General features: G+C 41.4%; 2 protein-coding genes across 5 annotated transcripts; one reads left to right on the forward strand and one right to left on the reverse strand.

The window, feature by feature from the left end:
- Positions 1-8,349: 8,349 nt before the first annotated feature.
- On the forward strand, positions 8,350-129,168 carry MOB2 (MOB kinase activator 2). Of its 4 annotated transcripts, none has more exons than XM_068397671.1 (5): positions 8,350-8,555; positions 117,926-118,086; positions 119,309-119,402; positions 126,106-126,242; positions 127,860-129,168. In XM_068397671.1, exons 1-5 carry the CDS (start codon positions 8,539-8,541, stop codon positions 128,168-128,170), a joined length of 720 nt encoding a protein of 239 aa, XP_068253772.1. In that variant the 5' UTR covers positions 8,350-8,538; the 3' UTR covers positions 128,171-129,168. The 4 variants fall into 4 exon arrangements, with proteins under 4 accessions (XP_068253772.1, XP_068253771.1, XP_068253769.1 ...); XM_068397670.1 differs by lacking the exon at positions 8,350-8,555 and adding an exon at positions 66,438-66,514; XM_068397668.1 differs by lacking the exon at positions 8,350-8,555 and adding an exon at positions 94,425-94,639.
- Positions 129,169-154,841: 25,673 nt separating this feature from the next.
- Positions 154,842-479,558, reverse strand: BRSK2 (BR serine/threonine kinase 2). The gene is made up of 19 exons (XM_068398802.1): positions 479,465-479,558; positions 315,819-315,913; positions 262,651-262,736; positions 248,891-249,031; positions 238,545-238,661; positions 227,608-227,641; positions 226,655-226,723; positions 223,574-223,720; positions 216,101-216,132; positions 210,403-210,567; positions 209,578-209,675; positions 204,325-204,475; positions 190,452-190,512; positions 185,923-186,130; positions 184,739-184,787; positions 178,243-178,366; positions 176,095-176,275; positions 175,311-175,400; positions 154,842-155,017 (listed from the first exon to the last, which is right to left on the reverse strand). The coding sequence occupies exons 1-19, from the start codon at positions 479,556-479,558 to the stop codon at positions 154,842-154,844; spliced, it is 2,118 nt and encodes a 705-aa protein (XP_068254903.1).
- Positions 479,559-520,669: the final 41,111 nt, after the last annotated feature.

Genomic DNA, 520,669 nt, shown 5'->3' on the forward strand with positions numbered 1-520,669 from the left:
CCCCACGAATCTGAGGAAATTGCCCTGGGCAAAGCTTTCTGACCCTCAACCTACCCTCGTGGGTTTCGTGTAGTAGCACATTACTGTGCGCAGGGGCCAGAATTTAGCTGACTCCTTGCACCTACTGCCCTTGCAGTCATCAGAACCAGAGGAGATAGAGGACAGGTCACCTCCCATCGCTAACACTGCAAAGTAGACAGGAATAAACCTGACCTTCGTTTACATTGTTTGCTAGAGAAATCAACACTTCCTATACAAAGAAAAAAATCAATGAAATGCCACTTACCAAAAGAATCCCCATTGGTCTGAACCGCCTGCATCAATGGAGCCTCATGTAGCCACCCATGCACCCCAAATCTTCTTCAGCAGCCCCAGCAGGAGCTCAGTCTTTTCTTCTCCAGGCTGTTTTGACATTTTTTTTGTTCCTGCCAGCACACCAGTTCTGGCACTGTGCACTCTGCCCTGAGCTGGTTTTGGGGAGCCCCAGCAGCACAGTAAATTTTTCCCAGCTGCACCCTGCAAGTCAGCTGTTGCTCACCTGCCTTTCCCATGTACCTGCTCCAGAGGTGCTCCAGGAGCCAAGTGAGGAAGGGGAGAGGGTTCCCACCACACAGGTCAAACCAGCCCACCTCTCAACAATCCTGACCCCCTCCCAAAGCCTCTTTTTCTCTCCAGCAAGACCACTACTCCATCTGCGCCTCGCTACAAACCGTGTTACTGGTTGGGAATAGCTTTCACGTGAATCTTCCCCCCTCAACTCCATCTCCACAGCAAACAGCTTTTACTGTTTGCTTTTCTTATGGCCATCAGATGGTGCCATTGAGTCTTCTGAGGACGGGAAGCCCCGAGGACAGCAGGCTGGCACCAGGGATGACACTGACGTCTTGCTCCACCTCACAGGCAATGAACAGAACTTTATTGCTCAGTTCCAAATGCGGCAAAATAAAGAGATTTTTTTCTAGCATAGGTGTTGGCAAAGTAAAGCAAATGTGGGGTTTCAGCTGTTCCAAAAAACAGTAACAAGCACCTGTGTCACCATTTTTTCTGTTTTTCACACAAGACTTGCAAGACTGGCTATCTTCTTGCAGCTGGACTCCAATGATATCAGTGTCGGAGCAAGTGATAGCAGCACAGGAGCACTTCAGCCTCAATTCCCACCCCCCACCCCCCATTAAAAAAAAAAAAAGGTATTTTCACTGCTGGAAAGATTTAGAGAAGAGGAACCGAGTTCATGCAGCGGGGCCATAAATGAAAGAGAGCAGCAGCGTTAGTGAAAGCTCCCTTTCCCTCTACAACAGCGATGTGGGACAAGGGATTTCCCCTCTTCGGACAGTCCTAGAGAGCACACAGCAGGCTGCCTGATGCTCAGGGGTGACTGTGTCCCCCCCACATCACCCTGACTCTTCCCCCTTTTTTTTTAGCACAGAGAGCACTGTGCAGAGAAGAGGCTAGTGCATCAAGGCACGCTGCTTGCGATATGCTCATCACATCGGACATCTCCCCTCCAGATGTGGGGCCAGGACTTCCAGGGCTTTGGAATTAATAATTCTCTGCATTTTTTTGCAATGGCCAGAGCCTGGCACAGGCAGTCCTTCAGTCCAGCTGAGGCTTCTACCTGGCATTGCAAGTATGCATGAGAAATAACTGATTAGTGCTTTTCCTGGGTTGGTTTTAGGTTTTAATTGTGCAAAAGATGAAAGAGGAGAAAAATGTTAGCAAGGAGAGGAAAGGAGGGAGAAGAGAAATAATTACAATTGCATTTAGTCAGTGATAAGAATGGCTGCTGAGCTGGGCTGGGTGGTTTCCAAGCATGGTGGGACCCAGCTTCAATTTCATAGCATCATCTTTCCTGCGTCCTTAAAATAACTGCTCCCTGCCTCCAGGGTGTCACAGGAGCTGCAGAGCAATGCGTGCCCCTTCCCTGCGCAGCCCCACACTGCTCAGTGCTCAGTTATCATCTGGGGGCTGTTTTGAGAGCGGCAGCATCACACGTGTCACGCCAAGGCACTGAGTCCCAGCCGAGAGGGCTGGAGCAGAAAGGAGAGGATGCTTTGCAGATCCAGACCTGTGGTCTCACTGGGAAGGCAGCAGGCTGGGGAGAGCTAGCTGAGCTCCTCCTTGGTGTTCAGTGAAAGAGCAGCTTCCCCAAACCTCTCAGCAGAGATGGGACCTTTATTGTTGGGGCTAATTGGTCATGGGAGATGTATTTACAGAAGCAACTGTTTGTGCAGAGCAGGGCAGACAAACCGACTGCTGTTCTGCCAGGCAGCCTTTGTAATCGGTGGGGGCTGGGAACACTTTAATGCAGCCATCGGAGGCCACATTTTTACCGCAGGCACCAATGCTGCCTGGGCTGGACGGCGCCTGTGGGATGCTGAGCCCCTGTCCCGCTCCCTGACCTCAGCAGGAGTGGAGGTGCAGAGCAGTTGGCCGGATCCAGCCCACTGCTTGCTCTCGCCCACGTTACGTGAGCAGGCTGAGGGCACATGGCTTGCTCCGAGCTGGGCGCACAGGACCCGCAAAGCAAACTCTTGGGTGTCATCCTGGCACATGAGTCTCACTGTCATCCCGTGGCTTCCAAATCCAGGACTGCTTCCTTTCGGTCATACAGCTGTGGGGGGCAAACTCTGCCCTGCATGAGAAGCGTCCTGTGCATGTGCAGACGGGCTGCCCATCTCCTTGCTCTGCAGGAGATGTGAAACAGGCTCTGAGGTCACTTTGGAGGTTACATGGTGAACTGCATTACGTGTAGTTGTACCAGAGGGAAAGACATGACAGAAAGTTGTTCTCTGCCTTTGCAAATAATGTCAAGGACTGGTTAAAAGCATCCAGGTCTCTGAAAAACAAACTTACATGCTCTTTGCTGCCTGCTGTTTTTTTTCGAGGTGGAGGCCTAGGGGGAGTTTTGCCATCTGGGAGAGAGATGCGGCATTACGAAAATAATGCAAACAATTTCCGGCCCTGTATTCATCTTCCTGCAAAACCAGTGGGGATGGGCAAGCCCTGGCTTCCAGTTACATGCAACACCTTTTGTTTGCAGGTAGCCTACAAGCCAGCCATACTGAGCGAACATCCCTCTCTGAACTTAAAAATATATCTCCTGTTTCTCACCCTATGCCCTTTCCTCCACCCTGACACAAGCAGTACGATAAGATACACTTGGGGAAGAGCTTATCAGTAAGGAAAAGCAGCACCAACTATGGCAAGATACAGGAGAGCTGGTGTGTGTCTCCTGCTCCTTTCAGAGGGGCCATTCAAATTAGCTAGTGCTGGTCAGGCGAAATGAGAGCGTGGGTTTGGTTACAGCCTGTCCCCAATGACACGGTATCGCCTGCACTGGGACAAAAGGAAACCCACACTCATCTGGCTTACAGAGCTCTCCGACACACGTCGGTCAGCCCAGGCATACTGACCCCACGGGTGGCCATCAGCATTTCCTAAGCTTCCCAGCTTAAACTAAAACTCTCTTGGCTGTTATTCAATTCACTGTAGCATAATTTTTGTATTCCCCGCTTGGAAGCACAGAGAAATCCAGCTAATTTTGAGCACTGCTAAGCAATGAGTGTTTCCAAACATTTACACATCAGCTCTCACAAGACTTTTGATGCAGAGGGAAGTGTTTCTTTCATTTTCCAGATGTGGAAGCTGAGGCGTGAGACAGGCATTGCTCAGTAATACCTAATTAGTGGGGGAAAAAATAAAACCCAGTCACCACCAGTCTCGTGCTTTAACATCGACTCATAAGTCGTTGCATAAAAGAGGAAATGCCTAATACTTCTATTCTTCTGTGACCGGGAGAGAGAGACTGAACTTTGGTCAGCATCCCTGGAAATGCAGACTGCCAAGGACAGGTTTTTCAGCTGTCCTCCCTGAAGCTTCAGCCCTCTCTCAGACGTCTGAATACAAGCCATATTTCCCAGCTGGTTCAGGACCCAGAATGCCATTTTTTTTTCCAATCTGGTCCTTGGCAGGATTGATTGTCTTGTTGCAAGAAGACTATATCTAAAACACCTTACTATTACTGGCAGCAATCAATATTTATAACCACTCACAGTGTTTATTTATAAAAAATCAAATGTTCCAACCAAGAAGAGATGCTGTTATTAATATCCAGCATGATTAATAATCACATTCAGAGCTGCAGGCAGGCCCACGCTGTCAGACTCATGCACTTTGCTTTTTCTAATGGCTCTGCAGGAATTTGTACCGTAGTATGTTTCATGCACAGGGACAAAGATGTTTTGTCTCAGGGAAGGAGTATGTGGATGTTTTTGACTTAAAGAGCTAGTGCCGCATTCAAAGCTTCACAAACACACCATTTTGATCCCAAGCCCATCAGTCTGCCACGTCTTCCCAGTGAGGGTGTATCTCCTCCTGTTGCTGAAGACCCAGATTGGAGCAGCAGATTTTCAACTTGCTGAAAAATGTTACACCCTCTCTGTGTCAGGGCAACCATCACCTGCTCTGCTTCTCTGCCACCCACTGGAAATACCACAGCCAGGCAAATGGGTTCACATCTCTCTGCCTGCTGAGGCTTCTCTGCTGCCCAGGGTAAAGTGAGCTCCATGGGAATGATGTTGCCTCAAATCAAGAGAAGGAAAACCCATACAGCCCTGAGTAATGCTTTCTTTCCTCCTTTACCTGTTCCTTCAGTGCTACCACAGCCACTTAGGGAGAGAAGAGGGAACATGCAAAGCTGTTGTCAAGGTATCAGATACAAGGCTGCTCGGCCCCACACCAAATATTAGGTGGTGAAGGAGGGACAGGTGTTTCTGATGCAATAAGCCAGTAAGGGAGCAAAGTTCACTCCCACTCCTTAGCGCTCGGGTGTGCAAGGTGATGTTTGCCCACCTGTGCGTTGTACTTTTCCTGCTGCAGGACGTAATGACAATAAAATCAGAGGCAGTAAAGGGACAGAGTTGCAGAGAGACCGGTGCCTTGATTACTTCCTCATAGCCACTTGTCCTCTGTGGTGCTGCTTTATTACCAGACCAGCAAAGCAAGCCAACGGAAAAGACAATATGAAAGTCAGCTATATATGACAGATGTTGTCTGCACTGCTATCAAACATCCTGTTTTGCACAAATCTGGTCATGAGAACTGTGTGAGGAAAAACAAGGAAAGAAACCTTCAGGCTTGCTACTCCAAGGCATCTCTCAGCCAGCGCTGAGCCAGTCTCGGTACTGCAGTGTCTCTCTTCAGGGGTTATGGGACCCAGAAGAGCCCTCTGGTAGACCAGGACAGCCCTCAGGTCTACACTATCTTATACCGTGACTTTTATACTGAGCTCTGCAGAGCTTTACACGACTGCCAAATCCTCATGCAAGAGGTTTGTCTGCCTCAACTCCTGTAGTCTGGTCTGCATGGGATCCCCCCCCAGCCTCCCATCAGTTCCTGAAAAGCTCTGGTGCTGCTGAGGAACACCTAGGAACAAAGCCACCCTCCGCCTGGAGGCTGGGAGGAGCAGAGCATGCATTTTTCGGGGTCCTCTTGTGCCAGCCAGGCCAGGGGATCTGGGGGGCAGAAGAAGGAGGAGAGGAGCGAGTGAATGCAGTATTCCTTGCAATGCGCTACAGGCCAAGTGCCTTACAGTCTAAGATGCTGCAAGTCCACAGGGCGCACTGCAGCCTTTCTGCCCAGGCTGTCTGGCAATAATCTTGCATTTTAAATCCTGTTAGACACACATAAGCTGCGGGACAGTAATCCAGGGAAGAGTCAGTGCAAAACCCTCCAACGTCAAGCATTATAAACCTCCCCAATGCTTTGCGCTTCCTACCACATCTGTATGCCAAGAAGTGTCTCTGGTTAAGCACCTTATATTCATGTCCTACAGGGTCTTGCAAGCCTGTTGCCCTGAACAAGAAGCATCCTTTCTTTATGCATGTGCGTAGGGCTTAGCACAAAAGAGGCCCACGACTATTGTCAAACAAATAATCGCTGCAACGCATTTTCTAGAGGTTTTAGAAACAAAAGGGAAATTGCAGGACAACCACCGGAGACTGCCCTTGGATTGGCACATCCTTTGCTCTTCAGAGCTGCTCACTGAGGGACCTGACTGAATGGGGATGAATGTGAAATGCTCCGTCTGCCAGAGGGACTTCTGGGGCTTCCAGTGGCTGAGGGGAGAAGGAAAAAAGCAGTAGGTGTAATGTCAATTTGACAATGGAAAAAAATTATAAAATAACCACCTTAGGTGAGATATAGACAAATGCCTTGTGCCATTGGAAGGTACGATACAAAAGATTAAAGAAATAGATGTTTGTTGTCTGAGTTCCATTTGCACCAGTAATTCTCCTAGTGCCAGTTGCCATATATTTTCCTTGATACAATCAGGAGGAAAACAGCTAATCTGACATGACAAACTCATTGTATCAGAAGTCATCTCTGCTTTAAAATGTGTGTCATATGACTAAACACCCTACTCCCGGTACAATGCACCCCACAGTAGAATTGGATGGAGCTCATCCTCAAATGCCCTGCCAAAAACACTCCTAACAAAGGACAACAAGAAAACATAATTCAAATGAGGGACATCTGTTCTCAAATGTTTGCAGATAATGACTGGATCAAGTGTCTGCATAAAAGATAATTATTTTCTGCAGATGGTTTGATCTGGTGTTTTAAACATTGTAAAAAATCCTCGTCCCAGCCACTCAGTAAAGTATGCGAGGTTTTGCTGCAAGAGACTTCTTTCCTATCCTCTGCTACATTTTCTAAATGCAAAGATAACTAAAACTATAAACAATTAAAAGATAAAATGGAGGTGTTAAAAGAAAAATATTCAGTCTGAACACAGACAACATACATTTTCAAGTTCTAGTCTTCCATTTCTTATATTACACTGCTGGATACTCAAATAATTCTCAGGGTGAAGTTTTGTTACAGGAGAATGGCAAAATAAAGCAGTTATGTGTCGTGCAAAAGGATCCCCAGCAGATTTCAGAGGGAATGTCAGTTCCAATAATGACGGCGCAATATGTTTTTTAATACAAAATAATTTTACCGCCTTTCCTCAAGACAGAAGGATGCAAAACAATGACAACCAAGACACGTTCTTATTAAATCACCACTGTGACACCCCCTTGCAATGTATTACTAGCCCCAAGATAACGCTGCTCTCTTTAAACTCTCGTCAGAGTTAGCGTGATGGCTGGAAACCGACTCATCCTCCCTGAACAAGTGGGGCAAGAGGTGGGTGCCTGTGGGATGAGGGGCCCTGGGGACCCACACACCCACAGTATCATAGGGCTGGGAGGGCCCTGCATAACCCTGGCACCGCAGGGTGGAGGAAGCAGGGCAGGGGAGGAGGATGATGGCAGCCTCTGAAAGACGGTCCTTCCCTCAGAAAGCTGGTGACCCGAGGAGTCCAATGAAGCAACCATCACTCTCCCATAACGCAAATAGTTTTTACTTAAGACATATGCCCAAAGCACACGATCATCCCCAGCAGATCTGCTTCTGTAGACATCTCCACCTAAGCAGGTGCTGCTGATCCAGGGGAAATCAGTCCACCCCATCTTGCACAGAATTGGAAATGCTGCGCCTCAATGATTTGCATGGAAAGGACTTCTCCTCTTTAAAACAGGATCGTTTACATCTCAAAGAGGTGTGGTGTCAGGCTGTCTGTGGGTTCCCGCAGGTATTGTCCTGTCCATTTTTTGTGGAGCTAGTAGTTGGTTGGTTATTTTGGCAATTAGAGGAACTGAGAAAGGAAAGATTTTGAGTAAAAGGAGATTCTGGAGCACAAGGTGCAACCAGTAGCAGAAAGGATGAGGCAGGTGAGGGAGGCAGCCAGCCCGTCTCCCATGTCCAAGGCTCCAGGACTCTCTCAGGGTGCTGGAAGGGGTGAGGGGAACAGCGGTCTCAATGCGGGGGCAGCTTGGGTCAACGCCTGGTGGCCCTGTGGGAGCTCCAGGCTTTCATCACCCTCGTGAATTAACGCATTTTGTGTTGCACGCAGGGCGGTGTAACCACCCCAGCGCTACCTCCGGGGCCCTGACACGGAGCTCCCCTCAGGGAGCCTGGGGCACAGCAAGAACTGAAGCGCTGAGGCCCAGCCCCTGGACAGTGAAACACCCGCAGAGGGGGATGAGGAACGCTGCAGGGCCACGGCCCGGGGACCATCAGCCCTCAGCCAGGAGGAAGCCCCTTGAGGCGCCCCGCTCCCTCAGCCCCTGCGGGACCCGCCGCCCGGTGCCCCTCAGGCCCTCACGGCCGCCACCGAACTACATTTCCCAGCGTGCCCCGGGCGGCGGCGGGAGGGCGGCGGGGGACCGGGAGGCCGCTTCCGGGTTGGCGGCGGCGGCCGCCAGCGCCGTGTGTTTACTTCCGGCCGCCCCAGTGCGCGAGTGTCAGGCTGAGGAGGAGACCCGGCGCAGCCTGGCGGCCGCCCCGCCCAGCCGGAGCCGGGCAGCGGGGGAGCGAGCGAGCGAGCGAGGAGCCCGGCCGCCGCGCCCGGAGCGGCGGCGGCCCCCATGAGCGGGCGGTGAGCGGGGAGTCGGCGGCCGCGGGAGCTTCCCGGCGCGGCGGGACCCAGCCATGGACTGGCTCATGGGGTGAGTGGGGCCCCCTCTTCCCCCCGCGGGCCGGCGCGGCTCCCGCCTCGGCAGCCTTCCCCGCTCCCGAGCGGCCCGGAGCCGCCGGGGGAGCCGCTGGGCGGGCGGGGAGGCGCCGGCCGTCGTGCCGGGAGCGGGGCGCCCCGCGGGCGGCGCAGAGGACCGGTGGGTGAGCGGCGGCGGAGGTGACAGGCGGTGCGTGCGCGTCCTGCGGTGACAGCGAGAGGAAGCGCCGGAGAAGGCGGCTGGACCGCACAGAGACGAGGTTCTCTGGGTGTAGCCGGCTGCGCTTGAGGGGAGGAAGAGGTGCAGGGGACCCCTTGCCTTGTCCGAAGCGGTCGCACGCTGAAAAAGTAACTTTTCGTTCCTTTTTTTGGGAGAGTACAGGAAGGCCAGGCGTTGCAGGTCTCCGCACTTCCCACCAGTACACTGTGGGGCCAATACCTCTGCAACGGAACATCGCTTTGAACGGAAAGGCTTGCCATTTAAATGGCTTTCTGTGGAGAGGAGGAAGAGACCTCGGCAGAGATTAAAGCCGAATCAGAGCCACACCAGGGGGCCTGGGTAGCCTGGGATTAATAGTGCTAATTACACAGAGACAGAAGGTAGAAAGCGCTTTGCTGCTGGTTTTAGATCTGAAAACCTCAGTGCAGGAGAGGGAGATGCAGCTGATGGGAGTGACCTGGTATGCTACCAGCATCCCAAGCAAGATAAGCTCGGTTACTTCTTGCATGAATTGTGCTGGCGACCTGCTCTCAGGTGAACTGTGAGTAATTATGCTTCAAAATCGCATGAGCAGTAGGTTTATGCTTCAGCAAAACCAGCATTGTAGTGATAACTTGCTGCCCTCAGTTCCTTCTTTACAGTAGTTTGGTCCGGTTCCTGAATGTGATCTTTACCATCTAGGTTGCGTCCTTTTCTAATGTGATGTGCCTAGAATACAAAATAAACTATTTTGTCGTAGTTGCTAGATGTGATCTTATTAGAAAGATTACATGTGTGTGTGTTGCCTTTTGTCTGCAGCTGAACTGTTTGCTGGTGAAAGTATGGCACTTGTTACTTATCTTCAAACTAGATGTGGCTGACTCTTGAGCCAGTTGTTGATACCAGTTACGTTTTGCTGTAAGTTTGACCCCTCAATCTGATGGAGTGAATGCTGAATATCTGTCGGGTAGATATTGATGGCTGGGTTTTCCTCCAGCAGGCTGAGCAGCAGAAATGCAGTATTTGTGGTAAGTGAAGGGATCTATATGCCATATACTGCAGCGCTTGCGTCCTCTAAGTCAGAGGACTGCAGCTATTATTACGTGGTCTTAATGAAAATATAAATGACAAGCTTGTTTTAATTTGTTTCATAACAACCACAAAGTGCGGGTGGTCTGTTACATTTACTTTGTAAAAGTAAAAGCTGAAGTGTCAAAAAGTGCCACTGTAATTACAAAAAAAGTCAAACCCAGGACTTACGCAAGACATTTGGATGACTCAAAATGCCTCATTTATGCTGTTGTACTGATTTTGTGTGAATTATGTTGTAAAGCAGAAAAGAATCAAGGTTTAGTTTAGCAAGATTCTCAGGATGTTAAAATGCTGGTTTTCTTAAGAAAAATATTTTGGGCTTTTTGAAGTTGCAGTGAAAAAGTTGGCATTTGTTCTGTACTTTTTCACGCGGGGTGGGTGGATCCATCCATGTGTGGAAAACGACTTGCCTGTTTCCCCCATTGTCAGGGAATGGATCCTGAGTCATTTGTGCCTCACTTGTTCTCAGCTATTTCCTGATACACTTCTCGCCTGACCAAACCCAGTATTGTCCCACTGATGTCCTTAATGTTTTCTCCTTTAAAACTTTGTTTTTCTATGGGTGTGAATTTGCGGCGGGGTGGGGGGTTATGGCAGGAAGGGAGAGCATTGATATTTTGAAGGGGGAAGGGGTAGAAGGCCTGAGGGACCCTTTCTTATTCTGTCCAAGTACGGCTGCTGTTAGGAACTATGTGTCTAAATGGAAACATCCTTCTTGCTGTTTGAAAAAGAAACTGAGGACGATCGTCTGCCAGGGCAGAAGTTTGGGTAATGTCACTCACTCAGCCTTTCTTGCAGTGAAAACTTCAGCTGTTTGGTCTCTTGTGTGAGAAAGGAAGGGCTGCAGAAAAACCTGCAGAAATAGTAGGAAAACAGGTCACTCCCAGTAACCCATCAGTTTGTGTCAATGTCTCTGGAGAGCAAATTGTATCGGTCTGCTTCTTGGGCTGTAACTCTTTCCCAAATAAGTGTCACCACTAATAAAAGTACTTCGAACTTTCTTATTCCTGACTGCTTTGGTAACATGCTGGTTTGCAGTTACAGCGCTCCATGTGCTTTCCATACCCTTCTTGTATGTCTCATGTTATTGGGTGTGTTTTCTTAACATTTTGGCATGAGAAACACCCTCTGTGTTTTAACTTTGTCTTACTGAGAAATTAACCTTCAAGTGCAAGTGTGTTAAATTAGGCAGCAGTAACAGTTACTTCTTCTGGATTTCTACCCTTCAAGCTCATGTCACATTTATCTGATAGATGATTTAGAGTGAGATCTGCTTTATTCCTTGCTGGTCCTCCCCTTCACTTGTGGTCTTCTGGAAAGTGGGGGAAGGGTAAGTTCGAATCATACCACAAAGGGCAGCAGCCCAAATGTCTCTGATCCGCTCAGAGTGCTTAATATACAAAAACCAGAAGCTGAAGCGTATAAACAATAGTGAATTTATTACGGATTAACAAACAGCTATAAACTTACGTGGTCATACAGCAAAACTTCTCTGGGTGCTGCTTTCTGTTCAGTCAAGTACTTCAAAATCCAGTCAAGGCGTAGGGAATAAAGCTGAAAAAAATGAGCTGCTGGCATGTTACAGTGCTCGGTTTAGCACCAAAATAAACCCCAACTCTTTTCTGTGGTTGGTTGGTTAGTATCTTTTACCCTTCTACTGAGCGTAGCCTTAATACTGATATTGGTGAAAGACTATGGTTTCTTCAATGCATTCTCTCCATTAAAAAAAAAGACCATTTTGAGCTTTTTTTGTTGTACACAGGATATATTTTCAGTGCAATTTTGACTAGAGATCAGTGTTGCTTAATTGCTTTGCTCACCAACATCTAACAGAGATCTAGATTACCCTCTTTGGAAGAGATTCCAAACTTTTGTGTTACAAATAGCATTGATCTGCTCTCCAAGTTCAAAGAAGCAACAAAGACAGGCATTGTTCCTTCAGTTATGAAACTTGTTTTTTAATTTGTTTTAAAATTCATAATTGAAAAGGAGTAAAACATATTAATGGTACTAGTAAACCTGACATGGTGTCAGTTATTTTTAATCTTCAGCTCTGATGTCTGATGCTGTAACATTTTTTCCTAATAGAGGAGGATTGTGTACTGTGGGCTTTTTTTGTGAACTCTTATGTAGAAAGGAGAAAGAAACAAGCTGTTTCAGCAACAATTAATTACCTGTTAAATACAAAACATATTTTGGGGCTACATCTGTACTGTAAACTTTGCAGTTTAGCAGGTTAATAGTCTGTGATCATTGAAACCAAGAAAACTGCAACAGTTTAACATGGTTGTGATGGCAAAACATCTCTGTAGATGCATCTTAAACTGGGACAAAAACTACCTCAGCAGAAATGAGCTGGAGAGCTTTGTGTAGGCTAATTGAAAAGCCTTCTGCATATAGACCAGCCCTATAAAAAGGGACTCTTAGTGAAGGAAATGGACAGGGGGGAGATCTTTTGTTTTTTCCTTTTTTCCCTTGCAATTCCATAATCTAGTGGCATTCCCTCTTGACTCTTATTTGAATGCCTCGTGAGCACAAGAAAAACTCTGCATCCTCAATAAGTGAAATGCTACCTCTAAAGTCTTCAATGAAGATCATTTTCTGTTAAATTTATACCAATAGTTTTTCTGCGTCAGAGGACTCTGTTATTCCAGGATCAGTGTAAGCACCTCTCGTACTTTTGAGCTGCAGTGTCCACTCCTTTCACAGGCACTTCTGGTACCAGTAAAATGTCAGTGCCCTCATCCAGGTGGCTTGGTTTCACTGTGGTACTGAGGACTCATTTTCTGAGGGAAGACTGCAGCACCTAGTGGCTTCTTAAAAAATAAAACTTTAGACGCAAAACTTCTGTTGTGTAATAAAACTTTTTTCTTCTGGACAGCAGGTGTCTAGCTGTTGCAGGGGGGATTTATGACAGTAAGAAGTTGTGGGAGCATGCTAACTTTACGCAAGTGTATTGCCTCTCTGCCTTTCTGTGCCTTACGGTGACTTGACAAAGATTCAAAGCTCCTTCTCCCAGACTTAGAGTGTAAGCGGAGTAAAAGAGAAGGGACTGTGTGCAATAGGGATTCCTCCTGTCTTTAGTTTTTAAGTTGTAGGTCTTGCTATCCATACTGTCATACCATCCACTGCTCAATTATCTGTTCTTTCATATGTTGCCCTGGTGACTTGGAAAGGAGGGCCTAAAAATGATTGAAGGCTGTCCTTTTCTCATATTCCACATCTTCAGCTTTGAGGATAGTTAGAAAAGCAATAGCCTAGAAAGATCAGGAAAATACAGATGGCAGAAGAAAGAAGCAAACTCCTGATGAGAATATCTATGCCTAAAGACAGCACAGACAGATTTGGTCTACTCAGGTGCTCTGTGATCTGCAAGATAGAGCAAGTAGCTACAGCTGTAAACTGAAGAATGTGTAATCTAATGTAATAGCCTTCACACTTGAAAATTTTATTTTGTAATGTCAATGAATCCATTATAAACACCATATATATATATATGCTGCCTTGTATAGTCTTCATCTGACCAGGGTAGATAGTTGGAAGTATGTTGTATTAAGAGAGCACAGTAACTATGCAAATTCAATCTTTTCAAGTATATGCTGTCCTGATGATTTTTAACAAACAGTGCAAGAGAACTTCTCAAGGTCTGCATGCCACTAGCTTGTCTAGTACAGAAGGCCTGTGTGTCATGCATTTATTTTATTTAGCTATAACTGTCAGGGGCTTAAAATAAAGCTAGCAGTTTTTCCACTTGTTTTGGATATAGGATTTTGCCACATTATGCCAGCAGTGATTTTGAAGGCTAGGAGAAGAGTAACATACTACTGTTTTGTTGTCTTTCATTCTGCGTTTATGGAAGTGTCTTTAAGACATTTCCTCATAAGGCCTTAAGGCATTGTCCAGTTCAAGATACACTATGGTGAAATATGAGTAATATTGTTATGCAGAGAAGTCCTAGCCTTGAGCTAGAACAGCTAAGGACTAGATGTAAAAAAAGCGTACTAGCGTTCTAGTTCTGAGTCAGTAAAAATCCAATATGCTAATGGATTATTCAGCTGTTAGACTGAATCTTTGTTGCTTTTGAACGGGATGCATTATCATAGAATATCTCAAGTTGGAAGGGACCCATAAGGATCATCAAGTCCATTAATTGTAAGCAGTGCATCTTGTAGTGGGAACAGTGAGAAATCATGCAGCATACTTAGCTGTCAGCTTGGCTGGTACATAGTACAATTGAATCGAGAAGAGTACTGCTGTCTTTGCCTAGCAGACCTTTATATAAAAAAGGTAGCTAATGATTTTTATTCTAGGTAGTGTTTGAAACTTCCTAATTATAGTGAATATTTCTATAAAAAGGAAGAAAGGAAGAACACTTCAGCTGGTGTAACCATAAGGAATGCTTTCCTCTTCCTTCCCTTTAGTCATCTTCAGTGAAGAAAGTCTCCTGCCTTTATAAGGCAGTCTTCTCCCTAGAAACTCTGCTGGAACCTCTCGCCTTTCACAGCTTGCACGGTGTGTATATTTGTTCTGGTTTTTAACTGACCTCACAACAGGTGTTTCCCTTGCATTACATTCCCTGCAAATTCTTGGCCTCAGAGGCCATTTTCCCTACTTTGAGGGAGCTGAAAATAACTCCGAACCGGTAAACCTGACGTGTCCAGTCACATTGGGCAGGAAATATTCACGTGTTCCTTAATTACTTCTATATATAGGTGTAACATTACCTGTGGGGTCCCAGGTTGTTCTCCCCAGATAAATCTAGGTAGGTCTGTCTGTCAGCCAGTTGCATTCAGTTCATGGCTTACTTCTGAGACTTCAATATTATTTCATACACTTATCAGGCATGAGCAGTACCTCTGCTAAACCAGAAGTTAGCTGTGAAAACGACGAGTATAACATAGTCTGCAGGTAAAAGAATATCTCCATTAAATATTAACTTGTAATATTCATTAGTATAGTAGAGGAAAGGTGCTGTTAGTTTGAAGTGTGAGTTTCCAGGGCCATCATAGTTGTAAAAAAAGGAGTCAGGACTGGATGAGAGCAATTTAAACTTTTCAGGCATGTTGTTCCCTTATGTGTCTCCAGTTCTGAAAGTGCTTGGTTATATTACTGAGATTGTCACTGTTAAGGCTTTTCTGCTGTAATGCAAAACAAATAAATAATAACTGCAGAGCCCTTCTTCCTGAAGTGTCCTGGTGTAGTTAATTATTGATTTCTTGGAGAAAATACCAAATAAATCCTGCATTTTGAAGCCTGTTACTTTAACAAGCCACAGAATTTGTATCAGTTAGGCGGTTACTTTCCTTTGGTCAGTACAATGCGTGTGAATACTGGTTTGTTCTTGTGAGTGCATTCTTTTTCCAACAAGGATTTTATTGAGAGACAAGAAGAGTAGTTCAATCTCAAGGTCCCTAAAGTAAAATGAACTATTACTTTCCTTAGAAAGAGAGTTGAGCGTTTTGAAAGAGTAGCAATACTCCTTCCTGGTGTCTCTCTGCATGTTACCCTCCTCTCCATTGTGCTACCAGGAAGGGTGACAGGTTAAGATGCTCATCTAGCTGAAAACTAATCTTTTTTTTTTTTTTAACCTTTTTTCCTCTCCTAGGGTTAGTTTTCAGCTAAATGAGTTCCTGCAGTCTGTGTAGCTACATGAATAATGTTAGTAGCACTATGGAGCTGGTAAGAACATAAAGCTTAGGCGACACTCTTTTTGGTGGCAGCAAGGACTTAAATCAATTGAATGCAATCATACAGTAATGTGATTATTAGTGGTAATTACTCTGTAAATAATTAGCGGTTTTCTGATGATGTATCCTTCTGCCTGAACTGTTTGGAAGAACTGCGGAATGTCTGAAAATAGGAGATGCTGTGATTAGGCTGGTATCTTGGAGCAGGTAATGGCCTCGGAGCACTGTCGCAGTTGCTGCCCTACTGTGTTACATTCAGTTTGTGGTTAAACTATAAATATACTTGTGGTGCACTGGATATTTATGAATAACTCAGAATTTATAATTTGCTCTGAATCATGTTTCATCTACCTGAGAAAAGTGCTGGCTCTGTTGTGGTGTGAACGTGAAGGTAGGTGGTATTTTGGGTGCCTGGCTGAATCCAGCAGTCTGATTCGAGAGAGCTCTCGGGAAGCTTGGTTCACGCGTGGTGGCCTGCATAGCTTTGCCATATTTCACTGGCAGTTTCCATCTGTTACATCTACTGGATGTGGGCCCAGAGCAAACATACTTGAAAAAGTAAAATTAATAAGAGACTGCAGTTTTTTAGATAGCTGTGTATACAAGTTTGAACTCGGTGTTGTCAGATCTGCATATTCTGTAATCATTGCTGACCTATTAAACAACTTTGATGTGGGTTTCTGCTAGTGGAATACTACTGAAGTAATCTTGTGCATCATTTTTAACCCATGTTTAGCCTTCTACAGTCAGTGATAAGGTTGTGAAACTTACTTGCTGGGTTCAGTTTTTTTAATGCCCTCTGTAGCAATTTTTCCACTCGTCTTATTCTGCAATTAAAAAAAAATACTGTATTCTTCACTGTACTAAGCTTTATAATGAATAAATGTGATTTTTTAAAATTTATTTTTGCAATCACGTTGTTTATAATGTTGTTGGAGACTGTTATATCAGTGAGACTACTTAAGGAAGAACTGTTGCTTCATGACTTTGTTCCAGCACTTCAAGCAGTTGCACTCTAGGAGCTTCCCTGCTCCTGAGACAGTGTGCAATAATTTTAAATAACTTAATTTTGGAGTTAGAATGACGAGTATAACTGTAAATGGCTGAACAGGAGTACTATAATTTTAGCATTTGGATGGGAAAAAATGGCAGTTTTGTCTGAAGTTTGTTTCCTTTTATTCTGCCAGCCAAGAGAAACTGTTCAGGGTGCAAATTCTTCACAGAATCCACAAAGCTCTGTTTCTGGCTGTGGAAAAAGAGCATTGAACACACAGGTTAAAAAAAAAACCAACCCAAACCAGTATTTAGATACGATTTTCAAGGCCCTAAAGAATGTCAGAAATTAAGCTGGAATCAAGATAAGAATGACTGTCATAGATCAAATTCCTTTTTACTCTGAACATTCAAAGAGTAAGTCCCTTAAGCTAGAATGTAAACTGCAGAAAACTGTACTTCTAAATGATCCAGGTCTGCTAACTCGAGCTCTATACAGAATATCTCTGTATGCTTTTTTCTTTTTTTTTTCTTTTATTTTCTTCACTGTTCAGGTTAGAAAGGTGTTCACTGAATATTTTTATCGTCAGAGTTCAGTGACTGAATCACTGCTGCCCCTTCTCTGCACTGAGATGTGTAAATATTTGGGACTTTTACCTGGGAAGTCCCCTAGTATTTATACGTAAAGCACAGAATTTGTGTGAAACAGATTGCATAGAGGTAACCTTGAGACTGGTTTGGTTTTGGTTTTTTTTTTTAACAGCTTCATTTTACAACCTTAATGTTCCTCAGTCTAGAATTTCCTAATTTAGGGAACTTTTTTCTTTTGTATGGTTCTTCATAAAACAGCAGGGAGTTGTTCAGGAAAGGCTTTGTTCCATACAGTGTATTCTTAACAGGTTACACAGAACTGGATAGAGATGTTTTTTACAAGGAGGTGTTTTGTGTCTACTTTGCGGATGGGCTCAGGTTACAGAGTTAACTCTGTGGTTTCAAGTTCGTGTCAGGTGTGATAAATGATAAATAGCTTTCTTTTCAGTCTTCTCTCTGATGACATCCAGGTGTTGCTGGTACTCCAGTCTGTAATGTTCATGAGTGTCATGTCTCATAATTAAAGTGTTTAGTGTGTGACTGCTTTCCATCAGATATAAAAGGGACCATGTTTGTAGAGAGGGCTAATAACTTTTATTAGACCAACAGATGTACTTGGGGAAGAAAGAAGCAGCTTCTGGGCATACTTGTATCTCCTGTTTCTGTTAATAGGCTGTCTTGAACAAGAGACCATGTTAGTACTACAGCTCCATGTCAGCTGGATAAATCTCACCTGCTGATGTAGCAGGGGGCTGGTGCCTTTCTAAGGAGCTGACCAGCCTACATTCAAAAAGCCACAGGTGGGCACTGATCTTGCTATTTAAGGTTATCTGAATTTCTTCTAGAAGGGAAAGAGATTAGAAATGGGATATTTGCTGGTTCTGGTCTAGGGTATGCAGATCCTCAGATATACCTAATCCCCTCCAGTGCTGTCTATTCTTTTATTCAGTGAGCCAGCCTTTCTTGGTTCATTTGTGATTTCTGGTTGGGGTGCATGTGCTAACCTGCAGTTCTGACATATTTACGGGTCTTGTCTGTGTCTCCTTTTTGTTGTAGCCAGATAGTGCCATTTTTTGAATTAGCTGATTTTTGAGGTTTGGAAGAAGTCTGACTGGTAAGAGATGAACAGAAGAAATAGCGAAGGGGATACTTTAGCCTAATGACGATAGCTGTGTTTTTGTTCAGTTCTAGTCTTAATCTCGTTAAGGTAGAGGGTCTGTTGCATGTCCCTCTGCTGCTTGATTTTTCGGGCATTAAGCAGTAATGTTTCTTCTGCACAGTATTCCTGGATGGGCATCTAACAGTAGTTGGTCTTATTGTGTCCCTTCCTCACTTGATTGTTGTGGTGCTGTTGGCTGTGAGCAATTTTTGAAGACTAACCTGAAATTTCAGTTTTTTTCAGATGTATTTATTAATGTTTCTTATTAGGCATATGATAGGCTTTTACCATGTGGTCTGGCGTAGCACAGATTTTAGCTTTGAGTTATGGGTGCTATTCAAAAGGCTGAATTTGGTGATTTGCATTCTTATAACCCCAGAGTGTCTGTAATGAGGTTGGCTTCTCTTGCCCCACCCTGCTGAACATGAAGCTACTGGCCTGTGTCAGTTGAGCTTGTTAAGGCTTGAGCTGGTGGAGTAAAGTGCTATGAAAACTCATCTGTGAGAGGAGAGATTCTGTGTTAGTGGTTGTAATGCATAGCTAGGTATTTAGCTTCAAGTTTATAGGCGACGTGGTTGGTTTACTTTTTAAAGGGTGGCCTTCCTGTTTTCACACAGTACTATAAGGTGGTGAGTTTTGGTTTTTTTAAGTGTTTATAAGTGTTTTCCAGGCTTGTTTCAGGCAGGATGTGCCCAGTCATCCGCTGAGATGTAGGCAGCTGTGGCTACATGTGGTATACCTTTCCAGGTGGGCAAAATATTATTTACATGTTCACAGACTTCGTTTTCTCATTATTGTTAATAGTATCAATGCTTTTGTTTAAATCAAGTTCATCTTGGTTTTAGGTAGAGTGAAAACTTACTAGATTGACTGGTTAGGAATACTTGAAACTAGTCATCTTGTTAATGGAGAAATATTTTCTCCATGTTCATGAAACACATGCAGTATAATTATCCACTACCTTGCAGGACAAAATAACTTGCTGGTTGTTTTTTTCAGTAGAAAATTGCGTAGTGCTTTTTCTAAGTAAATAAAATAAGAAATTTTCTTGCTCAGTAGATCTTTTAAATTCCCATGTTTAAACATTTTATTCTGAAACATGGGCTCTTTTTTATTTTCTAGTTGGCAAAGATTTCTTGAGAAGGAAGTAACTTTATAATAAAGACAGACACATTTCAACACATTGGTTCTGCTTGTTTAGGGTGTGCCGGCTATCCGCAATATTTCCGAGCCAAGCCGAAAATGTAAAATAAAAAGGTGTTAAATATTTCTGTGGGGATCATGAATTAAGCTAACATGAAGGTTGCTTATGTTCTGAATGACAACTTCCATGAAGGTTTTAATATGTTTTAACATATACAATTCAATTCACTCTTTTAACTTGATTTGACTTCCTCTTCAGGAAAGCATTCTAGCAATGACAAGCAGTAAAAAAAAATAACATTTTTTTTTTGAAACAAACCTGAGAGTGCATGAGAGAGATCACCAGGGTGATGGTCCCCAGCATTAAGAACAGCCGTTGCTGTTGGAGTAAGCAGATAGAATTTGAGCAAAGAGGAAGCAAATACAGGAATAAGGATGGTGCTTATACATGTAATAAAACTTTGCTAGCACATGCATCATCATTTCCTGTCTGGGTATAATAAAAGCGTAATAATTATTTTCCATTACTACCAAGACCTTAATATTTTTGTCAAATACTGCACACAATAGTATCTTATGTAGAATCACTGTTTGTAATTGAACTGTAGCTGTCAAAACAAATGCATGAAGAACTTGGATCCAGGGAATTCCAGTGCATGCCTGACCTAAAGAAGTAATCTGTCGTTCATCCAGATAAAGTCTGTGGCCTGATTAATCACACGTGCACATTTTGCAAATAGATGCCTGCAATGTCTATTACCCATGTATCACAGTACGCTGTCTGTGTTGCTGTCTGGTGTGACTTTTCAGTTGCCTGTGGCTGCGAACATTACCTGCCCTTTAATCCCTAGGTCAATAGCTCTTGTCCCATGGTTTGTATATAATATTTTCTTCTATTTGTGGACCTAGCACACTTTTATTATAGGGTGTGGATGTGGTTTGTTTGGGTCTGTGACTTTACAGACAAAGGTTCTAGTCCTAGTTACGCCAAAAATCATATGCAATTTGATGGTATCACAAGTCAGGCCAAAAGATACTACTGATCAGTCTCAAGAGCTAAGTCAGAGCAACACTGATGTCTTTTGAACTATAAGAGGTTTGAACTTGAGGGCACCTAACTACCAGATCAGTGTGCCCTTTGTGGACCACACAGTACCCGAGTGGGAAAAGAACCTTTGCTTTCTGGAGGGCTTGATTTGATAGTGCCATGGAAAAGGAAATGTTACTGGGCTGAAACGTGCAACTTTGTGCAAAATTGTGTCCTCTGCCATTTCCTTTGAATAGAGTTTAGTAATGCTCCATGTTTGCTGCTCTTATGATGTTGATCAAGTATTCTAGAAGTCAAATTAGACATCTGTTAAATGAGCTATGAGAAAGTACACGAGGCTTGGAGGAGGTCAAAGGCTGTTGTAATGGGGGAGCCAGACTGCGCATGCGAACCAAATCCACCCAGAGCTTTTTGTTCCTAGCAAAGTGAAATGTGAAGATATGCTTCTTTTTCCCTATTCCTCTTAATTCTGCTATCCACTATCCTAAATCTTAGTTTTTAAAAATGGCATACAAAGTTTTACTAGCTAGATGAAGGGAGAGTTAATTTCACCTGTTTGGTATTGCTGACCAAACAATGAAGTTGATCTGGTCTGTATGAGCTAAAATAAGAGGGATAATGCATCCTAGCTTTGGTATGTTTTGGATGAAAAATAGCATGTCGTTACAAAAGGATGTTGCCAAGATGAAGTTTCTCAAAGAATCTAACTGAAATTAACTGTCCCCTTATCCTTTTGCTAGTATATGACCAAGTATATGGACTTTTTAAATGCAAAAAAAAAAATGAGGCAGGACCAAACAGCTGTGGGAACAACTAATCCAAATTGGATCCATGTTCCCACTGAAAGTAATAATGCGGCTGCTTACAGGAACTGTCCCCATGGCTTGTTTCCCTAAGATCCCTGGAGACTAGCGATGTGGGTGGAGTGCGCAGGACATGAAGTAAAAATATCGTGAGATAAACCTGTCCAAAAGGGAGTCTAATCTCCAAGCAAGACAATGGTTATCATATAGCCATGCTCTACTCATTAACTTGGGGTTCCTGAAACAAATGTTATTCTAGAGTGACAGCCAGCTACTAACATGAAACTGTTACTTCCTTTTTAATCTCATTTTAGGTTTGTGCCAGTTTTTTTGAGTTTACTAGTAAAATGACTATGTGAGTATCACAGCAGGCACTGTCTCAAACCTCCAAAGAAAGAATGAATTCTCCAATATGATGTTCTTACAAAATCAAATCCAGAAGAACTTCAGATTAACTAGGCTTCAATAAATACTTGTTCTGCTTCATCATGTGGAAAAGCAACAGCAAGTTCAAAAATGGGGAAAGAATAAGGCAAAAGTGGGTTTAAAGACAATTGACTTGCTAGCATACTTTTACAATAAAGAACAATTTTGGTGTCTTTCATAACAATGGAAGGTTGGAATACTAATAAATAGGAAGAATTTTTGTATACAGCCTATAGTTGAACTATGGGGTTTAAGTTGTGTGAGTCACTAAGGTAAATAATACAGTTCTGTAAAGATTAACCACATTAGCAAGAGTCCTAGCTAGGATAATATTGGTTTTCAGTTGCATAAAAGCTGAGCAGTCACAGCCAGGAAGAGATTTCTCTTGGAATATGGTGTTGAGCAATTAGCTGCATTTCCAGAGATTTATGGGGTCGTCTGAATCGCTTCAGTGTTGGCCATTGTCAGAAATGGAATATTGGGCTTGGTAGGCTGGGGTTTTTTTGCGTTATGCATGGTCCTGTGATGCGGAGGTAGATATCCAGAACATATTTACATAGCAGCATGGTAAAGCTTGATCTTTTCTTCTGTTTGCCAAGACCTCCCCTTTCAATGTACAGGAAGCTGAAATGCTTCATAAAAGTCTGATTGTTATAGAGGGACAAAAATATAACTCCCTTCTAAAATAACTTCTGTGACACTTATTTCCAATATCTGTTTCCTCTTACAGAAGTACTAAATGTATTAGTTAGTGATTCGATTTTAAGTTTGCAAAGCTTTAGGAAGTACTAATGGCATGCTTTTCCTCCTGATTTTTAAGTCAGGTCTATTTGTGCATTTGCATATGCATGATGTTCTTACAGAAAGATTAAGAAATTGATAGCTCTTCTTTCTTGTTTTAAATTAATACTTTTTGGACTAAGGTCAGCTTTTTCAGATTTATTATTCATGAAGTCTGCTGTCTTGTTAGCACATTTCATTTTTGCATTTCTTTAGAGGCCCTGAATTACAGCATCTGGTTCCTAAGGATGATGAAGTCCCTCTTTTTCTGGTATTTACTGTTCCCTATTGTTGAAATGTCACCTTTGGGACTGTGACTGTCATTAGACGTATGTTAATACTTATAGTAACTTTTAATGATATTGATAATGCAATGATAATGAGGGAAAAGGACAAAATTGGTTCTTAAGGGAGAAGATTTGAAATTCCATGGAATTAAAAGTATCCCAGGATGTTAATATTGAATCTGACAGTGGTGCTCTTCTTTATTACTAGTTTTCTAGAGGTAAAAATACACCAGCTTATTTATTCCTTCCTCAGAACAAAGTAAGAATTAAGATGGAGTCTATTTTAACATCAGCAGGACTAGAATGTAAATTTGGAAACACTTGGTTATATATATGATTTGTATTATTGATCTACTGTTGTTTTTCTAATCTGTACTTGCTTGTTTTTTTGTTATAGCTTGGATCAGGGACGTGTTTTCAGAGATGCCAGATGGTACACGGCCTTGGTCTTCCTGAATCTGCAGTGCTTCCTGCACAATTTAAATACTTAAAACTTGCATGCTCCTCTTGACTATTCTGAGCTGAAGCTTCTGAATTTTTAATAAACTTTTGTTACAATCTGAAGAGTTGGTTTCAGTCTATGGTAATTTTTTGTGATTTAAAAAAAAAACCCCACACAATTCCAATATAATGTTTAAGCACAGTTTGGTAATTATAATCCTTTGGTAGGAATTACTCTAGCATCTGGAAATATGAAACAAAAAGATCATGGACTGAAGGTGCTTTCCCTAAATATAATTGCTGCTTGAAATTATGTAAATGCTAAAGTGAATTTTCTCTCTCCCAAAATGCTAATAGTGAAGATCCTTGATAGAAAAGAATAATGATTACTTTTTTTGTCTTATTAGATGAGTGCTTTACTTGTTGTTGTTTTTTTGTGTTGTGTTTTTTTTTACATAGGCATAAGAGAGATCTCAGCATGTGATCTAAATACACTTTGTATTTTTGAAGTTTTATGGTTAGTAACACACTAGCTTAATAATTCTAGCTTTATTTTATTGATGTAGTGTAAATACAGGAGAAAAGTCTTGATCAGGAGACATATAAATAGTATCTAAGTATGCAGATGAAGAAAATATGATTCTGTTGGGTACTGCAAGGAGTAATATGTAACCAAGCCAGTTCAAACAGCTGATCTGTTGAATGCTACCTCTGATTCGTTGGTATCATGCTGAGAATAAATCAGGTTTGTGTAGTGACTGGAAATGACCTTTTTATATTCCTTGGAACTGTTTTTACTTTAGGCTTTTGAAAACCCACTGCTTTTCCCTGGCTTCATTCTTTAATAGGTTTTAAATCAAAGTGTTACAGAGACATTGTGTACACATTATTGTCCACATAGATTTTAGGAAAATTTACATTGGTTTAGCTAACTCAGTTCAAAAGATAACTGAAGTATGACAGCGTACAATGTTTGAGTCTTGTACCTCAGCTCTTCCTGGTGAGATTCCCTTTCCTTAAAAATACAGTAGATCTTGACTCATTCAGGTATTACATTCTCCAGAATCTCTTGGAGAAGATTAAGTGCTTTATCATCTAAAGGATGGCTCATCATATGCCAAGGGAGCAAATGAGGCTGTAGCAGCTCTTAGGGGCCTTTATTATGAAAAGTTGTGGTGCAGATTTTATAAGTGCTATGTCTCCTTGTCCTTTTTCCTCTAGAAGGTATACCTTTTACTGAAACAAGTCAATGAAGAAGCTGCTGATACATTCTTTGGATAATTTTGAAAATAGTTCACATATGGGAGTGGAAGGGAAACAGAGGAAGAAATACAGAGCCTGCTTCCTCAGAGGCACTGTGGCAGCAACATGTTTGTAACCTCCATGATAGACTTCAGTGTGATACATCTTGTTGAAAGAAAAGCTCTCTGGATTTTTAGCACAGCTGTGTCAAAGCAGGAGATTCCCTTTTTACAGGGGAGAACTATTGCTTTCTGTTGCTCCCATTTCCCCCTCCAGTAAGTTTATTGAGGACAGCATTTTTCTTGCTACACCTTGCAATATTGAAAAACAGAACTGATGTATGCTTGAACTCTGAATGTTTCTGAAGACTGATTATCTTAAAAAAACAAGTAATGATGTTGGTATTTTATGTTGATCAGTGTTAGACTACAGCTGTGAGCGTTCTCAGTGTTTTGGGTGCTGCAGTAAATAAATTTGTGTTCAAAAATTGGAATGATTATCCGTATGCCACAGTAACCTCTGCTTGCTTTAATTCTCATTACTGTACATATGAGGGAGATATTTTTACCCAGTATCTGACAAGTGAATACAGATTTCTGTGGTGTGTGTCATTGTCATAGCTTCTTTGTCATAGCTTGATATTATGAGAACAAAAGAAAGCGAGGGACCCTAGTGAGAATGTTAGAGAGGGATTAACAGAGCCTTGTAGCTATGGAGTTAAGCTGGGCTTCTGTTTTCACTGCCAATGACATCTTGATTTATGCATACTGGGGATGTTTTTAAACACAGAAGCAATAAGAAATAAGACAGTTTGCTTCTAGCCTGTGTTTCCTGCAAATATTCTTGGCTTTGCCTTCTGGTTAGACAACAGCATTCAGAGCATAATATTGTTGTTCCGTCCTCTTACTGCCGTTTATTTGTTTTGCCAGTTATGTAAAGCTCCGGGCTTGAATCTGTTCTCCCCTTGCCCAAATCTTCCTTGAAGATGTAAGTTGGGAATGTGCATGCAAAAAAAATCTCTTGTGCATATCCTGTTTTCAAATTGTGTTATTTCCTTCAGTCTTGCGCTCCTACTGAGAATGTGGCTTGAACGATGTCTTGTGCTTGCCTCTGACAGAGTTGGTGAACGCTATGGATAGAAGTGTGTATGTTCATAAATGGTGTAAGAGTTGAACAAGTAGCAAGGTTGTTTTAACTAATGGATGGATTTGTAGCTTTTTTAGAATTATTTTGTGATGATACAGATATCTAAGCCTAAATTGTCGTTCAGGCTTTTTTTCTTCACAGGGTGCGTATTAAGAAAAAAGTAGTCTGGTAGCAGTTTGAATATTCACGCTGTCATTGCAGAGCAGTGTAACCACAGATGAACTTGAACAAATACTGAAAGCAGCAGCCTGGAACAGAAATATAAACTTCTCCCTTCCTACTGCTTTATTTATTTCAAGTGTGCAGATTGCTGAGGTAAGCAAGCCTGCAGAGCTGAGATGGGTTAGCCATAACATAAGCATTAACTACTGTGAAAACAAGACTTCCCTTACCAAGCACTTTGGAGCAGCCTGTAGCTGGTCACTTGCTAGAAGGTGACATAATTTGCAATTCTGACAGTGTAACAGCCTATTCCTGCCATGCTGAAATACTTTTGAGGATTTCAACATATGCTCACTGGAAATATATTTGTATGTTTTTGCTTATGGGTTTAATACAAAAGAAGAATGGTTGATGAAAATTAAGTATTACAAAAGGAGGAGCTTTTAGAATGTATCAAAGGAGTTTTACTAGGAAGATGACTGGTATTAATCTCTAGCCATGTCTCAGTGGTCTTTGGTAATAAATTGCTAATACAAGGTACTGATTAGGATCTTTCCATTCAGTGAAATCGTATTGCTTTATCTTCTGTTGTAGACTACTGTAAAACAACCTCTTAACCTAACGTAGTTTCATTGTTGATAAAAAGTAAAATATGCCTTCATCTATGTAAAAAAGCGTATGAGTGTAGAAGCTTTCCTGGTCCTTTTAAGTGCTCTAAACCAATAAGACTATTTTTTGCTACGGATACAGAGAATTTAACCATAATACTGCAGTATGGATTTCATCATTCAGCCCTCCCATGGTGTTTGTGTCACTCATTTCTAATACTGTACCTAAAATTTGTACTGTGCCACTTAGAAACTATAGTATCTCTTGTTTTTGAGCTAAGCTAAAATTCAGATAATTTTTTATTTAAACAGTGTTTGAGGCTGGGCATACTGAATGAAATGGCAAATTTATAATGCTTAGTTTTTGTTTTATTTTTCTTTTTTTTTTTTCCGTTAGAATTCCCCCTCCTATTTCTCCTATTGAGAATATTTTGCATTATTATACAGGAGAAATGGTGCTAATGTTTGTTTTGTCATATAATGAATAAATCTGGTTTGGAAAGTTCCTCTCCCTAATTCCTATCTTTAATGTCTTTGTTATGGTTCTAATTAGTAGGTATTAGCATATGTATCAAAATGCAGAATGTGCAAGTACTATTTGGAGAATTAAATGCTAGGTTTAGCTCATCATTTTGTATCATTTGGATTTATTTTGAACAAAACATTAGCACACTGAAGTATGAAAACTATAAAATTATGGCATAAAATCAACATCAATAAAAATCTGTCTTACACGCGGCTTTTTCTCTCCTAGTATCCATGCAGCTGGGTGAAAAAAGAGCAATCTAACAAAATGTGTTGCTACTCTTCTTGACTGAGACGGGAGAAGGTAAATGTGGAATTATCAATGTGGAGTTGAAAATGTTAAAATGTTAAAGTGCTTTTATAGTATTAAAAAGGAGGAAATGGGGTGGATCACTTTGAGGAGGAAGAGAATTTTCCTCTTGAGGCAAAACAAACACATATTTGTTTTGCCAGTTGCAATAATGTGCCACCAAACATGACTCTTGGTACCACTACGTCTGTAATAACCATAGCCATAGGGCTAGATGAGCTGACCTCAGCCCCAGTGAGCTCTGGCTGCATTAGGGATTGTGCCCAATCACTTCTACGGTGATCCTTCCTCTGTTTTTAAAAACTCCTGTGCTGGAGAAGGTAAGAAGAGATGTATTGACTGCTGTAGAACTTCTTATTTTTGTTAGACTTGGCATAAATATCTCATGTTTGGTACCTTGTTCTGCTCACTATGCACTACATCTCCTGATTTTTTTTATTTCCTAATACATTACTTTATCTCCAGAAGAGGATTTTAGCAACAATTGAAGGATATGTAAAGGCAACCTTAAAGACTTTTCTGTGGTACTGACCTTTAAATATACAGATTTACAAGGAGTAACAGGTCTTTATAAAAAGCACCACAGTATCCTATAACGAAAATCTTGGTATCACACAAAGACTATGTATTTTATGCCATAGTTCCATGAGCACTTTGGGCCAACTGGACTGCCATGAGAAGTGCTCTCTTCTCACTACTACAGCTGTTTATTCCCCTCTCTTTGCTAGCTCAAGTGCTTGAGGGATCTCATTAAAATTGGATCCTGCTCGTGATGCAGATTAAAACTAATGGAAAGAAAACAACATTTCCATTTAACTGGGATCAGTTCCTGATGCAATTCACTGTATTGCTGTACAAATACCTCTGCATGGGAGAGGCACAGAGGGAAGATTGAGAGACCAGGAGTGATGGAGAGGAAGTGGGATCAAGTCCAGTGGTGGCAGTGACAGTTTGCTGGCTTAATGTATTTACGGAACTGTGACATTAGGTGCTATGGTTTCTCTCAGAAACTCATTATGTACTAGACAAGATGAAACACTTTTTTTTCCCCTGTAAAACAGGCTAAAATAATCTATTTTCAGTTAAGTAATATGTCATCTGAGAAATAAATAATTGTTCAAATGTCTATAAAGTTGTTCTGTCTCGTTTGCTACAACTGTGGATCCCAAAATGTCACTATGACAGACTATGCTTCTGTTTGGAAGAAGAAAAGTAACTTCAAATCTGATGACAAAAGTGTGGTCAGTCAGGATGGCAAAATCAGGCAGCCCTGGTAAACAGAAGAGTAGAGGGGCCAGGGCTATTGCAGAAACAAGCTTCAGGTCAGCTTGCCAGGTATCCTGTTTAATTGCTGCAGATCTCGTGAGGGTTTGTGTGATGATTTGTACATACATGTATGAATTTTTGGGGGAAAATGCTAATTAGGTTGATATGTTTTAACAGATAATTTAGCACACTTTCCATAAATGTAATTTTTACCTGAGATTTAGCCTAACTTGATTGTTGGAAGAATAGTTTGTACATTAGCTTATTTTCTGCTAAAATTAGACTAGCTCTCTTTTATATTCAAGTTGCTTTGCTACAGCGAAGTGAATGCAAATCAGCCTCATTCTGTATCGTTTCTTTTGTGTTCTGTCACCCTCTATGGTAAGAGCCAGGAAAAAGCTTATCTACAAGTTACATCTCTCTTTTGCTATTTTTTTCTGCTGACATAACACTCCCTAACTGGGATGCTGTGTATCCTGGGGACAGGAATGGATTCCCTTTGTGGGTAATCAGATATAATATTTTCCTAAAGGGCAAGCTGGAGCACAGGAGGTTCCACTTAAATTTGAGGAAAAACTTCTTTACGGTGAGGGTGACTGAACACTGGAACAGGCTGCCCAGAGAGGTTGTGGAGTCTCCTTCTCTGGAGACATTCAAAACCCGCCTGGACGCGTTCCTGTGTGATATGGTCTAGGCAATCCTGCCCCGGCAGGGGGATTGGACTAGATGATCTTTCGAGGTCCCTTCCAATCCCTAACATTCTGTGATTCTGTGATTCTGTGATTCTGTGATTCTGTGATTCTGTGATTCTGTGACTGACTTTGGTAAAACACATTGTCCATTGCTGGATGCAGCTGTTAGGCATGAAGTCCTGTTTATTGAATATTTGATTATAGAAGAATAATGCTAAATGTCCTCCCTCTCTCTTAGTGCCACAGATGGGAAACTCGTGCTGGTCAGGGGACTGAAGAGAAGTTAGGAAGTGGAATGTGCATCACATACTGTCTATTGTCACATGCTCCTGACCGGATGTTTTGTGATGTGAAAATCCAGTGTGTAACTTACAAAACAAAAATACACTTTAATATGAAATGATGTGAAGTTCTTGACTAAAATAAATTATAACAGAACGTTCTTAATTAACTTTCTTTGCAAGTTGTACTTTGTTTTGTGTGTGACTCACTGAAGATGACCGTGATTTTGTTCAGCCTGAAGTTACCTAGCTGCTGTTCAGAGTACCTTCATTCTTGGGACTCAGCGACTCAGTTCACTCTTAAAATTTCCGATTTTGTGCACTTTTTCCCAGTAATATTTTTGCTTCCAGGATGCAAGGGGCAGTGTGCCAATACACTTGTTACAGGACCAAGCATGCTGAGCTCAGGCGCAGTGCGTTAGAGGTCTCCAGTGTATTGTGAAATGCAGCCATGTAGGTTTATCAGGAGCAGCTGTTTTTGTTCTGTGGACGGATCCATCTGGGGTGGAGAGGAGGGGAGAGGAGAGTGCTGGTGGCTTTTAGAGATTAGCTGGTGACAGTTTTGCTTGGGAAGTGTACCAAGTTTTAGCAGAGCTACTGTAACAGAGATAGGAGGTGAAAAGGGATGGTGAGAAACGCACAAGCGCTACTAATCTTTTTGTGTCAGAAGAAGCCTTCAGGATTTGGTTATCTGCACGTGGGTCTAATTGCAGCCTTGATTAGAGGAGTGCCTAACACTTCCTACTTCAGTAAAGATCTGGCTGAGCTGTTACAGACCACATTTGGGCATACAAGGCCTAGATGAGGAGTCAGAGCAGCTGTGTCCTTGTGCAGGCGCGAGGGAGGCTGCCGACTTTATTGGATTACCTCTCGTCAGGTCACGGCAATGCATGCTGCTTAAATCCCTCAGGGTAGGGAGGGACTGTCGAAGAAGGGATGGCTTATTTTAGGTAAACTGATTTAGACAGCAGTCCATTTTCTTGTTCCTTTTCTGCTGAGAAATGTGGGAACATTTCACAAAAGGGTAAGGTTCGATCTTTGAAATATTCGCATCTGGTGTTGTGGGTATTTTGTGGGCAGAAGGTGTGTGGCAGGTACGTGGAAGAGGCCTTCACTGGTTTCTGCGCCTTTTGTTTAACTTCAGGAAGTGGTGGGTGAGTGCCTGCTTTTAATGCTGTCCGTACTCTCTTGTTTCTTCTCTCATCCTTTTTCCTAAGCTTATGCAGGTTCAGGGTTGACAGTAAGTGTTCGTTCAGCTTACTGCTTCCTTTTGTATTAAAGGGTAACTGTGAAATCTTCCCATAGTGAAAGAGCAATGAAAGATTTATGGATTTAATTCTTGGCTGTTGGAACCTCGTGTTATTTGGAGAAAGTGACATGGATTTTGTGGGATCTTTAGCACTCTTGTAGTCTATTACAGAATTATTACTATACTCAGGTCTTCTATCAGTTTCTTAATGTGTGAAGCAAACGCTTTGTTCTCCAGCTTAGCAGAAGGGACTTAAGAATAATGCCTTTCAAACAAGTACTATATTTTGGTTGATTATCTTTATCTTTGGAAGGGACAGCCTCGCTCCTGCATGTCAGAGTGTAGTTCTGTACTGTCTCTTGCTGTGCTTGGAAAACTTCTAGTTACTACATAGGAATGGATTCCTTTTCTGGGGGAGGAAGGTCTCCAGTCTTGCAGCTTAGACCCTGCTGGTATAGCACTGGCTGATCTGAGGAGTGGGAGAATGATACATGTATTTTGGGAACGTAAGTTGGACATAACAGACAACTCAGCAAATACAATCTATTCAGAGGAAAACATTCAATGTTTGAATTGCACAGTAGACATAGAACAACTGTGTTGTAAATAAGTAAGAACTTGTCCTATGCATACACTCTATGTGGCTGTGACAGTCAACTTGGTGTCCGGAGTTGAGTTCTTAATCTTGTCTTTTAAGCATAATGGGTGCTTGCTTGAAAATGCTTTAAAGTAGCATTTTTCCCTCCCTCAGAGCACAGTCATACAAAAAGACTGATATAGGCTGTGGTGCCACTGAGGAAAAGGAGGATGGGATTTTCCTGAACAGTTCTGCCAGTAGCAGAAAGTTGCTGCTTGGTTGGTTAATCATCTTTAGGAGACTGTGAGATGCTGTACCAACAATTTGTGTCTGCAGTCAGTGAGTGGGGGGCAAGAACTTTGTGGGATGAGGGAGAGAGTTAATGGGAGAAAAGAGATACAGGCATGCCTTTTAATGTTAATAATAGCAAACTAATCATCATTTGTAGAAAATGGTAATTAATAAATCAGCTATGACTGCATAGTCCCAGATCTAAACATAAAACTGTAAAGTTTTGGAAGCTGTTTGAAAGGGGTTTGTAGAAGATCACTAAATGAAGAGGCTGATAGCACTTGGGTGATTCTTAGTATAACAAAAAACTTCATTGAAAAATTTGGAAGAAATATTTTGAACAAGTAATCTGTGTGGATTTGAGCACTTAGGAGAGATGTGCTATATCCAGCTTTCACCTGTCTCCTAAAATCAAGGATTATAAAGTCCTGTAGTTTAATTGTAAAGTTTACAAGTTTTTTTTTCCTCCTCACTGTAGCACACTCTGCTCAGTGTAATTGGGAACATTTTACAATGGTAATGAACTTGGCAAGAGAAGAGCCCTTTGCCTGCTGCCAGAGTAAAGCAAATAAATAAGGAAAACAAAAGAAGATCCCTCCCTGTCCCCTTGGCGGTTTGCAGGAGCGGCTGGCACCGCTGGCCATGCTGGCGGAAGGGTGGAATGTCCTGCCGTGCATTCCACGCAGATGGCCTGGGCCCTGGCCACCCCAGCAGAGCAGAAAATACCACGCTCTCAGCCATGCCACTTGTGATTTAATTGGAACTGAAGCTAACTTTAAAAAGTACTGCATCATTAATTAAAACTGTTTTTCTGTGTTTCCAAAAATTACACAACAGTTTTGGTCTCCTCTTGTTTGCTCAGGAGAAGCTGAAGTCTTCCATCTGACAAACATTAGTGGGATCTTCATCTTCAGGATAACATCTTTCCTTATTGGGGCACCTTGCCACTAAGAAAGTCCCAGTATGCCCATCTGAAGAGAGAACAGGCATCACCTGAAGAGAGTAATTCTTCTAGAGTCACCTCTTCTGGTTCTCAGCAAAATATTGGCCTTCTGCTTTCATGAGTGGTGAAATAATGCTTCCTGTGTAACAAATACCGGTGCTGTTGCCCAGGAGCATTTGAGACAGCTGGTTGTGCTTCCAGACTGATAGATAGATATATATGGAGAGAGAGAGAGAGGGAGGGAGGGAGGGAGTTGTGATGATGAATACTAACTCCTGATAAGACAAAAGTGAATAATACACCTTGTAGTACTCTTGCAGAAACTTGCACTCACAAACTCTGAACTGGGGTCTGAGTATTTTATGTATTAAGACTGACTGCAGAAGAAATGTGCTGCTTCTTACAAGACCAGGTACTAATCTGATTTATTTTGCATTTTGCTGTCTGTAGCACTGACTACAATAACAGCTTCTTACCATTAATTAAATCTGCAGGTAGCATGAGAGAGGAATGGCACTCTTTTCCTGTAGCTTACATATTGTTTGGTCAGTCACCATTAAGGAAGCAAAACACCGTAACCTTAATTGAAGGATACAATAATGATGCTTTGTAGTTATTTAGCAGGCAAAATCTGACACCGCTAAGGAAGTAGAACACCCTGTCCTTAATTGAAGGATATAATGATGCTTTGTAGCCGTTTAGTAGGCAAAATCTGTGATTAGTGTCACGTATTGTTTTAGAATCTGGAGAAGGAGTAGCTGATGTTTGTGGGATGAAATAATTTTAGGAAGAATATGGAAAATTACTTCACCTAATTCTACAGTGCAGTCTTCACACTGTGAAACGCAGGCTGATGGTTCAGTGCTTCCTGGTGTTTGGTAAGAAATTATTCCTTGCAACTGATGGAAGTATAAAAGCTGGGGTATGGCTTCCACTAAGTGTTTAATGACTGGGATGGCAGTGCTGTTTAGGAAACTAAGTTCAAGTAGTCTGTTTCCAGCAAAATATTTCAAGAATGATATGCAAATCCATATATTAGAATAACAAAATGCAAACCAGAATGTCTTGTTAGAGGCCAATGGCAGTTTAAGGCCAATGCTACCTCGACAACCATTGAAAGCCTTGTGAAACAGGGACGCACCCAGAGCGTGGGTACCTGCCATCTGCATGTCCCCAGTGCAAGAGTGCAGAGGGAGAGGTGAAGCTCTGCAATATTCTTTGGCTGGCAAGATTGCACTGTAGCCTGATGTCTTGGTTCATGGGGACTGTGCAGCTGTGAAAGAACATAACTGTCAGCTGGAGGTATTTCCTTGTGATGAAAACAGCCAGCAACTATTGGACGAGTGTCTTTTGTTGCCCTACCAGAGTTTGATCCAAGTATCACAACGTGGACCTGTTTGAAAACTGTGCTTCACTGTGGCATTTTTATGTGCAGGTGAGTGCGTGGTAGTTACCGCTGCATTACCTTCACACTGAAAATGCAAAAAAACCAGCTCCAAACCCAGCAGTACGTTATAATATTTGGTGTGTTGCTTTTCCAGTGTTTGTACTTTGACCTGCAGCTCTTAAATTCTTACTGATAACATTTTACAAACCTTCACAAGACTTCACTGTTGAACAGATCAGTTTGCTTTGCTTTTACATAAATATGGTTTAATTGTACAAGCTTCATGCTAATGTTGGCTATGACTACGCTAGGCCTCTAGTTTACTATGAAATGTTTTTTCCTCAGTTTAACATTGCTTTCAGATACAAACAACAGGACAAATTACTTGCAGTGCCAGATAAATGTGTACTAGGCTGTCTGATGAAAAACTATCTTTTTCATTTTATTTCTTCTGTGTATATTTCATAATGTCTGTTGTTCTAAAATGTCCAAAGGCAATTACCAAAAACAAATCAATGATGGATAATTATAAGAGAGATGTACTGCTTAGAGCCGCTTATTGTAATATCACTTTTCTGCTAACTACAATTAGAGGAAAAAAATACATTAGTCACTTGAAAAGGGCAGCAATCCCTGTTTTAACAAGCCATATAGCTTTTTCCATTGTTTTCAGCATCCCTTTGCGTGCTCCGTCAAGCTCAAGAGGGAAACCTGAAAGTACACTGTGCATTGTGTTGTGAATTGCTGTTTCTTCATTAGCTAGTGTTCTTCACCAGGATTTATAATTATGGTGCTGTGAATTCTGTTAACTAATGAATTTTAGGTTCTGTTTAGCTTAGCTATTCTTCTTGATGCTGAATCACTTTATTTCTTGCCCGAGTTGCTTGGGGAACGAACACCCATGCACCTACACTACCAAGGTCCTCCAGGAGAAACTAGTCTCTGAGCTCTCTTCAAGCAGAACGTGATGGCTGTGGGCACGATAGCTGACAGCTTCAAACTGGGGTGACACCACTGAGCAGATGAAGCTGCCGCTGCCAGATGATGGCTGCTTCATCCAGCAGGCCCTGGAAGACCAGTGGTAGTGGGGCTGTCTGTGGGGATACCCTTCAAGGGTATCCTCAAGGAGAAGGGATTTTGCAGCTTTGTGTGTGACAATTTAGCAAGTGTTAGCTGATATTTTTCAGCACAGGCGAATCTCTGAACTTTGCTTTTAAGGGTAAAAGAAATAGAGAAACATACTATCCAAAACCACAAATGTAACATGCACTGCAGTAGTTACTAGACAAGAAGAGTATGTGTACCAGAACGTATGATATTCCATTCAGTTAAGGGCTGGGAGGTGTTTGTGCCCAGGTGTGTGTATATATTTGAGAGAACATAGGCTGCTCCAAAATATGCTGTAGTTTTCAATAATGTCTTGAATAATAAAGTTTACCAGTTCACTTTCTTGACAAACTAATGGTCTAAGTTCTTGAAATAACTTGTCCATGTGAATAAAAGAAAGAGAAAGTATTTCACAACAGTATTTTCATCAGGGTTTTGTTATAAAAATGTGTAAAATAAGAAGTAACAAAGTAACCTCAAATATGAAAGGTTTGAGTTTGGCTTTTTTTTTAGTTCTTAAGTGCAGGTTCCTTCTTTCAACCCTGTTCTTAAATAACTGAAAATAGAAAAAAACAGAGGAATAGTTCATATTCAAAACATAAACAGTCTCCAAAGACATTTCCAAAGCTACTAGATCCTCAGATAAATACATGAGAAGGTGAGACATGGAGTAATATTGCTAAAAGAGAAGGATGGCTTTTTTTTTACCCGCAGCCTCTAATGCCTATTCTTCCAGCCCCCCATCCCTAGTAGGTATTCAGTTGCCTTTAGGTATTGTGATGCATCAGGGCCAGAGAGCACCATGAAACAGAAACGGGGAGTGCTGTTGGTGCCTGGGTGCTCTCTGTCTGCAGGTAACTGGTGATTTGCAGAGTAGGGAATGTATGCAGACAGGACTCCAGCAATCTGTGGCACATCTGTTGTTGGGGAAATACTGAGTAAGAAAAAGTAGTGAAGTATTTTGTAGAATATTGGACAGTATTTAACTACTTTGTTCAGCATAACTAAAAAAACCCAACAAACATTGGTGCTCCTGGAAGTTGTTGAATTCATGGTCGTAGAGCCTGAATCGGGTGCAAAGCGGATATCACATAGGTGGCAGAAAACGCAGTCTGCATTTGATTTTGCTGATCATGTACCATAGACCTATCACGGGGAAATGAATGTGAAAAGCTTTGTAGGTCTCCACCCTCACTGGATCCTTGAAGAACCATTTCTGATGAGGATAATAAGATACTTCTAAACTTGCTTCTTGCAAGGAAATTTCCTTAACATTGCCAGAGGGAGAGAGGAAGAGAATTCTGCTGTGTCCATATTGTTACAAATATTTGCTAGGAGGATTTATTAAGAAATGTTGGTGAATGTGGAATAAAATACTCTTTTTAGGAGTGGAGCTGCTCTTGTTGTTACTAACTGGATTTCAGATTATCTTGCTGTGGCTACAGAGTGCTAGTTTAGGACTCTAAGAGATGTGGATTTTTATTTTTAATTTGGCCATTAGCATGCTGGGTGACTTCAGACACATCTCTCCAGTTTGTTATTGTCTTTCATTTCCCATCTCTAAATGGTTAACTCCCAGGTAAGTTGTTGAGATCTGCTGACAAAATTAATTTTAAAAGGCTTGGATATGGTAATACCCTTGAGATATTTAGTCTGCATCTTATTAAGCTGGTAAGAGGGCTGGAACATTGATAGGTATGATAAATATCTAGATAGGCAGAGCGATGAATGAGCTTTTTTTTTTTTTCCTCAGGATGACTTTTGTATTAACACAGACTGTGGTACCAGAAAATGCAGCACACCTTTAATGTCAGGAAAGTGATGCCACCAGTAACTCCAGACTGTGGTTGAATTTCATACTGTGTGTCTTCCCTCCCCGGTGTAAGACTGAGCTACATAGGTTTCAGTTTTATTTTCAATGAGTCAATATGGATATAGTTATCTATATGATAGATAACTTCTCTCACCTGTTGATTTTGGAGAAACTTTGTGGGTGTTGGTTCTACAGTGACTGCTAGCACAGCACCTAAGTCATGGCTGATAACCTACATTTACCGTTGTAGCAACGCTGTTGTAGACCTGAAGAAGGAGCAGTAGTCGGAAGAATAACTTAGTTTTCAGCTGCTAGAATCTTGCAAATCACATCAAAAGTACGTTTTGAAGTGGCTATTCTGTGTACATTTTGTACTCTTCAGTCTAACAGGGAAATTTTTTCTTGGGTAATAGCCTACTTTGCGGAAGCAATAATGTACACAGTAGTGAAGAATCCAAGCACTCTTGGATGCCAGCTAAATAGAAAAATTAACAGCAAACCATTTGGAGAAACAAGCTGAAATTTCTGTACACAATACAGATGTATTTATATGGGTTTCTGGAAAATTATACTTTATAAATGGAATATTTTCCCTGAAATAGCAAAAATCTGAGTTTTTTCCTAAGCCGCGCTGTCAAAAATGCTTATATTTTGATTAACTGGATAATAAGAAATAACTGTACTGTTGTAGCCCATGAAATAAGTGATAGTGAGGATGATGTTTTGAAACATAATGATTTCAATTCAACTTGGCTTGTTTATAAATTTAAAGTAAGCAAGAGTTGGCAATAGAAGTACTGTTGTCTTTTGTTTCTACGTTATCTGTGAAACACTACCAGGAATTTAAGATACATCTGGCATTACAATAAGCTGAATGAGTTTCTAGCAGCATTTACAGTTGAAAGCTCTAAACAGTGTTTTGAGTACTTAACTTTTCTGGGTAGATAAGTCTCCTGCTTGCACCACATTTTCAAGGGAGCCTCTGGAAAAGGCAGTGATACAGCAGGTTTGTCAGAGAGGCATACTTTACCATCCTGGATGTGTTTTTTGCCTAGAATATCTACAGGCCTGAGTCAGAGGGAAGGAAATGTGACACTCAGGTCCTGTGGCTTCAGCTTAGATTTCCATCTACGTTGTTGCTCACGCTTTGAGTTTCTTATTGTTGCTTTGCTGGTAACCTGATAACTATGAACAGATTTTTCACTAATAATTTTTCCACAGTGGTCTGGGACATGCTTGTCTGACAAGAGGAGTATAACAGCAAACACCATATTTAAAATTAGTTTAAGTCACTTGTGTTTAGTTACCTTTGGAAAACGTAGTACCCTGGCTTTCATTAAAAACCCCTCCCATCTTCACTATCAACTTTTAAATCTGTAGTGCGTTCGCTTGTTATATAATATATGATTTAAATGTATTGTACATGACTGAGGGCTTTCAAGAGCGATTTCCCTCTTCTGTGGACTACTGCATCTTCACAAACATTTTTTGCAGTTCCTGAGAAGGTAATTCTTTGAAAGATTCTGGTATCTAAAGAAGTGGTTTCCTTCAGAAAGGAAAGTGATTTCGGGCTGACAGCTTTCTGTAAGAGAAAGACCACCACTAATATTAAGGATCTGAAATACTCATTCATCTCTTCCTGACCTATAGATGAATTGTGCTTCAGTTTAAGTTAAAGCCATCTTTCTGCTTGTCAAGTAAGAATACTACCTGATGTATGAGGTGCACCTCATTAGCCCGTGAGATTTCTGTGAGAGAATTGAGACCTTTATGAAGGGGAAACTTCTCTCACCTTTTGCTTTGCTGCTGCCCTGACTTTAAGCTGCTGCCCTAAATTGACAGCTGTGCAGAGCTGTATAGCTTCTTAAGCTTAGCAGGTTATAAATGGTATTCCTCATAGCGACCTTGGGAGGTGAATATTGCGTTTCCCAAGCATGCAGAGAGAAGATGGAGAGTATTGTGCTTTGGGTCTCTTAGTGACATGTTTCCAAAGGAACGTTGTGCAGCCTCAAGCAAATCGAGAAGATACATGTTTACGTGAAGGATGCTGCCGTTTCTATCGCAAGTATAATTCTGGAAGCGTGATGAGAATGAGAGGAAGTGGAGGACTTCCTGCATTAGTTTTTGTGGCTGTGTGAAGGGGCTCTCTAAATTGCAGCTGTGTTGCACAACTGATAAAGGTTATGTTAGGCTCAGTTAAGTCTCTTGAGATGTGAACTAATATACCTTTTGTGCTGCATGCATCATGGTTAAATTTTTATTAACCTGGAAGTCAGAACAACAGTAATAATGGCTGAGTATGCTACTTGTCTCTGTGTTTTACCTTAAGTCTATTGCTTTCCATTGAAATGTATTAGTGCTAGACTATGTCCTTAAAATACGATTCACCCCTTTGGGAAAAGCTTCTACAGTAAATAAGTACTTAGCATGTGAGTAAAGGGTCTGCGTAAGGTGGGAGAAAGCAAAGGGTGATGGGGGACCTTTAACATAGTGGTGATATATCCCCCTTACAGGTGTCTAGGCAAGAAAGGGAGAAATACTAAATGGGAAAGGATTGATTTTATTTGGGAAAAGCTCAGGATACATGTGGTGTGCTAGAGGGAAGATAGTTACTTAAATTCCTTTCTGAAACATACAAACTACTTTTAACTGATTTCTAGATTTTTGGGTTGCACTTAATGCTGTGCTGGATGAGACTACCTAATTAATGATTGTATTTGACTCCTGCACTATGGGTTTATAAACTGAATTGATGAAATGTTACTAAACATATTTTATTGTCTTTGTGGTGATGACTATTAAAGTGTTTACCTGTTCAATATTTTGTTTTACCGTATCTTTACAGTGGCTTTAGAGAGTGTTTTTCTATTTACTCAACTTACTGTGTTAGTTTCTTTGTCAGCTTGTAAGTGTGCCTGTATGACTTTTTTTTTATTAAGGTCTTGGACCTTGATGAACTTCACTATAGGGTTGAAGGGTGATTTTGAGGCCAGTGTGTGAGACATTTATTTAAGGTGTAAGGAGAAATGAAGACTATTTCTCTTCTTCCTTTGACCTCTGTGCTTTTGTACCCTGTACATAGCCGGGGAAGTGCTTTGGAAAGTGCAGGTTTTGGAAAGTGCTTTTTTTGTATCTGCAGATGAGAAGTATTACTGTGCTGGTCAGTGAGAGAGCTTTTCCGAAACAGTAAAGCATGCTGGATTTAATTAGTTCAGCCCTGCTGTCTGACACCGATATTTTTTTTTTTTTTTTGAGTGATGTGAACACTCAAATTAAATAATTTACTGAATCAAATATACTGTAGACATGCTAGGGGGAAAAAAAAAAGTAGGTGAAAATGGCTTGTTGCTTCTGGGTATTTTTTTCAGAGAAAAGAATACCTTCTGAAAATCAACTTGATTTTCCTGTCATTGTGCTCTGCTGCAGGTGTGGATATCCTGTATTAAACCACGCAAAGTAGAGCAGTACTGGTTCCCAGCAACTCAAAGGGTGTGTGTTTGCCTCTGATAACTGCAGTGTGTTTAACATCACATCTTCGAAGATAATTGAGGAGTCCTCTACTTTCAATGCACAATAAGATGGATTAGGTCATTCTCTGTTAAGGATATAATGCTGACATTGCCAATTAGCGAGACACAAAAGATTTTATGATGAGATACTGATCTTGTGTTTCAGGTTGCTGTAAAAAACAAACAAACAAACAAAAAACAAACCAGAAAACTCTTTACAAGCAGAGACCAAAGACAAGGATGGCAGTCACACTATAAAAGCTGGTCGGTTACGTAATATTAGGATGAAAAACAGCACGGAGAAGCTGAATTTCCAGAGTCCAGCTGCTTCCCTGTGTGCAATGCTGTAGATAATGCAGGAGATAATTAATAAAAATCTGCTTTCAAAAGAATGCTTAAGTTTTCCAAGTGCATAAAAAGGCTGAATATGTTAAGTTTTTCATATTCATTGCAGGCCATATATGTTTACCTTTTTGTGTGTGTGTTTACACAGAGAACCAAAGCATACATTTCATTTTCTTTAAGAGGCTCTTTCAGGAGTTGACCCTTCCCCATGGGCTCTATCAGGTGGGAAAACTGAGTTTGCTATCAGTTCTTCTTTGTCTGGCTTTAAGGTTTTAGTTATTTTATTTATGTGGGTGTGCGGGTAGTGTGAGTGTGCTAATTAAGGAGAAAAATGTTTTCTTTCTGTCCATTCATACATAAAATTCAGAAATACTTTCCATTACTTTTATTATAATCTCTATTTATTGCGTCAATATTACTTTCTCAGGAAGTGACTGAAAATACCATTTAGTATTTTCTCCAGGTAGTTTTCTTTAGGAAATTCGTTCTGATTGGCTATTTTAAACTGTAGTGGTCGAATTTTGTCACAATATTACAAACAGGGGTTTGATTTTTTTTTTTTTTTTTTAATCTGCTTAACCTCCTTTACTGGAATGGTGTTTGGTTCACATCTTCCTCCTATTGTGTAGCTGAGAGCTGCACACACCATAAGCATAACTGCACTTTTCATGAAATCTCGGGCAAGGAGTATCAGTCAGGATACTAGCAACAGCAGTATTCGATGTCTTCGGTTACTAAATATACGAAACTGATGTAACACATGGAAAGACTTGTCAGTGAGGCTCATGCAATCTGTCATTGCAGTCCGCACTTCTAACCTGACTTCCTTTTAAACACACGGAAGAGGCGTGCCTGGATTAAAGGTCACAGTATGTGTATTGCTGTCAGAGCACATCATTATGGCAAATTGATGCATTTTCTTCTGTGCCCTCAGTCTCTGTGGGCTGTAATTTCTATGAAAGGTGGAGATGAATAAACATGTTTTGTGTTATTATTGTAAGATAAATGGGCATGAGGTTTGTGGTTCCGAGCTTTCTGCCCAGTTCTCATACTCTGGGTGAATTATCTGCCCGGAACACTCTTCTTGTAATCATACCATTTGCGTGTAGTTCTCTGTATAGCCTGTCGGCCTGAGTCCGGCCCTATTTGTATGAAGTTTTGCTGTTTTAACTATTAGTGATGGAGAGGATGTGCCGAAAAGTGAATTTAGAATATATTTCTGTTGACAGACAGGCCTCTCCTGTGATACCTTGGAGGGATCTTTGGAATTTATCAATTTTTATTCTGTAGGATGACAAATCTAATTGAAGTTGTGGATTTAAAAAATGATGTCAGTTCCTGCTAGCCCTTTCATGCGATGGGTGCTTTTCTTACGCTTGCAGACTAAGTGGTTCAGCAGGCATTAATATCTCCCAGCCAAAGAAACTAAGCATATGGCAGCTGAAGTAAAAGAGTGATAAAGCATGGTGAGGCTGCCAAGCAGAAAGATAGTGCTATAGTGACAAAGCATGTGGCAGCACTTGGGGCTTTCAGAGAGATAATCTAGCTGCGACGCTTTTGATTTCTGAGGAAGAAATTGCTAGAAACATGATGCAGTTTTATCTCAACAGGACTGACTTGGACTAGGCTGGGTATGGTGTTGCTCCTACAGTTCCAGGAACAATTGGGATGCATCTGTTTTTTAAAGTGCTATATATAGCCTTTCCAAAAAAAACCCAGAAAACAAACAAACAAACAAAAACTTAGAGCAGGTGCTTCTTTTCTGAGCTTTGGTGTGTTCCTTCAGTTCTGTGGTAATGAGGTGTACCTTTCCATAAGTGAAATGTGGTCTGTTCTTGAATGTGGTGATAAGTGCTGAAAGTAAACTGATCCAAACCGCCACATCTGATATTTGCACATGAGCATAGCTGAAGCAAGGTAGGGGGCAAAAGGAGATTATTCAATAAAAAAATGATAGTTCAAGATGAGTAGCCTTTTTGATAGGTTCATATGGGGGTCAGAGCGAGACCAGTGGCTTTTAAACTTTTATGTATTAGTTGTCATTTTTAGACAGAAGCTTTGATTTCATGAAGAGGAATTACCAAAGCTTAATTTAAACAAGGGATTTTCACATGCCAGTGACGACAGAATCTTTTGCTTTGTCATGCCATTTTTTTTAAGGTCTTCACTTTATCGTTGTTAACACACAAAAGGGCTTTTGGCCTCCCGTCCATGCATAGTGTTTTTGCTATCAGTGATTTTGGTCTTGCTCCATGAACTATAAAAATTAACATACACTTCTACTTTTTGGAATACAGACTGTTTGAGGTTTGTTTTTTTTTTTTTTTTTTTTAATAAAGACTTGACAGTTTAATCATAAAGACCAAAGTGTGGAAAAGTGAGGTATGTTTTAGTCTCTTCTGTTGGTTTTAAAATATATTAATAAATTTAGTGTTGTTTTGTTCTACTATATCTGGGGTCTTTTTTGGGTAACTCATAGAGGGTGCAAACATTTTTCTAGCGGTAAAAGGCTGCCTTTTTTTTTTTTGTATTAAAAGGGGCATCTAGGGATCTGCCTTGAGCAATCTAGGATGTGTTCAGTTATTTTCTTTGAGAGAAAGTCTGTCCTCCCCACAGAAGCATTGTGTGAAGTGAAAGGTCATTCAGAGTTGGAGCTAGTATAGCTTAGAGAACAGGAAGAATAAAATATTCAGTGTTATTTAAAACAAGCACTTCTTTTAACATACAGGGTTTCACATGCACTCTAAGAAATAGATTCGAAGGGTACCGTGCAGCAATGGATCAGGCCCCCTTCTCCTTGCCAGCTGAGTAATCACTCTTTATTTTTTCCCGATATGATCATTGCTGAAAAGTGAAACTGAGACTGGACTCAGGGTTACAGTGTGTGACATGACGGTCACTGCCTTTCGGGGAAGGGGACCTGACAGCCAGCCCTTCTGGGCGAGTGGACAGCAGGCTCCCTCTGCACCTGGTTGATGCCAGTGCTGCTCTGCAGGTCAGTGCACTGTGGTGAGGTTTGGGGTGTTTTGGATGGTTTCAAGGGAATGGAGTCAGCCTCCAGCTATGGACACTTGCTGAAATGCACCCGGTGTCCTCACAGCGACTTTGAGAATATTCTGGTGGCTGTTGCCAGTCGGGGATTCTGGGCTGAGATGCAGCTCTCCCAGCTCCTGGGCATCAGAAAGCTGATGTGCTTCTGAAGTGAGGTACTTTCCTCTATTTTGAGTGGCATGCCGAGGTCGTTTCTACAGATTCAAAGACCCTGCGTTCAACCAGTTCAAACTTTGTGCTCCTTCATGTTCCAAGCCAATGTATTATTCAGTCAAATTATATTTCTGTTGCTAAAAGTACTGCACTTTCAGATTTTGTACAGTATTTCAGTCCTTAAGTTATTCAGAGTTTCAGATTCTTATGAATGTCTAAATCTCAAAGTGGAGCAACTGATGGAAAGTAGAAACATTGAAAGGTTTATATCTGAGAAAGTAATGTGATTACTCTTAGTAATCAATTACTAATTATGGAATATTTATTAATTCAAAGTATTGACTCAATATGGATATATGTTCTTTAAGTATCTCGGGTTTACTAAAGAGTATCTCATGACTGTTGTATGACTGGTGTACTGCAAATGACAGGAAAATTTTAAATCCATTTTTCTGGGGTTATTTTTGAACACCTCACTTCATGTTTGTTTTTATTTTTTATTTGTTTATCTGCTCTTACGTTGCTAAAAACGTGAGCTGTGTCTGCTGTGCTTTAGTGCAGCAGCTCTTTGATTTCTGGAGTCTGTAAGTGCTGGCATGATATTATAGTCTGTAAACTTAGAAACCTGTCTGATGCCTTTGTAGCCCTCGTGGGGAAGAAGCAGCAGGAAGAAACACAATGAAACAGAACCCTGAATATTGTAAAGGCTTACAGAGAAGAAGGAAAAACAAGGAAAAACGAGGTGCATGTATGAAGAAAAATAGAATGGTATAAAAGTTGCTACGGTTTTCATGTGCAAGTTCTTCTTTCAGCAGAGGGCAGTGCTGGCTCAGTTCCCTTTAAAGCCCACTGGATGCATAGTCATGGGCAGCATAAGGTTGTGGGAGGCTTGTTCTCAGTACAAGCTTTTAGGAATGCCCGAATGCGGACATTCAGTTGAATTTGTTTGCCATAGATGGCTGGAGGAGCATTGTGATTGGCTTTCTGAATACCTGTGTAAAATTACAGTCGATCTAGCATCACAAGAAGAAGTTCTGTTAGTCGTTTATCTATTCTTAATGGCAGAGTTGTTTTATTCTTTGGTTGTCTGCCCCTCGGCCAGATAAATCTGTCTGTGATTCCCTGCTTTCCTGCTTACGAATAGAATAAATCCAGCTCACAGGAGCCAGCAAACGCAGTGAAAGCAAGACCTGCTCTGGACTGCTGTGTGTGCTATCTGCTGGTTCAATGCAAGGATGACTATTCTATTGCCACGAAATAAAACCAGCTTTCCATTTCATTGGTAATTCCCTACTGCTTATTTTGCTGCTGGGGTAGAATGCATTTAAGAGGCTATCTTACTGTGTGACTGATGACAGTGTAAATGTCAAACGTTATTTATTGTAAGCTTCATTTGAAGTCCTTTTCTCTCTGGAGCCTATTTGTGTATTATAGGCACCTTCCACATGGTGGAGCTTTAAGGCTCTGCAGCTGGGAATTTTTCCCTCTTGACTAATAAGGAGAAAGATGAGTTTATGAAATCTCTCAAAACAGGTACAAAACGACCATTTCAATGCTTTTCAAGAAAGTGGGTAGGTTTTAGAAAAAAACAACAGACTCAACAGATATTTTGGACTCATTTTAATATGTCTGAGTCACTGCAATTAATGTTGTAAAAGAGGAAAGGAAGGATTGGAAAAAATAGTTCTCATTACTTATTTATTCTTTTGGAATTACTGTTTCTTTGCTTCCAAACTGACTTGAAAGGTAGGCAGAGCTAGATAGAGAAAAGCATTATCAAAATGCTTGCTAAATCTTCATTTATTGGGAGGAGGTATGTTTTTTTTAAACAGTCCTACCCTAAAAGAAGAGGAGGAAACTTTACATAACAGCTATTCTGATAGATAAAAGAAAGGCAGAAAGCATATTCCTTCCTTTTGCACAGCTTTCTTTTCAAGAATGAGCTATGTATACCCTTTCTCTAGAAGAAAATCCTTTTCTGTTTTTCATTCCGCCTGCCAGAAGTTGCATCTTGCTGAATTCTGGAAAAGTGCTACCAGTATTTCAGGCTGTGTTTCCGTAATCAGTTATCTTGGGCTTCCCATGTTTCTCTGAGTATCCAAACTGTGTTTTACTCTCTTGCCATCTTGTCGGAAATCCCCTGCTGTTAATTTTGTTGGAATGGAATTCATCATCTGCTCGCTGTGCTGCTGCTGGTAAGACAATTTTATACATTAACTAGCACAGACGTGTATGGACATGAGCTGGTACTGTGCAGACAAAAACTGGGACAGAGCTTAGCTGGAGATGGGGAAGAAGGACTGGATGGGAGGTAGCAGCAGGGAGGGAGAAACCAAAATCTTGAGTGTCTTTGCTGTCCAGCTTTTCTGCCTCAATCTAGCCTTTTCTGATGATAACAAATGTTAGTAATGTATGTTTGACACACTCTTTGGATGAAACAAAATGTGAGGATAGAAACAGTTTACTGAGCACTTGTTACAAGTACTCTTTCCTTCTCACCTTTCATAAGTAACCTCCTATGTTACTCTCAATATGTTTAGACTAAGACTTTATTAGTACTTTCTGCAGGGTCTATGTTGTCACTTTGTGCTTGACTTGAGTTGCAGTTGAAGGTTGAGAAACATTTTCTCAAAGTAAATTTTTCATGTTGGTTTTTTTCATGCTTTGCAGGTGGTGTGCTAGAATGCAAGAGATAAGAAATTAGTTATGATTTTTCATTTTGTGGCTCAGGAGTCTCCCTGGGTTAACAAGGAGGACCCTTAAGAATTTGGAACAGAAATTCCATATCAGAAATCCACTTTCTTCCTTTCTGATGTTGCTACCCCCCATCTGATGGTCCACTCCAGTTTTTGGCACAGAAAAGAGCATATGGCAAATGCAATAAAAAGCAGGTGTTCTTTGTGTCTATTTACAATTACTACCGATTTCTAGGCTTCATGTAGGCCAGTGGCTGAACCAATCTACAATGCTTCTGCATCTTACTGGATCTGCTGCAGATCCAAGTTAAGAACTCTTCCTTAAACTTCAGTTTCCCTCAGATGCTATCACAATCTTGACATGTTAAGAACTGTCTAATATTTTTCTTTTGGTTCCACCTCTTATTTTTTTCAGGTATTCTTGTCATGCATTATGTTTAAGTAGCAGTTCGTTACTAGCTGAGTAGATATATCTGTTGGTGTGGAGGATGTGGTAGGCCGTTTGGACAGTTTTATGAAGAGCCCTTCCCTGTAATACAACGTTAGGTTAGATTTGTGAACCACAACCTCAGAATAGATATTTGACTTGCAAAAATATGAAGTAATATGAGTAGGGTGTTGGAGTGAGCTTGAAATCATGGGGCTTTTTTTCCCAGATCTTATGGGACATGTGGTTGTGTATGGGCAAGTGTTCTTGCCCTTCCCTCCCGCTGCTTCTGCCAATGTGGATGTCCAGTTTCCAAAGCCTCTTAAGTACTCCACCCCTTCCATTTCCTAGCACTAGCAGAAAATACCTGTCTTTTCTGAAAGCAATAGCAGTATCAATTACTTAAAAATATTGTAGATACAAGCTTTTGCATAATCCTTAAGTTTTGTAACAGTGAGTGGTTCTATAGCAGACAGTTCCAAACGCCAGTGCCTGTCTATAGAGTTGGACAAAGAATTACTCATTTGCCACAGAGCTTACAGAAACTGTGATTTTGTCATGGAGTTTCAGGGTGAGTGGAGGTAATAAAACTAAGGATACTGAGGGTATATTTACTAGGGGTAAATATTTATTTTTTATGTTACACAGGCCAATGCCCTATTGACAAAAACACCCCGAGCAGACAGTTCAGAGGCATTTCTCTGTTAGTAACAAAATACGGTTGTCTCCGAGCAAAGATTTTCTTAGCACTTATTAGCCAAAAGATCATAGTTGCTTTATTTAAATAAACTTTGGTATGAAGATATCAAAATAGCAACCTAAACCAGATGCTTCCAGGGAATACACATGGAAAGGGGCTAAGTGTAGCCCAACCACCCTTGAAGAATGGAAAGGGCAGTTGGTGACTATTTAGCTGGATTCCCTTATGGTCCCTTTTCACTGCAAATCCTATTTTCAGAATAGAATGTGAAAGAAATGTAGTGCAGCCATTTATTTAACTTCAGATCAGTGCAAAAAATCCCTGTGCAGCTTATAAAGAGAGAAGGGCAATACAACGAGTCTTTAGGATGATAGTGGAAAATTTAATGGCTGGGAAGATAGATACTGTCTAATAAAGCTGCCTGTGGCTTCAGCATCTGCTTTTTTCAAGTTTACTAGTCTATAGGATTACTGTCCCATCTTCTGTATTATTATCTTGCATTATTTTTCATGTTGCTGGTAGACCTAGATGCTCATAAGACTGATAGACTAGCAATATAAACTTTACCCTTTTGTTCCTGCTCTTAGTGCCCTCTTGTCCTGGGCTGTGATACAGTTACTATATTAGAGTAGTTTGTGCTGAATTCCAAGGTAACTCTTTGCTGTGATGCAAGGAGGATGGTCATTCCACATTAAGTGCTAGACTGATCTTAGCTTTAAAACCAGAGTTGAAAACAGGTATGTGGAAGTAATGGTTAAGTTCCAATGCAGCAATCTCTTTTATTTCCCACTACCGTGCCAAAAATAGTCAGTGCAAAATTATTTGTCTCTTCACTCACACCAAAGTCTGTTACAGCTTAGCTGTAACTGCTGGACCAAGCACGTGCACTTCCCATCCTGCTTTAAAAGCAACAACATGTAGAATTTAACAGCTAAAGCAGTCATCATCTCCATTAATCATAATACGTGTTCATTTGTATTTGTTCTTTTGCTCTGTTAGCATATCCAGATAGATGATTCTCTTCAGGTATTCCCGCAGTCATTGTCTTTTCCCCTCCACTTTCCCTCAGTCACTTTGCTCCCTCGGCCTTCTTTGTGTACTTAAAATCTATATTTTTTCTAGGTTTCTTCAATGCATGACTAACTGCTTGAGTTTTAAAAGGATTATCGTATCTCACTCTCTTCCCCCCCTCCCCCCCCTCCTTCCACACTCTCATACTCTTAGAAAGTTTTTCAGGCACCTGCAGGCTAGGGAGCCAACCAGGGAAAGGGCGGTATGAAAGCTCAGCGCCAAGGGTATTACCAGATGACATGGCTTCAGATGAGAGGCCAAACGTCTCACACCATACTTGCTGGATTTCCATCTACTCTCTGTGAACCATGCTCACAACTCTCTAGCTTTTGTCTAAGTGTCTGGTTAGTAAACCATTGACTTAAGTAAAGAGAGTCCATCTCTCCAGTGGTAAAGGGATGGGTGTCTTGGATCATAATGGTGTGGTTTACTGCATCTTATGTTGTATTGACTCTATAGCTGATGGACTTAATTTTCTGTGATTTTAGTACCTGGCTCACTCCACCTATGTTTCATTAGCTAGTTCATGTTAGCTAAGGTTTGTACGTGGTCTATAACTGATTTCAGTTTTAAGTAACATAATTTCTGGGTCAGATTTTCAGTTCATGGAATTAGTTCTAGTAGTAGCCAGCCATTGGTTGAGGATGTATAAATTGAATTTAAATAATTTCTGAAGCTACACCTGTTTTTAATCTGTTGAGAAACTGAAGAAGGGAGGAGATAAAACAGGAACGCAAAACCAGTTCATCAGCTACAGCTATTACACAGTAAGTGACTGTAAATCACCCAGTGGACATTTCACAAGAGCAGATAAATCTCAATTAGACAATCCTAAATGTTTGTGGGAGGAGCTATGGATATCATCATGCAGTTAGTATATTACGCTAACGAGAGAATAGATCACACCCCTTAAATGAATGGAGTTATCTGAAAAGGGTTTGAACTATTTTAAATTAGTTATGAATCTTTTATACATCTCTATGAAAAAGATTGGTTTCTAACAATGAACAAATGTTAAGGAAAATAAAAATACAGTATACATGATAAAAATCTGGCCAGGGTATCTGATATAGTCTGTTTATAGCATTTGATTTTCAAACTATCCCATAAAGGAGTGGTGAATTTTCTTCAAGATATTTCTTGTATGAGTTTTTGGTTAAAATGAGAGTGAAGATATCCTCTCACAGGCAGTATTATGACAAATGTAAATGATAAAAAGGATAGAAGGAGATAGTCGACTGACTTTTAAAATCAATGGTAAACCTAAAGAACAAGAATTTGACTGAAAAAACACCGTCACAAGTGTGGTAATGGCATTGCAGTGCATAATATTGACTCTAGATTGTGTTGCTTTTCCCACCAAGGAAGATGCATTTTTGTAATTAACCTTCAGAGGACAAGGCCATGTTTTGCCTGTTTTTTCCCATCACTTCACGGGTCTGATCATTTCCTTTGAGGTGCTGGATTTTTAAGGTCTGACCTGAAATTGGGAAGTTTTCTGTGCTGCTGCAGCTTCTCTGTAACTTCTCTTTTCCTACCCCAGTTGGGCTTTACTGAAGTGCTGCAATTTGTTCTTTCTCTTGCACTTCATTTCCTAAATTAACCTTTCTAGCCAAGAGCTACATTAGAGTCTTCCTGATAGCTCTAGTCTTCAAATAGGGAACTGGCTTTGCTTACTGCATTTGATTTTAGAATAGTTTAGCCTAAATATATTCTAATCTGAAGCATCAGCTTTATTTCAGATTTAAACCCTCTTGGGTCTTGGAAGTATTGTTTAATTTATATATGTATATAAAATAAATCAAGTAATGTCATAGCCTTTGACATGAACAGAGTTAAAGAAATTCTGAAGACATCTCACTAAAACTTTTGAAATTTGTTCAGTGAAGCTTCAGTTGGAAACAAATTTTTTTTTTTGTATTTTTCTACTTGTTTTGGCAAAACTTTTTTACTTTCTCAAACAAGAGACATCAGTCATTCTCTGAAGCTTATACGTGAATGTATAGTGTTGGTGATAACACTGTGTCGGTCTTTGTGACTATGCAATGGTCTGGTTCTGTTGTCCAGGCGCAGAGGTACGAAGGACGAGTTATCCAGGAGAGTCGTAGTTTAAAAATAGTTCATTGTAGGGTGATGGTCCTTATTGAATTTGAGTTCGTAAACTACTGTGTTTCTGTCATGTTTGAGAAAATCTCTTGCAGATGACAGGGATCAACAGGACTGAAACCTATCACCTACCTTTTCTTCTGCATCTGCTTGTCAAAATAGCATCTGCTTTGTACGTGGGAAAAACTGAGGCTCTGGTTGTCCATTATAGCGTTAAGACCCCCTTTCCTTTGCCCTTTTATTGGCTTTCTGCAGCTTTGTAGGGAGTAGATTGTATAAAGCATGCCCCTGGAAAGCAGAGGCTGTTAAAAGGTTTAAGACAAATTTGTTTGAAGACAAAGAGGGCATTGAGGAAAACTGTGGAGAGGGGATTGAAGGGCTTTTGCCAGTGCAACAGAGCCTTGTCTGTGCAAGACCCAGCCTGCCTCTGAGTTCCAGCAGGCTGTGGAGAAGCAGGCCAAGAAAAGACTCTCCAAGACCCTATTCCCTTCATCTGAAGTCTGCCATCTGGACAGAGGATGGCTAGAGGGTTCCTGGAACGTATAGAAAGGAATCTTGAGGGCCGAAAATAAATGCCAGTGGAGACAGGATGTGTCTGAGACGTGGGAGGGTTGGAGGAGGGGAGCTGCTCAGCACCCCTGCTCTGTAGGTCACAGTGCTGGTGGGGATGAGAGGCAGATAAGGAGAGCCTCTGTGCTGCTTTCCGAGGTGCACAGCCTTTCCTCTGAGGCTTAAGCCCCCCTCCATTTACTGCTTAATATATGTCAGGGCATTTTAGTTGTTCGTTACATGGTTCGTCTGAGTGATTTGGATCTTTTTGCCTTGTAGGAAAGGATGTTTAAATTTGTAGGTCTTGGCATACTAGGGATTTTGAAATAGAAAAGGTTCATGGGAAGACAGAACGGTGCCGGTTGGTCCTAAATTTTATCCTGATGCTGCTGCGTTTGAGTTGTCACGACACTGTGTGTTAGCTACTTCAGCATGGTGGTTGGTGGGGTCTGTTGTAGTCAGGTCAGGTGATGTTATGAGCGGACTATGCTGCCCTGAAAGATTTTTCTCATGTAGTAAGGCCAATGAGCTGGGATATTTTATTCCTTTAGTGTGCTTTAATAAGTGTTATAATACTGGAGAACAATATTCTTCCTTTTTGGGTTATGAGGGTGGCACGGTCTCAGAATGGAAATGTCAGCTAATCACACCATTCATCTTTTCTTCCTGTAAGAGCCTCTTATACCTCCAGAGAAACCTTACAGTGAAAATACTCTGCATCACCTGTTGTGCGTTTTTAAGGATAACCAGCCAGATAGTGGTGAATATTTTTGCTTTGTGTGCTGTCCTGTAAGTATTAAGTTGAAACAAGGTAAGTTTTCATTTCTCAAGATATTTCAAAGAATGAGGTCTTGAAGCAGCTCCTTCCTATTAGTGAGCCTTTCAATGCACACAATAAATGACTCTTCACAAGATTTCAGGGCCATTATTATGTAAAGAATGCTCTTAGAAGGCCAAGACATTGATTCTAGAGAAAGTTAGACTCTATGCATTTTTTCTTTCACTTAATGCTTCTGAGAAATGAAAATGAAAAATTAGAGTATCCTCAAATGTTTACTGTATATCCCATGTGAAGGTGGTGCTACATTTATTACTGACCTTGGAAGTGGAAAGTGCATTAAGTGGCAGCACTCACTGGCCTACTATAACTGAGCGGTAGCAGAAAGTCTTTTCTGGGTGAGAGAAGAGATTTCCAGAGCAATTGTTTTATCAGGTACATGCACTGGCAGCCACCTTGGTGTGATCACCGCAGATAGTTTATGGTTTAATTGAAACTTAATGGGGTAATGAAGCCATGATACCTAAGAGTTGAAGGCGCAAGTTTGGAATGAGGATCATGTCAATAAAGTAACAGTAATTTTCAGGTTCCTCACAGTACTTGTTCAGTAAATTAGCCTGTTAGCCTAATGTTTTAATACAGTTCCTGGTAGGATTATGAAGCTGAAAGACCATATATCTAACCGACAGAAATCTTAGTCTAGAAATTCTAATTTACGTGTTGATCTATAACTCCAAATTTGAAAACTATATGAATATTATAAACTTCTTGTAATAGAAAAAGTAGATCCTTCCACAGCAACATCTTTACTGCTGGAAGGTTTGTCTTGTTTTTGTTTCCCTCTAAATGACTTGCTATATCATCACTTACAGTGTATCAGTAAGGACTGTAATTATTTCAGAGGCTTTGCACACAGCTACCATTTGAATCTGTAATTAAGGAAGTGCAGGTTATCTGTGCTCATGTTAAATTGTTCTCCAGCTGCAGTATGGATTTCAAACGCCATAGCACAGAGTATAGCTGCATGGTGCTGCAAAGTGAAATACCAGTTTACAGGTTTAAATGCATCTTGCTCTTGAGGAAGAAATAAATAGTGAATAACATGATCTCTTGTGCCAGCTCATTACCTTACACATGGTTGTTTTTGTTAAAAAAAAAAAAATAAAAATCCTTAAGTGTTTTAGGATTGAATAGTGGTAAGCTGGATTCTTTAATAAGTTGAGGAGTGTGACATGTTCTTTTCTTTTGCAAGCTTTTCCCAAACATCATTAGTCCTTTCATAGAGCAGTAGCTTGCCAGAAGAGGAATTTTAGTAGTTTTGTCGGTGTTTAAATGAGTCGTTACTGATTCTTTGCTGAAAGAAAGTCTTTGTTTTTCCTATTGTGCGTATCTTTTGTTATTGTTGTAAATGCCAGGGTTTTAGGTTGCTGTCACTTCTGCAGCAGTAACTTGAGAAATTTTGTAACCTTTCTTGGCTTGTAATATATGTAATTGGAGCGCAGTGCAGTGTGACAACATAGAGAGCGCAAATCTTTCTTTAGATACGAGGAAGGAGCGCAGAAGTGATTTAGTATAATTTTGAGCCAGGCTTGAAAAAGAATCCTGTCTTCTCAGGAAGCTTGTTGAGTTCATGGCAGTGTTTTTCACCTCTCTGTCATGAGAAAAAATACGGCAAAGACCTGTAAATTGAATTTTTTTGCACTGTTTATAGAGAAGATAAAACATAACTTAAAGATTATGACAAATTATTTCTAATACACTTAGTCAAAACTTGCTACAGTCACTTTTCCTCTTCGAGCACTTGCTTGTGGAGTGTGTGAAATTTGTCATTGAGTTTTTGAGGAGCAAAATTATGGGATTTTGTTAAAATACATACAGATGAAAGGTGGAATTTTATGTAAAAAGATTCATGTAAACACACATGCATATGCTTTCCTCATAGCACATTGTTGCTTTATGCTTGACCCATAGTATGAACTATGTCTTTGCTGTCATGGAGTCTCTTCAATAGCAGGGTTGCTGCTCACATAAGGGAAGCAATTGTTTTTTGACTGATTGCACCAAAATACATGCACTGGGAGTGGAAGACAAGGAAGAAGATGGCCTTGAAAGTAAGCTTGATTCTAATGTGTGTGGGGAAAACCTTACAGTATGTGGACTTGAAATTATCTTGGTCAATAAGTTAATAAACAATGGTGACCTGTATTAACAAATGTCCAAGTGTTGCAGTGACGTTCCCTAAATCTGGTCATGAGTATAAAATACGAATCACTCTTTAGAAGATGGAGGAAACTGGAAGGGGCAGAGACATTAAAAGGATGAGGCAAGGACTCCTGCTCTGGATCTATAGCGTTTTGTAGGTGCTTGCATAATTGTTTATTTGGCACTTGTAACTTCAGAGGTAGAGATAAGGCATCCCACTTGATTATCCAGATTCTTTGGTATACATTGTTACATAAGTGCAATGTATGAGGAAAATGAAATAATGTGGAAAAAATGCTGACAACCTGCAACAGAGCTTTATGAGAACTCTTATGTCTGGTATAGGACGAAAACTGTCTCGTGCTCTGGTAATGATTCATAGAAAACTGAAGAGCCTCATTTTTTCACCACTTATGAAGAATAAAGCTTTTTATCACTTAAACTTCAAATGGGTATGTTTTTAAAGGTTAATAGCAAAAGTACAATAATATCCCTTTCTAGCTTTCACTGCTCTGAGCTGAGCTTTATCTTATTTTATGACAGTGTAGTGAGGTATTTTGTTTCTAAAACAAGCAGATAATCCATTGTTGTACTAGGATGTGGAGAGTCTGGTGGTATGTATCAACAGAGTATAATTTTTCATTGAATTAGTTGACAGATGTTAAAAACAAAACAGGAATGATTTTTCTGAATGGTGACCTAGACCAAATTTTAAAATAAGAAATGGGGTTTTAGCTGTTGGTGTGCAAGTTGATTTGTAAATAATGCATGGGCTTGAAGGAGTATGATGTGCATTTGATGCTCTCAATATGACTGTAAACTGGGAATGCAGCAATTAGTTCACTGTCTGTTCTGGTGACTCCCTGGGATTGAGTTTCATCGGAAATGGAGAGCTTTGCTAACCTTTTTACATAATTTTCTTAGGAAATTTGGAGTAGCTTGGAAAAAAGAGATGAGGGTTGCAGGCTGCAGGTTGGCATGAAAGGCAGGTCAAAGCTGATGAAGCCGTGCACAGTTAGGTTTGCTTTGTACTACTTCTTCATAGGCCCTTTCAGTTGTCAGATGGGCACCTGAAAAAACTGAAGGATCCTGTGCTGGCGCAGCAGCTTGAAAGGCAGATGTGAAGGAGTACAACATAAAGGTTAAATACAATCACAGAGCAAGGATGGGTGCGAATTACGGATAAGGAGAAAGCTGGATAGGTAGGGGAAGAAATGCAAGCTCTGCTGGAGGTGGAAAAGTTTCCAGTTATTAGAAGTTTCCTTGCTTCATCACCTGGAGCTGAACCCAGCAGTCCTCTTTGCCTAGCTTGCTTGTCTAGGCTAGCAGAGCAAATGCCATTGTAAAGATGCTCACGTATCGTACTGAAACTGAGTGTGGTAGCAGTGCCTGGTCAGGTGGCAGAGGTCTGCTGTGGATCCACAATTGCATACTTTTATACTCTATTCCAGGATTTGAAGATGACAGAGTTTTTTGCAATATAGAAATCACTTTTCAATGTGTTTAATAGGAAACAGCGTACAAAGTATTCTTTTTTGGAGAGAACAGAATAGTATGATAATTAGCACGGGAAAAAATGGTTTACAATCCATATGTGCAACAAGACTGCTTTAAAGCCTACAGTCTTTAACTGTTGCATTTTGAAACTTGAATTGCTTGACATTGTATGCCCAAAGTCACTTTAACATACATCTTTTTGGATGTGTACCATGCGGCTAAAATACAGGGGGGAAAAAACCTCATTTATTACACTGGGGATATCCCTTAAAAGTTGCTCTGACTATACACTTTTTAAAGTTTTGATTATTGAACTAGAAGCAGTTTTAGGACAACCTGTACTGCATCTTAGTATTTTTTTGGGTTTGCTTCAAGACATGACAAGTATAGGTGCTGATTATTCTTTATGCTTTTACTTCTACATTATGTGACTGTGAAGATACAGCCAGACATTTTTTCCTAATTGGTCCTTTAATTTTATTTTTTTTTTTTAAGGTAAAGAAATGAGATTTATTCACAGTATAAATGAATATTAACATTTCTTGGTAGATAAGCTTTCTCTGTCTCTTTAAACATCTGGCAAAAGATGGTGTCAGCTGGACAAGGGCATAGTGTGAAGATGGCCCATTATCAGCTACTCAAGCTACTGGAGAGCTTAAACTCTTACTCAGCGACACACTGTACTATTTGACCCTAGGCAATTTAATCCATTTTTGTCCCATTTCACTGTTTAAAATTGCAGAATATTCCACATTGCAGAGATGTAAATGGCTTGGCTAATGATGTGATAATTGACCTTTCAAAATTGTATGCTAATTAGTATAGTTTTTGCTTGTGTCTTGTCCACAGCAGTGTAGGCAAGACTGCTCTTATTACTGTAGCTTAGTAACTTTAAGCAAAATTACATGATTAAAAATCCAAGCAAAATAAATACATAAATAACAACAACAAAACATTAGATAAATGGTAGATATTCCAGAATAGCATGTGAGGAGAATCCTCCTTCTCAATTTGCTGCGCAGGCTTTCTTTTGCCCATCTATTAGGAATCTAAAATTATGTTTAGAGTGGGTTTAATGATTGGCTTTTGAATTAATTCTTCTGAATCATGAATGCAAGCTAACGACTCTGTGATTGTAACCCTAAACAATGTGCTTTATACATCCAAGATTTAGGTTAAATCCCCAGCGTGTAAGGTGAAATTCTGCAAAAGAGCATGTGTATAGAAGGAATGGCTCAAATAGGTACTCGACCTCCTCTTGAAAATAAGTTCCCACTATCTGTGATTGTCATGCCCATGTTTCACCCACCACAGTTAATGACACTGTGCTCTAGTGGAAGTAGATGGGTAAATACAACTAGACAGGTGAAAGCATGTCACTGTAGTCTTAGTATTCCTTTTAAATCCTGGAAGAAGTAGAGATGGAATCCATAAAGAAGGGAAGCATAACACAAGTAAGCGAGATACATTGGTAGGAGATACTTGTTTTGGGGAAGGAGTGGGCTGTATGAGATATGTGCCCTTAGATATGCTCGAAGGAAAAAAAAGTATTTGACCGTCATATGCGCATGTGAGGATGTACATGGGACTAAACTGATGATGGTTAAAATCGTCCAGGAACACCCAAGAGCCTTTCAAATGAAAGGGTGATACCACCTGAAAAATGTGATGGTTTTGAGGCAACTCTAACCTGTCATATGAAGTTTTGTGACTTCAATAATTTTGCAGCCTGTTTTTCAAATATAAACTGAGTCGCTTCTTGGTTATTCAGAGTTTTCAGCCAAAAACTGGTTCTCTCATCTAACCTGGGTCTTCGCAGGAAGATTATTCACTCCCCTTAAGTTGTCGTTCTTCTAGGTAATGGCACAGTAAAAGGATAAAAATTGTGGTGGTAGCTTAGAAACTCTGCTTTTAACATTGAATTACTCCATCTTTTGCCAGGAAGAAAATGTTTCATTAACAAAACAGGATTATTTTGCATTGTTCTCCCAGATCACCTATTGTCTACTGAATACGTATATTGCCTTATGTCTGAAGACATTTAAGATCAGCTTTCTATGCTAAACACTTTTAGGACATAAGACTCCATATAGAAAATGGGGATACATTATGTAAGCGAGGAGTTAGGGATTGCCTTGGATTGTAGGTTTTCCCGTTGCATAAGCCAGATGGACTGCTTCTCAGTGGAAGTCTATAAAACCAGAAATGTGGCCAGGCAGCAGTTGTGCAAACTTTGGATGAAATTTAGTGGTGGGTGTAAAATTTTTTAATCTTATTTTCTGACTTGAGAATGGTAGCGTATAAAGTAAGAATCTAGTAATTAGGCTTTTCCTACAATATTGCCTTGAGAGCTGAGATCCATGTTCAACAAAAATCTTTAGAGAAAGCACTTGTGTGTGCACAGATGAGAGAACGAAGGGCAGTTATTCAGAACTGAGATGCAGCTTCTCTCATGTAAGAGGCATTTTGAAAGGCACGAGGCGTAAGCAGCGAGGTTTGAATTGAGAGCTGAGGACTTCTGAATTCTTTCATTTGATGCTTGGCTCTACATGAGTCACTTCAACTCATAAAACCCTACACTTTGTATCTGCTTCGTTTCTGGCTGTCCAAATGCTTCACAAAGTGTCGTTATTGCCATTTTACTCTTTGGGAAAAGGAGATTCTAAAGTGGAAGACGTGAGCTAGCAGGTAGATGTAGTAGATGCTTCATTCCTGGCCTTAAACCGTTCAAAGTATTGGGGAGTCTAGCAGTTATAGCTACCACAGCTATCTGATACTGGAAGGCCAGTATTCTGGCCTTACTGGAGTTTTACTTCACATTCACTGCCATACCTTAGCTAATACAATGAAAATGTAGACTACAGATGGTACCCTATGTGTCGTACCCTATGTGTCTTATCCTCCGTAATGTAGAAAGACAGAAACAGCACAGAGATTTTGATTCTGTTTCCAAACTGTTTCCTTTTATCTGCTCCACTTTATAGCCATTTCCTCATGGGTTTTTCCACTCTAATGACTGTAACAATCACTGAGGTGACACAGGTTGCAGGGATTGAGGGCTTTTTTCCAAAGCGCTGTAAGAATTTCCAACAGTGCTACATAAATGTTAATGTTCTGATGTTCTCAAATATGAGGTCCAGACTCTGACTGGGGTGAAGTATTCTTGCCTTTCTTTGAAGGAGGGATGACTAGGGTTATGCCTGGGTTTTGTCTACAAAGACTTTTTTTTGTTGAGCCTTTAGGGTCTTGCAAAAATGTGAATAACAGCAGCTGAAGTCCAATTTGGCAAGGGCTTTGTTAGGATCACCTAAAAAGCCTGTTCAAATGATTTATGTTGCTGCCTTTGCCATTGACACACATGATATTTTTCACTCTGCACTTAATTCCAGAGCAGCTGTTTCATTATGTGCATTAATTTAGAAGTACAGAATAATCTGCAAAAATAATATTGTATTTATTTGTTTTGAGATAGTCAATTAATTCTCTTCTCTCTGAGGGTATATCACACAAAGCATGTCTGATAAGTGACTACAAATGCAGGATGATAATTTTTATGATGAGAATTTATTCTGAAATGTTTAATTCTCCACTTTTCTCCTCTTTTCATACCAGTCAGCAACTGATTAGCTTAAAGATTCTGATTATAATTGTCTTCCTGTAATACATGTGCTTGGCTTTACAGTTTTTTTTGCTAATCTTTAGTCTCCCACCATCCAACCCCCACTACTCACAAGCCCCATTTCCCACACATAATTCCTTTGGTCAAAGCTAACTATATTCCATGGGTGCAGAAGTGTTCATTTGTTTAGATTTATACTGGATACTGAATTGCAGAGAGTTGATCAGTGTTTCCCTCCCCAAGTAAGCATTTCAAACCTATCTGAATTAGGAACTTCAAAAGAACAACTTAGTGGCTGCCAGATTTGTCCTCTTTTGCAAGTGTAAATGTTAAGTAATTTTCTTAAATTTATAATATTTGGCAATAACTGTCTGCATCTGCAGTTAGAACTGGGGACTTAAGTGAATTTCCTTTATCCTAGTGCAAGAAGAGCATTCTAGAGTCCCATCAGTCTGCCCATGTGGTTGCAAGGATAGTAACGGAAGAGATGAATGAGTCTTTGAGGACACTGGGGAGGACGTGCAAGAGCAAGCTCATAATCAAGTTTAAAAGGAGACTCAGAGAGTGAGGGCCTGACACTTCATTTGTTTCAAATTAAAAATATTTTAATGACTGAGCATATAGTTCTCGCTAGCCTATATGTGGCATGCAGTCTGTCTTACAAAATTTATATCCTTATTATCCAGTTGTATTTCTTGATATCCCTTGTTTTTAATGATTTGTTCTGTATTTGACCAAAACTACAGTCCTTTTTTAATATTAAAAGATTTTTTCCTTCCTTTCCTTTGTTAAAGGTTCTATATAACAAAAGCTTTACTTTTGGCATACCAGCTTTCTGTATTGGAATCTGAGTAGTGTTTCATTGTTAACAAAACCAACCTAGTTTTAAACTTTTTTTTAGTAGAAAAATTGCTTGTAGCTTTTAGCACCTTAGTGTGAGACCACTTAGCTAAATTTAAAAAGAAAAAAAGAAAGAAGCAAGTTGTGCAGTAGAAAACTTAACTACTTTTTCTACTTTTTCTTTCTGCTTTTTTTATAGGCATCAGGGATTTGTACGTGTCTGATTGCGTGCAGTTAATTTTAGCTAAATCTTTCTCAGAAATTTCTCTCCCTGTTCTCCCTCTGTGATACTTCCAGACCTCTCCTGGATTGTATCATTAGCTAAATTTTGCAGCAGAAGCTTTTATACCAGCTGGGATTTCTTGGGTGGGGCATTTTGGTAAGTCATACAGTTGTTTCCTGTTCTCAGACTGAAGGGGCAGTGCCTGCTCTAAATTACCTGCTTGCTGCTCTTGCCAAGAACATCAGTCTTCTCTTACTATTTATTCTGTTGCTTTATGAGCCGTCCTTTGAGATGGGCAAAGTTTTGGGGGCTGATCTGAATGGGGGTCTTCATGCTCTGCAGCCATTTGCCACAGTTATATAAATAACTGTTGTCCATGTGGCTTGTCTTAATGCCCATCTGCGTGAAGCAGGGCAACTTTCACCTCCCACTGAAAAATTTATTTTGCCACAGTACTTTAACCCTATGTAAGGGTTTCTCTTTAACACTGAAACTAAGTATTAAATTCTGTCTAACAGCTTCTGTTTTTAAATCCTAGAAATCATTTAAGATAAGTTAAAAATAATGCAATCAAGCACCGTGAAGTCTGATACCAAACTTGCATTGTATTAACTCTTTTGGACAACCCTTCCAAAAAGCAATCTGTCTGCATTCATGTGCTCCAAACCTACCTCCAGGAAACTGCCCAAAGTGGGGGATCAAAGCGGGCAGTGTGTCAAAAGTTTGTGTTTCAGACAGTTTGGCACATTCTGAAAGGTTGGTCTTTCCTGTACTAAGCCATGGGCAGATGTCCATTAAGAATGATTAGGCAAAATTTATATAAAGGCCTTGTAAAATGTTGTGTGTGTTTTGTTTTTTTTTTTTCCCCTATCCTCTTACTTGAGAAGTTTTGTGTGGGTGTGTATTTTTTTCTAAATTTATAAACCCTGGCTTTTGCCCTCGTCCGGTAGAGACTGCTCACCCACCCTTTTCCGTTTCCAGGCGGATTGCTTTTCTGTTATTTCAGTTCTGTAACTTTCTCCAACGCTGTCCCGTTTTGCTTATTATGAAATGCTTGCAATAACCCTTTCAGTGCTGCTGTCATCTTTGCGTTAAATTAGGGCTGGCTGTTGTATTAATTTAAAAAAAAATCTCTTAAAAAGCAAATTAAAGACTTCTCATGTGTTAAGGCTTTCTCTTTGTACATAGGGAATGTGATACGGCTTTCATTTGTAATTTGACCATTGTAGTGTCCCGACACAGGGTTTTTTCTTCTTTTCAATAGTAAGCCAAAACCCCCACTGAAATGGGATTTCTTCACAGCTTTGGCAAAGAAATCCCTTCAGCTCTGAAGCTGAGGCAGCACTATCTTCATGTGCAGAAAACATTTATTTCCAGCTGTGTCTCAGAGTCAGTTTTCCTGTTCTCCTCCTTTACTTTTTCATTCCCTATCCAGCAGCGATTTATATTGATGTGTAAGTTCCTCGTTTCTCTAATATCAGTGTTTAATTTAAACCTGAATTAGCTAAGTAGTTAAGTGAGCCTGACTGATGCACTGTTTGGTGCCCTGTGTGATATATGAACTAATACAAAGTGCTGTAGGTGTATAATCAGACCAGAAAAGTAGACTCAAGTTTGTTTCTTGTAACAATTCAGTGTTTCATTGATTATCTTGGGAATTCACTTGGCCAGCCCTTAAGTGCAAGTCATGATGCAAGACAGTAGAAAACAAGGTTAAGTTAGTGGGCATTTTCCAGAAGAAAGAGAGTAAATTGTTCTCTTCAATAGTGGGCCAAATTCAAGTACATTTTTCAGAAACATTGGGGGGAACGGGTCAAGGATACTTGTATAAAAGAACACTAAATGCTGTAGAAGTAACTTTAACACTTGTGAAAAAGCCATGGCCCTGGAAAATAGGGTACATATGGGCACACTGTCTCTTCTCTTTCCTTACCAGATGTGGAGAAATGAGGTTGCTAGTGAGCGTTCCTTTTTACATGCGGAAAGATGTTTCATTCATATGCAAAACTCCCCCTAGATGAATAATTAAGCTCTGAGTATACTGTAAGTCTTTCCAAGTATTGAGGACTAGCTATTCTCTTCTGTATCCAGCTTTTTACTTAACATGTACGTTTCCTTACTAAATGGAGAATTTTTTTTTAATAGTAATTGAAACGGAGATCTTTTAACGCTCTTTTCAAAGCACAAAGTGGCTGGGAGATGGTTGAAAATGGTAAATCATCCATACTAATTTCTGTTATCTGAAGAACTGTACTTTGTGCTAACGTCTAGAATAACTGGGCCAAATGGTCCTGTTGAAATTCCCTCAGAAGTGGAGCAGTAATTGGATGAATGTTTAGTCTGGGAACAAATAATCCATGCTAGAGTTTATGGATTCTGCTTGGGGAAGGGAATAAAAGAGAAGTGGGCTGTAGGAATGCTTTATTTGTCAGAAGGGATCTTAAGGAGACGTAAAGATGTTTTCCCTCCTCCCATGTGTTTTCACCACAGTAATGATGATTCAGCTTGTGTATGCTCTCTGGAATGCGTACATGTAGGGAGAGAGAGGACAAAAGGATTTCTTTAGGTGCAGCTAATTGAAAATACTGTAGGAGATAATGTGTATAGCATATTGCCTCACCATAGTTGCCTACTTCAGCGCATTTATTGTCTTTATTTTCATGTTGACTAAAAATAAGGGTTTTTTAATCTTTGTTAACCAAATACATTTCTCCAGAAGACTTCTCTGAAGCAGGAATTCATTGTTTCTGAAGCAGTTGTGTTGGCAAGTAGGCTTTAGCTGTGTTTCTGTGGTAAGTTCTTTTGTCCATGATAGCATTTTGGGATCTCAGCATCAATGTGGCTGGCTCTGGCTCCAGTTGGACAGTTTATATTTAGTTGCTGGTTTCCTATAATAGTTTTCAGATGGAGATGTTAAAGAACACATACCCTTGTGCTGCTGTAATCTCTGAAAGAGCATGGGGAGTGAAAAAGAAAAAAAGCATTGATGTCTTTCGGCAGAAGTAGAGTTTGGAAAAAACAGCAGCTGCTTGCAGCAACAGAATGCTGATATTTATTTTTAAGAAATTAGGTAGCCAGTAAATACAAAATGCTCGGAAAATCTGTGGGTACATACCTTACATTTTTGCATCCAGAAAGGAGCTTTAAAAAAGCCGTGGGAAGGTCTGCTTTTTTTAATTTACAAATTGTGATTCTCCAGTTGCCAATAGTAGGCAACTGCTGTTAAGTAATAGGCATCAGACACCACCTCGTGATAGCTCCTGTGTTCCATATTGTTGGTGCACTTCCAATGCAAATTAGTAGATACCCCAAAAAAACCTCGATGCCATATATGCTTTAATTATACTGTCAGATGCATCTTTTCAGGGGGGCATGATTTATTTCAGTTAAAACTGAAACATCCCAGATTTACTCTGAGCCTGAGTTTAAGACCTCTCCAGAAATCTTGGCTGCCAATAAGAAAACTGACTTCAAGTTTTCGTTTGATTCTGGGTTTGCAGAGCATTTATCTTTATGTAACATTTTTGATTTATTAGCTTTAACTATTTTGTCTTCTCTAAATTATTAATGAAATAAATCATCCTAGTTTTCTTTGATAAGCTTCCAAGAATGTGTCCCTGCTTTATCCAGCACTGGTAGGTAGCTGCCTGCAGGGATCTTACTTCTAGCTCTTCTGTGGCCATAGTGAATCTTCACTCACTCCTGAGGGACAGCAGGGCCTGACCATAGGAACTGGAAGAATCAGGCCCTGGTGCCAGCCAGCATGTAGGTAGGATCTTTGCAAAGTTGATGGTTGAGAAGAACATGAAGTATAATTCTTTCACGTGATGTATATGATAAAAGCAGAGTGCTGCTACCACTGTGGTGGTAATGTATTGGACCTATTTGCAATCCTGGCCAGTATAACTTATTTTTAGGAAAAAAATCTAAAGCATGCTGTAGTCTGGTTTGACTTGAGCTAGTTTGCCTCATGTCGTTACACAGCAAAATTTTCATTCTTTCTTCCAGCTAGTAATGGGAGCAAATCATAGAAGGCTGGGAATGAGAGAAGACCTATAGAGGTCACCTAGTCAGTCCCCAGCACTGGAACAAGAGTATCTCAAAGGTCTGCAATAATGGAGAGACTGTAATTTATTCCTGTACTTAAACAAACGAACAAACGAAAACTCAAACAAAAAAATCTAATATTAAACTGTTTTGTTTCTTGCTTAATTCATGACCCTTTGTGATGGATAGAGCAAGAAGAAAGTTTTGTTTCCTTTCTCTTTACAGCAGTGTTCTATATTCTTGGAAGGTGTTATCTTGTTTTCCTCCCTCAGTTTTCTCATCTGTGAGATCATATTCTGCTGGGTGCTCTCTGGGCTCCACCTAATTCTACATCTGCTTTCAACTAGCATGCCAAGGGTTGGGCACGGTGTTCCAGATGAGGCCTGATAGATCCTGAGAATTACTTTCTGTCTTGAAGATGCAGCATATTTGTGCAGCTCAGTCTCATTGCCTTTTATCAACAGTATGACATTGTTGATTTCTTCAGCCTGTAATTCATTGTAACCCTTTTTTCTCTCAGCATTTGTGAACTAATCAGTCCCTATATGTGTATACTTAATTACACTTACCTGTATAATCTCAGGCATCTAGAAAGAAATTAAGCAATTCTCCTACTTTCAGGCTGTTTTTCTATAACTGTTAAATTTTCAGATAACAAATCTGAAAGAACAGTGCAAAGATGGGATCAAGATGAAAATTCAGCTTGACAAACATGTTGTCTTTAGACATTTGGGCCATTAAAATACAGAATAATGTTGTACTCGGGCCAGAGTTCTGCAGGACCCTACCTCTTGTTTCTCTCTGTTTAGGTAGTGAATATTTAATCTTTATATTTGGCTAGCATGCAGTTTTCCCATTATCCTAGAGTAGTTTCACCTAGGCCACAAGTGACAGTCATTTCAACATTCATTGTTTAAAAATGTTTTTTTCATGTGATTTATTACTTGAGTCAGTGTCGATATGCTCACCGACAGTAAATGATCAACAATTATCTGGAGTAATTTTTGCTTTGTGTCGTAGATTCACCCCTCTGCTCCAGATGTGAAGCTGTGCAGCTGTTTAGTGCACAGCTATCAGGGAATGGTACGGTGGGCAGAAAGGGAAGGAAAATCGGCCTCATTGGAGACAGTGCAGTCATGTGATTTATGCAGGGCAGCCTGCCCAGGACTGGGCTGCTAGAGGATGTTTTTCTCTGCAGCATTCAAGTGTGACTTTAGATCTGCCTGTTTTTAACTTTCTACAAGGAAAATAAACATTTTTAACCACTAATTGTGTGTCCCTTTCCACATGTGTAGCTTCCAATTCGATATTAGGGGGAGAAAAAAACATGAAAACGTCTGAGTATTTGCCATTGAAGGCTTCTTGTTTAGTTGCCCCGTGCTCCGAGGGTAGTGCTGAAATACTTGAGTGATAGTCGCAGCAGGGCTCGTGAGAAGGAGGGGATCTGAAGCTGCTTTCAGACTAATTGGAACAAGAGCAGCTCACCAGTAAAATACAGCTTTCTATAAGTTTTATTCTTGCACATGCAGGGAGCGGTTAAGATATTTTATGAAAACCTCTTCTCCGTGAATTTTTGCTGCTTTTCCTTGGTGGCCTCCAAGATTTTGTTGGAGGTGTGTTGGGAAGATTTTACACCTCCAGCCTCTTGTTTCGCTGCAGGCAGTTTCCTCTGGGCTTCCTGCAAAGTGGCTCTGGTGGCGGCTTTGCATTGTTCCTCTCTGATGACTCAGAGAACCAGGAAAGAGATCCCCTGGTGAACAAAAAGCGCAGCCACCAAACAGGTGCCTGTATTCTGGGCTAGCAGACGACAAACCACCTCATTCTGGATTTTTTCCTAAGATTCTTATCTGCAAGTATGAGACTCAAGAGGAATGGTTCGTACACGCTGAACGGGTAAGGAAGAGCCTGCATCCTCTTTTGAATCTTCATCGTTAAAACTGCGTGAAAACGGAAGCCTTTATTTTTCTTTCTAGTGATGGGGTACGTGAAATAACGACCAAGTCTTCTGTGTCAAAAAGTGTGGAGGATCACAGCGTATGAAATATGCAGCTTATTTAGTTTGCTTTCTTCTGCATTTTGTTAGATTCACTTTTAAAGCGTGTGCATTTGGTGGGGGCAGGTTAGAGTTAGCGTGTGCATTTGGTGGGGGCAGGTTAGAGTTGTCTGTGTGTTAAAATGAGATGGATCTACTCAGTAAAACCACCAAAGCATCAGGAACTCTTGCGATTCCTGAAGAGATGCCTGTGGTAATTATTTTAAGCATTTGCCAGCAAACACCCCATGCTTTTGATACAAGCAGAGCTAAACTCATTAAATGTGATGCTCCCCAATAGGGAATACAAATCACTTTAAATTTAGTCAGTCTGAAAAATGAGTTTAAGTAGTTTCAAGTACTTAAAACTACTCTGAGATACTTTACTAGTTTTGTGGTTTCAAAAAATACTGTTTTTTTTTTCTCTGCTGTTAAATCCTCTCAGTAACAGAGAATATACCAGTACTGTAAAGAGCATAACTAGCTATTCCTTATTTAAGGAATCTTTTTGTAATAATTGAAAATAGAGAATTTTCAGGTGAAATTGTTTTTTATAATTGCATTTGAGTTTACTAAAGCATATCCTTGTATGTCTTCATATGATATGTTTTATTTCTCAGCACAGCATACCTGAAGAGAACTTGTACTTCCACGGTGCTGTGTTAACTGTTTATTGGTACCTGGCAGGTGACTTGATAAATGAAGAAAGTTGTTAGTCTTGGAGTGTCGTTTTACTTTGCTGCTTTTAACCTTCTGTAATGAGTAAACGTTGTGATAAGTGCTTCATGGTGCAGTTGGCTTAGTGCTGCATTCCTGAAAAGCCCACATATATATCAGAGTACAAGTGTGCAGCCTAGTCCAAAACTGCCGAGTGGCTTTAAACTCATGGTCCATTGTGCACTTGATTCTCAATCTCTGCATAAGAGAGGCATATAGCAGTGCAAGCCAATCAGGTGGGAAATACTTTGGCAGTGTTGTTCAGCCGGTCTGCACTGTTTTTGCCTGCACTGGCTTGCATGATGCCACTTAGAAGGGTCCTTTGCTTTTCCAACATATGTTTAAATTCGGTTTAAAAATTTTTTTTAGATTTGATTTGGATTAGGTTTTTTAATGGCAAAGTAGATGGATGCTAACATCTTCCTGGCTTATCCTTTTTTTTTTTTTAATAACTGTAATAAAAGTTTCATTATCTGACTGCATACAAAATCAAACATAATTGAAAGTTACTATCTTACATGATTTGGTTTTAAGCTGTAAGATGAGTTTGTCACTCAATGGGACTGAGTTTGTAGTAGATGGAGGTTAAGCATATATTAGCATTAACTTGTTTTTTTTTTTTGCAGAGGTTTTTGACCCTTTGAGAGATTATCTTAATTTAGAGAGTCAATTAAGAAATGATACTGAAATGCAAAATGTAGTGGATATTGCTTCTCTTAAAGGAATTTTTTAGATTTTAGTTACGGGAAGCACAATCTTTAATTGTTTTGAGATTTATTAAAAATGAATGCATGGTATAGAACTTCAGGGAAAAAAGTTGTGCAAGATCACCCTGTGCATCTGTTCTACCTTGTTCTAGCTTGCAAGATGCTGCATAATCATTTTAAGGAATTTCACTTGTTGTGGCCCAGTGCATACCTGGCATTACATTTTACGGCAAGCATTTAACTGCGAGTGTTGTATTACAGTGAGTAAAACCAGTGGCATCCAAATGCTTGCATGAAAAAGAAGCTTCAACTGTGAGTTTGTGGGAGACTCCAACATTATCTGATTCTAACATGCTGATATGCTTTGCTCTATTAAACAACAGATGCTGAGGAGTGAATTTATCTAATTAAAGAAATTCCTTTTATGTTTATCTCTTGCCTAGATGGTTTAATAATGCAAGGTAATGGAAAAAGAGCTTCAAGTATGTTTTCCTGTTTAGCCTAAACTTTTGGCATGTCAGCAGAAAGGCTTGTTTTGATCTTTAGGGGTTTTTGTTTGCGACAGCATGTTCCACTTGTCAGGTGGAGCGGGGCACCCTGTTGCGCAGGTCACTTGAGGAGAGGGGAGCTCATTGGGGTGGAATATTGTAGGGCAAACACAAACGGTGGTGCAGCAGGTACCTGCACATGGTGGGGACTTAGTTACCATGGGATTACTGTTTACAGTGTAGTGCAGGAAAACTGTGAGCTTCTCTTATTTAAAAAGGAGAAAAAAGTGTGTGGTTTGTACAGCCAGACATGAGTACCTCAAAATAATCAGCGTGTTCAGAGATGTAAGTGCAGAGTATGGCAATAAACTTTCTGAGTGTACTCTGAATTAGACGAGGTGGTATTATGCTAAATGTGTAATAATGTTAAAATGTAGAAGTTGTGCACCAAGAGGAATAGGAGGGAATTCTTCGCATCAAAAGTCACTGTTTGCACCTTCCTACTGTATTGAATCCTATTTTGTAAACTGGAGCTGTTGATCTGGCAGTAAGTTCACATTAAAGGATGTTACTTAGCATTTGTGAGGGAGAACAGGAATTCTATTTAAACGCTCAACTTTTGAAATGAAAGTGCAACTACTTCTCCTTACATACTGTAGCCAGATGTTCTTAAAAAATAAATAAACGATGCCTAACTCATTAAGTTCTCACAGATTGGTTTATCAGGCTCTAGAAGGTGTTGTTGATTTAGGTGATGCTGGTATGTGGATGAGGCAGCCAAAAAAGGTGATTGGAGAAGTCCAGTCTCTAGGATACAGGGGTTATGTGAAGACCCTTACACCTTTTGCATAAAGTTGCTCACTTTTCCTTTTAGTAGTTCTGTCTTTGACATCATAAGGTATTCCACAAAACTGCAGATGTTTGATCCAGTTTTCGGGAAAATCTTGAACCTTGCTGTTAATTTTGCTTGCAAACAAGGAACTGTAGCAAGAGTCATCACAATAATTAGTTTTTTCTTTGGGTATGATTTGGTCAGGCTCTGATTGCACTTGTAAACTCATAAAGGGGGAGGAAGACTGCAAGGGGAGCTAAGATACTTGAAAATGTTTTCAAACCTAATATCAGCAGAAAGCTCCCCCTGCCTAGCCTTTCTCCAGTTCCACTGTACCTCAGTTGATACTAGTGTAAGAACTGTACACATATAAACTGGAAACACATGTAAAATCCAGAGTTTCACTTAGAAACAGTGATTTATAGGTATTTTTTGAGCAGCGTTCACTGGACATAGGCATGTTTGCTCTTGCTTTTTGGAGCAGGCAATAGTTACATGTGTGTATGGAGACAAAGGGGTCTGGTGCTGAGATTCATGAGAGGACACTGAGTTAGGAGACCTGCCTTATCTTGCTGAGACTGAGGTAGTAATCTTACCTGCCAGCATCTCTTTGACAATGTGGTTAAGTCAGCTGTGCTGTTATGTGCTAACCTGCAGTGTGCTGATTATATTTCTTTGCATTGCGAAGTTTATTTTTATAAATGATCTCTTTTGAAGGTCATCTTAACTTGGGTGATATCTCTTTATTTGCTTGGTGCTGTGTTTATTGACAGTGAAAAATGCACAGGCACTGTAATCGTTTCAGCATCATTTTTTCTCTTTGCAAATGCTATTTTTTTTTTTGCCTTCTCTTGTCCCTTCAGCATTTGGAATTACTGATGGTATAAGGCTTTGCACAGTGGTAAGGAGTCAAATAACAAATACTGTTTATTACACATCTATTTCCTCTTTTTCTCCTAATGACTTAAGTTTAAGGAAGGGTGTAAATCCAAGCATGCATTTCACAATATATGACCTCGACCCACCCGAAACAAGTACGCAGCTTGAACTTTGGTGGTGTGATCTAAGCTTCCTGTGCCTTTTAAAATCATTATGTATGGGCCTACGCATTCCTGTAACCTTTGTAGTGGTGCAGACAGAACCGTGCCCATGCTGGTTTACCTTCACAATGGCTGTGCCCACTGTAGGAAAGCTTTGCTGAGGTGTTAAGTAGATCATGCAATGAAGAGCTCCTTTGGGCAGCTGGCAACTTGCTGACCTTGCTTCAAATATCATAGGATATACTCATAAACAGTCTGCTAGGTAAAATTGCACCTGAATTGGGCTTTCTGATGACCCCGATCAGTGAGCCACATGATGCCTCATCACTCTCCTCTGTTTGGCACAGCAGTTTTGACAGGGCCATGCAGTGTACACTTGGTCTGCAGTATTTTCTGAAACAGCGCAGGTTTAGAAACTTGACAACTGTCTGAAGACGACTGTCAAAACTAAGCAGTGATCTCTGCAACTCCTGCATAGTGGCCATCCCAAACTCATGGTGATGGAAACTGAACAGCATGTACCAGAGGTTCTTTGTTGAAACAAGTATGTAGCACAAAGTAAAATGTTTAAATGTTAATTAAATAATTATTGTCTTCTCATCATTACCATACCTGACCCTGCAGTGCTGAATAACTGCTGTGTGGCATGTTTTCCTGGGACATTTTTAAGTGCCAAAGGAACATAGTTAGATTGGGCATTCAGACATCTGGCAGGGGTAAAAGCTTTTGAAAAAGCAGTGCTTGCAGCGAGCCTCTCAGTCAGTGCCTGTGCTGTAGAGGAGCAGTCGCTCAGCCTTTTGAAAAGTTTGTGTTTAACTTGTGATCTCGGTATTTCAACTGAGAATTCAAATAGTTCAACATCTCCCTTCTCCTGCCCAGTGCTGCCCTGGGACCTTCTGAAAATGCTCTTTGAGTTCTGCTCTGCATGGAGATGGGGTTTTTTGCTGCATTCATCTCAGGACTATGTGTACATGAAGGTGATTACATATAATCAAAGGCAGAAGTAACTGTTGCCTTAAAACAAATTCAAGTTGGACAGGGACAAAATACTTGAGAATATCTTAGTGATTGATGGATGCTCAACTGACTGATAAAATATTGTTGGCCCCGAGACCTGTTTCCTCTGCTCCAAGCCACTGCCTTTAAACTAATGACTCTTGATTATGAGCCAAGCACTGAAATTGAAAAAGAATTTATTTTTCTTGTGTGCTTCCGTCTTGTACTGACGCAAAGCAAGCCAAGGAGAAAAAGTAGTATCTTATGTTTGTTTTGCCCAAAAAAGTAGAAATCGGAAAGAGCAATAAGTCTGCTTCAGAAGGCTTTTTTATTAAGTATCGTTGCAACTGCAGGAAAAATAGCATTAAAGGATGTGACAAACAGCTCATGAAAGCCTGTTGAAATAGCTCATCTGGCAGACAGAAGTAGTATGACACCAAATCTCTTATCTGAGGAGAAGCAGCTGTTTGAACTGCTTTACAGTCCTCCCAAATTACCACAGTTTCTATCATGAAAAAAGGGAACATCTAAGGGTAGCGATACAGACTGTTATCCTTGGAAAGCACAGCACAGATTTATCAGATTAAGGCCAAAAATGTGGATTATCCACTTCAGTTTTTGTTGGATTGGGAATCCATTTTTGGAGAGTCTTCCTTAGAAGACGCTTTATGGTGTCAAAAAATGTAAGCCAAGCTGCGATGCCAGCACTGCTGACTGAGCTCTGCCTGACTCAAAGGGACCTTAGTACCTTCTTGGTCAGCTGTAGACCTTTGTGGTCATTTGTAATTTAGTTACAGGTCTGCTCTTCTGTTTTCTGAAGCTGGCAGTGATTTTCATTCAGTGTGCTTCAGTTACAAAGTGAGGTGGCTTCTCATGTGTCATTAAAATGCTCCTTATTTTGTTCTTTTTTTGGAGGAAGAGGGTTACTGCAATGTATGCAGGGGTGACATTTCAGTAGTGTATTTGCATGTAGACTGAGATCTGAGGACGTTCTGACTGCTGGGGGTGTACAGAGGGAGAAGAGCCTCTGAGGACAAGCAAAATGTGGCAAACATTCTCATTCACAAACAGCAGAAGTTTCCTTTATAAAATACTTTCTCCCAAGTCTCCCACTCCTCCCCTGCATCCCGTGTTTGCCATCACATTACTGCTTGGTGACACAGCCAAATGATCAGGCAGGATTGCAGTCTAGCACCTTTTCCCCACATGCAGCAAGCGGTGGAGCCAGAAAGGGCTGCTGACTGTTCCTGACCGCTGCTGCCTGCTCTGCGCCGTGGAGGTTCGTTAGTGCAAGTTCAGGTTGCTGTGCTCTTCCCAGTGCTCTGCCTGAGAAAGACCCCTCTTACCTTACTGTTGGCTCTGCTGTAGGAACTGTGGAGAAGGGGTATGGAGCCGTCAAAAGCTGGAGAAAGGAGAGTGACGATGAATGCAAGGGTCTTGAAAGCAAGCAGGAGGGCTGACAGTAGTCTCACTGTCACCATCTGGTGACAAGGACTTACCATTTGCAGCAATTCCACCACATTTTGGTATTATTTATGTATCCTGGGCGATCTTCCTACTGTCTATCTTACATGAGAAGGTGACAGTATGTTTGTCAGGTAGAGGGAGATGGAAATATGGTGCAAAATACTAAACCACTTCTTATAGAATTGTAATTCTGAATCTTTGGAGTTAATCTTCACCTTCAGGAATGACGTTTCTTTTATAGAGATTGTGGGTATTATTTTTGTAACTGTTGTCCTCTATATTCAGCCTGGCTGTTCTGGTAGCATTTGTCCTACAGCACAAGATTTATGATCTCACAGGTGTTTGCTTTTGGATTTTTTTGCATGTATGAGGAGGCAAAAGTAGTTTAAGCATTTTTATATTAATTAACAATGTATGTGTAAAGATTTAAACTGTAAGCCTTATATGGGGAAAGTCTTACAAACATAATGCTTCTAAATAGATCTCATTAGAACTAGCACTGTGAGTCATTGTTGTTATATTAATAGAGCTGTTCCCAAATATGGATTTGGAACTGTGCCTTCTTCATGGTAAATTCTGCAGATGACTTACAGAAAATACATATTTAAATTAATATAAATTTTTTTTTTTTCAGGGTAACCTCTTGATTAGCCAGTTATTCAGATCAGTTGAGCACATAGTGTAGACTAATCTTGTAACATAATTCTGAAACTGTAGTACTTTATGCCAGATGATATTTTAGTCGGAAAAATCTTTGGTATTGTGTGAAAAAGTGGTTAAGAAATAAAAATCTCAGGCTGTGACACAGAAAGATGCTCATTTTAATACATACTCTTAAAACTGGCCTGATCAGTTAGTCTCCTACCCTTTGGAAATAGTTAAATCAAAGAATAACCTATAGGAATATATGTTCATTCTTATAGCTTATCTATGTGCAGCTAACAGTAACTCTTTACAAATATTTTATTAGTCTCCACCAGAAGCAAAGATTTAATTCAGAACTCCAGAATGTGCTGGTTTAGGTCTTTTTTTTTTTTTTTTTGTGTGTGTATATATATATATTCTTCTTTCCCTCTTTTTTTTTTCTTTTCCCCCTCCTCCCATGGTTCTTTTTTTTTTTTTCTTTTCCCCCTCCTCCCATCGTGTGTACACTTACTGGAAACGTCTCACCTCTTAATATAAAACAATGTTGTGGCACAGATTCAAGGAAACAGTCATCCTTGCTCTTATACAGAATCTCCGGTGGTGATAAATGCTCATATTAGGATTTGAGTATTACGAAGATGTTGTTCCATTAACAACCTGGGGCCAGAACAGGGAACAACAAAACACTCCAGGCACTTTTTTTTTTTTTTGGCACCTTCTATGCCACCTTCCTCCCTGCAAGTAAACTGCTTTGTGGAGTGTGTAGGGTGGTCGGGGCTTATAATGAAAGTAGTGTATACGCAGGGGAAGAAGTGCCCACTAAGAGTAGCCATATAGTTTGTGTTGTACACCAGAACTATTAACATCCCAATTTATAACTCATTAATAATAATCAGAGGCAGCAAATTAACTCTAAACTTCTACACCAGTTACTGTGAATTGCAGATTCAGTAGCTTGGACAGTTTATTTCTGCTTCTTCCCCATAAGATGCTCTGAGGACTAGAGCTTTTTCATGGGATATTACTGTGAAAACATAATGAACAAATGTATTAAATAGAGCCATTTTAAAAGCTTTTTTTCAGTGAATTCAAGCTTTCCATTAAAACGGGAGCTTGTTTTCTTGCTTTACCCGCTGTCAAACCATACCTACAATAATGATGTAAAGTGAATTTTCATTCCTCATAGCTGTATTAAGGAGACTCTTGATTATGGTGCACTCTAAAGTTAAGAAGGAAAAATAAAACAAAATGTGTTAATTTTTTTTTTTTTTTTTACCATCTTCCATTCCTAAAGCTCTGTCCTGCCAGCGATGCAGGACGAACCATCACTTTGCTTAGCATCGTTTTGCTGCTAGCTCAGCTAGAAGAATATGTGAGTTCTTTAACTTATTCTGTGTGGCAGAGAAGATCAATGCCGATGGATGCTAAAGATAACAAAGCATCGTGTGTTGGCAGGAAAGATCCTAATGCTGCGTGTTGGGTAGCTGACAGCACCGTGCTGACTTTGTGTGCATGTCAGGTTTTATTGGCTTGGGAGCTGTACTTCATGGCAGTCGTGCAGCTGCATTACTCACGGTGTTGAACCTATTCTTTTCGAAGACAAGTCCTTGCTTTCCCAGTCAGTTTTAATTACGAGTATATTCCTGATACAGTAACAAGGCACTCTTCTGAGGGGAATTTAATCATTTTTTCATTATAATTTGATTTCATGGAGCTTGTTAAGGGATTTTTGTAATGTGTGATGGCTTATAGAACACTGAAGAGGAACTACATTGACTACATATTTAAATATTTTTATGGGGTTAAATGCTGTGTTTTGTAATATGCTCAGGACTCTCACTACACTTAAGATTATTTTTAAAAATCCTTTTTTCAGCTCTAAAGACTGTTCAGTCTGACCTCAACAAGCACAAATTAAGGTAGCTATTCAGGAATTGAAAGAAATCGGATTTTTTGCAGGTTCATTCTATCTTTTCACTAAAATAATTTGATTTCTCAGTGGTTGGAATATGGCTTTTTGAGTCAGATTGATTCCCATCCAGTTTAGTGCTCTAATACTAAGTAGTTTGGATGTTAGATGCTTTCTGTGAAGGTCGGTAACATACCAAACTTACTGTGTGACGTATTCAAGTGGGGAAAGATCACTTCAGAGAAGCCAGTTGGAGCTCTGTGCTGCATCTGAGCCTGTGCAGTGCGAGGTGATGCTGAGGGTCTCTGGAGTTACTCAGGCATTTACTGTGCAACTTGGTTATTACATAAAACCAACCATGTTGCGAAAGGAGCATGTCCCTTTTATTTGTGCTGGTTGTACTGACCATTCATGTCATGCGGGACCTTTCTTTTTTGTGTTCCAGAGTAGGGTTTAGAAAAAAATGCTGTTTTCAAAACTTTATTTTTTAAGGTCTGCAACATGTCTTTCATGGAAGAGTACTGGGCATTTGCTTTGTTTGTTTGCCTCCTGTCATCCAACGTAGAAAAGTCTGGGCAGATTTGCATATGGGCTGATTGCTGTTTTAGAGAAAATTTTGCGATCAGAAAATTATCCTTTAATAGCTTTCTGTAGCCATTTTGAAGCCACAGGGTATGAAATGCCTTCTGGGGAATGCCTTGAACTCTGAAACCAATGCTGATGCCCCTCCAAGGCGACCTGGAAGTCAGGAGCATTGCGGCAGTGCAGTAAGAGCTGTTAGGTGCCAGGACCCTGTGCCGTAATGCCGGAGGAGGTTGCCTGTGCTGGGAGTGGTTTGTTTCTTGTAGAGCTTGCCTGCCCCAAATCCTGACCGGTCCCCTTTCTAGCGTCGGAGCCAACCACATGATGTGCTCCTTGCCACTGTCCTTGCAAGTGGATCCAAGGCTCAGGGGATAAAGAAGAAAAGGTAGGCAGCTATGGCAAAGAGCAAGTTGGGAGAGCCTGTTGTCTCTAGCCAACAGGCTGGAAAACAAGCTGGGTCTTCTTTTCACGCTTGGAGACTCCTGGAATGGATGGAGAGCTGGGGATTTTGGCATGTGAGGAGGAAGGGGGACTGACAAAGGGGATGTGTCAGAGTACATGCATGGCCTGCACTGGCATGAGCTGGAAGTCGTGGTATGTATGCTATGATGGAGGAATATGTGATGCAGGCATATTATGGAAATTTATGTTGGAGGCACATGCTACAGAAAAGAAAAATGTGATTTAAACCATTCTGAGAGCTGCTGATTAATAGCACTCCATGAACATTAAAACTTTTCTTACTGTAGGCAGCATAAACTCTGAAAGAGCTGGGTACTGAGCATGTTCCAGGTTTTTTTTTTCCTGCCAGGTAACCAATTTGGGATCTAAATTAGATAAAAGTTAATGTTTTTACCAAATTGTTCTATCCTTGTTTGATGAAAAGCTTTTAAAAAGCTCCAAGCCTAGAATTAATTCAGAGCATGTTACAAAGAGTAATCTCATGCAAAGTTTTGCATTTTAAAAGTAGGCTAGGACATCCCATATGAAAACAAAAGTCAAACTATATATATGTTCTTGGTACCCACTGAAGATAGGCAATCACGATTGTATTCCTTCAGTGTCTTCCATATCATCCACAGCTACTCCCACAGTTCAGCTTCTCGAATTTTTTCCTAAGGTGTGTGGGGTTTTTTTCCCTATGAACAATGGCTAGAAAGACCATCTACAGTACTTACGTAAAAAAGGTTCTGGATTTCTGATGTAGGTGGTCACAGAAACATTCAGACTCTGGCTAGTGAAAAAAAAACCAGTCACATAGTTACTTAGCTTTTGGATTTAGTGAGTTATTTTAGGATTTTTTTGGAGTAGCTCATACACAGGTAGTTTCAAACCGACATCTCAGGATTTTTTCAGTGGAGAGCCTTCCTTCTGTCATGCTAATTCTTTCCCTGTTACTAGTTTTTAGTATATGTTCCTGGAATACATATGTTCAACAAGATGATCTGTCCTTCCAAACATACAAGTTACAGTTATCAGGTGTCTGACATTCCTAGAAGACCCACGTACTTTTCTGTCCTAATGGAATTTTTTGTTTCCCCTGAGCTAAAGACAATATTGCTACTAGCTTATGGTTTCTAAAGTGAAGGTGTAGAACTTTTCATGTGCTCTGGGGAGCTGTATTCTGCACTTGAAACAGTATAGTCTTATTTATAAAATAGGGATAAAAATGTCTAGCCACTTTATAAGGAGCTTAAGAACTAACTAACATGTACAGTTATTTAAAAAGGTGTATTCTTTGCATTTGTGGGCTTTTCGTAAAAGTAAATAAAGTCTGTGCAAGGGTCTAACCACCTGAAAACTCGGGTAAAAATAACTGATTTTTTCATTTATGGGTAAGTCTGCATGAAACATAAATACATTTGAAAACAGCAGCACCAGGGTGAGTAAACATTAGTAAGCCCAGCCATCCTGTCGCTTACCTTAGAATAATTACTGGTCTGCATTTGAAGAACAAATCTTACTGTTGCCAAACTCCACCTTTTTCCTGCCCAGTCTGTATGTGGGAGAGTCTTTATAAGACTCTTATTTCCTGTTTCCCAGACAAGGGAGGGGAAAAAATGTGTTTCTCCTTGTTCTGAAAACAAAAGACAGGCAGTGACTAAATACCTGCCTCAGCTGCCAGCCTGAACGTGAGCGTGCAAACAGCTGAAGGCTACAGCGGGTTCCTTAGGTCGACCCTTGGCAAAATGGCACGTTGCTACTGCAGTCTGTCTCACCGGGACTTACCCTCAAAGTTTATGAGAGAAAGAAACTGGCCGAAAGGTGATAAAAAGAGCTGGACCTGTGGTTTTCATTATGTCACTTTGACCCAATCTTTGAAGCATAGAAAAATTGTCAGTATCTTCCCTCTTTCCTTGCAGGATTTCTCCCCAAACCCCTTGCTTTCAGTTTTATGGATTAGTTTTTGTCACAGATGATTAAGCTTTGAAGAGTGAGTTTTGCAAGGAACAGAGGGTACAGTGGCAGTCTTTTGACTTAGAGGGATATCAGTGTAGGTGTGGCAGCTCTGTTTCTCCAAGACCAAGTCTGTTCATTTGGATTTTGATGGCTGTTCAAATTCTGTCCCATATTAAGTGAACAAGAGTAGCTCCAGCCTTTTCCCACCTTAAATTTTGAACATTAATAATATTTGTGCCTCCTGATTTAAAACAGTACAAATTGGAACTGCTGTGTTTTAAAGTCAACTCCCCTGGGCAATTACAAAAATAAATTTGCTTTCATAGAAGTGGCTTCAAATGTTAGGAGTTCATATCTCCTCTTCATGCTCTCCTTTTAAGGAAAAAAAAACCCATACTTTTGCTCTCTGTGGGAAAAGTTGGCAGCCAATAATGAAGTATGTGATCAATAGTGGAATTGCAATGCTCAGATACAGGACAAGTAGTAGTGCGTCTCTGTGTATTAGAGAGGTCTATGAATAAGTAACAGCTCTCCTAAAAATGGTTCAAGAACTAAACCCAAGGTTTTGGGTTTTTCAGAAAACAGTTGTGGAGTTATCAGTTCCCTTTTCTATTTTATGCTCTGGAAAGGAGTTATGTGGCGTGTAAGTTTGCTGCTTTTGCTCTGCTGACTATAGTGGTTCTGAAGGGCATTTAGTGGGAGAGAGAGTTTCTTACTGTTTTGGAGAAATTTAGTGGACTGAATAAATAAATAGTGCTTTTTATTTTTTTACATGTATTGAAAATCTAGATAGATTAATAAATTTTCAACTTCACTGCCATGACACTGTCAATAGGAAATAAGAAGTGTGAATAGTAAGTACATATTGGAATACTGCAATGCAATTTCAAAATAGGTCCATCTCTGAGGATTAAAAAAATTTTATAAATGAAGTATTCCTCTAAGAGCATGCTTCATCTTATCCTTAGGCGAGTAATTCCCTATTTGCCCAAAAATACATACTTCAAGCTTCATACACGCTTCAGATTCAGATATAATGCTCAGGCTTTATTTTCATTATTCTTATCACTTTAAGTGATCTTTCAAAGGGTGGTCAGAAAACTGCAAGACTGGGGGGAGATTATTGTCTTCTGGTAATCTACGACCGTGGTCCTTGCGCTGTTTTCTGACGTGTGAGTGTGCGCATGAACAGCTCCGCTGGGATTGCCCCTCTCCAGTCTCAAGTCCAAGTCCCCTGTTTCTCCAAGTGTTTTCCTGTGTTTTGGAGCACTTCTGACTTCCTCCTACAGCGGTATTTAACACCACGTCCTGGCAGCGTGAAACAATGGAACAAGTGTAATTTTTCTTTGTGTACAGTCTTATCACTCTCATTTATGGGAACTGATGTAGTTACACACATTGGGCATTGTTCTTTGCAAGCGCATGTGTGAAGCTATTAGCGTAAGCGTGCGGTTCCACAGTACAGCTGAGCCACTACAGTGGCAAACCTCCCCTGAAAAAGGGACTTCCTATCCCTAGATGGGTGTCTGCTGTTTCTCTTATATATCCAGTGACTCTGAAATTGCTCCACGGTGAGCTGCGTCACAGGATTAAAGTAGCAGAAAACAAATGCTATGAAAATGCACCATTTCCAGTTGGTTTGGGCAGGGATCGAATGAATGGGAATAATCCCTCTCTGAAGAAGCTAGGTGGTAGAGTGCCTTAGCTGTGTCCCCAAAAGATGCCCTCAGAGAGTTTCAGAAGATCCTAGTGGCATTTTGCGTTGGTAGGCTGCTGAAGAACACTGTTAAGAGAGGGATTGATGACCTGTATTTGTTGACTGCATAAGCACTATTTAAATATTAGTTTACTGTAAATGGGTTTTTAGAAATTAAAAAATTTCACTTATAAGTTTTAGAGTATCTGAATGTCAATCTAGTTTGGTTTCTCTGTATCCATTCAGCCAATTTTTAAACAGCATTTCAGGTTTTGGATTATCTAGTATTTGTATTTGCACAGAGCAGACGGTTGTTGCCCTCATGGAAATGCAAGGCTGTTTGTGAAAGGTTACACAAGTAGAAGAAATGCCAAGCTGCTGATCTGTTTCTCATTGCCAGTCTGTTTTTTCTTAAGCAACAATCTGCTAATAGAAGTTGTGGTACAAAAGCAGGTGTGTACCTTACAGGAGGACAATCTGGCTTCCTTTGCATGGTGAGAGAGCATGGGATTTCAAGTTTTGTTGGAAGTTGGTTATCTGGAATTAGAAATAAGGCAGTAAATGAAGCCCCAAAGAGGGTAAACTGCAGCTTTCACTTTTAGTAGAGATGTAACATGTTGAAGCTGGGAAATGTCTGCGAGTTCTGACTTGCACGATGGCAATCTGTTAAGCCTTGGGTTTCTCATCCATCAGGCAACCCAACAATCCTTGAAGTATATGGAGTGTGTTTATGGAGAGGGTGAGGGTGGGTTTTTCAGCGAGTTCAGGTATGGATGGATATATTTTGCATGAGTTCTATATGTTAAAAGTAGCATTGTTAAAGCGAGACAAAGGACAGTATTGAGGGAGTCTGGAGCCACAACTTGTTTTGGGTTCTTTCATTGCTGCTCTCTGAATGTTCCTTGTAAAGGATGGGAGGAGGCATTTGCTCTTGCTGAGTATAAGGTGGGAGAATGAGGATGGCGTTGGAGACAGCGGGCAGTAAAGTGGAACTGAGCAGCTTTCCACACTAATGGTCATATTAGCAGACGATAAGACATACTCATTCAGGTTTTAAGCTGTATCATCTTCCCTGCTCCTTTCTATGCAGTCCCTTGGGTCAGATAATTTGACTCGAATCAATACTGCTCTTTGCTCAAAGGTACTCAAGGATTACATTGGAAGCAACACAGTGATAAGGAGCTATATTTTTGTGGAAGAGGACAGAACGTTTTTGCCATTTGCCATGTGCTCTCCATTTGTTTCTTACAACCTAGTTTTGAATGATCATGCTATGGCTTTTTTTCCCCCCCAGGGTGGTGAGTGAGAAAGCAAAGAAAATGGATTACAAGAAGAACAAGCTTTTTTTTTCCCCTCCTCCTTGAGGTTTTTAATCAAAGGTAGAGCAACCTGTGTGGGATGAAATGATCCTAATTGTTACTAAGCTAATTAAATATTTATAAAACAAGGGCTATATTATATTTATAGTTCTTCTGTCTGGCAAATGTAAATAAATTGCTGATTTTATACATTTTTCTTTCCTTGCTCAAATAATGAGTACTGGCATTCTTTCTGTTGTCTTAGGATGCAAATATTCTCTGAATTTCTAGATGTTAGAAACTTAAACATTTTAAACTTGCAATATTATTAAATGGAAAATGGCCCTTTAATTTGTTGGGGAGTGAAGAACCAAGTAAAATTCTGTGTGCTTGTTCATTTCTATTAAGATTTTAAGAACGACTCCAGATCTTTTGATCAGTTGTGCTTACATTGTCTTGAGTAGGCACTTGGATCCCTCCTAAATTAGAAAGGCAGAAAAGGCCTGTGGTATTTATAGTCTGGAAAAAAAATTTCTAATAATGAGACATAAGGAGTTTTTTTAGTTTCTCAGAAGATCAAGAGGTGAATATAATACCTAGCTAGTGAAGTTAAAAAAAAAAAAAAAAAGGAAAGAAAGCTATAATCTAACAGAAAGGATAACAATCATAATTGGAAACATAAATGGACGTTAAAGCTAGGAGGTTTCAAATATTCAAAGGACGTGCATTTTAACAGTGGACGTGATCAGCCATTGAAACAAATTACTGAGCAAAATAACTGATTTTTCTTTCTTGTCAGATATACAAGTTAAAACCAGATGCCTTTCTGGGAGGTGTGCTTTGGGCTAATTAAGCTTTGGGTTCACTACAGGGGTAATGAGATGGAAGGCAGACAAGAACTGAAGGCTGGTTCTGACCCCAGAGCCTACCGCTCTGGTTACTGTGGTGTGCTGGCATATAGCGTCCCCGAGCATCTCGGGTCTGGTAGCTCGTTCTGTGGCCTGCACCTAATTGCCCCTGCTTTCCCGAGACCCCTGGGAAGGAGCTCTGGAGAGGGGCAGCCGCCCTGCCTTGGCCACTGTCTTCTGCAGGCTCCCGAGCAGGAGGTAGGTGGCTGCATCGTCCCCTGCACGTGCAGTGCCTTTAATTTGTGCAATCCCAGTAAATCAGGCTCCTCAGGGAAGCGCTGGGTGGGTGCTGTGGTGTAGGAGCCTAGCGTGCCACTGGAGGAAACGTGTGAATCACCCCGTGGAAAAGCTGGGCGTTACCTGCGTACGTTTTGTCTCTGCTCCAAATGGCTTCTGGCGTTGTTGGTTGGGGTATGAAGAAGGTTTTTGAGAGTACACCTGCACTGGAAGAAAGTCAAGTGTAGTTACAGGCAAAATGTGTTTTTTACCAGTATAGCTTGTTTTACTTGGACAGCTCAGAGGCGTGGGTGAGGGGTGACTTCTAAAATGCGAGCGCAAAGCACAGGCTTCATACGAAGTGCCATGTCTACAGCAGCAGCTGGTTTTGCTAGTGTGCAGTATTTGTGTAGGCAAAATATCTTCTCGGATCAAAAAAGCACACGTTTTCATTGTGAAATAATTAGAATATGTAAGCTATGAAAACCATAGTGGGGACACAACTATTTAGTTTATCTACAAGGTTAAGACAGATGAAGTCAACCCCAGGAAGGGGTGTGCAATGCTGATTGTACCTACCTGGCAGATCTTGTCTGTGTGTAAATTTTAAGCTGTGATAAGTATTGCATATTTTGTCTTGTCTTTAAAACTACTGCCCCCCAACAAACTATTATTGGTGAAGACAAAGCGGTAGTCACATGAGGAGAAAGGTAAGAGGAGCTGTACATTACCTGCGTGTTGCTAACCACTGAATCCATGCTGATTTATTCCTTCTCCAACTGGCTGTTTAAAAGGTAAAGTTTTACCTGAGGAGGCTTGTTTCCTGAAGGACTTACTGAGTCCTTGGATGGTGAAGCATAGTTTCTTGTCACTTTTGTTTTGGCGTAGGAAGTAAGCAGTATTTGTTTAGTGCTCCCCCCTGCCCTAGACCTTCCCTCCTCCATTAGGCAGACCAGAAGGACTTGATGGGCTGCAGTGCCGAGGGCTGTTGGGAGTCCTGGGATTACAGAGCGATGCGTGTCTGTCACTGCTCAGCTGATCGACAGCAAGGACTCATTTCTCAGTGGTATTATTTCTGTGTAAATCCTATGTTTTGGTATGCACTCACATTGTGATGGATATGGGTACTGACTTCAATGAGGTGGACTTTTACCAGTTTCTTTATAAATTGGGTCATAGGGAAAGGCAAGCAGGAAGATGTTTCATACAAGAATTGCTAGTCAACAGGCGTACAAGCAGTAGTGCTAGCAGTATAGCTGTGGTCAGGTTCCAGTTATGCATGAACACTCACATATGCAAACAAAGCAAAGCCTAATTTGTGGAAGGAAATCTTTTATTGCTTTCAGAAATGGGAATAGCAATGTGGTTTTGAATGTTGTCTTGTTAAAAGCAACAACTGTACTTTTTTATGATAAAAAGATTCTTTTCAAAATTTGTATTTAGTTGACTATATGTTCATTGTATAAATGTAGAGCACGTATTGGGAAGAAAATGAAGATTTTCTTCCACCCTATAGAGCTAAAATACCATGCACTCATCCCCTCTCCTTCCTGGCCCTCTGAAGAAGCTGCATCATATGAACACGATTCTCAAAGAGGTTAAGATCCGACCTTTTGATTTCCAGTTTAATATAGCACTTGAACACACATATAAATTCTTTTAAATCTAATCAGTTTTATATGCATATTTAACAGCCTAGTTGGATTGGGAAGACTGGAACTGGGTCGTTAACAGGATTCATACGTGCTTTTAGATTTAGCACTAAGCATGTAGGAGAGCAACCAGGAGCAGAATCTATATTCTGCATTTTACCATCCTCCAGCCAAAGAAATGAAAAAATGAATTCTGAAGTATAATCAGAAGCTTGAATGCGGAGTGCAAATCAATATACCAAGATCAGCTTTCGAGTGTTTAATTTCTTCTTAGCTCTTCTGTGTCTTCTTTTAATGTGACTATTGCTCAGGTGTGGTTACCCTGAGCTGGCTACTCTTTGACAGAGATATGTGTACAAGTAAAATGACATAAGGCTGCATCTGTTCAGAAGAATTTTGCATGGTTCATGCTGCTGGCCAATGTATGGAAAAGCTTGTAAAGCTTAGATGATATTTTCAATAATCTGCTATGTTTTGTTCCCAGTACTTCGGTTAACGTGTGCGAACTAGAAATACATCGTATTTCTTCTTTCGTCAGATGTGCGCCTATCCATTTTATGAAAACATCAGGAAAAACTCCTTGGCAATCCCCTTTTCTGTTGCATACACATTTAGAAGTGAATTCTTTTACTGAAGTTTTAAGGATATTTTTGAATCAGTATGCCAACTTTTTTTTCCTGTTTTATGGTCTTGTCTTACAGAAAGTTAAGGCAACTGCAGTAAAGACAAGAGAAGAATAATAGTGAAGAAAGCTGAAGGAGAAAAGTTAATACATGTTTCATAACACTAACAAAAAGCTACTGAAATGAAAAATAACTGTTCCTTTACTAAAGTAAAAACAATGAAAAGATTGATGGTGCTGCCCATGCGTGGGTGTGTACGTGTTTATGTAATGTGGGAAAAATTTTCTAACAAACTAAGAATAGTGGTTAAATGTTTGTCCTCTTGGTACTATCCTAGTCATGATGCAATTCTCAGCAAAATGTACTAAAATTACACAGGGAAGTTGCTATTTGCATAGTGGAACACAATGTGTTCTCCCTAGTTTCAAATCATTTTTAGAGCAGAATGTCAAAAGAGAAAGGTTCACGTATTGTGTATTGGAGCACATTTGCTTGATGCATATAGTGCACCTTCGAGGTGCAGAAGTAGCTCAAGATGCAGGATGAATACATATTCTAGTATTTGCTTTCACCTCCTCAATAAGAAGCCTAGCAAAATGCTAAAATACTTCAGGTAGCGTTTATCACTGAATTTAGATAAAATTTGGTATATAAAGTTTGGTATATATTTATCTTGCTTTAGAGAGGGGCTCAATTTCACTCGCACCTCAGAGGACATAGTGGCAGAGTTGGACTTTTGAGACGTCTGGAGTTGTCCTTCCCCTCTTCTGTTATCACATAGTATTTGTCTCTCATGTGGCACTTGCCTGCCTGTGCATCCTCATAGTAACACTGCAACTTCAGGGCCTTTTCCTAGCGATGATGCAATTTTCAGCAAGCATTTGAAGAAGTTGTCTTTGCCGTGTTCACGGTAGTTGTATTTCTCAGTTGCTAAGTAGGAATTATGATAGGATGACATTATCACTCATTGATCCTAGTCTCAGTACATATTGGTATGGACAAAGTCCTGAAAGCACGTAGTTTAGAAAAAGCATGCAAAACAAGGCATGCAAAACGTAGATTAAAGTAATTTTTTTTTTTGACTGTGGAATTGGCGTAGAGGCTTACTTAGCAAGGTTCATGCAGAATAGTCTTGGTAGACACAGTAGTGTCCTCTCCTCTGTTCCTGTCCAGTACTTTAATTGAGATTTTTTTTTTTGTGCTTGAGAGCAAGCAAGGCTAATTTTCTTATTGCATTACTAAAACATGACAAATGGCAATCTTGTCCAACCAGAATGGCAAAGCTCTTCTGTCAGCCAGTGCTTTTCTTTGTTTCCTAGTAAATAAACATCCATTCGAGAGTTGTAATGGGCTATGGGGAAAAGGTGTAAATCTAACCATAGAACAAATTCTAGGCAAAATGAGATTTTTAAGCAAGACAGCATCACAAAAGCTTTATATACAGCAGTGCTGCTCAAAGATAGATCTATGCTTAATGGTGTTATTTTTAAACCCATGAGTGGCTTAAACTCGGCTCTTCCATTGTGCATTCTACCATTTCTTATCTTTTTCCTTGATCAGATGAGATTTGGGTTCATATAAGTTTATTTTATGGTGTTTCTCTCTCAAGATGTAATCCACGACTGCCTCTTAATCAGGGTTTACAGCAGTGCAAGCATGTCACAGTAATAAAAATACTCGTGTCCTGTAGAGTGATAATCTAGCCATAATTTGGAAGGCAGTTCTGTCATAAGTAGACCTTCTCATGACCTCTGTATGCTTCCAGGAGGGCTTTTTAAAAAATTGCTTTCAAATATTCTGAGCCTAAAAAGGAAACTTCTCATGGTTCGAGATAATTCAAGTAGTAGTGTTTTATATTATTTTTATTTAGACAAGTGATATTTTCCATACATTTTACTCTTCTGGGTGTTCTTTGAGGTTTTTTTTAGTATAGCATGATTTCACTCAGTGGCTAGCTTAACTTGCTTTTGAAGAAATGTTATTTAAAAACAATGAATATGATACAAAGCCAACAATCCTATGTATACAAGCATTTTTAATCCACCAGTTCCTTGTTGAACTAGACCAGTGTGCTTCCAGCATATGTTACTGCAGTGCCTCAGAAAAGTGTATGGTAGTCTTCACCTTAAATTGTATTATCCTGCCACTTTTTGTCCAAATCTGTCCTGAATTTGTGGGAGAGGGTTGATCTCAAGATCATATGATCACGTTGGTTTTGCAAGATGCTTGAAGTTTTATACCATCGAAGTGTGAGATTAAAATCAAATGGGTAATTTAATGCACTTAAGCCATTTTCTTTATCAGAAAATCAAAGCATGAAAACTGGCTATATTTGTTTTTGTAACGAGTTTTAGGAAAATTACGAGGAGATTATTTATGCTGTTCAGTGTATGTGTGGCTGGGCCTACGTAAGTGTACGCAGAGCTCTCACAGAGGCAAGACTGGCAAGCGCAGGAAAGACCCACGGCAGCCCTGTTGTGAGAATATTATGGGTTCTTGTGTGTAACATCCTTACTAAAACCAACTGTCAAGAATTGTTCTATAAAATATCAAGGTGTTTTTTCAGTAAGTTTACAAATCTCTCATTTGTACTAACATACTGAAAAAGAACTGTTATTTTTTTCAAATGCCTCGAAATGCTTAATCAGTGGTACGTTAGGTCTGAGGATTCCTCAAAGGCAAGTTCTTCATGCTTTTACTTCCACGACTGAAATGCAGCTGTGTAACTTCAGCAGAGGTGGGTCCTTGTGACAAACTACTTGTTAGTCTCTTTCTGTAGCCCTGTGTCCATCTCCAGTGCACGCCTTTACACGCACACTGACCCAACAGGTTTTATTTCAGAGCTGTGAAGTGGCCCCTCCTCTGGGCTGAGCTGCCGCCACACAAACAGTACTTACACAGCTTTGCAAGGCTGAAGGACTGCTGGAAAGTTTTACATCTGTTTCATAAATTGGAACTATTTCAGGTTTTAAGTTAGATACTGTATGGCATCGTTTGCGTGGCAGAAGCTGTTACTGGCCTCCTGTCACCCTGGTCTGTGCTGGGCCTGCGAGGTATTAAGAAATCAAATTAGCTGGGATGCAGCATGTGTGTTTTGAATTGTATGTGGAATGCAAACGTGCACTTGTCTGGGTGTGAACCAAGTTAATTTTGTGACTCCTGGATTTTGTGGTCCTGCTCTTTAGAAGTAGTAGCTAAGGAATTATTCTGTAAATGCCAGGAATTACAATGAATAGTTTCCCTGGTTTAATCTTACATAATGTAAGCTCTGTGTGTTACATTTTGTAATGTATGCCTGGAGAAAAATCTCCTAGAATAAATTTCAGGCTTATTTCATGAATTGTTTTTCCCTTATGCTGTCATCTAAACGTGATATTACCAGGTAAAATCATTTGCTGTACTGAAATGAAGCCATTTTTAGCACCAAGAAGGAGGGAAACTTGTATTTCTTTAGTGGCTATCCATCTGTCTGGGAAAACTCTGCAAGTTCACTCCCAGCATCTCCCTTTTTTCCTTCTATGCCTTTCCCACCCAAGTGTAGATAGTCCTGACCAGTAACAGTGCCGACACAGATACCCTCCTTTCCTGTGCTGATTACACCTTTGACTCCTTAGTCTAGAGTTTCGTGCCAATTTGCAATTAGGGGTTTTTTTTCCATGCCATATTTACCTGTCTGTGAAAACAGTAGTTGTGTTGTAAAACTTACAGTGAGAGTTCTGTATATATGTAGCAAATAGCTCCAAATATGTTCAACAATCCCTGGGGAGAACTTCTTAGCCAATTTAGAAGTTTTGCCTCTTTATATGAAGCTTGAGGTCCAGCGTATTTGGGGGAGAGAAGGAAAAGAACAGGAGTCTTTCATTTTAGCTTTTCTGTATCAAATGCATATTGCACTAATGCTTCCCTGGAGTACAGCCTAGTTAAACTTAAAAATTAGAGCAAGAAAAACAAAAAAAGGAATGGTAAAATGCAAGATGAAATTCTCACCTGTGTTACCTCTAGGAAGGAACTAACAGTGGCTGCAATGGTATAAACTAAGCATCTCACAGTGCGCTGTGAGCACCCCATGCAGCCTATCAGCAGGTACTCTGCTTAATAAGACTCCTTCCTCTGACTTAATCTGTGAGATGCAGGTGTCAAAAGACATCCTTTTGGGTACTCGGAAGGATAAATGCATTAGCTTCACTGGCACATCTTTACTTGTTTGTGTTTTCTTCTTTCCCTCTCCCCCACTAAAAGAAAAAAACCTGATTTCATCCTCTGAGACAGATGTTGCCTGTCCCTTGAGCTTCAATGTCACTTGGAACTATTGCTAGGCTTCTGCCCAGTAAACTTTGCCTATGTGGAAGACAGTTTTATGAGGGTGATAGATTTGAGCTATTTATTTGCAAATATTTTCCAGTTTATTGTTCCTTTATATAGTAGTGTCAAGCATATTGTTTTGCAAACTAGAAAGAGAGAAAACTCTCTGCCTCCTGAGGATGTGTCACTGTGATGTTTTATTATTTTGGCATGAACTATGTAAGAAAGGTACTGTATAGGGACTGCTTCATCTGTCACGGAAATGGGGTGCTATATAGTGATATACAAAAGCTTAGTAACGAAAGAAAAGAACCTTTTCAGTTGAAAGCAGGGGAAACTTTAAGCAGAATGCAGTGATCTTCAAACTTGCCTGGGATTCAACATAATAACTTTTAAAAACAGAAATTATTTTTATTACAGTGGTAAGTTTTCAGGGATACTACAAACTAAGGCCTGAATCTGATGTTTCTCTCCAACTCCATGGCAATTCATTGACTTAGAATCTACTTGCCACAAACTCGCCTGGAACAGCCGCTCAGGAAACAAGTGTCCTGCCAGTGTGTGTTTTGAAGAGGGCTTCTGTCGCTTCAGGTGGGCTGACTCAGGAGGACCAACTGGAATGCAGGCGATAAATCAACTCTGTCCTCTATTTCACATCACTTGTCCATGTAGCGTCTGAGTGTGACCATCCCATCCTTTCCTAATAGTTCTCGGGTACTTGTCCAGTACTGGTAGAGTTGAATATCTCCTGCTGAACTGCTGCTGTTGCTGCTTCCTTCAACACATTCATGTTCTTCAGCTCTCATCCATACACACTTCCTGATGAACCTGGCTTAAATTGACATTTTGGGGGATTTCAGAGCAATAGATGTGCCTATGCTTATGCTAGAAATACAGTACTGTTGAGATGATGATTTCTGTGTTTGGTACATACAGCAACATTCACTTTCCTTTTTCTTTTTTTCTTTATTTTTTTTTAGTAAAGCGATACTCGATGAGCCTTTGGTTCTCCTCATTTTGTCCATCCTTTCCAAAATGCCATAATGAAAGCTCTTTGGAGTTCCTGGTGAAGCTTTACTGATATTTTGAGGTATTTTGCTATTATGCTGCAATTGATTGTTTGTTTCTCATGTTATGGATTAGGTGAGAATATCATGTACCATTTTTTTCTCTCTGGCTATTGCAGAAAAAAAATACCCACGGTATAGATGAAGCCAAAGGTGGTGGGTGCAGAATAGACATTGACTTGCTGTTACCAGGGCTTTCAATAAAGCAGCAAATGTAGGCACCTTGTCACTTAGAGATGTGCTGCTTTTAAGCTCAATCTTCTATGCACAAACTTTCTGCAATGTATGTGGCCACTGTTGATAAGGCTTGTATCGCAGCACTCTGTGTGGTCAGGAAGAGAGATTTCTTTTGCTGTCATCTCAAGAGTGGGGCTGAAAGTATACCCTTGAAATCTCTTATTTCCCTCTTCACTATGACCACCTCTGAGCTACTTTTTGAGACTGAGACAACTTTGACTTCAGTCTGTCTTCTGTCCAAAATCCATGCCTTTACTGTCTCTATGGAGCAAAGCTGCTCGTGCCATCTTTGTTGCTGTGTGAGGATGACAAAATGGAGAACAAATGTAATCTCAGTATAAATACTGCTTAGAGGCAAGCTAAAGGATAAAATGTTTTTATTGCTGATTTTAAGTGGTTCCCGAGAGCTGGGGATGCACTGTGAGGTAACTGGAAAGGGTACTTGGCTAGGTGGTAGCAGGGCACACTAAAGTTAAACAAAAGGGCTAATTAGCCAGCAAAACTGAAATGTATGTCAGGCAGGGACACACAATAAACTTCAGTTTAATTTAAAACAGAACTTTACAATCTGATGTCACAAGGCCTCATTTCTATACATATGAATGCTGAATTGTACCTTAATCAAAATAATAGTTATGATTTTTTTTTTCCCCGACATTGTTTGCTTGTCTGGGTTGATAAGACTTGCTTTCTTTGCCAGACCTCTGCGTACTAGTATACGTCCCCGTGGTGGCTGCTTTACACTTAATTTTTATGGAACCCTAAAAGGGGCAAATAAATATGTAATTGTGTAACTGTTGCTTATAACATCATTATAAATACAAAGCATTATTCATAAAATTTATAAATACCATTCCTTGGCTTGGTAGTTGGGATTGATGTAGAAAACTTTCCATCAGTGTAGTGTAAAAACATAGTCATGTGTAAGTGGTGGGAAATGGGGCTCTGCTCTTCCCAGTGTACTGTTTTGTGTCCTCACTCTGTGCCACTGGTGATGTTACTGTTTTGCTGACATGTCTGTAGGACCAATACAAGTCATAAAGCTGTTGGTAGGTCAACTCACGGGTATTTCCGTTAGCATTTTCGCGATGATTTTAATACACAACTCTGTGATCTTTCAAACCTGGCTGGTGGGTAAGGGATATGCTAGAAGCACTTCGCCTCTGCTGAGGCACACTTGTGCTAAGGTCGGATCCAACATGCAGAGAATGCTGAGGAAGCAAGTGCAAAGAAGCCACTGATGGATGTAAATAGGCAGGATATTGGATGGCTGTAAGACAGATCCTTGAGGAAGTGCAGATATGCATCATTCAGAATATGCATACGTAGAGATCAGACCAGTAGCTGTGTTCAAATAAATACATTACTTTTAGATTGAGTACTGCTCTTTCTGGATGCAGCAGCTTTCAAGTAAACCCATTTGTATCTGCACATGTGCTCTAAATCTTGTTAAAGTGTGAGAATCTGTACTGCACATGTCTTTTAAATTACTTATGTTGATGACAAATAAAGTGTATGTGCTTAAGTTGTGCTTCCTGTAATAACCTTGTTTAATTTTTATTATTTTGGAGCATTTAAAATTGACTTTGAGATGCTGGATTTTCCCACAACTTGCATAAAATCATGTACTACAGGTAAACTGTAGCATGCAGTTGATCCAAAAAGGGGATACTGCTTGAATGGAGGAAACCTGATGGGTTGAGGAAAGGCTGGAAAGGCTGCTGCAGACATGTATGGTTAAGGAAAGGGATAGGAAAGTACCGGTTTGATGCGGGAGCTAACAGAATAGAGAAGTGGGTCATTTATCTGGGTCAAAGTAAAAAGATCTCAGGTTTAAAAACTTTATTTCAGTTGACCTATCAGTTTTAACAGCAGAGCATCAGTTCCTAACCTGTGTGAGATCACTGCAGCTCTATCTCTGAAGAGGGAATGTTTAGCTGTCAGAGTCACGGAGAGGCCACCTTTCCTAATACAACTGTAACACAGAGCTGTATTTATTTTGGTTTGACCTCTGGATTTTTCTGTAATTTACTTTGGATAGACAGACTTTTATTAAAACTTAAGCTGCTTTATATCACAGGCTTGTTGTTTTTAGGGTGGTTTTTTAAAAACAAAATTCCCTCTGTGCAGATTTCACCGGTGAACGAAATGAGGGCAACCGCCCTCTTGACAGGTGTCCTTCCCCTGTTTGCCAGAACTGTGGCTTTTTAATGTTGCTGTGACAAGTTGCTGTTACTTGGGGAAAGACTGAGTGAGCATCAGGTTTTTCAAGGGTTGGATAATCTTTGTGTGAAGCGCCGGGCCGCAGAGTGGAAAGCTGAGCCGTGTTCAGCTGCAGGCTTCCTGTGTGCTATCAGTGAAGTCATTAAAACTCTGTCTTAAGTGGATTGCTTGGAGAGTGGATTGCTTGGAGAGTGGGAATAAAAATACCTCCTGCTTCACAAGGATGTGAAGGCCTAACTTGGATGTGTGACTAAAAGCGTGTAACTGACAAACACCGCTGCCTGGGTAGGTGCTTTGGCACTAAGAGCAGCACATTATTCCTCCAAGCTGTGTCATGTGGCTGCAGTTTCTTGGGTTTGTGCAAACAGCAAACACGTTCCCAGTCGCTTTGACCAAGTGATGCCGGGTTGGTGACAGCAGCGATGGCATGATTTATGCTAGGTTTAATTCAACAAGTCTGTTGGCCTTCTGTTTACTGGGGAAGATGCCCGTTTAGGAAGCGAACTGGAGTGCTTGGCGATACCTGTCTGGGGAACTGCCCCTTCTGACTGCAGCTGGTGCTGCAGATGTGCCTAAAATGGCAAAACCACTGTTTTCTCTGTCACGGGTCAGGTTTTAGTGTGTCAGAATAAGTGATGTCCTCAGGGCTTTGTGTTCTAGGTCATGTTATGCCACACCGTCACATTTTTTATGATTTTGCTTTAAATGCTACATCAGCAAGCCATGGGCACAGCTGCCTGTCCAAAAGGTGTGTGTCAAGTGCGGTTACGTGGCATGGATAAGGAGCTGGACGTACAGCGCCTTTCTAAGGTCTTAGGACCTTTCTTTCTAAGGTGTTAGGAAAACTCATGGCAAAGTGGTTTCTCCATGTAAAATTGCTGGTGTGTCACAACGGACCTTGTGTTTGGGGACGCTGATTAATCAGTCGTCCTCTGCAGACGATTACCCAAGTGCCTGCTCTTAACTCTGGTCATAATGCCAAGGTGGCTCTCGCTGTTTGTGGTTTTACTCATTCTTCACCATTCCTCTGTTTAAACCCCTCTGATAAAGGTCTTGATGTCATTGCTGGGCTGACATTCACTATGTAAAACTGTTTCTGGCAGAACTTATCTAGCTTTGCTCTTGGGCTAGCCCGTGCACTTACTCGTCACAGAGCCCTGTGACAGCAATGCAAAGCCTTGCTTGTGAAAGGCATCGTTATTCCCATTTCTCACTGGGAGTCCAGTGTGGCCCCGTTACGGATGGGACCTGTACTGCAGACAGCTACAGCAGCGTGTGTGCCTCGTGTCCTGCGGCATCACCGTCCTAGCGAGTCTGCTTCGTCGTGCTTGCTTTTTGGCCGCCAGATGCGGCAGAGGATTTTATCCCTGATGTTGGTGCTGGTGTTGGACAGCGCTGCTTGGTGCGCTCTGTAGGGCCGCGCCGGGGGTGCTTCCTCCCTCCTGCCCACCCGCTTGCAGACCTGCTCCAGCCCCGCGGCTCCGTGCAGCATTTTCTGAAACGTACCGTGGAGCCCTGCCCGGGGCCGAGGGAGCAGAGGGCTGTATAACCCGGCCCGGCCCCGCCGCCTCTCCGGGTCCCCGCCCTGGCCCCACGCCGCGGCCTGCTCCGGCCGGAACGGGCTGATCCGGCGCAGCCCCAGGCGGGGCGGGCGGAGGAACCGCGGCGGCCGCCCGCCCCCAGCGCCGCTGCCCATTGGCGGCGTCGGGCGGGGGCCGGGCCGGGGCCCTCGGCGGGGGCGGGCGGGCGGCTGCTGGCCGGGGAGAGCGGCGGAGAGCCCGTGCCGTGCCGCGCCGCGCCGTGCCCGCCGGCGCCCCGGCGTTTGCCCCGCTCCGCTCGGCTCTGCTGCGCCGCGCTCCTCCCGCCGTACCATGGTTGGGGATCACTGCAGCCTCCCCGGTGAACGGCCCGTCCTCGCCCAGAGTCCCAAACCCGGATTAAGCTGCAAAATGGTTCTGCAGGCGGTGGGCAAAGTGCTGCGGTAAGGACGGGTCCGCCGGTGGCGGCTGCCCCGCGGGGCTCCCGGGGGCGTGTGCGGGAAGGGAGGGTTCCCCCACGAACGTCTGCGTGGCCCCGAGAGGAGCGAGGAGGGAGCTGGAGCTTGAGTGAGAAACGTGGCCCGGGTGCCTTGTGCTCAGCCCTCTCGGGTCTGGAGGAGGGAGGCTGCTTTGGGCTCCCTCTGGGTCTCGTGTAGCAGTCTGGGAGGGTGGAAGCTGGAATAGCTACAGCTGCTTGGAGAGGAACATTTGTCCACCCATAATACAGCAGTCAAACTTTGTTTGCGGTCCCCGAGAAGTAAATTTCCAGGACGTAAGCAGACAGTGAAGGTCTGAATAAGGACTGAATAAGGAGTCTGACCAAGACGCTACATATGCTTTGGCATGTTTTCTCCAGAAATGTCGTAAGATGAGGGGAAAAAATTGCTCATGTAGCTCAGGACTTGTGTGAACACTGAGACGTGTATGACTCCTGAGACCAAAACCAGACTCTTTGGCACAGGACGCGCAGTAATTTGATTTGGAGGAGTTCTGACCCGTTCTGGTTTGCAGGGAAAAACGTCACCACAAATGTTAGGATTAGCAGCCTTGCTCTTCAACAACTGCAGCTTTTTATTTTTGGTTAAGCGTGTTCAGATATTTTTCTGGGATCTGTGAAGAATGGCAGCGCTGCTCCAAAAAGGAGCCTTGTTCCTCCAACATAACTTTATTTGGCAAGCTTTCGTTTGTCCCTGTTTCCTACTATCGGCTGCCAGTTGTTAAATGTTTGTCAACAGAAACATTATCCCTCTCTTCCTCTGTTGACTCACGTCTCTCCCCAAGCGAGTTTAGGGGAGCCATTTATTAAAGCAGAGCATTCCCATCACAAAGCAGCTGAGCTCTGGCTGTGACTTAAAACTGGAGAAGTTCACTGGGCTTAAAATAGGCTTGGGAGAACTGCTTGGAGTTGCTCTTAAAGAAGTGCTGTGTTGCAGTACTCCCCCCCCCGTTAAAAATACTTTCCTGTAGAAAGTATTAGTTTAAGGAATTCAGGTTTCTTTTTCAACTTTTTAACAAGTTTAACATCCCTTCTTTGCATTTTTTTTTTGGAGGTGGTGGTGTCTATAATTCAATATGGTGTTACGCAGCTGGTCATATAATAAAATCCTTTGGCCAGCGGCTTGCTATTCATGCTGTGAACTCTTTGAAGTTTTTGGTAGCTGTTCTATTGGCAGCACTCCCAGATGGAAATAGATGGGTGCCTCTGTAGGGAAGAATTGCCAAACCTTTTGTTCAGCATCTATGGCAGTTTATTTTAAAGTATAGGTAACTTCCTGTGACTTAGCAGTGAAACATACATTTTTATGATTTGTTCAGTGCATGATTTTGAAAAAGTAAAACATAACCTTGTCCTTTTTCCTTCAACTGGAGTACGTGCAGAAATTGTGCATAATTTTGCCTTTTTTCCCCTGAAGTTTATTTTCTACATATACTCTAAAACTTGTGAAAGCAGGAAAAAGTTGTCATACATTAAATATTTTGGGCTCAGGATTTAATATTATAACTTTATTTTGCTAAGCTGTTACTGGATGGGAGTGATTACTGTTTTGTAGTAGAGGTTTTTTTAATGTGTCTTTTCATTGGGGGTTGTCTGCTTTTGAACCCAGTTAGAGAGAAATGTGAAGTCACAAAAACTTTCTTTAGATGCCAGACTGGTTCTCTTAGGTCTCTTCTTGACTATACTTCAGATCCCTTATCTAAACTTATGTGCTGCTTCATCTTGCTTTTCTTCAGTTTGTGTTCTGTAAAACATAAACTCATCCTATTCAGCAAAGAGCCCAGACAGCGTTAAGAGCACAGGTACTAGATGGAGCCTAGGTAAATACTAAGTCCGGTCGAAGCTTCCTTATTGCAAAAATTGGGTATTAGTGCTAAAGAAAGTGTGAGCACAGTGATGGTGAAAGAAGGAGCCACATGGGACCTCATTTAGGCCAAAAATGGTGGCTGCTTGGTGACAGCTCTGGTGGGATTCTTGAACATAGGCAACCACAGCTGAGCTTTGTCCACTTTATTGTTGGTGGAGAAGAACTGGGAGCTTAAAGGTGTGGTTGCATGCTGAGGTGCAGTGCCAGCCCGATACAAGGTGACCAGCTCACTTGTTAGCACTTACATTGTAGTCATATGAAGTTAAATGAGATGAATCCCACAGTACTGTAATGGTTTGCCATCTATTTCAGAGTAAGTGCAGGACAAAGGGTATCAAATGCCACTTTTAAGCCTGCCCACCTGAAACACTGCTGACTGAGTTCTCTGTAGTCTATACAGAAGATGAATCAATACTAAACTTTAGATGAAGTAATTTTTCTTCTGTTGATCAGGCCTACAAATAGCTTGGTAATGAGATCAAAGGATATCTTGCTTGTGCTTAACCTGGCGTTATGAACAGCCTACTGCATTTTAGGCTTTTTTCTGAGGCATAACTGCGAACCGTCATCGTCACTGTTCCCTCCCAGCCCTCCAGAGGCTGTCAAGGACTTGTAGAAATTAACAATGGACAAGAGTGCCTGTTTTCTCTCTAAATTGCCCTCCCTTCCTGTCTCTCTCCTGGTTGTGAATTACAAATCTCAGTTGTACCAGTACGATACTTAATCAGTATGATTTTCCTCCATAGCAAATTTGTTGTATGTTATTTACATGAGTTGTATATACTTATAAGTAACTCACTCTCTTGAAGTTTTTAACATGCAAGTTGCTTTCATTACTTAGTAGGTTCAAGGCCTCCTAGCTGCTGGGTGCCAGACAGTGCGTGTGTTGCACACTAGTAATAACAGCTGCCAAAGGAAAAATCAGTACGGAGAGGAAACAAGGAGGGAAGTGTGAGAAAGCAAAAAGGCTTCAAGAGAAGAAACAGCAGGCCCGAGAACCTGAGAAGAGTTTAAAAGAGCGTGGGGAAAGACAACTGAAGCAGAAAGGGGGAAAAATGTGACAAAGGCAACAGATGTGCTCTCAGCCTTTCTAATTAATATTTTATGAAAGCTACTGTTAGGTTTATTACTCTTTAAAATTATTAGTGATTCAGCTATTAAGAACTCTGGAGATGCTTGTATCTTTCATCATGTGGGTTAGTAAACTGTGTTTAACGCTTCAGGGATGGGACCAAGACTACATACTTGTAATGATTAAAAAAATTAAAATACCATTAGAAAAGTGTCATCTCCCCTTTAAATTAATCATAGCGTAGCTGAGATGAAGTTATGTGTATTCCTTAGCACAGTGTTTAATTAGGACTTTCGTTTCACTTCAGAAGTTTTTGAAATATGTTAATCTCATTTTTCCCATCTCCTGTAATGAATTGTGCAATTATTTAGCCCATGGTTACGGAGGGAAAAAAACAAAATGGATGCAGTTTTTCTGTTGTTGTTTTGTTTTCTACAAGTTGGTGGTTCTGAAGAGAGGGAGAAGGGGAAAGTGAAAGAAGTACCATGTGAAAACTTGGAATGTTATTCTACTTTTTAGCATTATTTAATTAATTGTTCAAGTTCTTTTGTGAAGCAGCTGCACTGTTAGCTTCCTTGCAGAGGTGTGCTTTTTACTGGCCTCAAGCAGCACCAGTGGAAGGAAGACTCAGGTGCACGAGAGATCTCCCCTCTTTGGTCCCAGCGGATAACTGAGCTGGCCATAAGCCACTTCTTCAGAGCCGCATGCTGATGGCTTCAGGACACGGTGTTTGCTGCCTGCCCCGGTGTGTGAATCCTCATTCAGATGCTTGAGTGTGGCTCAACTGCGGCATTGTTTGCTGTGCCGTGGCACTTTGGGTCCCGCGTGGGCGATTTTCAGAGACTGCTCCTCGTGCAGCTTCGTAGTCAAGTGTGTTTCTTTTTACATCTCCAGTGAAACCCAGTCCCTCTGGGATAGTTGACTAATGGTTGGTGATATGTTATCAGGAAAGAGAAACGATGTGGGCGACAGAGTTGTGATGTCATTGTGTAATGACTTCTGATAAAGTACAGGATGGTTTATGTGTGCACATAATCCACGATGAGTGTGGGAATAGATAACTTAAAACTCCTCTTTCTCGTAAAAGCCTCCCTTCTTACAGCGATGTGCAGGGATTGATTTAGATACTAACCAAAAAATAAAACAACCAACCCCACTCTTTTTGGGGTAGGTGTGCTATTGTCATTACTAACAAAGTGGAAGTTTTACAGGTGCTTTTCAAGAGTGCAGTAATTTGTCTTTGGTGATAGTGTGATAATGATTGCTTCAGTCAGATAAATTAGCAAGTTTCTGTTGGCATCCTGAATGGTGCTTTGTATTTTTACATGCAGCATTTACAGATTTTTAAAAAATTAAATTCCTTGTTTATTCCTCAAATAACTCATAGCAAGATCAGAAAGAAACTAGGTTAATTTTGATATTGGATTCTGTTTTTTAAGTAATCATGCAAAGTTGTCTTAAACATGTTCATGAAACGGGGCGTTGGTGAGTAGAAGCAGAGTGTGTTCGTGGCTGCCTCTTCTCCACCGCTCATTGACTCTCATTGCTGAAGATAGCGGTTGTCTGTGATGCTCGTGTGTATCAACAGGACTAAAGCAAGTATTTAAAAAAAATCAATCCTGTTTTACCCTAGTTCAGGTAGAAACATTTTTCAATAATTTAGTCTGGTCTACAGGATTAGAAAGCAATTAGGAAGAGCCTTGTTTAACACTAGCTAATCTGATTAATGCAGAAGTCTGGGGCCAGGCAGAATAGAAGGGAGGGAGGGCAGCGTGAGGGAAGGGGCTTACAGGCGAAGTGCTCTTCAGAACCATGTCAGCTATTTTTATCCTGTTCTTTTTCTTTCTCCCTCCCACAACTTTCCATTGTACCAAAATAGTTCAAAATGTTTATGGTTCAGGGCAACTGACGTCACTAATTGTCATGCTGTGTCTTGATGAACGTTGCTGTAACAGGAGCCGACTCCTTGTTCAGTGACAGCCTGTCAGGGCTCTCACCCAGCTGCTGGGGAAGGACCAGTGACACTGTGGGGCAGTAACACCTTGTGCTTTGGCAAGGTGTGACCGGGCAGGAGGGGCTTTGTGGTTGTTCTTCTGTGCGTGTGAAAGCGCAGATGAGCTTGTGGAGATTGTTCTTTGACACGAGTGTCCTGTTCTCAGGACAGAGCTGGCTGCAGTGGAGGGAGGCCCGAGTGGCATCACCAGCCCTCATCCGACTGGGACATGCCCTCTGGAGGGGCAGCTCTCCCTGCTTGCACAGGCGGGTGTTCCCCAGCCACACGTAGGGTAGCAAAGTCTCTTCTGGTCATGCTGCAAAACTTGTAGTGCTCAACTTGACGTTCAGCCCTGCTGCAAGCTGTGGGATATTTCTGACAAAGCCATATAACAACCTGGTGTCCTTCTGGAGCTTAGGACTTGAAGCTGTGCTCTGGGAAGATGCTGTGTCTCACTAGTGGTCCAGTAAGCCATGCACCCCTCCATTTCTTTGGGAGAGTAGTCTGTTTGTTCACTTGTATTGGCTGCAGGAGTGTCCTGACCCTGGTGTGTTTGTGAAGTTGGTGAAACAGTGTACAATGTATTAACTTAATGAAGAAGTCTGTGTCTTTCTTTAGAGGTATTTACAACATCGAGCTGTATTTTGGTTACATGTTCTACATCCTATGAAGTGATAGCCAGAGTGAGAGGACTGCTAAACTACTTCTGTGTGTTGAAATAACCCTGTAAGGTGTCTCCAGAGCTAGTATAGGAAGGGCACCGAGGTATAACAGCATTTCGCTCTGTTTTAGGGGCAAAAGTATGCTGCCTTTTTTCTGAAGATTCCTCCTGAACGCTTTAAGAAAAATAGATTTGATTGCTATCTCAGACTTCTGAAATTCTTCACCCTTCTTTTATCTTGTTTCCTTGGTACGCGTCTGTTTCATTATAGGATTTGCTCCAGACTTTAACTGCTTGTTTCTGCCTGGAAGAGGATTTCAGTTTATATATGCGCAAAGTGTGAATGTGCAACATTCATCCTTCTGGGAGTTGACTGCAGTTCCTGGTTTGTGTCTTTGCTTCCTGTCTTGTAATAGCCCATGTTTCAGGTGCTGCTCTTCATGGAGAAAGTATCTGTTTCACTCTTAATTTCTATCTGCTGTTCTCTGGTATCTCAAACCATCTGTGCACCCCAAGGTCTTTACCAGGTAGGTTTGTAGGAGAAGAAAAATCCTCTGTAGAAGAGCTTTTCTCTTTCCATTCTTGATGATCTTTGCAGAAGAGGTGTGATGTTATGAATGCGGTCTCCCACTGGTTGTTGCCCTGTCTCTAAGATGGCTAAGACAAAATTTACCTGTTCCCCTATCATACATCTTTCTCTGTGACTACATCAAAACTAAGTTTGATAAAGTGTTCTTTTGTTGAGGAGGATTTTCTAATCCTTTTTCTTAATCTTTAGTGCTGTGGGGCTCAACAGGTTCTTAACTAAGACTTCAGCAAATTGCTGTTAGAGAAGATGAGATGTTGCTTTTAAGAGCTGCCAGCACCTAGTCTCTGGTAACAGAAGATTATAGCATGTATGGATTAACCCCTTTTTCCCAGCTTTCTGAAGAAAAAGCACTCCTTGGAGTTAGTGGTGTCCATTAACACTGGAGATAGATTGTTTGAGCTTGTCAGAAAATGCTGCTCTGTTAATTTTCCAAGTTTATTTCTGTCTGGTACTGAAATAAGTTCAGAAGTGCTTTTGCTCAGACAGCAGGGAGCGGTGGTAGTAGCAGATGCTCCCCAGCAGAAAGGAACATTGTGGATGTCTCTGTAATTCCTTTTATTTTTAAAAAAGAAGAATCAGCATTGAGTGCAGCTGTCCTCAGAAAGGCAGGTAGTGACAGAACAGTAAAACCCTTAGGGCAGCCTAATATCTGAAAAAAATAATCCTGGCACACCATACAAAGTACATGGTGTTAATGAAGAAAGAAGGCTTGGACTTCTTTGTGGTAATCTATAAAAATTCACACACGGGAGAGATGACATTAGGTCCACCTTGGTAGCTCCACTCACACTCCAGCCACCTACCCAGATCTGATCTTCAGTCCAATGTGACCACAAATCCCAGATTCAGAACACCTAAGCCTTACAGGGATAAGTGCTGACAAATCAGCAGGATGCATTTGGCAGGACAAGGAAAGGAAATTCTGATAAACTAGGTTTTGTTGATTCTTCATTATGCAAAGACCTCAGTTTTGATGTGACTGCCTTATTTCTTCAGAACAAACCTGTGCAGGGAAAAGATAAAGCTGAGGTCTTGAGACCACCATCTGTTTGGGACAGAGGGGAAACTGTATTCTGTCTCAATTGAAATATTTGTTTTTCAGCACGCAAAGCTTTTTCTCATGTCTAGGTATATCATTCAAATACATCAAAAAGTTTGGTTGTGTTTTGCTCTGTGTGTGGGTTTTTTAATCCACACGTCTTACTTAGTAGTCGAGCTAACTAATCTGCTAAGTGGTTTCAGTTACAAGCTTTTTGAGAAGGATTCCTATTGACTTTTGAAGTAGAAACTTAAATACTGAGAAGTAACTGGATCACCCAACAACGAAAGTAAACCACTGTCTTGAGAGAGAGTTCTTCACTGGTTACGGACCATCTTTCATTTCTTCGCAGTGAAACTACTAGCGCAGCTACGCGTGAGTAGTATAGTTATGTCTCTGCAGAACCACTATGAACAGTTGGTTGCTGCCAGGAATTGAAACAGAGCTTCTCAGGCGACCGAGTGCGGGCTGTGTTTGAGAGAGTTAGCTGGTCATAACCATCCCTTGCTTGGAGGCGTGATGTTGGGGTTGCAAAAGCTAGTGTAAAAGCGCATGACTTCACTCTGTGTTTTGAGGAAGAATCTTAGATGTTGGTCTCCGCTTGTGTGAACTGATTAATTTCAAATCCACAGTAACGGTTAAAGATACTGTTTGTCATTTGCACGTGCAGCCAAGGGAATGAAACAAATTCAGCACGCAACTGTGCATCTGATTTTAATATTTATTTTTGAAAATTACTAGTCTTCCTTAACCAATTTCTTGGATGTGCTTTCAGCATTTAATTAAAAGAATGAGTTTGTATTTCAGCAAGCCCTTGGAGGTAACACCACAAGTTTGAATATCTGGTTTTGTTTTTTCTGATTGCTAATGGATCAGTACACGTCTGTAAAGGTGCTTCTACTTAAGCTTTTCAGTCTCCCTTGGAGCATCCTGAAAAATAATAAATTACGGTTGGGAATCACTGCCGTCTCATGAGCTAATTAACAGTGGCTGATCTAACTGTACCAGTAATTAGAACTGTTATCCACCCTACTATTTTTTTTGAATCAGTCATTCAAATATTCTTTACTTTGGCCCATGGTTTTGTAGAGTTTGTATTTTAAATAGATTTTTCTTCCTCTGTTGTACAGAAAGCAAAATTTTAATGTGCTGTTTTCTAGGAATACCGAAACTGCTGTGTTTCAGTATTGATGACAAAGCCAAAACAGAGCGCACTGCGTCATTCTGTCACAAAGTTTAAAAATTAACTACATGGTTAGGTTAGTGAATGTTTTGTACATATAATTTGTTAAGGAAAGTTACCTAATTAAGATAATGCTTTGATTCCTTTTACCTTCAACTCTCTCTTACCCTGTCAGGAGACACAGTTTATGCCTTCTAACTATGGATTTCAGGATTTTGTTTAACAAGACAGTTCATACCATGAGTGAAAGGCACTGTTTCTCATCACAGGATCTGATCTAAGGCATGCCAGGAGAGGTGGGACTTCCCTGAACTAACTTGGGTTTAAATTAAAGCCAAAATATTAGAAAAGAAAAAAATCCATTTTGATCTTCAGAGCTGCCATTGAGAGAGAACTGACCTTGACACATGGTAATTTCTAGTAAATAAATATCCTTCTAATTAAAATGCTGTAGTTTAATTTAAAGTGCAAGAGATGAGTTTATGGAGCTTGATACAGTGGGATGAGATTTCAGGTGGGGCTGCTGCTTCACGCTGGTATTTCTTTGCCCAACCTGTTTCAATAACTAATGACTGGGTAGGTAATTGAATTCCTCACAGCTGTGTGTCTCAATGCAACAAGATGCACATGTGTGTGCTAGTACAAATGCTTTAAAAGTGAGTTTACAGGTGCAGGCATGCAAAATTGCTTATGAATAGTGAAAAACAACGTACAGTTTTTTCCCATGCTATATATCTAATTGAGTTTAGTTTACTGAAGCTCCTACAAAACAGCTAAGATGTTTGAAGTAGCTGTGTTGCTACCTGCGTTTCTGTGTACACTCTCAGTTGTGGTGTGCCCTAGCACTTTTCTGTCCTATTAAACTACACTTTTTAGATGTAAAGCAGACTGTGTTTATGTGAAGGATTCAGCTGTTGAAGTCCTCCCTACTGTGTGATTCCATATAGATGATGTTTTCAAAGGTGGAACCGTAGTAGTAAGGCAGTTATGAATTTGGTTTCACTCTCTTCCCGACAAAAATAACTTATCCTTCCAATGCAAGACACGTTTTGTGCCCGAGTAGTTGTAATTTGCCCAGTCCTGCAAGAAGTAAAAAAAGACAGTCCTTTACTGTTCCTTGCCTCTGGGGAGCTGAGGAGAGAGACAACAACTATGACTGAGCTCAGCTGCAAGCTGACATGTTGCACCATGTTAAAAAATATTTATCTATTGAGAGTACAGACTCTGGGAGTGAGTATTCTCATTAACCGTTTGGGGACTGTCATGCAGTCCATATTGCCTTCTTTCATACTGCACAGTATAATTATAAAATATATTTTTTAACATTTTTGTAGTCTTTTAAAAGTTGAGAATTGTAAAATTCAGATTACAAGGACGTTAGGCATTGTATGTACCTGTCCTCCAAAACATAGTATGTAGGTAAGGTGGTGAGCTTGACCTGCATATCTAACATTTTCTTTGTTGCAGGTTTTCTTCAGGCTACAGTAGTACTTACAGCTAGTTAGCATTGTTAGAGAAATGTTTTTTGTTGTACAAAGAGAGCTTGCAAGGCAAAAAGGCAGTGAGGAAACTAAACCACTTCTTACGAAGACAAACCTGTCTGCACCCTGGTAGTCTCTGAGCAGAGTAGACTGTGTTTGTATGTCTTGGGCTATATAGCAAGAAGTCTTGACTGCTGAAGCCAGGTTACCATGGTGAAATAATTCCCAGCAATTAAAGCACAGTTCTGTCCTGAAAAGCGACTCTGTTCAAGCTACATTGTGAAATCCCACATTTACAAGGCCATGAGGTTTCCAAATCAAATTTGCTTGGTTTAGAAATAAAATGATAGCTTTGCAATATGCCAGCTCTACAAACTTCATCAGGGTTGGAAGATAACAGTCTTCAGTGGTTTATGTGCTCTGATGGTGAACTCCCTCCCTGCAAAGGTGGACCAAAGTGTACTGCATGTGCTCTTCTAGAAAGATAACAGGGCTGCATCAGAATAACTGGGAGGAGCAGTTGCTGCCAGAACTTGAATTTAATCAAGATGCAGAAGTCAGAATAACTCTCTTTCAGTGTGTTCCAATAGAAAATTACAGGATAATAAATAAATAAACCACAGCTTAAATTAATAGACATGTCTGGAAACACACAGGGAATAATTAAGAAGTTTTTGTGTTTTTACTACAGTACATTTACATTTTCCTTCAATTTGCAGAGTCTAAAAACCTTGAAAGAGAGAGATAGACTTTTTTGCCAATTATGGGTTTTAGTTTTTACCTGTTCTTTGCAAACGGTTTTTCTGGCCTCCGAAATTTCAAATCTCATGTTGAAAAAACATGGTTCTGAGTATTATTATAATAAACCTGACAAGCCTATATTTGCCTTCCCCAATGTGAAAAAGGTGTTAAAAGCCACCCCAAAACTTACTTGCTTTCAAATCTTGGTGCAGATCCCTTGTTCTCTTGGCTCTGTAGTGTGGGAGATCTCCCCACTGCAGCACGCATCTGTAACAGCACCAGGCTCGGTATCTCTGCCATTCATAGAATGGTTTGGGTTGGAAGGGACCTTAAAGATCATCTAGTTCCAGCCCCCATGCCACGGGCAGGGACACCTTTCCACTAGACCAGGTTGCCCAAAGCTCCATCCAGCCTGGCCTTCAACACTTCCAGAGAGGGAGCAGCCACAACGTCTCTGGGCAACCTGTTCCAGTGTCTCACCACCGTCACAGTAAAGAATTTCTTCCTAATATCTAATTTAAATCTACCCTCTTTCAGCTTCAAACCATTACCTCTCATCCTATCACCACATGCCCTTGTAAAATGTCCCTCTCCTACTTTCCTGTAGGCCCCCTTCAGGTACTGGAAGGCTGCTAGAAGGTCTCCCTGGATCCTTCTCTTCTCCAAGCTGAACAGCCCCAACTCTCTCAGCCTGTCTTCACAGGAGAGCTGCTTCAGCCCTCTGATCATCTTCGTGGCCCTCCTCTGGACTTGCTCCAGCAGCTCCATGACCTTCTTTTGTTGGGGGTCAGAGAGCTGGATGCAGTACTGCAGGTGGGGTCTCACCAGAGTCTGCTCTCAGTTGAGAGCCACTTTTCTTCTTTGCCTGTGTGTTTTAATTAAAGAAATTTAAGGTATATGATAGATCTCTGCCTTAGGCAGAAATGTTTTCCAGTATAGAGAAAAAACTATTTATCTCGGCTGACTTTAAAAGGTCCTTAGAGAGCCAATTCAGATATAAACATTTACATATGTAGATGTCTGTGGCTAGGGGAAATAAATCCTGTTCATACTGTCCAGCTGCAGTATGGGAGTATATTTAGCAGTGGAGGATGATGAGGAAGCATTTGTGTTGCTAGAATACAAATGACATTTTTCCTCTAAGGGAGGCAAGGATACAGGAGCATCTTTATCTTGGTATTGTGTATGGGCCTGACGGGTTTGGAGTGAGTGTGCCTGGGGGCTAAAATGAGCTGCATGTTAACAAGACAAACCCCAGAACACAGAACTCCAGCCTGTATTTTCAGCTGATGAACTGATGAAGGGCTGGGCAGAGATGCCCTGGAGAGTTAGCATGGCATGGCCTGTCCTGTCCCTTTGTGTCCCGCACCAGGCTCTGCTCTGAGAGTGCTGTTCCAGGGGAGAAGCAGTTGCAAGCAGGGGAGAATATACTACTAGACACCTTCTTAAGCAGGGATTTGCCCTCTTTCTGCTCAGTTTTTGGCTTCCTTTGTCAGACAGCCAGAGTTTGCCTACAGTTGGAGACTTGAACCCAAGAACCACCACCCCATGTCTGTCACAGGCTCAGGGCTTGGGCACCTGTGATGCAGTGTTCTGCTATATGGTTTGTTCTCAGCATTGGATAAATTAATTGTTGCAACACTGTTAATCTGTGGCCTACTGAATCTCTCTTACCACACGCCTAATTTGGCTGCATGTAGAGCTCTTGCAAATAAACATTAGGAAAGATTTGTGTCCTTTTTTCTTTCATAATCCCCAAATTACCAAAATCTGGACTGTAGTAAAGCACTTAGGAAAATAACTTTGCTGAGGCTTCATGTTGACACCTCCTGGTTTGGATATGAGGGCTTTTTGGCTTTTTTACAAAGGTAAAAGAGAACATTCCAAAATGAAGAACAACGAGGTATTTGCTTGAGTAAGGTAATTTTCTGTGTTTCTACTAGCGAATGGTTCCTTTTGAATTGCATCACTGGCTCCTAGTAATCTGTGTCTCCCATCTGACATCGCTTCCCTCGTGTTCCTAGGGCTCTATCCCATTCAGCCCCTCCCAAGTGTGTTGACTGGAGGGGAACCTGGACCAGTGCAAGGATTATCCAGTCAAAATACCCTCCCCAAAGGCAACCAGAGAGGCTGGATATCTCCTCTTGGTCTGGGGGAGGGTTCTGGCAGGTACGCCCAGAGAAGAAAGGAAACTCTAGTCCAGCGTGTTTTACCACAAGAATGCACTCTGCGCATTTTTGTAGCATTAACTGAGCTGTTTGCATGCCTGGCCTTGCCTCTAGCCATTGTTCCTCGAGCTGCAGTGAAGAGAAGATGGGGGATCCTGAGCAGAAGAGAAGGAGCAGCAGTGGTACCTGGCCACCAGCAAATACCTGGGAGTTTCAGCACTGTGCTTTGAAAGGCAGTTAATACGCAGCTGATGCGCCACTATGGGCAAACAGTGTGGCAAACACTGAGTTAGCACTGGGAGGTGAAATGCAAGGGAAGAGAGAAGGAGGGAGAAAAGTAAAGTCATAGAATAATTTAGGTTGGAAAAGACCTTTAAGATCATCACGTCCAACCATAAACCTAACACTGCCAAGTCCACCACTAAACCATGTTCCTAAGCACCATGTTTATACATCTTTTACATACATGACTCCACCACTTCCCTGGGCAGCCTGTTTCAGTGCTTGATAACCCTTTCAGTGAAGAAATTTTTCTGAATACCCAAACTAAACCTCCCCTGGCACAACTTGAGGCTGTTTCCTCTTGTCCTATCATTTGCTACTTGGGAGAAGACACTGACACCCACCTCGCTACAACCTCCTTTCGGGTAGTTGTAGAGAGCGATAAGGTCTCCCCTGAGCCTCCTTTTCTCCAGACTAAACACCCCCCAGTTCCTTCAGCCACTCCTCATAAGACTTGTTCTCTGGACCCTTCACTAGTTGATGAGTGGGGAGTCCTACAAACGGGAACATAAAGGCCTGATGTACCAGAGACAGAGACACAGTGTGTGTGGGTGCCCCATGTTCTCCTTCCTTTGCCAGCAGCACCAGCTGGAACTCAGTATAGAATGTTTTGGGCTTTCTGTTGAGAAGCAGCATTATGAAATAATGTTATGGCACTTGTCATCCTTAACATGCCTGCCATGCCTTGGCACCGACTGTTTACAGCCGAGCATCCGGAGGCCAAGCAAAGATTCCCTTTTAAGGCAAAGAGCCACTCTGAGAATCCAGAAGAAAATGTTTCCCTGGCATGTAGGGTACATTCTTTTTTCCTCCTCCTCTTAAATAAACTATTAGTAACTTTTAAAAACAGCACAAAAATGAAGAAGCAGGGCCAGAAACGCTGCCAAAGACATTTTATTCTGCGCAGCCCCCTTAGACCTGTGCAGCAGCCGAGCCCCGGACCTAACCCAGGGCAGGAGAGGGGAGGGATGAAACTGAGGTTAGAGGGGTCTGTCAGAGACCTGGGGCAAGAGGAAATTGGCATGGAGACTGTCTTAAAAAGCTTAGTACCCTTCCCAAGGCCCTGGAGAAACAGTCTGACCGCAGCAATCCGTGAACAATTGTACTGTGTGCAGCACTGGAATTGGGGCTTGCTTTCCAATACCTTGCACAGCTTCCCTTCCCGTGCTGATGTTCTTTTCTCTTCTTTCCCAATCCTGAACATGTATTTGTACATCCAGGAGTTGTGTTCTCCGTGTGCTGTCATGCAGCATTTTCAGATGAAGACTTAGCAGTGATCTGGGTTAAAACAGGACATGGGACTGCAGAAAAATCTCCACAGAGGTACTAATCTTGTATGGTTTTAAAGAAAGAGGGAAATACAAATATCGGTTTTTCGCTTTGTCTCAAAGGAAGTGCAGCTCTACTGATGCTCGAATGAAACTTGTTATCCCCTTTTCTTGCCTGCTATACAAATAAATAAAGACGTTGAATTACCAAGAAGTGATTTCTAAGCTGCCTAGTGCCTCTAAGCTTCCAGTCCTTGTACTTAACTGAGGAGAGAAGACTGTGAGCTGCTGGGGTAGGAAGCCGGACAGTCTTCAAGAGTTTGTTCCTGTCCAGTAAAAACTGGTGTAACCTGCTGCTTCTTTGTTCTTGGTGGGAGTTTGTCACAAGGACTCATAAATTTTAGCTCATAAAACTGTTTCCTTCCTGCTATGAATGGGTTCAGGACTCAGAACATTTCTAACCAGAAATTAACTGGTAATTTCTTCACAGTAAAGTGCCACAGAAAAACCAGAAAGGTAACAAGTACATCTGTGAGCAGCTAACCTGGTTTTCCTTACAAAGCTGTAGCCTTCTGTGGATGGCTGAAATCTTTGGGTTTTTCCCCTCTGCAAAGGGAGTACATTAGAGGGAGAGAGCTTGCATATTAAATTTTGTACCTTAATGTGTTTTAATCCCTCTTCTGTTCCACTCACATCCCATTTGACTCCTTACCCAAAGATGGGAAGAGGAGAGAAGCTAAAGTGAAAATAACCAGTATACCTTTAATTTTGAATTATAAACCCTTGTTCACTGGAAAATATAAAAACATGAAAGTGTGCATAAAGATTGGCCTAAAAGACACTTAAAAATGTTGGCTTACTGCCTGTCCATTCTGTGTTGCCTTATGTTTTAAGAAGCTAAGCCCTATTGTCAGATTACCAAGAAAGTAGGTTTTGGCAGGAGTACTTCACTCTATAGTACTTCATCAGTGGAGGATATTGTAAAACATGTCACTTGAAAAAGAAAGGCAAAAATTACAGGATGAAAATTAAAGGCCAAGATAGTTTGATATGTCTGGTAGTTTGGTAGTGTAGAGGTACACCTGGGTGAGGTGGAATATGGTGTTTTAGTTGGGAATGTACCATTTAAACCCCAAAATTTTCCAGATTGTGAACTATACAGATTATAGAGTGCAAGCTAAGTGACTTGAAAATAACCCCCAAAACATCAAGTGACTTTTAAAATATCATTTGATAACATTTCTGTGGGCATCTTATTTTTTGATCTTCCTTAAAATAGTTTTTTCTTTTTGTGCCACTTTGGCGTGCATTGTTATGACCTGTGGGGCTTTTACTCTCTGCTCACCAACACTGACTGAACGCATCACAGCTGGACTGTCACAGTCGAGATGTGCTCTCTTCTAAATTTGCTGGGGATTGCTAGGATTATACCAGTTAACCTTGGGTAAGAAATAGGGTCAGTTACTAAAAAAATAAATATCACAAATAAGCATCTTTGTCCTGTAAGGTAGGTCCATAATCCCTGGTGATTTTTGCGATTTTCATCCCCGCGGACTTGAGATGGCTTGTGAGTTTTGAGGTTTGCAAACAGGGAGACAAATTTGCTATGTAAGGCCTGTTGGACCTGTTCTGGCAATTTTCAAATGGAAATCGGTGTGTTTGCGACTTGGCTGGAACCTGAACCTGGTGCATGATCCAGAGGGCACAAAGTGATTGGAGTTTTGCCTGCAGCTCTGTGCCTCACTGCTATAGGTTTTTTAATAAACTTTTAAATTTTTTAAAGTTACTTGTGTCTGGTACTAAAACCACTTTAATATGCCACATTAAAAAGAGAAAAGCCACTGATTACTTGTATTTAAAAAAGAAAAAATAAACAGCCACTCGCCTCAAGGGTAGTTAGTTGGATGTGAAGGGTAGGAGATGGTGATTGAAGCATCATTGTTTGTCCTTGAAGAGATTTCAGTTTCAGATGCAGTGTAAGAAACTGCACAGCTTGCTGGAGACAGCAAGAAATTATTATAGCTGTGCTGGTTTTGAAAAAAGGAATCCTGAAGTGGTAGAGATAATCTTAAATTGCATGATCGGTTTAGGGAAGTTTGGCGTTTAAGAAATCACTAGTATTCTCTCTGTATGATCAACCTGGTAATAAATCAGATTCTCATGACCAAAACCATGGATGCCTGGTACAATTCCAAAGTGATGTGAACTGCATCAGGTTATGAAGCATGCTCACATAGTGGACCTTGTGTCTTTGATACTTCAGCTAAATCAGATTGCTTCACATGTGCTTTTTTCCAAACAAACCATATCAGTTTAAACTGAAGCACATCTTTAGTATTTGTACAATGAATAAACTTTGAACCTTGCAGCCAGGTTCTGCTATGACATGGGAATAATACTTGCCTTGTATGGTTTTAAAATGAAATTAATACCTGGATGGTGCTTTGAAGATGCTCCAAAGTGTGGTTTTTTTTAAACCAAGAAACTACTGGGCATCTGATCAAGAAGGAAATGAGAGAGAGATTAGAGGAGTATCTTTATTAACTGAGATGGGATAAGAAAACAAGCTTGGAAATTGGCAGTTTTACTCGATCTTAACAAAGCAGTCAGAGCAGGGAAAAAATCATCACAGCCCAGTGGGCCTGTCACTTAGTGGAGTGTCTTGTACATCTCTTTCTCCCGTGAAATCCAGTCAAACTTCCAGCTGCTGTGTTTTCTCAGCTGAACACAAGGCTGAGTAGGGAAGCCCTGCTAGAAGCATTAGTGAATGTACTGTCCTTGGCTGGAGCCAGTTTGCTAAACCTTCTTCTAAGACTAGGCAAGTGACCTCTCTTCTGCTGTCTCCCATTACTTTTCCCTCTCTGAAGCTTATTCGTGGGTGTGATTTGGCCTGTGGCATCATATTCAATTGAGTGCCTAAATACAAACAAACACAAACCTATCCTGGAAGTTATCTGAAGAATTAGTTTGTACTCTGGTTTGCCTGTCAATAAAAACTGCTGAGTGCTGTCTCCTTGGATTCCCTAAAGATGTTTCTTTCCTTAATTAGTAGTTAAACATTGATAGACAGGTTTTGGTCTAACCTCTTGACAGACTTTCACCAAACTGCTGCATAACAGCTATTCCTCCAGCTGCTTTGGAGATACAATTGATCGGACGTGGACGTGTTAAGATACATTTAGCAGAATTCTCTTATTTTTTAAGAAAGACACAGGTAAACATGAATCAGGACTTTGGTTTGCTTTAGGGTGCCTATAGCAGTGTTTTGAAAGGGGCTGCCCATTTTGTGGTCTTATATTACGTTTAGTTACGTTTTCCAGTAAGTAATCTACAGCTCATGGATTTTGGCGTTTCTTGAATAGAACAGCAAAACTCTACTGTTCTTGTCACTTTTCCTTTCGTTGAAAGCAGGCTGAACGACCTGTTGCTGAATGTGCTGCGTTACGCTCACTGCTGTAGTCTTCACTTAGAAGGGTGTTCTCGGACATCTCAGGAATGGCTACACACAGTTTTTCATATTTGTGTACTTTAAACATAAAATGAAAAATTGGGGAAGGCATCTTGAACGCGAACAGCTCACAACAAAGGAAATAACGGATGCTTTGCTTTGCACATTTGGAGTTGGTTCCAGGTAGATGGTGTTTTCTTACAAGTCTTTGAAACAACAGTGAATGTGGAGGTAGGGGAGAGCAAAAGGAAGGACGCTAACTTCTAAACTTTACACTGTTTGGTAATTCTGGTAATTGTGAATGCATGAGCTTTGGTTTATCTAGAATATGGAACTACTATTTGTTGATTCTTAGTCATATGTAATCATGTTTCTAAAACTGTTTTCTCCATACTACTGTCTGTTCCAGCTTTGTTAGTCTGCAAAGAAAATACCTTAGTATTGACTAGTATTGACAGTTTCCAAACTAAACCCACAGTTTCACAGCCTAGATTGAGCATGACTCAATTAATACGAGTAAATCTGACTTCATAGCCTTAAGTTCTGCCTAATTGAGGGAAGATGTGTGGTCCAATTCAAAACTTGCTGGTTTTAAGACTGGAATTTTTTTTAGTTTGTACTTACAATACATGGGCCATGTAGTATGCCAACTGCACTGCATGCGGGTCCTGAAAATCTGCTGGTAGAAACCATTTCTGTGGTCTTTCTTTAGCTCTCAGCAACTGCAAAAGGTTAAAAAGAAGTTTGTACTGCACATGGTGATTTGACATTCAGGTTTCAGTGGTGTGAATAAACCCTTTGATATCAGTGATTATGGGCATTTTGTAGGTTCAGTGACGATACCCATGAGTCAGGTTCTTTTTTAGACCGAGCCAAAGCTTTGCAAAGGGGCAGAGCATGGGATCCTTCAGGAAGCTTCTGTTTGAAGTGCTCCAGTTCCAGCACAAGGCAGTTGTGGAAGGACTTACGTGATCTGTTGAAAAGACATAAAGTGGCTGCGTGTACTAATCCAACAGACAACTGATATTTGTGTGGAAATGAGGGGTTTGGGTTTTTGTAAAAGGACGATGTATAGCTGTTTGGATTAGCAAACTTGTGAAATATATTTAGTGTTGAATTTTTGTTTCTTTTCTTGAAATGGGGAGAAGATGCTGATGTGAGAATGAGGTATATACACTATCTATTTCTGTTCAATGGAACGTTTGCCTCAGCCTCATATGTCTGGCTTCCTTCTGTGGTTTCCCTCCACAGCCTGGCTCTATGATAGACTGTCTTTGACCTCCTTGTGTCTCTCTCCCCTCCTCCTCCTCTCAGAAGACTGCTCTTAGCTGACGTGGCACAGCCCTAACCTGGGGCCCTTGGTTTAAGTATCCTTAAGTAAAGCAAAGACACAAACTCTGTTCTATCCAAACTACTTCTCACTGATAACTTTTCTCCCCAAGTGTGGTTAATGTCGTTTGTCTAACCAGTCTCTGAAGTCGAAGGTATTTTCTGCATGATTGTTACTGGAACTATAATTTTCTTAAAAAATCAACTCGTCCTTGAATGCCTGAATCCTGCCACCCTCCCCCCAACCCCAAAAACCACTAAACCCAACTAGCTGAAAAAAACCCTAAAGAGTATATTCTGAATAGACCTTAATATTGTCTGTCAGCAGCCCAGCAGGTATGAAGGTGCTGTATGGAGCATGCCAGGCTGGCTTTCAGCAGTGTAGGAGTAAGGCAGCCTGTGCTGGGAATTAAGCGAATCGGTGGCCTGGAGTATTTTTTACTAGCTCAGGGCCAAGTACATAGTTTCAACTGGATTTATGCTGTTGACTGTCAGGGTAAGGTAATTTCAAGTCTTAACATGGTATTCCTGCAAAAGGAAGAGGTCAAACACATTGTTTCATCTGCTATAAAGTCAGGTTACACACTACCAAACGAGACTATTGTTTTATGCTATTACATTTTCCTTGAATATCATCTCAAGTTCTGTGAAAATCTGAAGTCTCAGGCCCAAGCATAAACTAAGTATGTCTTTCATAGCCTCCTTAAATCCCTTCAAGGCCCTCCTGCAGTTCTTGCTTTCACGGACTTTTGTTTCTTATCTGTAGCTTATTTTTACATGGTGAGGTTCAATCGAGATCTACCAAATGTAAGGGTTTGAAGACAAGAATAGTTACCTGACAACCAGGAGCTGTTGGTCTAACAGCAACTCCTCCTTATTAAGAGCCTTGTGCTTAGGAACATCTGATTTTGCATGTCCTGAAACATCCCTTTGTGGAGCAGCTATAAGAATTAGTCCAGGTTACTTCATTAAATAAACGTAAGGGACAAATCTTGCAGGCTTCATTTGAACTGGAATGCACTGCTGTGGGAAAAAGAGATGGCAGGAAATCACAGAATCACAGAATCAACCAGGTTGGAAGAGACCTCTGGGATCATCGAGTCCAACCGTTGCCCTGACACCACCCTGTCAACTAGACCATGGCACTAAGTGCCATGTCCAGTCTTTTCTTAAACACATCCAGAGACTGTGACTCCACCACCTCCCTGGGCAGCCCATTCCAATGTCTAATAACCCTTTCTGAAAAGAAATTCTTCCTAATGTCCAACCTGAACCTCCCCTGGCGAAGCTTGAGGCTATGTCCTCTTGTCCTATCACTAGTTGCCTGGGAGAAGAGGCCAACTCCCACTCCACTACAACCTCCCTTCAGGTAGTTGTAGACAGCAATAAGGTCACCTCTGAGCCTCCTCTTCTCCAGGCTAAACAACCCCAGCTCCCTCAGCCGTTCCTCGTAGGTCAGACCCTCCAGACCCTTCACCAGCTTGGTCGCCCTCCTCTGGACTCGCTCCAACACCTCAACATCTCGCTTGAAGTGCGGGGCCCAGAACTGGACACAGTATTCAAGGTGCGGCCTCACCAGTGCCGAGTACAGAGGGACGATCACTTCCCTAGACCGGCTGGCTACACTATTCCTAATAGAGGCCAGGATGCCATTGGCCTTCTTGGCCACCTGGGCACACTGCTGGCTCATGTTTAGCTGGCTGTCGATCAGCACCCCCAGGTCTCTTTCCACCGGGCCGCTTTCAACCACTCTTCCCCCAGCCTGTAGCGCTGCATGGGGTTGTTGTGGCCGAAGTGTACGACCCGGCACTTGTTCTTGTTGAACCTCATGCTGTTGGTCTCGGCCCATCTATCTAACCTGTCCAGATCCCTCTGCAGGGCCTTCCTACCCTCCAGCAGATCGACACTCCCACCCAGCTTGGTGTCATCTGCAAATTTGCTGAGGGTGCACTTAATCCCTACATCTAGATCATCTATGAAGATATTTAACAGCACCGGCCCCAGAACTGAGCCCTGGGGAACACCGCTAGTGACCGTCCGCCAGTTGGACTTTGCCCCATTCACCACCACTCTCTGGGCTCGGCCATCCAGCCAGTTTTTAACCCATCGAAGAGTCCACCCATCCAAGCCCCGGGCAGCCAGTTTGTCTAGGAGGATGCTGTGGGAGACAGTGTCGAATGTGCAAGAGTAGCTATATGCTAAATTGATCTTTACATATACTGGTTATAGTTTATTCTCATACTGTATATTCTTTAAAAAGATGTTCTGTATCACAGATGTCCTCTCTGTAACCACGAAACCCACCTTTCTCATTAACATATGGAAATAGTATCACCATTTTTCCCTACCAGACACCTCCTACAGTGCTTTCTGCACATCTGTGGTTTGTAAATATATTGTGAGGGTGTAAGTGTACATCGTGCTGCTGCCACTAAGTTTTCCTTGATGTTTCCTTGAGGATGGCCTTTCTGAAGTCTTAAAGTCCCTCTAGTCTTAATTTACTGAGAGAAGTATGACAAGACTCAATGCAAGTTCAAGACAGTAAACCGTGGCAGCGCTGATGATCAAGTTGTAGTAAGTTAGGGCATTCCTTTCTTGCGGAAGGTGAATCTCAGTCTCTCCCTACTGCAGATGTGGACAATGAGGCATTCTGAAGATGAGTTTAATGAACAGATCAGTAAAGGGCCCATAAAGAGAGAAATCTAAATAATCATACTTTCCTGGGGGAAAGCACTGACACTTCTAACACCATTCCAGGAAAGATGTGTGTCCCATTCTCACAGCAAAAATCAAGCCTCCATGTATCTCAGACAGGGGCACAGTTGGAACATTATTTAAAGTGTGTTAAGAGCCAGAACACGAGGTCAGTTTCCTTTGGGTGGGATCTAGATGAGTTTCAACAGCAAACTAAATGCAGTCATCTGTAAAGGTGCGCTTGTCTTGGTTTTACAGATCCTTAAAAACCTCTTTAACCAAGAAAACCTGACATTAAAAAAATCCTGGCATCTCCTCCTTGTATTTATGTGATAGTGCACAGCAAGTATTGCCTTACTGCACTTGTCCCTCACCATTAAATACATCTTCTGTCTCTGGTTAGGTGGATTTTTTAACTGTAGAAACACATGGATATGCAGCTGTTTGTCCACGTAGCCTAAAAGACCGAAGTGCTGACCCGCCGTCCTTCATCAGAAGTCCTTACTGCACCCCAGCCCAGGAATACGGGTTGGGTTGAGAGTCTAGTTTGAGGATGTTAAAAACAGAGTGGGAGGAAAACTCTAGTGATTACAACAAACACTTTAGAAATGGGAGATGAAAAGTCACAATATGCTATGGGGATAAATGCATTTTATGCAACGTGGTTTGTCGGCTGTTATAAATCCAAATGGAAGGTTATTTCATAATGCATCAGATTTTAAAGGATTTTCAGAAAAAAAATGAACTCTGATCTTTCTGTCTCACAAATCCTGGGAGTTGAAAAAGCAGGTGTGCTTGTAGTTACCAGTGCTTCTAGCTGGAGTCACAGATGCTCCCTCAGAAGGCTTCTGGTATCTGAGAATGCAGGGCTGGAGGAGCGAGGAATGCTGTAGCTCTGAATGAGCAGCACCAGCACATTGTGTGGAAAGAGCATTTTTCCATCTGAGATCTATCTTACAGCAGCCTGCTTTTACGGTCCCTCAAACGCCCGTTTTGCAGGTGACAACTGTATGATGCAGAAGGTAGTGAGTGTACTCGTGTTAGAGTCGCTCCTTCGGGCACAGTGCCACTCTGCTGTCACGACTGTTCACAGGCGTGAAGAGAGACTGTCACTCTCTCAATAATTTGCAATCTAAAGTGACAAACGGGCAACGGAGATGGAGCAGCTCAGTCGCAAGTTTCTTAATGCCATTCAAAACTTCCAGTGTTACTTGAAAGAAGTGACTGAGTTCAAATACACTTTTTAAGAAACTGTCTTTTGCTTTAATGAAAAAGAAATTAAGCTAAGGGGAGGGAAGGCAGGAGGAGCAGTGTAAACAAAAATTTAGGAGTTTGGATAAACCACCTTCTTTCAGGTTTCTGTAGCTGTTCATCAACAGTAAAAGTAACTTTTCTTCTCTCTTTTTAATCTCTTCCAGGAAGTCCAAGGGAAAGCCGAACGGTAAAAAGCCAGCACCGGAAGAGAAGAAACTTTACCTAGAGCCAGAATACACAAAATCCAGAATTACTGACTTCGAATTTAAGGAGCTAGTGATGTTACCACGAGAAATAGACCTCAATGAGTGGCTAGCCAGCAACAGTGAGTATTGTGATCATACAGCTCTGAGCTTGCTGTCCACACCCAAGAAGGCATTCATTCACTCGTGTTTCCTTTTACTGTTTTCAGTGCTTAGAAAAACACTCAATGACTATGCTTGCTGCATAATGCATGTCATTATATCTTGAATAGTAATTAAGGTTTCTTACATACAAACCAACTGTGCTCAGCAGCACGGAAGCCTTGATGCATTTCCTCCGTCCAACTCCCTCACTGCGGCACTGAGGGCATTTAACTTTTTAATGCTCTTTTGAGGACCATCAGATTCCCTTTGACTATTTGCTAAACTGGCTGGTTCACCACATTTCTGACTCAAGCTGTTGGTCTTCCAGAAGCATTGTAAAAATGGTAGTTTATTAAGACTTGTACGTAAAACAAGTTATACTTAAAGTCAGAAGTTTTGAAGTCTTTTGGTTGGATTTCTTGTCCCCACTCCTTCCAAGCTTTGGAATTACTGTGAATTTAAACTGTAGTCAAGCCAGAACCCAGAGACGTGACTGACAGCTGTGACTAAATGCTGTATCTGTGCGTCTCAGTTCTGACTTACAGTACTTTCCTGTGCTTCTGCTTCAGCTGCCAGTCCTAACTTGCTGCTTATGACCCAGGCTTGTTTATATTTTCAACACTATATGGTAGTAGCAAGAAACTACTTTAAACTGCACACTAGGAAAGTTTATAGAGATTCATTAAGAAAAAGTGAGGTGCCCCTTGAGGAGTATTAAGATGTTAAATTGTCTCAGGAGATTTTTAAAAAGTAGAAGTGTACTAGTTTTCATGCTGCTTTTTTTTTTGAAGAAGAAGATATGTCATGAGAACTATTAATGCTGTTTTCTAGCCACTGTAAGGTTTAAATCTGACTTCAAAAGAACGCAGCAAATTGTTTGCCTTCAGCTTGTAGTAGAGTATTCTACTGTAAAGTGAGGCTGATGACGGAGACACTTTCCAGTCTTGCTGCTTAGTGAGTAATAAGAGCTGATGCATCATGGTTCTTTCATCTTAAATCAAAACAAGATCTTTCATTCTATGTACCTCTTTGTTTTGCGGTTCATCATTAGACTAATTTAGCTAAATCATGTTTAAATTTGTATGCATCTCAAGATTCTGAGGTCACTTCACTTGCTCTATTTAAATAATTGTCTGGAGGATAACCAGTGTTGGAAAGTATTTTACTTCTCAATATCTTTCCTTTGTGTTTATTTTTCAGCAACAACTTTCTTTCATCACATCAACTTACAGTATAGTACAATCTCAGAATTCTGTACAGGAGAGTCATGTCAGACCATGGCAGTGTGCAATACGTAAGTCGATATTTACAATCACAGGGTTTCCATGAAGTCTTCAGAGTTGCTTGGGGGAGGATGTTGGTATTAGATGGCATTGGGCAAGTGTTTTCCAGCAGATCTCTATTTAGTGAGAATGTGGCAGCTGTACATCCTCTTCTCTACCCTGAGCAGTGAAGGGTGGTGGAAAACTGTTTTTATGGAGGACTAGAAGGACAGGAATCTTTGACTGTTCTGAGCTGGTTCTATAAGGTTAGATCAGAGAGGCAAATTACCATGTGTGTAGCTTGGGGGGAAGAGGGGAAGAAGAGCAAGGCAAAACTGTCCTTACTGGTAACAGTGCTGGGATTCCATAGAATGCTGGGGAGGATAAATGAATTGCGAAAACCTCAGAGGGTGCTTTTGGTAGCTGGAATGCTGACAGAGCACCAGGCTGCTGACGGATAACCTCTAGCCTGACGTGAGCCACTGGCTTTCTGCCTGAGCCCCTGGCCACAGAGGGCACAAGTGGCAGCTTTGCAAAGAGTAAGGAAAACATTTTGGTTTGGCACTTTACCCCTGTAGGACTTAGTAGACTTTTTTAACATTCCCTAGCTGTCACTTATGAAAGAAAGCTTTGTAGTTTTACTGTATGTGGTGAATACAAGAAAAAGTTACCATAAACTCCTGCTTTTGATTAGCACAGTCCAACATGATGGAATATGAGATCCAGTCGAGTATGAATAAGCCTGTTGTGTTGTGGCTTTTTTTCTGCAGCACATGTGTTGATAGTCCTTTTCTTCCCTCCTCTTGCATTTCCTGGGATTCATTTAGTTGAGATGGATTTTCAAACAGAAGACTGAGCAGTTAATGTTATCATACATCAAACAAACATCCCAGGGAATGTATGCAACAGAACGAGCACAATATATTGTATCTCTGACAATAATTAAGTAGTGCTTAGAAAGGAATCCTTGCTCGATGCACTGGGCTATCTTGTACACTTGAAATTAATATCAGGGGCTTTCTTTGAGAGCATTCTGAAGAATGCAAGGTGTATGGAGGATATTTTTGCATGTAGAAGTTGGAAAGATAACTGTCAGTAGAGAATTAAAGACCATGCTAGTGACTTTGAAAGCAGGCTGGAACAGAAAGTAATAAATCTCTGCTGGACCCAGATGTTATCAAAAGGAGACAGCATGTCTCTAAATGAGAAATGGTGATCAGTAAGATGAGTATTTTGTTGACTCTTGCTCCCAAGCTTTCTCGTGTTTTAATTCCTGATGTAGCACTGGCTGTCCAAAGGAGTGAGTTTAACTCTTTATCCACTTGGCTGATGGGAAATAGTGGCTAAAAGGAGGTGGTGGTAGGGAACCTACGTAAGTGTTTCTCCATTCTGCTCTAGTGAATCTTAAACAAGAGTTCTCTGTAAGCAGCTGGTGCTGCAGAATAAAGAAAGGAAGTGCCTGTAGGCGGCTCCAGCTGTAGTCTGTATTTTTAGTGGTGAGGACCGATAGCAGAATGTTCCTATCCTTTGTTTTGGAAAACTGAAAAATTGTGCTATTTGGGAATAACAGGAAGCTTGTCTATGCTTGGGTGAAGCACTTGAAACGGTTTGTGTGTAGCTAAATCATAACAACTTAAGTATCTTCCTGTACTTGGGGGCAGATGGCTGATTCATGTTTGCAAACTGTAGGCTGCATATTTCATTCTTCTGTCAAGTGTGCGGGTCTGTGAAAAAAACCACAGAGGTGAGATCATAGCTACACACCTCAATACAGTTCAGCTTTGAAAGCCCTGTTCATAATTGTGTTCTCCAAATATCTCTAATGACAATTTTGGGTAATCCTTCTGCCTTTCCTAGCTCTTCCCTTTTGGAAGAGAGATGCCTAAATGGAACATGGAGAACTGCTTCAAAGATGCTCATTTGTTCATAACCAATTATGACTATGACAAAGCCGCCTACCACTTCCCCACCCCCCTTCTTTTTCTTTTTTTTAAATCTTACCCTAATGAAGGAAGGTAAGGATGTGCTTATTGTGTTGGAGAAACACTGGTTGATATGATTTATTGTGCCTCTGACTTGTCTCCAGTATACAAAGAGTATCACCTCAATATTAGAGTCAGTTGGAATAAAATAGCATCTACCTGTATTAGATTGCCACAGAATTACAGTACCTTGGAATAAGGGTGCAGTTTGCCATTTTTTTCAGTGCTGATTTCTTAAGTAGTTCAGTAGGAAGGTCTGCATTCTGTTCCTCTCTTACATTTTCCCTGTCCAGTTCTCTCAGGCGTGTTTTGGATCACACCATTCTGGTCATACGTAAGGAAGGCTTTTTGTATTTATGGTTGAGATGTTGAAGTAAGTATTGAGAACAGGTTGCTTGTCAAGTTACTTTGCATCCAGATGCACTGCAAATACTCAATCCTAAGTTTAGAGGATTTGCTGGCAAAATAAACACCAGTTGCAGTTAAATATTTGAGGTAAGGTTTTAATATCTCAGAGAAGCTCCAGCCAACTGACAAACTGCAGACAGATGCAGCTTTCAGCCCTCTGTCAGATACATGAGACAGCCCAGCCATCTGCACACAATGAGGAAGAGAATTTCTGCTGAGGGTTACTGAGAGACATCTGACCAAAACTTAGTCTCCTTGTAGAACAGATGGAAGCATTTGCTGGCAAGGTGGGCTAATGCCAAGAGAATATCTGAATGGCCAGTGATATTCAAAATTAATGAGGGTGGCATGAATGTAACTTTGGGAATTACTTAATTTTACTCATTAATATGTTTATCACTTGCTGTAAAGCAGGTACTATATTTTTAACACAGTATTTACTATTTAGATTTAGTATGCTTTATAGCTTACTATAATAATAATATCACACAAACTAGCTTTAAAGCACCATGAGCTGTAAACTGTTTTTTTAGCTGACATTTGGGCAAAACTTCTCAACAGGGCTGAGTGGAGTAACTGAGAGTTTATGTAAGTGCTGTTCACGAGGCTGAGATTAGAAAACTCCTGAGGCAGAAATCAAGGATTGATGCAAACTTCTAGGCAGCCCACAGATAAGAGTGAAAGGTCTTATTTTGGTACAGTGAAATCCCTTAATTAATAATTCCTTATCACTCATTTTTTCTAATCTTACAATCTCCTTTCTGATGTCTACCTTGCCCTTAGTGTCTCTGCATACGGAGGGTATTTCCTTTTAGAAATCTTAACTCAAACTTGCGTGCTTAGCATTTTTTTATATTTAAGTTCCCCGAGCTGTATGCTTCTACATGGTGGCTCCTTTCTCTTTTTTTTTTTTTTTTTTTTTTTTTTTTTTTTGGCCCATCTAAACATTGTTTTGCCCCTATCAAACCATCAAAGCTATTCTGAGTTGCTGACAAGCATTATATTACTGCCCTTGCATTTGATACAGTTTGCTATCCTGCTTTCTTCATAACCCATCTTTTGGTATTTCTAGCAGGACTTGTCTCTTCTTCCTTTCCAGACCACATAATCTCCACAGCATTTGCCTTTCCCTCCTTCCAGAAGCTTTTCTTATATACTGATGTATCTTCTGTTCTGCCTTGGCTTCTGTGTCATCAACACAAACCCAGAATGTTTTAGAGGAAAAGGGATTAAAATATGTACATATATTAAGATGCAGCACTGTGACTTCATATGTGTTATACTTTATTATTTACATCATAGGCTTTTCTCTGTTAAACCCACAGTCATTTCTCCCTGGGATTTAGAATAGAGCTACAAATTCCTCACACTCTCCCCACTGGGGAAGTTTAAATCTGCCACAATTTTACATAGGAAATAAAATAATCAAAATCTGTATCATGTGAGCACTTCCTGAAAAGCGCTTTTAAGTGTCATCTTCTTGTCCTGTCTGCTTTCCGTCCATTGCCTAGTACGGGAGATTACTGTCACAGCGCCAGTGGTGGAATGCGGTTAGACTTCTGGGCCCAGCCGAGCCCTGCGATGGCCCCAGCCTGCTTCCTATCTCATTAATGGAGGTAACTCCAGCATGGGTGGGAGCTGCGTACCAGGTGTGAGATGTTCATGGCATGTCAGGGGCTCCTCTCTTCCTCCAAGACCTGTGAAGACTCTCTTCACAGCACTTGAAACATGAGGAAGATACATGATTCTAATCAACAGGACGTATCCCCTTACTCTTCATGATTCTTCTTTTAAATTCCTATTTTGCATAATTAGCCTAATTTTCAAGGAAAGGCAAAAAGGGTACACAGTGGGATGTTTCAGCAGATTTATTCACTTATATTTTCATGTAAGTGAACTTGTACAGTTGCCAGACTCTTTCTTTTAACTGAAATCCAGTTATTCAAATTCATTTTTGCGCCTAAGGGCAACTCTAAACTATGTTTTCTGTCTTGCAGTTGAGGATTTCTGCAGCATGAGAAAACTGCTGAGGTAGACAGTCCAGTCTGCTTCTGCTCTTGGCAACAAGCATTGTCTTAAGACCCAAAATAAGTCAGAGTTGTCTAGAACTGTCTTGCTCCAGCTTACTGCAGGACTGGACAAACGAGGTGGCTTGTGTTGGTCCACTACATTGTCTAATTCCGTATATGTGGATTGTATAAAGGAAGTAAGCAGTGATGAAGAACACAGTCTACACCTAAGGGCCCAAATGCTACTTCTGATGCCTGACATAGCTCTACAAAGAGCTTTTAACTCATGCTATTTTCATGCACTTGCTCACCTTTTTATGTCCTTTTGCAGTCAGTCCTGCTCTCTCTGGTAAACAGCAGAGTGACCAAGTGCCATATGCTGAAAGTGAGCTGAAAGAAAAATTCTAAACCTTAAGTGTCTGCAGAACTAGTTTTCAGTTGCCCTTCCTCTCTTAAAGTTTCAACTACTCTACTCACTTCTGCAGCTTCCTCTTGTTTTCATATGGCTTGGGGCACGAACAGTGTTGTTAGTGTCTTCACCTCACTACCCTCAGGTCCCTGACGAATCTTTCAGGGCAATGAAAACACATTGTAAATTAAAACTTTTCATTTGCTACTTAACATTTTTCTTTAATTGCTTCAGGACTATTCTGCTGCTTAGTATACATAGAACTTCACTTTCCAAGTGGCATGCATAGATCCTTTCAGTTCAATGCAGTCTAGTCCTGTTAGGCACAGAAAAAAACATTTTATCTTCCATGCCAAGAAAAAAAAGTGTCCAAAGGTGGCTAAACACCACACTGAAGTGATATTTTGTCTAGGGCTACAATGAAGCTTATTTAAGTGATCTGTGTGAGGAATGTCAGATAGCAGATCATTAGCCAACAGCAGCAGAGTTGGAGCTGAACAGACAGGCAAAAAAAAGGGTACCCTGGCTTTATGGGCTCATGTGTTGGGTGAGGTGCCTTTCTAGCCGAGTTCTGATGCTCAAACCACTTCCCACGCTGCTTCCAAAGGCAGTCAGCAAACCCCACCTACGCTGTGTTCTGGGAAGACCAACACAATGGATTTCTTACCAGTCCCGTAATGATATAGGACTGCACCTGGAGCTGAGACTGTTTGAAGGAAGAGTTCGGGAACTGGCACTCAAGACACCTCTAATATGCCATAGGGGAAAAAAAAATTAAGAAGCGTTTTGCCAAATTCCTTCTCTGTAAAACGTTTCTTACTGTGTGTGCCTAATGCAATGGATAGCTGCTCCTGGTAATAGTTAGAGGTGCTTTAATTAACCTTGACTTAAAGGAAAAAAAAGAGGAGCAAACTTTCAGTGCTTTTGTAGCCTTCAGAGTCTCCATCAGCTGAGGGATGGCTGCAGCTAATCAAGATAATTACAGCTGATTGAATTATGGTTGCTTTTGAAGAGCCAGGCAATATGCTAATATCTCCTTTTCCTTGAGATCCAACAGGTTTATTCACTGGTGGCAGAGTCAAATGTAAATTCAGATGTTTTGGGGAGTCTGTAACCAAAGGAGCAGAGTTCTAAGGCACGCTGGTAGGGATGTGTAGAAAGGTCCTGAAAACTTTCCCCAGGTTGGATTTTGGAACAGGATTTGTAGTGCTTAAAAAGGCTGCCAGTACTTCAGAGCACCAGCCTGAAAAAGCTGGTGTTTTGGAGCCACCTTCTGTCTTTTTAATAATATTACACTACAAGGCTAATTTATGTTTTGTGATGTTAAGCATCAGAAGATCACCAGTTTATCATTGTGCAATGTTGTTGCCCTTTAAAAATAGTAATGTAATGCTTTCCTGTACAGTTCTATAGACTGTAAGTAAACCCTCAGTCTGTCATGGACAGGGAGTTATCACTGCCTCAGTAGAGCTCTTCCCCATGGAGACTTGTCAGGAGGCTTCCTATGCTTGGTACTACTACTAAATTGATAGGGAGAAACAGAATCACAGAATGGTTAGGGTTGGAAGGGACCTCTGGAGATCATCTAGTCCAACCCCCTGCCAAAGCAGGTTCACCTAGAGCACATTGCACAGGGTTGTGTTCAGGCAGGTTTTGAATATCTGCAGAGAAGGAGACTCCCCAACCTCCCCGGGCAGCCTGTTCCAATGCTCTGTTACCGTCAACATAAAGAAGTTTTTCTTGAAAATTGGCTAACAGAAATTCAAGGTTTTTGATGTAGAAAGATACCCTGAAGTAAATCTCTTCTGCAGCAGCCATGGTGTATTTTGGTAATGTTGCAGCTGTTCTTTCATATTATATAGACACTAACCTCTTAGAGGAGTTGAACTGAGGAGCCAAGGTACATACAATGTGGTGACACTGTCAGTTCTCTCCACAGACAGTACTACTGGTATGATGAGCGGGGAAAGAAGATCAAGTGCACTGCTCCTCAGTATGTTGACTTCGTCATGAGTTCAGTGCAGAAACTAGTGACAGATGAGGATGTCTTTCCAACAAAATACGGTATGTCAGCTTTTGGACGGGTGCTTCCTGTGGCTCTTTGCAGATGCCATAAGTAAGGTGAAAGTTGACATTCAGCCGATGTATTAATACCAGACGGCTTTCTCCCTTGTTCGTTTGATGATGTTGGTTTTGTTTTGTGTTTGTTTTTTTTTAAAAAAAAAAGAGATTTTAAAGTTTGGTTCATTCTTGCAGTAAGACAGACTTGCACTGCTGGCATATGAACTGGGGTGAAAGGCTCACAATCCTGTCCCCTCGGCTTATATTTCATCATCAGTACATCTTTTTCTCCAAGCATTTTGAGATCTTGTAGCCTGTGTTCAGAGAGGATAAAAATTTGAAAACTGTCAGCGTGCATGTGTTCCGTACAGCCTGCTGCTAGTAAAATTTAACCTTGTTGTTGTTTTACTATTTCCTTTAGAGCCCTGATGCATTAAGGGGGAAATAAATTGGATTGCCGGGGATGTGGCTTGTCTTTCTTGCCCAGCTAGGCGTTGTCTCACAGATTGTTTGCAGTCTCCCTCCCCTTCCAAAGATTAAATAAGAATGTGATTTTTAAGAATTGAAAAGCAACAGGAAAGTAACTTTAAGTCAGATTTGTATCCTAACAAGATTGCTACATGCAATGCCTTTGGTTAAGGGGGGGAAAAAAGAGAGACCTGAAGTTACTGCAGGTGGGCTTAATCACAACTAAAAGCAGCTGGCTTCTTGAGCCCCTGCAACAGATAACTGGGGAACTAGGACATTACAATATGGCAGATGTTAAGCTGGTAGCCTTTGCTTACAAGCATCTTGATCTGGAAAGAGGCACTGTCTCGTAAGCCAGCTGCAGCTGACTTTTTTTTTTTTAATATGCTTGTTCAAGGGCAACAAGGGCCTTTCATAGAAGTGATTTGTCCATGTGGCCAAGGTGCACTTCAGAGCAGCAACATCCTTCGTATTGTGCATCACGCACAGGATGGCAGGTGTTGCTTTTTTGCTTGCCTCAGTTTCACTTTCAGTGTTACCAAAGTAGTTGTCCAATAATCACCTTTTACGAGTTAGGCACAGTACTACTCCAGCAAGCACAATTTCAGCTGCAGCTGATAGAAGGCACCCAGTATTTCCTTCCATTTCTTTTCCCATTTGATAGAATTTCAACAATGAAATGAGGGAAGTCGTTATATACAGTTAGTCAAACTGCTGCACACTACCAAGGCATGTACCTTCACTTCTATTTTATGAGCTGTGAATTGGTCTCCCAAGCATTATGTACTGCCAGGGCAAAAATCTGCTACTCCTGGACAAACTAGATAAGGACCTAAAAGAAACTCTCATCATTTTTACAGCCAGTAACAAAAAATGTTGTTGTTTTAAAGAATGATTACATTTGCTTCCTGATTTTTTAACCCTTAGTGTTTAAAACTTAACTTCAAATGAAAATGCTTAAAAACTCCTTAGAGTCTTCCCCTGAATTCCTGTAAAAAGAACAAGATGAGAGGATGATGCAGGGCCCACAAGTTATCTGCTGTATAAAGTGGGCTAGTTGCCCTTACCCACAGCTCAGCCCAAATGAATGCTGCTGTGGGGCTGAAGGTGAGCAGTTGGAGCTATCATGGTGTTTCTCTGTCTTCCTTTCAGGCAAGGAATTCCCAAACTCGTTTGAGTCCCTAGTGAAGAAGATCTGCAAGTACCTGTTCCATGTGCTGGCCCATATCTACTCCTCACACTTTAAGGAGACTTTGGCACTGGAGCTGCACGGACATTTAAACACGCTCTACACACACTTTATCCTATTCATCAGGGAGTTCAACCTCGTGGACCCTAAAGAGACCACCATCATGGATGACCTCACAGAGGTCCTCTGCAGCAGCAGTGGGAGCAGCAGTAACGGGAGCGGCAATGGGAGCAGCAACAGCGCAGGAGCACAGAACCATGTGAAAGAGAGATGAGCCTTTCTACAGGATCAAGACTAACATTAAAAACAATATTATATATTCTCTGTGTATGTATATGTTCAGATATACATACCGACATACACAGCAAGGAAAGCTGAAAGAAATGATGCTGCCACCACAGGACGTGTAGTCGTATGGGACTGTACGGAGCTTTGGTTTAATGCGCCGCCTGGCGAGAAGTTGCACCAATTTTATTTTATTTTCTGTCCACTCCTCCTTTTACCTATTCAGATGAATGATGAGTGCTGGTTTTAGAGAAGAGCCAAGCCTGAGAGTGAGGCCACTCCTGGTTTTTTTTGGTTGGTTTGTTTGGTTGGATTTTTGTTTTTCTTTCTTTGGTCTTGAGTGCAAGCCCTTTGTCTTTCTAGGATGGTGGTCCTGCCATTTAAAAAATATCTATTATATGTTAAGAAGTGACTTTTACTTTGAAGTGGCTTAAAATGCAGGTTTATTTGGGTTTGGGTGTTTTTTTTGGGGAGGGTGGGGGGTGGTTTTTTGGTTTGATTTTACACAGACTGCCCTTACCCTGCCAAAAACTTCCCAGTTGAGTGTGTTTTGCCCTTTATTAGCTTGGAATGGGAGGAAACTCCTGGCTTGACTAGAGTAGCAGCTAAGGGCTTGCTACATGTTGAAAGTGGGCATGAGATTCTCCAGTTGTCCCATCTACCTGGTCACATGTCAACATGCAAGAGGATCCACAAGCCTTTCTGCTTATTGCTCCTACAACATATATACTCTCTGCTCCCCTGCCTCCTCTTTTCCCAGGCACACCTCTACACATAAAAAGAGTAAGGTCACTGGAGTCCAAAACCCATGTGCAAGAGCCACCACCATTTGCTTCCCATTGAACAGAGGCCCGGAGAGGGGGGAGAAGGGTACATTGAGTCAGTCACTGCCTGTGCTAGAAAGATGGCTGTTGGCATAAAATTATATTGTTGGCTTATTTTAGTTCATCTGTTCTATAATAATAAAAACAAATCTATCAGCCATAAGCTTTGTTTTTGTGTTTGCAGCGTCAAAAGTCAGTGGAATCCACCCATACAGCTTCCCTTTCACCACTGAATGCTGTTGGCCTGCTGTCAGACAGCTTTATAAATAATTGTTTGTCTTCCACTCTGTAATCTTACGTTTATAATAAATTCCTTGCTCTTTCTGGTAGTGCTAGGAACCTTCTCCCCAGGTCATCTGAAGATAAGCACGCTGAAGATAAGCAACAGTTGGAAAGCAGCAAGTTTCCTGTTTGTTTCCTAAATTCTGCAGAGGCAGTTGGGCTCCTGGATATTTTGTGGTGAATATTATATCACAGTATCTATTATATCACAGTGGATACAGTACTGTACCAATATTGTATCTGGACAGTGATATTACTCTTTCCTTCACATCTCCCCTGAATTCTTGCAGTCAGCATTTCCCGTTAGGAAAGTGCCACATTTAGCCTGCAGTTGTGCTTCTATCAAATCTGTGGCAGCCTCTGAGAATTGTTTGTTACTGGTTTTGGTCCTTATCCTGAGGTATATACATCACTAATAACTGACCTGGCATGAATCCTGGCTTTTCTTGAATGAAATCTGTAACCGTAGTAAAAGTCAGTAGAGAAAAGAAAAGGATAGCAAGTGCAAAGAAAAAAAAAGATAAGGAAAAGCACAAGCAAGCGAGGGGAAAAAAAAAGGCATGAGGACAAAAGGAGGAAAAAAAACGGAAGAAGAAAAAGCACAAGCAAGAGAAAAAAAAGCTTGTGAAGGAGTGTGCAAGAGCAACAACAGATAAAGGAAGAAAAAATGTGCAAGTGAGAAAAAGAGCAAGAAGTCATAAAAGTGAGGGAAAAAATGACTAAAAAGGCATGAGCACAGGAGAAGGGAAGTGGAGGAGTGAGAGAAAATGACCTCAAGCTTTCTGAGCCCAGACTTGCCCTGTGTTGTTTATTTCCAGATGGTGTGTACCTTGTGAACCTGCTGGAGGCTTGCTGACCTGCTCATCGGGGTGCTGTTAAAGAGCACTCCTTCCCCACCATGTCCTCCTGCTGCGGCCTCCATATCCAGATGAATATTCCCATCACTATCCATTCATGCTGACGTGAGCCTTTCAAGTACAATTCATAGAATCATAGACTGGACCTTAAAGATCAGCTAATTCCAACCCCCCTGCCATGGGCAGGGACACCTTTCCCCTAGATCAGGTTACCCAAAGCCCTATCCAACCTGGCCTTGAACACTGCCAGGGAGGGAGCATCCACAGCTTCTCTGGGCAACCTCTTCCAGTGTCTCACCACCCTCACAGTAAAGAATTTCTTCCTCCTATCTAATCTAAATCTACCCTCTTTCAGTTTAAAACCATTACCCCTTGTCCTGTCACCACATGCCCTTGTAAAAAGTCCCTCTCCAGCTTTCCTGTAGGCCTCCTTCAGGTACTGGAAGGCTGCTAGAAGGTCTCCCCGGATCGTTCTCTTCTCCAGGCTGAACAACCCCAACTCCCTCAGTCTGTCTTCACAGCAGAGGTGCTCCAGCCCTCTGATCATCTTCGTGGCCCTCCTCGGGACTTGCTCCAACAGCTCCATGTCCTTCTTTTGTTGGGGACCCCAGAGCTGGAAGCAGTACTCCAGGTTGGGGTCTCATGAGAGCAGAGTAAAGGGGCAGAATCACCTCGCTCGACCTGCTGGCCATGCTGCTTTTGATGCAGCCCAGGACAGGGTTGGCTTTCTCGGCTGCAAGTGCACATTGCCAGCTCATGTTGAGCTTCTCCTCAACCATCACCCCCAAGTCTTTCTCCTCAGGGCTGCTCTCAATCCATTCTCCTCCCAGCCTATATTTGTGCTTGGGATTTCCCTGACTCACATGCAGGACCTTGCACTTGGCCTTGTTGAACTTCATGCAGTTCGCACAGGCCCAGCTCTCAAGCCTTGTCAAGGTCCCCCTACACCATTGTCTGATGGGAAAACCAGAGGTCAGCAGAAGCTATCAGAGCAATGCCATTGGTAAGGCCCTGTGCTACTTGCAGTGAGAACATACAGTAGAGTTCAAGGTAAGAAAGTAACAGCAAGGACAACACCCCAAACCCAAGTTTTTCTGGTAATTTATGATATAGTTGTAAAAATGCGTTTGCAGCCTTAATTCTAAAAAAGACCATTTAGAAATGACACACATTTGGGAAAGGTTTGACTTGAACAACAGGCAGTTCAACTCTCTCTGGAAAGACTGACTTAGCTACAACTCAACATTTCAAATTCCAACACAGTGATATCAAATGCGAGGGTGACTATACCTTAGCTTCCCATAGGAGAACTGACAACCTCGTAGGACATCTGGGAACCCATGCGCTGACGCAAAGCAGAAAAAGCTACCAAGACAACAGTGAAGTACCACATTACCTCTAGAAGAGCCTGCTGTCATTTATGGCAGCTGTCCCAGTTTTACCCTGCAGACATTTGATACTCCTGAAAGCACAGACACTTCATCTAGCAGGGTAATCTTTTTATATTTTACAAGCAGTTAACAAGAACACAAATAATGAATCCTGTTTTAGTGTAGCCTATCTTGTTGGTTTTAGCAGTGGGAATAAGGAAAACACCGAAATAGTGCCAACACTAATGTTCTCCTTGTCAGGAGTAAATGTTACGGTAAAGCTCAGCCTCCAGGCGTCCAAGCATATTTCAGAGGTTACTGAATTATGCTGTAGTAACAGCAGTGCCACTAAGTCTTCAAACTCTGCTTGGCTGATGCCACTGAAGCCTGTCGGTGACCTTCTATGCTTGCAGCATGTCACTGACTATCCACACTGTAAGCACTGAGCCTGAATCCCCCTCTACCTAAAAGACAGGCTTAGGTCTTCTAACACTGAGGAAATTGTCATAGTGCTGCTTTAAATGTGTTTTGTAAATTGTTTAAAGCTCTGTCAGCACAACAGAGGCACCTTAATTATGCTACATTCAACCCACCCCTCTTGCCCTAAAGATCATGATATACCATACCATTGTTTAAGGGTTGCTAAATAAAAAACAAACCACAAAACACCCCAGAGAAACAACCAAACACTGGAAGAAGACACCTTTTCAACCACTACACACACCCCCCCCCCGGCATACATGCCTTTTGCAGGCCTCGCCTTGTCAAACTCAGCTTTACACCTGCCGTTGCAGCATCCCTAACCAACTTTCATGCCTGAAACAATGGCAACGAGCACAAGCTGTCACAGGGCTAAAGTCTTTCCCTTAAAACCAACAACAGTCACATGCATGTTTTGTAGGATTGTGTTCCTGATATTTGGTGCTCTGGACATGAGTGATGTGCTGAAGAGCTGAGGCTGCATAAATTTATAGCAATGGGGTGGTGAAATGTTATAGCAAGCTGAAACTTTTTCCCCCCCGTTTTGTCATTATCAGTAAGTCTTTGAGGCTTCAGTGTCCTTAAGGAAGCCAAGCATAAGCACCAGTAAATAAAAACAGGAGGAAAAGAATTTCTTCATACATGCCATCTGGAGTAGATACCAGCAGCAGGTAAGCAAGTACCAAGGTCAGCAGCTTGTGTCCATTACATGGGCTACCTCTGGCCATTCACGGGAATGGGACAAAGGAACAGTGGCACCAATACACAAACAGCCACCTTTAGCTTTGCCCTCAAGGCAATGAAGCTGTGTAGAGATCACAGGACAGCTTAACCCCAACCCTAAGAAATGTCCTTAAGTGGGCAAGCTGTAAATTGAGTCAGGCGTCTTCTACTTCAGCCCAGCAAAATCAGAGCTACGCCCTTCTTTCTTGCATCAGCATCGCAGAAAGCTATCAATCAAATCTGAGATCCCACAGAGCACACTCATTTTATGTATGAATAACAACCTTTTAACCAAGAATTTTAAGAAAATCAACTTCGCTTCTTACAGAACACTTTTCTGACAAGAAGATGTGAGGAGGGATAAAGATGTGTTCTGGCTCTGAGGCAGCACCAGGTCTGGCCAAACATGCACATACCAAGGTGCTCCTGGAAGGGATCAGGGGCTGAAGGTGGATGCTGTCAGGTAACAATTAGCTCCTGCACATTAGCAGAAGACTAAAAAAGCCTGTCACAAAAACAAGTGACCCCATAAAAGAACAAGACACTTTATGAGCGCTTACTAAGTATGCTGATTTCATACAAAGCCACGCTGCTTCAAACAAGCCCGTACTCCCATCTGTCATGTAACTTGTCCCAGCCAATCCTTAGCTCACCATTTCAGCTGTTAACAGAAGGACTCGAATCCAGAAATACTTTTCCATTATCTCAACTGAGGACAGAGGAAGAGGTCGTCATTTTATTCTGGTCAAACCTACTAAACAAATGAAACCAATGTTTGTGTCTGTAGCACAAATGGCAACTACAGACAGTTTAAATCTAGTTCTAATGCCCGGGTGCTGGCAGTAGTCACAGCACAGAGTTCAGGATGGCTGTTATCCATGCTGCTGTGGCAATATTAGTGCCTGAATACACGGATTTAAAGACAGGTCTGGTATCTTTACAGAATACAGCTGTATGCAGTACAGACAAATCCCAATGATATAAAGTGAGAAAAACCAAATAGCTGGCAAAACCCCTCAGTGTGCTAATGGGGTCTCCATTCTTTTCATGGACAGAAGAACTGTTCTGGGTGTAACAGCTGACATGAACAATAAGACTTTTCAAAGCTAGGTTAGCATGTGACTCAGAGAAAAACAGGAATTGTTGTGGCCAAGCACTCAAATGAGAGAACATTCAGAGAGCTTTGTCTAGCCAAAAAAAAAAAAAAAAAAAAAAAAAGGACTAGCCTCACTTTTCCATGTGTTGTCATCTGCTAATTATTTTCATTATATCTAAAAGAGGCATTAAAATACTCTGGTGCTTTCCCATACACCAGCGCAGACAGTTGTTAACATTCTCTCACAAAGTGATGCCAGGTCCCTTACACAAAACTAACTCCTCCTCCTTTTAATGGTCTCTGGGATAATTCAAACGAAAGGGTACAAAGAGCCTGGGCTAGACAGCCTTTGCGCTCAGTGGAGAGCAACCCTCTGCAACATCAGCTCAGATACAGAAAGGTCAAATCTCATCTCACAAAGGACTTCGGCTTCTGTGAGACCCCTGCTTCACCTGACATCAGTAAGGCTTAGAACACACTTGCCCCGAAGCAAGTACTGCCCTCAAGGACCACAAGGAAACCTAAAAAAGGAAGACAAACTGGTCCTTGGCACCAGTCATTTAACCATAATTTAACTACCACAATGAACCAATGAAATGGTCCAGGGTTCCCCCAGAAGGGCTTTAATGCAGCTGTACAAGGAGCTGAAGGTGAATCCTCACATTGATAAAGAAAAGGAAGGCTGCACTGCTCTCCAGCACCTCATTAGACCCCATAAGGCCACACAGCGGTTAAAGAGTCCCATTCTGCTTCTTTTTGCATGGACTGAATTCCTTAAGGAAAGATTTATATTTGAAAGCTCTATTTCCAAGCAGATAACATTTCCTAAATGACCTTTTTCCCCCCTTCTTAATTGCACTCGACCAAGTATCAAACACAAAAACCTGACTTCCACAGGATGCATTCCCAAAATCATCTCAAGGAATATTCTTTCTGTTCCTAAGCATCAAAGCTTATGGAGTAGTTTGGGTAGAAGAGCTGACTCTCTCATATAGTCTGGCAGACAATGAAATACAGAAATTCATCCCAATTCTCTGTCTTGGCCAACTTGGGGTTTTTTGTTTTATTTTCTTGCAAGTTAATGCTAGAGTCTTTAGTGTCTCTGTTATGACAGAGTGCAGAGAGGCAGACAGTACGTCTGGTTTTGGGTGACTAAATGTAAAAGGGATGGATAATTTTACTTTGCAAGGTGGAAATACATTGATTTTTAAAGTTTTCTGTAACAAATTAGGGGACGTTGGTATTGCAGACAGCCAGAATACTTACAGCTGCCTATTAAAAGAATTTACTTTTATGAATAAAGAGAACCCTGTTCTTGTCTCCACTTAAAAAGGATAATCCAGAACAGAACTGGAAACTGACACTAAAACCAAGGTTTTTACAGTCACATGAAATCTAAATAAAACCCATAACAGAAAGAACTCTGTGTCCTTTTCAGCCAGGTTTACTGACACTCAACAATTTAGGAAGGTTAATTTCAATCCTTATGACTATAAAACCTGTCTCAGCAGGAGTGAATACAAGAAGCAGAAGGCAAATTGTGCCTGAAGACCAGCTGTATCCACCGCAGCAGAACTGTGAAAACTTTAGGTACTCTAAGAACATTTTCAAGAGATCACAAATAATAATAAATGTCTTTGAATAATCTTACCAGTTTTAAACTGGCTTAAATGAAATCTACAGAACAGATGCTGTGCTGTAATCAGAGCATCCCAGGCCCGGCATGTGAAAAGGACTGCAGCTTGGACAGGTACTTCCTAGCAAATCTTAAAACGAGATGTGCATCAAGACCTCAGTATTATCATCACTGTGAATCCATTCATTGCTATACAGTCTGCAGAACGGCAAAGAACCAAGACTTCCTTGAATTTGCACCTCTTGACCCAATGAGGCTTGTGCAGTAAGTCCCTCATTTCACGCCCAGAAGGATGACATTAGGAAGCAGGTAGCAGGCAGGTAGTCAGGCACCGCAAACAAACATCTGTTGGCATCCTTCTGCCAAACAGAGATCACAGTTTGAAGCCCAGACACTTGGGAAGTATCAGATGAAATCTACAGAGGAAAAGAAAGCAGACACAATTCCCAGCTGGACAGGTAAGGCTCCTTCCACATGAGATTTTCAACTACAAAGCCACTACTTGAGTTCAGGGCTTAAGCTAGATCAGTTCAAGCTCACACAAAGCTCAGCACCGAGGCACCAGAAGTCTGCACACTGCCATGTGAATGGCAAAGCCTAGCCCATTGCAACTGCAAGCATTCTGCAATGGATGTTCAGCACAGAGATACAGGGCACATTTGTATCCTGCACTCCCAGCCCCCAACTCCCCGTTGCATGCTGTGATGGACGGAAGGTCAAAAGCCACACTTATGACATGCTGCGGGAAAGAACAGGAGACGTTCAGGGAACGGTCAGTACCTGCCCTGCTCCAAATCAAACAGAGTGGAGTCTGAACCTCCTTGTTGAGCAGCTACTGGGCTACCCGGCAAATGGAACTGTGCTGTGTTGTGCGTGCAGATAAGGCAGCTCAAGCGGAGCCACTGAAAAGGGAACGTGCATTTTGCAGACCTTCACGGGAACACAGCCTGAGATAGGCTGTAACTGCTCTTTGCCATTCAGTCTCATTGATCTGTTTGTGCTTAGGGGCCAAATCAGAACTGCCAGGAACCTGTGGGTGTTGTTCAGACTGGACAGGACCTAAGTGCTGGTTTTGCGGACTCCCGTCAGCGCCTGGCTGAAGCTGGTTTGACATCTTCACAAACATGTCCCTGCCACACGGATGTTCATGGACCATCATGGAGATCAGGTACCCTGGAATCACCTTTCTTCTGCCTACATCACTAGGCTGAATTTAGTAACAAGATGGCAACCCTGTGAATGAAGTTAATCTTGTGCCGTAACCACTGCTTAAATGTGAAAGCACAACAAATACTCCAATCCATCAAGGAATTTTGATTGGATTAGAAGCCCTCTGTGCTTCATTATAATCTCCCTGATGAAGGCAAGAAGCGAAACTACAGCTGAAGAAGAGAGATTAAAAAACCTATTATAACAGTTTAATTATCTGTTATTACTGGATTAACATTCATTTCTGATCCAGGTGCTCCTCAGATAAATAGCTCAGGTGGTTTATAAGAACGTTGTTTTATTTTGCAGTGAAAGACTTCTGGCCCATGAAATGAAAACATGGGCTTTTTAAAAAGCCACATATCCAAAATGAAGAAAGCTTAAGCAAGACTCTATCTGCCTAGTCCCTTTCTCTTGCCTACCCCAAACTTTTGAACTGCTGGCTGATTTCAACCAACCTGGAAGACAGGTAAGAGTGTCAATGCGATTAGAAAGTTTTTACAAGTTTCACAGAAACAAGCAACCATTGGAAGGGGAGAGAGAGCCTGTAAATGAACCCTTTCGTTTCCCGAGCAAGGAAAAAATTGCAACCTATGCTCCCATGTTACTAGATGCCAAAGAACCTGCACAAGAACACACACTCATACAAGACCCCAAACACAAAGGGACAGAAGAGCTCAGAATCGACCACAAATCACAAATGGTACAAATCTAGCTTCCAAAATGCAGGCGCTTGTTTCACTGCTTGCACAACTGGGACAGCCTGCATGATCCAGACTTCCTCTGCAGCCTCTCAGTTTGTAGATACCATGCTGGATCTCAGTGCTATACCATAAGAGAGAGAAGAAATGCCGAAACAACTTTTCTTTCATCATCAAAGAAAGAAACACAGCATTTGCATCTGAAAAGGGCTACTCTAAAGTGATGTGCTGAGAAATGAAAGGACCTGTCTTTAGGGACAGGCCACCGAGGAGGTTTGCAGACCTGCTCACTGGAATGTGCTGTTGCCAGGTTAAGATCTGGATTCAAGTTCCAGCCCCAGCCACAGAGTTTGTACAAACAACTGAGAGAATCACTGAATTGCTCTTCATCTCAGTTCCTGCATCTGCATAATGTGGACAACAAGATACTTTTCCTTCTCCTTGTCTATCACACCTACATGGACAAAGCTGTCCTTTGCTGCACTATCAAAGAATGTAATGGAACAGACTCGTAGCTTTCACGTGCTACTGAAATAAGCCTCAATAATATGCCACAGTATTCATCTGTGGCATAAACTTTGGCCTTTTCAAGCAATTGCTAGGGGAAATCCCATGGGACAGGGTACTAGAAGGTAAGGGGGCTCAAGATAGTTGGTTAGCATTCAAGGACTGCTTCTTCTGAGCTCAAGATCAGAGCATCCCAGCAGGTAGGAAGTCAAGGAAGGGTACCAGGAGACCTGCATGGTTAAACCGGGAACTGCTGGGCAAACTCAAGTGGAAGAAAAGGGTGTACAGATCATGGAAGGAGGGGCTGGCCACTTGGGAGGAATATAAGTCTGTTGTCAGAGGATGTAGGCAGGCAACTAGGAAAGCTAAGGCCTCCTTGGAATTAAACCTTGCAAGAGAGGTCAAGGACAACAGAAAGGGCTTCTTCAAATACATTGCAGCTAAAACCAACACTAGAGGCAATGTAGGCCCACTGATGAATGAGGTGGGGGTCCTGGAGACAGAGGATAAAAAGAAGGCAGAGTTACTGAATGCCTTCTTTGCCTCTGTCTATACTGCTGGAGGCTGTCCTGAGGAGCCCCGGACCCCTGAGGCCTCAGAAGAAGTCAGGATAGAGGAGGAATCTGTCTTGGTTGATGAGGGCTGGGTCAGGGACCAATTAAGCAACCTGGACGTCCATAAATCCATGGGCCCTGATGGGATGCATCCGCGGGTGCTGAGGGAGCTGGCGGAAGTCATTGCTAGGCCACTCTCCATCATCTTTGCTAAATCGTGGGCAACGGGAGAGGTGCCTGAGGACTGGAGGAAAGCGAATGTCACTCCAGTCTTCAAAACGGGCAAGAAGGAGGACCCGGGTAACTATAGACCGGTCAGCCTCACCTCCATCCCCGGAAAGGTGATGGAACAACTTGTCCTTGGTGCTGTCTCTAGGCACATTAAGGATAGGGGGATCATTAGGGGCACTCAGCATGGCTTCACCAAGGGGAAGTCATGCTTAACCAACTTGATAGCCTTTTATGAGGACATAACCCGGTGGATAGATGATGGTAAAGCTGTGGATGTGGTCTATCTTGATTTCAGTAAAGCGTTTGACACGGTCTCCCACAGCATCCTCGCAGCTAAACTGAGGAAGTGTGGTCTGGATGATCGGGTAGTGAGGTGGATTGTGAACTGGCTGAAGGAAAGAAGCCAGAGAGTGGTGGTCAATGGGACAGAGTCCAGTTGGAAGGCCTGTGTCTAGCGGAGTCCCTCAAGGGTCAGTACTGGGACCAGTACTATTCAATATGTTCATTAATGACTTGGATGAGGGAATAGAGTGCACTGTCAGCAAGTTTGCTGATGACACAAAACTGGGAGGAGTGGCTGACATGCCGGAAGGCTGCTCAGCCATTCAGAGGGACCTGGACAGGCTGGAGAGTTGGGCGGGGAGAAACTTAATGAAATATAACAAGGGCAAGTGTAGAGTCCTGCATCTGGGCAAGAACAACCCCAGGTATGAGTACAAGTTGGGGACAGACCTGTTGGAGAGCAGCATAGGGGAAAGGGACCTGGGGGTCCTAGTGGACAGCAGGATGACCATGAGCCAGCAGTGTGCCCTTGTGGCCAAGAAGGCAAATGGCATCCTGGGGTGTATTAGAAGGGGTGTGGTTAGCAGGTCAAGAGAGGTTCTCCTCCCCCTCTACTCTGCCCTGGTGAGGCCACATCTGGAATATTGTGTCCAGTTCTGGGCCCCTCAGTTCAAGAAGGACAGGGAACTGCTAGAGAGAGTCCAGCGCAGAGCCACGAAGATGATTAAGGGGGTGGAACATCTCCCTTATGAGGAGAGGCTGAGGGAGCTGGGTCTCTTTAGCTTAGAGAAGAAGAGACTGAGGGGTGACCTCATTAATGTTTATAATTATGTCAAGGGCAAGTGTCATGAGGATGGAGCCAGGCTCTTCTCAGGGACATCCCTTGACAGGACAAGGGGCAATGGGTGCAAGCTGGAACAGAGGAGGTTCCGCATAAATATGAGGAAAAACTTCTTTACGGTGAGGGTGACCGAACACTGGAACAGGCTGCCCAGAGAGGTTGTAGAGTCTCCTTCTCTGGAGACGTTCAAAACCCGCCTGGACGCGTTCCTGTGTGATATGGTCTAGGTAATCCTGCTCCGGCAGGGGGATTGGACTAGATGATCTTTCGAGGTCCCTTCCAATCCCTAACATTCTGTGATTCTGTGATTCTGTGATATCTGTCCAGGCTCCTGTGGCAGCAGGCTCTACTTCACCTTTCCCTTTGAGAAGCACTAGGTTATGCATGGTCCTTCCCCTCATGCAAACAGACTCTGATGTTTAGCTATGTTCTTGTCACACCAAGACTGAACAGGTCATGTCTCTGCAAAGCTATGTAGAAGCTACACAGGCTAGAGGAAGGCATATCCACACCTCTCTCATCCTCTCCTGCCTCTGCACAGCACAGCTGACAGCAGGCACACGGTACAGCTTGTAAGAGTCTTTAGGAAGCAAAGAGAAAAGACAGTGTCTCTGCTACCCAGTTCTCTCTGAGGAAGGTCCTGCGTTCTAGACATTGTTCTTCTCCGTAGTAGCTAGTGAGGGCATTGTACAAGGCCCAGCACAAAGCACCATAGCACAACTGATCCCCAGCTGCTTCACATAACATCCAATGGGTGACACCATATTCTGCCTCTCTGGAGGATTTTTGCATGCTACAAAGGTCATCTTGTTCCTCCACCCCTCTCTTGTGAGGAGTGGAGCAGCAGCAACTGTGGAAGCAATAGGCAGACTGGGAAGTTTATCTTTATGCAAACCACATTAGTAACATGCAAAACACACTGTCTGTACTTGCAAGGGACATTATGACACTTGGTTCTACCCATTACCACTCACACCTCAGAGGTTGCAATAACCTTTCACACGGGACATGGCCAGTGCTGATCTACAGGTTCTGGCTGACTCCATCCCACTGCAGCCCATCTCCCCAGGAGATGGAGCCAGCAAATGCAAGCAGAAACTGCACAGGAACACAGCCTGGGGCAAACTAAACAGAGATCAAGCACAAACTACACACATGGCTCAACAAGCAGTTAGCACTTTCCATTACAGGACAGTATAACTTCAGAAGACAAAAGCTCTCTGTCCCCCTTTCCCAAATGAGATTGTTTGGCAGGCAGCAGTCCTCTTCATTCTGGCTTGCAGATGCTGTCAGGCTCTCTTCTCTCTTCCCTTTTTCTAAAATAAATCTGCAGTGCAACTCCACTGAAGTTGATCAGGGTTGTATCTGCTTTCACACCTCTGTATGATTCTGCAGCCCACATACTTCCAAACGTATCTGGCAGAACTACTTTTAGAACTATTATTTTTTAATGAATGGCTGTAGCTGGCCCTTGGTTGGGTCACTGATGAAAACCAAGCCCCCACATGACAGCAACATGAGTAAAAAAACTAGCGCTAGCACATCAATCTTAATTAAAACTGCACTTAAACTAAGAACTTTTCTAAACGTTTTCATTCTTCTCCAGTGTAAAATGCTCAGGGTAGACCATCATATAAACTGAGCTGAAGTTTACTCATTTAAAGCAAGCCCACCTTCATTTATGAGACCTCCATTTCAGGGCCAGAAGGGAACACCACAAGCCACTGCTCTGAATTCCCAGGTATCACAAGCCACAACAACAGTCCCAAAGAATCCCATATTTTGCAACATTGCTAAGGAATTCCCCCTGAGCAGCACCATTTCGTTCTCTGCTTGGAGCTGACAGCTAAGCCAAAACCTAAACATTTCCCCCAGAACTATTTGATAATCCAGCAGCTGTGGCAGCGGCAGCACTCTGATCTGAGCTGAGCACACACACAGCAAAAGGGAAGAACAGTGAGGCAGAAGTGGAACCTGGACCCAGAATTATGGCTAATCCAGGGTCAGATCTACAGCTAGTTTAACCCAACGAGACCAATGGCCTTGTACAGATTTCTATCAGCTGAAGCAACAGCTATCAGTCTGTCTTGAAATATTTCTTACTAAGTTCCCTTTCTATGTCTTTCTGCCATTGCCATGTTGATTTGACCAACTGAATCTACTCAGTCTTTTCTAATGCATAAATCACAGACATTATTGGTCCTCTTTTAAATATCAAGCAGTACAAACATGATTCCTCCTTCCCTCAATGTTGATTTGTGTCTCAATGGCCTGAACTGACACACACAGCTCCCCGTTGGGGCAGTGGCTATGGGAAAGTCTGTACTGCTGCTTCCCATGATTACCCCTTCCTAGGACAGGGCCAGAAACGTGCACACAGTCTCCCCGTACTCCTTAAAAGGATGGCCTAACCCTGGCCTAAGACTGTTTCTCACTGCCTCCTTTAAACCATCACCCCGGCTGATGCACTTCCCCAGAGCAAGAGAGGTGCAGCCGGCTGTGTGGGCACGCACCCCGCAGAGTAGGACGAGCCAGGGGAACGTGTCTGCACGCTCGTAAGAAGAGGCTGCAGAGACAGGTACTGCCTTCCTGCTGCACAGCAGGGCTGAGGCCAAGCCAGAGCACAGCGTGGCTCGGCGGGGGATTGCACAGGCACGGCAAGGTCTATGCTCAAGTCAAAGTCTCTCCTCATAACCATCATTTTCTCCCTCACTGACTTGCAGATCAGGCACACCTGAGTTCAGGGCTTAGCTCAGCTACTACAAGCACTACAGTAACATGGGATGTTCAGAGGGTTTGAGCGTTGCTTAACTATGCTCCCATGGAACAGCAGGAAAAAATTAAGTCAGTGCTTAAAAATCTCAGCCACAGTACCTGAACTAACCACCAGAACCACCTCCTTTACACAAGGCAAGGTGCTGCAGGTTCAAAGCTGTTGGAAATCCAAATAGTTCTCTCACATCACTGATACCTAAACAAGAACTGAGGTACCATCACCACCCTCAGTGACTCAACTCTTAAGCAGGAATACCATGTGGTAAGTACACACAGCACTGGGCAACAGGACATCTTGTAGCCATGCCACCTTGAATCCTAATGCTATCAGAGGAACCTTCATCAGATAGAGAACTTGGTAGTTCTCTCTTTACCTGTGTGCCTCCCTGTTTGCTGCCAGGAGACAAACCTGATGTATGCCAGGGTTTTATAGGGAACAAAAAGTAGAAGACCACTGGCTGCTTAGACTTGCATATACCCCTACTGACCCATGCTCCCATTTGGTCTAGGCTTCTTATTTTAAATTGTCTTAGGGTAAAGTGAAAGACTGATTAAAATTTTCCCAACCAAGGAGGAAGACACCTCCAAGCCAGGGAGTATGTCCATGCTGCCTCCAATAATACACAGAAACTTCAGCTCCTGGGAACTCTGAAGCAGTAGTGAGGGAATCAGTTCTGCATCACACAGTGATACTTGAAGCACCTGCAGGTAAGCTGGCTTAGGTACTGGATCCAGTTGAGCTGCATTAGCCTGGAGCCATGCCAGCTACCACAGCTCAGCCACTTCCCGCACCCAAACCAGCTCATTTACAGCCAGCTCAGGCATCTCTAAGCAGAGGGTTGTTTCCAGCCTCTCACGAACACGTCTGCACTCTGCTGTCAGCACCTATGGGAAAAGCAGCAAGCTGCCTGTTCCTACAGCAAGAAAAGGAGTTACCAGACTCACTGCAAGGTTTACTATCAGAAGCTCAGCCTTGCTTCTTCATTGCTTAGTGCAGTGATAAGAAGTAGTATTTTGCAATATTTATTAGTTGGATAACAACAGCATTTAAAGGCTGCATCAAGGCCAATGCCAAACATCATTCCCAGACTAAGTCGTAATCCTTCTGCTGAAGGCCTTATAGACCAGCTGACAAGCCAGCTGAAGGAGACAACATATAGAGAAAGATGACAGAAACAAGAAGGATGAAGCAGCCTGGCCAAAGTCACCAAGCTTATCAGTTTTAGGCAAAAAATGGATCTCAGCTCTCACACAGGCCTCCACCTTCACCTGCACCCTCTGCATTGTCAAGTTGGAGAACAAGTCTTATGAGGAGCAGCTGAAGGAATTGGGGTTGTTTAGTCTGGAGAAAAGGAGGCTCAGGGGAGACCTTATCGCTCTCTACAGCTACCTGAAAGGAGGTTGTAGTGAGGAGGGTGCTAGTCTCTTCTCCCAGGTAACAAGCGATAGGACAAGAGGAAATGGCCTCAAGTTGCACAAGGGGAGGTTTAGATTGGGTAGCAGGAAAAATTTCTTCACCAAAGGGGTTATCAAGCACTGGAACAGGCTGCCCAGGGAAGCGGTGGAGTCACCATCCCTGGAGGTATTTAAAAGATCAGTAGATGTGGTGCTTAGGCACATGGTTTAGTGGTGGACTTGGTAGTGTTAGGTTAATGGTTGGATTTGATGATCTTAAAGGCCCTTTCCAACCAAAATGATTCTATGATTCTATCTCATATTAAACCTCAAGTAACACAGAACACATGCACTGCAAACACTGTCCTTAAGAAAAGAAGTACAAACCATCAGCATCCTTTTATCAGAAACATAATGAGCACAATCCCCTTCTCTATGAGAGGCGGAAACTCACGGGACTGGCCCTCCAGCTCCATCCCCACAGCAGTCCACAAGCCCCCAGTGCTGTCCACAAGGACCCACGCTCCTGCAGGCTGTTCCTGGGGCTGGCAGAGGGGCTGCTGTATTACCCCCAGAGCTGCTAGCACCTGACTACTGCTACATAACAGGATGAAGCCTCAAGGGCTGCTCCTACTTCCTTCTCTTGCTGTCAAACCAGATGACACCTCACTAACACATGCCTGGTCCAGATGCAGAGGACAGCATTTACCTAGTCAGCAACTGCTGAGTCATTATTTGCAAATGAATGTTAAATCAGAGGAAAAGCAGAGAATCGGGGAAAGCAGAGAAAACGCAGTACAACAGCTGAGGAAAAACTGGGGGGGTGAATAACATAATCTTGTGCTGGAAAGTCACCTACGTGATACGCCATGTCAATATCAACGTACGGAGCAGGGTTACCCTGGTGAGCAAAACACACGCTAAGCAGGGCACAGGCATAACCAGAACCAACGAACCCGGCTTCCCAAAGGGGTCCATGTCAGCACGCCGCGCACGAACGCAGCAAGCCTGTCCCACGTGTGCTCCCCGTGCCTGCCCCGCGTGTGCTCCCCGAGCCTGTCCCACGTGCGCTCCCCGAGCCTGCCCCGCGTGCGCTCCCCGAGCCTGCCCCGCGTGCGCTCCCCGTGTGCTCCCCACGCCTGCCCCGCGCAGCTCGGCTGCTGGCTGCCAGCCCAGCACTGCAATGGCAGCCTCCACAGGTCACCCCTGCCAGTGCAGGGGATGGGAAAGGATCTGCTGCTTCACGGGTGAAAACACACAGTTGCAGAAGAAAAATATGCCCGGGGAACCTAATGGAGCAGCAACCAGATGCCATTTTGGCCAGGTCTTGCCACCATTGCAGTGTGGCAGAGGCAATACTTGAGTCTCAAACTGAGCACCGACTCCTCCACCAGTGACTCTGAGCAGTCACTTGCCGCACCAAGCCCTAGCAAGCTAAACTAAATCTAAATACAGAAACAAGGAAATAGCAGCATGGGCCTCTACCTCCTTCTTTAGATGCAACTCTTAATTCAGCCAATACAGGCCTCTGCCAGATGTGGCTGCTGAGGCCGTCCCGTGGCTCTGTCACACCAGGAGTAGTGCTGCTGGCACCAGGAAAATGGCCAGCCCTGATGTCAGGCAGACTGCACAGGGTCTATTTTACAGCTGTAAGTTATGAACCACTCAGCCTCCCCACACACACACTTACCAGGCTATACATTCAGCACAAGGCAAGGGGCAGGGAAGGGATGAGAGCTGTGTTCTCTCGCTCCCAGATACCTGCTCTCACCACCTCAGCAGAACAAGAGGCATCCTTCTCTACTGCTCTTAGCTGGCCCAGTTAAGATTTCAGTCATCCCCTCTGTGAAGTGCTGACAAAGCCATCACCGCTGTGCCATCCAAGTATCTGGCAAATAAACACCTCACACTGAATGGTTAAGGTTAATTGTTATTTGAATCTACATTTGGATCCCCTATAGGAGAATAAAGACCAGAAATTTAAGACCAGGATAGTACCAAACCACACCATGTGCCACAGACCCCTGTGCTGGGTCCAGGTCTCTTCTCCATGGGGTCACTCCAGAGACATTTTTGAGCTATCTTGGTGCAAGCAAAAGAACATGCCCAACTCTCACATGAAGTATAACAGCATCTGAAGAGCCCACACTGAGGTGTCTCCATCAGGAGGCAGCAGCTTTGGGGACCCACAGCAACCCTGCTGTGTTTCAGACAAAACGTCAGCTTCCCATTCAATGCCCAGTTTCTGCTCAACTGCAGCAACACACAAATAGTCGGACAAAATTACCACTTCCTATGCCACACTTTTAACAGTGATCCTCAAAGCTCGTTGCAAAGGAGGTGCTGCTGCCTCCCTCAGCTCTTTACCTCTGCAATGGTAAGAAAGGGGAGTTGCCCACTGCCACATCACAGGCAAAAGCCAAAGCCAGGACACTTTGTAGTCCCAGCCTCTTTTCACCATCCTACGCAGAGGCCCTGCTGCGGAAAGGTATCATAGCCCATCAAAACACTGGCCTAAAGCTCAGTAGACAGGGACCAGATTTTGGGACTATAGTCCCAAGGCTTTTTTAAAATTTTGTTTTTAAGCTTTTCTGTAAATACAAGCTCTACCTAGTCCACAGCCATTTCTGCTCTCACTGTGTAACTCGGTGCTAAAACTGAAGGCTCTTGAGCAGAGAGAAACAACTTCCTACACCGCATTTATGCACAAGCGTATGATCAGGAACCCTATAGGACTTGGAGCTCGTGAGTGCTCCCATAAAGCGATGTGAGGTCTCAGTCAGGACTCCATCTGTAACACAGACCTAAAAATGGCTTTTCACACATCCTCAAAGCATCCCTAACATATGTAGCTCCAATACATTCCCTGATGCATTCTTGCACCTAATTGTGAGCAGTGCACTCTTGCACCTAATTGTGAGCAGCGTGATCCAATAAACTGTATCGTCAGAACCATGGAAGTAATTTGCTTCAGACAGGACAGAAATCACTATTCCACTGTACTATTTACGTAAATAACAAGTCTTGACCGAGCCAATTGTCACAAACAGCATAATACTGGAATCTAATTCCAGGTAACTCCAGCGTGCGCACCCTGCTCTTGAGTCAGGAGTGCCTTTTTTCAGCTTAGTTTCATCCATTCTGAAACCTGATTTTACTTTGAGAATGCAGATGTCCCACATAGGAACTATCCAGAACAGACACGGCAATTTGAAGCCACTGTCTCCATCTGAATAATTTTCAAGAGTATATGAGACTTTACAGTAAACATAGCTGCTTTTTCTGACAGTTCTTCTATCTGGAAGTGTTTCCTATACCAAGGCTTGCTGCTTCCCTAGACCAACCTGTTTTCCCTCTATTCTGGGCAGCATGGAGAGTAATGTGCCACACTACCAGGGCTGGATCAGTACTGCCTTCTAGTCCCAGGTATGTCCACACAAGAGAGAACGCTCAGCAGAAGCACAAAAGCCACAACAAAGAGCAGGTCAGTGAGAACTGAGGAGCAGAGAAATAAATTTCTTTCCTCTCCCTAGCAGCTGTTTCTGGACCAGGCTGTCTAGAGAGGTTGTGTAGTGTCCACCTCAGAGACGCTGAGAACCCAACTGGGCAGAGCAGTGAGCAACCTGTTTTGAGCAGGTCTCCAGAGGCCCCTTCCAACCTCAACTGTTGTGTGGTTCAGTGATCGACACATAGTCCCCTCTGCCCAGGCAGAGGCCCCTGGCTACACCAGCTACAGAAACATTCACCCTGACTGCAAGCACTCTTCCTTCTGCTAATGCTGTTGATGAAAGCTTGTGTCTTCCCTGACCTTGAAGCTGTGTTATCTGCTTTGGCTGGGAGAAGGCGATAATAGCTCCTGACAATGGCAAGAGTCAGCTCTGAGCCAGTGGAACAGGAAATCCCATTTCTCAAGCCCTTCAAAGCCTGCCAGCCTGCCTGGCACAGTTTCTCTCAGCAGCACTCGGTGAGATTACAGCGCTCAAAATAACTCACACAATAAGTTATGCATTTAGAAGAAGAAAGGACTTGCCCTCAATGTGGGTTTCCCTTCCACTTGTGGCCTCAAGTATCCCCAGACAGTTGAACTGCTAGGGTTTTGTTCTCTAAATTAAACAGGAGCTGCAGTTGTTGAAGTGGTTTTAAATAAAATAAGAAGATTAAAGGCTACAACAAAGAGCTAAGATACTTTCCAGTTTTTAAACAAGTGTCTCTTCTCCCCTCCCTGTTGTTTTCTATAATAAGAAACTCAGAGCTAAATCTGCTTCCTTCCCAAAACTCTGCCCTTCTACCATGAGCTCACATACAATTGGTTGTATACGGCTGAAATGAAGCAAAGGTGGGGGGACCAGCCCTGCAGACTATACAGAAGACAACCCCTGAGGGCATTCTGCTGCAGTATTTAAGAAAATGTCCAAGCCTGTGGGGTTAAATGCACTGTCTGAATCAGCAGGAGAAAAGGCATACCTCGTAACAGCGGGCACCAGACTTAGCACTACCTAGAGGCCTTACGCAAGTTTCACTGTCTTTACAAATGCTGGTTTGTGGGCTAGGCCTATGCCTAGCGTGAACCATTAAAGCTCAGCCATTTGTATCAGATCACTTTCATTAAGGCCAGCCTGCCTACTGAGGAAATTTTCATGCATCACTTGCAAGGCTTGGAGAATTTGCATTAGTGCTCTCAAATACAACTGATTTCTTTCTCAGCCCCCAAACAGACTGTACACTGACATGTGGCAATGAGAATTACCTTCATGACTACAGGCTCAGCTGCTCATTTGATGCATATACACAATTTATTGCTTATATAGCACGTCAGGTACTGGCTCAATTAATAACCGTTCACCTTGAGCACAAATACATTTTTCATGTAGCATGTATCTAAACAAAGTTAATATCCACACACACACAGACAAACTAGAGTCTTACACACTTACCTTACCTTCAATTTACACTCAAAAGGTCATATGCTGCGTTGTTTTACCCAGAGGAAATCAGACAGATGAACGTTAAACATAGTAAGTTTTTAGATACTGAGTCCAAGGGGCTGTGGTCTCCAAGAGACCCAGAGAGCTGCATAGCTCAGAACCACAGCAAATGAAGGACAGGTGTCACAGCTCACGGCATGTCAGCAGCCATCACCTGGTAGGGGGTTTGGATGAGGAAAATAGCCACCACCTGACAGTAGAGGAGGCATAGCAAAATCCTCTGCTGCATTTACTACTTGCCTTCAGATTTAAGCTACAAAACAGGAAGAGTGTTTTGCAGAGAACAGTTTAAATATAAACTCAATTCACTCAGAAGCACAGTCCCTCCTATGCCCTACAGATGATAATACACCACCACGTAGCTAGAGACCGTGTTACAACATGGCTAGACAAGAAGGCAGAATAAATGTGGGTATGCCCTAAACATAAGGTCCTTCACTTTGCAAGCTCAGTGTTTTCTTCTATAGCTTTTGGAGACCATAATTAGCAATACTGGGGACCCTAACTGTGAATACTACTGCAGACATAAAAAGAGCATATAAGTTTATGAACATTTCTGAAAACATAGGAAGAGAGAAACAGATACAGCAGCAGCATACACCTGCTGCCACATTGCCGCTAAATCCCATTCCCCTGTATTACACTCCATCCCAGCACATCCTTTAGCTTTCAGAGCTGGAAATGACACACAGCTAGTTCCCAGTTCTGGGTTTCCAGTGTTACAGAGACCAAAACCTGCAGCACTTGTGATTCTCCTCATCTTTTAATCTTTGTCATCAAATCTTTGCTTCTGCTCCTCCCTCTCCTTTGGTTTTAGCAGACCAATAGATCTCCCAAAGACCTTAAAACCACTCTGGCTTTTTCCTAGATAAGAGTGTATTTTGCATTAATACATGCATGACATTGAAGCGATTGCACCCCTGTGCCCTTTGCCCCTCCAGCACAAACACCTTTGGGACCTCCAGCACAACTGTGTCCCTCCTGCATCCACATGGGATGCCGCCTGCAGTGCACGCCTTTGCACCCTACCATGGCAGCTGGTGCTAACACGAATGCCAACTCCCACAGACACTGCCTGCCAGAACCACAACTGCCCAGGAAAAGGTCTGCTACAGCTGTGAGCCTCGCACCCTGCTGAGACCTTGCTGCAGAAGGGATGTCCTTGTGAAGCACCTCCTCTATCACCCCTGCCTGGAAAGCTTCAGAGCTTTATCCACATCTGCGCTACTCCAACACAAGAGCTCCAGAGGTTGATACACACCTGTGGAAGATGCCACAGCCGCAACCATCCTCATGACACCCCTGAAAGATGCTAGCTACAGCACTGCTCCCAGCATCTCTGATGCACCCTTTCCCTGCCAGTGCACACACCCGCCCTGCACGCCACGGTTCACAAGACTGCCCAGTGGGAGAGGCTGACATCGCAGGCCTAGGAAACAAGCCCTTGGGCAGCAACTCCAGCTGCACCCCGTGGAGATGGGCTACAGCCCCAAACAGTGGCCACAACAAGAAGGAGGTGCTGGGGTGGCAACTATTCCTCTTGCTTACTCTAACAGGGCCTGCAAAAGGACACCACAGCTTGCCCTCGCGGGGTGGCAGCCGCCGGGGCCTGCCCGTCACAGTGGGAGGCTCCACAGGCCGTGCCCCCCAGCCCCAGGCACAGCCCCAACGCCCTCACCTCGCTGTAGCTCCCCCGCGGCCGGGGCGGCACCACGGAACCTTCCAGACGGCGCCTCGCCGCGACGCCCTCCCCACGCTGCCCCGGCCTGGCCCGCAGATGCCCCACGCTCCCCATGGTCCCTACCTGCTCCGCTCGCTGCCCTCCAGCAGGCTGGGCCAGGCCGAGCAGGCCCCCGGGAGCCGCCGCCACAGTCGCTGCCCGCCTCCCGGTGCCACGCGCAAGGAGTCTCCCTCCCTGGGCAGCAATCGTCCCCCGCAGCCCAGCTTTGGGGCAGCTGTGTCGGGGCCTCGCACGGCGCAGGCCGAGAGGAGACCCTGCTGGGGCGCGGTGAGCGCAGGGCTGGGGGCCCGAACGCCCTCAGGGATGGCGCCGCAGACCTGCCCTGGGCCTGGGCCTGCCATGTGCACCCCAGCCGCGCAGGGGAGCACCCACGCAGGTCTTGGGGCATGCACCAGCCGCACCGCTGAGCCCAAGCAGCGGGTTGCCAGGCTCCCGTAACCTGGAAGAAGTTACAGCTCCAGCATAATGGTGAACCCCTGAAAGCAGAGAGAGGGGTGACAGGCCAGCAGCCGTGCGAACCGACTGACCAGCCAGCAAAAAACCGTCCCCAAACCCAACTCAAGCCAGAGACATACCTGATAAGCTTTTTCAAATGTATGTGACTGAGTGTTTCAGGCGGGGAGGGTGGAGAAATCCTTCCTATGCTAAATCTGGAAGCAACGTGAGAAGCTCAGGTTAGAGACGAACATGATCACAAGCTGCAACAGTTTTGGGCACAGTGATTTCCCCCCAGATCAGATCTAGGGGGTGTACGATTGCTCTGTAATTTGGATTAATCTTTTTCAACACCTTACTGTGGAAAACCAGGCCTACGGGGTTGAGCTGTCCTTGCTCTTCGCCCGTACGTGGCATGTCTGTGCTGTGAGGGTGCAGCACGCTGGGTGCAGCACTACGGACCCCAGCGCTGCAGGCAGACAACGTTAATTCCACAGCTGGGAGGATGCTGCCTCATGTGCCGGCCATCTTCAGCTCCTTTGGTGTAGAAAGCCGTACTATGGTACTTACAGTGTCTGGCACTGGCGAGAAGTTCGTTTTTGTGGACATAAACAGGACACCCAACAGCTAGTATCTTTACTGAATGAATTTATTGGTTTTTGAACTAAAGTTGCTCACAGTTATTTAACAAGGGATACATCAGATTTTTTTGTCCATTTTAAACCATTAAATAATGTCAGTTTGTGTCTGTATATGTGTGTGTGCGTGCGTGTGTGTCTTCAAAGTACAAAATAGGAAGGATAACAAGAGGTATTGCTTTCATTTATTCTTATATCTTGTGTAAGTAATCCCCTTCCTGCTTGTACCACATGGGTTTTGCTGATATAGGTATTTTTAAATTATTATTATTATTTTGTATTGAAATCCCAGCCTTTTGTAGAGGTACAATGTAACAGAAGCATCAAAATCTATACACAAGGGAAGAGAAAAGAGGGAAAAGAAGGACGGGGGTGATGGGAGGGGAGCTCGGAGGAGAAGTAGAGAGAGGGCGGAGGCAGGAAAGACAACGAAAGCAAAAGAGACTAATTTACAGCAATGTCATGCAATTAAAACTGCCCCCCTCTCCTGCACCCTTGCCTCCCCCCCCTCCCAGCCATCACCCCCCGGTGTCTGACATGCACACAGCAATACGAGAGAGAAAAATTCAAGAACAGGGAAAATAAATAAATAAATAAAACAAAAACATAAAATAAATCCCTCCCATTTGGGGGAATGGGGAAACGGGGCAAAAGTCAAAGGTCTTTGCCCCAGTTGTGTCTTTAAAAATTCTTTTTAATCTTCAAACCTATGTACAAGTAAAACTGGTCCAAGAAGGGGAAAAATGATTAAAAAAACCAACACCACCACCAACAACAAAAAAGAACTCATCCAACATTATCATTAAAAAAAAATAATCTTGCGATACAACATACACCCATAGGAACCCAACGAGCAGCAATCGAAGGTCATAAAAGAGCCGAACACTAATGCTAAGCCTACATTCTTAAAATCTCAGTCAAGAAGTACTTCTCACTGCGTTTTGTCTTCCACGCATAAAACCACGTGTTTTTTGTGTGTTTGTTTAACCTTTGAGCTTGGGCCAGAATAAGTTACACTTGGTCACATAACTCTTGAGGAGGAGGAAAAAAGGTGCGATTCTTCTTTCTCAAAGTCACAAGATGAACACTTACGGGTTTTCTGTGTCTTTTTTCCCCCTCCTCCTCAAAATAAATAGGAATCAATGTTGCCTCTACACAGTTATTAAACAGAAGATATATCTAACAGCTTATTTTTTTAAATATATATATATGTATATATAAATAACCAAGACCTAATAACTGAAACACAAAAAAAAAGGTCCCCATCCACCCAATCCCACCCTCCTCCCCTTCAAAACAGAACAAAATGAAACAAAAACTTTATAAAAATATCTTGCAGTAATTTTTAAAGTTTACAGTAGCTTCGTGATTAAGTCTCCCATTGCCCTGACTCCACCTTGTCTTGCTCTGATGAACTAAGTGCCAGTGATTTGCACACACACACACAGAGGAAATAAAACCCAAGTCAAGTCTCTTTTCTTCCTCCTCTTAATCATCTTTTTTTTTTCTTGGTTTTTTTTTTTTTTTTAAGAAAAAAATCACCCAAGCCAACAAATGAAACTGGTAACTTAAAGAAATAATAATACTGATATCAATGCAGCACTAGCAACACAACAATTGCCTCTAAATGCAGGGTGTGGTGGAGGATCCAGCTGGTTGGAGAAGGTCCCAGCGCGGTGGCACAGTGGCAGGGAGTTGACAGGTGGGGAGGAAGGTGTCGAAGGAGGAGCAGCAGCAGCAGCAGCGGCAACTGTGCCTGGTGGTGGGAGAGACAGTCCTTGGCAGAGTCTTGTCCCTCTTCTTTGCTACCAGAAGTTGCCTTTTCCCTAAGTTTTAATGTTTTGTTTGTATGTGTTTTTTCACTGAACCCCCTCTCCCTCCTAAGTTTACTCCTTTCCCCTTCCAGCAGGTCAAAAAGCAAAATGATACAGTATAAAAAAAACAATTATTTTGTATATATATGTATGTATGTATGTATATTTATATATAAATATACACACATATATACATGTATATATAAAAAAAGGGGGGCAAAAGAAAAAGGAAAAGGTGGTGGGGAGAAAAAGAAGGTTAAGAAAAATCCCGTGATGAAGCTCCCCAATATTGTCTTGGTTCAACGCTTAGTTTTGAGTTGCTCCTGGTTTCTGATGAGAACGCACTCTGGATTCATGAAACACTGCGCTCCCGCTACACCCGTCTCCTTCCCCACACCCTTCCCCTCCGGGCTGAGTTCACCTGTGCGGACAGAAGTTGCCAAGGGTAAAGGTTTCACTTCCAATAATTTGCAACCTCCTGTCAGCCCAGACTCTGCAATCCCGTAACTGAGCAGATCTCTCTTGTGGAGCACCAAAAAAAGAAAAAGAGAGAGAAAAAAAGATAAAAAATGGCGTGCACTGGGGAGGTGTTTGGGGAGAAGTGGGGGAGAAGCCCACTTCCTGAAGGGAGAGGGGAGGCTGGGAACCTCAAACAGGACTGGTCCTTGGACAGTCTACATCGGTTGCCTTCCGTCAACAAGTGTCCGCAGAGCACAGAAGGTGAAGCCGTGGCTGACATGTTAACTTTTCGGGATAATTCCTGGTAGCAGAGCGGAAACAAGTGGTGTCGTCAGAAACACAGAGAGAGCATGAACAGAACAAGAAACAAAAGAAAAGAAAACAAAAAGTAATAATAATAATAATAATAATAATAATAATAATAATAAAAAACCGAAAAAATCAGGAAGGAGAAAAAAAGCAAAACATTCAAAAAAAGGGAGAAAAAAAAACAATCGAAAAAACCACAACCCAAGATCTGGTGAACTGGGTTTGTCATCTGTGCTACCTTTTCTTTTCTTTCTTTTCTTTTCATTCTTTCATTCGTTTGTTTTTGTGTTTGTTTCTGAGATATATATTATATATCATATATAAATATATATATGTATATATATACAGTCATTCCTTCATACAAAATTTGTCTATAGACAGTTTTGTACTGTTGTGGCAAGGTATATACATCCTTCTAGTTTAGAGGCTAGCTTGCTAAGGAATATTCTTTCATTCTTTCTTGCTTTTTTGTTTTTGTTTTTTTTTTCTAAGTTATTTAATTTTTTATGTGTTTATTTAAGGTTGGTCTTGTAGGCCGACTGATGAGACCATCTTTGCCTTGTCTTTGCCAGCAGGGTACTTATTGTCTCCTCTAGACCCATAGTCATTAGAACCGGAATCGCTCCGCTTGCTGTTTGCGCTATGCTTGGTTGGCGTGCCGGGGGGATGGCTCACCTGCCCGTTCTTCTCGTCTGAAAAAAGTTGTTTAATTACGTCAAAGAAGTTACTCAATGGGCTGCCTGGGTACACAAAACAGAGGAGACAAAAAAAGAAAGAAAGAAAGAAAGAAAGAAAAAAAAACAAGAGGGAAAGAGAGAAAAAGAGGAGAGAGAGAACAAACAAACAAATGAACAATGGGGTTTTTAACGAGAAGAACATGATGAGGAGATCCAGAGCCACGTGCGTGGGGGTGTGTGGGGGATGAAGACAATGAGCAGGAAGAGAAAGAGTGTTTAGGATGGAACACCTACAGAAATAAAGAGGCTGGGAGCATAAAGCACCTAGGGGGAAGGTCCTAGTTTTCTCCTGAGTGGGGGAGCATTGCTGTCTCACCTAGCAGGAGGACACAAGTACCATGTGGCTGAAATAGTTCAGTCTATCACTTGGAGTCACTTGGCCACTCCACACTGAAACATCAGTGAAGGTAATGCTGGATACAGGCAAATCCCAGCTTACTGCTGCTGTTACAAACACGGGGTATTTGTATGTGGTTGCCAATTGATGCTTTGTTTTGTAGCCTTGCTAAGCTCTCTGGCTGCACCGGGCATTAGGCTCTCTTTGCTTGCATTTTATTTCTTTCTGAGTATCTCCTTGCTCACCTTTCAGTCACTAAGCCTGAAGCACCTGAGTGCTCCAAGGCAAACGGCATTTGAAAAATAAGCTACGGCTGACATGAGTATTGCCATCTGCATGTGTGGTTTGTGGCTTGTACTTGCAAGCTTCTAAGTACCTTCAGATCCTTCTTACAACAGGTACCTGGACTTGAAGATGCTGAATGCATTGTGGAAGCAGGCTGTTATACATCTAACAATTTCTGGGACCTACCAGGGTCAAGAACTACTTCCTCATTGTCCTGAATTTATGTTCTCTCTACCATACAGCCTCCATGATACTGACATTCACTCCAGTGGAGTTAGGAGCCAGACAGGGGTACAGAGTTGCATGCTAGAACAGGTATCTCATTGAGCCAGCTGCTAGAACAGGTTGCAGTATTAACATGGGTTGGGCACTGTGCACATGAACACAATCTTTCATGCCATTTGGACTTCCAGGCAGCAGGGTTGTATGCTGTTGATCTAGTCCTGTGTCAGAGGATGTGTGGAAGGCTATACCTGAGGAAAGGCTCTGGGGTGCTGCCGAGGGAAAGGGACGAGCTACTACTGGAAAGGTAGGCTTTTTGGAGCATTTTTAGTCCCTTTTAATTTTCTTGGGTTGGGGGATTAATTCTGATCAGACATAGGAGATGTCACGCTAAATTCTCTGAACATGGATATTGAAGGTGTTTTTTATCTACCATACACCATGGAGGTGATGCCTGTTTGTGATCATTAAAACCCCATGATTGGGTTAATATTGGGACTGTTGGCTCCATTGTTCTAACAAATTCAAATCATTTATATCCCACCTAAGTAATTTCATTCTCCAGCTCCCAGAAGGAAATGGGCTCCTTGTATCTGCCTTCCAATGCTGTGGCATGCTGTGAAGAGTGCAACCTTTCGTCCCTGAGATGGGAACATTCAGTCGGGAGCAAGCAGAGAGTGCCATTTATCCACAGGTGGTGGACACCAGTGGCTTGGTAGTATTATATTTCCCTTCACTTTCATTACTAACATAAGCAAACCAGTTACTACAGCAGGCAAGTACTTTCTGTGCACAGTAACTTGTCTGAAGAGCTTGTTGAGTGCTTTCTCATTCTCTAATGGAAAATGCTAGACAGACATCAACTGCTCTTACACAAAGAAAGAGGAAATACATAGTATTTGTGCCCTGCAAAACTGAATATGCTACTCTTTTTTTCCTGCCCAGTGCTAACCAGGTAGTTGCTGGTTTCCTCTGCATGTTAACAGGCATTGAGAAAAATCAAATGGCTGGCATATATAGTGAAGGATCATTCCTTGTCTTCCTCTACTTGCTGCTTTGTGGTTAACTTTCTGCTGGCCTTGGTTCTGTCTGTGCATTCAGTTACACCAATGCCACAAGCAAATGGCTGTTAGTTTGTGGAAGGGCATCATTCATGTAACTGACTGAAGCCTTAGACATGGGCCCAAACAAACAGCCAGACAAAGCACGTATCTCAATTTCTGGCTAAGAAGAGAAGGGCTATCAAACTCTCCGTTGTTTTGGGGTCAGACCTCTGTGAGCTCCACCTGCTTCCTTCCACATGCATCCAAATGCCTTGGAAGGGGGATACCTCTTCCACATCTATGACTGCTATTTCAGAGATTTCCCTAAGTCACCCTAAAACTGTTTTAGGTGTGTGGGCGCATGCTCTGCTCAGACTCATTTCTACTTCTAGGTGGATACTCGTTTTCAACGCAAAGAAAGAAAAAAAGAAAGCAAACACTCAGCCTTGAATGCAGGAATGTGGCCAGATCTCGTTCTTATGTGGCTTTGGACCCCTCATCTTCATAAGCAAATGGAGTCAGCAGAGAGAATGAAAAAGAGCACTGAAAAAAAATGCTGGAGAGGGAAAGACTGCTAGGTTGGGAGAAAAGGGGAAGGGAATATCTCTAGTTATTCAACTGAGCAGTTTATTCAACAAGCTTAGAGGGAAAGAAGAGGGCAGAGTAAGCAGGGCTCTGCAGGAATTGGGGAAGTTTTTTGCTTTCACGTAGACAGGAACAGTAGACAAAAGTACAACTTGCAAGAATGGAGTAACAAAACATTTCAAAAATTATATGTATATATCTTGTATTTGCTGAGTCCTGATACAGGATTTTTAATCATCCTATTAAAATATGCAGCCCTTGTTTCATCCACCCTTTCTCTTCCCCTTGCCCTACCGGCTTTCAAGTGCCTGGAGATTTACTGCAGCAAAAGTATTTAACAGTCTGCTTTTCTTTGCCTGTATCACTACTGGATTCCTTACAATCAGCATTTTCAGGTAAAATTTTAATGGGAGGTAAGAAATCCTTAGGGATGTTTAAAGAGAGCTACTGAAAAATAAAATAGGCCATTTCACTAACCCTTTCCTTCCTTTGCCTTTTGTAGCATCTGGACTTGTAATGAAATACTAGGTAATAATGCTCTCCTGTCCTGCAGTCAAGAAAGAACTGATCCTACAGCAAGCAATACAGACAATCACTGCACTGATGTTGTCTACGTGACAGCTTGTTAGCCCAGTCTTGGGCTGGTCTAGGTATTGGTCTTCGTCTAGACAAAGAGTCCTTACATTTTTCTCTGGAGATATGTAAACATGGGTCAGCTACGCTGGAAGCATGAAAATGGTGCGTGGTGTTGCTCCTCTTTAGTTCTCAGTTCCCTTTGGGCTTACACATCCAGTAAAACAAGACTTGAAAATGCAGGTGATGATGGATTAGAACAGCTTTTTCAGCAATCTTCTACTCCTAGCATTCAGTGCAAAATGTGTGATAGGCTCTTACACCTGTAAGTCCATCTGGGGGCCTCAAAAAGGCTGCCTCTCTTATTTCAGAAAGTGAGATGACATCCCATTTCCTCTGGACAGGGATGAAGGTTTGGCTCACTGATTCTTCAAAACTTCCCTGGTGTTTCATGCATCTGTAACTAAGGTCTTCTTTTCCCTTGAGAGCAAATGTTCATCAACACAGAGCAAAGAAGGCGTGAAGGGTAGCAAGGGTGAGAAACCGTGAGAAGGATCAGAGGCAGGAGGGGAGGTTCAGAGCATTAGGTTTACATCTATTAGGAGGACATGGATATGTGCATTTTTGAGTTAGACCAAGGAGCTGTATGCTGCAAGATGGGGAAGGGGAATGGGTTTGAAAACAAGCACTGAAGCTTATGAAAGGGTCATGTATTGAAGGGATGCTAGAGAAATACATTTACGGAGAAGGCACTGGTTTGTGGCACCTGTGTGCAGCACTCTCATGGCCAAATATCACGAAAGAAGTTAAAACTGTGAATGCATCTGAATACAACAGGCACTAAAAGGAAGAAACAGGGCTGGAGGCAGACACAAAAATATAAAAGGAAACTGGGCAGGTGGCTTGTATCAACCCTCACAGTCCTCAGTATTTCATCTGCTGTTCTTGGGAAGTCTATCTGACATTGACCTAGCCCCAGTGGTGTCACAGGTTTGAGAAGCAAAGTGAAAGTGGAGCACCCAGGTAAGAGAGGAAAGAGAAAATGATTCACTCCAGGCACCAGAAGTGACACCAGGAAAGGATGCACCTTGCAAAGACCCTGCTCTGACCTTGCAAAAACTCTGCCCTGACCTTGCAAAGACCCTAAGAGTGCTCATGGAAAATAACAGGAGGTGGTGAGTAAGCAGCCTCAGGACAAGCCTGGAGGCTTCAGGCACTGATTAGAGCCTGCTGTTTTGTAACATTTTAATACAGTCAGATAAGGACTTGGTCCTCTTTTCATTGAAGCAAATAGCAACATTCCCATTGACTTAATGGAAGCAAACCCTGAGGCACTTTCTTCTTCTGTGAAACCATCTCTCTCAAGTCTATGTATTTTTAATGCACTAATCTTTGTGGTGTTGAACACGAAGTTGCACAAAACAAATATCCCATCTATGGGATTATCCTCTGCCTTTCCTTTCTGTATAGCCTGAGAAATTTTGGATTTCTGCATTTTTAACTTAGGCTTTGGGAGAAAGTGAATGGGAAAAGATAGGTCTCCACTGGAAACAGAAACCCTTTGTCAACCTGACTTCCCATATTCCTTCCCTTGTTGCTTTCACATCCCCTCTGTCTTCTGCCTGCCTCTGCTACTGAGGTTTTCTTCCTATACTCATTCCTTGCTCTTTACCCCTTGTCTTTTCATCCCTAGCTTGCTCTGTATTTTGATAGCAGCTGTCGTTTCAGTGAATCAGGTTACAAAACTCCAACTCCTTTCACATAAAGCATTGAAACACTCTCTTCATGGGTGATAATCCATTCCCTTTCAAATCCATTTTGCTGCTTTGACAGAGTTGTAGTCCTCTTTGTTAGGACTAGGCATTTTTTGCCTGTTTGCTTGGTTTCTGTTGTCAGAGTCCCTTCTGCTTTCTAAAACAGAAGACTTAACATATAGAACCGACTCCAAGAGTATATGCAGTGAAAGGGATGACAGAAAGATAAAAGTGGCCTATTCCTCTTTGTTTAGTTGTAATATCATGCAGAGGTCTTCCTCCAGACTAAAGAGCCCCTAGCCTAGGCATTGTACAAATACAAATCAGAGAGATGCCTCAACGAGCTCACTGACTACTGAAGAAGGCTACAGAAAGAATTTTTTGCTCCTTTAATGGTTGGATGTATGAAGCTTCCCTCTAGACTGGAGAAGGGTGACAGAAAGGCCATTGCAATGTCTTGCTGGAGGCCATCACACAGAACTTCCTCCTAGTCTATGAACCCATGCTATGCCACTTGAAGTGAGCTGAGGAAACTGCAGAAATGCTCAGATGGGTACTTGTCTAAAAATACAGGAAGTCAGGAAAGCATTTCAAGAGACAGGGATGTGTTTTTTACTGGATTTATAAGTTGTCACAACAGGTTGACCAGAAAAAGTTTTCCCATTTATTTTTTTCCCCCGTTAGTTACCTAATGGGACAGTTGTTTTGATTTCATTTCAGTTTAGGACTAGAAAAAGGAGACAGTCCACAGAACAACTCCAGTTTCTTAGCAGAACACCTGAACTGCAACTGGGAAAGGTGACTTCCAAAGGTAACAACAGATCTTTTTTTCCAGAGTCCTTAGACTCTGCCTCTGCCAGTAAAAATGCCAGGTGAAAACTGTTTGCAGAAACAGACTGCTGGTAGGAACTACTCAGATTATCACACACTGTTAGCACGGGTGTCAGTGCTACCAGCAGAAGGTGGGAACTTTAAATTGCTACACACCTGGGCAGATCTGAACAACCAACCTGGCATTTAAATGCTCTATAACCCATCCTTGTTCTTACTCCCCTAAAACATTCCGTCTCCTCCGCATGAGGGTGGCCCAATATTTGTGACTAGCCAGATGCATCCAGATGGCCATTCTGCTTCTGTCTTGCACATTTTCTCTCTCTCTCTCATACACATGCAGAGAAGCTGAGATCCAGTTCAGCCTCTCCTGTCACAGACAATATAACTGAGACAGGTAGTTCTTGGGTAATGACTTAGATAGTGGTGAACACAGGCAGCAAAGACCCAAATAGATGAAGCATATTTCCTTGCTGCTACCTTCTGCAGAGCTAAGGCATGAGTAATTAATCAGAAAACAAACATGTCCATTACTGAGGAATACCTGTAGCCAATCCAGCACCACCACATAACATTCAAAAAAGGAGACATGATGACAGAGAGGAGGGAATCATACATTCGTTTGGACAGCTGGTGGCACTGAACGAGCAGGCAAGGATAGTGGTAGGATGATGAGATGCCAGATTCTGTTGTGGAATCATGCTGTTCTGGCAAATTGGCTGCTAAAGGACTCAGCCCAAGAATTCTCTGCATCTGCCTGCACAAGCGTGTGCTGGGAGGGGAAGCTGATGACCTACACTCATAAAGCCACAGCAGATGATAGTATTGCTGCTACCCATTCTCTTAGAGACTTCTGCTGCTTCATTCCAATTTTTTTTCTGTAAAAATGTCAGAAATGTATTGGCACTTAATAATATGATTTTGTCCTTTCCTGCCAGATGGATGTTCAAGTATGATCTTATGGGTTTTAAGTTCTCTCACCTGTTACTAAGGAGAGAAACGACCTATGTATTCTGGTGAAATGTTGCCTCCTCATTTCCTCTCAATCAATCCCTTCAAAATATGATTTAATATTCCAGGGAGGCTATCTCAAATTTAGCTTAGTACAGCAAGCAAATATTCACATGGAGTGTCCTGAAGCACTGCCTGCCATAAATAAAATGCTGTGATCTTAATTCAGAGAGAGATATCTGTGTTTTCTGCATTAGATATTATTACAGAGAAAGAGGAAAAGATTGGACAGTAAAAATCTAGCCATAGCTGTCAAAACAGGATCTAACATGTACCAAATAGTTCAATACATCTGGATTAATCTTCAGCACCAAGTTTCCATTTTTGTTGCTATCTTCTTCTACAGTGCAAAAACGTGAGTCATGAATTGGAAAAGAAATGTCTCCCCAACACAACACTAGAATGAAGAGATATGACTACAGTGTGGGGGGAGTCAGCCATCCATTTGGACAGCAAAGGATACTAGTAGAATGGGCAAGGATAACGGTGAAACCTGGCTTGAACTTTTTGGAAAATCTGACTTATCTTACACCAATTATGAATGAATATATGATCTTTCAGGTGGGTCGTCTTCCTTTTATCTCTCATTTGGGTCACAATTTAGACAGAAGAATCAGCCATGCTCAGAAAGACCAGTAGCCAGCACATTTTTCAGAAATGCTAATAGAAAAAACATTGTTCTGACTACCTCACAGTGTAACAGTGGTGAGAACAGCCTTTCAGCTGGGAGGGCAGCATACGTTTTTTTCTGCAGGTTTCAGCATCAGTATTTCTGCCATCAGTTACGACTTTATGAATGCAAATAACCAACCTCCTCTTCCACCAAATAGCTACTTTGTGAGAAACAGGATTACCCTAATTAATGCCAATATGGATCAGGATCACTTCCAAAAGCACCAAATCCAGATATTTGCTGCTGCTAGTAACACCAACAGTCTCTAAATTAGCACTCACAAAAAAGCTACATGCTGCAATTGCAACCCAAATGTGATGTAACCAGTTTTACATTACAAAACGTCTCCTAATTTCTCAGGTATCTTGGGATGCTACTGACATGGGCTTGCGTCTGTATGAATCAATCTGTGACTGCAAGGAGCTATGAAGAGAAGCCTTTACTGCAGTGCAATTGCTCTGTGTGCACAGAGGATGACTGGCCTTGGGGGACAAGGTCAGATGGCTCTGAATAGGAAGCTATGTCAAGTCCTAAACACTGGAAGCAAGAGATTTGAGTGAGATACATTGGAAAGATATGAAAGGCAAGTGGATTTGCTGTGCTTCTGCTTTGATCAGATAATTTTGGTGATAGCCACTGGTACACACAAGGATCCGTAAAGCTTTTTGTTTAACTCTGGTTCCAGGAATCAAGGTTTCAAATTGTAAGTGGCAACACAGGACGTTTAAGAATAAAAACGAGGTCTGACCAGCCTGTTGTCACAGGGTTATGGTCCAAGACTTTGCAGGAAAGTATGTTTGTGCAGTGCCTAACACGATAGCATGATTTGACTGAGGCTGCACTAGTTATACATACTAACCTTTTCCTCCTCTTATCATCACTCAGTTCCATGGAAGTGCCACTGATGTACCTGAAGACTTTCCTGAGAGTCATGAGGATGGAAAGCAACAAGCAAAGATTGCCTTACTTGGAAAGAAGATTCAGCCCCTGACAGCTACGGTGTGGAGACTGGAAAGTTTACAAGCTCCCTGCTAAGTGTTTCTCAGAAGGTAAAGTCAAGAATAAGGCAGGCTTTTCAGAGCTTTCTGCCAGCAGCCAGCACTTTAGCAAAACATACTTAATAAGGACTCAAAAAAACTGGGGATGGCTGGGAAGGGGAGCTATCAAAGGCTATACACCAGCTTTACTACTAAGACAACCACCAAAAGAAATTCTCAGCTCACTATTTACAGGACTTAAAGTCATTAAAGTTTGTAAAGACAGACTCTTTTCTGAACAAGGACTATGGAAATGGTACTGTGGGCTTCTGTGTGGTGTGTATCAATGGCTCCAGATCCAATGTGCTCAATCTACAATGATACTTGCTTTCTACTTGCCAGCTTTGTGGTTGAAGCTGGAGGGTTTTCCAGTTTGTGTATTATCTTGATTTTTTTTTAATGTAAAGGCTCTGCAGAACCTACTAGAACGTCACTGACAATTATACAACCTATTCTTCAGTGAGCTAGACATAAATACCAGATTAGATGGTAGTAAACAGTTCTCTCAATCCTGCCTCAAAAGAAACAGAATCCAGCTTGTTCTTTTACAGCTGTGTTGATTTTATAAGGCTTAACAGCAGCACATAAGTGGTAAAGCTTATTTGTGACTAAACTGATTGGGCTCTATATACACAGAAGAAATAGATCAGCTAAGTCAGAATGTATCACTCCTACAGGCAGTTCTCAGGTTACAGCTGCATTTTAAATGTAAAGGTTTTAATTTTTACAAGGTAAATTTAATTTTATGAACAGATATGAAAGACTTCATGGAAAACAGTTTAGTCCTTCTGACAATAGAAATGCCCATTTTCCTGCTGAAATGGGTGGAAACATAAAATAAAATATTCCATCCCAATGTGCATTTCAACTATATTATGAGCCAAATTATTTTTTTCTATTGTGAAATATTAAGAGTTGGCAGCAGTTTTCTAGTGTGCACAGGTAGGGTTGATACAGAAGCTGTTACGTCATTTGGGTATTGGCAGCTCCTATGACATACCTCTGCTGTTCAACATTAACTTGTTTTTCAATGCCAATGGCTATATGCAAAATCACTTCTCAGATTGATGACCACTGCTAGCAGAAGATGAGATAACATTTAAAGGACTAAATAAATTTGCCTTGCTGTTAATTACAACATTCAATGGTTTCTAGTGGGTGAAAAGATATTCCTCATTCCCACCAGAGCTTTCACATGGCTGAGCCAGGCATAAAGCATCTGATTAGCTCTTCCTGCTCCAGTGTTAACTCTTTGGCAAAAATTACCCCCTGTGCTTATCTGAGGTCAAAAAAATACATAGTATATATTTTTTCTTACACTATTTGTTGTTACTAGATAAACATTGTGTCAACTTCACAGAGGGTTCCCTGTCCTCAAAGTCATAAAAGACAGTTTGCCAATAATAGGCTCCCTTTTGCTTCCCTGTCTAAATTGTGGGTGAGCTCTCTTGCACATGAAATACCTCTTCACTCATACAGGAGGGTGGAATTCAGCATGGTGCAGTCACCACTGCTTATGGTGTTTGTGAGCACATCAACAGGAATATGAAGCAACAGGAAGCAGCTCCACTAAGCCCCTATAACCCATCCTTTCTCTTCTCTGGATATATATATATGTGCTCTATCTGTGCTGTAGCTGCCACAAAATAGTCTCCCTGCTGGCCTTCACCTTGTCCTCTTTGTTGCTTGTTGGATTGATGCTGACATTGTGACAGCTGGAAGGCCTACCTGAACTGGGCGTGAGCAGTAATGCTCTCTATCTAGAGAACTCAAGAGTACTGGCTGGTTATCTGTATAGCTCAATTAACTTTCAAGCAATCAGTAGAATCAGCTTTTCAGTATTTTTGTATGATGTGAATGCCAGATCCAGGCAAAAAACAAAAACTTGAGGGAGAAGAGAGATTTGCCATCTGATACCTTCAAGAAGAAGCTGGAGGTCTGCCTACAACTTAAATGAGTGTTCATGAGGAGACCAGAATGGTATAATGCAGAAAATTCAAATAAGAAATCAAACAAGCCCCTTTCAGAGCAAAGGAAAAACTCCCACCAGCAAAGCTGCAACTTAAGGAAAAGAGATCATCTGAAATACAGGAAACGGGCCAAATTCTGTCTCAGTCACACACACATAAATCTAATATTATCTCCACCACGACAATTCTCCTTTGCTGTTACACACTCAACAACAACTCCAGAACAACTTCCCTCAGTTTACAAAGAGATGACACCGGAGTCACAGGTCCAGCTGGAGAGCGGTACAAGCTCAGTGATCACCCTCAACCGCTTGTATTCCCTTTCACAGAGATACCTGAATTCAACCTAGATACCAGAATGGAAATCTAAAGAGAAGAGTTCTCTTGTACAGAACCTCTCTGTACAAGACGTAAGTAACAAGACAAAAACCTCTCTTATAGTATTTGGGTATTTCCACTATTGTATTTGGAGGAGTCAGCAGGGGCACAGGTAATGAAAGAAAGAATACAGTCCATGTGTGCATAGGGAGGAGGGAAGACAAAGGACAAAATTCATAGAATCTCAAGCAAGTTGAGCTGCAAGTTTTGCAGGAAACTTTTTTTTTCTCATTTCTAGCAAAATTCTGAATCTCCAGTAGGTTCACTACTCCTCCAGCTAGAGACACAACATCCTTCCCCAAGACCAGACTGGAACTAGGACAATTTACACTAGCTAAATGTCTGACAGATAATATACAGTGTGTCTTATGAAAGGTTTAAAAGGGTCTTACCCCAAGGATATCTGGGGAAGAAGGGAGTGGATGCAAAAGGGAATTAAATAACATAGCAATCCTGTCTCAATAAATAGCAGGAAACCAAGGGAGCCAGCAGCTAGCAGGGGAGCATTCAGCTTCACTGCAGAAAAGGGACTGAAGAATCATGAATCAAAAGCAGCAAGTAAACAAACGAGGAAAAAAAACCAGGAAATAAAAAGAAAATCACTGGCTTGGGTTACAGTGAGGGAGGGAATCTCAAGTGCAACATCACATACTTGTGCTATGAAGGGGAAAGCTGTGGTGGAGCCTGTGCATCTGTGCATTGATGGGGAGGAACAGAATAAGGGGTATATGCTTGTGTCCACCAGGTAAGTGAAAGACATAGTGTGCTGTTACGGGGTGGGTAGCCTTGAAAAGAGCGTGGGAGAGCAGGGATAGGGAAGGGGAACACGTGGAAGGGAAAGGACGGCGCGTTATTATGTTGCTCAGCAGGGGCTGGGGAAGGAGAAAAGGCAGAAGGGAAGGAAGTTCTTACCACATTTGGAAAGTCTGCCAGTCATCAACTCCATACAGTTAGTGGTGTCTGGATCACAGAACGGAAAGAGGAGGGAGGGAGGGAAAAACATAAAAAAAGGTTTCCACACCTCTGTGCATAAAGTAGTAACTTAGCACATTATTACCTGAAGCAGGAAACATATACACATCTTGGTCTTTACACAACCCAGGCCAAATTCTGCCACCCACCGTATGCCAGAGCAAACCTGGTCCTGTGACTGAGCATGGACGCTGCTTCAGTCCTGCTGCTTCCACTCACCTCTTTGTCATAGCTATAGATGTTTATGAGATGTGGGAAATACACTGTGCCACCACAGTAGCAAACTAAAAGCCTTGAATACATTGTTTCACCTGGCCAGCTTTGCAAGTTAGCCTGCAACAGCCAGGAAATGCCGAGACAGCTGATCTATGTACATCAAAAACCTGGAGAGAGGGAGGAAATGCAGCGCTGTGCTATTGGACATGGAATAAGAAGGCTACTTACACAGCTCAGAAACATCTTTTAGACCCCAAAGGATAATGTCTAAGTCTTCAACATAACTCTGCCTCTCTCATTCACGTCGTCTCTTACTCCTCTTGCTTTCAGTGTCACTATTCGCAGCCAATAGAATTACTTCTGGAAAGGGTGGCAGAATCTGGCCCTAAGAAATTACTGTCCACTTTGTGCATCGCTCCCATTGCCACAGTCTCTGAGTGCTTCTTACTCAGGTGTGATAAGCAGAAGGAGCTCTACATGTCAGCTTTAAAGCAGAAAGGACCAGCCCTCCTGGATGCTTCCATGTGGAACCTGCTGGCAAGCCAGATCTGCTGCTGTCAGACAGGATTCCCTTGCATTTGGGATCTAAATCATTGTGTCCACGAGTGCTGGGCAACGTGGAGCACCCACTCGCTGCTGAGCAAGTGGCTAACAGTTAAAGCACTCAGTTCAGCCTCAGATCTCCTCTTGGCTGTCCTCTCAGTGAACGCCCGGGTATTCAAGAAATAGGCTTCTTCGAAACATGGACACGTATGCTGAAAATCCCTAACTGCTAGGAAGCTCTAACTACTCCCTATCTACTGAAAAGTCTGCAGGAGAGGGGGAAGGATCATTTCTCGGCATTCCTCCCATTAAATACCAAGAAAAGTAATTTCAAAAGGGGGAAGGGGTGCTGGATATGCTTGGGTAAGCTGAACCCATGCTAGAAGAGCATGGATATGTATGTTTTCTGATGCAGCCAGGACTGTGCTGCATAGATCATCTGGGAAAGCAGAGAGTAGAGAGGGCAGATGCTTGGTCCAGTGACACTGGTCAAAGCATCTAAGCAGCAGTTATATGCTTTCCATCCCCTAGGTTAGAGGCGGGCTGGCAGAGGTCAATAGCAGATGATACCCATGGAAGGTATCTCAGAAAGGCACAAGACTGAGAAAAAGGGGGAAAAGGAAGGATGTAAAGGAGAAGGGAGGATTCAAGAACTGGAACAAGGTATCAGAGATGTCAGAAAGGCCAGGAGTTTACCTGCCTTTGAAATTTTTGGGCTCATCTGACTGAGTGAAGGCAGATTAAGCTCCCAAAATAAATTTCTCCCTGACGATGCCTAACAGGTTTAAGAAGTGCCTACAGCTGCTGATTGAGTCAATGACCAGAAGTCACAGTCACAAGTTTGTATTTTTTTTTTCTTTAATAACTTGGAGAAGTTTGTTGTCTCACCCCTTTTAGTGGTTCCTGTCCAGCCCCCTCTGAGTCAACTACACCTTGTTGTAATGCAGTGTAATACAGATCTACAGTGGCAGAGCTCAGAGCATTCACCCAATCGTTAGCAGAACTTACTTATGCTTTGAAAAAACACATAAGAGCAATGAAAGTCTCAAATATGACCAAAAGATTGTTTCTGACTCCCACCTCCCAACACCTGGAACTTCTCCCTCGAGTGTATCCAGACTGACTGGCCACACAGTAACTAGCAGTCTGGAAACAAAAAAGGTAGTATTCAGATAATGTCAGAGTAGGTGAACATTGTGGCTGGTTTACTAAGATTCTCCTGAAATTGGTATTTCTGTTTCCTTGTTAATTTTAACAAATTAAAAATAATCACGTCTCCTTAAGTTAATACTTCAGAATACTGTCTTGTTTCTAAGTCACTTGCAATCAGCATAGCTCTTTTTAGTATTTCTTTTAAAGCTAATTGTGTAACAGGTCTACAAGCATTAATTGTGTGATAAGAACTAACAGTTCTACAACAGGAAAAAGGATTGTAACATAGGCTTTTTGACAGTGTAACATCTTGGGCTCTGTATCCCATTTTGTTCCTAAAAAACTAAATTTGCAGGTTATAGGATTGGTTTTGATGGATAAGGAAAAACACAAACCCTTTTTTGAAATATAAGACCATGGAAAAATATAAAAGGAACACTAATAAAACCTCTAAGTTGTCTTTCTTAAAACTTATATGCACAACTATAATTTGCATTCTCTATACTGCCATGGTCAGTCCCAGGAACTGTGCAGGAATTTATTTTTATTTTCAATGTCTTTCCAAGACACGATCAGGTTGTTTTTCCCCCATTCCTAAGACATAGCAAATATGAGCACACCAGAAACAGTAGCTCATACTGCACCTCTTGAAAGATTAACAGAGTTAATATGCCTTCAGCTTCTCTGTTATAATAATTACTTTAATACTTCTTTCATTTCCATCATATTGTAACATCTGCTTTAGTAAATACTCTATATGAAAAAATATTTCATCATTTTAAAGTAGAATTTTCATTCTAATTAGAAAGCCTTAGATTCTTGGCAGTCAGCTTCTGCTCATGGGTAATAATCCATAACCCAGTGACTGGGATCCAGGTGTTATGTGAGGTGAATAAAGCCAGGGTCCAAAGGCCTTTAGCTGTCTGAGAAGTGTTGATGGGTCATGTAACTGCATTTTTAATGTGTGCTGCTTGATTTTTTAATTAAAACATTGTGGCAGTGTCAGATCTCAATCCTTCTGATGATAAGGCAATTCCTTATTTCATAGAGATTGCTGGCAGTCACTCACACTTTGGATTTGACAGACACTCTCATAAATGACACCCAGTTCAGTTCACTAACAGATGGCAAATCCTTTGGTTAAAGTAAGACCTTCCTTCAAAAGGCCAAACAAGCTCTGAATCCATTAAAAAATGCCAGAGTTCTGCTGAATTTTCTTTCCTGATTTTCTTTTTTTCTTTAATTTTTGTGTTTCTGACCTACAAAAATTTCACAATCAAGCTGCCTGGTTTGTGATGCTTCTGATACCTCTGAGACTGAGACTTGTACCAGCCCAGGAAGTCTCACCCGAACAGCTGCTCCTCTGAGATCTCCAAAGCCAGGGCTGGATCCCAGAAAGCACTGAGCATCTCCTGCCAGATGCTCATAGTCCCCAATAAACATTTCCATTAAGGGAGATGATGTCAAGGGAGGCAGCAGTTCCTCTGGTCCAAGGCAGTTATAATTTAGATTGGAATTCACTGGTGTTTGGGTGCTTATTTGAAATGCACTGTTCTCCTATAAAAACTCTGGAGAGCTTGGACTTCTTTCTACATGCTTTATTTTGGGACTACTCAGTTAATTTTAATGAGGTTTGTTCAGTAATAATACTAAAGCTGTTTAGCAAAAAACCAGTGCTCTGCCAATCCAGCCAGGCACTACATGGCACCTTTTGTAGTTGTGAACCATGACAGCAAGATCAAGTAATTGCCCCAGACACTACAAGAGTGGTAAGACATAAAGGACTGCACAAGAATTCAGGAAACAAGATAAACCCAGGACCTGTATGAGCCCCGGATAAAACTGACTTGCAGTCAAATTCCAAACTGACATTTGTATTGCCCAGTTTTGAGTCTGCAGCTGGAAGTTTACCTTGCAAAGCACTTCATTTGCTCCTTACTCCCTTTTCTGTCTTGATAAAATCCTTTGCACATTTGGAAACCGTAAGTTTCTTACTAATTTTTTGTAGCAAATTAGCCAACCTGCAGCTCTTGTGAGCCATAAAGATGAATACCCAGAATTCACAGATCAATATTCTAGCAAAGTTTTTTGAGTCACACAAACATGTTTTGCTTTTTGAGACGTACACCAACACAGTAAGACAGATTGGGTGCATATACAGAAGATACACATAATGAAGAAGAATTTGCACTGCCCTGTTTTGAAGCTGGATATGGTCTCTGAACATTTGTTTATGCTGATGAAAGGCATTTCCAGCAGTAACACTAAGGTGCTCTGAACTTTGAGATGGTTAAATGGTTAAAATCTGACACAAAGCCAATAAATATAATAAAGAAACAGAAAACCTATTACAAGGAAGTTATAAAGGCTATTTCAGTATTGCTGATTGCCCAGAACATGGGAAAATGGGAAAAAATAAGAATATGCAGCACCTCACACTTAAAAAGAAAGCCCAAAGAGGCAAGAAAATATTAGAAATAAAAGAAATAAAAATTGATACCCTATGAATGATCACAGATGGCTTTTGCATGTCCCTATCCACCAGCTGTTTCTATTACTCTTTTGTGCAAAGGCATTGGAGGAAAACAGATTATGATTTAATGGAAAGAGTATTGGGCTGAAACAAAGGCACAAATCTGAGATATTTTCTTCCATGGAGAGAGATCCTTTTAACCCACCCCGATGGGCAATCCTGCCCAGAGATTACCTAAATAGAGATTCTGAGTATAGGGCTCCTGGACGGAGCCATACATGGACGAGAGACAAGACCAGCTGCTCTCGTAGACATCAATACTCACTCTTGATCCTTTCATGGCCTCACTGTGCTTAATGGATTTTGTGATACCAGTAACAAGAACATATGGATAGCTATTCTGGTTCAGATCAAAGGCCACAACCATCCAGTGCTCTGTCTCCATCAGCAGCAACACATAGATATGCAGGAGTGTAAGAGCAGACCAAACCCATGGAACACTTTCTCCTAACACCACCTCACTCTCTCACTACTTTCAGATCAGAGATTTGCTGAGCCTGCTGTGGTTTCTCTGTTTAGCAATCCTCACGAAGATTTCTCTTTCAGGGAGTTGTCCAGCTTCCCTCTGCATAAGAAGTACTCTGAAAGATGAGCATCTGCAAGCTCCTTACATTCAGAACCTGCTTCAGAGAGGAGTTCCACAGGTCTTACATTACATGAAGACACACCTTCTGATATTTTTTTGGTACACAGCTTCCACTAGTTTCATATGACGACCTCTAGTTCTTTCATTGGGAAGCAAAAAGGAACAATCAATCCCTAGCTACTTGTCCTATGCCAGTCATGAGTCTGCAGACTTGGTATTGTCTCAGCAGTTATACCACAGAGGATTTAATGTCCTGAAACTTTAAGGTAGAAAGCTGATATGTTGCACTAAATTTGGGCAACTGGACAGTGGATTTTAGAAGTATTATGTTAGCTTTTGGGACAGACTTCATTTATTTACACACTTATTCAGGTAAGGGAGGGAAGCTATTTTCCTGCTTCAGAGTATGTCAGAAGAAATAAGCACAGCCAGTCTTAGGAAGGAAAAATGGAAGTGAACGGAGGGATATCCAGGGGGAAAGGAGATTATAAGGTGCTCAAGTGTGACAAAGAAACACGTCTGCCTAAATCAGGTACGTATCAGGCTCACATAAACACACACACAGAAGCATGGGCAACACGACATCTACAAACACTGTTGTGAGCTGGAGGAAATGAGAAAGAGGAAAAGTGTGTTCTGAAACCCAGGCAAGCCAGCTTAGTGGGCTGGCGTGCTGCATAACAGGTCAAAGAGGGGCAGGAGAGAGAATGACTATCAGTGCCATATGCTTATTAGGTCCTGCTGTTCTGCTTTATACTGTGTTCATCGAATCTTCCCATTCTGCAGGTCTCACTTTACATGCACGCACCTTTCACAGATGGTTTTCATCACCCCACCTGTAACGGCATTTGAACTAAAAGGCAGGGGAGACAATCGCACAGAGGATCTGTCTGCCCACAATGAGCTAGGAAAACCTCCTGTGCTGGGCCAGTATTGCTGGTCAGAGCCAGCAGTATCCTCAGAGCCATGGAGGAGGTGAGTCAAAGCGAACTGTGAGCTCGTTTTGCTGCAGCAGTGGACTGCCTACAGAGTATCCTCAAACCATGAACCAGAATAGGAGTCCAATCACCACAATTCCTGTGAGGTGTTCAGGGCTGGGAATATGGGAGAAGAAGAGAAACAGAGAAGAATTTGCCTTGTTTCTAGTAAGAAATACTGAGTAATTCCAAGGCAATTTCTAGGAAGCTCTTGCACACATCTTCCCAACAACAGCCACCCAGCTAAGCAAGGTGCTGAATGTGAACTCCTGCTGTCCCTTTGTCCCTTTATTTCCCCTTACTCTCTTACTGGCTGGGGATATGAACCACAGAGCCTCCCTACTTTGATGCACAGGTCGTCTCTTCTTGGTAACAATAATTTTATTCCGCCTTCTTTTTCTCTTTTCCTTGTACTCTGCTCCAACCTAAACTTTTCAGGTTGAATTACTTCTCTCGTTTTCAAGAGACTTGCGTATTCCTGATCTGGTCAGGTGATATGGTACAGGATAGTTTGGCACTCTGTCTCTCGTAAGCTGTCTTGCCTGGATAACTCTCTGGCTGAGGGAATTCTCATTTTTAAGTTTCAAGAGACCATTAATTTTGGTTTTGCTCCATGTGGAGTTATCCGTTCCACTCTGGTGTCAAAGATTAGGCTGGGTTTTCTGTGCTAGAATGACATGCTCTCATGTAGCTTTAGGCAGTAGAAAGAGATTCTGTGTCTCTAATATGATTTCTCCATTCCAGAACCAGAGCAAAGCTGTAAGTCAGACACATTTCTCACTGCACAGTTTGCCCTAAACATCTCCCTGAGCCTTAGTCAGATGAATGGTTTTTATTCCTGCTACAATATGACTTTCTTAGGGAGATATCCTGTTTCACATGCAAGTGTGCAACAGGGTCCAATTCTTTCTAGAGAGCCTCAGTAGCTAGCACATACTAGGGTGAAGAAGTTAAGAAAGATCACCATGTTATTTACTTTCTTAACAGTTTTTTCCTCACCAGAAAGTGAGGGTACACTTCTTTCCCTAAGAAACAAGGAATGCTTGAACATTTTTCACGCAGCAGGGGTAATATGAACTAGACTCAAAGGATGCTTTTCTATCATCTAATTCCTCTCACTCCCACTTGGCCCCAGCATTTCCCAAGAGGAAAGGCTGGCAGAAAATTCTGGCTGCTTTCTTGAGTTTGATTTAATTTCAAAAGTCCAGACAGCAAAAACCTGAATCAACCCCAGTTCTAGTATCCTCACCTTTCCTGTTTTCTAGCCCATGTGCTGGGCACCCTTGCAATCCAGCGTGCACAAGGTCAGGCAGTGCTGGAGGGCAAAAGCAAAGTGGAAAATAATATTTCCTGAACTGAGCATACTTCTCTGTCATGTAGTAAGCACACACTCTTCTAGATGGAGTTATTTTATCTTCATCTGTTAAAGCCACACTGTTAGACCAGAGGGATGTAACCCATATGTGCAATGAGCCAAGGACACCTGGGATTTAACTGCAGGATGCAATGCCAACTTTATTCCTCCACTTTTGTCTTGGCTGGTTCACACAACGGTCAAGCATAGAATTTGGCTCTCATGTATAATATTTAGTTACTACCTTTTCATCATCATACAATGGGAAAATTCTTCCCACTCCTCCTGCCTCTTTGTCTTCTTCCTGCAGCCTCTGCTGTCTGCCTTGCTCCTATTTCTTTCCTGTATCTGTATATTCTTTCTGCTTCTCCCCATTTTTCCTTCCTTGAAGCACTCCAAATAGCTAAGCTTCCTTAAGTTTGCAATTTTCAATTTCTTCCTTTGTTCTCTCCTTTTAAATGATAGAAGAGTTAAGACTGATTTTTTTGTGTGTGTGTGTCACCACTAGTGTTCAGAGTGAACATATGCTACGTAACGGTGGGATGAGGCCAGTTTCTGTATTATCAATTCAGGCTGCCTGCAGATTCAGATTGTTGTCATTGCACAGGGTCACACATGTAAAGCTTTCTCTACCACCATGAGGAACTGAAATTTACTATAGATACATAAAATATAGCTTCTGGAGAACCTTAGTATATGATTTGTGCTACCACAGTATTGGGCCAAGAATTTGACCACACTACTGGAAACTATTAGCCACCTTCTGACCATCTGAAAATGCTGCTCTTAATGGCTAAGTTAAAAGTAGCTCTCAACTTTGTTCTGGGACCCTCTGAAGTTAGATGTTTCTAAAGCATGCCTAAAGGGTTTGAAAATCAGGTATCTTCTAGAGCATGTCGCTATTCTGGGAGATTTTGGAGACGGAGAAAATCTGGAAGATCTATTGATGATGCAGCTTTTGATGGAGAAGTGGGCAAATGGCTCTTTTGGTGGGAGGAGGGCAGAAGCTGTTCAACTGGGGAATGCGCTGGGAGCACTGGAGTGGGAATGAGAGAGGGAGGAGTAGGGTGGGTGTGGGGAGTTACTGCTCTGTCTGAATGGAGCTTGTTTCTTGCTGTAATCAGAGGGATGGCCTCCCTCAGCCTCCTGGTACTGAGAGGCACTTTACCTTCCTGTCCCTGCTGAAGCAAGGTGCTCAAAAGTAGAAACTACTTACCTGATAACTGCTGCACTGAAGGCTGGTCATGTGTGCTTAACAACTGTGCCTGAATGGTTTCTACTACCCTCTTAAAACGACGGCTTGGACCTGTGAGGAGAGAAGAGGCACAAATGGCTGTGAGAGGAGTGGGAGCCGAATCCTTATACAACCCAGGCTGAAGGGGAAGGATCACAAGCACCTTCCCTTCAGTCTTGTCCCCAAGAGTGTACTGATAGTATATTTGTCCTTCAGCCAAACGCACAGCTTTGGGGAACTATTATGCAGTCCCTACATTACTAGGGACTGTGGTGTGCTGGACTTAACAGGAAGAAGAATGGCTTCTAGGCTCTTTTTGTAAACACAGAAAAGGTGGAGGGATTTTTGTTTGTTTGTTTTAACCCCTGTGAGGGGCATGTGGCCACCCAGAAGAAAAGGGTGATTGCATGTTTCTGTCAGAAGGAAGAAACCAGTGGCCTCACAGTGCCCATCTGAGACACTGACACCTTTGAGTGAAACAAGGAGACAGTACGGGGAGATAGTTTAAATCTGATGCACAGAGCAGCCATTTTAGCACTAATCATGGTGGTGGCAACTTCACCTCTTTGAGAATCTCTTTCCCTCCCAGCATTTCCATCACTACCAACACCATTTTTGTTCCCAATGTCCTCCTTGCCCCCATCTGAATTTTCCCCTGAGGTCAAGACAGTTATATTCTTTCCCCTGGCAGAGCTCTCTTTGCAGGCCTTTGTATCAGCAAGGACAAAGCCAGGATGCAACCATTTTACAGCTCTGCCATGGTTACCTGATAAGAGTGTGAAAGTGACAGAATAGATCCCGTTCTCCTTCTGCGCCTCTCCCCCTTCTGTGTATGTTATGTCCACCTGGAACTTCACTGGCTTCTGGAAGACAGCAGGACCTCCTGTGGACTTATATTCTGCACGGAAACTTGTCTGTGAGATGACACTGTGACTGAGGCTTGGAATCTGAAACAGGTTGGTAGAAGGAGATAGTAGAACCAAAGCACAAAGGCAACAAAATTGCAAAATTTTATTTAGAACAATACACATCTCCGGAGTGGATAAGATTTGCTGGATTTGCTTCTGGACTTTATTTTGTAATGTACAGAGTGTTCCTGTGAAATCAGTATGAATGTAGGTTGCTTGGCACCGCAGGAGAATGCACTGCTCCTTACAGGACTGACCTAAATTTAAAGGTTGAATATTGGTGGAACACCCGGCATGCTTATAAATTTACACATGTTGCAAAACTTCATACACTCGGTCTTTCTTTTCCTACTCATCTACCAGTTTTGAGAAATGCCTTTTGCTGAGTGAAAACTGATGTTAAGGGAGGGGGCAGAAAAGTCAGTGGCATAGAAGACTGAATATAAAAAAACACCTGAGTAGCCTGGTCTGATCTCACAACTGATCCTGTTTTGAGCAGAAGACCTCCTGAAATCCTTTCCAACCTCAATTGTTTGGTGATTCTATGATATCAAACAGACATCAGGACATGGAGCTGATACTTAGACAAGTGCCTGGGATATCCACAGGGAAAGCATGCCTGCAAATAACTTACCCAAACTAGAACACCTATTAATACGTAAAAGAACTTTGAGGAGCTTTCTGGTATCATCCAATATCTGTATCTTCAGACCCATGGCAGAATTTCATAACTGCCTAATTTTCAAGCAGTTACCATTCACAGTTCCTGCCAAAATTTAATATACATTCTATTTATTGCTTCATAGAGGACCAGATTTAAAAAAAAAACCCAAACAAATCACTTGGAAATCTGTCCTCTAATTCAGGAGGAAAAATGAAGATGAGTTCTTTGAGAAGCTCACCTTAAGGACTTACTTAGCAGGCTGTGGCAATGCATTTAAGTTTGAAGTTGGCTGCAAGATATGATTCATAGGGTTTGCACACAAATCATTACATCACACGTCAACCCACACATGTGGGCTATGCACAGAAACACCAATATAGACAGCAGTGCACACTACGCCACAATACAAACCCACAAGCACAGCTAAATGCGTGAAACTGATATAGTAACATGGCTGCTTCAGACCAATCTGAGATGGATACCAGTGTCTGATGTGTGCTACTACACTGCACTTGCTCCTTGTATGCCTGTACATTTAAAATGATTATGGCTGTTTTTTTGGAAAAAATTCATTGCAGCATCATAGACACTAAAAAGGAGTGCAGTATTTTGTGGAATACAGTATCAATCCAACAAACGATATAAAAAATTAAGTCATCTTCTCTTAATTCTATTGGAAAAAAGTCTCATTATGTTGTCAACTACCTTGAATTGAAAAATCTCTCAAATTAACTTCACTGTGCTGACTTTTTCTTCATTGGTACTTCTAGATAGTGAGAATAAGGACTTTCTACAGGAAAAAAATGACAATTTGCCTCTGCTTTCCTAGATTGTAAATAAACTGCATCGGCAACAACTAATAATCTGGTCACCAGAGGAAATTACCCTTCTTTCTGCCATGTGGCATTGAAGAGGAGATTTAAAGTAACAAATGCAGATGTGAGACAGGATTTTTGTCTGACTAAAGTGGTGGAGGGCGTACCTAGGAGAGGGAGACCCAATCTGATGCGCAGACAGTGACTGTAAGGTTAGTTTGACAAAGCAGCAAATCACTGTCTTGATACCGCACCAGCAGTGTGCTCTAACTGCAGTGATACTCCAAGCACTGGCAACCTGGAGACCCTGCCAAGAAGGCTGAAATCTTTTCTCGCTTTAGAGAGTATTATCTACAGTTAGAAATTGAGACAGAGTTCAGTGGGGGCCTGAATCAACAGGCCATATAAATTAAACCCACAGAGGATGCATTTGAAGGAACAGAGACCCTGCCCAGTAACATATGGCACACGGATTCCTGGAACTGACCAGTGAGCAATGCCTCCAAGAGGCAGCTGGGGTGACTTACCGAGAGGAAAGCGTGGACAATATCAGCCTTAATGGAGCTTAGTGGTTTGTCCTTAATGACCACAAAAATCTGTTCTTCTTTCTCCAGGTTGATGAAGTTACCGAACCAGGATTTTTTGGCAAGCCTGAGGTGATGAAAAGAAAGAGATGGTTTAGAATATTGAGCACTATTTCTTACATATCCCCAGCTAGAAAAAATACTAAAAAACACACAAGGAAGTTTTGATAACACTCCAGATGTGATACTATTAGTAACAGTTAAGTGGAAAATAGTGTCAGAGAACATCCAGCACAACATTTCACTTAGTGAAAACTGTTAAAATGATGGACCACACAGTGTTAGTCTGGCAGCATGTGTGACTAACAATGAAAAATGAGGAGCAATGGTACTCTTTTGACTGAGCCAAGATACCAATTAAGACTGCATATATAAAGTGCATATAAGCCAGGGGACACATTCCTGGTTTGTCTCCAGGGATCTCTCCATTTCTTGTGACAATATGCAGATGTTGGTAACACAGGGATTTAAGTACCTTCCCACCCAATTTCAACCCTTTTGGTGTTCCAGGACTTGGAAAGCTCCTTTTCTGTAGGTGTGCTCTTGGGCTGACAGTACAATCACAGGATCTTGCTTTTTAAAGCAAGCTGTAGGTTTCACTGGACCTCCAATCTGTCAGTGAGTGAAATCCACTCCTACGCAGAGGGCCAGCACAAAAGCTGTCCCATTCATCAGTCCCATTGAGGGTATCTATATAATGAGTGAACAGTGGCCATCCCACAACGGAATGAATTTTCAGTACTAAGAGAGACAATATCAAGACCACGCAAAACACAGTTCAGGCTTTGCACTGACAGCAGTCAAACTTCGCAGTTCCTTTCAGCATCAGATGGTGGTTTCATCATAAAATGAAACTGCTCTGTCTTTTCACGCTGATCGTATCAGCAAATGTTTGATTTTGCTTATTGTTTCACCATCTCAATACACTTTGTTGACAGGCCCTTTTAAGTTAAACGGGCTAAAGGAAAAATGCAGGGACATGAATGTTATTGGGGGACACTGCCCAGAGCGTGAAGGTAGCACCTCTGACAGGTGTAGTTTTGAGGGGAAAGAAGATGCTCTCAGCCATGAGATACAGCCAAAGAATTGCTGGACCAACCTAAACCCAGGAAAAATTCCACTGAAATCAGCCATATTCTAGTAGGGAAGACTTTAGCATGAAAATGTCAGGAATGAAAAGACCTGCCACCAAAAGACTGCAGTTTTTTTCCTCCAAAGGATACTTTATAATGCTGTGACAAGTCCATTTTGCAGTATGGCAAGCAATAGGCTTTCACTTGTTTTGGCAGACATTTACCACTCAATAGAAGAAGATAACCTCTCCAGACAAGGGAGAGCCATTTGCAAAAAGCATTACTATACATCAGATTTCCAGCAAAGCAATAAACAGCTGGAGAGAGTTATTAGTAGGTTTGCTTTCTGTGGCAAAGACTCAGACTGAGGCAGAATGAGGAAGGGCAGAGACCAGGAGAGAGAGGAGCAAACTAGAAACTAATTTGAAGTCTAGACCTTCAGGATGAAGAACAAAGCTTGACCTCAGCAGCATCCAGCAATTTGCACTCATTCCCCATTCCAGACTGCTCCATGAATCACACAACTGTCATCTCACTGCCCATTTAATGCACAGAGTAGAAAGACCACAACTGGAAGACAGCTCAGCTGTGCAAATAATCATTTGCTTCTACTTACTGCAGGCAACCAAAAATAAGAGTATGGAAAGATTCACTTGCAATTTGGTAAACCAGTGCCCTCCACTCAATTAAAGTGGGCTGGAAAAAACTCCCTAAAATATTCATAGGCAGCTGTAACTAAGCCAGTGAGCCAGAGATTAGCATAGGGAACAGGAAAGAGAAAGGGCCTCTCATTTAAATGGGTCGTTAAGGAGCCAGGGTTAGAGTGTGAAAGGAAATTACATACTAATTAGCTCATGTGTCTCCCACACACCATAACAACTCCGCAAGCCCCTGGAGAGCTGGGGCAATAGCTCCCTGCATGTAAAGGGTCTATGCTCATTAGTAAATTAGCACCTGGTTATCCATCTAAAACGGCTGGTCATCTTACGCTTGTACGTATCAGAATCTGAACCAGCACTGGCTATATGGACTCCGGGGACCCAGTGTATGTCACACATGGAAGCTGGGCCTGGAAAAAGTGTGCATATTTAATTGCAGGTCTGCCACGTTAAAAATATGGCTTTTCATTTTTGTATTTTCATTAATGGTTTTGTTGGCCCTTCATTTATAGGTCTCTTAACAAGCACAGGTTAAAACAGCTCCAGAGTATAGGGAGGTTTTCTCCTGTTCAGCTTGGAAACTTGGTCTGGAGTCTCCAGCGTCCAGCTGGGCTCTTTTCTTCGGCAAGGTTATCACCAGTAATACTGACTCTAGAAGATTCACTGATAGCCTGGGCTACACTTCAGCTTATAAATCACTGGAATTCACTAAATAATTTTGCTGGCATTGCATAAGATGGAATAGATGTCAGTGGCCTCTCTTGTTTCTGGAATGAACAGAATCAAGACATAGCACACATGCACTGGCTTTTCTCCCCAAAATCAGCAGAACTAGCTGCGCTCATACACCCAGGGAATAGGCCCACTGAAGAAGATGGGGGGAGCTTCGGAGTAAAACAACACAATAAAGGTTTCCCTCCTCTTAGAGGGTGTTAAGTGCTACTAACTTGGGTTAAAATGGGTATGAATCAAGGATCCTGAGCACCATGAATATGAGATGCTCTAGCATCTCACAAGATCAGGCTGTAAGCAGTAAAAAATGTACTTAAAATTAACAATCTTCTCTTGTTATGGCAAACCTCCTAAGGGGGATGAAGACAGGAGATATGTGTGGGAGGCTGGGTATGTAGATTACTCTAGGGAATCTAATCAGGTGTCCAGTTGATGAAAAAGCAAATAGATTAGCATGAAAATGGAGGCTGGTGCTTTATTACTTCACACTGAATTTCTCACTGCTATAATGTTGTTCTTTTTCCTACTTTTGGAGTGTCTGACTGCATCGCCTTCTGGAGAGCCTCACTGTCTTCCCTATCTGTCCCTGAGCGCGTGGATCTGTAACCTCCAGAGGCATAAATAACAGCATTTCTACTCAAGCAAATGGAGCTTTGCAGGTTTAAATAAGTTGGAGCTATGTCTCTTTAAATGTCATCTCTAACACATTTTCTAGGACTTTTTCATATGAGAAAGAATAGCATTACCCAGACATGTCAAAGTGTATTACCTAATCATCAGGTTTGTTAAATGAATGGCAGTCATTAAAGAATGCTGTACCAGAGCAAGGACATGTATTTTTATCGCTCAACCCATGAGGTCAATACAGCTCTTGATAAGGATATCTTATTTCTTATAGAAAGGAAGAAAATACTAGAAAAAGTAAGACGTGGAAGTGGGCACTGAGCAACAAGACATCTATTGTTACAATATAATCCAGTTCATTATTTTTTATGACTTTTATTATGTTTACTGCAGGGTGCAGCCCAACTGAACTCATTAATTTGGCAATTATACAGAAAAAGAGAAAAGGGCCTTAGGCTTTGACTTGCATCCAAACTGCCTCAAATAACAGCTTTTAAAGAGTGAGTGGGAAGCAGAGAAGGCAAATTAACAGAAAAACTTCCACCAACATACATGCATGAAGAGAAGAGAAGAGAAGAGAAGAGAAGAGAAGAGAAGAGAAATTGAATTCTGAAGGTTTTCTGCTTTAGCAGCCTTAAAAACATTTGACATGAAAGTATCATATATTTCTTTGATAAGGATGTGCTCATTTTATGAAATTCCCTCATGCCTCTCTATTAGCAAATGCTCCAAAGTGTTGAAAACACAATTTATTCCATTTTTCTTCCTGGATTTCTTTTACTAACCTTTACTGTTCCCTACTTCTCCCGCTCCTGAAGTCTTTATTCCTCTCCATTCTGCAACATTAGATATAGAGTGCCCATCTTATACCAGATAAATATCAGGTCTGGGGAAGGTTGTTAAGGCAATACCATTGTCACCAGTTACAAAACTTTGGGCCCAAAATTTCCACCTATGACTCATGAATATTTCACACAAGTATCTTGACAAAAGACCAAATTGCCTTGGTTGGCAGGGTAAGTCTATGGGCATTGGGTGCACAAACACAAGCTGTGAAAATAAAAAGGAATAATTTGGCATCTGTTGCATATATTAGGAAGTGTTTGGAGCAGCACTCTCTGGCAGGGACTTCCAAACCTGCCATGCAGTGACGCACGTTTGTGCAGTGAAATGGTTGAAATGTACACCGACTTTTAGGAATGCGTCTGGTGAATATGAAACAGCTTCTGCATGTCCCAGTGCTGCTGCCCAGAATTAACACAGCGTTTTCTATCGCAGCCAAAGACTCCTTTGAATTATCTTAACAGAGGCTTCTACATGTTATCCTGAGGATGTAAAATCTCCTGTACTAAGAGGAAGACTTTTTAGTGCATAGTTAGTGTCAGTATAAGCTATTGATTATCCTTTCCACTCTCCAAGAGTGATCTGCTTCACAACCAAATGAAAGAAGAGAGAAGGAACATGTTACAAACCCAGTAAATTCAGCAAGCCATGAGAAAATTGAGAAGTGGGTTGTCCTGGTTTGGCCTAAACCAGGCCGATTTTCCTTTCAGTGATTTTTACTTTCAGCTAAGTCTCCTCTAAATAACTGCACTTTCTGAAACTAACTGCATGTTTTTGCAGACAGTGTCTGCTTCCAGGACTGATAACGCTCGAAGTTTGTAGTTATCGCTGAGGCACCGGTAGGGATGTTGTGCAGTAAGGCTCTTGCTGTACTTTTTTCTTAGAGAAACCAAGGTCACCGCTGAATTCCTCACTGCTTACAAGTGAAAAGCCGAAGGGGGGTCGCAGCTGCAGCGGGGAGCAGACAGGGCAGGTGACCCAAAATTGACCAACGAGGGTATTCCATCCCATACACGTCATTCTCGGTATAAAGCGGGGGGATCACGAGGGTCTCGCTCCTTTTGCTCCTCTTGCTCGCTCTTGCTCTTTTCTGCTATGGCCGGTGTCCAAGGAGGACTCCGACTGTTTTCCTGCTGCCCCCGATCCCGATCTGTGCATCCCTGAATCCAGCTCTCGACCGTCGCTAGGCCCAGCCTGGGCCTTCCCGGAGCCTGCCCTGCAGTGCCGGTGGTGACGTTGCCGACATCGGGGGAGCTCGATCTTGGTTTTGTATATATATTTGTATATATTTGATTATTCCAATATTATTATTATACTCTTTTTCATTATTATAGGTTTATTAAAACTGTTTTAACTTTCCAACCCGTAAGTCTCTCTCCCTTTTCCCTTTCCCTTTCCCGGCGGGGGGGGGGGGGGGGGGGGAGGGTTAACAGAGAGCGTCTGCTGCAGGTTTAATCGCCAGCCCAGCTTTAAACCGTGACATGGGTCCATATGAACCTCATGAGGTTCAACAAGGTCAAGTACAAGGTCCTGCATCTGGGTCACGGCAACCCCCAGTATCAATACAGGCTGGGGGATGAAGGGATTCAGAGCAGCCCTGCTGAGAAGGACTTGGGGATACTGGTGGATGAAAAACTGGACATGAGTGGACAATGTGTGCTCGCAGCCCAGAAGGCCAACCGTATCCTGGGCTGCATCAAAAGAAGCATGGCCAGCAGGTCGAGGGAGGTGATTCTGCCCCTCTACTCCCCTCTGGTGAGACCCCATCTGCAGTACTGCATCCAGCTCTGGAGTCCTCAGCACAGGAAACACATGGACCTGTTGAGGCGGGTCCAGAGGAGGGCCACAAAAATGATCAGAGGGATGGAACATCTCTCCTATGAGGAAAGGCTGAGAGAGTTGGGGTTGTTCAGCCTGGAGAAGGCTCTTTATTGCAGCCTTTCAGTACTTAAAGGGGGCTTATAAGAAAGATGGGGATACGCTTTTTAGTAGGGCCTGTAGCGATAGGACAAGGGGTAACGGTTTTAAACTAAAAGAAAGTAGATTCAGACTAGATACAAGGAAGAAATGTTTTATGATGAGGGTGATGAACCACTGGAACAGGTTGCCCAGAGAGGTGGTAGATGCCCCATCTCTGGAAACATTCAAGGTCAGGCTGGACAGGGCTCTGAGCAACCTGATCTAGTTGAAGATGTCCCTGCTCATTACAGGGAGGCTGGACTAGATGACCTTTAAAGGTCCCTTCCAACCCAAACTATTCTATGATTCTATGATTCTAAAATGAGGTGGTTACTGGGAGACTGTTTCGTCACCTGCTGACCCCACTGCCATTACTGAGGTATAGATTTTATCCAGGGTCCTTAGCAGAAGAACCATTTCACATCTCCGTCCCACAAGTTACAGTCAGATACTGATCCAAAACAGGAATATGTCACCCTATGACATTCAGGCAAGGAAATGTCATTGGTATATGGTGGAAAAAAAGTAGTGTACTGGCAAATTACTTACTCTGGGGATGATTCCGGCGTTAAATTAGACATCTCCTCTGGTGTAGGTACTGCCCATGCACGCACAGCCAAAGAGAGGAAGGGAGAAAAGAAATTGATGATTCAGTATATCTTCCATTTTCTGCTTGTATAACAACGAGCAGTTCTGGCATTACATCCTCTTGCATTTGCCCACTGCCTCTGCAGACTAGTTCTGACATTTGAACATTGATCATATGTCTCTAGATCACTGTATCTAATCAAGTGCTGCATTTCAAGGCTCACCCTACCCGTCCTTAAATGATTATGTAATCTTGCACTGGCTTCAATGGTTTCTGGTTCAGACTCAAACACCGTGCCAATTTTATTGCTTTACAATTGCTTCGAAGTCCAGTTGGATGCAGCTCAGTCACTGCTGCAATTATCTGCATTTCTCCGACCATCTCAGAGACAATGTCCCTGACCATCACAGTTCAAAATCTAACTCTTCCATGGCTGTAATCCTTTTTTTCCATGGGATCACATCCCAGTAGCCTGTAAAATCACAGGGTGTTGGGATAGCTGCTGCTGACAACTGAGGATAATGCATGTGACTTTGGGTGCCCTTTGCCAGAATGCAAAAAGCCACCTGGAGCTTGAAGAAAAAAATTTTACATGTCTCAACACTCTAGAGACTCTGAAAACTGAAACAGGCCAGCAGATATGAAACCACTGATTGTATTAAGTAGATTTCTATACCAATTACCAAAGGAGGTAAAAAAAAGCATTAACCAAGATCAAACAAGCTGTGCTTCAGAAGGACAATTTTACCTATTGCCATGGGCTATCATTTTTCAGCAGAAGGCTTAGCCTGTGGCTACAGAGAGGCAGTGGAGTACAGCCATAGGGGAAATGGCAGAGCACTAGGTTCACTGACAAAACAAGTGGAGAAACTGAAGATAAAATTTTCTTGTGTTCTAAAAGCCACAACAGGGATAGTAAGAGTTGTACGGCTGGAGTGTGAAGAGGGCTCAGGAGATGCTGTTGGAGCAGGTGAAATGGCATGACAGAGCTTGCTCACACGTGGCTTGGGTTAGGGCTGGCTGACACTATCACTCTCATTTTCAGTACCAGTACTCAGTCCTCAGTACACGAAATGTGCAGAGCCACACAGAGGTATCAACTTGCTGCTGAATGTCTACCCTGTACATTTGGGTGAGAACTCACCTTGCAATTTCCGGCGATGGAAGCGTGGAGACCCCAGGAAACTATTCTTGATTGAGTTGAGCCGTGTCCTCCATGGCATTCCTCCAATGCTGGGGCTGGATGGTGGTGTTGGGTTGGGTGTGCCTGCTGGGCTCTCCTTTGGCGTATGGACAGGTGTTCCCTTGGGGGTAGGGAGGGGACTTCCCCTTGGAGAGGGGTGAGGGGTGACCTGTATGATGGGGATAGATTTGGTGCTTGGGTCAGTACTAGAAGGGAGCAATCTAACAGGAGACATAGGGTTGGTCTGCACTTTAGGAACAGCCAGCTGTGGGTTAAAGGCGGCAGCAGGCGAGCGGCCCTGAGCATTCTGCACAGGGGTGTTCTGGGAAGAGGGGGCGCTGGTATTGCTGGCAGGGAGTGGGTTGGATTTAGTAGACTGGAGTGGTTTTTCGGCCAATTTGCTCTTGGATGGCAAAGTCTGCGTCTTTGGGTTGGGCTGAAGTGCTGGCTTTGGTTGGAGTACATGTCCAGGCCTGGAGGCGTTCCTACAAGCATCAGGGTCCAAGGAGACTTGGGGTCGGGGAGAGAAAGGGAGGTCGGAGGTCTGAGGGGGGATGAAGAACTTTCTGATAGGCTACGAGACAGACACAGAGTGTCCATGCACATCAAAAACAGTGAAATACGCATAGAGCGGGCGAGCAGAGAAAGGAAAGTCAGAATAAAATCCATCCGAGTCACAAAGATGCACCATGTCACAAGGAGACACAAGAGTGGAGGTGAAGGGGTAGTGGGGGGGAGGGATTTTGCAAAGAAACAAAAACGAACAAACAAACAAAAAACAAAAAAAAGACATGCAGTTAGCTGGGAACACAGCATAATCAACAACAGCAGCAGCGGCAGCAGCAAGAACAACAGTCTCATAACAGGCTTCATCCTATTAACCAACCACGTGTCAGCAAAGGAAAACAACAGAAAGAAAAGTAAAACAAAGGAAAAGTAAAAAAAAAAAAAAAATAAAGAAAGTAACCAAGAAACAAGAAGAGAGAAATGCCATCTCTCTGGGATTGTTCTGATTGCCCTGCAGTGAGAGAAGCACGATGCTGTAGGGAGGTGAGGAAGGGGAAGAAGAACCACTCAAGCCACAGACAAATTGAGATGTGCCAAGAATGGGACCACCTCTTTCAGCTCCAAGTGCCCATATGCAAACCCAGCAGAGAGATGAAGCTCAAAACAGGTGTGTGATACATACAGAGTGGTAGGTGATACACACACATTACTGCACACACCAGTCAGAACCTCTTTCCTTCCTCTTTACCCCTGATCTGGCTAATGCACACCCCGGTTACAGCCACCCGTTGCAGAAAGAGGGGGAAAAGGGAGAGTGATGCCATGTGCGCATTCACTTTCCTCCCCTGGCCTGGAAGGTTAAACTGCTCAGCATTCACTTGGGGGCTTCAGAGCACACACCACCATGAGAAAAACAGGAACTCAGGTTGGTGTTTGATTTGTAAACAGCTACAGCAAAAACTTCAGAGAGGCCTGGCAAATTTGTTAGTCTGGGAAGAGATGATACTTCCCATGAGACTTCATGCTTCTCCTGCAACATCCCTCATCACATTGAAGGACATCTCGATAATCGGAATTTCTGTCATAAAGTCACAGCAATATTTGCCATTAAGTCCCAATTCTATGGAGGGGGTGGGGTGAGCCATTGTTTTGTAAGACACAGTTTAAAAAGAAAAAGAAAACCAAAGTTCATAATCCATCACTGAGTTATCAAAATGCGATTATGAATTTTTTTTCCCCACACAAGAACATTTACACATGTTAAGAGGCATTTTGGGAAACCATTCATATGTTAAGAGCAAACAGGAATACACAGACTGGGGAGGACAGAAGCCTTTTAAAGGGGTATTAGCAAGCTAAAAATCACATTTAAAACAAAAGGAATGTCCTTACAAAACATTGCTGTTAACACTTTAGATTACAAGTAATGCAGAATTGTAAAAATAGAAATCACTACTCAAGATCTTTAGCTTTGGTCTGCACTCAGATTCTGATTTCTATAAATTATTACCTATTATAAATTATTTATCACCATTATTATTATTATTATTATTATTATCCATTCTTAACACCTAAAAGCTGTAATGAAGCACTGTCCAGACATACCATGTACACGTAACCATGCCTCAAATCTCAGTCGCAGGTAAGCACACCCACTAGTGAGTTTACTTTCTGGGTTTTATGGATTAGCACAATTTTTCCATATTTAAAAAATGCAGAAATGTATTTAAGACTTAATTCCTAAAATTGTTCGCATCAAAGTTTTGTAATTACTTTAAAGAACTTAGGGTTAGGCCACCAAAATTAAAAGAAAATCACTACATCAAAACATTTGTATTATTATTAGCATTGTAAAGTTAAACTAAAGTCTGCCATGTTGGTAAATTCTGATCACCAATGAGAAAGGAAGCAGAAAAGATGAGGAAAGCAGTCAATTCATGGAAGTCACTATCAGCATCTGCCTATTAACTATTTGCAAATGACACCAATGGATAAAAGTCAAAGAATTCTGATTGCAAATGTTACTTTACAATTTTTGTATCTTATGTGTATGATGGTTTGAGAAACAAATTTTAAAGAAATACAGTCAAATTCAACTCCCACTTAAACCATTAAGAATCTGAAGGGGCACCCTTAATTATTGTGTTTTTAATAATGAGATAAAGAACAAGATTAGGTCTATATTCCAGCTGGTGCAATGGGGAACACCATTAGCAAGATCTTGTGAGATTTAAGAATTCTTCGTTGCTGTTGAATTCAATTCCTCATAGAACTGAACCTAAGCAATGCATGTAGTGAAATGTGTATTTGCTTTTTAAAGTATGTCCTCTTTCAATAATCTAAGGTGCTACTAGAAGCATAGGTAAGGACATTAAAAAAAAAAGATTTTTATTCCAACTTTTCCTTTTAAGCCTCAAATTTGACCTGCCTTAATATTGTTATGATCTGCTGAAAATGCCATCTGGTTGCTAAATCCCTTTGAAGACTAATCAACTGCCTATTAAGTAATAATGGTAAGATACAGCAACTATGGAACAGATCTTGTCATCCTTATTCTTTGATGTAGTCCTACTGAGATGTCAGAAATTGATCCCAAGAGATGAATTAATGAGATCAAGATTTAAGTTTGCTGCACTGGATGCTTATTTTGTGCACAAAACTGTTTCCATGCTCTTTTTCAGCACATTTTGCAGTGGCCTAAGAGTTCTCGGACCTCTGCTTCATTCCACTGACATCCAGGAATCCCAGTGCAGAAACAAGGAAATGGATCTTCACTGGTTCCTGTCACGTTAAAGACGCAGAGGAGACCATAAACATATTTATGCCAGTTGCAAAACAGGGTAACAATTGATAGGAACCCAGAATATGTTTCAAAAAATAGTTCAATCAAGCAAGGAGTAGGAAGCTTTACTAGCCTATAAACTTACACCCAACAGTGTGTCTTTATGCATAAGAATTACACACAATGTTACTGGTGTATTACAACTTTAAATACTTGGAATACTGATGTTATCTTCATATACCTAAGAGTAGATCCACAGGTGTATCCATATTCTAACACATGGAATATAACCATTTCCAATGGAGGATGGCAGCTTCTCATGAAGTCATGAAAAGTATGTAGAAATCCTCCAAAGACTCTGGGCCAGACAATTATGTAACATGGATTGCCATAGCCCTACAGACTTCTTGATGAGATCTAGAATTTTGTAAGCACTGCAGTCTTGAAGTGACTAAGCTGACCTTGTCAGACACTAGGAATACTCACTCTTACCCCTAAAGAAGTTACCAAGGAGAGGGAGGCCTCTGTCATTGCACTTAGAAACTGTAATAACTTTGCAACAGATGTCCTGTCTAGCATGTTTTGTACTAGCTGAGTATCAGTGCAAGTTAGCTATCAGTATTTAGTTGACTGTGGGTTGAATAAGGGCATGGGAATGTACCTTATTTATAGGGGTTTGAGTCTTCTTTTCTCATCTTAATTAGTCAACTTCTTACTTTCCTTTTAAATTTGCTAGCCCTCAAATTTGTATAATTTATTTTATCTGACTTTCTAATACAATTTATTCTAAGGCAAACAGAATCAAGCTGGTTGTAACCAGCACGGTTTGGTGCACTACTGTGACCTGATTGAAGGTAGCTGTGAAATGGTTCCTGATATTTGTCTGAAACCACCCTGTATACAGACCTCAGTTGGATACGGCAGTGTTTAGTCATAGCAACATTATTCTATGTGCTTGTGAGACTGAAAAAGGGCGGGGGCACAGTGAGATCCCTGCTAACAGTGCAGGGAACATGTATGAGAAATTCTTTGCTTGCATTTGTAAATAACATTTCCCTTACCACCCATGAAAATTTACAAGCTGCCAAGGAAAAACAAAACATCCCAGCTAAGAGCCACAGCTCTGCAGCAACAGATGTCGAAAAGCATCAAGCATGTGTGAGTGAATTGGATCAACAGATCTTGAAGCAGCACCACTTACCCTTGGACTGCTGAGAGGACTGGTGGAGAGCCCAGACGACGCTCCGCTGATTGACCGAGACCTGAATGGACACAATAAGGAAAACAGCCCTCAGAAAACTTGGACAAGTAATAACCCTGAACACCAGCCACCACAGGCACAGGCATGAAGTGAGGAGGAGGAGGGAGGCTGTCACTGGGAAAGCACATGACTTTCCTTTCACTACTGTCACATTTTTCAGTTGTCCCACCCTCAAAACAAAGAAATGCTGTTGCTCAGGGAGGATACTATAATCCCTTTTCATTAAGGAAGTTGCTACCTTCTTTTTGGTCATCAAGCACATGGAAGCTACTATGTCTGACCTGTGCAAGCTGAACTGCTAAATTCAAAAAAAGGACTGTCAAAACATTCATGTTGGTGCTGAGAATTCTCTTCTGCACAGTGCTGGTGGACACAGAATGAGACATTCTTTGTCACGAGCAACATGGAAAAGCACCATGTGTACAAGGCACAAAAGTAGGGGATTCTTCCAGATATTAAGAAAAAAAACAAGTCTCCATGACCCAGGCACACAATCGTTTCCGATATGATGACTTCCCACTGAAATCAAAGCTCACATTGGCTTAACTCGTTCTAGCTTCTCACTGATGGATTTTACATGTCTGCTCTCCAGTAAGATTTCCTGCTGTTGCATTAAACAAGACAGGTCTTCACTATGGATAACGAGTTCTGCTGTTGATGACTTTACTAATATCAAGATAACAGCCCAGGTGCCCTCAAAAATAGGCCAGTCAAAGGAGAATAAACTGTCCTTCTATTTGCTGACAAAGTCACCTATACTGTAACGCTCTTATGCTCTCCAGCAAAGGCCACCCATGAAAAAAGTCAGCTGTAAACAATAAAATGTACAAATGTGCTATGCTAAACATGCTGAAAGGGCAGACAGGCCAAATGCACGAACATTTCAGCAGCAGAAGTTTCCAGGAGGAGGGCTGCCCAGCAGGAAAAAAACCCCCTCTGTGTGACTGTAAATGAGTAAGCCCCAGAGGCAGCCACTTTCTATCCTTTTTAAATAGAAAGAAAGTTGTCTTAAACACTGAAACATCTTATAGGAGAGGACTTGGCTAAGAACCTAGTTGTTCAACAACCACCATGCGACATGTCAATATAGCAAACCTACCAATGTTTCATCTGTAAAAAGAGCCATGAAAGCAATTACTTGCCTTCAGGTAACAAACATGAAAAGGGGAAATCCTGTAGGTGCTTGGAAAACAGAGTGCATGTGTGTATGTGTATGCATATGTGTCTATGCGTGTGTGTACACATATATATTTAAAATTGATATAGCTCAGATAGTTAATGTCAGCTTATACGTAAGAGAATATAAAACAAAGTTAGACCATGAACTGTCTCAGTGTATTCTCTTCTACTGTTACAGAAGACTAAAACAAAAAAGAAGTTTCTAAAATGGCCGCACAGACATATATTACTAAATAAATGCGAGTAGTAGAATTACTAAAAAATATGTGAATTGCAAAAGAGGAAATACTTCCAAGGAAAGAGTAAATGACAACTGAACACAATGGCAGGTCCTGTTGTCTCTGTTTGTATCCTCTGCAGAAACTACTCACTGATGGTATTCTTTGTATGTCTTTGCAGTTTGTCCACCACAGTAGGTAGGTGAAACCCAGAAGCCCAGTCTCAGCATGCTTTTTTTGCCAGAGTAAATCTAAATTTGCACCATGAAAATCTGGGGCATTCATTCTATGCAGAAACTCCTCACTTGACGTTCTTCCTTGTACCCTGCTGCAGACTGCCCATCACAGTACAGCAGTCAAAAACTAGAAGCTGTCTTGGCATTCTTTTGCACTAGATTAAACCTTTGTACCACCAAGATCTGGGGCACTCATAAAGTGCAAAGTAATTTTAAGGGGAGAACCGTCTGATCCACTTTTGAAAGGCTATTTTATGTGCCTCTCCTATAACTGAGAGTTTAACTTAACTGTGAGTGTAACTGAGAGTTTAACTGAGAATTTTTACTAAATGGACTTCCTGTATGCATGACACATCTGTGTTGCTGAATGCAACATGATGTGTCATGCATATAGGAAGTCCATTTAGTTAAAATCTTCCTCATATGAGTCATCAGGCAAAGCTTCTTCCAAACCATGTATTACAAGAGGAGCCTATAGATTATCTTGGACAAATGTGGAAGGCATTTAGCTGCCCAGAGATGCAGTTAGACACCTACTTAGGAGTTAAACTCCCACTAAGAGCTGTTCCCACCAACTCTTAATTGTGGTGGGAAAGTCCTCTCTGACACTCACCTGAATTCCAGGATACTCGATTAAAAGTTCCAATCTGCTATTTCCTCTTTGCAATCAGTTGTTTCCAACAGTCCTGAATTCTCCCCTCCCAACCCTATTGCCTCCTATTTTTTTTTATAAAAACGACCACATGCATGGAGGGCAAAACACGTCAGGCCCCACCTCCCAACTCCCAGCTTCTTATTGGAAGCAATATTTGAAAAAGAGTTGTTGTGTACTGTGTTTTCATCCAGCCTAGGAGCCTGAGGTAGGGGACAGAAGAGAGAGTTAGTGTGAAATCCTCCTGGAAATGCATTCAGTACCCGCATGATTGCTATCGAACAAGCTTTATTTCTGCTGCTGATTTACATGCAAAATACATAAGAAGTAAAGTAGGTCTATAGCAAGTTTAAGTTTGTCCACACTGGAAATTGTATATAGGAGCAGTGGAAAGAGTTTAAAGAATCACAGAATCACAGAATAATCCTGGGTTAATTTTAAGTGTTGGGGTGAAAAAAGAGCTGTACATTTTCAAAACTTTTACCCTTTACAAGAGAGTCTGGTATGGCATATGACACCCATACTGAGGAGATCTTCCTTGCATCTTCTTCAATTTAATAAATCTCCCATAATTCACCTTTACAAATGGGACATAGTTGTCAAGCTGGCTATAGAAACTCAGTACAGTGACAGGTTCTATACTCCAGTACAAAAATGCTAACAAGCAAAAATGACAGATTTGTTCCTCCCATCAGGATCATCTTAGCTGGGAAATGCTAGAATTCAGGTTTTTAAAAAAAATCCAACAAATCACATGCACTGCTCCTGTATCTCAGAGTCAGGTGGACAGAACTGGGACAGGGCCAAAAGAAAGTAATGAAAATGTTGCATTATGCTGAAATGCTGTAATGAAAGAACATGAGAATTTAATTTTTTATCCCTCTCACCAGAAAATGAAAGTATGAGGCCTTACAGGCTAGACATTAGTATGGCAGACCCTGGATGATCTTATGTGTGGAAAGAGGAGAAAAATATGATGTCATCTTATCTCTGTGGCTATGAACTAAGTTTATTTAGTGGGAAATATCTATTAGTGAGTAACCTCCTAAGAGTCTCTACAGGCATTAAATGTCATTGGAATTATTAAGTCTATAATTATTCCAATAACTTAATACTAAATGCAACAATCTGGGAAACTACAAACGTGTGTGACTCATTTTGCTCTGTATTTTGCATTGCTGTATACTTGGGCACTAACTCAATGGAAGCTATCAAAAAGTTGTTGAAAATACAAGCAGAAAAATTAATGCAGTTGCTCAGATAAAGAGCATTCCCTCAAACACAATTGCCAGATTTAGAGACACAAGAAGAGATTCTTTAGTCCCTTCCAAAGTGACATAGTTGTTTTGCCAAGCCTGGAGGGAGGAACTAAAAAAAAACCCACAAGGGAGCTAGATCCAAGGTTTAGGAGGGGGAGGATGTAGAGGGCACTCTAAACAGAAGGTGGGCATTGAGACCATTGCAGGCTATTCCTCCCATCTCATAGATTGACAATAATCTGGAGACGTCTGAGCTATGAAAGAGAGAGGCCAAGGACTGAAATGAAATGTGCATGTGTGGGCTGTAGCTTGTAGATGTGATGATTTTATACTTTATTCAATCTATTTGATAATTCAAAGTATCAAAGTTAAAAGGTCCTTTGTTTTAGAGTAATTTTTTACTCATTTTAGCCAGCTGCTGTCAAAGGGGAAGCCATGTGAGGCCCAATTCATGGTAGACCAGTGATCTCTTACTGGTGAAATTGAGGAGCTGGAATCCAGTTTCCAGCTGGTTTCAAAGAACTGCAGAATTTCTTGAGAGCTGTAAGAGGTGAAGGGCTGAAGCCTCACACTGCTGAGGCACAGGCAGAGAAAAATACAAGAAGGAAAAGTGCAGCTGACCTGGTAACTGTACTGCACATATAGCACATGTACAGAGCATCTCTATATAGCTCTTTAGTCAGATTAATTTTCAAGTGCTTTAAACAGTGCATCTGCTAGTACACACCAGTAGAATATAAAGGCTTCATAGCCAGCATTAAAGATTTAGGTCAGATTTGGCATTTGTTTCTTCTTCAAATCTCACAGAGATTTTCTTACAATCAAAGGGGAGTTCAGTACCTTGTTGCAGTCCCGGCAGAACTTGCTTTCATAGCACAGTTTTACCAGGATGCTGAATACAGCCTCTTAGCTGGTCAAGCTGGAGCCATGCTTCCAAGAAGGGGAGTCTGCAGCATGCATGCAGCGTGCAGTGATGAATCAGACTTGTGTCCCTGGGTGAAATGCCTTAGAAATTTTGAATTGGTTTGATTCCATGTGTAGTTTTAAAAGTCAATCCTAAAATATCCAGTCAACCTCTTATTTGCTTCAAGCATAAATTGGGTGGAATTTGATACTCCTCTTTGCTTGCTCACTCAAATAAAACAAAAAAATTCTAAACTCTATTTCAGGGTGTGAGACCCTAAAAATGACCTGAATTAATATGCAATAGGTGAGCAGTCAGGCATTGTGTATTATAACATTTCATCAGTATTACTCTTGGGTGTCCAAAAGATAAAAACTGTGCTTCCTTGCTCCCTGATCTAGGGACTATGAATAGAATACCTGTGGTGCTCCACTGTCTTACAGTCACAATCATGCGAACAATACTAACACCTCTTACTGGGAATACTTATGTTTTAAGTCAGAAGGTCTACTCATGGTAATAACCGCTTGTAAGATGAAGCCTTACAAAGAGTACAGAGAAAGGACTGCAGGTGTTGGTAACACACCTCTTCTTCCTTCCAGCGCACACAAAGGGTGATGTTAAACAGCACCACCTTCCTTATTTGGCCAATTATACTAAAGTTCCATTTATAAATGGTTTAGAAATAATTAATAACTAGTAAGGCATGGTGCAAACATGAGAAGTAAATGTTACTGGTGCTAATTAGCTTTCTCAATATGTACGGTCTCAATAAGCTTTTGCTGTAGTCTAGTGATCTATTACAATGTTTTTATTAAATCATTTATTAATAAAATATTCTCCTTCTGTTAAGTATGTATAAATGGAACTTTAATTTGAAGCGTGACTGCATTCCTAGTTGTACCTATATCCTCTTTATTGAAAATAAAGAGCTTCGAAGATATATCTGTTTTGGGCCATCTGTTTACCTCTTAAGAAAACATATGCTAAAAAGAGGGAATACCCAGCAATTTTTTAAATAACATGGATGGGATTCAGCTTCATCTTAAAAAAAAAGAAGAAAAAAGGATAAATTAGGATCAAAATTAACTGGAGGGTACCAAATAGATACAAAAAGTGCTAAACAGAGAAAGGGGTTTCATTCTCAGAAGGTGTTCTGGTACCTGCAGTGTCTGAGGATAGTTCTCTGTGCCCACAGACATTGAAACATAGAGACAAATAAGAGAACAAAAAAGAACCCAAAAGTAAATTATATGGAGTGTGACTCCAACATAAAAGCACACAAACACACACAAAAGCACCAAAAATGCTTCTTCCCACATCTCTCTCTCTCTCTCTCCCTGCTGTAAAGCCTCACTCGCTGAAGTCTATCAGCCTGTAGTGTTTGCAAAGTGCAAATGAAACGTTTCTCTACAAGATACAACAGGTCCCGCAACAGGAATAATCCAAAACTAGAGCTTACCCCAACGGATCAGCACTCGCCATCCTCGGAAAGGGAAAATGAAGAGAGAGGGAGAGAGAGAAAGAAAGAGAAAGGGATGTGGAGGCAGGTGGAGAGAAGAGTAGGAAAAGCAGAGTGAAATACTGTTCGGAGAACTGAACGGTCATAAGTACTGCCACCGGTGCCTACATCTTCCAAGACTAGGAACACTAGGGGGACAGTTTCATTTACCAGAAAATAACTTTTGTCCTGCTCACAATATTGCAGACACATCCAACTTTGGCGCTGGGGAATACGGAGAGGGACATACTAAGGCTGCAAAAAAAAATTCCCAGCCAAATCCCAATTACAGCAGTCAGCAGAGCAATGGGGTTCATACTTCATGCTGCATTTCTTTTCTGCCTCTTACATAAGGCACAGTTATATCAGACTGTTATCAAGGAAATTGTTCTTTTTGTCCCCAGTTTGCTCAGTGTAATGTCCCTCTGTCCCTCAAGCTGGCCTGGTAAGAAGTACTTTTTTTGCCACGAATGAACTGTGAAACTTATTGGTTATTAAAGCATGCATTTCTGAGCCAGCTTGGGAGCCCAGGGTACAGGATTGTAGCTCAAGCTGTGAATCTGTTTGATACTGGCTTATTAGTCATGATGGTCTTATAGTCAGGAATTCAGATCAGCTAGAATGTACCAGCTCAGCAACCCAGCACTTATCTCTGCGGATGCCGTCTTGTGCTCCAGGATCTCGTTTTTCATTTTAAATAAATTCAGTCTCTGGGTCTTAAAGGTTGCAAAGAAAATCTCTCAAATGTGAATGGAGAATAAATCAATGCTGTGCTGAAAAGAGTTTGAAATAGCAGCTCTAAAAGCAGAACGAATCTCTGGCATGTTGACTTTGAAGTCTAGTGACAATCAAAAACTTAAGTATTCTTAATTTTTCACTACTAACCAAAGCATTCAAAATCGAAAAGAATAGTCAGTTTATTAAGTTTTCAGAGGTGCAGGTAAGCAAACTCAGGAAAGTGTCACCAGCTTTTCACATTAACAAAGATTAAATTAGAAACAAAAAAAACCCTGGTGTGTTATTAAACCAAATTATTTTCAAGTCAGATGCAGCACTTTTTTCCCTCTCTGTCTCTTTCTCTCTCTCATTCTCTCAATTTTCAATAACAGGCTCCCAAGCTGCCAGAGCTACCTCTGTCTGGGTGAGGAAAATCCATTCTCCACAAGACAGTCACCAACAGAAATGCCAAATTTAATATATGCCCAGTAGATTTCACAGTTTACTGCTCAGTGCAACTAGCCATGCTTCCGGTTACATCAACATTGCAAATGCTGGGCTGGGCAATGCAAGGCAGTTTTGAGAAAAGTTAAAATTAAAACATAGTTAGAATAGAAGGAAAAAGCTGTTGTGCTACGCGTTGATAGAGAAGTGGAAAGAAGCATTACAGTAAGTTCTTTTTCATGTGTTTGAGTGACACTCCATTTGTATTTCAGCCTGGAGTGCAAATCTGGGTAAGATCTAATTCATATATATACAAATACATATATATGTACATATTTAGGGACAAACACTGTCCTCAATTGTACTCGTACAAATCTATCTACAGTGATGTAACTAAGAAGAGAAAATTGACACCCATTGTATATTGGAACGTGTCTGTGTATTTATACAGAAAATACACCCATATTAACACATGCAGAATATTAAAATGTAAATAGAATGGGTGCAAGAAGGTTGATTAATTTTTCTTTCAAGTCATTTTCCCAACAGGGAAGGCACTGAAGAGGTTAACAAAGAGAATGGAAAGCAAATTGACAACAGGGAAAAGGAAGAGGGAAATGAGGTTTAAAAAAAAAGAACAATCCCAGGACACAATAGACCCAGAAGCGCAGACATGTGCATTCCCTACAATACTGAAGCAAGTGAACTACGGAGCTGCAGCAACCCAGATACAGAAGAAGAGAAGCACTGAAAGAGGGGGTGAAAAAGAAAAGTCAGAAAGAAAGAAAAAGAAAAAGAAAGGGACAGTGGCCTCAGCTACTAAGACAACCATGTGCATCTAGAGGGAAGGGACCCTTAAAGATGCAGTATTCCTTTAAAAAAGACATCATAAAGTTGGATAATTAAACACTGGCCAAAAATTTAATGGCCACCATGATTAGCTGGCCGCATTTTGCTGGGGTTCTCTCTGCTACCTATCCCTTCCTTTCACATGGCTGTGCGCAGATCCAGAATCCAGGTCCTCTCACTTTCCCACCACTGAGGTCCTTCATCCTAACTCTTAGAAGTGGGAGGGAGGTAAGACCACAGCGAATGTGATCCTCCAAAAGTCAGCCTGGTCTTTCAGTGAGAAGGACCCTGGGCGATCCTTGTGCAGTGCTCTACCTTTCTCCTCCTGTACTCTGAAAACTATCACCTTTGAGAAGGAACATGAAATGCCCATGTGCATTTAAGAAATTCCCCCAGCAGTTACTGAAGGGTCACTTACTCTGCTCCTAATACAGCTGTAGCAGCTGCTAGAGAAGGACAGAGGGACAATGAATGGTGCTGGGAATATCTGCTGAAAGACCCCTCTCCTGTCACAGATAAAATCTCTGCACTTCTCTTACTGGACCTGACTTTTAATTCCTGTGGAAAAGCTCACCTTCAGAGTAGTTTCAGACTAACTTTAATGCAAGAAGTGCCACATGTTCATGAACAGAATTTACTTATAGGGGGAATCAGAGAAAGGAACAGGAATTTCCATGTCTATGGTAACAGTCCAGGAAGGTGCAGCCACTAAAGACAGTATAACCACTACTTCTTCATGGCTGTGAAACTTAGAGGTTTTTAACAGTTCAGGTCCAATGCTTGTTCCTATCTTGGCATCTTAAAAAGGGTGCTTTATTACCACGTGAGGCACAATGTCTCCTGCAGATGCACTATGTTCTTCATTGTGGCAGGTTCAAGACCTGAAACACTGCCCACAAAGGACTGCCTCAGCCTGCAAAAGGCTGAAATGGGCTGTCCCTCACACATCCTACAAGTCTCCTGAGGCTTAAAGGACACATTTATCTTTAAATAGAAAGGTTTCTATTAAAAGGGGAAATGGAAAGAAGAATGGTTTGCCAAGTCCATAAGTTTCTTTAAGGAACCCACTGCTTCCCCCTTTTTGAGTCATATGGAACACTCCTAACCTTTGGGTAAGCTAAGTGTTTGTCCAAAATATATAAGGATTACATTTTCATGAAGAATTATCAATTGGAATGCCAGCCTTTAACATTAGAGAAAAATTCTCTTCCTCTGAGACTGAAATTTTAGGAACAACATGTCCACTAAAAACCTTCCCAAGAGTCTAAATTGTTTCTTTTTGTTCATGGACCCACATGAGTCCACTTAAATTCCCTAAATCTGGTGGACCGCATGTCTTCCATTGTGCCTCTATTCACAGTTGGGAGTTAGCCTTTTTGTTATTCTTTACCATCTGTCACTTGAATTGCTAGATTGGAATCATCCTCCAAAAACTCTATCTTCAATCATCTTTTCCTCTTGTGTTCTCTGGTGCAGCCAGGGTAGACTTAAGGAGTTTGTCTCTTACCTACAGAAAGTTCATATTTTGCTCCATCAGTCAGGATTTTCAAAGTTTCCTACCATTGTTGTCACTGACTCAGTTGTGCTGCTGTTTCTAGTGCTGGGAGTGGAGCACTCTGGGCTTTCCTAGTGTTTTATATTCCAATCCTTCCCAAAGCAGCCTTAGCAAATACATCTTCTACCTTGGGCATCCTCACTCATGGCAGAACTGAACGAGAAGTAGCAGTAGGATGAAATTTTAGTGGGGAAAATGTTGGTACAGTCACAGGCTGCATTGGTGATAGCCTCAAATGAATGGTACTGTACAAAAATATATGTAGTGTGGGGCTGTAAATATCCCACCCTCTTTGTTTCTCTCTAAAGAGAGAACGGCTGTGTCCCCACACGGAGAAGGTAAGTACTGCATCTTTAAGGTCTCAGCAGTGAGGTAGAGGAGAGGAACATATTGTCAGTGTTTATACCTTTCTTCTTTGTTGAATTTGGGATTGGCTTCAGAGATATCCAGGCTTTTACTGAACATTGTTTTACTATGGCAGGAACAAAGCGAGAAAACAGAGTTACTAGTGTGGACATTTATAAAAGAGAGTCACCTGAAGCAATGCTGGACACCCAGCCCCCCAACCCATCCTCCCCTTTTTAAGCAATGCTCTGAAAAACCTTTCTTTTACTTTCCAACTATGGCTCAAACCTACACAGTGCTGAAGTTCATTATCTCCCCCTGACGTCTGAGATAAGAGACTTCCCCATACATACTTGTAAACCCTGCTCTCCTTTATCCAATTGAAAACCCAGGTACAATCTACTTTGTCACATTGTCTAGGGAAAATAGAACATGCCTAAGGCACAAATTGCAAAGCAGTCATTACTCAGACTTTTCTAGAAGACCTAAACACTAAGCACAATCTGGGAAAAGGTTTAAACCAGACCATAGGGCCTCTTAGAGGAACAGTAATCCATTTTGTATTCTAATTTGTAGGGTCCATTACTACTTACTCTCAACTCTCTTCCCTATACTCAGTGTACAGAGAAATGCCCTTCTTTATCATCTTGGGTCTGAACCCCTGAAGCTTAGAAGCAAAATTCCCTGTGCTTTGCTACAGGGGCAGCTGTCTGTAATATGTTTCACTGGTAATATGCTCCACTGTTTCACAGAACACTGCTTCTTAATGTTAGCTGATCTTTCATGCAAGCTATTGACTTCAATAACCGAAGAAAAGGAATAGTTAATGAAGCCCATTTTAGAACAGTTTTTGGACTCTCACAGCAGAGCTGCTGAAAATTTTTGGCATATCCCCACGGGATTCTAGCTCCCATGAAATTCTTCTTAGTCTCTGTGATTTTGGCACAACGGATAAATTAGCTGGTGTTAAACTAAGATCAGAACCCACCTCTTTTCTTTCAACATTTCAATGAAATACCAGATAGTCTGAGAGGTGTGGATACCACAACAGCAGAAGCAATTAAGATGTAATTATGAACCTGTTTAGTTGACAATTAGCAAGGAAAACCAAGAAATAACAAAACTTAGTCACCAGTTTTAGGGTGGCTGGTGTTTGTGCATACTAACTTTGCCATATACAAAGACCCAATGGAGGACACTTGGAGAGGTCAGCACAAGCATTTCAAGGAGTCAGTAAGCTCAACAAGCAGCCTTTGTGCTGAGTTCCCCTCCTCTACTATTCAAAACTAAGTCACTGAAGGACTATGTTTTTCACTTAATACTTTCTCAGCCTGTAGGTTTGAAGGCTGCCAAGTTTCAAATCTCAATGGAAAGATGTGCCCTTAAACAAGCCAAGACCTGACACTTGTAGGGTGCCCACATGGTTACCAAAAGCACAGACACATAAACCATAAATACCCTTTATGCAAGCAAACATCTGTTTACTATTGGGAAAGAGGACAACAGGACTAAATCACAAGACACATGGGTGTGTTCTGCCCACTGGTTAGAAGAATATATCTGCCAGCTCAAGAAAGAAGAAATGGCTCTGTGTCTCCGGATGTTTACACAAGTCATCTGTGTTTAAACAGGAGACCTGTTTCCATGGTCCACCTCCCTGTCTTCCTAGTATTGTAGGATAAAAGCACTGAATAGTCGTCTGTTGAGACCAAAAAATGTCATTAAAAAAGCATCCACCTCTAGGATCTAAGCCCTACTGCTGTAAAATCCACTGCCAGTGGGTCATTTCATGGAATATAATATGCGACTAGCTATTAAAAATCCCCCACTCTTGGTGGAAGGCACTTGTCATTTTGTTACTGACTGTTCTGACAGATGGTGCCCCATCAGCAATGCATCGTCCCCAGACAATCCCCATGCAGTGGTGTTCGTTAATGAAGCCAGTTCATGTTATAAACGACTGTGCTGCCAGCAACACGAAACGTGCCATTGTCATCTGTGGATGTGGATGGTATGAATTATGGAAGCTCACACATGGAGTAAAATAACATCTTCCCTTTAACCTCTTCCAAAACAAGCACTACGAAGCCCATCATCATTAATCATGGTGTTATTACATCCCCTTCTCCACCCTTAATCACACCTTTATGTCCAGCCCTGAGTTGTGGTGTGCATCGCCCTGTATCTCTTTTGTGCCTGGCAGGTTTCTCTTCCTCCTTAAGCCAAAGCCCTTCTTTACTGATATGTAGCCTGGATATGTCTCTGCTCTGAACTCATCTTAGACCTTTTGACTTCAATTGTTTCCTCATGTGCAGAATTGAGTAAGACATTTACAAGCAAAAGAAATACTTTGGATAGCAAGACACAGCTTTGCCTCTTCAGACTTTTGAATCCAAAGTCAAAGGTGAGAGCTGGAAGAGAAGGTTTCAGCTCTCAGAAAACTTTGGGATCAGTCTAACACCTCCTATTTGTTCTGCCCAGTTGGACACTTACTGTAAACAGCTGCAGAGTACTGCGACTCACAGGCAGCACTGGGGTAGGGGAAAGTGATTCACCTTTGTCTGGCTCTGGGAGCTTCATGGCCCACGCATCTACCAGGTACCAGATTAAACACTGCAAGCTGAATAAGGAGTCAGCAACTGTTTGTCAGTGTTATGTTCATCCTTATCATTTTGAGGCCTACGAGGAACACTGAGCACACCCTGTCCTGAACACTTCCTTCACCCAGACCTCACATCAAAGCAAACCACATATTCAAGACAGGTTTCCAACCTACACTACAATGAAAAATCTTTACAGCAGTGTATCTCAAGGCCACGTATCCAGTCTGAAATAGGTCTTAGCTGATAGCAGATTCTGGAAACCACCACTTTTTCCTCAGTAGATAGAACTGTAACTTTCCAGCAATTCGAGGGGCCTCTGGACATGAAATTATTTCATGTTTTTCACCCAGTTCTCAGTCAGTAAAGGGAGTTTCTGGGCACAGCAGGCTCTTTTTGAGCTGATCTTAACAGCTGAACAAAAAAATCACGTCATAAAGCTGAAACAGAAGTTACAGAATCATCAGCATACATATATGTGAAGTGTTCTTTTATATTGATCGATTTATGTAAATGTGAATCCAAATGCACGTGCTTCCCTTAGGCTAGTCATAAGGACTGAGGAAGGAACTTCCATGGTTCACATAAGTGAACTTCCACAGTTCACTTACTCTCCCAGAACCTGCCTTGAGGAGACACCATTTTTCTCTGCTGTTTCTCCACAAGACTAACACTTTCTTTGATAGAAAAGAAGCAAAATTATACATACTCCATCACTTTACAGGCATGTGGTAATTTATGTGGGTCAGATGCATGCTGGCTCTGACAGCACATTTTAGAGGCACCTACAGATGCCTGGACAGGGCTTTCCAGATTCAAGCTGTTCTGATGACATGGAGGATGGGGTTCATCTCATTTAATCTCAGGTGCCCTAAAGCTAGGCACTTAATCCAAGATAGTCATCTAGCTTCCTGTTGTAGGCTATGGAGACAGAGAGGAACAACCAGAGGGTAATTTATGCTGTCCAAGATTGCTGGAACAGAGGACATATGTATCTGAGACCCTCCAAAGCCCTCATCTGTCCCCATTGCCTAGAGTGACAGCCTGTATCAGAAGCTTAGACTGAATGCCTATGTTCTTGACAATTAAAAAGAGGTGAGATGAACCTTGCCCAGAGGACGTGGTGGTTTCCTGAGCAATAGCTGCAAGCGAACAGAACCCTTAAGCCCCTGGCAGGACTTCGGGTCCTGTGTGCATAAGTGCTGCTGGCTGCCAGATCATGTTGCAAATGTGCTTGGAAATTGTAATGAGTGCTGGTGCGAATAGAAAAGCTCCACAGCTCCTTTGTATGTATAACATAAAAGGGGGTAGCAAACCCAGAGAGGCAGGACTCCTGGGTAAAGGAGAGACCCACCTCTGTCCATGTTGTGCCATTTCAATAGCTCTGCGAGCAGGGACTGGGGAGCCGCCATCTGTCACACTGAGAACCTCCATCGACTTCCTTTCTGGACGCCGCTTCCCATGCCTATTCAGCATTGGGGAGTCCACACGCTTCCTGGGGGGATCTTTATGAAAGGAAAACACTGTCAGCTGAATTTGGCTGTGACTTACCTCATACAGGTTGCTTAAATCCTCTCTCAACAATCTCACTCTCACACCTCCCCTATGGAGACAGATATCTTCATGATGGAGATGAACATTTGCAGTCTCTCCCTTCTTCCAAATTTGTAAACATCAAGACATAAGTTGCAATCCATCTACAGAGAGAAGGAGCACCGCTACTGCCCTGAATGTACAAGCACTGTAAAATGAAGGTACAACTACAGCATAGCTTGCAGAAATTACCTTACAAAGCTGATAACAGTAATAACAAGATGACAGCATGGGCTATAGCACAAGCTGTTAGCCAGAGTATAGGCCATCTAGGAATCCTGTATATGTACTCAGGTTGCTAGAGCTTGCCTTCGATGTCCCTGCTAGCTATATTAAATGTGACACAGGGACATGAGTACACTCTGAACTCAGAATTGCATTCTCCTCTGAAAATGTACTTTTTTTTTGCATCTTTAAGATTAGATTTCAGCCTTTCCCTGCTGCTTTGTATTTTTCCTCCTTCAGCATTACAAATTACACATACTTGCCTACTTGAGATGAATCTCCAATGAGAACTACTAAAATTTATCTCAGAGCTTATCATACGGCTTTTACTGCTATAGTAACTGAAGTGCTTTACACTTTTTATTGTGTAACATTTCTATGAGGCATTGAAGTGCTACTTTCACTTTTCAGAGTGAAAACTGAGGTATAAGAATGAGATATTTAAAGGCAACTCATCTTAAAGGTGCTGAAAAACATTTACCGAAGTTTTTAGGAGCACCTAAATTGCTCTGAAAAGAGCCTTCAGATACCAAACTGCATTGCAGAAGATGACTTGCCAAACCTCCATGCTGAAGCAGGGAACCAAACGCGGACCTGCTGAGATGTTTTATTACTAACATCTCTCATGTCATCAAAACAGTAAAAAGGAGGAAGGTGTAAAAAAAAAAACTACAGAAGGATTTTTGTTTCTTTGGTTGGGCTATTTCAGTTCCCTGCCTCTATTTATAGACACATTTTTAATTTTAGTGGAGAGTGACCCCCTGTAAAAAAAGGCATCGTTCACCCCTGCACTTAGAAAGATGCTCACAGTGCTCAGCCCCTAAGGCTTCTTCCTCTGCCAGGATTCCTTTGTAAAACCAGAAATATAGCATTTGACAATTCTACCTCTACTGCCTAGTCTGATGGTATTATTTTTATTATCCAGCCCTCCTCACACCCCCCATCTACTTGCTTGTTTCTTCTCTCTCTCACATAATGTTTTTTAGAACAAATCTTTTTAAGGCAGGGCTTATTCTTCAAACGATGCGCCTGAGCAAAGACAGCTCAAATGCAAATGGGCTAGTGATAACAACTGACCCCATTACTGTATAACCCAAGTATTCTTTGTATTAATAGTAATAATGTTCCTGTTTAAAATTAATTAGAAAAAAAGCAGTTGTATCTCACTCCATTTCAATCTACGTTCGGTAATAAAAAGGTAGTAGAAAATACTAGTAGGGTCAATGACCTCCAGATTAGGAAAAATATATAGTGCATAAAGTTGAGGGAAAAACAAAGGGAGATAAACCTAATAAAGCAGTTATATTGGGTGACTTCAGCTGCACATATTAAGTAGTCAAAACTAAGCTGAGACAAGGTTTAGAAATTTCAAACTCCTGCTTCTGCAAACAAGTTCAAAGAATGAGAAAGGATTAATCCCACAAGGCAACTGCTGGTATCCTAAATGTGACTAGAGCCGAGTAACACACATAACGACAATGTAATTATGTTTGGTATCAACAATGGAGAGTTGATACAAGTTTTGCAGAGGGATATCAGACATTAGAACGAAAGGTAGAAGAGTGCGGTTTAAATGAATGGAAAAGAAGGAAGAAGAAGGAAGATGAAGAAAGCAGCTAATGTCAAAAGATGGACATAAGCAAGCTCAGACTGCATCAATGTTAGTTAATAATAGAGTCTCAATAAGAAAGATGGAAAAAGGCAAGAAAAACATTTTATGAACAGATATTTTAAAAGGCAGTTTGATCCAAACATGTTCAAAACAGAAGACTTCAGCAAATGGAGATTTATCTGAGTGACACTTACAAAAGTGACAGGCCAAATATAAGGTGGACATTAAAAGACAGAGAAGAAGAAATCTGAAGAGGAATTAGCTAAAGACTTGAATAACAGTGTTTTGTACAGCCATCAGAAAGAGAAAGCTTGAGAGAAGGACAGTAGCCAGAGGGACCATGAGGAAATCAACAGAACAATTAAGGAGAAGGATATCGCTAACAAGCTAAATGGTTCTTTTATATCAGTCCTTGCTGCTCAAGATGTTGGAAGATATTGATCTCCCATCTATATTTTAAACTATCAAAGACAAAGACTAAGCAAAAAGAGCAGGTGATGAAACACACCTATAAATTCAACAACAGCATTTCACGTAAGTTTGATGGAAAATACATCCAGAAGCTTGCGTGAATGTAGTTGAACTTCTAATAAAGGTATCTGATTCCTCTTTAAAATTACCTACAATCTTACACTATACATGGCTGAGGGTAGCAAGTATTGTACATATTTTTAAAAGCGTCTGAGTAAGAAACGACAGGGCACTGAGTCCATCATCACTGTCAAGTCTAAAGATACTAAAGAAATAGTTAAATACACAGCCATCCTGCCATAAAGACTAAAGTGGTGTCATATAAAAGCAGCAGAAGATTTTGCAGGACCACAGGAATTAAAAATAAGAAAACCTCCAGTGTTTGCCCTTCTCTTCTTGACTCTCTGGAAATATTTCACATAGGGAAAAAAATCAAGTCCTAGTCTGATCTGTGGTAGTTTTTAAGATGCATTTTCCTTTTATTTCCCATTAGAAAAGCGAAGGATTTTTACAGAAGAAGAGAGAATCATATAGGTAATGATCCAATTATAAAGGCATTAATCTGGAAGGTGAGAAATAAAGTTTTAACTTCTGAGTTTGGATGAGGCATCTATATCCTATATGGTTATTCTGGCCCAATCTCTTGTTCTCTGGTTTATTAAGAAACTCCACCCCACAAAAGCCTTTTCCTCAAGGAGACATTAGTTGATATTCATTCATTTTACGGAGAAGTTTCTCATTTCTTGTTTTCAGGTAAAGAAAATGGAGCTGGACTCAAAAGATCGGGAAGGTGACCCTTCCATGGCCCTTTGAGAAAGCTTCATATAGCTGAAACAAACAAAAGGGACACCAGAAAAGAGTGCTGGTCTCAGCTGGCCATATTTTTACCTGCATCCATCCTTTCTGAGACCTAACATGCAAAGAAAGAGGAAAAAGCAAAATGCTCTGAGATGCACTTTTTTTTTTTTTGCAAGAGCTCAGGCAATGCACAACTCTCATGAAAGTGGTTTCTTCAAGCTGCTATTATTAAATCTGTTACTTTTTCTCTGCTCTTCTTTGTTTGTGCAAGGCCATTGCTAATGGCTAATGATGAGATACTCATCAGAAGCATGACTGCTCTTAATTAAACCTTGCCCCATGTTCTCAGAGATACTGCTGGGAACAGAGGAGGTGGAAACCCCCTGTGGAAGAGGAAATACAACCTACAAACACTCAAAGAATAATGCTCAGAGAGTCTAAAATGTGCCGATGAGGTGCAATGATACATTCAGAGTATTGTTTCCCTGTTGGGGAACATTTTCACCCCTTCTACAAAAAAACAGAAGAGTGGAACATAATATTTCAGTTCAAACCATGAAAATACTTTGGCATGTGGAAGAGAGATATATGATGTATTTAGGGCAGGGCTACGTATTCACTTACATGCTGGATATGAAGATTCTAGAGTCACCTTGCTTCTTTTCTTATGATAAAACCATTTCTAAAACAAGATGATGGTGTCCTTACATGGCAGGATAATCTGTTTGAGTCAAAAGCTGATTAGTAAAGTGCAAGATGACAAACTGCACTGAGCAAGGGGCTTTTGACCACAGGACCTGTAGCTGGCACATCTACCCATCTTCATCAGGATCCCTGCTAACATGCTCTCTGTAGCTCCATCCAGGTAAGAGTTTAAAAATTACTGTGTTGACTAAGAATTTCCATGTCTTCTCCCATAGAAGAGATCTCCCTGCAAAACTATAGGGCCTGAAGCCTGGAACTTGGATAAGGTAACAGTTCAATGGAGTATTAACAAACTTACAGTTCAATATACCACTGCTCTGTAGGCTTGAGAGATTCCAGGCTTTCCAGTGAAACTAAAGAGCACTTTCCTTTTAGCCTTTGAAGTGCTGAAACACAGTACCTGAAAATCACAACACTACTATGCAAAAATGCTATTTCAGGTCATTGATAGAAGTGACTAATCCTTTATTAGTTACATTTTTGTCACTCTGCACAGCAAGGGTCACTTGCATAGTTAGCTCCCCAGGGAAGCATTTTTCCTGTTGTTTAGATTAGTGAAGACCTTGGCGATAAGCAGTACCCTAAAATACTAATGAACAATTCTTCAGGAACAAAGTGCTATGACAAGAGCTTTATGAGATATATAATCTTACTGTATATTAAGCTTTTAAAATCTTTCTAAGACAGTCTAAAAACATGGGAGTTTGATGTACGTACTATAAACAGGTAAGTGATATTATTCATACTTTCAACAGTGTATATATTTACCTACAGAAAAGAGAATGTACATATATAACTTCATAGGGATGCAGTGCTACACAGTCTTACTAGCTCAAGACCAGAAGCAGCATTTCTGCAATATGGCATGTAGATTAGTAATTAGAAAATTCTGCCACTAGACTCATCTGCTTGCATAGAGCCAGCTTGTGGGTCCACGTAATATTTTTTAAGATCTGGTTCAAGACCAACTTGGATGTTTTGGCACTGTGAGACAGACATGTCCTGAAAAATGAAGCCTTCAAGTTTAACCACAGAACAGACCTGCCTGCCTCAGGCTGAGGATTCTCACCAATGCTGCACACGGTTTCAGTGGGAAGGTAACAGAGATGCTAGGGTTTGGGTATATATTTGAAAAAAAAAGAAAAAGGTGAAGAGGAACTAGTTGAGATGAGTTCATGGTAACAGAGGTCATATCTGTAGTACCTATTTCATTTCGAGGGGGAAGATCCTCATCTTCATGACTAGGATACCTCTCCTTCCGGTCAAGCAGAAGAAAATAAATCATTTTCTCTTGGTTTTCTCTGAAAAAAGGAAAAAAAAATCTTTACATTTGAAGAGAAAAAACACCAACATGTAGATAAACCCTTCTCATCAAACCAATAGTTATAGTTATTCTAAATAAGCTGGAAATGGTCATATACCTGCCAGCTAGATACACAACCCACAAAGCTTTTGAGAACCTTGCTGTCTCCAACAAGCAGCTAGTGAGAAAAGGAAATACGATTCCCATATTACACATACAGAACAGAGGCACAGAACAGATGAGGTAATGTGTCCGCAGAAGTCCAAACCAAGAGCGGCAGCAAGACAGGTCTCCTGAGCCTCTAAGTGCTCTTTCCACTATGTGCTCCTCTTAACATTTCAGGAAATACACCAGCTCTCAGGCATAAGCTTGAAAAAAATAAAAATTTGCCAACAAAGGCATATCCAACACAAATAACAGCAATGATACCTCCCCATATGGACTGCATGGCCCATCTTTTCCTGAAGTGACCTTGCCTGGCAGCAAGGGAAGAGACAGCACCATGCTTCTGTTGCTGGTCAGGCTATGAGCTTCTGACACACAGTGCAAGAAAGGCTGTGCTTGCTCCCAACACCTCACTAGCAAACAAACAGCCAGAAGGTGAGAAGTTGCTACTGGTCCCTCATAGTGAGAGGCATGTTAAAGTGATCTCTACCTCTCCCCAGGTTTATAAACATCCCAGCCCATGGATACCCAACTGATATGAAGACTGAGCAAGTGCTTACTCTTCTGACAACAAGTCCTGTAAGAGTTTATTTCGGTCACGGAAGCAGCCTAATGAGTGCATGCTATCTAACACGTCTGGATCAATATCCTCCAAGGAAGGGAGAGAACGAATCTGCACCTTTCGAGGGATTGGTTGCTCTGGTTCTGGCTCGTTCTTACCCCCTCTGCAGAGGAAAGAAGATGAGAGAGAAAAAGGGGGCAGGGAAAGAAGGAGAGAAAAGAAACACGAGTCACAAATGAACCCATACTCTGAAACACAGCCTGCAGCAACAGATGGAAATAGCTTGTTAAATTCCCACTGAGAGACCAGAGCTCACAACCAGACAGATATTCTTTTCAGAAGAATCCGCCGTGAAGGCTAAGAGTGACCAGCACCTTGTGGATTTGGGTCTTTAATGAGAAATGTCTGCATTCAGTGCAAAAGGCAGTAGGAACTTCACTTACCAATGCCCTCATAATTTAAGCAGCTGTTCAGCACCCTAATGCCAAACATTTATAAAACACTATGCTGTGTTAGAGATGCTGTCTCATCAGCAGGCCAGACCTCAGGCTATCAGGCTGAAAAGTGCAAGCTGAATGATTCTCTTTCAAAGAAGGAGCTGTGAACAAACCGTCACTGTTTTTCACCAATTCTGATTACAACCGGCATTGCAATAGTTTCTTTCTTTAAAGCTTCCCATGTGATTAAGAGACCTCAGTGTTCAGGTCCCCACTTGACACACTTTAAAGGTTTTTTGGGAAACCAGGCTGTTTATTTACATGCCCAAATATGACAATCTCTGCTCCTCTTCAGATATGCAGATTTGAAAACTGGCCCAAGTGTGATGCCTGAGGTCAGTGGCAGATCTAGGAATACACCATTAGCGGTAGAGAATATTACTCTTTTTAAAAGTAGTTAACATACACTTTCTGCATAATTATCTCATCCCATTCACTAGCCTCAGGAAATATTGATTATTTGTTGCGATTAAAGGCCCTGACTGTAAGAAATAGGTCAAGGTGTCAGGGTATCTATAATCAACTGAATGATATCTATTGCAGGCATGCTGAATACCCTTTGATTTTGTTTAGGTAGGCAGGGAGCAATTTATGTAAACTCCATCCACCGAAAGAGGTGGGTTTGACGGTTGTGGTATTTTGCTTGGAGAAACTACCCTGAATCTTTGCTATTTCTCAACAGATGCTTTGTGTGATGTCGAGGTTTCAAACTCTTTCTGTGAGGTACTCCCTTCTGATGTTGAGGTTTTCCTACTCTGTGGGTGAGGTCTGCTCTTTTCTTTACGTGATGTAAATGTGTGACAGTTGGGTCCAGGCTCACAGGGTGGGTACAAGGAATCTGGAATATTTAAACTTCATCAGATGTCAGTGTTTGCTGCTTATGGGGCTGTGTTTGGGCAAGAGAGTCTTTCTTTTGATGCTGGCAGAAATAAGGTGAGCACAACTTGTAAACTTACTCGCACAGCTTAAAATGCTTTGGGCTCAGATGTGAGCTATCCAAGTATCTACACAGAAAAAGGATCTCCAATTCAAATGCCCCTAATTTTTCTTGAGTAGGTCAGAAAGCAACTCTGGTAGGATCACACACATGAGCTCAAGGTCTCAGCCAGTGTACCAAAAAGAGAGTAAACGCAGATTATCTCCTCCAAGGTAAGAAGGCAATACTAAGTCATTGCAACCAGGGCTCCGATGCTAGGACAGGGCAGTTACATGCTACATCTTAATCACAGGAGATTGCTGGGTGCTACTTGCAATTTATTTTTAAGTAAGCTGAATTGCAATTGTGAGGCATCTGCTCTGTTAACCATGTTTGTGGGACATCACTTGCAGAAAGACTCCTTGGAAACTTTCATTTCATCTTCTCTTGAAGCAGTGGAAATGTGCTCAGCCCTTCCTGGATACATGTCATGGAGTCAGGCTCTGGTGTGCATTACATGGGTCATGACAACATGGGTCAGATCCCACTTCTCTTACACTGAGCACTCATGCACACCCTGCTCAGTTTTATTCAGTTTAGGGGCTGGAAGTAGAATGTACAGGACAAAGGAAGAATCTGCTCCTTGGGAGTCATTCTTTTGTGTCAAACCACTGAAACACAGCTTCTGATGTCTCCTTGGAGTCTCACAGAAGTGTCCATGTCTTCTGTAATGACACCATGGTCCTGAATCTAAGGGCTAGATTCGAAAATCCTCATTCAACTAAAGAAACATCTTATTCCTTGAGTGCCCTGTCTTTCAGAGGTAGCTACTCCTACATCTTAGGATCAGGATCTAGCTCTCAGCAGGTAATAAGCAATGATTAGATCATAACTTTGCACTATTAAAGCCAGTAATGACCTTGTCATTAAGATAAATTCTTGCAAGATGGACCTTTGAACAGTAGCTGAGCATTTTTGGTTTTTAATGATCTGCAGTTCACTTATAAAAGGTATTGACTTAATGAATCATTCATTATGTTAAAAGCAGATGTCCTTAAGGTAATTTAAAGAGATTAAAAAGAATTATTGTTTTTGAAAACTTCCAGAAAATCTGAGTTTCCTACTAGTCGCCCTAGTCTATAGCAGAATATCACCTGCAAGCTTCTTTTGTATGAATCAGCGTGGGAGCCACTTCTAGAGATCACAGCTTGCCATCTTCTGTGCACTGAAAGTGGCTTTTCCTTATGCCCTGTACCTGGTCAGCCTCAGACATAGTCAGGAATTTTCACACCTCCTCATCAGGTACAAGCAAAATCTGCAAAGACGTGCTTCATCATTTGGCAACGCAACTCAATGCTTCAGGAAATGAAAATCACTGAGTCTGGGCTGTGACTGGCATGACTGTATTGCCTGTTCCATTCTCAGTCTAGCAGAAAGTGACAAATTTGTTGCATTTCAGACTACATTGACATCAAACAATGTCACACGATGAATACTGCAAATCACGTATATTTTTTTAAAGGCCCACGTGAATGTAATTGCTGCTTTAAAACCCATCCTCTTTTGTGAGGATTGGTGCATACAATGGCTGTGATTCTAGACCAGGGCAGACTTTTTCAGTCTCTCCATGAAATTCCCTCATGAATCTCACTGAGACGCACATTTGCATCAGCGCAAAGCAAAGCAGAGCCGGTAAAGTTATTCTTTTTCTGATTTTAGTAAATTTGGTATCTTCACAATTAGGGCAATAACTCAGTGTTACAGGAGTATGTATTTACCATAATAGCTAATTTTATTTACCCTCTTGCTTTACTAAAAAAATGTGAAACTAACTGCTGTTTATTTGCTGATTTATGATAACCTGCACTTGAGGTAAAAATAAATGATTTCAATTAAAAAGGCTTAAAAAACCTCACTGAATTAATTTGGGTGGGAGAGCAAGAAGAACTGGAGGTTGGTGATGAAAGGTTTGTCTTGGGTTTCTTTTTTCCTTTTTTTAGGTTCGTGAATCATGATTTCAACTTTCAAGACCTCTTTCTCTGTCTGCCTAGTCTGCAATTAAATCTTTTCCTCAGTTTTACAGTAGCCTTAGTATTTATTTGAAGAATTAAGTGAAATCATTTATATGTTCTGAGTACAACTTTCAGGTCAGTAACCAAAGAATGACGATTTTACATAGAATAGTAGTGTTACATGAAATAAAGAAAAAAATGAAAGATGTGAGCAAAACAGCCATAGAGTAGAACACTTATAATCCCTCCTTCTCTGTCAGCATCAATATTTCCAGTCAAAATGAATGCAAAGAGGCTGTGAAACATTACTAGATGAAAGTAGTTGAGTTTTGGAGGTGGCAGGGTTATTCACAGACTAAATTTAGCCAAAGGAGGTTAACCTCCTCAGGTCAATCCATGGCCAGTATAAAGAAAATGAGAAAAAGACTCATTTAAAAAGCTATTTTGAGCAGAAACTTCATTTTAGGCAATCTGAACAGACTTCTGGAAGAGCCTTTCTCTCTCTGCATTGACTACACTGGGAGTCTAGGAGAGACTTGCTTTTGCACACCTCAGTTTCTACTTCTGAAAACAGCCTCAATTGCTATTTCCATTGGGGTAAAAAACTGTTTACTGTGTCAATCATCAGAGAGTCTGACCTTCATCGAGAAGTACATGAAAATGTTCAAATGCTTATGTCTGCAAAGAAAAAAATCTTCAAATTCCAAATCCAGAATAAAGTAATGAAATAACACCTGCCTAATTGTGCATGTGAGCCTGGGACAACAGTCCTCTGACAGGTGAAAACTGCCAAGCAAAAATCTTGAGGAGGGTTAGAGTAATAATATAAGTGATCAATGATATTTTGGTTTTTTTCCTATTCCAGTTCTGATGAAAGCACAGAGAAAGTCAGCTGATTTCACTCCATGAAGAAACAGAGGGGATCAGCTGTCCAGCCTGATGTAAACAGCATTTACTTCTGGAATTGCCAGTAAGACGTTATAGGAGGGGTATTTCAGAGATTACAATTAGGGATTTCCCCCCTCCATTTCTCCTACATTTATCCATGAGAGATTAAAAAAAAATACCTACAGCAAACAACACTCCAGTCCTTCTTTGGTTTAAAAAGGTGCCATGTCAATTGGTAACTGTATAGAGCATGAAAGTGCCATGGGCAGAGCGCTGCCACCGTTTCAGGCGAACTAAGAAAAAACCATGTTATTCAACAAACTGTTGAATGCCCTCAGGTCCTATTGAAGTCAGATAAATCCAGAAGTGAACACTGCCCAGAAGGTAGAATTAGAGAAAACAAAACAAATCAAAACAAAGCTGTTGTTTTTTTTTTCCTAGTGACAGGCTTAAATACCAATTCATATCATCCTCAAGTATTTCCCAAGAGCAATGATAGGATTATGAAGGCAGGACTTTCCTTATCACCCACCTCGGGAACCTGTAGGTATGCTGACCCCTAGAAGCATGTATCAAAGCATCATTTCCTTGTTTAATATGTGAAGTGTTCTCCTGAGTTTGATTAGGTTATCATCAGAATAAAAAAAATGTTATTTACTTAGGTTTCTTGAAATACTATTAAGGCTACACAAAGTGCAAGGTCACTTTTAAAAGCCATCAATCTTCCTTATACCCAAACCACTAGACAGACACGTACTTTTCTCACAGACCTGTTTCACTGTCAAGACTCTTGCTTTTAATCAAGTCACAGAACTACTCTCACATCAACAGGTTACAAGGTCAGAAGCAGCCTCTTAGCTTGCTGCGAGGAAGGAGTAGGGATTAGGAGACAGAAAAGCTCTTGTTCACAGGTTCTTTCTTATCAACGTCATAATTTTTGTTTCTACTTCAGAGAAAAGCCAAGATGCCAAGAAGGAACAAACGAAAGCTTTCTTGTAATACTTTCTTGTTCAAGAAGGTATTACAAGGGATTGTTTGTAGCACTTGGATAGCAAACTAAATATGGCTTTTTGTCCGGGTTTTTTTTTTTTTGCTGATCACTTGCAGGTATCTTTTTAACACAGCAAGTTGCTGGACTGAACATCTTGTTAGCCACTGTATAACAAGTTCCTGGCTTGATATATATATAGATGAAATTATATGAGTAGCAAAGAGTAAAAAAAACCATATTAGATGCCCTTCTGTCCTCTGCCCCTTTCTCCACCTGTGTGAAAGCTGCTTTCAAACTCCAGTCTCTCTCTTCAGAGATCACTAGAATATCAGCTCTCTTAACAGAATCAATAATGAATGCATGCAAAAGTGAATTTAAAAAGTGTTACTTACATATACCATATGTGTTTCTGAATATGTTCTAGCTGTAAAGGAAAAGAAAACAAGGAATTAGTGCTGCAAAACAGAAAAGGTAACTCCACAAGACATGCTTATTCATGGCTTATTCAAGTAAGTCCAACATTCCAGAAATGGATCTGTGCAAACAACAGGAACTTTATGCTGCATAAAGAGGATGTTCATCCTCACCCACCCCGCTGGAAATGAGACTGCAATTCTGGACATAAGGAATTACTCAGGAGCAAATCCCAGGAAAATGCATAAGTACAAGGCTTCACAGGCAAGTGCTTTGGCAATTTAAGTTTTTCTCTTCCTAAGCCCTTCCCCTCTATAACCTAACTGAAGCTAAGAAACTGCTCCTTTCTCTATGTGCATAATAGCTGATTCTTTATATCTAAAGTTAGTTTCTAGTTTTGTTTTGGTAAAAAAGAGAGAGAGAGAAAAGGAAATAGAAACAGGTTCAAACAGATAATGTGAATATACAAAATAAATTGTGCATGTGTGACATGACCTTCTCCCAGGACCCATTCTTGATTGGCTTCACATTTATCATTAAAATCTAAAGACTAAGTAGAATTAGGTTCTATGTCAAAATAATACTATTTATTGTTCCAGTACCTGAACACCAGACTGCAAAGTTCTTTTACTTCCTCTTTCCTGTTTCACACATGAGCATTTTACTATGTAATGAAGGACTGATCAAAGCTGAACAGTGGCCTTATCCACCTAGGGAAGGCAGATCCCAGCAAATGTTACGTGATGACCATGTTTACCACAAGCTTGGGGGGAAAAAAATAACATCCTTCTTCCAGGAGAAACTCTTAATAGTAGAGAGAACAAACTATATTTCATATGACATACTTACAGCAGAACTTTCCTAATCTGGTGGTTTTGTTTGGTTTTTTTTTTGAGCAACATCACAGTAGAAAAGAACTTTTCACAGATGCCCATGGATTATTCATTATGCGGACAACATTTCTCATATTCCTCATTATGAAGCACCTTTGTACATGCAGAACAATATGCACAATTACTGCACACAGGCTTGCGTTTGTGCAATGGGGAGAGCTGGAAGGAAACTCAAGTGCTAACAGCTACAAGATGAAATCACAGACCCATTAAACTGGTCAGGAAGAACGGAGACAGCTGTCCTGCTCTTACTACTTTCCACTTCTACTCCAGAATAATGAGAATCAGAGAGGAAAAAAAAAAGAAAAAAGAGAGGAATGGACAAACAACAAAATCTCAGAGATAGAAAGCGGGTGTTTGCCACAGAGAGAGAGGAATCAGAGACCTCTGTGCTATGGAACAACAGCTCCGTGCCTGGGAAACAAGGAAGATCTGAGGTTGGGTCTATATGAGATAATTTTTTAACTAAGACAGGGCTTTTCCCGAAAATGAAACAAGAGAATGCAGCTTAGGAAAGCATGACAGGAGGCTGTAGGGATCAGTACAAGAGACAAAGAGCCTCCTTTAAAACCAAGACTGTATCAACACTGCAATCAGAGATGCAGTTGGTACTTGCATATCTAGCTGTCTTCTAACAAGCCCAGATGCTGGGAGCACCACTGCCCCCCAGCACACACATCCACGGGCCTGGGCAGACTTGCACAGCTTCCAGCTGTGGCCTCAGCTCTGCCACAATAATTCCCCTTCACCACAATTCTCCTTGCATTAGGTAGTCCTTTCATCCCTGCACTATTAAGAGAAAGGTGGAGTATTCCGGATGCACTGCTATCTCCCCTGACCAGCTTAACTCAAGGAGATCAGATACACATTATGGGTGTTCCCCTAACAGCCTGGAGACACAGCCCTCTTCCTCCTGGTTCTTTGCAAGCTGAGGTACAAACACAAAACATAAGAAGAGCCTATTTCATACAGTTTCCATGGGGCAGGATTTTAGCATGGTTACTTGTCAGGTCCATAGTGCTGTGAGGATATGCTAAGGAATGTACTGTACCTCCTTTGCTTGAGATGCATATCTACTTGTTATTTCATATACAGCACATGGAGGGTTAGAGACTAATGATTTCAGACAAGATGCAGATGATATAGCTAAGCAATGTCCAAGTGTCTTTCATGCTTGCTTCTCCTGATGCATTTTCTGTCTCCATGGGTCACATTGTTCTTTTGTGCCTGTGATATGCAGAAATGCCATGGCAAAAAAGACAACAGCACTTCATTTTCTGAGTCAGAGAGGTGGAAGAAAGGAGGGTCACCAGTTCATGTCTTAGTCACAGAACTCTAGGCTCCTTCAGAGAAGATGGCAAAGAGAAATCCCTTCTGCCCATCTCTGTTGATCAACCTCCTTCAAGCTAATGAACCCATAGCATTTTTCTGAAAGAGAAGCCCTGTAGCACCTTGATATACATTTGAAGGTGTATGAGCGCTCTCTTGGCTGCTGTTTACCTACACATTTGCCATTCAATCCACATCAAAACCACTGCTGTGAAGTACGCTGGGATACCCCAGATATGAAAAGTATTCCACGAAACCAATTTCTATTCTCATTCAAACATAATTGCATTGAAACGTTATTACAAGTGTGCTTGCTGCTGCCAACATCTTCACTGCTTTTTTAAAGGTAATTAATTAATGCTTTGTTGCTTTTCATCTGCATTAAAGTGACAGGAGGGTTATGGGAGGGCGATTGGTTTTGACAAGGAGAAGTCTCTATGCTTTTTACTATGCAATGCAGGGAGATACACTGTGGGAGCTAATCTCACTCCTTCTGCCTTCATTTAAACACAATGCTTAAATGCATTTAAGTGACAAAGGCATTTAACAACCCTTCCCAGGGGGTTCTTCTTGCTGTTTGCACATGAGTTTGCCAAATTTAATGCTATTTTATGGAAGTTGTAAAAATGGTGCTTCCTAATATCTTCTAGCGACTGCAGGCAATTGTCTGACGGTGCCATCTCTGAAACAACAAAATATACTCAGATCCATTGCACGTGCACAGTCAGAGGAGACTTCTGCAAGCTAAAACGCTGTAATGGAAGGAGAGGGGAAATTTCTTTATCATGGCTTTACGTAAAAATACTTTCAATATATATTAAACTTGTATACTGAAGTAGCACCTAGGAGCCCCACTCACAGATGAGAGACCCATTGTGATAGAGAGCTGTACAAGCTTGTCAGAAAAAGAGGTCTCCTACCCCAAGGAGCTTACGTCTGAATTCTAAGGCAGGGAACAACAGATGGAGACAGACAGACAGATGGAAAACAAGACAGCACTGTCTACATCCTCGGCACTGATCTCAGCAGAGCGGTTGCCAAGCTAAAAAGTTCTGACCTGAAGAAAAACTTTCTCAAAGTCTGTGGATATGGATGAGGGCTTCTGGGCTTGAACTCATGTCAAATTTCAAAATTCCCTGTCCAGAAAGGGAACAGTCTTAAACCCATCTGTGTACTAAATCGACCCACACCTCAGATGGCTCTTCTTCATTCCGAAGATCCTCTAGTCTCAACTTTAAACCTACTGTATAATGTCAAGATAGAGGCTTTTCTTGACCAAAGGATTCAAGCTGGCAGTGCAAACAACACTGGTAGAACAATTAGCTGTGTCAGTAGTAGCAGCTGTACTATAGCAGCCTCTAGGGACCCTGACAAGGGCAAGGTATCACTGTGCTATGTGCACAGTACATGAATAGGCCCTTGGCAGCCAAAAGCTTACAGCCTAAATACATCAATTGGACAATTACCTCCATTCTACAGGTGGTGAAGTGAGATAATTTAAATGATGTGATAGGCACCTTACCATAAGACCTTCTAGAAAAATGAAGAAGGAATCAGGTGAGTTTTCCCTTGGTTTTTTTTTTTAACATTCTTTAGATGCTGTGGTCCATCATTAGCATACATTAGACCCAAGAAAAAACAAAATCAACAGGGAGCAGAGAGGAGATTCTGAAAATGTGTGTAATTTCAGTTGGATAATATTCAGGGACAGGTATTTCAGACTATGTGGACACCCAACATGGAAGACAAGTCATGCTACTCTCGAATAAAATGTCAACACTGGAACAATAACAGCTTTATCAGAATAGCTTATTCTGCAACATCTGCTCTGATCCATCTTGCTCTACAGACAAAGTTTTGATAATGCTCATCCACCTTCCCCTCTTTGCCTTTGTGTTTCTGTAGAAGAAAATATCAGCTGAGAATGCAAATAGATTCCACTACAGGAACGGTAATTCTCTGCTGTAGAGATGCTGAATCATTTGAAACCTCCAAGGAAAAGACACTCACTTTCTGAAGAGCACATAACTAAAAGAAATCTCACCCTGCAGTACTGCAGGCACCGAGAGCACTCCTCTTCCACAAACCTTCTCAAACTTAAAACTAGTTCACTTTTCCCTCCTGACACTACTCCTGCTAGAAAGCTGCTCCAGAACCCCACTAATATGGCTAAAATGCTTCTAATTTCTAGCCTACTTTCATGTAAGGCCATTTGACATACATTTGTTTTTGTGCCAGTATCTTCCCTTAGTTTAAATAATCCTTCTCTCCCTAGTAATTACCTCTAATGAATATGCAGTACAACCCTTCTTACACATCATCCGTGTAGACTAAGTGGAGCTCTTTCAGGCTGTGCTATTCAGACAGGCTCTCTCAAATGCTGCCCATCTTAGTACTCATTCTTTGTTTGATTTCATCTTTCATGAATATGGGTGGTCAGAAATATCATGACCAGCAGCTACGATCAGCTTTTGCAGTCTACTGAAAGAATAACACAGATTCTGTTATTTTAAAGCATATTTAGTAAAAGAGGCCCAGTAAAGGAGAGTGGTCAAGGACATCCCACTAACCATACTTGAGGCTATGTAATAAATGGTGAGCGTGAACGATAGTCCACTCAGACATAATAAAGTCTTTCCATAAATGAATCATATACAAAGAAATGTAATGCCTATTTCTTAAGGCAGGAAAGGGCCAGCAACAATAATTCTGAGTATCCTGCTCTCCATTAATCCTCTCAAGCTCTAACACTGAAGCCGAATAATGACAGTTAAATGTGAATGCTAGTTCTGGTTTTGTTGATCATTTTAACAGATGGACTGGGGAAGGTGTGGGTGTGCTGTGAAATGGCAATTACTGCAGGGAGGGAAATGCAGTTGGATGAAAAGGAAAAGAGATACAAATCAAAAAAAGGAACAAAGCAGAGAAGGGAAGGGAAAAATGAAAGAAAAAAATTCTAGTGACCTTATATTTCACTACATTTTTCTGCTGAATTCACCAGTGAGATACTGAGCAAATGATCAGTAATGGCAATAGCTACATCTGTACTTATTGTACCCAAGCCACAATTCCGCTCAGATCTTTGTATAAATATCAAATCGATTCAAGTGAGATATTTTCTAGGAATAGAGGCTTCCAAATAAACCCATATTTATACTTTTTTTCACAGGACACAGCTAAAATAGAATTCAGATCTCTCCTCAAAATGAACTATATATTCCCAGCTCCTGTGCAGTAAACAAAGAGCTCCCTTCTGCCTGTCAATCTAAGCAACCAGCACGCTAACAGCATAGAAGTGTGACAGCAGCAGGGACAGAAAACCGAGAGACCTTAAAATAATGAAAATAAGATTGCAGCTAATAACAAAGAGTTACCCTTTTTTCCTCCCGGTTCTCAGCTCTTGATTATGTTTTATTTCAAACTCTGATTCACAATTCACTGGTTAGTGCTTGTCAATAACTATCTGATCTGTTTTTTTTCCTCCCTAAGGAAATAAGAGCTTAATTTTGATCAAGGAAAGGAGCAGGGGAAGGATGTCACTCTGGGACCTTGATTTACCTTAACTGTTTTCTCTCTTATGCATGTACATTCTCTGCTGTATTGCAGAATTCAAAGCATTTAGGGACTATGCTCTATGGAAAAATTCTAGTCAGAACAATTTGAAGAAGAAGATCTAACATCTGATTATCTGCTCTCTGGCATACTCAAACCACTGGCACTAAAATCTTTGAGGGGAAAAAAAAAACAACAGAAAAACTGTTATGTTTACATTATGGAAAGGCAACTAAGCTAGAGAAGGACTTGGTGACTTCCTTGGTCATGAAGAAGAGCTGTCTCATGTCTCAGGGTATAGCCCTAACCTCTGAAGTGTTCCTTTGATGAAAATACTTGGGAAAATATTCTTTCTTTTTTTAAAAATCTGTTTATAAAAGGCCTTTTAAAGTGCCTAATACTTTTGTGTTTTTTTTTTTTCCAGTCAGTGCTACTTCTATACTGCAAATGTGATGGCTACTAGTAGGGATACTAGCAATAGCATGAAGAACTTTTCATTTACGTCACCAAATAGAGCATGACCTGGTTTCGTAACAAATGAAAGAAAAACAGAGCTGCGGCTGGCAGGTAATACTGTAAAGACAGCTGTGAAGGGAGTTTCAGTTCACTTCTTAGCAGACAGGTTAGCAGACAGGTGTCTGCAACCCAAAAGCACCATCACAGCTGGCACAGACTGATGCTGTTGTTAGCAATCTCAGCAGAGAGGCCAAGTAGTGATCTGAGAGTTTATTTATAAATATTTTAGCAGACTGAAGAACCAGGAGGAGTTTTAAATTTACATTTCTTTATACATACTCCCACTCAGAATCTGTGAGCTTAGTAAATCTGTATAAAACCATCACCACAGCCTGACAATAGGATTTACAAGGGCAATGTACTCATAAAGGCAGAAGCCTCCACTGACAAGCAGGCAATCTTGCTTTCCAAAATGATTTTAATTGCTAATTTTTTTTAATTCCCCAAAACATTAACACAGTGTTAATGAAGGATACAATCACTACACAGTGCTCACCCTTGCAGAGTCTCTGTTGTAGTGATGGGATGTATCCTAGATGCAAAGAGTCAGTGCCGAATGCCAGGAGCTCAACACTGTGGGCCTAATCGCGCTTAGGACCACAGGGCACAAGATGAAAGAGCCGACTGGAAGACACTTGCTCTGAAGGCTGCTAGAGGATAATGCAGAGCAAATGCAGGATAAAATACAATGCAGGTTGCATGACATGAAGTGAGAAGCCATCACTTTTGTCAGAAATGTAAGAAAAGCATGCTTTGTTTAATAGCAAAGCTTCAAATAACGGTCCTAACAGTTTTGACCTTCAAACACTTATATCATGTCCCTGACAAACTGCTGTACCAGCCACCTGAGCCAGACAACTCAGGTGAACTCCAAAATGTGCTAATGGGTGAGTAGCACTGTGATGACATTATGAGGGATTTCTTCTAAATGCCCACTGTTACATATGAAGGAGAATTATGAGGCTAGAGAAGAGACACAAAGGTAATCTGCCCTAACTAACTTCTTCCCAAAGACTCCACCAACTCCACTCATTCTTTGCTCAGGAGGAAACACACAGGAGTGGCAATAAATCAACAAGTTACCTTAGTTATTCAACCGTAACTTCAACAAGGTGACAAATGAAGCCTTGCTCACATGACTTGCAGCAAATGCCTTCTTACCGTGAGACGTTTCGAGGCATCCACTTCAATCATCCCCCGCAAAAGGTTCTGACAGTCCGGGGGGATAAAATGTGGCATGTGGAACACTCCACGTTTCACTTTCTCCAACAGTTGCCGCAAGTTGTCGTCATCAAAAGGCAGGGCACCCTGCAGAGATGTGACAGAGTGGTGGATGGGAGAGATGAGAGAAAGGGAATTGGAGAGGGCAAAAGGAGAAAAGCCAGGATAAACATGGTGAGAGAATGGAAAAGAGGAAGTCAGTTCATAATGAATTATTATAATAAGTGAAAAAAACTTTTTATCCATTGAAAATAAAGAATTTCAGTATTTTTTCCAACATGGGAAACAAAACTGAGGACCTAGTTTTTTTATTAGACCTTTAATTAGAAAATGACTACCAGTAAAAAACATAATACAAAATATGAAATTGCCTTTCCAGGCAAATTCACTGAAGATGCATGGATTCACTTAAATTCGGCTCAAGCTTTTGATCTGCTGGTACTCCTCCTGGGCATACATTCACAGCAGCAATGTTTATCGTCTCCATATTTTTAATCTTCCTCAGACACATTTATTGCAGACATTGAAAAGGAGCTGAACAGCATTTGAGGGACTTTCACTAAAGAATATCCTCTTTCTGATGGAGCAGTGAAATGATACAGCTGAAAGAAATCCTAACCAACATTAGCCTTTGGAAGCAGCAGACGTTCTACCTGTTTAATATACTCCATCCAGTTCCCATGCTGTGGGCAGGTCATCAGTTCCTATTGCTTCCCTACTGTAGCTCACATGAATGGCTTGAGGTTATTTTAGCTGAAATTACATTTTGAATAGATCATCAGCTTGCCACAAAAAGCAGCAAAAGACCTATCCTTGCTGCAAGGACAAAAAGGAAAAAAAGAAGTTGAAATCTTTAGGATAAGTCCACCGACTGAAGCTGACACCCTTTTATAGCAAGTCTGCACCTTCCTAGATATTCTCACTTCCTTCCTTCCCTGCCTAATTCTAGTAGGTGCTGAACTTCCTTGATTTCCAGGATGGTTTGTGGGAAGCTGCAACCTGTCAGCTGCTGTGATAATGAAGCTTTAAGTTCTCAATTCTGGCACTGCTCTTACTACAGTGAGTAGTGCATCTGTATAAGCAATCCTGTGTCTATGGTTTACAGAGACCAACAGCTCCATTTACAGCCGCAGAAAGCCCACCTGATGGCAACCGTTACTGGGCACTATTTACTGTTGTTTGTTCATTGAAGTGGCCTTGAAGAGAGAGCCTACCCATCTTCTGTAACCAATCTCCTGAGTTACCTACTTTTTTCCTAACCAGTCCAGACTTAAAGGAAAATCAATTCTGATAGTTCAGTACTTTGGCTAACGCAATTTAAGCCACGATGAAGTCAGCAAGGCTGCTTTGTGGCATTTCCTGAAGGTAACAACTACAGCGCTTTTATTACTACCACCTGCTATTATAGCTTGAGACTTTTTGTAGGGTTTGTCCTGACATAATTAACTGGAGAGCTCTGCACTTTCCGTCAATAATAGACTTATTTCAATCATTTTGCAGGCTCATGTTTACATGTAGGAACAGATGAGGACGCAGCAGGTATAGACGTATCTCTATACCAAATCTTGACAGAGAATCCCCCTGAAAATGAAAAGCCCACTCCTACAAATCCTAACCATCTTGACACATTCCCTCTTCTATTCTTATAAATTCAAGAAGTTATATTAAGAGCTCATTATACAGTTCTATTTTATCGGCCATGAAAATAGCTGCTCAGGAGCAATAGATGACCAGGTGCTATCTAGTGAGGCAGCTAAAATTCTTCCCTTGCAACATCAAGATAAAAAAATCTAAAACTTCAAAAATGTCAGTGAATTGTAATGACTAAAAAGAAAAAAAGAGTAAGATTTGTTAAGGTGAATTAAACTATCATACTGAGATTACTTCAAGGTATTTTGACTGAGGCCATTAAAAAACTTATCAGCATATTTTTTGAAACAAAAATCCTTTAAAATTTTCAAGTATTTTAAACAAAAATAATGTGCAGAATGTAACTCTGTACATTGTACAAGTGCTTTTGTCAAAATAAAACATTTAAGTGAAGGAATTAGGTTTACTAATAAATGTACAAGGACATCAAAATTTGACTTCAGGCTAATTATTTTTATAATTGTAGATGATCAACTGAACTATTATAGATATAAAAAACTTAACACACACATAAAATCTATTTTCATATACAGTATTCAATCTGCTCATGGTGTATGCTTATATGAACATTAACTGTATTTTCCTGCATTATACTAAGGAAATTGATAACAAATGCCAAGCTTATCTGCCTTCAGCTGGACATCCAATTGTTGTATGTTTAGGAGTATTACATTACCACTGCAAATCAGAATAAATTCCACAGAGAACTGAAACTTTGATCGAAAGAAGGATAAGTTAAAAGACACCACATTTTGAATACTAAAGAAAGTATTACTGAGCCAGATGGAAACTAATTTAAACTTTGTACTACTGGCTCAGTTTTATATTCCCAAGTGAACCAAATCAAAATGTAGTTCAATACTTGCATGAAACAAAATTGTTGCACTCAAATCTTCTCTTGATAAAACACTGCAGTTAATGTATGCATATACCTACAAAAACACATACGTATATACAGTAGAAAAAACAAACACTTCCCAAACCCAGCCTTATTTTGATCCTGTGAAGGACAACTTATTTGACACTCTCTGCATCCTGGAGTTGTAACCCCGCACATCCCTTCCAGTCAAAAAATGTGTTACAATATCAAAACACAAAAAAAGAGCATTTATGGAGACAAGTTTTTGGCTGTTGTCTATATGCTCTCCTGTGCAGGGCAGCAGCATTTCAAAGAAAAAGTGAAATATTCTGCGTGCTTTTCCTTTGAGACTGATGTCAAAATAAGAGGAAAGGATGCAACTGAGAGATACAAAAATAGGGGAACTAAAAAAAACCCATCTGTACATGATGTCAATAGAATTGCCATTAAATACAGCAGCATTTTCAGATTTTTCTTTTCTTTTTAAAGGATAGCGCAAGAAGATGACTCACCACTAGCAACGCAAATAAAATGACTCCGCAGCTCCAGACGTCTGCTTTCCTTCCATCGTATTTTTCTCCCTGTGCAGCAATGACACAGAGGTTCAAAAGACTGCTCACTAGTAAATGAATTAATTATCCTTGAAGAACAAGAGAAGGGAGAATGGGAAACCCCACATTTCAATTCAGCCCCCTGCTTCCCAAGGTGGCCTTCTCAACTAGGAGGCCATGACACAACCCATTAATTGAATTTTTGTGAACATCAGTTTACAATCTTATCTGGGATCTGTGAGAACAGGCTCAGAAGTGGAGAGCAGGGCAGGAATGGTCGACAACTCATGAATTATTACACCTGGCATTTAAACAGTGTCAGAGGTGCATTAAGGACATCAAGAAGGTGTTTTTCTCTTCCCTGGTTCTTCAGGAAGCTTGTCACCAGTCACATTATTTGTGAACTTATAGTATTGTCTGTATGCTTCCTGTTTGGCTTTACATTAAAGACATGGTTTAAAAGACGAGAATCTTGGCCACTGAAATCTTGGATACTTATTTTCAGAGGAGAAAGGGAGAGTAGAGGAAAATGATAGTTTGTATCGTTTAACGGAAATCAGCATCACTGACAGCCAACCCCGGTTCTTCTACTGAAATGACAGCTACATCAGAGACAGGAAAGTGTAGGGGACTGCATCCCCTGGGTGGAAAGATTAAGTTAAATGAGGCTACTGTATTTCTGTCTGATCACATGGCACAAAGGGTACTGCGAGAATAACACACGATCATTTCCCTCATACGGTCGATGTGACTTGATTCAGGGCCAAACAAACAAAACCATAGTTACATTCCTTGTGTCCTTTCCAGTGCTGTCTGCCTTGGACAGATTTCCTGTACAGAGGGTCTATCTGCATACTTGCAACGAGTGACACTTTAAAAAATGTATTCACATACACTAACGTTAACCAACTTACCCGGATGACTTCAGGGCAAGCATAATGTGGTGATCTGAAACAAAAAAAACAGTCAAATGAGCATCAAACAGCCTGGTATTTATGGATAAAGTGCATTTCCATTTTGTTTAGCAGAATCATGATTGGCTCGCTTATACAGAATGCAAGTATGCAAAACCAGCACTTTTTCCTTACCTCAATGAGAACACATTTTTAAGAAACTCAGAAAATGGTCAAGAACTAGCATAATTCAAAATTCTATGGCTGTACTATGAATTCCTTAGAAGCGAGGAAGGAAGAGAAGACCAGGCATATTCTGTGACTATACAGAATTCCAGCCCTCTAATCCCACCCTTTAACTTGGCCTTGTATCTAATCAGAACAAACGCCCACACTGGATAGCCTTTCACAAGAAAAAAGACAGAACAATATTTTCAGACCAAACACATGCATCCCTAAACCATGTCTTGCATCTCTTCTGGTAAGATTGCTCTCAATTACTCCAGCGGTCATAAAAGCTGCCAATACATGACTTCAACATGCAATTTTTTTTTCCTTTTAAAAAACTAAAAAGAATGAAGAGTAGTACTATTACCTAGTGAGTTAATATATTCTTTTCGCATCCTCCTACCCATATATCTCTGGTTTGATTCCTGGCTGAGAACAGTTAATTACTTCAACTTGCCCGGTAATCATTTTAATTCCTAAAGATTATAGCCATGGCTATTTATTTTATAGCCTTCATTAAAGTAACTTGACAAGTAAAAGGGATGCAAACTGTCTGAGACCTGTGTGCAAATCATGCTATTGTTTATACTGACACCTCCCAGCAGTCCCTGAGCCTGTCCTCATTTGTGCATTTGTTTCTTGTGACAAACGCAATCATGGCTGGGCAATACCTGTCTCACAAAGTAATGAGCAAAACAGAAGCACAGTGAGGTTAGCTTTGTGCTAGGATGCTACATAAATGCCCAGTGAGATAGCCCATTAATTGAATTTCCATACACACTACACTTATCTTATGGCAAAATATCATCCCGTGGGCATGGAATGCCCTGATTTGGTATCACACCTTTTGGCAGACCATGATAATAAACTCAGGGTACACTTGGGACTGCAGCTACTTTGACAGGAAAGCTTAAGCGAGGAGAGAGAAATGCAGCTGATCCCTCACAAATTTTAGGAAAGGTGGAATTCAGAAGTTTAGTACAATATTTAATACCCCCCACCCCCTCATTTAAGAGGTTATCACAGGTATTCTAACCAGGTCTATCTGCTCAGTAGTGATCCCAAGTGTCTTAATTTAGGCTGGATTTTGTAAACCTCAATTTGAGAGTCAAAACAGATGATGAAAACCAGAGCCTTCCCTCAGAGAGCTGGTGAGAGTTGGTCCTTGGGAGACCAAAAAGAATGGACTTGTGCCTAATGGGTAGGACAGACTACCTGGGCTCTCTTGGTAGCTCTGTTACTGGCAGCCATATGGACAAGGACAAGGTTACTTAACATTTTTAAAAGCCGCAGCTGGCCACAGTTTGAAAAAGGTGACCAGAACCTCACCAGGAGTCTACTCTTCTTACTAAAACAAAGAGTAATGCCACCACAGTGTTCATACCTCACAGAAGTTTGTATAACTGAATTCAGTGGGATTTGTACGAGGCTTTAACCTTTTAGGGCAAAAGCTTCTATAGTGATAAAGGGTATGATGGCAACAATAATGAAAAAAAGCTAAAGCAGTAAGTAATGTTAATAAAATTGTTGCTTCTTGACTAAGTGGGGGCTGATTTGGAGGACTTACAGCACATTGCTGTCCACTGTTGGAGAGAAAGCGAGGCCAGAGTGAGACACTGAATTGTTTAATGTTATGTATGTGCTCCCAACCCTCCAACGTATATTGTTCCCTCTGAATTTGCTTCTTTATAGCAATCCAACAGCTACTCTACACCTGTTCTTTTTAATACCCCAAAGCCTTAACCACTAAATAGTCATGTCACTGGACTAATGCATGATTTTACAAGCTTTTAGGAGACAAGTTAAATTATTCTTGTGAGAATGCTTGACTAGCGGTGTTGTCGTTTTTTCATATCATAAAAACAGTGTATAGTGTACAGGCCATCCTTACGGTACATACAAATCAGAATTAAGGAGTAGCATCAGAACTGGGACTGCAAACCAGGACTGGACAAGCACAGCCAACTGTCACCAGTGCTAGATTGCTTAGACAGTGCAGTGAAAGAGGGCAGCATGGGAGCTGTAGGGATGGTAGTAATGTAACTACAATTTGGAAAAAAAACATGGTAGCAAACAGAGTATAGGAATTACATCAGATCATGGACATTCACTCAGCTTAGTCACCTCAGAATAGAAAGACCAGTTCTAACATATCCTATATAAGTGGGTCACGTTAGGTTTATTGGAAACATATCAGGGGGTACCAAAGGAGTGAAGACACAACCTAGGTAACTGTTGAGCTTCTGTCACTTAGTGTGTCTGAGTTTCTCAGTCTTGCATGCATTTTAGCTTCTGTCAGGTATGATGCTACCATTGCCTTTCCTTCAGAAGGTGAGACAAGAATACACACAGTACATTAAATAGCTACTACACGTGGTGTCTGCAGCTGAGCTAGAAACTTAAACCAGACCTCTCAAATCCTGCATGCTATCCTGTACAGTTCAGCATCATCTTTCAGCACAATACTTTTTGGGTGGCCATGCCATCTGGGGTACACTGGAAGAGTCTGTACCTCAATTTGCAGAGTGCTTCTGAGTTTTCGTTTGTATATGACGACTCCAATAAAGACTTCAGTACTCTTAATTGCGGATGCTGAGCAATGCAACCACCTTGACAGCTTTCTGGGCTAACATCCTTAAAAAGAAGAATGTAAGTGTTGTGAAGAACCCAAGACAGGTATGTACCTATTTATGTGTCCCACTAGCAAATGCACTTAAAGCATTTACCTCCCTGAGGTCAGCTGGAGTGCAGTGGAATCTACTAGGTGTCTTACAAGGCACCACTGAGATTCTGCTAAAATCTAGGAGAATGTGTGGAGAAAATGCTGTAATAAATCCTTTGAAAAAGTTGGGTTGATTTGATCATTCAACAGCTGCACTGCAATTGGCCAGAGAGCACAGGTTTCTGGCATAGCCATTCTGAGTTTTTGCCAGCACATGCGAGCTAGGTATCTTGGCTAACAGCTCTAAAAGGGATCCTCCAGCGAGCCAGAATCCGTAGAAAACTAATTTTCATGTTGCCAATCACTAAACAACTTCAACTGCTTTAAAGAGAAAACTCAAATTTAATCAAAAATCTGTTTATCTTTCTACAGAGTCATGAATATTTCTTTGGCTCTTATCACTAATTATTTTATATACGTGTGTCAAGAGCAACATTCTCTGCCTCTTTCCCTAGGCCATCTACTCATCGTTCAGCAACATCTCTGCGCAGCAAAAGCCACAATCTGCCCTTGACAACAAATAAGTATATCGCTCAGCAAGATCAAGAAGCAGTTGCTGCCTGCGGGTACTGCTGTAAAAAAAGCACCGATGTTGGCAGTGTTTATTTCAAGGGTGATATGGATTTTCCCAGGCTAGTCTGCCTGGGGCAGGAAGGGCTCTCTGAATGGTCATTCACAGCTATGACTCTAGGACACAGTAATCTTAAGGATCTTGGGGGATCTTAGCAAAGCATTTATGTGGGGTTTCAACCAGAGGAAATAAGGCAGAGTGCAATGGTGAAATCCAGGACAGCCCTGGACAGGTAAGTCAGGCATTCAGAAAGAAATGTATATATCCTTGATGTATCTATCCTGAATTTCATCAGAGAAACCAGAAAAGTAGTTCTTGGTCTGTGCACACCAAGATACTTCAGAGTTACAGTAGATCTGAGACAACCAGGGCCATATCATCAGTGAAGATGTGATGTGCCTGTGACCTACAGGTCTCGTTATGTAGGTAAGAGAGACCTGCACTGTGCACACACAAATAGACGGCCCATATATGGTTTATTTGGGAACATACAGTAACTGCTTTTCCACAGAAGCAGTTGGTTGATCAAGAAGCACAGGAAAAGCTGTGTGAACTTACTCCACAGTGTGACAAATCATGTGTTACACTGCCTGATGGGTTCCCAGGTTCCATCAAAGATGAGTGTCCATGCCTGGGTCCTTTGGTCCCATGCCTTAAGATGGTACTATTTGGGGAAGAAGAAAAGCTGCTTTGAGTGCCATTCTTTAGGGCTCACAGCTGGGGGCAGAGTTTCTGCTGAGACGGAGGAACAAGAAATCTCCTTCCCTCCGTTTTTCTTATGCATGAAGTTACCTCCATACAGGAGTTTGCACAGGTGTATTGAAGTCCTCCCACATCTAGCTGGTTTTGCTGTTGCTCAGATGCTAGAGTCCCCTCTTCCCCCACTGTTAATCACCATCTCCAATCCGGCTTTCAGAGACAGGAGCTACCCACTAGTGCAAAAGGCTGCCTGTGCTTTCCCCCCATGCTGGGTAGCAAAGTGCTGAGATGAAGGGGAACTCCAGAGGAGTAGCAAAATAGATAAAGGGAGTTCTTCAGAAGAAGGATGTACATTAGAGCATCCTGAGTGGAGAAAGCGACAGCCACAGATCACACAGGAAAGTAAGACAGGGAGAGACTGAAGAAATGGTTCCGGTAGCAGTGGGTAGTTAAGGCTGCAGTGAAGGCAGTGGCTGCAGGTAAGGCTGTAATTAAGATACCGGTTGTAGTTAAGGCTGAATGCTATTTTGCCATTAAAGCTTCAACTCAGTCATTTATCTTTATATGAGAAAACTCAGTATCTAGCCCTCAGCCATCTTACAGCTGTTTACTCCTCAAGCACAATTATATTTTTGAGGAATCTGCAAATCAGTTCATTAATTAATATATCAGTTCAAATTATTGAAACTTGGAACCTTAAAGAGATCTTATTTTAAAAAATGAAACAGACCCCGGTATTAAAACGGCATTAAGATTGCAAAGTTAAGTATTCAAAAGTTAAGAATCGCTAAAATAAAGCTTGAAGAGGTTATACTGCACTCTGCGGGCAAGTCAGGATGAGGCGGTGGATGTGTTGCTGTCCCCAGCACCTCTGTTTTACTTGTGGCCAAAGTCAGAAAGTCTGTAGCAATGTGATGAAAGTTTAGTGTCACGAAGGACAAGCTTGTGATAGAGGCAGCTGATTGACATACTGCAGAATCCAACTCTCTTTCTGCCCCTGCCACAGAATCCTTCTGTGAAAGAAAATGAACAGGTGCCTTAAACTGAGACATTCACAGGTAATTATGAGTTGCAGGTTCCCCAGTTTTCAAAATCACAGTGCGACACATCCAAAGTTTGATTTACAGTATTTATAAGCACGTGGAGCAGCAGTTGCAGTCGGTAGGCACTCTGCTCTCCAAGTAAAGGACTGTTATCAAGCACTGAGTATTCTGAGATATTAGGCCCCAGAGTATCCAACCACACGCTCAAAATTTGAGTTTCATTTTGCAGAATCATGTATCCTCATATAAATGGAGATAATCAGACAAATGTGGCAAACATAACATGAAAACAGTGTAATTAATGTTTGTAAACCTAAAATACTATGATGAAAATCCTACCTAGCATTCATAGCAAGGCTTGAATGCAGTGAGCAGAAATTATGAATGGATCCATAAAATGGATGATGTGGAAAAATCAAACATTAAATAGCTGTTTATTCAAAAAACAACACTGTTCAAATACCAAATGAGGGAAAGATTTGTTGGAAAAAAACTGTACAAGTTCGTTATTAATGGCCATATCCTAATGTGCATCAGCTAAGTTAACGTTACACTGGCAACCTGAAGAACAGCACATCTTAAACTCTCAGTGCTTGATTTTGCAGACTTAAAGCTCTTTTAACATACCTTGGGATGTATTATAGGTGAGGCTGGTATTAATGGTTATTAATAAGGTTGTCTAGTAGTTCCCTTTTTAATCCTCATTTTAAGTTGCTTATGACTTACCACCAATTTAACAACTTAATAACAATTTTCCTTTCTTTTCATCTGCCTCAGACTGGTTTCATGTTTGTGTGTACATACATGTTGTGTATGGGCCAAAACATTTCCACTATCTAAGTCTAATTTAAATTAAATGTTTTTTTTTGCCATAAAAAAGGAAAATTTCTAGTATCCTCAACTGCAATGGGAAAACTTCAATATTTGTTTGCATTCTCTAGAAAAATTTATTCAAACTGCCACTAGAAAACTGCAGTTTGCATTTACTAGCAGAAACTCTCCAGAGCATCAGGATCAAAATTCTACCTGCACTGGTAACACTTCACAGGACAATTTTTCTACCTAAAACTGACACTATGAGCTGCTGTGGCTAGGGTTATCACAAGATAACAAACTTTAAAACAAAGTGAGTGCAAAACCAACAGGAAATAGATCTAGGACTGACAGCAACTGACTGGGACAACCAGGTAGTGGAAATTAGAGCTGGAACGCAGTGGAGAAGAGAAAAGGATCTGGGATTTGGGGCCAAATATGGAGCAGAAATGACTGGGAGAAGTTGGCAAGACTAGAGTGCAAATCAGGGAAGGAGATGGGAACAGACGCTCTTCATGAGATGGGGTAAAATGTGCATTTCTGATTTTAAGAGCCTAAATTTTCAACCCTAACAATAACTGGATGTAGGAGAGATTTGCGTGTTTTAGACAACATGCACACATTTATTATAAAGGGGAAAGACTATGTGCAGCATCATGTCTTGTAATTAAAATTAGAAATGGTGCTTGGACACTGATGTGTGCGGCAACTGAATATCGCTCTTCTGAATTATCTGCTCATCATAGGTGCTGATACACCAAATACAGATGTAAGGGAATCAGGAGCTAGATGATCTCTGCTAGCATTTCTAACAAACACACAGTGCATTAGTTGTTATAAATACCCTGAGCTCAAAAATAGCCAGTAATCAGTTCTAATGAGAATATGTTTTTTTTTCTTTGATAGATCCAGGCAATCTGTGGGTCTGCAAAGTGTTGCTAGGAATTGCTAGGGAGAGCTGAGAGCAGAGGAATTGACTGTGCTGGGGTTAGAGTTGCTGTTTTCCTCCATTATGTCACAAACAGGCGCAAGGCTTTCTTTTCGCTCTCAATAAAATCATAATCAGCATCGCTCTTCCCACATGCACGCAGCTTTCTGGATCAGGCCAAGGGTTCCCTATGGAGACATCAATATGAGGGAACTGTTGCATACAGTCAGTTAATAATTGTGGGGCTGTCAGCAGTGGTGTCAGTCTCCATATCGACTGCCTCTGCAGAGATCAGGTCTGGTGCTGGAGTGAGATACATTTACATGTCAGCTCTGTCCTAGCTCTTGGTTGGGATAGAGAGATTTGGAGGCAGGCAGCACAGAGACTAGCACTGCTGTGGGTTCTCAGTCACCTGGCAGCTTGCGGACATCTCCATCCAGCAGGGCTCAGTGTTTCAAAGCTGTGATGAGTGAAACAGAGAGAAGTGTAGAGATGGCAAAAATTTACTTTGCCGCATTTCTGTAAGGAGCAATGGGGAATTAGGAAGGGTCTGTATAAGCTCCCAAGAATTGTAACTCAACAGCAATTGTAACTCTTTCAATCCTTAATTTTAGCCTTAAGCCCTCTTAGTTCGAGAAAAGGGAACAATGTCCAGGAAATGTCCCAACCCTTCCTACTTTTCCAAGACTCCTATAGAAACGACTGCAATTTATGTTCAGAGCAACCTGGGCACTGCAATGACTTGTTAAGATGGAGAACTGAAGCAGAGAAAGGTAATGCATCTTGTTCAAGACCACCCTGAATGCCTTCAGCAGAGACAGAAATCAAGCTCAGATCACCTGGGTCTCAGTCCTGAGGTTTAACCATAAGGCACTCACTCTTCTTGCCTCATGACAATTCAGGATGTATTGGACAATATCTACCATTCTGATACACTGTGAGGTAGCATTCTGGGAAGAATTGCTGTGAAGAGAGAGGCGAGAGTCTCTGCATGCCATTGCCTGGATGGGTAAAGAGGACGAAGAGCCGAAGAGATCTAAAATAATAGAAGCAGCATCCTACCACATCTTCTACTTCCTCATCTGCTGTTTGCTCAGAGACCTCCCCTGCTCCTGGAGGAATGAACTCACTGTTGTTACTTTGGCACTTCAAGGACCATCTCTCCATGAGACTGGCTTGCTGTGCAATTTCTGCAGTAAGCAGAATTATTCCTGCAGATCCTACATGCAGTTCCTCTTCCCCTCAAGGGTCTGAAGACACGTTTAAAACTACAGCTTATTCCTCTATGCTGTGTATATGCAGGATTTGCACAATATACATTGCCAGTAATGGGGATTAATTACAGTCAAGGCCCAATGTGCAGTTTGTCAGTGACAAATTATGTCAATGAAACAGCAAGTCCGTCCTTACCTCCCTCTCCTGCACAAACACAACTGGATTGAACTTTTATTGTTTTCTCCAGGTAGCCATCAGTGCTCCAGAAAACCGTGCAGATCTAAGGAGTAGCTCCCAGAAAACACTGACTCTGAGGTATGCAATTCAGCATACTTCAGGCTATGTGATTATCTTCATGAGGCCAGTCAAGGCTCTGTGGTGAACTAAAGCCTACCCAAACTTTGGACTAAACTTAGCAGTTCACTTGTGACAGTAAAGGATTTTTAACTGCACTCTACCCGCTCTGCTGTACTGACGAAGTTAGCTGCATCACATGGCTCAACCCCATCTGATCCTCCCACTCTGACTGACAGAAATACCTGGAGACTCCTTGAGTGACTGTCAATGGAAATGTTACAGTTTCATCTCATTATCAGTGTTCACAGCACAGATAAAACCATTCTGGAAATCAACTTCTGGGTGCACAGAGGAGCATCTCATTAAAGTTCCATATCTCAGCCATGACTCACTCTGTTTTGCTCCTTTTCATGCTGTCTGAAAGTACCAACTACAAGGGCAGGTAAAACTGTTGCCTTGAAAAGTTCTGAGGTTGGTTACTGTGTGTGCTCCAAGGGAAAGGGTGTCATAACTGGATTGCCTTTCTTTGTGAACAGTGTGGCATATTGTTATATATTCCTTCCTTCCTTCCTCCATTCACCCCCCAAACCAGAGAGATCACAAGACACCAGTATCAGCCATGCTGGGCTCCATGCCAGGAGAATTAATGAAGTGGTGTAATAGCTCACACGGAGGCCTAGTGATTGGCACCACACTTAAAATGCATCTGCAAGGCAGGAGATCATAGCGTTGCTGCTGTGTTCTGTTTATTACAGGCACGTCTCTTCCATTCCATTGACTTCTTTATTAGCGCTTTTTAAGGCCGCAATGTGGGGGCTAGCTCTGCTTGAAGCATGGAGGTTTGAATTCCAGCACAGCTTATGGAAAGAAAGTCTCCCTTTGAGACTTTAGACCTGGATAACAGATCCTGGTGCTAAAAAGAACAGGAACCTTATCGAGAGGTTCCCGAGGAGTTTGAAAAATCCTACAGGGCAATGTGAGACTGGGTTGGTTTTTATACTTCCTCTTGTTTTTTTCATGGAAGGAAGGGGGAAAATTTTATCTGAAGAGTATAGAGGCTTTGTGGTAACTGCAGGGAGGACTTCATTTCCTAGAGGGGAGGTTTGAAAGCAGCTGCAAGCAACAGATGTGCAGACTCATACCTCCTTGCTTTTCATCTGTGCTGTTAAGAGGTCAAATCTTGAGTTGACATGGACAGGAAGGAACGAGTGGGTCTCAGTGTACTCATCAACCAGCATTCGATCACGTGATGAACTTCAAATAATTTTGCTATCCATTATTCATAACTTGTAAAGCAGAGCTGTACAGCTCTGGACTGAGAGGCAGTGGCTGGGCTGTACAGGGAACCAGGATGGCTCCATGTCTACCCTGAATTGCCTTGGCTTAAAGCACAGACTGAAAAAACATAGACTGTAACTGGCTGAGGATGGGGCTGGGCTGGAGTCATCAGATTCATCCTACCAAAGGCCAGGAAGACTAGGTCTGTATGGGAGGAGGTGGAAATCTGTTGGTACTGTCTGCAACTCCAGTTGCTGAGCTCGCTGTTATAACAAATTCAGACACAGCTAAAAGCTGGTGTAGTGGTGCCAGCGTGCAGCAGCTTGATGCAGCTGCTGCCCTTGCCACAGCTCACTGTGGCAGCTCCCTGCACAGTCAACACGGCACCAAGCCATAGCTATGGGGAGTCGGGGGGTGCATGGTCCAGTGGTGCCCCTAGAGGCAATGGTGATGAGAGGGCATTGTCCCTGGAGAGCACATCCTGTCCCTGGCCAAGCACCTGGGCTTTGCTCAGCTGTTGGGCTTATTGCTGACTCCTTTGGAAATTTCTAGAAAGCTCTTGCTGGCAACTGAATTGCCATGGAAATGTTTTTAGATTGCCCCTGCAATACTCCCCCAAGCAGTCTCCTTTGTATCTGCATTCATGCCCTGCTTGTAACTGCAAAGGACCCTGCTGCCTCCCTGTCAATCCTGCATGGGAGCCGAAACAAAGCAGTGTGGAGCATGAACAGGAAGAACTGCAAGCAGGCAGCCTAATCAGGACATGCAAATTCCATCTCAGGTCCCCTAGATTCACTTTTTTTCACCCCCTAATATTTTTAAAGCCTCTTCTTAAAACAGCCAACACTACTGCTTTCAGTTCCCAAAAATTATACGGCCAATGAAAGCAAACAGACACTAGCGTATGCAAATGAATCCAAACCTGAAAGCCTTAATTTTTATATCCATGTGACACCTACAGAGGCTTGCTTTTCACTGTAAAGAACTTAAAAAACCTTCTTTTAGCTATCTTATATACTATATGCATCATATAGATTTATTATCTTGCTGGGAAATAACAACGAATGGTGAAAGTCTGCAGGTCTTTATTGAAACCCTTAATATAGACAACTTTTATGTCTGGAATCTATCACTGATTTTTGCAATATGTTCTGAGACACTCACCCACAACTAGTTTCTAACAAGCTGTCCCCAACCTGCAGTGATGCCATCCCGAAGTCTGCTATCCGGATGTTGTTCTTTTCATCCAGCAGTAGGTTTTCTGGTTTTAAGTCCCTGTGGCTGTAAAGAGAGGATCAAAATGTGAGTTAAATTGTCCACAACAGTTTTCTGAGTCCACAACTTGTTATTTATACAGCATAGCATCCAACTTATTATATTTTAATTTATTTTATTTTTTTTCCTGTCCTAGGCAGGAGAACACACATATCCAAGATCCAATCTTTGGAATACTCCAGACCATATCCCAAATGCCCACTCCTGATGAATGCAAGGCTTGAGCCTGCAGTGCCCTGATTGATAGGAAATGAACATCTTTAACTTCCAGTAATATCAACACAATCTGAGGGAGAGACTGAGGGAAATAGGTAGGAGGAGAATTTCAGCTTGGATTTAGGGTTGATATACTCCATCATATGCCAGCTCCTTAAGGTAGAAGGCAGCACCATCAATATATTCTGTCAACAACAGGAAACAAAATGAGTGATACCTAGAGAAAAAAACAACCTTGGGATAAATGCTACTGCAAAAAGCCCCTATTAGGAGTTGTTTACATAGGCATATGGCTTTGAAGTAATTTTGGGTAATTAGCTCTGATGGAGAAATCCCTTTAACCCAGCACTGCTTATAACTGAGGGTGCCAGCAGTGGGAAGGAAGAGAGAGGATTCCCTTCTTTCCATGAAAGGTCAATTCTCTCACTATTTGGCAACACGGGAAGAGCCGGGCAGCCATGATCTTCAGGATGGCAACTCCTGCTTTAAATCAAAGGTATCATATATTGACTGATTTATTAATCTACATTACCCACAGCCGACACCACTGTGCACCCATGTCTGCTTGTTAGTACTCAAGTGCTTTTGTACAACTATTACATCTACTTGATTTTATATCCAAAGACAAAAATCTCTGCACAAAATTTGTGATGATTTTGCTTTTTCTTCTTTTTATTTGCAACTCTTGAAGAGTCAGATGAGAGAAGCACTTTAGGTAGACTAAAGCAGCAGCTCTTTTCTTGTTTTTGCTTATGAGTAGGCAAAACGACTCTTTGATGTCTTGCTAATAAAAGGTCCAAATACAAGCACTCAAACCTTGCAGGCAGAACGGCCAGCTTTGGTGCCCAGTCCGAACACAAACCTGTGGGGAACGGCCAGCCAACAACACATGCGAATGTCAGGCAAACAACAGTAATTTGCAACAACGGTCCACTAAAACCAGTTACCCTGACCAGAAACTGAACTCAGCAAAAGAACCAGCATTAGGATAGTCTAGTCCAATGACACCCATAATGGCAGGCATCCTTATCTTCATGGCATTTCCTCTTCACTTTTTAAGACATTCCTCTAGCGCTCCTCATGCATGCAAATGTAATTCTACCTGTATACCACTGCAAACAAGGACAGTCTCTACCCTCTCAGAGAAACATGAGAGGTATAACAATGTCTTGGAAATTATCTCCTGTGGTCTGAAGAGAAGTCTGGAATGATCAGTTAGAGGTAACATGTAAATAATGCAGGTCAATTCTATGCAAAACCAGAGCACACTGTAACAGGACACCTGGGAAGTGTAACAGATATTTCCAAAGGAGACTTCCAGCAAAACAGTGCACATTCAAAGCAGGTACTGGTCATTTAACTTGTCACTGAATCCTATGATTCCTTCCCCCTCACCTTTTAAAGAGCATAAAATTTGGTCTCCAGTCTTGTATAAACATGATGAACCCTGCGTATTAAAGTGGCCTTGTTAACCATGGGCAAACAATCCGGTAGATAATGGAGCAGTACGATACAGATTTGTGCGTATTTTCATCTGACAAAGCAAAAGGTGCTTTATCAAATCTATCTTTCTCACAGAAATCAAAGTTTAAAGGTAACTGGAGACAGAAGACTTATCAGCCATATAATAACTATCAAGACAGTCATACCTACTTGACAAAAAAGCAGGAGATGAGTGACAAGGAAACGTTCCAGAGGCAGTGAATGACCAGGTAACGGCCACGAAAAGAACCCCGAATGCCATCATCAAGGACAGCGGCCCTGGACAAAGGCAAGATCGTCAACATCTGCCAAATCTGAACATGCTCCAAGCCCAGCAATGAAATGAAGAGCCCACAGTCCTAAGGCAAGCTAGGAAAGCTGGACACTAATGAGACAATAGTGTGGGATTTAATCTTTCCTCCAGCAGACATCCTGGACAGTTCTCATCTTACCACTAGTTTCCTTAATGGGCTGCTGGGAAGAAGACCTCATCCAACTGGGGAGATGCACGGAAGTTCTCATGTCTGAGGACTAGGGCTCAGTGGCAAGTAACAGCTCCCTGTAAAGCGAGCAGTGCTTGTTCGATGCTATGAAACCAGAAACGCCCGCACAGCTCAAGTTGAGTGTGTGTCCTTCTACTGTGCATGGTTTTTCAGCAGCTATGGTTGTTTTTCAGTCTTAGCAACTGCTCTTGGCTGACTGCTGAACAGATACATGGTGTAGCAGCTGAGGGTGCTGCTGCCCGTGCCTGTTCCGCTGTTTGCGCACTGGCTGATACCATTTGTACATGTTCAGTCTATAGCAGGCATACTGCTGACATGTGCCTTTTGTACCTAAAAATTGAAATTCTTTGCTTATCCTAAAATCATGTAGTTTTTTAAGAGAGAATTGAAAGGATTGATCAAGGCACAGCATGACCTAAGCATGGGACATCCACAAGTGTTTCTCCAGCCTAGATGCATGCTCACTGCAAAACATCTCATGTTATTTCACAAAAATGGTGCAGCTAAAGGAAATGCAAAAATGCTCCCCTTCCATGCCTCAAAGCTACCAGCCTGGAGCAGAATGTGTGTGAACCTTGAACCAGCCCCACTCACAGACCACTGAGAGGTGGTGAAAGGGAAGGGACACCACCTGTGAAAATGAGTACAGTATTCACTGGTGGAAAGGAATCTCCTTCTCCCCATTTCATCCTGTCTTCCCATCAGCTGGGATCCACAACACGGACAGTTTTAGGCCTGGATTTTTAGGGAGGATCAAGTGGGAAAATGAGGTTCCTATAAAGTGGCAAATACATTCAGGGGTTTTTTTGGAGAGCCACTGCAAGAGAGAGAGGAAAAAGGGGGTGCCACCATCCACATTCCAAATGTGGAGTAAGCTTCACCTCACTGTGCTGTGCAGTGCTTTTCCATGAACGATCAGCCTACATGGGCTATGGTTGTCTTTAGGCAGAGGTCCTGACCCACCTCCCAGAGAGCATTTTGAAAGCCTTAAGTTGAAATCTGGGGATTTGCACAACTGGGATAGTATGTGCCAAAGGAAATCTGGAGTGGCAACAGACCTTAAAGGTTGCTCCAGACACTCACCAAAACAAAATCAAGAAAAACTATCAGCTCTGCACTACAGCCCACTGAGCAGAGAGGAGAGTGTGGAGTCTGTCGAGAATTGCTACATTTACTACGTTATTACTAAATATACTGCTCTAAAATACAAGAACTCTCATATGGCAGTTTTGCATCTCTAACCCTTCTCCATCTCCCTTTCAACACAGTCTCTAGGGTCCAGTATGGGTGGTTAGCAGAGGAATTTCATGGCAGCCTGAGTATTTTTTTTTGTATTGTGGCAGCACTCCTCTCAGAGATCAGGGTGCCAGTGGGATCAGGCAGTCCTTGCACATTCAACCACAAGATAATTTTATGCCCCAATGAAAATTTTCTTCTAGCTGGAACATTTCTTTGCTGTCCATCTTTGGACCACTTTGAATTTGCTGAGGCAGCATCCTGGGGATAGAAGTCAGACCAGGAGTCTGCACCAGACTGGCAGAACCAGCATCACTGCCACTGGGAATGAGACTTCCTCTCTGTATTTGCATTTCCCATCTTTGTATTGCCAGCTTTTCAAATGCCAGAAGGAAGGGAGAGGAATATATGGGAATAGGGAAGGCTTGTTATAATTTACCTAAGAGCCCAGCAGCCCGGATAGCCTCATGCATTCATATTTGGAAAGAATTCTCTTGTGCCAAAATGAAACAAAACAAAACAAAACAAAAATCCCACTGTATGTGGTAATTACTTGGCATTAATGGAACATTGCAGAGTAAATGCATTTAATTTGGTCCCATTCCAGCTGATCTCTCTGGCTCTCCATGTCTTATATGACCGCATCAACTCCTCTCTCTGCAGGTGAACAGAGGACTCGTTACCCTTTTGTTGTTCCAAAGGCTCTAAAGCTGTAGGGGCTTTATCACATGGCTGGAAAATTGGAAGAGAAGAAAGCAGCTTCTTTAGTGACAAACATGGCAAACTCTCCTATTAAGCCCTGCATATGCTGAGAAACAATATCAAAGAGAAATGCAGCACTGCAGAAGTCGTCAGTGTAACCCTGATCCAGGGTGGCCACAGACTGCCCAGAGCTCCTCAACCAAGACAACGGAGCAAGAAGGTAGCTCCAGAAGCCTGTATATGGCAGGCTTTTGAAGGGAAAGTGTGTGAGTGAAAGGGTGCCATTAAACAAGCCATGACAGGGAAGCACAAACTGTCAGACTCTCCGGAATGTCTCTCTTCTACAGATTACAACAAAGGCTTTACAATTCCCTTGCAGCACAAGATGGATACAGAGACAGGTCTGAAAAAATTGTCCCATGGAAATGGGCACAGTTCTTGGAGGTGGTGCATAGAAAATGAAAGGCACACACATGTGTTAGCATGTTCCAGCTTCCCACTTACACACCGGCCACGCTTGCTTTGTGGTCGCTCCCAGAGATGCTGTTCAGACAGCTCCTCTAGCTCTTTTTGTTGCCTTTCCAGCCTGTCCTCCTACTCCGGGAATATCCCTGTATCTGTACTGCAGACAATTGCAGCACACATAAAAAAGAGAAACAGTCTCTCCCTGTCACCCAGGTTTGGCAGAAGATTTTGGTGTAGTGACAGACTCCAGATCTTGGATTCAAAGGAGCTATGTCACCTGGCATAAGATGATGAACTAACCCATTATTTTAAAGTGATTTCTGAGCTGAAACGTTCATATCAGTTTCTATGACAACTCATTGTAGGTCACAGATTTCCAACCCAAGAAACCTCCTAATTGGAGTAGTTGCAGGACATTTGTACTAATCAGATTGTTGGCTACTTTGCAAACGCTTTTCTTACTGACCCCATACTCCCAGAAGGGCCAGACCACAGAATAATTGTTCTGCAGTATGCCTCTTAAGTGTGTCTGATGTGATGCAAATAATTTATCAGTAATAATTAACAGTATGAGAAGCAATATTTTTAATTTTCTTGAGCAGAAAAGGCCTTTCATCTTATTTTCTCTTGCTTCTGCAAATCAGATCCGAATGTGTAACTTGTATCTACCTACAGAAGAATTTTGTTTACAGCCATGGTTGCTATGCTCAAATTTAGTAAGTTTTCACAGAATTCTGCAGAGCAACTAAATATAGTTACAGCTAGGAAAAAGGACAACATCTATAAACACATCAGGAGACCTGGAGTAGGGCTTGTGTGCATAAACCTTGCTTGCTTTTTAACAATTATTTCCATTGATCTATTAAAATATATTGCTCTTCCTTACCAATCTTGCCTCAAAACATATATTCATGTATTTCAAAGCCAGAACAGACTGTCAAATCTGATCACCACTGCTGTGCTTGCCAGAGAATGTTACCTGGTTATGCTTACAATAAGATTATGCCATTTTTGAGTTTCTTATATAAAGAAGTAAACTTACAAAAATACATGTCCTCTGACTTTAGCTGAGCTGGTAACTTTGCCTTTGGCATTGCAGCTGCTGTACTTCATGGGTTTTCTCTGGTTCCCTGTACAAGGGAAATTTGAAAATTCCTCATTGTTTTCGAGTGAGTTTCAATCACAGATCCGAAACTCCTGGATTCAGGCAATGATTGGTGAATCTCAGATCTCAACAAGGGAAAAAGTTACCTTCCTCACTTCTGATGGTCTGAAAGAAAACTTGAAAACCTAAAGACTCAAGGACTAGAAAAAAAAAAAACCCAGAAACCAACCTTATTAAATTCCACAATTGCTAGACCAGTTTCACATTTGGAGGCCTTGAGTCATGATTTCAAACTGTCCAGCTGCTGCATTCTTAAGTGTTCAACAGACCATCCATGCAGAACACTACAGCATGCTAGTTGTAAATGAAGCAAGGCAGAGCAGAAGTCGCTAAGAGGGTGGCACTATCTGACAGAACATGGCACCTGGCATTCTTCAGCTTTCTCTGTTTCTTGAAGACACCCCAGATTTCTCCCTAAAAGCGTGCTTCGTTTACTGACAGTGCTCTGCAGCTCCTGCCCGCAGGAATATACCAGAGACTTTGGCATTACTGCTGTGAAATCTTGAAGCATTATTTTATAAGTAGCCTTTCCCCCCCTGCACTGACGGGAAGAAGAACACAAGGCAAAGTCAAACAAAGCTCTTATTCATTGCCTCAGCCCTCTAAGTCACACCCCCCCGTGCCTACGCATGCACACACAGACACACTTCAGCAAGAGCCTTGTGCGTACTCCAGCAGGCACAGCCCCAGGCAATGAAAGGAGAAAGGGTCCTCATAATTGTCATTTATCAATATTCATAAAGAACCTGCCTTAACCCCCTCTCGTGCATGCTCAGGAAAAAAACACAAAATGAAACCCAACCAAAATAAAAGTAAAATGAAATAATCATCTTGCTGCTCATTACCGCAGGGGATTTCCTCTCAATGTCACCACTGCCCTGTGCAGTAATTGGCATTATCTGTTATCTCTGAAGCCATAATAAGGTTTGCCACGGGGCGTTTTCTGTAATCATATTTTTATTTGTCAGCTTCTGAGATACAGACACCAAATATGAGCTTGACCAAAGCAAAAACCCAACACACACAAAATACGCACGCCACCAATCCCAGCTCTCGCCGGTGATGTCACACGCAGCCAATGAGGTGCCCGCCAGCTCTCCTCGCCCGGCTCCCACCCTCCGTTGGCGCTGCAGCGTTCCCTTGCTCAAGATGAAAGAGACTCTTCCTGAGGAAAGCAAGGATTTGCGATGTACCCCAATATGTGCTCCTACATTGTTTCTGATAGAAAACATAGCCGGCACTGAATTAGCTGAGAGCTCGCCCACAGTATGGAGGCAGGATATTCAAAAGGGACTATTGATTTGGGGCACCCAGCTGAGACACCTTAAAGGCCCTGAATTTAGGAAAGCAGACACCCAGCATTAGGTGAATGGCAGCTTAGGGAAAAAAACATCAGTTGCGTCCAAAGAAAACTTCCTAGGCTAAGATGGTCTTACACTGATGTCCAAGGAACCCCAGGTTCCTCTGCCATTTCTTGCACCCCTGCTGAGCGCGTCTGCTCCGGGCACTGCAGCATGGTGCAGAGCCCTCGGAGCTAGCACAGAGGAAGAGCTGGAAGCAGAAGCAATAATGCTGCATCACTGAGCTAACCACTCTGCTTGCCAGCTCAGGCAAAGCAGCAAGGTAACACAGATATACTGTTTGCAGCATCCCACATAATACTTCTGCACGGTGCTGTCTGTTCACACCCATGGTTGTCTGTGGGTCCCTAGCACGGCACAGTGCCACGTACACAGAAAAGTCCTTAGGGAACCCTACAGTGAGTTACCTATAAGCTTTCCCCCATGGCCACAAAACCCCATAAGTGACTGCACCTCGGAGTGAGGTACATTAAATCTTCCCCACTGTTTCCATTAAATAAAATAAGAACAGAAAGCTCATGCTTTTTTTTAAAACAACACACAGACAGACTAAAGCTCCAAGCCTATTCTGCTTCCCTGTCTGAGCTGCTTGTTTGAAAACACCTCTCAGACACAGGCGATCTCTCCACACAGTAGCAGCAGAAGCCTTTTACAGACAGGAGGATTGGGGAATCCTTTCTGATTCTTTGGTCTGGGAATCCTAGTGCATCAATACATTTTGAGCAGTGAAAGCTGGATGTGGTTACACACTGCTGCAAAAGTAAGCCACAGACATTTCACAGTGTTTTGGGAGGTACAGGAAGAAGATGGGACAATGATACGGGGTTGGGGACACCAGGCTATCAATGTATTCTGCCAGTAGGTTAGAGGCATCCACATTTAGTCATTAACCAAAGCAGAAGCCTTCATTTTTCAACGTGGTCATAACTGGATAACCCGGCTGATGAGATGATTTGTCATTTCACTGCCCCATGACAGGACAAGGTCAGGCTTCATTGCTTAGGAAAGCACATTAAGTTTTATACTCACACATATGCACACACATATATTTATGCATGCTCTGATTTTCAAAAAGGGTATAATGATAACAGTCCAGAATATAAGAGAGTCTAATATAACACAGACCACAAAGGTCTCAGAGTGACCTGGAGGGTGGGAGAGCTTATGATCTACTGCTAACTTATTCAGCACTAGATGCTAGTCAAGTGGGAGTTGGGAAGGAGACAGGGGATTTACTTCTAAACAAGACTGCTGCCCAAAATCCAATATGTTCAACAGAGGAAAATGGATTCCTCAAGAGAGACATGCACTCTGCCTTGGAAATTCCACATATCGTTAAACCTGCAGAGGTGCTTGTCTGTCTGACAGCCTCACCACAATCCTCACTCAGTTTATTAAAGTCTACCATATCAAGAGGTATCCATCACAAGCCCGAAGGACTAGTATGTATGTTTATATATGCATGCTTTCATAGGAACTTCTGTCCCAACAGAGATCGGTATTTCTCTGGAATATTCATTTGGAAGAGTACCTAATTTCTCTTCAGTTGTACTTAAACATTTTTGAGTCTTCTTGGATTGGGTCTCTAAGCGTTAAGCCAAATAGGGAACAGAAACATGTATGTATGCAATCCCCCAGTGGTTACACTGCCTAGTGTACATAAAAAATAACAGCTGTACAATCTACCAAGGATTATGCTGATTATAAGAAAGTCATGATCACTCAACTCAGTTGATCAGCAGGGAGGAAATCTGTGGAATTCACAGAATAAACCTTGTTAGAGGTCTCTGCCAACAGAGAAAACAGATCCTCTAGTTAGGGCACACAAACTGCTCTTGGCTCCTCAGGGAATTTCTCTGATTACTGTAACCCTGCCTGTGCCAGGTAGGCTTTGCCCTCAGGACCTTCTCACCCAGCTCCACCACCTTTGAACTGCCTCTTCCGCTAACAGTACACTCTTCTTAATATATACTCAAGAAAGGCTCTTATTTCCCTTTCCATTTATTTGAAATATGCTCTCTTTCAGTTGAATGTTTCCTGTTTAAATGAGTCAGAGATGTAGAAGGAGGGGGCTAGAAGAGCAAGTTAAATATGTAGGCATCTGTTTTTGCCGTGGTCATTTATGCTGTGGATGTCTGGTTTGCAAGTTCTCAGTACAAAACTGGGAGTACAGAAAATCACTGTACGGTTACTAAGAAGTAACCACACAGTGATTATGCAAATCCAACTACAGCAGTATCTATCAGCGGCCCTCGGCCTCCTGGAGGGGGAGGATCTACGGCTGTCTGTGGCTATGGAGAAGCAGCCACGCAGACATAATGTAAATGGTCTTCCCTAGCCAATCTAACTGCAAGAAGCTGCATTTCTGAAAAATAAGCAGGCAGTTATGGGTCGGCAGCTATACAGAAACTCTGTGCTCAGACTGGTTATAACAACTCGATTTCAGTATAATTTAAATTACCTAAACTTGCTGAAGATGAAGGAGAAACCGGTCCAATTTAAAACACCACCTGAAAGCACAGGTTAAACCACACTTGATGGTTAACTCATATGATGGAGTTAGTGAGTATCAATAGCAGTCAGATCAAGGAAATTCTTCCCTACTGGAAAGGAAATTAAAGGCAACAGTGACTCAAATGCCCAGAAGGGACTCAGTGAAGGTTGCCAAAAGCCAGCAGGTTTCTGAAAAACTGAAGGAAGCCATAAAATGAATTTGCCATATTTGTAATTATCCCAAGTTTCTTCAGGGATTCATTCTTATATAGTGTATGCAATCCTCAGTTATTAGCAAATGCCCCAAGAATAATGGAAATTAAACTGTTTTTCCTTGGTGGTTTTGGTTTTCCTGGTCAAAGCATTCCCTGTGAACGAATGCTCCTCCAGTGAGAAGTGACAGACAATCTTCTCCATGAAAAGTCTATCTGTGACTGGCACGGTGTCTCACAGACGGCCAAGAATTAAAAAATACATCAGCACTTTACACAATGCTTTTAGAGCTTTACAACATCAGTTACTTACTATTAAGTAAAAGTATCAAGAAATAAGATCCCTTTATCCTGTGCTTTTATGTAACAGGTAACTCCCGTTGGAAATGGCCGTACTCACCATATTGAATGACTATGGCAGAAGTCTAAAGCAGAGATGATTTGTCGGAAGAACTTTCTGGCTTCTTTTGGTGTCAATCTTCCCTTTTTTACAAGATAGTCGAAGAGCTCCCCACCTGACACATGTTCTAGCACCAAATACCTAGAAAATAACAAAGCCAGGATTTTGTAAGCACATTATCATACCAACCCCTCACACACACAGAGTTATATATAAACATCTCTATTTACACGTGGTCAAGCAGAACACTTCTGGAAAGAACAGTGGAAGAGAATCAGAATTTTAAAATCAGGAGCGATTAATATTTTTAACAGGAGTTCTGCTAACTTCAGATATGCCGCTGTTGGATTCAGTGTTCAATATAATAGTGAGACATAATCCAGAAGCCAAAAATGAATCAAAAGACCAGGAGAGGAAGAAGAGAATAATCAGGTATAAGCTTTCACAGCAGCTTTTAAAGCTACTGTGGAGTGAGACTGAATACTAGGAAGCCTCAGGTCCCTTAACCAAGCTGACAGTTCCTTTATAAAACAGCTGCAGCAAAGTTGCACTCACATACTGTTCTGCCTTGGACACCTGAGAACCAGACAGATGTCAACAAACTAGAGGGAGTTAAAAAAAAAGGGTGAATAGTTTAAATTATGAAAAAAGATAACCACGTGTGTGCAGTCTTCATAAGGGCTTCAGCTTTTGCTGCTGAATAGCAGTGATTTGCTGGAGTACCTGCCCTCCCTTGCAACTCATCTGTGAAAAATGTGACACTGAGTGAATAAATGTGGCACAACAGGGACCTAGGAGCAAGAAAGGAAACCCCAAACCTCACATAGCACTCCTGGCAGTCACAGAGAGAAGAGTGAAATCTTCTGGAAGGAAAGGACTTGCCATGGATGGATCGTCTTGTTGTAAGCAGGGGCAATGAAAGGCATCCAAGCAGAGGAAAACTTAGTATAAATCTCTGGAAATGTTGCCTAATAGTGGGAATGAAATAGTTTCCCCAGGGAAGTGGCAGAACACCGTCAACTGAACCATTTAAAAATAAACCAGATATAATATGGACTAAGCAATCGACTTCTATCGGCAAGAGGATTGCTTGAAACTTCCGTGGACTTTTTCCATCTCTATTGTGATTTTGTGCTCTACTGTCTCCTTGCTTATTTTCCCAGAATATACTATTTTAAAACAGGATAAAGAAATTATGCAGTGAGATTATTTATTCAGAATCTGAAATGACAAGCATAAACAACAAATTACTATTATTTTTACTGAAAAATCACTTTTCTTCTTTGCTTCTCTCAGCTGGTTTACACCCTGTAAGGGAGGCAGAAACTTGTCCTCCTCCCTTACTGCCTAAGTCCTTTGAAGTGAGTTTCAGGGTTGCATGGCAAGGCATGTGATCTGAAAGGTGGCTTCTCTAAAGCAACAATGCAAGGGTGGACAGGGCATGCAAACCTTTGGCAGTTTGTTTGAGAGACATCACCAGAAAATTTGCAAACAAGAATTAGATATTTTTCCGAATTTTGAGTGTACTTCTCTGTCCCCTCCTCCTAACAGCACAGCAGACCAGGCCGAACTGTATGTGCAGTATGATCCCCACCTCTCAATGCTTTGCTTTACAGCAAGCTAGTTTTATTACCAGTATTAACCCAACTCTTCAAATTTGAGTGGACAATGAAAATAATTAAACCAGGATACTGTCTTTTCTATACCTCAAGCAGCATAATCTCGGAGGAAATTTCTAAATTTGAAATGGAAAGAGAAGATTGTTATAAATTTGGGGGCTTACTTATTCCTGTTTTCAATGTTTAGAAAAAGATGGAACAATAGAAGGAGTAAAAGCTGTTCTGAGGAAAGTAAAATTGGCTTAATGATGATGGCATTAGCCTTGAAGTTGCAAAAGTGGGTCCTGAGCTCCTGGTCTGTCATCAGCTCCTGTGCGACTTCCATGTGTCAGGTCTGAGCCAGCACAAGGAGAAAGCATCTCCCTGCCTTACAGAGATGCAGCAGAAAATGCAGTAAGAGACAGACATTATTATTGTCTTGCCAGCTAAGTAAGTAGTACAAAGGCACAAAAAAGTGGACAACAAAATGAAATTCTAAACTTTAGGGAATTAAAATGGTATTTTCTGCATTTTCTATCGAAATAGAAACAGTTACAAGAAATATGGTAATATTGACCTTTTTTTTTCATTAAAATGAGCAAAAAAGAGAAAACTCTTGACTTGAAAATCACATTTGGAATATGTGGGTAATCTTAACTACTCATCTGTTCTTGGAGAGATCAGACTGCCTACTGAGTACACCTTGGTAATATGGAGATCACTGTTTATCTGCATTATATTTTTTGAGCAAGACACTGAACCGCTCAGAAGAAAGCCAATGTGCAGTAGCAATGGGGACTGGGGTGTCCACATTTTCAAGTCCCAATCCCCACTTTCCAAGCCTTGGCTAACAGACATTCTGATAAGAGGGTTTGCTATATAATTCATTCTCCCTTTCATACCACAGACAGATCTGGCTAACTACCCCATATGGCAAACCCAAGGCTGGCAGAGAATCAATCCTAAAATTCTCCTTGACAGCTCCCTCTCTCACTGTGCCCAGCAGAAGCTGGATACAGCAGTGCATCTTGCCCCCAAAATTCAAATTGATAGCTGCTTTCTTTTCCTGGAAGGTATTTTATGAAGCTGATTGCTGTTACAGGCATACAGAACACCCTCCACAATGGTTTCAAATGCACAGTTTTGGAAAATTACAGACCCAGCATTTCTGTCACCCACAGCAGGAACTGCAAAGCAATTTATTTTCATCAACTTCATCTTATTAAAAACACTCAACAAAAATGCACTGACACGTTGTATGAAAAATAAAACAAATTGAAAGACAAGGAGCATTTACAAGGTCATTCATTTTTGCTTGCCACCTAGAAGCACCGGATACAATAATGGAAATGAACAGGAGAGAGCATTTGAAAAAGATTTGTGCCTATGACAAGTCAAGGGACACAGAGAAGCACAGCGATGATGTATTCTGATCTGACAAAGCCCCCAACGTGACAGGAGTGAGAAGGACGACAAACACATTCCCCAATGGTCAAGTGCAACAAATAAATGCCGCAGGGATCATTCCACGAGTACTACATGGTTACGTTGCAGCTAGGATTTCTAAGCTCGGATTTGCAGCTGGTCACCCGCCAACCCTGTTCCCTCCAGTACGATGCGTTTTTAGGATAGCCCTCAACTAGGAGATTTTTGACTAAACAAGGGCATAATTCAGCACCTGCCTCCATCTCTGTGCAAGCCAATGTTTTGCTGGTGCATTACATGGCATAGTAGTAGTACACATGTTATTTCCAAACAGGCTGACAAGAGGGGTTTAAACATTTCCAAGTGTTGCACCAGTTCTAACTACCACTGTACGGCTTACACAATCCCCACTAAATGCTGTATATCTGTATCTATCCATCTATCCACGCTTGTGTGAGTGTGTCTGAGTGACTCCATAAAAGAAGAGAATACACACTCTGAAAAGCCAAACAGAAAAAGCAAAAGAAAGAGCATTATTCCAGAGGCTGGAAAATAAGGCATTCAGACACTACATCTTTTCTCAGTCATCTGTGGTACAGAAGAGAATCCAGACCTCCTGAGTCCACATCAGCATCTAAAATCCTTTACTTTAGCAAAGTGCTATAGGATTGGAAGTATGCCAATGCCAACTCTTCGAGGATCCAGGAGAAGGTAAATAACACATAGCCTGTAGGGGAGAAAAACACAAAGAAGTATTTTCCTGAGTTTCCCCTTCCCTTTTATCTTTCACAGACAGGAGAGGTCCTCATCTCACTATAGTACTACTTTTCCCATTTATTCTAAGCAAGGGAGTGAATTCTAAAAATCCCAGAACAGTAGCCAGAACTAGTCTCCAATTACAGTTGGAAATGAAAAGTAACTTACTGGTGAATGAAGCTTTTTTTTAAAAATCCTGTCTACGTAAGATTGACAGCATCAGTCTTCCCACTGTAAAGATGTAGGAAACCCTGCTCTGTAATAGTCATTGCAAGGAGGTTCAAGGAAAGGAAAGACCCAGCCTCTGGCTGGCAGCATGCATACCACCTGCTGTGACAATACAGAGAAGAGCTACATTAGGACAAAAGACTCTGTAAGAGCATTTAGCTCTCATATCTTGGATGCTCTGGACACACACCAGCTCTTCTAATCCTTGCATTTCACATGAGAGACGCATTACAAGTATTAACCTCCTGTTCTTTATCAATAGGGAACTGCAAAGCAAAGTGACTTGTCCAGGGTTACAGTCACCCAGTACAAGAGCTGGGATTAGCACCTGTGGTCCCTTGTGCCTTCTACTCTATGCTGTCCCCACCACCAATTTCCTCTCTGCTTGCTAGGACACCAGAAAAGCAAGAAAACATCAGCTTCTGCAAGTCAATATGAAGCCAAGTGCATGTGGTGTTAAAAATAAATTCTCGATTACATGTTTTCCTCACTAGATATATTCTTTAAGAGGCTGCAAAAGTTTTCACAGGCCACAGTTTGCTTTCATAAAGACACCAAGGTCCACGTCTTGCATGTTATCTCATGTCCCTGCTACAAACCAAGACATGAAACAAAAAATCTCTGGTTAAGTTTCAGAGCTTGAAGGAGACAAGACTTTGGTCTTTAAAGGCAAAGAAGCCGAATGCTTAATACAAGAATATTTTCATCTGCTGGAGTGCAGCAGCATTCTATCTATTCCCTTTGCTATTTTTCCATCTGCATCCCATCATCACCAGCTCCCCAATAAAAGCTATGAGTTCCTAACCTCAAATGACCCACTACGTATCATATCAGAGACGTGTATGCATCTTATAAAAGCAAGCTTAGAATAATCCCAGGTTCTTTTCTTTCTTTTTAGTTCATTTTATTTACTCTTCCAGGAACCAAAACAGCAAAGAAATAATAATGAAAACTAAACAATATAGCAAAGGAGGGATGACTTCTGCATGTGAAAGAGATGGAGTAGTCAAGATGAAAGCAGAGAAATGTGGTCTTAAAACACCTTTGTGCCCCCCAGATTCTGGCTATACCAGGAACCAGCACAGACTCCAGAGTTCTCTAATTCACAGTAGCCTCCCCATGGTTGACTGTGGCTTGTTCTGTAGCTCAGACTGGAAATTTAACAAAAAAGCACTGTGCCTCTCCTCCTCATTACTCCAACTTGTCTGTATTCTGAGGATCACAAGATGTGACAGCCCACCAGTTTCACATCATTCCTGTACCTGACACACTATCCTTTAAGTTATTTTAGTCTTTTCCAAATCCTTCATGTCAGTAGGACTCCTATAAACACAGAGGATGGTCCATTTTCCCCTGGAAACAATCAATTTTGTCTATAATCACCATATTTTTTGATTGTATCCAACTACCCTAACTACCTGACAGGGCTGTGAGGATTTATGATGCCACTACCAGAAGTTAAAAAAAAAAAAAAAAGCTGCAACTTTTGCCCCAAAACATACAAAAAAAAATTGCAAATGCAGATAAAAAAATCAGTAAAGTTTTCTTTCTCTTCTCATGAATAAACTAAGATGTTGGTTTTAATTTCTAACATCTTCGGTTGTCCTATCATCTGCTGAAACACAACAAGGATTAAACAGAACTCTTAGCCTAACCATCCCATTCCACTTCTTTTCTCTACCCCTAGCGACAACACTGCTTGTTTGATTATGATTCTGGCTTGTAGTGTGGGTGTTACCTTTGACTCAGGCTTTCTTCGGGTACCTACAAATTGGTTGTACCAGTATCTTCTAGATGTTTTCTTTATTATACCTCTAAGATAATGGTTTTCCTATCCACCTACATGGCTAAAATTTCTTGTCTGTTTTTATCTAGATATCTTGTATCTAAATTAATTCATCATCATCTCTTTCACTTTGATAAATACATTCTTGCCCCACTGCTGGTGATTCAAAATAGGTATCACATCATCACTGCATAATCATTTTATTAGCTTTCCACTTGGACCACTCCTTCCATACCTCCATTGCATCTTTTTTTTATACTATATTTAAAATGAACTAGTGGCCTTCACTTCTAGATACCTTGTATCTAGAAGAACCCCTTCTGTAACCAATCTAGGATCTCTTCCTTGGCCTTTGAGGTTGACTTCAGTCTCTGACTGGCCTCCAAAGCCAGATTCCACCATTCCCTTGTTAAATATCCAGGCAAGCGATTCTGTGCTCTCACAACACCCTCCCTACACTTGGAAGAGCGTCACTGTTAATGGCAGAGCTACATCATGAGACTGTTCTTTGCTGTGATGCTTGACAACACCTTGGATGTCCACATCACAGGGTTTCCAACAGCGGCTTTGTGTTTTGGATTGTAAGCTGACTAGGGCATAGGCTCTGTTTTTGTTCCATTCTTGTCCAGTGCCAGCACAGCAAGGTCTTCTCCACCACCAGATTGCCTTTGCACTACAATACTATGCAGACACCACTTAAAACAGCAACAAAGACAGTTTTGGTGATGATTTATCCTTCCCATCTGGTGGACTATGCTACACCTTATTAAAGGGTGCTTTTGCCCAAGCCCTAAGGAGCTTTGAGCAATAACTCACTGAGCTCTCACTGAGGCAAGGCAGCTACATGCCACCTCCAAAGCAGGACTGTAACAAAAAAATCAGGCTGTCTCTGATCAATGTCTGGAAAAATGCTGTTAAAGAAGGACTAACTGGCACAGAGAACACCAGGACCATGCATTACCAGATATTTATGGCAAAATAACTAAAAAATCCCAAACAAACACACCAGTTATGATCTGTAAAGAATTAAAAGCTGTCTTTAAGCCATTAGCAAGAATGGTGTGAAATAGTAAAATTCTTGCCAGATGGTATTGCTCGCAGCAGCCCATCACTACACATCCCAGTGTGGGTATGCAGCTCCTGTTTTCTCAGCCTTATACATGAAGACAATTTATGAAGACAATTCTAGGACTTTCACTATGCAAGAAGTTAGACTGGATATTCATGTGGCACAGGCTAGCTTTTAAGATGTACAGCTTCAGGCGTGCACTCCAGCAAGATGCAAAACCCAGATGCAATTACACAGAAAGAGATACACACAAAGACAAGAAAAATCAGGAGAGTTCCTGCTTGTTTCCTCTATGCTCAAGAGTTTACTGCTTTGTGATGCCTATGGGTAAGACATTTCATGAAATGACCACACCTGCTGAGAAGCTCAGTTACTCTGTTTTATCATTTAATAGTTGATTATTATATAAAAATAACGAGAATAATGCCAAAACTGGGGAACATGGCATGGATCAAGACACTTCGGTGTTGATGCAGATGTCTAAGCAATTACTGAGGCCAGGGACACAAGTCACGTAAGAATCTCCTTTATAAAGACAGATAAGTCTTCAGTTCTTTTCTGTCCTTATGTTTATTAGTGCCCACATCTGTAAAAACCTCTTGAAGTTTGGCCACCGAATCCAACACAAATGGAAAGGGCTGCACCACAAATGGCATGTGCTAGACACTGCCACCAATCTTGATGAACTCTGAACCATCTCATAGTAACTCAAAATCCCCAGCAGATTATTCACAAGAAAGTAACTACTGCTTTTGACCAACTCAGCTAAGAGCTAGAAAACTCATTACATTTCAAAGCTCTAGTGAATCAGCAAGGGATCTGTCTGGAACAGCAGACTGCCGAAGAAAAGCCTCCAGAAAAAGAAGCCCTGGTGATTCCTCTTCCACGCTACCACCCTACTTACAAAATGTCCTTCCATGCATATATATGAACGGACATATGTATAGCAGGGAAGAGGTTAAAAGCTGCCCAGCCAAGACTGACATGTTGTAATTCTTTGACGGCTTTTTCGTTGCACTGTTTTCTATTGATTAAATAATCTCTATCAGATATTAAGCCCCTTGTTATTGGCGCAGTCTATAAATTATTCAGAAGTTATATAAATTCTTATGGCTGGCATGAATTTTTAAACCCTAATTTGGCACCAGGCCAGGAACTCTTTTTTTTTTCTTTTTTTTTTCCCCTTGCCTGCAAGAAAATGTGTATGTGTTAAGATTTTTTTTTCCAAAAGACAATTTCAACTCTAGTCTGCTTGTTTGAATGGAGATTGTATTTGATTGCTCATTACGTTTGGACATGAACAGGTTGGGGCTTTTGGGAAAAAGAGAGGTAGTAGGAGATTACGCTGTTGCGCTCCGTACCTTTGATTTATTGGGGATGAAAGGTGTTTTGAGCAGTGCCTTCATGGTTTGTAGTCATGAATGCCAAGGCACTGCAGCAGCCTCCTGTTTGGGCACATGTTATGGAATGGATCCAGCCAGATGGATCCTCAGCACAGGACAGGCAGAGCTGAGAAAAAATCCATCAGCTCACTGCTGCAATTCTGCTAGTGACCATATACTTTTGGGTTTTATTCTTCAGAGCTAAGTGGCCTTTCCTTTAACATCCAGGGCCCAGACACACACAACGTTGCCTACAGAAGCCTGAAAGAGAAATTAGGCACTGAAATATACTGTGGCTCTGGAGCTACATCTGCCCTTGACCTTTCCTCACATTACAGAATTGCTCCACTATGGGCCTGCTTTCTCCCAAGCCCAGCATCACGGCCTGGATGGTATGCAAGTGCACGTGTCAGGCAGTGAGCAGAAGATACAGTCAGGCTTTTGGGTAGAGCTTATTAAGACTGTGTTGCACAGGGTGTAGTATTAACCATCACCACCACCTCTGTGTAAGCCCTGCTTTGTGCCAGGCTGGCATCCCTCCTGCAAGCACGGACAGTTGTCCTTGGTGCAGTACCCCTTCCCCTGGCCTCTAGCCAGCTCCTCGTCTCCAGGCCCACCCTTGACTCAAAACCTCACACGCGCTGGCTCCACTCCTCCAGCTGACTGGCTTTCCTTTGGCTACACGCGCTTGTAATTCCTGATAGTACTAAAACAAGTCGACAGCGGAAGAAAAGGGGTCAGAGTAGCTGGTTATGAATATTTCTCTTAATTCTAATCAAGGCTCAGGTGGAACACCATTTGTCTTCCAATCCTGTTCTATGTTCTTTTCCTGTATCCAGACTACCAAGAAGCATACCTACCACAAAATTAATTTTCCACACTGAGCCCTTGGAGCCACTTCAACTTTCTGAATCCTCCTCCTGCCTTTAGACAGGTTTCCCCGCAGATGGATCAAATGTCAAAGTCCTGGACTACCAATAACAGAAGAACACGCAGAACCCTTTTTTCTCTTTCTTGCATCCTCTGGTACCTCACAATGTTTTCAACAAAAATAAACAGAATTACAGGAAAACCCTGCAGGACAGGACTGGCAGCATGAATGCCTCTGCAGATACTACCAGAGCTGTCAGTCTTTGGCTCCTGCTGTCAGGTGGTCTTGTATAAGCCAGAAATGTGAGTTGTGCATGGGTAGGAGGACATTTTTAATTTTGTTATCTGGCTCATTGGGAAGCACCTTCACCTCTGAAATCAGGAGGTGGTGTGTTGTGTACATTGCAGCAAGGCTTGGGCACTTGCCCAGTGATAGCACTGTACTGCTGAATGATGAGAAATGGACTTGTGCTTGGAAAAAGGTGATGAATGCATGGTGCATTTCAGAGAACAATATTCTGATGTCCACTCCTTCTCTCAAAACAGATTGTTTAAAATGCTGATCAAGTTGTACAACATAGACATTTAAAATGTCTTATGCTCCCACAAAATTTAAAAATTTGAAATCTTAAGTGTGAAAATTTAAAAATTAATCAATATAAATCTATACATATATATACAAATACCAGTATGCACCTATAAATAGAAATTTACAGCTATATATATACAGACTTTGATGGAAAGGGAGTTAAGAAATACTAGTATAAACACCTGAAAGAAAAGGGCATGGAGTGGTCCTAGGATGTCTTTATTCTATCTCATTTCCACTCCCTGCCAGACTCTCGGTAATTTAAACTAAATAGCTAATAAAATGAGATCAAACAGATAATGCCACCCCTGTCAGAAGTTCTCCAGCAAAACTGTATCAATCAGCTTTATCCTCTTTAGAAAGGAAAGGTCCATCTCCTGTGGACTATAAGATGGCTCTTCGGTTGCCATGCTAGCAGCTCCTCCAACAGTGGGACAACTGCTTTTCTAAGATCAAAAGGAAAGTTGAATTTATCGCATAAAATGCAGTGAATGTACATATCAGAGATTTAAGACTAAAGCATAAGATTGCTTCCCAGAAAAAAATCTGAGCCATCCACTTCACTCATGAAGGACTGGGCTTTGCATGTTATTTAATCCTCAACAATTCTGCTAATGAGAACCTCCTGCTCATTCACAGTGGCAGTGCTGCTAACAGTGTATGAACTCCACCTTCCTCTCCGGTTGCTACACAAACTCCATCTAAGGCCAGTTCAGGAAAGACCTTTTCTATATACAGCACAGAGAAGAGGACCATCACCCAGGTTCCCACAGTTCATTTGCAATGAGGAAACCATATGACCAAAGGAGTGTTTCCTCTCCAATATGCATTACAGAACACACCAAAGCTTTGTTATCACCTTGCTTATTCCCTCAGTTTATTTACATTTCCCTAAAATTCCTAACTGTTTGAACCTGGTTAGTCAAAATGACTAACCAATGTGCACACACAAATTTTGGTAGCTCATTGATCATTGCCCATTCTGAATCAGCAATATAAGTTCTCAAACTACTCTGGGCTTACGCCATAGCAGGCTACTTTAACTCATTCTTGATCTTTAAAATGGGAGGATGACCCCACCTTCCTGGCTATTTTGTTTATTAACATTACATGATGGGAGACAGGGAGGCATAGATTGTCTATAGCTGTTTCTAAATTACCTATTACTATGGACTCCCAATCTTGCTTGAAGGCCGTCAGTGTGATCATACAACAAATACGAAATAATTCAACTGTCAGTAATATTGCTAATTTAGCCAACATAACGTATATCTGGTGTGGTATATCAGGACACATACAGAGAGCCACAGGGCAGCAGTGTTTTTTTCCCTATGCACCTAGAACTGTAGTCCACAGTCTTACTAAATAAGACAACTCAAAATGCTGGATAAAGAGCTTGAAGTGTTAGAGCTCACAGCTATCTCCACCTCTCCAACCACTTGGCAAAAAAACCACCAAAACAAACAGAAAATGACTGCTAGGATAACACAGATAGGCTAACGTTTTTATTATTATTTTTTAAAACTCATTTTCAGTGTTAAATATACTGTGGAAAATGGATTTGATTCATGGTTGCATTAGGAATCTACTCAACCAAAGCCCCTTGTCACAAATTAAATCATAAACCAAAAGTCAAACATGATTTGTGAAATTAACATTTATCGAGGAAATACTCCCCAGCGCTGCATCGTGATTACTCTCTGGCATCTGAAATATCACTCATAATTCAAGAGCTCCTCTGAAACCATGCCACTACCGTTACTGCTGACATGGCAGGCATGATGGAAAGGTGCTGCCACAACCAGAGCGCGATCCTTTTTTTGATGCTGGTGAGAACTAGAGGTCACTGTGTCTTATTATTTGGGAAAGTACATGTATACACACTTGTCAGCCCCCACACACTTGTAACACTTCGCCCCTCCACAGGCGTTCTCTTCCACCTCTTAGATTTATCCAAGGCCATGGCTGTTTCTAATTTTGAACACAGAGGCTTGGCAGAAGCTCTGCATTGTGCCCTTTCTTTAAAATAGTGACTAATAAAAAATGAAACATAATTAACAGTTATTGGCTCTTTCACAGAGTCAGTATCTTTCAGCAGAGGGATTCAGTGCCTTTGCGGGGAGATGCAGACAGCTCAATCTTACAGGGAGAGGAACTACAGCACAAAGAAGACTTAGTGATTGTTGAAAGCTAAACGGTCACTGGCAAAGCCTGCTTGGGACCCCAACATCTTTTAGCAGGCAGGATATCCAGATATAGCTTAAAGATACTGGGTGCTGCGCTTTTCAAGGTGATCTTCAGCATTAAGGTATTTTCCTGTCAAGGAATGCAGTCATTTTTTGGAAATCTTGTAAAACCATTGCCACTGCTCTGAGCACTAGATATTCTTCACATGGTGCAAAACAGCCCCAAGTCTTTTGGAGTAAAGAAGGAAAGCTCAGATCAGCTGCTGACTTCACAGGCATTCAGAACAAGAAGAAAGCTTCAGCACCTCTATAACCCATCCCCTCACCCCAAGTGATGATCATGGCCTTTCTTCTTCATGTATTCATACATTGTCTCCACTGCCTGAATATATTACACCTACCTGAAACACTTCAGCTGTATGCTGTGTTTATGCAAGCGTGCCTGTGTTTATGTGTATGTATACCTAAGATCACACAACATACAAATGAACAAGGATCACAAAGAAAAATATTCTCTCTTTCTTAACCAAAAGAAAGCCTGAGGCCTCATCCTACCCCACTTTAAACCAGAATACAGTGGAATGTACTCTAGTAAACGGTGCCTCTCTTTTCAGGATTAAAGGAGAACTTACTGGCTGTAAAGCCTCATTTCCCTTTGCTACCCTTCTCCCGCACACAGAGCAGGCTGCATTAGATCTGGGCCTGTGTTCTCAGCTGGGGCAAACCGGGCTTCATGGAGCTGTGACCATTTCTGCCACTGAGTATAGAGCACTCAGCTTGCAGCTGAGAGAACATCTGAGCCAGCCTCCACTCAGTGCCTGCATGAGCTCACTCTGGCAACTGCATTTCACCGCGGATGGCAGGCTCTGCCCCAAAGGAGGATGGGGAATCCAAAAGAAATTACTGCCTGCTCTACTAAGCTAACCCTTAGGCACAGCAGCCTCACTTCTCGGAATAGGAATGCATTGCTCCAGTAACAAGACTGGCTGAACAGTCCATGAGGGATTGTTACCTCCATTCAACACACTTTCTTTGGGTAAACAGTCATTCCCTTCTTGTGTTTTGACATTAAGGAGAGGTCACCATTGGATGATGGTTTTTAAAAATAGTTTATTTTTTTTTAACCACTCTCTTCTACTTGCAATAACCTGTTAAAAAGCTGATAACACTGAGTTCCCTACTGGGTTGCCCTTTTCCATTTGGAGAACATTGATTTTTTTTCCTGTTGTGTCAAGATTAATGTGGCCTGTTTGACAACAGATTCAACATATCTAGTGCCCTGTCAAGCTAAAATGACTCTGTCTGTGGACAACATCCCTGTCTGGCACTGGCAATGATCTGAGGAAAACAAAAAAAAAAGTCTTTGCTACTTAACTGTTACTGCAGAACCAGCAGGAGATTTCAGCAGCCCTTAAAACAAAAAATTGTTATTGATAGGGCAAATTTAAAATATTGTTAGTGAGAGTCAAGGTTTTTAATGAAAACTATTAGGCAAGGGGGGTTATCCGAATTATCCACTGTTAACAGTCTGTTACAGTTTTGATTCAAAATGGTTCCAGGCCTTATAGGTACAAACGTTCCTCCCCTCTTGCTGCTTGATAGAAAATGTTGGTTTGTCCTCTCTCCTCCATTTCAAGTAGGAAAAGAAACAGCATACAAGTAAAGTACAGAGAAGAAAATGAGAAAAGCCAAGGAAATAAGGAGTGTTCCTTCCTCATCCTAGTACCAGATATCACACGGACACCAGCTGAGGGTGAAAACACACCCTGCTCCATTCGTTCAGAAACGCTACCAAGTTCCAGCACCCTCCTCTCCCTCCCTTCCTTCCTCCTTCCCTTCCCCTTTCTCTGGCAAAAGCCAGTAATACCTACAAATATTTTTTATTTTCGTAAACATCATGCAGCTTTAAAACATGGGGATGTTCTATCAACTTCAGGATGGCTATTTCCCGCTCCACCTGGAAGAAAAAAAAAAGAAACAGAGAAGATTAGAAGCTTTGTCTTAGAATACATTATATATCGTCACACATTTTCTTCCCATTTATCCATTTTCCACTCTTTATATGCAGAGGATACGGCAACTTATAACAATGTATCATATTTACCACTCATATAATTTAAGAAAAATTCAATTAATTCAGCCTCAGCACTCCCTGACCTGCAGGGCAGAAAAGCAGCAAAATTTCAGGGTTGGAAGAAAAGTCCCAAATCTACCAAAGGGAATTAGCTGTAGGAGTTACATGAGCATTCAAGGCTGTTCCTGCCTCACAATCCAAAGCCAATGACATATTCTCAAAGCACAGAAATTCTAAGATGTCGCTTAGGGCTCTTCTGACCTCCCACAGGCACAGGTGTGGCCACGCTGCACTACATATTGCATACTCAAGTCATATTAGAAAATCCCCATCCTGAAGAACTTGCAGTGTATGCAGGGGAGGCGACGAGTGGAAGACAGACAGCAATGTGATTTTATAGCTGCAGAACTGAGGCACAGAAAGGGAAAGAAATATAAGAAGTGACATAAGAAGTACAAGGCCCAACAAGAAATTAAACCCCATTACTGGAGACGCAGTGTTCAAAGCCTTAAGTGCAAGACTCTGTTTTCTCTCAATTCCCAATCTGTCCGGGCATGGCTACTTCTAAGAGCATGTCTTCAACACAGAGTTAACAAGTTGCGACTAAGTCCCTGTAATTAGTGCAAGCCCTGTTCTCACCCAAAATTCCTATCATGACTGCCGTGGTGCTTTTAACTTGAATTTACTAAGGGTATTCAATAGAGAGAGAGTCAGTGCAATCCTCAGCTGCTAGCAAAATTGTTCTGTGCTGCTTGAGGCCACACTGTAACTGCTCTGATTTGACCTAGGCTAACTTGAAGGGAGTTAATGTAGTGCTGTGGAGACTGTAGATAACTGAAATAAACTCTGCAACAAGACGCAGTCTAAGCATTGCACAGGTGGGCATGACAAATTTCCAGGAATCCACAAAGGCAGGAAAAACACCTAAGGAAGCAAACAAGGACAACTAGGTAGGGCTTTTTCCAGTCCTTCAAACAACTGATTGTCCTGGAGCTGCTATGCTAACGAACAAAACATGAACAAACTACAAAACCATCCGTTAACATCTCCCCTGCAGGGATCAGACAATAATTAGGAACTTGCCCCAGTATACCTTTAGTTCTTGATGTCCTTTAATTTCCTGAGATATCGTTCTCTGCTAAGCCTGAACACAACTTTCCCTGAATGCCAGTAAGATACTCAGCAGGAAATTAGAAAGTGGTAGTTTTCCAGCACTGTGCAGAGGAGGAGGATTTCCCAGCATGTTGGTTATCACCCCAGATCTCTCTTCCTCTACACCACCACAAAAAAACAGCAAAAGCAACTCTCGCACCACATCACCCTTGGCCTTCCTCACATATCAGTATGGAGGAAAGGGTGTTTGTACATGTGTCAATCTTAGTCTTTCAAAGACACTTATTCCTCTCTGCAGAGTCAAAAGTCATCTGAGAGATCCACTTCCACACTTGGGATCTCCGGAAATAGCTCTTTCAGAGAAGTGGAGAATGTGTGTAAACGTGTATGTACGCAGTTCAGCACTGCCAGAACTGCTATGAATTCAGTGATACACAGTACTTGACGGTGACAGCTCTGTAGGTGTAACTTACTCATGACCAGCACTTCAATGAAAGCCACCTATACAAATAGGAAATGAAAGTTGGGTAGATTTCAACTGTACAGCTATTCCACAAAAAAAACAGGGGGACAGCTAGTCTATTCCATTTTTTCTCCTTTTCAAAATGACCTGTTACTCTTTTCTCTTACAAGTTATGCACTGATACTTGCAGTGGGCTTGTTCAGCCCTGTAATTGATAAAGTTGGATTTGCTTCAAGAATGAGGAAAAACAAAACAGAAGAAGCACCCACTCCCATAACACTCTTCCAATAGTACTCATGTTCACCATCAGCACCATGTGCCACAGCTGCTCAGAAACTGGAACTCCAACAAAGTTCCCTTTGGATGGAGGAGACCAGGTATTTAATGGGGAATGTGACCATTGCACTAGCTATGGTAGGGATCATGTAACTCTCTTCTCCGTCCTGGGTGATATCGTGCCCGTGAAAGATGAAATTCCCTGCAGAAGGCTGCCTAATTGCATTGGAGATCCACTTCTGAAAAACTTATTGGTGGGTGGGGTGGCAACATATGTTCAGACCGAGTGCGTGATGGATGGCAGCATCCAGTCAGGGTCCTGCTTGGTTACTGTCCTAAAGCATGAGAAGAGGCAGTGATTTATGACTACTGCTTGGAGAAGGGGATTCAGTTATGGCACTGCATGATCTATGTTCAATAAGAGAAAATCAGACCAGAAAGCAAATACCTACTTACCACCTACAGATTTACACTGGGAACCAATTAAAAAGAAATAACCTGAGTTACTTTACTTTCATCATTTTAAGTGTGTGTGTGGAAGGTTCTGTGCATATTTTTACCTTCCTGGGAACAAAATCCTGAGAGGAAATAGTTTCGGAGGTCTTGATTTCAACTCCAGATATGCGGAAAGCATCTGGCTTGATGTGCCTGGCAGCATTTCACTACCATGTATTCAGCTCAGTGGTGTGTTGCACCACTCCAGCACAGGCAGCAATCAGCTTTCCACAGTCTGCTACCTCTTCTAGCTGTAAACCAAGGACAAAACTAATCTACTCATCTCAGTAAGACTTTGTATTATCCTTCAGTGAAAAGGGGCTTTATGAAAGAAAAGTGTCATTACTGTTACTTCTCATAGTCCAGGCCTTGGCCCTGTGTAGAGAGGCAAGACACTAATGGCTGTACTACCTCAAGAACTAGAGATTCCCAGCTGTCTAAACAGCAATCTGATAAAGATCATCCTCAAAAGTCTTACAGCAGCATCCTGCCTCTTTTCCCTTCCAAAGAAAAATAACAGTTCACAAAAACATGCAACGGATCACCTTCTCAAAACTACTACTGCAGTCATTACTGATGGGTGACTCTCCCAGATCCTATTCATTTTTTATATCCCCACAGAGAAGCCAGTAATTGATACGGGTTGGACACAGACTGTAGATCTCAATAGTGATTTTACTGACACATGGCTCAGGAAGATCTAGCAGCCACCATGTCATTAGCAAACGAGAGGTATCTGAACTCACTGGCAAAATAAAAGAGGCCTGAAACAGCACGCAGCTTTGCCTTCTTCCCCAGAGCTTTGCCAGCCCTTGGCATGCCTTTTTTTTGCGCATCCCTGTGCTTGCAAGCCATGGAGTGCTGTCCAGCTCAGAGCTGGCAAGGACAGGGGAATGGAGAAACCCTGCAGGGGTGTTTGGTTTAATGCACATGCAATTATCAGAAAGCAGGCCAAGCTCAGAATAGCCTGTCTAGGGAGGCTCAGAGTCTGGGATAAACAGGAAACATGGAGAAATATTTGCATAATAGTTAAAAGAGAAAGAGAAAAAAGTGAAGCTTTCCCTGTCACAAACGCCAGGTCACATCACAAGGTCCCAACTACAGCCTGGTTTGCCTCATACCATGGCACCTTACTGACTGTGCAGCACTCCAGACGCTTGGAGCTGGGGGAATGAGTTGTGAAAGGCTCTGCAGGGCAAATGGAAACACATTGCTAACTTGTAACCTTGCAGGTGCCAATTAGAGGTTTTAAAAATCTATGCAGGAGGCTGATTTGATAGGATGCTCCAGCGATTCTGCCAATGACAAAGTGCAACACGAGGGCAACGCCACTCTTAGAGCAATAATGCAAAACTCCAGTTCCCTCTCCTCCATCTCTACTTCACCCTCCTTCTCCCTCAGAGGAAATCGCATCTCTCTGGTTTAAGCCCATCTCGTTGGCACAGTTTTCACTGGCGACAAGTGCTCTGCTCTTTCACCTTCCAACTTACAGACACACAGGGTACTAATTCACCTAAAAGGCAAGGAGGGCACTCGGTCGAGGGAGCCCGATGGTTTGTCTCAGTGACGAAGGAAGTATCCTTTTCTCTTGTATTCATTTGGTCAATAACAATTGGGTCACCCATCACTCATGTGGTGCTGTGAGAACGTGAAAAATGAAGTGTACAGTTGTCTCGTATTACCAGGATGTATTTTATCTGCCAAATCTGTGCAAGCACTATGTAATGGTCATTAACAGCAGTGTTTCTCCAAGAACATCTACACTCAAAAAGCTGGGGGACAGCAGTTGACGTTTCTCCTTGGATGCTTTCAATTTCACCAGCAGCACACCACAAATCTCTTTCTCCATTGACACCAGGGACTCCTACATTGCTCAAAACGCTGGTTTGAGAAGGAAGTCTGGAGCTGCAGAAGTGGAGAGGGGCAACAAAGCCCTGCAGGCTGCAAATGGGTTGTGCTGTTTTTCCTACTCACAGCAAAACAGGGTGTGTGTGAGGGGGTGTGTTGTAGGTTTTAAAGTGAAAATCAAGCCATCTAATGTTGACTCTGCTTTGCTTTGAAGTAATAAATGAAATAATTTTCAGAACTCATGGCTGTCCCTCAGTTACTAGAAACCTGGACATGAACTTTCTCTGAGTTCAGAATAATTTAGACTCAGGATGAACTTCAAAGGATGCAGAGATCTGGATGCCTATCTAACTCCTCAGGCTAGAATTCAGTCTGGAAACCTTGTACCGAAGTACCTACTTTCTCCAGTGTCTGGCCTGTTGTGCAGTAACTTGCATTTCCATGATGAGAGCACAGAAAGCAGAAAGTGAATCACTGTGATACTTCACTGAGCTGAAGTGGCAAAACCAAAGGTATCAGAAAGGAAGAAACTAATCTCAAGTTCTCTGGAAAGTCTGTGTTCCTGCTGTAACAGAAATACTGCAGGAACAGACCCTGGAATTTTATTAATTTGGTACTTTTGCTTCCATGTTACATGGGACTGAAAGTTAAAAATGGTGAAAAATGACTGGCTATGGTCTTCACCAAAGGTCACCTGTTCATTCTTTCCCGTAATCACAGAATAAATAGGCCACTCTTAAAATCAGCAGAGAACAGCATTAAAGCAGAAATGGCTTTATGCGACAAGTAACTGTAGGCCCAGTATGCCCTGTAGGGTCATCACTGCTGTGCGGATACCATTCTTCCAAACAACCTCAAGCCATTACCAAATCTAAGCAATACCACATTATATCAGTTGCATCCTTAATTTCGATGTGAGCATAAATAGAGTAGAATTGGAAAAAAAATCAGGTTTTAAATGATTAAAGTATCTTCCTCTGCAGCTCTGAATTTAGTTGATTTTTCACTTAAAGAGGCCTTTCACTACATTTATCCAAGACTTCTTCTGCAGGCCATTATGAAAGCAGACAACCACAGAAGTTGTCCATCTACGGAGAGTATTTCCTGCTGCTATTGTAGCCATTAGCTTCACATTTCTGAATATACTGAGCCAGATTCAAAATGCATTGAAGTAAACAAAAGACATGAATTGACTTAAGTGGGCTTTGAATTAGACCTTCTAATGATCATTAAGTGGTATCTGGAAGAAATCCTCTATTACACAATTTTGACTAATTAAATGCTTTAACATGAATTCAGGTTTTCTGCTAAGTACTAGTAATTACAAGAAGATTCCATAAAAAGTGGATAAATGAGGGCGGAAACCAGACTTAGATCTCCACAGGATCAGGCAACTAGACAATGCTGTACAAAATACTTACAACAAACAGACAGAATTACTGGAAAGCTGAGCAGTTCTTCATTTTATTGAAAGCTCTATTATGGGCTCATTCCACCACAATTTTTGTTTCCATGCGTGCTTCTCAAAGCTATTTCCCCATAAATGAAAATGAAAATAGGTATGTGTGAGAAGCAAGTGAGATGCATATTTGATGTTAAAATTTGCATGTGCAAACTTTTATACCATGAAGCTTCAGTAGGGAAATTTATTTTCCACAAACTACTATTATAACAGAATGTCAGTTTCTACTTGTCTTTATTGAAACAAGTATTTCTCCATAGTCCCTTCAAAACTGCAACTCTAAAGCTCCACTGAATTTCCAAATTTGGCATGAAGTCTGAGGGCATGAAGTCAGCCGAACAGATACTGTGAGAATTTTCTTGGAAATCCTTTGTGCTGATGCCAATGCATCTCCACAACAGGCGAAGACTCCTGGCCTGGCATATTGATTCCAAGGTCTTGAAGTGACAGGGTTTGGATCCTACAGATTATCTAACCATGGAAAATCCTACCCAGGAACGTCACAGTTTAACTCTGTAGTTAACACCTGCAGTGTTCCTCAGCACTCTGGCATAGGCTACTGAGTAAATATGGCACTTAGACTTATCTGCAGCGTATGCTTCTTTAAGAAGCATCAGGGCTTCATGCAAGAGACACTGATGGGAGCTGACAAGGAGTGGATTTATTTATTCAGCACTTGAGATTATCTGCTGCCCGGTGGTACACAGCTACCGAGTGACTGACATGCAAGTCTCTGCCAGCAGTCAGCAGAATTGGCCCCTTACACCGAAAGGCAAGTAGCCTCCCTGTGCCTCCTGTCACCTTTGGTGAGTGCCATATCCTGGCTGCCATTACCAAGTCGTGCAGGACACAGGACACAAACCAACAGCCACCCTGCAGGAGAAATAACCTGATCTTTTACTTGCCTTTCTTTTTCCCTCCTTATCCTGGTTTTTAATGCACTCTGGGCTTTCTTTGACCCGAAGCAGAATGTTTGCACAGCTGTTTTTCTTTTTGCTCAGGGAGAAAAACTATCTCACGTGCAGCCAGCCAGGTTTTTATGAGAAACCTGCCACCTCCAATGAGCAGCCACAGCCAAGCCTGCGTGAATCCCAGTGTCTACTCAGTCCCTCTCGTGTGAGCAGCCCTCCCTGCCATGCCAGACCTGCAGTGCTCACCCAAAACTTAGAAATTTAAGTCTAACACCCACAAGCAATGCTGTAGGCAGTACTCACCTGCAGCTTTTCCCTCTGAAGGACCAACAAACTTATGGCTGGCTCATTTCAGGGATGTATACGTTAAAGAATGCAAGAGCAGGAAGCCAACAGGCCCTGTGCAGGAGTGCAGGAAAGGAGCGCAATTTATTACTCACTTTCCCTCAGTAGAAGTTATTTCTACTGAAAGTAGAAGGTATATTCAAGAACATTTAATGCCTTGTGGGTTGCTATGCTCAGCTATGGAAAAACATCATTACACTCAGAGGAGAAACAAGCTGCAAAATTGAGGGGTACAGAGAGTTCAACTCCAAATAATACAAGTGCAGAGCTCCTTGTATTATTTGAGACATCATAGATTTAATATGGGCAGGACCAAACACAACATTGGAATGTCGAAGCCAAAGAGTGGGTGGAGGATGCAGGAGATGCTGAATCCCATTGAGGAAATATGGGTAAGCACAAAGGAGGTGGTATAGCACAGCACAGCATAACTTTCTGCCAAAAATGTAGTGTAGAGCTTCTGAGAGCGTTGGCTGAGGATATGATAAGGCAGAGGGGTTCCCAAGAGCATCCAGGAAAGGGACTGAGACAGTGAAGAGATGCTGACAGTACCACGGGCTGGATCCTTAAGGGAGTCCACCATCAGCAGGAAGAGAAATTTAAAAGCACCATTTTGGAAACACTTCAAAGGACAAACTCTCCACCATTTCCTATGTGTCTCGGCCAGTCTCTTTCCCCCTCTTCCTCCTTTTCTCCTTTAGTCACATTGGCCTTGTTTTGCTCTTTGGCATTGTCTTACACAAATGTCCTCTACACTTTCTCCCTAATACTCTTCCAGAAGCAATCAATATGATTGCTGCTGTTTCCTTCTCTACATCTTTCCCTAATGGCCATCTCTAGTTCCCTAAGAAGTAAGGCAGGTAACAAATGCTCCAGGAGAGGGCAGAACAGCTGGAGCTTTGTGGAGATTGGAGGCAGAATGCCAGACTTCATTCCTGCCTTGCCCTGCTCCACAACAAGCCAATGACACCAATCATTTGAAAGAATGGAGAACAGATAATACGATTTCTACCATATTCTCCTTTCCTTCACTTTTGGGTGCCCCTTGACTCTTTAGATGGATACTTGTATGTACTTGTATATTAGGAACTCATTCCAGCTGAGTTAATAAACTCAGCAAGATACAAACAGTTGATATCTAGAAGGGATTCTCCATCCTAATAGAACCTCACAGCTGGCAGTGATGGAAGCAGAAACTGAAGCAACCCACACCTCTCTCCTTTGTTTCAATTTTCCAAATATGCTGTTGAAGCACAACTGCACCTTTCAGAGGGACACGGTCCCAGACAAACAGCAGCATGGACCTCATCCAGGAACTGTGAAAAGGCCAAGGGCAACACAGACTCACAAAGTTCATGTTTGCACTTAAGACGGAGCCCTGAGGGGAGGCCTGGCAGCTGCAGACAGAGGAATCAACAATTTCTGCCAATCTGTGAGCCAGTGGCTGCATACTCAGAGAGGCCGAGCAACCCTTCAGCTCAGCTCTTCTACCACAGCAGGTTGTCAACAGTTTCTATTGCACTGCAGCATGAACAGCAGCTCCCACCTGACGTTCATCAGCTCTACATTAGGACTTCTGTGTCCATCTCATCTTAGGGACACTAATCCCAAGAACTACTTACTTTTATTCATGATGTTGAAATTAGTCTGCTTTGTCCATAAAATAAGCGCTATGAGCACAGACTACGTCTGAGGAACCCACTTGTTCAGTGTCTCTCTATAAGGACATTACAGAATCACAGAATGTTAGGGATTGGAAGGGACCTCTGGAGATCATCTAGCCCAACCCCCTGCCAAAGCAGGTTCCCCTAGAGCATGTTGCACAGGGTTGCGTACAGGGGATTTTGAATATCTGCAAAGAAGGAGACTCCACAGCCACCCTGGGCAGCCTGATCCAGTGCTCACCGTCAAAGTAAAGAAGTTTTTTCTCATATTGAGATGGAACTTCCCATGTTTCAGTTTGTGCCTGTTGCCCCTTGTCCTGTCACTGGGCATCACTGAGAAGAGTTTGGCCCTGTCCTCTTGACACCCGCCCCTAAGGCATTTGTGAGTATTGATAAGATCCCCCCTCAGTCTTCTCTTCTCCAGACTAAACAGACCGAGCTCCCTCAGCCTTTCCTCATAAGAGAGATGCTCCAGTCGTCTGATCATCTCTGTAGCCCTCTGCTGGACTCTCTCCAGTAGTTCCTTATCTTTCTTGGCCTGGGGAGCCCAGAACTGGACACAGTACTCCAGGTGTGGCCTCACTAGGGCAATGTAGAGGAGAAGGATAACCTCCCTCGACCTGCTGGCCACACTTTTCCTAATGCACCCCAGGATACTACTGGCCTTCTTGGCCACAAGGGCACATTGCTGGATTATGGTGAACTTGCTGTCCACCAGGACTCCCAGGTTCTTCTCCACAGAGCTGCTTTCCAGCAGGTCAGCCCCCAACCTGTACTGGTGCATGGGATTATTTCTCCCTAGGTGCAGGACCTTACACTTGCCTTTGTTGAACTTCATTAGGTTCCTCTCTGCCCAGCTCTCTAGCCTGTCCAGGTCTTGCTGAATGGCAGCACAGCCTTCTGGTGTATTGGCCACTCCTCCCATTTTTACCATAACTGGTGTATCTCTATAATGACATGAATCAGCACTTCAGTTCCAAACACCCCTGCCCACTCATCTGTTGGTGGAATTACAACTTTTTAATGCAGACCCACCTCAACCACAAGCATGTCTTTTCACATCTTGCAAGACAGGACTGAACAGCATGGGAAATTAGCAGTGACCTCTCAATACCTTCATCTCTGGGCTACCTGTTTGGATCTAGCCAACAGCAGATGGGCTCAAAGCCTGTTACTCTCAGCAATTTGGTGACTCACACAGCAAAATTAGCTTTATGGACTCAGCCTCTGTCCCAGGTCAGGAGTAAACTACTGGTGGACAGTTAAATGGCTATTGTAAACCTGTCCGCTCCCTTCAACTACTGTACATCAGTGTTGAGAAATGACACAAGCTTTCAAGATGATGCTAGCCCTGACGCAACAGCTTTGTTCGTGGTGCCTGCCACTTATTCCTTCGGCATCAAGGATGCAGCAAAGATATCAACACTGGCTGGGAGCTTTCCATTGGGTTTTAGTCTGCAAAAGGATGGCTAATAAGGCAGGAACTGTAGTACAAAGCAAGAGGCAGAAAGAGAGAGGAGAAGAAGAAATAAAACTGTGTATTTTGCCTCAGTCTTGAGGCTGCCTGTGCTCACTCCCTGTCTCTCCTCAGGTTCAGCCTGCAACAGAAGACATTACCGCAAGGCTTGTACTGCCCTCAGTGAAGACAACATCTTCCTCTGTTTTGTACAAGCAACAGAAGCAGCGGAAAATTAGTTGATTGCTGCCATCAGCATCCAGGATCTCTCACAGCTGGGAGTTAAGAGATCAAAGACAGCAATGAAGGAACATTTTGTTTCTCAGTTATTTTATCTCTGCTCTTCTCGTATCCTTCCCATCACACACCAGTCCCTTATTGCTGGAAGTGCTGATGACATCTTGCAGCCTATCAACATCAATATCAGGATCAAGAAACCTCTTGGCAAGGGAGGCTTACAAACAACATTGTAAAGATAGGCTCTCAAGCATCTCAGAACAGGCGATGAGGATAAGCCAAGCCATTCCTTCTCCACACTGTTCAAACCTCCTTGAGAAAGGAGGGCTCAGATATCTCTGGCCACATCCTTAAAGAAGGGTCCAGCATATTCTTTGGAGCTGAATACAATTGCTTTCCGCATCTTCATTATATTTTCCAATACATTATTCAGTCTGGTCAGACTTTCAGAAGTACTCAGCATTGGCCTATCTCTTCATCTCTAAGTTCACTACCAAATGAGATTGAGTCAGTCAGCAATGAACGGCAAATTCCATCTCTTAGTTCTAAGTTCCTAGAGACAGGTCTTGTAATATCAGGTCTCCCTGGCTATTTATGAATCTACGTCTCGAACATTACTTCCCAGATCCTGATGTATTTCTGAGCCTTTCTGAGTCCTAATGGTGAATTCTTCAGCTTCGCCATACTAAACCATAGCCAAAAGCATTCCCTGTACTAAAACAGATCATCTTTTCCACATAGTGACAACCACTTCTGCAGAACAGAAAACTTCTTCCTTGAATTACCTGTGTCACTCTGAAGCAACCTATACTTTCATGACTAGTGGTATACCGCAGTGCAGATGCACCCACCAACACAGCATTATCGCATGGAGACCAGGAAGAGCAAAGAAATGAAGGCATTTTAAATTTGAGGAAGGTTGTATTTTTGTTATTTCTGAAGGTGGTGGTGTGCGTCGTGCATCTTCAGAATAGACATCTTTAAGTGCCATTGCTTACTTGAGTCTCTTCCCATTCCTTTGTATCTGTCCCACGCAACACATCTAATACAGAGTTCAAAGCTATTTGGCTTCTGATGAAGAGCAAAGACAGGATGCAACACTTTGTTATATCAGGTGACAACGCATCGCTAAAGCAAGTGCTAATGACTCAAAAATTACATAGAGGAAGCAACAGGAAAGTTCTAACGATAAGCAAATTAGCTTTATTCTCTGAAAAGAATGGACTTGGCTGGACATGCTATTCCTGAAAGTGGCAGAGCAAACATTCCAAAAACAGATGAAAATTTGAAAACTGGGGTTCACTTAGATCATACCATCTTACACCTGTACACCTTGGTATGCTTTGGCACGTATACAGGCATCCTCCTTTCACAACCTAATTCAAAATCCCTTGCACTTGCAAAGTACTTATGATAACACTTACACGTGCAGATTTCAAAGTGCTCACAAACAATTTGCTAAGAAGATGGCAGGCTAAATTTGAAACCAGCAATATTTGAAATGGACAGCTGGGCTAGATCTATCCCCCTCCCTCCCCAGCTTTTAGCATTTTCTGTCAGAGATCACATTCATCAGTCAGCTGAACCTTGTTCCCAGATGTTTGGAACATGCGAAAAACAACCTGTGAATCAGGGAGTTTTCCAAGACTCAGCAGTATGGTCACAACAGAGTTTTGGAATGAAAAGGCAAGGGATGCTGTTCATGTCATCCTCTCTCTACAAAAAAGAAAACCAATTACATCTCTTTATAGGAGACATAATTAGCTCCCTTTTTCCAATGGAGAAAGCCTTTCCCTCTGTGAAAAGCTTATACTGCCTCCCACGCAAACACAGGGCAGACAAAAAACCCCACCAAAATCTTGCTGAGGCGGATGCCATGCTGAGGAAACCCAGCAGTAACCTCAGATAGGAGGAAACAGTGCTGCGAGGCTCACGTGTTGAATTCTGACTCATGCAAATGTGTTTGGGAGGAAAGTACCGCAGAGATGCTCTCCTTGCACCGTACAGAACTCAGTGAGTTTGCATGTACAACCTCAAGATATTTAGGGGTAGTTGATAATTACATTAACATATGTATGATGGCAGGGATTAGAGTGCATCCTACTGCTGTATAATACGGATTTGTGTGTGGGTCAGAAGTTCCATTTTTGTACTGCCTCCTACCCTTAAGCTCATTCCTGCACCAAACCAGAAATAATTCCTACTCACAGTCCCTCCTCTGAGTAGGAAATGTGCGCTCCAGGTAAAGGATTTGCCTTCTGTGCTTTGTTACTAGCCACCATGGGACAGTAGGGCAGCACTTTCTTTTAGTTGCTCTGTGCTGGACATGCTTTGCCAGGTTCAAAGAGCCAAGGTGAACTGAAGACTTCTGCAAAGCATCCTTGAAGGGTACTCAGGAAAGCTCTGTGGAAGTTTGCTCCAAGCCCATCTCACATTCTGTTTGCCAGAGGAACACAGTAACATTGACAAGTCCCCTTTATTTCTGAGAGTCCTAAAATTATTGGTGGGTGCCGTTCAGTGAGAAAGGCTGGGACAGCAGCTGATAAAGCATCATGGTGATTTTAGGAGGCCAGCCCTCTTCTCTGCAGAGATCTATGTAATTGTTAAACAGAACTGAGGCAATTTTCTGTCCCTTGGTAACAGTCTTCTTCCATCCCAAGTGGATGACTTCAGGGTTATCTAGAGTTTTGTCATGTCCTTTGGTATCATTCTGCTGCCCACATGTTCCTGTATTTAGAGTGGGGTAATGTTACATGTCCAAACTGGGAGCCTGTTCTTTATTTTAGAGTGGATTCCTTATGCCACCACAGAAGCCACTCAAGAACAACCACATTCTGTGAAATCCTAGGGACCATGAGAGCCTTTCTCTGACTATTCCTCTTCTGGTTTTGCATTCTTATGCTTGCTAATATTTCTAAAACATTAACTTTTTCTGCTTCACATTACTTTTTTTCTGAGGCAGAAGTGATTTTACTTGCAATTTTCCAGACCTTTTCCATGTTCCCTTCACGGTGGCTGGGGACATGAACTTGTAGAAAATGTTTTACTTAAATTTCAACAAAGTGTTTAAAGTGCCTGTTTTAGTTTGCACCACTACCATATAGTCTAGGGTCTACCTGCAAGCAATAGAAAGACAGCAAAGCATGAAAGAAGGTGAGGAAAAAATCACCTTGTAACTTCTAGCAAACCTATAGGAGAGTAACACATTTAGTTTGAAAGCTCTTGGTGGCCAATGTGAATGTTTTTGGTGGCCAACCAGGAAGTGCAGATAGTCCTTACTTCTGACCTATTAAACACACATTTTGCAGAGCTACTTTTTTGATGAGATTCCTTTGGACATGTCTTTATTTACCCAAGGAGCTAGGCACTGTCATCCCTCTTCCTTCTGTGGGAACAGTGACCTGTTAGAGAAACCTGAGATGTCTCCACAGGGTATAATTTAGCACTCTCCAGGCATACCAAGATCCCTGAAGCACTGTTGTGTGTCTCTGATCCCTTATCTTGCTCATGATCTGCAAATGATCAGTCACTTAAAGCCCACAGGTGAGGCGGTTGCTGCCTACCTACTGAAGGCCTGAGTTTGTCAGTTCTATATTCAAACAAATGAGCAGAAGCTTCACTTAGGGAAAATATATACAAGTGTACAGCTCTGATACACTCTCATTAAGGACATATGAAGCAGTTCTTTACATTTGAAACAGGAAATAAGCAAAAGAGGAAAAAAACAAAGCAAACAGCCCTCCCTTAAAAGTGGTCTGAATATTTTCAAATAAGACAATGTTCCTTGTATAGGGAAAGGAAATGTGTAGTGCGTAGATGTGTCCTTTCCTCGATCTGAACTGTAATGGCTCTTCATCATCCTTTTCCACAGTACATGTGCATATTCTCCAAGCCTCTGGATGGGAGCCAGCACCTCCCCTTAGCCCTTCAGTGGGATCACTCTGCCGATGATGTCTTTTAGACCTGAGGATTCACTTAACCACCCAGTTTGCAGCAGGCTTCTTTCCCCTGGGAGAAGTGTCTGATGTTACAAGTGAACCCAGGACCTCAGAGGTGAAACAGGATGGCAAGAATCTACAGAGGGTTTACATGAATGAATGAGTTTGATTTCCAAATTTAGGCCAGAAGCATCCCATCCAGCCTAATTTTTTCTCCCTCATACTGTTTGTTCAACCAAAAGGATTTTCAGACAACCTGAGGGGATTGCCTTCATGGGTGAGTGTGCATTTTGCCAGAAGTCCTATTTGGCAGAATGACTTTTATTATAAGCATTTTGGTTCTGTTGCCCCTGCTGCATGCTGCTTTTCTTGGCCTTCTGGCTGTCTCCAAGTCCTATGCAAACTTCCCTTTTCACAATGCACAGGGGACCTAGCAGATGCATAGACGTAGCTGAACAATCACTTAATGCCTCAAGCACTGACAAACAGTTTATTGTGCAGCTGAGGAGGGCATATATATACTGTTGTTCTGCTACAGAAAATCAGGGTGCCTTTCTAGAAATGCCCTCATTTTGCTTGAAACACCACCTGCATTTTGCAAGAGTGATCCTAAAGTAGCAGAACAAATCTGTCAAGGGGTTAAAAAAGGATTTGTATTTTATTTTTAAACCGGGCTGGAGAATTCCCTTCTTTCTTTTTTCTCTTCCCCTTACGACACCTCTTTAAATAGAGTTGCTTTTTCCAGCCCTAAACCCACCTAATGCCAAGGGGTCAAGCTATGTTTCTCAAGTCCTTTGTTCACCAGAGCAATATGGGGGCGTGAGATAAGTCTTTGTCGAAGCCACCAACGATTAAGACATCAGCACCATTAAGAGCTGCTGCCTTCTGTGCAGTCAGCTCTCTGTAAGCCACCCGCAGTCTTCTGCTGTATTGGAGCAGCCTGCCTCTCCCTGGGGGATCCCCACAGCCAGCTCTGCAACGGGGCTTGTGCTCTGCTCCTCACATCCAGCCTGCCTGCTCATTAATCATTCGGGAGGCGACTGCTACTGCCACCACTGCAGACACCTAAAGACTGAGGATGTTGTCTCCTCCTTGCTACGCAAGGCTTTTTTCCCTTCCCCAACTGCTTTTAAAGGGAAACATCCTTTGGATTTTTTTTTTTTCTTTTTGTGCTACGACAGAGGAATATAGGTTCCGACCTTAAAAGCAGGAAAAAGAGTTGTACTGCAGTCCTACAGCAGCTGTGGCTGGCTCTCTGTTACAGGGATGTTCCAGCAGAGTCAAGGCATTAAAACGTAAGCATGGAAGCAACCTCCCATGCAAAAGGCCACTGTAATTGTTGCAGAGTTGGACTAAAGATTCTGTACCAGTTTCCCACCCAGACATGTCAGGGACACATGAAAGTGCCAGCTGTTGGGTGAAGCATAGATGCTATTCTCCTTCAGTCCCTGGAGTACAAAAGTATGGGAAGCAAAACAGAAGTCAGAGCATTTGTGAGGCTACTCTAACTTACCCTTAGAGACAGGAGTCTTTCTCTCTACTCCCTCTAATGCAGCAGGGAGACTTGAGAAAGCAGGCTGTGCCCTTCAAACTACTGACAAACATAACAGCTTGGCAAAATGCAGTACGCAATACGAAAAGGGAAGCCCTCTTTCAGTAACAGCTTTTCCAAACCAAAGATCAGTCAGTGGCCAGAACAGAGCTGCCAAGCATTTCCAAAATGTAAGGCGTGTTCCCATTTTGCAGCTGACCGACAGAAAAATGAGGGATCTACACATGATCTGATGTGCTGGTACAAAGCAGATAGAGTGATGTCAGAGCTCCTATTCCCTCTGAAGCACTGGCTTAGCACAAACAACAACAACAACAAACCCCTTCACTGTCACAGATTACCCTTACAATGTGGGTATTTTGTTCTGCAGGACAAATAAAAAGAAGCAGGAATCCAGAGATAAATGAAGAAAACTAGCTGCTTTTCCTAGGGCAGCTCTGATGCACTTGAGGAGCTGCTTCTACCTTCACACAGGACTTTGCCTGCACAACAGCTCCACTCAAACCCAGTGAGAGAGGATTTAATGTTCCTTTGGTGGTAACTTCCACATGCATCCCTTTCTTGCCCTCCAGCGAACTGCTCCCCCCACCCCGGCCCCAGAATAGCTCTGGGAGTGGACAGCCACAAGGTGTTTTTTTCAAGAATGATCATCATCCTTTTTGTATTTCGCTCATTTGTCACAGAATCACAGAATGGTTAGGGATTGGAAGGGACCTCTGGAGATCATCTAGCCCAACCCCCTGCCAAAGCAGGTTCCCCTAAAGCATGTTGCACAGGGTTGCGTACAGGGGGGTTTTGAATATCTTCAGAGAAGGAGACTTCACAACCTCCCTGGGCAGCCTGTTCCAGTGCTCTGTCACCCTCAAAGTAAAGAAGTATTTTCTCATATTGAGATGGAACTTCCCATGTTTCAGTTTGTGCCTGTTGCCCCTTGTCCTGTCACTGGGCACCACTGAGAAGAGTTTGGCCCTGTCCTCTTGGCACCCACCTCTAAGGCGTTTGTAAGTATTGATAAGATCCCCCCTCAGTCTTCTCTTCTCCAGACTAAACAGACCGAGCTCCCTCAGCCTTTCCTCATAAGAGAGATGCTCCAGTCGTCTGATCATCTCTGTAGCCCTCTGCTGGACTCTCTCCAGTAGTTCCTTGTCTTTCTTGAATCGGGGGGCCCAGAACTGGACACAGTACTCCAGGTGTGGCCTCACTAGGCCAATGTAGAGGAGAAGAATAACCTCCCTCGACCTGCTGGCCACATACTTCCTAATGCACCCCAGGATACCATTGTCCCTTCCAACCAATTTTTCTTTGGGTCCCTGGAACAAGCAGTCAATTCAGAACAGTGTCACTATCACATGGCCGGTGGTTCCAGGAGGCACATGTGAGCGGGCAGGCTGTATTAGAAAGCATCAGCGTTGAACACCTCACTGGCACATCTTCCTCACTGGGGACTTCTGTCAGTCACTGTAAAGGAGTCGCCGGGTGCTAACATAACTCAGGCCCAGGCTACCAACCTTTTCACTCCCAAGAAAAATATTCTTCAAACTGGAGCACAGGGGATTTTCTTACAATAGGATTAAAGAGCTTTCAGCCGCTTTGTAAATGAGGGCTTTTTTCCAAAACTGCAATCACTATAATTTTTAAAAAATCACCATTGAGAAACACTAAAAAGCTTTCTGTAATACTGCTAACACTTAGTTATTTGTTTCCCTCTGGGAATTCAGGTACTGCCAGCAGGAGCTTCATCAGATGCTGACAACTCCCCCCATCTGGAATCCCCTTAAGGAAGGACGCTTCCCCTCCGGCAGCTCTCCTGCGGGTCGCAGCAGCAGGTAATCCCCATATTTTCAAAAGGTTCAGTGATTTTGGGTTATCCACACTTAAGCACTCTGGAGACAGATTTTCAGCTGCTGAACTACCTGCAGCTAAGATTTGAAGAAGAATCCCCTTTCCAATTAGACACGATATAAAAATTGCATTTTCAAGTTGCTCAGACACTACAGTTGACTGGGTCTAATGAAAATCTGGCCTAACGATGGAAGTTGAGCCCCTCTGAAAAGTCTAGGCCTAAGCCCTAAATTTTGGAGGTGATGAGAGGCTGCTGTGGGGTCCCACTGGAGGTGGCAGTAGTCAGTCTCATTACAGCAAATGTCTTCTACATATTCCTCAAGAAAAGCACCCCAAATACTGGACACATCTATACTGTTTGGCATAAATACACATATAAAACAGCGAGAATATTAAAATTAAATAAAAGATGCAATACCTTTTATTGCACGTATATACATAGTTCCAAACTTGAAGGTGAATGAGGTCTGCATCCAAACCCATCTTTGGCATATCTCTAAACAAAATCATAACCACCCAAAACTTGGAGGTTTCATGGTGTGGGATTACAGTTGGAATGATTATCCAAAATGATATCCAAAGGAAGCCATAAAGCTGTCTAAGGATCTCATAACTGGATTCACTGGGTCTGGAAAAACCCTGGCAAACCTCACTGGAAAATATGACATCAATACTGGCTTGCTCTGAGAAGGGTATACAAGGAAGGGTGTGAGGCTGAGGCACTGATTTGGGATTCAGAAAGTCTAGCTTCACTTTCTGATTTTCTTGATAGCTTCTTTTGCCCTGGATGGATTACTTAATCTATCTGTGCCTTAGTTCGGCATTTAGAGAATGGAGACTGTAAGGTATTTGACTTTTCCCACATTTTTCTGCCCTTTTACATGCATTGCCTGTTTAGACTGTAAATGCTTCAGGTCAGAGATGGTCCCTTGCTGTGTTTTTAAATACAGCTACAGTGCCTAGTATGCTAGCACACGTGCTAAGACACACCCTCTGACAAACACAGACAAAAAATGACGTTTCAAATGTCACCACTAAGTCAACTTACAGCGTGCAGAGAATGAAGCAGTGGGGGATGAAGTCTGCAATACATCATATGGAGCAAAATGTAAGTTCAAAGCATGCTGTCATGGCTGAGCACCTGATTGTCATCGTTGGTGCTGGTGCTCTTCCCTACTGCCCTGCCTCCACGCAAGGAACTGGGAGTCAGCAACTGTCCTCATGCAAGTCAGAAGCACGCAGAGACAAGACACACCCTCTGAGCACAGGAAAATACATTGCTTTTTACGCTGGGAGGGAGGGCAGGTGGCATTACAGGTAAACTAGAAATAAGAGAGCACGCTTCATGCTGAAAGCAGGGAATCTTTGTCATGACAACAGAGAGAGCTGTTAAACTACACAATGTGAGCAGGGAATGTAAAGATAGGCAGTATTCTGGGTCTCCTGCTCTCAGCAGGGAGGAACTGGCAGGACTGCAGCAGTGAATGATGGTTTATTTTTAACATCAGTTTCTAAAGCAGGAGCTGGTGATTTTGTTTGTTTGTCACTTTTTATTTCATCCAGTGCTCTAGATGAATACTAGCTCCTTCTGCAAGATTTTTTTTTTACTTATTATTGTTTCTCCTTGAAGCAGGCACTGCAAATGCTGTGATAAGTAGACTGAAAGGTTCACTTAGTTTCAGCTGCTGTTTCCCTAAGTGCTTCTGTGTCCCCTGCTGAACTGCTGTTTTGTAACGCTGTGGAGGTGGAGCACACTTTGGGGATATTCCACAGCTTTCCCCCTGCCTCCACCACACCATCAAAGAACCATTTTACCTCCACCTTCCTTTCACCATTCTTTTCCTGTAAGGGGACAAGAACCACCAAGGAAGAAAGACGTACCATCACCTTCCTCAGGCCTTTTTGCACCAACCAAAATTTTGCAAATCTAAAGCATTAACTAAGCCATTTCATGCTTTGCTCCTGCCCCACGTCCTTCAGAGTGCATGAACACAGCTTGCTGCAGACTAACAAGCCACACAGCAAACACTTCATATTGTGGACTAACGTCAGGGGAGCAGAGGATCTAGAGCTGCAGCTCAGTGGTCTGAGGAAAAAGCTCTGCCAGTTTGTGCCCCTTAATAATGGGCAGTGAGCATAGAGGGCAAGCGTGACTAGGTAGGAGAAAAGAGGCTATCTAGGGAATCATGCAACACGAGTGCTGGGCTTTGCAGTCCATAATAGGGGTGAGTCAGACTCTGAATTGCTGTGCTGCTATCTTGCTTACAGTAGATGCTAATTCAGCTCGTCAGGTAAAGTGTGCTTTTAGGAGACTAATACGAGGAAGCATATTGAGGCTCTGGGACTTTTCCAGGCTTCATAGCTGTTCCACCTATCCTAAAGGGAAGAAGCACATGTGAAATGCAAATCCACAGCAGGGTCTGGGATACCAACCTCTTTCAGAGTTTGTTGAGGTGGGGGATAACACAAGACTCAGCTGTTTGGCAGATTAGTGGGGCAGTTTATTCTGCTGCGGTGCTTTCAGAGGCAGCTGAAGGCACTGTGGTGTGGAAGGTCTCAGTTTCAAGCAGGCACCTTCCACCAGCTTCATAAAAATACATGTGGAAACTTTTAAAAGACTGATTTCAAAAGAGGGAATAAAACATTGGGACAGAATGACACTGCTCCCTACTCTGCTTCTTGAGTACCCAGCAGGATTTGAAGGTTCCCTTTAAAGGACAAAGTGCCCAACCTAAAGCCTACTGCAATGAACTCAAAAGACACTGACATTGGAGGGCACCAGATCAGGACCTAAGAGGCTTTTGGACTCACACTGTCACACCTGCAAACTCTTAGCTGGTCTTTCCACATGCAGGAGAGGTGGGGAGGTAGTAAAGAGGGATGAGACTTAGTGCCTCCCCTTTCCTGAAGGGATAGTTGACATGCAGCAGGGAGCCAGGCAGTCCTCTGGCTATGGTACATGATGTAGAACAGACACGGCTCTTCCCTTTGGTAGCTATACGGACCTGCAGTGCTGACAGTAACAACAGCTTGTTGTTGTCAGCTAACGAAGCAGCTATGACGATGGCAGTGTGCTGACAGCAGACCCAGGCAGAGGCAGGGTGCCATTTTTAGGGTTATTTTATTCTGTCTGGAACCATGCTTCAGATCCTTGGGAGCTGACCCTTTTCACTGAGCTTTCTGGAGGGAGCAAAGGAGTGGAGGTGAGATTCTGAGCCGAGACATCAGAGCCAAGCTGTTCTCTGAACCACTCTTTGTTGCCGTCTCTTCGCAAGCCTGCAGCCTCCACTCCCTCCTCCCCTTCCCAAAAATAAAGCTCCATGATGTAAAAACATTCCTTTGGGGCTGGAGGTGGAAAAACTAGGACACCACAGTTCGGAAAATGCTCAGCACTGCATGAAATATTCACTATCAACCGAAACAGGTTTACCCGGAGGAGGGTATGATGAAGAGGGAACGGGGAATCAATTTCACTATCCTATGGGTTGTTATTCTGGCTGCTGCTTCTCTTCTCCAAATAAGCTAAGCTTTTTGGAAGCTTCTGTCTGACCCAGTTCTCATTCCCTCACTTTTCAGTCCCTCTATCACTCCTGTTTTATAAGCAAATAAACATGCATCCTAAAGGCATCCTTGCCCAATCCTAAATACCACTGCTCTCTAGAACAGGGCTACTAATGTAACAATGCATCGGAGAGAGAAAGAGAGCGCATGTGCAGCTGAGCGATCCATCATCTGTGCACCAGCGGGAGGGGAAAGCACTGAGTGGTGCCCCCCAGCCCCTGTAAAGGGCCTTCCCCTTCCCTTCACAGAAGCAGCAAGAACAAAACAAAGGTTACAAGAATGGCTATTTCTTTTCTCTCTGCTCTTCAAATGTTGCACTTCAGGATCAGCAGTGAATCAAAATACTTCTCTCTATAACTAATTACCAAGTTTTTTGTACTGGTTTTTGCTCAATGCAAATGACAGGAAGAATCCTGGAAAATATGGAAAGCAGGAGAAAAGGCTCTGCTGACGTATCAGCCTTGTGTGTTCACATTCTACCTGCTGCAGTTATAGGTTTCGGTGCAGCCCCAGACCGAAGCAAAATTAACTGGGTGACTTTGTGTCTAGGCATACAGGAGGTTCAGCCACATCACCAGAGATATAACATCCCAAGCAATAATGAGGTGTTCAAATGGTGCAATGGGAAAAGAGAGACGATCAGGAGAGGTGATGAGAGGAATGACGTGAACCAAATCTGTGGTTCCCTGTGGGTATCCCGAGATGGGAGATCAAGGCAAAGCTGAAAAGCCCAGGCAGAGCTGCAAGGGAGGAGGACAACGTTCATCTGCTGGAATACAACACTCAAACTCTCATAATGCCTGACAGGAACTAAACCCCCTCCCCAGGATTTTCAGCACTCAGTGCATTCAAACAACACATATGGGAAATCACACATTTAATTCTTTTTCAATGAGCTCTTGCAGAGAATGGGGCTTATACACACAGCCCAGCTCCCATACATCGACAGCTTAAAAAAAAGAAGCTACAACTGAAAGCTAATCTGCAATGAATACATTTTCCCAAACATGTTTTATCAAACAAAAGAGCTCTTTAAATGATCACCTGCTCCAAAGGGCATTTTCCTAATGACGAAGAGCATGCACACTCAATAGTTGTTCCACTACAAGGGAACTACCAAACCAGGGAAACCACAGGCAAGCTACGCTCATCTCACTTGACACACAGTACTTCTCCTACCCTCACAGCTGGAGGGTGCTCGCTCATGCTGTACACTTGATGGGATACCCCAGTGCATCCCTCTGAGACCTCTGAACACGCACAACGGGCCTAAAGCTATGGCCAAACAGAGCAGTACTACATGTAACCTGGACATGAAAAGTCAGTCCCAAATTCACCAATGACATATAAAAAGCAGGATTTATTAATCCAGCTGAGTCTGGTCTTATAATTTAATTATTTGCACTGATAAAATAATTTTTTACATATTTATCAACTATAATTTTATTATTCATATTTTGCTAAGGCCCCATTTAACATCATGCCTTTGTTTTGATACCTACAAGTATAAAAATAGAGTCCTAGCCTTTCTAAGACTGGGAAAGCAGTTAGAAGTGGACCTTAGACTAGGGGTCCGGCTAGTCCAGAGGTTTCCCAGCAGATGCCAGCAGCCACTGCTTATGGAAACACACGAACAAAGAGAGCAACTAAGGAGTGACTCTTCCCTAGTTTATCTACCGTGTTCAACTTCTGGCAATCAGCAAGGATCACTTGATCTGGAGCGTCTATCCAACCAGCTCTCTTTAACTCTTGAACCTATACAGGCTTTAGGCTCCCATTATTCTGCAGTTTCATGATGTGGTTCTTGTTAGTTAAAACACCCTACCTCAATCATTTAATTGATTTCCCACTCTTTCTGGCAGGTCATTCCCTGATCACTTCTCAAAACCAATGTTCTCATGATAGGCCCATGGTCAACAGTAGCCAGGTCAAAGACTCAGATTTCGAAGAGTATTTGGGAAATGAGATGAAGGCTACCTCCTAGTACCCATTTTTTGTCTTTTTCCCAGGAGTTCACTCACTTCAAGAATTCCACTCACTAAAAGCGGCAGCGTTTTCTGCTCTGTTAAGTGAAACTACCCAATAAATGATTGTATATGTTTGTCTGTCTTTTTTCTCTGTAAGGACAAAGAAATTTTTTTCCATTCATTAATGGGAAGTTCCGAAATGATAATATGTTAGCTCTCTTCACTGATGATTTTCTAGAGAAGTAATCATTGGAAAGAAAAGAAGATTCTGTAATCAGTAGCAGATTACAACGGAGTGAACGGATGGATAACAGGTAAATGCTGTGCCTAGTTGAGATGGAGGAAGAGGACTGGTGGAGAAAAGTCACAGATGAGCTCATATTTATACCAGTCAATTAAGTTGATAAATATTTATTACCTACAGTGCTCTGCAATAAAGATCTAGTTCTTTTTACTACCTGCTGCTTGTATTTGCTTTTAGGAGTAAAGTTGGCCTTTATGATCTGAAAATTTGCTCTTTTACTTTAATTAAAATATACGAGAACAGTTTTTAAAGGGGTGCTCCATTTGAAAAAGGTGAGTTCTATGCTGTGCCCCTAGAGGGCTGCAGAGGGAGGTGCTATTGGTTATAGCATCAAAGAAGACCACCAGCTGAATAGTAATAGTATATTTGAGGAATTGCACATCTTTGCTGTACAGGCAGACCACTTCAGACTAGGCTTCTCACCAGGGGATGGTGTATTTGCTCTCTAGACAATGTTAGGAATATGAAGAAGTCACATGGCCACTGTTCCATTCAAAATTACAGTCTCTGATGGGTATAAACAAGCAGAGCCTTACGACCTGCATGAACCACTATGCGGATTGGTTCTGGTGGCTTCTGCAAGAAAAATCAAGAATGCTCCCCGGGGTTTACAAATTGCTTAAAGAGACACTGTCTAATTCCTACATACTCTGCAGGGCTTATTAAAATCCTCCAGGAGACAGCCACAAGCACAATTAGAGCTGGTTCCAGTAGCACACAGCTGCATCCTATGATAAGCAGGGGACTGAGTGCATGGCAACACAATCTGACGCAGCCAAAACGGCTATCGGAGGTACTGATCATCACTATCTTCCCTTCTACTTGCAGTATGCTGTCACTGTGCTGGCAGCAACAAACTTCATAGGGAATAAGTACACCTGGGACAGGGCAGAATTTGGCAGGCACCTGGAACCCAGCAGATGTCAAGTGTTTTATATAGCATGCATTTTTCCCTGGAAGTCTGTCCATTTGAATAAACATTCACTGACATAAATGGAGACACCAGCCCTGCCCTCTTCCACCTGCTAGCTGCATTATTTGGGAAGGCCTGGCCACCCTTTATTTATTTATTTATTTACGAGGAATCTTCTTTGAGAGAGGATCTACACCCTTTTGTCTCCAAGCAGGAATCATCACTGCATGTTCCTTCAGTGACAGCTGGTGGTTTGCCTTCATCCATTAACAACAGGCATGGATGCCAAGCTGAGCTGCCTACCTTGAATTTAGGGCTCTACGATATTTCACTCGTCAAAATGCCCCAGTCTTTCAGGCCCTTGTGCAGCCTAAAACCACAAGAGTCTGGGGTTTCTAGGGCAGAAACAAGAAGGAGGAAGATGAGCAGAAGAAAAATCAGTCTCAGTCTTAGGAAAGACTTCAATGGATGGATGAAGCTTCATTTGACTTACATGGCCACACCAGACCTGTGTCTCCTAGTCATTGGGCTCCTTGTCCTCTCTAGTGCCAAGGTAGTTTTCCAGGTAAGGAAGAACACATTAGATGTGAATAATGGCAGTCTATTGCTGACTGATTCCTTCGACACGAAAAAGAGGTCTGTCATCACTCAATAATATTTTAAGTAATACCTGAAAAGGATCTGAAGTGAAAACCTTGGCAGTTCATTTGCTGTTTAACTTTGGGTTAGCAACTTCTGCCTCCCTACAAACTGGGAACAATAGTAGTTAATTTGTAGGACTGTGATATAGTTTAATTTACGAATTCTTCATGGGATTCTGGTGGAGATTCATTCACAATTTCTTGTAAAGCACTGTGAAACTCTGTTGAAAAGCAGTGCTCACACAATGTGATACAGGGGAAAGGCATTACACCAGGAGCAAGAAGACCTGGTGTCTTCTCTACCTCTGCCATTTACCTTGCATGTGATGCCACGTACATCATTTCACTTGATCTATCCTTTAATTGACTGTTGAGATGGTTAATTTTTGGAGTAAGGATTGCCTGTTCCTATCTGTTTGTAAAATATCACATTCATGCTTCAGCCAAGTAACAGCCAAGTATTCAGCTAAATAACAGAAATAATTTCAAAGACAGACTATTGTCTGTGCTGTATCATTCTGTTCATGTATTTTAGATAGAAAAGATACTGGATTAGTAAATGTTGATCAGAAATATAGAAGGCCAGCCCCTCTGCAGCTGCCCAAGGAGACCTCTGCAGATAAATAGCTCAGCTATTTCTAACTGGCACATATTGTTCTATAGGATTATTAATGCCTGCTGCAAACTTGGCTTCCAGTGGGTGCCTTCTCTGGGATCAGTGGGTGTTCACAAAGCTTTTCCTTTGCAGAAGGTGTTAACAGCACTGCTTACAAGCAATATCCTCAGTGGCTGTATTGTCATGGGGATTTCTGCAGATGGCTCACAGTGATGACTGTTAGTAATTTATTACTGTTCCTTGCTCTTCTTCTGTCTTTTCCCTCTACACAGGCTCTTTCTAACATTGGCCCTCCTTCATCCATCGCAGACAACCTGCAAGATGCCTTGGCAAAGGGGGGATGCAAGTCCAAATGAGATGGACAGAGCACCTCAGACAGGTGCACAGCTCAGGGGCAAGTGACAGCACAGCCTTAATTCAAATGCGTCAGCCCTGGATTAGATAAACTGACAGCCAGCCACCAAGATAAAGCTCCTGCTTCTGAATTCAGCAATGTCAATTGTCACAAAGTTTAAAAGGGACACAGGGAGGGAGAGAGAGGATGGCACAAGCTGGTGAACCAAACTGGACAGATAAAAAAAGACAACAGGGACGATACATGCTAAACATACTCCACTACTGCAAGCTCTGTCCTGCTGACCTTGGCCAATGATTAATGTTACTTTAGAGCACATTCGGGTCTGCTCTTAATATGAATCCCTCTGGACTGGAACTGAGAAAAATGCCGCTCAGGCTGCATGGGGGAATCTGTGAGGAGTGGAATGAATCTTTATTGCCATTTAAATAATTTTGTTTCTGGCTGAGGTTTATGCCCGAATTTCATGCTGTGCAACTTTCTTTCTCTGGACCAGACGTTACACCTCCCTATTGCAAAAACAAACAGCAGATCCAAGTCGGTCATGCTGCTTGAAGAAAGTGGAGGAAAATGAGGGTGGAGAGAGGAGCTGTTCAAACATGCAAGATCTTTCCTTACCTGTTATTCTTCCTGACAGTTTAAGATGTATCTACCAAGCTATTTGCAAGATGCAAAGAGCCCATATCTTAATTTACCAGAAAAAAATGCACAGTGCAAGTTGTTGGGAGATTCAGGACTTCAATGAGAGAAGCTGAAAGGACTGCAGCTGGATGGTAAATGTCAGCCTGGAACTACAGGACTGAAGTCATGGAGAGGTTCCTGACCCAGAGGCTGATGCAAGGCTACAAGAGAAGCTGTTTGAAGGCAATTTGTGCATCTCCAGACTACTGTGTGTCTAGCTCTAGCTAAATCCCAAGATGACCAAATCTGCCAGAATATTTCAACGGAAATAGCAGCCACTGGGTCTGAAACTTACTCTTTTTACTTGCTTTTCTTCCTGAGATTTGCTTTCACACATCTACAGTTGTAGCATCTGCATCCTTCCCTTCCTCTCGCTTCTTCCCTTTTTTACTTCACAGTGATACGTAAGTCATAGAGAATGGAGTCTATTGAGATCTGCCCAATATATTTCTAATTCATCTCATTGTCTCCCAATATTCCAGCAAAATCAGGGATGCTCCAAACAGGGAATATCAGATCTTTAAGGAATACACCAAAAAAAAGCATCCCTGCATGAGCACAGCATTCACTAAACTCCAGTCACAGCTGGCCACCACCTCCCATGCAAACATGGCATGTGCCCTGCCTGAGACAAAATCTGAGTGCTTTTCCCTAGGGAGTGCTGCCATCAATTTCTGTCACCACTCTCTATGTGCACCTGGGCACCAGCTATTTACACCAGTTGGCACCTCCAGTCATCCAAATACTTCACATAATTCATAAGCCTAAAGCAGTAAACACCCACCTTCCTGCCATTTATGTCTTTCCCCGGGAGAACTCAGCTCAGACACAGCATTAAGGTTTCTGCTTTTTACCCAATTTTCCAGCTGGGTTAACTGAGGCATGCCGAGGTCAAGTGACTTGCCCAAGGCCACACAGTCAGCTGCTTAGCCAGCATTGCATCCCAGGCGCTGCCAGTCCCCCGGACATTTGCTCCAGCCACCGGACCATGAGGCTTCCCTTCGAATTGTCACATGGCACACACAATGCCTACAGGCCAGAGGAATCCTTGTCTTTGACTTCCAGCTAGAAGAGGTGCAGGAAGGGAAGGAACTGAGCAGGAGGCAGTGTGGTGGGGATGTAGCTGTAATGAGGGCAGGCGCAGGTGGGGAAATTCTCATTTAGGAGACAAACAGCTGCTCTTGGTGACAGACAGAGCCTATAACTGATTAGCTTTAATAAGAATGACACTTAAGTATGCATCAGAGCCTTGGACAGGCACATCCACATAGCTTGCTAAAGATGTGCCTTTCGCAGGCCCCAAAAACAGTGCACACCAATGGGAAACCACGTTTAGACTATGCTGGGGACTCTTCAAATGGCTGACCTCAGTTCACAGGAAAAGCAGCTCCCACAGAGAAGAGAGAGGTAGAAACTGTATCGCGCTGCAACTATGGGTTTTATTAGCAACAGTAATATCGGAAGAGAAAACTTCACAGACTGTACTCAGAGACTTCTCCTGCTTTTGGGAGAAGCCCAGCTAAATACATTCCTCCATTTATTTAAAATACATAGAGCAATATGTGTGAAATAAATAGGAGGAAGGGTGGTGACACAAATTAAAGCCAAGCCTGCTCTGCTGCAAGCAGCACACCCCCACACCTTATTCACTCTCCCTGAGCCCCATAACAGATTACAGGAAACAGTCTATTCTCTCCTTAGGATAAATAATCTTCTGGCCCAAAAACAGGAGTAGACTTACTAGGGGTTGTAATTGCAACTGCAGTCCTAACCCTTACCTTCATCTGATTAGCACCTCCCAGTGTGCCTTCTGTGCTCCCAGGCACATGATGCAGCTGCAATCACACAGTTGCACTTAGTATGAACTGGGAACGTAACAAGATCAGGCTCTGAAACGTATCATAAAAGGCCACTCATTTGCAATTGGTAGTGTTTACGCTCCTGTACATTTGAATTTGCCTTTGATTTCTTACGGGGGCTGGATTTATTTTGCAAAGCAGGTTTCTTTCTCCTCTAGAATTTACAGGGCAAAACCCATTCTCCTCACATCTACATGTCTATTTCCTTCTCTACATAAGAAAGCAAATTTTAAAAGGAATAAGTATTCTAAAATTGCTCTGCACAGGGAGTGGACTAAAAACTGTCTTTTCCCATTCACCAGAAGTTTGAAAGGGTACTAAATTCTATGACAAAAACGAATTCTTGGTCCAGAATGAGATGTTCTACATGTGGAGCTAGTTCTGAGGTGCTGCAAGAAGCTTATGTGTCAACAGCTATTCCAGCTAGTGTCCTTATCTACACAAGTCCTATAGGTAACCTCACAAAATTTCAAACAAGCCACAAGAGAAATACTGCTCTTGCCTGCTACTGTGCCACACCGGCGACTAAAAAATAGACCTCAGAGTCAAGACTCTAGAGAGGTTTCTTCTTTGACCTTCAGAAAGGTCAAAACAACCGCCCTAACCTTCCCCAAACCAGCCACCATTAAGGGCCATAACAAGGTTAGGCTGCTGGCACCTCCCTCTTACGTTCACGCTGGTCTGTCAACTGTACTTGCGTCCACGTACCCACTTTAGTCCTTCTTTTAGTCCTTCAGCAGAATCAACACAACTGAACCCTGCACCTGCACCTCAGCCACTCCCATTCACTGTCCAGCATATCAATTTAAACCACAGATAATGGTAAGATAATGTGCCTGATGGACCTTCTCTTCTGCCAGCTCTGCAATGGGAACAGTAATGAGCAGTAAGAGGATGTTAATATCTTAAACCACTTCAGCCATTTGCTTAGTGATGCAGGAGCCAGACTCCCTAGTCCCACTTGGTGGGGACAGTGAAGAGCAGGCTCTGACTGCTGTTTGGTAAATTGGATTATCAGTAAAAAATCGGGAGATTGTTTCTTTTCTCCCACAGTCAGCCTCTCTGTCTTGAGCAGAACATCCTTAAAAAACATATGTTTATTTAGCACATTATGGATCCATGAGAGAAAGAGAAGAGCTGAGAAGCAGAAGTTTAAAAGAAATCATGCCAAAGCCAAATGCCACCAGAAACCACGTGACTGCAAGAGAAGAGACCTTAGTTCCCTGTAAGCTGCACAGTCCATGAGGTACAAGGGAAAGCTCCCAGTCCTTCCTCCTGATCACAACCCTCATCCTTCACTCTACAAGGCTATTTCTGCATCTTCAGTCATTACTTCACTCAGTGTTGGCTGCTAAACAGTTAAAATAAAAGACACAATTAAAAAGAAACAAGACCAGGGCTATGACTTAGAGGTTTAGATCAGCAAGGTGGGGCATTGGTGCTCTGGCAACAACCTCTACCTGAATGCGTTACAGCACCTCTGACTGTCCATTCATATATGCCTTGCTCTGCTGTCGTAACACAGGTACAACCTCCGTTAGAGTAAATCATACTGAGAGTGGAAGTAGATTCTCAATGACAGAGACAGGAATGCGATATTGCCACCGTAATCATGTGCTCTACAGCAGCCTTTCCATCTTCACCAAGCTTGTGCATGCTTCTAGTTCCTGATTTTTACTTGTCTGGTTGGGTTTTTTTTGTTATGAGATACTTTTGACACACACTGTTATTATTATGTAGGAATAAAACAGTCAAACAATGCCTGTGCAGAACCTACTGGTCACTTTCTTCACTAAGTCTGTGCCCCTTTCTATCTGGTCTTTCTAAAGACCCCCAGGCAAAGATGTTTTCTCCTTGTCCGAGGGATTGCATTATTTTCTATGCATGCTCACTACTTACGTGAGAAGAGGGGCATATACTGTTCATTATTTACCATGCCAACCCCTTCTCTCGCCTGCTTTAAAAAGTTACAGTCAGCTAATGAGAGGGCAACCCATGTAACCAAGATAACAAGGGACACAAATTAGAAACGATGACTATAAATCAGCAACTAATATGAATGGTTTTGCTAATAATATGTTTCTGAAAAACTGCTTAATCCCAAACGAGTCACTGAAATACTGACAAACGGATTCGTGGAAACTTCAGTAAGTTCGCAAACTAGCATCCTGATCATGAACTCGGAAGCAGAAACCAGACCTAAATTTACTGTCAAATTCACTTGAAATGAATATCATAACCAAATTTGCTGAGGAATATACTTCAGGGAACTTTGCATTTACGTCAGCAGGAAAGACAAGAGATACCAAAAAGGCATTTCCCATTTCACAGTTCTATCACCAGCAAAACTTAAAGCCACGGGTATATCTACCCTACCTAAACACTACAGAGGGTATATTATAACAAAATCAATGTATTGTTTGTATCTCAATGATTGCCAAGCAAGGAGGACATTCTATTTTACAGAGCCCTCTAATACCAGGCAGATGACATCTGAAAGAAGATGGAAACCAGAAAGGAAAGTCTTACCGAGGGAAAGGAAAAATGCGTTTCCTGGAAGCTGGGTGCTGGCAGGAAGGGTCCTTGGTAGTGCATTCAGAATGCACACAATAACTTGGAGCACATAACCAGCTGCAGTGATTTACAGGCTAGCACAGCAGTGGGTGTAGATTACAGTTGTGCTGATAGAGGCAGAATAACTCCTGGAAATGAGATGCCAGCCAGTACATAGCAAAAGGCAGATGAAGGCCACTAAAGTGCTTCAGATTGGAAATTACATCCTCCTCTGCTGCATGAGTAACTCTTTGGCTTCCATTAGGAATCCTCTTCATTTCTATCACAGTTTTGTTGATGCACAAACAATTATTTTTTAACAACATGGACAGTTCCTCTCTCCCCTGATGGTCTTGGTTTACTCTTGGTGTCAAGAGGTAAAATATCTCCTGCTTGCTGGTTATAAAGTCAAGAAAAGACAATTAACAACAATAAAATGGAGTAGTAGACACGGCTCAAACAGAACCAAAATGCTTTGGAAATTAGCTCCTTCCCATGCAAAGTGTCTAATACTTTCACTTGCAACAGAGTTTCTAGCTCAAGAGCTCAAAGCAAAGCACATTTTAGTTCCTAAGGCTCCTTGAAATTAAGACAGGTAAAATTTCTGTGTACGGTCTGCATGCAGTGAGGCAAAGGCTGTGAAGAACATAAATCAGAAGCTTGGGGCACACCTGTTCAACTGATTGGTAAATTTTAATGCCACTTATTTAAGTACTCACCTATGAGATACATTGGTAAGATTAGTTAGCTCCAAACATTTGAGGACAAATGACCTATTTAAGGAGGCAATGCTGTGATTCTGTGTTGGAGAAGAACATTTTCAAAAGTGATTACTGTATTTGAACCCCCAACCTAAGACCTCATCAAAGAAGGTAGTTTTTGGACTGGTGACCAAAACATAAGACTCAACAACTTCTGTAGAGAAGTCAGGTTTTGAAGGCTGAACTCAATGGAGAAAGGTATACTTCCATCTGAGGTTGCTCCCCCTTCATCTCGAGGTTAAAAGATCATCAATCATATTTTGTTCACTTGTTGTGGATGAAGATGACATGTAGGTAGGAAGAGAGGGAGCACAGGGCTCTGTAGAGAGACTTCCTATGTTCAATTTATTTCTTCTTACTGTCAGCTACTATGGCGTAGAGCCGGCCACCATGGTAAGGGCCTGTGCCATAACGCATATACAGTTAAGGAATTGTCAGCATGCCTTTGCACTGACTATGAAGTCCACTTGCATGGAAAGGTGGCAGTACACTGCTGGATTCTCATCCCAGGCTTTGCCTTCTGCTTCTGCGCTGTGGTTCATGGCTATCGTGGCTAATCTAAAGACATCAGAAATGTACTACAAAGAGAGTAATTTTTCTTTGTATGTATCGATAGAAAAAGATGAGTACTGAAAAACTTCCTCTGATACCAATCGGAGCTGAACTTACTGGCTAATTATTTTATTCCTGCCCATGTTAATGGGATTAAAACTTCTGTCCAAGCACAGGAACGGATTTTTAAAATGCTGAAGACAGTTATTAGAATACATTTCCACAGCTCCAAATGACAGTGAAACACAGGTGCTAAGAAGAATCATTTGCTACTAACAAGTCAAACTTTATTCAAACTTCAGAGACAGAGGGACTAAAAACACTGCTTTTATAGGAACATTTTTTCAACAGAGGTCAAGTAAAAAAATAAATGACAACTAATCATCAGCATCATATGCTCACTCAGCGTAGTCAGAATGAAATAGATAGAAAGAAATTAAAAATAAATTTCAATACTATAAATTAAAAGATGCCACAGAAGGTATGCAAATTGCATGCCACAAGGTCTTGTTTTTTGTTTACAAAGAATGTGTTTTCAGTTTGATGGAGAGGCATCATTACGGAGGGAATTTGAGGCATTTTAAATAGCAGAAGCACTCATTAAGAATTCATTTTTAACAGGAAGACTGGAAAAAAAATTAAAATTAATGAGCAAGATGAAGTAGGGGGGGGAACTTTGAAGACGACAGCTTCTTGCTAAAAAAAGACACACTTGATATTAATCACCAGCAGTTCACATACACGCATTACCCCTGACTCCACTGTCACAATCTCCAGGACTAATTCACAGCTACTTCATGTTCACTTCGTGTTAGGCTACTTGGCAAAGCAGGCAGAGCATGGTGTGGCCCCTCAGACACTGTGGTAATAAAGACAAGGACTAAGTCACCAGGCAAAGGACACAGCATAGCCTGTTTTAAACCTAGGTGATTCAATATTCCTGCAGTGGCAACTATGGGAGACCCTCAGGAAGAGGTACAACTATAGTCTATACCAAAAGCTCAAACTGACTACAGCAGTTTCCGAGTAGGAAAAGCACAAGCACTCTTGCATCACCACTATCATGCATTTTCTGTAAACAAATGAAATTTACCTGGGCCAATTTGTAGCCGGCACATTAAAACACTATAGCACCTTTTAAGTCTCTTCAAAAATTTGCCTGGTTTAGGATCTCATGATCTGGACCTCAGAGAGATTTTCTCAAACATCCTTTCCTATCCCTTCATCTTAAAAGGACAAAAAAACCCAAGTCACCTTTCTTTAAACACATACACAAAGACTAGACTGCTTAACTGATGCACAACAACACACAAGTTTTACAAAATTCAGTATTGTGCAACCATCAATCTATTCTTCAATACCCTCACACAGTAAAATAAAGTTTTGATTACTCCTCCTGTAAAAAAAAATTGTTTGTTTCTTTTAAATGCTCATATTCTTGATGAAGGGTTTGGGGGGTGGGGTTCTGGTTCAGCCTTGCTATAAAAAGTGATTACAAAGAAGAAATGTGGGCAAGCCTTTGCTTTCTCAGGATCTGTTACTTTAGATTAAAAAACCTTAAGCTAGATTTGGAAGAGAACAGACATCCAAGCTGAACTGACCCCGGCAGCGGTAGTGTGGAGGGCATCCTGGGCAAGTGTGAAATGCCTGGGACAAAGAGGAGCAAAAGCAGCACAGCAGAAGTTACTAGAGTGAAGCAGGAATAATGGGAGTTGCATGAAGACATTTGAGGGAATGAGTATTTGACTTCAGTCTCATTTCATACAGAGAGCATGCCAGAAAATCACTTCACACTATGCATCTTTCTTACTAATGTGATGTTTTTTCAGCGCGATACTCCCCTGTATTTGACTATTCCCACAGTCCCCCCACTGTTTTTATCTCCTTCTGACTGTGCAGAACACCACGCAGAAGAGGTGCCCTGCACGGCAGACATGAGCACAACCCTGCTGAGGGACACCTTTCTGAAAACGATGTCCAGGTCTGTTCCAAAGTCCACTGAAATCAGTGGAAAGACTTAGAATTTAGTGAGCTGTGGATCAGGTCTAGATAAAGCCTAAGCTCATTTGGAGGAGAACTAAGAAATTTCCATGCTGGGCAGAGATGTCTCAGCTAGCTCCAAACAAGCTGCCTAATGAGCCCAAGCTGAGTGCTGCCCTGATATGGCTATAATGTTTCTGTCCCCATATGGGCACGTTCAGAACTACCTTAGGTGTCTCTGCATGACCCTGTATTGCATCATGTAGACATATCCTAGCTGCTTTGTTGCTTTCCTTTTGAAATTATAGCAGCAGCAACAGAACAGGGAGATTACAATTATAGGATTATTTCTTATTAATATTTGCCCCTTTAAGGTTTGGCATCTTAAACAACCATATATGAAAATAGGTTGAAAAGACTGCATGAAAATTCTCCTTTAGGACTCAGCTGACCCAAATACACAGTTCTCTTGCTCTGAATTCCCCTATATGGTGCAGGGAGACAAATTGCTCTGTTTTCTCTCTCTCTTGCCTTTTTTTTTTCCCTTCCATAATGCTGCATTGCAGGACTGAATTTTCTGATTATCATGCAGTATCTTATTTTGATTGTCCTTTCCCCAAATTAAATGATTCTGGTACTTACAGGACAATCAGGAAAGATCTGCCTCCTGCTCCTAGGGGCTAGGTAGTGCCTTTCTGTAATAGGTGAGCTTAAAAGCATACATACAGTCAGAAAAGTGGTTGCATTTCAGGGTGCTGCCAACATGACCGTATCAGACAGTGGCATGACAACATGTGACTAAAAAAAGCCATGACCACAGAAACCCCCACCGTCGATGCAGTGATAGCATGAAAACACAATTTTCACTGGTTTAGCTTGCCTTGTGTAGGGTGAGGGTAATTAGTAAGGCTGTATTCCCAACAGCAGTGCTGTGCTGGTATTGCATAAGTATTTTGACAATGCAGTTGGCACAGCTTTCAAAAAAACCTCCTCGTGCTCCCTATTGTGTATTCTTAGACAATTCTGCATAGCCAAATGACACAAAACAGGGTTTTAACCCTTCTATCATCCTTGCAGAGTAAGCACAGCCATGACAGGCATAATATTTACTTTAGTTCCTGTACCATCAATAAAGCTAATCAACTAACCTTCAGGTGTAGAAGCTTTACCTTTGGGTATCTTTACCAAGTAAGCGAGTTTCTGAAACTAGCAGTTAGAAAATCCTTTTTCTCACTTGCAAGCTTGGACATATTTGATCTACAAGCCATGGAGAGAAAAAACAAACAGGAAAACCTAAAATACCATTGGTTTTTACAGACACGTTTAGAAGCAGAGTCATACTGCAAAACTGGCTCTTCTAGCTCCTCAGGAAACCCGCACAAGCATTGAACAACTGCAAGAACACTCAAGGTCAAAGGTAAGCTCTTTTTGGAGATAAGTTGCCTTCTAGCTGTAGTGCTAAACTCTGCAAAGTAGAGGCTGTATTGCAGATGAGATGACTGGGAGATCCCTAAATCAAATAGCAAGCTCTATGAACAATGTACATAAATAAGAGCTTTATTGAACCCGGTGTCTGAAATTCATACACAACAGGAGAATTTGAATGGGAAAGCTGGTCATTGCTCTGCTTCAATGAATACATCAGCACCAAGCCTACTCTTCTGATTTCAGCAAAGTACACTTATTCTAGCTTTCAAGACCCCAAAGCAACTGAGGGATAGGAAAGCATACAACCCCACTTCAGTATAGAAAAGGAGGAAAAGGCAGCACTGGTTATAGTTTACTTCCACCAAGCTAACTCTTTGCTGGCTCCTTATTGCAAAAGCTTTATCAAAATGCCAGCAGAGCATGAGAACAGTCCTTAACACTGTGGATACTGCCCACATATCCACATGATTCTGGCTGAAACTCCTGAAGTCCCACCTCAGCATGTTTCAGGATCAGTAAAAAGGCAGAATGTATCTGAGAGGTAAGAGCTTTGAGGTCTTCAAAGTGCTGGGTTGATGTCTCACAGCAGTGTAGGGTATCGCTCCTTCTCCAGCTCGAGCTCAGGACTCTACCGAAACAGAAAGTACTGTCCTACAATAACATAAAGTGTGGCTGTAGACAATGGGAAACTCTGCAGGTAAAAAAACCAACCACCTGCTTTTAGCATCTGCCTCGTTTAGTTTTCCTATGAAAAGATATATTGGGCCAGACTGTGAGTTATGCAACCTGCAGTTACTCAGCTGTCAACCGGCTCTGGCTGAAAACATCCACAGCAGAGACTTCCCAAGCTACTTAACACTGTGCAGAAACAGAGCCCTGGGACACAACAGAATGGAAGAAGGGACCGGTTTGAGGTTAGTAAAGGAGTAGGGAAAGCAAAAAACTAAAGAAAATTCACTACAGGTAAATGAAGGGTAATGAAACGTCGGAAAAGGATAGTTTTCCGCAACACTGGGAGTCTTAGCTGAGACAGGACTGCTGCATGAAGCCCAAGAAGGAAGAAAGGCTTCTGGTAGCCCAATTAGTCACTCACAGTATTTTGGACACTGTTGTGACATGAAGAACTAGTTGGAAAATCTGATCTGTTATTTGCACAAAAAAAGAGTAAGGCTAGCAGAAAAGGATGAAACAGTCTGTCAATTACGTATATCATTTGTTCAACTTGTAATGGAAGGAGAATGAAAAGGAAAATAATGGAAATTAGCTGTGGATGTGCTATCAGACTATAAACAGAGCACAGAGTGAGACAGGGAGCAGATTCTTCCTCTTTCTCATGGAGATTTGAATACTGTAACAAAGCCATTTCAACTTGCCTGGCATCCTGCTCTCCAAAATCAAGGCAAAAAGCACCCTGCTTCAAACCTGAAACACGTATGGTCTTTCCACCAGCAGCTCCAACTTTTCTGAAGTAACAAAAGTTTATAATGCTGTAGCCTAGGAGTCCTAACATGCAAACAGAAAACGGGCCCCATTTTCCACTCATGTTAATTCATCATCATAGGGAACAATAAAGAAACGAAATGCAGTGTACTTGCAGATACTTAAGACAAGTTTGATTGCAGGACTGGGGAAATGCAAAAGCATGAGAAGAGACACAGAGCATAAGATTCAGAGGCTAAACTGTTCCAGGAAGAAGAAAGTTTAGCCTTTGTCTATGATTAAGTGGTTGATTCTGCAAAGCTGGGCAAGTATCAAGAACTGGTTAATTGAGGGCAAGAGAGAGTTAGAGCACAAAGTGAAAACAGAGCAGTCAAGGGGAGAAAACCAGCTGCCACAAAGTCTGTTTTCCCTTAGGGTTTCTAGTTATCATTTGAAGATAAATATACTTTTCAACTAACCTATTCTGTGGAGCTAATTCCCTGGAAGTGCTGGGAATCGACCCATACTGTTGCCTAATATATTCAGGAGCTGACGGGTGTGTACCTGTGTAGTGTCCTTTCAGATTTTATACCTAATAAAAAACAAAGTAATGCAGCAGTGACGAAAGCATTGTATGCATATATTTACTCATCCCTCATAGCAGATGGCCAGTAGACATCCCAAAGCAAGTTCTAGACTTTTCAGGATGTGTGTAACAGCAAAGAGGAATTAAAGGCAAGTTTCCTGTACAAAGAGAAGAAAAACTTGACGCCTTAGGTTTTGCAGCTGTGGACAGCTGAAGGACAACAGCCCCTCTGACAAAAGAATGTGATCTTTGCCACCTTCAAAGTTTGCTTTTCACGTGGCAGCCACATGTCCTCCCTTGGAACTAAAGCTACATAGATAGCATCAGGTATAATATGCTGGGTAGGATTTATACTGCAGCGTATTTTGGGAGGCAAAGTACTGTCCATGTTACCTGCATACAGCTTTTTCAAAGGCATAATTTCCAAAGTATACGTACACATTACGCAAACAACTGATTAAAACTTATTCCAGTTCTACTCTGGTTTTCTGATCTATACATTTTTGTGACTGCAGTGCACCAGCAGACCCATAGGGTAAATTCAAGTCTATGGGAAAAGACTAACTTACAGTCCATGCCTTTTGGTGCTTTGGGTGAGACATCAAGATCCCACAGAAACCTCTGTGTTCCTTCTCACATCACTGTGGCATGCACAGAGAGGGAGGTGCCCAGAAGGAAAGAACATTTAGCATAATGACTCAGATGGGTGGTCAGCAGTTTAAACCAGCCACTTGATGTTACTATAATGAGGATTCAGTTTAACAGTTGTTCTGGGTGCACAGAAATCCCCCCCCATCCCCAGAAAATCACTTAAAAATAAAATGAACAAAAATCAAATCATCTGTTTGAGAAGGAGGAGGTTATGGCTTGGAAAATGTACATAATGTGTTGAGCAAAAATGCCCATGGGTGAGTAAAAATTACTTCTCATAGCAAGAGGATCAGGGAGCCTCTGAGTTTTATCTCAGGGATGACACAGTATAAATAAAACTCCAGGGCGAAATTCAGACCTGTAGAAAATAGCTGCAGTTCTGCTGAATCCGACAGGAGTAGAATCCTCTTATGATGACTCTGAGCTTAGGCCAGTATGTTTTATACATATTTTGAGCCACAGAAGTCTTGCTTGAAAATTAATGAAAGTTATTTCCGTGATGGTTAGCAGAATTACATCATATGCCATTCGCCAGGCAACAAATACTTGTTCTATATTGTCTACTAAATCAATTTAAAAATTCCCATCCAGCATCAATACATCCTGATGCATATAGAAGCAACCTTGATCTTTCAACTACGTATCATTAGCTTCCTGAATCTCATAACCAAAACTAATGCATTAAAACATATTCTCAGGAATATGCCTGGCCCACAAAACCCTGAAACACATTCTTAATTTCTAGAGGGTTTAAGCATAGGCTTTAAGCTTAGGATACAACTTCCTCACAAGGGGAAGTGGCGGAGTAGGCGTTAACCTCTTCACCCTGGCAACCAGTGACAGAACTCGAGGGAATGGCAGGAAGATATGCCAGGGTAGGTTTAGGCTGGATATTAGGAAAAGGTTCTTCACCCAGAGAGTGGTGGAGCACTGGAACAGGCTCCCCAGGGAAGCATTCATGGCGCCAAGCCTGACAGCATTCAAGAAGCATTTGGACAATGCCCTCAAACACATGGTGTGAATTCTGGTGTAGTCCTATGCTGGGACAGGAGTTGGACTCAATGATCCTTGTGGGTCCCTTCCAACTCAGGACATTCCATGATTCTATATCTAAACATCTAATATGCATTAAATCTATCAAGATGTAACCTTTTTGCCAGGCCCTGAATTCTTCAATTCTGCTCAGATCTCTCACTTCTCCTGTTACATTGTGTGCTGCGGGTCTAGGTATTCATAGTCTTGATCATAAGAATAATGTTTAAACTGTTGATATACACAGGTTGAAACACTAACTTTAAAAATTCATATCTGTACATGCAAATGAAGGAGCTGATAATTCTGACTAGCTAGTAACATCATTTTCTTTAAATCAGGCTGTGTTAAATTCTGTATTCGGTCTTAACGAAGGTTGCAGAGCTGGTATCAGACCATTAGACATGATGGCAGGATTTGTGGCACCTTATTTCAGGTCAAGAATGCACAGAAAACAGATCCTGGTTTTGTTTAAGTTTCATAAGCTTTTGAAAAAAAAGGTAAATGAACAAGCTCTTAAGACATTTGGGTATTAGTAAACCACAGCTAAAGGCTGAACTGAGGTCTGAGGATACAGAACTGCCAGAGAGGTTATAAGTACAGTAGCTATAAAGAAGGATGGCTGTCAGGTAGTCTGAAGAGAGGTACATAGAGGACTCAAAATCAAAACAGGAGAAGAAAAATATGTTTGCAGTAGTAGCAGACAGTTATAACAATTGGAAGGAAGAAATTAAGGACGACACAAATGGTATTGCTGTTCAAAAGATGTGTAAAAATAAGGGGAGAGAAACGAAGCATCTCTAACTGGATCTGCACCTGGAAAACAAGTGAAAGAGGAATAGAAACTGTAATGAAAGGGACAGCTGGAGAGATGATATCAGAGGATGGAGGTCAAGCCTCTGTGAGAACCAGCAATTTGAGAGATTGAGAAATGAAAGCGTCAGAAATAGCTAAGACCTCTTTAGAAGTGCAGCGAAGGTATGTCAATATGTTCAGTATTTCATCTATTGTCTGCTAGTTGTTCCTCAAACTACAGTTACAGAACTTCATCTATATTTAAAATGTGATTTATATCTAACACTTAAATCACAGAAATTCAGTAATCATGTCCTTTATTCCAGGCCAGTGCATTTATGACCCCACTTCCAGTGTTCCCTCCTACAGATCACTGAGACCTCCTCTCAAGACTCCAGGCAGCTCTAAGAAAGTATTCCTCCTTTGCCTCTAATGTGGTTGCTCTCCTGGTATTCAAACCACGAACGAGATGCGATCATTACCATGAGCTCCTTTAGGCTGCTTAAGCCTCAGAGTCCCCTCAGTAAAGCAGCCTCTGAACCAGAGTCCTAAACCCTCTTTGTGCTACTGCTGTAATGTTTATTTGCACCTGCTGAGACCCCCATTCTTTGTATGCTAGTCTGTGGATTCTCAGCTTTACTCATCAATTTTGTTTCTGCTGCCCCTTTTCATACTAAATTTTCCTGACATGGCTCTTAATTTCACTGACTGGTTGTTCCTACCATAAGGCTGCAGCATTCAATACTGTCTCCACAGTTCTTCGAGGCAATAAGTTTTTCTACCAACTCCTATAGATTTTTTTTTTAATTGTTCTAAGTCTTTATTTGATGACTGACACAAATTTATTCATTACTGAACACAATAGCCATGATAGCGGGCCAGTCTCTCCCCTCATATCTGCACTGGGGTTCAGGTTAGACATTAAAGATGAATTAAATCATTAGGAGTGTAATGTAGCACTGGAACAGGTTGTCCAGAGAGGCTGATGAATCTCAATCCCTTAAGGTTTTCAAAACCAAGCTAGGCAAAGCCATGGCTGACACATGTCAACAGCAGTCCTTATCTGAGTGGGAGGATGGACTACATAAACCCTCAGAGGTCCCTTACAACCCTTATTTCTACGATTCTACACATTTGTCCAATATTTCACTCCTGTACCCTGTAACAATCTGGCTATCTTAGATTTCTTCGTCCTTGATATCTCCTTTCTTCCTCAAGCAGTATGTCATCAGCTCCAGTCTTGACATTTGAAAGTCTAAATGCTGGTTCAATTTGTATTGTGCTGCATCTGCAGCCATACAGATGCAGAGAGACACTGAAGCATTGGTATCTGCCAAAAAATGGGTGACAGGTTGCCAGGTGGCAGGATGGCTCAATAAACTATATGCCCTCTTGGTACACAAGCAGCAAATGGCTGTTAGCCAGCACTAAGCAGATACTATGTCCTCAGTCGCTGGTAATTGGTATCACTCTCTCCTCAACACTAAGTAAACCAGTTCTCAGCAGTGCTTTTACCTAAAAGTGTTCTCACCGCTATAGGCTTTGCTCAGCCATGCAGGAGGGCAAGGGCACCTTATCTCTCAAAAATGAAGACTTTCAGGTTAACAGATCTCTAAGGGTTTTTTTTTTTACTGTTCTAGGCAGCATTTAGATATCTTTCTATCTGCTGCTCGACTTCCATGTGAGTCCCTGTGAAATACATCTTTTTACTCTGCTAGGCTACTGGGCAGGGCCCAGATGCCTCGTCTCTTATATTGGGGATATTCTGGTACTACAGAGCAATAAAATCTACAATTTACACTGCACTGCTGCCCTGAAGGGGCTTGGTACTCTTAGGTATCCCCACAAGAGTACTCCCTAATCCAAATTCCTCTGTGGCTGCTAAACTCACAGCTTACACCCCTATATGAAAAAGAAGTGAAAACACAACCCCAGATGACTGTGAGAACAGCTGTGCGCCACTCTGTTCTGTGTCCAATGATCTTACCCATTTGTTCTTAAGTAAATGTTATTATTTTCTGGATTTGATAAATCAGGGATTGATTTAAGAGGTGGAAACGAGGATAAAACGAATCCATAATGCCTAGAGGATAATATGCACTCTCTTAGTGTGTGCGTCTTTCCTTTCTGCTTTGAAAGTGCTTCAATGGACGGTGAGGGACAACAGGAGGTTCTCAAAGGACAGAAGGGATTTATGAAGGAAATTCAGGGACAGCTGAGGGAGCAGGAGTGAAGAGAGGAAATTCATCAAAGAAAAGCAATAAGAACATTAGACTGAGAGGATTTATTTCAGGGTATTAGGATGGAAATATAAGAAGAAAAATCTCTAAAAAATAACTTTATGCTAAAGTATTTCACAGCTGGGGGAAATTATTCTGCCTCTTTTGACAGTACGTTCTTTCTGCTGGACCATCTCCACACACATGAAATCTAGACATGCACACCAGATTTTTGCTCATGGAGCAATAGTAAATTCCAGTAGATTCCAAGGATCCACAGTGACAGATTTCTGACAGACAGTGTGACCGGATTTCCAGAACACCGTAAAATGTAATCTATTAGCAATTCTTATAGGACAACTATATGTGTATATCATGACTCTTGAGCATCTGCTTCAGGTACAATGGAGAAAACTAGTAACATAATCCCCAACTCCTGGTGTATTTGTTATGACAGTTTTTGCATATTCTGGTGACTCTTCATTTTAGATCTTCTAGTCTTGGTTACTTAGCTCTATAGAGCTGTACAGAAGGGTACAACAAACTATTAGGAACTGGAGGAATAAGCTAAGATATATACCCCATTAAAAGACAGAAGCATTCCTTATGAACAGACTTGAGATCAAACTAGGTGTTGCTGTCTTGTTTATGCATGTTGCTATTATTTATTTTCTGTAGTTAGGCCTGCATCTGAGAGACACAGATAATAAAGAATGTTTCTGTCTCCTGGAGCAACAGGAAACCTAAAAGTAGAAAAAACTACAGAGCTGCACTCTGTTGTGTTACATCTCGCACCAGTGACATTTCCTCACCACTTTCCTATTGAAAGTACAGAAGAGGAGGTGCTTGTTCTGAGAGCTGCAAGCGATATAAGAATGTTTCTGCCTGTGGTATATGCCAGGAACAGGTGATCATGTTTCTTAGGCCAGATCCTTCTTCTTGAGTGTTGACAGCTGTTCGCCCCCACCTTACCAAATGTTCTAAAACAAGAATTTGAATATGTTAATTTTAGCATAATTTTGAGCTAACAGTCCCAAACTTCCAGAAAGGACAATGATTTTGGTTGCCTGACTGAGTTTTCACCAAGCATTCTTGAAAAAGCCCGCCTGCACCCCAGAATTTCTTGCCAGTTTCAAAAGTCCCTATTTCTACCAGGGGCAATGTGTGATAACATAACAGAGATGTTACTGAGCAATCGTTACATGCTGAGAGACTGCAACTGATGCAGAAGTTCAAGATTAAACTCAGTCTCTCCTTCCCTATGGTTTGTAGAGAATTAAGGTAACATCTCCATTATCCCTCACAGCACAAAGCCATTGCTTCTGCCTCCCCATGCAGCTGCAGAGCATACCATATTATATTACACTGCAAGGTTCAAGAATACCAAGTGTTCTGACAAAGCAGCAATTGCTTCTCCCACATCGAAGCAAAATCAACCATGCCATGACCGCAATTTTGTCACTGTGTGGTAGCTGGACCACTAGAGCATGGGCTTGAGCTTGCTTAGTATTAGCGCACCTGGAAGATTCTCTTGGAGTTGGAGAAGAAACACCATTTTGAACTAAAACTCTGGAGTCTCCTCTGTGTGCGATGTGTGCACCCACAGGACGACAGCAGGGGAGTGCAAACAATGCTTTATTTCTATGGTACTGCTCTTCATGAACAGATGAGCATATTAAATACATGCTAACCATGGATTCGGCATCACAGGATGCCAGAGGGCAAGGCAGCGAGTTCAAAGATAGCACCTGGTAAAAGAGGAAATGTCCAAATACCTAAAAACTTTCCGCTAGAGAGATCAACATGCTCTAACAGCAGCACAGCAAACCCATGGCATATTGTATCCCGCTCCATCTGACAGCTCTGGAACTAACAGTTAATCGCACTGTGATTGAGGCTTCCCAAATTTTTCCTAAATTTGTGCCAACTACTTAATAGCACGAACTGCAGGAATAGACCGAGTGAGGTCTGGTTTACACTTAACAAATGATCAGCAAAACGTTCATGTTGGATAGAAGAATGCAAAACAAACAAAAAGAGCCTGCATTGCCTAACTGACAGTGCGATGCCAGCCCTTGGCTCTCAGTTGTACTAGTTAAATATCCATTAGGTGACACATTTTGTCTGAGCTGGGAAACTCATAAGCTATACAGGGCTAAGAAATGCTTCTTAACAGAGAGGTACTGCTGGTGTATAATGCACCACCTAGTTGTTTCAGCAAAAATTTAAGATAATCTTTGAACAAACTCTTTGCTCAAATGGCTTGCCTGCTATATACAGGGATGGACTACATCCCTCAATTGGGATGGATCAGTATATTGATGTTTGTGGTGCTTATTGTACATGATACATGCAAAGTCAAATACCTGAGCCAGTTCTGGTCTCAGTCAATCTGCTTAGGGATTGATGTCCCATTACTGCTAGAGCTCTTTTGATATAATGCTGGTTCTCTTTCCAGGAGCAAAGAAAAAAGAATTAAAATGTTTTCAGACAAGATTCTGGAATAAGAAATACAAACTGATGTAAAATGGAGTCAGAAGGCTTTTCATCTGCAACCCAAAAAAAAGAGTTTAAGACAGAAAAGAAAATATACAAGAACCTAAACCACGCTTGCCAAGTTATCCTTGGTCCTTAATGAAATCACCCTGCAAAGCACATGCTGTGTCGCAGTGCTGAGATCCCAGCATCTTCCTCCTCCAAAACTGTTTACAAGCTTTTGCAATGACGTTGAGTAAACACTGGCATGGCAGAATCATGAAAACAGGATATAATAGTCTCTAAAAAAAACCAGAATACATCCTGGTACAACACACACATTCAATTCCAGCATGGGCAGTGGGTGAGGAATGACTGACAAAACCCTATACTGTTGCTCTGGTGCTTATAGATATGGGTTTCAAAAGGTTTGGTCAATATTGCATTCACGTTGCTGACTGCATCTGAGTTTCACTCTGAGTTTTCCTCTCAGTTCAGGAAGATATTGTGTGAGCAAAAATAATTGTTTTTTATAAGGAGCTGTATAACTTAAAAATCTCTCTGTAGTTCAGGTCAGAAAACATGCCCCTCTAACTCCTTTTTTTGCTTAGAAGATTTGGGAAGTGATTTTATCCATAATCTAAAATGCATTTCCTATCTGTGAAATGTGGTCAGTTCTACCTATGGCTCAACCAGAACCCACTCTCCTCCGACATCCTCTACTCTCTGCAGACTGGGATAGGTTTCATCCTCCACCTCTTCAAACTGATTAATTAACTGCAGAACAGAGTTGGTTGAAGTGCTGGTAGAAAAAGTCAATTAAAAGAGGTTTTAGCGTAAGATCAAAATCCAATGCTTTTTAACATTTTTCATCAACCTTCAGTGAGTGAGCAAAAAAAAAGAAGTAAAGTTTTGAATGTACCAGAGCCTGCAGTTCCAGATTGAAAAGAACAGTCTCGCCAGACCCATGGTTCTCATCTGGAGTTAACAGAGACTACGGCTCTAGGTGGCTCTGCTACAGAGACCACCCAGGGTGGGGGAGTCCGAAGCTTCAGGTTCCCAGACCAAGTGAGTGTCCAGCCAGCCAGAAATCCTGGAAATACTATGGGATCTGACCAGGGGTTACAAGCTCTGGATGCCAGTCTCAAGATTTTCACACTCCACACCCCAACTCTACAAGACTGAGCCTGGAAGCTAACCTTCACCTGGGGTTCCCCTTAGCTTTCTGGGTAACTCCTACTAGTTGTCCTTCCCAGGAAACTGAGCATCAAGCCTGACAACAGCTGAGGATCCCGGTGCTTTCTGCCATTCCACCATGTAGCAATGCTTTGTAGGGTTGCATCTCTCTAGCTGGGAATGCTGGGTCTGCCCCACAGCTGTGGACTCTTGGAGCCTGTCTCAAGGCTTCCTACATCTTGGCTTGATAACCTATGGTTCAGAGGTGATAGAAGTCCCCGCAGAGGCAGGGCTTTCAAGGTCTCTGCTTTGGAGATGGCAAGCAGGACTCCCTAACAGTCTGCTATGAATCCAGAGGGAGTTCAAAAGAAACCTGGTCTTTGGTATATTGGGAGTTCACTGAGCCAAAGTTATTTCAGAGAAAACATTTTAGTGAATCAGTATCTTTTGATAAAACTAAGCTTTGGCAAAGGAAGAGGAGAAATCCCAGAAGTTTCAGTAGAGAAAGCAACATGAAGTCAAACTACGGTCTGTCTCACTCCGAATGTAAGCATGGTGCAATTACAGTGGAAACAGTTAGAGAAAGATGAACAGAAAGGGTTTTTACAGGCTAATTATTGACAGCAGCTTCACAGGTGGATGAGGACTGGATGGCAGAGCACATTTAGACATCTCATCTCTGGGAGCAATTACTTCCCTATCCAGGTATTACAGTTATGACCAAGTGAAATGAATGGAAAAAGCATTCCTTGACTTCAACTAGCTCTAGCCAGGGCTCATGAGAGACATTTATTGCTGTATAACCAAGGCAGTGCACGAGGATGGTAGACTGTCTGCGTCTATGTGTTTGCACATACAGGGCTGTGGGTAGAATGTGTTTGGTACAAGAGAGGTTTGAGCCAGACTTCTGTAATACAAGTCTGTGGAATTGAAAGTAGGGTGGAAAAAATAGGGCCAATTATTTTTATAGCTTGCCCAAATGCCTCAATTGATCATACTAACTTTAGAAAGCAAAAGGCACTGTGCACACGTGACAGGTTTGTTGCTCTGACAGGTACACCATGTGCTTGTGATTCCTGTTTAATTTCCTTCTTTAAGAATACCTTGAACTGTGTTCCTTGTGGGTGTGGTGGAAAGTGGAGGCGGAGAGTGATTCTTCTCTGAAGGAAAATACAATTACCTAACTTCTTTAACTGCTCAAACAGATGACAAGTGAACAGGCTTTCAATGCTCACCACCAGCTCCAGTTTAAAACAAAACACTGCATTATACATTCAGTAACAGATCCCTACTCCCAAACTCCCTATAGCAGAAGGGAGCCACAGAAAAAAAAAGCCCCTTTTATTTTCCCTGTGTTTTTCATATTGCAAGGTGCTTTTTTATCTCTTTTAACTCAGAAGAGACACTCGCACACATGAAGCTGTGTTGTGCTAACTGGGTTGGCTACTGGAATACAAATTAGGGTCACAGAGGCAGGGGACGAGTGTGTGTTTGTGCACTCACGTTCTTTGATGAGTGCCAATCATTCCTGCAGTTTGTTCACCACCCACCCGCTGTCAAACACACATACAGACACATGCACACTTCTAATCTGGTCTCTTCCAGTGCTAAAAGCAGACAAGCGTGGGGTAATTCTCCAAGTTAAAGATAAACCACAATGAGGGTGAGAGTGTGTGTTTTTAACAAGTATATGCAGCAAACGTGCAAGGGACAATCCATGTAAGTGTGAACTTACTCATTTGTACATTGTAACCTGCATGTTCAACAGCAAGTAAACATATGACTATCAGAGAATATGTACATGTTCTGGGGAGATTTAATTTCCTTTATCCTGGTGTTGATGAGTTTGGCTTCGCTAATGCCAGGGAAACTGCCCTTGTTATGATCAAAGCTGAATTTGAACCAAGTTACACTATTCAGTCTGTATCTGTCTCTGTCTCAGATTTAGATTCTCCCTGACACTGTTCTGATATTCTAGTAACGATTTCTGTAGACCAGCTCTCCAGTCAGCAGCTAAGGACAGCTACAGTCAGTATCACAGTCTTTCATTTGAAAAGTCTGAAAATGAGGTATTCCAAAACAAAGATGCTGCTCTCAAGTACTCCCCTCTTTAACTTCACTTGGGGGAGCCTCAATTTCTGCTTCTGCAGATACCTTGCACAAGCGCCTCTCTTTATGCTCCAGACAGAGATAAGTGACTTTTTACAGATTTCAAGTGTGTGATTAGAAATTCACAGTTCCATGGATTTTAAGGCCAGGAAGGCTGTTGCATTAATCTAGTCAGAACTAATGCATAGCACAGATGAGGAAACCATCTTCAACTACTTCCTGCTGAAAGTCCAGCAGCTGAAGCTGAACTAGGATCTAGGTTTTAGAAAAACACACATCAGTTTAAAATGACATTTGATAGTCTTTCAGGGGAAAAACTCACCAGAGCTTCGGTTGGCTTGTTCCAATTAGTAACTTCACCCAGTGGTCAAATAGGCCTAGTATTTCTACATTTAACCTGTGTACATACAGCTTACAACTATCAGTTTCCAATAAGCTTTTTGCCCCCAAGACTGTAATATCCTCTATTATCAAATGCCTATCCTCCTTATCAGTATTTACAGACCATGATTAAGTTATGTCTTAACCTTCTCTTTAATAAACTAGGTAGATTGACTCCCTTGAGTCTCTCATAAAACATGAGTCTGATTGTTTACTTACTCTCTCAGATACTTTCTGAATTGTGCCCAATTTCTAAACTTTATCCTTGAAGAATGGGCACCTCAACCAGACATGCTACATTTCAGCAGTTTTTGCCACAAAACAATGACAGTTATCACATGACTTTCTGTAGCAAAAGTTGAAAAGACAGAGAAAAAAGGAAGAAATCACAGAATGGGGGAGAAAAGAAGAATGAAAGGGGTTAAAAAGAGGCAAAATAACAACTGAAAGACAATGGAGAAAGAAGGAAAGACTCAAAGTAGGACAAGGTAGTAAAGAAGTAAGTAGCTACTGAAATAGAAGCTCAGGAAGAAGCAAGAGATGACGAAAGGACCATGCAAAGCAGTGCCTATTTACAAGTATGCTTTCATGAGTTACCTTGGCAGTTCCAAGAGGCTGACAATCGATCCTGCTACCTTTCCCTCCACTCAATTATTTCAGGCAATCAGTGATCTCTGACAGTAATCGTTGCATGATCCTCCCTGCTTAAGAACATACGCTACACCTTTGCAGAGTTTTTCGGAAGCAGAGCTCATTAGAACAATAAGGCACTAAAACAACCAACCAACCTGCTCCAGATCCACCACCCGTGTTTCAATCGAGCTCCACAAGAGAAATGTGGAAGGGATGGTGGCTCTTGCCATCTTCCACCCTGGAAATACCTGCCTCGCTTCAAGGCCAGCACTGAAGGACTCAGAACAAACTAAAGGCACATATGCACAAAGCACATATATGGAGCTCTGGGCTCCAGTCATCAAGCCTAGGACATCTGTGACTTTCTCAGGATGCCTGCGTGTTCAAGTAATTAGTCCAAGGCCAGCTGTACACTTCTCAGTCTTCACCCTTTATGCTCCCATTGCTTCTACTACCACTGTCTGTCCAAAGAGTATTTCATCTGATGGATCACCAAAAGAGTAGCTTTTTTGTTGTTGTTTATTCTTTGAAGGAGGGAGTGGAAGAGAACTGGTGAGGTGCTAAAGAGGAAAGGACTCTTCTGAGTTATGTCTCACGAGACGCCTCAACATTTCCAAACAAGCTTTTGACACATCAGAGGAAAGATTTGCTTTAACCTTTATATTCTGAAGTTAGAAACTCAGAATGCTTTTGCTGGTACTGAAAATGCAACCACCAATAGCGAATCTGAGTGTTCAGGAAAGCTTACTGCTTTATGGACACATTCAGCTCTTGTATTCTGGGCCTAATTTACCCTCAGCGATCCAGAAGTAATTCAGGGAGATTAATGAACCCTATTTCAATCTCAAGACACTCCCTGTAATGTAGTCCTTTCTGAAACCTTTCTGCTGATTTGTGCTAGAGCAAGCTAGAGGTACTGTGGCAGGCAGGTCTCCACATCAGTGGGAGTTACCACAGTGCGGTTGAAGAAACCCAGCTGAAGAATTTACCAGTTGTGTGAAAGCAGGAGCAAGAACAGAACCAGCCCTTCTGTTCTCATCTGGGAAATTACATTTGTAGCTTTGCCCCAAAACCAGGCTCCCAAACAGTCCCAGGCTGGAGCCGGAAAGGAACACTGCTCCCCAGCCTGTGTTTAGCAAGTAAGGGCATGACAAAGCAAAAGGCTCACATGTGCATTGAGCAGCCCTGTCCTTTGTCAGGGCAGCAAGCGCTTGGATATATGTGCTGCAGCTCGCGCTGAATCGTGCCTGCCCGTGTATCATCTCCATAGCAGCAGTACTGCTAATTGAGACCAGCTGCTTCAATTCCAAATTCTTCTCTCCAGAAATATCGATACTACGACGTTATGATTAGAAAGCACTTTACCAAATGCCTCTCAATTCTGCACAGCTCAGATGAAGAGCAGCTGCAGAAAGAAGGGACAGGTCCCTGAAAGTACAGAATAAACCACTGCAAAAACACCAGAGAAATGAAGGCTCTAAGCAGCAAGTCAAAATAGAATAATGATGGCAGAGAAAGCAGCCTGTTGTATTCGCTTGTGCCTGTCATTTTAGATGTTGAAAGGATTGCGAGCAGACTTCTTCCTTATGCTCTAGGATAAATGGCCACAGCACTGCAGTGTTACAACTTCATGCAGCAGGTGTGCGCATTTGTCAGGTCCAGTTTTTCTGTCCAAGGATGGATTAATGCAAAATCCATCAGTCTGGGCCTGGCTTGGGTGAGTAGCTGTGGTCTTGAATCGTTTGGCTTCAGGGACTGTTCTGCATAGCCCTCTGGCAAAGAGAGTCACTGGAACTGAAAAGCTAGTGGGAAGATTTGCAAAGTAGGAATACCACCACACCACCATGACTTGGCTTCAATGTTGGCTGTTTCCCTACGGCTGCTGACTCCATGCAGCAAGCTGTCAGCTGGATGCTTGGCAATGGTCACACTGGGATTGCCGAAAGCTGCAAGCATTTTTCCCCTTTGGCCAGGCTGGATTAAGCTGGCTAACAGTACAGTCAATTCCAAATTCACTCAGAAGTCTCAGGCGCTGTCTGTGACCATCAGACACAGGGCATTCCCGAAAAGACATCTGGTTACTGAGTTTATGCAAGAACCGGGCAAACCATTTCAATCCCATCTGTTGTTCCAACCTCCTGAGCACAGAGAACAGAATCCTTGAAAGAGAAAATCCCATCAAGAATGGTCTGAAAATGAGAATCATGATACAACACGTGGTTTCCTCCTAAGAAGGATGCTGTACAATCTTACAGAAAACATGGCATGCTTCAGCATGCAGCTGTGTAAACAAGGGCCTAACACATCATTTCATACTACAAGCCAGGTAACGCAACACAAATAAGGCAGAGAGATAACTTTGCTATGCTAAGTGATTTGCCTCCTACTCTGAAAATCAATGAGGTAAATAAAATGTTTTATACAGATACCAGACAGTGTCTCTCAGCAAACAAAATGCTCATGTTTTTTAAAAATATTCCTACTACATTACTCTGGAAAATATTCAAAGTGTTCAGAGTTTCATTCAGATTTTACCATTTACACACTCTGTTTGCTTTCGTTGTGTTCCATTCATCCATTCAATCTCCCTTTAAAATCACAGTTTTCGTACCTATTTCACTTTCCAACTTTTAGTCTGTATTAGAAGACTGTTTGAATCCACCTTACTGGGAATACTTCAATGAAATTCCAGAAAGGTAAGTCTGAACACATGGCAATTGAATATAAACTTTAAGAATCCTTCTCTGAAAAAAATAAACTTACTTTGTATGTGTAACATTCACTGACTGCATATGCCTTTAATCTTTATTTTCTTTCTGCTCCTAGTAAGGTTGCTATACTTACTTGTGCTGGAAAACAGCTGATACAGAAGTACATATAAGAAACAGCAGTGTAAAGATATATGTTCCATGTGCTTATAGAGAAGTTACCTCAGTAAAGTGCTCTATGCTGCATGCAGACCTGTTTGTTAGCCTCATTTGCAGGTGATAGCTTGATGGAATTGTTGACTGCAGCACAGTTGTGTTCCCTCCCATCAAGCTGAATTTAGCCTTTCTAGTCACCAAATCACATGAATAAACTTTTATGCATATATTTATTTTATTTTTAGGTTTCCAGGATCAATGACACTCATGTAAGGAGATGGATATCATAAGCCCGGGTAAAAAACAAATTAAGCTCTTCGGAACACTACAGTCATTGGGACCATTGGGACATACGCTTTGATGGTTTCCAATGGCACAGCTCTGTGGACTGTTAACAGAATTGCAACCGTGTTAAACAGTCACGGACCTTGGGCATCAGATCATAATGAACCCATGCAGCAGCGCTAGCAGTAGAAGTATTCAAACAACAGATTCACCACCCTCTCTTAAATCTCTTCCTACTGACATTTGTACATCTCTGTCCGCAGTGTACCGCAACTCTTACGCACTGCTGCAGTGGTGGAAGTCAGATGCCCAACACACATTTGCCCCAGCAGAAAAGCAACAACTCTGCAGCTGACCGTTTATTTTGTTCACAAAGCACAGGCATACTCCCATTTAATTTCAGCTGCCCTAGCCTCCCCCATAACTAAATTATTGTTATTATGCTCCGCATAATCCTAGTACTGACAGGGATGTTTGTTATACGTAATTAAAGATATTAATTTTGCATGGAACAGAAGACAGAGCCAAGAACTTAATTTTTAAAAAAATCTTCCATTAGAAAATTACCTTCATTAGCACCGACTCGCTGAGCTTCTCTCTGTTGACAATCTTTATCGCGACCTTCTGACATGTGACACAGTGAACCCCCAACTTCACAAGCCCTGCAGGAGAAACAGAGCAAAATAGAAAGAAATAATTGGTTAGAGATAGCCGCTGTTGAGATTTTTGCAATTAGTACGCCACCCAGCAGTTGGCAACTTATATGCAAACAAATTTCCACTAGTCCCTCCTCCAACCAGATAAGGTCTTGTGAATGATGAAGACCCTGCAGCCAACATTGAGATCATTTAGCAGTGAAGCCACCAGCACCCTTAATGCTGCTGCAGTTTCTGCCATTAAAGCTGTATTTTTCTTGAAGCACTGTATTCCAGCTCTCACCAGTCAGTGCGTTCTACCAGTAAGAAGTAAACTTCTGCCAATTTAACTGCACTAGGGTAAGGGCTTTTGCAAACACCTGACATCAATAAAAGCTCAGAAATCAACAAAACTAGATGGTCAAATGTCCTAAGTGCAAACATGGTATCACGTTTTTCTAGCTCCTTCCAAAGCTTTCATGATCATAATAAAAACGCACTTAATTATGCTTTCCCTTACTGATTTAATTTACCATGCTGTATAAAGTTAACACTGTGATGAATGCCATTCTGGCATAAAGGAACATCAACACATGCTGATACAATTCTAAGTTCTTTTTATTTGTTATTATTTACTATATCCTTGTCCTCAAATAACTTAGAGTGCTCTTAAATTATTATATTGGCAAAAGGACATGGATACCCCTGACAGGATCAGGGTGTCTGAGCTATCACCAAAATATGGAACAAAACTCCAAGAATTAAAAGAAGAGGTAAGTAACATACATGAAGCATTATCTTCTGCAAAATTTTGACCTAAATCTGCTGACTTGCATGAAAGTACATTGAGATATCACCGCCAAGTGAGTTTAAGATAGTCCTGTAAGCTCTCAACTCTATCACACTGAGAAAATTTGTACCTGGAAAAACTGTACTTTGTAGGTCTATTCAAGTGAGATCTTGTTTGTTTCAGCTTGTACTCGTCACACGTGCACACGCAGCACAACACCTGACAGGCTGGATCCCATCCCACTCCACACACAATATGCCAAATTGTCATTTAGTTTAGTTCAGCTATAACAAGTAAGAAGAAATGGCACCTCCCCAGGGTCACTGAGACCTGCTGGGCTTTGCAGAGTATGTATGATCAAAGACATCACACAGTAAAAAAAAGTCTAGCTCAGCTCGCAGCTCCTAGGCTGGGTTGCAGGTAAAATCCCGACCCCATGACGCAAACCACAAAGCCAAAGACGTTGCTTTATCTAGAAATTGAACACAACAGATCTGCAGTCCAATGAAACAATGAACAGAGGACTTCACACTTCTTACTGAGGGATGAACAGATAACAGACAATTGCCTTACTACAAACTGTCCCCAGTGAAGTGGAGTTTCATCAGGGACTTCAGCAACCTCCTGCAGATATTTGTCCACCTTTTTGCTACACAGTTAATCATAAATTTGGAACCTTAATCACTGGTTATTATGCTGAGAAATAAACTCCCGACTCACTTCCAGTCACGTCTCTTTTATGGCATGCTCAAGTGTTCTGGATATTTCTAGTCACATAATTTCTCAGTCTCATCTGGTTAAATGCTGACATCCTCACTTTCAGCCATGACATATACAAGCCACAAAAATTAAAAATGCTGTGCACTGACAAATCCATTTGAAACTGTGTATAGCCTGTTCTCTGCCTGAAGTGGCCGAGAAGCACAGCTGGGGGAAGATGCTGTGATGTCTGGCCAATCCTCACTCTTATGCCCGACTTTTGTCTATTCAATAAATTTATAATACTACCCATAGCACTACTGGCTCTATGTTCACCATCCATAGCAGCTGCAGCCTTACTTCTCTTTGGCTTTGTTCTGTGTTTGGATAGTGGCTACTTGGCACCACTTTGTTGAAAGTATGCACAGTTTCAATCTGTGCCGATTGCTTTCTTCCTGCTTCCAGCACAAATCACAGCTCTGCATCACTCTTAGAGCACAATCACATAAGCCTTTACATCATTCCTCAAGCATGATCACATCACTCTTTACATCGCTCTTAGTTACACTTTCAAATCTTGGCAGAACTTCTAGCTCAGTCCTTTATATCTAGACTCCCAGGATCTGTGGCACAGTGCTGTACTGTAACGTGCTGCAGGCCAGTCATTTTAAGAGGTCAGTAAAGGTGACAAACAACTGCTCTCTGTAACTGGTCCTTCACCCCAAAGAAAATATAAAGGCTTCTGGTATCTCACACTTCAGGGTTTGATTTCAAATATTGTTGCTCCCAAATCAAGACATCTGTCCCAATGAACTTGACTGATCTGTAAACCATTTTTCCTTTGCCCTCCCTGAAGCACCCTGTCATTGATTCATAGAAGGGTTTTAACCATGAACTCCTGGGGCACCACCATGCTGTACAGGCAATCTTCACAGCGTCCTCTGTCCTTCTGGCTACTAACCTACCACAGAAACTGAAAAATTAAGATTAAACCACTCTGTTTACTCTGATAAAAAAGTTAATCCACTGTTAGAAGACATTGAACACCTTGCAAAAATCACACTGATACTGAATCACACTGATTTTATATTGAATTAATTTCATCGGTCTCGAGAAGTTGTTCTTGATTTACACCATGGTACCAGAGAACAGAATGAGAAAACATATGTGAGATTCAAAGCATTTTTCCTCTTCTCCTGATTCGCATTTTAAAAATCAAGAAAAAAAATGCACTGTCACCGCTGCCTGTTTTGTGGAGACAGAAATTTAAGACAACCCTCTGAACAGCCCAAGACAGCACTTTTCACTGTACTAAATTCACTGAATGTAATTTTAGGATAAAAATAAAACATGTCGCTCTGCCTTGCCTCCTTCCCTCTCCCTTAGCCACTTCCTTTTGACATTTGCATGCCAGCCTAACAAAAAAAAAATGCTTTTAGTAAGTCCATCTATAGGATAAGGCCCTCCTGCTACTACGAGGAAATCCTAACTGAGCTTGGGCAGGAAGGGACTTACTCTGGACTTCTGTTTCTGTCCTGTAATTCCAGTCTAGTGTGCAAGTACTCAGAGATGACTTACATGGGGATTTGAACTCCTGTGGCTTTCTGATGCTTAGAAAGCCCTTTCACTGACACAGAGAACATAAACCATTCAAGATGTATTATATATCTGTGTAATGATGTATCTTTAGAGAGAATAAGAAGCAACTATGCGAGTACTCTACTGAGCTATTACTGAAATGGAAGCGGCAGAAATGCCCACTTAGAAACAAGTGTCCAAGGTAAGTTTACAGGGTTGTGGAAGAGGCTGTGGATCTTCCAGTTTTTCCTCTCCTGTATACGCAGCTGTTAATGAGCACCTTGAACCTATAGCAAACCTCCAATACAAACGTGTCAATAAGTTAGGTACTTACTTGTAAAGCTTATCTATACTTTCAGGCCTGCACAGGTACCTGTGTGGTCCCCAAAGGAAAACAAACAAGGCTGCCATTAAGAGGATATTTTGCACTGGCTTGGCTTCAAGCAAGTCTGCCAGGCAACAAATAGAGTTTGAACTTGTCAGCTTCATGAGTAATTAACCCCTCAAATGCAGGCAAGTAATCTTCATGATTGTTAAAGTTAACTCTGTTCTGTCCTGGCAGAAAATCTAAGATGCTGTGGGAATCAAGCACGTGAAGTTTCCCCCAGCCACCCACATAGCTGTCACACACACTCACTCCTCCAGGCGCACTTCAGATTTCCACCCATAGGTGGTTCCTGGGGGCCCTTGGGCACTGACACGCTGGGGCTTTCAAACAGGCTGTTACATCCTATGAGCTGCAAACATTGGGCTGCTTTTGATCTTAGCCACTGAACTGCACCAGAACCATCCCTTTCATTTCACTTGGGGAGTAAAGAAGAAAACATGAACAGGCTGAAAAGCAAGGGGATGTATAAGCTAACATTGTCTTTTCATTGCCATCCAAAGGGACCTTGACAGGCTTGAGAGCTGGGCCTGTGCAAACCGCATGAAGTTCAACAAGGCCAAGTGCAAGGTCCTGCACGTGGATCAGGGCAATCCCAAGCACAAATACAGTCTGGGCAGAGAATGGATTGAGAGCAGCCCTGAGGAGAAGGACTTGGGGGTGATGGTTGAGGAGAAGTTCAACATGAGCCAGCAATGTATGCTTGCAGCCCAGAAAGCCAACTCTATCCTGGGCTGCATCAAAAGAAGCGTGGCCAGCAGGTCGAGCGAGGTGATTCTGCCCCTCTGCTCTGCTCTTGTGAGACCCCACCTGGAGTACTGTGTCCAGCTCTGAGGTCCCCAACATAAGAAGGACATGGAGATGTTGGAGCGACTCCAGAGGAGGGCCACGAAGATGATCAGAGGGCTGAAACACCTCTCCTATGAAGACAGGCTGAGACAGTTGGGGTTGTTCAGCCTGGAGAAGAGAAGGTTCTCAGGAGACCTTCTGGCAGCCTTCCAGTACCTGAAGGGGCCTACAAGAAAGCTGGGAGGACTTTTTACAAGGACATATAGTGATAAGACAAGGGGTAATGGTTTTAAACTGAAAGAAGGTAGATGTATATTAGATATTAGGAAGAAATTCCTCACCACTGTGAGGGTGGTGAGACACTGGAAGAGGTTGCCCAGAGAAGTTGTGGGTGCCCCCTCCCTGGCAGTGTTTAAGGCCAGGCTGGATGGGGCTTTGAGCAACCTGGTCTAGTGGAAAGGTGTCCCTGCCCATGGCAAGGGGGTTGGAACTAGATGACCTTTAAGGTCCCTTCCAACCCAAACCATTCTATGATTCTATGATTTATAAATACAAGCCATGAGTTGAAAACCAATGAGCATGAGGAACCCCAGATGACACAAGGGAAAGATGACACTCAAGGAAGAAGAGCAAAGGGAAGTGTACAGGCCTGACATGGCCTAATGCTGCACTGACCTGCTAACAACCATACCTGCGCATTTTGCTGCTGGTAAACTCCCTCTCTGAGGATGCTTAAAGAAAGATACAGAGATCTTTTCTGAAAAGGACAGGAGCTTATGTGATAAGCAAGGGACAGATTTAGGTCAGGTGGACAGGTCAACAGCCCATCCTGAAGCAGTACAGTGAGGAATCCTTTATTTTAGCCAAGAAGAACATACTGTGGGGATGGAGAAACAAAAGCTTCCCTCCAGCTGAGACAATATACTCACTGTGAATCCCTGATCGCAGAAAGTCATCTCCGCGGCCTACATCATAACTGGCAATCACCTCCATGACTTTTCAGTCAAGGACAGGATTTCAGCAAAGGATGATTTACTTTTGCCTTGCATTTTGTGTAGTAATTTTCTCTAACACAGACTGAACAAAACACTAAGAGTTCGGAGCTGGTGTTATTTCATATCCACTTTACAGTTGTGTAAATAGCAGCATGAGGGAACACAACTGTGGACAGTAATACCTTACTAATGATGCTGTTATTACAACTCTTCATTAGAAAAAGAAATGTTCTGGGAACAAGAGAGAACTGGTTTTCAACCCTATCCAAACTTGGAGTCTGCCAAAGCCACGAATCTGAAACAAATTATTATCATTTTGAGAGAGAGATACTAGTAAATAATGAAACATTGTTGTTTAAATCAGCACTTATGGTATACTTAATGAATAATGTTCCCACAGTCTTTCAGAAATGTTAAACACGAGTAACTCATTATCCTGATTTTTAACCAAGAGGCCAGTAACTACTTCAAGAAGTAGAATTAAAAATTAGGTACATTTGCTACATTTAATACATATGATTTTTCCAATGGTAAATGGAGGTCTTTCGTTTTCTTTTGAAATAAAACCAACCCAATGCCCTATTTGTAGCAGGAAAACTAGCCACTGATTTCAGAAGATCATCTGCACATCTCATGTTGCTTGCTCTTCATTTCACTTCAGAGCACATTGTCAAAAAACCTCCTAAAAATCTGACCAGAAAGCCCTGGTCTGGCCAGTAGTATCTGTTTTGGCTGGATGAGCAATCAAAAGAATGTCTAGAGAGAAATATCACTCCTCTTTTAACCTGAGTTAGCTAACTGGCAATTAATTCAAGCCAATGAATACTCTGCAAATGTTAATCTAGGCACTGCAGGGCAGAAACATTTGTGGTTTACTTCAGGGCTCAGACTAGTACTGGTAACAAACTACCTGGATTAAAGGAGGAACCAAAATCTTAGGCTGAACAAACCCAAGTACATTGCTTTTCAAAAAGCTTAGTATGTGTACACCCTTGCTACATATGGGCTTTGTATATACGATCATTATATACAAGTAATGTAATTTATCCCCACAAATTAGAGGTTGCTCTGGTAAATCTTGAAAGTATTTATGGATGCTCATTCCTGAAAACTACATGCACTAGCATTTGCAAAATCTGCAAACCTTCAAGGATGCCAGTTTAGAAAATCAACCCTTAAAGCAAACAAAAGCATTAATACAAATCAAGCGGAGCGTAGAACAATGCTTAAAATGTAATATTCTTGCTCTTTATTCTCAACAGTTATCTTCACCAAACACTGTATTTTCAATTAGGGTTAAATCAGTTCAGTTACAGTGTCTAACTGCCGACTGCAGTGAAGTTGCTTTAGATCTACAACAGTGGAAAACAGATTAAAATTTGGCCCACAGCAACACGATTTCCATAGCCATAAAATAAGGATAGTAACACTTACTTACCTTGCGAGGGCTGTAGAAGGATTAACTGATTAATCCTTGCAAAGAATGTTGGAAAGGGATCTAAACCCTATGCAAGTTTTACATATTACAACCAGAAAAACTGCATCTTAAATACAATCTGGAAAGAAAGGTCTAGATAATTTATTATTAATAGCTTCCATTTCATTTCCCAATTCTTCTAGCGCATAGATTTCTGGTCTCCTACAATATGTACCTTACGGTTGTCTTAGCTGCACTGGAAAGAACTTTGTTAACAAGCATCCTACTTATGGAAACCAATAATTGCCCTTAATTACTCGGTCTTCTCATTGAACGGATGTTTATTTTTCTATAGCAATTGTTATCTCTAATTATTGCCTTTAAAATAAACAGAGCCTTACATCAAGTGACAGGTAAATTATACGGTATCAATTTATAATTGCATATGGGGAAAGGAGGTATAGAGTTGTCTAGAAATCTAAAGGGATGAGGATGGAGCTACCCACATTGGTAATGAAATAATTTGACTATGGGCTCTTCTACAGAGAGATTCTAGTGCTAAAAGGCTGTTCTGAGGGCTCATGCAATAACTGTTTCTAAATTGAATAAACTGTAATTACAATACGACTAAAGCCAGAGTTCAAATGCTCAGCAGGAGCACGGAAGGAGATGTTCATCAGTGCTGGGATTCATGTGCCTCAGCTCAGAGCACAGGGAAGCTGCACACTAAATTGCTATAGCCTAGATTTATTCTCCTGAGCTATGAGCACTGTCAAATGTTTGCTGGCTCTGCCAGCCGAAGGGACACACTCCTAAACTCAGAGATTGGTGAGAACAATGCATCAGCTCAGATGTGACTGGATCCACATGCCTGATATTAGAGAACAAGAGACACAGACATGTATATATATACACAGCAGCTCACCAAGAGCAGGTTTTACACTGTGTGCCTCAGAGATTACGGTAGGATCATCCTCCAAGCTCAGCAGGATCAAAACAGACAGAACCAACATCACCTCTATTGATTCTTATCTTGGTCTCTTTCTTACAATATTTCATAAATCAATAATTCTGAGAAACCCTTTGTGCCCCCTGAATATAGTAAAGAATGTTGACTGTTGAGTCCTTTTGACATGCTTTCTTTCCCATCTTACCACACACACTCACGTGTCTAAAGAGGCACCACCAGGGAACCAGGACACAAACCCTGATGGGCACACTGGATGCTGCTTTTGTAAAATGCCATTATTTCGTCAGACAAACTCTAACAAACTCTTTAAGTCCTCTGGGATCTATCAGCAGCTTGTGATATCTAGTGGGCTGAGCCCCTATTTCAGATCAAGTCTTTGTTCCCATATAAAAACACTTGGGAGACTAAGCTTTGCTGCCACGGGAGAAATGCAGACTCCAGCCTCCAACGTGTATGCCTGAAAGCACCTGGGTAGCATCCTCAACCCCTGCAGACAGGGAAAGACAAGAGTGGTTTCATTGTTTTCAAATGAAAAAGATAAATTAAAATATAACAGATGTTTCCATTGATGTACCAGAAAAAAAAATTTCCCTTTTTTACATCTCTAGATGGGTATTGGGAAAACTCTGCTTTTGCCCACAACTCTCCTAGTCAAAAGCTTTTTTTCTTTCCACTTTCCAAGAGCTGTACATCTCCTTGAAAAACTCTTTTTGAGGAATGATGAGATCCACGTGCCCCTTCAGACTTCATTAATCCTTGGTCAGGAAATAACCAAAGATGGCCATTTGCATGTATAGCAGGAAGGCAGCAGAGCTCTGTCCATGCTGTCTAAGATATCTTTTAGAACACATGTCGCTATAATTAGGTAACATCTGGGTAATTAGCCACAACGTCCCCGCTTGGCCCAGTGATCTATTGCACTAACAAGGAGGGAACACCGCGCAGCAGAGAAAGAGGAAGTGAGGAAGAAGGCGGGGAAATAGCAGATAAATGGTTCTTCACATGTGCTTTTAGCTGATATTAATCCCATTTTCTATGCTTATTTTTTACATCTCCCCTTTTTCACCACACCTTTCCACCCTCCCTCTGTCGGGAAGTCCTCACACCCTTTGACCCTCCCATCAGCCAAGATTGTTTCAGCTAGGTTATATGTATATTAAGAACTGAATTAAAAAAGGAGGTTACAATGGAAAACCTTTATACAGAAGACAAAGGTCATGCTCCTCACAAGATTAGGCTCACCACAGAACACTTCATCTACCCGGTTCAGTGCTGATACAGCTTACTCTGCCCTCTGACATCTCTTAATCACCCACTGACAGATTCCTAACAGGATTTTCACTGACTGTCGATATGCTGCACTTCAGGCTCAAGAAGTGATTTGGATTAACCGTACTTGCACCCATGCTACGAACAAAGCACCAAACAGCAAGTCACAAGCACATGCAGCACATCCCAACTCCCACGAATTCCAGAAGGGCTTGTTGATGGCAGTGGGATATGGCCCATACACAGCCAGGGGAGAAATGTGTTGGATAGCCACTGTATACATTTTTCTAGAGCTACAGGGTTTTTTCCCAAGGACAAATTGTTCTGTACCCAGTAGAACTAGTAGGGGCTGATCTCTTGCAGATCCACACCCTAAATTTCATTTCATTGTCACCACAAAACCCTGGATCCTCTTCATGTTCCCTAATGACATCTCCAGTCCCATCCCAACAAGTCCTTACCACATCTACAGACATCCTACTTTCTTCCCCACATCGTAACACCTACCATTTTCTCCTATAACTCTACCCTCATTGTCTCTAGCTTATGTCTCCTGAACAGTCTCCTGCAGTAACATTCTCCAGAGTTTTACACGTTTGTCCTGCAGTTCACCTATCACTTGCATAGCTTCCTTCCATATAGCTTACTCTCTCCTTTCTCCTGTGTAGAAGACAACAGAAGCTGTGGCTAGTCCAGACCTGTGAGCACATCATCTTGTTGGTCAAACAGCATCTACCAAACAGAATATTTAACACCTGACTTGTCCTGGTATTTCCCTCTCAGATTTGTTCTTTCTCCTGTACTCAGTCAACAGCATCCAACAAAGCTTGAAAGGACTTCATTATCTTTGAAATATTTTTAAGACTGTGAGACCTTTATGTTAATATCATTCCATCTATTAACATGGAGATACTCCCACCATACATTATCGTGTTATCACATACAAGCAGAGAATCAGGCTGAGGTTCGGGTAAGAGCACAGTAGGGACACCTCATCTTCCCTGTTCTGTATTTGGCTCCCATGTTATGGCCCTAGTCCTTTTCAAAATGATACTGAGACCTCCCAAGAGGGCAGTGGGCTTTAGAATTTAAATCCTGTTGAGTTAATGCCTAAGTTCAAACCTCTCTGAATTGCTAATGCAGTTCCTCTTGGTATAGTTTCAGACTTCTTAAACTCCTGTTTGGAAGCATGATATCTGGATTGTTTATTTAAAAAAAAAATAATGTGGCTTCCTAGTGAAACAAGGTTAATACAGACACTTTGCATGTCTAGCTGTCCATGCACCCTCCATCTCCAACAACTTTGGATCCCACTGGCCAACACCAACTCAATTCAACAGTGAGCTCTCAGTAACAGGTTCAACAAAATTCAGAAGCTGGCTATGGAGAGACCTTTTAAGTCGCGCCAGTACAGGAAAGGTAAGGATACAGATTAGCCTTCAGTCATTCAGTATGGCTAAGAGAAAATGCCTTGCTGGTCAGTCAGCATAAGAATGAACTCCCGAGCAGAGCCAAACTGTACTGCCTTGGCTGCAGGCTAGAGAAAGGGACAGGGGAGGAGGATGGAGAGGGGGGAGCCCTGAGGCTACTGGAGGGGCAAGAGGTCGGGGAAAGGTCTGGCGACTCATAACAGCAGACTTACAGGCCTGCAGAACACAGCTCCATAGGATGAAATAGAAAGAAATGGAAATAAATAGTTTTAATAAGATTCTGGTGTTTTCACGTGACTCCTACAACCCTACACGTGGGCCTATGTAGTCTCCATTTGAGCAAATGTTTTAAGTGCTTCCTGTCCTCCACAGTGGACTGTGTGCATTATAAAATGAGGGCAGAGACCTCATGACACAATTGTAACAGACTGCTTTTCCCTTTTTACAATATGTTCCTCCGTAAAAAGCATAGGAAATACCACATTTTCTTAATTATATTGAACATGAGAAACCCCCAGCCTCTGGCATAGAACAATAGGAAGAAAGACCATCTGAAAACTGATTTCTGGCTTAAAAAAAGGAAAGTCACAGCAAAAAAAATCAAGATCAGAAATTAGACTATTATCAATTTAATGAACAAAACCAGGCATACTAAAAAAAACAATTTTGAAAAGTATTTTCTTTAACATGAGAATAATGGCTCAGGTCACAGCATGGAGCTGAAAGCATTTATCGACTTCTACATCAAGAAGAACAGGAGCTGCCTGCTCATGTAGTACAAACTTCACTACAGTTGGTTCACTGTGTTCCTTACAGGGAGAGGAAAGCAGGGGGTCACATTCAATACATGGTTATAAAAAAGGCCCAAGCATCTCATTAATTTAAGGTAAGGTTTATGAGAAACAATGTAATACCTAGAGAGCATGGTCAGCTGTGTCTCTGCAAAAAAGAAAGAAAATAAAGTGAATTTAATTTCCTTTCAAAAGAAAGGTGGTTGGATAAATATAAACATGCACATTGCAGCCCATCTCTTGATACCCAGCTTCATCACTTGGAAATTCATACCAGAGTGGCTGAGGCTAAGTATGTCCTGAAATAGAGTTCAATTTCAAACTCAGGCAGGAACTAGTGATTATGAAAGGACAGTGGCATGAAAACTGTGCTGTCAGAACACATCTTTGTGTCAGACTTCTTTTCCAGTTTTGCTGTGCAATAACACCTGCCTGGGTTGCTAGAAGGATCCCACAGTGAATTTTTCTCTTCTGGAAGAATTAACTGGGGAGGATGATGAACAGCCCCATGGGGCTGATCTAAAGCCCACTGAAGTCAAGGCAAAGGCTCATCTGTTTCAGGAATTTGCAGACCAGTTTCTTCATCAACAGCTTATGGCTATCCAAACCTTGCTTCGTCTAGTGAGCGTTGCTGTAGAGAATGAGATGGAAGTGCTGAAAGATTTGGCTGTAGAAGACCTTATAGCTATACCAGAACAAGCTGTTCTCAACAGTTACCAAAGTATACAACTCCCTGTATGTGTTAACTATCACTAAGGCAAAACAAATCTGCAGGCATTGTTATTCTTCAATCCATAGCACCTTTTACTACACCACTCCCCCTCACAGGAAAGGGTTCTGCCTTTAGTCAGACTAGTAATTTCTTAGTATCAGCATAAAATCCTTAAATTAGGCTCCCCACAAACACTATTTCAAGGCCAGAGCCATAATAAAGAAGGGTAAAGAGCGGATGAGTTTTCTAGATGTCAACAGAGAATCTCAGCCCCAGGGTTTTTCCTCTGATTCCTTTCTATCCTATTGTGTTTCTTGGCCCCACACAGTTAGCATGAGGTGTCAGAAGACTCGGGAAGGTTCAATCAAAAAAATCACCTTAAGAAGAAGGACGGGTTTTAATCCTGGACAAGCACATAGAAATAAGCAAAAGACCAACACGCACCTTCTCCCTACAGGCTACAAAGTCTGGGCAAAAGTTAAAAATACCATCCCTCAAGAACAATACTCCCACACGAGGACCCGGTTTTCCTTCCACGTACACTAGTGTGATCCCACTGGCTTCCTTGGAATTATTCCCAATTCCCACCAACTGAGAAGAGCTGCGGCCCTCCCAGTCTCTTGAAGGAGGTGACACAACACAGTGCAGTCTACAAACAACGGCCACAGAGGAGCTCGGTATTGACTCAGAGCCGCTCACGCTCAGCAGAGGAGGCAGTTCAGAAATAATTGAGATTGCTGTGCCCGCTCAGTGTCCCGACATACACAAGGGATAAACGTGCTAAGATAATACAGTACTACCCAGCAATAATGGCATTAGACAAATCACGTCTCACTCTCTGCAAAGCCACTGGCCTTAAGGGATACTGCCTGTAAAGAGCACAAGAAAATACTGTCTTGTCCTTATGAACATTACACACACTTATGTTCTTTGGCTTTGTATTATGAGCTCCTAAGTGACTATAAACTGCTGTGATATTCTTTACTTGTACTGCAGGGTCAGGCCACTCGCATATTAAGGTTATGTCCAAGTTGCATAGGGTGGGGTATGTAAGAGTTTCTCCTGAACACAAGAATCATCAGCAGCTGAATAGCATTTATCTGGCAGGACAGGTATCCCACAGAAACATTATTTGCCTGTGACCCTCTATGCTTAAGACACTAAAGGTTAGAGGTTGCAGTCTGAATCTTATTAGGGGAATAATTTAAAAAACTCTCAGCAAGGATGGAAAAAGACTTTTAAAAGAGAATCAAAAACTCTAGCAAAGGACAAATACAGAAAAGCCTCAGTCTTCAGAGATCAAAGTCCAATTCTGGTAACTCAATCTGCAAACCAACGAGCATAGTTTGGTCAGTCAGACAAACAAAATCACTATAGGAAACATCGTGAGCTGGAGTGACCTATGGAATGTCACAAAATGGTGCAACGGCACTGCCAGAAGCACAGGATCTGCTTTGTGAGATCCAGCCCAGGCCAACGAAGCCTCCTGCGCAAGCAGACTGGCTACATACATTAGAAACAGGAGTGCCTGAAAGCACATGTGTACTGTGAACCTTACCAACAGTAGAGTGTGTAGCAGATTCAGTCCCACAGATTTCAGCCTCAGGACCTGCCCTAAGTTTTCTGAGGGACCATTTTTACTTGCAGATACAAGACTTTAAAAGTCCTTAACACTAGATCTCTTCCCTTCCCTTTCACTGGGATAGAAGCCTCAGCAAGCTCCAGGAGACAGACAGAGAAATACAGAAAGAGAAGGTGACTTCTCAGACAAGGTTTGCCTAAACAGAGGCTTATATTCATAGTTGCAGTCGAGAAAACCAGAACCGAGAAAGAGCAAAGGTGCTCCCCTCTGGTAAGATTAAAGGGAATTATGGCAAATCTGTGGCCTTGTGTGATTACAAGTCATCAAATATGAAGGAGAATCCCTCTGCTTACAGCATCAACTGTAAATCCCACTAACAACTATGTGAGGAAGCCTAAAATAAAGGTTCTTTTGAAAACCTTTGTCTCTCTTCCCTGCAGTGTACTCTACTCAACATCTACCTTTGCAGCTGTATGTGAATGTTGCTGTGTACTGTATCTAATGCTGTACTGGGAAGAGAAGGTGCCTTCTGAAAGGTGAATGAACACTAGAGCAAGAATGTCCAGACTGCACTTGGTGGCAGTGCACTGGAAACAGCATAAAGTAAATCAGGCAGCAGATGGCCAGTTATTTAGCAACAGTGTTAAAGAAACAAATCAAGTCTTCTCTAAACATGCTGCTTGTTTTATGCTAGCAGTCCAGAATCCACTGCTGAGGAGAAAAGAAGAATCTGGAATCTGCTGTTGGTTACAGAATCACAGAATCAAGCAGGCTGGGAAGGACCTCTTGAGATCATCTAGTTCAAGCCCCTGCTCAAGCAGGGCCAGCTAGAGCAGGCTGCCCAAGACCATGCCCAGCTGGGTTTTGAATACCTCCACAGATGGAGATTCCACAACCTTTCTGGCTACCTGTTCCATTGTTTGACCACCCTCAGAGTAAAAAAAAGTGTTTTCTTGTGTTCAGATTTAATTGTGTTTTAATTTGTGCCCATTGCCTCTTGTCCTGTCAGTGGGCACTACTGAGAAGAGTCAGCTCTATCTTCATTCCCTCCCATCAGGTATTTATACACATTGATGAGAAAACTCCAATCTCCTTCACCAGGTTGAACAGTCCCAGCTCTTCTCTTACAAAAGATGCTTCAGTCCTTTAATCTTTGTGGCCCTGTCCTGGATTCACTCCAGTAAGTCCATATGTCTCTTGTATTGGGGAGCCCAGAACTGCATGCAGTTCTTCAGCTGTGGTCTCATCAGTGCTGAGCAGAGGGAAAGGATCACTTTTTAAGAAAAGTGTTTAAGAAAAGACTGAACATGACACTTAGTGCCATGGTCTAGTTGACAGGGTGGTGTAAGGGCAACGGTTGGACTCAATGATCCCTGAGGTCTCTTCCAACCTGGTTGATTCTGTGATTCTGTGACTTCCCTCGATCTAGTCAATCCTGCAGCCCAGGATACCATTGGCCGCCTTCGCTACAAGGGTGCACAGCTGACTTATGGTCAGCTTGTTGTCCACCAGGACTCCAAGGTCCTTCTCTGCAGATCTGCCTTCCAGCTGGCTCGTTCCCTGCATGTACTGGTGCCTGGGGTTACTCCTCCCCAAGTGCAGGACTGCATTTCCCCTTACTGAGCTCTGTGACATTTCTGCCTGCCCAGTTCTCCAGCCTGTCCAAGTACCTCTGGATGGCAGCACAATCATCTGGTGTATCAGCCATTCCTCCTGGTTTTGGTCTCAAAAATACGATGTATTGTATTTGGTTCATTCAGTGGTTTCCTTCCATTCGGTCTCTATAGATATTAATGAGCAAAGCACACTTTCAGAGTGTTTTAAGGATATTTAATGGAAAAACAATGCTTCCTTGAAGCAGTTTTAAAGAATGTTATCTAAATTACTCTAAGTAATTCTTCACGTTTTCTACATGTTTTATCCTAAAAGAAAAACTTTCCCCTAAAGTTTTCTAGCTAGTAGAAGGTAAACCCAAAGAAAACTAAGCCAGAAGCTGTACAACAAAGGGGGGGTGAGAAATAAAGATGTGAACGAGCTGTTTGTTTTTCTTCAGCCATGCTACAGTCCATTCCCAGGAGTCCTCCTATAAGAAGAGACCTTACTGGCTTACTTCACATGCTTCTGCTCTGACTACAGGCAATGGTGTGAATGGGCCACTGCTGTGGCAAATTCATGCTTTTATTAGCTGGATGTGTGAAACAAGACTTCTTCTTCCTCACCCCAACCTTCCTCCTGATTCTTTCAGCTTACATGCCTTCACAAGACACTCAGCCATACAAATTGCTCTCTATTTCTTCCCATACAGCAGGGAAGAGCCACTGCTGGACTGAATATTAAGTTGCTGGCAATAATGATAGCTTACCCTTTCCCTATCCCAGTGAAGTTTATCTGCCAACCCTGCCCTTACCTCAAACACTCAACATCAATCCATTTTTTTTGGAATTGCTAAAAGAAAGAGTAACAATACACGTAATTGAAGTTGATACTTCCTCCTCCAAACACCTGGCTTTAAGGTCTGGTTGGTCTCATTCCGATTCCAAGTGGGGATCCCCACTTGCTGCAGATCCCAGCACAACGCAGTCTGTTTTTCGGAGCCCAGAAACATTAGGTGAGCAGTGAGGTGCGCTGGGAAGTCAGCAGAGAGAGATCTGTATAGTGTCTGCCTAGAGGTACCTCACATGCTGTTGTAACTGTTCAAAAAAAAGTTTTAAAATTTTTTTCCTTTATGTTTATTTTTAAATGGAACCTGGACAATAAATAATGATTTTAAATTTTTTTTATCAATTCAATTTCATTTCAATTTCCAAACCAAACAGAAGTTGATGCAAATTACCTATAAAGAATATATGTCCATCTATGGTGACTAAAAAATGCTAGTCATCAATCTATAATGTAGCAAAAACTTTTAAAGAAAGGATGCAAGTAAATGCACATTAACTACATTGCGACTTCAATGAATGGGCAGGGGTAAAGAATGTCTTCCTAATCACAGAAAAGAAATACCAAATTTTGTGTAAAGAGAATTGTTTTTCAACTCAACATGTGTGGATACCAACTTGAAAATCAACCTTTCTTTAGTAAAATAGCTAAAATGTTCAAATGACAAATAAGTATGGAATCAATAAATGAAATCAAGGTTTTGCCCTTGCTCATTTAAACCATAATAAAAGGTCATTATTTAAATTGCCTTGATTTAAATATAAATTATATAAATTCACCAGCGCTACTTTTCAGATAATAATTCTCTTCATAGCTAGGAGATGAGCCCCATGTCAGAACCTAACAAAAGTGCAAGCAAGAGCACATTGCTGCAGCCAAACCCTACCTCCTTGGCAGCATCCTCGCCACTTCTGCACTTAATGTACTGGCATCTAGAACCCTGCTCTGTGGTTCAAAGTTTGTATTTCCTAATCTGCTGTCAAATGTAGGAACTCAGCTGTTCAAGATGGGGAAATAAGGGCGCTATGGGAAGCGTGTCAGTACTTAAGGTGGCTTCCAGCTCTAAGCAGAGCTTAATCTTTAAGACAAAGTCAGAGAACTGTCTGCAAAGTGATGAAGCCACTGAGTGAACTAGGTAGAATCAACACTAACCAAGAAGCAAAGAGATATTCATATTTACACATATATAGGAATTTGTACTCTCTCTCCTGCCCACATATGAGCCGACAAAGCATGAGGTAATATCCAGGCTGCGACTGGGAAGGCCCAAATTTATGACACATTTAACACAGTGAGAATAGGATGGTGCAGAAAACAACTGTTTTCTCCAGTAATTTTCAAACCTCATGAACATATTTCAGGACTACAGAGAAAACTATTTTTAAAGAGAAAATACATAACATAACAATACATAAACAGCTGACAGCGGCAGCAGCAGCGACAGCGACTTGAGGTTAGTGCGGGGGCGAGGGCGGCATCGGGCTGTAACTGGGCGGTTTTTGTACTCGTGACCCCCGTGGAGCAGCAGCCCCGAGCTGCTTCTCACCCCCCACCCTGGACCCGGAGGTTCCCAGCAATGAATCAGGAGAAGAGAGGGCGTAGCCAGAGGCACCGCAGGCGATTTAAGCGATTTAAACGCACCACCCCCTGTTGATTGGGTGATTGATTGATTGATTGATCGGGTGATAAAGAGCCTCCTGGAGGACAGGGACTAGTCCCTGCCCAGAAGGGAGAGAGAGACTCAGCACTGACTGTGTGAGTCAGCTGTGACTGGGTGTGTCCCAGGGCAGGAGAGGCTGCAGTCGTTTGCAGCTCGTTGGGGAGGGTGCTGACTCCCTCCCAGTGCACAAGGCGAGGAAGGTGCCAAGGAGCTGTAAACCAGGGGTGGCACCAACAGGTATTTCCCAGCTCAGTGAAAGAACAATGGTATCTACCCGGTGGAAGAAGACCAAAATGGATGTGGGAACCCAGACAGAGCTCCCACAGAAGGAGGTGATGGTGCAGGTCGCAGGCTGCAGGGAATGCTACACCGTCTCTGTGGTGTCAGGGGGCTGTGTGCGCTGTGAGCAGGTAGATGATCTGCTTGGCCGAGCGGCACAGCTGCAAAGCCAGGTTGAAAGGCTTCAAGCCAAAGTAGAAAGGCTTAGGAGCATTCGGGAGGCTGAAATGGAGATAGACTGGTGGAGCCAGGCTCTGCCCTCCCTGCAACAAAAATGGGAGCACCTGCCAGAGAGCTCCCAGGATCGAGGGACAACTGTACTCTGCCCCTCTCAGGTGGAAAACAATAACCTAGAGGAGAGGAGTGAGTGGAGGCAAGTCTATGGCCATGGCAAAAGGCGAGTGCCCTCCTTGCCTACCTTGCCTCCACAGCTGCCTCTGAGCAATAGATATGAAGCCCTAGTGGAATACAGCTGGTCCAATGGGGATGTGGTGGAGAGGCAACCTATATCAGAGGTCCCACCACAGTCAGAAAAACCTGACAGGTGTATAGCTACCTCCTCCACAAGGAAGAAGAGAAGAGTTTTAGTGGTTGGAGACTCCTTCCTAAAGGGATCTGAGGGCCCAATATGCAGAGCTGACCCCCATCACAGGGAGGTTTGCAGCCTGCCTGGAGCCTGAATCAGGGATATCACCAGGCAACTCCCCAACCTGGTGAAGGCCACAGACTACTACCCCCTGCTGATCTTCCAGACAGGTGGGGAAGAAGCTGCATCCCGTAGTCTGAGGGGGATGAAGAAAGACTACAAGGCCCTAGGACGGTTGGTGAAAGAGTCTGGGGCACAAGTGGTTTTCTCCTCCCTCCTTCCATTTTCAGGTGATGACGTGGGATGGAATAGTAGGATTCTCTCTATTAATGCCTGGCTACGAGACTGGTGCTACAGGCAGGGCTTTGGGTTCTTTGATAATGGCTGGTTTTAGAAGACACCAGGCGTGACGGTAATACATGGGAAAGGTTTATGTCGTAGGGGCAAAAGGGTTCTGGGACAGGAATTAGCAGGGCTCATTCGGAGAGCTTTAAACTAGATTCGAAGGGGGATGGGGTAGTAGCTGGGCTTGCACCACTGGGGCAACGCTCTAGTGTTGAGGTAGACCAGGAGGCCTCCCATCCCCCTGGGGTGAAATCGGTGTGCTCAGCTCGCTCCCTGAAATGCCTGTACACCAATGCACGCAGCATGGGGAATAAACAGGAGGAGTTGGAAATCCGTGTTCGGTCGGGGGGCTATGATCTAGTGGCAATTACAGAGACTTGGTGGGACACCTTGCATGACTGGAATGTGGTCATGGATGGCTATGTCTTGTTCAGGAAAGACAGGCCACTAAGGAGAGGTGGTGGAGTTGCTCTTTATGTGAGTGAGCAGCTAGAATGTATTGAGTTCTGTCCAGGGGTGGATCAGGAGCGAGTTGAGAGTTTGTGGGTGCGAATTAAGGGGCAGGCTGGCAGGGGTGATACTGTTGTGGGTGTCTATTACAGGCCACCAGATCAGGATGAGGAGGGTGATGAGGCCTTCTACAGGCAGCTGAGAGCAGTCTTGCAATTACAGGGCCTGGTTGTCATGGGGGATTTCAACTACCCTGATATTTGCTGGGAGGCCTACTCAGCCAGCCATCCTCAGTCCAGGAGGTTCCTCCAGTGCATTGATGATAACTTTCTGATGCAAATGGTGGATGAGCCAACTAGGAGAGGAGCGCTGCTGGATCTTATCCTCACTAACAAGGAGGGTCTGGTTGAAGAGGTGAAGGTTGAGGGCAGCCTTGGTTGTAGTGACCATGAGATGGTAGAGTTCAGGATCTCATGTGGCAGGAACAGAATAGCTAGCAGAATCACAACCCTGGACTTCAGGAGGGCCAACTTTGGCCTTTTCAAGCAATTGCTAGGGGAAATCCCATGGGACAGGGTACTAGAAGGTAAGGGGGCTCAAGATAGTTGGTTAGCATTCAAGGACTGCTTCTTCCGAGCTCAAGATCAGAGCATCCCAGCAGGTAGGAAGTCAAGGAAGGGTACCAGGAGACCTGCATGGTTAAACCGGGAACTGCTGGGCAAACTCAAGTGGAAGAAGAGGGTGTACAGATCATGGAAGGAGGGGCTGGCCACTTGGGAGGAATATAAGTCTGTTGTCAGAGGATGTAGGGAGGCAACTAGGAAAGCTAAGGCCTCCTTGGAATTAAACCTTGCAAGAGAGGTCAAGGACAACAGAAAGGGCTTTTTCAAATACATTGCAGGTAAAACCAACACTAGAGGCAATGTAGGCCCACTGATGAATGAGGTGGGGGCCCTGGAGACAGAGGATAAAAAGAAGGCAGAGTTACTGAATGCCTTCTTTGCCTCTGTCTATACTGTTGGAGGCTGTCCTGAGGAGCCCCGGACCCCTGAGGCCTCAGAAGAAGTCAGGATAGAGGAGGAATCTGTCTTGGTAGATGAGGGCTGGGTCAGGGACCAATTAAGCAACCTGGACGTCCATAAATCCATGGGCCCTGATGGGATGCACCCGCGGGTGCTGAGGGAGCTGGCGGAAGTCATTGCTAGGCCACTCTCCATCATCTTTGCTAAGTCGTGGGCAACGGGAGAGGTGCCTGAGGGCTGGAGGAAAGCGAATGTCACTCCAGTCTTCAAAAAGGGCAAGAAGGAGGACCCGGGTAACTATAGACCGGTCAGCCTCACCTCCATCCCCGGAAAGGTGATGGAACAACATGTCCTTGGTGCTGTCTCTAGACACATCAAGGATAGGGGGATCATTAGGGGCACTCAGCATGGCTTCACCAAGGGGAAGTCATGCTTAACCAACTTGATAGCCTTTTATGAGGACATAACCCGGTGGATAGATGATGGTAAAGCTGTGGATGTGGTCTATCTCGATTTCAGTAAAGCGTTTGACACGGTCTCCCACAGCATCCTCGCAGCTAAACTGAGGAAGTGTGGTCTGGATGATCGGGTAGTGAGGTGGATTGTGAACTGGCTGAAGGAAAGAAGCCAGAGAGTGGTGGTCAATGGGACAGAGTCCAGTTGGAGGTCTGTGTCTAGCGGAGTCCCGCAAGGATCGGTTCTGGGACCAGTTCTATTCAATATATTCATTAATGACTTGGATGAGGAATTAGAGTGCGCTGTCAGCAAGTTTGCTGATGACACAAAACTGGGAGGAGTGGCTGACACATCGGAAGGCTGCGCAGCCATTCAGAGAGACCTGGACAGGCTGGAGAGTTGGGCGGGGAGTAATTTAATGAAATATAATAAGGGCAAGTGTGGAGTCCTGCATCTGGGCAAGAACAACCCCATGTACCAGTACAAGTTGGGGGCAGACCTGTTGGAGACCAGCGTAGGGGAAAGGGACCTGGGGGTCCTAGTGGACAGCAGGATGACCATGAGCCAGCAGTGTGCTCTTGTGGCCAAGAAGGCAAATGGCATCCTGGGGTGTATTAGAAGGGGTGTGGTTAGCAGGTCGAGAGAGGTTCTCCTCCCCCTCTACTCTGCCCTGGTGAGGCCGCATCTGGAATATTGTGTCCAGTTCTGGGCCCCTCAGTTCAAGAAGGACAGGGAACTGCTAGAGAGAGTCCAGCGCAGAGCCACGAAGATGATTAAGGGGGTGGAACATCTCCCTTATGAGGAGAGGCTGAGGGAGCTGGGTCTCTTTAGCTTAGAGAAGAGGAGACTGAGGGGTGACCTCATTTATGTTTATAAATATGTAAAGGGCAAGTGTCATGAGGATGAAGCCAGGCTCTTCTCAGTGACATCCCTTGACAGGACAAGGGGCAATGGGTGCAAGCTGGAACACAGGAGGTTCCACATAAATATGAGGAAAAACTTCTTTACGGTGAGGGTGACTGAACACTGGAACAGGCTGCCCAGAGAGGTTGTGGAGTCTCCTTCTCTGGAGACATTCAAAACCCGCCTGGACGCGTTCCTGTGTGATATGATCTAGGCAATCCTGCTCCGGCAGGGGGATTGGACTAGATGATCTTTCGAGGTCCCTTCCAATCCCTAACATTCTGTGATTCTGTGATTCTGTAACACAGAATTAATTATGTGAACAAAAGCCCTATGGAATTATTATTGCTATTCATATTGGAAGATATAAATCCAAACTAGGAAGATATAGACCCTCAACCCAAAACTAGGACTGTACTGTGATAAACATCACGCATAGACATAATAGGTGCTAGGCCCTGCCTTGGGGTTGATGGTTATGATCCAAACAGATAAGGCAGTCAAACAGTACACCTAATTATACACTATTTCTCTGAAGTTAAAGACTTTAGGCATGAAGAAATTGGGTAACTTGCTGAAGGTCACACGGAAACCCTGTGGCAGAGCTGGAAACCAAGCACATGCCACAGTCACATTTTAAGTTGGTGGGAGTAGGCAAAAGCCAGAAAACCATTATTAATGTATTTTCAACTACAAACGATATGCTAGAGCAGAAATAATTGGCCAGTAGACCGTCATTTCTATTAAATTCCAGATAAACCTCGCACCCACCCCCTGCTACAGAAGTGTAAAAGAATAATTCCACTTGTGCCACTAGATCTGTTCCTGACTTACAGCAGAAAATCTGAGAGCAGAAGTGGGGTGCTTCCTTTGTCATACATGAATGTATAAATTTGGTGAGAGAGCTTTCAAATTTATGATCCATTTAATGAAAACAACAATAATGAAATTGCAACACTGTATTTTAGATAGCAGAAAGGATGCTGATTTCTGGAAGCAATGACAGAACAACGGAAAAAAAACATGAAGGAAAATCTCTCTCCTCTTGCCTATCATTTTACTCACTCTGCTCTAAGGAAAAGGATGGGCAGAATCGTTAGACCAAGCTGTTCAAATGGAAAGGGTTAAGCTGATTGAAAGACTGTGTTAGGGAGAGATGTGATAATCATCTGGCGCTGATGATTTATTGCCGATATCATGATCCTACTGGCAGCAGCAGAATGGCTGCCACAGCTCCGTTTCTGCTTGTTTAGATTGGTCGAGTGTCCGCTCAACTCGGCAGCAGGGCTAAGGCAGGTTTATTGTGCTGTGCGTGCTCTGGGACAAGGAGGGCTGACGGAGATGATAAGTGCCGCTCTGCAGAGCAGCAGGAGTACTGACTGGCACATGCGGGGAGGTACAGTACAATAATCTCCCATCTGCATGATACAGCTTTGAATCCCTTCCTTTACAGCTCAATAGGTGCATCTGCTGCCCGTCTGCTAATCCTCAACATTGTTTAAAATGCAGATCAGTGGAGATCAAGCTTTTTCTTTCCCATTACAGACCACAGCCTAATAAAAGAGCCTTAATCACACAGACAATATTCTATCTCTTGCAGGGTCTGCTGCTTCATTCTTTCCTCTTAGCCTTTGTTTGGAAGCCAGATCTTTGTCAGGCACTAGCAGCAGCAGAATATAATTTTGCAACACAAGGTTTGAAGCTAGTAGAAGCGACTGTAACCTTTCCCAAAACTGTGGCATCGTAATTAGAAGACTGTGACTGCAAAAGGTAAACAGCAGGGAACTCAGGTCATAGGAACCCCCTGAGAAAATGCATCCTAAACCCCTGGATATGTTGAATGATTTTAAATGTAAAAAGCAGCATCAGCAGACTTCCTTACTTGTCTTTGTCTCCCTAGCACTAATGCACTACAACATTTTTTTTAGACGTCAGGAAGTACAAGAGCTACAGAGGAAAGCTATGATTGGTTATGTGACTGTAGGCTGAGAAAAACGACTTAATTTATTTCACATAAAGAACATACACATGAACACACATGTGTAAATGCTAACCAGAAATAACTAGGTCTTTCTAGGCAATTCTACGGCCAAATGAATGACCCAGTAAGCTGGAAAGCTGTTCTTGCTGTGACGAGAGGGAGATCATGCAAGTCACCATGGTAAAAATAAGACAGTAAGATCCACTCTAGTTAAGCCCTGATCCAGCTCTGAATCTTCTGAGGAAGAAGTGACATCCCAGAGTCCTCCTTTCTATGGCTATTGCCATCAGTGCATTTCAGAGGGAAGGACTAGCCTGGAATTCTCCTCATGTAAGTTTATCCTTAAACTAATTTTCTTCTCTAGCAATCTTAGTTCCTGCAAATAACTGTACAGCATAATACAATAAATCTTGTCTCTCCATACATCTATAAACTCCATCAAGAAAGATAAGGAAACCAATTATTTTACTGAGCAGGATACACCTGTCTTCCACAAATGTACAACATATGGTGGAGAGAAGGGCAAAGGAATCCTTCCTGTGTTCTTGCATTCCAAGAAACATGTTCATGGCATGATGATAAAACATAGCACAGCACTTCCCCTACCACAGGGAGCAAGATAGATACTGAAGGAATAAAAAACACAGAAGGGATGGGGCTAAGAAGGATGCACTCCTTGCCATTAATATTTTTTGAGTCACCAGATCCCCAAAAGACTGACTGAGGACAACTCACTGCTTGCAAGACTTCTGGATCCTATTTGGAGTTTGGCAGGCCCCAGACTTTCACTTGCTGAAATACCAGCTGTTTGGCAGGGACTCTCTGCTGTAGCAGACCCAACCAGGCATCACAGAAGGTCTTGAATGGCATGATCCTACGGGCATACACAGGTCAAAACCATTCAAGCCATTCCTCACCATAAATGCATATGGTCTGTTCATTTATGAAGCCTAGGCAGATGCTATGCTAGCCACTGACCTCCTAGACAGCAGGAAACCCAACATGTTCTGGCTGACTTACACATCTGTACAGAAATGGTTGGAAGCAGCAGTCTCATCCTTCAGAGTCTCTTTTATTTGAACTCACGGGAGTCCCTAACAGTAACTCTCTGTCTGTTAGATTTGCTGATCAAGGACAGCCCAGCACGTGGTCCTCTTCTGCCAGTTGCCATCATAGCAATTAAAAGGGAAAAGACTATGGGATGAGTCATTTCATCAGTGCACAAATGCATATATTATTTGTCTCATTATGTAGACACAATGTGATTTTCAATTAGCTGTCCAATGGTATGATCGAACACAAGATACTTTAATTATGTATTCCACGGACATGCTTCAAAGGTGCTGTTTCAATCTCAAAATAATTAGCTGCATGCACAGGCAACTTAGAGAGTTCCAGAGGGCCTGTGGTTACTTTCCTTTTTAAAGATATGGAAGAGTTGTTTGAGTTTCCTGAAGTGCAAAGGCCTCCCGGCTGCAAGATAACTGTACCTAACGCATCTGTCCAGAATTACAGGTGCCTGTGCATGCATATATGGTTGGGTTCCTAAAGAAACATGGAAAGTGGTCAATAGCTGCCACATGGTATATATGATACTTCAGAAGAAGTCCTCTGTGAATATTAGCTCTTGCAAGTGAGTCTTTAATGAAGCATCACAGGATGCACACCCGCACAAAGGCGAGCACACGCCTCCACACAGACTATCCGAACCAAACCCAGGAAAGCGGAAGTGAAGCAGGGAGGAAGAGGGCAAAAGGTGGGGATGGGGAAAGGCTGGCAATGAACCAACGAAGCTGAGTCACATTCACTTCTCCTCTCACCAAGCAGCAGTGTTGACCTACAGTAGCAGTGTCTCATTTGGTGTTTGTATAAGCAGCAGTAAATTACTACCTCCTGGTGAAAAAGGCAAAGAAGATGCTATGAAACAAGTTTTCTCCAATTAACAAAGCCTCCCAGGACCACTTATACACTGTCCCCTCCTAATGAGGGCACCCAAAGTCATAATCCAGTTCTCCTCTATAATTAACGGCTGTAATTACTAGTATACAACACTACGCCTTAACGAACAGCACTACTCAGAACATCAAACATTTGTATCTGCACTTTTGTGCAATTAGATGCAAAGCATACAAGTTTCATAGCAAAAAAGCTATTTTTTTTTCACATAGGAATACCAAATTTCCATTTTAACTGCTGGGTAAAGTATCCGAGTACTCCTAACAGAGTCTAGAGACAAGGTTAAATTCTACCGACCCTACACAAGCATATATGAATATGAATTGGTTTTCTTGTTATAAATAGCAATGTCTTGAAGGACCCCCCCTGCCAACGATCTCTACCAAGGTGACCAGGTGACATATATGACAATGTATCTAGTTTTTTTTTTCTGAAACATCTATTCCAGAGTTACTGAAAATAGTGCCAAAAGAAATTAGGAGCACTAACTCAAAGGGGAAAAATGGCAAGTATAAATGTTGCCAGAGGATACTTACTGTTCCCACATCCAGAATGCCATACGACATCTGTCCCAAGAAACAGTCAACTTTTAAACTAACTCCCCAATAATGCAATTATCTGTGTCAATGTCAATGCAGGGCTCTGCCCCTTCACATCCTTTGTCATATATATTTATCTCCTCCTACATCACAGCAGTTCTGCTGGCCTTTAGGAAAGGGATCCCTTAGTGGAAATGAGGCCTGACAGGAAAACAAGGCAAAGATTTTGAATGCATAGAGGCATCTTTTGTAATTAAGGGTTTTGGTTGTTTTTCCTGTAGGTATTTATAAGAGGTTTATTTGTTTGTGAAGTGAAGTGAAGCTACTAAGCTTCAGGGAATCATTTCAAAATTGTTACTGTTTCAAACTGATGAGTTCTCTGTAAATTATCACATAGGGAATGGAAGGAGGTAGCATGTACCTTCAGAACATGCGAGATGGCGAGGAGTACGACACAGGCAGAAAAATAAAATTTCTCTATCCTGCACCCAGCAAGATTAGCTGGGTGACCCTCAGCAGCAGCAAAAACATCAGTGAATCTTACTGACATCAGGTGCCTGTTTCCACAGAGAATGGGTACTTCAGGATGTACATATGTATTAAAGCAGAGAAAAAAATCGTTTAGCAACCCCAAACTTTGGACAGGCTCATGTGTTGTAGTTTCACATACACTTCAAACTCACAGAAGCTAACACTAATGCTACAAGCAGCAATTCAACCTTCTCATGTCACCTGCAAGTGTTTTCTTGTCCATATAGTAAAGCAGCTCAGAGAACTGATGCAGGTGAAAGCCAATCCAGGAAGAAAAAAAAGGGTTTCATTAACTCAGGTCTGTATCCAAACCCAGCACACAGAAGAACCACACAACCTGCAGGGGAAGAGAGGTCACTTCCCCTAACAGCAATGCCAGTTTAGCCACACTGACATGTAAATGCTACAAGTATAGATCCAGAATGTCCAAATTCAATTGCTTTCTCTGTTACAAACTCCTTTCACATCCCTGATCAATCACTTTTTTTTCCCCAAGCCTCAATTCCCCATCAGTGACATGGGGCAACGTTGTTTGCTTTGCTCTTTCCATCTACTCAGAGCGCAGGGGCTTTAGCACCAGGGCAACAGGTTGGTACAATCTGTACAGCAACAAGTACAACACAACTCCAATTCTGACAAAAAAGTGTAGGCACCATGGTATTACAATTAAGACACAACAGTAAAAGAAGGAGAGCTGACAACTATGGCTCTACATAACTGAAGGCCATAGTAACTTCATGAATGTGATACTAGTTCTTTTGGAATACAGCTGAGATAAGCTGTACTTTGCATGTTTTGTTCTGGTGTCAAATAAGAGAAGGCACTTTTCACTTTTTCTGGACTATGGCTGACAACAAACAGGGATACTTACCCTGTTAACGGACAAGATGGGAACTCAAAAGACACATATTCCCAACCTTATCGAAACTACCCTGTGGGACCAGTCATTTAAGTGCACCAGTCAACATGGAGCTAACTACCTCAAGGTCTTTTTGAATCTGGGCCTCAATCTTTCTATGCCTTTGTTTTTTCCATATTAACCTGCCACACAGAAATACTAAGGATTAATGTACTCAGGTTGGTAAAATGTCAAAAGCACTTCTAACGTGTTTTTGTAAAGGCTCCTTTTCTTCCTCCTTAGAATTGAGCAGGAAAAACCATTTGCTGAACTTTCCATTTCTAACTGTTGTACAGTGGTAGATACACAGACCCCATCAATTCTCACTGACTAGTCCATACTTGTAACACGTCCACTCCAAATTCATATTTCAGTCTTTATATAACACATCACACCTTGCAGAATGTATTGTGCCCCTTAACACTAGAATGGGTCAGCAAATTGAGTAACCATATGGGTCTCCTCTTGGAAAATTTATACCTTCACTTAAGCATAAAAATCACAGAGGTACAGCTAGATTAAACATGGCTAAGTCAGGTCTAATCATACACATGCCATTTGTAATTGCTTAAATTGATGGATTGTTTGCTTTAGTGATTTCTTTTCAAAGTTGCTTCAAAAATAAACGTGTATTTCATAAAAAGGCAGCTAGCCTATGCTGGCTAGCATGTATGAGCACAAACCACTGTGAGACAGAAACATGTTTTCTTCCTATATCCTTCAGACACAGCTCTGAGTTCCCTAGTTATACAAACCATAACCACATTGTGCAAGGTACTATGACAGCAACTGTTCTTGTTGTTTGTCCTTTACCATGTATTCCTCTTTTCAGTCTTAGAAGTCCTTCTTAGAAGTCCTTCCCCATCATATTGGGAAAACAGCAAACAATTCCTTTCCAAATAGCACACCAGAATTTCCAGCTATGTACTGAAGGATGTATCAGCCCTTATAACCTACATACTTATGTTGGCGACACTGACAGCAGTAAAACAAATGAGTTCAAGTCAACAAACAAAATAGATGCAACTGAAAAAATACATAATCTGATCTTGGTTAAAAGCATGTGAACAAGGACAAGGCTAATTGAGATTAGTGGAACTACTTACGAGTTAAATCAGTACAAACAAGGGAGGACTACAATCACCCTTTGTAAGCAATTGAGAACCTTGACAGTACCATCACACTGCTTGACAAGTTGATAACTCATCTCCTGAGTGGAAGGAAACTATGCCAAAGATTTTAGCCAACTAAGAAAGCCAAGGGGCTAAGAGGTGCACATATTCCACTCATTTACAGAATGGGAAATCCACTTTTAGACCTATGCTTCCTACTGCTCAGTCTACAGATTAATTTCAAGCTTATTGTGAATTTAAAAAACCCCAAGGAAATACATTTCAGTCTACAGAGCAGAAAGGCATCACCAATTAATAACTGGGATCCCTTTACTGGAGACAGTCAAGCTCTAAGCTTTCTGTGAAGGATATGGAGTGTATGCACACACAAAAAAGATTATGCAAATCAAAAACCATCAGATTATGCAAACAAAAATTACTCTGCTACACAGAGGCTCATGTTAGTTTTTATGACAGCCACACATCATGCTAAGCCCAACTCTCACCAAATTAAAAAACAAGATTTCATTAATTTTGAGCTGTTGAAGGAGGTTCTATGGCTACACACACATCCCATGTCAACCAACTTGCAAACACAGCTCTAAAGGCCATTTACGCCTAAGCAGCCTAGCATAATTTTCACCAGAGCTGCAATCAAACATGAGGCAATAAGGGCCAAAATATGCTATGAATTACACCAGTGTAAAGCAAGAATAACTCAAATCACTCGTCAGGTTGACACAAGTTTGCAGAAGAGCATTGAACCTATTCAAAGACTATCTACAGTACCATGGGTTTCCCTATTTCATCCCAGTGATTTTCATACCAAATTTGTTCAATTTATAACACTAAGAATGGTGTGCATGTGACATCCTTGTATCATTATCAATGGTCTTCATTTTGGGGAAAGGTTTGGGGAAGGTTCTCTGGCTTCTGAGCATCCAAGTCATCTGTCACTCCAATTTTAGGTCTCTTTAAAGCAGGCAGACTGGTTTCTTATTGACTAAGATAAAGATCTTAACTGTCCATGCCAACTGTCTCAAGTCTGAAGTACCATGAAGTTTTGATGACATGTTCCTAATGAAAGTCGCTGCAGTTGTTCATAAACTGGCTTCTTAATGGGCCCCAAAGCATATTACTGAGATACCTTTGGGGCCAAAAGCTCTTTCATGCAGGATTTCCCTTCATTAAGCCACTTCTTTAGTATGGGCTGTCATATTCAAAGACCTTTAAGAATTACGATGAGTCTTCTCCATCAACTTCAACAGCATCTGCCCTCATGGACGGAATGAGGTCCCTGCAGCGAAGTGTCTCAGTGGCTCTGCCTCAAATCTGTCAACATCAGACAGGACTCCTGAGAATTTTGTCAGGATCCGGCAGAGACAACACCTTGAGTGCAAGCCAGATGAACCGAAGGCCCATAAGGTTAAGATACACTACTTAGTAAATTGCTGGGCATTCAGAATCTAAATTGCCACAGAAGAAACTTAAGTGTTTTCTCACTTGAGGTACCCTGTCTGGATTTCAGAAAGCAGAATTCAGCCCAGATCCATCTGATTTTGCTGAGAGAATAAACAATCCCACATGATGAACAGCATTTGAAAGTAAGCATTATATGAGAGCACCTTTAAAAAGAAATAATAATAAAAAAAAAATGTTGAACTTTCCACTTCTAACCAAGTTTGCTGATGGAGGTTACCCTTAAAACCAATGTCACGCCTGAATCATACCACTGTTCTGGATACCATCTAATTCTCCATCAATTCTCTGATTCCAGCCCAGTTTAACACAATATTTACATAAAAAAAAAAAAAAAAAAAAAAAAAAAAAAAAAAAAAAAAATCTAAATCTCTTGACAATGTCTTCCTACTTGCCAAGCACTGAGAACGACCGCCAGAAATCAAAGTAACCTAGGTCAGCTCCACTTGATCTGCGTATCATACCATACAAGCATTGCTAAATCTCTTTACGTCCTATTGAAGGAAATCGCACTGGTGGGAAACCTCCCCTTCAGGCAAACACAGCTATAAGACTCCAGTAGCTGTGTTGGGAGCTTGGTAGACAATCTACCAAGGTCAATGTTTTCTGTGCAAAAGTGCCTAAATAATAAAAGCCAGTGAACAGGCAGTACAGGCAGCTATGAAAACAGTTTCCATAGTGAAGAGCATGAAAAATGGTCCAGGAGTCACAATCTCTCATTTTCCTTGTTCTTAACTGGAGGCTGCACATCTGCGCTTCCTTTGGAGAGACTGGATTTTTCTGTCTCCCCTCCCTAACCATCTTGATTCCTATCTCTACACATACAAACCTCTAACAGTTCCAGTCTTCCCCTCTATACTCTGACACCAGTGCTTTTGCCCCAGTTATACTTTGGATGCTTTCAGAGCATCTTAAAAGCCTCCTTGAAAGAAAGGCTAAATAATAACATAAGGTTCTAAATCCTACCAAGAAATTAAAGTGGTGCTGCAGACCCTGATGAAAAGAGAAGCAGAGTACCTTGCCTCAAACTCAGATTTCTTTAAGCCAAGGCAGAAATAAAGATTTGCCTCTGGCAAAGAGGCTGAGCATCCGTTCCACTGCCTGCCATGAAAAAGGGCTAATCCACCAACCTACAAATCTCACCATACATACGCTACATGAAACCCAACTAATAAGCAGAGTGTGAAGCAGAAAGAAACAATCTAGTTCAGTTTTCCAGGGAGAAGAATCGCCAACTGAGCCATTTTTCAGGATTTTACTTTCCAAACTAAAAGAGCAGTTCCAGGGGCTGGAAGAAAAAAAAAAAAAAAAAAAAGAAGGGGGGGAAAAAAAAAATCAACTCAGCAGTAGCTGTTCAAAGCGATATCTTAAAATCTCATATGAATAAAAGTTATTTTTGTCTAAAAAGAGGATGTTCTTTTTCTATTGCCTCCCAGCCTCTTCCTAAATATGCTGACAAAGAAAGATGAATGGGAACTGCAGTATCAGAAAGCGCCTACAAGGATTTGAGTTTTGCAGGTGGAGATGCAGGAACAAGGGGGTCAAATCACCACATCATTTACTTGAATCAAACCTTAGATTAAAAATTCTCTTTCTGGACTTCGTGCCTAGAAACCCTAATATGCAGTAGAGGTGATGGATAATTGCAGATCAGCGTTGTCAGTCTTTTTCCTGTTCTGACCTGATGTTAACAAAAATGGCCGGGGGACTCAGTCCATCGATGAATAAACGTGAGCTTAACTCAGCGATATACTTAACCAAATTTCAATCAATGGTACTTAGAGATAAGCAGTCCTTCAAATGAATAGATTTGCTTTTCTAAAATTGGAACAAAGGAGAAGATCTATAGTTAGTGATGGACAATACATTTCAGTAGAGATTATTTTTCCACAATCTAACGTGTAGATTTGATAACAATAAGATATTTTCAAATTCACATCTTTCTGCCGAACAGTTCAGAACATTATTTAAAACAATAAACTGAAAAACATGTTCTTTCTGAAATCTATTTTTTTATTTCTTTTTGCCCAGAACATGCTCATCAGTGCCACTGACTTTTCACAAGAATGTTTTAGTGTCTGATTTTACTACTTTTCCATTATTTTTGCTTTCTACTCTGCTTGACAAGCCTAAAGAATAGCAGATGTGCAGGGAAAAAAAATAAACAGTTGCTAATACAGTGTCTGATAAAATAAAAGCAACTCAGAGAGCTTTTTTGCACCCTACAACATGCAATAGGATTAACATTCTCCCTAGAAAGATGCACTTTTCTTCTAGGTCACGGGGCCATCTGACTCTAATTTGACTCAAAAACAAGCCCTCCAACTCTTGACCACCTCACAATATAGTAGTGGAAAACATCTAAGTCACATAATCCTGTCTCATCCAATTTGGATGCAGTTCTTCCAAGGATATAAATTCATTAGAGAGACAGATTGTAAACAAACATATACACACAAAAGAAAAAAATATGCAGACAGATTCTGCATGCTCACTCTGCATATATATGACTACTTGACCCAGAAACCAAAAGTATCACCATCTAGTCACTGGGCTAGAGTCATTCACCTACCTAACTCACTCAAGAAATTTAGCCTCTCTACCACCTCACAGAACAACACCCAAAATTTCAGAGGAGATTGTCGTTCCCTCCAACTTATTTATTACTCAACATTATCCCTAAAAAAAAAGAAGCTGCCAGTCTTACTTACAATGAATTAGTGTTTCAGCCCACAGAGAGCCCCAGCAGATTCCTGGGGACATCTGTTGAAATATGATGGTAAGCAAGCAGTACTGGAGACAACAGCATCAGCTCTGGATTATTTCTGAGAGATTTTTATTCACTCCACAGAGATAAAAAATAATTTGCAACAAGTACTGGATACACAACACACAAAACACAGATATTGGTTAGCTGTGATTATCTTAAGAGTTAGACCCCATCAATTGATACAAAAGAGTAACTTACTTCCCCCAATAAGCTGAGCACAGCTTCCAAAATTAGAAGGGCCCAAGGCAATGTCTGGGCCTTTGGACCTCTCACAGAAAGCTACAACTTTATGAAGACGTAGAAAACAATGCCAAGTTAAGGATTTAAATGTACTTTCAACCTTTTTTTCTCTTAGTCACCTGTGTCTTGCCCAAGATGAACTGTAAAAACCACCGAGCTCTAAGAAGGTGGTGTCAAGCAAAAAAATAATACAGATGAGGTTTTCTTCTTGAAACTACCAACCAAAATCACTTTGCATACCTGGGTAGTTGCAACTGCAAGGTTATTTTTATATCACTGATATGTCCATTAAATTGCCTCTGTGCCAGGGTTCCCAGGGAGCCCCGATCCAACCACTGCATCAGGCACAACTCTGCTGTGTTAAAACATCCTATGTGGATTACTGAATTTACTGGTTTGACATTTTCTGTCATCACTACAATCAGAGACACAAAGTAATTAATTGGGCATACACAGTGCTCTTGCCCACGCTGCTGTCTAGCACAATTAATTACCTGTGCCAGGTTTGGAAAAGTTGATCATTCCACTATTCCCTGTCCCACAGGAAGCATATCACTCAGTAAATAATTCTGAACAAACACCATAAGCATGTTAAGTAAATGTTCTGCAGTCCTACACACATTTCATTCATGATAACAAAAAAAAAGAAAGAAAAAAAAGTGAAAACCAAAGCTCATAAATATGTCTATACTAGTTTAAAGGCCAAGAAAACACCTAATTGAAGAGAAATAGATGTATTTCCTTAGTATATGCAGTACTCTCTCATACTTCCTGTAGAAAATTCCTGAAACCTGCAAGTACTGATGTTTATTCAACCCAACTTATATTTTGTTATCCAAAACAAACTCCACTTCTCTGCCATATGCTCAAGGAGCACAGGGAATCCTACATTGCCAACATTAGGCACTCATTCATTGTTGCAGTAAGTCTGAGATATCACAGGACGCATTCCCATCTGCTTTTGAATCTTGCTTAAACTAGCGAGGCTAATAAATTCCCCGATTCTTTTGCCCTACCAGTTCCCTTAGGAGTGGTGTGCGTGTCAAATCCAACCTGGCCAGCATTTTCTGTCCGCAAAGACAGTACAGAGCAGCAGGGGCATAAGGATGAATAGGAAGCGCCCGAGTTACCTGTTGGGAAGACAACTCACATTGCGGCATTCACAGTCCTAGTCAGAAACACTGTTTCTAAGAATGTGCCTCAGAGGGATGACGCTGGGGACAGTGGGTCTGTGCAGGCCCCAGTAACTTTGCGACTGGACTGTACCATTAAGACCCCTTTGGGTAAAGGACAGCGTTGGCTGAATCACTTTGGGAACAGGCCAATGAATCAGCTTTGATTAAGAGAATAACTGTTGTTTTCCCAATTCCCACTGCTCTGACAAGAAAAACCAGAAATCCACATAAAGTACAGTGACCTTTTCCCTGTAAGCTCCTGGGTGGGGCATGGACCGTATTTTCTTTCTCTGTACAGACAGCGCATAAGACCTCCAGGCATTTAAAAGAACAGCAATCTGCTAGGCGCAAAATTAAAAATACAGTTTCTATCGAAAAGAAGTTCACAGACTGAGTTTCACATCTCAGTTGCTTGCTTTCTTACACATGAACTAACTGCATAGATACGTATATAAAATAGACATACATGTGTATATAATTGCTCTTTTTGTCTTCACTTGCATATATCACAAGACAGATTCAGGCTTGCTGGATTTAACCCAAAAACCGTTTTAAAAATATAAGATAAAGTAATGAACACAGGACAGTCCACAAGATTCAAAGGAACTCTTCAAAATGCAATTTTTGTGTGCTTTCCTAAATTTAATTAAAAATAAAATAAATGCATGTTTTGCTTTTTCTTTACAGTAATTAATACACTGGGGGCTTAACAACCTTTATTATCACTGCGGGAATTTATGTTTGTGGTAGCAGTGTTGTTCTTTTTTCCCCTTCAAAAAGATATTCACAAATCAGAGGAGAAACCCTTTGAAGTATGCGGTAGGGACTTCTTCTGCCCACTCCTTATGCATAACTCTTCTAACACGATCTGACCGAGATGCAGTTTTCCCTCTCCAGCCCTCAGCAGCATGAATCTTGCATCAGTCAGATGTAGAGGATCTCACATCCCAGCACCTTAGATCTGCTGGAGTAAGAGATGAGAGAATTAAATCTCTCCAGGGGGCCCTGGCAATTCTGAGCACCACCGCAGCCTCCCTGCGTCACAGGTGGCCGAAAGTGGAATTTAGCCCCTCATGTAATTTGACTATGACACATCACAGGCCTCTCCTTGACACAAGCCACGTACATATAAACTAAGCTGGCAGCAAAAAGGTGGGGGGGGATGAAAAATTTTGCAAAAGTTTTCAATTTAACTTTCATTGTATATAATCTAGTTCAGAAAGAGAAGCTCTTCAGACCTGGGTGGCACTTTATGTAAGCCACTGAAACTAGGTCCAAAGGAGTCCAAATAAATTATTCAGTTATATGAACATGCACATGGGGAAACAGAGGTGGGGAGTCATTTCTGGAAACAATGCTAAGTGTCTTAAATGCAAATTTTAAAGTTCATGAGTGACAGGCACTTTAAGATCTGAGATCCTGGCACCAGCAAAGGCAGAAAGCATTCAGGCCCTGATCCAGCATCATCTAGGCGTGCGTTTACCCAGGAACATGTGCAGGTCCATGGCCATAAAACAGCTCGAGTGAGCAATTGCCTTTGATCCCTCAATGCTTCTAAAGTCAGCAGAACGCAACAACACAACATTACATGGGACGATTTGGGGCAATCAGTACAAGATTCAACTTCTGATTTGATTTAATGAACTGTCTTGCATTTCTTCTGCTGGAGTGGTATTTGTATGTGTACTCTGGATAGAGTGATGCCTTCAGCTTAAATGAAAGGAATTTCGTCAGAACAAGAAAATGGGTCATCAGTGCTCACTTTTAAAAACTCAGAGGGATTCACACAGAAAAAGGAAGCACAGATAAATCTAAGAGAGGCAAAGGGGCTTGATTTCCTAACTTGGTTCAGAAGGGTTAAGTGTGTGACAGTATTTTTACCGTTTTGTCTATCCATTACTATCTATTTTGTTCTGATTAAATGTGACTGGGTTTGAGCCTTTCACAAAGTCTGCTCCTTTGACTGTCACATGTCCTTTGAGGAGTGAATTAGAATAACGTCCCTCCACAGGTGAAGGTCTGACATCATGTGCTTAAACGACGTGGAGAACACAGCAATGTTAAGCTAACATAAGCGTGAGATATGCGCATTGGGATGGTAAGAAAGCTTCACCCTATCATCTCATTGCTCCTCATTCTCCGTTTCCATCTAGCAAATCCAGGGGACCTTCTCCTCATGTCCTAGGGACCAGTTGCAGACAGACAGGGAGGAACTCTAAAGCAGCATCAGGGCTGAATAGTGTTTGTGTGTTTATGGCCCCTCTTGACAAGCATTTAAAAAAAAAAAAAAGTAGCAGCTTAGTCTACATTATTTCTGCTACAAAGCCTTTTCCACACCATGCAGAAACGCCCTCCTGTGAAGACAACTCTTCTCCTGGCAGAACATCTCTTCTTTCTACTGTGCCTCCTATTATTCGAAAAGGTGAGCACTGCTTCTGTGCAAGTAATATTCTAAAAAGCATTGCTGGATCAACCACATCTGGATTGCACCAGATCTGAATGCAGACCTTCCCATACCCAGGTCAGTATCCTAAATTCGCCCACATTAGCTATAAGGATACTTCAGAAAACAAGAGCGTAAATAGAGTAGGAAGGAGCGGATTGTTTTATCAAGCTGCCTGTGCAGTTCTTGCAGCTCCTGTAGGACACAACAATAGCTCTCCCAAAGGGACGTTTGAAATCTTGGATTCCTATATCCTGATCGGCAATTATGATTTGCAACCTCAAATTAGTTTTTGCTTGTCCTTGGGCTATCTAGCAATGAAGTACAGGGCAGGAAGTCAGAAGCCCAGTTCTCATGAGCCAGGTTGGTGCTTCAGGGCTGAGGGAAACAGAAACTAGTTTTGACAAGTTAGCCATGCAAATATTATGCGCCAGTCGTTCAGCAAGTATCTCTGTTCTGCTCTCCTGTGTCACTGTCACAGAGACTGCTGCATTGTGACAACTTTCATACCCAGAGTTAAACTAAACTCATTTCAGTTGTGCTTTAAAACAGAATTAACACCAAACTCCTAACACTTTAGCAAAATAAATACTAACAGTTTAGAGAAGCAACACATGTACACACAAATCCAGATAGCCACCAAAGTATGAATCCCAAAGCTGTCTGTTCACTAACACCAAGCCCCATAGAGTCCTCATCAGTCCAGTACAGCTTTAACCTACCTTTCTGTATGTGTATCCTACCCTGGCTGACACTAAACGCAGGTAAAATGCCGCAGAACTTCAATGTAGGTTATGACTAAATAGGATCATGGACATTAAATATACACACAGCGCCTACCATAACACAGTCCTGCTTTCTCCCTGTGAACGTTTAGACATCATCATACTATAAAAAAACTATTATAGCAGTCAACTAGAAACAGGAATAAGAATCCTGCAACAACTAGATCAGTTTTCAAGCTATAATTAGCCATGTACAGTTTAAATAAAATCCTGATTAATTAACATTTGCCAGAGAACTTCACCCCTCAGTGCTTTTCCAGTCAATGTTGAAATCATATAGCTGTGAGATGGAGAACGAAATAGGTCATTTGGGTGACATTTCCTCATAGGACAGAACATCGTTATGGACAAAAAACCCAAAAAGAAACAAGGGTTACACTGGTTCAAAACCACGTACAGAGAGTAGAGGCCACATCCCAGCCTCTCTGGTTTCCCTTTGCATGAACAAAGTTGTAAAAGATTCATACCCTGAGTTTTCTGCAGTTCTCCAAGTCCTGGCCATTATGTTTAGGCATGGAAATAACAGCTATTTCTCACAGCCTTACACGCTTTATGCACTGTGTTTCAAGCACGAGGTCGTAAGGGTCGTAAGGAGGCCGAAAGGGTTATCAAGCACTGGAACAGGCTGCTTGGGGAAGTGGTTGAGTCACCATCCCTGGATGAATTTAAAAGACGAGTAGATGTGGTGCTTAGGGACATGGTTTAGTGGTGGACTTGGCAGTGCGAGGTTAACGGTTGGACTTGATCTTAAAGGTCCTTTTCAACCAAAACGATTCTATGATTCTATGCTGCTTTTGGAAGGCCAGCACAGAGACTCAGCTGGATGCACTGAATTCTCCGCCCTTCAGAGGTGAGGCTGAAAGCCACTGTCACCATTTCACTCTGTGATAGAGGGCAGACAACCTGCCACAGCCAGAAATCAGACAGGCTCACTCCCCGTGTCTATTAGTGATGGGCACTTAACTCCTTTTCATTCAAAATGGGAAACAACCTGATCCTATGGCTTTCCACTTGAAATGGTAACATGTTGCTTACAGCAATGCCCTCAACGTTCTCAGACATGAGATAGAAATATAAGGAAGCCAGAGCCACAGAAGAAAGTTTCCAAAGGAAATCGTACCTCTCATTAATATATTTATGTTTTATTTAGTGTCCAGTTTTTACTAATGGAAAACTGAAATGCCCGCAGAAGAAGTAACTGTAACGAAGTTTGAATTGGTGGGGCCTTTCCATTCTGAGCTTGTTATAAACATCCAAAGTGTAGAGAAAAGAGGCTTAAAATATAGCCTTTACCAAACATGCAACAAGGAAAAGTCTTTGTGCCATCGAGGTTTCCATCTACAGTTACCCTAGTGGAACACGAGCAGTGGGCACAGTGAAAGCCTGCCTTGACTCACTGCCCAGTATCTGTTTGTACAGATAGACTGATACTCATTGTCCAATATCCTGTTTATACAGAAAAAAATGCTACCCTCAAAACATCACTAGCAGCAGTAGCCTTATTATTTATATTACAGAGATGAGAGGACAAATCACAAATGCATAAAACATTATGGAAGACAAGAAAATATTTTACACTCGGTGGCAAATTCTTCCTAGCTCAACAGCTTACCTCTTCAACAGGTGTAAAAAGTAGAAAGTTTCAAATGGAACAAAGATGTATGATAGATACTATTCAAGGAAAGAAAGGAGAGGGATGAAGACCAACAATTTCCAGTTACATTAACCCCCTTCTGCTTCAAGGATCTTTATTTTAAACTGTTGAGGTGTATTAGAAAGCTCCAGCTTGGCTTCCCATTACATTCTCCCTGTGTCATTGCACCTAATAACACAGAAGGCTTTAGAAATGTTTCTGCTTTCATTATTTTCTCCCACTGGATGCCTAGTTGTTTAATAACTTTATCATTTTACAGTTATTTGTATTCAAAATAATCTGTAAATCAAATTCAAATAGAACCGAACAAAGTGGGGGCAGAGACAAACAATTATTTAGTATGGTCTGGAGTAATAATTCAGTTTAATGTGATAGAATTCGGCACAAGAAAATGTACATTAAGTACCAGGAACCATTTCCTAACGGCAAGATCTATCAGACTGAAAAAACAAACTCCCCCCCTAAAAGGTGGCATCATATTCACTTGCTTTTGAAACAGGACAGATGATGGCAGTGGAGCATATAACATAAGGAACAACCTGCAAAAGGAAGGTGACCTAAACCAACTTCCATTTCTATCCTCTTGAAGCGATCCACAATCCGAAAGGTGAAAACCCTTTCAGGACTATATTATATCCCACCTTAACCAACTGGAAAGCCAGACAGTCACAGCCCAACCATGGTGAACCAACATTCATGGCACCCTAATAAGCTCCTGTATTTTATTTTGCTCTGTTCCTGCTTTTTAGGACTCCACCTGGGAAACTGCCCAGGCCATGAAAGGATTTAAGGATCTGATCCAAATTTACTGAAATTGCAGATGTTGACTGATATATTCATTTTAAGCTTGCTTCTAACTTCTACGCCAAATAGACAAACTTCTGGTTGTGCTCTCCTGAATTGAGGCCCTTCTGTACAAGAAGCTTACAGAATGAACAACTTACTATACATACACATGTAATATACATATTATATATATTATTAAATTATATGCATTTATTATTCATTATTAAATGATATATCATTTATTTGCTGTAGGTGCCAAGTTCTGTTCTCCTGTTCACTGAAGGAAGGTGTCTACTAAAAATGTTCTTTTTTCGAAGTCTGTGGAATTTCATTAAATAAGTAAAAACATGTCTAAAATGAAGAAGAATACAATGCAGTAGTCTCTCAGAGGAAAATAATACTGTACTGTGAATACAAAACTATTTATTTAAATTCATCAACAGATTTTAACTAACTCCACAAGAGCCATATGAATTTTCACCTTCATTTCTCAGGTGAGAAGACTCACGCTCAGAAAGGTTAGATGCCTTGCCCAAGACCATACTCTAAAGCTAGCAACAAAGACTCATGTGTAGTTAGGAGTATATCTAATTTATTTCTATCTATGTTTTTATTACACTCAGGAGCATAGTATTTCAGTTCTTTACAGTACTCGCAATCAATAAATTCTCCTATTTTTCCTGTCAGAAGGGATTTGTGACTTTCACCATTACAGAAGCCGAGAAATGAAGACACAGAGGTATACGCTGACTTGGCCAAAGCAAGTTTCCCAGGGGAGTCAATGCCCGAGGCAAGAACAGAATCTGGACCCCCAGAGTCCCAGCTCTTACCTTCATGTTCCTCCTTTCCTATGAAATTTTTCTTTTTCTTTCTCTCCCTTTTTCTGTCTTAAGCGGGTCGGTCTAGTAATCCATGAGATTTTCTTGCAGATTCCCTAACTGTACTTTTCACCAAAAAGGCATCAATATGTACAACACAAATGAAATAAAATCCGTATCTGATAAAATTATGTAAAAATGGTCCTGATTCAGGAGGTTAACACCACCAGAAAGGAGGGAGAGGTGATGCTACAGCCAAAATACAACTCCACAGGCCATCAGCAGAACAAACCAACTTACGCTGAAGTTTTCACTCTTACCACTGTAACACACTGGATTATTTCCTCTTGTTAACAGCCATGCCTTGTAGTTACTGAATTGCTTTGTAACTGAAGCAGCAGGGACAGGTAAGAGGTAATTCAAGATCTGTTTCCAAGCCGTTTATGAAAACCTGTCATTTCACATGGCCGCTTTCTACAGTTTGAGGGGCAATGAGACCTGGGCTACCAAGTTTTGCGTGACTCATGCATCATTATATCACAAAGCGTTGCGTGTACAATGAACCCCTTAATCTAGCTGACTTGCATTCCTACAGCTTCTCTTTATGTCTTGTAGGGTAAGCAGAAAAAACTCTGACACAGACAGGCTCCGGGAAATCTCTGCTCACTACTGCAGAGTGCCTCAGACACCACTTCCCACTCTCTGGGTACTAAAGTATGGAGCAAGAAAATTGCTACACAATATTAAAACTCTGCACTTTTTTTTTTTTAAGCCTTTTACTCCAGCAAATAGCTCACAGAACACCAAACTGTTTGATGTTTTAATGTTGCAATACATACCCTACGGCACGAGCTGGGTTTAGGGAACTAGCTACAGCTTCACTCGGCACTCAGCACAGTAATCAACCTTAAGTAACTTCATGCTGTAGCGATGGCACAGAAATAGCATTAAGATGTGGCCAGAGGTGAGTTTTCCCAACTGCTGATGAAGGGAGAAAGGCAGGCCCGCAGCCAGCTTCCGGAAATGCCCACAGGGATGGCCATACATCACCTTCTCAAAAGCATATGTAGTCAGGTTACATGATGCACAGCTGGCACTGCAGGAATGAACCACCCTCTCATACCTCTCTTTAAACACATCCCCCCCAGCCCTCCGAATCACCTTCTCTGCTTGGGGGAAGGCAAGAAACTGCTACTTCTCTGCTGTTTTAAACCTCATGCCATCACAAGCATTTCACAAAGCTGTAGGTGACAATGCAGTGGTGAGCGGCCCCTGGAATGTCAAGGCACGCATTCAAGTCATAGCTTGCCCTATAATTTGGTCTCTCTCAATTCTCACAGTTAACAGTACAATAGGTCACTCAGCAGCTGGCATCCACAACAGACCATGTACCAGAAACCCCATTCCCAATTTAAAAGCAATGCGAGTCGAGCAGCCAAAGTCCTTCACCCTGTAATCAACTGGTACAGCACTCCTAAAGGAAAATTAGACATCACCAACAGGCAAAACTCACTGATAAGTTTTGCACGAGGAAAGAGAAATTAAGTAACAGGATCTGCAATAGAAATGGACTTCAAAAAACTTTTTTATAAATCAGCGCTTAAAATACACGGGGTTTTTTTTCCACACTGGCACAATGGCAAATTTGAGTAGGGATGCGAATTATGGAGATCTCTCAGTCACAAGGTAAAAGAGTTGGTATGCTGCACTGGAAGTTCTTATCTTGGCAGAAAAAAATACTGATCGCACGCTACTTTCAGGACCTGTACATGGTAAACTCTTATCAGGAATGGGCATTGCAGTTTCTGAGTATTCCATAACTAGGAAAAAACAAAACGAAGCATAACAGCAACATTTTGTACTGGTTTAACGTTCTTCGAAACAGAAGCTTTAACTAGCCATTTTCGTTCCTCTTTTTTAATCTATGGACATTTGGCCCAAAATTAATAATTTTCTTTTAATCACTGGCATAAACTCTGAATAACTATATATTTTCAAAATGACTTCTTTGATCGGTAGCTATGCTGCTCTCGTGCTGTGAGCCTCTGTTGGAGGTTAGTTACCTGCTCTAATTGTGTGCTACAGAGGAGGGCAAGATACCAAACTCTTTTACTGCTATGGTGCCTGATGGGCTGAAGCTCACTTATGACATCAGGGCTGTATTTGTAATGCAATATTTTTATTACACATTTCGAAACCACAAAACAATTTAACTATAAAACTGTCATGATATGAAATCTGTATTTTTAAAATTGCTTTCTGCTACAACCATCACATTACATTATCAAAATGGAAAAACTATTAAGATGAAATTATGTTTTACCATTTACTTGCTGCTAGTTGATTATTTATCATTTTTCCCCTCAATTTAGACAATGGAAGTAGGCGGCCACATTCAAGTTTATATCATATTAAATTTTAAGCATTATGCTGTATTTCCAGTTTTGCAGAGAAATACTCAGGCTAAAATCTTCCAAATTCTTCCAGTTCTCTGTAACAGCCACCTATATCCACATGCATGAAAAAAATACGTCCAAGGTTACTGCAGATTTATTTAAATTCTCACTATGAAAGGTCAATCCAATACTGCATTTGATTGTACAACAGAAAGTCTGGTGGTTAAGAAACAGAAATAGGGCTTTGAAGATGTCGTTCTGAAGCTCTGTTTACTTTCTCTGATACTATGGCCAAGTAGGTAATTTTATGGTGCTTCAGTTTCCCATTTACACAGGAGGGTCGTGTTTCTTTTCTCACCTCCCCTGCCTGTTCTCAATATGTTCATGACAAACTCCATGGGACGATGACCACCTCTCATTTTACATTAAATTGTCCTAACTGGGTGTCTCCAGGATCTGTGTATTGTAAATGTCTCAACAGGTATAAACACCTCTTCTTACATTATCCTAACAGTGCTCCAAAAATTCTTACATGAACAAGCCTTCACAAAATCTGTTCTAAAACTTTAATTCCCTAAAATCTATATTAAAAAAAACCTCTCACAAAATCTTAAGGAAACAGTTATCAACTTAGAAGTTATTTAAGCACCACTTGCCTTTCTCTCACACGTTACCAGACTCTCTAGCTGTCCTGTCTTGGTCCCACTTCCAATGCCGAAATAATACTGCAAATCTCAGGATTTTAAGTAATGCACAAAACTTTTTCTATGCTTTTTTATTTGCTTTCATGTTCTGTACCTTCCAAGCTTGAAAGCTGATGTCCAAAATTGAGGGAGAATAAAGCTGTACTTGTGACATCAGTCACACTGGTGAGTTGTTTAAATCATTGTCATTGAAGAACAAAATAACTATCCTATGGTATATTAGCATTTACGAGCTAAAAGTAGGAATTTCGCTTTCACTGAGAACACTCTTCCAATGTCTTAAAAATAAATAAAAATAGAAAACACAAATTCACCTTTTTGCTGAGAATAGCAACAAAATTCCAGGACATCAAACCATTTGTTCAGGATTGGTTGAAGCCACAGAAACTACAGATTCAGAATTACTACGCCAACTCAAGCGTAACCATAATGAAAACCTAGAAAAATAGATGCATTCAATCCAGAAAAGACAAAAATGGCAACATGTGATGTAGACAGAGAAACATTCTGAAAGGTAACCAAGAAAATAAAATCAAACGAAGGATTATTCTTGTTTGTAAAGAATCTATTCCAACAAGATATTGAACCATGACCCATGAATCCAAAAGCAGTGAAGGACCCTATTGAACTAAGATAAATGTGCTTTTTTTCCTGGCAAGAGATCTATCTGAGACCTGTAAACACAAGAGTAGGAACAAAAGCTACATATATGAACAGACTCATTTTTAAACCTTACAGATTTCTTATCCAAGTACTGTCTAGACCAGACATTGCTTTTCTTTTGTAACTAACAGAAACCAGAGATGCTCAAACCACAGTCTCATTCTGTCAAACACTCCTCTGTTCTTGCCTTTTACTTGCAGCAGCCTGCACCACTCAAGCACTGATATCCCAGCAGACAACAAATGAGTGGCAGAGCCCAGCCTCTAAAGACCAGCCATAGCACTTTTTAAGTACCGAGACAAGGCAGATCTGCAAGTATGTAATCTGGCTGCATGAAGTTCTTTGATCTGAAATTCTGTTAGGTCAAACTATTTTAGCCTTCTCCATCCACTCCTTGCCTCTTTCTATTTATTCAATGACAAACTTACTTATAAAAGGAAAAAACTTCCCAGGCTTTAGTAGGTACTGAGACATCATTGGGCAAAGCACTTAGGTACAGTCCATATACCAATCCTATACTTAGCTGTCCTGTTAAATGAAGACTTCAAAAGTTACAGAAAAAACTTAAGGAGAATTTGACCAGATCTTTCGCGTACATCCCCCAATTTAAGAGAGGCATGCTCCATCTCAAAGATGGAGATAGCAAGCACACATGGGGACAGGGCTTCCTATGCACTTTTACTCCTAGCCTCTTCTAGCTCAGCAGCTGAAGCAACTTCCACAAATATGCAAAACCCTGATACAAAAAGTTGTACCAGAGGCAGTGCAGAGGAACTCCTTACTCATTCCTGTATGTCTGTACGGCTGCGCAGCACCAGGTAAGATCTGTCTCTAAGCAATTTTCAAACCTATTAACAGAAAGGAAAGGTGTTCATCTTCCTTCAGAATTACAATTTTGACATTTTCCGAGTTAGTCAAATCCTTTCACAGGAAAGAAGAAGAAGAAAAAAAATCACTCAAAGAAATAACCATTGCTATTTTTAAGAAAAACAAGTTTCTCACCTACGCAGACCCCTACTTCTTGGCAGAAAGCAAATATGGAGATTTCAGCTTAAAAGGTATTGTTCTGGGAAAGTCATAAATGACAGCGAATATAAGGTTGCCGATGAAAATGCCATCTCAACCTTAAATACAGCATTGCTACAGCAAGACTATAATGAAATGATAAAGTGGCTGCTGGCTGAGGAGAGACAGAGGATTGAGTCAGGTAGAAATGACATCCATGAAAAGTCATTTCTTTGCTATTCAAAGATTTGAAAAAAGACCAAAAGCATTATTTCCCCGCATGAAAGAATTTTGTCCCCACATAATAAATTTCAAAAGGCAAATGTCAATACTACGAGTACTTAATGTGGCCTCCAGATCATATTTAAAAAGAATGGGATTAAGTGCTCGTATGGCATGTTTGTGGGAGCAGGAACCATGGAGATTTACTATTTACTTACAGGCTGGATGTAGCACATTAACACCACTCAACATTTTGGATCTCAGAACTGTTAGTATGCCATTATTAATATGGTAAAACCCAGCAGGATATAGACACTGCCATTAGCACTATTAGACATGCTACATGCACTAATAAAGAATTGTTGCTTTCTCCACTGTAAAGCTGCCTTTGCTTATACACCATACAGCTGTGCGACACACTTCCAAGCTTTGTCTAATTTTTGCTTCCTCATATATTTAAAAATTTCCATTCCCAGTACTTTGGGTATATGTGTATTTTTTTTTTTTTTTTGCTTTATAGTTTTTTTACATTAAGACTAACAGTTGAGGCTGGGAAGTAGCAAAGAGTACTTACTGGAAATAAGAAACAACATCATAGAGAAGTGGTGATTGCTACTAATACAGGCCTCTGTAGTCAAAGATGACACTTCCAGAGAGCATTAGAGAGACTTTCCTCACTTGAAAAAGGACATAAAATATACTTCTTGACCATGTCTGTACAGTTTTGTAAGTAAAAGAAGAGAGTGCACATGCACTGTCAGAACCTTCCTGCAATTCAATATTAGCAAACATACCCCTCCGATCTGCCCTCCTGAAGCCATGAATGCTGCCTCGCATTGCAATTGAAACCTCAGGAACTCCCATCGCTACAGGCCTTCTGCTCTATAAATGCTCTTGATTATTTACAAAAACTTCCAATTGAAACACTACTGTGCCTGCACACCATGGGGAGAACAGAAAAGTCAAATGGACTATGGTGGGTCAACCGTGTGCAAGAGCCTAGGGACTATGCCACTCAGGCAGAGCAAGGACTCATGTCCATAGCAGCAGCTACCAGCACAGCCCTATTTAACAGGTTGGATCTGCATTCTTTAAGGTGAAGGACAAGGCATACATTAACTACACTGGGGAGAAAAACATTTCTTTGTCAGGAAAATTCTAGAGCATCCATAATTAATATCAGTATAAACATTTGAAGACAGACAGATACAAAGAAAACCCAACTGAAAAGGGTAAGAGAATCTTTGATCCTGTCAGCTACATGCACAGACAGAAGACAGTGGTCAGCATCAGGTGAGGGCACAGTGCCAGCTCAGGGATGAATTGCCAGTTACTCCCATGCTTCAAAGCAGTGTGAAGAGAAACCTACATATAAAGGCTACTGGGTATAAACTCATTTGCAAATGCAATAGTTTGATGCCAAAATCATTAAAATGTCCTAAAATCCAAGTCACCGGGCCCTTAGGAAACAGGAGCTGGGATTCACTACTACTTTATGACTATTTTATTTAATTTGCTTGACACACAAACCTCTTTTCCATAGGCAACAAGGGCTGAGACAATAAGGGCTGTTATTTTTAGATGTATTTGCTTGATTATAGAAAACTCTTTTTTTCTTGTGTTTTCCTCTGGAAAAGAAAGGGAACCGAAAGCTACAGAGAAAGAAAATTCCTAGTCCATCACTCCTCTTGGCTAGTTATTGTAAAATCCAGCTTCCAAAATTAAGGAGTGAAAGGTCAACACTGGAACCTTATTTTTAAACTTCATAAATTCACAATAATTGACTGAGATAAAAGATTCAAGCTCAAGTCACCATGAACAGCTTCTGGGAGACGCGAGCAAGAGGGAGTGTGAAAAATCCAGCTAAGCTTGTTTAAAGATATGATGCTTTGAGGACTATTAAAACTATTGCTAATCATGCTTCTGCACACAGATAGAAAGTGATAGGAAAGGAGGATCATTCTGTGGTGGAAGAAATAAGGTCAAAAACTGAAATGTTTTAAGCAACATGGGACATCAAGAAGCAGGGTACATTAGTGCAGGCCTTGATCCTGTGCAGCGTCCCTCCATCTCTCATTTACCTATTCAGGCAACCTGAAAAACACATTACTCTGTAAGATGCTCTGCTGAAATCACAAGTAAAATACTTCTCAAGAATGAGAAGGACAGGACTCATTCCTTGGTTGTAACGAACTAGACTGAGGCAAACTGAAGGTTGCTGTTATTGCACTATTTCGGTACATTTACTCCACAGATGAATTAAACCTACTATGTGAAGAAATAGAGGGCAGGATGATACTAAATGCTACTATCAACAGCTGACTCTTGAATAGTAAGGCATCCAAATAACCTGCTTGGAATATCCATATATACTTCATGCAGTCAGTTTTATCTCCTGGACCCAAGTAACTCATCAACAGTTGGACTGTGGGGTTTGGTTGGTGTTAAGTTTTGTTTTCAGTTATGACACACATGTTAGCCAAGCTATTCTAATAACTGAAAAGTCTTGAATGGCAAATTTTATATGTTTTTCAGCAGAATATAACCATTATATCCTTCAAACAGGAAAAACAAAATAGAAAATTAATGGTGGAAACGAATGTTTTATTCTGCTGCTTGCCAAATCTTAAGCAATGTAATTAATCACACGGCAATCGCTAGTATGACTGAACTTGCCATCTTAAATGAAGATACAAAGGTATCACAAAGAACTTAGGTCTGAACATTACAAACTCCTACCTTTATACCCCACTACAAGGCATGTTGATACTGAGGGACCTTTACTGCAGGAATGACCAAGCTGAACTTACAAAGTAAAAATAATTGTCTGCAATCAGCAAGTTGTTCTCAGTCACAGAAATTATTTCCTCTTTCAAAGGCTTTCTTTTCTTTCTTTTCCCAGACTTACCAGCATTGCTTTATAAACCTGTAATTCTCTATTGCATTACACCCAAGGAAGTCTGTTCCTGGAAAGGTACAGACCGTTACTTCTTTGTTTTCCATTAAAAGAAAATGAAGCCAAACTGTGCTCATTCAAGTGTGTGGAATGGGAGAGTATAAAATTAAGGCAGAAAACACAACACCTCCTGCTCCTTATAGTTGCTGAGGTTCCTGATGCAGCGCTTTTATACTTATTATCTTTCAAATGAACTCTTGTTCTAAAGTTAGCTTTTTTCTTTTTTTTTTTTTTGTAAGAAGCCCTGAGGCTTCTAAACACCAGTAAAACACAACCCCTGTCTCCAACCTCAACACCACATGGACAGAAAGTTATCTTGTTTCCTTTATAGCTTAATAAAAATAACCTTGCTAAGATATACTAATAGGCACAAAATCTAGACACACTGCCTGGTAGCGGCTGCAGTAGTTGACATCTTGACTAATATTACAAAGGCAGTGTTTGGCAGATTTAATCATGATACGAGACTCAAGGGGCAACAGAGGTGTGAATAAAAGTAGTTGTGCCCATAGTTCATTCCATCAGTTAGGCTACGACCAGCTGATACAGATGATCACAACTCTTTCTTGACCCCAGTAGGTGGTTTTCATATATCATGAAATCCTGCTGCACTGTTCTTGCATAGAGAGCAATTCTAGGGAAAACAATGACATTAGCTACTCTTAAACAGAAGTTTCTCTGATGTTTGTATCCCCCATTTACCTTATTAACCTAGTATATCCTATTACCTTCCTCTTTAACAATACAAAGTACTGAGATGCTATGGCACCCTACAGTTGTTGTTTGACTTGAATCAAACCTGACATAGGAATAGATGCTACTACAGAACCAGTCATAATGATTTCTCAGTCCTCCAGCCCCAGCCCGCAACACTGGGAATGCAGTGTTAATCTCTCAGAAGTGTACGTCTGTTTTTGCACAGCTTAAAACTTGAAAATGTTACTGAACACACACCAAGTTCCTTTCATTTGCAGTCTGTTCAAAACCATGTATGTCAAGAAAGTTACAGGAAGCACATGTCAGTAAGGATCTGATCTTACAGTGTCCAGAGACACCAACAGGAGAGTTTCTACACACTTAGTACAGGGATAAATCCTGAAACACACTGATGTCTGTTGAAAAGTGACAAATCCATCTGGTTGCCAGAAAAAGCCACAATGCTTCAGCGCAGCAGCACAGACATGGAGTCAACACTTAATGAAACAGAAGAAGTGTTAGACACTACACAAGAGGAGTTTTTCATAGGAAGCTAGGGGCCATTCATACATATTCATAAAGGATTTGGATATTATTTGACCTGTGCCCCAGAATGCTGAAAGTTGCTTCTGGTCTATCATTTATGATACATAATGCCAAAACATGTCCTCTACTCTACAGTGAAATTAAAGTGCAATACACCCTACTCAAACATTCTCTTTTTTCTAACAGTGTGAGAGAAGAAAAAAAAGGACAACAAATAAAAACTGGTAATTAAAATAATATAAAAAGCTGTATAGGGCCTAGATCACAGTGCAAGTTCAAATGTAGCATTAAAAGTGAGGAGAAGAGAGATAAAAAGGAAATGTAATTATGAATAAATAAAACCAAGCACTCACCCCACTTGCTACTTGTAGATGGGAAAGGATGCTGCTATACTACAACCTGATTCACTACTGTTTGTATAATTATTGGGAGTTGAACCTTTGCAGTGGTCTTCCAACATGTACTATTCAGGATACGCAGCACGTTAGGAGAGAGGGTGAACAAAGAGTTCCTGATGTATGATGGGACTTTAGAAAAGTCATGGAGGAGGGGCACAGCAAAGAGATATAAATGTGTTCACCACAGACTCAGCTCTGATGTCTCCCAACCCTGTGGCTGGTGCACCGAGCAGTTAAGGACTGTCCCACATTAGCAGCACTGGCATTACAAAACATACCAGACCACAGCAGCGGCGAGAAGGCTTCAGCACCGGGGAAAAGGCAACTCCTACCCAGCCCTGACACTGCAACAACTGCACACCTTCGCCCAGTCCACCCACTCACTGCCAGTGCACAGAGCATGGGGAGTCAGAGCTCAGCAAGGCCACCTGCCAGGTACCAGCTCTGCTGTTATTAGTACAGAGATAGACATCTGGTGACTGACGAGGAGCCACTGATCCTAAACACTTTGTGTTAAGTCATTCATCTTCTTTTACTCTCTTCTGCTAAACTGCACCAGCTTCCAAGCAAAGCCTTAGCCCATGTTTCCCAGTCTGCTTTGCACCCAAGGCAATGTACGTAGCACTTAGGAGAAAGACCAGCAGTTTGCAAGTAGTGATATACATGGAAACTAAAACTCAGGCTCCAGTGCTTGATACTGACAGCACCTCCTTGAGAAGTTTGTGTATCGATGCCTTCAAAATTGCTGCTGTCCCTCTCACTTTTGCTTGCTCACGCTTCAGCCAGCCTTGGAATAAGGGGTGCTCTTAACGGTAGTCTCAAACCCCTAAGATTAATGAAAGCTAGGAGCAAACATGAAGGAGAAGCACAGGTGATATATTCAGACACACTTGTTTCACTCAGCCAACACAAAGGAGCTAAACTGTATGAGTAAATATGTCTTAAAGTCTTAATCTAATAACTTCAACAGCCATCTAGAAAGATAAGGAAATGCTGACTAGTCTAATCTAGCAAATTCCCTAAACCTGACAGGAGAAAAATGCCCTCCCTGTACAGTTCATAGGAAAGAGATATGGACTCGCAAAACTGAAACTGGCACCTATGTATTCTTAGCTGCTGAATTCTCTACACTTGCACAATGCCTCTTGTGATGAAAGGCATGAAAATTAAACACTGAAAACTAATATATTTGGCAGCAATCCTATGAAGGACTTTATTCCCATTTAATACAAAAATGAGGCCCTGGTTTCTCTGGAAAGAGAAACCAGAACTGACATCTTTGTGTCTTCTCCCCAACTAACTTCTAGCATGAGCAACAAGATGGAACACACAGCACATAAAGAATGTTATGAAATAAGATGAAACACCAGAAAAGTAAGGGAAGACAATCTACAGTTCTCCTTGCAAGAGGATGTAGTATTTCCCTCCTTCTATTTTCCATGAAAAGCAAGTAAACATTTCATGATACTTATGACTCTTCCTCTATGCCAAGCAGCTGAGTGAAATAATAATAAGTGTATACATATAACCAAAATAGGATGCTAAAATAAACTTCCGTCACAAACTGAAACCAAAAAACTAAAATATGCTAAACAATTTTAAAAAATATATTTAGTGGCAAACTAGTGGACATGAAATTGGAGGCAATAGTTTGTAGAAAGAATAACAAGAACAAAAAAACCTTCTGAATCATGAAAATAAACAAGGTAACACACTTCAGAAGTGTTGCATGATCTCTAATGGCATTTTCTGATGTTGAGCAAAAAGCAACTCTGCATTTCAGAGAAAAGGAGTTGTGCTCATTAACAAAACTTCAGGAAACAAATTCCTATGTCACTTCCTTTTGTTAAGATTTCTGTGGTTATTAACTGTTTATTGCTGACTGCTTCTCCAATGAAGCCAATTTCCACTATTGAAATTAGTAAAAAATCTGCCTATGTCAGGGCTTGCAGAAATGCCCAGGCAGTGTGGCAATTGGCAGCCTTATTAAAATGTATACAAATAGCCCCCTCAAAAAAAAATAAAGGTCTAGACCTACACAGGTTCTTAAAAAAAAAAATCAACTAAATGATTTATGTTTCTCTCTCTTCCTGAACTGTCTTTAATAATAACATAAAATACTGAATGTTTCCTATTAAAAAATGATGCTTGAATTTATTCAGAATACTGATTTCGCACTGCATATTATCAGAAGACAGGGAAAATTATTGAGCAATCAGTACAGTATCTCATACAATTCTCATAACTAAGAAAAAAAAACGCACATGCAACACACAGGTAGCTCACAAAACAAACTGAAATGACAGCCTAGTGACCAACTCACTTTTCGCAGTGGTCCTACAGCTAGCATATCTCAAGCTCCTAAGCAGTAACAGAAAATACTGACAAAAGGTCCTACAGACACACACAAATTGTCACTTCTGTACAGGTGTATTTGTGAGCACCTCCCTGCTCTCCATCTCACTCCTATTTTTTGTTTGTTTTTATTCTAGAATTTCCACTAAGTTCCAGCCCACAGAGTACGTGTAGCAGGGGAAATCGAGCTCACAACCCATGGCACTGTACAGGAAGGCACCCTAGCATCTCAAGTGCTTGATCTCAACAGGAAAAGAAGCCAAAGAAGGCATATAATGAGTATAAACGGACCATTGCAATTTATAGGCTGTATTAATAATTGAATGCTGGGTGTGCTATTAAGCACCTTCTCTCCATCCCCACCCACGGGTTCTTTAATCATCCAACACCAGGGAACTTGTATTTTGAGGTATTTGTTCTCAGTGCTTCAGGGCATAAAATGTTACCCTGTCCTGCACTGCTACAGTCCCTATTTCTTCAGTGTGGTGAAGTTCTTTTTGTATTGCTGTCAGGGTTTTGTTTTGTTTTGTTTTTTTTAAAAGAAGAATCTTTCTCCTTGGCCATACATGCAGGAACGAGGAGAGCTCACAGGCCTTTGTGAAAGGAAATAAGAGACATGAGCAAACAATGATGATACAGAAAGGGGAATCAAGCCAAGAGAGACTTGCAGTGCTGACCCTCCTGAACAAAACATGCAATGGCCATTTGACAAGCAAAATTCATTGCTCCAGAGAGATGAAAAACAGTTCAGACTGACATATTTCATTACCTTCAAGGCTACCAGTGACCACTTCCCAAACAAGAAAATCACCAGCTTAATTGGGCTCCTCCACCAATCTTAAAAATGGGGCTATCCATTCTCCACCCACTCTTTGCAGCAGACACTTAAAGCACTTTCTGCGAGTCTGACAATGAAGGTGTTTGGCTTTGCGAGGCTCGCAACACAGCAAGAAGCCATCTGCAGCCCGGGAAGACACAGGGCAGAGCCTGATTAGCAATTCTGTGCAGGTTTCCTATCTTCTATCACTGCTCTCCCCTCCCCCTTCGCATCCCCTAGGGAGACCAGTTCCATATTCAAAGCAGCCTGGGGTCTTCAAGCAGAGAAATGTACATGATTTGTATTTGGCATTAAAGCAGGGAAAGAACTCCAAAATTATAGCAGCTGCATCAGCCCCTGAGACAACCTAGCACCGATAAGGGATTCAGAGGGTCGCATAATTCATTTCACCTGCAGCAGTAGCATCAGGGGAGGTTAAATATGTCACTCCATCACAGTGAGGCAACGGGCTGGGGGAAGCCTTCATCATTCATCCTGTCAGCTCTATACCTCCCTTTGCCTCACATCAGCAGGGGGAAATGGGGAAGATTTTCTATAAGTATACGAACAACACAGTGGGAGACACGATGACCTTATAAGTTTCCCCTTTTAATTCGTGAATTAATTGTCAACACCTGCCCTGCTCCACCAGCTCCCCTCCCAGCACTCCATCTTTCTCCCAGTACAAAGGGCCTGATCCTGCAATACTAACTCCAGGATGTAAGCTCGGTGTTGTCCTGGGACCACGCATGCCAATGACATTGCAGAAAGGTCAGTATTGCAGGATGAGACGCCCGGTCCAAATACAACCAGCCATATCTAAATGGCATAGGGACTTCGTTCCAGGACATGTACATCTCTCTTATTTGGCTTTCCTTGGAGACAAAGGTATTTTCTCATTATTTTTACTTTTGTTGAAACATTTTATTGATTCTTGTCAATGTGAGGGCCTGGTGTTTCATACAGAAAATTTGCTAAGCAGATCTTCTCCACAGTCATATTTCCAACCTCAGCCTAACACTACTCTTCTCTTTGTTGCTTTATTTGTCAGAGTTCGACTGTGAGCACTTCAGGAGGAGATGCCTATCTGCAAAAGTTCATGGATATTTGCACTCGTGTACAATAAATAACAGCCTGCCTATGACAGGGTCTTTGGGAATGTAGTGACCTCACCTCAGGATTTTCTCTTGAGAATTCAGCTTTTGAGGTATTTCTGTGACATGTCATTTGTCCATGATCATTGTGCAATAAATGCAGAAATGACACCAAACTAAAGAGAGAATAAAGGCAACATCTAAGTTTGCTGAGAAGATGCCATATCTTAAGCCTTGCCATCACAAAGATCCATTTGATACATAGCACAATCATCTTCCTTTAAAAAAAAAAGGTGTTTAATTTTGTATAATTTATTTCATAAATGACAAAGTAACCCACAGAAGGACTTCTGTAAGAAAACACAAGCATTTAGATGTTTCAATTTCTGGTATAAAGCACATAGAAAAGCAGCAAATTTCTTGAATGTCTTTAGAAACTAAGAGGGATATTTTCATTTTGAATATATAATTCAAGCACAGGAAAACCAGAGAGGGTCAAATGAAATAAGTGCAAAATTAAATATTATTAACATTCAAATATTAAAAAAAACAGTAAGTGTGCAAGTCTTAAACAACTTTTTTCCTTTCTGTCCTATCCTGGACATACAGGGCTTTATAAGCAAATCAAAGTATTGAGATATGCTCAAGCAATTTCTGTACCTACAGTTTAAATCTTCCAGCATTCATGAAAAATGAAGGGCTTGTTCTGTTTCACTCCAGAAGCTACACTCTTAAGGAAAGAACTAGTCCATTAGCCTCCTGCAGAAAAATTCAGCATAAGGCATTTTTTGATGTCTTGACAAAGATAAAATGCAGTCTCATTTGGTGCTTTTAAATTAAAAAAAAATATGTTTCAAAGAAGTTGTTTTTCATGCCTCAAGGCTATGTCTTTGACTGGTTCTCACCGTATTTTCTCCCCTGGCTTGAGCTGCTAAACTCAGTAGCTGTGGTCTCTGGCAGTCTGTTCTGCTTTGCCACTGGTGTTACTCCAAACACTACAGACAACTGTAGATAAGATAGAGGATAAAGAGAGGGTTCATAACCAAATGTATACTGGGGAAGAAGTTTTTTTGCTTCTGCCAGCTACCTACAATTCATGCGCACATATCCGTAAACGAAATGATACCTCAGCAGGTGAGTAATTCAAAGCATCCTTTACTTCTCAACACACTTTTCACAATGAGACTACAGAGCAGTAGGCAACCTTAGCCTGATTACCAGTGGAGTAAGTTTAAAACAGATGGCAGAGATATAGACAGAGGGAAGAATAAAATGCCTAGCTACTTCATCCCAGAAACTATTTCAGCCAAGGGCTGAACTGGTGCTCTTGTTTATGATGCCAGTTTTGTTCATACAGCAGCTATGGCTCACAGCTGGGAGCTATTAGCTGAATTCCAATGGGATTTCCACAAGGCCAATTTGGAAAAGGAGCTCACAGCTGTTTCATGGCATATACACCTTTACAGGGTCCACACTGGCAAACAATGATTTTAGCCATATTATAAAACTACTTTACAACATGGGATGATTTTCATTCTTTCAGAAAAGCTTAAATTACATTCCAGAAACATACGTGGTGGCCCACGACTCAGCTATGTACAGCACAGCAGAGTCACCAATCACTAAATCATAGTAGATGGCATGATGGAAGTATCACCTGTGAGCCACGCTCTTTAAGGAACAGTCTTGCAAGCCACGCTCTTTAAGGAACAGTCTTGCCTATGTATTTTATACTGCCAAGGACTCAGCAGCATTGCGTATCATACTTCAAGAAGGTTGTGAGTCAATTCAAGTGAATTCAAAGGAGTATAAAATAATCATAAAAGACATTTAAAAGCTTTTAAATTGCAGCAGGAAAGTATCAGTCCAGGAAAACTTTTCTAATAGTAAGATCAGTTAAATACTGAAAAAGTCACAGAACCTCCACGTTTGGGAGTCTCTTTGATTCTTCCTGTTACTCTGCTTTTTTACCATATCAAATTCAAGCTTCTGGTTCCCACCTTCAGAGCCCATTAGCTCTCCTCCCTCCCATCACTGTGTTTATCTGTGTCTTCACTGCCTGTGGCACAGTGTCCTCTATGCACAGTTGCCCACCTGACATCATCTCCCCTCCTTTAAGACATCCTTAAGACTGACTCCTATTTAGTGTCTGGAAGCAATCAGCTTCCTAATGATGGCTAGGTTTAGCAGCAGACTAGGGATTGCTAATGTTTATTTATTCATGCTCCTTGTGGAAGACAAAACATCCAGTTGATTGTGATTAGCTGATCTAGATGACCTTATCCTTATTTTCATCTTCCCTCCCAGTCTTTATCCGAGTCTTATTTTAATTTGTTTTGTGATTCAGTTCTAAACTTTTAAAGTCAGTGGCCTGTCCTTTTCAGCCTTTATACTGCAGCTTTCTTGGTGAGGTCTTCTATAGCTATTGCTACTACTGTACAGTTTTAGCCTGGGATTTTCAAGAATGCTCAGGAACGTATGTGTGCATGTGAGAAGAAAACATGAGCTATGCAGGGCGGGGGGGGGGGGGGTGGGGTGGGGAGAAAAAAGAGCTATGATTTTAATAATGGAAGCAGATACTCGGAGTTAAGCTTGCAGCTAAAAGAAAGAAGCTATTTGACAGAGTTTAGCTACCTCAATTTGCCTAATTGAGCTTTAGACTAGATTCGAAGGGGGATGGGGTAGTAGCTGGGCTTGCACCACTGGGGCAACGCTCTAGTGTTGAGGTAGACCAGGAGGCCTCCCATCCCCCTGGGGTGAAATCGGTGTGCTCAGCTCGCTCCCTGAAATGCCTGTACACCAATGCACGCAGCATGGGGAATAAACAGGAGGAGTTAGAAATCCGTGTTCGGTCGGGGGGCTATGATCTAGTGGCAATTACAGAGACTTCGTGGGATGCCTCGCATGACTGGAATGTGGTCATGGATGGCTATGTCCTGTTCAGGAAAGACAGGCCGCTAAGGAGAGGTGGTGGAGTTGCTCTTTATGTGAGTGAGCAGCTAGAATGTATTGAGTTCTGTCCAGGGGCGGATCAAGAGCGAGTTGAGAGTTTGTGGGTGCGAATTAAGGGGCAGGCTGGCAGGGGTGATACTGTTGTGGGTGTCTATTACAGGCGACCAGATCAGGATGAGGAGGGTGATGAGGCCTTCTACAGGCAGCTGAGAGCAGTCTCGCAATTACAGGGCCTGGTTGTCATGGGGGATTTCAACTACCCTGATATTTGCTGGGAGGCCTACTCAGCCAGCCTTACCCAGTCCAGGAGGTTCCTCCAGTGCGTTGATGATAACTTTCTGATGCAAATGGTGGATGAGCCAACTAGGAGAGGAGCGCTGCTGGATCTTATCCTCACTAACAAGGAGGGTCTGGTTGAAGAGGTGAAGGTTGAGGGCAGCCTTGGTTGTAGTGACCATGAGATGGTAGAGTTCAGGATCTCATGTGGCAGGAACAGAATAGCTAGCAGAATCACAACCCTGAACTTCAGGAGGGCCAACTTTGGCCTTTTCAAGCAATTGCTAGGGGAAATCCCATGGGACAGGGTACTAGAAGGTAAGGGGGCCCAACATAGTTGGTTAGCATTCAAGGACTGCTTCTTCTGAGCTCAAGATCAGAGCATCCCAACAAGTAGGAAGTCAAGGAAGGGTACCAGGAGACCTGCATGGTTGAACAGGGAACTGCTGGGCAAACTCAAGTGGAAGAAGAGGGTGTACAGATCGTGGAAGGAGGGGCTGGCCACTTGGGAGGAATATAAGTCTGTTGTCAGAGGATGTAGGCAGGCAACTAGGAAAGCTAAGGCCTCCTTGGAATTAAACCTTGCAAGAGAGGTCAAGGACAACAGAAAGGGCTTCTTCAAATACATTGCAGGTAAAGCCAACACTAGAGGCAATGTAGGCCCACTGATGAATCAGGTGGGGGTCCTGGAGACAGAGGATAAAAAGAAGTCCGAGTTACTGAATGCCTTCTTTGCCTCTGTCTATACTGTTGGAGGCTGTCCTGAGGAGCCCCGGACCCCTGAGGCCTCAGAAGAAGTCAGGATAGAGGAGGAATCTGTCTTGGTTGATGAGGGCTGGGTCAGGGACCAATTAAGCAACCTGGACGTCCATAAATCCATGGGCCCTGATGGGATGCACCCGCGGGTGCTGAGGGAGCTGCCGGAAGTCATTGCTAGACCACTCTCCCTCATCTTTGCTAAGTCGTGGGCAACGGGAGAGGTGCCTGAGGACTGGAGGAAACCGAATGTCACTCCAGTCTTCAAAAAGGGCAAGAAGGAGGACCCGGGTAACTATAGACCGGTCAGCCTCACCTCCATCCCCGGAAAGGTGATGGAACAACTTGTTCTTGGTGCTGTCTCTAGGCACATCAAGGATAGGGGGATCATTAGGGGCACTCAGCATGGCTTCACCAAGGGGAAGTCATGCTCAACCAACTTGATAGCCTTTTATGAGGACATAACCCGGTGGATAGATGATGGTAAAGCTGTGGATGTGGTCTATCTTGATTTCAGTAAAGCGTTTGACACGGTCTCCCACAGCATCCTCGCAGCTAAACTGGGGAAGTGTGGTCTGGATGATCGGGTAGTGAGGTGGATTGTGAACTGGCTGAAGGAAAGAAGCCAGAGAGTGGTGGTCAATGGGACAGAGTCCAGTTGGAGGTCTGTGTCTAGCGGAGTCCCGCAAGGATCGGTTCTGGGACCAGTTCTATTCAATATATTCATTAATGACTTGGATGAGGGATTAGAGTGCGCTGTCAGCAAGTTCGCTGATGACACAAAACTGGGAGGAGTGGCTGACACATCGGAAGGCTGCGCAGCCATTCAGAGAGACCTGGACAGGCTGGAGAGTTGGGCGGGGAGAAATTTAATGAAATATAATAAGGGCAAGTGTAGAGTCCTGCATCTGGGCAAGAACAACCCCATGTACCAGTACAAGTTGGGGGCAGACCTGTTGGAGAACAGCGTAGGGGAAAGGGACCTGGGGGTCCTAGTGGACAACAGGATGACCATGAGCCAGCAGTGTGCCCTTGTGGCCAAGAAGGCCAATGGCATCCTGGGGTGTATTAGAAGGGGTGTGGTTAGCAGGTCAAGAGAGGTTCTCCTCCCCCTCTACTCTGCCCTGGTGAGGCCGCATCTGGAGTATTGTGTCCAGTTCTGGGCCCCTCAGTTCAAGAAGGACAGGGAACTGCTAGAGAGAGTCCAGCGCAGAGCCACGAAGATGATTAAGGGAGTGGAACATCTCCCTTATGAGGAGAGGCTGAGGGAGCTGGGTCTCTTTAGCTTGGAGAAGAGGAGACTGAGGGGTGACCTCATCAATGTTTATAAATATGTAAAGGGCAAGTGTCAAGAGGATGGAGCCAGGCTCTTCTCAGTGACATCCCTTGACAGGACAAGGGGCAATGGGTGCAAGCTGGAACACAGGAGGTTCCACATTAATATGAGGAAAAACTTCTTTACGATGAGGGTGACTGAACACTGGAACAGGCTGCCCAGAGAGGTTGTAGAGTCTCGTTCTCTGGAGACATTCAAAACCCGCCTGGACGCGTTCCTGTGTGATATGGTCTAGGCAATCCTGCCCCGGCAGGGGGATTGGACTAGATGATCTTTCGAGGTCCCTTCCAATCCCTAACATTCTGTGATTCTGTGATTCTGTAATTATGTTCTCCAATGAGAAACACTGGGCATTTTGAAGAAGTTCCCTATGTCAGGATCTCCTCACCACCTTAAGAAGCCTTAAAAAAGGCAAAACTTTCAATCTAAAATTGGTGGTAGGCAGATTATGAGAGCTAGTAGAGAGTTATTTACTTCAGAGGCATTCTTGTTGGGTCCTTTCTTCGTTCAAAAATCTGAAAAACTCAATCAGCAAACTTATATGTGAAGAATTGTTTCAAAAAGTTGTACATAAAGATGATATGGGAAACTAAATGCCCTTTAGTCAAGCCTGGGATCTTTCAACCACATTAAATGCCTTCTTGTTTTTAAGTGATGGAATAACAGCTAGAAGCAGCAGACAACGCTGGTTTCTCTCCCATAATATGAACTTGCCAAGAAAACAGTTCCATCAGTACCCAACTCAGTAAGTACACAGAATCACAAGAACTGTAATGTTTTAAATGTTTTAATGCTTTAAACTGAAATTTTGCAAAAATAGACAGGTGCCATGAACACCGAAGATAAACATAAGAGGGAAAAGTTACCTGGAATAATCTGTCAAGAGAAATTACTACAAGAGGGAGTCCAGTGAGGTCTGTCTGTTCCTGATTGCCTCTCCTGTTTTGATGGCACCTTTATTGCTTCTTCATTTTAAAACTATTTACTGTACTAAAACAATACTATTTCGATAGGGGAGAATAGCTGTTTGAGTCATTGGTTATGCTCATTAGAATAACTTCCATTGTGCTAAGGTTTCTGGAATGCAAACCACTGCCTACCAACTTCTTAACTAGCTAATCTGTTAACGCGGCTAATCTATTCTCACTTAGTAGAGTTTGTCAATCACTAAATTAAAACTGCCTTCAGCAGAAACACCACTCCTCCTCCCTCTCCACCCCAACCCAAGAAAGCAAAGCAAGAATACACACAGAAAGGCAAAAGAAATCCAAGAGAGGGTGACCAATGTGAGTTTTGATCTTTTATCTCTCAGAAGCACTGTGCTTGATGCATTTGATGAAGTGAGGCAACCTTACAGTTAACAGCCCAGTGATTTTAAGTGTCTTGTCTGGGTATGTGTCTGGGACTGCTAGATAGCATCTCTTATTTATTTGTTTTTAAAACCCTCTTTTTCTTCTTTCTGAAACTCATCTCTGAATGTCATGCTCACAATCATCTACGTATCCAACCATGACCATGGATCTTCTGCACTGAATGGTTGTTCAGCCTCCTTTAACACTGCTGATGGGATGGCATTTAAACAAAATACCAAAAAAATATCAGTGCACATGAGCAGAGAGAGATTCCAACAATGAAGCAGCCAGCTCACCTGTACAACCCCAGGCAACGAGCCTGTGAACATATTCCTCTTGCTTTTCTGAAGAAGGAAAGCAAATGCAAGATACTGGACAGTCATCAGCCAACAATGATTCTAGTCCCATCATGAGAACTTTTAATTATCACTGTTCTCACCTAGGTATATACAAAAGCATTCACAGGAAAACAAAGTCTACAATCTCTTTTATACTAAAGAAAATTAAGGACCCAACACAAAATTATCAGCCTCAGCCTGGAGAGCCACAACAGGAGGTTTTGCACAGTCCGGAGTTTTAGGCAATATCTGATGGAGAAAAGAAGTGAAGTTCCTTGTTCTGTGGGAAGCAGCAGGCTGCTAAAAGCACACTGGGGATGATGACAATACTCAGATAGCCCAATCCACACTGCTATCAGATAGGAGAACACAACTACAGCAGCAAACTTGTGCTCAGTGTGACTTCACTGCTTCCAACAGTCAAACTAGATGGATTAAAGCCAGCTTGGTTAAGTCTGCCTGCACTACAGCCTTACTGCAGACTTCAGTGTGTGCAAGACTCAAAAGGTAAGAGGAAGAAATGTAAGGACTGAGGACTAGCAGAGCAGGAGAACACACAAACCAGAAGAGCTGGAATCACAGTGAAGCTGCATACAGCTTTAGAATTAAAAGTGTGAAGCATGGACTACTTGTAAAAGAAGAAAGAATATTAGAGGTCTGTGGTTGATTTGGATAAAACAGAGAGATGTATGACAAAATTAAGTGAATTGACACATTCTGGAAAGACTGGGCAGAGGGAAAAGGAAAGAGGCTAGAGGGCAGGACTGAAGAAATCTGGTTGTTATACACATTACAGTTTTAACAGCATCAGAATAGAACAGATAAACTGTGGCAGCACAGCAAAGTCAGGAGCAAACCTGAAACAACATAGCAGCTGTTAAGTGTGGGGAGAAAAAAGAAAGGTCTTCATTATGATAGAGAAGACAGCCTCTGTTTTTCATGCTTAAAAAAAAAAAAAAAGTGAGAGTTTTGTAATGTGATTATTTACATCTCTATGTAGTAGTGCTTACTGCCGATAACCATAAACATAAAAGGGTACAAAGTTTTGAATAAAAAGGGCAGAAAGGAGAATCAATGGTAAAATTTCACAGTGAATCAAAAACTTCTAGTATGTAACTTCCTATCCGGTATACAGCATCTCCAGGCTTCCACCTGGTGCCAGTTCCTACCCTAAAGATTAACAACTAGATTCTGGGGTTTTGTACTGCTGTGACCTTCACAGACACAGACTATCACACTTGAGACAGAACATGAATCAGAACCACAGTTCCCTCATATCCTGGTCAAAAAGTAAGACAAAACTGGGTCTCATCCTCTCCACACAGGGGTTATATAGATGTATACTGTGCCTCTCAAGAGCGTGCCCCTGAACTCACTGCCCTCATGATTCACAGAAGAGTGCAATAGACATTGTCCTTGATCTCTTCTCGGTGCCTTGCACCCTGTATGTCCAGAGTACTATTTAAGGACTCCAAAGCACTAGAAGAAATCACTTTTCAGAAGCTGTTAGAGCAGGGCAGTCCATCACAAGTCCATCTAACTCTGTGGAATTAAATAACGAAAGAAAATACCATATATTATTATACCACTAAAAGTAAAAAGTGCCCCTCAGCTTCAAAATATGCGCATCGAGAAGCATTTGACTGAATTGTCAGTTCTACTGTAGTGCCAACAGTGATTATCACTTGTTCCATATCACCCTTAACAAGCACTCATGGGTTCTCATGGCAATGCAGGCCACCATGAAAAGACTGAACCTGACAGGAGGTTCTCTAAACTGGCCCAGCATAGGACAGAGTGTTAGCATTTCACCCTGAGTCACTTCAGCAGCCCAAAAAATATACTGCAGCACATAGCCTTCCATAAGCAGGACTTTGACTAGATTAATTAATCTAAATATATTTCATTTCTAGTTTCACTGAATCAAAGCCTGATTTGCACTACAACTCCCAAACTCAAGAAACCAAAAGCCACTTGTAGGGAGCATAGCAGCAATGACCTCTGAAGAGGTTATTCAGTAGCTTCTAGCTACACAGCAAACTCTAGTTACATAAAGATTTTAATTCCTGTCTCATGACTATTGACAGCAAACTACAGCCCAGTAAGTACTTGTGATGAAACAGATGTGCATCTGACTCCAAGCTGAGAGATGTTACACAAGAACCATCAATTTCAAAAGGGGCAAGACCTGAGCTTGATGTTCTGACAAAAGAGTCAAAACCATTTCTCTGCTCCTGTCCCTCCTGCACCCAAGAGTGAGTCTATTCTACTCGAAGTTCTCTGAAAAGCTCTTCCTTATGTTTGGTTTATACATGCCAGCGGTTTCACTTCAAGCAGAGGCCTTCTAATTTTGAGTTTAATATAATTTCCTGGTATTCTAAAGGTGTATGAAATACAAGTACTAGTGATATCTTGCCTGTGTTTCATACCATTAGTAGCACTGGCTACCAAAATTAAGTGAAATCTTAAGAGATATTCCAATTACAAAATCCAATCTACCTCATTCCAGTACTTTTATACATTTTTGGTGATCTGCATCACTTCTTTACAGCCCTGACACAGGAGCAGGCTACTCTATCAGTGCTGGACATCTGAGTGTGCTTTGGAAGTAGCCCTTCAGAAGGACTATTGGAGTCAGAGCTTAAAATTGCTTGAACACTGAAGGAAAGGGTCTTCCTTGATCTCAGGAATGGAAAAGGGTGGTAGATGTCAGGAAGCAACTGCAAAAATCATTTCTTTCTTACAGGTTGCATGGATCTATTGATGTTCCTAACTGACAAAACAAAAACCCAAGGAAGATGGTTTCTGCCTTCTTCCTACACAAATCAGAACAGGCAAAAAGTTATTTAGAGGATTTTAACTGTTCTCTGAAGTGTTATTCTGAATCACATTTCAGCTCCATTCATGCCTACTTCAAAACTCTTGCTTATTTTTCTTCCATCGTCTCCTTCCTTCTCCCAAAGCCCCTGGAAACATAAAATCAAGTGTAATAAAATATCCATACCTATTAAACAAAACAAAACAAAACAGTTCTTTTTGTCTGGGATTTGGATTTTGATGAACTGGGGCCTTCTAGGACCTTCACTTTGATGTTTTCAGAAACATCAAAAGATCAGGCTTGTTATCAACATCATTAGCATGGCTTGAAGATGTTTAATACTCCAGCACACACAGAAAATGCAGCACAGAATCCCCCAATGGACTTTGCCTTGGTTTTATTCCTTCTTTTTTAATTTTGTTTTAAAATCTGTTTTGCATTTCTCATTCCAAGCTACTTTTCTCTCTCCCACCCTGCCCCATCCTCTCATAAATTCACCAGAAGATCTTTCTAGTGCTGACCTATTCCCCTTCCCAAAGGGAATTTTATAAACTCCTTTCTCCCCTACCATGACATAACATACAGTAGTTCTTCTGCAAGTGCTCACTGACATCTACAGAAACATGGCATACAGAAACTGACATCTACAGAAGGATAAAAGTAGAACTTGAAATCCTCCAGAGGAAGAAGCAGCAAACCTGTGGTGCTTCATCTATTAATTTTGGGAAATCTGCTTCCAAACCACATTTCAATGACAACCATTAATTTAGACCAAAGAGAAAGTTCATACATGAACAGAATACACTGAGCTTACTGCACAGGTGTTTCTTTGATATGAAATGCACCACCTATAGATCACGCCCTCAGCTGTTTAAACCAGACACACACTTACAAAGACTGTTGTTGTTACAAAATCCAGGGACCACTCATGACACCTGACTCTGCACTTTTTCCCAGCGATGGTGTGGTTATTTCACCGTCCATGTACAACACAAGGGACTTTCAGCACACAAACTTCCCTATGGCACTCCATAGGACTAAACAGACCTATTGCATAAAAATCTTGTAGCTAGGTTCTTCTCCAGGTCACCACCAGGTATCTCCTCAGCCAGTACACGTTGTGACAGAGTGTGAAATGTTCTAAGTAAAGTCTCTTGCTTTGGCTCTTCCAGGGCTCCATACTTCTCCTTGAGTAAGCACCTGAGCATCAGCAACCTAACTGGTTTCTTTTACTGAAACTGCAACCTTTTGCTGAGCAGACAGCACCTTATGGACAAAATTATGGAGAGAGGCCCAATGACGCCAACTAAACTGTGTATTTTAATTTAAAACGTTGGCATCAGACTTAGCTTGTAGTCTGATGATCACTTACTTTTGTCCTTCCTATCACCTATAAGAATCAAGCAATATTCTTTGAGGACTGGTCAGGCAGAGAGATTTATTCCAATACTATCAGGCTTTTTTCATTGCAAGCAACATCATTATAAAAATATCACTGCATGAAAGAATCTACCAGTGACAAAAGCTGTACAGGCTAACTCTGCTCTGCTGTCCTTGACTAAACAGTCTCATGTAATCTTCTGAAAGAACTAATGCCTTCTGTGTTCCTTTGCCATGAACAATGTATTTCATCTGATGCTCTTCTGTAAAGCTATCAACATCTATTCGGTTATAACATGCACATTTGTATCAGGCTATAACTGCTTAAAGTAGAAAACAGAACACCTTCTTCTATCAAGCTAGACTTCACGGAGGTATAGGAAAGGATGATGAGAATAAGCAAATAGATTCAAGCTGTAACTTACAGATTTTGTGGGCTGCAATATCTCACTGTTTTGTCTAGATCTAATGTTGCTACATTTACATAAAATAAAGTATGACTGTAGCACAGTCCACACAACTACATGCTCATTACCCCACCGGCCCCAGCAGGTATGTTGAGGTTGGCATGGACATACTAGCACTGCAAACATACCAAGTCTACATCAATACAACTTGGTGACAAAAGCAGAAACCCTGAAATATCTGAGAACTAAATGTTTTCTTTTCCATCTTTTGTTATAGAAACCTTGGATTCAAATTTGCCATAGGAAACAATTTAAATGCATCTCGAAGGCACTGACCTGCAGCCTAGAAGGTGTGTACATAGAATGGTGTGGGTTGGAAAGGACTTTTAAAGGTCATCTAGTCCAGTCCCCCCTCAAAGATATATATATGTATCCTTGCCACGGAAGCATCATATACTTCAGTGTGAGTACTCATTATTGCTACAGAGCAGAAAGGCACAGACCAGATAACCAGGAGGGATTTTGCAGGTTCAGGGGGCAGTACGCATTTCACAAAACAGCATGCAGAGAAGCTTGCACAGTAGTTGCACGCAGTATTATATGCCTGCTTGCAAAGACCTACAGTAAATATTTTTCACTTGGAATTATCCCTCAGACAACAAAATTCAACCACAATGCTTTAAAAAGTACAAAAGAAAGGACATATGGGAGAGAATTTTTATTAAGTGATTAGAGGAAATTATTACTGCAGAATCAATCTCTGTCACATGCTTTTAATAGGAGAGTAGCCATGACTGCTAGCTTCCAGAAGCACTGTATTGTTACAGGTGTAGCTCTCTGATATAAATTGATCACTTCATAATGTGTCTGCACTCTGCCCTTTAAGGACTGTGTTCTTCCTACTATTTGATACACTCAGTTTAATAGCACATTGTCCAGACTTGCTGAAGAACTGGAAGACTGCCTTTCTTCATACCCCGCACAGATGCTTTTGGCTGACAGAGCAAACAGCAGCACTGCTCTGCTACTCAAGAGGATGGGACAAATTCAGAGCTTTTTTAGGCTGATGTACACAGTCTGTTGATCTCCGTGCAGTCATGTGCCTGCATCCTGGAATCTGGGGCAGAGTCTGGGTACACAACAGCTTCGAGGGCAATGCTGAGAGATCCATCCTGATACCAAACTGAATGTATCAGTAAGGGCTATACAATTGGCTGAGCTGTTTGTGACAGTGGTTAAGAACATACATATTCAAGCTACAGCAAAATATACCATATAACCTTCTGGTTTCGTACTCCCACCTTTAGCACAGCAATATGGCACTGTCAGCAGGCACAGGACGCTAGACTTGAGACCTAAGTTTTATTCACACTTGTGTCAGTGGCCTGCTGCATCATCTTTGTAATTCACTTCACTTCCCCTCCATAATTCAGTTCCCCTGTCTGCAGAATGGAATTAACAGTATTTGCTTTCCATATTGAATGCTTTGAGAACTACCTTTTACAGCTGCTACGTAAAAGCATTACTGTTAAAGTCATTGTTCTGAGTATATTTAGGAACTCTCTGTGTGAAGTGCTGAAGCACATTTCTAATGTCAGCAGGATATTAGAAGACCCCTTGTCTCACTGGAACAGCTTTAATGAGCTGCTGGAAGTAGCTTAGTACATGTTTCTACTGCCACAGCGCTGCATAACTTGTCCATACATCAACCAGTCTTGGAATATTTACCTTCTTTTCTTTGAACCCTCTTGGCTGCAAAGATACAAAGGCTATTCATATGACTGGCAATGTGCCAGTATGAAAATCTGGGCAGCCTAACAACTTCCTACAAGACATACAAAGATAAGGTGACATAGAGACAATAGGAGGCAAATTAAATTCCCCAAACTCCATCTTTCTGGGAACTGGAAACTAAAGAATTAAGGTTTTGTTGTGTGACCTCTTTCCAGATCAAAGATTACATGAAGACACAGAGGGGACTGATTCCTATTTCATTCTTCATTACTGGTTGTCACAGCTTGATGAAAAGATTAAGCAGTAATAAGAGCCAAGATTGTTACTATAATATTCTGAAACTTGGATTATGCTAAAGCAATTATTTACAACTGCAACAACTAGTGAAGCCTGGTACAAAAAGAGAACACTTCTGTGACAATGTTGCATTTCCATTACTGAGAGAAAATAGACTCTTTCCTGCTCCTATGCTCACACAACGATTTTACACTGCAGGAATGTTTAGGGCAAAGCAGGCACTTAGAGAATCTGTGAAAGGCTACAGGAAGTTCTCAGTCCATTCTAAGAAATCCCAGATAAAAACAATCCAAGAGACTTCCTCCTGTGTTACCACATGCAAGGAAGAAAGTTTCCACTTACAATAGACCTCTGCAGTGTTTTCATCCAAACACCTTACCGACAGTGCTTTTAGATAAATTTCCAGCTCCTGATGTCTCACAGAGTTTCTTTTTATACGTTTCTACCACCTAAACACAGACCTGTATGAATATACCCTGAAGCAAGATAGACGGTTGGTTTCTATGTCAGCAGCACCTAACCAGGAGGGAGAAACAGGTACCAAAGGGGAGAGGGGAGGCAGAAGACATAATTAGCAACTTCCTCCTCTGAACGCATCTACAGTGGAACTGTTTACTTATAAAATTCCGAAATTAAACAAACAAACCTTTCATTAGCAAAGCCATATGAAATCCAAAGATGTCTTCACAAAGCCTGTCAGTACCAACCAACAATCTGCATCTGCACTAGGAAAAAAACACACAGACATGAGAGGGGAAAACACAAATGGGATCCTTTCTGTTGGAGCCTGCAGAGGGAAGGAAAGGGAGATGGTCTCCTGTGAGATGGTTGCAAAGACTGATTCAAAGGCAGCATGCCTACAGGTTCCCTTCCTCTAAAACAAACCTTGAAGCGATTCTTGAATCTAAACAAAATCCATCCGTCCAAGCTGTTCAAACAGCACTAGCAGAGAGGAAGCTCAAATATGGTGCCAAAATAAACACACAAATGAAATGGAAATTACCCTGAGGAAAAGTAACTGAAAAACATAGGCAAGAGATAAGTGGTTCAGGCAAAACCACCAGCTTCAGAGAAATTACACCAGCTTAGACCAGCTGTGACACAGACCTAATGTGGAGAGAACGCAAACTTAGACTGGAGTAGACTAACAGCATGTTTTATGGGGTGGGGGAAAATACAAAGTGACAGAAGGGAATATTTTGGATAATACCTCCCCCCGCCCCCCCACCAAGGCCTCTCTAGTTTAGTTATTCTTACCTCCAGGATTTAAACTTTCTGCTTTTCCATTTGTAATCATGAGAATGTAATATCTTTATAAAACTCTTCAAAAACTACAGATAAAATGCTAATGCAAGTGTAAGGAGTTATTATTGCTGCTATTACTGAGGATGCTCTAAGCTCCCCTGCTTACTTGCTAGCAAAAACGATCCTGTTCTAAACCCCGGCTAAGACTTTGTGCTTGGGCTTTCATCTCCAGCTATTTTTGCAGAAAACATGATACAAAGCAGTATCTGCAACCTAAGGAGAATCATATTATATTAAAATTTCTTCGAAGGAAAAACAGATCTTTAACTAATCATACAACTACTATTTGAAAATACGATTCTCCAAGGTACGGACTGGGGTACCCATACAATCCTGTTACTGTGTGACAACGCAACACTGTCAAAATTAGTGGATTCACACAAGCATTAACAGGATTAACATACTGGTTTATCAGCCACTACGCACACAATTCCCTAGACAACAAAGCATTCCCATCACTGGGATGAAGCACGACAATTATTTAACTGTGCTGCAATACAACATGGTCATTTAAAAACTGTGATCAAAGGCTACTACATGCAGGAAACTCTGAGGGAGGGAGTCTGACCAGGCAGAACAGATTCCCTTTGGACACTTAAGTTAGTAACTCACCAGCAAAGTTATACTACCTTTTGATGCCCATGAATAGACAGTGCCTCAGCTCGACCTGTCATTTAAAGTACTGTGACTCCTGTATCAGATTGTCACACTGAATCTGTGTAAAAAGTGCTGCCTTCTGATTCAGTGCTCACTCCCAAAGCAGTTTTCTTTGATGATAGATATTCTAAGCCACTGCTGACCTCAATCAACCTTACTTAGTATACAAATTTTAAAATCTGTGGCTGCCTGCTCTCTCAAGAAGGACCACAAAATTTTAAACATTAAAATGCTACCAGAATCCAAAGCCATCCTGCCACAGATCTCATCCAAGGACCACTGCCAACAAAGGGAGGACCCTTATGCTGTTCAAAAGAATTTTGGTTAAGCTCCATGCAAGCAAAACATGGCTAATTGATAGTGAAAACAAGATCCCATTTCCTATACATAATCAGCACTACCACGAGCCCACTTCGTGCACAGGAGAGGCTAACAGCTTGATTTCACCTCACCTCTGTCCTAAACTTAGACCTCTTCAGCCTCTCTACACCAGAGAGCTCTCTTCCACTCCTGTGTCCTTGCAGCTAGTAGCTCTCTCCCAAAGCCCCAAGAAAAGTCGTTCCCTTCTTTATGAGTTCAAATCCCTGCCAGCAGCAGCATCTATTGGAAGAGCTCACAGAATCACTTCCTTCCTGCCTTCCCGGATCCAGCTCTTCAGAGGGGCAGGGATGGAGTTGGTGGAAAAGGTTAAGTAAAGAAAAGGTATGAGCAGTCAAGCAAGGACAGAAAGAAGTGAGTGGAACAGAGATGACAGTGGTAGCTGATCAAAGCCAAGGAAAAAAACGGTAAACTGGGGAGGGGGGAGAAAGAAATCCTGAGACAATGAGATATCAAAGAAAAACGGAGAGAGACCATGCAAGAAGTGAGCTGGTGAGCAGAGGAAGAACAGAGCTAACATTATTACTCCAGGCTTCCTCACATTTAATATCCAACTATTGGAAAGGAATCCAAGGCTGCATCCCAGGGGTTCATTCCTAACCCCGCCTGCGTAAGCAAGATACATACACTAATGAGGTTTTTACAGTTTAAATTATTTCTTTTAGAGCAAAATCAAGAACAGTACTTACTGGGTTATAGTGACCTCTGTTTACTGATCCAGTAACTTGCATAAATTTTCCAAAAAAACCCCAAAACAAACAAACTAACTTCCCCACAGATCAGTAATTCAGCTTTGTATACACTAGAGCAAACTGCTTCCTAACCCGGAAAGCTGTGGTACAAATCAGTCAGCTTTGTCAGCTGAAAACTGACAGAACTTCAAACTCTTAGTGCTTAGGATGGTAGGGAAAACGCCAGGATTCAACTGACACATTGTTCCAGGGTTGTGACAGTAAATCAAGTACCAGCATAGCTAGATTTCAGTAGCTTCTGGGGGTTAGGACTCAAGGTCACAGGGGCTGATCACCTGGTGTTATTGCTTGACTTTCCAAGGGGCAGCAGAGAGAAATTAAACGTGGATATTTTGACTCTGAATGCCTTGTTAATAATTTTCACGTAGCAACAACTACTGATGTCATACTAAATCTTAGGGTTAGCACTGGGGTTTTGGAAAGTAAGAACTACAAAGCTGAAGCGATTGTTTCCCTTTGCACGATACAAAGTAGCAAGTGGAGACCCATAGCAGATTTTAATGCCAAAGTTGGGTCAGCTACAGCATTTGAATTTATGTTCAAAAAATTCACAACTAAGGATTGGAACTGGGTACTGTAGTGTGAATTAGTACTGAATTTTCCCAGGTTCTCAGAAGAAAGATGAGGACAGGTGTCAGAAGATTTTTTTATACCTGACGATTAATTTTGGATAATCAGGCTGTTATCCAGCTCATACTCACACCTACTATTAAGGTTCAGTATGGCAGGGCACAAAAACTGGAATTACTGTTTCATTTTGGAAGGTACAAAGATGTAATTTGTATATCATAGTTTGAATGTTGGAGCACTACTTGGTACCCAGTTTATACCAACAGCTAAAGCTAGGAATAGGTCATGATATCAGGATGGAAAGGTCTGAAAATTTCCCTAAGACCTGTATATGTTGTTGTTGTTAGGATTTTACAATAAGCCAAGGATTAATGTAAAATCATTTACATATTTTTGTCCTAGATTTTAGGCATCAGAATATTTTTTCTATAAATTCAAGACTAGGGTGAGAGTCAGGGAGCAGGACAGTAGCGGTTAGAGTGTCTAAACTGTTGCTTTACTTTGCAAACATCAGAAAAAAGACATCCACTAGCATCACTGAATTTTCATATGGTACTCCGTCCCAGGATGAAATAAGGATGTTCTACTCTGCACAATTAATTCAACATTAAAGTGCTAGATAGTTAGAATTGATACAGGTCCACTGATGGCATGCCTGAAATCAATGAAAACATACTAGTTCACATAATTGAATTTGGTTTTGTGTTTTCAAACTTCTGGATTTTTGTTCAAGCTTTATTTTGTCCATTATAGGAAGTGATTTTCAAATATTTTATTCTTATCATAATATTGTATGGAATGATCTTCACTTTTTTTCTGCTTGAGATGCCTGGATTAGGGTAACAACAGGGGTCCTTTCAGATATTGCAGTGAAGCTACAGAAAGGTGAGAAGCAGGAGTGAAACAGGGGTGCCAGAAAGGACTGAAGCGAAGTAAAGATTACATGATTCTAACCACTGCTTCTGTATAGGTCGAGAAACTCATTTCTGCACAAAACTACAGTAGTGCTCTAAGCTGTTTTGACTGGCTTTGGACCTGAATGGATAATGGGGGAGACAACAGCATAGCAATTTTCTAATTTCTTTATACACCAAACCTATAAATACTCTGCGGGGAAAAAATCCTGAAAAATAAGCAAACCTGAACTCTAGGCAACTTATGAAGAGAACAGAAAATGAGTGAAAAATGCTGTATGAGTGAATGAGGTCATACTCTTTGAAACACCAATTAAAGTCTTCAAAAACTAAAACAATGGTGTTCCTCTAAGTGCTAATTCTTCTATTGAAGAAGAAGAAGGCTGAGGGGTAAGACTGTTTAAATTATTAATATGAACCCATGCTAGTCTGCTTCATTGGAAGAATTAGATGAATTATAGTGAGGGTAATGTTATTTTAAATTACTCTCAGCAAGGTGTGGAGCACTTACTCATTTCCCATGGGTTGATGTTCACATGTGTTCATGCATTCCTCTCATACTCCTCCGCATATATGTATCGATCTAATTTAAAAACGCTTCATATGTCCAAAAGAAAAAGTTAATTACTGAAAGACAAGATTCACGCAAGAAAAATAATCTTGTTACTGGAATAGCTTTGTTACAAAAAGGCTAGAGCTCATAAGCCCTCAAGGCAAAGCCCTACATGACAGGAGACAACGAACTGCTATGAAGGATGGCTTAATGAATGAGACATGGGGTTAGGATTCAGGACACCTGGGTTCAAGCCCTCTTCAGTTAATGATTCTCTGTGTGACTTTGAACAAGTTGCTTAATTTATTACATCTTTTAGTTTCTTCTTTTTGTAATGCAGATAATGGCTTCCCATCTCACAGAGCGGTGAGTGTAAAATCTAATGATTCAATGATTCCAAGGCAATCAGACGCCATGGACACTATTAATTATTGTCAATTCTGTTATGTTAGAGAGGCTTGGAATTGCTGAATGACTCTTCTAGAAACACTGCCCTGAGTACGCAATGGCTGTCAGAACTTCTACCAACATGCTTTGCATTCCTTGCTACTTCTGCAAATATCTTTCCAAACCCCAGAAAAAGTCTTTTGGGAAGGACAAGATGCAGGCTGCAGTTCTTCAGATTTGTATCGATGCAGGTGAAACGAGGATCAAATTTCAAACCTATTTCCATCCTGATACATTTTGAAAGGGCACATATATACCGAAAAAGGATCAAACATTAAATAATGGCAGCCACTGCTAGTACATTATGTGGTACATTATGTGTCAGACTACAAACTGAGACTGAATGAGAGTGTGTATTTCCTCCTCCAGTTGCTATTTAAGTTAGAGTATACTCTGAGCAATGAAAATAAATTATATTAAGCACAGACAGGGTCTCATGGGATCTGCATTCCTCTTCTGATTCTGCTGTTAGGTTTCTAGGTGATTTCAGGCAAGTCACCAATCTTTCACACCTGCACTCTCCTCAGATCACCTCCACCCTTTACCACCCAAAAACCATAACATTGTTTAAGGTACTCTGTGTTGCAGACAGGAATACACGAAGCACAACTATTTGAACCCCACAATAAGCCCTGACATTCAGCTTTTTCTACATCTATCATATGAGCGGACTGTAACACAAATGAGCACTCCCCTTCAGCTTGGTTCCACTTGAGCTGACTCCACTTCCAAGGAAATTAGCTTTGCTGGCCCTATCTCTTCAAAAAGCAGTAAACAGTTGCAGTAAAAGAAAAAGTTGTATGACCCGAGGGAAGAAAGATCTGATAAAGCCGTAGATATGTGCAGTATATATTCCCTTGGAACTATGCACGCTAGAAATAATAATTTCTAAAAGAAATAGTAACTTTTCAACCAAAGGCGTCAATTATAAATGCAGAAGAAAGCCCATGCAAATGCCTGCATTCATGCACCACTGCTTGGGCAGAGCAATGACAGATCCTGCAAGCACAGCCTCCATCATGTCTTAGAAATATGTAATTAGATCAGGCCCCACAGCTGTTCCTGGAAACTTCTACGGTCTCCCAGGATGGAGAAGGTCCAGGAAGCGTCACTGCTGCTATTACTGCAGCTCAACGCATTTTAGTACATTTTCTTTTGCTCTTCTTCAGTCTTTCAACTGCCAGCACATAATGCAAAGATCAAAACCAGCAATAGGCAGGCTGGGACTACACATTTAACAGCAGTGAAGAGGCAGCTCAGCTAGGAACCATCTTGTACTGCTGTTCTGCCCAGCTCTCTTTCACACAAGCACATGTATGTGTGTAGTGTGTGCGTGCACGCACGTACACAAAACAGATTTATTTATTTGATTTTACAGCTTTTGCCAGTGCAGCACATAGCTGTGTAGCCTACTTCTTTTGTCAGAACACATATTGGCATTCTAGTGCTCCAAGCACTTTCCTTATGACAGCTTTTACATTTTTAATCTCCTTTTTGGTACAGTAGAATGGGTGTTAAGGTCTGATTCACATTCTGTACCTAAAACAATGTTCTCACCATTCCTCATCCAAACCAATGGAGATTAGAAATTTGCAAATTTTTTGTTTGTTTTCATCTGCACTTCTCTGTTCTATCACTACTTCTCCCTTCATCTCAATCTAAAAGAAAACTTCAAAACAGTGGCCATTAGCTACAGAAAAACATGATCATCACTTTCCAAGTCTGGATACCAAAAATAGCAACCGTCTCCAAAACACAAAATATTGAAGCAAAGTATTTGCTTTAATTTATCTTTTAGTATTTATTTAAAAGAAACGCATTTCTAAAATATTCATAGTAAGTTTTTGCAACCTGCTCTGTTGCTCCTCCATTATTATCTGTACTTTTACAAACCCTGAACATCTGCCAGTGCAAAAATATGAGGTTTCAAACTGTCGTTTCATGGACTGAGAGGCACCTCTCAAATCATCATGGACCATTCTCCCAATCCTGACAACAGGGCCCATCATTCAATACATGCGGGACTGCATCAATTCTAAAAATAAAAGATGAAAAGAAAAATTCACATTGAACTCTAAAATAGTGTCAGAAAAATACCAAAGTGTTTTATTATTTTTTTGCCATTTATTCCCCAAAACACACAAACACAGTCCAAATTTTCCATGAACTAAGTATGACTCCTCTGCTTGTGGCGCAGCTGGGAACAGGGCAGTTCACAGCAGCAGCTACTGAGTCAGCCATGGCAGCTACAGACAACTTTGCAGCTACGAAGTTCTGCTCCCCACAGTTCACTGTGCTGCATCTTGAGAGGAATGAGGCCTGACTGAAGAGTTCAGACACGCACACAACATGTGCAGGCCTTGCACACCACTCATCAAAAGTCATGCTTCTTTGCACTCCAGTGAAATTTCAACAGGGCTCCTCTCTCCAGCTCAACAGCAGCAGAATTCTCCTCTACCTCCTTGCCACCTCCCTAATTGCTGCCTTAAGGCAGGATCTGCCTTAAAGAATGGTTTTTTTTCTGCATCTAAACCAAAACTGACTCTGTCTTAAGAACACACTATAAATACCGAGAGATACTACTTCAGCAAGGGACCTGAAATCCAAGGCTTGCATAGGGTAGAGGCATTCTGTACAACAGAAATCACTATTCAGATTACAGATCTGTATTTTAGTGAAATATAAAGCTGGAATCCTGACTCAGTTTTGCTCATTTGCATGCCTCTCAAGCATCATGGCCTAACGTTAGCATGGGAAATTCAACCTATCTTTATAATGTCTCTCCTGCTATTTACCCTGGTTCCTCTTTTCTCCTAAAACCCTGGGTAGAGTTAATGGGAATTTAACAACCACCGCTTTACGTTACTCAGTAAAGTGGTTTCTGATAGAGGTTAGAAACTTCTGCTTGAGAAACATCATGGAAGCATTCTGTGGAATTGTACCAAGCACCACCAAACTCTTTCCTGCACCTACAGGTGTGAACTTCATTCACTACAACAAGATTTATGACAAAATACTGGGGAACAGGCTCACCTCTAACAAGAATGCATATTTTGAAAAAGATTCCTCCAGTTCTTCCAATTTTTTTTAATGCATCATGCATTTAGGTCCCTCCCCCACCCTCCTTGCAACAACATTTTTGAATATATGCTCTCGAGCAAATAAATTTAGGCTCTTAGTCTCAATTTTCACGTGCGTAAAATCATAAAAGATTTGGACTAACTTCTGAACTAAGAATTTCTGGTTTGAAAGAAATACTGGCTACAGTCGATTAGATTTCCTGCCTGAGATGAACATCCTAGAAAGCACTGACAGCGAGCACCCTTAACTAATGCATTTCAGTATGTACCCAGATCTCTCACATGTGAAATGCTGCACATGTGAAATGCAACACAGGGAGAAAGCAGAAGTCACACATGCAGGAAAGGCCTGTCGTTTACAACTATTTAAGCTATGACAGAGAAACTAAAGATGGACCACACACCTGAATGCTGTTCAACTACACAAAATACAAATCAACAAAGAGCAGTGTGGTTCCAGTAACACAAGAAAAATTCTACTTCCCTTAAATCATCTCACACAATGTAATTCAGCTGAACCATCTTTCCCACTCCATATTAATTAATTACTACTTTCACACAAAACACTCTTGTCTCTTTTGGGCAACAATCTTCTTATGCAGAAAATAGTCACATTAAATCCACCAGTTCAAAAAGGAGCATTTTACCAAACGAGCCATGAAATTCATTTTACTTTTCTGACACTCGTATGTCAGAAACTCTGTGTCGCCCTTAACAAACTTCTCCAAATGAGCATGCTGATAACTGAACAACATGGCATTTCTAACAGTGAGAAGGCAGAAAACCAGAAACAATTACATTAAGAAATGAAGGGGGAAGAGGAAAAGCAGGCTGTATGTATCTTGCTTCAAGTAACATCTCGTTAAGTTAAGATTTTGCACTCCTCTCAGGGAAAAAGAGGACTCAGGCCTAAGAGTGGCCATGTGTCAAGTTTCCTATTCCACTCTTAATGAGAAAATCCTGCTAATATAGGACAGGACTGAAGTGTGAACCAAGTATATCACCACCTGAAGGGCCAGAAAAATTAGCATAAAGAAGTAAAAATGATAAAGGTACTTGTTTAACATACTTTGGCAACATTTTCACTCAACACGTTTGCTTGCAAGTTAGCAGGAAAAAATGCATTCATACTGAAAAAAACTGTAACAAAAGGAATCTGCCACTTCCATGGAATGGAAAATTCCAAGTTGAATTCTTCTCATCTTTTTGGTCACAGATATTCTCTGTTCCTTCATATTCTCTTTTATACCAGCAAAAATAGAAAAGCAAACCTAAAGAAGAAAAAAAAAAAGTGACAAGTCTGCTACAGAGCACAAGAGAAAATACCAAAAGTAAAAACAAAACAAAACAAAAAAAAACACCAAAAACTTCAGGAACAAATGGAACTAAATCAAAGTGGGTATTTTCAGCTGGTTGATTTTTTTCATTGCCATTTCCTGTTTTTCAATCAGCTCTAATCCTTGCCTGGAGAATTCAGTGGAGCTATGTCAATTTATATTTGCTAAGGATTTGGCACATCGTATTAAGGATTTCCCAGTGTGATCATCTCTCTAAGTTAAGTAATTAAAACATTTCATGCAAATAGAGGCAGAATCTATATTTCAGTTTCTTGACTGATCCCAGCACAGCCAAAAGGGCTCCAATTTTCTCAAATGAGATGAATTGGAACATTTATTTGTACACTGAGAGTTCTAATGCCATACCCGTGGTGCCTAGATACTTTTGTACACTACATATACTCCCTCAAAATACAATGGGAAGCACTAACTTAATTCATAACTGTGTCTGCTTTTATAAAGTCATGTAAACATTTATTTAGCAGCTCTCTTTCCCTTGTCTAAGACATTGCAGATTATGGAATCCAGGAGTTCAAACTGTACAATATAACCAAATATGACACTTTACTCCATAGGGTTCATTTTTACCTGCCTGATATTTAAGAGCAACTTAACTTCCATTGTGGGAAGGGAATTACAACAGTGCAAGAGGCAATATGGCTGGTACCTTCATTGGAAAAAGGTACCTACCACTGGAAAAAGAAAGAGGGTGGGGGAAGCAAATGCACATTTCCCATTTTCATTCTGTTTTTGCTTGCTTAGACTCTGTCATAAGTATCATTAAAGCTATATGAAGAAAGTTTTAAATTTGATTTAAGACCATCTCTATATCTCATGGATATACTCATGCATTCTCACCTAGAACATAAATCTTGTCTCTTTGTCAAACTTGTTGAACAAATTACAAAGGGAAAATCCATTGCAGATTTTTTTTTTTATTTTACTCTGTTATGTGAAACAGACTCTGCCAAGCCTTGCCTTGAGAAAAGGAGAGTCCTCACCTTGGGTCTCAAAAAGAAGGTGGAGAATTATTTAAAAGGAAAATTAGTAGAACATCATTTTGCATTTCATCCTAAGCCACAGGAATCAACAGAATTCTCTGGCAACCAAGACAGTGAAAAGAACAGGCATGTCAGAAGACAGTTGTGACAGGACACTGACATCACTGCATATTCTTCTACAGTGAAAAGCAAATTAGGAGAGAGATAGAGAGGGATATGCAGAAAAAAGAACCATGTGAACCACTACTGGGAGGCAGAAAAAGACATAGCTGTATTTCAGAGAGAAACAAGAGACTAGCATTCAATGTACAGCATCAGAAAAGCACTGTATTTTGTGGTGAAAAAGGAGATTGAGGAGGAAAAGGCTGGATTCATTGGTTTATTCTCATCTTTGTCACTGATACACCTTTATCTCCAATGCTGATCCCACTGCCCTGTGTCACAGCATACCCACCAGGAATAGATAAAGGTCTGAACTTCAGAAGTGCTTAGCACTGTAACTCCAAATTCAGGCAACAGGTGCTATAGGTATCCAAATGCTCGGGGCAGAGGGAAAGAAACCAGGTCTCTAATGCTCACCCAACCTCTCTGGGATGTTGTGAGGATTAATTAACTAATGCCCGTAAAACGTTTAGAGATTCTCCGATAAAATGCTGTAGACGTCAGAACAACAATTTAAATCAAATGTCACATAATCACTGTGTTTTGGGGGAAAAGACCATGCTTGCAAACTACGACGAAAGAGTATACTGGCTAAAAGTAAAGACGAAAAGTAGACAATCAAATGCTACAGAATTTCTTCCAGCAATGAGAAGAAAGAAAAGCCATGCTATTAAGCTAAAGAGCTGAAAAAGACGACTTATCTTGTTTAAAAAAAGTAGAACATTCTCCTCAGCTTTTGAAGTCAAAGTTCAGTGAAAATTAGAGGAATAAGACTTCTGTAGGAAACAGACCTTATTTGCCAACATGGCACACAAGCAAGACAAAAGCAGGACCAAAAGAGATGACAGCAGCACCAGCTGCCCACCATTCCCACCCCCGCCCCCTTCCACACTCACCCGTACACACACGCACACATAGATTGCCATCTTTCACCTGATTAATCCTCTCCCAGGACAGATTAACGCTTATCTGCTCAATGTCCATCTGCTTTGTGATTTCAGTAGATTGTAACCAATCCCAAGGCCTTATCAGCGTCTCTCCCCCCATAGGCAGATGGAAAAAGATGGAAATCATCATGTTCTATTAGCGATGGCAGTGACAACAGGCTAACACAGCTGCCTCTTTCCCTTGTTTCCTCATTCAGGCTCCGCAGAACAGAAAGATTGCAGTACGGCAACAGAGGCAAAGCCACCTTCTCTCTCTGCTTGCTATTCACCTGAATTAGTGAGTTTACAGAGGACAGCAACTGCTAAACACTCCTTCCAAAATAGGTTTAATACCGGAGCATTGCTGTCTCTGCCCCAGCTAAAAGATCAGAATGGATTACAGAGACAGGAAGCAGAAAGCAAAGCCTTGAACTATTAAGATTTAGGCTTTTCAGACATCTGCGGACATGCAGCACATAAACCAGTAAACAGAACTGCTACAGCAGCATGCTACTCTCTGATCGTCCACTCTTGTACGTGAAACAACACAGATCCATCCTCTGGACAACCCTACCTGCAGGTTTCTTTCTCTGGCTCTTCAGGGCTGCACCCCCCTTTAATTCAAAACACTGACAGGCAAAGTGGGAAAACAGTACATCAGGCTGCACAGTTTATTTGCAAAGGAAACATGTCTTCAGCTGTACACCCAAATGGAGCTATGGCCTTTATATTCACACAAATGAAAGAAATTTACTTCTGCCCTTCCATGTTCCTCACCCTTTCGTGATCAGTCTCTAGAAAGAGTATAGTAATGATTTTATTTGCAGAAATCTAAAGGAGGGAAGTGAAGGGACAAACATTTCTAAAGCAACACAATCATAAAAAATTTCACTGCTGTTTAAAAATGTCTTACACAGTATTGCTTGAAGTAATACCCTAGCCTTCAATAACCAAAAGATAAGGACAAATGCGAGGGTGAAAGAAATTTTTTTTCCTGATTTATTTTCCCTTCACTGTTAAAAGGTCCTATAAGTTCTCCTGGTAGTGTGTATTCTTCCCACGTTTCTCTTTATTCGTGGGAGCCTACACAAGTACCTTAAACTAGACTTCCATTAAAATGTTTAGTTAGGCAAGATAAATCCCACTCTAGAATGAATAACGTGATTTAAGCATCCAAGTAAAACTACACAACCTGATCAGATTTTGAATACTGAATACTTGCATCAAATTGCTCACAATCCACAGACTAAGCAATGATTCTTACTGTGCAAACACAACAAGCAAATTCATACTGAATATTGTTTGGCTGCCCACTGGCAACTAATTAACAGAAACATCTATAAACGCAGAGCACAGACATGGCAATATTTAAAACCTACAAAAATATATTCCTAGTCAGTGAACAAAGATCTCAAATCCAGTAGGATGTGTAAGCCTGAAGTCATATCTGGCACCTCTTCTTGGAAACAGGACACATGTTCTAACTTGGAGGAGAATTGGTTAAGCAAACCACTACAGAGACAAAACATATATTTATACAGAAATCTGTCTGCGCAAATCCCAAAGCACTTTTCAAAAGGTGAATATCAGACTATTTTTTCTGTCATTGAAATGCAGTGTCTTTTATGGTGAAATGAGATAGCTCTTTACTAAAACGGGGCAATAGTACAAAACTGCTTAAGACAGAGTGAAAGGCATGGTATTTAAGTAGATGGGGAGAAGAAATTAACAGAGGGAAAAACATGATTTCCCAACCTGGAATTCTGCCCAGAAAACCAGGTCTAAAATCTCTTCTTTCATTAAATGAGTCAGTGGGCTCTTCAATAGCTCCAAGTGGGTGAGACCTCATCTCCAAGTACATAAAAACTCAGTGGTAAATGTGCTATTTGAAAAAAACCCAACAAAACCAAACAAAAAGAACACAACAGACACCGTACATAAAGCAGACACGCACTGTCTGAAGAAGCAAAAGAGAGCATAAGAATACATTACATTGTTTCTAAAAATGTCTTCTGGACACATAGAGAAAAGCTCTTTTCCCAAAAGGTCAGCTGCATTCTGCACCCAAACAGCAAAGCCCACAAAATATAGGAAACATTACGTTTTTAATAATGTAGAAGGTCACCCTATAACAGGTCAACAATCCATTAACTCTCCTGTGACAGTCTATTGTTCCAGTACCTTATGAACTGAGACAGTAGTTGGCTGAAACAGTGTAATAGGGTATGATATTGATCTTATACTGTTCTTCTAATAAATATGGACTCCTCCCTGCCATTGCTAGGGTAATGGAGTGCCTTACAATCTTTAGTATAATTAAGCTCATAATAAACATGAAATAATATTTACTCACTCCTTCAGAGATGAGGAATGAGGTATTTTAGGCAGCTGAATCTCACTGTTTTCCATGGGTAACAGACACTTAAATGTCTTTCAAGGTCTGAGATTTTGTGAATAAAAAGAAAAAAAAGTATCACAAAATAGATCTGCTGGACACCAGGGAGCGCACACCCCATCCACTGGTGTGGCTCTCACCTGCTTCCTTCCAGCCAGTGTGGCCTGAGAATGAAGTACGTACCCTATCTCCTTCTCTGTAACCATAGATCCAAGGAGCAAAAGGATGACCACTAAGGAAATGAAAAGTAAGTTCAAAGACTTCTCTGGAATCCTGCATTGTGGGTAATCTTTTTAAGAAGCACAAGTCATGAAGAAAGGAATCCTATGAAATCTAGTCTCAGGGTGGCTTTACCTTACATGACAAGATATACAAAGGAAGAAAAGGGAGGTATAAATTATTCACCATAGAAGAGAACTAAGCTAGACATTGTCTATGTGTCTACAAAGAACTTAAACCTAATTGCAATTCTGTGAAAGAATCTAGTTCCTCCGTATGAACAGAGCAGCTGTGCGTGGGCTTGTCTTGATTTAGAAAAAACACTTTGGCCTTGCACTCTTTGTGAGTGCTGACCAGCTTCTGTTCTGAGATGAAAAGGTTCAGCTCCTTAAAACATCAGCCTAAAAAATGAAGTACAGCTCTAATGGGAGATACGAGACTTTTTATTCCTGCCTACCATCTTCCCTCTATCACAGAGAGGGAAAACACAGTCTCACGGTGGGGCACTGCTGCTCTTAGAAGCACAGGTATACATTATGAATGACTGATTTAAGAAGTCTCAGCAGAGGACATTCTCTCAACAAAATCACTAGGTAACCTTCCTCACTATCTATTAACATTTCCACTGTTCCCCACTTCAAAGCTTGTAAAACAACCACAAATACTGAATAAACATATTAATACCTTTTTAAAACAGCCTGAAAAAGGCTTTGATTTGATAGAATGCAAGAGGAATGATTAAGCTTTAACACTTGGCAATTATTTTTAAATGACCTTTTAAAAAAAGACTGAGTTGAAAGATGAAAACTACTCATCTAGAGGTCAGTATTCTAGGCTACAATGCTCAGTGCTGGCCAGCATATCCCATTGCTTTAAGGAAATGTCTCAGCTTTTCCCTAGTCTAAAACTTAGTTTCTGATGTAGCTTTGGCAATGCTCATTTCTGGCACTTGCAGGTTATGATCACCTTATGTCATGTTATGATCAGTTTGTATCAGGTTGACATGTAAATATCCTGACTGCTTTTCCTTACTACTAGCTCACTGGTAAACAAATCTACTAAAATTTTTTTTCCACCCTACAGTCAAGCTTTAGTTATGGAGAATTATCAGCATGTCAGCTCTATATAGGCAAAGTGATACACCTTTAACATCATCTGCCCAGGTGTTTTTTTGTTTGTTTGTTTAGGGTTTTTTTAGTTAGTTTGAAATTTTCAGAAACATAGTTGATGGATTTTTTTACCATACTTTACTGGAAATAGTTCCACAGTTCTGTCAGTGGTCTCACTAAGAGCCACATCACATGATCTAACATGGCCCCTCTGTAACATTACTTTGCCTTCTTGTTTGCTTCACATGGAAAGACCTGCCAGCTATGGATTCAGATGCTCCAATCCAGTACGAGCAAGCAGAGAGTGTTTTGGATTACACCACGTCTAGAAAATAATCCTATGGCAAAAGCTATTTCATGCCTTCAGTGAGCTTTTTCGATTTGCTTCTCACACTGTATGTTCTCCTTGTCCTGTTAATTGACTGTGCTCAGGCAATGCTCACACAGCATAATATGGCTGACACACTGAAGTTCTTGATTACAACGTTTAGTATCTGCATGATCCATCTGGAATGAGAACTTCAAACCTCCGCAGTGCACTTCAGACTCTCTGGAGAATCTTGCAAAGACAGTGGTCAGCGCTCTAAGGAAGCAGTGGCTTCAGTTATGATCATACTTGCCTTCTGCAAGAGTGTCTGTCTTTTTTTTTTTCCCTTCCAGATATATCTGTCTTCAGTCATCTAGACTGACATATTCTTCCTCACTGATATCTTATTCAAGCCATTGCAATAACTACTGCTCCACAAATACCTGACATCTGGCAATAGTTAATCCATATCTTCTTGTCAAGCCTCTGCCTATTCTGCATCTTTCATCTCCTTTCCTCACTCTTCCTTTCTGGCATTCCATCTTGTATAGCACAGCTTGTTAACAGTACGGCTACTTATCACACACTGGGTTCTTCCCCCTTCTCTGTTCTCTTAATAAGCATCTCAAAATGTAGCCAGCCTGGCGAAGACTTCTAACTTCAGTTACTGCAAACACTGAGGTTGTATCTTTTGCCTCAACTCCTATCTTTAGTCTGTGATCTCCTCACAGCCTTTGTCCATCACATTCAACCTACCACCTCTTTACACAGATAATAACACTCCACACAAGCACTGCTCCCTTTATTCTCATTTTCAATTCACAAACATGCAAGATGTACAGTCTGGTGCACTGCAGTCAAGTCTTCCTGGTCACACGAGTGTCCTGATTACAGATTCTACAAACTGGGCACCTGTAAAATTTCTACAGCCATCAGATTAAGACTTTGTCTTGTTTTTCAAAAAGCAAAGAAGACTTTTCAGATGACAAACTTTATATAATTATATTGTAAGTCATGGTATTTTAGGTCTTTTCCTCTACTAGATACTATACTGAGCATTATTTGGTGGCTTTGTCTACTGGGATCCCTACTGTTGCTGATTTCATACTGGTTTTTTTGGCATAGAAATCAAGCTATAGGCATTGGTCCATATTTTCTGCTCTCTCTGAGAACAGTTTGTGCTTTTCCATCTGCTAGTCTGACTGGATGGATGTCTAGGAATAGTAATAGTTCCGATTCCTTTGCCCACATCCTACATATTTTAAGGTTTCACTGGGGAGAAATAATGCCATTTTGCACTATTTGTTTCATGAAGAGCTACGTCAAGGATAGGGTCAAAAATGGCAAGACAGCAGGTGGCTACTCTCTTCAGGAGTTTGGCTGTACTATTTCCTCTCTATTCTCAGAAAGTGCTGAACGTAGATTTTTACTTCCACAGGGGAGGACCTGATAATCCCCTGGTGGGTGTTACCCATCTGTCTCTTCAGAAACACATCCTTACATCAGAGATACGCAGAATGGCATGACACACAATGAGTTCTGGGCTAGAGCCCTCACCACTGGACATCCACCCCATGGGGAGTGGTCACGCTTATAGTCACAGTCTTATCTTCTGGTAGTACAACAATTCAAAGGATTTGAGTCTGTTCCCATTCACTGAAGTCAATGAGGTGGTAGTGATATACACCAATTGAAGTACGGGCTAGCTAATTTCTAGACTGATGCAGAATTGGGCCCCAAACAGCAAGTCCTTGAGGGTTTTTTTTGAAGAACTGCCATTCTAATATAGTTCATGGCATGAGGAGCTGGAGCTTGGAAAAGACCAGAAAAGAGGTGAGGGCAAGGAGGGGGAAAGGAGGTTAACATTCTGCAATGGCAGCTACTAAATCTTACTTTCCCAATGGATGTTTTCAAGTGTATGTTTAATTGATATTCTTACATGCCTCTGGCTAAAGCACTTACTACTTTACTCCATTAGGACATCGGGTTTACAGCATTACATTAAATGGAAAGATGAAACAGGTAGAATTCAGAACTAATGGAATAAATCATTCCTGCCCTCCTATCTTTCCTCCTGTCTACAGGTGACAACATAGCTCTTGTTTTTCTGTTGCAGTCAGTGCATTGCATGTCACCCTTAGGACATTCGCAATAACTTTTGGAGAGGAGAAATAAACTTTCCTTTGCCATGAAGCACAGAGATAAAATGTTGTTTAGCTCACCCATGGGGAAAAGTAATCAATAAATATATTACAACAAAAATATTCACAAAGGTCTAATCACTAGAACTTCCAAAGTACAAACTGTAGGCAACTTTGGACCAGTAAAGGCTTTCTACATAGCTGGCAAAAAGAGCTGTTTAAGAGCAACCATCCTTCACAGAACCAAATGAGAGTCAAATCTGCATCACTGGAGTCTCTTTGAGCAGTGCCTCAACGAGGCAAGCGGATGGTTGCTCAAAGCGCTGGAGCTGTTCGCCAGATGACTACTCTGATTACTCTGCATTGCAATGGGAAGCTGTATCAGGGAAAGCAGGTCAGCAGGACCCTAGTAAACTTCCGTCTTCAAGGGTGACAGGAGAGGGAACACAGCCTGACTGTAAGAATAGCTGCAACCAGCAGTCTTTCCAACTTCTTCATAGTAACTAAGGAGTCCAAAACAAGACTTTGTTTTAGTGGTCTTCAATGACATTAAATGTGAACAAATTAACAAAGTAGCAAAAGCCTCTAACTTTACACATTGCTTATTCAAGGCAGAGATAAGTAGCTTTTCCAGCTCTAAGATATACAACTTTAATTCTGCATTCCTTGTTTTCCTATTTGTTCTTTATTTTAATGTTTTAAAAGCAATTACTGATAGGCACTTATAACTGGACAGCTACAATGGATGTACCTATAATGGATGTGCCTAAAAAAAAAAAAGCATCAGGGAATTGACTGAATGACCTTGAGATCTACCAGTCAGTGAGTTCTCTCTTAATCAGACTCACGTCCACTGTCCCAATGAAGGAAGTCCCAACACCACAGTGTGCTAATGTTTTCAACAGAAAAAAAAATAAAAATCACATTTCTGCAAAAGTGGTAGGTTTACAGTCCAATGGTTAGAACACATCTGTTTAGGCTTCAAAGTAAAGGAAAGGATAGGATTTTTCCTTCTACCTACTCAATTCCCAGAGGATTGGTGCCCTTCTCCTCAGTGCTACACTAAGAGATGGAAATACAGTTTCCATCTGATCAGCAGATGGGGTCAACAGGACTACAAGGTCAGAAAAAAGGACCAATCTTGCTTGCTCTTAGCTGTTAGAAGCAGCAATTTAAACATGCACACTCTAATACTAGATGTATCCACAAGACTTAACAACAAAATTGCTTTATTTTACCAAAACCAAGTTCTTGCCTATTTTCAATGACTACTGCAAGTTCTACATCCTCAACCGTTTTTTTTCTTAGGGAGGTTTTTGGGGGAGGTTTGAATATTGAGACAAGTTCTCATGCTGCCATAATGCTGACTTGCAGACATTTTAGTGGAAGAATTAGTGTTGCCACAACAATAGTGTAATCCTGGCAGTCTCAAGATATATTTATGATATGGGAAAAATAAAATCTTGTTACCAGCTAGTAATAATTACTAGCAATATTTTCTTATTTAAATGTTCAGAGCAAAAACATCAGCTATTATTCAGAAAGTAATAAGGTGGCAGTCTGAAGCTGCTCCTCTCTTGCCTTCCTCTCCACTGAAATTACCGTACATAAAGCACAGATATTAGTAGTATTTGTAATTATACAGCTCTAAATACATATGCAGCTGAGGATCCAATTATGAAAGATGCTTTGCACTATCAAACCTCATCTAAACCTACAGGAGTTGCAAGCAAGTGGGCTTCTGCATTTCACAGGACAGGAATCTGAAAAAGCAAGTTTTGTAAACTGCTCCAAAGAGGAGCTGTTTGTTTATTTATCTGTCCACCTTTTGGACAAATACTGTTGCTCAACACCTCTATGTTGTTGTAAATAATAAAGAGAAATTTACTATAACCCTCCTCCTTGAAACAAATGTCTTCTAATTACACACACGATGCATGGGTGGAAAATGCAAGTGGAGAAGACAGAAAAGATGCAATAACTTTTCACACTGCTAACGTCACGGCAACCTTGAATGCTCCTCTAAGGAAAGAAATGGAATCCTTTCTTCAAGAGCCTTACACCTATCACAAGGGTCTATTTGCAGTTAACTCTGCGAAAGCCTTCTGTCACCTGACATGAGTCACTACAGCGCAGTACTCGCACAACACAGGATTTGCACAAGAGAAGGGAACAGAGTGAAGGAGTGGTGACACGAGGAACAAACACACAACTCATTTTCAAAATGTGTTCAGTAGCAATGACTTCACTGATATCAGCGCCAGCTCCAAGTCTGGAAAGCCCCAGCCCCTGCTGCTATTATCTGCGTTGGGTTGTCTGCCTGTACGAAAACAAAGCCAGGGCTTGATGCTGCAGACCCATGGGAAGCTAAGTGCTACTGTGTAAAATTGCTTTGCAATGCGCGTGTCCTGCTCAAAGCCGACTCTGCTCCCTGCACCTTGAGCATCAGAAGGGATTTAATTTCCCTGCAAGGGCCCGTGAGAAATGAACAATACAATGTGCACAGTGGGCATAATCCTTGACTCTTGTTGACGCCACACAGAAATCCATTCTGTCTTCTTCTAATCCTTGCGCATAGCCGAAGCTTGCATGATGAAGCTGAAGGGACAGGAGCTATTTATAGCCTTTAATTTCATCCTGCATCAGTGGATTTTCAGGCAAAGGAAACAGAGCTTTTAGCTTGTTTCCCTTTTTAACCTGTTCAGTGCTCACAGTTTGGATACGTCAAAATAGTTTTATTTCAGAGTCATTTAGTAGTTTCAAGGAAATAAATATCCAAAAATAGGTCGAAAATGCTAACGGTTTGAACCCACTATTTACTCACAGGACAGGAGCAATGCAGCGTTTCCCACTGCTGCCCCTACAGTTCTGCAGATGTAGCGTAACAAGGGAATATGCAAAGCAATGTAGATCATCATGGTTTCAAGGGCTATGGAGGCAAGCTGCAAACAGAAGGGCATACCTATCTCCTCTGCCCTGCTTGGTCCCCAATTCCCATTTTCTGGTTTGTTTTCCATTTTGCTCCTTGCAGCTGTAAAGTCAGTGTTTCTCTTCTGCTCCACTGGCACCCTTTTTAATGTGGTCGCACCATTATAGCATGAGTTTCACGCAGGTACGCAAAGCAGACAGGGCGCTGCCTGCATGAGATGACAGACCTCCAAAAGCACTGGAGTCTCTCAAGCCCCCTAATCCACAAGGCACGCAACACTTGTCTCTTGCAAACAGACCATAGTGAACAACTCGGAACAGCTAAGACATTTCACAAAGTTCACACTTCTTGTCTGCATCCTGTAATTTTTACAAGCTTATTACCTATTCACTGCTTTTTCTCATTATTTTTGTTTCCTGTGATTTGACATTCCAAATCTAGGATGTGATCTGTTTTGCTTTGTTAGGCATGACTGAATCAGACACAAGGAATCATTTTTTTCCTTCCCACATGCAGGGGAATAAATTTTATCAATATATTTCTGCTAGAAGCTGTTGCCGAACATGAATTTGTCTCATCTTTGTGTACAAGCACCTGTTCCAGTACAACTCAATAGCCAAAAGTGCATTTGTAAAGCATATGCAAAAGAAAAATTAAAAGGCAAGAACAAATTCTAATAAACATCACTAAAACATCAATAATTTGAAACCAGTCAGCAAGAAACTAAAAAAAACACCAAAGGAAAATGAAAAAAGAAGAAACACAGGTAATAAAATCACATGGTTAAACTGATTAAGATGTCATTGACTTAGTCATGTAAGTTAATACTTTCATAAATAAGTAGCATATCTATCCCAATGATCACTCTACATAGCCATCGCTGGTTGGCTACTTCCATGCAATTGATGCAGAAGCAGAGTTAGCACAGAGGTGACTGATAACTATCTGAGCTTAAGGAGCAGGCTTTGACACGTCTGAAGGCACAATGACAGTCAAATGGTCTAGCTGAACAATTTATGTAGTGGATGGAAATCCCAAACTAGCACTGTGCTAATGCACGGAAAAAAAAAAAAAAAAAAAAAAAATCGGTAACAGAAACCAAATCATGAGGCACACCCAGGCAGTACAAATCATTTTAGCAGAAGACCAGCAGCACAACATCACAATGAGTGACATGCAGAAAGCCAAAAAAACAGAGGTGGGAAACAGATGTGCAGTAATGTAGTTGTACTTGGGCATTTCAGCTACAAGAAGAGATCAGTGCTTTTCTAAACTCCACAAAAAACCTGGAGACCAGTCTTTAGGACCTCACATCATATACTGAAAAAATTTTCAAAGCTTTGTTGTGTTTTCCTTTTTAATTTTTTCCAGCCAAGAGAGTGGGAGGTAATTCTAATGTCTGAAAAATACTCTTATTTTCCTCCTTCTCCCTTTGTACCTTCCCCTCTCCTTGATCTCCTCTTATTTTCTAAAGAGCCTCAGTGGGAGACATACTTTAATTCTAAAACTAAACTTACTAAGCCAAATGACTGAGGGTACAAACCACTGCAGCTCCACTAAAGTCCACAAAACTTTACCAATTTGTATCAAACTATGTTATTTCATTTTTTTTTCTCCCTTTGGTAAGTTTTGAATCAAATCTCTTTTACTGAGGATTACAAATTCACCCTTATTTCCTAACCAAATGTTAATATTCACACTGGGTTAAGATTTTTTAAATCAGTTTAAGAAAATTAACCACCCTATGGCCATTGCCCTTCAATAAGAACAGATACCTTACTCCCTCAGGAGCATAAAAATTCTATAGGTAGTCAAATCCTTCTCTCAATTGCACTGGTAAAGAAGCAGAGCTATTCAGAGGGGTTCTGCAGATATGTCACAGATGCAGTGAGTTCAGATTTAATTCTGAAGAGTGACATGTACAATATACCTTTCATGACCTGCAACATTTGAGGAAGTATTGATTAGATTGAACTACTGGGCTGGAAATAAGAGAGGATTTTGAAGGAAGATATATGCATACATATACATATAAAGCTATATAAAAATATATCATCTTTACAGTTACAATACTATATTGTATAAATGGACTGCATTTCCCCAGCAAATAGCAATGTACTTCAATGTAGCTATTCTGAGGTTTAATTAACTTGGAACATACAGTTTATATGAAAGAAATCTTGTGGATCGCTCCTCCACCCCATCCAAATGTGGACTTGCTGTGACGGGTAACTTGGGAGGTCTATAGGGACGTGGCCAGGTCGTGTAGATTAGAGAAGATTAGAAGGGCCAAAGCTCAATTAGAGCTTGATTTGGCTGCTACAGTCAAAGATAACAAAAAAAGTTTCTACAAATACATCAACAGCAAAAGGAGGGTCAAGGAGAGCCTCCACCACTTGCTGAATGAGGAGGGTAGTGTAGTGTCAGGGGATGAGGAAAAGGCAGAGGTGCTCAATGCCTTCTTTGCCTCAGTCTTTAATGTCAAGACCGGTTGTCCTCAGGAGACTCGGCCCCCAGAGCCTGAAGTTAGGGACGGGGGGCTGTGTGAACCATGTAATCTTAAATGGGTTAAAAACTGGCTGGATGGCCGAGCCCAGAGAGTGGTGGTGAATGGGGCAAAGTCCAACTGGCGGACGGTCACTAGCGGTGTTCCCCAGGGCTCAGTTCTGGGGCCGGTGCTGTTCAATATCTTCATAGATGATCTAGACGTAGGGATTGAGTGCACCCTCAACAAATTTGCAGATGACACCAAGCTGGGTGGGAGTGTCGATCTGCTGGAGGGTAGGAAGGCCCTACAGAGGGATCTGGACAGGTTAGATAGATGGGCCGACACCAGCGGCATGAGGTTCAACAAGAACAAGTGCTGGGTCTTACACTTTGGCCACAACAACCCCATGCAGCGCTACAGGCTGGGGGAAGAGTGGTTAGAAAGCGGCCCGGTGGAAAGAGACCTGGGGGTGCTGATTGACAGCCGGCTAAACATGAGCCAGCAGTGTGCCCAGGTGGCCAAGAAGGCCAATGGCATCCTGGCCTCTATTAGGAATAGTGTAGCCAGCCGGTCTAGGGAAGTGATCGTCCCTCTGTACTCAGCACTGGTGAGGCCACACCTTGAGTACTGTGTTCAGTTCTGGGCCCCGCACTTCAAGAAAGATGTTGAGGTGTTGGAGCGAGTGCAGAGGAGGGCGACCAAGCTGGTGAAGGGTCTGGAGGGTCTGACCTACGAGGAACGGCTGAGGGAGCTGGGGTTGTTTAGCCTGGAGAAGAGGAGGCTCAGAGGTGACCTTATTGCAGTCTACAACTACCTGAAGGGAGGTTGTAGTGGAGTGGGAGTTGGCCTCTTCTCCCAGGCAACCAGCGATAGGACAAGAGGACATAGCCTCAAGCTTCGCCAGGGGAGGTTCAGGTTGGACATTAGGAAGCATTGCTTCTCAGAAAGGGTCATTAGACATTGGAATGGGCTGCCCAGGGAGGTGGTGGAGTCACCATCTCTGGATGCATTTAAGAAAAGACTGGACATAGCACTTAGTGCCATGGTCTAGTTGACAGGGTGGTGTCAGGGCAACGGTTGGACTTGATGATCCCAGAGGTCTCTTCCAACCTGGTTGATTCTGTGATTCCTACATATTCCTCACCACCTGGCCTTCAAATAGAGCATTTGTTTATACACCAAATAAACGAAGCAAAGAGCTCCGTGAATCCATGAAAGAAAACTTGTTCTATTGCAGAAGAAAGCCTAGAAGGATGAACCTGTTTGGGGAGGAGGAGAGGAGTGAGATCAATAGAGAGAGAGATACAAATTCCAGACCAGACCTGCAAAAACAAATAAAAAACAATTTTGTATGAGCTTCTTGTCTGAGTTTGTTGTCAACTCTTCTGTGAAAGAGCCAATAAAATTTGGTTAGCAATATTACTAACACAGAATTATGGTCAGCATGTTGCCATGTGTGCCAAAGCAAGCACACAGATGTGGGAAATGACTTTGAGCTACATCTAGATGCTTACTTCTATTCAAGCTCTCCACTGGAATAACACATAGGGCTGCGGAGCAGCTCAGCTGGGAGACGGTGCTTCCCCAGAGGACTAGCCACCCCACCAGCACCAACTCCACACAGACAGCTGAAATCCTCCATGGTTTCTCCATTCAGTCTCTTTTCAGGGGCAAGCTCAGGAAGCTGGTCTGGCTGTCCTTGTTGCAAGGCCTCCCGAGGGTCTGTTCCAAGTCTCTGCCTGGCCTCTCTTCATCATTATCCTTAGTTTCCTATCCAATACCTGCATACCTGGAAATAAATGGATTCCATGAAAGCCACTCCTTCCTTATTTATTTAACGGACTATGTCCATAGCTTTACCGACACATTTATAGAACAAGACATGGAGAGGAAAAAACAGATAGTTTTCTGACAGAGAATAAGACTCACTGAGTTCAGTATCCAAAACTGAACAGTTTAGCCTGGCAGATCTAGCCTGAAGATTTTGCATAAAACCAGGGTAAACCTCAGCAACATCCAGAGTTTCTTCAACACACAAAAGCTAAGTGAAACTCTGCCAGCATAACCCATCCAAACGCATTGCATCTCTGACATGAACACAGCATCTGCATCTGAAACAGAAACCACTTGAATTCAAACCTTCCTGCCATGTAAAAAAAAACCCATACAAATGTGACAAGTTTCACTATGGGATCTCAGATTGTATGTACAACTGACAAACAGGAAAAGCGCATTCCAGTTTAGAAGTATAAACAGTGCATCATGTATGCATTGGAAACTACCCCTAAAACTAAAATGCACTTTCAAAAATCATCCACTGTTCAGCCTTGAATAGATCGAGTTATTGCCACTGCAATTGTCTCTTCACTTCTAACAGATTTTTTTTTAAAAAAGTAATTTTAGGCAGACATAAGGCATAACAAGAATCATCCCAAAAGAAATTTCCTGCTCTTGTTCGCAGTCCTTCAAGGAATATTCTCTGTGCCAGGTATTCATTTATACAGCTGGTTATGAATGAGTCATGACAGTAACACAAGATACATTTGGGACACTACGGACCAAATCTTCATTAAGTGGAGAAACACAAGTAGGCAAAATGAAGAGCAAATTCTTGCACACTCCACAGTTCAGAATGGTTTCACAATCTATGGTCCGAGATGCTGTCTTTTTGTCTGTTACTGTAAACATTTCCAACAGAATTTATAACTAAAAGCAGCTAGATTACATGGTATATCACATTAATGACCAGAAAACAGGGGTTTCTATCATCTGCCCATTTCTCTCTTTTATTACCTATAGCATTGCTGACCCCAGTCACCTACTGAGTGTTACTCTGATTTAACCTACTCTCCACAGCTTGGAGACAAAAGGGAGTAACGACACATAGCTTAAAACTGAAGTCATCAGCAATGCCAGTGGTGTTCTCCAGTTAGGAACTGCAGCAATACCACTTTGTAACTGCACCTTCCCCAACAACTACACAGGATCTGAAAAGGGTATTTTTCAGGGTTTTCACAATATTGTGCTCCTTGGAACAGACCAAGCATGGGAAAACTTAATCCCAAAGACAACACATCTCACCAGTTTGTGAAAGTGTGGTAAGGACAAAAACTTGATTTGCAACTCTGCATGTGACCAACATTCACTGCAATCTGTCTTTATCTTCTTTTCTGAAGATACTGGAGAACAGCATCAGTCTGCACAGAGTTGCCAGCGAAGAGAGGAGGAAAAAAATTAAAAAGTGGAGAGACTTTCAGTGGCAGGGCATATCTGAACTTACATTTGCTGTGAAGTAGTATGCATAGTATCCACAGCAAAGAATTCAGCCTAAAGTCAGTTAAGCCCCCAATTAGTTTGTGTAGTATCCAAGTATGATGCCAATGTGAGAGGAATATGTTATCAAGAGAAAAATTAGCAAGACAATTAGCTCAAAAACTATTTATGGGAAATAGCATTTCTCTCCTCTAAAAAAAATTTTCTCTTGTTTCTAATGCATGCCAGCCTTTCCTCAAAGGCCCCTTCCCCATTTTCTCAGGCTATATGCTAAGAAAAGCCAAAAATATCGCAGACCGTAATTTCAACTATTTACAGCATAGCAAATCGCACGAAAAACACATGTGTATCCTGCACATCTGCCACCATCCTGCAGGCAAAATAAAAAAAGGATCCAAGATATGCAACAAGATTTCCAGCATGTGAGTTGCAGTGATATATTTGCAACACAGCATCATGGCTACAAGCAGCGCTACAGGGGCACAAGCAGATGGCTTGATATTATTATCCAGAACTGGGATTGCCAAGTGTTAATAGGGTTATAAATCATTGCTGTAAAAAATCAGAGACTGGAAATGTAAATGTGTGGTTTTATTTCTCTATCAAAATGTGCATGGTATATCTATATTGCTACCCATTGCATAAATATTTTCTTCTTCAAGAAGTTCTTCATCTAATGTTTTGGCTCCACAACTGGCCAGCCTCCAGTAGTCCAGAGAAATAGTACTTGGTTGCAGATATTAGTCAGAAATATGAGCCACACTTCAGAAGGAAGAGACTGGAGATGGATTCAAATTCTCTAAATGTTGAATGAAATAGTTCAAGACCACCTCAGCTCTCAAACTGTCACAATCCTATGAGATACCCTGCTATGAAATACAGCAGAGAAAAATGTTACTTTCTCTCTACTTCTCAAAACAATGAAATCTCTTCCTAACCCTTAAAATCTTCACTGCTTTTACAACAGTCCAGGCTATAACTAAATCCAGACTCCCACCACTGCCCAAGCTAGCACTCTGCTAGCTTGTCTTTCCCCACTCCAAACACCACTGAAGTCAGTAAAACACTATTTGTTGAGACCAACAGATGTGGATCAGGATTTCTAGACTGCAGAGAAGCTGTACCCAAGCTCAGATCTGGTATTTTACTTCATTTTTTTCCTAGATTAATTCAGACCACTGAATCTGAGAAGTGTGAAGTTTTAGATAATACTGATGTTAATCTGGGGGGGGGAGGGGGAGGGAGAGAGGAGAGGGGGACCCAGCACTGAATCATTATGATTAAGTACCCTAAGATGAATTATTCCATCTCTATCTTGTTATAAAACAGAGGATAGAATGCAAAAGGATTGATTTCAATAGTGGTGCTGCTGGTAATATTTCACAATTGAAAATCTGACACTATATAAATAAATTTTTTTCCAAGTAGATTATGGGAAAAAAGTTAACATGATGAAAAATTCTAATACATGGAACAACAAGGAACCTAAAAAAAGAACTTGATCACAAACTGAGCAAACTTTTGAAGTGGCAAGGGGAGAGAAAACACTACCTCTACACAGCTATGAAAGATGACAATGTTATTTAAAACAGGAAAAAAGGGACTGAAATTCATAGTTCCTGTAAGTGTTGATAAAGATGTCTCAGAGATACACTACCGTTCCTTTTTATTCCCACTTCCTTGCCAAGAGGTATAAATGTCACCTTCACCTCCTCCTCTGTGTACACAAGGTCAGGGAGCTTTACACCCTTCTTCCTGGGATGACTCCAAAACATGCCTGTTCAGCACACTGCCACACAGACTATTGATCTCTGCTGTTGTACTAAAGTCAAAGAGCCACCAGAAATCCCATTGTTGCAAGAAGGTACTATGGGCTGATCACAGCCCTGTAGAAAAGATTTAGTTGGTGAAGACAGCTCAACTAGAGGAACACAGGCAGGAAAAATATCTGAAAGTGTGATTATGGAAGGGGTTTAGAGACTCATTCATTAGAAGACTTTTGGGAAAGAATGATGCAGAACAAAAATGCATACTGTTTTGGTGGTGACCAAATTCAAAGGAAAGAGACTAATAAACAATTCAGTGAACATCCAACTTGTCTCCAGCTTAGCCCAACAAAGGATAAGAATGCCTGTATTTCAGTATGGGTATCATAACCAGCTTTAAGCATGAGCCCCTCAAAAAGTGCCTGAATGCCTCCAACAGAAAGTGCTAACACTATAAGGCCAAATGATAAGCTTCTAATAGCCAGTACTTAAATCTGTTTCTTAATCACTCCTTATTAGCAAATTGGTTTTAGGAAGTCTAATAACTTAGAATTACCACGATTTAAAATACAAACCTTGAATGAAAGATGTTGGAAGATATTCTTTGCTATTAAATCTATAAATAGACTCAAAATTTAGCCTAGTTTTTAATTCTTACTGATATGCCAAACAAGACAATTAAAGTATTCTTGCAGATAAACCAGTTTTCTTAACAATCAGCACAGACACCAAAATCTCCAGTCAGTACATAGCCGCTTCACCAGTACATTCAGCTTAGCAGTCAAGAACAATTGCTTACTTGAATTTTACCTAGCTTGGTCCTTGTCTTTTTCAGAAAAGTTAACAATTAACTATTAATCTAAATTAAATGCATTTATACTGTTGCATCATAAACTCAGAGTAAAGATGAAGAGATCCCTACAGAAGAAAATAGAATCACTGACATTTATAATCACCAGCACCATGTTTCACTGAAATCAACGTAAGCATGAATCTGGGAGAATTACTCAATGAATCAGTAAGTGAACGGGTGGATAAATCTTCTCAATAAAATATTCAGGGCCTCCATAACAATACAGCACCCTAGTTTTCAGTTTAGTAAACAAAGGGAACAGGCAAAATGTAAGAGCTGTAGGTAAGAGTAAGCTTAGGTTAAGAGTGAAAAGGAAATACAGATTTTTCTCATTGTCACAGCAAAACGACAGCTCAAACCTGACTTATTCCTTGTGTTCTTGCATGAATGACATCGTGATATTAAACAACAGCCAAGTGTATCACGTTGCACTTGGAACTGGGCCTACCCAATTGCATTAATATTCTGATTCAGAACATTTAAATTAGATTTATAATCCATCCTAAATTGACTACAGAAACCCTGTCAAAGTAAAACCAGAGGCTTTGACATAGCTCTACTAACAAGAGTACAAGAGCAACAGTAGTTCTGTGTCAGATAACAAACATGACATTTTTCAGGAGCAGAGAAGAGAATGGGAGGGCACATCCGAGCATGCCTGAGCAGACAGGCAGGCACATACACAAAGACACAAATCTATCCTTGTGCCAGCAGTCACAGCTCTGTCTTCCTGTGGAAGCTACGCCCACTTACGCCGATTTGCTCTGTAAATACTTTTAGTACAGACCAACCTGTGCAAATCCATAGAACCTTACTAAAACCCCGTGGAGTAGTGCCAGTTTGCAGCAGAGGAGAATCTGAATCTTGCTGTACCTTTGGAGCCTGTTTGACTGAGGGGTTTTACGAGGGAGGGAATTCCTTTTCTTTCAGCTTATTTAAATGACCTGCAGTTACTATGGTTACTCTTAAGGCATTTGAAATCTGCCTGCATGATGCAATTGGTGAAATGACAAGGCACAAAAAATGATGTTCCTGTGAAACAGGCTGTTCACCCAGGACAGAAAACCAAATGTTGTAAATAGCTGATGCTGAGGATCTCATATTTACCCCATTGGCTCCCCTTACACTTTCAGTGCTACCAAATTAGCATTTCCACTGTAGCTCTCTTGGTGACACGGGGCACAAGTGCTTTTGTTTCAACAAAGCCCACTGTGTTAAGTTCACTCCGTTGAGGCTTTAAGACAACAGAGAAATGTCATTCAAAGAGCAGGAAACAATGAGCTATTATCTCTCTCATTTATCTGGCCTATCTATCAGACAGGGAGCAAGAAAATCTTGTTTCTTTAACAAATTATGTCATAAAATGCAAAAGAGGCTGCAAACACTCTCCCTTCTTGTCCTGCTACAGCTGCATTAGCCGAGTGTCACAGACACTTTCTCTGAGTGTTTGTGCTTGCCCATTTCCCCCCATACGCCATATCAAAATACCGCAACCAACACTCTAACAAAAGCCATGTTAAGCTGTAATGAGCTAATGAATAGAATATGGGAATACAGCTATTTATACAGACACCAGTGTAGACATATTCAGCCCAATAAAACCTGTTATTTTAATAATGTAGAAAGTGTTGGGTGTAACACTCTTTTTTCCCATGCATTTTCACATGCATAACCTGCCACAGGCTGACTACTCAATAACTTACCATTTCTTCTTCATACTTAGCCTGGTACCATCTGTGACAACAAAACAAGGAAAAGGGCAGAGGGGAAGGAAAGGTTTGTTAAATACAATCTAAATGATGGATTCGGATAGATGTTTTCCATTATTAAAAGGAACCAAACTGTTACTTTTCCAAACTACAAGCATACAACACTGATTTCAATAAACACAAACCGAATGCAAAACAGAAAGACAGTCCTGCTTCTTTTCTTCAGCAACTAAGAACTAGGCTGAGGATGCCCATGTTTTGCCCTGCAGCAGAGGCTGAGATGATGACACCTCCAGTAAGGCTGGGAATTGCCATTTCAGGCCCTGATCCTACATCACTGCTGCCCCTGAGAGCTGGGACACTGACTTCGCAGGTCTAAGGATCAAGCCTTTACGTGTCAGCACAGTTGCTACACACCACAGAAGAAACGCCAGCTGAAGGTTTCTGGCAGCAAGGGGCACTGAAGTTCTTGGTTAAAAGCAGCTCATTCGGCCTTCCAAAGCCTCTACTTTTGATATCGCCTCTCAAGAGCTGTGTCACATGTTGGTGCTTGCAAATAAATTTGTAATCCATAAGGTATTTGTAATACCGTAAGGTATAATCCACTGTCCCCTCAAACAGAAACCAAAATTTTAGAACCAAACTAAAGATCTTTGGACTCTCAAGAAAGAGAGGATTCAATGTTAAGCTGAATGTAAATAAAAATCCTGTCATCCCTAGGATTCAGAAGCTGCACTCCAAATGACAAGCGATTCCTTTTGACTTATCATCTCCAGTACATGCCTTTAATTCACCAAACACCTTTTTAATCTGATGATACTTTCAGCTTTAACAGCTGTTTCTTGCTAAACCTACTTCAGTTACCCCCTCTAAAATTATCTACTTATGTCAGCATTGTTTTAGAGCTTTGTTTGTAAAAACCCTAGACCACTGTGCTTGCAGGACTAGAGGCACCTGTTCCTTTTTTACAGCACCTACATCAACAGCAGTAGCAAGGCCAGAATCCACGGACAAAAGCCTGCCGCTCCACCAGTCTCTGCAGTGCCAAGAAACATTTGTGATATTTGGTTTCATCAGGTATGTACAGCTGCATATAATAAAAAGTAAAATGCACTCCAGCTAAGCCTTTGGATTGCAGATTTCAAATGTAAGAACATTCTGAACTAGGCAGCAAAGCATCAATCATATCCTTAGACACATCTCCCACTTCTAATGGTTAGCAAGGCCCCAAACCCTTTTCATGCTTAATGTAGGAATCTTCATCTCTGCATATGCAGGTCATGTAAACACAGGAAAGAGGGCTAAGTGAAGAGGCCCTAAACACTTCTTCAAGCTCTTGCATAGCATGCTGTATTGTTAAGCAGCAGCAGGAGTATGAATATCCTGGATGTACAACAGCTGTTTGTGTTTCAGCAGGCAGAAGATGGTTGGCTAGGCTACAGAATAAGCAGTGGGAATCCTTGCTTTGCCAGTCCAGTCTTACCTTTCAGAAAAGGAGATGAGGAGGAACTCTCTTCATTCCCTGTGCCCTCCAGGTTACTACAATGTGAAGCTTGCACTCAGCACTTCACAGTGTTAGTGATTCTACTCTGGAGGGCAGCTGGCCAAATGACACTCCAGAAAGATAAAGAAATGTTCAGGGAAATCATCACAGAATGAAATCCTGTTTCTAATAAAAAATATGGTATATTAAACAACTGTTAAGTCATTCTCCTGCACTAAGGGCCTCACTGTGATTCTCTGCATTTGTATTTCCTCTGGCTTACAAGAGTTGAAGTCATTCTTCTGTGCAAAAATAGGGATTGTACTTCCCAAAGGACCTGGCAAATCACCATCATAAACACAACAAGTATCTTTGATCACACAAGTTTTAGCTACAGCATCTCTCATGCATTCTGGTCTATAAATCTTGCCATCCAGTCCCACAGGCTCTTCCTCAAAACTGTCATGTTAGAGTATCAGGAAAAAATAGGAGGGGGGGAGGGAGGAAGACAGAAAAATTCCGATTAAAAAATACACTCTGGAACACCATTTCAGTAGTCAAACAGCAGAATTAATAGAGAGTCGATTTAGCAGAGATATTTCCAAAGGACTAGAGCAAAAATTTCCAGCTTTCTTAAGAACTATTTGTTAATTTGAGAGCTAACGGTCCTACTTTTGCAACCCAGACCAGCAGTATCACTGTTATACTTTAGTTTCTATGTTTCCCTCACAGCAGTTTTATGGCTAGGGCTGCAGGATACAACGGAAAGGCCACAGAAGTCACTCAAAAAAACCCAAACCCATTCATGCAAGGTGCTGGAAACTAAATGACTAATCAACCCGTCAAGGAGTTCAGAGGGGTTTGTACCAGCGAACCTGAATACTAATGCTGCCAAACTGGCTGCATACTGTTCTTTTACATCTGTATACAGTTCTCAACCTGTAAGAAGAGTGGATAACCTATCATATCAGATATATTTCTGATGAAACTTTTTAAAAAAACAAATTGTACACCACTGGAGCCACCAGAATGTGAAAATAAAATAGCTCCGTGTTCCATTTGCTTCTTTCCTTGTAGTTATTTTTAAAATTAAAGTAATATTTCTCCCTACAGGCCAGGTACTTGCATCTCATGTTCCACAAACCTCTGCTCATATGCTGCTTATGGGCTTCTCAGATTCACTTTGTTTACTCTGGCAAAACTCATGTTGGCACAACCAGAAGTTAAACTCATGTAGTGACTACAAGCTTAAATTCAAGATTAGCAAGATCGTTTCACTGACATTACTGAAAAACAAAAGACCCAATTGTTCCTGCAAATTCTCTCATTTCCACGGAGTTACATCAGCAGAGAATGTTTTAGTATTATGCTCAAAACAAGAGAGCAAAGGACGCTGACCCACTAAAAGGCAGGGTGTGAATGTAGTAGGGAACTGGCAAATCCATCCAGTCAAAACATCCAAGATTTTGACAATTCCATCTCTCATTTATCTCAGTTTGCCCAAAGGTCTCATCCCAAATACAATTACATTATGAGCATTCGCTAATATTTCATTATCTCAATTAATTAACGAGTGTCTCATGAAGCTGGGACATAACGTAAAGGCAGGGTACTGAGCACGCTTCCATGCTGAAACTTGCTCACTCTTAAATGGCATCAGAAACCCGATAGTGTCTGAATTTGGAACACTCCACTGCAGCAGTTCTCAAAAGACATTGAAAGCAAAGGTTCTTTTCATCCCTTTCTTAGGAAGCCTTACAGTTAACTAAAATCCTTCTGGACTAATAGATATATCATAGGTATAGATTATAACAGATATACATTTACAAAATATATACAAAACAGATATCCATTAACTTATCTATAATTACATGAGCTCCCTAATATTACACCACAGGAGCAGAAGAAATGACCACGCATACAACACCACAGACTTTATAGAAATACAGTAATACAAATGAGAATCAGAATATCACTTCACATTTCATCTTTTCTCCTGATCCAGAATAAAAGGGATCAAACTCTATCCCTCCACATACGCATGTATAGGCACATGCACTTTTCCTTGCCTGTCAATAATAGAGCGATAGGTCTCAAGAAGGGCCCGTCGGTACCCTGACAGCTTTGACAGCCACCATCATTACAGCTTATCAAAAAGAGGACATAGCATGATACTAGTATGTTAAAATCCCTTCCCCACTTCTGCCCTTTCCTTGACATTTCTTATCATTTGCTGCCAACACTCCTTTACAATGTAGGATTATCATTGACACGCATCATTTCAGAGTAAAATTTATAACAAATTAAAGACTTCGCTCTCTTCTGTCATCTATTAATTCAGAGAAGCATGAGTTTCATAAAAGTACAACATTCACTAAAGGTCACATCCACTGTCCAAAGAAGTCAAAACTATATTTCCAATGAATTAAAATCTGATGAGTCTGGATGAAACCCTAAAATTATAATAAGAAACACATTTCATTAAGAGACCACTTAAGAAGATCATCACCCACTTCCAGGATTAATTTGAAAGGCCTTTATTTCAAAAGAAACTTTACGGTACAACTAGTTTTACTAGTAAGTTGGATGGTCCTTTTGAGAGATTTTGCCTTTGCATCTTACCTGAGGTTGAAGCTGCAATTACAGAAGCTACAGAGAAACTAACAAGGGAAACAGTACTTTTCATAGTTCAAAGCAGAGCTTTTCTGGTTTTCGTTTTAAGTCTGGTTTGATCAGAATTGATCTTTTAACTCCCCCTTAATTGTAACCCCAGCCCTGCTTTTTTTTGGCCAAGTGTAAATGAAGACCTAGAGAGGATCCGTATTTGAGGGCCCATGCATACCTTTTGTGAAAATGAGTAAACAAGCATTAACAAGCCACAAAACCTGCTTAATTGTGGGCCATTTACCATCTTTATCTCCACAGCAAATCAAGCTGTATGTGAGTTGGAATAAGAATCACTGTCTGCATCATCCCACACACTGTTTTGATGACACCAGTTCTACCTTATCTCCAGCAGGGTTAGCTACCAACTTTTTAGTCCAAGACTGAAAAAGAAGAATTACTGACTTTTTAGGGACGTGTATAATAGACATTAACACACCTGAAATGTAGACACAGATACCTAGCCGTTAGCCCAGAAAAGAACGCAGCACTCAGATGTTGAAAAGGAGTAGCTGAAAAAGGTGAGAGCAACTCTGGTGGCATCATCTACATCACACACCTCAACTGCACTATGACCCATGAATTAGTTACAAGACAGCACTAATAAATTACCCTGAAAGTCTGACTCTTAGTTTATGTGCTACTTTAGCAATTTTAAAACTTATTTTGAGCAATTCTTGGTCCTCTCCACTAGAAGCTGTTTTAACAAAAATTCTGAAGAATGTTCTGACTTACTTTATTCTCCCAAAACAATTAGTTTAGTGGGGGTTTGGTTTGGGTTTTTTTTTATAGGGGTTTTTGTGGTTTTTAAACAATTTGTTTTTCATTTCAGGCCAAATCATGCCCCCAAAGTGCTGTTTATTCTTCATTTCCCTTCCAAAAACCTCAGTTTACACAGCTGCTCCAACATACAACTCTGACAGAGCTCTGTCTCCTCAAATGAAAAACAAATCACTTAACTGAACTTGGTGCCAATTTGGGTGGTGGCAGCCTTTTAGCATGTTGTGCTGGTTTTGGCTGGGATAGAGCTAATTTTCTTCAGAGTAGCCGGTATGGGGCTATGTTTTGCATTTGTGTTGATAATACAGGGATATTTTTGTTATTGCTCAGTGGTGCTTACACAGACTCAAGGCCTTTTCTGCTTCTCACACCACCCCACCAGTGAGCAGGCTGGGGGTGCACATGAAATTGGGAGCGGACACAGCTGAGACAGCTGATCCCAACTGACCAAAGGGATATCCCAGACCATATGACATCATGCTCAGCATGTAAAGCTGGGGGAAAAAAGGAGGAAGTGGGGACGTTCGGAGTGATGGCGTTTGTCTTCCCAAGTAACCATGGCGTGTGAGGGAGCCCAGCTTTCCTGGAGATGGCTGCACACCTGCCTGCTGAAGGGAAGTAGTCAATTAATACCTTGTTTTGCTTTGCTCGCACGCACGACTTTTGGTTTACCTATTAAATTGTCTTTATCTTAACCCACAAGTTTTCTCACTTTTACTCTTCTGATTCTCTCCCCCACCCGCCATGGGGTGAGTGAGTGAGCGGCTGCGTGGTGCTTAGTTGCCAGCTGGGGTTACACCACTACACACGTGGCGTAAACCACGACACGCATGAATACAGTCTTTGGAAGGACCAGAATAAAAGCAGAGACCAGGATCTTGATTCTTTCTTTGTAATTATACGCAGAGTTAAATCTATTTTGATAGACTCTCCATGGCATAGGAAGACATGGTAAAGCTAACACTAACTTTCATGTTTACAGATACACAGCATTTGGTGGGGTCACTGGGTCAGGATTCCCAAGACTCAATATCCTGCCATATCTAGGTCTCCTCTTCTGCACCAAACACATATGGGGACTCAGAGCAATGAATGCATTCAGAGCAGGGAGGTGCATTTTCACTGGATAATGGAGGAAAAAAAAAAGCCTTGGAGATTTCCAGTTCCCAAAGGACTTTAATGTATATTAAACAGCTTGAATAAAATAGGAAACATCTTGAATACAATGTACCTCCAGATTTCAGGTCTAACAACATAGACTCCTTGCTACACAGACTTTGTAAATGACAGTGATATTCTCATGACAGGAGGAAGTCACAGAATCAATCATGTTGCAAGAGACCTCTGGGATCATTGAGTCCAACCATTGCCCTGACACCAAAGTCCTCATCTCTCACCAGGAAGATGCCTAAAATCTGCAAGATTGGCTGCCACCCTCTTCAGCAAAGGCTTTTTTTTTTTACTATTTGTTGACTAAAAATTCAAATTGGGTCCAATAACAATACTGTAAGTCAAAATTGTTAACACTTTTATCCAAGGCTTCTAATTTACAATGCCACTAACTTTCCTCTTTTCCATGAACTTTTTTTATACTTTGCTCACTGTGATCCGATCAATGGGAAATAAATGGACATTCTACTAAGAACTCTGTGGATGTGTGGGGTTGTGCACTAAAAAAAAAGAATTAAATAAAAAAAAAACCAGACTTCTGAGAGTTATTTCAAATTCAGATTAGCATGCACATTAAATTAAATTCGTTCTCTTAAACTGGCCCCAGGGATCTCTGCCCAGCACACATGAAATTCTCTCAGACAGGTAGAACAGCCTTCTACTCTGACATGGGGCCCATTTGCTCCAGCAATGAACAAAAGAAGATGCACTGGCAAACTAAGGTAGGAGAAAACTCATACTGAGTTCATTGTTTGCTATAAATCTCAAATACACTTGGGCATTAAGTTCCACCAAAATTTTATTTGATAGAGAGGATTTAGTAAGAAAAAGATCTACTTTCTAGTCCATGTATGATACTAAGGCCAGTCTGGCACACAGACGCTTCAGTGATGAACACATCCCTGGCAAAATAATTGTAGGATATGGTCATTAAAACACTACGCTGAGATGCAGAAATCTGGAGTTCAACTCGCAGCGATGTTACAGACTTCCTTGGCAAGTCTGAGATGTCATTTAATCCCTTTGTGACCAACATATTCAATGAAGTTTATTATTATTTTCTCTATAATATCTGTTTGGAATAAAAACATTTATGCGCTTACTGAATCTAGCAAAATAGAGCTTGAATCACATTTCAATCCACACAGCGCAAGTGTAGTATTGAGTTCTGACACCAGTTCTTTGCCATGGGAAGTCAGCTGGGAAAGGAAGCTGTGGCTAAAAAACATGCAAGTGTCCTTCAAAACCAGTTAAAAACTGGCTGTCCTATCAATAAGAAAGGGATATACTCAGTCCTGCTGAACAATTCCCTGATACAATCCATCCCTGCAGCCAAACAAGGTAAAAATGACAATGCCAGCACCACATACCTACTGTAATTCACTAAGCGCTGCCAGAATGGCAGTTCTGTAAGACCTGAAGGCCTGAAGTCCGTCATGCGATACACCAGTCATCAAGTGACATGATAACAAACCAATAAGCACTAAGAAAAGCACATAATTTCAACCAGCCATCCAAAAAGCATTGTTTCCTCCCTGGCATACCACAGTGCAGAAGATTACAGCATGAGAAGACATTAATTCTCCAAAACCACGATAAGGGCAAAACAAAGAGAATTCTAATGCTTTGATTCTGCACGAGCTTGGTTCCAACAAGAATTGTATTAATGAAATGTCTTTGATATTTACATAGACATTGCACTAATTTCCACAGGGACAGCTCTTTTCCAGGGATGTTAAGCAGCTGGCTGATCGCAAAACAAGTAGGACCACAAGAAAAGGAAGTGATGAAATCAGGTTTCCTATGGGCTTGTATGCCAGCTGGTTTCCAACAAGGTGCAAACCTAAACTTAAAATTTCCTTTAAGTTACAATTTTCACAACAGAGCTTTTTTCACTTGTAGTCTCTAGTGCCTAGTAAAGGTTATACCTGTGATGCTGTTTTCTCAGCAGAGCACTAAGGGCACCCCCTCTTCTGCACTGTGGAGGCTGTTACCTTTCTTGTCAAATTTGGATTAAACCGGCCAACGGGTCCACAGATGGAAGGGGAAAAAGACAGAAGACAACCAAGGATGGTAAAATTGTTCACAATTACACAGGCCTTGTTCCCTTGTGAAGCTAGGTTTAAGATGCCATGAAGTAAAGTTGTAGCATTTTTAGCCCAGTAATCTTAACCCTTTTCATAAAGCCTCCAAGGTTCCCAAAGATGGTTCAATAAATAGACACATACAAAGTAAAAGTGGAAAATGAATAGCAGGGAGAGATGATGGGAAAGGACAGGCTTCTATATAAGCACAGAATTAGTGCTCTGTACTATTTCTGCCTCAGTGTGTTAACCTTTCTCTCTCTGCCCTCCACTTCCCTTTAGTTACTCACCATGAAATAAGTCTTTTAATTGCTATGTAACTAAAGCTATCATTCTGGCAGATTGACTGAGAAGGCCAAGCTGGTGTCTAGGGACTACAGGCCTTTTGGTGACAGTTTTAATTCTGGTCAGGGTAGAGAAGTCAATAAATCATTCTCGCAGAAGTTGTTACTGACCCTGAGCAAGCCCTGAGAGGAGAGATGCAATCTCTGTTCACTAGGAAATAAAGACTTGTTAATTTTTTTTTTTTTAAGTTTCAGATACAGCACAAAGAAGTAAAAAAAAAAAAAAAATAAAAGGTAAGTTCAAGAAAGGCAGGAAGTGCAAAGTCCAGCCTTCAATGACCAAGTGGAAGGGAACATTTATTAAGTTATCTTGCTTGATGGACCTAGTACTGACTCACCTGGAGCAGAGCTGCATTACCAGTATTTCAGGATACTGACCAAAACCTCAAGAAGGCAATAACATACACCAGTCTTCTTGCATTGTCCTCGTGGGTTTTGTTTTCTTGACAATATATGAGTTTCCATTGGTCAAATTACATTTTTCTTTTTTCAGATTTAGACAATTTTTTATTTAGAGAGTCTGAAAATATTTTTAGGTAATTAGCTATGTCGTTATTATTTTAATGGAAATGTGCTAATTAATACTAGGTAAGGCATACTCTCAGAGAGTGCAAATAAATACTACCCGGAACCCCCAAGATGTCAGAAAAGCAGGAAATGAAGGATTAATGACCCCATAGTTTTAAGCAAATGCTGAAGGGAATTTAACCCTGTCTTTTGAACACAACACATTAACACTTTTGCTTTTTGCATTCAGAAGGCTGAAAATGTGCACAATATGAGCATTTGTTTCATACACACATGCTACACAAATCTGAAGTTAATGGTCTTCAGGTGAAAACAAGTAATCGCTAGACTGAAAACTCTCAGCACTGTACATGACAGCATTATTTGACAAGCAGCAGCTAGCAACTGCCTTCTATAGGCAATTCTGCCTTACTGGGCATACCCAATGTACCTGTAGAAAATGCTACAGGACAGTACATCTGTACAATTAAGTTGCAGGTATTCTAGTTTTTGCAGCATGGATAAAACACACTTTTCATCAATAGGTTGGGTAGTACAAGTTCCCAATGCCAAGCAAAGTATTCTCAAGACTCTATCATCTTAATACCACAATGACAAGACTCCTTCAGAAATATCAGTAAGTAGATAAGCAGCATTTTGTTACACATGTAAAAACTAACGTGTTCTGACATCGTTTCATACTCACACATCATTTATTTTAAATGGTTGTCTCTGACCTTCCTTTTGACCTAAATGAATTTTTGCACTGGCTTCACTGGAAACAGGAATAAGCCCTTTATGAACCAAGATCCAAAATGACCTGTGTGTGATGTAAAAGGAAAAAGTGAAATGAGGAGGATTCTCAGCACACAAGAGTTCTCTACAAAGGACAAATGCAGCAGCTAACAGCAAGTTATTGCTGTAATCTTACATTGTTTTACTTGAGAGAAAGATTACTTCTCCACTGCACTTGGCATATCTAAAAAAATTACAATGGCGTGTCCAAGTCAGAGCAGAGGTAAAGAAAACAAACCCAGCACATACATGCTTTATTATCGCTTCACTTCATCATCGACTAGAACACAAGAAAATCAATAAGAATCCTATACGAACACATCCACCATAATAAAATATCTGGCTTAAATATATCAAATCCTAACAAGTGTGCTTGCATGCTCAGTGGAGAAAATCACTTCATAAAACAATCCCAGGAGAGAACTAAAAAGCAAAAAAGGTGTCTAAGGAAGGGACAAAACTGAATGATGTATCCAGACGATAAAGAGATAACAAAAAGAACTCTTCATCAATATACTGGACTTGACAGGCTAATGTTTTTATCCATTATTCTAAGTCTTAGTTAACTTCACACCTCCAAAGAGCCATATGCATTTTTGTCTATGCTGCAATCAGTGGTCTGAAAGGACTACTGTCTATTTATGTCCCTCTAATCCATTTGATTCCTTAAAGAAACAACCCATGTTAAACAGAAATGACTACCTGTTTGGGTCTCAATTGTCTCCTCTGTAAGGAGAGGGAGTGCACTGCACCACAGTTCCTCCTTCAATAATTGCCTTGGGAAGTGCGGCTCCCTCGAGTTGGAGATTTCTCATAAAACCTCTGTCTAGTTTTAAAGTCCTGCTAGTCTCCAATCATTCACAGAAGACATGCAAACAATTCAGGTTCTCTTACACAATTCAAGTTAAGGAAATAAACATGGAATAAAGCCTAGATTTTTCCACAACGGTTTTCAGTTACTCTGATTTGCCACACTAGCAATAATTTGCTCATTGCCCTGTACAACATAAATTTCAATTTATCTGAAGAAGGGATTTCTCTGTTATTTGAAGGTAGATTTTTGAAAGTGGTTTTTCCATGTTAAAGTCCAGTATTCTAGCCTAGGATCTGTCTCAAGTGGTTATCTATAAAGTCCTCCACATTTAGCTTCTACTGACCGCCAGTAAGCAAGCCATGATACCAAAAAGGAACTGCATTAATTTGAAAATCACATTACCTCAGGAAAGTTAAAATCTATTCCTATAATTGCTAAGATTATTGACCAGGAGAGAGAAGACAAGATATATTTTATGTTTTTAAAATTTGTTTTATTCTCTTCTCTTTCATTCTTTGGTTCATTTGTTTGGCATATTTAGCAACAACTTCTGTGTAGCCAACTACACCATTTTCTTTGGTAGTGTGTATCCTTTCCTAGACATCAGAAAACCATTTAATAAAAAATACTACCAGCATAACTGAGACAGAAGACATTTCAGCAAGAAAGACATAATGAAGAAGAACAAAGTAATCTTGTCTTGGTTGATGAGGGCTGGGTCAGGGACCAATTAAGCAATCTGGACGTCCATAAATCCATGGGCCCTGATGGGATGCATCCACGGGTGCTGAGGGAGCTGGCGGAAGTCATTGCTAGGCCACTCTCCATCATCTTTGCTAAGTCGTGGGCAACGGGAGAGGTGCCTGAGGACTGGAGGAAAGCGAATGTCACTCCAGTCTTCAAAAAGGGCAAGAAGGAGGACCCGGGTAACTATAGACCGGTCAGCCTCACCTCCATCCCCGGAAAGGTGATGGAACAACTTGTTCTTGGTGCTGTCTCTAGGCACATCAAGGATAGGGGGATCATTAGGGGCACTCAACATGGCTTCACCAAGGGGAAGTCATGCTTAACCAACTTGATAGCCTTTTATGAGGATGTAACCCGGTGGATAGATGATGGTAAAGCTGTGGATGTGGTCTATCTCGATTTCAGTAAAGCGTTTGACACGGTCTCCCACAGCATCCTCGCAGCTAAACTGAGGAAGCGTGGTCTGGATGATCGGGTAGTGAGGTGGATTGTGAACTGGCTGAAGGAAAGAAGCCAGAGAGTGGTGGTCAATGGGACAGAGTCCAGTTGGAGGCCTGTGTCTAGTGGAGTCCCTCAAGGGTCGGTACTGGGACCAGTTCTATTCAATATATTCATTAATGACTTGGATGAGGGAAGAAATATAATAAGGGCAAGTGTAGAGTCCTGCATCTGGGCAAGAACAACCCCATGTACCAGTACAAGTTGGGGACAGACCTGTTGGAGACCAGCGTAGGGGAAAGGGACCTGGGGGTCCTAGTGGACAACAGGATGACCATGAGCCAGCAGTGTGCCCTTGTGGCCAAGAAGGCCAATGGCATCCTGGGCTGTATTAGAAGGGGTGTGGTTAGCAGGTCAAGAGAGGTTCTCCTCCCCCTCTACTCTGCCCTGGTGAGGCCACATCTGGAATATTGTGTTCAGTTCTGGGCCCCTCAATTCAAGAAGGACAGGGAACTGCTAGAGAGAGTCCAGCGCAGAGCCACGAAGATGATTAAGGGGGTGGAACATCTCCCTTATGAGGAGAGGCTGAGGGAGCTGGGTCTCTTTAGCTTAGAGAAGAGGAGACTGAGGGGTGACCTCATTAATGTTTATAAATATGTAAAGGGCAAGTGTCATGAGGATGGAGCCAGGCTCTTCTCAGTGACATCCCTTGACAGGACAAGGGGCAATGGGTGCAAGCTGGAACACAGGAGGTTCCACATAAATATGAGGAAAAACTTCTTTACGGTGAGGGTGACCGAACACTGGAACAGGCTGCCCAGAGAGGTTGTGGAGTCTCCTTCTCTGGAGACATTCAAAACCCGCCTGGACGCGTTCCTGTGTGATATGGTCTAGGCAATCGTGCTCCGGCAGGGGGATTGGACTAGATGATCTTTCGAGGTCCCTTCCAATCCCTAACATTCTGTGATTCTGTGTGATTCTGTGAAAGTACAGGCCTGAGAATTGTCTTCATATTGTGGCTTACGTACCTTTCTAAAAGACCTAGCATAAAAGAGAAAAAAAGTCTAATAGTAAAAAAAAAAAATTAAGTTCTACTGTTAAACTGCCCTTTACTGTCATGTTGTTTTCCTAATCAGTTAAAACACAAATTCAAAGTGAGAGCGCCCCTTGAATATTCACCTACTCCAGTTTCCTTGATCTTGGCTACTGCCTATTACTCCAGCTTTCTCTAACAGCATCCTTTTATTGAGCTTTCTTTTCACTGCTGTCCCATAAGGCTAGAGAGACTGCTCAAATCAATTCTCAGTGCACCTGAATCAATTTCTGAAGCTCACCATGTCAAGGGAGCAACCGTTTTTGAGACTAGAGCCAGGCATATGAGTGTCTAATACATTGCATTAAATTTCTTCTGTAATTCAGTGTCAGGCTTTAAAGCCAGTGCAGACAGTAGATATAACATATGCTTGTAAAAACAGAGAGTAAGGTATAAACTTGCATTACAGGTATTATAGTGCACACTTGACATAACAGTTCCCCTCTATTGTGAAAACAACAATGGGATAGCCCCAATTTCTCAGCAAGATCCTGACATTTGGACGTAACTCCTCACAAAGCCCAAGCCTATGAATTAGTTTTACATCACAGAAATAGGACTTGAACCTTTGATGATAGTATTTAAAGATAAAGAACAAAACCCATCAGTTGCTTGGATTCAGGGCAAGATTCCAAAGTCCAGAGGATTAACCAGCGTACCCAGGAAGACGACCTTGTTTCTGCCACTTAAAAAGGGGGAATGACATATAAATTACTAACAAAAGAAGTCTAGAGAAACTCACAAAGTGCTGCGTCTCTGTGAGGATCTCCCAGGATCTGTACTGGGCATATTCACATCTCATTCAGGAATTCTGCTCTCCAAGGAGCAAGCTAGCAGATGCTATTAGTCCCACTCTCACAATTCACATCTCCCCAGTAAGAAGAGCAAATGATGATGATTTAGTTTCCTCTCAAAAAACACTACCTTCTGTGGATGCTCGCTCCTGAATATGCTGTTGAGAAAAATAGAGAATGAATAATAGAAGTAATATTTTTGCCATATTTACTATAACACTCTAAATGGATCAGAAAATGTATCACTTGCCTCTTTCCTAGACACTTAATTGTAAGACCCAGCAGTCCTTCCTTACTTATTACCACCACAGAAGTGTCATTCCTATATCCAATTAAGAAAGAAGGTACTCCAAACTCATGAACAGAAACTTTAATTACACAGCAGCTTTGAAATATCTCTCTACTCTATACAGATTTAATCTTCTTAAATGTGCTGCTCACTAATAATTCCATGTGGACAAACCAGCACCTTTTTATTACTGTCATGTTATTTACAAAATAAGTTGAAGGTCTGTAAACATAGCAAATGACTCCTGATTGGTACTCAAATTTTGGATACTGTTCATAAGTCACATGCCTCAGAAGAGCATTTAATTAAAAACACTTAGGAACAGAACAGAAAAATAATTCGGGAAAGCAGAAAAAACAAGGTGTCGCATTTACCTATTCCTATTGTTTGCAGTTCAGTTTAGTGAAAGTACAGTAGTTCTTCCTTTTTAAGAGCTCCAAATTCTCTTTCCCCACTAACAAATAAACAAGCAGTTCCCAAATCTTAAGTTTTCTTTCAGCTTTATATGTTAGGTGAATGTGTTTAGTTATATACCTGGATTTTGTGTATGTGTGTGCATTTAAATATCCAAATATGTACACATATATTTATACTTATGCTCTTATCTACACAAAAGAGAGAAAAATAGGGAAACGTGGATAAAGAGCTCTTATTTCCTTCTTATACATTTCTAGCACCAGGCTCAAAGGCAATGAAAACTGAGCTTCTAAAAAATGGCTGGGATGAATGTCAGTGTAAAGCTATGCCTGCATAACAGCTGACCCAGAAAAAAACTATGACCAGAAGGGAGCCATTTTCTCCCCACTCCTCAACCCAGAAAAACTTTTGCTTCTTGTTGGAGGTGAAACTAAAATTCCCAGTTACCTTTGGGGGAGTTTTCCCCTTCTTTTTTAAAAGGTGCTGTTAATGGCAGGTCAGTCTGACCAAAGGATTCTGCTTTGGAATAAAAACAAGAGGAGCCTTTTCTGGCTCTTCTCATTCAGTAGCTCGGCTGGAATCACATCATGGTGGTTTTTAATCCCATGAGAGCATAATACCAAAACAGAGAGAGAACCCAGAGACTTGGACAAGCTTTGCAGATAAAACTCTGATGCTGTATGAAACGTGTCGTAAAACACATCTTCGAATCCCTTTTCAGCCAACGCCCCATTTTAATGATAACAGAGACTATATTGCTCTACCTCAAACACAGCAAAGCATAAAAGCCTGCTTCTAGTCAAATACAAGGGTACATCTAAGGGTGCATCATTATATCTCCACCGTTGAGCACAACAATCACTACTTCCCAACCTTCACGTTTCCATGAAGAAACGTATCACTAAAAAGTCTCTACTTCCCACTTCAAAAATTTCTCACAGTTTGTAAGCAGCCACAGAGGCTACATTTTATAATTCAGCTGTCCTCAGTTTTTGTAATGATGTTTATTTTCATGCTGCTTTTTACACAAAACTAACAATGCTGCATATGCAACAGGCATTTCTATTGTCACCCACAACAGAAATGTTATTGTATACGAAGCAGTACCTGACAGCTTTTTATAACATATGACATTATACAACAATTTGTTTTGGTTTGTTCGTTTATTTTTAAGGACAGATTTGACAGGAATTAGGTCACAATTACAAAACCAAAACTAAGGGTTTTGAGCAAAAATCTGCTGAAGGCTTTTGTCCACTGACACCCATAAACAGTGGGCTTTCAAGGTGAAACAATGCACCAAAAACTGTCAAATAAGAAATAATTTGGAAGGAAAGGAGGAAGGAAAAGCAGATAGGTATTGAGGAGATAATCTGAAACTCAGATACTCAGCTAAGGGAGACATTTATGTGCCACATTTCTAAATCTACAGGAGACAGCCAACCACAAACAAGACACAGGTCTCCAATGTTACTACTAGCAGTAGTAACAACTGTATTTATTCTTGCAGTTCCTAAAGGTTAACTAAAAAACGGCCACAGTGTCTGCTTACTATGCTAGGCCCTCTGCAAGTATAGAAATGTAGCTGGGATCTCTCCCAAAGTCTAACAGGAGAAGACGGTAAGCATGACAGAGGAAAGCTGAAGATACACACAAAGAACACAGCAAGGGCTTGTAACCATCTGGACAGTTTGAGGAATGTATGTATGTGTGAGGGTGTTCACTTCGAAGAGGACACCTAACCACAAATCTAAGGAAAGGGAGGAGCCTGGAATAAGTTAATATAACGTGAGGAGGGTGAAAATAGACAGGACTGAGGAAGAGAAATTGAGATAAGTTTTGAGCACATCATCAGTGAGCACAGGACAGCAAATGCCTCGGCCAGAAGCGCAGGCCACTCTCTGCATGGCCTCCAGCCTTTGCTGTGCCACTTTTGCAGCTGTTAGTAGCAGCTGGTGTGTCTGGTTGCTCCCTGAAGTTGTTTCCTCAGGCCAGAGAGTCAGGTTGTGCGGGGAGGAGGCACAACCATGGTCCTAGTGCTACCTACGTAGCCATGTCCTGAGGCTGCAAGTCCCACAAAGAGGCTGGTGACACAGTCCAGTTGAGCCTGTGTTTGACTCTGCCTGGAGACTTTCATTTGGTTCCAGCCACTCCATTCCCAAAAGAGATATTGGCACAACTTGAATATGGAAAATAATATCTGCTTGAAAGGACTATTCTGTACATATTTAAAATGAAACAAAAAAGAGACTGGATATTCAGAGCTTGCCTAATAGTGAACAAAGAAAGAAATGATTAAAGAATTAGAAATATAGGAGAACATACGCACCAACGATGGAAAGAAATTATTTACTGTAGTAAATGCAAATATGAATGACAGTTAAGAAAAAAAAAAAACAAGAATGTGGCAATATAGACAACTGTAACATCTAGAAAAGAAACAGAAACTGCAGAACAGTCTCCAGAGGAAAAGAACAAAGTTCCAATTATTAAATTATTAAAATTATTAAAAACAAGTGTAAGCCAAAAAATGTTTAAATAACCAAAAGAAATGTCTCAGTGTACAACACAGAACAATCCTCCAGTGACAGAGTGTTGCCTGGATAACCTAAGGCAGCTTCTTTAACACCTATTTGATTGAAAATAAAAGCATTGCAGACTCACAAATGCAACTGAACACCAGTATTTGCTAAGACCTTAGGTTAATCCCTCTTCCCTCTTACAAATAATGCTGTTGAGTAACCTCAGAACTTCAAAATATCTCCATACAGCAAACTGGAGCATTCAAAAATGAAAAGACCCTTACACTCTGTATTTCAAAGTTTAGAACCCAATTCTTGAAGTGGAAAAATGGTACTATTACTACTACTACTATTATATTACTTCAAAGTTCAACTCTGATGCTTCCCACATAAGAGACACATTGGAATTTTATAATATTCCTTTAAAATGGGCAGATTTACAAGAAGAATTTACGGTATAGACCCTATAACTTACTTCAATATCATTATTTCTTTTATAGCATAGCTTGATTAAATATGTGGAAGATTTAAAAAATAAAGAGAAAATTAAATGAAGCTCTATAGTATAAAGGGTGATACTAGGGATTTTTTTCCCCTAACATAATGAGATTGTACCATTAAGACTCCACTGCTTCCAACTTACAAGTAATTTTCTTGCTTTATGGGATATTGTCCTTCATTCATACACACACTCCATTATGCATTATAGATAATGTATATAGGAGACTAAATGGAAGAAATTGCAATAAGCATTTCACACAAGATAATGGAACGGATATAGGATACAAGGGAGACTCAGCATGGATGAAGAAATCCGCTTATCAGGCCCTTCACAGTATTCCAGCTATTTATATAAAGTTTAAGCATTGTTATCTGGAGGAGGGGGGAAGAAGGGGGGATTCACAGAGGAACAAGGTTATTCATTTGCTTAAGTAAGCCTGTGTGATAAACCATTACTCACATTCCCCACGCCCATAGCTTTCAAAGACTTACCTTCACTGAGATTCTGGGCTCTCTTTCGAAGTTTTACTAACAGTAAGAATGATGTGGTTGATGCCATTTACATAATATTGTAAAGGTATAGGACATAACGGGAATGGCAGTGTGAAATTTTTAAAGGATACATTTACATGGAGGCAAAGATATTTTACCATTACAAAATCCACAATCCTGTTAAGAGTTCTCTTTACCGTCAGCTGTCCACAACTCCAAATCCAAGTTCTCCCGCTGAGTAATAAATAAGGAAACCTCCTCTCTGAAACAATACATACTATTCAGCTTTTCTCATCTTGGGAGAGGTTTAATCCAAATCAAACCATTTTGGATCTCCAGTCCCCCCACTGAATTTAATAAGATCTGGATCAGGCTTCTGGAATTTAACCTAATCATAGAATCATGGAATGTTAGGGGTTGGAAGGGATCTCTGGTGATCATCGAGTTCAACCCCCCTGCCAGAGCAGGACCAATCTAGGGCAGGTTACACAGGAACGCATCCAGACGGGTCTTGAAAGTCTCCAGAGAAGAAAACTCTACAACCTCTGCGGGGAGCCTGTTCCAGTGCTCTGTAACCCTTACAGTAAAGAAGTTCTTCCTCATGTTGAGGTTGAACTTCCTGTACTCTAGCTTGCATCCATTGCCCCTGGTCCTATTGCAGGGCACAAGTGAAAAGAGGTTGCCCCTTTCCTCTTGACACCCAGCTCTCATATATTCATTCATTTTAATCAGAACCCCTCTCAGTCTTCTCTTCTCCAGACTAAAGAGCCCCAGGTCTCTCAACCTTTCCTCATAAGGCAGGTGTTCCAGTCCCTTAATCATCCTCGTAGCCCTCTGTTGGACTCTCTCCAGTAGGTCTGTCCCTCTTGAACTGGGGAGCTCAGAACTGAACTCAGTACTCCAGGTGAGGTCTCACCAGGGTAGAGTAGAGGGGGAGGAGGACCTCCCTCGATCTGCTGGACACACTCTTCTTAATGCACCCCAGGATACCATTGGCCTTCTTGGCCACAAGGGCACATTGCTGTCCCATGGATAACTTGTCCACCAGGACTCCAAGGTCCTTCTCCACAGAGCTGCTCTCTAGCAGATCGCCTCCTAACCTGTACTGGTGCATTTTATTACTCCTTCCCAGGTACATGACTCTCACAGGCTTAGCTAAGACAAGAATCACAAAAGTTTAAAGACTGAACCTGCCTGTGTGCATGAGTTATTACTTAAGGGATGTTTTCCTGGCAAATTAGGATTCTGGACCAGGTCTCTCTTCCATCAAATACTCATTTCCACTATAACTCCCAGTCCTTCAGTCTGTAAATTTCCAAGAGGTCTTCAGTATTGAAAAGGTTTGTGGGGATGAAGGGAATCCACAAGTGAAGAACAGAACCTTAAAGCTCTTACCTGTTTTACCTGACCAGAACAACTTCACCAGCAGACAGCATGACATGCAGATTTCCCCACTTTTCACTACACTTCTCTCAGTAATGTCCTCATCACAAAACTCCATAAGGAAACTTTCAAAACAATGGCAAAACGTGGCAGACTCCTCGGAAACCAGATTTAGCGTATTGGTCTCAACAAGGGCTTCACAACTTACAGAAAAGACTGTTTCTTGAACACTGACTGCCAGCACCTGTTTTTAATACCTGGTTTATGACCTTCACAGTCACTCTGACACACATGCCAAACAGTACGTTACCTTATTATGTCATCCAGTGTCCAAAACATGGGCATATCTTCTATGTAGAACTTGTTCTTGCATTCACTGAGGAGTTTTGCTACCAATATCAACAGCACTAGTTTACAAGCCTCTTTAATCAGCAGCTGTTCCCCATAGTTCTTTTTATAAATGTTGTCAAGTACAGACAAGTTTAAGAAAATTACTTATGTCACCAACGCCTTCCCTCTTCTGCATGCTCAGGTTTTCAATTGCAATGCATTAACACAGTACACCCCACTAATAAAAAAATAATTAAAAAGATAGATTATTGTAAACAATAGAACACATATATTACTAACTACTGAATCCTCCAAACCCCTTGACACTTTAAAATCTTCTGCTATGTGAAGAATTCAAAAGGACAACAAAGGTTATAGCACAGCGGAGGAAATGATATCCAGAACAAATAGGTCCTTCACTTAAAAAAAAAAACAAAACAAACAAAAAAAATCAACCCTTCCATTGGTTTCTTGATTGTTTCTTGATTGTTGGTGTGAGGTGTGGTGGCATTGAGGACCCTCAGGCATCTAGACTGAATGATTCCAGCTTCAAATTATGTATATCTCCATTTATAAACATTGACACACAAAGGCAGAGAAAGAAGGATGCATAGATGCAAAAATCAGGTGCACATATAAGCAAAAGTTAAGAAGAGATACACAGAACAAATGAAAAGCCTTGAAAAATACAGTGATAATACCATACACTGGTACATACTCCTTCTGAAATAGAGAGATGCTGTATTCCATAAAGAGAAGTCTTTTAAAAACAAAGAAATTGACTTAAAATTGCATGCTCCATGATTTTGAGTGTCCCTATGCCATAGTCTCTTAGTTCCAGGGTCAAAAATCCTAAACAGAGATAGTTCAACAAAAGAGACAGACTGCAATTGATAAGATCTTTTTCATTTTCTAGCATCCATCCAAAACTTGCCTTCATGGAAAGCCACATCGCTTGTGGTGGCAACAAACCAACAAACAGAAGTAGGTTAACTAAACCCCCAAGGCATTATTTTGTTTTCAATCTGATTTGTCACTGCTTTTTTTAAAAAAATTTAAATCTTAAATATACGTGCAATTAGAATTACAAGCAATGGTAACCAAGACTTTCAAAAATAGGTGCAGATACTTACTTTCCTGAACTGTAATCTTTATCTCTTGTATTTGGTTCCCAACTTACCTAATCACCCAAGGACACAATCTTCAAAAGCATTTCAGCCCTCTACACAGCGCCTCCTTTCAAAATCTTCACCCTTCAGAAGATTCTGGTTTTAAAATGGTTTTGTCACTGACCCACAAAGGTGCAAAACTCCAACACTTGTCTGTACCCCAAAGCAGCACTGGAGCTTTATTTTTAATAGTTAGTGTACTTGAAGATAGCGGCCTGTAAATATTAAGCCTAGAGGAAGGTCACAGTCGTGCATATACATGCTTCATCAATTTACAAACTGAAGACAATTCTGCTTTTTTTCCTCCCTAATACAGTACAAAGCTACTTGTATTTCCTCTCACAGCAAGGTGATCAAAATATGGAACCGGTGGAAACAAGGAAGATCAATTAGCATGACCAGATGCCTTTCAGGTTTTCCTATGTGACTGCACTTCCGAGCTGAGAGACAATGTCATTCTGACTCACGCACTGAGGTGGAGGTAAACCAAGAGTTACAACAGGGAGCAGGCAAGTCAACAGCAGAATCTGAAAGCCAAAATGCAACTCAGTTTGTGTCAGAAGAATGGCATAAACAACTTTAGATCTTTCTGTTGTAACATAAAAGGAAACTTAATAAACAAAAACATGACAAGCAAAAAGATACAGATTGGGCATCTCCCCTGCACATAAAATCACCACTTAAAATCAAACCAATAGCAAGTATTGTTTTAATCACACTATTGCTCTAATACTTCAGAAGCAAGCAGGACTACATAAAATAAAGAGACTGCGTCGAGTAACCCTGTGGACACATGGATCTTTTTATCTCTTATCTAAGGATGCCAGATTTGGGGGCAAGTTAATAGTTTATTTGTCCTGACTTGAATGCAGTTTACTGAAATTTACTAAACAAGTCTCCACAATTTGCAAGCCCTGAGACCAAATCAATCCAAATGTCCTGTTAATACATAAACTTACAAATAGAAGGCCAAAAAGAGCCTTCTATTCTGGTCTTCTGGCCAAAAGAGCCAAGGGGAATACCACTCAGCATGAAGATGACCATCATAAGATCTCCTATTTTCTGTAATAGCTCCAGCACGAATTATCATTTTTGGCTCCTCAGAAATAATCTGCAAATTCAACACACATACAATCATCCATAGCATGGATTGGGTCTGTAGGAACAGAGTGGAGATTACCTACACACAAAGACTTACCCCTCTACTTCATTCCTTCTCTCCACTACAAGGTAAAGGGAAACCACTCTGAGTTTGGTGCATGAAATCACACCAGTCATGGTATTACCCTAATAGGTAAGCAAAGAGAAAACAGACCTGATCAGTGATATGGGGAAAAAAAAAAATTACTACAAACAGACTGAGTGTTTCTGATGCTATGCCAGAACTATGAACAGGCCAACTTCTGTCACAACAAAAAGAAATCTTGTCCTACAGATTTGCATCTCTCAGGAAACTGCTCCCTTGTCAAACAGCCTTCATGCAGTGCTGCAGCACAGCACTAGCACGAATGATCTCATTTCTGAAGAAAGACCACTCTTATCTGACATGGCCTCAGAGGCTACCAAAAAGAGCAAATCCAGGACCAAAATTTCTGCTTCCGCACCAGCTGGCCCATAACTGATCTTACACTCCAATGTCTGTACCAACTTCTTGTTTTAAGTTCTGTTTACTTTAATTTTGCCTTTTCTCAAATATTTTCTCTCTCAATCTTTGGTTCTCTCTTTGATATAGTAAAAAGCCAACCAAAACACTCTATTAATGTGGCATTAATAATTCCAAAAATCTGGTTAAAACCCCTCCATACTTGATAAAAGAAAGTATTTACCAGGCCTTTCAAAGCCTGAATAACACAGGGTGTTAAGCCATCTGTGAAAGGTGTGACAATTTAAAATTTATTCGCTAGCATAGCAGGAAAACAAGACAACATCAGATTGCCAAGCCTTTGTGTCTTTACATATTCTGAGATTTCCGACACAAATAATTTCTTTGTTTTCCCATCACCAGGCACTAAAAGATTAGATATGACATATTTTGTTCAAGGTATCTCACCTTACTTACTTAGTTAAAAAAAAAAAAAAAAAAAGAAGAAAAAAAAAGGAAACATACTGCTACTAAACATGGCTGAATTAAAAATAGACGTTGCCTGTGTTTCTTGAGGGACAGGGGGTAGAAGCACAAAAAAACCCTAAACTACTACTTAGAAAAAACAAGAATGCAACAAAAACATTTACAACAATCCCAAAAAGCTGCAACAGTTGCAGTGTGCACCTTTTCACACCACCCCCTACTATCCTCAGTTCAAAATACCTTCAACCAAATGAGGGATAGAACCTCATATATTTCCTCATTATGTGACATTTACTTCCTACAGCTCCCACATCAGCCACCACCAACCCATATATCCAATTCAAAACCATTTTGGACTGAGACAGCCTTCTCATCTTAATAGCGCTTCCCGAATAATTACTAATTTGTAGTTACCCTTATCCTGTATTTCTATAGTTCACACAAACCTGCAGTCCACTCACAGGTCATTCCTTTTGCCCTCTCTCCTTCTGAGAGGGCTAGTATGTTCTTACTCAACACCTTTGATTATTTGAAAATATTCAAATCTGGTATGCTACCTCAACTTGTTTTAAAGAACAGCAGCACGTTACAACAGCTGACCTGCTTGGCAGTAACACTGCAGTGCTATTCCTTCCTTAAGGAGAAAGGAAACACATCTGAAATAAATAGATACCTAATGTATCTGTTACGTACTAATAGATAGCTAATAGACAGATTAGATAACTTAATGTATCTTTAATAGACTACAGTTATGGTGGTGACATATACCACAGAGGGATAAAGAATTTTTAGGAGGATTAAAATATCCCCGAAATTACATACAGCAAGGGTTATCTGAAATAATATAGCAGATTATTCTTGCCTAAATACCATAAATACTTTCCCGTTATTTGGATAAACAGCTCTAGGGACACTTTTCAAAACAACCCTTTTTAATAGTCTGAATTTCTTTTGAGTAATTAGAATTTAAAAATAGGGATATTTTAAAGATCGTGAAATCTTGTGGGGATTCACAAGCATTGTTTCAAGGATCGCTTTTAGAGAACTCAGTATTGACTGAGATTCATTTCAAAAATACCACTAAATCTCATTTCTACTGGTTAGACATCAAAATCACCACCTCTACAGCATATATTACAGACCTCAGAGTCTCAGTGGATTTCCACAGTCACCTATAACCGCTGTAAGTAAGCTTTTATACCTAAGGCTGCAACTCCTAAATCCTTCTCTACAGCAATTCAAAGGTTTTCCTCCATTTTCATTTAAAAAAAAAATTAAAAATAATTATATATCTATATATAAAGTCAAAATAATCCCCCTGTAATCTCCTAAACATGGCAGTGCAGATTATATTACCCTTCCCAATCCCACCCCCCAGGGAATTATTTTAGTAATAAAGATAAACTACAGAGAATAACTAACTCCAGCAGATTTAGTCTTGATGGCAAAGCTTGACTAAGGAAGAATAAAAACCTGGACAAAATAGCAAAACACAGCCAAATCCTTCAGAGCAGTACTCGGTCACAGAAAAGTTAGCTTTATTTGTGTGAAATGCAATTACCAGAAACTCACATGAAACGAGTTGTACTGGATAAACGCATCAGTTTTCAATTTAGTCACTAAAGTCTGAATGTGTGACTGACATAGAAATCTTACTTAGCATACGAATAGGAAGACACAGCCAGAGCTCCAGTATTCACATTTCACCGAAGGAGGTGCAGAGATCAGGAGACAGATTCAGGCAGTGGAGGCTGTATCCCCCCCATCTCCTGCAGTTACACTACGTGATGTGGGTCAGGTTAAGCTAGACTTACATTTGCAAGTAAACTGGTCCCTGACATCTACACTACACAGACAATTCAGGCACTTTATTTCACTACAGATTAGTCAGTACCCTGAAACAACTGTCACCAACACACAAATGGTTTGTAGCTCTCTGCAGGATCAGCCATTGGTTCAGACCCTCTAAGACCCCATTAACAGTTGCGAAATCGTCTTAAGTAATACCTCCTTTACGCCTAAGGATTTTAAGATTACTGAAGGAAAAGTGCTAATAAGTCCTGTGGTCACACGCGTATGGTTACATTTAATATTATTCTATCTTCTAATAATAGTTAAGTGGCGGGTAGGAACAAATGTGAACATTTGTAGTAAGATCATGACTTTTTAAACACGTGCACCCTCAAGAAAAATCAGCATGTATGTGTTCAGATCACTTACATACAAGAACTACATCAAAAGGTAGGCTGGCTTTCTACTTCAGAGAAAACGTTCAGTATGAAAAAGCTTTCACATCCTGGGTGTACATATAGACCCAAGCAAATCACTCCCAAACAAAATTTCCATGCCAGGCAAAGCTTACAGTTCCAGAGCCTGATCTTATAATTGGGGCCTTCAGTAAACTAAAGAGAGTGATGCCCAATTTCACAGACCAGTCACGGTGAAATGAGAGAAATTTCACAGTTTTATTCTGAAAATGAGAAGCAAAGGGAGAGAGGTTTGGTGGGCTGTTTTATTTTTTAAATCTACTCATACACATAGTGCTGATCTTTTCTGCAGATGGTTTAAGGTGCAGCTGAAGGGAGCACAGAGTAAAATAACCTTGTGGATGCAGAAAGCACATAGCAACTAGGTGACTTCTTTGGGGACATAAGAATTGCCATACTAAATTAGGCCAGTGGTCCAGTCTGACAACAGCCAGTCTACCAATCAGAACAAGGAGCTAGAAACACATATTCACTGTATTCTTCTCGATCTCCCTGTATTTGGCTTTGTCCTGTCACCCATTATTTCACCATCTGAACACATTCCATCTCTTCTGTATAGCAACATAAATCTCTTGGAGACTTCAAGGATGCAACAGATAAAAGTGGTATATGCATTTTTTTAATAAAGAGGATAGAGGGTTAACTGATACTGCGAACACTACGGTGGTAGAAAAGCTTTAGCAAAGTAGGAAGGTTTTGCAACACTTCCTAAGAATAGTTACACTGGATTTGTATAATCTCCTCTACGAATCTGTCCACAGCGATATACACATCTGTCCACAGCCACATACACAGATGAAAAAATTTCTTTAATATTTTATTCTAGGTTTTGTCAACTACGATTTGCCAGAGAAGAATAAATATAGGCTGCTCTGTAAACCTTACATTATAAGAGAGTAATGGTCCTGTTAATGACTGGGGCAGGGCAAAGAAGATCTCGTAAATGCAGTGAAGCACTGGAACACAGCTGTGTAGCCTATACAGTGGGGAGAGACAACACTGTTTGCATCGGCAAGAACTTAAGTATGCACTCACTTTCCTCAAACACAGCACATATTCCTGAGACTGAAGGACAAGAGGGCGCTAATAGATGATGGAGCTTCTTGGTCCACAAGCAAGCTTTCAGCTTGAAGGCAATTCCCCACCCCCCCCTCCCAAATGTTGCAGAAGTCGACTCCTTTGCCCGATTCCAGTGCAAACTTCCATCCTTGTGATCAGGAACATCCCTTAGCCATATTGCTTTATGGTGTCAGTATTCTGTACTAAGGGAAGTGGTATTGATTTAAAAGCAACTGATTTGGTAAGGCTTTTTTCTTTTTTTTTTAGCTTTTTTGGTTTTGTTTTGGGTTTTTTTTGAAGATGAACAAGTCCAAACACCACAGGGAGTGTTGGCAGTGAAGACGGCAAGAAATAGATTTCATATTTCATATGTTTCCTGCCAAAGTATATTTGCACACTAAGCCTTCCACAGCTGACTTGGAGCTGCAAAGATCTTTTTTCTTTGGCCCTTCAAAGTTTGATTGCTACTTTCCATATGAAAGCTTAACAGGCAGCCAGGCTCCTTGTAGCAGTTCTTGAAGACACTGGCAAACCTGCACACCGAAACCCTACAGGCCCACAGTTATAATTGCAACATTGACATTTGGAAGATCTTCATGGAGAATTTCTTTTTCCTAATTATTCTAGAGAACTGTAGGTTGTTTTTTTTAATTTTTTTTTTTTCTGTAGCCAGCCAAGAACAGAAACTGCAACCTCCAAGCCTCAAAAGATAAGCAGCAATATTTAAGTGGGAAGAGATGATTTTTGCAAACTCTCCTGGCTCGTCTCCAAATATGCAAGATATCCCTGTAGCTCCTTGGGAGTCTCTAGTGGATAACTACATGTTTGAATACAATAAAGTGTCACAGCCAAAAGCAACTGCTGATCTTCCTTCATCAAAAATCATGAATTACATTTGGACGGTATCCAACAGGCACAACTCCCAACCTTCAATAAGTAGAATGAAGCTTGTATACAGCATTTTTTAATGTCTTACAGATAGTAGGCATTCCTATCTAATCCCAGCATCTTTCTTAATGACCTCATTCCTCTTAGCTCCAATATGGTACAACCATAGAAACTACGCAGTTACTACCTTGGAGAATTCTGCTTGAACGTTTGCAGAGATGGGTCAGGTGTTATACTGGATCACATCAAACTGCCAGCATCTACCTGCTGTTGGGTAAAAAGTAGTTATGTGAGAAGCAGAACTAAAGAAAGAAGCCTGCTCTCCCGCAGGTATTGAGTTCATACCAGAGCCTTTGGTTTCTAAAAGGGGCAAGCTCACATCAGACTTTTCGGTAGCTGAGCCATGTGAAGCATCTCTCTTACATACAGATTCTCTGGTACCTAGAAAAGGCTGAAATTTCACTACAGTATTTCCCTTAAATGGAGCATTAACCTGGTTTCTTTCCTCTAACCAAGAGTCTGTTTTCAACAAACTTTCAGAAATTCGGTATTTTGACACTACTACCTCTCTGTGCAACTAGCCAACACGTTTATAACTTAGAGGCATACAGAAAGCTATATTTCTTATACTGAATCACACAAAAGTATTTCAGAGATATCACAGAAGTCCTGGACCGAGTATTCATCCTGGAACAAGTACTACAACTACACTAACTGACAAGTAGATTGCAAAGGACAGGAACAAGATGACAGGAAGGGAAATTTCAAAACCCACAAAATCATACTGGGAAAAAGCAGCTGAAGTGCTATTTATACTAGGGTAGTAACAGGCGTTTCCCAGATGTCATTATCATTACAAGTTTTTGCTTACACACCACTAAGAGACAACAAATAAATTTTTATCACAGGCACAATCACCTTGTTTCAGCAGCACAAGAGATTAATTTGATCCAACACTGTAACACAGCTTATGCTAAGGTGACAGCAATAATATGCAGCTATTCCAGTCAACAGCGAGTATCGTCCACGCCCTCACATTAAGGTGCAAATCTTCAGCACTGACAGCCCAAAATGTTACATTGACTGATAGAACCTCTCAAATGCCAGTGCACAGAGTAAACAACATAAATTGAATGCTGTGCTGTCAGAATGGTACTAAATAGGGTGTGTAATTAAGCAGTCGCGCAAGTGCATTAACACTAAAAGTATTCCTGAACTGTTCCTTTCCAACACTGACTTATTCCATTTGTTAATGATGCTGCAAAATAATCCTTCTGCTCTATAAAAACATGAAGCTGGCTAACAGTCCTGATTTTTTAAATATCTATTTATATAGCAGTGGCTCTGTAAAAGATAGGACAGGCCCATTCAACCACTCAATGGCTAACAGCTACCACTAACCAACTCAACCTCCCCACACCCTGCCAAACATTCAAGTTTCATCCTATTGATGCTTTGTTTCCCCAGATACCTACAGACTGCAAAACAGAGGGGGGGGCTGGGGTTTGTTTGTTCTGCTTCTCCAAAACTGAGCAACTGCAGTTCAGACAAAAATGTACTTTTCTTGAGTGCAATGTTCAAGATGGATTTAATTGCAAATAAAGCTCAAATAAAATGATAGAGAGGGATAAGTGCATTAGGGGAAGAAAAAAAAGCCTCCATTTCCTACCACTTCCTGTACAACTGTTACTGAGATATCTATCGATGATATCGCACAAAGGACACCAGCTTTAAGCAATCTACCTGCTTTCTGAGAAGCTGCCTGAGGATAGTCTTGATTTTGTCTGCACAGCTGGAACAAATGCTCAAAACGTTCAGATGATTACCTGTCCTCCTTCCCTTCCCATGTAGATATTCTCCAACATCAGGTGGTTTTTGAAATATAAAAATCTGCAACCATGAAAAGTGATTGTTTCAGAAAACTTGTAAGGTATTTGAAAGATAGGGTAAAGCAGAAACCTTGTGGGAAAACAGGATTTTTGTTCAAGGCTGCCTCATCGCAGGATGCTCAGTTTTGTGGATACAATGCTGCAAAGGAACTAGAAATCTATGACACAATCCAAACACTTTCAAAAGGCTTTAGATCAAATCTCCAGATAATGCTCCTAATTCCGTCACCAATTTCTGTATGTCTTTCAGCAACTCAATCTCTCCAATTTAGTCTCCCTATTTGCAAATTATGAATAATTATATGCACTTTATCTGAGCGCTATTATGAAACTAAGACTAATATTTCTAAAGCGCTTTGAGATCCCTGAGTAGAAGTTGCTATAGAAACATATCTAGTTTATTATTAATCGTGATTAAGAAACTGAAAATGTAATGACTAAGCCTTCATGGGCAGAGCAGGAAATCCTTATCTGAACTCAGTAACAACCTAGAAATAAATTAATCTGATATACACTTGAATTCATGTAAGATATATGTGATTCACTGGTGATACATTAAAGTGTGAGTCTGTAACAGTAAACCAAATACTGTAAACTACCGTGCTCAGGTTCTATTCAGAACATTAAAGCTCTACTAACCTGCCTTCTGCTCAAAAAAACCCCTGCCAGCCACATACTACTGATCTCACTCTATCACTTTTTATCAAAGTAACCCTCACTAAGAACTGCTTTAAGTCCCAATTATGGATGACATTTCTATACAGAAAATTGATCACTGTAAAACACGGTTACTCTCTCTTTCATTTCAGTACATGGATGGACCTAAGAATGCAGTCGTTAATGCTCAGAACTCCTAGTGCTGTACTAAAGAGCTGAAATTAAAAACATCTCCATTGCCATTAATAGCTGCCAGTTTATTCACAGGATGAAAAGTCTCAGATTATAACAGCATAGATATGGTGACATTCAAGTGTAGTTGGCAGCAAACTCAAAGAGCAAGAGAAGCAAAGAGGAAAAATACAGAGACAAGATTCAAAGTGTATTCTGCCATTTTTATAAGATAAGTACTGGGCACTTCTGTTCTTACAATTGCAGAGCATTTTTCAATGCTCACATTAGCAATACAACATATGGGTGAGGTAGATGAGTACAGCTTTCTTATACATATGGAAAACTGATGCTGAGACACATTAGGCACAATTTTTAAGGTCTATTATTTTCCTTTATTTAATTCTAGGTACAAGTGCTCAAAAGACAATCAAATTGAACATTAATGGGATATGATATGAACTCCTGTGCCTGAAGGTTTTTAAATGTCAAACTAAGTTAATGGCAGAGAGAAGAATAAAATCCCAGATCTAACTTTCTGGATCTTTACTCCGGTTTTTATCTTCCTTGCTTCCCCTGCTTGGAGGCTGAAGTCCCAATTAGACCGTGAACACTTGAATGGCTAAACGACAGCAAACTTAAATGGTTAAATACAGCTTTGTATTAAGATTCCTCTCTACCAGCTCAGATACTAGCAGATCACAATGAAAAACTATCAACACCAAACTAGTAATAGATCATCCAAAACAGAAGGGTTAGAATGGACACAGTCCTGCCCCTAACAAAGCCAACAACAAAAGATGCCACTAATTCCAGAAAAACAGCAAATGACCAATTACACAATTTATGTTCACCATACTGGTTTAGATATTTTTGGCTAGCCTTTTCTGGCTTAAAACCAAACTATTTTTTTTTCCCCAAGTCCAAAACTGTATATCACAATACCCCTTAGACACTTTAAAAAAAACCCAAAACCATCAAACTTGCAAAATGTCCTGGCAATGCCAGATCCCACATAAGTGACAGGTTCATGCTGACAATTAGAATTTTTTGAAAATAGGTGCATTTTCATGGCTAAATATGGATTTGAGAGCCCAAGATTCTACACATAGTGGAAGAGCTAGCCACTATTATTACATATGTGAGGAAACCTCCAGCCTTCTCCCTGGTATCTGTGTCCCTTTATATTACGTAAACATGGTATATCTCAATACTAATGGCATTTATTATATAGCTACTGCTGAACTGCACACCTTGCTTTTATCTGTTGTATAATAACTGAGGCTTCCTACGTTATTTAAATTAGAAATTAAATACTAGTTTTTAACAGGCTTTCATATTTAGAATAAAGAAAAATTTTTCCTAATGCTGTTGCAAACATTTTACAAGTAAAGCAAATTTGGAACAATTTAATATTTTATTCTTTCCCTTTACTTAGAAGTAACTTCTAAGGTCATGTATTGAAAAGGTGCATCTAATCAAAATGAAGTTTTACCTAACATTTTATGAGTCCTGACAATGGGGTAGAAGTTTTGTAGAAAGACAGGGTCATAAATTATCTGATCAGTGAAGCTGACAACAAAAACTTACAGGCATCTCTGGTTCAGCCATTATAATTAGTATAAAAATAAAGTTAAATCTCCAACACATTGCAGTTATATGTGTTGTACTACTATCAAACAGTGAAAGGGGCTTCTGCATAGCTAGAGAAGCAACAGTAATTAGAAGAATGCTTTTTTTGGTTCACTAATTAAAATAACAGTGTTCTAAAAGATGGTGTCCCATATGGAGCTGCAAAAGGTTTTCCAAGAAGTGAATAGAAAACTGGCATACAACACTCAGCATCTTTCCAAAAAGAGTTTAAATGGTTTTGGTATTTTTTTGTTTTGCTTGTTGTTTGTTGGGTTTTTTTTGTTTGGTTTGGGGTTTTTTTTGTTTGTTTTTGTTTTGTTTTGTTTTTTAAGGGGGGGGCGTTTTCTTGTTTGATTTTGTGAGGAGTTTTTAATGGTGGATTTTTTTTTTTTTTAATTCTTTTAAGGCTTTCATTATGTATGTACAAGTACCAAAATTTTAAATTTTCTAGCTGCACTTTTTGTGTAGCAAAGAGCCCCTGAAGTATTGTGACCAAAACCAGGCAGAATGCCATCTTAGCTAACTAACCCACTCCTCCAGGCAATAGGCTACATCTATAAATCAGCTTTCTGCCCCTGCCCCCCACAGATCAATGCACAAGCAACTATCTAGGGAGCAGCAGGGAAGCCAAGCTGGTGACCACGTTCAAACACTCCAATAGGTTATTGAGCAGTGGTGTTAGGTGCCACAGTCCAACAAATCTGTTATGTTCCCCCCTACGTAAACTAGAATGCTTCAGAGTTGTTCATCAGGAAAACAACAGTATGAGGCTGCTTTCATATCACCTTACTTCAGAAAGAACTACTCAAAGGTCAGCAAATCAGGAAAGTAAAAGTCAAAACAAAAATGAGAAGGAAAAAAAGGAAGTAAAAATACCAGCATATGATGCATAGATGGGAAAGAATATCAAACCCTTCTCAAATAAATGCTCTCTGTGGTCTCTTACCAGTTTTTTAGACAGTCAGACACTGTCCTCACATGAGCAAAATAATGAAAATTTCCTCTTCCTTTTTTGTGTAATGCAAGTATCAATAGTTACTCATTCACTCAAGTCCCACAAGAAGAACAGTCAGAAAAATGAGAAGAAAATGGCACAAAACACTGCAACTTACACTGCTGAGCCAGAGAGGGCAGGAAGGAAAGATTTAGAGCTCTACTATCAATAACTGATAAAAGAAAATTATACTTGAGTTTCATTCATAAAACATAATCCAGACACTAATACAGCCAAGTGGGAAAATTTTTACAGATTTCAGCTGGCTCCTGATCAAGCTCAGGGTGATGTAGATCAAGGATGCATTCCCTAATTACAGAGCATGCTGAGCACCACCTGCAAATCACTGGCTAGACTGAACTTCCAGTGACTTCAGTGCAAACAGCAGATACCCAGAACCCCATAAAGTCATCTCCTATGCACAAAGCTGATGAAAAAGTCTAGCAGAATGAGGCTATGAATCAACTTTGACTCATAAAACATAGCTTGCACACCATAAGGTTAAAGAAAACACACCTTTGGACATCTGCTGATAAATGACCCTTCCTTCCTACTAAAAAAAGTAAGCTGATCTAAGGAAACAGTAAAGCCTTCCACTACTTCACTATTTCAAGCACCTCTGCAGAAGCCTGGTGAACCTCGCTGGCCTTACAGCAGTTTTACAGGTTTGTGCTCATGTTTCCTCTGGTTTGGCTCAGTTCAATGCACAGGCGGTGCTGCTTAATGCTCTCCGAGAGGCTTTCAGTCCTTGCTTAACAAAGCTTTCCTCCCACATGTCATATGTATTCAGGCTACAGTCTGTTTATCTAATATCTCCCTCTTTCTCTTTTTCTCTCCCCATCCCCCTCCTTTCCACCCCCTCGTCCCCAGAAGAGAATAACCATAATGTGCCTATCGCTTGCAGAAACAGACAGCTCAGCTCCCCCTTGCCATCTGGTCATACTTTGGTCTCTCAGCTGTCGTCAACATATGAATCCCGTTGTTTTGACTAGTGGGGTCCCAAGGAACAAGCAACAGTGCAGATTGCAGGGAATCAGGATGCCCTTTTCTCTCTTCCTTAAACCAAAAAGCAACCCACATACTTAGAAGGTGAAACAGTGTTTGTGAAATGCAATAGAAGGCACAGTCCTTCTACCTTTGCTCATGTGATGGGGATCCTGCCAGCCACACCAGGCTATTCTGTAACTCAGCAAATTAATACACTTACATATTGACTTAACTTCAAGACACATTTTGTTGCCTCCATCACCAGCATGTGACCATCCCATCCTGCTTGCTCTTCAACCTTTTACCTCTTTAAAAACAAAAAATAAAAATCAAGCTCTCACAAAAAGCAAAGGTAAATATATAAAACCTTAATCCATAAGAATTTATATACCAAAGATAGAAGATTTTAAAAGATAACTCAAAGTTTGTACTGATTGGTAGAATGGGTGGGGAGGAGATTAAAAAAAGAAAAAAAAATGTCATGACTTAGCTTATGAAATACAGAAATTTCTACAAAAGGGAAACGATTAATATTATTTCTAGGCTAGAACAGCATTAGAAGTTTATGATGTAGGTTGATGATAAAAATAAAATGCAATTTTTTTTTTTTTTTAAGAACAAAGAACCAAAGTTGGTTCATCAACCCACGTGCTTGAAACATAGCGGAAGCAGCTGGCTCTGAACCATTTGGCATCATTAAGGAACACAACTGCACCAAGGTCTCAGCAAAATCACGAGCTCATGCACACTCTCTTGCCAAAATGGAGTCCATGAAACTCCCAACAAGCATCTGAATCCTTCCATGACAATTCCTCAGTGGGTTCAGAAACCAGCATCTGAGGACTGCAACAAGGAAGCACAAAATGAATCTTTATGCTTGGATTGGGAAGAAGTTCATAACTTAGAAATATGCACTTAAAAACTCCCATCGGTGTCTCAGTAGTAAGTTTGAAAGACTGCTTTGTTTTTCCATAATTCATTTGGGACAGCTCTGTGAAAGCTTCCCAGGATCTGTTTCTGAATCATACACTTCCCAAAATTCAGGTTTTATGTAAACAAAGTTGCTGTTCTCCCACTCTATCACTAAAATTATTCACCTTGTGATGTTTTATTCAAGTACAAGTGTGTCTTGTGCTCCAGCAGCTCAACACGTGCAGGTTCATTAGTCTAGCAACCACTACATAGTTAAACTTTTGTCTGGGAGTATGTTAAAAGGTATTGTATCACAAAACATACACAAATAAGAGAAACAAAGCAAAAAGATATTTTTGTTATATTCACACAGAACACTCCATTTTCTCTCATGTAGCATACAGACAGAAAGATATGAAGCTTTGCCAGAACAGCAGCTGAATGGCACAACAGGTCTCCCTCCAAAGATGCAGTACCATTTGAGCCCTTTGTCTCTCACACCTATGCCTACACCACCAAAGGTATCATCACAAGTAGCTCTTTGTCAGCTTTCAGGATTCAAAATGTGGTCAGAGTTCAACTGTTAACAAGTAACATCATAAGACTTGCATCTTGCATCTATATTGTGGCAGGTATCTGCCTACCTGAGCACAATTACAATAGCAGTAAAGAGCAGCACAGGCCTCAACATTGGTTCGGTGTTTTTTGATTCAAGTACTCAAGGTTCTGGGCAAGTTTATCCAGCCCAGGTCTGTAATGCCATTGCTTCACTCTATAGGTTGCTGACCTACTAAGATGAAAGACAGTTTAAGGATGCCTACAGATTGCAGTCGTAGCTCCTATGGCATGGCAGATGTACTGTACCTTGCAGAAAAAGCACTAAAATTTGCAGGTGTGAAAAGGCCATGGAGACTACAGGTAGGAAAACAAGCTTTACAATGGTTTGGGGTTGTTTTTGGTTCGGAGGGTTTTGGGTTTCCCCCCCCCCCCCCCCCGCCCGATTGCTTCAATATATTAGCAGGGCAGCAGACAAAAAAATTGTACTACCACTGCCCATATGGTACCTGTTTTAGAATTCAGATTAATTCACTGAACAACTGTCACAACAACTACAAGTTAAAACATGAAAACTTAAACAACCATATCAAGTAGTATCATCTCCTTCACTAAGTGCAACAAACAATGTGTAGAGCAAAAATATGTATCCTTTGAATTCCAAATACTGCCCAGGGCTGCCTGAGGTCTGGTATAATTTACAGCAGCCCAGAGTTCTGGCGAGTTCCTACCACAGATGAGCCTGGCACTGAAAGAAGTTGTGCCATCAAGCATGCTGCCCATGCAGAAGCCAGTTCTAGAGCCAAAGGGCATGCCCTGCTCTATATTCAGCATGATTCCCTAACATACCTACATTTAATTTCCCACAAGAAACATTTACAATGCCCTTCACTAGTACAGCAGAATGACCTTTAATTTACATAAAATATATATTTATGTATACTTACTTACATCCATTTATATACAAGATATTATATCTCACTATAATATTTTTCAGAGGGTTTTTCTTAATCTATGCTGGTTTATGATTAGCTGTAATCCCCCAGGATTTTTTGAATTAAATACACCACAAGTCTGAGAGGAACACTCCGTCTCCTTACAGATAAACCAGGATGTAACCCCACTTCTTATCTGCCCAGTGCAGCAGCCTCTCCCAACCTTCTGTACAATCAGAAAATATATTTCTTATCTGTACAAAGTCAAGCCTCTGACAAGGCTCTTCCCATTTCAAATGTCACCATCCTTACAGTCACTTTTTTCTCTCTCCCTCCCCCTGCCCCTTGTCATTTACCAGGGAAACATTCTCTGAGAACTATCAAACTGTTGTGACCCAAAATTATATATGTGGGTAGCACTGTGCTCTGCTTTTAGTGGTTCCCCACTTTCTCACCAGCACCAAATAGCTATGCACAATGAAGAACCTTCAGTCATTCTGGTTACTGGGCTAATTTGTGGGTGGCAACAGTAACACAGTATAGCTGGCTATCTTCACAGAATCTACTAATACTAATCAAGATATTTAGGTTCACAACTCTTCATTAAGACATCCTTAAATCAGGAGCCAATTTGCCTCTCAGACTGCTTTGGTATAAACCAACATTTTACTGCAAGGGCTAGAAAGCACGTTTATTTCCAATGGAACTTATAACATGAAAATTTAATATCAAAGCAAAACATGCAATTCAGAATGACTAGAAGGCTATTCTCAAAACACACCAAGGATCAAAATGTGTAAACCAAGCTACTTGTCAGTCCTAAAAACAAGAGAAGAAAAAATGGGCTCACCCTGCTTCACAAAATGTGGCACATTTGGCAAAGCACTAATGGAAACTTTGCTTTTCCAGCTACTGCGTGACACCTGGCTCAGACAAGGTAAGTGGGAAGGGGGAGAGGATTCCAGTTTCCAAAACTGCCTTTAACCATTCAGGATGACAACCCATCACATGTTTTTGAGCACTCAGAAGACTTTTTCTCACCCAGCTGTAACTTACTGCAAGTGAACATAACTTGTATGTAACATGTAATAGTTCCATAATACCTAACTTCACTGCAATAAAGCTCCCACTCTTTTTAATCCCTTTTCTTCCATTTCTTAGTCTCTACTGCAGTTATTAAAAAATGACAGTAATGAAAATTTAGATAACACAATGATTAATATCTGCATAATGGAAGACTGTTGGCTGGGAAGTTTGGGATACTCAAGGTTAGATACTGTTGAAAGATATTTTCAAGTAAGAACAAGTTTTCCAGGAGCAACATACTACATTCCAGCCTACATACCAAAAGTCACAAAGTAGACTTGCCAGCAAGTACTGTTCTGCAGTGGGGATGTCTGTATCCTTTTTTTACAAACAAAATTATATTTAGGGTAGAGATCCAATCATAAAGTCTGTTGGCAGAAAATATGACTGTGTTAGTGATAAACTTATCATCCTCACCGCTGCACAGGTCAATACAGATCTCAGGTGACCCCTGCAGAAGTGTATCTTCCCGAGTGACATAATTCAGAGACTGTTGCTTTAAAGCAAATTGCAGAGTGAGGACAGGACTGCTATACAACTCAGATCCAGGTCTGATGACAGCCTGATACACTGCAGCAACTAGCAGCTTTGAGACCTTTAGGAGATTGTCAGAAAGACATCAGTAGACCTTTAAGGACTATTTTGCAGAGTCATTCCGAACTAACAGCTAATGGTATGCTCTCTTCTCCTATGATAGCTTTTTTATAACTGGCTGATGAGAATCAGCTGCAACGGAGAGAGCTGATTTTATGTCTCATTAATTTTGAAATTTTTAAGATGTTTTTTAATACCAAGCAAATCAATAATCTGAATATTATGCCTCTCTTCTCCTTTTCTTTCATCCTTACTGATATTCTCAGCTGTGTCATAACTTAGACACAATTCTTTAACATTTAGTCTGAATTCCTAGATGCGTCATAGTTTATTACTGCTGTTAAAACCACTTTTCTTCATTTCATATCCTTTCACAAACTCAGAAGTTTTTGGAGATTTCATGAGGAAATTCAGACATTAAAGCTTGCATCACTTTTGCACTGCAACTGCTAGAATTAGGCTACAAACAGTATTTGTCTTTGTGACTATCTGCAGTCTCTCTCAACCTACAGAGATATACAGATATAAACACACATACCCTAAGTGTAGAAAAATATTCCATAGATGAGAGGCTTTTAAAGCATTGAAAGACAACATTAAAAGCCACTTCAAGTTTATCAGTGTTTTAATACATTCAGCTTGGAAAATGCTGGACAGTTCCTTTTGTTTGCCAGAAACAATGGCTTACCACTCTCACATGGGTTTCCTGTAGCAAAAAATTACACAGATGGGTTAATTCCTCAGGAGCAAGAATATCACTGGAGAATTGGGAGTTGAACAAATGCAGTGCAACATATCACTGTGCTAAGAATCCATAAATTGTACATGTGGTGTCACCCTGTACATTTAGGTCAGTTTTAAACAAATATGAGTATACAATTGGTATTAATGCTCTGTATGTATTCAACATTGACCAACAAACAGAAACAAGAGTCTGACTAAAGGATACATCGCCTGTGAAAAATGGTGAAAAGCTTTTGTGTTCTGCTGGCACTCAGAATAGCTGTTGCGATTCAGAAACAATTATTACTGAACAATGTTTTACAATACAAGTTTTATGATAATATCTGTAGTTTGACAAAGGCACAAAAAAGGATTTAGCATACACATGCAATTTTCTAATGCATTGTTCAGAGTACTGACACTCCTGTTTCAAAAAATATGAAATGAGACAGTGAAGAAAGTTAGTTTAAAATTGTCAGTTATTTGTATTATGGAAATATTTAGTAGAGGAGGGCATCAATATGCAAGGTGTTGTTTTTTTAATATATATATGTTTTGCAAGAATAAAAAATACATTTATTTTTAAATTACTTTTTTGGTTTCTGGCAGTACTTAATATCCATGAAGTTTAATACTCAGAATGCGGGTTTCTCAGGGTAGCAACTGCTCAGCCAGGATGAAGCTCCATAAGAGGGTGGCTCCCAAGGTATTTATGTAATATGAAAACAATAACAATAATCATCAGATGTTTATCTCAGCTCAATTAATTGATTCTAGATCTCTGCTGCTTGAACAGTTGAGAAAACAGGAAGTGTTCAAGAATGATGTGAGAAATGAAGTAATGACTTACACTATCAGCCTGCACCAGAGATCATCCTTTACAATGATAATCATGTATCCATGTTACAATATGATTTGCTATGACCTTTCTATACATTGCATAAAGTTGATAGGAATTTTATTATAATCACATTGCAGAGCTGTGCTTTAGCCATGTTAAAAACAGGTGTCCAATTGTTCAGTTTCTGATATTCCCAGAATGCCAAATAACTCCTACTTCAGAGAGGGTTATACACACCCAGCGAAGGGGAGAATTGGCCCCAGGGCTGTAATACACTTGAGTATTAGCATTTCAACATGGCTTGCTCCTATCTAGAGAGGCACAAAAATAAAGCTGCCAAGAATGGCAAAAATATAAACAAGTCCACATCTACTATGGGAAGCATGACTTCTCAGCCTCACATAATTTTTGTCCACGTATTTGCTTTGTTTTCAAGACAGCTATTGCTCCTGATCCTTGACATGTAGGGAAAAGCAGAATCTCTCCCCTGGCTATCCAAACTGGATGGGAGCACAGCTTGATCTCTAGGAAACTTCATAGACTTCCTCCATCATTCAAACTGAAGTGAAAAAGAAAGTCAGCCTGTCTTCCACCAACCCCTGACATGATAACCAATAAATGTGACCACTGCAGGAAGTAATAAGGGTCTCAATTCAAGAGCTAGATGTAATTATAAGTTTCTCAGTTGCCCCCATAGACTTCAGACCATGCAGCCAACATGAGCAGCAAGCCCGCGTTTTGTCCTGTAGTGTTTCTAAAGTGTTTCTAATCTCTATCAGGCATACCAATGATGTCTGATAGAGATTTACGTGTCAGACTGGAAGGGGCTTTCTGATGGCTCCATCAGACTCACAATGCCATGAAGTGCGTAGGAAGACTCTACAGGAATCTGAGTAGTATTTATGCAACAAAAAGAGAATTAACTAGAAAAAGAGTAAATAAAGTTCCTATAGTGGTATAAAACATCAAGAAAAAATATTTAGATGGAACTGAAGACTCCAGAGTTATTTAGCAGCTATAAGACTTTAAAAACTGGGCTAATGACACTGAAGAGCAGAACTATCCTTCTCAGAAAGTTCTTTCTGTATTAACTCTCCTCTGTGAAAGAAGCACCCACTGCAGCACTGTAACTGCATACTGTACTGACAGAAGCCATATCACATTAGTTTAAAACAGTAAACTGATCAGCAGATTCTCACCTATCAGCATTCGTAAATGGCAACTGGTGAGTTATTTTGAAACTTATGCTCTCTCTCATGTTGTCGTCAAATCCCAAACCCAAAGAAGCCAAGCAACAGGACATCGTCTACTCTGACTGTCGGTATGGCTTCTGGTATAGTTCTAAGACTATAAGCCCACAGATAAGATCTACAAAATAGAAAGGTCCAAACCATAATTCTCAATCTGACAGAATTTCTCACATCAAGAGTTAGAGATTTAAACGGCAATACCTAGGATTTTTAACTGGACTCCATGTATTTTTCACCATTGTAAAATATTTGTTGCGATAGCTGCTTCCTTCTTCAGATCATAACACTAAACAATAGAGATGTGCATAGGAAAATAATAAGTAAGAACATGTGGTACAGCTGATCAGATCACCAGCCAGTTTAAATTAACACTGACTTCAATACAGCTACACTAAATTGACATCAGATAAATATAAGGCTCACGGCTTCCCTACTAGTTAGACTTCATTGTGCAACTAAATCCTCACTCACCTTCTTGACTTCAGTGAGAAGGGGAGAAAAAAAAGATGCTAAATAATATCCCAACACATGACTGAGTACGGAAGAGAACAGCAGGGAAACTTCCAGAAAAAAAAAAAAATAAAATCACCATTTCCCATTTTGTATCATCATAAACAAATTGTTTTCAAGAGAAGGGTTATTCTTGAACAAAATGGCTGGTTTAGTCAACTTTCCCTACCACAGGGAGACACAGCTTTGCTTGGAAAAACAGATCATCATCAGTGAAACTACACAAGTGTCTGTCTTGAAGGCCAGCTTCTCTGGTGTGGCTTACCTCTACTTAGAGAAGAAAATAAGCCACACAGAGAAGTCAACTACAGATCCCTTCCCGTGATAATCAGGCTGTGATAATGTAGGCAAGAGCAGGAACTGTTCTCACATATGTCACTGAATCTCTGGGGGGCCCTGTATTAGTGAATGACTGGTATGGTAGAGCTCTACTTCACCACATTTTTTTATTATACAACATACAATACTTGGCCAATGGGAATAGCAAGGCCTGTGCAGGAGCCACCTCCAGTAGTGGGATACCACTACTGGAAGCAGAGACTTCTCACTACCACAGAGAATTTCCTGTTAACCAAAAAGAACTGAAATCAGACTACTTCACACCAAACCTAGCAAAGAATGAAGTGTTCTGATGATGCTTTAGAACATTCCCTCATCCTCACTAAGGTAGAAAAAGAAGTGGCGAATCCCTGAAGGTCTTCCTGATTCATGGCTTCAGCAAGTCTTAGGGGCAGAACCAGTAGGTTGAACATGACATACAGGAAAGGTTTCATTAATAATGGCTACGTTTCAGGTAAGATGCAACCCTTGCATAAAAATAAATAAATAAAATCAATTTGGGGTGCTCCTTTAATACTTCTTTTCCTGAGCTCATTTGCTGTATATAGCCCTTACACTGGCTTTCTGTTTCCACTTCACCAGCCACCCATCAGGTTCCTGTATGGCACCCCAGTGAAGCTGGGAGGCATTCTCTGAAAGCAACAGCCTTTTCAGCCCTTGCAAAATTCAGAAGCCCAACTCCTGACACGTAACAGAACTGTATTTCAGTCAATGTGGTGACTACAAGAGATTGGCTTCAAGCCTCTGATAAGGAGTTCGCATTGGTGGGAATTCATTTCAAAGTTGAAGCATGATCAGGACAAAGCTTCATGGTGCAACGGTGGAAAATAACTGTAATAAATTATATCACAATCTCATTGTAAGTGAATGCATCATTCGAAATACCAAGCCCTTTAGATCTTGTTTTTCCAACCTTAAATCTCTAGATATAAAATAGTATTCCTGAGCATTTGCACATAATCCAGATGTTGCTGTTCTCCACTGTTGAATCTAAATCGTAATCCTCAGTTCTGATGACACAACCATTCCTCCTCACTAACTGATTGCAATGTTGGCGCAAATGAGCATGACCTGTTTTAGTAAGCTGGAGAATAAGTTGACTTTGGAAACTGAAATGCAACTTTTCACTTGGCTCCCCATCTAGCACCATAAATAAAAGCCAATATAAAAAGGTAACCCTAAGTAACACTAACTCAGTTTAACTAGAATAGCTTACGACATAAGTGATGTACTGAGTCCAGAAGTTTGTTTGCAAGGTTCTGAACTGGCTTCATACCAGAATTCTTGCAGTTCTGTTTCCAGATACAGACCATGACTGAGTCAAGTACCAGCATAGCCTGTAGACTGTTCTACACAGCAGACATGAACAGCTATTTCCTTTCAGCAACAATTTTTCCTTATTCTCTAGAAAGATACATACATTTTTATTTTCTTCCTAAACATGACACGGGGATAAAGAGGCTACAGGAGCCTCAGACACAGCACTTACTGGTTTTGGGCTGTTTCACCAAAACCTTTAAGTCATGGTGACATGCACTATAGGCAAAGACCTGATATGCAAGGTTATTCCCAAACCACGAATATTATTATCAAGAGCCTTGAAGTCCCTAAAATGTCATGTCAGAAGACATCTGTCACTAGTTAATAGGAGCTGTGGATTGTCATTTAAAGGTCCTGTTTCTTTTCTCCCTCCCTGCAATTTCACAAGGATTAAAAAATAAAGGCTAATAAATAAATCAAAACAACTTACACAATACCCAAGGTGGGCAGCGGGTAAACAGGCTAAGCCACGCCTTACAGACATCCTGAAGCCAGCACTTTTGGGGGGTAGGGATCAAAACAAATGGGAGAGAAAGAGGGAGTCTGCTCATTAAATAATTATGGGTTTTAGTCTAAATTGCTAAGTAAAAGAGTCACTGCATGTTTAGCAGATGCTACTGTGTAAAACTAAATCCACTAAGATACCAGCATGTTCCTCTCTTTTTCTCCCTGCTCTACTTCATAAGCAGGATTTCCATGATCAGACAAGCATTTACTGAACAGCTGGGCACAGTTTGCCACTTTTACAGCAATCAGTGATCACTGAACCCATCAAGTTCTCTTCCCAAACCAGAAACACCAAAATAATAATAATAAGCGTGCAGGGAGGAAAAAAATTCTTCCATCTGTTCACATTTTTACACCCTTTATGCAGCAGTTTTATTTCATTTGCGTATTTTTGGGAAGTAGGATGAAGAATCATCTTCATAGCTTTATATTTTCCTCCCTCATTTGAGGAATATGGAGGAATATATTTTATTTTGTCTGTCAATTTGTTGATGTTTTTGGTGAACAACAGAAAGGCAAATCAGACATCAGCAAATCCCATTATATATTATGATACACTATACTCCAAAAAAATTCCCTAGCTTTTATAGAACAGTCTTCAACTTTCAAAGTAGTTTGTGTAAAGAACATTATCAACATTATAGGTGACAAAACAAAAGTGTCAAGAAACGAGTCTCAAAATCAGAAATAACTAGAGAAATCAAACCTCCTAAGCTTCAGTTCAGCTGTTTGCTCACCTACGTAGAAAATCTTTCATGAAACAGCAAAGAAATGGATTTTCCTTTTAATAAAAGCAAAAGGGTAGTTGGGCATAAATAAGTCACTTCTTCAAAATTCCACTTAATGTTTTAGGCTTTGGGGGAATCTTCACAGACTGGCTTTGAAAAAAAGCTATGTTACAAATAGAAGGAGCGAAAGCAAAAAAACCCCAAAAACCCACAAATCTCTCAACATCTAGATACATTAGTTGTATCTAGTGTATCTAGACTAGACCTTTTCAATGTCAGGGTATCTCAAGTATCCAACAGATTGCTACTTCTGTATTTCCCCTATGGTCATACTAAGATAGATCACCATAACTACAGATCATGATATACCAAGTTTGTGGTGCACAGTCTAGGTACGGCATCAACACTTAATTCAGTTCTGAAGGGGTTAATAGGGAAATTTGATCCTTTATATTGCCCTAGGAAATACATAGTACATCCCTGATTAATGTGACAGGATGCATCAGTTCATAAAGGGTGAAATTTACCCTTGCACAGTAGGCTAGCACAGGACCAATATATTACTTAAGTCCCACTTAAGCACTTAAAACAATGAAATATCATAGCGTGGTGGATGGACAGCATGCCTGTAGATGAAATTCAGTGTTGACAAATCCATAATAGAAAGAATAATGTGAACTAGTTTTATACATTTCTGACTCCCAAGTTAACTGGAGTCATTCAAGAAAAGACTTACCATTACTTTGGACAGCATAATAAAAATATCAACTCAATGTGCAGAGGTAATCAAAAGTGACAAGAAAATGTTGAACAATGAAATCAAAAATTATACTTGTGATTGAGATAATGCCAACGTATAAATCAATGATACATCCTCAGTTGGAATACTGACCTCACAAATGCATAGCGGGAATAGGTAACATTAAGAGACAAGTAGCAAAAACGACAAGTGCGTGAGGATCATATCAGGGTAGAACGAAAAATATACAGATTGCCAGTTTTGAAGACCTGAGTAAAAAGAGACATACTAAATAACGTTAGACAAACACAGGATGATGAAAGGTACAGTGATGATATATTAAGAATGACCCCTTTTCTTAATACCAGGATGTGCATTATCTCGATAAAGTAAAAGGGAATAAACTTTTAAAACAGAGAAGGAAGTAAAAGGAGAAAAGGATTTTTATTCTCCTTTGCATTCATTTGGGGGTTTATACAACATACAATCACATATATCTGAAATACAGATGGATATTGGGAATAGATGCATATCCCTATATTAGAATAAACACCAACCAATAGATAAGTTTTGACACATTCAGATAGAAGGCAATTATTAACCAACAGATACTGGGGGCAAAAAAATAATCCTACTACTGGTGATTCTGAAGTCAGCTGCTGCAACATTTCTAAAACTGTCCGCTGAACAACATCTACCACACCATACTGTAACAAGAGAGAACACCGGTCTGATACAAAACCCACTGTTTTATTACAACATTCCTGTTGTGCCCATCAAGAACTAAGCTGTCTAAAACTGATAGTAGTGTAGAGTAGAGATAGCCAAGGCACTTTCAAATTAGCAAATTCAAGTATCAGCCTGACTCACCACAGCAGTCTGGAGCCCTCCTTCTTGCCTGGCTAGTAACTGCAGCGTAGACATACACGAAGTTGAATTAGGCTGATGTTTGCACTTGACAGTGCCAAATGGCATGAAATTTTGGATGACGCCCAAAATTAATCTAAAAGACAGGCCCTTTTACTTTTGCATCTTACTCAGATGAAAAATAAGTATGTGGTTGTGTTCAGTTCTGGAACAAAAACCACTTTTCCTACAAGCATTCTCCTGAAATTCAATGTTTAGACCTCAGATTTAAAATTTTACCTGTAACTAACAGTATCTCTGTTTAACTGTGCATGTTTCACCTACATGACTATTCGTCAAAGGTTATTAATGCAAAATTTACAACTTCTAGGCCTTCTACTGAAAAGGAAAGCAAGTACAAAAATTATGAACTCTGACATGGAGCAAGCTAAGTACTGGGAAGCAACCAACTGAGTAAATCTCAAATGAAGGATTATCCTTATTTTCTCAAGGATTTAATTCCAGCAAGGAATTGAACTAGTGACCTCCCCTTCCTTACCACCTCCTGCTGCCAACAGTCAGATAAAATAAACCTAGTCATATAGATTTTTATCAAGATCTCTTGAGAGAGAGAGAGAAGTAATTTCTGGACTAGAGGTCAAGCATAAGAATTTTAAGCCCAAAAGTCAATTTTCTAAGAGAATTATAAGTACTTGTGATAGCTTAGAACAGAGGCAATATCCAAGATGTGGCTATTATAACAACAGAGAAATACAGCTGCTATAAATTCAGAGATCATTTACTTACAGAAAGAAAGTAAAGAAAAAGGTAAAGATTACAGAAAGGCTTTTTCAAATACAGAAACAAATATGCACCTCTTTACAGAAAGGGTGTGATATCTAAAACTTTAGACACCAAAACCTTTCATAATGTGTGTGGTTTTATATTTCTCTCAAGTAGCAATGTTTGAAAAGAGAGAATCCAACACTTAGACCCCTTCCCATATTTAAAATTTATAGTCTCTGCCTTTATATAGTAGGTCTAAACCATAAGCAGGGTAAGTCAGTCCAGTAGCATGGAGTCCAAGGCTCCTAACCAAATACCACGAGTTGGGGATCTAGCCCATAGTCACAGAACCTGACCTTTCTCTCAGTTACACTGGATAAAATAAATCAACTCCAATTAAGGTGATGGGATACAAATTCCGACTGTTTCTAGAATAATGCATGGTTAAATTGTGTTTTCTGTGCAGCACTGTAAATCTAAGGTAAGACTCGATCGCCTCAGAACCATCATGCTATTTTTACAACAGCATAAGCAAAGCACCAAATTGCCTGTGAAGAGAGGCAGACTCTGGGCTGCTTCATGATTTCACATATCCCACTTCTACAGCCTGTCATTACACTAAATATCCTTCAGTTTTTCATAATGGTGAGTGAGCTTACAGTCAATCACACTCCATGGTTCTGAGCTTGCAAAGCAGCACAGATCAAGATCTTTCCATTCCCTTTGAAATCCAAGACTGGATTGCTCCAGCTTGTTTTTCAATAGAGCAGGTTTTTTTAAATGCTACAGTTCGATTTTACAATGCTGCTGGCGAGGCTGGGAATCAAGCTAAATCCAGATACATCCAGCAGGGAAATTTGCCACAGGGAAAGAGTGAAAAATCAAAGGGTGAGTAGTAAGATGATCCCATACCACTGACTTGCTGAATGCCAAAGAATAAAGGCTTAATATAGCATCAGAGGAATAAGAAAACCAAAAAAGTTACTTCCAATACTGTCAATAGTTGTTACTATGAGAGTCAGAGATGGGTTTTTTCCAGAAACAAAACTGGAAGAAAAAAATGCTGCTGCATATGTAATGCTTCTTAGTCACCCACTTACATTTCAGTTACTAAATGCTTCTCTTCAGCAGTATATGTCATTTTAAATAAGCATCACTGTTGACAATAAGAGAATGCATCAGGGTTTTTTTTGGTACAGCTTATAATCAAATCATATTTGACTAATATTTCTATCTATACCCTTTAATGCATATGGTCTAGTCTTTGCCGAAGTTGTTTAGTCTATGTGTAATTCAGGAGCAGCAACTACAAAATATTCTTACTTAAAATTGCTTTCTGGCAGCACCCCTTTGCTGACTTCAGTACGGCGACTTTTATATGGATATACGGAAAACAGTAAGGCCCATAGTAGGACATTATACTGCTCTGCTGTGTCAAACTGCTGTAAATCCAAAGAAATGTCAATGAAGCACTGGAGTTGCAACAGGAAATGAAAAAAAAAAAACCCAAACAAGTGTAGCAAGAACAAAAATCTGACCCATCATTATGTGAGAATTTTCTTGTAAAACACCATCTCTGAACAAAATACAAATGGTACAAATCTGATGACCAGGGAGAAGTTTAGACTCTCGTGTAAAAGCACCTGCTATAACCAGGGGAAACCAAAACCTCCAGGACAGCAATGTGTCAGTTTAAAACTGGTATTTAAATACTATTTTGCATATGAACTGGCTCACATTACACAACTTCCAAAATGTGGTGAAATAGCACATCTATGCAACTTCACAGCAGGACAAACATTAGGATAGCAAAAATTGCAAAGGTCACATTACCTAACGCATCCAAGAACAAAAACAGAGCCAGTAAGAGGGCAAACAAATTTTCAACACTTTCCTTTCAAATCTCAGTACTCTGCAGGTTAGGAGATAACAGGAAATGGAAGAAAATGTGCATTTGAGACAAGCTACTGACACTGTATCATAGCTGCTTCTCTGTTAAGGTTAGGGAATAAAGTCTTGGAGATTTAATTCCTCCTAGGATACATGTACAGCTATAACTGTGATCAAACCAAAAGTCTTATCAAGTTCAACACCCAATCTCCAGCAGTGGCCATAAACCACTTGAATTCATTTTTAAGCTGCAAACAAACACAATTTTAGATTTTCACTACAAGTAGTACTTAGAATAATCAAGACAGAGGGTGGGGGCACTTTGCTTTTCTAGCCGAAATATGACTCACTTTTACCTCATCACCAGTCTAGTAACTCAATTTTTTTTTTTTTTAAGCTTTGAACTGCCATAGGCTTGTGGTAAAACAGCAAATTCAGTTTTTTAAAAAGTGAATTCCCTTATCTTGGCTTTTGCATTGTTATGGATTTAGTTTAAAAGTTTGTAACTCTCTCCACTCAATGGGAGAAAGCTGTTTTGCTTAGGCCTCTCAGCGCCAATTTAACAAGCGTATTTAGGAAAAAGGACACGAAGGGCCCAAGGTCTGTCTGCTTTTTTTTTTTGGCTATGCCTGAGCAGACAATAATCCATTTTTATTCTGCCTCCAAAAAGCGACCAGCAACCTACTGCAGCATGTATTACAATGTTCTGTGTTTTAAATCACAAACAAGAATCTGAATAAGCAAAAATAAAATCATGTTTTGGAGACTGTGGGTTACTCAGGAGCTAGTGATGCCTTCACCTCTACTACGATTCTCTATTTTTTTAATGTTTAAAAAAATAGCTCTAAGATGACAAAAGCTCTGAATCTTTAACATTTAAAGATGTCAAATCCGCCCTTTGTTAATCTTATCTTTATGCCAACATATCTCCACCCAGTTCAGTGGATTTACTCCCAAATTTATTTCTTTACAATTAAGAACAGGAAAATATCAAGTAAGCTTTCACTTTCAAGATCAGTGACAGGGTAACTGGGCAACGGGGTGGGGAATTTTCTTCTTTCTAGCTTTCCCCTTTCATTTTACCTTCTTTTCAACCCTATGTTAACTGCAAGAAATAAAAGTCAGAAGTTGGCACTCTCTCTTTAATATATAAGCTACGTGCATGGACAGTTCTTTGCATGGATCAGACTCTGACCCCAAACTGTGCAAGTGATATATGCACTAGGCTGGACAGCCTTCGTAATTGAGGCAAACCTGGCAAAAAGAGTCAAGACTTACACCCCTGAAAGTATCATGGCTGAAACAATACTTTTGCATAATACGTCTTAGCTGGCATAAATGTCTCTTAATAATTGTTAGCCATTACACCACAAGTGACCTAAAGCATTATTCAGTAAGGCCACAAATTTGTATTATCTGCTGTCCACAGTATGAAGTTCAACCAAATACTGAGAAGGGCTCCTATGCTACAACCACCGTCTATTATTTAAAGTAATAGAATTTATTCGGTATCTATTTACAAATCCCATTAGCCTTATTTAAAATAACAAATAAAACCAAAAAAACCCCACACACAAACCTAGCAAGTAACTTGTTTCACGTTACAGACACACAGTATGTTTCAAACAACACAGTCAAAAATCAGTGCATTTTAAAACAACTAATTTAACTGGAATTATTTGCCCTAAAACCTGAAACTGCAGAAATTATTACTTCTATGCAGCTTCAGTTATTTAAAAGACTGCCTTTTTTTTTTGCCTCCTCTCCTTTTTTTTTTTTTTTAGTACAACTTCAGGCCTCAGTCATAACAAAAATGTATGTCTTCCGACAAAGATAGAGTATTTATGCAGAAAAATAGTTGCAGATCCAGCATGATTTTGACATTTGCTGTAGTCCTGGAAAGGAAACAAGCCAAATGTACCCCTGGCACAGCTTTAATAATTTCAAAAAACACTTGCATATAACTCTGCTTACCATCTCAAAAATAGTAAGGAGCAATATTTTATTTTATCTACGTTCTGAACTCCCATTTTTACCTCCTAGTACATAACTTAATACTTCAAAATAGGTCTTAAGAGTGACTCAAGTGATAGCTAAATCTCATACTAGCTAAAGGGTAAATTTCACTCCTAGGGCACTGATCAGAAGATTCTCCTTCCCCATTAGCTGAAATATTTTTTTCCAGGCAGTAATTTGCAATATAACTACCATTAACGCCCATATAACAGACTAGTAAGGTCATCCCTTTAAAAAATTCTCTGATATTTGAATTTTCAAGTTCATCAGCAGCCTCCTCAGAAATGCCTGCATTCCTAACAATTCAGCCGGTCTTCAGAATAACCCATTAGCCTCACCACCCACTTCACACTGACCTATACCCTTTCCAGGCAATAGTTCTGGAAGCTGAAACTTACTGAAATAGCATTTGGTAAATATCACTTTGCCAAATAAGATTGTCAGTATTATCAACTGGGTGCATTTATTAACCTTGCTTTGCCTTTTACATTCCACTTCCAAATATAGGTGGGGATGGTGATGAGGTGAGGATTGGAAAGGAAAGAGAGGAGATATGGGACTATGCGGCAGCTTAATTTGAGGCATTTTTAAAGGCTTCTCTATCAGTCTTGTCAGAATTTCCAAAGATGACTTTTAAAAAAAAAAAAAAAAAAAAAAAGAAAAAACCTCCACCACCAGAGGGCTGCTGCCTGCAGGAAAATGAAACTGCTGCATTTTAACACCACAGTATAATTCTACCAGCTTCATGGGAGCATAAATAAAAGTGACCAAGTTACAAATCTTCTGTAAGTAGAACACACAGCATCATACAAACGTAGTTTTACTCAGTGACATTTTGTTTGAGAGATCAGGGACAAACGTTCCCAAGGAAAGAAGCAACAAAAGTCAGCACAGCCACAAATTGTAAAAATGGGAACATCAGTGCAATTTTTCTGTTTTATTAGATAGTTAAAACAACTTTAGCTTTAAATTGCAGCCACAGAGATTTCAGCATTTATGTATCAATATTACATTAATCAAAAGCAGAAGCTATGGAAGACAAATACAGCATGAAAAGGTATCTTCACCTGGACAGACCAGGCTGTATCGTCCAGTCTATCTGCAGGAGATGAAAATCCACAGAACTACATTAAATAAAATTAAGCTAGCGAAAATGAACACTAGCAAAAAAAAAAATCACTACGCCTAAATAGCAGGGTTATCCCAGGCCCTTCCATGCTGTTTTTTATTTCTGAAAAAGTTACCAATACTGGTTGGCTAATCCTGTCAGTTCCAAAAGGGAAGTCAAGAGTTATCTTAGTTTTACAGCAGGGCATCATGGCGGGGCCGGGGCGGGGGGGGGGAAGAAAATAAAAGATAAATTAACTTGCCAAACACCGCACCCCAAGTCAACGGCTGAGCCTGTTAGGGCCAGTAAAGACTACATAGTTATTGTTTCTGAATAATCTGCCTTATAACTGCACAATGACATGGACAGAGCCTGTTTTATACACATCTCTACTACTCTTCCCCCAAGAAATGACCCAGCTAGGACTCTACCATTTTAGAGACCATAAGAGTACCAATAAGGACCCAATCCTTTGAGAAGTTGAGTACCTTTGATCCAACTGGCCTTTAGAGTACAGAATAATCTTTCACACCAGAATTAGAACTCTACAGGATCAAGCACATGGTTGGCATTTTGCGTACACAAAAAAAAAACAACCCTGAAATGAAGTCATACATACACAAAGTGTACAGTGCATCACGTATATAAATGCTCAGCTTATCTACATCTGAAATACCATATTGATTTGTAGCTGATGCACAGTTCATCAAGAAAGCAAAACAAAGGCACAGCTGGTACAAGTAAATAATCAGGTGAAGATGGGGAAGACTGGACTTCTACAGAGGACAAGGTTCTTAGGTGCTCTGGTACACTTCTCCAACACTCACATAGCCTGCACTGCCCTATTTTCACTGCTGCTTGTGCTGGAGTTCCACCTCTGACTGCAAAGTAGACATACCCTTTGATCAGGATCCTTTGCCTTGCCATGTTTTCAATTCCCACCATTTTAATGAGGAGAAAAAGGCCTACCAAACACGGGTTTCTCCCCTCTGGTGGACTCTTCAGAAATTTGCAGTAGAGAAGTAGACACTTGAACAGTAAATACGATGTTAAGTTTGATATTCTAATCAATCTTTTTTTTTGAATTCTTGGGAAGCAGTCCACAGACCACCTGGTTCCACAGAGCCATAGGCACCAAAACACTAATAAATATGCACTGGTGAAGCTAAAGAGACTCTCAGCTGTAACTCACTTGATTCAATGGTGAGAAAAGTAATGGTGATGACAGCATTACAATACAGATCCAGAAACAATGCGTATTTTTGCAGCTTTTCCCCTGAGCAGGAAAAGCCACCTGGTAACAAGATGGCAACTATCCCAACCATGCTAATAGTCTGGCTGTTGCTTTCCCTAGCAAAGATGCAGTAATGATAAAAGTAGGGACATTTTCTACATCCTGAAGCTTAATGCAGACTGGTCAGGTGATTTCTGTATATGTATGTGTGGAATACTAGAGAAGAATTACTGCTAAAAGTACGAAAATGTTTGCTTGCCATAATTTGCCTGTTAGCTGAGCAGACAGACTTCTGCTTTAAGGATGAAAGACAGTAATTTGTAAAATGCTGGGCCTGTATTTTCAGTTTGAATTGAATTCGCTTACAGTATCATTCCACTTTATGCTCTAATTTTCTTGAATATTCACTGCAGAGGAGATGTATTCCTAGGCTGCTCTTAACTAGAACACTGCCAGAGGTCAGCTTCTGCTGCCATCAATGACAAGCTTGCTCATGGGTCAAACTCCCCCCTCAGATAAACTTGAGCAAGGCCTTGAAGTCACTGGGACTGCATAGAGGGAGCTGAGTGGGGAATTTGACTAAGTCATGTTTCCAGCACAATCAGGAAACAACCAGAAGCAAGAGAGATGTGATTTCATAAATATGAGCAATGAAATATACCACAGACCCAGAAGAAAAGCGGCATGGGACAAAACCCAGAAACACTAGGACAGATCTTTCTTTGTTGTTGATGATTACTGATTTTAGTCAAGCTTTACTGATCTATAGGAGTGGGAAGTTTGGAAAAAAGTGTAGATTTAACTAGTTCCAAAAGCCAATGAAAAACTGTTTAAGGCTGGTGCTCACAAAGTAGAAGGACTCTTAAAGGCTGTGCCACTCATAGCCATGTCTTTTCAACAAAACAAATACCCACATTTAATAGAGCTATAGCACTTGTATCATTGCCAAGTTTAATATAATACTTGGCTTTGTCTTTGGTGATGATTTTTGTACAGACAGGCATTGCAAACACACAAACAGCTCTCAGTCTTCCTCTCAGCTTTCTGCAGGAAAGGACTACTTCAAATACTGCCACTGTACCAAAATGGTTACATGGAGGAAATACAGAGAGGGCTCCCTTCTTCCCACACTCCCCAATCACTGAGCTCAGCTTGCAAACAGAAAGGACCAAGTTCTAGCCTCCACCCTCCCTGCTTTGCACTGCTCCAGCAGCAGAAAGTTAGCAGGAATCCAGCCTAACAAACTGGCTGGGGATTCCCCCAGTATCAGGGAATCACAATGTGATTTAGCACCATTTTTTCCTCCTAACTTTGGTGTAAGAGTCTTAACCAAGGTGAGGGCAATATCTGCAGAGCAGCTGTATTCCAGCAATCCCAATCTGCCATAGCAGCACCTCATGGCTTTCAAAACTCAATGCAGACTAGAGAGGCTGTGCTGTTTAGGGCATCTTTGCTTTATCCTGATTTCTTAAGGAAACAAAATTTAAACATTCAGGATGTCTATCTGTAATTCCCCCATAACACCACAACAGATTAGCAAATTTCAACCAAGTTTGAAAGAGAAAGGGAAGTCTCTCCAATTCTACAAATTTCATGGAAAGTACTGAATGTCTGGGGGAAAAAAAAAAAAAGAAAAAAAAAAAAGAGACTCAAAGTATGGTTCCCACAATGGAAAGAGTAACTGTGATTTAATCCTTAATGCATTCCAAGAGAAAGAAAAAAGATGGACAGGCAGCAGAGATGGCTCCAAATGAGCCACAAACACTGTCTTCACCTAGCCCAAGAGACAAGGGACACACAGAGAAAGCAGGAGGAGGAGGGGAATATAGAATACAAAACTTGAGGAAACAGAGTTCTTCAGTGAACTGTGAAACTAAGGAAGTTACGGTTTAGTTGCACAGGATAACACAGAACAGCAGAAGAGTTGAGGTTGGAAGTGATCTCTGGAGAGCATCTAGTCCAACACCCTTGGTCAAAGCAGAGTCAAGTAGAGCAGGCTGCTCAAGGCTGTCTAGTCTGTTTTTGAATATATGCAAGGATGGAGACATCCCAACATCTCCAGGCAACCTGTGCCAGGTTCAACCCACCCTCACAGTGGAGAAGCTTCTTCCTATATTTAAACGGAACTTTCTATACACACACAAAGGCCCAACTGAGATTAGCGCCTTAGCATGAAAGGGTTTATATGCAGATAAAGTAACACAAATTATCTTTCCTCTCAGTTCACAACCTAGGCAAGACACATGAAATGCAAAAGACAAAACATACATAGAAAATAATTATCCAAGGACACACAGTTCATCGGTATTAACTTCCCAAAGACAATGCATCTATATAAGTAGTGAGAAAAAACCCTAGAAGTACCTTATTTTTCAGTCTACCATGACCACACAGTTTAAAAAAAAAAATCTCTAACAATAATGTATGTTTATTTAGAGACAGGCTATTTTCTTGCTTAGAATATTTCTACCAGCTCTTCTACCAGTAACCATCAATCTATTTAAATAAGGCTGAAATGATTAAGGGACTCAGTTTTCTGAGAATACCCTCCTAAAGTCTTCATCAATTTGCTGTAGGAGATTGCAGCTGCAGAAAGAACAAAAGACCTGTCTAGCACCCTCTAGATTAGGATGCCAATCCTTGAACCAGTTTCCAGTTTGAAGAGGCAAGGTAACTTTGAAGTTCAAAAAAACCACAAAACTCCCCCAAAAACACACTGAAGAAAAACCCAGATGACCAGAACTTCAAAAGGAAAACTGTAGACCAATCCTGTACGTGCTGACAGCAGGTCATCTCAATGTGACAGCCAAGCTACCCATAACTTACAACCTGAAAGTAAGATGAGAGTTTTGGAACAGAATACTGGGAGAGATGAAGAGATTCTGCTAAGGTAAAAATCTGAGAGTCAAATCCATTCCTTAATCTTAGGGACAGGTCACAATTATTAAAAGGAATTCACACAGTCACTGAATGAAACTTACCCAGGGCGAATGGCTGGCATGATGAGTAACCGAACCCTGAGCTGGCAAACAGTCAGCAAAAGACATGAGAAATTTTCAAACATCCCACACAGTGCAATTCATACCACAAGGATTTGGAATGTGAAGTCTTATTTTCCTACTTAAACTTGTGTTTTAGTTCAAATGCAATAAAACAGCAGTCTTAAAGTCTTGTGCACTTTCTCAGAGCAGGGCATTTTTTAAAAATTTATTTTTTAAAAAAACAAGGAAATAATACATCACAAGCTCATGTTTAGCTGCAAATATGTTATTGCTGGTACCTCTTCCTCATAAATTAGGATGAGGGTGGATAAGCCAAGATTATGAACTTGGGCTATGGTGTACCTCATCCCAGGCCAAAGCAACAAAACAATCACTTTTCCAAGAAGAGCATCTGTGTAGAAATCTAGTGTCTACATTGCTAGCCACACAAAATAATTAAGAAAAAGAGTGAAAGAAAAGGAAGAGCCAAGCAATTCCATCAACATTCCCTGCTAGGTCAGTATGAAGACCTGGTACATTCCCATCTGCAGCTGAAGGACTTCTGTTCAACCTTTGGCAGACTGAAACTTCCAGTTCTAAGAGTAGGCTTTAGACAGGCAGTAGAAAATCAACACATTTTTGGTCCAGACTAGTTTGTTTCTCCCAGAAACCGGCTCCTCCATTATTTTTGTTCCAGTCAATAGTGCTTTTCACAGCTAAATGACAAGGGCAGTCAGCTCACAGCACATAAGGCTGAACACTCAGAGGAATGGCACGTAAGGCTGAACACACAGAGGAATGGCACTGCAAAAGCAGAGCTTGTTAATACGTATGTAATGTAGACATTATTAGAAATATATATACATTATCACACTGATTTTTTTTCTCCCACATTAAGCATATACTGCAAAAGACAGCAAATCAAAATTGCAAAAGCCTCAGGATATAAAGAGAGTATGACGTTTTTTAAGTAGAAGCAGGCAGCCAGAAGAGCACTTACTAAATGGATGCCTGAAAAGTTTTACATCTTTTTTTTTTAAAAATTTTTTTTTTAAGTTAAGCACTGCACTGGAAATATTATCACTCCCATAATTCCCACATAGTTTTGGAACACTAAAACAAACAAACAAAAAAAAGATAGCACTTGCACACCCTAAGCCACTTGATGCTGGTTTCTCTCAATTCCCCCTGCACCTGTTTACTGTCAGTTGATGTTGCAAATGTTGGCGCAAAGCTTTTACCAGTAATAACTTCCTTTTGTCAGTAACTGGCAAGTTATCTACTTTTTCCCAAATTCCTTAATTATCAAATCACTGATTATCAATGGATGGATGTTAGATAAGAAACTGAAGAGCAGCTTCTATCAGAGCTAAGCTACACAAGGAATGGCCCCTTTCAGTCTAACCTCACCCCTTCCACCATCCCAAATTAAAAACGTTTATTTGAACAAGAAATAAAAAAAATATTTCTTTTCCTCTTAAGTATGCAATAATCTTTATGCAAGCAAGCTAGAGCAGGGACAGCAAAAGTCTAAAAGGCAGAAACTGCCTGGCACAGCCATGGGGTGCAAAACAGCAAGATCAGCCATTAGAACTTTGTGGAAGAGTTACTTAGAGCAGCTTTAGGGCTACTTTAATTCATGCCAGTTGACAATGATCTCTGTGGCCTTCAGGAAATAATAAAATAATTTTCTCAAAATAAAAATGAGAGAGCTGACAAATCAAGAGAAGTACTCTATTCTACCCAGCCCAGCACTGAGTAACTATCCATCACCTACCTGCACGAGCCTGAAGGTTACTCTGCACTACTATGAAGGCAACAGTACTATTTGCAACATTAACGTACATGGATTTGTTTAAATATAAACACCATCATTTACCTTCTTCGTCCATATTGCTCTTTATCCTCAGTCTCACAACATGCTTCCATTTATTATCCTTTAAAAGCTGTATCCCAACGTCATTGCAAAAGAAACAGTATATTCCTGTTCACACAGTCCACAGGACAACGTCGATCTCATAGGCATCTCTGCCACAAATGACGCATTCAAGAAAAAAATGCTTGCAGCTACATCAATAGTCAGTAATACACTTGTATGAAAGGAACCAATACAATTTACTCTGTTCCACCTAAATTCCATTTAAACCCAATTTTCAAAAGCTATGAAGCAATGAAAAAAATCTTCTGGGTGGATTTTTTGCGTTGTTTTTATCAGAATTTTATCAGTAATGTTTCTAGCCTGTAAACAGAATTAAAGGAATTAATAAAAACGTTATATCCCTATTCAAAATTAAGTGTAGAATAAGTCAAATGGAACTGGATGAACACTATTAATATGCTCTAAAAGCAGGCATTTGAAGTTAAGTGAGTTTGATTTGGTCACATTTGTGTGTCTTTTAAAAAACCTTTCTGGAAAACTTCACATCTTCCAGGCAAGGGCATTCATAGAAACCATGTCCAAACTGTCCAGGAAAACTAAATTTTCAGTTTGCACTTGCAAACATTTACTTTGGAAGTGCTCGAACAACTACCCAAGTAGAATGTAATACTCTTATGCAACATATCCAACAGACTACATTCAAGAGTACAGTTCAAATCTTTGCATATTGTTTAAGTGCAACCATTCCGTAAGTGAGGTGGACAGTTGGGGAAAGGAGATAAAAATAGTTGTTTGCTAGAAAATCTGAAACAAATAAGGACTTAAGGGAAATCACTCTGCACTTACAGATGCTGCAGATGAAGGCGGTTCAAGTTCATTAAATTAACACTATTTACAACAAATTATTCATGTTACTCTGCAGATCAGTATGGACATTTTTGAGAAAAACAGTACTGTTTATGCCTGAACTGAAAATGGAACAATCCCCTCATATTCCATAAGCAGAACAAACAGCATTATTGACTAGGATTGCTAAACATCTTGGGTTTATTTAAAACACAACCAGAACATTTCTTTGGGATATTTCTTAACTGAACAATTCACGACAAACAAAAAAAAAAAAAAAAATCCACCCTTACCTATTTATCATGAGCTTGATGATCTTTCTAAGTGAAGTCAGCTCAACTTAAAACACTGACTGACTTCACAAGGGCAATTTACAGTATCTCAGCACTTGAAGAGGAGCACTCCTTGAGCATTCATTTATGTCTCTGCCTTCATGGAAATCTATATCCAGGCTTCCACCTCTTCTTATTTTGACTGTTCTCCCATGCGCATAATACATTCCTCATGCAACGTCTCTTACTTCAGAGGGCATTACTTCCAAATTTCTCATTTCCTTTCAAATTTCTTCTGAAAGCTGGAATTCTTTCACCACCTACATTTGTTCTACATTACCTATCTACTAATTTTGAGGTGGATATCAACATTTATTATCACCATTGCAATTACTGTTTAACTCTCTAGAGTATACAATATTAAAACCTGCCCCCCCCCCCCCCCAAAAAAAAAAAAAAAAAAAAAAAAAAGGGAAAGTCATAAGGGATATCTGAACTTTGCTGTCCAGACATGCGGCCTGGTAATACTAGTTTACTTCAGTCAGTAATGCAGGCAAACAGTACTTTTGAACAATCAGATCAAAGGTACATAAAAGTTAAGAAAGACCAAATCTCTCAAAACTCATAACCATTACTTGAAAATCCATTAAGTCTAAGTCACTATGACATAACCTTTCCCAGCAAAATTTCATTCTTGAGTCCTCTACTGCCCACAGTATTGCTTGCAATATTTATTTCTATGATTACTAAATAACCGTTTAAGTCTTCATAGACTATCACGACAAAGGGTATGGATTCATTATTTGAAAGAAACTTTTTTAAGGAAAGTAAAATATGAAAACATTAATAGAATATATACTGGTTTGTTGTTTGTTTGTTTTAAAAGGCCATGGGGGAACTACAATGATTTACACCACTGTAACAACATACTCATCTAGACAGCTAAACGGAATAAAGCTGTACTCTTTAGATTCTCTCTAGATCCAACACACTGGATCAGAAAAAAAAAATATAGCACTATGAATGAAAAGGATGTACTTTGTTTAGCCTACTTACCTAAGGAAACCAGGCTTCTGAGATGACATTGTCTAATAAATGCTCCTTGAATATATTTGAAGCTTTCAATTTCAACCACATTTGACAGAGACAAATAAAAAAATTAACAAATTTCAGTTTCTGCTGGTGTCATGGAAACAGGTGGTTAAGGCTGTAAAGAAATATCCTGTTTAAGCTCTCACTGAATAAAAGGCTATTAAATTTGCTAAGACTCTAATGTAATGATTTCTGTTCTTACAAAACCGAACAGCATACTGCTGAACACCTCACTGATGGCTCACATATAATTAACATGTTATACAGCAAAATAGCTGTAAACTCCCTACACTTTTTGAGAAGGTCAAAGTGCCATGAGTTTCAAGCAGGATTCTTTGTATTGAAACTCTGCAGAAATGGGCTTAAAACAGAATGAAAGGAACAAGACAAAATGGATCAGCAACATTAAATGTTTCATCAAGTTTATATCAAAGTGAACAGGTTAACTCTCACTTAGAGCCAATGTCTTACTGCTTGAAGACAAAGCAGCGTTTTGGAAATTTCATCTAGACATTGAATTGGTGCCATAGCAAACAACAATGCTGAAGCCTACACAGTGACTGTCGAGCGAAAACACAAGAAAACCCTCTGAAACGCTGAAGCCCTTCACAAGAAATACTTCAGTTCCTCACCTTTGCACTCATTAATAAATATTCACTACAGTCAATCTGAATCACTCTTACGAGTTTCAAGGGTGAAATAGGGGTTAACGAGGCCAAAAGAAACACACAAAGATATCTGTGTAATTAAAAAAAAATAAAGAAGGAATATGCAAGAAGTTGATTTCACACACAATTAGTGGCAAAGGGAGAAAAGCCTCTGTTTGATCTAAAACTAAAACAGTGCTTCATGATCAGGTACGACTGGGGTTTCTCAAGGCACACTGTTTCCTCATGTGTTAGTGTAACATGACACGCATCCTTTGCTCATTACTGTTAATTGTAATGAAAACCTCCTATAATTAACTGTAGAAGAATGTATCAATGAAACTTAGATAAACCAACCTTTCCCCAAACACTTGTCTATATATTAGTAATGATCTTTTACTGACAGTTCTATAAAATAATTTTTTTGAGTACAATAATTAAGATTACACTGTTTCTTGTATTCTTGCAAAATCATTCGAATAACAGATTTCACGAGCTATTCCTCCAGCTGCAGTAAACAAGATATGCCCTGAATTCAACCTATTACAAAAGCAAACCATCTTACTACAATACTCAAATTGTATGTTAAATTCATATGCTACATACTAAAAATAATTTTCCTTCATTTCTCTATCATTCCCACTACCAGCAAAGAGCTAAGCACAGTCATTTTTCAGCACTGCCTCATGTAGCCCTGTTCCAACTTCTCTGACTAAGAGGCCCTAATCCTCTCTTTGTGGCATCAGTCACCCTCAGCAAGCTTGACGCACCAGCACAGAAGGCCGCTCAGGACAAATTTTGCATACCCAATTTTGAATTCTAATCAACTCTTTCAACAACGGTTGTTACCCACCAATTTGAACTGAAGGCTTTTCTGCATCAGTTTTGCCCACCCACAGCCAGATGTCACCAGGTTCCACTAATGTCCCAGATACGCAACTGTACCTCTTTGCAGAGACCAGTAGGCTGCTGTTGGCAAATGCTTTTTTTCAGCTATTAAGGTGGCAATCAGCGAGAATTTCACAGAGAGAAAGCCAGTGAGAGTTCTACTTACCCCTAAGCTCTCCCTCCATGGCACCCTTTCTAAGTCTGCCCTGAACTATGAACCCACGTTCCTTCCCAAAAATCCCCTTCTTTTGATCTCAGTAAAAGCAGGTAAGAGTGATTAATACATTTGTATAATATTAATGTATCTGGGAGCAAAGCTAGACCTGCCTATCTGAAATAACTTTATAGAGTCAAGAATTTTTTGTTCAAAATAAAAATGATGGATATGAAGATCACTGCCAAATGGATAGGACTTTGCAACACAACTTGCACTTTCTTTCTATCTTTCTATTCATCATTACATTTTGCCAGATTTTATTTCTCACTCTTCCCCACCCCTTTGGTGAGAAAAAAAGTATTCCAAGCCCTTACCTCCTAATCTTCCAAGCTTTAAAGTCAAGCTCTAAAAGAATGATTACAACCACTATTTTCTTCAGCCATATGCCACTGCAACCCAAAATCAAAGTTACACACCATGACAACATACTGTGGTGAATCAGGCCCTCATACTGCGCTTGTTGTCCTCTCCCTAAAATGCTGCAAGTTGCCTGCTTACCCTCCAAAACAAGCAGGATGTGGACTAGCTACATACCACACACTGTTCATGCCATTCTGCATGCTCCCAAATGTGATTAGCACAGAAAATGCGAGAAGACCAGAAGGTATCTTTCCATATTTAGCCATGTATGTTTAATACAGAGTTAGATTTCACCTTAGTGCATTATTCTGTTAATCAAGGGCGGGTACAGCAAGGAAGACACAGACTGGCATCAGCTACTTTTAAGATTTCTCTTCCTCTTCTCCCCCACCTCCAGCTTCTATGACACCATGCATTGTGCATTTTATGTGCATTCATGTGTGCAAACAGCAGAGACTTATCTATAAAGATCAGTTATATGGTAAAACTGCAAAAGGAAACTTTCACCCTTGTCACCAGCTGGTTGAATAACTGCAGAAGCCGACAGCAGCAAGCCTCTAAATACATCCTCCTCTTCTCCCTCCACCCCCACGTCTCTAATCACTTAGGAGGAAGATAGGAAGATTAGCAGAGAGGAAAAAATAACCAAAGCTGCAGATAACCCTTTAGGACCACAACGTCAGGCTATGAGACATGAAGCAAAAGGTTAATGCAGCTGTATTTTCAGGAATCTCAGACACAATTGTATTTAAAGGAGAGGGAGGGGTGCTGAGAAGGTGAGAGAGAGAAAAAAGGAAATGGTGATGAAGACAAAAATGAATTTGTTATCTACAGCTGGCTCTTTGATCACCTGCAGTATCCAGGAAAGGATTATCAGCAGAAATAGGGCAGTTTTATTACCAATACACTGCAATTTTTTGGTAGAGTATTTTCACTATCATCATCAGAACAGATTTTAGTAAGAATACAGCTGCATAAGTAAGGTCTTATTGAGCTATGCAAAGAATAAAGGTGGTAACAAAACAGTGACAGAGAGCTACCTTTAGCAGCTGATACACTGAAGAGATTTGAAAAATATGAAATATAAGTAAAAGTCACTTTCACTAGAAGACAATGTCATCTTCATCCATGTCTCTGAACGGTTGCTATGGGGTTGTGAAGAGGAGGGGAAGAATGGGGGGGTTATAATCAATCATCTCGGAAGAGCATTGCTTCTTACAGAGAAAGATCTGGATTTTGACTGTGTCCCTAAGAAAATTGCGGACTGCAGAGCTGCTGCCACACAGGGCAGTGAGGAAGCAGTCAGAGCAGAGGCAGCAGCTGGGGATGGAAACGCCTATTAAATCCTTTAGACAACAGATGGGCAAAGCTCGGCTGGGTTATAAAAAAAAAAAAAAAAATACATCACAATGCATCATGTTTTATTGTCCCACCATAATGAACAACACTTAACACCCACATGCCCAAAGAAGCCCCCCCTATGGCTGATCTTCCCCTTTCCCTAAATTATAATCTCGAGTCTCAATCCACTTTTGGGGGGCTCCCAACACAATGAATTTGCCAGATGCCATAGCTTATTGCACCTGTTACTAAAAAATAAAATTAAAAAAAATAAGGAAGACATCTGGGCTTCTTTTTAAGGGTTTTTCTTCCAATTAATGCTGCCCTGCCCTTGAAGTGAATATGCTATCCAAGCAAGCAACAGTAAGTCTAGATCTTGAATGCATTTTGGGGATCTAATTATGTCATGTAGGACAGAAGCACCTGCTCTCTGCTAATTCCCTCCACTTGGTTTCCTCTTTTTAATATTTCTGACCATTGTTCCATTCAGGAAAATCTGCTGGGGGTGAGTTTCATAAACAAGCTTTACAAAAAATGATTAAATATCCTCCCCTCCCCCCCAATCCCTCCTACAAAAACACTGCATAACCAGAATGAATTCTGCTACTGAGCCTCTATTTTTCTTTTATTTCAGACCCTACCCACAAAAACCACCAGCCCATCCATCCATATTTGCTAAATACCCGCAGCAGTCAGTGCCACAGACATACTGTACATATTTCCACCCCCCCAACTGCACCTTAAGGACTACACCCTTTTCAATCATGATGTCATGAAATACTGCTGGTGACTCCCCCACTACCACCACCACCACCTCCTCGGTACTACAGGCTGTGAACCTTTCATTTCAATATGATTTGATTAAAAAGAAAATGCTCCTAAGTAGGGCAGTGAAGAAATTGATGTGAAAATTCACCACCAGCAGATCATCTATTTTTTCCTCTGCAAGCACTCTGGCTGTCATCAGAACAACACCCATTAGCAGGAGTAATGAACATAAAGCATCCTGGGCTTTTTTTTTTTTTTTGAAAAAAAGTAAAAACGAAGAAAAGAAAGAATTAAAATGAAAACTAAAAATAAATAAAGGAAAAAATCCCCTATGAATATTATCTGCACTAGAACAGCAAATGTGAAAACGTGAACCCTGAAATATCCCATCCCCAACACCTCACTGGCTGCTACAGCACCTTCCCCCTAGCGCCGGTGCTGCTGCAAAAGAACCAACCTGTCTGTCCTTTTCCTAGGGTTTTCTCCAAACGATAGGGTCCAACATATTGTGCATGTTGAGCTCCGCTGCCTTCTTTCCCTGTTGATGTCATTTCTACCTGGATCTGTAATTCTGCAATGTGTATGTGCTGATAAGCTGGAATTTCTCTCTCTGCAGTTCTTTAAATTCCCACTTTGCAGCTGTGCAAGCAAAGCACTCTTTTTCTTTGCTTTAGTCCACTTGGTTGCAGATTTTTCTCTTCCTCCTCTTTCTTTCCTCTCTCACGTGCGTGTTTTCTCGCTGGGTCTGCCTGGGACGCTGATGGACGAAGGAATTCTTTTAATGTTCAAAGAGGGGGATCTACGATCCAAGCCCAAGGAGCATGATGCTGGTGACCCGAGCTCCGCACGCCTTGTTCTCTCTAGGAGCTGTTCAAGGGAGAGCCAGAGCTAGAGCAGCGGAAGAGCTGGGGCCCGCAGCTGTGATTGACATTAAAAGCAGCCAATCCCCTCGTCTCCCACCTCCTTCTCCCCTCCTCCTTCCACTACCTTTTCCATCAGCAGCAGTTACTGCCTCTGCCTGTTACAGAGCATCATCATCAATGGCAACAGCAAACACCTAAGTTTATCAGTCTATTGATAAGGCACAATTAAATATAGTTTAATGTGTATATTATTTTATGACCCAAACATACACTTTTTTTTTTTTCCTGTGAATTACACTCCACTATGCAGCTGTGCTTACAGAGTATTAAAGAAAGGCTGAGATTGTGGCAGGAAATAAGAAAGGAAAAAAAAACTACTTGTGAAAATGAGCTTGAGAAATTAATTGATTCTGTTTGATTTTGGAAAACTTACACCTTCTATGGGTTTTACCCTTTAAAGAGAGCCTTTTGGGGGGTGGGGCAAAGTGAAAAAAAGATAGGAAAAAAACAAGGCAAATCCTGTGACCACTGATCTCAGTGACAGACCTGCTTTTGAGTTTGATGGGAGCAAACAGACTTCAGGCTCTTAGATAAACAGATCAAAAATGGTATGGCCACTATCTTAATTATAAACACAGCAGAAAATCCAGGGATTAGATGGTAATAGGAACTAATTCCCATATCCACAGGCCCCACAGTAGCAGCGTAAGAAAACTTTCACTGTTTTTGTCCAAGTACTTATGCCTGTGTTTAACCTTCAGAGCTTAAGGAGTTGGATGAAATAAAAGATTCTGCAGATATGCTTCAAGTTAGGCACAAGCCTATGTACTTTCTAGATTCAGGACCAAACAACAGTTTCAGCCAGACTCCACTGCTATCAAGCTGAAACCATTACCACAAACAAGTTCCATTTTTACCTTCTCTTCTCTGCTCCACTCCAGAGAGAAAACTGGTCAAGATACTCTTACCAAATTGCAACTGCGACAAAACACACAGCAAGTATTCTTCAGTCAGAGAGGGAAGCCTTGACAAGCCTTTAAAAGAAAGGGAGAGTAAAGAGGGGGCAAAACTTGAACATGCCTTATCGTTTTCTGTTGCTCATTGAGAGATAAGACTATTTAAGGTTTCTTTATTTGATTGTTTGTTTTAAAGAGGGGAAAATTACCTTTTTTTAGTACCTGTATCTACAGACAGTAGCTGCTGATGTGAATTGGAATAAAACTAGAAGTTGGCTCTTTACCTGTATCACAGACAACACATGTCGACCCAACAGGTTGCAGAGGAGTAACGATGAAGAGGTGGGAGGAAACCAGGCCAGTGGACTGAAACCTTAAACCAATTCAAAGGTATCCTCCTGTCTCCTCAGGAAACAAAACCCCAACACTTGCTTTGACCTTCCCCTGCTTTGCTCTTTATGGTTCATCTTTACTCACTTCCAGACTGTGCCACTGCAGCAACCTGCCAGCAAACTCGAAAACACGCCAAACTGTCCCCATTCCTCTGCTTCCCCCTCCAGACCTCACGCTGTGTGACCACCCACTAACACCCCTTCTCTGCTGAGAGGGCTGCCTCTAGGTTTTTCCAACGGCAACCTCTGGCCCCTCCAGCCCCCACAGGTGCTTACTTTCCTCCCCTACTAAACCTAACTCCAAATTGACATTTCTCCAAGCTCCCTCCCCCAAACCTTTCATTAAGCATTGTTCTTCCCCCACCTCACCGCAAGCCCCGCAGCTGCTCCTCTTTCGTCTTTGCTCCCCCTCCCCTCAGAGCCCCGGTGCGTCGACTCACGCACCTGAGTCCGCAGTCCCTCACCGAGAAGGGAGGAAAGGCAATTGGGGAAAACGACCCCAACAACCGGGGTGGCACTTCCCCACGCCGAACTGCCCTCCCCTCTGCCCTGCAGCCCCCGGCGGAGCCGCGGGACCGGAGGAGGTAGGAGGCAGCGGGCTCTGCTGGCAGCCGCGGCGACATGGCGGCGGGGCAGCACCACTCTTCCCGCCACAAGTGGTGAGTAGGGGGACTGGGGCCGCGGGGGGAGGCTGCGTGGAGCCGCCCTGTGCAGAGGCGGAGGGTAGGCTGGGCTGTGCGGACCGACGGCTGAAGGGGCGGCTTGCAGGGCCGACGGCTGAGCGGTGAGGCACAGCCTGCCCGTGGTACGAAGCGAACCTGCTCCAGGTGTGGTGCAGGGCTCTGACCTGGCGGTGCTGACAGAACTGAGGGCTCAAAAACCCCAACTACGAGGCCCAGAAACGTCCGGATGTGTTCAACAGGGCAATCTGGTATGTCCCGGGACACAGATGAAAAAATGTCTCTGAAACTTGAGGCAGAAGGCGCCTTCTACGCACACCATCCCTCAGGGGCCCTCCTTTCCCTACGACTTACTAGCCAGGATGGGGCTGTTTGAGGTGAGGCACTGTGGCGGCAGAAGCGCTCTCCTGGCTGGGCTTTTGGTCGCAGAAATCAAGTGTTGAGGGGAATTGAAATATGTTGTGTTTTCAGACCTTTAACTACCCTTTAAATGTTGAGTCTGTCTTCTCTGACGCCCCACTATTAAAAGGTCCCTACACCGACAGTAAGGGGCAACACTGAATTACAGGAATGTGGGCGTAACTTTCAGAAAAAGGAAAAGACAGCTTATTTGTCTAAATTAGTAAATTATCCACACCACCATATTAACAATGCAGGGGGTGAACATCAGCATAGATCGTTACACTTAACATCTTTTTAAATGTCAAGATTTGTTTTTTAAAGGGCATTTAATAGGAGATTATGATGTCTATATGTAGATAAACCATATTAGGGTCATGACTTTAATAGAAAGATGAGCAAGCAGATAATATTGTCCATCCAAGACCCAATTTTACTATTTGCTTCTGTTGGACATTGGGGAAAATGAGTTACAGAGCTATGGATGTTACAAATCCCCACCTTCCACCACAAAATTTGTGTCAGTGTCATGGTTGGAATAAGATCAAAAAACTTGGTAAAGTTCATATGATCCTGACTGGAAGATTAGTGAATTTAAAAAAAAAACCCACTCAAAAAACCCAAAACACCAACCAAACCCAAACAGCACCACAAAAATCACACACGCACAAAAAAAAAACCAAACCACCACCACCACTCTTTGGTCTCATTTAGTTATATGTTATTTTGGTTCCATAGGCATATTCTTCTGTATGGCCTATTGCAACAATTTTGACCTTTTGTCCTAAACTCTTTTTCAAAAAATGTTTGGACACTTCTTGATTCGTGAATAATAAAATGTTGTTTATTTTTTTTGTTCATATAGAGCAAAATCCCATTTATCTGTACCCCTTTGATCTGAAACTCACTCCTTTGAATCTAGGTTATGTCCCCCTAGTGTGAATTACTTATACAATAACTCCCTCAATTATCTGAAGCCCTGTTTATCCAAATGTTTTGATGTTCCAAAAGTATTTTGAATAAACAGGGCTCTGCTGTCATTGGATATATCGGATATCTTTGGGGATGCATATAGGATGATTTCCCCTGACCTTGTTCTCTATCATCTTGTGCTTAAATGAACAGGCAGTGTAGACTTAAGTGTATAGTTAGTGTATTGGCATCATCTTCAGTACTTTTACTTCTTTCCCCATTAATTATTTTTCTTTTGTTGTTCTCATTGAAGGACTAAATCCCAGAAATTTCACTTAGGAAGGACTCAACACAGATACCAGCAAAAGTTTTGCTTGAGTAAGGAGTGAATAAAAAAAGTAATGATCTAGAATTTTGCTCATTTTCATCATATTTCTGAAACAAAGCAGAGCAAAATTATTTGCATTTTTGGGCATTTTTCACCCACTCGCATTGACACTAGCTTGTGTCTAATGAAAGTCCCCATGTTCATTTGTTTTCTTAGATGCTTGCCATTGCTTTTCTTCTTATTCCCATGAGAATCTTAAGGGTCTAGATGGATCATGAAATGATGCAAGAAGCTAGAGGCAAAAACAGGTCCATGAAGACATTTTAGTCAATATTTTTCACTTGTTCTGTTGAATGTATTTGTAGAGTTAATAAAAAAAAGTAAAAAAAAAAAAGGAAGTGTAAGGCTTCCAAGAAAAGGCACCAATAAACTTGTGTAATTAGCATAGAATGAATCAATGGTCTTCTCATGGTAAGGAGAATTCACATAAACTAGGAGTTTGTCTCCCATTAGAATAACCTAATAGCTAATACCAATGATAAGGAAGTATTAAAGATAAAGAGGATATAAATATTCAGCATTTGCAATGTCAGGATCCATTATCACATCCTGAATTTCCATCCACATACCTGTGGACACATGACACCCCTTTGATAAGTGGTATAGGGGATAAAATATTTTGGGAATTAACCTCATTGTATAGATACTCCATAATAAACTGAGCCAGGTATTTGAGGGACATTTAGGCATCAATACCGTTGACAAACTGATAATGCTTATATTGAGGATAATTATATCAATCTGCAACATCTCCAAAGAGATGCTAACATTGAGAATTTGTTCCCTTTGCATTAGATATTTACCATCTTTGTAAGAAGCTGAGGTAGACTCTAAGAAAAGAAAGGATGGGATTTCAGTAATTGGATGGTGTTTCAAATTCTTAGAACACCCTCAGAGTTCGGCCACTTTTTCTACTAGCCAGCAAGTGCTGAGGAACTTGAACTAGTTAATATTGGTTACTGGAAGACAGTGCTTCCACAAAGACTCTCACATTAGTAGCTCCTGAACTGGTCCACATTGCTCAGCAGAGGTATACCATGATAGTATTTAGACACTTTGGAGATTTCTCTGTTGTTGTTGTTATTATTTATTTAGTTATTATTATGAGGATTCTTGGTGTTCTATATATTCTAGTACCTCATTTTTAATCTTAAAAATGAGGTACTAGAATATATAGAACACCAAGAATCTTCATCCAGAAAAATGAACTGCTAGCTCATCGTCTATATATCATCCTTGTTTCAAGCTGGATTAAGGTAAAATCTTGTGAAATGTTTAATAACAAAATAGATAACTGCTTTCACAGTATTGCTTCCTCTGGACTGTGGAATCTCTTTATCCCTTTGGAAATATTAATATCCTTTTCTCAAGCCTGCTGCTGTCATTATCTGTGCCTCACAGAACTGTTAAACTATTAAGGAAAAAAAAAAGCTCTTTCCAGCTTAATAAGGCAATGTGAAAACCTCTGTGTGAAGTTTTTTTTCATACGCTGAGCTTTGTATTTCATAAAAATATGAATACTCTATACAGACACATTAATAAGTTCAATGTGTGAAGCTTTTGACTGGGTCTTGATGGAAACCAAACCTGAAAGCAATCAGACGCTTTAGGGTGAGGATGGATCTGTGGTAACTGACCTGTCTTTGAGGTACAAGAGACCAAAAGGATTGTCTGTCTTGGGTTGTCAGATCAAGTGTCCACCTACCCTAATACTGTGTATCCAACGGTGCCTGTAAACACAAACTTAGGGAAGAATAAGTCCAGGGCAAGTGTATATGATTCTTCCCTGCAGTACTCTTTCAGGATTGAATTGTTTTCAGCTCAAGGACTTTCTGAGCCAGATGTTGTTTCTGTGTGTGCGGTAGTCCTCAACAGATTTCTTTTTCTGTGAGCTTGTTTTTGTCTTCCCTTAAAAACTTGACACCATGACAGATGGCCAGCTACCTCTTCAGATTATGTGCATACTTCTCAGAAGACAGTGAATCCTTGAGACAAGTAACATCCATTGATCAATGATCAAGAACCCAAAAAAGTAAAGAAAATTATGAGTGAGGCACTATTCTTGAAATCCTGCAGCTGTACGGAGCAGTTCCACCTGCAAGATGAGTGCTCAGGAAACCTAGGAACAGTAGAGCTGAGAAATCAGAGCATTTGGTGGTTAAAATGTAGCAAATAGGTTTTTGAAAACAGAAACACAGTTTCTGGCTGTGCTTTTCTGTTGTAGAGCAATTCCATCCATTCAGCTTCTGCCACAAAATGCGTGTGCAGCCTGATAACAAACTGATAGACTATATCATAAAGAAGTGACATATTAGCAGCTATCATGGATGTTTTATGGGCACTCTAACAATATGCAGTGAAGTTGTATGATGTTAAATACACTGAATAAAGCAAATTTTCTAGATTTTATCAGAGATGGTTCAGTGGAACATTCAGTCAACATCCTAGAATATCACTGCATTTCTCTGCAGAGATTTCAAGTAGCCTAAAAAGTTTTGACCGGGATGAACAAGCAAAAATATTAATTCTCTAGATGACAGGGGAACTTTTCCCAGAGAAACCAAGAGGTACAGTTTGAGATAAACATACACTACATATCTACATGGCTGGACACACAATTCCTAGAGAGACACTTGGAGCACTCATGTGAACATAGGCATCACTGATGGCCTTATCCTGCTCCCCTCTCTGGCTGAGCAGGATGGAAGTCCATTAGTGAGAATATCTATATATATATGCACAAGGTGGATGCCTCCAGCAACTGGACTCATACAATCAGTCTGTCCAGTAGCTGGCCCCTGGATCCCAGTCTGCTCAGTTGCTGGCACCTGCACATTCAAGCCAGTGAGGCCAACACCCCCATTGCCCCCTGCCTTCCCTGTGCTCTCATCCCTAGAGATGCACAGGTGCTCTCACACCTGGAGCTGGCCCTTAGAGACTCCCTCACCCCCTTGCTCCCAGGTCACTTCACCTACTCACCACCTGGTTTGGCTTGATCTTTGCTAGCGATCACACACTCACTCGCACACCCACACTCAATCAGTCACCGCACCACAGACACAAAGGTCTGTGGTCTGTCTCCAGTTGCTGGACTCACACCCTCATAGACATATGTGCGCAGAATAGAGACCCCTCACCCAGGAAAGAATTAGAGAAGAGTTTAATAAGAACACAGGACAGACTGTGCTGAGCAGGCACAGAGCATAGCCAGACAGGCATTCTGACTAGCCAATTATGTATATGCAACCAGCCCTTTTTATTTGCTTACCCCTCTCTTTTCCCACTCCTGTCCCTCTCCAAATCTCCTAAACCTCTCCCTTTCTCCACCTTTGGTTCCTTCCCTAAACATCCCATAATTAGTCCTGTGTGATCTGGAACTGCTTTTCCCTTGCATCCCATAATGTGTCCCAGCCTAGTCAGTGAGCCCCTTAGTCCAAAAGCTGATTGGAGAGTCCTTGATTTGGGTTCCTGCCAGCCCTTATGCCCCTGTGCTCCTCTGGGCTTGTGCTGATGGCCCCTGTGATGGGCCTGGGAGTAGGCCAGCAGGGTATTATTTGGGCGCCTCCCTCCTGTTTTTGTCTCTCTGAGCTCCTTCACAGGCTTTTATCACACAACTTAGCATTGTATATGTTATGCTGTTGGATAATTTGTCTTTTGACTAGAAGAAGCACTCAGTCTCTTGGTTACAATAGCCTGCCATTCCTACTGCAGGGAGAATTACAGAAACGACCCTCAGACAGGAATTGTCATCTGGAGGCATGCCACATCTCTTGGAAGATAAGGAATACCTGGCATTTGACACATAGTGGAAAATAGCAAAGCACACAAATTTGCAGCAATTTAGTACCCACTGGGAATGTGAGAAGAGGACATCTAGCCCTAGGTTCCCACAAAATGTTGGAAGGAAGAGTTAGAGGTAAAGACAGGCCAGGGACTGATGGCAATGGCAAAATGATAAAGGGTCCCCTGCTCCATAAAAATACACTATCCCAGGTATTTGGTAAAAGATGAGCAGAGATTGATGAGGTGAAAAAGTGGGACTTCGCTCTTTGTATTCACAGCAGTCTCACAGAAAACAAAAGGCATTACTCAAAAACAATTAAAAAAGTGGCAAGCTAAGAAGTAGGCAAATAAAACAGAGGAACCAAGAACCTGAGGCCACTATGCACCAGTGAGCAGATCTGTATCTATTCATCAAATTGCCACACATAGCAGTTGCAAGTGCAAAAGATAAGCTTTTAAGGAGGACAGATCACATGAGGTAGTTCCTCACTTAGGACAGTAGTTGGGATGAAGACTGCAAGACAGGTGTAGTTTAGCAACAGCCAGCACACCTGACAGCGGAATCCAGCATAAAGTGATAGGAGGAGTTTCATCTGATGATAGAAAGTAAGGAACTGAAGAACAGTTTGAGGGGACAACAGGATATTGTTCATCAAAAGGAAGGCAGCTACAGGATTCTTCTACCACCCGTTGCACAGGCAAGAAGGGAGAGGCTGTTCTGAAGATGACGTACTGAGGTCTGTTAATTGGTGCAAGTGGTTGCTTATACTGATCGTAAAATACTGGTTTTATATCACAAAGGAAAAACATCATTTCTGTTAAAATATATTTTCTAACTACACCAATCATTTGTTCATTAAAAAAAAGCCCAACAAAAGTAACAAAGAACATACACTGAAATACTAACACCTTCCCCAGTAACTGATTTTCTTCAGAGCGTTTCTGCTCAGTAACAGAGGCCCAAACACATTCAGAGTGGGAGCACCAGATACTACATGCGATATTTGTTAGATATTAAAACAATATTACTAGATACTAGAACAATATTTAGACAATTGAGCAATGCTAATGCTGCTAACATGAAAGTACAATTAGTATTTATCGAAAACTGAAAAATCCAGCTGCAAAATCCATGAGGTATTGAACAGGGCAGTCCAGAATACTGAAGGCTGAAGCACTTTCCCTGCCTCCCCAAAGAGCACAGGACTGTAGGAAGGGATTTCAGACTCTCTAAAACCTATGTTTTAACGACTTTTCTTTTTGAAAAAAAAAGTAAAGGAAGTTCTGAAGTTTCTGTAGAACCATTCAAGCACCAGAAGGTCACAGTTCCTAGCTCCATAGGTGATCCAGCTTTTCAGAGAACGCCGGTCTGTTGGGAAAGCCTCTAGCATATAAAACAATATGCAGGTGAAAGTTATGAGGATGACCAAAAGGTGAACAGGAAAGTGCTTTTTAAATCCCTACCTGCTGGCGATATAAAAAGTTGAAACAACCTATAGCATTGTAATGATTAAATGATTCAGCTGAAACAGAAATAAGGCGTTACAAACGAGTTGAATAAACAAACTTTGGAAAATAGGACTCCGTCTTGTTACACAGCGTTTTGCTTTTGATTTACAGCATGAGCTTGGGCAAGTCACTCTGACCAAGAAGTGCCAAACTAACTACTGAGTTTGTGTCACATATATTTGCCACTCCACCTGCAGAGGCCCAGTTACAAAAAACTACAGAGCCCATGCCCTCCTAAACATTGATCCTATTAAAATTAGCTAAAGTAGGCAGCCCAAAGTTGAGATGTCTAAAATCCCTAAAATCCCCATTATTGCCCTTAACTTCCTTTCCTTTGTTTCATTCCTTTTCAGAAAATATTTCCAACTCACTTGCACTTTATGATATACTTGGAGATCATTGAAAAGGATCCTTGAAAAGTCAGAGATTCTTGAAAAGTTGTATCAGAAATGCATTCTTTGCATATTACTTAGTTCTTTTCACCTGCCCAGAAAGGGGAACAACAAACACTCCAACAGCAGGACTGAAGGATCGTCCTTTTTGAATATGGTCAGTTTGCGCTGACCTTTTCAATGGTTTTACTGAAAAGATGGGACACAACTGCTCTGAAGAATGGTCCGTGAACCCCATGGGAGTAGCAGCACACACATTAGCATGAGTGCTTGCTTCACATTTCTCCTGCCAAGGCAAAAGTTATTCTCTCAGAAAAGCAGTAAATCAGATCACTTGCTCTTTTTTTCACTGTGGTTAGTAGGTCACATACACTTAAGGATAGATTGTGCCCTCTAGGCATAGGCTTGCCTTGGATACAGTACAGCGTGTACTATAAGAGGAGAGTCCCAGAAGGCTTTTTTTTTTTATCTTTGCCTTTTCCACCATGGTCTTTTTACATCTTTCCTCTATGTCATCATTTTTTGAGTGTCCAGAATTTCAGGAAATGCTAAGAAAATGGCCTCAATAGATATAATGTTTCTTTGAGGGCTTCGTAAGAGCAAAATTCCAAATGCCATCTTTACTCTTTATGCACCTAAATGTAAGAAAATGTCTATCCAGTGATTTACTATTAAAATGTCAGATAAAAGCCTATGGAATTTCCACAGTTTGTTATCACCTGGGAGACTTTCCTTTCCTTCGTCTCTGAGATGGAGCTCGTTGATTTCAGAATGGCAAATCTGTAAAATACAAAATGAAAAAAATATATCCTGGAGAAATCCTGAAATGTTTGCTAAATCTGCAGTGTTTGTTATGACAAGGTAGAAAAATAGTCTCAAGTGCTTCTCTCATGAGAAGACTTGCATGACAGTTGTTAATAAAGAAAAAAAGAATTTTGAATTCAATGTATGCCCTCATCAGCTCATACACGTAGCTCCCATTAATGTTGATGAAAATTACATGGATGCACTGATGGGACAGTAGACCCCTGGTTGAGTTAAGTATCTGCAGGAAAAGAGTAGCAAAGTAATAGTGTCTGTACAACGTATCTTTTTGTCCCAATGCTCCAAAAGATGGTTTTAAATACCCTAACTCAACAGCAGTTTTGTGCTTTTTTACTGACGGGAATTTTCGAACCCCGAGTTATTTCATTAGATAATACTACCAATATTTAAAATGTTAGACTCAAACTGTATTTCCCAGTGTGAAAGCTGAATACCAGTGCCCAAAGGGAATTTTTATAGCATCGATTAACTGCAACCATTTGTAGAACTGACAAAGAGCTGCATAAAAGGTTTATTCTGACTTTTAGATGTGAGTATTGTGCATCATTTTTATAACATGCAAGCCAACAATTATGTACTTTGTTATTGCAGGTCAGAACAACTTCACCTCAGCAGGTGAATCACAGAGACTGACATTAGCAGTCCCAGAACTTGCAAGGCACAGGATGAGAGAGGCCATAGAAGAGGTATTTCATTGGGTTTTCCATTTATCCCACCTATTAAGAAAAACAAAATATACCTAAAATGAAGAACACACAACTCATGTGGAAAGAAATACTAGTGGAATAGGCCTGAACTGGAATGGTAGAAGTAAGCAAAATACCTGTAATGAACTTAGATGGGAATAGTGTTGTATGTTTCTTAAAAGTCCAAAGACCAGGTCCTCAGCAGTTATAAATAGACTTTTAAGAAATGTACCCAGTAAACAAACATCAGTGATGGTATAGTCAAGACCTGGCCTTAACACTGTTTCCATTCTGGTGGACATTTTTACAAAAACCCCCACATTTTTAAGGGGGATTCCCACTGCACATATGTTGTTCATGTCAGCATTTACAGATTATTAGATTTTATGTTACAATTTGACATAGAGGTCCAAACCTGAGTAAGAGCTGTATCTTAAGAAGTACTGGTCAGACATCAGTATGTGACAATCCCTCTCCCAGCAATGGCTCTTCCCAGTTCACAAAGACAGACATGTGATACAGAGAGATAAAATAATTTACCCAGCATCATTTGAGATGTCTAAAACTGAAACAGGGTTGAAAACAAGTTTGGAGTCCCAATTCAGCAGCCCCAAGGCAGCTTTCTTCCTCTGTTTCTTGCTAAAAGCCATGAAATATTTGGACAGTCAAAAGCAAAAAAAAACCAAAATACTTTCTGCTAAAGCTTAGCGACTTAGTATGTGTCATGAAGTCCATCTGATTATCGAAGATGTGAAATCAAGCTGACGATCTCAAAGGAGACAAGTAGAAACAATTTTGCTTGTAAAACAGAGAATCATGAGTTGAAAACCAAACGGGTCAAGATAATGTTCTTGTTCCCATTATAGCAAAAATTGTGCTATCAGTAACAACAGTTGAAGATACTTGCTGCTCATAGGCGCTCTGGATAGAGCTCTAGGTGGCATAAACAGGAACAAGGGCACACAGAGTAAGACAGATGAGAATAAGATATATAAAGACAGGAAAAGGTTTAGGTCTATGGACAAACTATACTGAATCCTACTGTTTGAGAGATCCTTCTGCAAAATGTACTTGTTTATATATGGCAGACTTCTGGCTAGCTTTTTGACAGCAAGTCACTTCTGCATGTACCTAAGTCAAATGTTTGAATACCAAGACAACTTAAAAAAAATTTCACCCCACCTGTAAAGATTTGGATAATTACAAGTCAAAAACTTCTTGCCCTTTCATGCAGAAATCATGCTGGTAGCTCTGCCAGCATTAGTAACAGTACAATGCATTTAAGCTATTCCCAGCTACCCATACAGCTGTGGAAAATAACCTAACATGTTACCTTTGTGTTCTGTATTGTCTAAGGCAAGGTCTTGAAAACAAATACGCACAGGACTAACTTCCAGCGTGGAATTTCATAGATGGTTCTCCTAACTGGCCAATAATTCTTGACCTCAGAGATTCACAGTAGTGAATTGTCTATACATACATACATACATACATGTATGCCCTGCATACATGTGTCACTGATTGTCTATACAGTGACACATGTATGCAGGGCACAACACACTTACTTTGATGAGGTCTGGCACCTCCTCTCTATATACCAGATTTCCTTTTTATCTTCTTTCACATCTTACTCCATTTTCCTATTCATAAGGCACCTAGTGCAAATGTATGTTACTACCCTCTAGTGGTCAATGTGGCTAAGTTAAAAGTCCTTCTACTAGAGACAGCCGGGGTAGTGGGTCCTGATCTCAGATTGCAGACAGGTTTTGCAGCTAATGCTATTGAGATCCACCTCAAAAATGCATTTGTCTGACAGAACTGAAGCCTGTAAGCATGTGAGCAGATCCATTACACACATGTGGGTTCTCCTAGCCTCTGGGGGTAGGTTGGGTACAGTGGAGTTACAGGTAATAACTGTAATGCTAAAACAGGCCACAAAGTTCTCTTTGCTTACATCTGTGGCTCCTCAGAGAACAGAGCCCCTGTGAATGGCATCTTCAGAATTCTTCTGGGTCTTCTCTCTTGATTGCTTAGGTGTTTGCACAACAGATCCCTATGGCTCCATCTAATCATAACTCAATGTCAATCACTTTTCAGCATTGGCAGCAGTCATTTTCTATTATCAGTTCTAACTCCTTTAAGTATTAGTGTAATATATAGCATGGCATGAATACTGTAGGGGTCTGGAAGTATAAACAGACAAGCTCAGATCTTCAGCTAGTGTAAATTAGTATCAGTACCACTGACCTCATAGATCATATTATTTGAAGTTAAATCTTATTAAGGTTCCCATGCCTTTTCACTAAAAGAAACTCCCCTGTCCAATGAACTTTTAGCTTTCTATTTAAGCAAAGCTACCAGTAAATTGACACACACTTGTTTCTTCATTTTTTAAAATTTTAATGGCTATTACTTGCAGTTCCCTGAAATACTTAAAAAGCACGTTTAAGCCTCCTTTGATCATTAATTGGTTAATCATGTGAAAACACACTACAAAAGACTTGAACAGAGCTTTCTTGACTGGACTAAAGCCAAAGCTATAAACCAATATCTTGGTGCTGAAAGCTATAAACAGCTACGTGAGTGGCTTAGGATTGCATCTTAAGAACAATTTATATGCATTATTCTACATAACTGTACATCTGGTGACAATAGAAAACATGGTGCATAAACAGGCACAGCCAGGGTTACAGACAATAAATTCAGGTAATCACTGGCCTTTTCTATATTTAAGCTTTTGTGGTTCCCTCTAACAGCCAGAGTACACTTGTACAAAAAAGCACTAACAGAGCCTTCTAGGGCAGAAAAGGAGTCAAAAGCCTCTAACAAACTGGCTTTAGTACTTTGGGGAGGAATGGGTGAAGGCCATGGGACAGAATAGCATCTGTGGGCTCTCTCACATCCCTTCAACTCTTATTATCTGCAAGTAACAAGATTTTCATTTTCTCTGTCACTGTCACCGTGAAGACCATGGTTCCCTCAATTGTGCAACGCAGCCTGGTACACACCTTTGTGAAACTGAGAGGGAAGTATCCCTTTCAGTCTGCCAAAGCCGCAGTGTGGTTGGCAACATGGGACAAAGAACCAAAGTAAGAAATAACCACTGGAAAATGATTGCAGTAAAATAATTTTTATGTTGTGGTATCCATTTCCAGTAGCAGAAAAAGAAGTCTCTCTCTGTAACATGCCCCTCATGAGTTCCCATTGCTGATGAAGGTATTTTTTTCCATAGAAATACAGAAGCACCAATTTCTGTGGAACTTGGATTGCTCCAGAACTAAAACATTCTGCTTACAATGCGTAAGGCATTTCATGGGGAGTCCTGTACTGCAGAAGTCAGAGTGCAGGACTCTATGAAGACATAGAGACATAGAGAAGAACCTTTCTTTTAAACAAGTTAACATTGAGGTGTTTAATTTATTTTGTTTCTTTTGTTTTCCCAAACCAGCCTCTAATTTTGGATAATGAATATTAAAGTGATATTGTATATTTTCAAAAGATGTAATCTCTTACTCTTAGGTCTGACACAGCTTTAGCTCAGGACAGAGGTGCAATTAGCATATGGTGGAGAGTCTGATGTTTGAGCTGTAGGTGGTGGTGTTGCTTTATGGGAGTTTAAGTTCAGTGAGGATGGACTATTTAAAAGGACATAAATAGAGGCAAATTGAGGTAGCTAATGAATCAGTTGCCTTCAGTTGCCTGAAAATCGTCACCTTTCCTTCATCCTCAGTTGCTCATGCAACGTCTTTTAGAAATGTGAATAAATATGGAAGTCTTACATTTCAACATGATTTAGGAACAGAGGTAGAATAGCAACTCAAGCATAAATGGGCAGATGCCGTCAAATAATGGGAGAGGTTATCTTTATCAATACAGTGCTTAATGACAATTCTTTTCATAATTTTGCCTTTTTTATGTAAACTCGTTCTTCAGTTACATGGTGTCTTAGATTTCAAAGTACATTTCACTGTAGCCTTGGTTTTGCTTTCAGTCAACATATGCGCAATTTGTCTTGCAGGCAGAGTCTAATCTAACACCCAATAGAGATAATCGACTTGAGTGAGTTTTGCATACACAGGAATCCCATTGATTTAGTGTTTGTATACAAATCGAGGAATTAAACCTTACATCTCTATGAGCTGATGCAGCCACTGTTCCCACTTACAGGAATTTTGACTTACCTTGTGGATTAGAACTTGTCTGTAAAAACACCTGTCTCAATTCATTAGTAACTTATTCTGAATTACAGCACTGTATTCCCACTGATTTCCTATGGCAGAAAGGAGGGAAGCACCAAGGCCTCTATTTTTGTTGCATGAAAAAATGATACCTTCAGCTCCGGTCTGTAAACTGGTACCAAAGTGGCTTCCTTGTGGGAAGTCAAACACAGGGATATTGTCATTCTCTTCAATGGAGCTGCTGCCAGATGCCTGTCAGTAAAGCTCTTATACCTCACCATCACTTGTGGGCAGACCTATGGCCAACAAGACAGTGATGAACAGGAAGAACAACCCTACTTCTCCCCTGCAGCTGTTGACACAAAACCATGTATGAGTTCATGCTATGTAAAAAACCCTCTCCAAAACCCCAAATAATGAAAAGTGTTATTTGGGACACCCGGCATGTGAACAAAGGACTTTTTCTACAGCCTCTGAAATTTGGCAATGGGCTGGTGTCTCCCTGCAGCATTAGAAACTGAGGTCCACCTCATTGCTCAACACAGCAACTTAGCCACAACGGCATGAGACAGAGTGAGAGGAGTCTTTGTAAAGATTTACAGATGGAAGATGCAGTATGGAGAGAGTGAAGAGAAAGCAGGGAATACATAAAGCAAACTGAAGCCCCTTGGTCTTTCTAGAAAGAATGAACATCATCTTCACCATGATGCTTTTGTATAAAGGCACCTTAAGAAGCAACAGCCTGAGAAGGGTGAAGTTAGACAAAAATTTTGAGGATGAGAAAGTGCTCAGGATCCAGAGTCACAACCACAAATTCAGCCACGCATTTAAATACAAGCTTAGAATTAAGTGGTTGGAGTGCTTACTTAGAGCAATTTCCAGACAAGGACGCTACTTAGACGTCACTCTTGGGACATTAAATTCAGACATAGTGCTTAACCTAGGTTTTTCCTCCTTCAGCGTGCTCTGAGGAAGCCTGCATTGCTCCTAAGTCTTCTGGGGATATAGAAAAGAGAATATGAGGATATTGGTATGAGGAGCTGTCAGTCTCTTAGGCTGTAGTTTTGTTTTTCTTCCCTGGTGACAGAGCTTTCTGTGTCCCCCTGGCAGACACTATTCAGCTTAATCATCATTTAAACTGCCAGTTCATTACTCTCATGAGTCTTCACGCCAGCTAACAGTTTTAGAGTTGCTTTTTCCTGATCAGACTGAGACATTCAGATCCCTTCTTCATTTTCCTTTGCTTGATCTCCACAAACGCTGACACATACTAACTTCACTCAAGCTTGTCGCTAACCTAAATAATCATAACAATTGCTAACCTCCATTTAATGTCTTCAAGAGGGGATTTTCATCGTTTTTTTGCTATCTGAAAGGTTGGATGTATCAGTGTTATTTGTCAGGAAGGCCATTCAAGTCCAATTCAGAAATATCACCAGACATATCTCTGGTAGGATGCTGTTTTTAATTAATTTAACTTAATCTACTTAATGGATTTACTTGTAAGTTATCAGAAATTTCACTCAGAGCTTATATGCTGTAAATTTGGGGCTGATACATGAAGTCTTTTTACATGCTGCATAGAGGCCGATTCCTTTTTTTATTAAAAAAAGTCAATGTTTTGGAATTGTATTCAGCAGTGGTTTTGCTGTTTTTCATATGAATTACACTAGCTTCATCACTAAGGTTACAAAGCCAGACAGCTTTAAAGTTGGGAAGTTCCCAAGTTTTACACAGTCTCATGTCAGGAATTTTTTTTTGCAGGTGACCATACCTCTTTTAGTGCAAGAGTATTTAATTTTAGCTAACAAAAATTAATTTCATTATCATTGCTAGCTGTTTGGTTAGCAGATCTTACTTATTTACTGAATATTAATCAAATCCTTATGAAAAGTCAATTCTCAATTTCCCTGTGGATTTTCCTATGGCAGTCATCACTGTAGTGTGCCAGTACTTCACACTTTTTTCCCCACAACATTCTTGTCAGATTAGTTATTTTTATTCACATTTTCCAGATGGAAATTGAGACAGAGACATTTAGATGCAAATCGTTTATTCACTTTGTGTTGGGCATTATAAATTAAATAGTTCTCATTGATGTTAATTTTAGCTGCAAATTCATAGCACATCTGATCAGATACTTAAGGAGTAGGAAGCAATTAATGAACTCATGTCAAATATGTGACTTCTTATCTTGCAGCATGTTATCTGAGGACTATCACAGTGGCAGGGAAAGAATACAGTTTCCCAGGGTATCAGTGGTTACCTTAAGCATGAGCCCATCCTGTCCTCCTCTTAACATCCCCAGCTCCATTTGCTACTCACCTTCCAGCCTTGGCAACAAATGGGGGAATATCATGTGGAACCTAAAAACAGCCATGAAATTCAAACTGGCATATATAAAGAGAATGGAAGAATTGGTATTTAGTTGTAAAGAGCCCAGAGGGATTACTTACTAAAGCTAGTAAAACCAGACAGACTCCTTAACTCCCCAGTTACTTCATATGCTATCCAATAGCTGCATTACCAAAAAGGGGGCAAATCTCTGCTTGAATTGGTATACAATGTCCTTTGAAACAGATGCATCGATTTATGCTTCATTGAGGTTTGTGCTGATGGTAAGCACCTGGCCCAGGAATACTCAGCTCCTGGCTTTCATCACATTCTCTGAGGACTACTGAACACACAGAAAGACAATGGCTGGTATTAATGCTCTCTATGGGTAACTGGAGAAGAAAGATGGAGCTGGGTTGCTGTGTTGCCAAAACAATATGAACCGTAAGTCAGTGAAAGCTGGGAAAGATCTAACTAAAATAAACATAAATTGAACTAAATTAAAGAAACACAAGTAAAGTACTGTAACAGGGGAGGGGTGGGGGCTGCTTGTTTTGTTTTCTATTTTTCTCATGAATTCACCAAAAAAGATTCAATGAAGAAATGAACGGTGGCAAAAGAAATTGGGCATAAAAAACATGGGACTATGTATACTTCTCTGGTTGATCACGGTTTACATCAAAAACTAATATTGTTTATACTCAAGTGAGATGTGGCTTACTGTTCCATGCACTTTTAGTATGACTGGCTTTGTATTTACTTGTTTAATGAAATAAGGATCTTCAAATCTTTTCAGTGCTCCTTCTTCTGCAGAAATTCTGTGAAGTGGAAGGTGAATATGCTCAACCATGTAATGGGATCATTTATTTTTGGTTTTAATTAAATTTTTTTTGTTTTTAAAAATCAGAAGTATATTACAGCCCAAACATTATATGAAAGACAGCATGTGGAGGTGCAAGTAGTCATAATAAAAAGCTCTTTAAATTAAAGTAATAGAAAAATATTGAACAATTATGCAAAGCATTCAAGATTTATCTAATTCATTGCGTGGAGATCATGCTTTTGTAACTCTGCTTTATGAAAATATTATTATTCTATACAGCAGTTGTCAACATTTAACTAGCTTGGGTTTCTTGTAAGGGCTTTTGCTATGGCTGTTCCTTTTAATAGGTCTCATCTAAAGCCACTGAAACTAAATGGGAATTTTTCAGGTGACAGTGCTTTGCACCAGAAGAGCATTACTCTGCCTCTTGGCCCAAAAGCACTAAGTAGATAGCAGTAATTAAATGGATATAAGTTCATAAAAGCCCCTGTGCAGAGGTAACTCATACCCTGTTGTTCATTCCTACCCTATGAGCTGTACATATATGTAATTTGTAGTAAAATTTCACTAACTAATTCCTTTCTCTTTTACAAAATACAGATTTCATCCAAGTATCTCCAGCTCTTACCCCATCCCTGTGAAAAGCAGGCATGTGACCCCTTTGATTTATAGTCAGAGAACTCCCACTAATGCACCCCTAGAAATCTCAGCCAGGACAGTTGCAAAGGAATCAAGAGGCAGTCCCTCTGGTAATCATATCCCATAAATTTAGGGATTTACAGGTTGATCCTAGTATTTTAAACTCCATTTAGAAACCTAGTGGCAGCTGCTACAGACCCAGAAATATTGGTGTAATAATAATTTTGTCATGATGCTGCTTTGAAAATTGGTCATAGAATTGTTCCTCAGCTTGAGTTTCCCAGGGGCGTTAAGATAAAGTGTAATGCATCTACATAACCTTGAAAAGATAGAAGTAGGGATTACTCTGGCAGGGATTACCTCTGGAAGAGTCACACTCTTCTCACTGGATACAGATGAGAATATTGACAATAAATCTGACTGAGAAAACCTTTAGCATCCTTCTGTTTTAGCTAAGCAGTAGAATTCAGCTGACATCTTTCCAATCTAATGAGGCCATCATATAGGACGTTTTTGTGGTGGCTGTGCAGCACTAGAGAATCTAGCCCAGTCTTTAGCTGGTGTAAATCAGATATTTTATCTCCTCACTAAATTAGCAAGTACTGTCATTCCCAAAGCCTCCAATAGCTTCAGGAATCAAGCTGCCATCCCTAACTTTATATGTCTGCTTCAGGACAAAATGAAAGTGCTTCTCTTAATGCCTAGAAATCCCCTGTCCTCACCCCACTCATTATTACAATGTCTTGAAATTCAGCCAGAATGCTTAAGTAACTGAAGAATAATCTCCAGAGATTAAGAGATCTGCAACACAAACAATAGGCAAGTGATCCCTAGAGTAGGGGGCTTTGTGACTCTTCTTTTGCTTATAAAAGTCCATAGCAGCTTCACAGAAGTTACAGGAGCAGAAGAATCAAATGACAAGAGCATCCAGCCCTACAATTATTGCTAATTTCATCTTTAAAAAGGATTTTCCAATGTGAAATGGGAATTTGAAAGTGGATGGAAAGGCTTATATGAGTTTTCTTGCAGAAGGCTCTTATCTTTCCTGTTACCTGTTGATCTGCTTTTGCATCAGTTTTTGTGTGTGTGTTTTTTTTTTTAACCTTAGTGACCTACTCTCATCCCATATGGGGAAAAGTTTTGGGGATTAGCCTTTCTACTAGACCTCTGTAAAAGCTAGAAATGATGGACACATGTTTATAAATGTACATATTGGGCATAAACTTTTCTTCCTTACAGACTGAAAGCTTCTCTACCTGTTCAAGTTTCATCATTTGTTTAACATTTGCTGGTTTTGGCTGGCACAGAGTTAATTTTCTTCAGAGTAGCTAGCATGGGGCTGTGTTTTGCATTTGTGCTGAAAACAGTGTTGATAATATGGACATGTTTTCGTTATTGCTGAGCAGTGCTTACACAGCATTGAGGCCTTTTCTGCTCCTCACACCACCCCACCAGCGAGTAGGCTGGGGGTGCACAAGGAGTTGGGAGGGGACACAGCTGGGACAGCTGACCAAAGGGATCACAGAATCACAGAATCAACCAGGCTGGAAGAGACCTCTGGGATCATTGAGTCCAACCGTTGCCCTGACACCACCCTGTCAACTAGACCATGGCACTAAGTGCCATGTCCAGTCTTTTGTTAAACACATCCAGAGATGGTGACTCCACCACGTCCCTGGGCAGCCCGTTCCAATGTCTAACAACCCTTTCTGAAAAGAAATTCTTCCTAATGTCCAACCTGAACCTCCCCTGGTGAAGCTTGAGGCTATGCCCTCTTGTCCTATCGCTAGTTGCCCGGGAGAAGAGGCCGACTCCCACTTCACTACAACCTCCCTTCAGGTAGTTGTAGACTGCAATAAGGTCACCTCTGAGCCTCTTCTTCTCCAGGCTAAACAACCCCAGCTCCCTCAGCTGTTCCTCATAGGTCAGACCCTCCAGACCCTTCACCAGCTTGGTCGCCCTCCTCTGGACTCGCTCCAACATCTCAACATCTTTCTTGAAGTGCGGGGCCCAGAACTGGACACAGTACTCAAGGTGTGGCCTCACCAGTGCCGAGTACAGAGGGACGATCACTTCCCTAGCCCAGCTGGCTACACTATTCCTAATAGAGGTCAGGATGCCATTGGCCTTCATGGCCACCTGGGCACACTGCTGGCTCATGTTTAGCTGGCTGTCGATCAGCACGCCCAGGTCTCTTTCCACCGGGCCGCTTTCTAACCACTCTTCCCCCAGCCTGTAGCGCTGCAAGGGGTTGTTGTGGCCGAAGTGTAAGACCTGGCACAGAAGCATTCCATACCGTATGATATCATGCTCAGCATATAAAGCTGGGGGAAGAAGGAGGAAGGGGAGGATATTTGGAGTGATGGCGTTTGTCTTCCCAAGTAACCATTGCACTTGATGGAGCCCACTTTTCCTGCAGATGGCTGCACACCTGCTGCAGATGGGAAGTGGTGAATGAATTCCTTGTTTTGCTTTGCTTGTGCGTGCGGCTTTTGCTTTACCTATTAAACTGTCTTTATCTCAACCCACGAGTTTTCTCTCTTTTACTCTTCTGATTCTCTCCCCCATCCCACTGGGGGAAAGTGAGTGAGCAGTTGTGTCATGCTTAGTTGCCGGCTGGGGTTAAACCACGACACATATACAGCTCCAGAGATATCTGCACTATCTCTATAGACAGGCAATTGGTTTCCACTTTCTTGGCAGTCAGTCATTTCACTGTTGCGCTGGGCTGAGCAGACACATAGGTCTTGGATTTGCCCAGGCCAGAGATTAGATCACATTTAAGTGGCACTGCAATTATAACATTGTCTTCTCTTCCCCCTTCTCAGCTTCCAGGTTTGCTTCCTACACGGCATTCTTTAGCTTCCAAAGTCTGCTAATTCCTTGCTTCTGTTTTAAGTAGTGCAGCCCAAAGCATCCTCCTTTCCATAACCTGTTTCTTTCCTAAACTGATAGATATTTTTTCCCTCCTGGATTTTTTCCAGTCTTCATTTTCTGTCTGTCATGGCTTTCAGTTAGTCCTCCTGACAAATCCTCTCTCACTGTGCTCCCCAAAACCTGCCTTTGATCCAATGTTCAGCTGTTTTACCTCTGGGCTTCCAGTCCTGTAACTTGGAAGATACAGCAATAAAGCAAGCACAAGACTAATCCCTGAAATGGACTAGGTAATTCTCCTTCCTATTCTCCCCCAAGGCAAACACATCGACATTTTGAGTTAAGTTAACTTCTGGTTATATTAAAAAAACCTGAAGCTTACCTGTAAAGTTTCTAATGGCTAGCACTGAGAGTCTCTGAGAGAGCAAAAACTGGGGCAGAACTTGCTGCAAATTCATAGTAAATTTATGTGGGTAATGGCAGGGAAATTATTCTTACTCTAAGCAAATCTTACTGTGCTCAGGCATTCTGAGGAAAGCTATTATTCCTGGGCCTGTTCCATCTTACACTAGCGTAAATCAGAAAGAAATCCCCTGAAGTCAGACGAGTTACAAAAATGCATAAAAAAATATTTTATTATTAATAAGGCCAGGAACCCTGTGATGAAAATAGGGACTAAGCCTCTGCCTCTCCACACATTTGGCATTTCTAAACTTGCTAACATGAGGAGCAATGTGATCTAGCAGGCAGAGCACAGAAATAAGGCTGTGAGGCCTTGACTCAATTCCTGGCTCTGACAGTGACGTATTAGGTGACAATAAGCTGATCATTTTACTTTTGTAAGCCAACACTTCCCCTTTCACCGTTGGTCTTGTTGGTCTGTAAATTCTTTGGTCTCAACAGGACCTTCTAAGTGTTGTTATAATGTAAGTAATAACAAACTGACCCTTGCGAAGACTAGAAGACTTTATTCTAGAATAAAATTAAATGGGACTTACAGACACTGAAGTTATTTAAGAATCATGGAAATAACATATCAAGGTTTTATTACCACTGGGATTACATAACTCCAGAGCAAAGAGGCTGTTTTGTTACTCCAAGACTCATTTGTCACCAACAGTCACAATGTTTTCTTAAGATGACAAGAGATCAGTCTATCTAACTTGCAATTAGGGATTAAAAAAAAAGCTTGATGAAAAGATCTGACCTTAATTAAAAAAATTAACACTGTGACAAAAAGCAAACGAAGTGCATTTTCAGTTTAATTGAAATGCCACAATTACAATGTAAATAATTGTGTTTTATTAATCATTGGCATTCAAGCTTGAGACTGGAGCAATACTAATGGTAATTAAGTTGCTGGTGCTGAGTATAGTGCTTTAATAATTACATAGTAGTTAATACAGAATGCTAACTAAAACTGAGAAGTTCTGCATAACAATTATGTTATCTAAGGCTGCTAATTAGTTATGTTAATTTAGAATTACTTTAGTTTCCTGTGTAGACTGGGCTTGTTAAACTGCAAGTCCCCATTGTCACTTCTGTCATATGTACAGAACTGGTGCTCTCTTTCCCTTTCCATTGAAGTTTACACAGCCATGTTTCATATCATCAAAGTGGTCCCTAAAGGAGACAGATCCTGCAGAATCTTATACTGTATTTGTTAGTTATTTGCCTGGCATGTGCAGGTAGCAGCATGTTTATAGCTCAGAATGCTTAATCATGAAAAGGATCCTCGTGATTGTTAATGTCAAGGCAGAGTCCACTTTTTAAAGTTGTTCTTATTAGTCCTATTTTACCGACAGAAAAAAACAAGGTTATTTTAAGGAGCATGAGGAGGATGAGGACAAGAAACTAAACTGGTCCAGAGACAGACCAGAGACAGAATAAAAAAGTCCTAGGTAATTCCTGCTTGCAGTCATAATATTGAGGACTGTGTTTTAAGGTCTGGGCTCCTGAGTCAGGATATGGGTAAGGAGCTGTGAAGCATGAAATGCCAAATCAGTTGAGCTGAATGTAGTGTAAAGTAGACGTTGCAAATAGCTTGAGTGCACAAGGTCTCAAAGGTAAAAAGAAATTGAGGAAATACCCTGCAAGGGAAAGTGAACTGGTGAAAAGGCCCCACTTGTCGATTTAAAATTCTCCAGAAATACAGAAATCAAATGGAGGGAGATTAATGAGTACTTTCCCTGTGTCTGCAAAGAATAGCTGTCAGAAAAAGGAAGACAGAGGTGCAGCCTTCTTTCAGATAAACTTCAAGTGGCTGGGAGTCAGTAACCTAATGTCCCCATCTCCTTTTACCCCCCCACAACAAGGTGGTTGCCCCCCAGTTTGAGAATGGGAGGCATTTCTTCTTTACACCCTCCCATTAGGTTGTTGCAGATAGCCATAAGATGTCCTCTTTGCCTTTTCTTCCTAAGACCAAAAAAAACCAGTTCCTTCAGTGTTTCCTAATAGCTTTTATGTATATATATGTTGAGATCCACAAGAGCATTTGGGGAACCCACTCAACTCAATCACCTAAATGCCTTTATGCATCATGGCCTGATTTCTGAACACCAGACAATCTCCTCTTTGTTTCTTAGAGAAGTAAGCTGCTTTGCCCCTTTTGTGGAGTAGCTTACACCCACTGGAGGCAAAAGGCTTCTTTGCCTGATGCTTCCATTCCCTGCCTTTTTGATCTTAATAGGGAGAGATAAATACTCCCTATGTATTCATGCGGTGACTTAAGGAATAGGGGGCAATGGTGACAAGTTCCTGTCCGGTACAGCAGGCACATCTCCTCAGTGACTATCTCACCTTCCCAGGTCCCCTTGCATGATAGGTATGAGGCTCTGCACGCGGAACCAAACAATGATGAGAATGATGGTTCATCTAGGCTGGAGGTGTCGCCAAGGTTAAGACGACCTATGCACTTTGTCAAAACCCCTTCCATAAAGTAAAAAGATGAGTTATTGTCATAGGAGACTCTCTTCTGAGGTGAACAGAAGGTCCAATTTGCCTTGGGGGGGACCAGACCCACTTCTCAGGGAAGTCTGCTACCTCCCTGGGGCCCAGCTTAAAGATGTGATGAGGAAACTTCCTACTCTTGTACGGTCCTTGGATTATTATCCGTAATTGCTTTTTCATGGAGGCAGCAATGAAGTTGCAATAAGAAGTCCAAGGGCGATCAAAAGAGACTTAAGGGATCAGGAAAACAAGTAGCGTTCTCCTCTATCCTTCCAGTTGCAGGGAATGATGAGGGAAGCAACAAGAAGGCCCAGCAGATCAATACCTGGCTCCAAGACTGGTGTCACCAGCAAAATTTTGGTTTTTTTTGATCACAGGTCAGTCTACACGACACCAGGCCAGCTGGCGACAGATGGGGTATACTTGTCTCAAAGGGGGAAAAAGATCTTTGCACAGGAGTTAGCAGGGCTCATTGAAAGACCTTTAAGCTAGTTTTGAAGGGGGAAAGGGATAAAACCAGGCTCACCAGAGATAAGCCCGGGGGCAGCAGGCCAATGTTTGAGGGACAAGGTCCTTTGATCTGCTCTGTGATGTGCTGAGTACACTGGAGCACATTTGGAATGTCCCTGTACTAATGCGCGCAGCACCCTAGCCATCTCAGTGGGGTCAGGGGATGGAGATCCACGTGGCAGCAAAGATGCAAGGGTTGTTGATGTGTTAGAAACCATGGAAGTGCCTGAGAACAGTCACATAGGAATTAGGGCTTCTCTCCACAAAAAGGTAGCAGAAACAATAGCCCAACTGAAGTGCGTTTACACCAGTGCACGCAGCATGGGCGACAAACAGGAGGAGTTGGAAGCCATCATGCAGCTGTAAAACTGTCAGTCTCTTTTCCCAGGTAACAAGTGATAGGATGAGAGGAAACGGCCTCAAGTTGTGCCAGAGGAGGTTTAGATTGGATAGCAGGAAAAATTTCTTCACCGAAAGGGTTATAAAGCATTGCAAGCGGCTGCCCAGGGAAGTGATGGAGTCACCATCCCTGGAGGTAGTTAAAAGACAAGTAGATGTGGTGCTTAGGGACATGGTTCAGTGGTGGACTTGGCAGTGTTAGGTTTATGGTTGGACTCGATGATCTTACAGGTCTTTTCCAACCTAAATGATTCTATTATTCTATTCCTTCATGTCTTTAGAGAAACAATCTGAGTGTGGCCAATATGGAGTTGCAAGGAATGTGCCTTTTTATTTTCTCCTTTCTATTGTCAGAGGAAGGGATACAAATCAAGATTTTGTGCTAATGCAATGGCAACATCAGGAGCTTTAAACCCTGATCTTATGTTTTCTAACATATATTAATCTTCTATGTTGACTGCTTCCTTACATTGTGAGGGTAAGTTTTTAACTAATGTTCAAACATGTTGCTCTGAGCTTGTTTGAAAAGGCACTGTGGCTATGGGGAGCCTCCAGAGATGATGGAACAAAAGAGAAGAATGCCTCCCTCTTCGCCCAGCCTTTATTTATGCAGGAGCTATTTTTAATATTACAAATTAATACATATGGGGAAACAGATCCTCTCAGCAATAGAGTGTCAGCAGCACCTGAGACTGAAAGATGCCGAGAAGCAGGGCTGGCAGCTCTAAGGGCTCTGTTGCCCCAGGCAAAACAACAGATTTCCCATGTGGCATTACCCACCCATCTTTACTGGACAATTAGCTGTCCCTAACGTTTTGTTGCACTTGCTAGCCCCATTGATAGGGCTGGCCTTGCAAAGAAATTAAGTACATCAGAATAGCTCAGTGACACTCTTTTTATCCCACAACTAGCAGTTCCTTCACAGCTCAGAGCCCTGCTTATCAGATGTTGAAGGTGTGGCCGCTTTTACTTACTTCCTTTTCCCTTGGTGACTTCATTAGATTTTGATCTAGGCCTGAAGTTCATAATTTGTGTCTCTGTATTTCACGAAACATCTGATTGAGGACCAAATTCTGCTCCAATTACTCCTATATAATAGGAGTCAAAAGTGTTACATGGGAATGGATTAATTTAGTTCCATGTAGGGACTTTAGTTTAGGGCATCATTATGAACTTTGGCGTCCACATAGGAAGTCATCAGGGCTACAAAATAATGGTTTTTATCTTCCTCAGAAAGCTACTTGAGTGGAGATGTGAAACTTAGTTTTGCCATTGTTTTCCTAGATTCGTTTCTAAACTTGTTTATCATGGAAGGAAATTTGTTCTTCAAAGAGCAAACCCTATTCAGAGAGGCAGACTTCTGTTTTCTGTGGACAACTTTTCACAGTTATCCATAACTCCAGAGGCATTGGGACCACTCATTCAGGCTGCTCAGTAATTATTATTACCCCTGTTTTACAGAACATGCAGCTATCAAGACAGACCGAAAAACTCGCATATGCTGTCCTATACAAAAAACTCCTTGCATATAGCCAGTAACGTCCCTTGCAGTATCACAAAGCATTTTGTAAACATAAGCTAATTACCTTGCCCCTGGATGGGTGTGTCAACTGCAAATTCACACAAGGAAACCAAGACCCAGAAGGTTTAACTTGGTTAACAGGAAGTTTGTGGTTAAGACATAGGCTCTAGAAATGTTTACCAAGTTTCTCATGCTCTTATTACTGGGCTGCACTTCTGAAGGGATTCTCCCCTGCAGCACCGCTACTTTACAACTGCTCTCCTGACTGTCTGCTGCAGACCATCCGGTCCCTGTCTGAGTTCGTTTGGTTATTTTCATTGACTGTGGCAGCATCAGCAGAGGCAGTTCATCTCTTTGTTCTGCATGTGCAAGCAGGATGGTCTCTTTTAGGGAACTGTCTCATATCACTTGCTAGCTGCATGGGTACCACCATAGATATGAGCACTTTTGTCCAGGAAATTTTCAGGTCAGCTGCTTAACAATCTGCCTCTGCATGGGAGCTTTGTCTAGAAAGCTGGAATACCAAACTCTCCAAGTCCTGAACTGCCTCTGACAGATGAGCCGTTTCCAAATGCTTTTTATATACCACAGGGTAAGAGCAATTAGCACAGTTCAGCTGATGTGCAGCAAGGTTATGCCTAGCTCGTTTCAGTATCTTCAGCCCTAAAGTCCCAGCAGAGCGTACATAGGGCCATTTTGAAAATTTGGGCTTTTGTCTGAAGACAGGTCAGCCTGCATCTGCTTCCCCTTCAAATATCCCCCAAAGTACAGACATCTGGACTTTTTCAAAGGCATGGAAGGCAATTTGGCATGCAGCTCCAAATGTTTCTCAAAATCTTCACCACAAACCCTTAGAAATACAGACCCTTGTGCTCATGCTGTTCTCCATGTGCTGAAATAAGTGGAATTACACCACTGTAAGATAGAAGGGAGGAAATGGCCCCATGAGAGGCCCTTCTGGGTAGCAATGGTGAAAATGAAGCCGTTAATCATCATACTGCATGGTGATGAGACTTCACTGCCAGGCTAATAAATACTCTGATCCAGCATGGTATGGATGCACAACCAGATGTGTTCTTGTCTGCAGAGGCAGCAGAGGGATTTCAAGGTCTGCAGTGGGTCTGCTGGAGACAGAGGAATTATTAACAGTGTTAGCAATTTGAATAGTTAAATTGATGAGGGAATCAGGGAAAATGTCAGTAAATTAGAAATCATTAGAAACATTTTGAAAAGCATTAAGTTTGAGAATTTTGGTAAAGGACGTGTTTATTACAAAGATGACTGAACCTTGTTAGAAATAAAATGACATTTTGTAATATCACTTGGATGAAAGAACAGGGACATACATATGTCTGTAAGTACACACACACACTCTCACATTCACATACACTGGCGAGCTTTTAAAAGAGCAAAGTTTCAGACAAACAAAACGACAGCAAGGATTTGAACAGGATGGGGAGTTGAAACAAAAGCTTTTAATTGCTTCCTGATTGCTTGGGTCAAGTGTTGAATATGATAAAAGGGAAAGCAGAACAACACAATTTTCTGTTTGATTCTCCCTCCTGCTGTTCTGTGAACGGAGGTGGTGAAGCACTGATGAGGTGGGTTAGGGGAGACGGGGCTGGAGAGAGGAGAGAAAGAAAAGGCTTCTCAAGACTTTCTACTTTTGTGCATGAAAAGTTTGAAATATTGTAGAACTAATTATTTTAGGAGAAATGCACTGCCGTATTGTCTGAATGCCATAAATACTTTTTTTTTACCATAATCAGCAGAAATCATCCATCGCTATAATGTTTTCTAGCCTCTTGATTATCACAAAATTAATTTGGTGCTTATCAGTCCAAAGTAAGAGGAGCATGAAATTAACTTAGGGCCAAATCTTTGTTTCCTTCCTTCACCAACTTCCTTTTGACGTGAACAGTCATTTTGTTGAATAAGGAATGAGTTTAAAATATATGAGGACTTTATGATTTCATCTATTATGGAGTATTTCCATATTTTTCAACATGGCATTTTTCTTTTGTACATTTTATTCTTCTCTCTCCCGAAACCTTCTGCTCCCTTAAATACAGCAGGTCCAGTTTGGCTCTGATGTAACTCTCTAGCTTTCCAACTTCCTTTCAAATAGAAAATTAGAATTTTGGACTTCTGTTCTAGTAATACCAATAGATGAATTGATGTTGAATGTAGATATTTCTTTTCCAGTTTTATGACAAGCCACAGTGGTCCAAGGAGTACCTTCTTTTGGTTTTGAAGGCTGAACCTTTTCATCCTCCTCAAATTGTAATATTCCCACACTGTTGTCTACAGGAGTTTGTCTTTCTCTCCTGCATCAATATACAACACAGGCAGGGAGGCTGCACTTCTGAAACAGCCACATGGAGTCTTGAAGAGACAGCCTGAAGCCACCTGAGGAGTCATCAGCAGGGTTTTCCAGTGATTATCACTCTCCTTAGTCTCCCTTGGGTTTTGTGCAGCTGGTGGAGTGCCGCTTTAGTGAACGTTAACTATGATGAATGTATCCTGTATGGGTTAAAATAAGTTGGGACATAACCTCATGTCCTCCTAACAAGGTTTTCCTTCCGTAGAAATTCATTGCACATTTCTGAATTTCTGAGGAGGGCGACCAAGCTGGTGAAGGGTCTGGAGGGTATGACCTATGAGGAACAGCTGAGGGAGCTGGGGTTGTTTAGCCTGGAGAAGAGGAGGCTCAGAGGTGACCTTATTGCAGTCTACAACTACCTGAAGGGAGGTTGTAGTGGAGTGGGAGTTGGCCTCTTCTCCCAGGCAACTAGCGATAGGACAAGAGGACATAGCCTCAAGCTTCGCCAGGGGAAGTTCAGGTTAGACATTAGGAAGCATTTCTTCTCAGAAAGGGTCATTAGACATTGGAATGGGCTGCCCAGGGAGGTGGTGGAGTCACCATCTCTGGATGTGTTTAAGAAAAGACTGGACATGGCCTAATTGACATGGTGGTGTCAGGGCAATGGTTGGACTCGATGATCCCAGAGGTCTCTTCCAACCTGGTTGATTGATTGAATCTCCTTCGCTCTTCCCCTACCCTTTTTGCTTCTTAGTGAAGTGTGTTTTAAAGGGACGTTCAAGGATATTTTAATACAAGTGAGTCCTCCTACACGTAGAGCTGCTGCATGTCCCAAATGTATTAAAAGCAATAAGGACTTCGCACACTGAAAACGAGGCTAACAAGCTCAAACTTTACAATGCAAAACATACCACAATCTTTCTTGCCCCTGTTGCCTTTTCTCCTTCTGTTTTCCCTACAAGATTAGCGGATGCTCCCATTCAAGAGACATTTTAAAAGGGCAGGTTTTTGAGGCCAGTTGGAATTGCCTTTCTTGATACACCTGATATCCCTACAGAAATCTAATTTGCAGCATGGGGCTTTGTAATTTCATGCTAGAACAGCATAAAATGGAAGAATAGCTCATCCAGAAGGAGGGGATTATGTAACAGTAGTGAAGGAGAATCAGCAGAGACAATGAAGATGCTTTGGAAAGTCATATTGCTGGTTCTGCAGTGCCGTACACCCGCTAATTGGTTTCAAACAACAGGGAGAAACATTGTCAACAAGCGGAAGAAAAGAGAGGGAGGAAAAAAGCCTGGTATTAATACACCTCACTTAAATTCACTCAGACAAAAAGGTATATTGCAGCTGAATAAAATCCTCCTGTATTGCCCAGGCTCCATCTCATGAGTGCCCGCTTTTCCTTCTCCTTTCCTTTTCCATAGTATTACAGACTGTGACAAAAACAGTATCTTTGGTGTCACTGGTGTACTTCAGCCATTGAGAATGAAGAATGAGACATTTGGCATAGGGATGCACACAGCCTGTTACAAGTCATGTCAAACAGGAGCAGTACAGTTGAGAGCTGGGAGAGGCACAACACACCACATTAAGGATTTCGTGTGAAAGTGTGCCGAGTTAATGGAAGCTGTGCGCTCTGCCCCAGAAAGGACACTCATTAGCAAAGCAGAAGAACTGCTGACAGACACACTGAAGAAATTTTGAATGTTGATGAGATGGATGGGGAAACCTCATTAATTATTCCAACACATGGATGCTCTAAAGGTGCCACAGATCTCCACTGGAGAATAGGGTAGACATCCCTATAGAGCCCAGTTTGCTTGTCCTGGTATTAGAGTATGTGAGGATGTGACTAGTCTGAGAATAGCAATGACACTCAGTGCTGTATACAGCTATTCTAGGCTGCTCCTTAACTTTAAAATAGCCACAGTAGAGGGACAAATAAAATATGCCACCAGTCAAGAGAAAAGGGTATACTACCACAGCCTCAGGCTGAAGAAAAACCAAGGAGGAGAATTGCCATGGATAGGAACAGGAGATGGGTGGGAGAGCCAAGGAGAGAGGGATAGAGGAGCTCTGCTTCAAGAATGTCCCCCTAGGTCTTTGTTCACCCTATCATTTTTTTCATCCAGTATGAATTCTCCCTGCTTCTGCTAATGGTATGGGGATTGTTGTTTTATTGTTCTATCCACCATGATTTCCACGTTTGCCTCCTAAATTGTTACTGTTATCTAAGAATCTGGTGTACAATTCAGCTGGAATTGCTCTATCATGCAGTATTTCTTATCTATCAAAAATGTACTTATCATTACATCACCTGTCTAGGTGCCTTTTAAATTTCTTAGTTTTCATGATAGTACAGAATGCTATGTGATCTAAAAATGGGGTCACTTCACCGTTCATAACAGTTCTCTGAACATTCATTCAGTAAATATACCAAAAGCATCAGTCCTAGCATGATGCCTCTTACCACTCGCAGTTAATACTTAGCTGTTTTGAAAAATGATCTCTTTCTGCTCACTGTTTAGCTCTTAACTAATTTCTAATGAAGGCATTTTACCCTAAAGCTCTTAATTTTCTTAATAACACCTTCTGATACTTTTTATCACAACATCTTGCAAGCCATGGCTGCCCTGTGGGAGCAGGCAGTTTGGAACCATGGGATTGTGACACCCACACTATGTCATACTTGGGCAGGCTGGATGCTCTCAGAGCACGGCAGTGTCCTGCCACCTTAGCTATGCTTTCTCCTTCCAACATGAAAACCGCTCTGGTTAATAAACTGTCTTTGAGAAATGAAGATTTACAAGATCAAAGATGGCACCTCAGAGAAACAGTAGGAGAGCTGGATACTGAAAATCAGAATTTACTGAAAGAAAGTGAAGATTTGAAGGATGGGTACAGGTGACTGCAGGCCAGTGCAAGCTGTTTGAGGACATTAGTAGGAGACATACACAGAGAGGTGGATGATGCGAGGGACACACTGAAAGACAAACAAAACAAAATCAAACAATTAGAACTGCAGAATAAAAATTTGGATGAAATCAATTAATAACTGAAGGCAGAGATCATGGAAATGTCCTGCAGGTTTCTGCATACTGTGATAATAAAATGTATCAAAATATAGATATAGTAGAAGTGAGTAATATGTTTGAAAATGAGAGGCATTTGGAATGTTGCAAATCAGACTGGAATTTAAGGAGAAACCGTATGAACAAGAAAAGCTCTGAGACCACCAGTTAAGGAACATATTAGAAGAATTTGACAAGCTCAGGAAATTCAGAGGAATTGGATTGTGCGGATGAAGAGATGACTAGAAGAATTAGCTGAGGAAGCTGCACTTTTGGCAGTAGCTACAAATGAGAACAAATCCTGGGCTTGCTCCTCGTTAATGCATAAGTCTGCTGAAGCCAAACTTCCAGAGGACTCTCTCCCTGTGCGTAAAACCCAAAATTTCTTCTGCTACAGTTGAAATATCTTAAAGCTCTTGCTGTTAGTAACAGTTTGCTTTGGACTTCTCAGTTAATATTTTATCAGCAACAACATTCCACTATTGTTTAGTGGCAGTATATTTGATATACTGGTGCAAATCACAGAATCAACTAAGTTGGAAGAGACCTCAGGGATCATCGAGTCCAACCTTTGACCTAACACCAGTGTGTCAACTAGACCATGGCACTAAGTGCCACATCCAATCTTTTCTTAAACACCTCCAGAGATGGTGACTCTACTACCTCACTGGATAGCCCATTCCAATGCCTAATAACCCTTTCTATGAAGAAATTTTTCCTATTGTCTAACCTGAACCTCCCCTGGCACAGCTTGAGGCTATGCCCTCTAGTCCTGTTGCTGGTTGCCTTGGAGAAGAGGCCGACCCCCACCCTGCTACAACCTCCTTTCACGTAGTTGTAGACTGCAATAAGGTCTCCTGTTAGCCTCCTCTTCTCCAGGCTAAACAATCCCAGTTCCCTCAGCCGTTCCTTATAGGACATTCCCTCTAAACCCTTCACCAGCTTTGTTGCCCTCCTCTGGACTCACTCCAGCACCTCAATGTCTTTCTTGAAGTGAGGGGCCCAGAACTGGACACAGTATTCGAGGTGCGGCCTCACCAGTGCCGAGTACAGGGGGGCAATCACTTCCCTAGTCCTGCTGGCCACACTATTCCTGCTACAAGCCAGGATGTTGTTGGCCTTCTTGGCCACCTGGGCACACTGCTGGCTCATGTTCAGCCGGCTGTCCACCAATACCCCCAGGTCCTTTTCCACCAGGCCGCTTTCCAACCACTCTTCCCCAGCCTGTAGCGCTGTATGGGGTTGTTATGGCCAAAGTGTAAGACCCAGCACTTGGCCTTGTTGAACTTCATACCATTGGTCTCTGCCCATCTATCTAACCTGTCCAGATCCCTCTGTAGGGCCTTTCTACCTCAGGCAGATCAACACTCCCACCCAACTTAGTGTCATCCGCAAATTTACTGGGGGTGCACTCGATAGCCTCATCCAGATCATCAATAAAGATATTAAACAGGACTGTGCCCAGTGCTGAGCCCTGGGGGACACCACTAGTGACCGGCCGCCAACTGGATGCAGTACCGTTCACCACCACTCGCTGTGCCCGGACATCCAGCCAGTTCTTAACCCAGCAAAGAGTGCACCTGTGCAAGCCGTGGGCTGCCAGCTTATCCAGGAGAATGCCGTGGGAGACAGTATCAAAGGCTTTGCTGAAGTCCAAGTATACTACATCCACAGCCTTTCCCTCATCCACTAGGTGGGTCACCTGGTCATAAAAAGAGATCAGGTTGGTCAGGCAGAACCTGCCTTTCCTAAATCCATGCTGACTAGGCCTGATCCCCTGATTGTCCTGTATGTGCTGTGTAATCGCACTCAAGATGATCTGTTCCATGACCTTGCGTGGACCAGGCACCGAGGTCAGGCTGACAGGCCTGTAGCTCCTGGGATCCTCCTTCTGGCCCTTCTTGTGGATGGGCGTTACATTGGCCAGCCTCCAGTCATCTGGGACCTCCCTGGTTAGCCAGGACTGATAATAAATAATGGAGAGCGGCTTAGCAAGCTCTTCCGCCAGCTCCCTCAGTACCCTTGGGTGGATACCGTCCAGTCCCATACACTTGTGAGCATCCAAGTGGCACAGCAGGTCACTAACTACTTCCTCTTGAAGAATCTTCTACCCATACTTGAGTTTTTAAAATGAACTATTACTACCATTTTAAGAATAGCTATAAAGGGTCTACAGAGCTGTCCACATCAAATTAGTGATCTCCCCTTGTACTGTTTTTGGCTATGATAGAGTTAATTTTTTTCACAGTAGTTTGTATGGTGCTACATTATGGATTTGTGCTGAAAACTGTGTTGATAATACAGGGATGTTTTCGTTATTGCTGAGCAGTGCTTACACAGTGTCGAGGCCTTTTCTGCCTCTCACACCACCCCACCAGCGAGTAGGCTGGGGGTGCACAAGGAGTTGGGAGGGGACACAGCCGGGACAGCTGACCCCAACGGGATATCCCGTACCATACGATGTCATGCTCAGCAATAAAACTGGGGGGGTGGAGGTTGGCATGGGCTGCTGTTGCTCAGGGACTGGCTGGGCATTGGTCAGCTGGTGGTGAGCAATTGTTTTCTTGTCACTTGTACATCTTGGTTTTGTTTTGTTGTGTTTTTCCCCCCCTCTCTTTGTTGTTTGTACATTTCCTCCCCCCTTTTTTTTAATTATTAAATTCTCTTTATCTCAATGCACAAGTTTTCCCACTTTTACCCTTCCGATCCTACACCTAATCCTGCTGGGGGGTGAAGTGAGTGAGCAGCTGTATGGTGCTGAGCTGCCTACCAGGGTTAAACCATGACACCCCTTCTGTGCATTATGAGTTCATGTGGGGTTTTTTTAGAAATAAAGTAAACTTTAGGTTCTAAGCATAGGGGTTTTTCTTAAAATTAGATTGTTAACTGTGAATATATTTTATAGTAGATAGCTGCATGTAGTAAAAACTCAAGAAAGAACTCACTGCCTCAGGCAAAGGAGAAAAAAAAATTGCAGTTTGTGCTAATCTGACTTAAAGTGGGCAATGTGCAGTACTTGATCCTGGAATCCACTTCCCTACTAGACTGCCAGCTTCTAAGTTTTTTCACCTATGGGTCACATTGCAGAATATATCTTTTCTCCAGACTTTGACGAAGAGCATGGAGGAATTTAAAGATGTGGGAAGGTTTAGTATGTTAGTTGAGGTTGGTAAAGAAGGGCTTTCATTAGTGGACATTAATTCAGGCAGTGCATATTTACATTTGGCTAAAACCTTTTGTTTGTGCATCTAGAGACAATAGGCACAGGAACTTTTTAAATACAAATAAATAAATACATGCAATGTTGTGGATGGAAAGTTAAATCCTAAAGACCAACATGGCAGCTGGCCAAATGGTAATCATGCTGAGCCTTCAGAATTATCCCTGACATTTATGCACAAAGCAGGTTGACGAAGCTTGCCAGGCAGGAGCTAGCAAACAAACACTACACTGAACAAATATGATATAGGGAAAAAAATCTTAGATGATGAAGGGAAAGCTGTAATTCCAGGACATCATTTCCACTGTAGCTTATAGCAGTGGCAGTGGAGAAAAATTCCAGAGCAGAAAAGCCTAGAACAACCCTTTAATCTCCTTTGTGCCTGTCCTGTGTGACAAGTCACCCTTTGAAATCAGAAGAGATACAGTCTAAAAGAGGAAAGTTTGAGCATAAAGAGATTGGGCAACACTCAGGGGTAAGGTGAAGTCAGAACAAAGAAGGTTTCTATTTAAGATGCTGAACTGTGACTCAGAGGAACTAAATTTTCTTCCTGCATCCTTCCTCCTTTTCCTCTGGCAAGTCAATCTCTCTGTATCTCGGTTCCTCAACTGAATAATGAGGCAGTAGTATTAAATAGTGTGTTTCTTTTCATACTTGAGAGCATTTGTTTGTTTGTTTGTTTTAAACTAGAATAATTTTACAGAACTGAGGGAGGGAATGATAAGATGAAAGAGCAAAGTGAAGGGGGCAAAAGAGAAGTTGTGGCAAAGGAATCTCTTACCCTGGATCAACGACATCAGTCAGAACAGTTTATGTACACATAAAAATGGTTTACAATTAGGACCCAATCTAAACAGAGACCTTTAAGTACTATTGTTGTTGGATAATACTAATAATGAGAGGTGAACTGCCTGTAAGGGTTATTTGTGCCAAGGTAGTCTGAACTGTATTACCTGGAAATTCATTGACAGTTACAGCTGTGTAAAGCCAGACTGATGTTACTTAATTCTTGTTGCCCAGTGCCACAGGGAAAGCTGTGAGAAAAACAAATGTTCAGTGGGGTCAAAGTTAGTTAAAAGGGAAACATGGTCACAAAGAAAGGGTTCCAGAAATATGTCCTGAGAAGAGTCACAGAAGATAACTCTGCAATGGGGTAGATAGCTTTGTTGCCCCCATTCTTCAATAGATCTTCTCAACCATCTTCAGCTGCTGCTGTCCTGTGTGCATAATACACATGAAACCTGAGGGTGGCTTACATAAAACTTTAGAGACTTCTGTAGGAGCCAATAGCAGCATTACCGCTTGTAAATGTATTTACAGTATAAAATTGTTACTTCACAAATATGTGGTGAATTCTGCACATAGAGAAAACAAATATCTCTGGTTTTGATAAACTGTTTCAATAGCAGTATTTACAGGTCATACAAAAATAAGGGTTTTCTGTTAAATTAGGGATAAAGAACCAGAATGAGGCAAAAAAATCACATGCGCAGCACTGTCCTTTCTACAGTTTGCAGTCTTTATGAATGATGTATAGAAGGCTCAGATAATCCTGTGGTGCTTCTGTCTTTCCCACCTATGTTTTAGAAAAAAAAGAAGAAAATAAAATTATGTGCTTGGTTATCACAAAAAAAATCAAAGTCATATTTTTAATTCACACATTTTTGATGTTCTGAATATAGCTGTAGGGCTGAACTCCTGCAGGGGAAATCTGTACAATTACAGTCAGGTGACAACATCTTTGCGTTGAAGACACCATATGTGCCAGAAAATGCTACACAATGCTAAAGCAGCAGAAGGGAAGACAAGCAAGAAGTGACTTGAAACAGGTATGTCAGCATATGTGTTATACAGATATGTTATATCTGTGTGTTATATAAACTTTTGCTTTCTTTATAGTTTATTACAGCATCAGTTAAAAGCACACTTCTGCAATTCATTGCTTTTAAACAGCAATTTTCTTAAACTGAAACCTTTACATACAAAGGTGATGAAAACTAGCGTTTCTTATCTGCCTTATTTCATTTTCACTGTTTGATTCAATTCATTACTTTTTCTGGCATTCATTTTTTCCAAGTGCATCCTTGCAGACAGCTTGAGGTGTACATGAGGTCTCATGAAGGTTCATATGCACACATACTTCTGCAGTTATCCTAACTAGACCACTGTATATGTTAACAAGTTAGTGATCTACAGAACAGCTAACCTGAGAAGGTGCAGGCTTGTGCTGTGCTGTACATTCAGCTTGGTATTCGGGCCGGTGGTGTGCTGCACATATCCTTTGGCCACAGGGGAAACCTCGCCTGCTGGTTGTAATGAAGGAGCCTGTTGGCAGCTCCCATGTGGCACCAGTGCTTACACCACCTGCATGTCCTGTATCTTAAAATACACTTCCATTTTTCTAAGTCTTTCTGCAGTCTTTCAGAAATAGAATGAAGTACACTTTCTAAATATTAGGTTTGTTATTTCTTCCTGTAAATTCCAGTATGTATATTACATATTGCAGTAAGTGCTGAAAACCTTGACCAAAAGGACCTTTTGTGCTAAACACTCTGTGCATGTTTATTGACACAGAGATCCTGCCCTTGAGCACGCAGAAGTGTAGCACACAACAGGTGTGTTAATATTGCCTTGTTTGGGAGTGGAGAGTCAGCATGGCTGGATCAAATTGCTTATTGAGATCATAGAGCCTATGGAAACTGAACTTAGATCTTCAGCAAGTCTAACAAGATGAATATTGCTCTTGTGTTTAAAACAATTAGCTTTAAACACAAGACTAATACCTGATTAGAAGTCTCCCTTGTAGGGAGAAAATTAATTTTCTTTTTCACTCAGATACTTCTGTGACTGAACACTAAGGTGACACAGTATATGGTGACACCTAATGATCAGTGAACAGAAGTAGGAGTCTGGAAATGCTTGAAATATTTAGCTAGAGATGTAGACTCATCCAGTCCAGATGTTTGAGAACTCTGAAGCTACAGCTAGCTCAGTATCTGATTGCTTTTCCTCAGCACTGTCTCTAGTAGCCTAACAACTTTGAGGTTGTTGGAAGAAACCTGCTAAAAAGTTGCCAAATATGCTGCATTTTCAGAGGTGCTGAACTCCTGCAGCTCCTATTGACTTCCCTGAGGCTGAGGTAAGGCAGCTCTGGAGAGAACTCCAAACCCTCTTTGTACATCGACGCTGACTTCAAAGGAGACTGAGGATCTGACCACAAAGAAACCAGACCCAGTACATATAAGAATCCTTTCACTGCAGGCACCAAGTGTATTTCTGTGCCACTTACCCTGTTCCCCATAACCTGTCACATTCAGCAAGAAAGGCTCTGGAGGAAAGACGGAAATAGTAAATGAGGCTATTGTATTATTTTAAAGTAATATTTTCCAAAGGGAATATAGGCTAGAGGCTTTTAAGAAGATGGGACTTCAGAGCTGACAAGTGTATCTAGCGTGTCAATGTGGTAATGAAGTTAGTTCTGCACTGTTTGGAAAACAGCAAATTTCCTTGCAAGGTTTGTGATTAAACATCTAACAGAAAATTATGATTTCCTTGCAGGCACTTAGGCACCAAATACAAAGACACAAAGGGAGAGCCAATCAGAGAAAGAACCTGCTAAATGTCACTATTGAAAGCCACTATTATCATAGAGTCCTCATAATATTCGCTGTTAATTATAAAAACTAATATCTATAAAATTGAAATACCCAGTGGGAGAAAGTATGACATTTAACTTGCAGAATTCCTTGTCCCTTCAATCCTTTTGCACACACAAAAAATTGGTGCTTATTCTATAAAAAGGAGCAGTTGGAGAGAGAGAGCATATTGATTTGCATGTATATCTTGTTATCAAGGATGAGCAACAAATTAGCTAAATTACAAAGGAGAAAACCTGTGTTTTGCTGCATCTAAGCAAAGACTTCTATAATGAACTTGAGTAAGCAGAAGAGCAGTGTTTTCTTGCCTGGGAATGGAGTGGGAGAGAAAGAATTTTTGCCCGTTACTATGAGTGTGGGGAATTGTACCTTACCTGAACCAGTGGGAAATGTTTGTTATGTTGAGCACAGATTCACATTTGCACTGCTTGTGCCTACACATAATATTAGACCAAATGCAAAAAGTATGAACAAATTGAGTATGAAGTATTTGGAAGAAATCTGAAAAAAAATTGGGCTTGTTAGCATTACTTTAAAATAGTATCCTTAACTTCTTGAAGGACGTTGTCACTTCTTCCTATGTCATTTCACCCTTATTTTTCATTGTTTCTCTCCTTCTGTTTCTTAATTTATATTTTGGTGAGGGGAAATTTGGTGAGTGGACAAAAAAATTCCTTCATTTTTCTACATATTTATTTTCTTTTCTGAGAAGAAAGGCAAAGTTAAAGGCAAAGGCAAGGCAAGGCAAAGCAGGGCAAGGCAAGGCAAAAAGAAGAAAAGAGAAAAGAAAATGAAACACATGGAAAATCATACAGCACATGAACAGGATTCCTACAGTATCTACTCACAGACTGGCATGGTACTAGGTTCAAATATGATGCAGCAACTGACGATGCTGCACGTCCTCCTTCTGTGATACTAGAATGCCAAAATTTAAGTTGCTTTAGTCTTTATTTTCAAATAACAACTTCTGAATTCTGTCCTGTTAAAAATGAGGCAGCAGGGAATTCTCTTATTTGAAAAAAAATCTAGATTAAAAAGGATAATTTGATTTGATAAAAAAGATGTGAAGATTTCATTTGCTAGACTTCTCTCTAGAGAAGAGAGCAGCTTCTTTTTAAATAAACAAACATGTTGATTTATTCACAATTACTGTGGGTAGGTATTTTTGCCAATCAAACATAACAAGTACACATTGTAGAACAACTTCAGGAGGAGTTGAGAGGATGCAACTCAATAAAAACAAACAGGTCACCACACTTAGGCAAGAATAATGAACTGCAAAAACATAAGGCGAGGAAGGACAAGCTCAGTAACAGCATGACAGAAAAAGATTTGGATGCTGACATAGATCATAGGCTGAACAGCAGTAAACA

Source organism: Nyctibius grandis, chromosome 4 (genome assembly GCF_013368605.1).
Source record: "Nyctibius grandis isolate bNycGra1 chromosome 4, bNycGra1.pri, whole genome shotgun sequence".
Lineage (NCBI taxonomy): Eukaryota > Metazoa > Chordata > Aves > Nyctibiiformes > Nyctibiidae > Nyctibius > Nyctibius grandis.

Bases quoted from the DNA above. Each gene is read 5' to 3' on its own strand.
- MOB2 (XM_068397668.1), top strand. From the start codon at position 94,530: ATGGTTGGGGATCACTGCAGCCTCCCCGGTGAACGGCCCGTCCTCGCC. The intron at 118,087-119,308 runs GTGAGTATTGTG...TTTATTTTTCAG, and splicing joins TGAGTGGCTAGCCAGCAACA to CAACAACTTTCTTTCATCAC. The intron at 126,243-127,859 runs GTATGTCAGCTT...TCTTCCTTTCAG, and splicing joins TGTCTTTCCAACAAAATACG to GCAAGGAATTCCCAAACTCG.
- BRSK2 (XM_068398802.1), bottom strand. From the start codon at position 479,558: ATGACATCAACAGGGAAAGAAGGCAGCGGAGCTCAACATGCACAATAT. The intron at 216,133-223,573 runs GTAAGAAGGCAT...TTTCCTTTACAG, and splicing joins ATGCCTCGAAACGTCTCACG to CTAGAACATATTCAGAAACA. The intron at 186,131-190,451 runs GTAAGTGGTGCT...CCCATCATACAG, and splicing joins GTCCTCTCAGCAGTCCAAGG to GTCACCCCTCACCCCTCTCC.